This window comes from Tiliqua scincoides, chromosome 9 (genome assembly GCF_035046505.1).
Source record: "Tiliqua scincoides isolate rTilSci1 chromosome 9, rTilSci1.hap2, whole genome shotgun sequence".
In the NCBI taxonomy this organism is placed as follows: domain Eukaryota; kingdom Metazoa; phylum Chordata; class Lepidosauria; order Squamata; family Scincidae; genus Tiliqua; species Tiliqua scincoides.
In genome coordinates this window covers 37,335,198-37,858,783 of record NC_089829.1, presented here as the reverse complement: position 1 = coordinate 37,858,783, position 523,586 = coordinate 37,335,198, and the positions used below count along the sequence as shown (strand labels likewise).

Here is a 523,586-nt window from a genome sequence, read left to right as displayed (position 1 = left end):
CCTCCCTTGCATCTGGCATATCCCATTTCTAAAATCAGGAGGTTGCGCATACACATCATGGCTTGTACCCCGTAATGGATTTTTCCTCCAGAAACTTGTCCAATCCCCTTTTAAAGGCGTCTAGGCTAGACGCCATCACCACATCCTGTGGCAAGGAGTTCCACAGAGCCGACCACACACTGAGTAAAGAAATATTTTCTTTTGTCTGTCCTAACCCGCCCAACACTCAATTTTAGTGGATGTCCCCTGGTTCTGGTATTATGTGAGAGTGTAAAAAGTTGGCCATCCCCATTGCCATTCTCCTTTCTCATCCCAAAACTGATAATCTTCATTATGATGTCACAATAGCCACTGATGACGTCACAGAGATTGTTACACTGACAGTCTATCAGTTTTCAGAAAGAGATTCCTTTCTGTCCCGTACTACCAATGATGCCAGAAGCAGATGCTAAAATGTCCTGCCAGTGAGCTGGGTCACCATCTGTTTGTTTCTTGCACCACTTGAGAAAGCATGCATAGCCAAGAACATAAGTTGTACTGGATCAGGTCAAAAGCCCATTGAACCCAACTTCCTGTATCCCACAGTGGCCCACCAGATGCCTCTAGGAGCACATGAGACATCAATATACATATAGCCTGTTGTCACTTCCTTGCATTTGAGATAGAGAACTCGTGCAAGGAAAGCGCCCTACAGGTAGACCACAGCTGCGATACAAGGACATCTGCAAGAGGGATCTGAAGGCCTTAGGAGTGGACCTCAACAGGTGGGAAACCCTGGCCTCTGAGCGGCCCGCTTGGAGGCAGGCTGTGCAGCATGGCCTTTCCCAGTTTGAAGAGACACTTGGCCAACAGTCTGAGGCAAAGAGGCAAAGAAGGAAGGCCCATAGCCAGGAAGACAGACCAGGGACAGACTGCACTTGCTCCCAGTGTGGAAGGGATTGTCACTCCCGAATTGGCCTTTTCAGCCACACTAGACGCTGTTCCAGAACCACCTTTCAGAGTGCAATACCATAGTCTTTCGAGACTGAAGGTTGCCAACATATATATCTTTAAAGCTTGGAGGTTGCATACAGTCATCATGATTTGTAACCCATGATGGACTTTTTCCTCCAGAAAAGAAGCCAGGGTTTGATAAGCTTCTGATTTCCAAAGTCTAATCTCTTGAGATTTTATGACATGTAAGTGGAATGCAAGAGGTCTTTATGTTAACTGTACAGGCCCACAGTTTGTACTATGAACATTTTAGGCAGTGGGGGAGGAAAAGAGCAAAAGTCATTTTAGGTCTCATTCAAAGACAGATTATTGAAAAGAATTATATGTTTAAAAATGTTGTCAGTACTTTTATTTATTTTGGTTTTTATAATTTGAATGACAAACACCCCCCTCAATTATATCACTGTAAAGATACAACCGTCAATGATTAAAAGAAGATTAGTCCTATCATTTTTCTCTTATCAGAAATATGTCCTGCACCTGATAATTTGCAAGCGATCATTTTCAAAACTAATTGCCAAACTGGATATTTCTAATTTAGATAAGAAGATAAGGTGCTCATGCGAAAGGACAGAAGATAATTTTCATGGTCTTGTGCAAAACAATTTCATCACACAAACACACACACATGGTGAAAGGAAAGAGGACTTATTTTGAAGTAAACATGGATTGGCTTGTGCTGTAAGCCTGTCTTGTGGTCCAGGGACAAGTCCAGAGACCCTCTTCTCCATGTTGCTCTGACAGTGGTCAATAATCTGCATTCAGAATGAAAAGTCTGGTTAAAAATTCATCATGGTTGAAACAGCTTTAGATCTGATTTTCCCAGTGCTGGTGCAGCTGTGCCAATGGGGCATGCACTGCATCTTGTGGTGGGGCAGCGGTCCCAGAGGCCTCCATAAAAGTCCTCTCAAAGGTAGCGTTCTTGGAAGTGCTACCTGTTCCACGCGCAGGGCCAGCTAGGCAGGCGGAGATCAGGGGTCTCAATGCGTGGATGAGATGGTGGTGTAGGGAGGAGGGGTTTAGATTCGTTAGGCACTGGGGAACGTTTTGGGACAAGCGGGGCCTGTACAAGAGGGACGGGCTCCACTTGAACCAGAATGGAACCAGACTGCTGGCGCATAACATTAAAAAGGTGGCAGAGCAGCTTTTAAACTGATTCCTGGGGGAAGGCTGACAGGAGCTGAGGGGCATCCAGTTCGGGACTCCTCATCCCTCTGGGACGAGGATGGGGAGATTAGAGAACAACAAGACAAAAGCAGAGTAGGAGAAGAAATTGGGAAATGTATCGTGATGGGATGTGATAGACGGTTTGGCACAGTGAGAGGATGCGGGGACAAAGGAGCGAATAAGCAGCCCATCCTGGGGCATTCCGTGTACAAATGCTTTTATGCGAATGCCCAAAGTCTCCAAGCAAAGATGGGAGAACTGGAATGTCTGGTGACAAGGGAAAACACTGACATAGTGGGCATAATGGAAACCTGGTGGAATGCGGAGAATCAGTGGGATACTGCAATCCCGGGCTATAAACTCTACCGGAGGGACAGGCAGGGGCGTGTTGGAGGTGGGGTGGCTGTTTATGTTAAGGAAGGGATAGAATCCAGCAAAGTAGAGATTGAAGGTGGGTCCGACTCCACCGTAGAATCTCTGTGGGTTAAATTGCCAGGCTTGTGCAGCGATGTAATACTGGGGGCGTGCTATCGTCCTCCAGACCAGAAATCGGAAGGGGACCTTGAAATGAGGAAACAGATCAGGGAGGTGACAAGGAGGGACAGGGTTGCAATCATGGGGGACTTCAATTATCCTCATATTGACTGGGTCAAATTATATTGACTGGGTCAAATTTGTGTTCTGGTCACGATAAGGAAACCGGATTTCTTGACGTGCTAAATGACTGTGGCTTAGAGCAGCTAGTCACGGAGCCCACCAGAGGGCAGGTGACTCTGGATTTAATATTGTGCGGTACACAGGACCTGGTTAGAGACATACATGTTACTGAGCCATTGGGGAACAGTGATCATGCTGCGACCCGTTTTGACATCCACGTTGGGGGAAGAATATCAGGCTAATCTCTAACAAAAACCCTTGACTTCCGACAGGCAGACTTCCCTCAAATGAGGAGGCTGGTTAGAAGGAGGTTGAAAGGGAGGGTAAAAAGAGTCCAATCTTTCCAGAGTGCATGGAGGCTGCTTAAAACAACAGTAATAGAGGCCCAGCAGAGGTGTATACCGCAAAGAAAGAAGGGTTCCACTAAATCCAGGAGAGTGCCCGCATGGCTAACCAGCCAAGTTAGAGAGGCTGTGAAGGGCAAGGAAGCTTCCTTCCGTAAATGGAAGTCTTGCCCAATGAAGAGAATAAAAAGGAACATAAACTGTGGCAAAAGAAATGTAAGGTGATAGGGGAGGCCAAGCGAGACTATGAGGAACGCATGGCCAGCAACATTAAGGGGAATAATGAAAGCTTCTTCAAATATGTTAGAAGCAGGAGACCCGCCAGAGAAGCGGTTGGCCCTCTGGATGGTGAGGGAGGGAAAGGGGAGATAAAAGGAGACTTAGAGATGGCAGAGTAATTAAATGAATTCTTTGCATCTGTTTTCACGGCAGAAGACCTCGGGCAGATACCGCTGCCCGAACGGCCCCTCCTGACCGAGGAGTTAAGTCAGATAGAGGTTAAAAGAGAAGATGTTTCAGACCTCATTGATAAATTAAAGATCAATAAGTCACCGGGCCCTGATGGCCTCCACCCTAGAGTTATTAAGGAATTGAAGAATGTAGTTGCAGATCTCTTGACTAAGATATGCAACTTGTCCCTCAAAACGGCGAAGGTGCCAGAAGATTGGAGGATAGCAAATGTCACGCCGATCTTTAAAAAGGAAAAGAGGGGGGACCCAGGAAACTATAGGCCGGTCAGCCTAACATCTATACCAGGTAAGATGGTGGAATGCCTCATCAAAGATAGAATCTCAAAACACATAGATGAACAGGCCTTGCTGAGGGAGAGTCAGCATGGCTTCTGTAAGGGTAACTCTTGCCTCACGAATCTTATAGAATTCTTATGCACAAACGGGCATGTGGATATGGGAGAACCCGTGGACATTATATATCTGGACTTTCAGAAGGCGTTTGACACGGTCCCTCACCAAAGGCTACTGAAAAACTCCACAGTCAGGGAATTAGAGGACAGGTCCTCTCATGGATTGCAAACTGGTTGAAGGCCAGGAAACAGATAGTGGGTATCAATGGGCAATTTTCACAATGGAGAGAAGTGAAAAGCGGTGTGCCCCAAGGATCTCTCCTGGGACCGGTGCTTTTCAACCTCTTCATAAATGACCTGGAGACAGGGGTGAGCAGTGAGGTTGCAAAGTTTGCGGACGACACCAAACTTTTCCAAGTGGTGAAGACCAGAAGTGGTTGTGAGGAGCTCCAGAAGGATCTCTCCAGACTGGCAGAATGGGCAACAAAATGGCAGATGCGCTTCAATGTAAGTAAGTGTAAAGTCATGCACATTGGGGCAAAAAATCAAAACTTTAGATATAGGCTGATGGATTCTGAGCTGTCTGTGACAGATCAGGAGAGAGATCTTGGGGTGGTGGTGGACAGGTTGATGAAAGTGTCAACCCAATGTGCGGCGGCAGTGAAGAAGGCCAATTCTATGCTTGGGATCATTAGGAAGGGTATTGAGAACAAAACGGCTAATATTATAATGCCATTATACAAATCAATGGTAAGGCCACACCTGGAGTATTGTATCCAGTTCTGGTCGCCGCATCTCAAAAAAGACATAGTGGAAATGGAAAAGGTGCAAAAGAGAGTGACTAAGTTGATTACGGGGCTGGGGCACCTTCCTTATGAGGAAAGGCTACGGCGTTTGGGTCTCTTCAGCCTAGAAAAGAGACGCCTGAGGGGGGACATGATTGAGACATACAAAATTATGCAGGGGATGGACAGAGTGGATAGGGAGATGCTCTTTACACTCTCACATAACACCAGAACCAGGGGACATCCACTAAAATTGAGTGTTGGGAGAGTTAGAACAGACAAAAGAAAATATTTCTTTACTCAGCGTGTGGTCGGTCTGTGGAACTCCTTGCCACAGGATGTGGTGATGGTGACTGGCCTGGACGCCTTTAAAAGGGGATTGGACAAGTTTCTGGAGGAAAAATCCATTATGGGGTACAAGCCATGATGTGTATGCGCCACCTCCTGATTTTAGAAATGGGTTATGTCAGAATGGCAGATGCGAAGGAGGGCACCAGGATGAGGTCTCTTGTTAACTGGTGTGCTCCCTGGGGCATCTGGTGGGCCGCTGTGAGATACAGGAAGCTGGACTAGATGGGCCTGTGGCCTGATCCAGTGGGGCTGTTCTTATGTTCTTAAGGTATGGGATCATTTGTCCCCTTACCTCGGGGGCTGCATCGTGGCTGTACCCATGCTGGGAAGTTGGACAGGATCTGAGTTTGGTGGGAACCGGCTGATGGTGGGCACATTTTGTACTGCCAAGCCCATTACTCTGCCAGGAATAGTCTGTTCGCTTCCTCGTGTCCCACGAGAGACGCGCTCTGAGCACGGAGGCTCCCAGGAGTCCTTTGCAGGTGTACTGAAGCAGCAAAGGTGCTTCCAGCCCCGCAGCTGCAGCAAAGGGGGAAACCGCCCGGGCTCTGCTTCTCCATCCTTGGCAGGCAGCTGCCGAAAGGGGGGGCAGTGCTGGCTGTGGGGGGAGGAGGGGGAGGGCCGCTCGCTGGCGGGCGCCCAACTCCGGCAGCCGCGAGGAATCTTTGACCCTGCGCTGCCGCGGACGTACAAATAGCCCGAGAAGTTCTCCAGCCGGGACGGGATGGGACGGGACGCGGCCACTTGCGCGTAGCACCTCCGGGGGAAGATGGAGACAGTCTTCGTGGGCAACAAGCAGGAGCACCCCGAGCCCCTCGAGGCCGAAGTCCAGGGTGAGTGGGGAGGGGGCCGGGCTGGAGGGAGGGAGGCAGGCGGTCGGGCGCCGTGGGAAGGCTGATGGGGACCACGGTCCGGGCGCGGTGGCGTAGCTGGAGGGGGCGACGCACCGGGCTCGCGTTCAGGTGCCTGCAAGGCGTCGTGCCGCTGCGTGCACACGTGGGCCGCAGTAAGGCTACAGCCCACTTACCTGGGTGTAAGTCCCATTGAATTCAATAGGCTTTACTTCGGAGTAGCCAGGCAGAAGCGGTTTTAATGCTTTCACAACTTGTCCCAAGATCAGCCTCGTTTCACTTCTTAAAAAAAAAACTCTTCCCAGTGGTTTTGTTCTCTGCCCATCTCTCTCTCTCCTCCCCACATCCCCCTGAGGATTTTTCTCTTTATGCATCCCATGAAGCTTCTGCGGAAAGAAATGGGCCCACCCTTAAGAAGCAGGCAGGCTCTTGGTGGTCATGGCTGCAACAGACTAATATCAATATCAATACTGGCTACATGTTTCCACCTTAATAATCAATTAGCTAATGCAGCCCGGACCGTCTATCTAAATAACAACCTACTCCCTTACAATCCCCATCCAAAATATCTCGGAGTAACTTTGGACCAGACTCTCTCTTATAAGCCACACCTCACACCAAGAACATGGCTGCAAAAATCAATACCCGGAACCACATACTCCAGAAATTAACAGGAACAAGATGGGGAACTTCAGCCACCACTCTCAGAACATCAGCATTAGGATTGATCTACTCCACAGCAGAATACTGTGCTCCAGTATGGCTTAACAGCAGTCATACTAGCAAGACTGATGCCAGATTAAATGAAACCATGAGGATCGTAAGCAGCTGTATAAGACCCACTGCTATCTGTTGGCTCCCCGTCTTGAGCCGCGTAGCCCCACCAGCCCTATAGAGGCAGGAGGCTTTAGTGAAAGAATATAGAAAAATCACCAACAACCCACTTTTAACAATACATGATGATCTTCCTCATCTATCAATCGGTAGGCTCAAATCCAGGAAGCCTTCTCTGGCACTTGCACAACATCTGCACAACAATTTTAACATCAATGCCCAATGGAAAGCTAAATGGGCAGTTGAATGCCCAGAAACAGGTAGGTATATAGACAATCCTACACTTATGGTGCCAGGTTTTGAATTACTTCACCAGCACTGGAAAACTTTGAACAGGATCTGTACCCTACATGGTGTTTGTCAGGACTCAATGTTTAAATGGGGGCTAGTATCTACTCCTCAGTGTGATTGTGGGTTCTCCCACCAAACCATGTACCACACTGTGTCTGGCTGCAAACTGAGGGTATATACTGGCCCATGGTCTGACTTTTTCTATGAAGGTTACTCTGTCCTTGAATGGCTGCATGAACTGGACACTGACATTTAATCTAGTCCAGGGGTGTCCAAAGTTTTTGGCAGCAGGGCCACATCATCTCTCTGACACTGTGTTGGGGGCTGGCAAAAGAAAGAATTAATTTACACTTAAAATTTGAATAAATTTACATAGGTTTACATAAGTGAATATATTAAAGATGAACTTACATGAATGAATGAAGGTCTTGCAATAGCTTAAGGCCTATAAAAGGCCTTACACAAAGCAAGGCTGGCCTTTCCTTTGCTGCCGCTACTGCATCACAGATGTGAAACAGCAAGAAGTGGAGGGAGCCCTCATCCCGCAGCTCATGCGAGAGGTCAAACAGACGCCCTCATGCTGAGAGCAGCTGCATCAGGCCAGTGCAGGCTCCAACAAATCTCCGGAGGGCCAGAGGCTCATTGGAGACTGGGGGCTCCCTGAGGGCTGCATTGAGAGACCTCGAGGACCACATGTGGCCCCAGGACCGGGGTTTGGGCACCCCTGATCTAGTCTAACTGATATATAAGTCCATGTATTATATGCCATATGCTAAATAAATAAACTAATATCAAAGAAAACAGAGTCCTTTGCCCCATCCCTTCTGAACACTTCCTACAGTCCATGATATGAGTTCACTGAAATGGACCCTAAGAACATAAGAACAGCCCCACTGGATCAGGCCATAGGCCCATCTAGTCCAGCTTCCTGTATCTCACAGCGGCCCACCAAATGCCTCAGGGAGCACCCCAGATAACAAGAGACCTCATCCTGGTGGCCTCCCTCGCATCTGGTATTCTGACATAACCCATTTCTAAAATCAGGAGGTTGCGCATACACATCATGGCTTGTACCCCATAACGGATTTTTCCTCCAGAAATTTGTCCAATCCCCGTTTAAAGGCATCTAGGCTAGACGCCAGCACCACATCCTGTGGCAAGGAGTTCCACAGACCGACCACACACTGAGTAAAGAAATATTTTCTTTTGTCTGTCCTAACCCGCCCAACACTCAATTTTAGTGGATGTCCCCTGGTTCTGGTATTATGTGAGAGTGTAAAGAGCATCTCCCTATCCACTCTGTCCATCCCCTGCATAATTTTGTATGTCTCAATCATGTCCCCCCTCAGATGTCTCTTTTCTAGGCTGAAGAGGCCCAAACGCCGTAGCCTTTCCTCATAAGGAAGGTGCCCCAGCCCCGTAATCATCTTAGTCGCTCTCTTTTGCACCTTTTCCATTTCCACTACATCCTTTTTGAGATGTGGCGACCAGAACTGGACACAATACTCCAGGTGTGGCCTTACCATCGATTTGTACAACGGCATTATAATACTAGCCGTTTTGTTCTCAATACCCTTCCTAATGATCCCAAGCATAGAATTGGCCTTCTTCACTGCCACCGCACTTTGGGTCAACACTTTCATCGACCTGACCACCACCACCCCAAGATCTCTCTCCTGATCTGTCACAGACAGCTCAGAACCCATCAGCCTATATCTAAAGTTTTGATTTTTTGCCCCAATGTGCATGACTTTACACTTACTTACATTGAAGCGCATCTGCCATTTTGCTGCCCATTCTGCCAGTCTGGAGAGATCCTTCTGGAGCTCCTCACAATCACTTCTGGTCTTCACCACTCGGAAAAGTTTGGTGTCGTCTGCAAACTTAGCCACTTCACTGCTCAACCCTGTCTCCAGGTCATTTATGAAGAGGTTGAAAAGCACCGGTCCCAGGACAGATCCTTGGGGCACATCGCTTTTCACCTCTCTCCATTGTGAAAATTGCCCATTGACACCCACTCTCTGCTTCCTGGCCTCCAACCAGTTCTTAATCCATGAGAGAACCTGTCCTCTAATTCCCTGACTGTGGAGTTTTTTCAGTAGCCTTTGGTGAGGGACCATGTCAAACGCCTTCTGAAAGTCCAGATATATAATGTCCACGGGTTCTCTCGCATCCACATGCCCGTTTGTGCATAAGAATTCTCTAAGGTTTGTGAGGCAAGACTTACCCTTACAGAAGCCATGCTGACTCTCCCTCAGCAAGGCCTGTTCGTCTATGTGTTTTGAGAGCCTATCTTTGATGAGGCATTCCACCATCTTACCCGGTATGGATGTTAGGCTGACTGGCCTATAGTTTCCCGGGTCCCCCCTCTTTCCCTTTTTAAAAATAGGTGTGACATTTGCTATCCTCCAATCTTCTGGCACCGTGGCCGTTTTGAGGGACAAGTTGCATACCTTAGTCAAGAGATCTGCAACTTCATTCTTCAATTCCTTAATAACTCTTGGGTGGATGCCATCAGGGCTCGGTGACTTATTGATCTTTAATTTATCAATGAGGTCTGAAACATCTTCTCTTTTAACCTCTATCTGACTTAACTCCTCGGTCAGGAGGGGCCGTTCGGGCAGCGGTATCTGCCCGAGGTCTTCTGCCGTGAAGACAGATGCAAAGAACTCATTTAATTTCTCTGCCATCTCTAAGTCTCCTTTTATCTCCCCTTTCCCTCCCTCACCATCCAGAGGGCCAACCGCTTCTCTGGCAGGTTTCCTGCTTCTAATATTTGAAGAAGCTTTTATTATTCCCCTTAATGTTGCTGGCCATGCGTTCCTCATAGTCTCTCTTGGCCTCCCATATCACCTTCTTACATTTCTTTTGCCACAGTTTATGTTCCCTTTTATTCTCCTCATTAGGGCACAACTTCCGTTTACGGAAGGAAGCTTCCTTGCCCTTCACAGCCTCTCTAACTTGGCTTGTTAGCCATGCGGGCAACCTCCTGGATTTAGTGGAACCCTTCTTTCTTTGCGGTATACACCTCTGCTGGGCCTCTATTACTGTTGTTTTAAGCAGCCTCCATGCACTCTGGAGAGATTGGACTCTTTTTACCCTCCCTTTCAACCTCCTTCTAACCAGCCTCCTCATTTGAGGGAAGTTCGCCTGTCGGAAGTCAAGGGTTTTTGTTAGAGATTTGCCTGGTATTCTTCCCCCAACGTGCACGTCAAAACGGATCGCAGCATGATCACTGTTCCCCAATGGCTCAGTAACGTTTACATCTCTAACCAGGTCCTGCGTACCGCACAAAATTAAATCCAGAGTCACCTGTCCTCTGGTGGGCTCCGTGACTAGCTGCTCTAAGCCACAGTCATTTAGCACGTCAAGAAATCCGGTTTCCTTATCGTGACCAGAACACAAATTGACCCAGTCAATATGAGGATAATTGAAGTCCCCCATGAATACAACCCTGTCCCTCCTTGTCATCTCCCTGATCTGTTTCTGTTTACCCTGGCTCAAACAAGAAGCCCACAGAGAGAGTTTCCAAATGCCTTCCTTTCTTTAAAAAAAAAAAATCTAAAACCCACAGCAGTGAGAAAGGGGGTTGCAGTTCAGTGGGAGAAAGGCGGGGGGGGGGCTGCAGAACTCTGGGTGACAAAGCAGCCTCTGCTTCCCAGCTCCTCTTCTGCTCAGAACAATGGGGCAGAAAGAATCACCTCCCTCTGTCTGTCTGTCTGTCTGTCTGTCTGTCTGTCTGTCTGTCGGCTGCATTACAGGATAGTCCTGCTCCTGTCTATGCACAAGTAAGTCCCAATGTGTGAAATGAGGCTGAATCCAACAAAAGCACATCTAGGATTGCAGCCCTAGTCGGTCACAGCAGAATCAGCAGAGGCTCCCTGGGCATGGAGAAGACCAGCTCATTGACTTCACTGCAGTTCACTTGCACAAACGCACAAAAGCGTCATGCTCCATTGGCTGATACGGTTACATATCTGCACACAAACCTGCATGTATTATCCCCATCAGACTGTTATCACTGACCTTTGCTGATGCAAACTACCTTTGTTCTTACCTCCTGCAAGTGGTTCCACGTCAGAAGAGTCACCCACTGCATCTCTTGCAGGCCGCGGCCGTTTGGTCTCTCCATTCACAGGTCTGGACTCACACTTGTGAGGCAATTGGTAGCAGAGCTAGAGGGGGTGCAAAGCGCTAAGCTTTGCAGGGGCCCTGTGCAAGGGACCCCTCCCCTTCAGAGTTATTCCTGATGGCAAGAGCTAAATGGAGGTGAACACCTGGCTCCAAGGGCAGGGTGAGGGGTCCCTTGTACAGGGCATTCAGGCACCTGCAAAACTTAGTGCTTGGCAACCTCTCTGGCTATGCTACCAGCTCCAATAGGAAACCATAGTTCTTCCCCAGTACTTACTTTGATTAACTCACAAAAGAGACTCTGTACTTTATAAGGATCACTGACGGCACCTCTTCCTTCCCATAGTTCTTGACACCACTTTTTACAGCTTTTTCTCTATCACCATGTATGTGTCCACATGTTATGCTGTACCCAGGTATGGGATCTGTCCCAGGGCATACATTTCTCTGTGAATGACTGTTCCTGGCTCACTCAACAATCCACGTTCACAGTACTCAGGTTGTAGTGGTGTCGAATGGAAGATGTGAATAATTGTACACAACCTAATGATTGCACCCGAGTACACAGATGTACCCAAGTACAATTTATCAGTTGTACAGACCTAATGTTAAGAGTGCTTATAAGGCACTTTATTTGCTCTGCTCAAGGCTAGTCTTTGGATGCCCAAGACAGAGTCCAGATACCATCCCAGGTCTCTCTAACATCTCACACACCTGCAACATGAACCGTCTTGGCACGCCAAGGATTGTAATGAGGTGGAAATAGGCCTAGTGCTGTCTCCAGGAATGTCATGGAAAAACTACCTGTGGCATTGGGGTAATGTCATCTTCACAATGGTGCTGTGTGTGTGGTTTGCATGTGTACCCCAACTGGCTACTTATGTAAGCTATTACCTCCAGGTTCAGCAGTGTTGTATAGGAGTACCAAGGGGAGACAAACTTCCTGGCTTCCCAGAGAAAATGGGGGGGGGGAGCAATGTAGAAAACAGGATCCTGGAATAGCATGTCTGACCTGATCCAGCAGGGCTTTTATGTACTTACTTGTGGAGCCAACCGAGTCCAAATGCATCTCTTAATGCACGTTTGTTGCTTTTGCAGGCCAGATCCCAAGCTGGATGGAAGGGATTCTTCTGCGCAATGGTCCAGGCATGCACACGATTGGGGAAAGCAAATACAACCACTGGTTTGACGGCATGGCACTGTTGCACAGCTTTACCATCAAAAATGGTATGTTTGTGAATCGTTGTGCAGCATCCTTGCAAGCAGAGAGGAAGCCTTTGTGGCTCATCACAAATGGAGCGATACATGTTGCGTTTGTGATCCAGGCCCTGCAGAACTCCAATTGAAAGGGTCATTAGAAGATAGTGTGAATCTCTGCACATGCCCAATCTCGTCTGATCTTGGAAGCTAAGCAGGGTCGGGCCTGGTTAGTACTTGGATGGGAGACCGCCTGGGAATACCGGGTGCTGTAGGCTTATACCATAGTCTTTCGAGACTGAAGGTTGCCAACCATTGTAGTGAAGCGCAGCTCAGCACAGCATAGATGAGCTGAAAGGAACTGTCATGTTCAGAGTCAATATACTTCTTGTCTCCACAAGGTGGAGACAAACAACAGGGGATGCCCATCTCTCTCATGCCCTACTTGTGTGTTTTGCCAACATAGGAAGTTGTTTTTCTATTGAATTGGACCATTGTGCACCACTGAAGCCAGCCCCAAATTGCTACCTTTCTCACCCCAATAAAAATCTTGCATGTACATTGACGCATGCAAATGCCTGCCTCCTGAGAGAGAAGGTGCTATTCCACCCCTTTCCCTTACCCAGTGGCATGGTTAGAGGGGGTCAAAGCACTAAGTTTTTCAGGAAGCCTCACTGTGGTGTATGCCTTGATTTTGCTCCCACAGCCCAGAATGGCTCCAAGGGGAGGGGTTGCTTGCACACCACAGTGAGTCTTCCTGCAAAACATAGTACAAAACGGGGTACAAGCCATGATGTGTGTGCGCAATCTCCTGATTTTGGAGGTGGGTTATGTCAGAATGCCAGATGCAAGGGAGGGCACCAGGATGAGGTCTCTTGTTATCAGGTGTGCTCCCTGGGGCATTTGGTGGGCTGCTGTGAGATACAGGAAGATGGACTAGATGGGCCTATGGCCTGATCCAGTGGGGCTGTTCTTATGTTCTTAACTACAATTCCCAGGAGGCCTTGCAGGTCTCTTCTTATCTGGTGTGCTCCCTGGGGCATTTGGTGGGCCGCTGTGAGATACAGGAAGATGGACTAGAGGGGCCTATGGCCTGATCAAGTGGGGATGTTCTTATGTTCTGATAGTGCTTTACACCTCCTCTAACTACACCACTGTCCTTGCCTCCAACTTTGGCTGCTCTGGGTGCAGACTCCTTGCTCCAGGGGTGGACGCTAAATGTTTTGTCTTAAAAAAAAAAAATGGAATGCAAAATATTTGTTTACAGGGCTGGAATCAAAATTATGGTGGCAATTATACCGAGGAGAATGAATTTTGAACACTGATAAGGTCGCCACACCTCACTGCGGCCCTTGAGCTCAAAAGAAAACTGGCAGGACCCCTCTGGGGTTTGGGAGGGGCACCTTTGCCAGCCTTAGCTGGAGATGCTAAGAATTGAATGTACAAAGCAGGTGCTGTGCCCAAGACCTCATGTTACCTGAGGCAGTGTGCCAAATATCTCCTATTCCCTACCTGGTGATCCATTGGCCTCTCCTTCTTTCAGCATTGGAAAAAGAAAAGGAGGATGGAATATGAGGAGAGAAGACTAGAGTGTCCCAACATTCTAGCCCACTACTCTCCTATCCACCCTTTCTCTTCTTCTCCATCCCCCCCCTCCACATATTTTCCAGTCCAGGGAAGAGGAGCAATGGGCACAAGCAGGCAGATGGACTTGCTGTTGCCTGTGGCAACCACCTCAGTTGGACTTATGGATGTGTTGAGCCTGGCTTTACCACTTAGTCCTTCCCCCCCCCCCAGGGGGCAGGATAGGCCACAATGCAGGACTAGGAGGACCAGCAGAACTACGAAAATTAGTTCCAGTTTAGTGATAGCAGTTCTTGATTTTGGCACTTAATGGAGCAGTGCTTAGGCTCACAAATGCTGCTTAGAACAGCATTTCTCAACTGTAGTTTGGGATGCACTTGGTGGGTCATGACCCAATTTGTAGTGGGTCCCGCAGAGCCTCCAGTGAAATGAGTGATGGAAAGGTCAGCTAACTAATTGCTTCAAGCCCTGAGGCTATTCAAAAATCGATAGCTGCTAACTGCCCTGTAAAGAACTGAGCTCCTGCAGTTTGCAAGCTTGTGTAAATATAGGGAGATAAATGAGCGTCTTCTTTTTTCTGGTATGTGTGTCTTTTTTCCCCCCCAAGTCTGTCAAAGATAGGTAATGGGGGCAGGTGGAGTTTGGGTCACATAACTGAGACCATCAAGCCTTGAGGCTATGCATTAGGGCTGCTTTATTTATGAGAAATGGGTTGAGTTCTTTTGCAAATAAATTAAATATTACTTATAAGTAAATTTCTTTCTAGATCTCCTTTTCCTAAAGTCTGGCAAACCTAGGTGGGTCCCTATAGAGCAGTGTTGGCGAACCTATGGCACGCGTGCCAGAGAGGGCACTCCGAGCCATTTCTGTGGGCACGCGCGCTGAGCCAGGCAGCCTGGAGAGGAGCGCTGCAGCTGCTGCCTCCTCTCCCTTCACTCCGTTGCCCCCACCTGCCCCGAGTTTGCTTCCCTCCCTGTTTTTCCCTTCCCCAACTCTCCAGCAGGCTCAGCCAATCAGCATCCAGCAGACTCCTGGCTTTTTCTGTTAGAATGGCTCAGGGCCCTTCACTGGCTGAAGACCAGCCAATCCTGAGGTGCTCTCCTCCTCAGCCATTTGAACCTTTGTAGCCCGCCTTTCCAACTGCCCGCTCAGCGCCTGGAGAGGCTTTTCCTCCGCAGCACAGGCGCAGCTGGGGGGGAGCCGCGCAGCCAGAGACAAATCCTGCGTGTCTACTCAGAAGTAAGTCCCATTAGAGTCAGTGGGGCTTGCTCCCAGGAAAGTGTGGCTGGGATTGCAGCCTCAGAGCCCAAGCCCATGCAGGTCTACTCAGAAGGAAGTCCCATTGCAGCCACCCCTTCCCTGCCAATATTTCCTTACCCAGCATGTAATTAGTCTGTGGAACTCTTTGCCACAGGAAGCAGTGATGACAACTTGCCTAGATGCCTTTAAGAAGGGATTGGACAAGTTTCTAGAGGAAAAGTTCATTATGGGTTACAAGTAATAGTATGTAAAAGATGTTAATGTATGAGTTGTTTTTTCTAAACTAAAACCTCAATATTCAGGTTAAATTGCTGTGTTGGCACTTTGCGATAAATAAGTGGGTTTTGGGTTGTAGTTTGGGCACTCGGTCTCTAAAAGGTTCACCATCACTGCTATAGAGTGTCATTTTAAGAAGTGGATCACAGTGCTATAAATTTTGGGAACCACTGGCTTAGAAGACTTACTTGGAGCAGGTTGATTAGTGGTCAAGGGGAAGCTACGTTCATAAATTTCAAGATTTGGACTTGAACAAGTGCTGGGGCTTTCCCTTGATGAGCCAAGCCCAGTCCATACTTGAATGCTAGTGAAGTCATTGGTGTCTCTGTCTAATCTTGGTTTCTGAGTCCTTAGCTCTGTTTCAGCCGCAAACTTGTGCAAGCAACCAATAATCTCCAGGCCGTAAAAAAGCATGTTGGTGCTGGCAGTGAGCTTGTACTCCTGCTTCAAACAGAGAAATTGAAGCCTCTCTCTGGAGGCTCACTGTGGTGCCAGGAAAACTTAACCCATTTCTGCCCAGTTCACAGGTATATACATTTGATCCCTGTTGTGTATATGCAACGTTGAGCAGAAATGGCTTAATGCAGGACCAGAACAATCCAATGGAATCGGCTGTCATGACATGTGCAGATGGCCACCAAGGTAGATAGGTTTTTAAAAGGTACCATGGATTCGAACAAAGGTTTCAAGAGATGGGTTGGGACCCAGAAGTGCATCACTAGCTGACCTTGGGTGGGTTGTGGCAGTACTGGTACTGCCATTTTGATCTGAGATTTGGGTCTGCACAGCTGGAAGGCAGGTCTAGAGGTCCTGGATGGGAGAAATACCACTGGAGCTCTTGCTTTTGGAGGTTTTGCCTTGTCCAATCCCCAGGCTTCAGTGGGCCCCTCATTCTCCCACCCACCTGCTTGCTTCCCCCGCTGTGGCACTTCTGCTCTCTGCCTTGCTTCACTTCCCTTTCTTCTTTCTCAGCCTTTCAGAACTGAGTGCCACTCTTGGCCTAACCTCTTCCAATTACAGCAAACAAAGGCCCAATCCTATCCAATTTTCCAGTGCTGGTGCAGCTGTGCCAGTTGGGGTGTGCACTGCATCCTATGGTGGGGAGGCAGTCACAGAGGCCTCAAGGTATGGGAACATTTGTTCCTTTACCTCAGGCCTGAACTGCGACTGCACCGGTGCTGGAAAGTTGGATAGGATTGGGCCCAAAGTCTGTTTCTGGCATCTATATGGTCAGGGGTGTCAAACTCATTTCATTCAATGGGCCAAATTCATGGCACCTACTAAGGGCTGGAAGTGCGGCCAGTATATAGGAAGTGTTGGTTTTAAGCAGATGATGGCCAGAAAGAAACATTCTTTTTTCACCTAGGAATTCATTAGCTGAAAATGACAGAATAGAAAACATGCAAATTTTGATCATATTTTCAAGATAAGGGAGAGCCCAATTATGAGGCGGGCCACCCTTTCAGCAGCCCTCTTCCGCCATGATGTCACTTCACAGTTCAGCAGCTGAGAGGTAGTCTGTAAAGTGACTCCTTGGCTGAAGTGGTGCTGCTGAAAGGGCAGCCCACATTGGCCTCTCCTCTCTTGGTTTGCACCTTGGTCTGAACTCCATCGTGTTCCTTGCCTTTTGAAATCTCCTTCTATCTTTCCTTCCCAGAGCCTCAGAAGAAACGGCTCTGCTGAAAGGGTGGTGCTGGGATAGCCTAATTATCACTTGGGCTGGATCTGTCCCATGGACCTTATGTTTGACACCCCTGGTCTAGGTCATTCATCTTCAACTATTTCTTCTTTACACAACAGTGTAGTCGCAACACTGATGCAAATGTTTTAAATAATGGAGGAACAAACATACAGAGCAAGCCAGCCATGCCACAAAACTAGGTGAAGTGGGTCATTCCAGGCAGACTGGGGGGGGGGGGGCAGTTCCCAGGGATGGCATCCTATGGGTAGCCTACAGAGGAAGGAAGAAGGAACAGTATCATGTTGTTTTCCTCCTTCCCTTCCTAACATAAAAAGGAAGAAGGTTGGTTTTGGAAGAAGGAAGGAAGGAACTGAGGCTGTGATTTTAATAAGGAGGAGGAGGGAGAAGTGCCATTTGGCAGTGGCATACCCAAGGGGGCAATGGGGGCAAAAACTCTGGGCTCCAAGCTTGGGAGGGTGGTACTCCAACCCATTCCCCCCTGCCACTGGTTTTTTTTGTATGGTCTAGAACCAAACGGCATTTGGTGCTCCAGGACAAACTGTCATGGGCCAGTACTGCACACGTACCAAGCCACAAGGAAAAAGGGGGGCTACAAAGAGCAGGGGAGAACCCCAGTTGCTGTGCAAGTCTGTTGGCAGCCAAGTGTGTAGCCTGTGTCTTCAAAGAATGAACTCCAAATTCTGTTCAACTGTTTGCAAAGCCTGTTGTCTTTATGTAAACAATCTGTTCCTCTGTAGTTGAATTTATCACTTCTGCCACCCAGGCTTGGCTGGTGTTTTGGTTTTGTTTTTCTCTCTCAAAAATGTCAAGCTGGCCTCGCTGTTGCTAGGCTGTCCCATTGGAGCTTTTCTGTGTAGACAAGTCCAGAGATGAGTCTGTGCAAGTCCCAGACTTTGTCGACCAGGCGGCAAGAGGCTCACTTTTCACAGAGACAGTGTGCCATTTTGCAGGATTTCAGCTTGAAGCCAAGTTCAAAAGTAGGCCAGGATGACATGGAAACTCGTGAAACAGGTTCCACTGCAGTATATGAAGGAGAGCCCCAACAAGAGATGGGCCAGCCGCCAATAGGAGTTGACCTGAGCTTGGCTCAGGGCAAATTGTTTGGGGGATCTTTTCTTCCACTGGCCAAATTGTCTCCACTTTGCCATAGACTGCAGCACCTGGAAAGTCGTCATGGGTGCCTGCTTTTCAGCATAGCATAGGCTTCGATCCTATGTACGCTATGTACACTGTCCTGGGAGTAAGCCCCATTGAACACGATGGGGTTTTACAGTAGAACTGCATAGGCTTGTGCTGTTACTGTGCACGTCTCTGCATAAACCCAGAAGGAAGTCTCACTGAATCAGATGGGACTTACTCCCAGAGTTGTGTGTCCAAGATGGCAGCCTCAGTGTTGTGACGGGAGGGGGGGCTGCCCCCATCCCTGAAACATATGTGTGCCACTGATGCAATTCACCTTAGATCAGGGAACAATCCAATTGTGGGTCATCAAGACCATGGTTGTTGCAAACCCACAGTTGATATGATACAGAAAAAGTTGCTTTTTCTTACATTACAGAAAAAGTTACAGAAAAAGTTACAGAAAAAGTTTCAGAAACCTCTCTTAAAAGGGAGAGCCCAGTAGGAGGAAAGGAGGTGTGGAGTGCCAGTGGATACCATCCATTGGCATGACAATCACCATCCACTTTTCTCCCTGGATTTGAAAAGGAATGGAACAGAAAGTGTGGAGGAGAGGGGAGCAATGGACATTTAGCCTATCACTCTCCTCCCCTCTCCCCCTCACTCTCTCTTCTCCTCTTTCACCTCTTCTTTTTTGAATCCAGGAAGCAGGGGGAGCAATGATGGTGGCAGATGCACAGGCACCCCCCCCCCCAAAAAAGCCTCTGCCTGAAGCAACTGCCTCAGTCAGCCTCACTACTGGACCAGCCCAGAGACTAGAAATAGCGACTGAAGGCCAGGGGTCCCGATCCAGCCTCCAGGCGCTTCACATCTCAGCACGGTTCTTAATACCACGTCTACTGAAGCTGAAGGGAGTGTGTCTCTTACACTTACAGCCCAAGCCTATGTATGTCTGCTCAGAAGTTGCCCCCATTAAGTTCAGTGGGATGTACTCCCAGGAAAGTGTGTGTCTGATTGCAGCCTAAGAATGTCACCACATAATTTATTCTGCCTATGAGTACAGTGCAGGAAAGACATGAAGCTTTGGTTTTCTTTCATCACTAGGTAAAGTTTTCTATCGAAGCAAGTATCTCCGCAGCGACACGTACAATCGCAACATTGAAGCAAACAGGATTGAGGTGTCGGAATTTGGAACGATGGCTTATCCTGATCCATGCAAAAACATATTTGCCAAGTAAGCAACTTCTGAGGGGCAAGCAGCTGAGTCAGACCAGAAATAACCAAGGGCCTTGTAGTACCATTAAAGCTCAGCTCTTTATTTCAGCATTTGGCTTTTGTGAACTACTGTCCATTTCAACAGCTACATCCACAAACTCTTAGGCTGAAACAAATGGGCTTGCCATCCAGGTGCTACAGAACTCTTTGCTGTTCGTTCCAATTAAACAATGATTTCTACCCCCTTCTGCAATCAGAAGTCCTCATATCATTTCTTTTGCTAAAGACAGCTGGAGGAGGAGAACTAGATCAAGAGCACAGCATTGAAGGGGCAAAGTGTTAACTCCCCTCCTTGTGCCATTTCCCCAACACAAATCCTTTGCTATTAGGGCCACAGAGAGAGGAAAACAACTTATGAGCATGTCAGAATTCAGGGCAAACAACCAACCCGGCAGATGCAACATTTATATTTCATCCCCTAAATAGGTTGTGTTCCCATGTGTTCATCAGCAAGTGAAGCCTTTTGTGTAGGAAAGACCCATTGCAAATCAAACACAATGGGCAAAACTTCCTTATCTCTCTCCTTGTCACCACCCATGGAACAGAATTCAGGCACACATTTAACTGTGAATTTTTAATGGCTGAGTACTCAACAGTACAGTCCTATACTTTGCTAATCAGAAGTCCCATTAAGTTTAATAAGACTTGCTCACAGGTGAATACCTATAGACTTGCAGCCCCAAATTATATACATGTATGCTTGCATGTGGTGGGGGGAGAAAGAGAACCAGCTTGAAGTGGAGCACAAGCAATGGCCAAATCAGTGTGGCAAGTTTTCATAGCGCATAAAACTCTGTAACAGGTAAAACCAAGCCACAGATGTATGACAAGCATCACTAAAGTTGGTGCGTGTTCAGTTTGGGTTGAGTGCTGTGTGCAAGTATTTTTTTTTTTTTAAATGGATAAATTTTTTTTAAGAGAATGTACATATCCCTCTGCACACGCATGTATTTAAAACAGTGCACAAGGTTTCTTTAGCAGTGGAATTACAGCCCAATCCTATGCATGCCTACTCAGAAGTAAGTATTGTTATAGTCAATGAGGCTTACTCACAGGAAAGTGTGGATAGGATTACAGCCTTAATTTGACCATACATTATTTTGCAAGCACTCCAGTTTTGGCACCCTATTCCTTTGGGTGAGATCAGGTGAAAGAGCTGCTATCCAGCATCAGGGAAATTGCAGCAAGACTTCCCTCCCTATAATAATGCTGAGACACAGCTTTTGAGCTTCTCTTATTGGATACCTGTTGTTATCACTGTGATAATAAGAGACAAAGTCATCCCTGTTACTCCACAGAAACAGTGTAATCTGTGCATAGGCATCAGGGCTGGGCTATCTACCTACCTCCACCCACTTTCACCACTCCCAATTCTAGGCCTGGTTCAAGCCCAAACAGCAACTGGATTACACCCCCTTTATTACTGGCGCACATGTCCTGCTCCCCAGTCACCACAGCCTCCACCACCCACCATTTCTCCCTGCCAGTGCAGGAAGGATCCTGGGAGCACTCATTCCATTTCAAAGAAGTGGTGGGAAGCAGAGGAGAGGTGTTGGTGGGATGTGGTCATCACAATGGTCTGGGTCCTAACTGCAGCAGCCCTAACTTCTTATTTGCAGTCATGATCTTTGGCAGTGGTACTGGAGGAGGAGGAGGAGGGAAGCCCCCTCCTCTGCTCACTTGCTCTCCTTGGAGAGAAGTGGGGAAAGGGGGGGGCACAAGCTCATTGAAGCAGTTGGGCAGGTAGTGAGCTGGGGGAAGCAGCAGGCAAGCACAAGGCACATGATGCTTCCTGTCACGTCACTGTTTCCTCAGCCCGCTACTTCAAACTTTTGTTTCGTCCAGCCTCATGGGTGGATCGTTCCTACCTGGATTTGAAAGAGAAGCTGTGAATGGAGTAGAACAGGAAGCATGAAGGAGAGGAGAATGTCTGGAATCCACAACACTCTCTTCCATACTTCCTTTTCCTTTCTATTACTCTCTTCCTTTTTTAATGTAGAGAGAAGCAGCTGTCGCACCACTGCATACGGAAGGGATTTTGTGCTGCAAGGGAGGGCAGCATTTTGCCTCGGAATCCAGAAGTCCTGGGCCAACCCTTACACCAGGGATGTGCAGTGCAGGTGAGGCAGAACCACCCCATTGTAGTCCATGGAAAAACACCACAGCTGCCCTGCCTCCTTACACCCGAGGAGGCTCTCCTTACACCAGCTTTCTCAGGTGCAAGGAAAGCCTCCTCAGGTATAAGCAGGCAGGGCAGCTGTGGTGTTTTTCCATGGACTACAATGGGGTGGTTCTGCCTCACCTGCACTGCACGTCCCTGCCTTACACAGAGGATCAGGGAATTATACAAATGAATTTGAAAAAGGCATGAGAACCAATGATTTTTTTTTTCTCACTACTTCAGGCACTGTGGATATATCGGGGATCTCAAGACAAAGTACACACACTTTATAGAGTCAAATTTATTATGCGATAATTCACACATATACTGCATACAGTGGTGTAGCTAGAGGGGGTGCAAGGCACTACATTTTGCAGGTGCCTGAACGCACTGTGCAAGCGACCTCTCCCCTTTGGAGCCGTTCCAGATGGTGGGAGCAAAACAGTGGTATTCACCTCTTCTGCGGGTCTTCTCTGGCATTTGCCTCTGTTTTTGCTCCCATTGCCTGGAATGGCTCCAAAGGGAAGGGGGAGAGGCTGCTCACACGCTGCATTCAGGCGATGTTCAAGTGCTGCCGTTTTTCTACAAGGAAGTATGAATTAGAGCTCATAAAAATGTGTTTGCATTTTTGAGACACCTTGTGGATTTCCAAGCATGTTGTTTGTGGGTGTGGAAGTGCAGCAGTTAGTTCTCCGAGGCTTAAGATCTCCAAGCAAGGGGCAAATGTGGCCCACTGGGTTATGCAAGATGCTGCTGCAGAATCAGCCAGCAGAGGGAGACTACACTAGAAATAAGCAGCAACTGAGCATCACATTCAGGATTTCAACTTTACCCATATGCAAAGTGCCTTTGGTTCCAAGTGCAGTTGGAGCATTCTTGGAACAATGCAAATGCTTTCCTTCCCTTGCTGGAGTGAAAGGATATCTTTGTAATGCGCTTCTCTCTCTCTCCCCCCCCCCACAAACACAGGGCATTCAGCTATCTATCCCACATAATTCCTGAATTCACAGACAACTGTCTAATCAATATCATGAAAAATGGCAAGGATTTCTATGCCACAGGCGAGGTCAACTTCAGTTGGAAATTCGATCCTCGGACTCTGGAGACACTGGAGAAGGTAAGCGTGGGTCATGGCTGATGTGTGGGGAGGGAATTGGCAAGAATGCCTTTTCCACAAGAGCCTATTTCTGAACCACAAAGAGCAGAATAATTGCAGGCCTCGATGGGGCTTGTGCAGAAGTTCCTGGTGAGATAGATGCTCTCTGCCTTCCCCTCCAGCATTCATACTCTTATCTGCTCTAATGGTTTTCACTTGGGAAATGATATTCTTTCATCTTCTTCCAGCTGATTTAGGTATTAAGATTTGGTTTTTCCAGTTTGATCTATGTTTAAACTCTTTTTTATTGTGGTTATGCATCAAGCACCTTTTTTGGTGGTATTTCACTAAAGTTTTAATTGGCCTAAAATGCACCAGCTAATTCACAGGACATGAAATGATTTTGCTGAGCCATCACTTCCGTAAATACTTGTCCTTGATTTTTTTTTTTTAAGGCTCAAATACTTTAACAGTGTTCCTGGAGCAAACAGGCACTGAAAGAGTGGGGAGGAGAGGAGAAAAGTGAACCAGTCCTGATAAGGTGTTTTGTATGAGAAATACATTTTGTGACATGCAGCAGGCACAAACCAGTGTGCTGTGATGCTGTGCTGGGAAAGGATGTTAAATCAGGGGTGTCAATTATAAGGCCTTTATCCAGATGATATGATAATTTGGCTCTCCCAGCATGTTGGCACCCAGTGGCATAGCTAGAGGGGGTGCAAAGCACTAAGTTTTGCAGGAAGCCTCACTGCAACATGCAAACAGCCCCTCCCCTTTGGGGCCATTCTGGGAGCAAAATGGAGGTGAATGTAGGGAGGCAGGGAGACAAAAGTCTCAATTTTGCTCCCCCTGCCTGGATTGGCTCCATAGGGGAGAGGGAGGGGCTGCTTGCATGCTGCAGTGAGACTCCCTGCAAAACTTAGTGCTTTGCATGTCCTCCTAGCTATGCCGCTGGCTGCCAAGACACTGGGAGATCCCAATTATCTTGCGGGCCACCCTTTCAGCAGCACTGCTTCTGCCTAGGTGTCACTTTGCAGAACACTTGTTAGCTATTGAGCTGCCAAGCGATGCCTCCACAGAAACAGCACTGCTGTTGGGCCTGTGTGATAATTGAGCTCTCCCATATTTTGGAAATATGATCAAGATGTGCACATTTCTTCTTCTACTTTTTGCAGCTAATGAGTTCCTGCATGAGAAGAAATGGCTTATTTCTGGCTATCATCTGTTTAATGACATTTCCTGCTTATGGACCATCAACTAGCATTTCCTATCATCCTCATTTTGTTTTTATCTTTTGTTATCTCATGCGGTAGGTTGACTACACTAAATATGTAGCCATCAATTTGGCAACATCCCATCCTCATTATGACAGTGCGGGGAATATTCTCAACATGGGCACCTCCATCGTTGATAAAGGGAGGACAAAATACGTCATCTTTCAAATCCCTCCTTCAGCACCAGGTAAGAGGCCAGTTCTGCCAGAATCTGTGAACTTTCTCAATCCAAATTAAAACATAATGGCACCTGTTGGTGCCGTGGCTGGTGCTGAAATGCTGTCGACACCAAGGGACTGTCCATCTTTCAGTGTATGGAGAAATGACACAGAGGTTCATGAGATTGCCTTAGCCTGATGACCTCTTCACACATGCATGTTCAGAACTCGAGGGCTGCAGCATCAAGGGATATCTTGTGTGTGTGAATGGGATGTCACAGGTACAGCACTACAGACAGAACTCCTATTTCATTTCATGCACCCAGTCGTTTTGACAGAGTCCATTCACACATCCAGCTGCCAAGTCATTAAAGGCCAAACTTATATATGACATTAAAGATGGGGGTAAACCAGGGAGTGCATGGGCATGGTCCTTTTAAGTACCAAATACTTTGCAGGGTCCAACTCAGAATTGCAACACATGGCTATTTTTTTTTTCCAAACAAACTTTCTCCTTCACTGCTTTCATGTTGAAAATCACCCCATAACAGCAACTAATTGCAGCAAATGGCAGCTTTGGAAACCACTCACTGTCTGGGGATTGATTTTTACATAGAAATAATGCAGGGGAAAAGCATTGATTCCTACTCACACCATGATCTCAAGCCAGATTGGTGGCCCCCATGGCTTGTATGGATGATAGAGACTGACCCAAGTTCACTCAGGAAGCTTCATGGCTGAGCAGGGATTTGAACCTGGATCTTCCAAGTTCAAGTCCAACACCAAAATCACCCCATCATCCTGACTCTCAGGGCAACCTGAAGACCTTCTCCCTGACCACAGTTATGACAAAGTCCATGACACTGAGGTTGATTTTTAATGACGGAAGGAGCCATGACTCGCTGGTAGAGTGGAGGCTTTGCATGCCAAAGGTCCAAGGCAGTTGAAAGGGTCACTTGTAGTAAGCCTGGTAGTGACCCTCGCCTGAGCCCTGGGGACAGTGGCATAGCTAGAGGGGTGCAAAGCACTAAGTTTTGCAGGGAGCCTCACCGCAGCATGCAAGTAGCCCTGCCCCCTCCCCTTCAGAGCCATTGGGGCAGTGAGAGCAAGATGGAGACATTTGCCTCTCCTCCGCCCGGAGTGGCTCTGAGGGGGAGGCGCCACTTGCACGCTGCGGTGAGGCTCCCCGCAAAACTTAGTGCTTTGCACCCCTCTAGCTATGCCACTGCCTGGGGGAGCCATCACCAGCAGATAGCACTGTGCTAGAGAGACCGATAGCTTGAATAAATATAAGGCAGCCTCAGGATTGGGAGGTTCATATTGTCACCCAGAAAACTGCTCAGTCCCTCTGGAACTAGGACCACCATTGATCTTCAGTCTCTTATATTTCCTTGGGAAGTTAGATGCATCCCTTAAAGTAGCCTGCCCATGCGAAGAACCAAGTAAAGATCCAAGTTAGCTGACCATTGACAGAAAGATAACCATGGCCTGTGACGGAGGCGGTGCACTGGATTCTGTTGTCGATACTTGGGTGTGCTCCTGCTGCCACCCCTCCTCTTTTCAGGAGAACAGAGTGAAAGAGAGAGCATGGAGCGCTTCTCCTCTGCACCTCCACTGTGTACTCCTTTTTTGAATCCAGGAAGTGAGATGAGGATTGGTGGAGGCTGGTGAATATTGAGAGGCAGGTGCTCACCTCCACAAATCTACTGCCTCAAGCGGCTCTCAGTGGGCCTCATGGATGGGCCAGCCCTGAATGCAGTTCCATTAACCTCTGCATGACAACTTAAACGTCAGTGAATTTTGCCATCTCTGTGTAATTCAACTTTAAAGACTAGCTCAGACTATTCAGAAAATTGCCATCCAAACTATGTATTTGCCTAATTCAGCAGGTGAGAAGAAGAAAACGAAGGGCTTGGAGCACCTGGAGGTCATGTGCTCCATCCCCTCCCACTCCCTCCTGCATCCAAGCTATTATCACAGCTTTGGTGTTTCGGAAAATTACGTCCTCTTTATTGAGCAGCCCTTTAAACTGGATATCCTCAAGACGGCGACTGCTTACATCCGAAAGGTGGACTGGGCTTCTTGCCTCATCTTCTATAAGGACGAAAAGGTACTGTTGTTTTATTTCTTTTTTTCTTTCTGATGAGTCACGCAATCATGAATTCTCAGAAGCTGTCTATTCACTATGATCTGGGTCTCTGTCTCCACCCTGGCATCTCATTTGTTAGGAGCATAGCCATTTCCCTTTGAATGTCACACCCTTGCAGGTGCCAAGGCTCACATTTTTCACCAGTCACTCTCAGCCCTTTCTTGTACTTACTGCAGACAGTTGCTTGTTGCCAGTTCCTCCTTTGCAATAGTACGGACTGCTGGAAAGCAGCTGGGCACAAGTTGCAAAAGGCAGTCTGTCAGTGCATCACTCAGCATGGTGCTGGGAGTGCTACAGGGAAGGCCTGTGCGTTCCTGCCCCCTCCATCAGCAGTTCTCCCACTCACTGGAGGAGGTAGGATGGAGGGGGTGGCAGGACAGTGGAACATGGATGGGAATGGGGTGAAACAGGGCAGGAGATGGACAAATTGGGTCCTGGGCGGGGGTGGGATTGGCAGCAATTATCCTAACCCCCTTCCTGGGCCAGAACCTGCAGCACAGGTCAACATGGTTATCTGATGACATGCTTCCTGGTTTAAGCCCATCTCTTAATGGCAGGCTTCACATTACCGTGTATTTTGGTCCCAATGCCATCCTACTGGGTTCACAGCTTTCTTGCTAAACATACCTCACTATCATGCCATGTCCTGTTGGCAGACCTTTCCCTATACGCAAAAGGGCTACCTGTACTGGAAATTGATCATAGGTGAAGCTGTCTTGAAATTTCATGTTTTGCCTTGTTTTGTAGGGGGAACTCATTCCCCCCATCAACTTGTCAGACAAGTTTCATTGGGATGGTGTTTCACTGTTTTGGCGGCACAATGTAAAAGGCAGGTGTGCCACATCTCTGATGGTGGGGAAAGGGTGATTCATATGGGAGGAGATGACTCTTGAGGCTTCTGGCTAATCAATAATTTTGAAGCAATGCTCATAGGCTAAAATCTTATACACCCTTTCATGGGAGTATGGACCATTTAACACAGTGGAACTGACTTCTGAGGAGGCGTGCCTGGGATTGTGCTGTTATCCACCAGGCTGTTTGCTGTTTTCCAGACATGGATTCATCTCATTGACAAACAAACCAAAAAGGATGTGCCTGTCAAGCTGTATACTGATGCCCTGGTCCTGTTTCACCACGTGAATGCTTACGAAGAGGACAACCACATGGTCTTCGACGTCATTTGCTACGCAGACCATAGTCTCTACCAAATGTTCTATTTGAAGAACCTTAAAGACGACTTTGAGAGCAATGCCAAATTTGTCTCTGTCCCATTCTGCAAACGATTTGTGGTTCCTCTGCGGTACGACAAGGTAATTTGAAAATGCTCTGTTTGGGTCTGAGCAGTAATTGTGACTGCAGCTTCTCCAAGCCTAGCCATAGGGATAGGTTTGGCCCAGGCCTTGCCGTTACTAATGGCTTATTGAGGTTGAGTTCCCGTGTTCTTCTGGAGTACCATCTTTCCCTATACCAGTCCTAGGTGAAGCTTTCTCATGTCCCAGAAGTCCTTGGTCACTGATTCTGCCCTGTGGACAAGCCATAGACATACTGTATTTTGCAAGCGTACCATTCCGTGATCTCTAGCCATTTATGTCTGACCTAAGTTGTTTTTGAGGCAGCCAGAAGGCGTGTTCCATGGCACGTTGACTCCTGGCTGACTTGGGCATAACCCAGGTAAGTTAATAATGGAATTGCTGAAGAGTTGTGGCCAATTATTTGTCCTATAAATCACACACACGCCCATCAACAGACTGCAGGAAAGTGTCCTCCCCATCCTCACTGACTCTGCCACTTGGTTTTTTTTTCTCTTGCACATCCCATTTCCATCACCACCACCCAGTGTCTCTCTTTCCTCCCTGACACATGCTGTGCTCTTTGCAGAAGAGGAACTTTGGAGGAGCAGAGAATGGGCCAATGTCTTGGACATTCTGTTGCACAATTCCTTTTTGGTTCTGCTCCCCTCATCATTTTTGAATCTAGGGAGTAGGAGGAGGAGAAGTGGCAGAGGCAGTGGCCAGTGTGAGGGATTATACCAGTCCTAAGGGTTCAAACTAAACCATCTCTAAGGGTGCAGTCCAAACTGTGCCTGGGAGGGTTGAAAATGTGCCATAAAGCACGTTTATGCCTCCCGTGGAGTAAGCCACACCAGCGCATGGAGGTGTGTAGGCCCGCAGATGTCAGATCCAACCTCCACAGTGGCAGCAGCAGGTGAGTCTACGCCAGCCAAGTTTGCCCAGCATGGGAGTCTGGGGGGAGTCTGGGGAGGGCAGGGAAGAGGCATTTCAGGGCGGGGAGGATGAGCGGCAGGCAGGCACAGAGCAGGTAGGCAGGTAGAGGGAGGCAGAGCCAGGATCCGGCATAACTGGCCCCATTTCTGTGTGGCATGAAACAGCTCTAGGCTGCTCCATTCTGCTTGAATCTGCTCCACCTCTTTAGGTGGTGTGGATCCAAGTAATCCCATTGGGTCCACTGCAGCTCTCCCTGGGGTAAGGGGAATTTTTTCCGCTTGCCTTGGGCCGAGCCTCAGCCAGCCCCAAACATGTCCTGGATGCAGCGCAGGCCCACCAGCCTGCCTGTTCCAGCACAAGTTAGGATTGTGCTGTAAAGTAACTTTGGGAACAGGAATTAGTGGTCTGATGGTGGAACGTGCTTTCTGGCCATTGTAAAAGGTGATCTGGAAGACTCAAAGGAAGACTGTTGCCAGACTGCCACTGTAGAGGCCCTGCACGCAACAGCAGATAGCCAAAGGGCTGCCTCTGTTGGATATCTGTCACAGATGAAGCTGTCCTGAAATGGCATGTTCTGCATTGTTGTTTTGTAGGAAGGACTCATTCTCCTCATCAACCTGTTGGACAAGTCCCAGCCTGCCACAGGCTGGAGCAGCTGAGACACTGTTTCTTGCTACGCCTTTGCAATAAGCTTGTGCTAATGCAATGAAAAACAGCTCACTGTCCTCCTGATGGCAGAACTTGCATCAGCTCTCTTGTCCGCCTCTTCCTATTTTCTTCCTTCCAGAGCTGCCCGTCTAATAATTCCATCGCTTAATGCAGGAAGGCAGTCTGGAAGGGAGCCCTTGGCGAATGCCTTTATTTATATTCCCTTTCCTTAATGTCTGGATTGGTTTCCCTTTAGAGTCTATCAAGGCTCAGCATCGGTACAGAGCATGAAACCTGTTCAGTTTACATTATGTGCAAAGTCATGCATATCATAAACACCTCTGTATTTGGAAACCGTCAACTTTGAAAGCAGAGTGACTGGTGGGATTTATGTTGTACAGATGGTTGGCAACCTTCAGTCTCGAAAGAGTATGGTATAAGCCTACAGCACCCAGTATTCCCAGGCGGTCTCCCATCCAAGTACTAACTATGCCTGACCCTGCTTAGCTTCCGAGATCAGACGAGATCGGGCATGTTGTACAGATGATCACCTGGAAGTCCAGCAATAGAACATCTGTGATCAAATGCGCACCACCTGGATGGCTCATAGTGACAACTCCAGCTGAGGGGGGCTGGGACAAAAGCCCCAAGAGGACCCCCAATGGCACTTTCCTTCATGCTTTGGAAAGTGCATGCACATGCTGGCTACCCCTCCCCCCCATGATGTCTGGGAGGCAAACAGCAGATGGACCCAAGTTCTTGCAGCTACAGCAGAGGCAATGAAAATCTATGGCCCCTGGTCAGGAAAACTAACTGGGCAGAGGACATATGAAGGGGTGGCCCAAGTCCTCCTGGCACTTGAGGCATGGTCTCAAATGCTTCCCCTTTCCCTGGTGATGTGCCAGCATCTGCTCTTTCTACTCCCTGGATGGGAAAAGGGAGAGATGAAATTCTCCCTCCTTCCTCTCCTGTTCTTCTCCCCTCTCACATTTTCAATCCAGGAAAGTGGAGAAGGTGTAGCAAAGTGCCCAGCGAAGGAGCAGCAGGTGCCGTCTCCCAGCTGGCTGCCTGAAGCACCTGCCTCACTCAGCCTCATGGATAGGCCGGCCCTAGACCTACAACAGTTTTCTTTCACTGTTGCCACTACAGTTACAGGCAGAAGCTCAAGGGAAGACTTGCCTGCTGCTTTTGCCTGCTCCCCCACTGACGCCTTGTAAGCACCCCCACGGGCTCCAGCTTACAAAGCTGTTGGGGCAGTGACAGCAACAGACCCTGCTGCCTCAGGGGCTGCAGTGACTAGGGATGAGTATGAACTCTTGCAGAGACATGTCATACCTCTATCAAGACCCACCCCTGAATTGCCACATATGGGATGCTGGGAAAACATCTATGAATCTCCATACCTGTTTTGGAAGGAGTCAGCAATCAGAGTTTTTAAGAAGTATAATTTAAATACATAAATAAACAAGGCATGAAAGTGCTTGATCTTGGCTGGATCATCATGTCTGTGTTCGTTAGAGTTGTCCTTTCTTACATCTTGTACAAATCAAATTTGGCCTCAAGCACAGGTGTGGAAAACTGGACATGGTATTTCAAACATGGATTCACCCATGCCTTGTACATTTGGGTTGTACAAGAATATCTTCTATCGCTCCACTTCCTTTAGCCCTGTTGTGTTACAGTGCTCTCTGTCCTTGCTGTGATTGACAGCTATTGTAGCCAATGACAACAGTACAGTCAATCATCAATACACTGCCTTGGGTAGCACAAAAACAATCGGCGCCAGTAATAAATAATAATAATAATAAACTTTATTTGTATCCCGCCCTTCTCCCTGAAAGGGACCCAGTAAGGCAGTATCCTGCCTTGTCAATCGTTAACAATGTTGTTCTGATCTGTGCGGTTTGGTGCTAGTTCTGCTTTTCAGGTGTCCATTTGAAACTGGAAATGTGCTCTTTAAAACACCCCATGTTCTTTGTTGTGTGTTCCTTTCAGGATGCAGAAACAGGAACCAATTTGGTCCGGCTTCCGTCAACCACTGCAACTGCAATGAAGGATAAAGATGGTAACATCTATTGCCAGCCTGAAGTATTATGTGAAGGTGAGAGGCCATTGTTGGCAGGGTGAGGGGAGGGTCCACATTGTATCTTCTGAAACATAAGTTCAGATCTTTTCATAGTGATGATAATGGGAGAAGTATGCCTGGAATATGTTCCTCCTCTATAAGAGAGAGGGTGAATGTGGGTTGAGGATGGGGGTCTCACAACCTGCTTCTGTGCATGCAGATTCCTAGATTGGAGTCCTCTCTGCACAACTGTGCAATAAAGGAACTTCTGTTACTCCAGCAGCTCTCGTCTGCTGCTTGAAAGAGTCAACCCATGGCTGAAGCAGCCACTTCAGGTGATGGGTTGAAGGAAGGCAATGGACTGGCTGGAATGGTAATGACAGCACTGGCTCATCCATGAAACTGAAGCAGTCGCTTCAGGCAGCAAATTTGCAGGGGACACCCACCCCGTGTCCCCCCCTCACTTGCCTCCACAGGGAGGACCAAAGGCTGGCACGTCACCTGCTAAGAGCAAGGGCAGCATATGGCACACTGCCTCAAGTGCCAGGAGGTCTCGGGCTGGCCTTGGGTAGCACCTTGCAATCTCCCTGCACTTGTCCACCCACTTCCACCAGTCCATTGCTTCAGCTGTCCAGTCACCATCTGCCATAGCCCACCAGTTGCTGAGCTGCCTCCTTCTCTGCCTCAGCTGCCTACTTGTCTGCTTATGTTCACAGCAGCTCCTCTTCCTGGTGAGGGAGAAAAGTCAAGTGGCTGCCTAGGAGCTGCAGGTGGGCTGCCACTCTTGGCTTCTGCTCTGTTATCCTCAGTTCTTCTGCTCACCATCACTTTCCTCTTTAAAATGGGAGCCAGAAAAAAGGAGCAGCAGAAAGACAGTGGCAGCAAACAAAGTTGAGGGATACGTCTGCAAGTCCACTTGTGTACAAAGGGATGTATAAGCATAGGCAGGGATTTGCCTTGTCGTGCCAGGTGTACAGAGGGACGTGCATAATGGGATGGAGAGCACCATCCACCATGGAATCCCCACTGAAATGAATCCTGCAGGAGCAGAACTCCCGAATGTGTACATAGCTGCAACGGTGCACAACTCCCATTCCCTTCAGAGGAATTGTATCAAGCATTCTCTTACCCAGAGCTGAGTTGATCCTTTGTTTCCCTTTCTTCTTTATGAGTGTGCATTCCTTCCTCCTTCACCTGCAGGGATAGAACTTCCTCGCATCAACTATAATTACAATGGCAAAAAGTACAGATATATCTTTGCAACAGAGGTCAAACAGAACCCAGTTCCCACACAGGTATGTGCTATTTCAAGGCATGCTTCCTCTTAGAAAATGACATTGTCTGCAGTCTAATGTGCACGCCCACTGCATAAGCAAACTCAGGCTCAAACCTTATCCTTTTCCCCCTGCACCAGTGCAGCTGTGGTACCGGAGCATGCACTGCATCCTGCAGGGGGGGAATCCCAGAGGTCTCATCTGGGTAAAAGAACGTTGGGTGAGCCTCTGGCATCGTAATGGGATTTTGCTGGCACAAGTCTCAGTGGATCCAGGTTTGAGACCTGGAAGGGGGTTATATTATTGGTGATGGTGCTGCCCCTTCCAGCCCTCTTTCTGCCCAGTCTCCTCTCCATTCCTTCCCCTCCCTGTCCTGTTCTGCTCCCTCTCTACCTTCCCCCCCCCCGACTTACCTCCATCAGGGGATGTGACAGATCCACTGGCAGGCCACCACTGCCACTCACCCCTTGTGCCGGTGGCCTGGCTGCCCCCAACAGCAAGTAAGGTTGACTGCTGTAAAGTGCCTTACACTGCTAGAACACTAGTTCACTAGTTCCAGCAGTGTAAGGCCCATATAGGACTGGGCTGTTGCTTATTAAATGCAACAAAGGGTGCAATCCTAACCCCTTACGTCAGTGCTTTCCAGCACTAGCATAGCACTGCCAATGGGACATGTGCTGCATCCTGCAGTTAGGTGTTACTCACAGCGGCCTCCTCAAAGTAAGGGAATGTTTGCTCCCTTACCTCAGAGCTGCATTGCCCTTATGTCAGTGGTGGAAAGCACTGACATAAGGGGTTAGGATTGTGCCCAAAGTTATTTAAACCCAACATCCCCTGTACTGATTCACCCTTTTGCAAAAAGAAAAAAAAAATTCCTGATTAGGCGATAGGTGCTTGCTTGTGACAAGAAAGCTCTGAGAAAGATGACCCCATATCCCCAAAATAAAGATTTTCCTCCTTTTTAAAGTGGGTTTGTGCTTCTCCCAGCTTCCTTGCTCTGGTCCTGCTGTGATATGTTGAAACACAGAGTGGCAGAGCAAGGAAGAGAAAAAAAGATGAAGGAGCAGGAGTGGGCAAGCTGGGGGGGGGGCACACACAGATCGCCCTACTAAATATTGCAGTGGTAGTGAAGGTGGATATAGCAGCCATGGTGACCTGTTTCTGATCAGGGCCATATGATCCTCTTCTCCCCTCCTTGACTCCATTATGGAGAGTCTGCCTGTCGCCTTGTGCCCCTCTTTCCTCCACAGAAGGTACATGTCTACACCCACTCTCAATGGCAGATGATCCCCAACAGTACAACAAATACACAGAAGCCTAAATGGGATGTAACTATAAAAAATTCATTTAAAAACAAAATCAGAATCCCCACTATATATGGATTGGGTAAACACGTCAATAGAGAAATACGACTGCATGGCTCACATCTAGTTTGGCTCTTGGTTGTTCTCAAGAGCAAGTTTTGGCTTTAGGGTACGTAGGTATTAGGACCTAGAAGACCAACACTTTTGTACCCAGGTGGAGTAAGGAACAATTGTGTTAAACTACAGGGAGTGAAGTACAAACCCAGTGATAAAGTGAAAAAAGCTGCCTAGGGAAGAGGCGGCATCTTCTTCCTTGTTTAGAAAAGAATATGGAGCAGATGAGCCAGTGCATCATTTCCGCCTGGAGAGTCCCTGACCTACTTTCTCTTGCTTATAAGCAGTGATGCTGCCACATAAGACAATAATAATAATAGTGTGCCTGCTTAATGCTGCAAATTTAGCAACAACCTATTGCTCCCAAATTAAATTCTTTTGACATTCAGGCTTTGTTGATGATGTTTTGTCTGCTTCCTGCCTTAAGGTTGGACACAAAGGAAAACACAGTGAGTAGGGCTGGCCCAAGACCTCCTGGCAGTTCAGATGGCATGCCAAATGCTGCCCCTTGGACCTGACGATGTGCCAGCTACTCTCCAGTGTTCTCACTCAGCCCTCCCCTCCCCTCCACATTCCCTCTTTCAGTCTATCCCCCTCTTCCTTTTCCAGTCCAGGGAGGAGGATGAGGAGCAGTGGAGGCAAGTAGGTGGACGGAGAAGAGCACCCCTAATGATCTGCTACCTGAGGCAATTCCTTCATTTGGCCTCATGGATGGGTCAGCCCTGATCCTGGCTAGAACCTACTGCCAATTTGCTCTTGTCACCCTAAACTGTATCTTGCAGAAACGATAGCACCTTACAGCCCAATCCTATGTGTGTCTATTAAGAAGTAACTCTAATTAGAGGTAATGGGACTTACTCCCAGGTAAGTGTGGATAGGATTGGAGCCTTGGTTTGCTTATATTCCTCTGCCTGCTCAGGCGCTTTCCCCTTTTATATCATGTCTGTTAAATTGCCACCCACCCACCCATAAACCACCACAAGGACATTGGCATTGTATCATTATTATATATCAGGGGTGCCCAAACCCCGGCCCTGGGGCCACATGCGGCCCTCGAGGTTTCTCAATGTGGCCCTCAGGGAGCCCCCAGTCTCCAATGAGCCTCTGGCCCTCTGGCGATTTGTTGGAGCCCGCAGTGGCCCGGCGCAACTGCTCTCAGCATGAGGGCGACTGTTTGACCTCTCGTGTGAGCTGCAGGATGAGGGCTCCTTCCACTGCTTGCTGTTTCACACCTGCAAGGCCTTTTATAGGCCTTGAGCTATTGCAAGACCATTCATTCATTCATATAAGTTCATCTTAATATATTCATTTATGTAAACTTCTGCAAATTTATTCAAATTTGAAATGTAAATTAATTCTCCCCCCCCCCCGGCCCTTGACACAGTGTCAGAGAGATGATGTGGCCCTCCAGCCAAAAACTTTGGACACCCCTGTTATATATAATCAATTTCATATTATAAATCAATGTTAATTCCACTTTTGGGTCCAACACCCCACATTTCTTTTTGTAAAGGTGTAGAAATGTTGAATTAGCATGTGGATGCTCAATGTTGCTACAGAATTTGTCGGCGAGACTTCAGATGAAATAATAATAATAAATAAATAATACAGGTATTTATATAACGCCTTTCTTGGTCGTCAGATTTCTCCTCGGACTTTATTCAAGGCGGTTTACATAGGCAGGCTATTTAAATCCCCGTAGGGATTTTTACAATTGAAAGAAGGTTCTATCTTTCAAGAACCACTACATTCAGATGTTTCTTTCTGATCTGGTATCACATTCTGGCCTCCATCCTCCCACGCTCAGAGCAGATGGAATAACGGATGAAGTATTTTTGTTTTAAATAACGGCAATGGGCTGTGGGCTGGCCCTGCCAGACTGAAGGAAGAAGTTTTCCTGTCTTTCTATGATGGAGTCAGGTAGAATGAGACTTTTTGCAAGCAACAGAAATTAGAAGAATTGAGGGAAAGTTCTAGCATGTTTGAAAGGTGCTTTTCTCCTCCTGTGTTTACCTAGTTACTTAAATTTGACGTTTTGACGAAGAAAGGACTTCACTGGAAAGAAGAACATTGTTGGCCGGCAGAACCAGTATTTGTTCCTAGTCCTGATGCCAAAGAAGAAGATGATGGTAAAGAACACGACAGTCCTATTAGTGGATTGGGGGGTGGGTGGGTTTGTTAAAGATTTACACCTCAGGTTAGTCATGGTTAAGTGCCATGATTAAAATGAATGGGACTTCCAACCCAATCCTAACCAGCATCTCACATGGCAGTGCAGTAGTGTCAATGTGGCACCTAACGTACCTTGCAGGGGAGTTTCTGACTCTGGAGGCCTCCTTGGGGTAAGCTAAGATTTGTTCCCTTGTCCCAGGGTAAACCCATGCCAGGCCACCAAGTCTACGTGGACCTGCACCAGCTGTAGCGCTGACACAAGTCCATATGGACCTGTTGAGAGGATTCAGATTTAGTGGTCGCTGCTGCTGCACCTGCCCCCTTCCCAGACCCAATTCACCCTCTTCCCCACTCCTGTTGCAACCCCATTCTGTCTGCCCATCCCTCCCTCCCTCCCACCTCCTGCGCACACTTACCTGTGCCACTGGGCATCCAGTGGCCGCTGGCACACAGAGCTATCCACTGGCTACTTGTGCCAGCAGCCAGGCCGTGCACTCCAGCATGTCACCTTTTGCAACAGTCAGAAAGCATCTAACACCACGGGAATGTTCATTCTGGTGATACTAGACACCAATGGGATTGGGCCATTCCTTAGTTTCCACTGCATCTTGCCCTTAGGAATCACGGCCAGTCTGTCTGTGAGGCCAGTTGCAGCAGTCACTTCAAGTTGTGGTTTGGTGAGGTGCCCTCTTTCATCCACCCACCCAGCTCCATTATGCCTTTTCTTTTTCTGGTGTCTTGGAGTTGAAAAGAAAGAGTTGAAACAGAAGAAGTGAGAAGAAAAGGAGACTGGTGGGCTAGAGTGTCTTCGATGTTGTAGCCAACCACTCTACTCTCTTTCACACTTGTTTTTCTGCTCTTCTCCCATCCCATAACACTCCACCACCACCAGCCTCTCACACGTGGTAGATCCCTGGTTCCACAGCAGCAGGGGTCCAGAGTCGCAGCCACTTCGTGGTGGCGGCTTAGCCTGGCTCAGTGGTGGCACAATCTTTGTGCCACCACTGAGCCTTTTGTGTCAGTGGAACTCTCATTCTGCTGTCATAAAAGGCCACAAATGGGGTTGGGCCATTAGTTGCTCAGAGAACATACTATACCACTGCTCTACCTGCATCATTCATTCATCCATCAAATTTGTAACCCACTCCTCCTATAGTAAGTTCATGGAAGTAATTGTGCTTGAGTCTCACAACAGTCCTGTGAAGCAGACTAGGGAGAGAGGTTGAGAGAGAGCTTCAAACTCCAGTCTGGCTCAGTTTATAGCTACTCCTGCACTCAGCATTTGAAATCCAGCAGCAACTTGCAGAGTTCAGATAACTTCTTTTCTAAATGAAGAACTGAATTTTTCACAGTTCTGTTGGCTTCCCTAACAGCCATAGGCCTAAGTTTGCTGAGTCAGCACAAACTCACTGAAAAACACAACTGGTTCACTGACAATGCACAGCAAAATGGATCTTTCATGCAGTCTTTTGGGATAGTTTAACATCAAAGGCCCCATCTTGAATTGCTTAACAGAATCCTGGAGATTAAAGAAGTTATCTGAACAAAAAAAGCCTGAGCCAGCAAACACAACAGTATTTCAGGTTTCGCCACCCTCTGTTGTCCAGTCTGTTTTGGAAGGATTATGTATAGGAGGAGGATGTAGATGTTTGTTATAGATGAGTAGGGCTGGGAACAGACTGAACCATTCACATTGATTGCAATCTGTTTTGTAACTGGTTGCTTTATCTTGGTGCCATGCAAACCTAAACATGTTTAAATTGTAGAGTGCAATGGGATTTACTCCTTAGGAAGTGCAGTTAGGACTGCAGCCTCAGTGCAAAGAAATCTGCACACAAGCACAGCCTCCCTGTAAGGTTTTTTGAGACATTGACGGAAGCGTGAGATAACTGTTCAGTATTCATTTTTAAATTCTATATCCCTTCTTGGCCTTTAAGAATGTGTCCAAGCCAGCACACAACATAAAAATATCAATGAACAGCCCAATCCTATGCAGGTCTACTCAGAAGTAAGCCCCATTATGGTGAATGGGGCCTACTCCAAGGAAAGTGTGCATAGGATTGGGCTGTAGTGAAGTAAAGGCCAAATCCTATTCAACTTTCAAGGGCTCCATGCCAATGGGGCATGTATTGCATCCTGTGGTAGGAGGGCAGTCATGAAGGCCTCCTCAAGGTAAGGGAACATTTGATCCTTTACCTCAGGACTGCATTAAGGCTGCATCAGTGCTGGAAAGTTGGATAGGATTGGGCCCTAATTCTCCTAATAACCATAAAGCAACCCACCAAAATCAAAACAGACAACTAAACCACTGATCATGAGAGAACTCAAAGCAGTGCAAAGTAATGGATGACTTTCACAATCCTACAGAAAGCCATGTCCCAGATATCTCTTGTCATGATCTCGCATTCATTTCTGCTGAAGGGAATGCTCATCTGTTTGTTCCTCCTGGAAATGCTGGCTTGGAGATGTTGACAGTTTGACACCCAGGTTGTTTGTCTCATCACACATCACTTTCCTTTGTCAATCATCTCCATTGCACTTACATATATTTAGATTGCATGGGTGACCCGCCTTCCCTCCTAGGCATCTTAGGGCAGCATCATTTCATATCCTCCTGTTTCCTTCCTACAATAACAAGGCTGCCAGAGAATGAGGAGAATACTTAGGAGGACGTATGAAGTAACACATTGATGGTGGCAGATGCTTTTGTGGCCTGGAACCCACTTTGCCAGATGCATGATGTGTGATCCTTGCTTTGATATTATTATTATTATTATTATTATTATTATTATTATTATTATTATTATTATTATTATTATTATTATTATTATTATTATTAACAGTATTTATATACCGCTTTTCAACTAAAAGTTCACAAAGCAGTTTACAGAGAAAAATCAAATAACTAACTGGCTCCCTGTCCCAAAAGGGCTCACAATCTAAAAAGATGCCAAGGAATACCAGCAGACAGCCACTAGAACAGACAGTGCTGGGGTGAGGTGGGCCAGTTACTCTCCCCCTGCTAAAAAAAGGAGCACCCACTTGAAAAAGTGCCTCTTACCCAATTAGCAGGGGTTAGCAGGGGTTGATACAGACATGGGTGGCTATAAGGGGGGGGAGTGTCAACAGTAGAGCTGAAAGGCAGAAATTGGTGTGAACTAGAGGCCAACTAAGGAAGTCCCTTCAGGGAGTGGGTCAACTGTTCCTCCACCTCCCCCATTCCCTGGATTTTAAAAAGAAGAAACAGAGCAGCAGATGAAGGGTGGAGGACAGGACAGTGGCAGATTCCCTCGTTCTCTTCAAAAACAGTGTGCCAAGGAGGAGACCTGGAGCATCTCTGTGTACTGAGTGACAACGGATAGAGGGGAAGGCAGGGGGAGGGCAGTGGCTTCCTGTCCTGTCTTGATCCTTGAGGAGGATTGCACAGTCAGTGTATGTGGCATGTTGCAGAGCGTAAAGACAGGTCACTGCTCCAAAGCACTTACAATTGAGATATTGGCATAAGGAGACAACAGAGATGGGGAAGAGAATGGAAGTGGGGTAAACAAGGAAGCTTATGGACATGTTTCAGTTCCACCTGCTTAGCTTGGTTACAGTCACAGTGCAGTCCTATCTGTGTTTACCCAGAAGTGAGTCCCACTGTGTACAGTGCCCACCCTCTTTGCTGTTCGCGTAGCTGGTTTACCCAGCAGTGTTTGGGAGACTTCTGTGAAGGAGATCATTTCAAGGCATGTGGCCATAAAGAAAGGAAATACTTTATTTAATAATAATAATAAATAATAAAACTTTATTTTTATCCCGCCCTTCTCCCTAACGGGACCCAGGAACTCCGTACTTGGAGGGGGGGGGGTCCTACATGTTTGCTGTCTAGTTGGGAAGGGATTCTGGGAAGAAGGAGGAGGAAGGAAAGATCACCTGAGATTAGCAGCCTGCACACCAAAGGGAGCTTTGTTGGAAAAATAAGAGGGAAACTCTCACATCCTATCTGGCCAGCTCACTAGCTCTTTTGCCCCTTTAAGTGCAAGAGGTTTGTGCAGTATGTTGCAACTTTTTCCACTTACAACATTAGCTGCTGCTCCAGCTCTTACCCCAAAGCCACTCCTAAAGGGAGGAAGCTTTCGTCTGGTGGAAAAAGCACCTTCTACTTTTCAAAACAGCAAGCAACATACCCCTCCCCCCGAGTTCCTTCTCTCAGATACACTGTGAAGTTGAGTGATATCGACTCAGTGCTGCCAGATGTATAATATAAAATCTCTTTTTCTGAACTTCAGGGGAAGTTTTCTGATCCTTATTGTTGGAAATGTTTTTGCATCTCTCCCACGGCAACCTTAGGTATCATCTTGTCCAGTATTGTGACGTCAGACCCCCAGAAGCTGCCATTCCTGCTCGTACTGGATGCAAAGACGTTCAAGGAAATAGCCAGGGCCAGAGTCAGTGCCGATGTTCACCTGGACCTACATGGCATGTTCATACCAGAGAAAGAACTGAAAATGGAGCACAAGACAGATTCAGAGCTTGGACATGAATGAAGGGCTGTTCCAACTCAGAAAACTAAGGATATTAACAGTTCAGTCCTATCCCCCATCATCTTCCACCATGCAACTGTGATGATAGAGTGGGCTTTGTGTGCTGTGGTGGAGGGGGGGGGCAATCAGACAGCCAGTGAGATAAGTAAAAAAATTTTTTTACTTATCCCCCTGTAGGCCACCTGATAACCTGTGGGTCTTCTCAGACCCACACCAGCTTTTTTGAGGAGAGGGAAGGGGGCAGGGCAGGTCAAAACATTAGAGATAGGATCCGGCTTGTGTCTTTACTGCCTTTACATTCACCCCCTCCAGGCCACTGCCCACAGTTCATCCCCACCATCAACCTACCTGGGCCCATGCAGCATCCAGGGCAGTCTCATATGCACACAAGCCATTTTCGCCAGTGGGTCCATTGTGCATGTCAGTGGCACAGCTTTCATGCTGTGATGGGTCTTATGGGAATAGAATGAAAAATCCACTGCCATAGGTCCTTAACAGAACTGGGCTGTAATTAAGCCAGCCTGCATAACTAATAAAACTGGTGGCTGAAATTAATGAAACTACTAATGATTCTATTCCAGTCCTTGGCACTAAGAATCCTAGAGCTGGAACGTTCCTACAAGATCATCAGATCTAGGCTGTCTGAGAGGAAGTTTATCAGGGGGGTACAAAACTTCTTTTGGGTCCCTTCCCAAAAGGGAAGGGGGCAAAAGAGAGTGGGGCGAGGTTGGTGATAGTTGGAATAGTCTTTGGAGCCCAGGTCTACTGGGCTTCCCATTGTGGAGCCCAGGTCTGCCTGCACGCTGTGTTAAAGAGTATCATGCTTTTTAACATCTACATGAAACCGCTGGGAGAGGTCATCCGGGGATTTGGAGTGGGTTGCCATCAGTATGCTGATGACACCCAGCTTTATCTCTCCTTTCCCCCTGATTCTGAGGAGGCAGTTGGGGTCCTGGATCGCTGTCTGGAGGCGGTTAGGGGCTGGATGTGGGAGAACAAGCTGAAATTAAATCCGGATAAGACAGAGGTGCTCTTGGTTCGGAAATCCACAGCTCGGGTACTGGACTATCGTCCTGCTCTGAATGGGGTTGCACTCCCTCTGAAGGAGCAGGTCCGCAGCTTGGGGGTTCTCCTGGATACACAGCTGCACCTGGAGTCCCAGGTGGCGGCGGTGGCCAGGGGAGCCTTTGCTCAGCTTCGGCTGATTCGCCAGCTGCGACTGTACCTGAGCTGCGCGGACCTGGCCACAGCAACCCATGCCCTAGTGACATCTAAATTAGATTACTGCAATGCACTCTACGTGGGGCTGCCTTTGAAGACGGTCTGGAAATTACAATTAGTACAGAACGCGGCTGCTTGTGTGGTGGCTGGAGCACGTCGGTTTGACTCTGTTGAGTAATTGCTTCGGCGGCTACACTGGCTGCCGGTTCTGTTCTGGGCCCAATTCAAGGTGCTAGTTTTGACTTTTAAAGCCCTTTACAGCTCGGGTCCGGGGTATTTGAGGGACCTCCTCCTTCCTTACAATCCTGCCCGGGCTCTTAGATCATCTGGGGGGGCCCTTTTGACTGTGCAGCCACCAAGAAATGTGAGAGGGGCAGCGGCCAGGAAGAGGGCCTTCTCGGTGGTGGCCCCCAAACTTTGGAATACCCTCCCCTTAGAATTGAGAACTGCTCCCTCTTTGCTAACATTTTGGTGTGGACTGAAGACCTTTTTATTTCAAAAAGCTTTTAATTGTTGACAGGCTGGCTGGCTTTCTTGGCTTTCTTGCTTTTTTATATGAGAATCCACAGGGTTTGTTTTTAGATTTTTAATTATTTGTAAATTGTTTTAATTATTGTTTTTAATGTTGTATTTTTAATTGCTGTAAGCCGCCTTGTGTGCCCTTTGGGCATAAAGGCAGGATATAAATTAATAATAATAATAATAATAATAAATGTGCATTCCTTGGCCCAGTACATATGGTTTGCAGCAGCAGCTGTGACTGAGCACCTGTGGTAGTACCTTCAGCATCCTGTGCAGGCAGCGAGTCTGCATGAGATTGGAAAATGTAAGATCCCAGGAAATTTCTGGGCCCTCTCTTTTGGCTCCTGGGCCTTCTTTTTGACCCTGGGCCCAGGTACAAATTACCCCCTGAATCCCCCTCTCATAGGCCTTGCTTTCCACAACTACAACATCTCCAATAGGTGGCTGTCTGGTTAAAGATCTCTGAGAGTCTACCACCTTCCAAGACAGTCTATTCCATTGCTAAACAGTTTGTACTGTCAGAAAATTTTTTCCTAATATTTAATAGAAAACTCATTTGTCCTACCAAAGAATGAGCCCCTGGAGTAACCAAGAATGCATCTGCTTCCTGCTCATAGAAAACTAGGATATCAGGGAAAAGTGGGCTCAGTATAGCCATCTCCTGAATGTGCTGGCTTGGTTTGGGCAGAGAGAGTTTTTACAAGGAAGCAGCAGGCGTGTTGCTCATGCTTGTTCGCTACTTGAGCAAGAGTGTTTACAATGTGAGGTTCAATGTGACTCACACTTGCAAATGTTTTACGTAGCCTTCATAGAATGGGTTGTGAAGGCTTCGTGAAATCGCAAAAATGCTATGTAACTTGGGCTTGCCAGAAATTCTGCCTCTGTTAGCCTGTGATCTGTGTCAACGAGTTACCCAGGTCCTTCATCTCTCTAACCAAACCAAAGTGCTAAATGCAATAACTCAAATACTTTTGTTTAGGTAGGTAGAGCCTCTATGATTGTGACTCATTCCCTGGCTGTTTCAAAAAAGGAAGGCAAAGGTTTGTCCTCTCTCTTAAATGGAAGAGCTGTCAAAAGTCATTTTAAATTCAGTATGGTTTTATATTTTGATTTTATTTAAAAAGAGCAGCCCACCATCAAATTCTTCAGCTGTCTTTGTTTTATTGGCCTTTACATCTGGGATGTACATAGTGCTTTGTCATTTTCAGCAGGTGGGCTGATTCTCTTGCTTCCGTTCAGACACTGTTTGTCTGTTTAATTTAAAAGAAAAGATGCTTTCTCTTCCATCACCGAAAGGGCATTTCGAACAACTTGGAACAGTCACTATAAACAGCAGCAACAACAAACAGCACAATATAAAGACTGGCATGAAAGCAAAAAAAAGAAAATTCATTTGCAAACAGCACCCAGAGAAACGTGCTCAAACAGTGGATTTCACCTGCCATCTGAATGCATGCAAGGACATGGCTAGCTGGCTTTCCCCAGACACAGAATTCCAAAGTCTACATGCTACTGTTGGAAAGGCCCACTTGCACACACTCCCACCTTTTGCATCCCACAGAGTGAAGACACACGAGTGATGACCCACCACCACCGCCGCCTCCTCCTCCTCCTCACACTCTTTCTTGATGGACTTCAAAACCAGCCACCTCCATTGGGGGGGGGGGGATGATGGGAAAGATCTTTCACATGCCCAGTGGCATAGCTCGAGGGGGTGCAAAGCACTAAGTTTTGCAGGAGCCTTACCACAGCAGGCAGGGGACCCCTTCCCTTCCCTTTGGAGCCATTCCAGGTGGTGGGAGCAAAACAGAGGCATACACCTGGCTCCAAAGGGGAAGTGGAAGAGCCCCTTGCATGCTGCAGTAAGGCTCCCCGCAAAACTTAGTGCTTTGCACCCCCACTGTCTATCCCACTGGGCATGGGAAAGATCTTTCCCATAATTCTCCCCCCCCCTGGTTTTGAAGTGCATCAAGAAAGGATGTAAGGAGGTGGTGACAAGCATGAGGGAGCTGCACACACATTAGTGTGCCCCCCAAAAGACATAGAGGGAGGTGGAATTGGGCTGCCTCAGGCAGTGATTGAACTTCAGCCAACCCTGGTTCAGCTCCACCTAGGTTTTAAGGAATACCTTTTGATTCAGTGCTATCATAGCAGGTAAGACTTGAAAATCACCATCATGTGCATCGGCTTGGTACACTGTGCTCAGTTTGTTTTGACTAACTGCCGAAAGCACGGGCTAGCTTTGCTTACAAGAACTCAAGGAGGAAAACCGAAACCCCAGATATGTTTAACACCAACCAGCATGTTTGTTTTGGATTGTTAACAGCTGGGGAGCAAGTCATAAAACCCTTAAGTATACCAAGGGTCACCTTGTAAAAGTGTGTTCATGGCAAAGTAGGCAAACAAACATTTCTCTGACATGAGCTGAAAATTCAACAAACCTAAGGGACACCCTGAATCACAGGTTGAGCTTGTTTCTGTTGGCTCTTGTTCTTAAAGTCATTTCCAAAGAGTACTGAGCGCTTTGTTTCAGTGGCTGGGGCAATTAAGAGACAGCATCCTATCTACTTATGATAGAGATTAAAATTTCATTAAGATTTCAAGCACGTGAAGTCACCAAAAACTTCGGCTGTGTAGGCGGCTGTGTTGGGCCAGTAGGAAGAAAAATCCAAGCAGAAATATTAGCATATAATATGGCAACTGCTAGGATCAATGAAAAAAGTCCCAAAGTAAGTGTGATTTTTTTTTTAAATCTAGGGTGGAAGTTAAAGTGCTGGGGAAGGGAAATGGACAGGAAAACAGACACTGCAGGACATGACGAAGGTGTGTAATTTGTAAAAAGAGAAGGTGTTCTGTGAACTGAAATTGCTTGGCTTGGCAGGCTCAAGACCTGACTCTGGAGGCAGCACATCAAATGCTGCCCCTCGCACAACCAGAAGGCACCAATTGCTGTCGCTCCTCTTCTGTGGATTTGATAAGGAAAAGGGAAATAGAGCAGAAGAGGAAGTATGGAAAGAAAATGGGCTAGAGTGTCTTTCATAAGAACATAAGAACAGCCCCACTGCATCAGGCCATAGGCCCATCTAGTCCGGCTTCCTGTATCTCACAGCAGCACACCAAATGCCCCAGGGAGCACACCAGATAACAAGAGAGGGAGGGCATCCTGGGAATTGTAGTTAAGAACATAAGAACAGCCCCACTGGATCAGGCCATAGGCCCATCTAGTCCGGCTTCCTGTATCTCACAGCAGCCCACCAAATGCCCCAGGGAGCACACCAGATAACAAGAGAGGGAGGGCATCCTGGGAATTGTAGTTAAGAACATAACAGCCCCACTGCATCAGGCCATAGGCCCATCTAGTCCGGCTTCCTGTATCTCACAGCAGCCCACCAAATGCCCCAGGGAGTACACCAGATAACAAGAGAGGGAGGGCATCCTGGTGCACTCCCTTTTCTGACCTGTGCCTCACCCTCCTGCTCTGCCTGCCAGCTGGGCTGTGAGGACTGCTTCCCATCCCCTTAGAAAGGCCTGTTTGCCTATGTGTTTTGAGATTCTATATTTGATGAGGCATTCCACCATCTTACCCAGTATAGATGTTAAGCTCACCAGCCTATAGTTTCCCGGGTCCCCCCTCTTTCCCTTTTTAAAGATACGCTTGACATTTGCTATCTCCAATCTGGCACCGTGGCCATTTTGAGGGACAAGTTGCACATTTTAGTCAAGAGATCAGCAACTTCATTCTTCAGTTCCTTAATAACTCTAGGGTGGAGGCCATCAGGGCCCAGTGACTTATTGATCTTTCATTTATCAATGAGGTCTGAAACATCTTCTCTTTTAACCTCTATCTGACTTAATTCCTTGGTCAGGAGGGGCCATTCGGGCAGTGGTATCTTCCTCTGGGCCTCTGTTACTGTTGTTTTAAGCAGCCTCCGTGCACTCTGGAGAGATTGGACTCTTTTTACCCTCCCTTTCAACCTCCTTCTAACCAGCCTCCTCATTTGAGGGAAGTCCGCTTGTCGGAAGTCAAGGGTTTTTGTGAGAAATTTGCCCGGTATTCTTCCCCCAACCTGCATGTCAAAACGGATCACAGCATGATCACTGTTCCCCAACGGCTCAGTAACATTTACATCTCTAACCAGGTCCTGACTATCGCACAATATTAAATCCAGAGTCACCTGTCCTCTGGTGGGCTCCATGACTAGCTACTCTAAGGCACAGTCATTTAACATGTCAAGAAATCTGGTCTCCTTTTTGTGACCAGAACACAAATTGACACAGTCTATATGAGAATAATTGAAGTCCCCCATGATTACAACCCTGTCCCTCCTTGTCACCTCCCTGATCTGTATCCTCATTTCAAGGTCCCCTTCCTCTTTCAGTTCTAGTCCACCTCTGAGCAAAATGAAGATCTGAACTCAAATCTTACAGTTCTGAGTTCAACATCCACTCAGATCTCAGGAGAGCAGATCTTTTTGATTACCTTCTTGGCAAACATGTGCAATTCAAAAGCCCTGATCAACACAAGCTGATCTAATGCAATGCACCCATTAAGCGGAATGATTGTCATTGTGGCTATTTCTTGGGTGCGAACCAATTTAATGATGCAAACAGTCTGATTCCTGCAAAACCCTCTTTCCTTCTGAAGCTCTGACCTGGTTAATTTGAATCAGTTTCCACTGGGGGTGAAATCAAAACTTCAAAGGAATTGAAATTAAACTGGTTAAACAAAAGTTTCAGATGGCAAGAGGATGTTATCAGAATCCAACTGTTTACATCACTGAAAATGCCTGTGGATATTTCGTTGCTGCCATGCCAATTCAGTAGCTCATTCCTTGACTTCAGTGACGCAGGATCAGACCTTGAGCTCTCCAGCTAAGCATGCAGTGAAAACTACTGAAATCAATACAGCCACTTATGGAGTTGCATCACCAATATAATGCAAGGCATGTCACGCGGAGGACTGCAACCTGGGCAAGGCTGTCAACACACCACCCCTTGTGAGTAGACAATATAAAAAGGTGGGGCATGTTTTTGTGGAGCAGGAGATGGCTGACTAACTTCCCTGCTAATGTGATTGGCTCAACCCCGAAAACTACACCATGGCAATGATGATGCTGAAATCAACAGCACTCCATTTAGTTGGTTGGACTAACTAAAGCTTGCCACTCATTAATTTTATTTGCATGAATAAAAGAGAAAGCCTTGATTTCCCCTTCTGATTGAAACAAGAGTACTTGTCACCGAGGGCAGTTTCACAAATGTCCTACGCAGAAATTGTCAGAGACTGAAAATACAAAATGAAACACACAGCACAAGCCTATGCAGGTTTACTCAAAAACAAATCCCATTGTACTCAATGGAGCTTGCTCCCAGGAAATCACGCATCTGTTTGCAGCCACAAACACCTTCTCATGTGGAAATGTGATAATCAGCATTTATTATGAATCCTGTGGTATCCCAAGATGTATAATTCAACAAGATAAAACATTTATTCTGTGCTCCTTTGGTGACACTGCATGTTTCCCCCTGCAGCAGTGATTTTCAACCTTTTTTGTTTCATGGCACACCAGCAAGGTACTAAAATGATCAAGGCACACCATCAGTTTCTGACAATTGACAAGGCACACCAAGCTGTTGATGAGGGGGCTCACATCCCCCAATGGCTCTACTAATAAATGAACCTCGCCCAAACTCCTGAGGCACACCGGTAGAGCATCCGCAGCACACCAGTGTGCCACGTCACAGTGGCTGAAAATGGCTGCCCTACAGAGACCTTGTGTACAAATTATGTGCAAAGTGGTCTTTATTTAGTGATGAGATTCAGCTCCTGCCCAAGTATTTCACCCCTAGTTTCTCATTAGCTGGACCTAACAGAGGTCAAATTCAGATGAGGGAAAATCCTTCTGTGGATAGGGACACATGGAAAACATAAGATCTGTTTTGTTGTAACCACATTGCACTTTTCTGCAGTGATTCATATCAGCACAGCAGGTTAAAAATGGACAGCTATTAAAGTTTGGCATGGTTGTTATTTGGTTCTGCAACAAAGAAAACATTGGATAACATTGTTTTTAAAGGCGCAACAAAGTTCATGTGAATCACCCTCAGAACCTGTCAACACTGTTATACCACATCAGATGCTCCTTCCTCTTTCTTCCATCTATAGGTCATTTAGAGTGGAAGATTTTACAGGACCTGAATCAAGCCAGGCTGTTGAAAAAGAGTTGTGAGAAAATATGGCCAACACTTTAGACTTCTCTAGAAGTGTTTTCAATAACCCTACAATTGGTGCAGAATCTCTTGGATCCCCTGGACCAGATGCATGCGTTCAAAAGCAAAAAAAGCAAAAGTAAAGTAAAGCAAGTTCAGGATTCAAACCATTTACCCCAGGAGCTACACTCCTACAGAGATGAAACAGATTACAAGCACAGGAAGTGCACGTGAGCTCTGTCACAGTTCCTGAATATAATTTTATGGTTCATGCAATCCAAGTTCTGCACACTATGGACAAGTGTTGACTAGAAGCCAGAAAACTGAAGGTAATCCAACAACAATATTGTATGCAAATCTGTGGAAAGTATAAATGTTACTGAGCAAGAAAGAAGTTTAACTAAATACTCTTAAAACCATCTTTGTCAAATCCTGATGGGGATTCTGGGCACCTTTCTTTCTTCTCTTTATCCTTGCGCCTTCTCCAGAGCTCATACTCTCCTAAAGCAGTGATTTGCAACCTTTTTCATCTTATGGCATGCTGACAAGGCACTAAAATTGTCAAAACCACCAGGTTTTTGACAACTGACAAGGCACACCATGCTGCCAGTGGGGAGCTCACATTCCCTATTGGCCCTACTAATAAATGACCTTCCCCCAAATTCCTGTGGCACACCTGTGGACCACTCACAGCACATCAGTGTGCCACAGCACAGTGGCTGAAAATGGCTGTCCTAAAGCAATGATCTTCAACATGAGCTCCACCTAGCCCTATCACAGATGGTATGAGCAACTGAACACTTTTTCTCCTTGATAAAGGTTTTTTTTTTTTAAAAGGAAAAAAGAGGTGGAGGAGGAGGGAGGATACATATGGCATCAGAATTAAAAGTAGGTCCTACGTTATTTCAAGTTCAAAATGGATTCAAGGTCTGCAAAGGTTGGACAGCACTATGCAGCAGGATGTAGCCCCTCCCACCCATTTTCCCTGGAGGGCAAAGGGGGAAAGGATGGAGCCATTTCCTGTTGTTTCACCAGTTGGCTTTCAAATTGCAGGACCTAGGTCTGACCTACCTGGTTCTGGCCATTATGTCATCTGCTGTCCTTGCTGATCTAGATGAACTATTTAAGGAAGTCAGGTCATTGTTGACAGGCTGAAGAGAAAAACCAGGAGCACCCATGTTCTTGCCCCACACCATGCTCATTACAGGTGACAGCAGAAGCAAACAAATTACCTATCTCAGCCTAATTGAGACAAGGTCAGTCAATTATGGCTTTGGAGTTGCATGTATTCAAAGCACAATTCCCTTAGTGATGAAATTCCCAGAGCAGCGGTCATGAAAGACGGGATGCAAGGGCCTTCTTCCAGATTTTTCCTTCTTACAGCACATTCTCAAAATGGGAGGTGATAGCCCTTTGCAGCTTGGTTCATTTCATAGCTCTTTGACTCCTCAAGGATCCAAGTAGTGGCACAGCTAGAGGGGGGGGGGTGCAAAACACTAAGTTTTGCAGGGAGCCTCACCGTGATGTTAAAGTGACCTCTTCCCTTGGGAGCTATTCCAGGCAGTGAGAGCAAAATGGAGGCATGTGCTTGGCTCTGAAGGGGAGGCAAAAGGTTCCCTTGCACACCATGGTGAGGTTCCCTGCAAAACTTAGTGCTTTGCACTCGCTCTAGCTATGCCACTGGATCAAAATACAATACAGAACCAAAAGCGGATGTGATCATGTTTACTGTGTATATATTTATGATCAAATTTACTGTGTGTATGAACTGTTTGGTTTGTATAGGAGGAGATTTAATGCTCAATCTTATCCCCTGCCATGTTATTGCATGTAGCTGTGCCCACAGAGTCTGTGCTGCATGCTATGGGGAAGGGAGGAGACAGCATGCAGGAGGTAATATATTTACTTTTGTTCCCTGCAAGATGAGAGGACCCAATGTTCATTACCTATCCCCTAGAGGTGCCCAATCACCTATAGGTCTCCTCAGATCTATGTCAGCTATATAGCTGATGCGAGTCCAAGGAGAGCCAGGGGCCGGGGTGGGCAGAAAAATGGGGGATAAGATCCAGTATGCCACTGGATACACCCCCTCTCTGATACCTCTGTGGTTCAACCCCCAGCACTACTCCTGCTCCATTCTCGCAGACTTCTCCCACCACCAACTTATCATCACCTGCGGAGAGTCCCGGGGCCACTGCCGTGCATGCTGCACCTCCTGTGTTTCCAGCAGCAGCCCAGCAATGCACAACAGCAGCCTGGTTTTCTTGCCGCCATAAAACCTGTGTTGCCAAAACACTAGTTCTGAGACCATAAGGTCCCAGTAGGTTTGGGGCCTCAGAAAGCCAATTGTGTCCTTTATGGTGGAATCAAGAGAATAACAATTTGATGGTTGTCACAGTGTTGTGGGGCTTGCCGGAATCCCATAATACTGCCACCTATGGCAAACCATCAGGTGGCAAATGGGAGGACACAATGAGGGCCAATGCATTATGCCCAGTGAGGAAGGGGGGTGAACAGCTACTGATAGACGGTATGACTGTTAGTTATGTTATCAGTAGAAGTTTAATAGGGATGCTCACCTGAAGCGTAAATAGCATTTTTCCATCTGTGTCTGTATGTCCAAGCAAGTTAGAGGGAAAAAAATGGTTGCGTTTTAAAATTCAAGCCGCTTGGCTGGGACTTGGCAGCATGAAAAGATGTTCTTGCACAACAGAACATTCTGATAAGACTATGCAGGCACAATCAATAGGCCTTTGTTCTCAAAGAAAAGAAAAAAAAGAGGTTTGTGGTTTTAAAATCTGTCTGTTTTGCTTTTTAACACACAGGATCATTGCTTCAAGCTAAAAAACCTTATATATGCATGTAGGTAGGTAGCTATATAAAATTTTCATAGCAATATTATAGAAGAACACTAGTCAACTTATTTTTCAGCATTTTAACCCAGTTTTGGTGCCTAAACAAGTGTAACTAACATATAACATTCTCCTAAGTGAGTTTTATTTGCCTAACTGCATTAAAAGGGTTTAAGCAGCCATTTCCGGTTCACATCAAAGCCATTTCCGGTTCACATCAAAGGTCAGGTTCCCGAGAAAAAGCATATGGCAGCAGTTTTTTTTTTAGCTGAGCCCACAAATTTTTTTCCCAAGTAAGTTGCATTTCAAGGGTACTTTGGCTACATAGAGTGGGAAAAAGAAAGTTATCAAGATGGTCAAGAGATAAGGTCAGTTTTGAGCAAAAGGGACGTTACAGTACCACCTACTGGTTGTTCAAAATCTGTAAATTGTATATGTGGAATGTAAATTGCAAAACTGGTGACTTGAAACTCACCAATCACATGGCTAACGCTATCTCCAGCCAATGAGAAATGTACGTGTCTCAAAGAGGGAACTCGAAATTGTAATAAAAGTGAGGGATTCAGACTGGGAAAACTCTCTTTTTTTCTTCACTTCACTTCTTTTCACGTTCTGACTCTCACATTCACTCTCAACGCTTGGAAAAGAATCCCTTGAGATGCTGGTTGCGGGAATATGGAATAAAGGCTTGGAAATGATCACCACTCTTGCCTAGTGAGTTTGCTTTTGAACCTTGCAACATCTGGGAACACCCTGCAACACTACCAGGCTGCAGTGGCAACTGTGGTGCTGCCCCAGGTCCCTGGTAGTATTGGCTCAGTTGGCACAAGTGGCAGGGTATCGTGAGAGAGGAGGAACCCTTCCACTCACACACGGCCTTTCATGCCTTGTTTAGAGGCAAGAGACAAGAAGCTGAAAACAATCAGAGACTGATGGCAGAGCACCAGAATGACACAATGAAAGGTACTTGGAGGACCTCCTGTTTTTGCTGTCTCAGGCAGGCAGCATAAAGAGGAAGCGTATCAGGCCTCTAACAGACTTTCCACTGGAAGGCCGTGACTGGTGCAGGCCTGTCCTAGGCTGTGTAGAAGTCCTGATGCCATGAGCCAAAAGCAAGAATCAAGTGCTCCTCTCCTCATCTACTTGCACCCAGTTTCCTCGGACTGGCATTCCACACATCCCAGCTATATTGCCCTTGGCCAAGGCCAACGTTTCCAGTTTGTCCACATCATCAAAGCGAGAAGGTCTAGATGTAAATTTAGGACCTTAGTTGAGATTTAATTACCACAGACTAAACACTGACTTCCAGTGCCTTGGGTGAAATGCAGAAAGTATGTCACAGTGTCAATTACCTTTATTAAACATCAGTTTTCTAAATGCTACTTATTTTCCATTTTGTTGGGTAGGCTGACTTTCATGTGGGGCTGTGGAAGCTATCAGGAAATAGAGTGGAATTACCATTTCACACATAAACTAATGAAGTACACATCCTCTTCACTTCCTTCAACACATATGAAATGATGATTTTTTTAAAAAGTATGTCATCAACATTATCTATATAACTCAGTTTTAACTGGATTTTTGGGGACAAAGAAAGGCTCCAGATGGGGGGGGGGAGGAAGAGAGACAGCTCAATCCTGAGAACACTCCTGTTGCAATCCTGCAACAATCCTGTTGCAGCGCCAAATATGGCTGCTGTTGCATCCTGCGTGCTCCAGGCAGCCACTGCCAGCTCCTTGGGAGAAGGGGGCTTCAAAAGTCAGCAGTGAATCAAGAGCTCAACATGGAGGCTCTGCTCCACCGGTCCCGCCTCCCTCCCTCCCCACTCCCTCACCCTGGAATGCCTGCCCCCCTCTGCCCACCTCCCTCTCCCTGGAATGCCTGCTCCCTGCCCTCTCCCCACCCTATGCCTGCCTCCCCCCTCCCCAGAACACCTCCTCCCGGGCTCCCCCCATGCCTCCGCTTCCCTCCTTGCTGCTTGATGGTCCGGGCAACCACCGAGTGGTGGCCGCCCAGTGTCCGCCTGGTGGCTGCCCCTTGGTAGCCCAGCACCAGTGGCCGTCTGGTGGTAGCCCAGCACTGGCCAGCGCTGGGCTACCACTGGCGCTCACCTGGCAGTAGGGCCTACAAATGTGCCTTATGGCACATTTGCAACAGTGTGTGCTGGTGGTAAGCCGGTGTACACTGTTCAGGATTGGACCCAGAGTCTATTCCACCATGGTTCCTCTTTGTCTCTATCTAGATTGCAAACTTCTTGGGGCAGGAGCCAGTCTTCCCCTTCCCTGCAAAGTTCCATGGACGTGTGTGAGCTAATGAGGAGGGTGTAGTGGTTCTGGTGTTGGACTTAGACTTGGAAGATCCAGGTTCAATCTCCGTTCAGCCACAAAGTTCCTGGGTGACCTTGGACCATTCATTGTCTCTTAGCCTAACCTACTTCAGAGAGCTGTAGTGAAGACAAAAAGAAGGAAGGAACTATGTACGAGTACACCACCCTGCTGACCTCTTTGGAGGAAGGGTGGTATACGAGTGGTATATATCGTAAGGGTGGTATATATCGTAAAAAGGTGAAAAATAAATAATGACACACACATTTTGCTGTCTTAAAAGTTAGGGCAACATATGGGTATATTTGGGGTGCTGATTTTAAAAATGGCTTCAGTTTTGCCCTGTTGTTTCGGAGATGATGCATAGCCTTGTTAGTGAATGGCTCAAGAAAGCCTCCTTATGGAATGGTTCTTCCTTGTGAGATAGCATGGCGTAGGCCTCACCATTCATCAACAAGCGGTGGCATAGCTGGAGGGGGTGGAGCACCCAGTCTGGCAGGGAGCCTCAGTGTGGTGGGCAAGCGGCCCCTCCCTTCAGAGCCATTCCTGGAGGGGGAAGTAAAATGGAGCCATACAGGGCAATGGCTCCGAAGGGAGGGGACGCTTGCCCGCCTTGCTGAGGCTCCCCACCAGACTGGGTGCTCCGCCCCCCCTCCAGCTACGCCACTGCCAAAAAGGCTATGCCACATCTCCAGCACTAGATGCAACAGGGCAAAACTGATGCCATTTTTGGAATCCGCACCCCATAGCCAGGGAGACAGACCAGGGACAGACTGCACTTGCTCCCAGTGTGGAAGGGATTGTCACTCCCGAATCGGCCTTTTCTGCCACACTAGACGCTGTTCCAGAACCACCATTCAGAGTGCGATACCAGAGTCTTTCGAGACTGAAGGTTGCCAACATACCCCATAGAAAACCACCATAAATTTTGGAAAGGTTTTTCTGACCCTCAACTTTACAGCCCTGCGTGGTCAGTGTTATCACTGAATAACAGCACTGCAGAATCCTTTCAAGAATTATCCTATCAAGAATAATAATAATAATGCCCCACATGAAGCAGCCGTATGTTGATTCAAACATTTCTTTTCCTGGCGAGTGATTAGCCTGTGGAACTCCTTGCCACAGGAACTCCCTGCCTCAACTGCCCCCACCCACTATATGTGCAATATTTATTATTCTGGAGGGTGATTAGCCTGTGGAATTCCCTGCCACAGGAACCCCCTGCCTCAACTGCCCCCATCACACGTCCCTGATGGGGGGAAGTGAAAAAACCAGAACCCACGAGGACAACAAAGGCGCTGCTGCCGCTTTGCAGCCCAGTCCCATCCATGCTTTCCTGGGAGGAAGCCCCACTGACTCTAATGAGACTTACTTCTGAGTAGACATGCTGAGTAGATTGGGCTCTTAGAGCGCAAGCCTATGTCTGTCTACTCAGAAGTAAGTACCATTGTAGTCAATGGGGCTTACTCTTAGGTAAGTGCGCACAGGATCCCAGCCTTAGGCACGCAGAGAGCGCAAAACCGCCAGCTGGTGCTTCTCCTTGGGATGCAGGAGTGGGCGTGGCCAGGCGGGATGAGTAGCCCCTCAGGCCCCGCCCAGCACTCTAGCCCCGCCCAACTGGCGCTTCTCCTTGGGATAGAGGCGTGGGCGTGGCCAGGCGCGCTGAGCAACCTCTCAGGCCCCGCCCAGCACTCTAGCCCCGCCCAACGGGCGCTTCTTGGGATAGAGGGGTGGGCGGGGCCAGGCAGGGTGAGTAGCGTCAGGCCCCGCCCACTTCCCTGGCGGCGCCGTCGGCCGGCGAATGGGCGGCGCAAGGAGATGATGTCAAGGCTGGAGCGGCGGCAGCGAGACTCACTATGAGGGGAGCGGGCTGAGGCGCTGAGGGAGCGTGAGCGAGCGAGCGAGCGAGCGAGGAAGGGGGAGAGCGCGCGAGCAGCAGGCCCGGACGGCCTGCTTGGAGTGGAGGCAGCCTCTCTCAGCCCCGCAGCGGACCGGCGGCATGTCGGCGGTGTCGGACCCGCAGCACCCGGCGCGGCTCCTGCGGGCGCTGAGCTCCTTCCGGCAGGAGGGCCGCTTCTGCGACGCCCACCTGGTGCTGGAAGGCCACGAGATCCCCGTGCAGACCAACATCCTCGCCGCCGCCAGTCCCTACATCAGGTCAGCGGGGGCTGCTCACCGGGGCGCGGGCTCCTGAGCAGTTGCAGAGTGCCCCGCACAGGGGGCAGGCGGGGCTCCGGCTGGGCCGCCTGCACAGGTGGGAAAGGGGTGCCTTGAGCATGTGCGGAGCGCCCCTTGCACAGGGAGCGGCGCCAGAGGTCCAGCTGGGGGCACGTCCTCAGGGCGCCCGGGCAGGAAAGGGGTGCCTTGAGCATGTGCAGACTGCCCCCCTCCCCATGTGTATATGTGTGTGCTTTCATCTTTTTCATCAGGGCCTGGGACTACAGGAGGATTTTCTGGGAGGGAGTTGGGTGTCAGGTGCCCAAAGTGACGAAATGTCTTCAGCACATGTAGACCTCCCCCCAGTGTGACTGTGTGTTTCCATCTTCTACATCAGGGAGTAGGGCTCGAGGAGGATTTTCAGGGGGGTGGCACATGCTACAGCAGTGATTTTCAACCGCTATGCTGTGGCACATTGGTGTGCCACAAATGGTCTGCAGGTGTGCCCTGGGAGTTTGGGAAAGAGTTATTTCTTAGTAGGGTCATTGAGGGTTGTGAGCAGCAGCCTGGTATGCCTTGTGGCCTACCTTGACAATTTTAGCTCCTTGTCAGTGTGCTGTGAGATGGAAAAGGTTGAAAATACCTGTGCTAGAGGACCCCTGTGCTCTTTGTAATGGAGTTTCTTCAGCACATGCAGATCCCCTCACCCACAGTTCATGTGCATCCCTGCCTTATATGGGGATGGGGGGGTGTCTGGGGGAATCCTCCTGAGTGAGAATTTCCAGGTTGAAAGGATCTCTGTGTGTAGACCAGCGATTTTCAACCTTTTGAATCTCAGGACACGCTGACAAGGCACTAAAATTGTCAAGGCATGCTATCAGGTTTTTGATAATTGCTAAGGCACACCATGCTATCAGTGGGGGGCTCACATCCTCATTGGCCCTACTAATAAATGACCTTCCCCCTAGTTCCTGTGGCACACCTGCGGGTCACTCACAGCACACTAGTGTGCCACGGCACAGTGGTTGAAAATAGCTGTTGTAGACCATCCTGGGTTGGACATTTTTTCCCCCAATACCTGGTGTGAGCTGGGATGGTACACTCTGTATATGAGCATGTATATGTTTGACCAAGTCATCATAATTTTTCCTTGAATGTTCCTTGAAGACATGCTGCTCACCACTAGGGAGAGGAGGATTTCTAGCACTGGGTCCACACATGCATAATGCATATTACTGGGGTGTTGTTGTGTTGATGTTCAACAACATTTTACAGAGCAAGAGGGCAGGCCTTTGCTCTGGGGGGGAGGGTTACAGATAGACATATGGGAAATGACAAAGGGAGTGGCAGTAGAAGAAACCAGGGAAGAATGTGGTTGTCTTCTTCAGTTATGTGTACTTAAGCTTAGTTACAGCATGGAAAGAAGAATTAATAATAATAATAATAATACAGGTATTTATATACCGCCTGTCTTGGTCTTTATTCAAGACTTTATTCAAGGCGGTTTACATAGGCAGGCTTATTTAAATCCCTGTAGAGATTTTTACAATTGAAAGAAGGCTCTATCTTTCAAGAGCCACAACAATTCAGATGTTTCATTCTGATCTGGCCTCTATCCTCCCACGCTCAGAGCAGATGGAATAGCTTGGCTTCAGCTTGTCAGCTGCTTCAAGGTCGCAGGGTGCGGGTGGCCTCGAACTGGTGACCTTGTGGATGTTATCTTCAGGCAAATGGAGGCTCTACCCTCTAGACCAGACCTCCTGCCCCTGCAATTATTTTTGAGTAAAATTTCAGTGCATGTTTACTCAAAAGTGAGTCTCACTATGTAATGGGGCTTACTCCTAAGTAGGTGTGCATAAAAGTGCAGCAGAAGGCTTTGCAGAAGAGGTGGGTTTCAAGAAGGGAGTACAGAATGCCATATTTAACATCCTTCAAGGCAGTTTTGAAGTAATAATAAGAATGACTTGAGCACATGCAGATTGCTGCTTGTTGTTGAACAGAAGAAAATGAGATTTGGGGATTCCTGGGCTAAGGTCCTGTCGCCAACATACTCTCCTTAGACATCTCTGGAGAAATTTGCTACTAGGATCTTTGGAGCTTGGGGGTGGGGCAGTTAAAAGAAAGCTAAGTCCTGTTAAAAATCCCAGTCTTGCCTTATTGAATCACAGCTTCCAGCCCAGACCAAAAACAGTAGTTACTGTGAGCACAGAAATGCCCTGCTGGATCAGATGAAAGGTTTATCTCCAACATCCAGTTTCCCACGGTGGCCAAACAGCTGCTTCTGGAAAACCCACATGCTGTCCTCTGTTGGAAACAGATGCTGGACTAATGAAATCTAGTATGTCGGGGGCATCTTCCTTTGTTTGTAGCAAGAATTGGTTCGGAACTGAGCTGGATACCCTGAACAGTGGCAATACCAGGAAAAATAAAAATGCTTGGGGATGGCAGAGGGGAAAGGGCAAACTGCCCTTTGGGGGGTAAACTTTGTGCTGCAAGTTTTTCCTTTTGGAAATCTAACAGAGTATTTCTCATTCGCACTCCCATCCTAGTCATAAATGGAAGTGAGTCCATGATGAACCATTCCTTATATTGATCTGTTTTAGAGAGAGAGAGAGAGAGAGAGGTGTTAATAAGAAAAAAGCACTATCTGAAATGGTGGTGAGAGGAGGTGTCATGAACTGTGAATCCCTTGCCCCCTCTTGCTGCCACCCCTGACCCTGATCCAGAAAGGCAAGGCTTGGGTTCTTAAAAATGAGTTGTGAAAGCCACACACCTCAAAACAAGTTCATGCTCCTACTGGTTCTTGGTACTCTGAAGTAAATCCCATTGAGCTGAGGGGACTCACTCCCCAAGTGATGGAGGAAGGAATGTTAGACTTAGGATTTCATCATTTCTTTCTAATACCCTGGGCCTTCCTTGCAGTTGCAACTTTTCTGATCTGGGGACTGGACTTCCCCTCACACCACTGGTCCCTGACCTGTGGGATTTGGTTCAGTTTCCTTGTTGATGAGCAGAAGGTTGAGCCCTGCACATGCTCAAGACTGCCTCAGTATTGTTTCTTCAAACTATGTTGAGCTGAATCTTGTTCATTGGCAGTGTTCAACTTAAGACACTTCGGAGTAATCATAATGAAAGCTGCCTTGAGCGTGTGTGGAGAGTAAACCTTCTGCTCTCCACTGAGTAACTGAGCCCTGGGGATTCCATGATCCAGGTTTCTATTAACTAGAAGTGTGCCTGGAAAACTCACAAGCTGGATATGATATGATATGATGGCTTAGGCTGCTTTTTTGTTTTCTAACATCTGGAGATACAGATGCTTTGAACAGGAAGGTTCTTATTTAGCTATAATGCCTTATAGTGTTATCAATGACCATCTCTCATGTCATCAGCAAACTCTGACTTCTTAAGAATTCTGGGCAAGGAGATTTGTCTTGAGCATGTGTAGAGTGTTTCCCCCTCAAAAGTAAGGAATTGTGTTTCCCCAAATGCACATTTAAAGAACCAGAACTTCTAGATAGTCCTGAGTTCCATTTCTTCTCACTGCACAAATCTAGGGCACTGTGTGTGCGGGGATTGAGCCCCAGAACATTTGGAAACAGCAGGACTCAATTTTGAGGCTGGGGTCACAACCATTTTATTGGTATTGGTATTTTATTTTAACCTGTGTTGAAAGGTATGTGATGCGCTGAATATTTTTCTGGACTCCTTTTTTATAAACATGCATCTAAAAAATGGAAGAAAATGTTCTGTCACTGTCTTGATCCACTGTGGCTGATGTAAAGCAGTAATGGGTTCCCAGTCCTCATTTTCTAATCTTGAGGCGTAGTTCTAGCTAATCCTTCAAAGGCCTTCACAGTCCTGTGGGATTGTTTATAGTTGCTCATTTGGAAGAGTGTACATGTGATGCATGGGTACTGCAAGCCATTGGTTTTTTGGCAGTTGACACCTAGCCACAAAGGCAGTTCATGGAAGTCCTGGAGGGAAGGTGTTGCGGGGGTATTGAGGGGATGTTTTGGGGATATGGGAAACCAGATGAAAGGTGGCATAGGGGATGTGGGAAACCAAATGAAAGATGGCATAGGAGTGGTTTAAAAAAAGAGCTGTCCATCCCAAGAACAAGGTTGCTAACTAGCAGCAGCATCCTGGATTCAGACAGGGTTGTTTTGTTTCCTCCATCCCTTTTGTGGCTTCCTGGGTGTTCTCATTTCTAGCCAGCCCAGTCAATTAATAACCTTGCTGCTCATTCCCATCTCTTTCCCTCTCCCCTTCCTTATAATTTTCCTCTTGTCTGCACATTTCCCTGACAGACAGTAAACTTGAAATGAGCAGTCATGGAGCTATCGCTATACCGACCTGTGTGTTTTGATAAGACACTGGATAGACCCACAGATGTGCTGAGCATAGTCTGTCATTGTGACTCCATCCTAGATATCATGTCCTCTAATTCACTGAGCTCCTTAAAAGCACATTAATCTCATTGCACTGTAACAGGAGAGAGCATGTCATGTTTGATTCAGGGTGGCAGGCAGAAGTTTAGGCTCTGAACCTGTGTGGCAGGCATAGAGCATCTGATGGAGAAGTTACTGCCAAGTTCCCGCCCTGCTCATGCTCATTTGTCACTTCCTCCTCTGTTCTTTCTCTCTCTCTCTCTGTAAAGTGATTCAGGAAGTCTTGTTATTTGTTTACCAACATTATTTATTGAGGTCACTGAAGCTTTCCATGTTGTCATGACAAAGGCTGATTTGTAAAGGTCAAATATGTCTGTTTTCATGGTGAGGGGGTGCCTTAAAATTATGGACTAGTGGCTAGTTGGAAGGCAGCTTTGCTGAGGAGTCAGGCTTTATCTGTTAAAACATGCTTTTGTTTTTAAAGGAGATGGCAGGCATTAGTAAGACTAGTTGCAAACCGAGGTGGGCATTTTAAAATCTGTAACTTCCAAAGTGGTAGCCTTGCTAAAGTAGCAAAAAAAAAAAAGAATTCTGTGGCACCTTGAAGCCTAGTGTTTATTTCAGTATACACTTCCATGGGTTACAATTCACTTTTCTCTGCTGAAGCAGACCCTAGGGCCTAGCTAGCCCAAGAAAGCTTTTGTTGAAATACTGTAGGCATGCTTGCCTTGAGAATCCCACAAGACTCTTTGGTTTTTACACAGAGGTTGCAAAATACTTCTTGCATGTGGAGTCTCAGATGTTTGTGTTTATACACTTTACAATTTTGACTGTACAAGTTCCCTCTCATTTATGTGCTTCTGTTTAAATGTATGTTTTAAATACAGCAGTTACCCACACCTATAAAAAAAGCTGAAAGGACATCTTAACTTTAAAATGAAATGCATTATTATAGCATGCCATTTTGTGTTTACACAATATTGTGACACCCAGAGAGAAGGAGAGAATTGTGATGTTTCTTCCTTGTGAGGAACTAATACATAAGTGGAATTTAAATTAATGCATTATCTTTGTCTCCAGCCAGTTAGAAGGGCCTTGCATTAATTTATTCTTGGCTCTGTCCATTTTGATAAGTGGTTTCAGGTCAGTGTGTACAAATCATTCAATTGTTGTTCTTTGTGCAACCTGCATTAAAGACTTTTTACCACTCTTAGAGGCGTTATGAGAAGTCAACTTGATTAAGCATTAGTTGTTTGCTACCTGTCATTTCACCAGGTAGTTTAAAGTTCTGGCCGAGTTCAAAAGCTAGTCATCCTCTTTTATTAGTTTTAAATGTAAGAAATGCTTGTTTTAGAATTATATGGGTTTGTTGCCAAGACCTTTGATGTTGGCTATGATGATGCTGGTTGGAAATGGGTACCCAGATGTTACTTAAAGGCTCTCAAATGCACCAGTGTCAATATGAAACAAAATTCGGGTATCCTTCAAGGCCTCAACTTCTCGTTTGGTGCAGGATCTTAGCAACAGATAGGGCAAAAATACTTGCCTTCTGATTATCAGCTACATCTTGCAGTGGAAGTCATATGAATGTGGAAGCCTTCAAATCACCTAGGAGTCACTTGTTCCATATAACCTGTTCCTGCATTAGTCCCAACTAAGATCAATGGAATTCTTCATGATGTTTGCATCAGTGAATTTCAATGGTGATAGACCCATCAAGCTTTGGCTATTCATCAAACATATCTTCCCTAAGAGTTTGTGCATGTGCTAGCCAGGTGCTACAGTTGATGGCATTGTGGATACACCCCCGCCAAACCCTCAGATACAGGCACCACCTCTTGGTTGAATTTATTTTCAGAAAGACCAGGATGAATATGCAGAAGAGTTCTTCTAGGCTGGTTTCACTGATGTTTTCAAAGCCAAACTTTTAGACGTGATCATGCACAGAGTGTGGACACATGAAGGCAGAAGCTTTGGAGTTGTACATGTACATAGATGCTGAGAACTGAACCATATTCTTTTTTCATATTGGGTTTTCAGCTGCTTGCATTTTTCACATTTGTTAGAAAATCCATGTAAGAGTTTTCTTCTAAAGCAACTAGAATTGCCATGTACAGCTCAGTATGAAGTTTTTTCATTTTTGTATGCTGCACAGACTGTTAGAAAGGTCTGGCACGCACGTTTGGTTCTCCTTGTTTCTCCTTGTGGAAGACATCATTTTCAGCAGAACATACCTGAAAGAACTGCTTCTTTTTTCTTAAGTGTTTGAGAATAAATTCAAGTCAGATGCTGTACTTGTACCTGAGAGGGAAGCCCCTGTACCTGTGAATACAAAGTGATCAGTGAAAGGACCTGCCAGACCCGTGCAGCAAAGATTCTTTGAAAAGATACATGTTGCATCACAGTGATGCAAGCTCACTCACGAATCCCATTGACCTCAGTGAATTTGGACTGTTTGAAAGTCTCTCCCCTGGGTGATTTGCAAGTTTCCATTATGCTTACAACTCCTGCCTGCCATGCAGCCACAAGTGAAATGGTCCTGTATCAAGTAAGCAGGTAACTTGGATCCTCTGGACAATATAAAGCTTTACTTGGCACAAGCTACCTGTTGGCAACCCTGCTCTCTTAACAGGTTGAACTGAATCTCTATTGCTTATGGTCTTATTAAAAAAATCTTGCTATATTTGGTCTAATTTCAGAAAACTTGAACAGCCAGTTCAGTCCTAACTTACTCTGCTTTAGCCTTCAGCCTGTTGACTTGGTTTTTCATTGTTGCAGGTCACACCCCATGTTCCACACTCTATGCTGTCCACAATTAGAGGGAGAAAAAATGTTTGCTGCTGCTGATGAAGTCTCATCTTGACATTGATAGACATGTGTATATCCCACAGAATTAGAGGGGCAAGATAAGATAAGATTGCATTGAACCAGCTTTTGTTGTGGGAGGGTATGCACGTTTTGAGTTGCACAGAGGGTTTTGTTGGTTAGGATGGTAGCTAGACCTAGAGATTAACAGAAATTGAAAAGCAAACTAAAATTTTCATTTCAAACACTTGTGGCACTTTGGCCAGTAAATTACTCTTTTGTCCTGGCAGAGCATTTATTCCTTGAAGAGTTGCATGACAAGCAGAAATTTGGCAGGCAAATTACTTTATTGTTTTTTCTTCTATTTATGGCCTGCCACATATTTTAAAAGTCTCACTTCATCTGTACAGGATCCGTGCCTGGAGGGGGGGGGGTGTGTGAATTGGCAGACCTAGACAGAAAGGAGTCTATAACTATGGTAATGACTGAAGAACCCAGTATCACTCAAAGCACTGTTTTTGAGTTCACATAATCAGGCCTTAAACTCATTCTGGTTTGACTTTTGGATGTTTCTAAGCTGTAAGGAAGGGTTGATCTAGGCATTGATTGTCTTCTGGTAAGGCTAGTGTAACCAGGGTAACACGTACCTCATTTTAAGTTGGTTATTTTTGTAGTGAAATGCAGCTCACATATTTGAAGCCAAAATATTAGAATTTCCTGGTGATGCTGTACAATGGGGTCTTTAAACTTTTTGGCTGAAGGGCCGCATCAAATGTCTGGCAGTGTCAACGGTCAAATAAATAAATAAATATAAAATTTAAATAAATGCATGAGAGATGGAACTGACATGAATGAATGAATGAATGAGCAAGCTCAAATTTCCAGGATTTCTCCAAACACCAACACAGCCCAAGAAAAGAAATAAAGCACATACTTAAATAGACCCCCCCATTCCCCCATCCCACAAGCACAACTCTGGTTGTGCCGGATAGCCGGAGGCTTGCTGTGGGCCGCATCTGGCCCCCGGGCCAGGATTTGGAGACCCCTGCTGTACAAGAGGACTTTTCCTCCTGAAAAGTCCTCCTATGTTATAGTGTGGTCTTTTTGCTAACTTGTGTGACATGCCCCTGGATAGTTTGGAGAAGTGGAAATGCTGATGAATGAAAAATGTGAATGTCAGCCCACATATCTAATTAAGGAAGGGAGAGACCAGAACCAGACAAAAAAAGCTGTTGCCCTAAGCTATGGGATGAGGGAATGAGAATAGCTTGAGAACAAGTCCCAGCTGCAGAATTGCTGGTGATCATGAGGGTTTGGGAAGTATGCAAATTGTACTGGATGTTGCCAGGCTTCTAGAAATTAACTTGCCAACTCTCCAGGGGTGTATTTCTTTGGATTTTTGGCAAGCAGCATACCTAGAAGCATACAAATCACTGTAGTGCAAGAGAAGAAAAACCAGGAGGTTCTTCCAAGAAATGGGGGAGGCTGCTGCTATTACTTGTCTTCTCCATGGGCCAGCACACCTAGGAGCAGATGCCCCACCTGTCTCCCAGAACTTCTGCATCAGTTCTGCATCAGTCAGAAGGTGCAGAGCAGGGGAGGGAAAGAGTTGGGGAAAGCAAGAAATAACTGGGTAGAAAAATGAACCAAGGCATGTGGGTTCTAGGTGAACAACCTTGGAAACCGAAGCTTGCAAAGAAGCACAGAATGGGAGGTATCTTGTTTAGTTGGGAAAGAGGTGTGATGTTGGAGTAAGGTATGGTCAAAGGGTGCATAATTCAGCCACCTTGCTGAAGCTAAGTAGACCTAGGTCATGTCAGTACCTTGGGGGTGACCACTTGGGTTCCCCATGTATGCCACCTTTACTCCATGATGAAAGAAAGATAGGATATATATGGTAATAAATCAATTGAATATAGTTTTTTTTCCTGTGGAAAACTTTGTTATGACTGTTGGGTATTCTGCAAGGACAACCTAGAATTCCTCTAATTTGCTGACATTTTTTTCAGATGAGAATTTAGAGTGAAGTGCTCTGAAAGAGAATTGGCAATCCCTCTCCTCGGGACTCTTGCTTGGGGAAGGGGAGAAAGGTTAAGCTGTGAAAATTTTTCCTTCCATCTGCAGCCCCTTGTGCTGTGTCAGATGGTGCCTTGAATAGGGAGGATAAAATGGGATTTTATTGCATTTCTTATTACAATAAAATAAGGTTGTTAAAGGAAATAAAATTCAGTACAGTGGAAAATATTGAAGCCTACACATAATCTCTAAAAACAGAACCATGATCATCTGTCAAATACGTCTGATCAAAAGCTGCTTTTCTATTTAAAGGGAACCATGGAGGGAAAATATTGTTGGTTATTATGCTTAAGCTTGCAAGTCAAGATTTGTGTTTTGTGGATGATCTTGGGCACTGGGATCCTGTGATGCCATTTTGCATTTTGGCAGAATCATCCACTGAACCAACATGAATGTCCTGTTATACTTTCCAGCCAGCCCGAGCTCTGCAATGTGATGAGTTGTCAAAATGTTTGTGGCTCTTATCAACTGAACAACTTGGATCTTCTGTGTCAAGCACTGTTTCTGCCCAGTAACAGCTAGTCCTTGACTCTGGAGAGTTCTTGAGCCTTGGCCTGGTTACGTGCATGTTTGCTTAGAAGGAAATTCCACTTTGGTCAGTGATCTTTCCAAATAAGCATATAGGATTGCAACCTTAACTTTTGAGTAGGTAAGCTTGCTTAGTTTCCTTGCTTTGTGCAAACATAGAGCCAAACAGAAATCTGTCTCTAATTCTGTCTTTGGGAAGCATGCGGCTTGCATAATCTGCGTTTAATGCTCCTAGGTTGAATAATGACTTTGCAAACCATTATATATTAGTTGTTATAGCAGGTAATGAGTATGCATGCTTGTTCAGAAGCTATTTCAAAATGGGAAGCTTGAGTTCAATCTGGTGATGTAGTGACTTAAACCATGGTTTGATTATTTAAATTGTCTTGAATTGATGTACTCTGTTATGAATGGTCGCTTGAAGCAACTTTTAGAGGCAGACAAGGAGCTGTGGCCACAAAGGGAGCCTTTAAAAGTCCAGGTGTATAATAATCCTTCAGTGTGCATCCTTTTTTGATCCTGGCCTATAGCAAATGCATGTTCCTGTTAGTTTTTGCATGCATAATGGTTTGGGGTTTGTTTTTAGACCTCTTGTGCAGGAAGAATTTTGAAGAACTGCACACAGCCACCTTAATTCAAGAGATTCAACATAAATCTCTTAAAAGCAATCCCCAAACATTTATTCTTGAAGCACCAGATGTTGTGCTCTGTAGTTATTCATTTAACCAACATATTAAAATATTTCATAAAATGCATATATTGGTTTTAAAATTAAAATGTTTAGGTGGCATGTAGAATTTTTCAGTGAGTAATCAATACCAGTGGTGCTTCTGTGGGTCTTACAGGGTCTGTTTGCCCTTCTTTCTTGTACAGGCACAAACAGCAAATAGTTTTGCTGGAGAACTGCTTTGGAGAAGGATAGCTGAGGCCCTGTGTCCCCTTGCAAAATGGCCTGCTACTGTCCCTTTGGAGCACATCCATGCCTCTGAGATGGGCAAGTGAGGGACCAAGTGATGCCACTTTAGGGTTTGGATGAATCTATTCTTAACCCCCGATGTACAAGCATCACTCAAAAAAATTTTCCTAATAACTGCTTTGAGGGGGAAGAGAGTCTCCCCCCAATGGGGAAGAGTCTAATTCTTATGTTATAGCCCAATCCTGACCTGCCCATTGCGCTGGGAATGCTGCGGCGCCGAAACGGCTGCCACGGCATCCTGTGTGCAACAGGGCAGCTGCCAGCAGCTCCTCTGGGGAAGGGGACTTTTGTTCCCCCCGGGTAAGGCAAGTAGCCCTGCAATGGGGCTACTCAGTTCTATGGCAACTGTAAAATCAAGAGCCTCCATGTTTGCTCTGGATGGAGAGTCTGGATGCTCAGCAGAGCTTCTCTGGTTCTGCCTCCCTCCTGTCCTTCTCCCTCCCCCCCTGCATGCCTCCTCCTCAAATCTGTGCTTAAAGTGATGGAAATATTATATTTTTTTGATAGCTGAGTTTTATTTTCCACATTTTAATGTTGCCCTTCCTCCAAGGAGCAAGAGAAGACATGTGCTTACGTTACCTTCTTGTCCTTACTGTGTGGAAGTAAGGGCTGGTCAGAAAGTAATGTCCAAACTGATCATATTTTACCAAGCTGCCACATGCTATGGTAAGCAGATGTATTTATCAACTGATTTAAAAGAAAAGGAAAACCATGTTTATGGAGTCCGAAAGGTATTTTCAGCACTAAGCTTTCTACTTCCAAGATGCCTTTTCTCTTGCTTGATTCTTGGAACGTGTGCGATCAGGAGTTTTAATGGCTCTTTTCCTTCCTCCCCCAAACCCATTCTTGGCCCCAAAGTGGTTTAAACTGTTTTTGAGTAATTGTAGTGTATCCTTGTTCGTTATAATATACAAATCATACTAGAAGATTGAAGGTTGAAACCACCAACTTGATTTTGCATTAAGAACCATAAATTAATCTAAGTATCATCTCTCGTGCTGTGAGAAGGCGTGGGCCACCTATTCATTGCGTGGCTGTCTGATTCTGCTTTTGTTTCTTGAAGATGTGTTTCTCTTGTGTTTTTATGAGAAGATAGGATCACTAAACCTATAGCCTTAGTCATTCATTGCATCTATTTGATGTAGTTCATCTCTCAACTCCTAGCTTTAATGAGATTTAGAATCAGTTCTGGAGCTTATGCAAGAACATGACTAGGAAGGGTAATAATAGCAGCCATAGTGTCATTGTCTTAAAACATTTTTGGTGAACAAAAGTGGAGGATTGGTTATTCTTCATACAGAGATCTATGCTGGCATCTTCCCTACTGCCTTGTTTAGTGGAGTTACCATTTCTGTTGTGTCTTGGCATCCTAGATCATTGAGTTATAAAGGTTTTATGACCCACTGTAATTTGTAATAAGCTGACACCTCACAGAACTGTGAATTTCAGGGCTCATGGGCATTGCAGTAGTAGAAATTTTTGAGCCACTGTCTAATTCACTAAGGTTTCAGAGTGAAACCCTGAACTGGCTCGTTGTCCTGTCCATAGTTCCTAGCTCTGAATGCTCCTGTCTTTTTGGCCAGGATCCAAAGAATGGGATGAATTGTTCTTAGCCCCCTGAGGGGCTTTTGTTTGTATTTCTTGGACATCCTCACTTCACCCTCCATTCCTTTTCCAAAGCCACAGGGCAAACCACTCTTTGCAATGAAGGGCTATCTTTGAAAGTTTGTGATATTGCATTGGAGACAATCATCCATAGATGTAAAAAAGAAACTTCTTGGAACACCTGAGCCCTTGGTCACACTGGAGTTAGCTCTTTGAATCCTGGCCTCCTCCTCCAGAACACTGAGTTCTTTATGAATTTGTCTGCTATGAAACTCTAGTACATTGTAGAGGAACATGGGGACAGGGTAGTGTTCTAGGTGTACCTTCAGTTCATATGGAATGCTGCCCAGGCCTGTTACGACTCGCTGTCTCAAATATTGCCTGAATTGGGGATGTGCCTGAGCACACAGCCAATGTCCACAGTCGCTTTGCGTTGTGAGGGAAGATTGGTATGGCTGGTTGAATTGTATTTCAGAAACCTTGTCTACTGTTACTGATTTTTCAAACTGAGGGACTACCAAAAAACCTCAAAGGAAACTCAATAATTTACATAATGTAGTTCGCAGATCACTTTTCTACACTACGGGCAATTTCAGCTTGTGAACTTTCATGTTTGGCATTCATTGCATTGCTTGCTATGGAGATACTACTAGTGTTCGTGTATTCACATGATGGTTTTTTTCTTTGCAACTAGTAAGCTTGTTTTTGCAGTCAGTTCTTATTATCTGCTAGAATTAGGTTCTTGGAAAACTCAGCGGATACCAAATTGGCAGATACCAAATGGTTCCCCTATGGCAGCAGTTTTCAAACTCTCTGGGAGAGCTTGAGCAGCTCTAGGTTCTTGTGGGGGCAGGGGGGAAGGCAATGACATGATCCCCAGGATTGCGTTGCTAAGGGGGCTGCAGGGACTAGCATGCACTTACCAGTCCCTGCAGCAGCCTCCCGGAGTTGCCGGGAGCCCTAGGGTGCAGGGCACCCCAATGTTCGAAAAGTGAAAGCAGAGTGATCGCATCCTGCATCCGCAAAACCAGAAGTGGAGCACAGTTGTTCCACTTTCACTTTTAGAAGGCTGGGGAGCCCTGCAGAGGGTCACAAAAGGCTACCCACAACCCCAGGAGGCTACTGCAGGGACTGGTAAGTAAATGCCAGTCCCTGTGCCCCCCCCCCAGTGATGCAATCCTGGGGATTGCATTGCTGCCTCCCCTCTGTCCCACCCCTTAAGGGGGGATAGGCCAGGGCCCTTAGGCTGGGGCATTGTGACACCATAGTTTGAGAAGCCCTGCCCTATGGGTTGGGGGAGAACAAAATTGTCAGCCCCAGAGAGTGATCAGAATATATACAGTACCTTCAAAATGCCCATGAATGTCTTCAGACTGATGACCCCTGTAGCTCCAGGAAATGATCAGTGTCTGATACTGTCAAAATGGCCAGTGATATCTTCAGAATGGCCCCCGATGTCATGGATAGCTAACAGAGAGCAAATGATGCTAGACATCACACTCTTGTTCCCGCAGATAAGTGAATTCATGGGAGTAGAGTGCACGGGTACCCAGCATTGACTGTACAGTATATCATTCTGAAGTCAAGGTGATGCTAGATCATTTCAGTAAGATTGTTTCTGCTGTAGGATAAACATCCACCTTTGTTCTGAAGGTATTGCATGCTGAATTGAAAAGAGACATCTATATGAAACTTACTTATTGGCAACCTTCAGTCTCGAAAGACTATGGTATCGCGCTCTGAAAGGTGGTTCTGACACAGCGTCTAGTGTGGCTGAAAAGGCCAATCCGGGAATGACAATCCCTTCCACACCGGGAGCAAGTGCAGTCTGTCCCTGGTCTGTCTCCCTGGCTATGGGCCTTCCTTCTTTGCCTCTTTGCCTCAGACTGTTGGCCAAGTGTCTCTTCAAACTGGGAAAGGCCATGCTGCACAGCCTGCCTCCAAGCGGGCCGCTCAGAGGCCAGGGTTTCCCACTTGTTGAGGTCCATCCCTAAGGCCTTCAGATCCCTCTTGCAGATGTCCTTGTATCGCAGGTGTGGTCTACCTGTAGGGCGCTTTCCTTGCACGAGTTCTCCATAGAGGAGATCCTTTGGGATCCGGCCATCATCCATTCTCACGACATGACCAAGCCAACGCAGGCGTCTCTGTTTCAGCAGTGAATACATGCTAGGGATTCCAGCACGTTCCAGGACTGTGTTGTTTGGAACTTTGTCCTGCCAGGTGATGCCGAGGATGCGTCGGAGGCAGCGCATGTGGAAAGCGCTCAGTTTCCTCTCCTGTTGTGAGCGAAGAGTCCATGACTCGCTGCAGTACAGAAGTGTACTCAGGACGCAAGCTCTGTAGACCTGGATCTTGGTATGTTCCGTCAGCTTCTTGTTGGACCAGACTCTCTTTGTGAGTCTGGAAAACGTGGTAGCTGCTTTACCGATGCGCTTGTTTAGCTCGGTATCGAGAGAAAGAGTGTCGGAGATTGTTGAGCCAAGGTACACAAAGTCATGGACAACCTCCAGTTCATGCTCAGAGATTGTAATGCAGGGAGGTGAGTCCACATCCTGAACCATGACCTGTGTTTTCTTCAGGCTGATTGTCAGTCCAAAATCTTGGCAGGCTTTGCTAAAACGATCCATGAGCTGCTGGAGATCTTTGGCAGAGTGGGTAGTGACAGCTGCATCGTCGGCAAAGAGGAAGTCACGCAGACATTTCAGCTGGACTTTGGACTTTGCTCTCAACCTGGAGAGGTTGAAGAGCTTTCCGTCTGATCTGGTCCGGAGATAGATGCCTTCTGTTGCAGTTCCAAAGGCCTGCTTCAGCAGGACAGCGAAGAAAATCCCAAACAAGGTTGGTGCAAGAACACAGCCCTGCTTCACTCCGCTTCGGATGTCAAAAGGGTCTGATGTGGAGCCATCGAAGACAACAGTGCCCTTCATGTCCTTGTGGAAGGATCTGATGATGCTGAGGAGCCTGGGTGGACATCCAATCTTGGGGAGAATCTTGAAGAGGCCGTCTCTGCTGACCAGGTCGAAAGCCTTTGTGAGATCTATGAAGGCTATAAAGAGTGGCTGTCGTTGTTCCCTGCATTTCTCCTGCAGTTGTCTAAGGGAGAATACCATATCAGTGGTGGACCTGTTGGCTCGGAATCCACACTGCGATTCTGGATAGACGCTCTCTGCAAGTACCTGGAGCCTCTTTAGTACAACTCGGGCAAACAGCTTTCCTACAACGCTAAGGAGAGAGATGCCGCGGTAGTTGTTGCAGTCACCCCTGTCACCTTTGTTCTTGTACAGCGTGATGATGTTTGCATCCCTCATGTCTTGAGGTACTCCACCTTCTCTCCAGCAGAGACATAGGATTTCATGCAGCTCAGTGACGATGATCTCTTTGCAGCATTTTAGGACTTCAGCAGGGATGCTGTCTTTTCCAGGTGCCTTGCCAAAGGCAAGGGAGTCCAGGGCCACGTGAAGTTCTTCTAGGGTTGGTTCACTGTCAAGCTCTTCCAGCACAGGCAGGCACTCAATGTTGTTCAGTGCTTCTTCGGTGACTACATTTTCTCTGGAATATAGCTCAGAGTAGTGCTGCACCCAGCGTTCCATCTGCTGCGCCCGATCCTGGATGACCTCGCCTGTGGCAGACTTCAGAGGGGCAATTTTCCTCTGTGTTGGACCTAGGGCCTGCTTGATACCATCATACATCCCCTTGATGTTGCCCGTGTCAGCTGCTATCTGTATCTCGGAACAGAGCTGGAGCCAGTAGTCGTTAGCACATCTCCTGGCAGTCTGTTGGACTTTGCTGCGAGCAGTTCGGAGGACCTGCAGGTTGCGCTCACTGGGACAGGCCTTGTATGCTGCTTGAGCTCTCCTCTTTTCCTCAATGACTGGTGTCAACTCCTCAGAGTGGGCTTCAAACCAGTCTGCCGCCTTGTTGGTCTTCTTGCCGAATATGGACAAGGCGGTGTTGTAAACGGTATTCTTGAAATACTCCCATCTGTTGGATGCGTTTGCGTCGGCCGGGCCTGGAAGAGATTCCTCAAGCGCTTGTGCAAATTCCTCCACTTTTCTCTGATCCCGGGTCTTGCTGGTATCAATGCGAGGTCTTCCTTCCTTTTTCGTGTGATACAGTCGCTTTGTTTGCAGTTTCCCTGCACACCAGGGAGTGGTCAGTGTCGCAGGCAGCACCATGATAGCTGCGTGTGATCTTGATGCTGGGAAGGCTGGAGCGTCTGGTGAGGATCCAAGAAACTCTATGTTGGGGCTTTGTGTTGAAGAACGTGTTGCTGACACAGAGACCGTGATGACAGCAAAACTCTAGCAGGCGTTGGCCATTTTCGTTCATCCTCCCAGTGCCAAATTGACCTAAGCAAGTGGGCCATGAACTGTTATCAGCACCAACTCTAGCATTGAAATCGCCGAGGATGAACAATGGCTCTTTTACAGGGATTTTCTTGACAGTGGTGGCCAGGTCATCATAGAATTTGTCTTTGGCTTCTGCTGGAGACGACAGAGTTGGTGCATAAGCACTGATGAGAGTGACAGGTCCTGCTGATGACTGGAGCTGCAGGGACAAAATTCTTTCACTTCCCACAGTAGGTGAGATGATGGATTTCAGCAGGGTATTTCTGACCGCAAAGCCAACGCCATGTTCCCTGGTTTCGTTTGGTGGTTTTCCCTGCCAGAAAAATGAGAAATTTCTCTCCTTGACAGATCCGCAATCTGGCAGCCTAGTCTCTTGAAGGGCGATGATGTCCATTTGCAGTCTGCTCAGCTCCATGTCGATGACAGCTGTTTTGCGTGCGTCGTCTATTTCTTGCAGGTCATCAGAGAAGCCAGGTGTCATTGTCCTAACGTTCCAGGTGCCCAGCTTTAGGGCAGTAGTTTTCTGTTTTCTGTTGCATGGTGCAGAGTTGTCGATCCGCTTGTCGGTTTTCACCCTAAACCCCACGCACCCCATGAGGTTAACGGACCGTGGCGAGGCAACACCTTACTGGCTGGGGACTGCCCAGCTTAAGGCGGGCGGTAGCTGCCCAATGAGATGCAATGATCTCTCCCACCGTCGGAAGCAGCCCCTGGCGTCATGCTCTACGCCAATCGAGCAAAGACTTATAACCGGTAAACTGCTGCTTCCCGTGTTGTGCCAACGCCGTATGGCGAAGTTGGAGTGTCCTCTCCAGTGCGCGAAGCCTGGGTAAAAAAGGTATGGAGGATAGGCTGTTACCCATGCAGCAAATCCCCCCTCTCCACGTCGCTGGAATGGTCCAATGGAAAGGCAGAAGCCAATACGGTTGGTTCCAGCGGCGTCGCAGGAGTTGCCAGAACGTGACTGTGTTCAGCCATGAACTGCCTAAGGGACTCCGGCTCCTGATTTTGCCTCGAGGTTGACTCCTGAAGCCTTTTCCACAACTGGATGTAGCCACAAGGCAGTGGAGGTTTGAGGTCAGAGTTTCCTTCTCTTAGATGAGCTGCCTTCCTAGGCTGACGAGTCCCATCTACCCGGTGGCTGTTTAGTCGCCTCTTACGACAAGTACAGCCAAACTGAGGGCCTATTCTTATCCCCAGCCCCCAGGGGACATATGACACTAGACGCTTGTCTTCAGTTTTATGGAGAGATTATTTAGCAGTGGTGGCATACTGTGCAACCAGTTCAGGCAGCACCAGGTCTAGAAAGAAGTTTTACAACATTGTAATTGAGATATAGAGTTAATACTGAGGCATAATGATTAGTTCTGAAAACATTAGCTTGGCTTCTTTCTATAAAATTCTGGGGAAAAAACTTGATAATAGCTTGCTTGACTTTACAAACACTGAAAGATTTCAGAAGCTGACTTATCAGAACTGTGCTCCTAAAGCGTCTTTGCATGTCTGCTTGTGTTTGGAGAGTTTGATCTGCTCACTTTCAGAAAGAAAGAGGTGGGTAACTAGGGCTGTAATCCTATAAAAGCTTACCTGGGAGTAAGTTCCACTGAACGTGATAGGAGTGACTTCTGAATACGCATGAACAGTATAGGATTGTGCTGTTGGTCAGTGATCACGTTCGGAGGACAGCAACTGGGGAGATCAGCAAATTTGATTATCTGCAGAGTTCTGGGAATGCATCCCTCATGGATACCAAGGCACCATCTGTACTTAATTATCCAAGGAAAAACTATTCCTCCTTTGCCTCTGAAAATAGAATAAGTAATCATGATTCTAAATTAGACTCTTCTTTTAAAAAAAAAGTCCTGGGTGCATCATTTTGGGAACGTACGGAGTCTTGTTCATGCACTCGTTTCCAGCCTGTGATCCAGGAGACCCTGAGAAGTGGTCTGTGAGGTCTCAGGAAAAAAAAATAGCTTTTGATCACTTCCACCAACTTGCTGAGTGAACAGTCCCCCATGGACCACCAGAGAGGGCAGAGATTGGACCACTGCAGCTGGCAGCCAAAGCAGCAAACCACAAATCTTCTCTATAAATAATAAATCTCTAATAAATCTTTTCTAATCACCAAACCCGTGGTGCGGGGGAACATGGAACCCCCGGAGGTGAAGGGAACTCTGCTTCTCTTGTCTCCAGAGCTCTTCTGCAGCCTGCAGAGACAATATGCATCTGCCCATGGCCTCTGCTTGCTTCAGAATGAAGCCCAGAGTAGTTTAAAGGTGACTTTCGTTTTTTGGTGAAAACCGGAAGTTGCCTCTAAATGAGTTCGGGCTTCATTCTGAAGTCGGCAGAGGCTGAGGGCGCATGCCCATGGCCTCTGCAGGCTTCAGAAGAGCCTTAGGACCAACCAGAGCTCAGCTCCAGTCAGGTTCAAGGGGGGCTGAAAACCATGGGTTTCAAATACCTGCAGCTTTCGTTATCTGCTGGGTTTTCAAGAATGGAAGGAACCCCCGTGAATAATGACGGTCACCTGTATTACAAATTTAAATGTATTTTTTGTGTGCGGGGGTGGGGATTGCATGTGGTCCCCGACAATCCCAACTTTTGCCTGAGTGGTCTGCAGTCTTCCAAAGGTTCATTGTGTTCATGAGATGTTTTGTCAGAACAACTTGGCAGCAGCAACTTGCCTGATTGCTAAAGATTGAATTAAGAACAGCAGCAACCCCGAATCAGTCTGTGTGTGAGTGGAATTAAGATTGTATATTAGGTTCATTGCTGGATAATGTACTGAAGGGAGTATAATTGCCTTTTTGCATCTACATACAGCAAAATAACAATGGAGATGTGCACTAAGAAGGTACCACTGGTCCAATGTAGATACCAGACCTCCAATTCCTTAATTCTGTTTAGGAGATGGAAAGTGTATCCTGGGCTCCCCACCTTAGTGTGAGTTTTTCCTTTTCTTTGTCAAACTTAACCATAGTGTAACTTTTTTTTAATTTTTATTTTTATTTTTTTGCCCCAGTGCTAGTCAAGGTTTGCAGACATTAAGCATGGCTATCATCTATGCAGATATAACACTTAACAAGGGAAGCAGGGGTGGGGAGTGAGTGTGTGTGTTCCTGATTTCTTAATCATAGTTGACATCCACTCTGAACTGTAGTTAAGAAGTGTATATTGGGTGTGGCAGGGCAGGGAGGATGTAGGAAGCTGAATCTTCTGTTGGCATAGCATGGGGGCGGGGTGTCAGGATTATCCACCTTATTCGTTTGAGAAAGGTTAGGGTGAAATGGAAATTCTAGGTAAGTGAATTGTTGTTGCTGCTTCTGTCAATGGAAGAAGTGGAAAAACAGGGACAAAGTGCCCTGGTTTTTACCCAGAAATGTGGCAAGGGTTTCTTTTTGTTTTCCTTGCGTTGGGGCTGCTCAGCATGTAGAAAGCACCTGGAAAGTACATAAGCAAGTTTTCAGAAAATCAGCTCTTGGAGCAGGGTGTGGTGAAGGCTCCTCTCTTTTCCATGCATTGCCAAAGGGCTGGGGTGTGACAAGAAAAGAAAACAGGGAAACATTGGTTTGTTTGTGTTTTTGAACAAATACTTAGGGGGTGGCAGTGCATCTAAAAGTGCTGTGTCATGGTTTTTTGGTATTGATCTGAAACACAAGGCTCCCTTTAAACATTCATGAGTCACAGCAGGATTGATGGAGGGCAGAGCAGTACAGCTATCAAAAGGAGGCAGCATTATAAGATGGTTAATTGTTTCCAATTAAGGAAGATTTAATTAGGGTTAATACAGGGGTTTTTTCTGACAGCTCACAAATTTTCTAGCGGGAGGAAGAAATAAGCTGTGACTTGCCACAGTCCATGAATTTGGAGCAACCTGCTGCAAAGATTTAAGCAGTGAATGAACCTGAGGATGGTTGGGTTGAAGCAGGATAACTAAAGGCAGAAGGGTACATGATGTGAGACCTCACATGTCTGAATGTGTGTCTGTCCCACTGACTAAGGGCCCAATCCTATCCAATTTGCCAGTGCTGGTGCAGTTGTACCAATGGGGCGTGTGCTGCCTCTTGTGGTGTAGAGGCAGTCACTGGGGCCTTCTCAAGGTATGGGAACGTGTTCCCTTACCACAGGGCTGCATTGTGGCTACACCGAAGCTGGAGAGTTGGATAGGATTGGGCCCTAAGTGGGTGAGGGGAACCACAGAATACAAGGGTGTAGGGTGCTGTTTTCTTTACCCCACCCACAATTTTTCTCCTTGCAGCCCTTCCCCAGGTTGTTTTTTCCACCCAGTGAAGATTATTTCCAGCACCTGAACCCAACAGTGGAGGGTGGGAAATGACTCTTGGTGGAGAGACTAGAGGGACAAAAGGAAAGCTTAGTGCCCCTCATCTGTGTGCCCTTTCTGTCTTATGATTGCACAGAACTACATTCAAAAGCACAGCTCTACGACAATCATGTGATCAGGAGATTAAACAAGGTACCGCTTAGATCACTGCTGAAGGAGGGAGTACATGTCTGCCTGGGACAAATATGTCTTTGATCATAGAGGTGGTTCTTCATTCCAGGTGCTCTGTGTATCCTTATGTGCTCAGCGTCAGTGTTGCCCTTTTAACAAATATAACCTTAAGCAGTTGCAGTTATGCTGACTCAGCTAGGGTTCTCTTGAGGGACCCATAATTGTCTAGATTTGCATATCTGATACCACAAGCATTTTCTCTTCATTATCACTTCATTTTTTTGCATATCCTGCCTGGTAAGTATGACCTATCCTTGATGATGAGGTGTAGTTTCATAATTATATAACTTATTTACATCTGTATATAGATGGCTGATCAAACTATGTCAAATCCCACTTCTAGTTATTTACCAACACTGTAGGCTTACAATGAAAAAGAAGCTGATTTGATAACTATCAGGGCTCCTTAATGCCAACCACATTGAAACAAATAGTTAAAACCCTTTACCATTGTGCCCCTAATTCATACCCATTCATATTCTCAGGCAAGAATTTTGTTTCCTGCTTGGTAATACGATGTCTGCTTCCTTGGCAGTTCCTAAGACATGTCCTGAGACATGAGACGGTCTTCAGCATGTTTCAGGCAGAATTTCTTATCTAGACTCTTTCTGTACAAACTTGGTGCAATGAGTTGAGCTGTTCTGGGGTGTGTGTCTATAAAATAAGTACTGATGCTAAGATCAGAATTCTTGATAAGCTATCATTTTTCTAATGATCTGGCATGAAAGGGCCGGTATTGTACTTTGCTCTGAGTGGTCATGAACCGATGATACCACAAAGTGATGTCAGTGTTTTAGATTAAAACCACTTTTTCTCCATGTCTTGGTACTTTTCTCTGAGAGTTAATAGAAGGGTATAACTGACATCCCATCTTGAAAACAGTGAATTTTTCACAGTACCTATGGCCTTTGTTTTTCCTGTCTTAGTCTCTTTACTTAGGAAAAAAATCAACCATGCTTTCTGATTTCAGGACAAAACTGAACTATAATCCTCCAAAGGAAGATGGCTCAACATATAAAATTGAACTTGAAGGGATATCCGTTGACATTATGAAAGAAATATTGGACTACATCTTCAGTGGCCAGGTTTGTATTACCAAGTTTAATTCTACATATCTCTGTTCTTTGGTCTTTATTTATACCTCCTTCTGTGGGATGGGTAGACCAGAAATAGAACATAGTCTAGCACTGGCCAGTTTCCTATGAACCTCAGAGTGCCTTTGCATTTTTGAAAAGAACACTGGACTAGGTTAGCCTGCATTTGATCCAGCATGACCTTTTGTACTCGAGCAAGAGTGCATTCTTGGGTTTGCTTAGAAGTTCTTCAGAATAGCCTCTTGTATGGAAAGGATTCCTTAATAAATAATATCACATCCACCAAAGTCTGGCTGATGGGAACATTGGGTGGGGCCTTTTCAGTGGCAGCCTCCAATTGGAGAACTTGCCCATGAAGCCTGGTTGGCCCCTCCCCTCCCCTTTTAAACCCCTGCTAATTGGGTAAGAGGCACTTTTTAAAGTGGGTGCTCCTTTTTTTAGCAGGGGGAGAGTAACTGGCCTACCTCACCCCAGCACTGTCTGTTCTAGTGGCTGTCTGCTGGTATTCATTTGCATCTTTTTAGATTGTGAGCCCCTTTGAGGACAGGGAGCCATTTAGTTATTTGATTTTTCTCTGTAAACCACTTTGTGAACTTTTAGTTGAAAAGCAGTATATAAATACTGTTAATAATAAAGCAGGCTACTAAGACTTTTTTTTGTTTCAGCTGACTTCCTTTTGAGTTTAAAGGGTCTTTGATTTGATGACTTGATTTTTTCTGCCTTTGTCTGCTTGCTTTGTTTTGCTTGTGGTTTTAATTGTTGTGTGTGAACTTATTTTAATATGATTGATTGTAAGCTGTCTTGGTGGTCCCTTCATTGGGTCTAGGAAGTGGCCAAGTAGTATTAAAATTCAGTAGATCTTCGTACTCAAATCCCTCTCATACTGTCCTGCTTTTGGCAGACTTCACTGCTACTCTCCTAACTGTAAACAAAATATCTTTGCAGATCAGACTGAGTGAAGAGACCATCCAAGATGTGGTGCAAGCTGCGGATCTGTTGCTACTTACAGACCTGAAAGCTCTGTGTTGCGAATTCCTGGAAGGTTGTGTTGCTGCCGAGAACTGTATTGGCATCAGGGACTTCGCTCTGCACTATTGCTTACGTCACGTTCATTACCTTGCCTCGGAATATCTGGAAACGCACTTCCGTGATGTCAGTGGCACAGAGGAGTTCCTTGAGCTGGGTCCGCAGAAATTGAAAGAAGTGCTGTCCTTGGAGAAACTGAACGTTGGGAATGAGAAACACGTATTTGAAGCGGTCATTCGATGGATCTCCCATGACCCTGAATTAAGAAAGGTCAGAGGGCAATGAAGCTGGGAAAGATTGCTGCAGAAACGCTCTTCAGTGGGTTGTTCTGATGTATTATAAGGTTTGGGCTTCCGTTTCTGAGCACGGAGAGAGTGTGCCCTGGGTCTTGTGCACTTCACACTGGAAAAACTTTAGTCCAATGCCCAGGCAAACTAACCTCCTGCAGAAAATCTGAATTCTGCGGTTTGTATAAATGGAGCAACTTGAGCAGCTATGCGGATTTTTCTTAGTGTGTGTATTTTATTTGGCCCACTTTTCTAATCTGCATGATTTTGGTTTTGTTAATCATGGGGACGACCAAGGAGCTACTGAGTACTCTAGCCCAAACACTGAAAACCTTTCTCAACTGTCCCTCTGGTTTCTGAGACTGCAGCAGGCATTGTTTGTATGCTTTCAAGCAGAGCATCCCAGCTATGAGGACTATAAACTTTATTTAGGTTTTAATGAAAGCTGAGATTATAAGGCAGCTGACTTGTTAGCAAAATGCCATTTTTTACTCTTGAATTGTTTGTGTGCATATACATGCAATCATGTGTGTTATTGAAGTTTTGTGTACTTTATTATTCAGAGTATTTTTATACTGCTTTTCATTAAAAAAAAAGTCTTGTATAGCAAAAGGATAAAAAATGGACTCACAATTGAGGGTGGAATACTAAGACTCAAACACCAGCAAACAGTCATTGGAAAAGACATGCTGGGATGAATAGGAACAGTTGCATCTTCCTTTGCTAAATGTAAGAGAACTAGTCCTTAAAGGTGCCTGTTCAGCCACTTAGCAATGGCTCCAGCTGCTTGTCAGTCCTACTCCAGAACCTTGTGCTAGGAGGGTTTCTTTGAAATATTATTATTATTATTAACAGTATTTATATACTGCTTTTCAACTAAAAGTTCACAAAGCGGTTTACAGAGAAAAATCAAATAACTAAATGGCTCCCTGTCCCAAAAGGGCTCACAATCTAAAAAGATGCAAATGAATACCAGCAGACAGCCACTAGAACAGACAGTGCTGGGGTGAGGTGGGCCAGTTACTCTCCCCCTGCTAAAAAAAGGAGCACCCACTTGAAAAAGTGCCTCCTACCCAATTAGCAGGGGTTAAGCTTTCCTTAAAGTCATGTGCCAGCATAACTATTTTGTAGGGTGTGTGTATGTGTTTTATTTATTTTGTAAAATATGTCTTTCTGACCTTTCAGGTTCACATGAAGGATGTCATGTCAGCTGTGTGGGTCTCTGGACTAGACGCCACTTACTTGCGTGAGCAAATGATGAGCGAGCCATTGGTACGGGAGATCGTCAAAGAATGCAGCAACATCCCACTTACTCCACCACAGCAGGGAGAGGCGATGCTGGCTTCTTTTAAACCCAGAGGATACTCAGAATGCATTGTGACTGTTGGCGGTGAAGAAAGAATGTATGTTACTCAGGACAGTCACTTTTTAGATCTTAGTAAAAGATTTCAAAGCAGGAGGATAGATTTCGTAGCAAAGTTCAAAAGTTGATTGTGTTGAAAGAGTCAACTGTGCCATATTTTAAGATCACAAAGGAGGGGTCGTGACTTAATGGTAGAGTGCATGCTTTGCAAGCAAAAAGGCCCAAGTCCAATCCCTGTAATAATAATAATAATAATAATCTTTATACCCCGCCCTTCTCCCCAAAGGGACCCTGGGCAGCTTACAACAGGTTAAAAACAGATTAAAACATAATATTAAAAAACAGATAAAAACATTAACATATTAACAAATATCATAAAAACAGTAATCAGATAAAAAATCAGGTAAAAGGAGCATAAAGCAGCAGATCATAGGAATCAGGCCTGCAAAAAAAATACTAAGAGATGTAGAAAAGATGTTAAAAAGGCCATGAACTCAGAAGGCTTGTTTAAACAGAAGGGTCTTCAGGCCCCGCCGAAAAGTCTCAAGAGAGGGAGCCATTCTTAAGTCAAGTTATCTTACCTGGTATCTCCAGGTAGTGCAGAGGAAAAGTCCTGTCTGAAGCCCTGTAGAGCTGCTGCTGGCCTGTATTGACAGTACTGACCTAGATCAATGGTCTGACTTGGTAGACAGCAGCTTCCTATAATTCATCATGTTTATTGATTTGGTTTTCTTTGTTTTATGATACCTGTGGGTTGGATTCAGTGGTGCACTTCCACCTGTGGCAGGCCTCTTCCCACACATGGAATGACTGATTGCGTTGCTCAAGAAAAATAAAACTGGGTCAAAGAGGGTGAAACATGGAAAAGCCTAACTGTTGTAATGCTGTGTGAATGCTTGCACAAGCTCTAGTACGTATGCCAGTGGAACAACACTAGAGCAGTGTTTCTCAAGGTTTGTCCTCTGCCGTACCATTTCACTTAGTCCACCTATTCAACCGGAAATAACTGGTGATGACATCATCGCCAGTTACTTCTGGGTTGGAAGGGTGCTTAGGAGGGCTTTTTTGAGCATAGAAAAGCTTGCTTTGGAGCTCTGCCCACCGAGCCTCCTACTGCAGTTTGTTGCATCATGTTCCTGGTCTCACTCCTGGGCGACAGGTGTTCAGGGGTCCTGTGAGTATCACGAGACCCCCCCCTTCAGATACTACTGGTGGTACCCAAAATACTACATTAGTATCTATTTTCTTTTCTCTTTGAATCCAACCAATTGGCAGTGCTATCAGTTTGAGAAAAATGGACTCTTTGCTTTGAAAGGGAAAGAGGGGTTTGTGCTTTTGGTGTGCAGACCCCCATTGAATCATTCTTAACAACCACTCACTGTGAAGAACCAGTGAGCCATCCAGAAAAGTAACTACCCCTCAGGCCATAATCAGACATGGGTGGTGACTGCCTCAGAGCTCCATCACTTATATAAATGACTAAGAGTATCACTCTTTGTTTATATATGACGACTAATGCATGACTCACCCTACCGTACCATTCTAACACGCCCGTGTTCTGTACAGCTAATTTTAAAGTCTGCAACAGTGCCAGATGCTAGTCTTCTGCACACATGAACCTAATATGTGGCTCAAAAGGAAACATGGCCAAAACTTTATGGCTCATTTTGTGAAAGGCAGAGGGAAGGGGAGAGATTGGAGGTGGGAAGAAAATGAGAAGAGTTGAAACAGAGGCAAGGCTGCCTTTTCAGTTCTGAAGACTCCACCCAGCCTCTGCAACATAATGGTGTGATCCAGGGCATGCTTACTCTAAAGTAAGTCCCCTTGATCCAAAGGGAAGGTGTACATACTGCAACATTTTGTTGTGGAATTCTTCTTGTGAAGGCAGTTTAGCAGGATGGAAAAACCATTGGCCGGTCACTCTACCTGCTCCCCAATAGGTCTCATTAAGTCCCAGTCTACATACATGACACACTATCCTCACGGGTATTATTCATGGGATATTTTGTATCATACAGCTGCATTATTGCATGTGATCTCCTTCGCTTTGCACTCCAGGAAGACACCTTAATTAATCCATGATTAAGGCTGCAATCCTATACACACTTACCTAGGAGTAAGCTCCACTAAACATAGTGGGACTTCTGTGTAAACATGTCTAGGATTGCACTGTAAACTGAATTTTTTAAATAGCTAGGAATTCTTTGTCTGAAACATTCAATAAAATCAGCTTAAAGCACCAAAATGGAATACTATTTACATAGAACTGTTTGACCCCATTTGTATGTTAGGCAGAAAGGGGTGGTAAGCCAAGGTGGTAGAAATCTGGACTGTTCCATTTCAGACTACAAGATGGGGAAATTGTATATAATAATAATAATAATTAATAAAGGTATTTCTGTACCACTTTTCTTGGTCCTCAGATTTCTCCTCGGACTTTATTCAAGGCGGTTTACACAGGCAGGCTAACTAAATCCCCATAGGGATTTTTACAATTTGAAAGAAGGTTCTATCTTTCAAGAAACCACAACATTCAGATGTTTCTTTCTTGATCTGGTCTCACATTCTGACCTCCATCCTCCCACGCTCAATTCAGCTCAGCTTGTCAGCTGCTTCAAAGTCGCACAGTGCATGGCGACCTTGCGTAGAATGTTTCCTTAGGGAAACAAATTACTGAACGTATAAACCTGTAAACTAGGGAGAAGCCTGTCCTAAACTTTCCCTTCAGTGTGTTCATTTGCTGCATGTGATGAGGTTTTTGTTTTCCTTTGTAAAGCATTCTGAACTGTGTGCCTGTCCCTGCATTCTGAAGTAGAACAGCTCAGAACAGGGCCATTTCCTTCTATATAATGTATAGACTGGGACTTGCAGCACATTGCTTTGCCTTTCTATTCAGAAGTAAGTTTCATTGTGTTCAGTGAGGCTTACTCCCAGGAAAGTGTGCATAAGATTTCAGCCTCAGCCCTTTTCTGTGCTTTGCTCCCTGCGTCTTTGGATTCTAAATTCTATCTGTTTCATGGGCAGCAGCTAAGTGGCATCTTCCAAAAAAAGAAGATAGCAGTTGATTCCCTCTCCCGCCACAATTTATTTGTTAATACAGATCAGAGTGTATAGCATGTACAGCTGATGCAGTTTTAACTTTGAAAAAGTTTTGTATGCATGTTTGAAACATAAGATGTGAGATTGGGTGCTTTTAGTAGCGCACCTGCAAACAGTCATAGAATCCTAGAATGTTAGTGTTGGAAGGCGCCTGAGAGGTCACCAACTCCTTTTTCAGTGCAGGCAGCCATGGTGAGCTAACTTCTGCCTCTTTCCTTCATTCAGATCTCGGAAGCCGTCTGCAGTAATGCGATGTATGTGTCCTCTCTACGATCCTAACAGACAACTATGGATAGAACTGGCCCCTTTGAGTACACCCCGGATTAATCATAGTGTACTTTCCGCAGGTAACTAGTTTCCTGAGAAACAAGCAGTCACTGCTAACTATTTGAAAAATCAGATGAGGTTTTTGTTTCCTTGGCTCATATCCTCAGAAGAGGCTAATCTGGAAGTGGTTGAAAAGATTCCTCTTCTCATATTTTGGATGAAAAACAAAGAGAAAAAAATGTTAAGAACTCTTGGCTGAACAAACGTCTTGTGATGTCCTGCATTTGGTGTCTCTCTTTTTATAGATATAGGCCAACTTTGTAGAGGGTGCATGTGGCAGATGATGCATTCACAATGACTTCTATCTGGTCTTTTGTAGATCACAATTTCCACCTTCTAAAAGGCCCTCATATTTGAAAAGTTTGCTTTTCAATTTGCCCTCCCCTCCCCCTAGGTCAAGGGACCTGGCACGAAGCACAGGAGATTATCTGCCAACAGAGATGCATGCATGGCAGGAAGCAGTCTGCACACATGCATGAAATTCTTTGGATCTTAACCATATTGCATGTTCATTGTATAACTTGCCAAATGATGTTCAGGTAAACTTAGCAATTGAAAAATGACTTGTTCTTTTCTCCTGGAATTAAATATGTGAGTGTTAGTGGCTTTCCAAGACAGATGGTTTTGAGGTATTAGCCTTAGAAATGCTGCTGGTAGAAACTTGCTAAGCATGTTTATGCAGGACCGTTCCACTTTCAGAGCTTCACTGAAATATTCACTGAATATTACTGTGTGCCCTTCCAAATGTGGAAAAACAAAACTGCTCTTGATTTAACTTTGTCTTGCAGCTGGTGTTCACGGTGGCAAAATTGCATATAACTAGTAGGAAGAAGGCCAAATGCATTTCCCCTTTGACACAGATAGTTTGGCCTGCTGTGCTGACTAAACAGAAGAGGAAATGACTGGCAAGGCTGGTTTGCAACTTTACCAGCCCAAGTTCTGGATGGATGAATGATAAACTGTCTACCAGCTAGATTCCCAACCAATGTTTACTTTGCATGTTCTTTGCTTTTTTTCAGAAGGGTTCCTGTTCGTTCTTGGGGGTCAAGATGAAAATAAAGTCACTTTAAGCTCTGGAGAGAAGTATGATCCAGATACCAATTCATGGAGCTCTTTACCACCTATGAATGAGGCATGTTTGCATTTCAATCACTGTTGGCTTTCCCTTTTCCTTGGCTGTAATTCTGCATTTGTAATTCTGCATGCTATTTGACTCTGTCCATTTGTATATATTATAGTAACAAAAGCCAGGAGAACTGCTGTTGCTACATTTTTCTGCATATTGTGGAAGTGAGCTTACTCCTCTTTACTGTATCTACAATAGGCACGACACAATTTTGGTTTAGTAGAGATCGATGGAGTGTTATACGTTCTGGGAGGTGAGGATGGAGAACGGGAGCTCATCTCCATGGAGTCTTTTGACATCTACAACAGGACTTGGACAAAGCAACCAGACCTGACCATGATTAGGAAGGTAGGAGCCAAATAACCCCATTTAATAGCTTTTTAGGAAGTTGTATAAGACTGGCAGTTGGTTTAATATTGTTGGGGATTCTGTGGTCATTTTCTACATTTTTGCCCATGATATGTAAAGTTCTTGGCCAGTAACAATACTTGTGTTCATAGCATTTGGGGGAAGAGTGTTGGTTCTGTAACATATGTGGAAGCAGCAGGCACAAAAGTACAATAATGATCTGAACTTCTGTGCATTAACATGCTCCTTAGAAATGAATGAATAAAAATCCTTTCAACCTAGCTTCAAGGTTCACTTACGATTAGATGTTGTGGGCCATATCAGAGACAAACAAAACAAGCTGTGTGTGAATTGAAACAGTCCTTTGTCCCCCCTCCCTTCTGTTAGCATTTTGATTTATGTGCTATCGAAAGATAGATATCGAAAGATAAGTAGAACCTGGTGCTTTTGTGCAGTATTTTTCAGCCAGTGGTATTGGTACCTCTAGTGGTACCTCACAGCATGGTGGGTAGAACTTGACCCCACTGCCATAAGTGACCACATGGCTCAGCCTCTGCAAGTGGAGGTGCCTGGAGTAGTGGTACAGCAGTGGACAAGATATGCTTGTGCAGCTATCTGGCCTTTCAAAAGAAGCATGGTTTGGAGATGGAGGGTGCAGAACACAGCCCAAGTGTTTGGCAAACCACCCATTCCTGTGCACAGCTGCCATCTCTGGTAGTATGGGAGGCACTTGCAAAAAATGTGAAGAGCCCTGCTCTTGTGGAAGTTAGCAAAAAACAGCATTTTTCCTCCCGTTTTTACAACAGCAGTAATTGCTGTACCAGTCTTAGAAACAAAGAAGCACAAAATAGATTAAACGATTGCTCATTAAACTCCAGAGATTTAGCTAATCAGACAGAAAATAGTGGTGGATAAACCTGATGTAGATCTAGGGCAACTGTCTGGTGACTAAATTTGTCCCTTTTAGGGTCAGCAATTTATTACTACTGATAGTTGCCCTAGAAAGAGCCACAAAACCCAAACAAGTTTTTAAGCTGTTTTCAAATGCTGTGCCTCCTTGGCTCACCTGAAGATCTCTTGTGGCGCGCCAGTTGAAAATTGCTGGAATAATACCTCCAGTTTGTTTTATTAAAAATCGGCTCATTCACCTCTGTCACAGCTAGAAACAGTCATTGAGTTAAATGTTCCTGTGCTTGACAACTTTTGGAATTGTTCTGTCTTTCAGATTGGTTGCTATGCAGCTATGAAAAAGAAAATCTATGCAATGGGTGGCGGTTCATATGGCAAGCTTTTTGAATCTGTTGAATGTTATGACCCGCGGACCCAGCAGTGGACAGCCATCTGTCCACTTAAAGAGAGGCGGTTAGTAAAGCATTGTACTATCTTGGTTACTAAAGAAAGGAATCGCTTTGATCCTATGTACCCTCCAGCATGTTGTAGATAAGTATAGGGACGCTTGCATGTTGTGTACTTGCAGCATATTTAGTCTCACAACACTGTCATGTGCCTCCTCCGTTGCACATTAAGGCTGTTCACATGTTAACCCTGAATAAATCTGTGTATACAGGTACAATCTGTACCATAATCTGTTTGCATACAAGTAAGTTCAATGCCTGTGTGATCTGTGCATTAACAGGTTGTTGATTTGAAAATAATGAACCTAGGTACAGACATTCAAATCAGAATGTACCCAGTTACTGAACAGTCCTGTTACTGGAAGACTTTGTCACCTGGTGTTTGTAACTGACCACAATAGTTTATTACCACTTAAATATTGGAGTGCATTAAGCTGCAATTCCAACATTGTCGGCAACATATACCATTTGGATATGTGGTTCTGGAGGTGCAGGAATGGGAGGGAGGTTGCCAAGTCCAACCATTGGTTTACCTAGCTCAGTATTCTACACTGAACATCAAAGACTCTTCAGTTTAATATCTGGGTCATATGCTGTCAGGGGTTGAACCTGCAGCCTTTTGTATGCAGGAAGGAACCATGATATACAGGCTTTTTGTGTCCACATGTGTATTTGCATGTATGTATACTGGAGTCAAGATGCCTGAAAATACATTCCAATTGGTGCAGGAAGAATCTTCCGTTCTAGAAAATAGGAGAAAGGAGCTAAACCCTGAAGAATTCTTTGAAGTGTGCATGCTAATGAAATCTGTGAAAGGCTCTAGTATTTCTCCCAAAAGGCTGAATATGGGTTGATATTTACCAGGAGCATACAGTGTATGATCTTAGGTTAGGATGATCACAAATGGGCAGGAAGTGTGAGCTTTAGCATTCGTTTGGGCCTGCTGTCATTCACCCCCCCCCCTATTTTACCTTACCCACCTTTTGTGGTGCCTATCTTGGTCATGAGAAGAGTGTGACCAAGATGAATGGCTACTGGTCACATTATAAAATGCTGCTTCCTGGCTTAGTGACAGTATGTCCCTGAATACAAATGAAATGGGGAATGAAAATGCATCCCTTATTTGCAGGCTTCTTAGGACATCTGGGTGACTACTGTGTAGAACTGTGTTGGACTAGATGGACCTTGGACTTCATCCTTTAGGGCTTTTCTGATTTTTCACTTGGCTTTTATACATCACTATTTCTCATAGTTACAATTTATAGTCGTTATTTTCTTTGTAAGGTGCATTGTGTGCCTGAGCCTGTAAAGGATTAAATGATGGGTTAGACATATAGAAATATAATGAATAAAAATATGGCTGAGGGAGCAGATAAATGAGAGCAAAAAATATCTGCTATGAAAATATTTTCCAACTTCTCATATGATCTCTGTATGTTACCACACCCATTGAAGAACATGGGGGAACGGACCTGCGCATGTACCCAAACACACATATTAAAAGGGATTTTTGACCATTCATCGTGGTAAAATATCTGAGGGGAAAAAGATGATCCAAGGGATTCAAATCCCAATAAATAGTTTAAGAATTGTTTTGCAATAGTAGGAACATAAGAACAGCCCCACTGGATCAGGCCATAGGCCCATCTAGTCCAGCTTCCTGTATCTCACAGCGGCCCACCAAATGCCCCAGGGAGCACACCAGATAACAAGAGACCTCATCCTGGTGCCCTCCCCTACATCTGGCATTCTGACTTAACCCATTCCTAAAATCAGGAGGTTGCGCATACACATCATGGCTTGTACCCCATAATGGATTTTTCCTCCAGAAACTTGTCCAATCCCCTTTTAAAGGCATCTAGGCTAGACGCCAGCACCACATCCTGTGGCAAGGAGTTCCACAGACCGACCACACGCTAAGTAAAGAAATATTTTCTTTTGTCTGTCCTAACTCTCCCAACACTCAATTTTAGTGGATGTCCCCTGGTTCTGGTGTTATGTGAGAGTGTAAAGAGCATCTCCCTATCCACTCTGTCCATTCCCTGCATAATTTTGTACGTCTCAATCATGTCCCCCCTCAGGCGTCTCTTTTCTAGGCTGAAGAGGCCCAAACGCCGTAGCCTTTCCTCATAAGGAAGGTGCCCCAGCCCCGTAATCATCTTAGTCGCTCTCTTTTGCACCTTTTCCATTTCCACTATGTCTTTTTTGAGATGCGGCGACCAGAACTGGACACAATACTCCAGGTGTGGCCTTACCATAGATTTGTACAACGGCCTTATAATATTAGCCGTTTTGTTCTCAATACCCTTCCTAATGATCCCAAGCATAGAATTGGCCTTCTTCACTGCCGCCGCACATTGGGTCGACACTTTCATCGACCTGTCCACCACCACCCCAAGATCTCTCTCCTGATCTGTCACAGACAGCTCAGAACCCATTAGCCTATATCTAAAGTTTTGATTTTTTGTCCCAATGTGCATGACTTTACACTTACTGACATTGAAGCGCATCTGCCATTTTGCTGCCCATTCTGCCAGTCTGGAGAGATCCTTCTGGAGCTCCTCACAATCACTTCTGGTCTTCACCACTCGGAAAAGTTTGGTGTCGTCTGCAAACTTAGCCACTTCACTGCTCAACCCTGTCTCCAGGTCATTTATGAAGAGGTTGAAAAGCACCGGTCCCAGGACAGATCCTTGGGGCACACCGCTTTTCACCTCTCTCCATTGTGAAAATTGCCCATTGACACCCACTCTCTGCTTCCTGGCCTCCAACCAGTTCTCAATCCACGAGAGGACCTGTCCTCTAATTCCCTGATTGTGGAGTTTTTTCAGTAGCCTTTGGTGAGGGACCGTGTCAAACGCCTTCTGAAAGTCCAGATATATAATGTCCACGGGTTCTCCGTGGAATATCTCCGTGGAATAACTAGGAGGAATAATCAGGACAAATGCAGTGTGATGGGCCAAACAGCAATACAAATAAATGAGCAAACCTACACTAACATGGGGGTGTGTCTGAGAGAGAGAGTCCAAAGAACTGTTCTAAAGCAGGGATCTCCAGACTTTTCAGCCAGAAAGCTGCATCAAATATCTGGCATGGTGTCAAGGCCTGGGAAAAAATTTAAAATAAAGTTTAAATAAATATATTATAGATGGAACTTGGATGAATGAATGGGCTCAAATTTCCAGAATTTCTGCAAACACCAATGCACACCACAGAAATAAAGCACATGCTTAAATGGATTGCCATTCCCTCCCACCCCACAAGCAGCTTAGTTACATGTACAAGAGTAAATAACTCGGAACCATACATCACAGGAAACACCCAGATCATATTCTGAGGGCTGGAGAGGCCTTCCTGACCCTCAGAAAGCCTTCTAAGGCCTTGAGAGGGCACAAAAATTTTCTTCTGGTTTTTTTGAGAAATCAGGTCCTCAGAACACCCTCTGGACATGATTGGAGCACAGATCCGTCGTGTTTGGTCGAATGGGTCAGAGGCTGGCCACCTTTCAGATATAGGCTTCTGGCCCCTGGGCTGGGGTTTGGAGATCCCTGTTCTAAAGAATGCTTGCTATTTAGAGCACAGCAAGAGCACGTACTTGGCTTCTGTGGAAGGAGGAGGAGGTTAGAGAATGGAGAGATCTGTATTTTAGGAGAACCAGCCTCTGTAGGGTGTGAGAGAGTTGGGTGCAAATAAACAGATTATGATCAGAGTATGAGAATGTGTCAGTGACTCTGTGCATGCAGTGAAGTAGAAAGCAGGGCTGAACGCTGGGTCTAGAGTACCTCTCTATTCCCCCTATAGCACTGGTTCCCAACCAGGTGGTCCATGAGACCCTGAGAAGTGGTCCATGAAGTCTCAAGGGGAAAGATTGCCTTTGTCACTTCCATGCACCACCAGAAAGAGCGGAGAATGAACAACCGACAGCCAGCAACAAAAGCAGCAACCCACAAATCTTCCCTATAAATACATCTGATAAATCTCTAATTATTATAAATTATATTTTTGTGTGGAGGAATGGGGGTTACATGCAGAGCCCATGAGGGGCCCCCCAGAAATTTTCTGGGATCTTGTATTTTCCAGTCTCCCCCAGATTTGCTATTTTCCAGTCTCCCCCAGATTTGCTGCCAGCATGGAATGCTGGGTGCATGGCTGCTGCAGCTGCCACAAGCTAGTGCTGGACCAGGGAATGCATACATGACACTCCTTAACACAGTATCAGATCTGGGAGGAAGCTGTCCTGCTACAGTAGCTCTTTGTATTGTGGATCTGCTTACCATGAAGGAGTGTATCAAGGACACAGCTGTGGAACTACAGCTGCTGCAGAAGTATGTTTTGGTACACACAGGACGCTCTCCATTCTAGTGTGAGCCCAATTATAACTTTCTGCAGTGATTTTCTATATTTAAAATTTTTTTAGAGACTTAGGAGTTCGTTTGGTTTTCTGTATTACTTGTATCTAGCTGCTGACCCTGTGAGCTGGTAGACCTGGGCTCAGCATTGGGAAGCACAGTAGACCAGGGCACCAAAGGCTCTTCCTGCTGTTGCAACCTTTCCCTTGCCCATCACTGTTCTACCCACCCCTGTTATCACCCTCCCCTACTCTTTCATCTCTTCTCCTTTGGGAAGAGACCCTAAAGAAACATTGTAACCCCTGATAAAATTCTGCCTGGAATTTTGCATGTGGTCCATGCCAATTTCAATTTTTGTCTCAGTAGTCCACAGGCTCCTAAAGGTTGGGAACCACTGCCCTAAAATGAAGAGGGTTTCTGGCCACTACAAGAGCTCTTGTTGCCAGTGCCTTTAGGAGTGGGCTGGGTTGATTTCACTTCTTTGGAGATAGAAGCAGGTCAGTATAAACAAACATCACCTGAACATCACCTGTTCAGAAGTCTTTCTAGGTAACCTGAGATCTAGTTCTCCAGGTTCTTGCCTATATGTTGGCAAATAGAAAAACATTGAAAGGGGAGAAGGAGCCAGGGAGACTATGTAGTTAGCTTGTTACAGCTTGGAAAAATCTTGCCCTTATTCATATCCAGAAGTAGCATTAAGAATAAGTTATTTTGGTCAAGTTCTGCTTAAGTGTTGAGCGGGAATGTGTGCAGTGACATGGACACTAATGTTTCCCCTTTTTGTGGTGTTCATCAGGTTTGGGGCCGTGGCCTGTGGCGTTGCTTCAGAGCTCTACATCTTTGGCGGAGTGAGGAGTCGTGAGGATAATCAATCTAGCGAGATGGTGACGTGTAAATCAGAATTCTATCATGATGAGTTCAAAAGGTAGCAGCTTCTTATGCCACTCACCAACTTGAGCCGTTGGATCTAGTAACCACTAATATCTGGTCTGGGCAGTACAGTCTCCTGTGACTGGTGGCAGCACTGCAAGATATTGGAGAGACGTTATACAGCCTTTTTGGCAGAGATGCTTCAGTTGGAGACAACTGCAAATTTTGTTGTACAGGGAACCTATAAAACCCACCCCCTGGGCATTCAAGAAGAGATGCATATTGTTGCTTTAACACATTTGACCTAAGGCAGGTTTTTCCCAGATAGTGGAGTAAATTCTTTTTGCTGAAAAGGGCTGTTAAATGCCAAACTTGCTACTAATTACTTTTTCACTAAATCTTTCCTGACCTGTAGTTTGATTTGTGTCATTCATAGAGACAGAGCTATTTTGATGTTCTTACTTTTGCAGGCTACAGTTGATATAAGCAAAATTGAAAACTTGACCAATGGTGTTGTAGGAAATCCATAATTTTTAATGTTCTGTGCCAGAAACATGTTTGTGTTCATAACTGTCTCGGGCCTTTTATACCTCTGCTAACCAGAAGAGGGCACTAATTTACAAGGTTGGCCAGTTAGTTACACATATGGCATATGCAAAGATAAATAAAACAAGCTATAAAATATTCTAATGTAGAAATATCTCTGAATTCTAAATTATTTAGAAATATTGTGGGTGAGACCGCTGGTTTTCTGCCCTTCCAATGTTTATTCATACCGGGGATGTGGTCTGTGATCCCTTAAACACACACACACCCCAATACATTTGCTGGATTGAGTACAGTAGGCCCTCAATATCCCCGGGGTACCCTTCTCAGACACCCTACAAATAACGATTTCTGTAGATAATGGAATCCGCAGAAAGTCCTGGCAAAAAAACCAGAAGTGCCTTTCAGAAGGTTCCAGTAGGCTTTCTGAGGCGAAGGGAGGCTGTATGCAACCTTCCAGCACTTCAGATGATTTCCTTGATGCAATCTCCAGTAGGTCCTCTGAGGCCCTCCAGTTTGGGCTTGCAATTCACGTTGAGTCAAATCCACAGACTGCAAACCCATGGATGATGAGGGCCAACTGTATTCTATTGTATTTGACAGTTGACAATCCTGTGCTTTTGATGTTAAAATTAAAAGTTTAGGAAAATATAATGCAAATACCCTGAGCTTGTATAAGATCAATGTGTGTTCCCAGGCAACTAATTGATATGCATGACTATTAAGGAAGCATCTAACTTATAAATTGAAAATGTTGATTTACAGTGGCCTCTTTTCCTTGGCAATTTAAAGCATCCTGATTTAAATCCACTCCAATTCAAAATTGGTCAACTCTGATGTTTAGAGACTGACTTACACTTATACAATGAAGACCCTGTACTTCTGACACTGTACTTCTGGAGTATTTTAAGAGACTATTTGTTTACATTAAGATTTTATTTCAAGCCAGTTTATTTAAGGAACTTAAAGAGAAAATAGCTGAAAATTAATTTTAATCCAATTTTTAAATTTAAAAAATCGTTTTTTAAATGATCAGTTTGTATCCATCCTAAACATTGCTTTTTCTTGCAGGTGGATCTACTTGAATGACCAGAATTTATGCATCCCAACCAGTTCTTCATTTGTGTATGGAGCTGTTCCCATTGGTGCTAGCATATATGTGATTGGAGACCTCGATACAGGTTAGAAAGAGAGAGAGTGTGTGTGTGTGTGTGTGTGTTTTTAAACCAGAGGAGGCTGAGATCTGCTGGTATATTAGCAAGCGTTTCTGATCCCCATTTGTTGAACAATCATGACATCAAAAATGACAGTTGTATGTAGCACCTTAGTTGGGGCTAAGTTTCTTCTGAAGTTCACAAAAGAGACATTTAACACCATTGCCTCTAGCCAGTGGACTCTCAACCCACAATAAATTCTTTGGTGCATATTATGGGATTTGAAAGCATTATGCTTATTTGAGCTGTATTTATGTGCCTCATTCAGTATCAATTTCGGTCAAGGTCTTTTTGATAGGCAGAACTGCTGACCTTTTGATGAATTGTGGTACCATCACACTTCATTAATTGGGCATGGAAAGTTAGTGCCAGCTTTGAAAATCATGCATTGGGTGTGTTTGGCATCTGCTGATCCATGCTGGCATCTTCCCCCCCCCCCCATGTCTACAGAATTAAGTCAGAAACTACATCACAACAGGGAAGTTTGTCATCAACAGTGTCTTTGCTAATCATGTCCCTGACAGCTTCTCAAAAAACCCAGTCCAAATGCCCCAATATCATCTCTTCTGAGAGTCAAAGCAGTCAGTATGTCACTCATTCACTACTTCTTGGCCTTTAGCATGTTGTAAAGTTCTTGAAACATGGATCTGCAACTTCAGCAGAAAGGTAATTTGTTTATTCCTTTGGCAACGTATTTGTGATAGCACTTCCTGTAATAACAGGTGTAAGATGCTGAATATGCAGTTGAATGGAGCACTGCTTTGCATTTTTAATAGGAAAATACTGCACTTTGCCAATATATTTTCTTTAGAAGCTGCATGGATCTTTTTGGCTGAAGCTACTTCCAAAGTGTGTTTAAATCCTACACACAAAGTGTCTCTCAACAGGTACCAATTACGATTATGTCCGAGAGTTTAAAAGAAGCACTGGAACTTGGCACCACACAAAGCCGCTGTTTCCATCAGACCTTCGTCGTACCGGATGCGCTGCTTTGCGCATCGCCAACTGCAAACTGTTCCGTCTCCAGCTCCAGCAAGGGTTGTTTCGCATCCGTGTTCCTTCTCCCTGAGAAACCATTGGGAAGCTGAGGAGTTCGGGGTGAAAACCTTCAACAGTTCGCTGCATCAACATAGCTTTATGTCAAGGAGAAACATTTTGCAACAGAAACTTAAACTGTATGTTTGGCTTTGGTATGGTAACTGTTCTAGACTTTTCTTTTTAAATTGCTTAAGTGCTTCAGCATTAGCAATTTGGGAGGGAGCACAGTGTATGTTGACGATGTACAAGCCATTATAGTTTGAGAAATGAACAAGGAGCACCAGTCAGGTTTATTTGTGTATCAGTACTATAGTGAGACAATTCCTTTGCTTCAGAGAGGAAGGAATGAAGCAAAACCTATTGCATTGGGGGAGGGAAGTGAACAAGAAGCATTCCCACTGGGGAGAACAGTTATGAATGGTTGGGCTGTGTTGGACTTGGACAGATTGAAAATGCAAAGAACTCTGTATGAAAACCACTCTTACCAGTATGCCAAAAGAGACTTGACACTCCACTGTGGAGAGATTGGCAAACACACCTTTTGTTTCTAGCAAATTCTCCACAATTTAAGGTCTGTACCTGAAATGGTGGACTTGTACATATGTCACTTTTTCATTCCTAAGAATCCTTTTTAAAAATATATTTTAAAACAATGGGCTAAACTAAGCTGAGCTTCAGAGCTGCAATACAATACAGATGATTACATGGGCTTGAAAAAGAAGCAAAACGGTGTGCAACTCAAGTGAACTGAGACAATGTGTCATTTGTAGACCAGCACACAGCCCCTGCATGGGTTTCAGATGCTGCATTATCCACTTGCACAAGTTGAGAGGGCTCAGCTTTTGAGAAATGCAAAAGCATTGCTGTGACTGGGACCCTGTGGGGCACATGGCTTCTTGTGGTTACTTGAGAGTGAGGTGATGTGGAATCTCTCTCCTGATAACTTGAAAATACCTGCAGGTTTACAGGGCTGAAGATTTTAATAGCTGCTCTAGTACCAAAAATGAGGAAGGTGAACTGATAACCTTTTACCTTCTGTGGGGAGGGAGGGGGGAGAAGCTGTTACAGTAATGTATTTAAGACTCTTACTCTGGAGAGTTGTATATAGGGATCAAAAGTTGGTGTACAGATGACCTCTTGCTAAGATACAGTCTTACTGACTATTGTTAAACTTTAGAATGCAGTTATTGTGAAGAATTTTTTTTCCAGTTTTTGTAGGTTTTTGCTCACATAAGTACTAATATTTAATTAAATTATAGATAGTAAATTTCTGCTGGTAGAAAACTATTTACCTCACATTTACCTTTTCGTTTTATTAATGCGACATGATGCTGTTTAAACATGGGGGGGAAAGCAGGTCACACAGTTAGGTTGTCCCATATTTTTGCATGAGATATTTTGGAACCCACCTTGGTGCAAGTTGAGGTGTTTTCCACTTTGGAAAGCTGTTGGACCTTAGTAATGCCTTTCACAGGATCAGGCATTGCTCTTGTTTACAACATGACTCCAGAGGGACTTTAGTTACTGTCTTAACAGATCATATGCTGAAATAACTAATGTAACACAAGATGATGCTGTCTGAATTCTATTGAAAGAGACATTCCAAAACTTGTGAAGTTTGGGGATTGTCCAGAAAAAGTTTAGCACCTTTTGAGTCCCATTTATTTCAAGAAATGAAAGCAAAGTGTCTGTTTAACTTCCCCACTGAAATCAATGTGACTGAAAGTCTTGAAAGGAATCGTGGCCTTCCTTTTTAACAAGGCAATGAAACCAAGTAATCCTTAGGTAAGGGAAGTGGATTCCATTAATTTGTGTCACAGGAATGTCTGCAAAAATCCCGCATTTGGTGTCGTAGAGTTGTGACCGGTGTTGCTGTGAACCAGCAAAGTGCATGGTTGGCTCATTCGGTTGACATTGCACTTCTTCCCCACTTCCAGCAGTGCAAGCTGCCTTGTGTGTGGGGGTGGGACTGGTGGAGCTGCCATTGTGTCCAAACATTCCTATGGTATGCAGGTGCACAACTTACCTGTACTTGAACTTATCTGTACTGTATTTGATAGCAAGCAGCTGAAGCATAATTTTCACAGTCCTTTTGAAGAAAAGGTGAGCTGCTGCAGCATATTTGAATTCAACTAGATTTGTGACTTTCTGGCAGAATGCAATGGAAATGTCTAAATACGGTACATCTGGCCTGGTCAATACCTGTTTTGATTCTTTTATATTCTGCCCTTCTTCCAAAGAGCTCAGGGTGGCTTACATCATTTTCCCCTGACCAATGATCCTGTCAGGTGGGTTAGTCTGAGAGATTGTGATAGGTCCAAAGTCATCCATGGAGCTTCATGGGCAGGGTGGGAATCCTGAACCTAGGTCTCTTTGTGGAAAACCTGAAGTATCTGTTTCTTGAAACTTCGTTCTCAGATGTTTTTACAATAAGGGTGCAACTGTTTTGAAAACCTCTTTATTCTCTGTATTAATTCACTGGCAATCTGGACCTTTTCTCCATGATCAAATACCAATCTTGGGTTGTGCATACAGGTGTGCCCCCTTATCTGGGGGGGGGGGTTCCATTCCAGAACCCCCATGGATAGCTGAAACCACAGATACAGGCAAATGCCTGGCCCCATGGTCCAGGGGCCGCTTCTCCTCCAGAGGCAAGGGGAGCTCTGCTTCCCTCGCTTCTGGAAGGACTTCTGAGCTCAGCAGAGGCTGAAGACATCTGTCCCCAGCCTCGACCTGGCTCAAACCGAGCTTTAGAGCTCAAAACAGGTGACTTTCAGTTTCACAGAGAAACTAGATGTTTTAGTGCCTTATAAGGCATTAGGAGAACCAGGGAAGCCCTGGAGGGCTTCCCACGGAGGGGGTGTGAGGGGGAGGCGACCAATTCACAGATAACTGAATCCATGGATGCAGGATTTGCGGATATGGGGCCCCCTGTACTCAACTCTTTACACCAATGACAAAACCAGTCCCAGACTCACCTGCAACACCATTCCTTCAATGGTGCCTGTTGTGGAACCTGGAACAAGTGCTGATGATTCGCAATGCAATGATGTCATCGGCACTAACTAGCACTAAAGGCTTGAAGATCAATGTAAAAACGGTGAGGGAGGGTGAGTGGACCCAAAAAACACAGCAGGTAGCCCTCAGCTGACAGAGCAGAACCTCTCCTGCCTGACCTGCCGTGCTTATGCTGCTGAGCAGCATGGCCAGTGCACAGCCTGCAACACCCCTGGAGACTCTTCACAATACCCAGGATATCATGACACACACTTTGGGAACCTCTGCTTTGCACTGACTAGTTCCACCAGTTGGGCTGTCCTCTGGCTGCCTGGTCCAATGGATAGAAAATTTTAAAAAGCACACCCCCTCCCCATCCTCCTGCAGGCTCCCAGTTGATCTCTCTTTGTGTGTTTTTAGGAGCATAGAATTTTGCCTTATACTTTGTCAAGTCTATCTAGCTCAGTATTGTGTTCACTGACTAGAAGCAGCTTTGTAGGGCTTGCGACAGATTTTTTTCTGACCTACCAGGAGATGCTGCTTCTCTTGGCAGTGTGTTTGTTTGAGTGCTTGCCCCTTTAGAAGTTCTCAACTGGGAGGCTGCAGGAAGGGGCAGAGCTCCCCAAGATGGCAGTCTTATCCTTCCATGACTTCAATCTCTTTATTGCACTGAGGACAACCCAATTTCCTGGAGTGGCCGTTTTACAAGCTCTGTTTTGAATTAACCACATTTTTAGTAGTAAAGGCATTTACAAACTGTATTAAGGACAAGATTTTTATTGAAGCAAAAAATAAAAACAGAAAAGAACCTTCTGTACTGCAAGTCTAAAGATGTTCCTAGGAGGAATCTTGCTTTGATTTCACTGACATTTCAGAATGTTTGAGATTTTTAAATGTTAAATGCAAAGTCCTTGTTGAAAGATAAGGACAAGGGACACTCCAAGCTATAGCAGGAGTAGGGTGCATCTCTCTTCCTTCATCTGCTGTCTCAATCTTGGAGTTGCTGCACAGGAAACACTTGGGATACAGCAATCAGAAGAAAGTGTCTTAGCGCTGTTGCATTGGAAAATTTCTCTGAATGGCAGCAACCAACATGGCAAAAGGCTGTTAAGTAGCCCATAATTAGGCAGAGGATGTAGTATACGTGGTTTGGAGGTAAATGGTAACAAATTACCTACTGCTGTCTTCAGTTGCCAGACAGTTTGTCTTATAACGGATGCAATTCTATGCATCTATTAGTTATGAATTATTGTGAAACTTGCCACTGACAGATAGCATGGTAGGTCTGAAGTTGCCTTGTTTGTCAGTCTTGGGGTACTAAAGGGCAGGGAGAAGCTGCCCCATATAACATTGGGACTACATCAATCTTCAGGGTAATTGTGCTGCTCTTGGGGACAAATTAAACATGACAGCAGTGTACCCTTGTGTCAGAATAGGGTGATTGTTGAATCTCCATAAGGTGGCACTGGAAGCAACTTCAAGCAGGGCATGTGGAAACAGGGATGGGAACTACAGAACCAATTTTTCTTCTCCCCAGGTTTTTTTTTCCTGCTGCAGGTTACTTTTGATCATTGAGCCCCCACCAGGAGAAAAATGGCTGGGGAGAAGCCATTTAGGAGCTGACTCCTACCCCAACCTCCCACACTGTGCTTTAAATGATAGGCTTGCACCCCAATTTTATAGAAATGCCTCATCTATTTTTGCTCTTAATGTCTTAGGTGCTGGTTCTCTTTATTTCATAGGGCTTTGCCCACAATAATATCTGATACTGAGCATTTATGTTCAATATATCATGCCTGCAGTACCAGCCCTGGCATCGGTTGTGGCTTTTGCTTGTGAAAAAGCATTTAATGTCTTTTTCTATGATAAAGTTTAACATTGCATGATGTGTGCAAGTCTATACAAGTCACCCCTTATGCAAGCTCCCATCTTGTGTTCTTATTTGAGAAGAGCAGCAATCAAAGCCTGTTTCAAATCTAATTGAAATAATTTGAGACAAGTCTTTCTTTTTATACTGGCAGTCATAATTTAATGTTATCTTTAAAATTGAAAGTTCTCTCTTCTCCAAAATCCAGACAACTTTCTAACCTTCAGAAGAGTGGCAAGAAAAACCTTCCATTTTGTTGTTATATTTCTTGTACCTCATTTAAACCGCAGTGGTGCAATTATGAATTTGTGTTCTTTAGGTGTCTTTTCTCTGCTGGATCCTTCCATCACTACATGGTCTCCAAATGCATCATGCCAGTGCATTGCATGCACAATGCAGTTTGCAATAATTTACAAAAGCCGCTATAAGTGCCAAGAGTTAAGCTCTGTTTCTATCCAGGTACTGCAGATCTTGGTTTGTTAGAATGCAGGGAGGCTTAAAAGTTAGACCTAAAGAAAAAAAAATAATAGAATTCTTTTGTAAATAGGATGTATGAAGAATTTAAACTTAGATTTTTCAGGATCTGTGGTTTTTTCTTAATTTATACGTGAAAGCTGCCTTGGAAACCATCACTACCTGTGGGTGCGCATGGAAACTGCTGTCCCATTGGGATTCTGGTGCCATGCATGTAAGTAGACAATGGCAGGTGACCATTTTTGTGTGTTAACTTATTTAGTGAGCAGGGTCCACTTCCCCATTGACTTATTCTGCCAGCATTTCTGCCTCTCCTTCCCCAGCTGGCCCTTGGAGATGCATGCACACTGCAGCATGCTTTTCATGGGGGGCTGTTCACAAAGGGTAACATTCTGGCTAAAATCTTTAGGAGAGAGATGATTGTGTGTGGGAATGAGATCTGGGCTTTCTGAGGCAAGCAATGGCCTAAAGTAGCAGAGCACATGTGCCAGAGAGCAAACCGAGGTGGATCGAACACCCTATGCTAAATCCCTCCTGTGTGCAGGTGTGCCTGCTGGGCAATGTATCTGCCATTTGCTTTGGGTGATTTCATTTACTGAAGGAAGGTTATGCGACTCAGGTTAAGTAACCCTGAATGTGAGCTATTATAAGAAGGCAGAGGAAGTACTTATTGGCTACCATATTCTAGGGTCAAAATGAGTGCACATCTGAACCAGGCTTTCAGAGCATTCTGAATTCTAACTTTTGTTTTTGCTGCTGTTCCTTGATTCCTCGCCTTGGCTGTCTGCTTTGCATTGCCAACATAAGCAGAGACTCAGGGCCCAATCCTATCCAAATTTCCAGCAGCAGTGCAGCCCCAAGATAAGGGAACAAATGTTCTCATACCTTAAGGAGGCCTCTGTGACTGCCTCCCCACCACAGGATGCAGCGCATGCCCCATTGGCACAGCTGCACCGGCACTGGAAAACTGGATAGGATTGGGCCCTCAATCAGTCAAAAATTAAATGTACTGTTTCTAGGTTTTATTTTGTGGTTTGGTTTCAGCAGCAACCATCAGCGCTGTAACTTAGTGTATTTGTATCTGTTCTGTTGTGGTACCACCACAAGTACTATCTTGCCTTGAGCCCCTGTGAGCTCATTCCATTGAAGGTCAGTAGAGGGAGAATAAACCATTCACCATGGATCTGAAACTGCCATCAAATCTTGTTTCTCTGCATTTGCATTTGGCTGTTGAACTTGCCACTTGGCAGTTGTCAATTCACAATTTACAATCATCATGGTCTTTTAAGAATAACATCAGCTTTTAAGTGCCTAATAAAAATCATTTCAATAGTTGTGTTCTGTAGATGGAGACAGTGGTTTTTGACCCATAGGCTATAGCTGACAAACTTTAAAATCCATACCTTTTTGAATCTTCTTAATCCTGAGTGGCCACTTCTGAAGAGTTTGCTATTTTTGCTGACATGAAATTGTCAAACATTTAAAATATCATGGAGGTCGATGAATCCCTTTTTATTATTCTAATGCAGCCTTAGTAAATGGGAAGGCAGGAATTTTTCACTGTTCCTTAAATTTAAGTTTTTGAAAAAAATTTACATGGATCTGTTATCAGGTTGCTTAAATTTTGGGATGTTCAGTTTACTCTGGGTACAATCTCTCCAAGGATTGTTGTCAGCTATCAGGAACCAGGCCTGTTTACGTGATCTAAGTGCAGACCAAAAGGAAAAGGTCTTCCTCCCACAAGGCCATGCCCACCAACCTTACCAACTGACCAGAAATGCTGGGCGCTGCGTGGTCTGAAGAGGCAGAGACCACGTCCCCCAGCAAAGAAATACAGCATTTCCCCTTTATCATCCCACCACCCCAAGGTATTCCCCCCTGCCATGAGTAGGGGCTGAAATAGGGTACCTTGTTGGCTTTAGATACAATCAAGATTTAAATCAAATGAAATTTATCAGCTGACTACCACTAAATGTGATTTCTACTGTGACTTTTTACCTATTCTTCTGCAATAAAATTATACTGAAATGTTTTTAGTCCTCAGTTGATTTAAGGTCCATTAATTAGATGTGAAAATACAGTTGCCCCTTCTGAATCATCATCTAGTTGTTAATGAAATAATTCTCTCCAGAAGTCCAAGTCCCTTTTGTTAAACCAGTGTGACTTGCCATTGTAATGGCCTGTCCCATCCTCTTAAAACAAAAGATCCCTGCAGAGTTTGTCCGCAGACTGCATTTCAAAATTCTTTAGGGGAACAACATGAGATGGTCATTGTCATAGACAGACAGGCTGTGGTGCGTTCATTTGAGTTTTACGTAATTCTGATAGCAGTTAAGGGATGCATGCCTATTGCATGAACAAATATCCTATTTGTTGCTTCTTGGTGCCTTGACAAAATGGCGCTGGTGGCTGGGGTTTTTTATTTCCTTTCAATTGGCATTTTATCCCTCTTGCAACTGTGCCAATAGACACATGGGCCTGTTCAACCATTGCTTGGAAGAAAACTCAATTCAGTATGAGAGTTGGCTTGTCTTTTGCTGCCTTTATTTAATTTGGTTGTTCCCTGGTTATTCAGGTTTGAACCCGTGTTCTCAGTGGGAGCACATTGGCTGTGCTTAAAGTTGTTTAACAAAACATGGAGAGAGAGGCCTTTTCTGTCGGGCCTGGTCCATTCAGCCACTTCGTGACTCTGTCAAACTGTTCTTCAAGGGAGAGAGCCCTTCCATTAGCCTTTCATTTGTGTCCATTTGTATTTGTCTGTTTTTTCTGTTGGAGGGGGAAAATAGAGCTGCGATATAAATCAACTCCATGTGAGTAAAGGAATGTTGTCCCTGTTAATGTGGAAATGAGATTCAGCATTCTTGTTTCCATTGTGTGTGTGATTTCAGCTGCAGGGAAATGAGTATCTTGTCTTCACTTGAATTTTAACAGTTAAATATAGCAATTTTTTAATGCTCTGGTTACAGCAGGAATTTCTAGTCTTTGCTTCTCAGGAAAAAGCAAAATGATCATTTACAAATGTGTGAAGATAACCTTTGCTCACTCTTTGATAGTTACCCGTGTTTTGTTCTACTTGATACCAAGGGCCTTGTTCATCTGTCCTTTCAAAGGGGACTATGATGGATTTGTGATTTCTTCAATACTGTGCTTCAAATATCTAAATAGACTCATTGTTTGAAGGGTAATTATTTGTTAGTAGTAGCCAGTTGCCTGTCCGAGAACAGGAAAACTGTTCATATTTTAATTTAAAGCAGTTACTATTTTCTTATTTATACCACTCACTAAATATAAAAACCACAGGTGATTAAAAAACAATGTTCCATGATCTCTGCTAGGGCCATCCCATCCCATCCATGAGGCCAACTGGCAACAGATTTAGAGGGGAGGCTACTGCCACTGCACTGTCTTTCACTCCCTGGATTCAAAAGGAAGATTGGAAGTAGAGTGGAGGAAGAAGGGTGGAGGAGAAGAAAGTGGCAGGTCTACAGTGTCTCCATTTACGAAGCATCCAGAATTTTTTAGCTGTAATACAAAAGTTAAAAAACAGTGGTGGGTCCCTTCCACACAGTTTTACAATTTAATAGACAGTGCCAAAGAAGAAAGGGATGGAAAAGAAGTGCATTCAGGAACCAGTTCTGAAAGTTGGGTACATTGAGTGCCTACAGTTTCTTTATTAAGCATGGAATTCACTTGGCCATGGGTTCCCCTAGAGGCTGGATGTGCTTAGTGAGAGCTAAAAGGAAGGTTGTCCATTCTGTTCAGAATTCCTCATGAAGGAAGGACTGGTCTCCTCCCTGCAACTTGAGTGGATGTTGTATTGTTGAAAGTAGCTGGTTCTAGGGAACAGAAGAAGCCTTTCCATCTGTAGGTAAAAAAATTTGCAATTGCCTGAAGCTCTTCTCTTTATGATGGTACTGGAAAAAATACGCATTTGGTTTTCTTTGGAATTGAGGAGGGAAAACCCTTCTTCAGGCCATCAGCTTATGAAAAACAGCATAAAAGGCAGTAAGACTGTAGGTGAGTTATGTTGACTATATATATACATTGGCCACAAGTGTCCATCGCAGTTTTGCTACAGCAAAAGTCTTTGAGTAACATTCTTATTCTTGCCTGTTGAAAAAGGTTGGACTATGGATCAGTTGGCAATATGTTCTAGCTGTCTGTCATCTAAATCAGATGAGTGTCTCCTCCCCTAGTATCTTTTGAACTTTCCATAAGGTCTTTTAGACACTGAGTGAGGTGTACGTGTGAATGTGCACATTTTAGAGTGCTCAAGAGTGAAAAAAGATTGGCCCTTGGATTTTATACCTTTCTCTAAAAGTACAATTAGATCTGTGTGTTTCTCACTAAGAAGCATTAATTTGGCTTCTGCAAGCTATAGGCATTTCCTGGTTGCCATCTGTTGGTGAGGAGAATGAACTTGGCTTTGTGTGGGCTTGGCTTTTCCTGAGCTGGAAAACTGTCCAGTTTGCAGAGGTGTCTGTGCATCCAGAAGTTCATGTTGGATGTATGTCATGTCTCCCAATTCTTCCTGTAGTCAGGGTGCAGAATGTACATTGCAAATCCCAGTGCTGTGACTGGTATGAAAGCAGTGTCAATCGGGCTGCAGTCTGTCATTCATAGATAGGCATGCTAAATACAGCATGCAACCAGCTCCAAGAGAACCATTACTCTTTCCCCAGGAAAAATAGTATTTGGGGGGAGGGTGATGTACTTGACCCCTTTTCCTGATCATTACTTACACACTCTAAATAGTACTCTAGGCTACTCCTCACCTCATAGTCCCTCTGCAGGAATATCTTTTTTTAGACATTTTAATTCAGTCCTGGGGGTTGCAGGAAGAAGGGTAATAGCTCAGTGGCAAAACATATGGCCTGCCTGCAGAAGATCCAAGGTTAAATCCCTGGTGTTTCCATTTCTGGATGGACCTAGGAAACATTCCTGCCTCACACAATGGAGAGCCGCTGGCAGTTAGTGTCAACACTGAGCTGGCTGGGCAGCTTCCTGTGTCCGTTCTCTCCTTGTCTCACCCCACTTAAATGCTCTTCAGTTTCTGAATTACCCACTTCCCACCCCCTGCAACTCATGCAAGCTTATCAATGATGGTGTCTGCTGAATATCTCAATTGGCTAGCATGCATCCATGCTCATGGTGAGCACTGAATTTGCAAGGGGACAAGACCCTACAAAGAAGAAATTGGCAAGCCACAAGCACTCCCCCGGCCCAGCTCGCTGGTTTGCCTTCAGAGCTATGCAACTTCACATGCGCCCTTCTGGAAAGGGCCATCTACACAAAAAACACATCCAATTCTTTGAAGTCTGCTTCAAAACATGTAATGTCTGCCAGGCCAGCTCGTGTGTGAACTGGATCATGTGCACCTTCTGCATCCTCTTCAGTGGCAGACGTTCTGCTGGCAATTCAGCATTTCTGATCAGAATGACTGGAACCGCCTGGAAAGTTTGTGTCCATTGGAATACAATCCAGCGTTGGTTCTTCATTGGTCATAGTCAAAATTAGTTATAAGGACGCTGGCAGGGGGACTAGTATGTATTTATTTATTTTTATTGGGCAAGTATGTAATACTTGTGGATTTGTTTGTAAGATGGGACTAGGCTTTCTGGAAAATTCTTACCTTCCATGCTCCTTACTACATTTGAATTATGCTTTTAACTCCTTGCATTAGGATTTCCATTCCTCAGTAGTTAGGCTGGTACGGTGGACTAAACCAAATTTGTTTTCTAACATTTACAGATATTCACTTTTGCACAAGTGAAATTCACTCAGTTTGTGATCTTGCTGCTATTTCATGTTAACCAGCACACACAGTCGAGAAAATTATAATGCGTATACACTCCAGAACAGATGAGAAATCTAAAGTTTTCAATTGTGCGTATACATCAGCTCTGATTTTTTTTAGTAGAACTTCAGTACACTTAATTTTCTTGGGATTGTACTTGCATCCTTTCCTAGATTAGCCTCAAGAAGAACATACAGTTTAAACATGTTTTGCTAGCTGAAAATGTACTACGTTCTAGGTTTCCGTTGTAAGATTTTTTACCCCACATATTGTCAAGCCAAAAGGTCATTGGGTGTGTGTTGCGCTTTTGACACTCCAGTGTTTCTTAATAGATAATGCAGGTTATTTAAGGAAATGTACAGTTTCTGTACTTTCTCAGTGGCCTTTCTAGGAAAAGCACACAGTATGTACAGTAGTTTAGCATTGCACAGTTATCTAATTCAGAGGAATTTTTTCTGTGTTGCCAAACTTGTATGCATTTTTTCAAAATGTACCCTTTGGGGTTAAAAGTATGCCAGTGTATTGGGCTAAAAAGTACACACTTTCCATCATTGTACAAGTTGCTTGGATCTGTTTGTGTGTGGGGACAGCCTCATGTTATTTCCATTGAACACCCACCGTCCGTTGCCTCCATAGGGATTTTCATACCAACCGAGCTTCTGCAAAACTTTGATCAGAGTTGTTTGCCCAAACTCCATCAGGTTATCTTCTGTATATTCACAATGTCAGCTTGGTGAACTGTAGAGATGAAACCTAGTTTTAAAAGGCTTGCTACATAGAACTGTCATAGAATGTGACATGTTACTATGGGGCAAGGGGGTAGGGAAGAAAAAAAAGAGATTCAGTACTTGAGCCATCTAACCCAAGCAACTTCCAAGAAGTTATTGATGTGCTTGACTCACAAGAGTTGGTTTTCCCGTTCATTGATGTTTACAGTCATACTATTAAATTGCAGAAAACTACATTTTAATGTTATAGCTGTCTTAATGATTAATCTGAAACATCCAAGAGCACTACTAGGAGGGGAACTGGAATTGGAGGAAGTGACCTAAATGTTTAACATAGAAGGCCCATATGTGTATATCTTCCAAATAAATACACAATTTCAAACTGTGTGTCCTAGATATTGTTTAGGGAGGTGAAATCACAAGCCACGTAATTGGAAGACTAATGCAACAATATGTGGGGTTTGGGGCATGGGTTGATTTTTAAAAATGCAAATACACCTTCAATTGCTTGTTGTTGTGCTACAAGAGCATTTGGAATGCTAAGGTCTGTAGACTGCCAAAAAGAAATCGCTTGAATGCTCCCCTTGATAATGTCCTTGCTAATACCCACTCCTCTGCAAAACATAAGGGAAGCATGAACTAGTGGATCTTCAAGGTTACTTTTGTTCTGTCAACTTCATAAGCAGGGCTTGTTCAGATATCGTCCTTCACAGTGCAACCCAAGGAATCCCACCGTACTGCCACTGCTCTTTAACGGCACTGAACCGAATGCCGCAGAAGATTAAAAACCAGACTAAAACAGGAGGTTGTGGCTGGAAGGCTCCCATATGCCGAGGCAGACCACTGGTTCTCACCAACAGCAACCTCTTTTGACTTTCCCAGTGTTTCAGGATCTCTCCTAGTTATGCTGCCTTGAATTTGATTAACTGTCAAGGATTGATATTAGATCTTTCTGCATACAAAACATATGCTGAGCCATGATATGGCCCTACCTTAGGAGCCATGTAGAGGGAAATCCTTTTTGAACCCATTATTGGAAAGCTGGTGGTTTTCATGCCCTTCCCTTTATATATACTTTTCTTTGTTCTAAATCTTCCATGATGGGTCAGATCCTATCCCAAAAGTCCCGTTCCTTCACAAGACTGAAAAAGTGATTTTGAACTGCATTCTCTGTCAAGGGATTTTCCATCTACCTGCTTCTATGGTATCTGAACAAATCCTTAGTTAAATATGTGGGGTCTTCATTTTTTAAAATCCACACTAGTGCTCTTCAGACACAAAATCGGGAAAAAGAAATCTATGTAAGAACAGTTAAGGGAGGACTAATTTAATGGTGTGCATGCTAACTTGTACTCTTACATTTTTGAAGAAAAATATGTGCAATGTTGTTGGCACTTTGTGGCACTCAGTTAGTGAAAACTGGGCTTTGCAGTGGAACATGTTATATTAATGAGTAAACGAATACGTAGTGTTGTCTGTGTTTGTATATCCTTCTCAAGTGTTTTGACAATGTTGGCTTTTTAAAAGTTGTGACCCTGCAAAATCTGTTGAATCTGTATTCCTTGAGAAAAATCATGGTTGTGATCCAGGAGCTCCAGTGCGCACACAGAATTCTGCAAGGGCAAAAACTTCCTCATTCTGTAACCAGTTGAACCTTCTGTGCTTGCAGTGGAAAAATTGCCTCATATACCCAACACATTTTTCTTCATAGAGTAAAAGCAGGTGTATGATTCTAAACAGTGAGTCAATTACCTGTTTATCCTTCATCTTTCTTAAATAAAAACTGCAAACATATTTTAAAAACTGTTACAAAATTGTGCTTAGAATTTGAGGAAGTGTGTTAGTTACTTTTTGGGCACTAACCAATCGGCACTCCCTATGCCTTGCTTTTGCCCAACACCAAATTTAAACACTCCTCCCCCCCCCCCCCCCAAAAAAAAAAACAACCCTGCAAAATAGTTGTCTGGAAACTGTTTGTGACTTGGAGTTTCAGGGATGTTGGATCACACCCAGTATATGTGAGTTTGTTTTAGGATCATTTCACATGCCCCTTCTCCACCAATCTGTTTTCATGGCTAATCTTGCATGTCAGTCATTTTTAAAATTCAACCTTTCTTATTATTGGTTTTGAGGTTTACATATGCTCAAGATGCAAAAAGGGATGCGAAATAGCTCTTGGATTAAGTAGCACTTTTGTTTACATGTTCAGTCTAATGTTGGACAAGTAAAATGTGTTTTGTTTGTTTTTTTAAATTTGTTTTTGTTTTAATTTAAAGCACATGGATGGTGCCCTGGGGGCTTTGGAGCCACTGTGCAAATTGTGGCGTAGTCTTGTACTAAGGATCAGTGAAAGTGTTTTGTCTTTTCTAATGTGGTTTGTATTGAGCTGGTTTTATAAAATGTAAGAAAAAAAGTGCTGTATTTTGATCTGAAATTTATGTATATGGTAAAGTCACTTTGCTTTTACGTATTGGAGGTTCGTTGAAAACTTGAACAGTTTTATAGAAGGGTGCAGACCAAAATTTAATCGTTTGAAAGATGTTTAATGAACTAACCAAATAAACATTTTATGGTTTGCATACAATTTGTTCGTTCCTGTGTGTTTTATTAAGACAGGGACAAGGAACGGGGTACTGAGGTAGAAGCAGAGAATTCTTTCTAAGCCATTATGGTTAATCATGGATGCTAAAGATTAGGAGAATCTGCATGATCATGAAAATGGACACCTAGGACAAAGTCCATTAGGATTTCATGGTATAGACAGCTAATAGTTAAGGACTCTCTAATTGTCATGAATACACATGGGTCATTCATCATAATGTAGCCTTGAGTCCCAGTTGTGATGGGAGGGCTAGGGAGGGTATGAGACCATATCCCATGGATGCAGGTTAATCTTTTTCCCCCATCATTGCCACATCTCCATTTTTTTTTTTTTGAATCTTTGAACCTTTTTCTCTGACTCTTGAATTTTCCATTTTAACTGCTCTCATCAACTGCCCTTAGCTAGACCATAGACTGGTTAGTTATGCAGGCTGTCCAATGGAAGGGTCTAACAAAACTTCCCTGGGTCAGGAAACATGGCCCATAAGAAAAAAATAGAGCATTCCAAGCTTAGCTGGAATTGGACAGTTAGCAGTGTAAGGACTAGCCCATTTTGGGTGGCTAAAGCTGACTTCTCCGGCAGCAGATTGATGGGGGGAGGATAACCAATCTCTGTCTACCCACTTGCCTCCACTGCTCCTACTCCTACTCCCTGGGTTGGAAAAGGCAGAGGGGGAAGAAGAGGAAATGTAGAAGGGAGGAGAGGGCTGAGCTAGAACCCTGGGAAATGGGAGAAGCAGAGGCCAGCACATCATCAGATAAAAGGGGGCAACATTTTGCATACTACCTCCAATGTCAGGATTTCATGGGCCAGTCCTGATGGTAATTCTCTCTCCTGCCACTCCCCAGTCTCTTATAAATCATAACTTAAAAGATGAGTCTTCCCCCCCCTTTCAGCAAATGAGATGACTTCAGCATTTTCTTAACTCTGCATGTCCCAAACCTTCTTATAGGTCATACAAGTCCTGAAAGTTTAAAAGATGTCCTAGGCTGTTCATGTTTAAATCCTTCTCTTTCATTTTTCTGAATCTACTGATTTGGGCTTACCCAGGGAAGGCCCCTGAATATGAATAAGCTACAGCCTTATAATTTGGTGGCCCCACTTTGTGTACAGGCTGATAGCATTGCCTACTAAAACCTTAGATTAATCAACCAGAAAAGGAAATGTTCTATCAGTTGACAGCCCGAAACTGAAGCATGGATAAATGTCAGCTTTCCGTTGCGTGCAAAGATGGGAAGAGTTTTCCTTGTTCCCGACAGTGCTGTTGCCCTTGCAGGAAGAACGCATTTTATTTTTATCCATCAGGATATGTTTTATCAGAAGAAAAGGCAGAATATGACACATCTGGTGGGAGAAAGGACATGCTTTCAAAGCAGATGGGGCAAAGGGGGGAGGGGAAGGGCCTTGCCTCAATCAGAAAGCTGAGCCAGCAGGAATTTCAGGTTACAGTACAGCTTGGCTTATTTTAGTAAAATGTAGTGGCTGGTTGTGAGTTTTTCTCTTGCTTGCTCACACTCTTGAACACATTCAGAAACACAAAAGAACAAAATTAAGGTCTCTAGTGCTGAAATAGTCACAGATTTTGCATGTGTCCATTTCCAGGTTACTGCAACTCCCAACCAGCAGGTGCAGAGCACATGACAATTAAACCATTTCTGCCCAACATTGTATATATGCAACGTGGACCAAATGTGTACACCGGTGGGCTGGGCAAAAATGGGTTAATAGAATAATGCAATGACAAGTGCATTTAGTGTGCCTTCACTGCTATGCCATCCTACCCATTTTCAGTTATAGAGCCTTTGGGTTTGGGAGATTAAAACCTCACTGGGGGGGGAGAGGCAGGTTTTACCTATGTGGATTCTCCACCCCCTGTTTCATGACAGTTAAGACCATTAAAGAAGAGCCCTCCATGATGGTGACTGGTGTGGTGCTGGGATGATAAAGTTGAAGAGGACAATGAATAGGGTGTATTGGCCAGTGTTATAGGGGATTCACCGCTGAAGATGTGGCCAGTGCTGTGGAAGCCTGAGACTCTGGCAGCTGTCCCTATGATGTAAAAATGGCGGCGGGGGGGGGGGGGGAGAATGTGTAGATGACTATCTGTTGCTGTGATGAAATCTGGCTTGGAGAACAAGCAGCTGCTCCGCTCACCCATGTTAGCTCACAAATGTAAGTGCTTGGCGATTCTGCCAGTGATGATTGACAGGATCATGAGTCCCATGAGCAATTCTCACCCCTATATAAAATAATACTAAATTCCCAACAATATCCATCATCCTGGTGACAGTTGTCATTCAGTGGGTGGGGTTGTGGCTTCTCTTTTATGGTGTGTCCTTTTAATAAAAAGCACAAGGTATTCTGGTAAGACCCAGATCTGGAAACCAACATTGCTGGAAAAAGGGACACTTATAGGGATGTAGAAGGTTGCTGGGTGAGACTCTCTAGCCCACCACTCATATCCTCCACATTTCCTTTTCTCCATTGCTTTTTCAGATCCAGGGAGTGGGAGGAGAAAGAGGCAGCAGCAGTTGGCACATCTGGGTGGGGGGATAGAGATTGCAATTTATTCTTTCACACTTTTGGACCCCCCCTTCCTCCAAGAAGCAGGGTGGTGTATGTAGTTACCTTCGTTTGCCTTCACAATAACCCTGTGAGGTAGGTGAGGCTGAGAGGCCCAAATCCTAACCAATTTTCTAGCACTGGCATACCTGTGCCAATGGGATGTATGCTGCATCCTGCAGTTGGGCGGCACTCACAAAGCCCTCCTTAAAGTAAGGGTGTGTTTATTCCCTTCCCTTGGAGCTGCATTGCCCTAATGCTGGTGCGGGAAAGTGGGTTAAGATTGTACACATAGTGACTCATCCAAGACGCTTCATGGCTGAGAAGGGATTTTGAACCCAGATCTTCCAGGTCCAATTCCCAAACTGCTATATCATCATCAGTTGGCACCAGGAGATAATGGACCAACCCTGCTCTGGCTTAATCTAATCTAACATAATGTAAAGACATAAAAGATCAATAAAATAAAATAACATTAACATGCACTAAACTAACACTCCTTCAGCTTGCCAGTGTTCTGTCTGCCCAAGATGATTATCATGAAAGCACTGGTGTGGAAACAGACCCTCAAGGAATTAGGGCATCTCCCTCCTTTACCAGCTGCTCAAGAGAAGAAAGAATGTGAATGAAATGAATGAATGAAAAAAGAAACCAGCTGGGCAACTTTTGCCATGAATGAGAGAGATGCTGGAGTTGTCTAAGGACAGCATGGATGTGTCTGAGCTCCCTTAAACATGTGAGGTAGCAGCCCTGCAGCTCTCCGCACGTGGAAATAGTGGTGCTACTGCAGTGGGCTCCCTGTAGCCTAGTTCCCCCTCCTGACAGGATTTACCATTTCAAAGCACAGTGCTGCTTTGCAATGCCCGCTGAAGGCTTAAAAATAGCTTAACGGTTATTTATAGAAGCTGCCGACGCTATTCTGCTTGGGGATCCTGAGAGGGAGCGCATGGCAAGAAAAGCCCAGGTTCCCCCCTTCCTCTGTACCAATACTCTGAAGCATCTTGAAAAGGATGAAGCAGATCTGCCATTTTAGCACGTCCCTTCCAGTCTTGAGATTAAGAAAAGCATTGTGGGGGGGCTGTACATGAAATCTTTGTCCCCCTTCATTTCAAGGAGCACCTGTGAAATGCCTTAGAGAAGAGAGGTCAGGACTCATATGTGTCTAAATTTTCTCACTGAGATGCCTTATTTGTAAATACAGCACATTTGTGTGTGTACAGTAAATATACAGTACATACAGCTTACAAGGGTCTCATTCACTATTTTAACTGGTATGTTTCAACTGACAAAGAGATGCCCCCTTGACCAGGGTGTCTGAGAGAGGGATGCAGGGGGACATTGTACCTGGGCTCCAAGTCAAAAAGGGGGCCCAGGAGCCAAAGGAGATGGGGGAATTGGGCCTGGAAGGAATGACTAATGGAGAAAGGAAGGGGCTCATAAGAAACTTTGTACCCCCGGTCAAATTCCTCCCAGGGCCTCTGTTCTTGACAAATTGACACCAGGTCTGGCCTTTCCAGGAGGCTACCTGAGACCGTCACTTCAGGTAGCAGAGTGGTGAAGGGACACCCAGATCCATCTTCCTGCAGCTGCCCCAGCTTCCTGAATTACAAAAAAAAAAAGAAAAAAAGATAGAGGGAGGGAATGGAGTGGAAGTGTGGCAGAGAGCAGACTGGGCGGCTAGATTGTCAGATGCTCGCGCCCTCCCTCTCCTCCACACTTCCACGTGTGCTCTGTTCCCCTTTTCCTTTAGAAACCTGGGATTGGGAAAAACAGTGGGGCAGTGGTTGATACACTGCTGGCAAGTTCATTTGGTGTGGCAAAGGCAGGAGAACCAGCCTACCCATGAGGCCGAATGTAGTGACCACCTTGAGTGGCGCATTGTGGGGGAACAACCAGCTGATGCGGAGTGCCTGATGGCCCCCTCTGGCCCACTGAGGTCATTTTAATTGGCCTTCAATCCTCTTCTTACTCTATAAGCAAGCAGGGCAGCCTTTTCCTCCAGCACTGCCATTGTGAGCAATTGAAGTGGTCAAGCGGCAAATGGATGCTGTTCTGGGTGCTTGTTTTCATGAACAGACAGAAGAGGGTCACGCAGCTCAAATCAGGTGGGCAAGAAAGTGGACCCCCACATGCCTCCTTCCTCTTATCTGCAGCACTGGTCGTGCTCAGGGTGACCAGACATCCTCTTTTTTAGCCTAGTGTCCTAGAAAAGAACTTAAATGTCCTCCTTTTCCCTGTGAGCTGGCCTCTGCAGGCAGCACATAGCCTTGTTGTAATACATCATATGTAATAAATTATATATATATAACATAGTTTTGAATTTAATAATAAATAATATATTGCTTGAATTAACCACATGAAATCAATATATGATGTTTTTATCTTTTATTTTGTCATGTCCTACGTTTTGGGGTCCCTTGCCATGGACAAGGTCAAAGGATGGTTAGAAATCTGGCTGCAAGTTTCCCTCCAAAAATTTAAAAGAAAAGCAGGAAGGGCCTTTGATTTTGAATTTCCCTCCCAAAGGGCCAACTGAAAGAGGGAGGAGTTTAGCAGCCCAAAGAGCATATAAGGGCCACGTCTAGTCATTTTGTGCCGCAGGCTGAAGTCAGAAGAGAAGGTCTACATGACCTGTTTGACAGAAATATTGCAACCAAAGCTGTCCTTGTAATGCACCCAGTTCCTTTGGAACAGCTGAGTTGATTCCACTTTCCCTCCTGGCCTTAAGTGCTAGTGGAGTGCCAGGTTACCAGAGGGGAATTCAGAGTTTGAGGACCCGGAAGAGGAGTGTCCCGCATGGCCTTGCAGAAAGCCATGGGGTTGGGATAAGCCGGGGATTGGTGGCAGTGAGAACATAACCCGGTAGGCTGGCCTTGCCATATCGGGGTCCCAGGTCAGGAACTAGGAGATCATACTACTCCTGGCACTGTTTGAAACAAACAGGATGAGCTCCCAGTATCCTGGGAGCTGCCCTTTCAATTGGTTGTAAACAGGCACACGGGAGTAATGGGGCAGGTGACGCTGGAGCAGCAGGTGAGGAGACAGTTCTGGATAGGTATACTTTGCTTAGCCCATCTGACTGCTTTCCTCACCCAGAGTGGAAGAGGCAGAGGAGGTAGCAAACACCATTAGCAGTGCTGGGTTCTGTGCATGTTAATGTATGTACATGTTTTTGTTTTCCTAAGGGGAAACTGGGGGGCAGCAGATCCTATGGGGCTGCTCCCACAAGGCACCATGCTCACAGGAGGCAGCATTTGACCACACTTCAGGCACTGGGATGTCTTTGGCTGGAGTCTTGTCTCCCCCCCCCCCCACCTCACTCTTTCAAGTTCTGCCTTTGATCATTTTTCAAAGGAAAGGGCAGAAAGACTGGGGATGAAGGTATCAGAATGTCAGCATGTCCCTCAGTGTTTTGTTTTTCCCCCCTTTAAGAAAAATGGAAAGCCTCAAGGGCAAGAAGCTCTGTACACATTCAGTGAAAGCAAGAACTGGACTGGGATGTGGCGTGTTTTGTAACCACATGGCCACGTGTTCCAAAAGGCTGGCAGCAAGGGAACATGCTGAAATGCCCCCCTCAGGTATAGGATGCTGAACTCTTTCCATTCAGAGAAATGTGCTGCTTCGCTACATCCCCGTGTGAGTCATCGCATTGCATCAGCCCCAGAACTCCTCATGAATCGTGCAGGATGACTTAATTCACTTGCATTCCATTCCCCAAACATGTGATGCTTGTCAGGTCTGGGAACCAAGCCTGGTGAATGATTCTGTCCTGTTCTCATCTCAAGGTATCTTTATGACCTCTGCTATTTACCCTGCTGATGGAAATGAAGGCTGAAACCCTGCAATCCTTGGGCTGTGATGATTAGTCTCCTGGACGAGTTACCTGCCCTTTAAGCAAACAATGGCCCTAATAATTTCAGATGGCGTTAAGACACTGTGACACCTTTTGTTAGCCTCCAAGTGCAGAATAGGGGTTTAAATTTTAACACATACACATACCCTTTAACACATATCCTTTACCTTTCTAGAAATTTAACTGTTAGGAGTTTCTGATCAGCCCAGTGTTCTGAATGGCCCTCTGTGTAGAAATCAAGCTGCTGTCCCTGAAGTCATTGTATCAACCTTCAAAGGGTTCCATTCCAGCTCCCTAAAAGTGTGCAGGTGACTGCCTGATGAGCATTTGTACTAATACGGTACTGCTTTCAATGTGCTCTGGAAACTGTAAATTTGAAGTTGAGGGAGAAAAAATACAGTATATTGTGAAGTGCCTGTGTATTTGACAGTTGTAGCTGCCTCTGTTCATAGCAGCAAAGGGAACAAAAGATATAACAAAGACTTGAGGGATCAAGTGATCAGTAAAACAATTCCCTTGCTGCAAAAACAAGTGTGTGAAAAGTTAGCCACTCCCAGGTGCAGCAGACATTCTTGGGCACACATAGAGGGTGGACCCTCCCAGTGGCAGGTTAAATGCTGCCTTCCCCTTGTCTGGTGCCTGCTGCACCAAATGTCTCCTCTTTATTCAGGAATGACTGAGAAGAGATGAGCCACTCCAACCATCAAACCACTGAGCAGGGCCAGGAGAAGTGTGTTGGAATCATGGAAGATCTGGCCAGGAGGTACTTATCAGCAGTGGCCCCTTTAAAGGCTAAGGCCTGGGCATTCAACAGAGGGTGTGCTGCACAGCTGCAGCCACTTGAAGGCAATAGGGCCTTCAGGCATAAAAGCACCTGATGAAGGGAACATTTGGTGTGGGTAGTAGATGGAGATGACTGGATTAATGGAGTGAGGAACTACTGATGGGTGAATGATCTTTGGAGTAGAAACTGTTGGAGACACTGAGCTTGGTGTTTGGCTACCACACCTAAGACCTGTGGAGGACCAAGGTGCTGCTGTAGTGCCAGGAGGAGCAGCTGGCAGGAGAGGGGAGGGGAGGAAGGAGGACCTCTGCAGTTGAACAGGTGAGCTAGCTGGAGATGGGGTCCAGCAGTGCTGCAGGGCAGAACTAGGGCCACTGTTGGGGAAAGAAGGGGAGCTAATTAGCTGAAAGTGGGCATAAGTTCTCTAAGCAAAGTTTGGACTGGGAATCTGGCAGAACAAGAAGCCACATCATATCCCTCTCTTGCTGTGGCTACTGCTGGGAAAGGATGGAAGCAACAGGATGTAGCAGTTGCTACAGCAACCTCATCACCATTCTGCTCACCTCCAGAGGATGGCATCTCATGAGATCTGCCAGAATCCTGGCATGCATGGGATGGAGTTTATTACTTGGTCAGTCACCAGCCAGGACTGAGGAGCTGAAGGCAGCCAACAACTGAGCTCCCAGGAGGGAGATGGGTTGAACAGAACTGCTGAAGTGGAAAGAGAGGATGGTAGCAACCTCCTAATCCCCAAGGCATTCTTGCCTCAGAACACCCCAGGGCACTTACCTTCAGTGGCTTTCCAGAATTTCAGGGTGACAAAAATATGCAATGACGTCACCCCCAACCTCCCAGGCTCTGGCATTGGTTTAATGTTTAAAAGTCCACCTCCATTCAGTGATCTTCAGGCCATGTCAGGCCCTGACGCCTCACACTCTGGCCAGCAAGCAGTGAAAACATAATAGAAGGTGAGAGTGTGTGGCAGCTGGGCCAGAAGTGGCCCCAAAGATAACCAAAGGAAGGGTTGGGCCAGTGGCGTTCCTGAAGAGGGGCAAAATAGTAAGTTGTGCTAATGGCTCCAGAGGTGAGGGGCCACATACACAGTGTGTTGAGGTCCCTACACATCTTACCATTTTACCACACCCTAGGAATGCCACTGGCTTGGGTGGTGTCATTTCACCCCTGCTGAGCCTTGTGCCCAGGCCAGATCACTCTGGTTTTGTGATGCCACCATCTCACCCCTCTAATCTGAGGTTCAGCCAAGGGTCCACAATCTGAAACCAATACTCCTTACCTGGCATTGCACCTGCTGCTGCCGCTGCCCTGCTGAAGTGAGGTGGAGAGGAGAGATGTCTCTGAAGCGAAACTTTGCAGTCCACCACTCTCCTCTCCTCTTCATGCCTCTTCCACTTTCTTCCCTTTTTCATGTGTTGAATTCTGTGTGTGGGAGGTGGACAGTGAAGTGGTCAGCTGAAGTGACCACTTCAATTGGTCTTGTGGGCAGGGTCGCTCCACAATCCATATAGGTAAATGGATGAAAGGCCTAGTACAGTATAACTCTTCAGGCCCACCTGGAAGGGAGATCTGCCTTTGCAAATTCATGCTGCAGGTGGGGGGCAGGGTACTGACACTGTGGAGAGGTTTCCCTCAAGGCACATTGTTAATTTCTGGCTCTGGAAAGATTTGAACTGGAGGATCCTGATGTACACCTCAGTCGCTGAGCCATGGTGTTGCATGAGTTCTGAGAAAACACTGCAAAATTCCTGGAAGATGTTTGGAATCCCTCTTGCCCCAGGCCTCCCCACTGCCTACTCCTTCGTGGATCTGTCTTCAAAAACCAGTTGTGGGGAAAAGCTGTTTTTGTTCCAGCTGAATGAGTCACATTTGCTTTTGTCATCTGCCATCAGGAACTGATGAGGAGGCTGGCAAGCCAAAATGACTTCCATCAGTCCTTTGACATGTTTACTCCCCGCTGCAAGTCAAAACAAGTTTTCTTTCTCTCAGCACTCATGCACAGTTATCAGCTCTGCTCTACTAGCTACCATTGTCTACAGTCAATTAGTCTTTGCCCTCTTTGGATACTGGAAGAAGCATAAAACCCCGTGATTCTGGTCACATGGGGAACAGTGGCAGCACAAACAGGCCTTTGCTGCTTCAGGAATTGGACAGGCACAACTGCGGTCCCTTGCATGGGTCTCCAGCACATGTCCCACAAGACCCCACCTGTGCAGCCACCTCTGAATGGTATCCCAGATGGCTCTATTGTAGGTGTCCTTGAGACACACTTCCAACTCGGACCCGAGAGGTGCAACCTGGCTTGGTTCTGAAGAAGAGTGAGGTGTGCCATATCAAGGTGTAAGCTCTATGCCACGCAGCTGAGAATCATGCAGACCCTTTCCGGCCTTCCGGAAAGGTCAAGAGGCGGACTTCCACAGCAGAAGCGCAAGCTTGATCTGCATGCCATTGTTGATTGAATCAATTCTCTGTGGTGCCCCTCCCTAGCCTTGAAACTCTCTGCCACAGGGTGGTGCCTCCATTTTGATTGTCCTGCTTCTTGGGAAGTCATCAGGAAACAGGATAGCCCGAGCTGGATGGAGCCTGCCCAGGTTTTTCCACACGGCTTCTGAGCCTGGGTGCTCCTTGGCCTTCCCAGCACTGCTAGGAAGGTAAGTTGGGCTGGCCAGCTGGTGCTTCTCTCATCACAACAGGACTGGATGCCCCAGAGGCTTTAGTCATATTGCAGGGCACCTGGCCTGCCCTTCCCTTTAGTGCTGAAAGGATCCTTCAGCCAAGGGTCAAGATCAACTTTCCTCAGCCCAAATGCCTGTGATTGGGCATCGTACCTGAGGCTGACTGACCCATTATTGGCTTGCCTAGAGGGCAACCAGATTCAGAACTGCAGAAGCTGGACATCCCTGATACATATGTTCCGGAAGTGAGACTCTTATCATATCCCCACCACTACTGAATATGCAGGAGAAGAGAGAATGTACCACTGAGCATTAGCTGTACCTGTGAACCATCCGTGGCTTGCCCCAATGGAGTGCATTCACCCTTAAGTATAACAGAGTGAATGTGACTCCTGGAATGTTCATGGACAACGATAGCATGCTTCTAAACACAGCATTCCCTGCTTCTTAGCTGCAGCCAGCAACCAGTCTGCTTTTGCAAACACAATGTGAGGCCAGTTGGTCCTTCTTAGTAGAATCCAGCCAATCTTCTATCTTAGAAAATCCTCTGTAATGACCATTGATTGATTGACTGAATATCTTGCATTTAGAATATAATTAGTAAGCACCACTGTAACTGGTATATAATCTGTGCCAATAGATTGGCCCCCTGATATTCTGACAATCCAGGGAGCAGGAGGAGGTACAGTGGCATAGGTGAGTGAATGGTTAAGTAAGGGAGGATAGCATCTGGTGCGCCAAAGGTCTAGAGCAGCTATTTTCAACCCCTGTGCTGTGGTACATTGGTGTGCTGTGAATTATTTGATGGTGTGCTGTGGGAGTTGGGGGGGGGGGAGACAGAGTGGTGAACTAGGGTGTCCTCCTCTCCTTCCCCCACTTTTTATTCCAAGTTCAGAGAGTGGAAGGAAGGACAGTAGAGGCAAGTGGGCATGTGGAAGTGAGCACCCCATGCCAAAATGCTGCCAGAAGCAACTGTCTCAGTCAGTTTCATGGTTGTACCAGCCCTGCTCAGCGCTGAGATTAGAATCCAAAAATCTTTGTGCAACATGAAAGAACACCCCCTCCCCAACAATCGGTTTTTGTCCCTGTGGGCTGCTCAGGATGTCTCTGTGTCTCTGCTTCACCTCTCCAGAATGGAGAAAGTGAATTGATTTCTACTAAATCCTTTCTAATTCTGAATGGCACACTGAAATATACCAGATAGGAACTGAAAGGGGCTTGATAGAGTCCAATTTACTTTGTAAAAGCAAGATGCTACAGAGAAAACTCATGTGCTCTTGAAGTGCATTGTCAGAGCCAGTCACCCCTAGGGGAAAAGCCAGGCTCTTCCCAGGAGAGCAGAACAGGCTCCCTTCCCTTGTTAATGATGCACAGCAAATGATATGTTGATATGGGCTGCTCTTAATGACCACATTTTACTGCATTTGTAATGAATCTTCCTATATGACTCAGTTCGCTTCTCCATTGTGATTCAACCGATCAGTTATTTCCCAGGAAGTGAGGTTCCCATAACATGTTTTCCAAGGAAGCTGTGCCCCACATGCTGCCATCTTGGTCCAATGAGGGACCAAGGGTGCGATCCTAACCAACTTTCCAGCACTGGCATAGCTGTGCCAGTAGGGCAGGTGCTGCATCCTACAGTTGGGGGGCAGTCATGGAGGCCTCCTCAAGGTATGGCAATGTTTGTTCCCTTACCTTGCATTGCCCTTACGTCAGTGCAGGAATATGGGTTAGGGTTGCGCCCAAAATCTCAGGTTGATCACTGTCTTTGCATGTCGGAGGGGGTTTTAAACAGCTGACACTCACACTTTGGAGGAGGGATTTTCATCAGAGCCACAGCAGGAGGGACTGATGGCCTTCTTCATAAACCCAGTCCCTAGAGCTTGTTAACACCAGTTATGATTTGTAACCATACTAACCTTGCAGACTTTTAAGCTTATTATGAGATCAGCTTTGTTGCATTTGCGCTTACAATGTAATCAGCAGAGCTTTGTGATTGTTTCTTTTTTAAAATTCTCTTTCTTCATGTATTTACAAGCCCAAGGCCAGCCCAAGACCTCCTGCTGCCTGAGGTGGTGGGCCAAATGCTACCCCCCTTTACCTGCTGATGTACCAGATTCTCCTACACATTTCTGCTATGCTCCTCTTCCTATATCTAGTCGAGAGGAGGAGGGAGAGCAGTGGGTGGAAGGGTGAATGCCCCTGGCCAATCTGCTGTCTGAAGTGATCGCTTCAGTTGGCCATGTGTACCGACCTGCCTAGTGAGAATTTCATTCCATCTGATGAAGTGGACTGTATTCCATAAAATTGGTTCACCTTTAACATACCACAAGACTCTTGATCTCCCCCAACACTGCTCCAAGGCAATTAACTTCCTTTTTCTCAGAACCAAAGATGGAAGCAGAAGTGATGCTTCCAGCATCTCACATTGTTTGATGCCAAAGCTGGCAGTGACAAGAGGCAGACCTTTCTTCTCATGGCCTTGCAATGGTGGAACTCTTCTCCCTCATTTGGCTAAGTTTTTAGGTATGTTAAGCCAGACCCTAAATTACATAATCTGTACACCTTGTTAATCCATGTCGCGCCCCAGTCTGCTTGCAGCAGGCCAGGTGCTCAAACACCTGTAGAGCTTGGTGGGTTCAGGGTGGGGTCACCTTTGTGGTTCCCCTCCTGGGGTTGGTCCAGCAGAGTAGGGCCTCAGACTGCCACTGGGGGAGGGGGTTCACATCACCCTGTTCCTCGCTCTCAGGTGGTCTCCCTTCTGCCAGCACACCTCTCTCCCCCATCACAGGTTGTCTCCCTTTTGAGGAATCCTGGCTGCCCCACCCTGCTTCACCCTTCCTCCCTGGCAGGCTCAAGAGGGGGGCAGGGCCTTCAGACCATCCTCCTATTCCTTTGTAACTCTAGAGGCCCTGTGCCAGTCTCTCCCTGGGGCCCAGCCCTGTATGGGAGCTTGCCAAGTCACCTCCTGGGCTAACCTGCTGTCTGGAGCAGTAAGTCAGGGTTGGGTGGCTGGGCCCAACCCAACAATCCATTTGTTAAACCATTTATCTGTGTACCTGGGAACAATGATGGAGAATCTGCACCTGAGTAAAGTGACTCATGCACTCCATTCAGTGCAGGTACAATCTGCAATTTGCATGTTGTTGATATGTAAACATGAGCTTAATTTTCAGACATCCACGTGGAAATGTGTGCCTTGTTATAGACACTGTACTGGGTACAGTATAACAAGTATATAACCCTTTTGGGTTACCTGCCTAAAGCTTTCCTCTTTCAGAGTGGCCCTTTGTGGCCCTGACAGTCATGCTGGGTTGCTGTATGTTGTTGCATTGTTGTTTTTCCATTGTTTCCTGACAGTGTTATTGTTCATGGGTTAGTTGCCCACCTTGGATCTATAGCTTAGAGCAGGGGTGCTCAATAGGTGGATTGCAATCTACCGGTAGATCGCGAGGCAAAATGAGTAGATCGCGGAGTGCCGACCCCCCCTTCAGGTGCCTCTGGGAGGAAACGCCGGGAGTAAGCCCCATTGTACTCAATGGGGCTTACTCCCAGGTAAGTGTGGCTAGGATTGCAGCCTCACAGCCTAATCCTAGGCATGTCTACTCAGGAGTAAGTCCTGTTATACTCAGTGGGGCTCAAGGTACACCAACATACATTGTACACCAAAATGTTATATGTTATGATGGCACGAACATTGTAAAAAAAACTCTGGTAGATCTCCGGGCCTTGCTGGGTTTCAAAGTAGCTCTCGAGCCAAAAAAGTGTGAGCACCCCTGGCTTAGAGAAAAGTGGACCGCACAATCATCAACACAGTCACCAGATATATCATCCTGCAAGAGATCTTGAAGTGCTCAAAGCACAGGGAAGTTGTTTAGGAAACCAGGGCCTCCTCTCTCCTTTCCAGCCAGTCATGTTTTGCTGCATGTGCCTTGGTTCTCTCAAGAGGCGGAACACTCTGCTGGCTGAGATGGGGCCCAGAGGAGTCAGGCTCCCAAGTGGCCAGATTTCCCATCTGCCAGGGTACTGTTTGTCAGTCGAAAGGACCAGAGACACATAGTGTGGTGCTGGGTTGTAAGCGGTCAAATATTCAAGGTGAGTCCAAATGAGCAGAGTCCAACAGAGGCAGGCAGAGCAGGACAACCTGTAGTACAGCAAGTCCTAGTACCATGCTGCTCAGACCAGGGAACCAAGCCAGAGGAGGCAGAGATGCACAGCCAGCAGGGTACCTATTGGTTTCCCAGATTACCTGATCTGGCTGGGTTGACAAATTACAGAACACCTTCTGGCCATTATAAGGTGGAACAGCAAATCTGTGGAACAGCAAAGATTGGCCCAGCAGTTTCCTCCACCTGTGAGCTGTGCTGGCAATGCAGCAAGCAATAGGCTTGGGTCCTGTTCCCAGATTTTCCCACTCAAGGGTGTTGATGTCTTACAGCTTAATGAGTTAACAGCAGAATCAGGGACTGACTTTCATTTGGTGCTTGCAGGTGGCAGCCCTAAAGTTCTGCTTAGGAGAGCAGTGAAGTGAGATCAGAGTCCCTGGCATGCTTCTTACCTGGAGCTGCAGTGATTTGGGGGAGTGGTCTACCTTCAGGTGATGGCAGAGCCCAGTCAAGTCAGGCCTGGAGCAGCATGCCATGAATGTCTGATGCACTGCATCCTAAGGAGCACAGAAGGAAATAAGGTGGCCTTCTGTGCTGTTCTGTGTGCAGTTGTGCATGCAGAGGAAGCTGTACCACAGTACTGACTGCTTTACGTGTGCCCCCTTTGTGCAACAGACAAGCACAAAGCCAAGTCTGGATTCCTTTTGGACTTCTGTGCACAAGAACCCTGCTCTATGTGCAAATCCCTTTACACAAGTGGAAGGACAACTATAACAACCCACCAGGGCAAACACATCCATGAGGCCAACGGAGGCAGCAGATTGGTGTGGGAGTGCACACCTCTGTCTGACCACTGCCTCCACTGTTCCTCTTTGCACTCCTTGGAGTAGAAAAGGAAGTGTGGAGGAGAGCAGAGCAGTGGACTAGAACATTGGCCATGTTAGCCCACCACCCTCCTCTTTACCACGCCTCCTTCCCTGCTCCATCCTCCTCTTCTTGTTCCAGTTGCCAATGAGACAATGAGAGAGGCCAATGGGAGAGGCAGAGACAGGCCCCCCAGGTAAGGAAGGGCCCACATTTGGCCTGCTGCCTCAAGCCCTGGGCTGTCAGCTTTTTGTGGGACTACAATGGTTCAGAGACAGTCTGTTAATAGTTCAGTCCCAGGTATCTGAGTATTGTGACAGGAATGCCAGCCAGCCATTTGTTAAGCTAATGAGCAGAGAGACCAGTTGATTCTGAACAATTCCCTGATTGTCCTGAATACAAGCTATCATTGGGATCCCCAAGCCTGTAAGCTTTACCAGACAGGAGAGGCTAAGATATGAGTGCCAGAGGATTCACTTCTGCCTCTGTGTCAGGAAAAAAATGTGGGTGGTGTTCATAGAACAACAATATTTATATACTGCCTTTCATCAGTAGTTCACAAAGCAGTTTAGATTTCGGAAGAGCCAGAGATGGGATTTGAGCTATTTGAGCTAATTATGCAGGGGATGGAGTGGATAGGGAGATGCTCTTTTTCCTCTCACATAACACCAGAACCAGGGGATGTCCACTAAAATTGAGTGTTGGGAGAGTTAGGACAGACAAGAGAAAATATTTCTTTACTCAGCGTGTGGTTGGTCTGTGGAACTCCTTGCCACAGGATGTGGTGATGGCATCTGGCCTGGACGCCTTTAAAAGGGGATTGGACAAGTTTCTGGAGGAAAAATCCATTACGGGGTACAAGCCATGATGTGTATGCGCCACCTCCTGATTTTAGAAATGGGCTATGTCAGAAGGCCAGATGCAAGGGAGGGCACCAGGATGAGGTCTCTTGTTATCTGGTGTGCTCTCTGGGGCATTTGGTGGGCCAATGTGAGATACAGGAAGCTGGACTAGATGGGCCTATGGCCTGATCCAGTGGGGCTGTTCTTATGTTCTTAAGAAAAACTGGAAGTTGCTGTGCATGCTGAAGCAGAAGTAAGTCCTTGTGTTAATGGGGCTTACTCCCAGGAAAGTGTGTACAGGATTTCATCCTTAGTGAGGGAACTGCAAATATGTTTAGGAAGACACAAATGTAGCAGATGTTGCTTGCAGGAGTATATGCACCTACCTAACTCTATTCAAGGCTCAAACATTTATACTGTACTGGAAATAACCCCAGTATGAGAAAAAACCAGAAGCCTCCAGTGATTTCTCCTGTTAAAAGAAGCCCAAACAATGGTCATTCTGCACCCCTGGAACCTTTCACAACTTGTGGAAGTGTGGCACCAGAACAAACAATATCACTTCTATGCATGCAGAGTGAGCACTGTCTAATGTGCGGAGTCTGAAAATTTTTCATCTGTAAGCAGACCTCCATTTTCCTAAGGTGGTTCATTATATTTTCAAAGAGCCATCAGTCTCTTGTATTCTTAGGCTGCGAGGGTGGGTCAGTTGGCATCCATCTTGGTTCTTTTCTTATGTCTCTGATCACTGGCTCCTCCAAGATTATTCCTAATCTATTCCCTCCTCCCACGCCTCTCTGAACCCTTGTGGTTTGCTTTGATTAGGTAGTTGTGGTCTTCTCAGTGAGGTTCAGTTTACCTGCCTGGCAAGATTTGTGTCTGCATGCTGTTTGTAGAGTGGAAGCTGCCTGCCTTGCTTCCCTCACAAGATCTCTGACTCAGTTTGCATGAGAAACAAAATGATTAAGGAGCACAATGAACAGTTTTCCTGTGCATGCCTCATTGAAATGAATGGGTACATCATGCTCAAGGTGATTGCAAAGGATCTAGGTTTCAATGGCCTCTCTCACCTCAATTACTGTAGCCCTCTTTTCTGGTCTTCCATGATCTCACCTCCATTCCCTCACTCCTGTCCACCACTCAGCTGCAAACATCATCCACCTCTCCTGTTGCTCCAATCCTGTCACAACCCTCTTTAAGGCTGCAGTCCTCTACATGCTCAGCTGGGAGCCAGCCCCATTTAAGCCATTTCTGCCCAACACTGTATATATGCAACAGGGATCAAATTTGTACAGCTCTGGGCTGGGCAGAAATGGGTTAACTCAGTGGGACTTATTTCTGAGTTGACATGCCTATGATTGTGTTCTAAGGACCCAGTTCTATCCGACTTTTCAGCACCAGTGTATTCACAATGCAGCCCCAAGATAAGGCAACAAATGTTCCTTTACCTTGAGGGGGCCTCTGTGACTGACCCTCCATCACAGAACTCAGTGTATGCCCCACTGGCATGGCTGCTTCAGCACTGAAAAGTTGGATAGGATTGGGCCATCTTTCTCTTCACTGGATTCCTGTCCACTACTAGATCCTGCAATAAACTTCTAATCTTCACCTTTAAAGCTCTCCTTGTCCCCCTTATCTCTTTGCTCTCATATCCCCTTCCTCAATCCCTTGTATGCAGAGTGACCAGATACAATGGTGGACAGAGTGCCTATACCTTTAACTATTGTATAGCAGAGGGAATTTGGGCAGGTACAGCTCAACATGGAAGGGTTAAAAAAGCTTCACCTGCCCAATTTCCCTTTGCTACACAGTAGTTAAAAGTATAGGCACTCTGTCCTCCAGAGTCACCCTGGAGGTGACTATCTGGTCACCCTGCTTGTTTGTGACCTTCAGTTCACCTCTACTCCCTCAGCCCCACTCCATATAATTAAAGATGCTCTGATGATACATATCTAAAACACCCCAACCCTTTCTCTCTTTGCTGCCCCCTATGCCTGAAACCACTTCCCACATTGCCTCTGTGATACCACCTCTTATTAACTTTATATCTCCTTTCCAAAGCTTTTTCATGAAGCCTTTGTCTCAAAGCCCTGGTCCCTGTACTTCAGGGCAACTAAGCCCAAGCCAGTGTCTATGATAATTAACTGCTTCTTTTTTTCCCAGACTTTCCCTGCCTCCATTTCCCTCCCCTTCCTCTTTTGTCTCCATTGCATCTCTTTTAAACTGTGAGCCCCTTGGGGCAGGGCACTGCCTTTGAATTTAACTGTGCATAAAGCACCATGCATATAGATGGCGCTGTATGCATTAGCAGTACTAAAAATACTTAATAAACAAACATGATCTGGAAAGCTTCGCCACAAAGGTCTTAATGGGAAAATGCGCAAGTCTCCTTTCGCCCAGATAGTAATACTGAACCATGAAGAATTTTATTTGCCTCCATCCTTGGGGCTAAGAGCTTGTGAACTCAGACAAGTAAAATAAACCCTACAGCTTCACCACTTCCTCCCACTCAGGCAAATGAATTTGTTTTGAAGGGCAGGATATACTTCAGGCCTTCTGAAATGTTCCTTATTTATGAGGTTCATTGTACCTTAATTGGGGCACCCAGCTTGTTCATAGGTGCTTCTTGCTCTCTGCCCTGGCACAGCTGCAGGTAGATTTCCTTTGGCTGCACACATTTGGCCTCTCTGTTGTTTTTCATGGCTCCTTCTAGCCCCAGCTGATGTGCAACCTGCACTGCTGGCTGCCAAGTGACTCAGGACTTTGTCATTGTCTTTCCTCTAGGATCAGTGTTGAGTTTTACTGCCATTTGTGATCATTAATGGGCCTTACTGAGCATAAAAACGAATAAGGATGCCAACACTTTGGCGTTTTTGGCACACAGGAAAGCCTAGTACTGGACTCAGGACTTTCCTATAAATCAGCCAGGCACCTGTGCATCAAGATTTCATGAAATACTTCTAAAGAGGGGAAAGCATGGATGATGGCTTAAAAAAAATTTTTTTTACATCCTGAGTTATTTTGCATGCTTAGGGCCAAGGAGATCTACACCTCCAATATGAAGGTGAATCACACCTGCAATTTTAGAGCAGCGATCTTCAGCTGGTGGACTGACACTTGGAACTGGGTTGTGACCTGACCTTGCAGCACTGCTATTCTTGCCATTTTCCTTTGAGAGACAGGCCCACATAGTGGCTGGGGCACAGTTGCCAGGGTGAGGAGTGCTAGACAAGGTTGAGGACACAGCAGGGAGGTAGGAGAACAGGACTTTGTCCCACAGGTCTAAGCACCAGCATTCACCTTCCCCCATCTTCACTGGATTCCACTGAGGGGTCTAAACCTAATAGGCACAAGTCCTCTTCATCTTCCCTGCCGCCTTGAAACTCTAATGCTTACTGTGTAAACTGTGTAAGCATTGAAACTCTAATGCTTACAGGTGAAGAGGCTCCCCCTACTAAAGGTAACTGGCTTCCTGAAATGGACACCTCAGAATCCACATCCTTTAGGAAGGAACTCTTTGGGGAGGAAGCCACGAACACTGAAAATAACATGGACGTGTTTTTTTTCCTTGTGGGCCTATTTCCTAAGGAAACTAGGGCCCAAATCCTAACCAATTTTCCCACGTTGACATATCTGTGCCAATGGGATGTGTGCTGCATCCTGCAGTTGGGTGGCACTCCTGGAGGCCTCCTCAAAGTAAGGGAATGCTTGTTCCCTTACCTCAGAGCTGCATTGCCCTTACGTTGGTGCTGGAAAGTGGGTTAGGATTGTGCCCTCAGTCTTTGAATCTTGCCACAGAGGCCGGGTCACCTTCTTCCTTTGCCACTCTAACCAGGCTGGGGGCCAAGTGTCTGTTTCTCCTCAAGGTCCTGCCAAGCCACCTAAGGTTCCCTTTTCAGAAGCATTAAAGTCCATCTTGGAAGTGGAGTGGGTGATACCATCTCAGAGAAAGCATATTGCCAAATTGCTCAGTAAGCTTTATTTGCCTCAGAATACTCTGCATACCATGAGGGGTCTCGAGTTGATGCTCCCATTACTGCCTGGTCTTTGCATGCTGTGATACCATCAGAGGGCAAAGGGATCCTTCGCCTGAGGGACCCTTGTGATAAAAGGGATAGAGGTGGTGCTCAAGGGAGCCTTGGAACCTCTTCTTATGCTCTCAGGCCAACTGCCACTAATTCCCTGATCTCTAAAGCGACCTATTTTGCGGTGGAAGAGCTGACCAATATAGATCACAATCTATCCGAGTGCCAAGGATATGCTGAAGAAAATTGTTTTGTCAGTGGCCTTTTCCATTGATGCATCTCTTGGCTCTTTTCAATTTACTGCAGAATCCATGGCCTCTGCTTTAGTGGCCAGGAGAAACATCTGGCTCCAACACTGGGATGTCAACACAGGCTCCCAGGTCAGACTGGCTGCCCTCTCCTTTGAGGGGAATAAAGCCTTTCAGGGAAGCACTAGATTCCATTCTCACTGAGAACAGGGATAAGAGAGAGGTTTTTTGTCCACCCTTTGAAATGGCAATTCCAAATATAAACAACACCAATCCTTTCATAGTCATAAGCAATCCTTTCATCCCAAGGGTCAAACCAAGTTTAGATCTCAGTGGTCTAAATTTAAGCCCCATCGTCCCTCTGGCAAGTCTCCAAACTTTGCATCCTCCAGCTAGGGCTTGAAGTTCAACAGAGGATGCAACCTCTGATGCCAGGCTTACCTTGGAGTAGGTCAGTTGGACCCCATCACAGGAACAGAGATTAATATGTGAGTCTTCTTATGGTAAAAGATGGGGTGCTTTGGCAGTCTTTCCAGCACATCAGGAGGCACTTCAAGGTTTTCCTGACCCTCAGCCATTCAGGTTGCTGATAGATAAGGAGTGGGTTACTCTCTCTAAGAGCAAAGCCAGAAGATAGACCAGGCTGAATGGCAAATTAACCCCCAGGTGTTTGTATTGCTGAACAGGAGGTTTGGGCCACTGGTACTAGACCTGTTCCTAAGCCAGCACTACAACCAGCTGACAAGATTCTTTTCCAGAGGGAGATGCCAAGGCTTGGAGGGGATGGACACCCTTCATCTCCCTTGACCAAGAGGTGTTCTGTATACCTTCCTTCCTGTCAAACTTCTTCCAAAGGTATTAATAAAGTTAAGGCTAGGAGGGGTTTTCAACCTCAAAGACCTCTCAATACACCAGCCGTTTCATCTTCCTCTGAGGCTGGACCTGCTATCTCAGGGTCCAATCATCCATCCTCAGATAGCAATGCTGTAGCTAACTACCTGGGGATTGAGCAAAAAAGACTGTCTAAATTAGGATATTCAGAGCCAGTTCTCAAGACCCCCCCAGCTGATAGGAGAGCCACTATCAACAGCATTTATAATTCTACCCAGAGGGTTTTGGTAGGCTGGTGTTCCCCAAACCAGGTCCAACCAGAGAAAATTAAGGTGAGGGAGCTCTTTGAGTTCCTTTAGATGGGATCTGGATAAGGGTCTGAGTATGGTCCCTCTGAAAAGTTAGGTATTGGCAATTTCATCTGTCTTAGGGTATCCCAAGGGTTGGTTCCTGTCTTCCCATCCTCATGTTAGAAAATTCATCAGGGGAGTTGCCTTGATCAACCCTCCTCTGGTGACCAGGGCTCCTCTGTGGGACTTAGATTTTGTTCTCAAAGAATTAACACGGCCTCCTTTTGAGCCCATGGCTCAAATCTGTAATCTGTCTTTTACATATTCTTTTCCCAGAAAACTGCCTTTTTAGTGGGAATAACATCAGCTAGATGGGTGTCTGAATTGGCAGATTTTTCTATGTCTGGGACCCTGACAAATCCTCATTAGGTCCCTGAACAGAGTACAGGATGGTCCTAGTCTTTCTTGGTCCAGAATGGTATTAGATTTAGGTCATCAGAATTCATCCGGATGGCCTTTTGACACACAGGATTTCAAGATGGGCATCTATCCAAGCAAGTCTGAGATGGAATCAATCTGGGGAAGGGCCATCAAGGCTTTTGTAGTCTGGGGAATCGAGGGATTCCCTCCCCTCAGGAAGACTTTGTAACCTGACCTGCCTGCCTGAGAGGGAGAACCTTCCCAGATGACAAGGATGGAGACCACCAAGAGGGATTTACTGGCAAGTCCAAATCTCCCTGTTTTCATCCAAACTTTTCAAAGTAGCTTATAAAAACTGAAATTAAAACAGTCAAACAGACTCTGTTCCAAATGACAATAAAGCAGAAACTGAAGTAGAGCATCATAAAATTTGGTTCTGATCTGGATCTAAAACCTTTGCAAATTAAAAAGAAGTCTTTCACTTCCTCCTGAATAACAGTGTCATGCTCATTTCTGAAGAAGGATTCTGTCATGACACACATACTCCATTAGTCACACCCCCTATAACCACATACTGCTAAGATTATACAATGTCAGAAATTCAACTTCACATTTCTTCAGTCAAGTGTTTCTTCAGTCATTCTTTTTCTGCTTCCCAACTCCTTAAAACAAGTACAGTATATAAAAATAGAAATATGAACCACTGGTCTTTACTGATTGGCAGTGGCTGTCCAGTGTTTCAAGTAGGGTTCTTTCCTAGCCCTACCTGGTCTTACTTGGCTGAGAAACAAGAAGAGTGAGCATGTATTGAATGTACTGGATGGGAGGATGGCTTAATTGCAGTTTCTGACCTGTCATATATTGTTGATTTATCACCTTCCATGATTTTCCTTCCCAGTCCATGACGGTCAGGCTGCAGCTCAATGGTATTTGCTAGGTCGGACAAGCAGAATATCTCACATGTATTCCCTAGTATCTCAATTAAGACTATATCTAAGCACTGTTTGGACATTATGAAAGCTAGGTGCAGAGTGACCAGCTATGGAGCCAACAGGAGCATGTTGGTTTGCTCTGCACCTGTGCTGCATGTATATTTGGGCATGCTCAACAGCTGTGGGTCCTGGTTTTCCCTAGAGTGCCTGGAATGTTGGCCAACCGACACTGGGCTATGGGGAACAAGGGATGGGACCAGTGCACTCCCATTTTGGTTTCTCTCTGAGTTTATTCAATTGGAATTAATTTTTTTTTAATGCTGTTTCTCTTTTTGGCTACCTGCGTTGCTTGAATTTTGTTTGATGATTTTACTTGGTTATAGTTTAAAATTATTTATCATTGTTTCATTTTGTAAGCTACCATAGTGGCCCCTTGGACAAGTCCAAAAGGAAGTTTAGAATTAACAAAATGAAAATAAAAACATAGTGACCATTTTAAACATTAAAACCATTTGTTGATTGTGATGGAAGTTGCTCTGTCTGCCGCCCCCAGGCAGGGGGTTTGCAAAAGGAGGGGGTTTGCTGGCTCAGCAACCAGAATCCTCAACTAGGCCTGAGAGTTCAGCAGTGGGGAGGGGGTTGCTTCACCCTGCTGCTGCTTCCTCCACCTGGCTCCCACCCTAGCTTGCCCTAGGGGACTACCCTCAGGAAGCTTCTCCAGAGAGTTTTATGAAGCCTTGGGCCCTCCCCTTCCTGGTCTGTCTCTCCCCCAAATCCCCTGCTTTACCTGGGGCAAGTTAGGGTGGTTAAAGGGTCAGCATCACCCCAGAGTGGGGAGGCCCTCATCCTGCAAGGGGCAACCAACCCTGTGCCTTGATGACTTGGGGGGGGCAGTGGGAGTATAGGATGTATGAGCATATAGTGCTGGTTGCTGCTTCCCTGCCAGGATTGCGCTAGGAGGGCTAGAGTTCCTGAGATGGGGGAGGCAAGTTTGGAAGTGAACAAGTTAGCTACTTGATAACAGTAATATGAAGAAAGTGACTTGCTATTTACTTAATAATGATACAGCATTCCTTAGGAGTGACACTGAGGGTAGATCAGCCAGGCTGGGAGAGCCAAGAGAGGAGGGCATGTGAGAACATGATTATCATCATCATCATCATCATCAAAGAGGGTTGGCTAGTCCAGGGGTGACCAAAGTTTTTGGCAGGAGGGCCACATCATCTCTCTGACACTGTGTTGTGTTAATTCACATTGAAAATTTGAATAAATTTACATAAGTTTACATAAATGAATATATTAAAGAGGAACTTATATGAATTAATGAAGCTCTTGCAATAGCTGAAGACCTATAAAAGGCCTTGCACAAAGCAAGGCTGGCCTTTCCTTTGCTGCCGCTACTGCATCACAGATGCGAAGCAGCAAGCAGTGGAGGAAGCCCACAGCTCACATGAGAGGTCAAACAGTTGCCTTCAGGCTGAGAGCAGTTGCGTCAGGGTGATGTGGGCTCCAACAAATCGCCGGGAGGGCCAGAGGCTCATTGGAGACTGGGGGCTTCCTGAGGGCCGCATTGAGAGGCCTCGAGGGCCACATGTGGCCCTAGGGCTGGAGTTTGGGCACCCCTGGGCTAGTCCAAGAGGCAGCTGAGAGTGTTGCCTTTGGGCCCAATCCTATCCCACTTGCCAGGTAGGGTAACAAATGTCCCCTTCCCTTGAGGAGGCCTCTGGTCTGCCTCCCCACCACCGGATGCGGCACACGCCCCACTGGAAAATGGGCTAGGGCTGGCCTGGGCCCTCAGGCGGCAGAATGGGGGGCGCCCCCTCCACCTGCCCTTTGAGAGGAGAGCCCCAGCCGCCCCTCTCCCTCCAGCAGAGCCAGGCGGGGAGGCGGTTGGGGGGGGCTCGCTGCAGGGTCGGTGTGCACAGGGAGGCCTCCGTCCCGGCGCCCCGGCCGCCCTTGCAGCACAGCGCGGGGCTGTCCGGGAGGAGGCGCGCGTCGCTGCCGCGGGCGCGCCCCGTGCTGCGCTGCGCCCCCCGCATCTGCTCTCCGGCTCCCATTGACGTCAGGCAGGCCGCACATGACGGCGGGGACCAATCAGGCGCGCCAGGGCCGCTCCTGCAGGAACCTCGGCCCGAGCCTCCGGCGCCGCCAGCTGCAGCGGCGGCGCCGCCCCCTCGTCACCCACGTCCCACGCCCGCCTTCCCCGGACACGCGTCCACGCCCATCCAGACGTGCGCGCGGCAGGCAGGCAGGCTCCCTCCTCCCCCGGAGAGGATCCCTCCCTCGGACGGCCACCTTTGTCTCCCGCTTCCTGTGCCAGACCTGGCGACATGGCTCCGGGCGGCCGCCTGCGCTGAGCCGAGCCGAGCCGAGCCGAGCGGAGAGCCGTCCAGTCCCGCAGCAGGCAAGGCAGGCTCAGCCCCGCGCCTCCCGCCCGCCCGCCAGACAGAGGATCTTCGGGCTTCGCAAGGCTGCTTCCGCGTGTGCGCTGCGACTGTGTGCGTTGAGATTGTGTGTTGGGCTTGTGTGTGCGTGTGTTGGGAGTGTGCCCGTGTGTGTTGGGATTGTGTGTTGAGAGTGTGTGTTAAGAGTGAGTGTGCGCGCGCTGGGACTGAGCGTGTGTGTGTACTAAGAGTGTGTGTTGGGATTGTGTGTATTTGTGCTGGGACCGTGTGTGTTGCGATTGTGTGCGCGCGCTGGGAGTGTGTGTGTCTCAAGAGTGTGTACTGGGAGCGTGTGTGTTGCGATTGTGTGTGTGTGTGTTAAGAGTGTGTGCCTGTGCACTGGGACTTTGCGTGTTGCGATTGTGTGCGCGCGCGCGCTCTGGGAGCGCGTGTGTGTGTCTCCAGAGTGTGTGCCGGGACCGTGTGTGTTGCGATTGTGTGTGCGCCGGGACGTGTGTGCCGGGAGCGAGCGCGCCCTGCCCTCCTCCCCGCGGCGCCCGCCCGGAGCCCGCTTCCTGCATGTGCTACATTCGGCTACATTGTTGAGCGGCGCGGGGTCGGCGGGGAGGCAGCGCCGGCGGGGATGGACTTCCAGCAGGGCTGCGGCGGAGGCGGCGAGCGCCGCCCGCGCCAGATCGAGGAGAGCCTGCCTCTGCTGGACGACATGTCCGGCCCGGAGGGCGCGAGGACGGCGGCGGCGCTGTGCCGGAGGGGCGTCCACTGCGCGGGCATGCGGTACAAGCTGCTGCAGGAGGGCGACATCCAGGTCTGCGTCGTCAGGCACCCGCGGACGTTTCTCAGCAAGATCCTCGCCTCCAAGTTCCTGCGCAGGTGGGAGCCGCACCACCTCGCCCTGGCGGACAACGGCCTCGCCTCGGCCACGGTGAGTGTGGGGCGCCCCCCGGGGAGGGGGGAGGGAGGCAGGCGCCCGCCTGGGGAGCTCCTCCTGGACCCAGGTTAGGCCACTCACCCAGGGGTGTGTGGTGGGTGGGGAGGGCAGGTGAGGCAGAGCCTCCCCGCCGGAGTCCTTCGAAAAGCGCCGCCTGCCCCCCCACCACACACCCCTGCATTCACCCTAAGGCCTGTTCATAACCAGGCGCATCTGTACATCTGGGTGCAATCTTTCTTCTTCTATGGCCAGGTGCGGATATTGCCATGTATCCATTCAGTGCCTCAGGTCAGGCAGTATGGCTTGTCAAACTAAATCCCAGGGCAGCCATGCACCCGGCAACATGTGCCACCTGGGTCAGGTAACGTGGGAACTGCCCTACTCTGGTTTGGCCAGGCAGCTCCTGGAGTTACACAAACCTCAAGCAAGCAGGCACTGTGTGGATGCCAGCAGAAAACAAATCCACTTGTAGGATGGACCTGTGTAGGAGAAAAGCGCAGAGGCGACATGTGCCAGGATAGCATGCGGCCTCCGGTCAATGTGCTGACAAAAATCAAAATAACATTGTACCCTTTAGCAGGCTAGAATAGCTAAAGTGAAAACTGAAAGCGATCGCAAAACCCTTTGGAAGTCAATTAACATTTTTATTAATCCAAACTAGGCCGCCTAACCTTTGATGATGGCGGACGGCTATGTTCTTTTTGCCCCCAAACAGTAATTAGTGGTTATTATTACTTGTCTTTTTATATAATGTTCTTGCTTTTGATTTAGAAACTGATCCCTTTTGAGGTGATCAGGTATGTGCTGTGATATAAAATTAAGCGACCATCTTTTAAAGTCTTGCAGAAAGTGGCTGCTGTACTGGAGAGCAGAAAAGAATCAAATGGTTTTCGGTGGATTGGCAAGACATCTCTACTGTTGAAGTTACCAATAGATACTTTTACTTGTGAGGAGTTAAAACGATGTTGGCCTTGATTTGGTTCTGATTTGGGGTGAGGGGAGAGAGAATGTATTCTGTCAGAACTGGCTCAACCTTGAGGTGACTGACTTGGTGGGGGGGAGAACTGGTAGGGGCCACCTGCCCTTCCTGCATCCATTGCTTTTTTCTTTCTCCTTGGATTCAAAAAGGAAAAGGGTCAAAGATGCTCTAGCCCACCAGTTTCCTCTATTTGTCGGCTCTTTGCCCCTTTTCCTTTTTGAGCCCAGGGAAGAGAAGGAGGAGCAGCAGTGGCTGATGCACTCTCAGGTAAAGGGAAGGGTTTTCATTTCATGCACTGCTTGAGTCGCAGAGAGCTCTGGACCAGCTCTCTGTTAAAAAGAACAAAAAACAAAACCAAAGTGTGTGTAACACTAGACACAAGCCCTTCCAAAGGTCTGCAGCGTACACTCCATTGAGATGAATGGATGATGCTCAATATTACCTGCTCCCATTCATTTGCACGGGGCTTGCCCAGTGGAGGTGCTAGGGATCTCTGCTCTATGTTCGCTAATATGGTGTGCTATGCTCTCGGTAACATGTAATGTGTGTCTTAAGCTATTGGTGTATTTCACAAATCTGTGACCTTCAGCCTTTACAAACTCTGCATATACTGAGCAAACATGAGACATGAAATCCCCTTTTGCAGCCCAAACCTATGCATGTTTAACAAAAATAAGTTGCTGAATTGAATGGGGCTTACATCCAGTAAGTACTGTATGCACAGAATTGCAGCCATGCAGTTTTCTCTTAGCATTTTGCCTTTTAACCTCCTTCCTTTCTGCCTGTATCTCTCCTTCAATTTCTTGCTCCTACTCCCTTTTCAGAAGGCCCACCTTAATGGCAGCTATGAGTTTTAAGCCTTCCAGTTGAGACCAGTGCTTTTAATGACAAGCTGGCATGTCATACAGCAGTACAAGCCAGTCAGATGGTAGCAACCTTGGACATGTTTATAACCAAGCAAAACTGTAAACATGGGGTGAATTCATCTTGGACACCATGTCAGTATTTTGCTTCTTACTCCCCCCCCCCCCGTCTTATGTACCTTAGAAGAATCTGCAGGCCTGGTTTTGTTCTTTATGTACAAAAGCAAGGATCTTGGAGTAGCCATCAGATGTATTTTTCTCAATGATTTCCTGAAGACCTTCTTTCTCATCAGTGGTGTGCTTACAAATAAGAGCGTTTTACATAAGGAAGTGACTCAGTAGTAAATACACGATGTCCTATTACCGTTGCACTCCAGAGATGGACCGTGAATAAGCTTGGTTTGTTTTCAAACTTAACAGGTTGCCACAAATCATGTAACTGTTTATTGTCATTTGGTTGAGTTGTTCCACTGGGATGGCCAGTTGCCTATTAGGCATCCTTCATATGATAAGATATAGTGCAGGTGCTGAAAATGAATCTGGTGTCAAAGTCAGACTGGAGCTGCAGAAACGGATCTAGGTTGGGTGTTCCATCATATGCAGTCAGAGCCTTGGTCCTTCTAGCTCTCTGGTGTCCTCTTCCCTAATCTCAATATTTACTTTCCTGTAGTACCTTTTCCTCAGCTGCTTTTCTCTTTGTCAGGTTCACTTCTAGTTCTGTAGCCCTGGGTGTTGGGCACACTGCAGAATAATAAGCTGAAGGTTTGGGGAGAAATGTTCAATATTCCTCAGAGATGCACCCCTTTTAAATCAGACCCTCTTTCTGTGTGATTGAGGCAGATCCAGCTTTAAAGACCAATTTGCCCCCATCATGTGTGCTTTTGAGTCTGTCCTGATCTCTCGCCCTGAGATTCCAAGTCCAAAATATGGCAAACCCTGACATGGCAGTAGGAAGGCAGTCAAGATGCGTTTTCCAAAATTGATGTTCAACTTTTTATTTAAATGTGCATTTATTTAAAATAGCCTCCTGTCCTTTGGATGCAAAGAACATCCTATTCAAGGAGTATCTCATTCATGATAGTAGCTCAGCAAAAAATGCATGCATTTTTGGCTTTGGTAACCAGAGTATGAATATGCAAACAAAATGAATAGGCGACCTCTGATGTCATGAGGAAAGAGCATGTTTTTGCTTGCTCCGTGGTAGAAAAGCAGATGTATTCAGAAGTAGGTACACATGTGTCTCGGAAGACTTTGATCTCTATGCAATAGGTTCTCTACAGCGTTTTGAGTATGTTTTTTTTTCCTGCACAAGTTGCTCTGGAAAGTTTTGGAGTGGAGTTTCCAAGAGTTTTTAAAGAGGATACCAGATGTCTGTCAAGTAAAATTGAAAGCCGAGAGTTCTCTTGTTGGAGGAAGAGTGGAGATATTGGCTTGATATAAGGCATTAATTCATTTATGGAACACATCGCTACTGGATGCTGTGAAGTGCACGAGCATAGATGACTCTCGCAAAAAGAATTAGGTGCAAACATGGATAGTAGTCTTACTTGTGGTTATTTATCCAGCACTGGAGTCGGAGATCTGGGCTGTGTGTAGCTATCGGGTCCTGCCTGTTCATTGTTGGAGTCAGTGTGGGTGAATCATGCACCCTCTTGGTGCAATCCAGGCTGGCAATTCTCCTGTTGTCAGTGAAGTTTCTTCCAATTCCATGATCACTGGGATGTTTAAAATTTTATTTTCCATAGCAGATGGTTACAGAACAAAGCACCTGCTGTGTTGGCAGCCAGGACGGTGGCCATGTGAGTTTATAGCAGCAAAAATGACAAATGTCTTGTGGCTCCTTTAAGACTCTCCAGTTTATTTCAGCATAAGGTTTTCTTGGGCTACAATCCTCCGCAAGGCTATTTCCATCTGATGAAGTGGACTGCAATCTGTGAACATTTATTCTGAAACAAATTTTTAGTCTTTAAGATGTCCTAGCACTCTTTGTTGGGTTTAGACTTTCTGAGTATTCCTTAGTTTGCTCCCTTCATAGCTCCCATTTTATTGCAAGTTATTTGTTTTGTATTTTAAAACATTTTCATTTTGCAGCTAAATCAGCGCAGAGTATTAAATGCTGCTAGGCTTGGGCAGCCTTCTCAGAATGGTGGTTGGTTTATTTAAAGATGAATCTCCCTATTTCTGAATGTGTTATATTTATGGATTTGCTATGCTGGGATCAGAGTTCTAATCTTATTTGTTGTTTGGTTTTTAAAAGGAAGAACTATAACCAATAGTTCTACCTAGGGTTTTAAAAGATGTGTGTGGCATGATCCTAAGTATGTTTACTCAGAAGTAAGTCCCTTGAAATTTCACCTAGAGTTGCTTACAGGTAGCATTATAGCCTTAGAACACAGCTAGGCACACTTTCAAGCTGAACTTTGATCCTCTGTATGTTTACTTGGAAGTCAATCGCCCTGAGTGGATTTATTTACTGATAAGTATTAGAGCTGCATAACTTCTGGGAGCCACACAGTTCTTAACTCAGTCAATAAGGTTTAACTTTAGCCGTTTGTTCTCAAAATGATGCAAGACTGTTTGCTTCTTCTCGATCTGTTTTTAAGTAGTTTTCTCTCATCTTTGTTTAAAGGTGATGTTGATTCACACTGCCCCTTTCTTAATTAGGGGTTTTCTTCCCCCAAAGAGCAGGGTTTGCATTTGAATCTATTGCATATGAATTTGTCCTCCAGAGACTTGTTTCTGCTACACAGGAATTAAGAGTGTACCATTTGCAGGATTTAGGATAACTTAGGGTGCAATCCTAACCAACTTTCCAGCGCCAAGTTAAGGGAACAAATATTGCCTTCCCTTGAGGAGGCCTCCATGACTGCCCCCCAAATGCAGAATGCAGCACATACCCCACTGGCACAGCTATGCTAGTGCTGGAAAGTTGATTAGGATTGTACCCTTCATTAGCAAATGCACAGGAAGTGGGTGCATTTATTTTTTGTACAGCCCCACCAAGCTGTATAGGTGTAACATAATGAAAATGACAGGTGCCAGTCTGTAAGAGTGTACAACTAAAGGAACTTTTGCAGATTAACCTTTTAAGAACCTTTTGTAGGGGAGGAGCCACGTGGGAGTGTGAGTGGTTTTGAGAAGGGGGAAGATAAGCATGTAAAGGGCTGCATGTTCCCTCCCCTCTGCTGTTTCTGTCCTCTCACTTGCATCTTCTTTTGTTTTTTAATCAGTGGAAAGGCACAGTGACTTGCTTTTGCATGTAATGTGTAGTTTGACTGCTAGGCTTGGGTGGGAACCAAGACGAGAGGATGACTAAATGAGACTTTGGTTGTTACAAGAGGTTTGAAGGACATGACGTTATATGACCACATTTTAACTTTTTGTTTGTGGTTGAAGTGAACACTTGGAAGAATAAAATTATGGATTGACAGCACAGTTCTATGCATGTCTACTCAGAAGCAAGTCCCTTTGTGTTCAGTAGGACCTACTCCCAGGAAAGTGTGTGTAGGATTGCAGCCTGAGTCTCCCTGATGCAATGAGAGCCTTGTATTTGGAAATGTTTCAAGTTACACTAGAATAAATGGGTGTTTTGCCTCTAATTGAATGAAATGTGGATTTCATCATGAGCGGAGTGGTCAGAAGAGGATACAGATTGAGAAGAAAATTCCAATCTAGGGGAATGCCTTTATGAGAATCAACCAAAAGGTAACAAATTTTGAAATGGCAAGCTTCTGGATCTTACAGGATTCATCATCAGGTTAGATGTTAAGCCGAAGAGGGTGGGATAAAGGGAACATGTTGTAGGTTCTCCATCAGTCTTCAGTTTGTAAAATCAAAAGATGGAACTCAGGAGTTTTTTATGCAGACTTCAGTTGGTCTCTGAGATAATTTACGTACACACATGGCTGTTTTGACAAAAGAAATGATAAATGGTTGAATCCTCCCTCCCAGTATTCTGGGGATATGTCTTTAAGGCAGATGAGTGGAGAGGAAGAGATGAGGAAGCTTTGTTGGTAGGTCTTTGTGTGTGTGTGATCTCTTGGGCTAACTGAAAAGCAGGTCAGTGGAGGCGGGAGGAACTGTTCAAGAGCCAGCAGGTTGGACCCAAGGTTGTGTGCTTTGTGTGCAGTGGTGGATGCCCATGGTGGCGGGTGTGAGAGGGATGTTAGAGGAGTGGTGGAAATCCTGTTTTCCTGCCACATGGGCATGTGGAAAATTTAGGGTAGCAAAGCAGGAAGCTGAGCACCTTCAGCCATACTGTCCTGGACATTCCAAATCTTGTGTGATCTCAGAAGCTTAGCATGGTCAGGCCTGGTTAGAACCTGGATGGAAGACCAGGTGCTGTAGGCTTTTTGCCTCCCTGCCTTTTTGGCCTCTGACCCTCCTTCTGTTGGAGCAGGCCCCAAGCGCTGGGGCCCTGCTTTCCGTTCCCTAACTCTGGCTCTGTCCCTCAGCCCACCTAGCTAGCCAGCCTCACAGTGGCAGGGGCACGTGCAAGGTGTAGGGTGACATAGCAGGCAAGTGAGCTTCTACAGCAGGAGTGGCCAACCCCCAGCAGGTCACTTGCCACTTTTTGCATACGTAATCTTTAATGAGCCACTTCACCTTATCTGGACCAGCTCGGGTGGTTTTGATGGCTTATGTGATCTGCCAAGCCTCTGCTCTGCTATTGTTACCCTGGTCTGATGCTTGTTGCTTCCTTTCTGGGCTTCCGAGGTGGGAGAAGTGCTGTGCACTTGTGGCCAACCTGCATCAACTGGTGTGGCCCCAACAGGTGACTTTGTGAGTGCTGCTTTGAAAGTGTCCATGTGCTGCGAGTGGCAAGCTAGCCGTGGGTTCACCACCCCTGTCACAGCCCAAGATGCAGCTTTGCAAGTACACACCACTCCTGTGTGGTCTTGTGCTGTGCAGGACTGTTTTTTTCATTTTCTATGAGTGAGCAGATCTGTGTATGTCTCCATTTTTACAAAGCAATGCCTTGCATCCCAAAAGAGCAATTTAATATTTACAAACTTTTTTTTTGCTAGATAACTGCTTGCTCAGGGACATATCAAAAATTTTCCCTCTGGACCAAGTGGAGTTTTTGTTAAGCAAACTTGTAACAGTCTAAATATTTATGTATTTACTTTTAAGAGCCATTAGCTGCAGTCTCCGAGATGGCAACCTAAAGTAGTGAACACTAAAATTCGACACAATTCGTAGAACTTTTCTTAGGTGCTCCCAACTGTTCTGCTTCTGCCTTGATACAGGCTCTTCATGGGTGATGTTCCTTCACTTCTGCATTCCTGAATTGAATGAGTAACCCCTGCTAATTGGGTAAGAGGCACTTTTTCAAGTGAGTGTTCCTTTTTTTTTTTTTTTTTTTTTTTAAGCAGGGGGAGAGTAACTGGCCCACCTCACCCCAGCAGTGTCTGTTCTAGTGGCTGTCTGCTGTTATTCTTTTTGCATCTTTTTAGATTGTGAGCCCTTTTGGGACAGGGAGCCATTTAGTTATTTGATTTTTCTCTGTAAACCGCTTTGTGAACTTTTAGTTGAAAAGCGGTATATAAATACTGTTAATAATAATAATAATAATAATATTCGCCTACAGCAGGTGACAGGTGCATGCACATGCATGCAATCAGTCCTGCTTCTGTTGTGGATTAGGCTTCTAACCCCTGTGATAGAGAACTGCATTTGTTTAAAAAATGGAAAGGCTAAGTGTGCGCAAGCATCAGATGCCTAGGAGGACATCTTCCTGAGAGTGGTGGACGGCCAGCTCAGACTGAAGAAATGCATGTGCTCACCACCACACAAACTTGTAAGGTGGGCCGCTTCACATGCATTAGCAAGAGAACGCCAACACACTTCTCATTCATAGAAATCAGCCTGCATTACAGAGCACATTTAAAACAAAATGTGAGAAATGCCAACCAAGGGCATCTGATGCTAGTATTTGTTTTTCTCATTTTCTCCCTGCCCCCACCCTGGGGTTTGATCAGAACCCTGGTCTATTATTAGATGTTAACATTTATTTTGGAAATCAGGTAGATTTGATTCTTGTAATCGGTTGGTTTTAGCATAATTGGGAGTACAAATATTTAGCACTGTTTCTGTCCTTCAAAGCGCCTTACACGTGCTCTTGTTTTTTCTTTTGACCCTTTACTTAGGGTCAAAGTAAGTTCCTACTTTTGGCATCCAATGCACAGCTGTGACACGAATCAAAGCAGCAGCTGGCTGTTGAAGAACCACAATCAGCATTTGTATAGCACAGCAATTTTCAACCTTTTTCATCTCTTGGCAAACTGACAAGGTGCTAAAATTGTCAAGGCACACCATCAGTTTTTTGACACCAGACCAGACACACCATGCTACTAGTGGAGGGCCCACGACCCCCAATGGCCACGCTAATAAATGACCCTAAAATTCTTCGCCATACCTGCAGACCATTCACGTTATCCCAGTGTGTTGCTGCAGGCTGGTTGAAAATAACTGGTATAGCACTTTCCAGTATTCAGAGTGCTTGATGTGTATGATCTTGCGGTTAACTTCCATGGTTGTTGTAAGGGTATGGAAGGATTTTAATCCCATTTTGTGGATGGAGAAGACTGAGGCTAAGAGGGAGTGGCTTGTTTTAGCCTTTGGATGAGTTCAGGGTAGGGGCATTATTCGCATGGGGAAAATTTGCCATTCGTTCTTGAAGCTACTGTGCTGCACTATGTCTCTTTAGTCAGTATGATAAAAGCTTTCTGGTGGGTATCCTTCTTAGGACCTGGTTCACACAGCTGTGAACATGATGGTTTCCTCTGTGCTCAATTACTGGAAGCGAACGGCCCATTTCATACACTCTGGAGAGTCAAAGACCGCAAATATAACTTTTACATTCCCCCCAAGCCTCAGATGACTCAGTCCATGCGTTCTACTGTGAATCTTCAAATGGTGAGATGCGCATGACTGTGAGCATCACTTGTGCACTGTGAGATGTGCACAGTTATGTGGATTGTGAATACATGGCGACTGTGTTCGAAATTGTTTGGAGTGGATTGTGAATACATGGCGACTGTGTTCGAAATTGTTTGGAGTCAACAACGGGCTGCAGGTTCCTTCCAACATGTGACAAGTGAAAATAGATGCTTCTAACACCCCAATAATTGTACCTAGAATCCCTGTACAAATCCCACCTGCTCCACTACTTTGCACGCAGTTCAGTGGGTGTTCAGCTGCTGTTCAGTGGGTGAAGCACCTACTTGGCACGTTGAGGCAACTGGTGCTGGCATCTCCAGGTAGGGCTGAAAAAGACCCCTGTCTGAAAGCTGAAAACCTCACTACTGTTCAGTGCTGATTATGCTTAACTAAATGCACCAGTGGAACAGTCAGAGGTAATTTTCTGTAAATTGTTGAAGATTGTTCATCTCTTGGCTATACTGCAGTCATTTCCTCTGTAATAGCCTCCATCTTCCACTGATTTGTAAGCCAAGAGGGAGGTGGTTCGCCTTGGTTAAATATTTAGTAGAAATTATAATTGTCCTGCCTTGCTCTAGCAAGGGTTCGTCACACATTTTAGCAGCTGTAGTGTGTGAAAGGGCATCTCCCTACATTCGTCCCAGAGACAAGATGTGTCTGTCTGCATGTGCGGAGATTCAGCTTCTAGAGCCTTGGGAAGGTATCCGAGCCTTGAAGAATGGAACTGCTAACAACATTTTCTTAAGTCATTACCCCAAAGGCAGAACATTATTGATCTACTAGAGATGCAGACCAGACCACGAGGCCTAATAAATATGGACACTTGGAGTTCATTAGGATGGGAGAGTTTTGCTGGAAAAGCATCCAGATTCCAACAAGTTCTGTCTGCAAGGCTAGGCTTCCTTTTGTGCAGCAGCCCTCAGGTAGTTAGCTAAGGTCAGGGGTGCTCTAACCCCGACCTGGGGGCCATCTGCAGCACTTGGGGACCCCCAATCCAGCCCGTGGGGAGCCCCCAATCTCCAATAAGCCTCTGGCCCACCAGAGACGTTTGATGCCACACTGGTCTGATGCAACTGCTCTCAGCGTGAGGGCCAACTGTTCAAACTTTTGTGGGAGTTGCGGGCCAAGGGCTCCTTCCGCTGCTTGTTGTTTCACGTCTGTGAAGTGGCAGCAAAGGAAAGGCGAACCTTGCTTTGCACAAGGCCTTTATAGGCCTTGAACTATTGTGAGAGCTTCATTCATTCATATAAGGTACATCTCTAATATATTCATTTATGTAAATTTACTGAAATTTTAAATGTAAATTAATTTTTTTCCCCGCCCCCAACACAGTGTCAGAAAGTTGATGTGGCCCTCATGCCAGAAAGTTTGGACACCACTGGCTTAGGTGGTTAACTTGCATGTGTGAACTTCGCCTCAGGTCCATATGTTCTTTAACAAAATCTTACTCAAAACAGTATGATTTCTTTTTCTTTCTGTCTTCAGTATTAATTGCATGGGGTTTAGGTGGATTATCTTGTTTTCCTAGTCTCATGTTTTGCAGGCAGGTCTGAATTCTGATGGGATTAAAAAAATGATATTCTGTGACATTGATGCGTTAGTAGCTGTGCAGCTTTGTATCATTGGATTTCTCTGTATTTCTAAAGCATCAGATAATAGTACGTATATGTCAACAAGAAAGAGAAGGTAGAAGGATGTTTTCACTAGCAAGAATTTGGTTGACTCTGATTAGTAAGAACAGGATGTGATTGCACAATAACCAACAAAGTTGCCATCAATTCTCCACCCCCACCAGAAGTGTACATTGATGCATCCTGTTGGCTTCATTTCTCTAGTGAAGGAAGGCAACACAGGGGCTACAGCTGACAAGAATTCAGAATATGCCATTTTCGGATGTGAGACCTCCTGAATGGGCACTGTGCTAGCTTGCCACAGCTGAAAAGACAAAGAACATTCACTTCTGTTTGCTCACTCACCTACACTGTTCTTCCTCCTTCCTGCACTCCCTGGGTTGGAAAAGGAAGAGAGGATGGCAGAGTGAATGAAAAAGTGTGAAGAGGACAGTTGTGGGCTTGAGCCTCTCCTACACGATTCCTCTTCCGCTCCATCCCCTGCTTCCTTTTACAATCTAGGGCAGTGGTTCTCAAACTTTTTAGCATCAAGACCCACTTTTTAGAATGACAGACTGTTGGGACCCACTGGAAGTGATGTCATTAACCTGGAACTGGTGTCGTGGCTGTCTTCAAACCTAAGCCACAATCAGCTAAAGGTCCCATTACACTGCACGCTTGTGATGTTATTTTGTATAGCTTGGAATTCAAACATTCCAGCTTGGACGTCAAAGCAGAAGGCAGACTTGAAGTCCTCTCCCCTTTCGCACCTATTCAGGGCAAAGCAACAGGCTCATCTTCCCAGCTATTCAGGGCAAAGCACCAGGACTGTCTGCCACTGGGAGCCTGCCCTGCCCAGCAGCTCTATACCCTGTATTTTCAGCTCTGTATTTACAATGGTGGCTGAGCTAGGTGTTATGTGGCTCACCTAGTGGGTCCCGACCTGCAGTCTGAGAAATGCTGATCTAGGGAATGGGGGGAACAGAGTCTGGCACATCACCAGGTGGGCAGAGCCTGTGGCTTGCCATCTCTAGTGCTAGGACATCTTGAGCTGATCTGGGCTCTCCAGATGCAGCTGGTGGGTGACTGTGCAAAATAAGGTGCAGAACTAGATGGACTGTTGGGTTGACTCCAACAGAGGTCTTCTTACATTATCTTATACAGGTCCAGCCTATTTATGCACGGATTTGACTCAACACGAATGGCCCCTGCAAATGAGAAAGAATGTGCTGATCCTTGGAGAAGGGGAAAAATGCATCCCTTTAAAATCAGTTTTAAAAACTGAACAGTCTTTTAACAACAGCCTCCTTAATGAGAGAGAGAGAGAGAGAAGGCAGCAGGCTAACAATCCATCAATCCTTCTCTCTCCTGTGGACCCCTCCCTTACCCCAGCACTTGAAAGAAAGGGATCATTTTGCATTGGTGAAGGGAGGGGCTGAGTGAAGTGCTGATGGATTTTCTTCTTAATGACTCTTAACTTAGAGTCAAAAGGTCAGCAAGGCTGTTTCTCAATCACTGGAGCAAAGAAACTTTGTTTTTAAAATTGATTTGCTATAGTGCGGTTTTTTGTGTTGTTGTTGTTGTTTTTGAAGGGAACCCACCTGAGTAATTAGTCTCAACCTGTAATGCTTCTGGAAGATGCTCTGGATTTGGTGAACCTTGCTCAGAAGTATATTATGCCACTGTGAGAGATCTACCAGGAGTGGTAGCTTAGGGCTTATCCTTGTGAATTCAAACTTTCAAGCTCTTCTTGTTAGAACAGGGGTGTCAAACTTGTTTCATAAAGTGGGCTGAATAGCTGTCATAATGCCTGTTGAGGGCCAGAAGTTGTCATAAAGCAGGATGTGATGTCATTAAGCAGGTCACCACCAGAATTAAGCACTTTTTCTCACTTAGGAACTCATCAGCTGCAAATGACTGAAGAGAGAACATGCAAATCGTGATCACGTTTTCATGATATTATCATATGGGCTGCCCTTTTGGCAGTGGCACCTCAGCACGGGTCAGCAGGTGAGCTGATGGTGGGACTGAGAGAGCCCGAGGGTCAGATAAAGAGCTTCCGGGAGCTGCATCCTGCCCGCGGGCCTAATCTTAGAACACCCCTGTGTGAGAACATGTTTGATTTTGGGAAGAGATGATTGATTGGGATTGGACATAGTAGAAGAGGCAGCTCCCACAACACCTCGGTGGGACTGTATGGAAACAGTCCCAGGAAGAAGCCAGAGTAGGCCTGACTTGTATTCTTCCAGTTGATTTTCTTGTGTGGTCAAATTCTTGCCCAAGAGATACTGAACTGTTCTGTATCTTTGAGCCTTATTTGGCCTCAGGAGAAAAACATTCAGGACCCAGCCATTGCAGTGCTGGTTTGCACGCTGATTACCTTGTGCATCTGGAGGATGGAGGGAGCAGAGATCGTGCTCCTCTCGTAGGACCTGCCTCCGGGACAATGAGCTCATTTGTTTGCTTTCTGTACAAGCAAAAAGCAGCTCGCGTGAGCTCATCTTGTACTGAATCAAGTGCCCTGGTCAATTGATTTTGTTGGAAATGTAAAACCTGCTATGATTTCTAGTAACTTGAAAATAGCAATCTGGAGGGTTGTCTGTTGTGAGCTGCACAAGCCTCTTGGGTTTTCAGGTTTGGATTGTGGTGAAATGAGTGGCAGCAAAGAAACTGAAGTGCACTAATTTCAGGATAGCTTCATTCTGCTCTGAGTCTGTGTCTGTTTCCCATTTGGAAGCCATCTAAGGCTACTTCCCCACTCCCATCACAAGGCAGATCTTCTGATGTACAACAAGCAGTCATCGAGTGCACTAACTTAAAGATTTATACCTGGCCTTTCCACTTAAAACTTTGCAAGGTAGTGAACAGTCATTGAAACTGCAATCAAACTTAGCAATGAAAATGTGTCGGCTTCAGTTCTTGGGGGGCCCTGGGGCAAAAGACCTGCAGGGACACCCCCAAAGGCTGCTTCTCTCCTATGCTTTGTAGAGTGCATGCATGTGCCAGTGTACCCCCTCATCGTGCCCAGGAACAGGAAGCAGATGGTTGTGAGTCTTCCTTCATGCTGCCAACTGCAGCCTCAGTAGTGCTGATGGAGGAGATTTACTCATCTATTACCCAGTTCTTGGTTAACTTTCCCAGCTGGACAATCAATGGGGAAGTTATTGAGGGGCAGGGAGGAGAAGGTGAGAGCGGCAGCCGTTCCCTTCCCCCCTCCAGAGGAGTCAACATTTCCTGCATGCCTCAGGGCTCCCCCCTTGTGCAGCAAGATGTGCAAGACTGATTGTGAAGCCTGGGTAGGCTCACGTAGGTGTATAAGGAGAGGTGGGAATGCAGAATTGACTCAAAAAAATGAATCGAGCCACCTGTGAGGGAGAAGGTGCCACGACCCCACCCACAGCCTGGAAAGTCAATCTGAAAATTGTTTCCCAGCTCCAGAAATGGTGAGCACTCGGACTAGAAGGAGACACATCCATCGACAGAGCCCTCCCAAAGGCAAGTGTGTGCATAGCATCCACATAGTGCGTAACCCTTCCTCCCCACATCCTTTCTCTGGCTGACGTAGTGCAGATACAGGTATCTTTACAATATATGAGAGCTAGATCTGGGTGTAGGCAGGAAGATGGAGGATTTCAGCATATGGTGAAAATGCAGCTGGTCCTGATGTGAAGGCAGTGGGATGGGACCATCGCGCAGTGTTGGAACCACTTGCTTTGCATGCCGGAGGTTCCCTGGCATGTCTGAGTAGAGATAAGAGTGAATGTCCCTGTCATCCCCCACTGAAATTCTGGGGAGTAGCCATCAGGGTTGTCAATGCTACACTAGATGGACATAGAGAGCTAGACTTGGTATGGTGCGGCAGCTTTTGTAAAGTACTTAGCCATTTTCTTATCTGAGTGTGTTTTCATGTGCAATTGAAACCTAATTAATAGAGACTCAGAGGATAATATGCATCTCTATGTGAAGCTCTCCTTCTGTTTCCACTCCTGTTAGAAGAAGTAGCAGGTCTTTTCCCATACAGGATAACCCCAAATGAAGCTGCTAAACATTAAAATTGAGGCACTTGCTGCAAGACTTTTCTGCATGGTGATCTTTAAATATTCCAGAAACACCCCTGGAGGGACTTTGTGGGGGGTTCATTCCATAGCACAAGCTGATGTAGAAACGCAAAGAGACTGAGCTGAGGACTCCAACCTCTGCAGTGAATTCCTACAAGGGGGCCTTAGGCAAACCACTCCCTCTTAACTTTGGTCTTTCTCTTCTGCAGTGTGGAAACAATAAGCCTTTACTTTGCAAGGTTGTTATAAGGCTTAGATCAGGATAATGCATGTGATGCACATTGCACACATGGAAAGTGGTACATTAATGTTTCGAATTATTATGACATACCTGCTGCATTTTAAGTTCTGCACCTGCGTGGGCAGGGTACCAGTTCCATGGGGAAATCTCATGCAGTCAGCCCAGTGGAACAAACCCACAGGAAAGCAGCTTCCGTGGTGCTGCATTAATGTGCAAAGGACGCCTGTGTGCATGGTCTATGATTTTCAGAACAGTTTTAGGGGATGTCGAATCTTCAATTCTTTGGTTCCTGTATCTTTATCTGATACAGGGGTGACCAAACCCCGGCCCGGGGGCCACTTGTGGCCCTCAGGGGCTCCCAATCCGGCCCGTGGGGAGTCCCCAGTCTCCAATGAGCTTCTGGCCCTCTGGAGACTTGCTGGAGCCCATGCTGGCCCAACGCAACTGCTCTTAGCGTGAGGACAACTGTTCAACCTCTCACCTGAGCTGTGGGACGAGGACTCCCTCCACTACTTGCTGTTTCACATCTATGATGCAGCAGTGGCAGCGAAGGAAAGGCTGGCCTTGCTTTGTGCAAGGCCTTTTGTAGGCCTTGAGCTTCTTCAAGACCTTAATTCATTCATATAAGTTCCATCTCTAACAAAGTCATTTATGTAAATTTATTCAAATTTTAATGTAAATTAATTCTTGTTTTTTTCCTGGCCCCCGACACAGTGTCAGAGAGATGATGTGGCCCTCCTGCCAAAAACTTTGGACACCCCTGATCTGATAGAACAGCGTTTCTCAAACTGTGTGTCAGGACCCACTAAGTGGGTTGTGAGCCCATTTCAGGTGGGTCACATAGTACTTAGCTCAGCCACCACTGAAAATGCAGAGCGCAAAATACAGGATATGGAGCTGCGGGGCAGGGTGGGCTCCCAGTGGGAGAGAGGCATAGTTCTTTGCCCTGAGTAATGGGAAGAGGGGATGCCAGAAAAGGGGGAATGCTGTGAGGTTGGAGAAGGATCCAAGTCTACCTTCTGCTTTAACGTACAGGCTGTAATGTTTGAATTCTGAACTATGAAAATAACAGCACCAACGCCCTGTGAAGTGAGCCCTTTGGTTGATCACGGCTCAGGTTTGAAGCCTCAACTGATGATGTCACTTCTGACCATGACATCACTTCCAGGTTAATGACATAACATCCTGTGGGTTCCAAGAGATTGCCATTCTTAAAAGTGGGTCCCAGTGCTAAAAAGCTTGAGAACTACTGATGATAGAACATCTGGAGGATTTACAGAAGGTTTTTCCGAGTGCTTTTAAACCAAAAGGGGCCTGTAAGCCAGCTTCCCAATATGGAATGTACAGGGTTAGTATGGACACTTGGTCACTTCAGCTGGTTGAAATATTCAGCTGGTGAAAGAGGACTCCTCACGTAAGCCAGCGAGCCAGAAATTGTTTCCTAAAAATGAGATCCTGTGCATGGCAAAGAGCCAGAATTTTGCAGCTCATGTGGCACCCCAGAAGGGTATCGCATTGACCAGCAGTGACATGGCCCACAATGCTCTTGCAGATGTGGGGTGTGTGTGCGTGAATGACAACTCTACAGATTCATTCTTGGTGTCGGGCTTGTGATGAGCTTATAGTATGGCCTTTGAGGCTCTGAGACTAACTGGTTTTGCTAATTACATTTAAACATATAGAAAGGAGCTATGGAAGAGAAACGTTTTGAACTTCTGTTTAAGAGTCACAAAAAAGGGATCCTTCTGTATCTCCTTGGGCAGGGAGTTCTGCAACTGGGGCAATAGCACTGAAAAGCTCCTGTCTGATATTTGCCAAAGGAATCTTGGTTCGAAACAAACCACGGAACAGGCACTGAGACTGATCTTGGGGCTCAGGCAGGTTAATATGGGAGTAGGCAGTCCTTCTGAGACTCATCCTTTTGTACAACTGAGTATTGATATAGTCACCCATTTGCATGTTCTGTTATTTGCTGGATCCAAGGGAAGAGATGTGCAGCTTTCTCTCCATCTGCAAACAAGAGAGTTTTCAAAGGTGCTCTAGGCCACAATTTGAGTGTCTCCAATGTTGTTGCCCAGCTCATTTTCTCCTCTTCCATTCTTTCTTTTCTGCTCAGTTCTCCTCTTTTCAAATCTAGGGAGCAGGAAGAGGCCTGGTGGAGGAGTTGACTGGTGAGGAGAAGTGGCATCTGGCAAGCAGTCTCAGGTGCTGGGACATCTTGGGCAGACCTTGAATCTGAGGTTCAAATTAAGTTTGAAGGCTGTGCTTGTGATATGAGGTCCACATTTGCTTTTACAAGCTGCAGACCTTTGGGAACCAATAACATGCTCCCACAATTCCCCCCTCCCCCCTTCTTGTTTTACCATCTGGCTTGATGAAGAATCCTATAGGATTCAAAAACGTGCATCTTGTAATATTCTGGTTGGTCCTAGTAAAGGCATTTGTCTAGTTTGGACCAAAAATCACAGTAAGACAAAAGGTAGAGATAATGGTACTTTTCCAGCATGTAGGTATTGAAGAAAGCTTTTGTCCTTGCAAGAAGCTGTTGATGGTTTTCTTGAATGATTCACTAGAAGAAATATTGGCTCTGCATTTCATTCTGCTCAGCTTATGAAATCTAAACTGGTTTGTTTGCTTTCTTGCTTCGTATGCCCACCCAGCACTGAGGGCTCGGACATTCTGCCTGTTTTTAGTGTCATCCTGAGAGCCAGTGTGTACTGGTAGAAAAAGAAATTGAATCACAGCTTTCTTTCAGATTAGAAAACTAGTCCCTCAGAAATGTTCCTCTAGGAATTGGGGATTGTAAAACCTGGTGTACTGGAACATCCCCCGTGATACAGTAAACAATGCCTGAAGGAAGTGGAGCCCAGGAATGATACACCATGTTCCTTGTACAGGAGGAAATGTGTGGTAATTTTTCAAGGAGTTTTTTCTTTCTGCAAAAAGAAAAATTGAAACCTGATCCAAATAAATCATTTCAAGTAAATCTCTCAAATTTAGGGGCTGACATGAAATATTGGAGTGGGGGTGGCTTGTTGCATATTGACTTGTTGTAGATCCCCAGATCTTCTTCTACTCCATTCCTCTTTGAATCCAGAAAGCAAGAGGAGAAGTGGTGGAGCTGAGTCAGGAAGGTGGCAGTGAGGGCGTGGAGGGCAACTCACCTTACTTATAAGAGATCTCACTCTTTTATAGGCAAGCAAGCATTCATTTTTCTGATGCGTTTTAACAATATTCCAGTGAACTTCTTGTAAACAAGTTATAGAGCGTCCATATCTCATTTTCCATCCATTAACTGAATTGTCTGATAAAACTGGTCTGAACTCAGCACGTGCTCCCAGAACACCTCCCAAATGACCCTTTGATAGCTTGCTACATTTGCACAATATATTCTTAAATAAAATGGTCCCGAATTAATGAACTCTGAGGGCATTCTGTCAGGGGTTGTAACTGTCATAGAATCAGGCAGCAGTGGATTTTAGGGTTGAACGTTTAGTTTTGGACTTCAATAGCTTACTTTTTTTTTTAACTTCATCTGACAAATTTCACGCTGTTTCCCCTGAGCAGAGTGATTTAGTTTTATCCACACACAGCAGTCTTGCACAATAGAATGTCTGGTGTTCAGTTCGATGTTGTCCAGTGTGACAATCACAGATCCATCAATAGTGTTGCATTCATTGTTGCATTCTTGATAATTAGATGTTCGAATGTCTCCTCTTAATTTTTGATATTGGTTTTTTCACCTCAAAAAATGAAACAAGGGCTGGAGAAACGCATCTTTGCATGTAATGGACGTTTGCTGTCAAGGAGCTGATGCTAATTGGATCGGATCTGTTATGTGTATTGTCTTCCAATAGCTAGCTCAGAAACCACACCCATGTAGATTTGTGATTTATAGGCTGTTGAGATGAAGTCAGCACCAAATCAACGAGGCTTGGCCTTGTCAACACTTTCCTTTTAGAGAGCATAGCTCAATGGCAGGGCACTTGCTTTGTATGTACCACATGCTTGTACAGTCTCTGATGCTCAGTTTCCAGCTCCTTCAATGAAATGATTAATTGGCAAAGTTGGACAAAACTTCTGCATAAGGGGTGACAAGGTTCTCTTTGCTCGTGGTGGTACTATTTGTGTTGTTGATCTCCACTGTCGAATATCCCAGTTCATATTTTTATTGTTGCTAGTAATGTTCAAACACAAGAAGCGTTTGCGAAGGGTAATGTGCAAAATATGCAGCTTTTTCCACCTTGTAGCCATGTGCATTAGAGAAGGAGCTGTAGCTTGGTGCATTTGGGTTGCATGCAGAAGGTCTGAGGTTTGATCCGTAGCACCTCCAAGTAGGGCTAGGAAAGACTTCTGTCTGAAACCCTGGAAAGCTGCCAGTCAGTGCCTGACAATGCTGAGCTGAATGAACCAAGGTTCTGATTAAGTAGGTAGCAGCTTCCTATGTTGATCAGGAGCATTCGTAGCTCTGTGGTTGAGCATATGCTTTGCAGGCAGAAGGTTTCATATTTAATCTCCAAGCAGGGCTATCCAGCCCTCTCTGAAATCCTGGAGAGCCGCTGGCAGTCAGTGCCTGAAAATGCTTAGCAGACCAATGACCTGGCTCAGCAGATTACAACATTCTCTGTTCTTATACTTGCTGCGTAACCAAGGGGCATGCACAGTCACAACTGTGAGCGTTGCAAAGGGGAGTGGGGTCCCGAGCTGCACTTTTAAGATACCTTTACAAGTTTGTAAAAGTGCAAGGCAAACCAGTTCCCTTTATAGTGAGCCGATCATGTTTTCAGTAATTCAATATGTATGTTTTCATCATCAGCATCATTTGTTAATAGATATTACTGTATATATCCCTTTTCAACAGAAAAGTTCACAAAGCAATTTACCTTTATTGTTGAAAAGCCATGAATAAATATTCTTAAGAATAATCATAATAGCAAAATAAATGAAGAGAGGGCTCCCTATTCTAAAGGGACTTACTGTTTTCCAAAAAGACACAAAGGAAACACCAGCCAACAGCCACTGAAAAGATGTGGTGCTGGAGTGAATAGAAACAGTTTCTCCCCCTGCAAAATATAGTTCTCCTTTTTTTCCCCATCATATAACTTACAGTGGCATGCATGCAGGTACATTGTACATCCTGGCTTTGCTCCATCCGGGTGGCTGTGCCATGTTCCGGAAACCCAACCTTCTCGTTATGGCATAGCTACCCGAGCTGGTCAAGCAGAGACCATGAGCGGTGCTCATGCAGTTGAAGTCTTCCAACTTTGGTCATGTAATGAGGGCCTCCATTTCCAGAAGTCCAGGCCTCTTCTTCCTTTCCCAAAATGTGTGGAGTCTTGGCAACAAAGCCTTGGAAATGTTTGGCTTGCAAGTCAGTGGGGCAAGCTGGAGGGATTTAAGGGAAATGCAATGTGGTAGGGCTATGGCTATGACTTTGTTTGGAATACAGGCCTGAGTTGACTCCGGGGAAACCCAGCCTCAGCAACAGCAAGATTGAAGAGGTTTCCTGTTTCCATGAAATTTGTCTATGGTTGTGCAGACGTGTCCTGTCGCCTTGCTGAGCAGACATGTTGGACCATTCCAGCCTACGGATTTTCTGAGAAGTTCCTTTCCCCCCACTCCACACCTTCTCTAATGACTTATTTTACATGCAATTTTCTCTTGCACCTTATTTGGGCCAGTTTGTACAAGCAGCAGAACTTTTGCAAGCAGGAAATTTTTTTTTCCCGGAATTGTACCCAGTAAATAGCAGTACATTTGGAAGTGTAGGAGCTTGTCACGACAACACACACTACCAAGAGAGGAAAAAAAAAATCAACTTTCCATTTCCTCATTCATGTATTCTCTTTTCCAGCTCTTTTTTAAAGTTTCTACTTTAAAAGTTACTGTCTTTTTTTTTAATGAGGTAGTTCATTTCACCCCCTCCTCTTATAGCAAGTTGATTGATTTTAAAACAAATGAGTAAAGGCTGAAAGGTGCAATAAAAATATCCCCAGTAAATATAAAATATATATTCAAGTGCAGTTCTGTGCATATGTACTCAGAATGTGTACCTTCCCCAAGGAAACTAAGATTGTGCACCAGAAAACCATTTCTGCAACCTGCGTAAATCCCGCTGATTAAGTTAATGTGAGTCCCGCCCCGTAGTTCAAAACATTTATACATCTGTTGAATTTATGCAAGGGAGACTTGAGAGGCTTGTCTTAGAACTGAATTTTGTCTTGTGCTTGTCTGGCTTGTTTTGGAACACAGAAAGGTCAGACCAGGGACCTGTCTCTAGCCCACTTATTGTCTCCTTTGCATGGCAGCAGATCTTCAAAGCCTCCTTCTCAGCCCAGCTGACTTGAGGAGAGGAGATGCCTCCTGTCTTTTAATAGGAGATGCCAGGAACTGAACCCGAGACTTGCTGTATGCAGGGCAGATATTCTGCCCACTCCCTGATGTTTGTCTTTTCTTTCTTTCAAAACAGCTCACCTCTCTATGAAACGTCCCTCTGCTGAGTCAGGCCATTGGCACCGTCTTCTTTTTGACTGGCAGCAGCACCCCGGGTTTTTCTAAGCATCTCCTGCCAGAGATCTTATCAATGCCAGGGAGATGCCAGGGCTGGAGCCCAGAATCTTCCTTATGCAAACTGTGGCCTCTCTCCAATGCAGCTGTTTTAACTGATAGCATCAAAGGAGTTGTCTATTTTCAGCTTCTTTTTAGAAAATGCATCTTAAAATTTTGGACCTGATATATATATCAAAGATAGGAGAGGAAGATGAGAGAAGTGGATGCAGGGAACATCTGGGAAAGAAGATGCAATTATGAACACCCCCTTAGGCTTCTCTACAGTGAGGTCTGGGGACGAGGGCAGTGGGTCAAACACTTTATGGAAAAAAGATTGTGAGGACGGATTTAAAGGAAGTAAGGATGGTGGTATTCCAGAAGCATCATGGAGGCAGCTCCAGGCTTGGGAGACAGCAGGGAAGAGACAGGACCGGTCCAAGAACTCCTGCTGCCTGAGTCGGTGTGCTAAATGCTGACACCCTTTCTGGTGATGTGCTAGCCTCTGTTTCTTCTGCACTCAAGCCCCCCACTCTCCTCTTCTCCATACTTTCACTTTGCCCCCTCCTTTCCTAATGCATGGCCTAGGGAGAGGAAGCAGTGGAGTTGAGCAGTGGAATATGGAAGTGGGAGCTCCTGCCTGAGGTGACTCAGTTGGCCTCATGGGTGGGCTGGCCCTGGATGGAGATGAGGATATAGGATATATTTGAATGACTGAAGTTGTTGGAGCTGGAGGAGTTAAGATCAAACACATGAGGGACTCTGGGAGCAGAGAGATAAGGTAAGGCCTTGGAGAGCTTTAAAGCTAAGGGTGAGAAGCTTGTGCATGGTTCAGGAGCAGACAGGATGCCAGTGAAGGGACTTAAGGAGGAGTGTGACCTGGTCAGATCAACAAGAGAGGCAGACAGTTTGTACAACAGAGTGCTTGGGTAGAGGTGAGATGATGGGAGACCAGGAAAGAGAAGGTCACAGGAATTGAGGCAAGAGGTGACCAGATTGCATATGTTAGTTTTTGCCAATGGGTTTGAGAGGATAGATCATATTTTAGTAATAGTATAGTCAGAGGGAGATGTAAATGGCTTTTTCTGTTGCAAAGGGCAAGTCAAAACACCATCAGAATGAAAAATCCTGTTGAACTGAGAGGTGAAGTGTGCATACGCTGGAGAGAGTCCAGTGGAAAGAGGAAAAACAAACTCATATGGGACAATGTGGAGAACGTAGTTGCTCTGGGGATTTCAGTGGCTGTTTCTGCAAACAGTGAAGTGATTGTGTTGCAATTTTTTCTTGTTCAAGAGCATCTTATTGGATTTTGGGTCACACGGGTACCACCCACTGAGAATGCAGGGCCAGCCTACTGAAAGGTCATTGTGGGGTGCCAAACCTGGCTGGGTTTGAATTTTGACTATCTCTTTAAAATTAGAAAGGGGAGAAGAGGAATTGAGGAGAGGAAAGGAATGGAAACTAACAGCTTGTGGCTTGGCAGACCAGTCCATTGTTTTTGCTGACAGCATTCATCTGCTTGTTGGAAATTCAGATTACTGATGGTGCAGATTATGCCTTAACAACACTAATAACATCCCCCCACCCTTGCTAACTGCTTGTGAATTAATGAATCCGCAAGGCAAGACTTGTTGAACTGCAAAGATGGGAAAGCAAATCTTTAGCACCAGGAGGGATATTTGTGTTGTTGGTAGTTTGTGCTTGTCAAGGCCACAGTACTCTCCATGGTTGCACATGCCTCTGTGTGTATAAAATGATCTTGAAAAGGAATTGCGTGAGTGGCTCCGGCCAGCGCTAAGCCACTGCCTGGCAGGCGCCCGCATTCTGCAGCTCAGCGGTGCCCATGACCGCCGGGCTGCGGAACGGGGAATGGGGGCGTTTCCGGAGGCATGGGGGAGGCGTTCCGGGGAGAGGGGAGGCGTGGTTGGGGATGTTCCCGGGGTTGGAGTAGAGGCAGGTCCGCAGAGCCGAGCTCTGCAGGAGCCAGGGCGCTCGGGCACGGCTGCTCGCCGTACATGAGCACCTTCACTTTAGCGGCGACCGAGCAGTTGCTGCTAAAGTGAGTAGTCCCATTGCAGAACTGCTTCCCTTACTCGTGGGAAGGGGACGAATGTCCCCTTCTCCCGAGGAGCCTCCCGCGGGAGCCCTTTGTAGAGCCACTGGGTCCCGCAGCTCCGGGCAGTTCAGGATTGGGCTGCCCATCTCTTAGAAAATTACACCAGCCACCAATTACAGTAAATATGCGAACAAGCATGGCAGAGTTGGTGTGGGAAATTGAAAGCAATGACTTGGCAATCTTGGAGAGCCTGTGTGGTTGTGGCTGGCATATCAACTAGGAGTAGATGACCCTGGGTGACTGGGACAAGGAAGAGGAGAGTTCAGATGCTCACAGCAGTATGCTCACAGCAGACCTTGGCTAGTTCTGATCTCTGAGTCTCACCTACCTTTCAGCATTGTTATGAGGATAAAATGGGGGGGGGGGGAAGGCATGCATGCCTACCTTCACTTTTGGAGGGACTGTGAGATGAGGGATGTAATGTCATGTAATTTAACTACAGGCCAAACACTGTAGCATCATCTGCTTAGCACACACTTCTCTGAAGGTTGCCTGCATGAGAATATAAACTTTTGCCTGGGCCTATCTTGGGAGTGATGAAAGAGAACCCAAGCAAAACAACAGCCTGGAAGGTGATGGCTAACCTCTAAGATTCCTCCTTTTGGTCTACTGAGCTCATCATTGGTGAAGCTGGTCATGGACTCCCTATTATTGGGTTTGTCATAGCTGAAGTGTGGCAGAAGTAGTGCATCTGTGTCGGATAAAAGTGCCTCTTCCAGCACCAGCCAAAATGTCACCCCTGCTAACAGGGATGCAACTTTCTTTTCTGGCAGGTCTTCTGTGCCTTGTGAAATGGAACAGGTGCAGGTTTCCTCATCCCTGCATATCCATGCAGGAGAACTGCAGTCTGCTTTTATAGTCTGTTTAGACAGAGGAATCTCACCAGGAGGATATGAAAAGATGGCAGCAGGATTGGCTCAAGACCTGCCAATAGCTGAGGCATCATACCAAATGCTGCACCTGCTTATCTGGTGGTGCCCCTGATCCTGCTGCTCTTGCTCTTGCTTCTTGGATTGGAAAAAGGAAGAGGGGAATGGAGGAGAAGAGAGAGGTGGGCTAGAGTGTGTGACATTCTGGCCCAACACTCTCCTTTCTTCTGCTTCTTTCCCTTCTTTCTTTGCCAATCATCCGGTTTCTGGACAAGGTGATTGCGCGGGTGGTGGCGTCTCAACTCCAGAGGATCTTGGATGAAGTGGATTATCTGGATCCTTTCAATTTGGTTTCATGCTGGGATTTGGGATGGAAACTGCCTTGGTGGATGACCTATGCCGGGGACTGGACAGGGGGAGTGCGTCCCTGTTGGTCCTGCTGGACCTCTCAGCAGTTTTTGATCCCATTGACCATGGTATCTTTCTTGGCCAAGTTGGGGGCACTGTTTTGTGGTGGTTCCGCTCCTACTTAGAGGATCAGTCTCAGACAGTGGAACTGGGAGATGTCTGTTCAACACCCTGGTCCTTGAGGTTTGGGCCACAGGGTTCAATTCTGTCCCCCGTGCTATTTAACATCTACATGAAACCACTGGGAGAGGTCATTCAGGGATTTGGAGTGGGTTGCCATCAATATGCTGATGGCACCCAGCTCTATCTCTCCTTTTCTCTAGATTCCAGGGTGGAAGTTGGGGTCCTGGAGCGCTGTCTAGAGGTGGTGGGGATCTGGATGAGGGCTAACAAACTGAAATTAAATCCAGAAAAGGCAGAGGTTCTCCTGGTTCAGAAATCCTCGATGCAGGTGCTGGAATATCGACCTGCACTGAATGGGGTTCAACTCCCCCAGGTCCACAGCTTGGGAGTCCACTTGGACTCAGAGCTGCTCCTGGATTCCCAGGTGGCAGCTGTTGCTCAGCTTAGGCTGATGCACCAACTTCGGCTATACTTGGATTGTGCAGACCTGGCCAAGGTGATCCATGCCACGGTGACATCGAGGTTAGATTATTGTAGCGTGCTCTGTATGGGGATGCTCTTGAAGATGGTTTGGAAACTGCAGCTAGTGCAGAATGAGGCAGCCTGGGTAGTTACTGGAGGTAGGCAGTTTGACTCTGTCTGGCTGCTTCTCCATCAGCTGCACTGATTCATTTCTGGGCCCAACTTAAGGTGCTGGTTTTGACCTTCAAAGCCCTAAACTGCTCAGGGCCAGGGTATTTTGGAGACCACCTACTCCCACACAATCAGGCTCGTCCCCTTAGGTTATTGGAGAGAAGGCCCTTTTACAAGTGCTGCCACCTAGGGAGGTATGTGGGGCAGCGGCAAGAAATAGGGCCTTCTCAGTAGTGGCACCAAGACTATGGAATTCCCTCCCCCTTGATTTACAAACTGTTCCCTCTCTTGAAACTTTCCAGCGAGGCCTGAAGACATTTCATTTTAGACAAACCTTCTGAGTTCTTGGCCTTTTAAACATCTGCACAGGCTTGGGGCTTTTATAAACTGCTGCTGTTGCTCTTTTTTATTGTCTGATTGCTGTTTTGAAGATGTTTGTTATGAATGTGTTGTGAATGTGTTTTCACCTTGTGTTGTCTTTTTTTAAAATTATTGCTGTGAGCCGCCTTAGGTCCCTTTGGAGAGAAAGGCGGGATATAAATATAGTAAATAAATAACTCAGGGGGTGGGAGGAGGGAGTAGATGACCCCTGCCAATCTGCTATCTGAAGCAACTATCTCATTTGGCCTCCTTGAGGTGCTGACTCTGGACAGCAACCTTAACAGCCAATTACTACTGTGACACTTGGTGATAGACATGCCAAGTTTCCTGAAGCTCTATCCCAACTGAAATTTGCAGTGCCTCATTGAATTTAATAGAACTTACTCCCATAGGATTGCAGAGTTGAAGACAAGCTGAACATTACATTACATGCAGTGTGGCAACTGCAGGGGGAGAGAAGTGTTCAGGATTTGGACTGCTGACACACAGGAAAGGGGGTATTCACCCTTCTCTGCTGCGCTGCAGATGCAGATGGAAATTGCGTCCCTGAAGCTGCTATTAGTCCAGAGAAGGAAGCTTTCACAGATGCCAAAATAGGCTGTCCTCTTCATTCTGGTCCTGCAGTCTGAGATTTCACTTTATTTGTTTATTGGAGAAACTTATATCTCACCTTTCCTATGCTGAAGCAAATACCCAAGGCTGCTTACAACGCTCCATAATAAAGTACAAAGTATGATAACAGATAAGAAGCATTAAAAACATTAATTTTAACATTAAACAGTGAAACATAAAACAAAAACAAAGCAAGACCTGACACACATTGAGCCATTAGGGAACAAATAAGTCCAGGAAGCAGTCAAGTCCCAGCAATATTTCAGAGGGCCAGTATCTACTTGGCAACAAAATGTCAGACAAAACTGGTGTCTTTTGAGCCCTCGCTGAGAAGCCATGAGGGAGGGAGTAGTTTTCAATGCCCCTCAAGAGGAATTCCACAGTTGTGGTGCCACTACAGAGAAGGCTTGCCCCTGAGTTGCCACACTTCCCACTTGGGACAGAGGCAGCACTTGTAGAAGAGTCCCCTCAGATGACCTGAGGGTGGGCTAGAATGTATGGAAGGAGGTGGTTTTTCAGATAGCCTGGACCCAGTTCATGGAGGGCCTTAAAGGTTGGAACTAGCACCTTGAATTGGAACTAGAAGCAAATGGGCAGCCAGTGTAGCTGCTGAAGCAGTGGCCCAGCAGAGTCATATTGTTTAGCTCCCGTAACCACCTGGGCCACCGCATTCTGCACTAATTGCTGTTTCCAAACTGTTCTAAAGGGTAGACCCACGTAGAATGCATTACAGTAGTCCAGTCTTGAAGTTACTAAAGCATGGGTCGTCGCGGCCAGGTTCGAACGACTCAGGTATGGTCTCGGTTGGCGCACCAGCTGAAGTTGGTTGAACGCACCTCTACTAACTGCTGCCACCTGGAGATGCTTGTTTCCCTGGAGACAGTGAGAAGGCAGCTAAAGCCCTGAGCAGGTTACAAGGGGGTCCTTCCACGTGTGGAATGTATCTCCTGCTCAAGGAGGAGTTGCTTCTTACTGAGCACTAGGACATTGCACAAAAGTGAAGCTAAATACAGGGATGCTCTCCCACTTGCACAGGAAGAGCAGATTCATGGAACAACACCTGTTTATTCTAGCACTGCAGGAATTCTTGCACAAGTGTTCACTGGGCAACATCAGTGGCTTTCTTGCTTCTGTTCATGGTTCTTTAGAGCCAGTCCCCTGAAATTTTAGGTCAAAGGCTGAGCAAGCCTATCTGACAGGTGTAAATAGCATCCACTGATTACTGTCAAGAACGAGGAGAAACCCTGGCTTCGGCGGAGGTCTTCTCTGCTTCCGATCCTCTTCAGATGTGGTCCATTTGGTTTTGCACAGAAAGTGGTGCATTTTGTGAAAAGGTAACACTTATGCCAAAATCTGGTGCTTTCTGCCTGTGGAAATGGACTCTGACCCCTGGGAACAGTGAGGAAGACTTTAAGTAGTCCCTGGGCCTTGTGTGGCAGCTGCCCCCCTTCTGCCCCCTGGGTTGTCATGGAAACATGCCCGTCTGAGGTTCTTGCCGATAAGTTCTGTACAACAGTGTGACTGGGTGGGGACAGGTCTAGTTTCAGTCTCCAGGGTTTACGCTTGAACAGAAACAAGGATTCAGTGCTAGAGCACCAGGTGTCTGTGAATCGGGAAGCGTTCCCAGAGAGCTCCAATTTCATCTCTGCCGTTGCCTTTCCAGAAAGCGGCAGTTCGTCTGTTGGTCTGTTGGTTCACTTCACCGTCATAACTTCACTTTGCGAGGAACGTTGCAGTTCAGATGCAATTCCGAGTACGTCTGATGGCTGAAGGGCACTCAGGGAGGATGAATGCATGTTTCTGTTTCTGTTAAAGAGATTTGTTATTGAGAGCCAGGATGATGTGGTGGTTTGGCAGTTGGACATAGACCTGGAAGATTCACATTCAAATCCCCACTCAGCCACAAAACGTTCTGAGTGACCTTAGGACAGTTGCTATCTCTGAACCTCACCTACCTTACAGGGTTGTCGTGAGGACAAAAGGAAGGGAAGAGCCATGTACCTTCCTGAGAGGAAGGGCAGTGTGAAAAAGGTGAAAAATGAATATTTCACCTTTCTGGTGCTGAAAAAGAGGCCTGAGCTGGCTTTCAGAATTAAACAGCCCAGTTCCTACCTAACTCCCTGCACGGCAATGCAGCACTGAATCCTGAATGAGAGAGTTTTGGCCTCAGGGGGCCTCCTTGGGGTAAGGTAACATTTGTTCGCTTCACCCAGGGTAAGCCCCTGCCCAGCAGTGATATCGCTGGCACAAGTCCACATTGACCCTTAAAGACAGATCAGGCCCAGGATGGCAGCTATGATTCAGTGGTGCCACTGCCACTGAATCTACCCACCTGTCTGCCCCCATCTCCTCCCTGTTTTGCCTCATCCCTGCCTCCCTCCTGCCTCCCTGCATAACCTTACCTGAGGTGGTGGGCACCCGCAGTCTGCTTCCAGTGGTGGGCAGGCCACAGTCACGAGTGTTGTCACATTTGTAACAGCGGAGTGTGCATTGCACCACCAGAATGCACATTCCAGTGGCGTTTAAGGCCAGTTAGGATTAATCTGAAAGATAAATTCAACATCACATTGGTTAAAATAACAAAATCTAAAACATGTCAAGACCAGTGGAACACAGAGAAAAAATTAGTATCACTTAATAATCATGTTTCATACTTACCGGTTACCTTTATATAGGGCTTCCTGAATTTGCAAAGCACTAGTCATGTATTACCTTGATGTTGTCCTTATAAATAGATATTATTATCTCCATGTTGCATCCTGGAAAGACAGAGGCTGTGAAGGAGTAACTTGACTAAAACTCCCAGGTTGAGAATCCATGGCAGAGACGAGACTAGAACTGGAGAAACCCTTATTCAGTCTCTTTGGCTGTAATCCTAGATACACATTCCTGGGAGTAAGCCCCATTGAACTCAGTGGGACCTACCTCTGAGAAGACATGCATGATTGTGCCATAGACCACTACACTATATCAGAGTGTTCTTGAGTATGCAATGTATGATTCTTTTGACATAGCACAGAGCAGTGCTTTTTTTGTAAATAAAAAGGTGTAGGAACTCACAACTTGTTAATCTTTTATTTATTTATTTATTCATTCATTCATTCATTCATTCATTCATTAACCATTTTTTATTGGAGAAATAAAATATTTTTTATGTGTTTCCCCCTAAAGATGAACTTACTTCTGAGTACACATGCATAGGATTGGGCTGTCAATCTCCACATCCCCTTCCCCCTAGCTATTTTTTCTACACATGGGGAAGAATACTGTACAGGTGCACTTGTAGCGTGTAGTATGTAGTGTGGCACTACTTCAAGGAGAGGAAGCAGTGAATGGATTCTGGAAAATGGCTTACATGAGTTCCATGTAATAAAATTACTCTAAGCAACTGTGGGAGTAAGAACAAAAACAGAATTCTTACATAAGAGGGGTCCTTAGGTGCACATAGAAACAGCTACGTTTGCAAACAAGCCATTAAATATGATTTAATTCAGGTATTAGAATACTCTGTCTTTGGGAAGGCGCTTGGCATGCAATTGTATGTTCTCTGCTGCCCTGAGCAGCTGCTTTGCACTGCTGGAGAGGAGCTGCAAACGCTGGCTGGCGGAGGGCATGCTTGTGGGAGGAGGATCTCTAGCAAGGCTGGACAGCACCTTGTATACACGTAGAATCCCTTTTCACCTGCCCTTAGCATGTGAAAACGGGTGCAGATGTATATCTCTGCCAGGATTAAGAGCCCAATCCTAGGTATGTCTACTCTGAAGTAAGTCTTGTTCTAGTCAATGGAGCTTACTCCCAGGAAAGTGCCAGGATTGCAGCCTAAGAGCCCAATCCTATGCATGTCTACTCAGAAGTCCACTTTAGTAAATGGGGCTTACTGTGGATAGGATGGCAGCCTCAGGGCCCAATCCTGTGCCTGTCTACTCAGAAGTCAGTCCCACTAGAGGCAGTGGGGCTCCCTCCCAGGAAAGTGTGGAGAGGACTGCAGCCACAGAGCCCTTCCTCTGCCTGTCTACTCAGGCTGCAAGGCTATGACACTTTCCTGGGAGTAAGCCCCATTGAACACAATGGAACTTACTTCTGAGTAGACAGGCTTGGGCTCTCAGGCTGCAAGGCTATGCACCCTTTCCCAGGAGCAAGCCCCATTGAGCACAATGAGACATACTTCTGAGTAGACACGTCTAGGCTCGTGCTGCAGATTGGCACGGGGGCTGCACCAGCCAGCTTCCTTCCCCTCCTTCTCCGCCAAGCCAGTACCTGGGCGTTCCGTGGGTGCCGCAGCCCGTCTCCCTGGCTGTCTGTCTGTCTGTCCGTCCTCCTCCTCGGCGTTGGCGTGTGTCCCCCGCGCCCTCCACCGGCTTGGAAGCTGCGCTGGAAAGCAGAGCGCAGGGGGAGGGGAGGCAGGCTGGGCTCAGGCGAGAGCTTGGAGATGGGGGCAGGAGGGGGTCGTTGTGCGGTCAGGCAGGGGCCAGGCGCCCGCCCACCCTGCACTCCCCAGCACCTACCCAGCGAATGCCCCTGTTTTGCTCCCCCCCTCCTGGAATGCCTCCAAAGGGGAGGGGCCCCTGCAAAAAGGTGCCGGAACTCCGTCCCCCCGCGTTCCATTAGAAAAAAAGCCCTGGCACAGAGTAAAGTAACATGTGGGGGGAAAGACCTTTAGAGACTTGTCTGGGCCTGTGGCAAATGAGGCCACGGAGTGCACTGCTTATCAGAAGCTCTTGGTGATGTCACTGCCTTGAAGATTTCCACCTAGGTCTGTTTGAATGCAGCGAAGCCCCTGTGTGGTCTCCTTTGCCAGCCTCAGTCCTGATCGCAGTTTTTTGCTATTTATTTTGTCTCAAATGCCTCAGTTCTGTTTGCAACTGAACCTTCGGTGGAAACTCTCTGGTGTATTTTTATGAAAAATAGATTTTTGTGGGGAGGAAACAAGTCGGTTTTGCATGTCCTTTATGTTGCTCTCAGAATGCTTTGGGTAGCCAGCCGTATGTAGAGGAGAGCCATTTCTTCATCACTTGATACTTGCTTGTAGAGGGGGGTGGGGGAAAAGAATCCAGAGTGTACTGTGGAGGACTTCCCCATTTATTGGGTTGGCAAAGACTGAACGGGTGAGACAGTGGGTGCTGGAGCAGTAGACAATGAGTACACATGTACCCTTCTCTGCTTGCATCTGTGCCAAATGTGACTTTTTTGGACTCCCTGCTTCTGTTAAGAAGGCAGGAAAGTTCATCGTCACTGTGGTTGTGGAGGCATTTTGGAAATATGCAGACAATTGCTGTGATGCACGATGGTGTCGTGGTAAATTTTGAAATGCAGGAGCTTGCCATGGCTCCCCAAAAGCCACACCCCTGTCACCACACACACTAAAACTGTTCAACAACAACAAATCAACTTTGCATTTATTTACTGGAGTGGTTTCTTCTTGCCTATGCCTACTTGGAAATCTATTCTAATTCATTCAACAAGGCATGCTTATTCAGAAGTAAGTCCCACCATGTACAATAGAACGTACTCCCAGATAAATGTGGATCAGATTGTAGCCTTAATGTAATATGGTAGTTGTCTTCTCCACCCCTCCCAGCTCTACTACTGGAGGCCCTCTAATGGAGGGCATCTGGAATGAACCTGGGCCCTGTTCATAAGTAAAGCGTATGCTTTACCTCTGAACTCCAGCTCCTCTTAAAAAGATGAGGGAGACAGACAGCATTATCATGGGGAGTCTTCATTGCATGTAGCGTGTATCCCTGTTCCCTTCTGTGCATGGAATTTTGCTTGTGAGCCAGAGTTCGTGGAGCTTTGGATCACGTCCCCTGTCTGCCAGAGATGGGTGTAGCACCTGTTGACCACATTGCGCTTTAGTTCTTCTCCAGCAGTGCCATGGTTCCTTGACCTGTATTCCTTGCTGGGCCTTGCTTCTTCACCACTCTGCTGCCCCTTACAAACATTATTCTCAACACCCACTCACCTCAATAGCCAGTTGGCATATGTGTCTACTGAGTTGCATTACCCTGAGTGCTACTTTTCATTTTCCATGCTTTTTGGGCCTCCTTGGCTAAGAGGTGAAAGTTATGGGCAGCCTTGTTTCTAGTCCTGCAAAAAGTTGCTCCATATGACTGCATGTGATTTGTAAGACTTCTCTATAAAAAGACAACTCCCAAGTTCCTTTTTTAATATATGTTTATATCTCTGTTGTGTGCTTGCTTTGCCAACTTCTTCTTTTTCCAAAATGAGTCTCTTCTGAAGTGTGTTCTAGTCTGTAGATAATTTCCATCTAGCTCTGGATGACTCTGGCGACAGAGCCCACCACCCTCTTGATTACTTAAGGCTGCAGTCCTATCCATTCTTACTTGGAAGTCCCATTGAACTCAGTGACATGCATAGGATTGCTGTAAGATATAGTTTCTGAGTGGACAAAGGGGCTTCGCATGTCTTGTCTTGATGTAGGTCTGTACAATGACCCTGCAAGGTAAGTCAGTCTTCTTATCTCCCTATTGCAGATGGGGAAGACTGAGGCTGAGAGTTGCTTGACCAAGGCCGCCAAGTGAGTTCATGGCAACTACATACTGATTAATAAAATGTTGAATAACCGACAGTTGATTGCTCTTGAATGGTGACTTAAGTTTGCTAGATGGTGTGGCCACTTCACTCAGGCTAGCCGGAGGGCTGGTCTTTGCTCAAAACTTGACTAATCCATAAATCATTGTTTCAGTCCACCAGTGTGTAACCACTGGAGTCTGGGTGGCAGATGAGCAGTGAAGCATTACTTAGTGGCCTGATACAGTCTCGAGGGCAGTGCATTCTGGGAGACCTGTTTTTGTCTTTCAAAGCTCCCAGGAACACAATAATTGGGAGAGAATAGCTTTGCTGTTCTTTGTAAAGCCATCCACTTCACTCTCCGTTGCAGATTGGTGTTGTTTGGCTTGGAAATTGAGAGTGCTTTTCACACGGGCCTTCTGGGTGCTGTGTCTGTTGGGGGAGCATTCCAGACCTTCAGCACCAAATGTGGCTTTGAGTGTTCAAGTTCTTTGGAAGGGGAAAAAAAAGCAAGAAAAGTCCTAAAAGCAAAGCAAGAATATTTCTCAAGAACAACTAACGTCCCAAATGTTCTCCAGATGTCTTCTGTTGCTCTATCTTTCTGCGGCCAAAGTGTAATTTGCTTTTGAACTCCATCCAATCTGTATTGCCAAGTCCTGAAATAAAGTAAACCAGCGAGTTGATCTTGGACATTTTCCCCTAATCTAGACTGACCCAAATCAAACTTCTGGTCTAACCTCAGACTTGCATGTTCAAATAAGCTCCTTTTGGCTTGCTTCTTTCTCTCTCTTTCGATTAGCAAATGGCAAGAGAGAGAGAGAGAGAGAGAGAGAGAGAGAGAGAGAGAGAGAGAGAGAGAGAGAGAGAGAGCCACTTTGGTGTGTTTAGAGAGATGGCTTGTGAAATAGCCAGGCAATCAAGCGGCTACGTTCCTTAGGATAAGAGTTCAAAGCATGCGTTGCCTCCCTGGGAAAGGAGTAGATGGCTTCCATGAGAGCGCACAGGCTACCAGCCATGATCTGAATCTTTTCTATGCTTAGCTATGCTTCTATGTCAATGGTCTATTGACATACGTATTATGCAATAGTGAATACTAAGGGTGGTGATAAATTGTATAAATTATGAAGAGATGCCATGAAGATACTTGATTTGAGAGCTGATCCCCTGTTCTGTCCTTCTTTCAATAACCCAATCTTACCTTCGAGCTTTAGAAATCTCTTCTTCAGGGGAGAACATACACCCAGTTAACATGTTCAGCAGAATTATGATTTCAGGCTTTCAGAAACCTTCTGCAGATAGAAGTGAGAAAGCCAGGTTGTGCACTACTCCTTGATATACTTGTTTTCTGCATTTAAGGAACTCCTAACATATGGGAACATTGAACGGTGCAGTTGCTTACCTCTAACCTGAAGCACTGTGATTTAAGAAAATTCATATCACTTTTTATTCTGCTTAATTTATCAACTAAGGTTGTCACCAGATTGTGCCAGGCTCCCAAACCCATGTGAGGGACTCTGTCCACCCTCCAGTTTACCGGAGGTTACAATGGACAGGTGGCCAGAAACTGTGCTGCTGGCTACTCTGGCTTGTTCCTGGGACAGAGTACTTTGGTGCAGAGAGTTTCTCAATAAGACACAAAGGGGACACCAAGAAACAGCCATCTGGAGGTTTGCTTGGTTATTGGTGGTTGGCAACCTTCAGTCTCGAAAGACTATGGTATATAAGCCTACAGCACCCGGTATTCCCAGGCGGTCTCCCATCCAAGTACTGACCAGGCCTGACCCTGCTTAGCTTCCGAGATCATGGTATAAGCCTACAGCACCCGGTATTTCCAGGTGGTCTCCCATCCAAGAACTAACCAGGCCTGACCCTGCTTAGCTTCCGAGATCAGACAAGATCAGGCATGTGCAGGGTAACAGTAACAGTTGCTTGGTTATTATGAATTGGAATAACAGTCCTCCCTCTGCTGAATTTCTTTAAAATACGATCCAGTTCGGTTTGTTAAATTGTTGGTCTTTTAGAACAGGAGTCTCCAAACCCTGACCTGTAGTAGTATTGTAGTATGAAACTTTTAAAATAAAAATCTATATTCTCCCCCCCCCCCAAAAAAAAATCTATATTTCCCGGCCTGGGGGCCAGATGCGGCCCGCAGCAAGTCTCTTTCCGGCCCGCGGTCAACCTCTTGTCCCCTGAAAGCCTCTGACCCACTCAACGGAATATGACCGGAACTATGCTCTGATTGTGTCTGGAGGGGGTTCTGAGGACCAGAGAGGTTGAATGAATGAGCTCATTCATTTATTCACTCATCTAAGTCCAATCTCTAATTTATTTATTTAAATTTTATATTTAAATGTTTTTCCCGGCCCTCCACACCACATCAGGTATTTGATGCAGCCCTCTGGCCATAAAGTTTGGAGACCCTTGTTTTAGAAGATCAATCAGGCAAGTAAAGGACTTATTTTCTCGATTGATGGCTCTGACTTCAACACCTCCACCAGAGAACAAAATGAAATGTTAGTGGGAAATGTTAGTGGCCATGCTCTGTGGTGGGATACTTCCTCTTTTTTATGACTTTGGTTTTGGTGAAGCGTGGAATTCTCGAGAAATCTTTGCATATCGGTAGGTTGATGAATACCTTTGAGGCTTCTGGTTTAATTTCTGAGTTTTGCAACCAGGCCTGTCTCTGAAGCTTTGCTCGGGCGGGCTGGCAGGTTTCTGAATGTGGGACATGCGATTGGGATGCCTGCTTTAATGCCAGGGACTAGACAGGTGTCCCTTCAGTTTCCTTAAGTAGCTAGCAATGGGGGGGATGTGTTTTCTTACACATCTCGTTGGGGCTGTGACAATAAACTGTAGCAGTAATACTCCAGGACTTGATGCGACTGCCGTGGCATGCCACAGCTACGCTCTAGAATGTGTGTGGGTGCTTCTGCATCTGAAAGGGTAATACTGTACTTAATCCGGAGAGAAAAGACAGGTGCTTGTTATGCCCACAGACCAATTGGAAGGCTTTTGGGAGCAGCAAGTGGCCCACACATCCCTTTATTGTCAGCCTTATTAATATTTTTCTCTTAGTTGACATTGGCATTGCCAATTTGGTATGATTGTATGTGCGCTGTCTTTTTTTAATTGTATTTGTATATATGTTGTAGTTATTGGTTATATAAGCCACCTTGAACATCCCTTCTTTGGAGGAGGGGGAACTCCTCCAAAGAACCAGGGGAAGGTTCTTCCAGGGGAACCAGGGGAAGAACCAGGGGAAGGTAAAAATTGATTAAATATTTATATACTGCTTTTCCTAAAATAAAATAAAATTTGACAGAGTGGCTTACAGTTACCAACCTGAAAGAAATTAAATAACAGCAAGGGAACATCGACAGTGTAAAATCTAGTCATGCCTGCTAAAACCACCGAACAGTGGTAAACGAAAATGGGTTGAAAGCCAACTGGAATGAAAATGATTTGAGAGCTTGTTTCAGAACAGTCTGGGTAGTGGGGGGGGGCAGGGCGGGGGTGAGGGCTGACGAATCTTTGTTGTGGTGCTCTGTGACATATCTTAAAAAGAGCGCAAGAAGTTGTCTCTTCTGAGTCCGATTCGGAGTCCATCTAGCACAGCATTTTTGATACACGGTTTTCTGGGGTTCCAGACCGAGAGAGGTCTTTCCCAGCCTTGTGTGGAGATGCTAGGGATTGAATCTGGAGCCTTCTGAACCCAAATCAGGTGCTTTACCTTTGAGCCTTATAGGGAAAGCAGAATTTAAGTACAGCAAATAATTTCCTGCTATTGTTTAAACAGCCGCAGTTTGCACCAGTCGATGCCGGACAGCCTGATGTGATGCGTGTTTTCTTGGAGTGTTTTCTCCAGGGTGGGGCGTGTTTTCTTACCCCCCTTTCCAACTTGTGTGAGTTGACTTCAAATGCAACCCAACTTGAGAAAAAACTTTTTTCGTGGGTAGAAATATACAAAGTATGCCTATATGAATGGTAAATTGTAACAGCTGGGATTTAGCTATTTCACCATGCGCATGCACTCACAAATTCCAAAGGCACTGCAAACCTGAGCCATGGCCAGGTCGGACTATTGAGGCAGCCTCTTCGCCTACCTCTGCAATGTCTCCCCCTCTTCCCACTTCCTCGATTTGAGCAGAAGTGTTGGAGAAGATGGGAGTGGTGGGCTGAAGCGTCCTCTTCCACTCTGCTCCCCTCTTCCTTTTTCAATTCCGAGAGCAGGAGGATGGACCCTCTTCAGTTATTTCCTGGATAAATGCACGAGCAAAAGCTTGTGGCTTTGAAAGAACAACAAACAGACCCCGCAAGGGGGTGAGGGATTTGAACAGCCTCGTTTTTACCACAGACTCTGCTGCCAACCCAGAGTGTGATGATTCTACCAAGGCACCACAGGGTTGAGAGTGGCTGTTTGCAGGCCTAGCGACCTACACAAAGACCTCGTGGCCAGGGAAGGGATACCCTTGGAAAGGGAGGAGGATTGACAGAACTGACAAGATATGTGAAATGGCAGTTTGATTAAAGTGGGTGGTTGATGGGAGGACACGTCTGTGACCCTGAGAATTTTCCTCAAAGTTCCAGACGTTCTTACGTAAGGGACAGGAGACTAATTGGTTCCCTGGGGTCATCTGAACTTTGACACTGAAGTTCCAGCTCTTACCGAACTTACCTCCGGGTGAGGCAGACAGTCAGATGGTGCCTCAGGAAGCTGTCCAGGAACTATGTTTAGGAGACCTGTGGGCTCTCATGGTTTGTTCTGAAACAAGGATGAATATCACAATACATCAAGAGAGGCAATGCTTTTGTGGAGGGCTTCTACATTCCATTTACTTGTTTTTGAAGTCTTGCAAGAGACAGGGCATTGCTGAGATTGATCTGTGCTATCTCATACTGTGTGTAGTTGGAGATCTAGGGCCCAATCCTAAGCTTTGTGCGCTGGCTCACCACCAGCATGCACTGTTGCAAACGTGCTGTAAGGCATGTTTGTGGGCCCTAGCGTGGGTGCTCTGCCAGTGCTAGCCTAGCGCTGGCTGGCACCAGGCAAGTGCCAGAGCTCTGCCACTCAGCAGTCGTGTGGGTCACTGAGCAGTAGAGAGGTAGGTGGAGGCATGGGGGGAGGTGTTCTGGGGCAGGGGAGGTGGAGGGGAAGCAGGGAGGGAGCGGAGCGGGAGGGAAGCAGTTACCAGCTCCACCAGATCCAGAGCCTCTGTGTCGGGCTGGCCACCTGACACACAGGCTCTTGATTCTATGCCAGCCTTTGGGTCGCCGTAGAATCGAGTAGCCCCATTGTGGGTAAACCAGGGGAAGGGGATGCAAGTCCCCTTCTCCTGAGGAGCCACTGGTGCCTGTCTGGAGTGTGCAGGATGCTGCAGCAGCCATTTTTTTGCAGCTCAGAATTGGGCTAGGCTACTAAATTGAGGTTTGCTTTTTGGGCCTCCTACTTCTCCTAGTTGCTGGGGAGAGCAACTCTGGAGTAAGCAACTCTTACTCTTCATGTGTTTCTGCATAAACCATTTTCTTTCCTGTGGATGTTAACATGGAATGGAGGCAGCAGGAAAATAGGTCAGTACAGGTGGAGCCTATTTATCCGCGTTAGTTCTGTTCCGTGACTCAGTGCAATTAACAAAAAACGCGTTGTGCTAAATTCCATAGAGTTGCGCAAATACACTGCAGCCTGACACTTCCAGATGGAAGGAAACTAAGGCAGCTGTTCTCAATCCCCTCCCCTCCGTACTCGGCCCTCCCCGTTGCCAGCTTCTTTCACATGGGATGCTCATCTTTTAAGAGTCCAAACCTATGTGTTTCTACTCAGAAGTAAGCCCCATTGTAGTCAATGGGGCTTACTCCCAGGAAAGTGTGGAGCGGATTGTAGGCTAAATCTCATGCTATGCTTGGTGGGAAAGCTTGCTTGTGTTGGTGATTGCCTGCACCATCTCAGTGAGGGTGCGGGGGAATTTGGCAAACACTCCCTGGGTTTTTTAAAGCAATCCCCTCTGTTGCTACCGTGCCTGCCCCTGTGTGCGTGTGAGTGAGTGAGAGAGAGAGCTCCACTTTGCTGCATGTGTTCTGGCTACAGAGATTTTTGGCCCCCCCTTCCCCTCTTCAGCCTCTTTGCTGGCTCAGGGGCTCCAGGAGTGTTACTGTTCCTTTGCAAGGGGAACCTCTTCCAGGGCTCCAGGGCTATTCCCTGTCTGGGCGAGGCAGAGCCTTTTTGCAGTGTTTTGGGCTGCCTGGAAATAAAGCGAGAGGCCAGCGCAGGGCAAAGGATGCAAAGGTGTGTGTGACTTTCGGTTCCCCCACCCCTTTTGAGACAAATCTGCAGATAAAAAATCCATGGATAAATAGGCTGCACCTGTATCAATGAGCATTTAATATTGCTACACCCAGTTTCACATTACACCCTCCTTAAATTATACAGCTTTCTTGCTTCTCCTCCAGTTCACACACTGGTTTTCTTTCATGGAGATTAGCTATTGGGAAGTGGTGCAGTACTGGAGAATGCTGAAAGCCTCTCTGCTCAACAGTGGTGGTTCAGGGTAGATGCAGCTTCCAAATCAAGAGGGGAGGACTTTATACTTTGGTCTAAGATGCAAACTGCTCGAAAGGAGATGGGAGAGCTGCTTAAGAGATGTCTTCATAGGAACATCTGCAGGGAAGACTTGGCAAAGCTTTGTCTGTTCAGTTGGCATTAAATCTTAATTTGGCGCTATGCTAATCCATTTTCTGTAACTAGAATATATTTTGCATAATTTAGTCTGCTTTATGCCAACCATGGGAGAGAGTGCTAAGAAGCTTCAGAGGATACACAAAGCTGCCTCTTCTGAGTCAGTCCATCAGTCTATCTAGCCCAGTATTCCAGCAACATTCTCTAAACTTAAAAGCTTCTTAAAACATTCAAAAAAACACCCAAATTGGATTGTGAATAGGAATCCAAATAGGAAGTGAAGCTGCTGCATACTGGGTCAGAACATTGACTCATCCAGCTCTATGGCGTCTGCACTGACTGGCAGCAGCTCTGCAAGGTTTTAGGCCGGAATTTTTCTCTGCCTAACCTTTAGATGCTGCTCAGGATTGAACCTGGCCCCTTTTGCGTGCCAAACATTTGCTTTACAAGTTGCAACCCATATCCTAAGCTGTGCCTCCTGGCTACCCGGCAGTTTCTTGGATCTCCTTTGGCTTCAGAGGTTTCACAAGGCGCTTGTTTCTGTGACTTATCTTCAGGACCAGAGGGGGCTAGCAACGTGCTTTCGTTTAATGATTAATAAAAGTGGAGGAAGGTTAAGTACAGAATTACTGGTAAATCAATAAGCAAACAGAACCCAGTAAACTCTAAAGTCCCCTTTCTAAAGTCACACAGGGGGTGAATTTTAGAAAGTTGCCGTCTGCTTTTGTAGTGATGTTGCAACCTGGACTTTTCTAGTCATTGCTATTGACCTTTTCAGGTCTGCTTCGCTTGCAGTGACTTTCAAAGCAGACACCCAGGGCTGAAGTGTGCAGTTTAGAAATGTCAAATGCAACACGTGTGTCTGCACCTGTACTCATTGGAGAGCCAGCTGTTTTGCTGCAGCATCAAATCATTGCTACTTTGTTTGCACACAGTGGGAAGGGATTCTTCATTTCTTCTTTCTTTGTTTATTCTAAACTTTCAGGTATTGTAAAAATGAAAGAGGGGAGATAAAACAGCTGTCAACATAAGGGTGCTGCATTATTAGCTTCACCCTCAGCCTTTGTAACTTTTAGGAAAATAGTGCTAGGATAAAACTGTATTTGTTCATATTTTTTAAGCAGTGTTTAAGATGATGCTAGAAGAATAATGCTCTTCAGACTTGCAGGGCTCTTGTGGTGGTTACAGCAAGACCCACTATAGACACTTGAAAGCACTACGCAAATGCTAAATGGCCACAGTATGTTTATTTCCTGTTCAAAGTGATGCTTAACGTTCTCACAATTCCAAGTCTGCATATGTTTTTTTTTCAGCTAGCAGCACTAGTAGCATGCAAGAGGTGTATGTAAATCTCCTTCCAGCATGCTCCGCTCACGTATGTTTTTCAACTTCTAGCATGCTCACTACGCTAGCAACTTTTCCTTCAAGCTCAAAACTATTAAATATGGTGACCTCCATGCATTTGAGTTTTCCTGGTAGAAACGTGACAGCCTCCATGCATTATGATTGAAAATGGCGGCCTCCATTCATTTGAATTCTACTGACTCATCTATGACACCATTTTTTGTTAATGAATCGAAGTAGAAGCATGCTAGTGGTGTCACTTCCTGCTAGCTGAAAAACATGTGTAGCCTAAGCAATTCCCAATATTTTTTCCCACATGGTTGTGTGCGTTACTCCCAGGCTCTGTGTTCCAACATAAGCAGCATTCTCTTTTTGTTTTGGAGACTTGTTGTGGTTCAGATCCTGCCTCTCAGATGCCAGGACAATCGGGAAGCATTGACATTGGTGGATCCACTTAAGAATAGCCAAGCACATGGTATTAATGCTCTAAGAAGGAGCTTATCGGTCTAACTTTTTAAAAAACGGTGAGGCCTTTTATGCTTTCCTGGCTCCTGTAGTAGTTCTTGATCAGGCCCATTTAGCCTCTTCCCCCTCCCCCATTCCACTTCTCAGAATCAGTCAACCAGTACAGTTCTGTGGGGGATGATGATGGCTGCTCTTCAGCCGCCTGGGTTTGGAGACTTGCACCGTTGTTTTTGAGCCTAGGAACAGTCCCAACTGTGTGGGAATTCAAGCAACTGATCAGCAAGAGAGAAAAGAGGAACCTACAGGCAATGACGCATGTACAGTCGTTCTCCTTCCCAGTCCTGGCTTGGGGAAGGGCTGCAGCTGAGCGGCAGAGCCCCTGCCTGCAAGCATAAGGTGCTGGGTTCCGTCCTTGGCATCTCCACAGCAGTGCAAAGAGAAATCTCTTCCTGAGCCCCTGCAGACCTCCTGCCTTCTAATGCTGGATGGATAATGAGTAGGACACTGTATAAGATTGCTTCCTTGTTTCTGTTTCTGGCTTGGTCAGTGGCCTTTCTGTGCATTGCCTGGTCCTTCCCACGCTTGAAAGATCTTCCATTTAGAGTATTCTCAACAGTCTTTGACAGTGTCATCTGTCCTGCAGAGAACTGATAGCAGTCCTCTGTCGTGCTGTGGGAGGATGGCTTAAAGAAGTCGTATTCTTCTCTTTCCTCTGCTTTGCATGTCACTATGCCCTGGCTTCTGGGCACTGAAGCCCTCCAGACTGCTTGCAAGCAATGGAAAAATATCACTGTGAAGAGATTGTGAAAGGACCACAGTTACACTGGGTGAATTGGAATTCCTGGCTGAATAGGGATTTGCACTTCCATTCCGAGTCTGGCACGCAAACCACTCTGTTACACTGCCTCTTGCATAACCATCTCACATTATTAGGATAACTACTTAGTATTTATATTGCGCTTTCTGAGTGACTAAAGCACTTCATGTCTATTATCTTAAGGCTGGCCTTACAACAGCCCGTAAAATGCATGAGGAATATTATGTCCATTTTACAGAGGGGGAAAACTGAGGCTAAGAGAAAGTGACTTGACTAAGGTCACTTGGTGAGTGGAGATTCAGAGGTGAGATTCAAAAGCAAGGAAGTCTGGATTCCTAGGTATGCTGTGTTTGGATTGGCCAACTTAATGAATGTCTTGGTCAGTCGGCTGGTCTCTCTGTCTAGTTTCCTAAGTAGTAATTGAACGAATATACAAGCAATGTTCTCAGTCTCACATCATTCGCCTCGGCATAAACTTTTTGTTTGTTCCAGAGAACTGGCTGAAGAGCAGGAAACAGAGTGGGCGTAAATGATCGTGCAAAGTGATGCACGCTGGGGCAAGAAATGTGAGGGATCTTGGTGGTGGTGGTGCACAACTTAATGGAAAGTGTCAGCGCAGCTGAGAAGGTCAGCTCCATGCTTGGGAGAATTAAAGTATTGAGAATAAAACGACCACTATTATTATGCCACTGTACAAATCGATGGGAAGGCCACATCTGGAATATTGTGTCCAGTTCTGGTTGCCACATCTCAAAAAGGATATAGTGGAACTGGAAAAGGTGCAGAAAATGTTTACTGGGCTGGGGCACCTCCCTTATGAGGAAAGGTGCATTTGTGACTCTTCAGACTAGAAAGAAGGCACCTGGGGGGAAGAATATGCATGAGATGGATAGAGTACCTAGAGGGCAATTCTTCTCCCTCTCACACAACACCAGAACCAGGGGACATCCACTAAAATTGGGTGTTGGGATAGTTAGAACAGACAAAAGAAAACATTTCTTTACCCAGCATGTAATTATTCTGTGGATCTCCTTGCCACAGGATGTGGTGATGGCATCTGGCCTAGATGGCTTGAAAAGGGAATTGGACAGACTTCTGGAAGAAAAGTCCATCATAGGTTACAAACCACAATGGGTCTGTGCAACTTCCTGGTTTTAGAAGTAGGTGAACTTAGCATGCCAGATGGAAGGGAGGGCATCAGGATGGGCTCTTCTCTTTTTGCGGGTATTTCCACACAGCACCTAATTGAAACTGTGGGAAAGGCAGGGCAGAAGACCCATCACTGCTTGATGGCCTCATCGAAAATGGTCTTTGCCTGGTCTGGGGATTCTTGAACTAGGCCTGTTTGAGCAACGTTGGCCAATTTGGCAGTGGTGGTGGGGATTGTGTGAAGCCTTCAGACGTCAGAGTTGCAGTTGAGATCAGAAGTGAACTCTGAGGTGAAATGGATACTGTCTCTAGTGCTGAAACGTGATCCTTGTCTTTTTGTATTTGGCTGGAATCCAGAGTGGCAGTCGCCACTCTCGGTGTTTTCCCGCTGCGATTCAACATCTGTTGCAGGAAAAAAAAAAAGAGAACGTCCCAACTTTTCCTCCTGATCCTTGCAGTTGTTTTGCTATTCCTTTTAGATTGTTCTTTGGGAAGAATTCCCTGGCAGTGTCTCCTTGGTAAACATCATTGCAGTGAATGGGAGCTGTATAGGTGGAACACATCTTGAGTTAGTGAGTATCTCTAGAGAGGAAAGCCGCCCATAAGTGGTTTACTGAGAGTGCTCCTTCCTTATCACCCTGCTACAGCTTGAAGGACTTAATTTTCTTGTTAAGGGTCAGTGTGGTATGAGGCATTGGGACTGTTTGTCAGTGGAAGTTTTTCTCTATTTTATCTGCCACTTGCCTCACCTTTTGTGCTTCTTTTCATGGTGTCACCTGGATCCAGCCCAGGTGGCTGGGAACTTCCCAGGAGTAGGGGTCTCCTCTGGGGTAGAGACCTCCTCGAGAGTAAAACCAGAGTGCGCGCAGGACTGGGGTCCAGCACCGAGCACCTACCCAGGAGAGGGAATGAGGGCCCACTGGGAACACCTGGCAGGCACGTGGGCCGGTAGGATGGGGCCAGCCCAAGAGGGAAAAGGCCTCATAAGGAGCCTGGAAGGGAAGGAGAGAGGTGGCTCCTCTCCAGAGGGGAGCAAGGCGCATGGACAACTAGAGGGCAAACAGCCTCCCAGTCTAGGGGCAAGGCTGGAGACCCCCAGAGGCAGGGGACGGGGGTCCACCCTGACCAGAGGAAGTTGGAGGGAAAGCCTCCCTGGCCCAGGGCCCTCTTGGACCCCGCGAGCGACCTCTGGAGAAACAGGACCGTGGAAAGGGGGGATTGAAGCGGACCACAATCAGTGGGGACCAGCTGGCTGGGGAACCAGCCCAGAGCCAGCAGGGGCCCTCCCAAGGTCAGACAACCTGACCCAGGCCAGCAGGGGGGTATTCCCCAAGAGCCCAGACCTAGGGCCACTGGAACCAGAACTGAAGGCTTGTACGGAGAACCTCCAGGGACGGGAGGGGCCTGTTCCAGGGACCATTCAGCGCCGACGGCACCAGTCGGCATAATGCATGTAAGGCTGTGAAGGAACAGCCCTGATGAATGTAAAGCGACTGACCCTATTAAACCGGCTGTATCAAACATCTGCACCTGCCTCCCGTCTGTTAGCGCGCCACCGACTGTCGTCCAAGGACCGGGTAAGCCCCTCGCGCTCACCTACCTCCCCAGGGAAGGGTCCACCGCCCGCCATGGACGTGACACATGGTCAAAAGGATTTGTAGTCTGCAAAGGACAGTATTCACAGGGCTGGCTCATCCATGAGGCTGAGTGAGATAGTTGTCTCAAGTGGCCATCTGCCTGTACTGCTGTTCCTCCACTTCCTGCTTCCCGAATTTGAAAAGGAAAAGGGAGATGGAATAGAAAGAAAAGTGTAGAGGAGAGGGGAATGGAGTAGAAAAGGAAGTGTAGAAGAGATTGAGTGGAAGAGGAAGCTTGGAGGAGAGGAGAATGGTGGGATAGAATGTCTGCTGTAGCCCACCACTCTTCACACTTTCTCTTTTCCAATTCAGGGGAAAAGCAGCAGTGCTGGCACACCACTGGATAAGGGGGGTTGGCATTTGACATACTGCCTGACTTGAGCCAGCCAGTTGTGGACTGGGTTTGGAGTTTGGCCATGCACCACAGAGGGGTTTTTTCCTCACCCTTGCTGCCTTGCCATTCGCTTTGATTTCAGAACCGTGTCACACATTAAGCGGCAGCCAAAGTCCTGCTTTCTTTCTGGTGCACACGCTAGCAGGATACAGGTCTCTACAAAGCGCATCACCATTTTACAGAGACCTGTATAAAAATATGATGTGGGTGCCCATCAGAAGATGTACGAGTGCCCGAAGCATCCCTGCTCTGCCCCTTGGAGGTGCAAAACTGTTGACAGGTTGACGTGAGTTTGAGGTGTGCCTTTTGCGTAAACAGGCCCTGTGTCAGTCAGTCTGGTTTTGGCACTCACAGAATTCTCTCACCCACTTTTGTTTTTTAGTCATACAAACATTTCCAGTTTTATAAAAGCCTTCATAGGAAGACAGGAAGCTGCCACCTACTGAGTCAAGCTCATCTGGCTTAGTGTTGTCAGGCACTGACTGGCAGTGGCTTTCCAAGATTTCAGACAGGAGTCCTTTTCCAGCCCTACTGGGAAATGGGAACCACCGGCAATGATTGTGGTCTGCCAGGAGGCGATGAAGTTTCCTTGTCTTTCAGTTCTGGATAATGGACAATTTTTAGTTTACACATAACTGAAGGTATCTGCACATGTAAACAAGTATTTCATTCTCTCTCCTCTCTGCGCACCTCGGGAGGAGTCCACGGCTTTAGATGACCTGTTTAGAAAGACAAAATCTTTTCAATGGGCCCTTTTAGAAAAAGTCTCTGGAGTGGTGTTGCTGCTTGTCTTTTTGTGGTGTGAAAAGGAAATTAGTCATTTTACCAAACTGCTTGAGTTGGGGTTAAGCAGCAACTGACGTGAGCCCCAGGCTGTTCTGGGAGCTGGAGTGCAGACAGCCTTAATTTTTCATGGTTTATTGCAAAGAGAGCTTGTAGCTCTTTTGCATACTATGAGGACCACCACTGTTGTTCCAGCACTTGACTCTTGGAACGTGGTCTGTGCCACTGCCTGTGCCAAGTTGCTCAGATCGAGGCATCAGCTGTATCCAATAGATTTGTATCCCATAAGGCCCTCATGTAATATGAACCCGCAATTCTGCAAATACCCCACGCTTAGCTTTTGGCACTGGAATAAAGCGCAAGGCCATTAACCCTGCAGGAAAACAACTGAGCGGATTCACTGGAAGACCGGGTTGTATTGGAAATGCTGTCTGCTTGCCTATTTTTTGGGATCCTGTGAGATCCTGAGCTGTCCCCAGACCTGCTTTGTATCTTCAGATGCCATCCGGAGGCCTTGGGAACTGCATGCATTTGCAGATGTCGGCTATTTAGTGGCAGAACAGTGCAAGGAGGTACTGAGATGAGAGGCAAAAAACTCTCCAGTGCCACTCAGCAGCTTGTGAAATGTGTTTTTCTGAATAATTTGCTTATTGACTTTGTTCTGAAATATAGAATGCAGCTCAGTAGACATCTGCAGAACAATATCATAAAAGAGAAAGGAACAAGTCATTCCAAGCATTGCAAATCCAACACGATTTTACAAACTTTAAAAAAATTGTATTTAGCTGCACCATCCATCAACTCAGCAATTTGGGCCCAGTGCCTCTGAAATGCAGCAAATTTTGCATCTCATTGATGTGCTGAGTATCCCCCCCCCCCGAAACTGCAATTGGTTTGTTTGGTTCCTTAACGGAGCCTGAAGCACTAAACCCACAGTCTGTTAAATCAGTCCGAAGTGCCAAACCCGGAGAAACCTTTGTGAAAAGAGGCCCATGGATCAAATGCCAGATCAATCTGTTGTTGGCATCCTTCAGTCTCGAAAGACTATGGTGTCACGCTCTGAATGGTGGTTCTGGAACAGTGTCCTCTCCAGAGCACGAAGCCTAGGTAAAGTAGGTATGGAGGATAGGCTGTTACCCATGCAGCAAATCCCCCCTCTCCACGTCGCTGAAATGGTCCAATGGAAAGGCAGAGGCCAATACGGTTGGTTCCAGCGGTGTCGCAGGAGTTGCCAGAACGTGACTGTGTTCAGCCATGAACTGCCTCAGGGACTCCGGCTCCGGATTTTGCCTTGAGGTTGACTCCTGAAGCCTTTTCCATAACTGGATGTAGCCACAAGGCAGTGGAGGTTTGGGATCAGAGTTTTCCTTCTCTCAGATGAGCTGCCTTCCCAGGCTGATGAGTCCCATCTACCCGGTGGCTGTTTAGTCGCCTCTTACGACAAGTACAGCCAAACCGAGGGCCTATTCTTATCCCCAGCCCCCAGGGGTAATCAATCATAGACCTCACATTGAGATTATCCAACAGAGTATTATTGGGAATACAGGAATAGAGCATGTTGTACTCTCAGCAGAGGCCAAGGGTGAAGTGCAGTGCAGTGCTAGACATGACTACTTGGAAGTCAGATGCAATGTATTCAGTAGGGCTTATTCACAAGGAAGTGTGTATAGACCCTGAGTCTGCAATCCTATCAGACTCTAGGAACCCAGTGCCAGTTGATGCTGGGCATCAGCACCAGAAGACACCTCCTGAGAGCAGCCAGCAGTAAAGTATCCCACTGGCTGGTGATGAGGCATTTTGGGCTGGGGGAAAGGAAGAACAGGCCTGAGAGGGGGCAGAGACAGTGGCAGCCTCTGCCACCATATCCTATCCTCCCTCCTGGCCCAGGCAGTCCAACATGGAACTCCTCTGTTCTGCAAACGCTCCCTTACCCTGAGGAGACCTTGGTGGTTTCCCAGCACCCATAGGATACAGCAGGTACTGTTTTGGCACCACTGTTCCTCTGGGCACCAAGGCCCCATAGGATTGGGCTGCCCGTCACTTATGCATATGTTGCATATGGTTGAGCAGAGATATATCCGTAGAGAGATTTTATATACATATAGGATTTATAGCAAGGTGGCTTACAACGATAAAACAATAAAAACACATAAAAACACCAGAGCAAATGGTGGAGGATAGAAGGGGAGACAGCAGCTAAAAATCATTAAAAGATACAAAGCTGCCACAGAATCAGACTGTTTGTTCATCTAGCTCAGGATTGTCAGACACTGAGCGGCAGAAGCTCTCCATGGTTTTTTCCTCTACCCTAGCTAGAGATGCTACTGAAAATTGAACCTGGGAACGTATAAATGCATAGCTGATAACCTAACACTGAGTTACAGTCTGCCCCTCCCCCCCCACTATAAATACTTTCAATGCCTATCAAGTAGTAGGGACAGAGGTTGGGGACTTGTTAATGATTTATCATATATCATAATCAGAATAAATCTCTCCCTTGGATTTGCAAATGATACACCATAAACCTCCCTGACTGAGGGCAGTGGAAAAGAACCTGTACTGTATTGCAAAGAGCTGCAGTCCAAAGAAGTGGCCCCATCGCCCATTTGGTCTAGAACTGCTGATTCCTGGAGTAAACTGACACCCCAAGTTAATGCAGTTCTGTCATCTTGTCTGGGGTTGTTATTGACACAGCAGTACCATGTTGCAGAGAAGAGGCATGCGGGAAATTAAAACAAACATTTATCTCCATTGTAGCTTAGGATGAAACACAAAAAGCATTTTCTCCTGCAGGTAGCCTTTCGGCTTTCCCCGCATTCGTGGATTTGCTGTTGTTTTGCCTTGCACATTTTTGCAGAGCGTGGACTTCACATGGGAAGATGTTCTGGTGGGCCTTGATTTTCACAGTTTGTATGATCAGTGGGCTCAGTGGCCAAGATTGCACCGAAAAACCAATCTGGCCTCTGTGCACCCTTGAAGTGGGGGAAAAGTGCTGAGGCAATGTTTGTAACATGCCCAGAACACCCTATAAGAGAAGGGCGCATTTTCACAAAAAGGAGTAATTATGCAAAAAGGCATGCCAAGAACAACATGGTTTAGGAATTTATGAGTCATTAGTAAAGCACAATGACCAAAGCTTGAACTTAGTGTGCCACGGGGAGGGCATTTACAACAATTAGGCATTTATTAAACCATGAGCTGCTAATGGCAGCAGACAGAAGCAGACAGAAGCAGACTCCGCTAAGTTTGAGGGGGGAAAACTACTGCTGGCTGACCCTTTTGTTAACAAGGATAGCAATTTAAATGTTGCTTTTACCATTCTAATGGAAACGCTCACCATTTGGATGGACACTGCCTGTCAACAATGAAAGAACATCCGCACCTGAAGGAGAGCGCTGCTGGACTGAGCCCAGGGCCCATCTAGCTCTGCAAGCTCTTTTACTCCAGAAAGCCAAGCAGGAGATGGGCCTGTCTCTCTCCCACCACTGCTCCCCTGCAACCCGCAAGCAGGAACATTGCCTTAGAATTCACCTGCAGGTAGCATGTAGCCATCCTGACCAAGTCATTGATAGATCTTCATGAATTTGTCCGATCATCTTTTAAGGCCATCTAGGATAGTGGCCATCGCCCCATTATTATAGCAGAGAATTCCCCAGATCAACTATGTGCCATTTGAAGAAGTCCTTGTTGAATCTCCATGGCTCAGTTTCCTTAGCTGACCATTAGTTGTACTGTTGCAACAGACGGAAAAATACGTGTCTCTCCACTTTCTAGATATTGGAAGTAATTCTAAAAGCCCGTATGTGCTTCTGCCCCAGCTTTCGACACCTTTTTTCTAAACACCATCAATGCCATAGTCTTTCTTTGGAAAGGAGACGTTCCAGTCCAATTGCTGCAATGTCTACCGTTATCTCCTGTTCTACCTTTGCAAGCTGCTTTTCTTGGAAGCTTATCTGTGTTTGTTTAGCGATTTCCTTGTTAAGGAATCTCCTGATGTTCTTCTAAGGAACTTTCGGGTTCCCCAAGACTCAGATTTAAAATTGCTGCTCTGTGGCAACTGCTTGGGTCATCAGCTGATCGTCCAAATTCCTAATATTCCTTCAGTTGGAAGCGATGACCATTCAACTGTCTTAATGTCTTTCTTTTAAAAACTGCATGTTTTTAAAAATGGTGAGTTTAAAAAAATGCATGCACAAATATAAACAGCATAAGAATAATTACTACATGTCTGTTAACTGATCAACACATACTTGCTATTAACCAAATATCTGACCACTCATTTTAATTAGAAAAGTTATTATCCTAAAGAAGAATAAACTTTTGCTAGGCCATCTTGGATGCCACTAATGCTGTCTCGGTCAAACTTCTGGATTGTCAATAACTTTCAAGGTTGTCCTGGTATTCCAAGTTTTCCTACACTATTCCTCTCTTGCTAAGTACTTCTCTAGTATTCTGTAAATGTCATATGGGCTCCGGAAAATGACTTTTCTTTGATGCATAGATAGACCTTGGCTTCTGAAGGAAAAAGTTTTGGGAAGGCACAAAACAAGATGCATCTCTCTTTTCTTGCTCCTTTTTGGAAAAAGCAAAACTCAAAGTTATAGTTATTTCATAACTGCATGTATGGCTATGAAATTTTTGCTACTTAAATCGGACTCGTCCCCAAAAGGTCCAGAAATAATTTGCCTATTGGGATTACTCTCTGCCAAAACCAATATGAAATAAAATAAAAGCAAAAGAGGAAAATAAGGTACTGGAGTGTTACCATAGCAGCCATGCAGGATGTGGTTTCTATGGTTACAAGTCACAATGACATAGACAGAAACCAAGTTGGTGGCATTTAAAAAAAAATCTTGCTGTTCTCTTCATTGAAACTAGAATGTCCTGTTTCGGATCATGGCAGAAATGTTTGTTTGGGGAGTATTTTAATCATTGCAGAATGATTCTCATGCATGTGAGTGCGTCTGTTGAACATGGAACAGCTGCTGCAAATAGCCATCAGTGTCTGCCTCAGAATGCTGAGGAAAAATCAGCCAGTTTGTGGATGTTGTTGTTTAGTTAAACACAGCTATGTGGACAAATGCAGAGTGCAAGGAGATGGTGCGTGTGGGTGGGCAACCCAATTGCAGCCTCTCTCTCTCCGCACAACCAGGGTGTGTAAAGTTAGTGGAGGAAAGTTGAATAATTTGCTTATTGGGGATTACTTTCCTGCTCCCTAATCAGGGCTGGCCCTATCCACAAGGCCAACTGAGGCAGTTGCCACTTTTTGCATCTAGGGATGGGACGAGCTATGGTGGAGGTGGCTGCTGGCAAATAGATGGGTAGGGGAGGAGTGTTTCATGGGTCGCTTTAGGCATCAGGAGATCTTGGGCTGTTCCTGATGCTGGACAAGCCTGATCCTTTGTGAGAAGCGGAATGAAAACTGCAAGCCCAGCATTGCAGCAAGGAATCCCTGAAAAATAAGGTTAGGGTATTAACATTGATGATGACATTTCATACAGCATCCCCTCTGCGTGCACGTGCGTGTGTACATAGCACTTTACAGGAAAACAATTAATTGTGGTTTTGGTTTTTGTAAGGCTGTTTCGGTTATGATATAAAAAAGCAGGGCATAACATTTTAAGTGAAATTTTTTCAGAGATGATACTCTGCCCCAAGGAGTATGCAGCGGGCAAATGGTAACATTAAAGTAGCAGCGTAGACAGCATGGCTTTCTGTTTTCAGTTTTCTTTTGTGTGCATGGCACTACTTGTGTTAAGTGTTGCAGTCCTATGGCATATCATGGGAATGGGAAGGCAATCAAGTTCTGCTGTGCTGCTGTATGTGTCGTGTGGGGCTGAGACACATGTTGGTCCTTTTGGTCAGAGCTGACTAATGCATTTTGATGTCCATCTTGTTAACATCTTTGGGGGCATCTGGCATAGCCCAGTCGTAGAGGCACTACATTAGATGGATGGTTGCTCTGAACTAACATGGGCTTTTTGAATACATGACCTTCTCACCAGAAAGATATAGCTTACACTGAGATGCTCCTGCCTCCTCCTGCAGGCCATGTTGTTGGAATAAGTCAACATGTCATGCTTTTTGTGTTCTGTGATGGACGGGGTGCTCTGTGTGTGTGTGTGTGTGTGTGTGTGTGTGTGTGTGTGTTTTGCTAAAACAGTACAGATGGTATGTGAAAGTGACCTGGCTGTCTGTTTACTGCTTAAAATACTCCCAACCTACTGGTATAGATACAAAATGGGACAGATTATTGGATTGCAGATGTACCAGTTGAGAAGTCTTTGTTGCTGCACATTAAACTGCAAAGCCTGATCTTATGAAAGGTCAGGATAAATGCAGGAAGCAGGCTTGAAATTTCTCTCTTGTCTTTGTGAGCTCTCAAATTCTCCTTTCAGCTTTTTCAAGCCATTTGTTACACCGCGTCCTTCCAAATTATTTTCACCAGAGAAGATGACCATAGTAGTGCTGTTACCACCATTTGCACTGGGGACTTCCTAGTTCATTGCTCAGTCTTGCAGCCACTTTGTGACACCAAGGTGTTATTGCACTTTTTATTTATTGTGGATGCATCCAATTTAGCATGGATGTTCTTCTGATCAGTTTCTAGAAAGATATGTGCGTTAGACCAGAACTTCCTGGAAGCCATCCATGCTCTCAAATAAATTTGTGGGGGTAGGTTGTGGTTAGATGCTAGTGTGCAATGATTAGCATTTGGAAAATGCTCAAAACGTAGGTAGGTGCTTCCTACTGAGTGACACCTTGGCTCATCTATTTTGGGTTTGTCGGACACTGACTTGTCAACAGCTCTCCAGGGTTTTGGACAAGGGTCTTTCCTTGTTCTACCTGGAGAAGATGCTGAAGATGAAGTTAGAATCTCATGCACAGTAGGTTCTCAACCAATGAGCTATGACAACACCCTCAGAGGTGCTTTTCTTATGAGTACTTCAGTAAGATACCTGATTTTCTGAGGCTTAGACCCTAACATGCATGGGGTGGTGCCTAGGAGATCATGGAATGGAGTCTAGTAGCGCCACGTATGAGCAGAGAATGGCACCTGTCTAGTCAAGAAGAACAATTTGCCTCTGCTTAGAGTTTCAGGAGCAGAAGCCTGATGGAAGAAGGGATATCCATGGACTGCAGAAGCTCTCAAGTCAAATGGAAAACAGACCTCCTGGATTCTGTCTTGTCACTCTAAGACATTACTTTTCTCAAGGTGCCTAGGGATAGAGTAAAGACGCTGACACTTAGGGTCACTCCAGAGAGGCTTGGCAATCACACACATCAGTTTTTAGGACTCATTCCTAGTTCTGAAAAAGAGATTCTGGGTTCGACAGTCTTGCATAATTGAAATGCTACTCCTGTGGCTGAAAATGGTCTGATAAATTGGTCTGATGATGATGATGATGATAAGAGAGAGAGAGAGAGAGAGAGAGAGAGAGAACTTTTCTGCCTTAAATTGCAGGATCCCAGGTATTCATCTTGGTGTTGGTGACATGCAGAGTTTATCCATGATCAGGAGTCATCCCCCCTATCTTATACAAACCCTCACTTCCAAAGGGGAGGGGGGATTACAAGTGGAATATTGTGTGTGTGTTTATTCTTTTTACCAGCTGCATAACTGAACTGGCCTTAGCTTTATTTATATATTTGTTTAAAATATTGATTAGAGGGACAGTGAGGAGAAAGGAGAGGTTGCTTCTCAGGGAAGCAGGTTGCTTTGCTTAAGGGATCAAGGTCTGGGGTGTGAAAAGAGGGATGGGGAGCTAATTGTTCACAAACCTCACTTATGTATCACTTACCTGGAAGCTGGTTTCTGCAAGTGATTTGCTTGTAAATGAGTGCCAAAGGCGTGCCGGCAGGGTGCGGCCTTGTGGAATGTGCAAGGGTGACAGGAGTGTTTCACTGAGGGTTTGAATGGGAGATGCAAGCAATGAAGCCAATGGTGGGGTTTAATTAAACATATGAGGGGTAGCACAATAGGTCAGATTCAAACTGAAAAAAATAGAAAAAGAGTATACTATGGAAAGTATCCTGATTATCCCCATATTTCAGATGAAGAAGACTGAGGCTGAAATGAAGTAAATTGCCTAAGGCTACCTCATGGGCTCGTGGCAGAGGTGGGACTTGAACTGGGAAAATCTTAATTCAGGTGTTTAGCCCCTCTGCTACAACAGCTCTCTCTTTTCCCCAGTGTGAAGAAATATCTAGGAATAAATGTGTGCAATCCTAGCACGCTGATAATCTACAGATTCTTTGTGGCTGCCCATGAAGAGGTCACTTCAAGACAACTTGTGTGTGTGTGAATCTGGCCTGAGAGAGCTTGTGGGGATTTTACAGTGACTCAGTGTTGTGGTCCTAATGAGGTCTATAGCATCTCTTGCCCAGTGTTTTATGGCACTGCTAGAATAGCTTGGGTGGGGTGGCATCGTAAACGGGTCTGTGTTTGCTGGATAAATAATAAGCTAGAGTAGAACTTGACCTGCCAGACTTTTCTGGCAATATTTGACTATGAGCCTTTTGCGACTGGCCTCCTTCACCTCTCCTGATTGCAGAGAGATTAGTTCCTCTTTCAGGTTCTGATCTGTGTACTGTAGGAACATGCTGTGCACGTACAGAGGGAAGGGGAGATGGCCTTCTGTGGGCTTACCTTTACCTGGCAGTTGCAGGAATCTTTATGGCAATGATCTTGACAGCAGGCATAGAATGCGGCCCTATTTGGTAAAATATAGCCACACCAGCATTCTCTTGGAAATCACAGCTCACTTTTTTCCTTCAAAGTAAACAAGGAGGATGCTTCTAGACCTCCATGGTGCTGTGAGAACTCATGATCGCTGCTCAGTGCTTACACTACTACCCTACCCTGCAAATGCTCAGTTTGACAAGAAGGCATGAGAGATGCATCACCTGATCTGTGTCTCTTCCTCCCTGATAAACCTGAAAGCCAGTGTAGGACAGGGGTCACTAGACCAAGCCGTAAATCAGAACTTTCCTGGTCTGAATTTTGCTTTTGCTATGTACTTACTAGGTGGCCTCAGGCAAGCCGCTCCCTCGCATCCTCGGTCTTCTGCATCTGCAATGTGGGGGAAATAGTAGCTACTTGCCTCCTAGGGTTGTGGTCAGGATTCTAGCGAAAGACTGCATGCAAGGTGACTTGCGCACTCAGAAAACTACACAGGCTATATTTTCCCCTTTAATTATCAAGATATACAGTCACTGCTGCCAGTTCCTGTGCTGTGCAGCGGCAGCCCAGCCAGTGATCTCCAGGGAGATTTTTGCCTTGAAGGGTCCTGTGCATTCCATTGCTGTGATGTAGGGTGCCAAGCCTTTTTTCTCAAGCCAGGACTTCTAGCAACCAGGTTGTGGTATCTTTCCTTCCCACACACTTGTCACTGTCATTTCCACTGTTGTCCTAGCCGACTTGGCTCTGTGGTTTGAGTGTGCCGTCTCTGTTGCAGAGCCAGATTCCCTGAGCATCTTTTTAGCTGACCTCCAGGGTTGGTTCCAGCCCTGCAGGCCCTGTAGGGTGCAAACCTCAGGAGAGATTGATGGAATAGGGTGCCTTTTCCAGAGATCGGTGAGAAGGGGACAAAGGAAAGTATGTCATTCCCCAATATGCAGAGCAGGGCCATTGACAGTTTCTTTATTCCCTCCCATAAAATGGGTTGAAGTTTTTTCTGATGATAATGGACCATGCCAGCTTGAAGTGTTTTACCTTTGTGTCACACAGATATGATCAGTGTATTTCCTCGGTTAAAAAATAAATCAATAGAGTGCTAGCCGAGACTGAAAAATAAATCTTGGGTGCCTAGAAATGCTGATAAGAAATAGTAATACATAGATATTTTTCCAGCCTTGTAGTTAATTCTTGTCAGTGGCTTTGGCAGAGGCCAAAAAAAGTGCCTTCCAACCCTGTGTGCAATCCCAGCATTGTACATTAACCAACGCTCAAATCAAACATGCAGCTATTTCCCCTAATCCCTCTGACCCAGTACAGTAACACAGCACAGCTGTTGGTAAATATGAACCTGTGTTCCCAACTCTGTTCTCTCTTTGCTCATAAGCAAACAACAGTGACCTTCGTGCCGGAGACCGCAGAATTTCAGAGCAAATGTATGTTGAGTGATACGAGCAAAAGTTTTGTGTGCCCCTTGGCATACTGGATGTGGCTTTTAGGTATCCCTTTGAAGCAAACTGCGACAGCGGTAGGGGTGCAAGGCTGATCTGGGTTCCCACTGCCACAAATGCCCAGGACTTGCAGCAGGCCATGGATACAGTAAATCTTAGGTGACTTTAGGAAGGGAGTAGATCAACACTTGTACAGGATGGCTTAATAGAGCCTTCTGGTTTAGCGACACCGGTTTCTGGAATCAAAATAGAGAGAGTTGTTGCTTTTATGCCAGACATGGACAAAGTAAGACACTGAGTGGATGGGGAGAATCTGGCCCATCCCAGCCTTTTGTCCAATTTTCATACTTTGGCATTTGCCCACCTTGTTTTTTGCCCTACTGTACTTTTTAAAATCATCTTTCAGTCCCTGAGGGTCTTCAGAAGTGGTTTTCTTGGGAAGAACCTGGCCTATCCTCTTCCTGAAGCCAAAAGAATCTCTCTGCCATCCATCAATTTGGTTTGGTTTAGCAAACCAAAAATTTGGCTATCAATTTGGTTTGGTTTTGCATTGCTTTAACGTTGAAACTCGGCCCTCCTACCTGTTGATACTTTGTCCTCTCTTAAATGCGAAGCAAACATTTGGTGTTATCCGTGCTAGATAAAAACGCCTGTGTCAATATTCAGTGCCTGCACTTTGGAGGCCCTGGGCTGGACTCCTCATGTTCATGAATAATTCCCATGTCCCCCAGCAACCGGACCCAGTGCGGGATCAGCTGATGCTCTCCTATGTTCCATAGCATGAAATCATTGGAAGGGCATTCTCTGCTGTAGCTATTAATATGCGTATGGACAGATGTTGCCTGAAATTTTGCAACCCTTTTAATTGTGGGGGACACACACTCTTCGTTTGCATCTTCTTAATGATCAAGCCCACTCTAAGAATCCTTTTAATTTGGAAGGGAAGTTAATTTGCCTCCCTTCTGTATGCATACAACTGGCTTAGGAGGTAAGGGAGTAGACAGGAAGTACTTGGCAATTTTGTCTGTAGCTCCATGTGCTTCCCCCATTCACCCTGGTTCCAGGACAGGGCCAGCTCTTCTGATGCTTCTGGCAGCATGTCTGATGCTGCCCCCCCCTTACCTGAGTCTCTTTTCCAGCTTTCCAGTGTCCCTAGTTTAGCACTTGCTTCCCCTCATTTCATTTCTGACCCCCTCTTCCTTTTCCAACCCAGGGAGTGGTAGAAGGAACAGTGGAAGCAAGTAGGCAGGCAGAGATGAATGCCACCCCCCTACAAATCTGTCTGAGGTGGCAGCTTCAGTTGGCCTCATGATGGGCCAGCCCTGATCTAAGGGCTTATTCACCTTACAAATTTTGAATCAAGTTAGAGGCAGACTTGTATGGGACTAATGTTCCTGCTGCATTGGTGCTGAGCCTGCCGTCACCTGAAGGTTGATTTTGGATTTTCTTAGCAGATCTGCATGGAATGCCTCAAACACCTGATCAGCAGAGGTTTGCTTCCTCAATATGGAGATGCTTATAACATGTAACCTTAATACAGTATTGTGCTTTCTGACTATGCAAAGTCCATCACATGTATTATCTAGATGTCATCCTTACAACGACTTCAGAAGCAATTGTGGGAAAGTAGTCTCCTTTCCTCTCTTGCTTGTGTGCTTCCCAGATGCAGCTGGTTGGCTACTGTGGGGAAACAGGATGCTGGACTAGGTGTACTCATGATCTGATCTAGCAGGGCTCTTCTTGGAGTCTTGTGAGAAGGAAGGAGGCTAGAGAGGCCCATTGTAGGCCCCTTGACACTATCAAGGCCCCTAGCGGAAGCAGGAGTAAAAACAGTGCATGGTTAAGAGAGAAACCCAAGACCCTAGTTTCAGCTATGCCATGAAGTCACTCGGGGGCCTCTAGCAACCCACTCACTTTAAGTCTCAGTCTTCTCCGTCAGCAATATGGGAACAATGCAGGGTGACCTTGTGTGTCTTTGCTCCAGCGCTCCTGAGCTGACCATTTATTCATTCCTCCCCCTTCCTGTTGCTGTTTGGTTGAACTTTAATAATTACATTTCCAAGTGCATTTTTTAAAAAGTGCAGTCCCACAGTTTTCCACGTTCTTCCGGTTTTTGTGGCGTACTCTCTCAGCATGGCATGGCTTCTCTTCCCCATCCTGGTGACTGTCTCCCTGGCGGTTGTCGTCAGCACTGCAGTCGTTTTGTTGGGGCGTTTTTCCGTTTTTTTGTATTGGTGGTTTTCAATGCCCTGCTGATCTCTTGTGTTTTTGCAGAACAGGCATGACAGACACACAAAAAGTTGGTTTGTCAGTCTTGAAACGAAACTGCTGCAAAACCTCAAAAGATGTGCACAGATGGAGAGGATTTCTGTCAACTCTATCCTTTGCTGGCCCCTGCAGTGAGAAAAATAACCTAGTGTAGCAGTGCATAGTCTCTTAAGCCCCAGAAAAGGGGGTGGAAGGAGTTAGCTGCTGTTCCCCTGCCAACTTGCTTTCTGCATTGGTGCCAGCGCCTCCCCGCTGCCAGATGGTCCCTGCTTTGTAATCTGTCAGCCTTTCCTCTTGATGTTTGTCTCGTTTGCATCGTTATTCTGAAGAGTCACTCACCCATGACCAAAACCACCGCTCTGCCTGTGCCAAATCACTTCAACCCGCTATATTTTCTGAACCCGGGACTGTAGTGCACAGTGAACCCTCATGTGCCAGCTTGGATACCCCAGTACTGTAAGAGCCCTGCTCTTCTTTTTTCCTAACACCAGTGAATATATGGCAAACAGCAGATGTCTCGGGTGCGCAGCAGTCAATTTAGACAGGGCTTCTGTTGCTGGAGACAGATGATAGATTCTCCCCCCCCCCCAAGAGCTGAAAGATGTGGAGACCAGCAGCATTGCTCATGGCACACATATATGCAGCCACTGTTTTCCTCGGTAAACAGGGGTCACACACTTTGGGGCAATGCTCTGTAAACTTGTAAACTGTGTTTTGCTAAAGGTGATAGCGCAACAAAAGTCAGTGGCATGTACGGCATAGACAACAGTGCCTATATTGCACCACTTGTGTGTGCATGCACACTGTCCACACACATATACGCAGGTCAAATGCTTAAGAGGAAAATGGTGTGTTGGAAAGATGGCTGGATTTTGACTTTTTATTGGTTCAAACTGGTGTACACAGAGGGCTGGGTTGGTCTGACTGCAGAATGCAGCTAGGTTTCCAGCAGAAGAGAAATAAGCAGGCCAGTCCTTTTCAAATGAAGTGCTTTTAAAGTGGCTTCAAATGCTCAAATATTTATGTAATATTAAGAATATTTATGTACCGCTTTTCAACGGAAATGTTCACAAAGTAGTGAACAGAGAGAAAATTGGTGATGCTGCAGAGAAAATCCAATAACCAAATGGCCCCTTGTCCCAAAAGGGCTGCTAGTATAAACAGATGCAGAAGAGAAATCAAGAAAAGATACAAACAGCCACCAGAGAAGACATTGTGTGTGGGGGGGGGGGGCGTACACAAAAGTGTGCACACGCACTTTCATGCTGTTTAAGGATATTTTGTTCTTTTTATTTACACACATACACACACTCGCCCTCACTCTAGTGTGTGTATAAGTAAAATAAAAATTGGTGTATAAATAAAAAGGAAGAAAATGATGTCTTTAAACAGAATGAAAGTAACGGTTGCAGCCATGCTGTTTTTTCCCCATTTTTCAGAGTGCTTGGCCTACCTGCATTCATCATAATTGTATCCAAAGAGAATTCTTCACGATGAAGGGCCGCTGAAGTCAGTGAGACAAGTTCAGTCGTGACTAACGTTAAGTCCCACTAATTTCAGCAGAACTTGACTATGTGACTAACTTTCTTTAGATACAACCATTTATTGCAAAATGTGTCATGCAAAACAGCAATAGGAGTTGTTGACACCGTTCAGATGGGCAATGCTCACAGGTAGGTTATAGTGTCCCTGGGGAACTGCTTCCTAGCACACTGTGTGTGTGTGTGTTGACAGCTAGAACTGTACTTGGTATTGCAAGGTTGCTTTCCAGGACCCCATTTGGATGGACCTGCAGCTGTCTTCGGTGGGTCAAGCAGCACCTCTTTGGATGTTGCTAGTCCCAGAGACTGCTTGTTGCAGACTCCTGTGCAACTCTAAGCATCATAAACTATTCTAAGCCTTTGTTTCTGTGAAAGCGGAATTTGTGGGAATGGTCAGTCCTCACCAGGTGCTTTTTGAGATCTGATTCCATTCCCAGACCGGTTTCCATTTTTGCTTTCTGAGAGAGAAGGTGGAAGTAGAAAACAAAAGACTGTTTCAAGACTAAATAATCAGCATTAAATGAGTTAATGGTGTGTGTGTGTGTTTCAGACTTTGGTTTTTCAGGAAGGAAGTGGAAATAAAATGCTCCAACTTACTTTTGTAGCCCATTGCAACACTAAAAGTCATTTCCCAAAACTGTTTGGAATAGCACTTTGTGTGGATAGCAGTCTAATGTTCGAAGTGCCTGTTTCTAAATGTTTACCATATATGGCCAGAATACAAATAATAAATATTCCTAATAAATAATCAGCCTCTGTCTAAGCATTTCTCACTGAAATATCTGGCTGATTTGGGGCGAAAGCAAAAGGGAGCAGCCGTCAGCGAAAAAAGAACATTTTTGGTAAATCAAAGGCTGGCTTACAGGAAATGACGTGGATGTTAGCCTCTGCTGACCACCTGCTTCCTTTTTAGTTCCAAATTGATGCATTTCCTAGAAAAGAAGTAAATGAGACCCAAAGGTTGCAATGCAAACAGGGGTTATCTTAAAACATGCACAGTGGTTTTTGTTTTGTTTTTTGCAATTAAATGTCGGCACAATATTTAGAAAACCTTGCTCATCATCTCCTCCTCGTCTTCCCCCACTTGTGGTCAGCTCTGCCTGTAACTCAGTGACATCACATTTTGGCTGCTTACTCAGAGAGGTACAGATAGCAGTCAGGCAGCTTCAGACCAGCTGTAAGTGTGGAGGCAACCCTGGAAATTCTCTCCCGTCATGCATGTGTTGGCACCCATTCTAAAGAACTCTGCTTTCATTTCTCAGAAGCTCATCACATGCTGACCCCGAGGGCTGTGGAGATCGGTTTGGTTTGAAAAAGTGTGAGTGGCCAATCACGACTTCTTGGAAGGAAAACAGAACTGCTAAGTTCTGTTCCCAAAAAGAGTTTTGGAGGGCAGAAAGCACTGTGCCCCTTTATTCCATTGCCACTTCCAGAAAAGTTATATGGCATCTGATTTTTTGCCTTATGTTGAGAGACCGTTCAGTTCACCTGGCCTAACATTGTTGTCTTCAGCTGATAGTGTTCTTTAAGTTCTCATAGGCCCTCATCAAACATTGCAGAGTACCAGAATTAAATCCTTGATTCACATGACTTCCCCTAACCTCAGTGTGCAGCTCCTTCCCCCTTCCTGCCCCATTTATATGTATGCCAAAGAGAGAGTCTTCTTTCAGTCTTGGCTTAGATGTGGATCTGTTTTATCTGAGAGTTAGAATAGACAAAAGAAAATATTTACCCAGCGTGTAATTAGTTTGTGGAACTCCTTGCCGCTGGATGTGGTGATGGTGTCTGGCCTAGATGCTTTTAGAAGGGAATTGGACAGATTTCTATAATAGAATTCAGTCACGGGTTACAATCCTTGACGAGTATACACAACCTCCTGGTTTTAGAAATAGGCCATCTCTGAATATCAGATGCAAGGGAATGGAAGCAGGATGCAGGTATCTTGTTGTCCTGTGTGCTCCCTAAGGCATCTGGTGGGTCCCTGTGAGATACAGGAAGCTGAACTAGATGAGCCTCTGGCTTAATCCAGCACGGCTCTTATGTTGTTACGGAAATGTTTGTTAAAATAAGCCAGGATCACCCGGTTCAGACATTATGACAGATCCTGGCTTGTTCTAAACGAGAAGAAGAGGTATTAATCTTGTTGGGGGGGGGGGGAGAAGGGGAAGCACACATGGGAGGGGGAGAGGATAGGATATGCCATGAAGAACCCAGGGTTCGATCCTGGTGTCATTTGATGTCTGAACTGCGCTGACTTTTCCAGTGCTTTAACGGGATACTTGAACGTAGGCTTGCGAAGTGATTGAATGCCCAGTCCTGTCCAACTTTCCAGTACCTGTGCAGGCTTGAAGAAGCCTCCATGACTCCTTCCACTGCAGGATGCAGCACGTGCCCTGCTGGCATGGCTGCATAAGTGCTGGAAAGTTGGATACGATTGAGCCCTGAATCTGTAGGCTAAGTCATCGTGGTTGTCTATCCTGTCTAGCCCCAGCTCTTCCCAGCCCTGCTGTCTTTTAGGTGGAGATGGCAGGGGTCTTCTGCATGCATTCTGTCACTGAGCTGTTGTTCTGTTGGACTGTCTGCCTCCTGGGAATCCTTTCCACGTTAGCTCTGTCTGTTGAGGAGAGCCCCTGAACATCTGCATGACCTGTAGAGTCATCGGTGGTATCGCAAATCAGACATTGGTGCATCTAGTGTAGTGCATCTAGTGTAATATTGTTTACACCAGTGTTTCTCAAACTGTGGGTTGGGACCCACTAGGTGGGTTGTGAGCCAATTTCAGGTGGGTCCCCATTCATTTCAACACTTTATTTTTATTTTTATTAGACTTGGTTGATGGTGTTACTTCTGGTCATCACTTCTGGTTGGTCCTGACAGATTCTCATTTTCAAAAGTAGGTTCTGGTGCTAAAAGTTTGAGAACTACTGGTCTACACCGATGGCAGTGGCTCTCCAGTGTTTGAGGCAGGGGTCTTTCCTAGTCCTACCTGGAAATGCTTGGGAGGGAGCATGTGACCTTATCTTTGCATGTGCCACTCACCCATATTCCAGTGTGCATACTTAGTTCACGTATGAACTGATGAATTTCACCATTGCTTCCACTGAGAGATTGTCCTTTGAACACACCCGGTTGCAATTTGCCAGGATAGATCAGCAGTGGTAGGTGATCAGTCTTTCAAAGAAGGCAGTCCATTTTCTCATTAAGGACCCCTGAATAAGCTCACAAGGGAGCTCAGAGTTCTAGAGGAACACTGTTTGGAAATCTCTGGTGGCTGCTTCGATGTGGGGATGCATTTGGTTGGGGCTGGCTTCTTGAAAATCTGCATCTGCACCTGGCAGGTGGCAGCCCTCGGTGTTTGTGCCTGTCGGAGCATTTGATCTCCCAGCATCCTGCTCTCAATCCAAATTTGACAAAGTACAATTTATGGCATAGTTGCTGTTGAATTAGATCAACAGTTAACATTGTTCTGAAGTTGGTTGCTTTTCTCCCAGTGGATATGGTTTCAAAACAATGGATTTTTCTTTATTGGCTGGTAAGAGGCGAGAACCTGTCACTTGGAAAAGGGGAAAAAATGTTGGCAGGACATAATATATTGACCAAGCACAGCAGACTTTTAACAGCCGAATAAGCCCATGTTCTCAATAGAGTTGACACGGACGTTTCCAAACTAATCTTTCTGCTAAAACAGCCAGCACTTGGGGGTGTGTGTGTGTGTGTGTGTCTTTTTAAAGATAGCTGCTGAAGACACACACACACTCTGTGGAAGACTTGTATCATTTTCTTGGGAAAGAAAGAATGCAGTGTTATTAAAAAAGAGGTCTGCAAAACTCTTGCAGCTTGGAAGCAATGTTCAGTTCATTCTGGAAGTCTGTATCACAGCTCAATATAGGAATCGTATAACATGGAATGGAAAACTTTCTCTGAGAGGAACCCTGTGACCTTTTTAAACAAAAAAATCAATTACACAACTCAAGCCAAGCATGTTTGTTCAGAAGTCCCACTGAATGTAAATGTAACTTACTTTCAGTGCAGTCACACCCTATCTGAAGCTGTCTTGGGCAGAGTGTGACCTTCAGATGTGTTGCTGAAGGAGATGTTTAGGCTTTGGGGCTTGACTGGCTGACTGCTACCTATATTTGCCAGCATCCAAATTGGCCGGCTAGCTGGGCTGTCACCTTCACTCTTGGAATCGTGGGGAGAAAAGTTGCAGTAACCCTCAGTCAAAGGCACCTGGGCTGGCTCATCTGTAGGGTTGACTGAGGCCGTTGCCTAAAGCAGAGGGTGCCTCCACCTGTCTTTGCTCCTCTTGCTTTTGGCTCGTAAAAGGAAAATGGAGAACAAGCGGGAGAGTGGAAGAGGTGGAACAGACCTCCATCATTCTTCTTTTTCACTTCAGTCCCCTCTTCCTTTTTGAATCCAGGGAGGAGAAGGAGGCAGCAGCTGGCATTTGGTGCACTGTTTTGCCCCAAGAGAATCTCAGGTTGACCCTGAACTTTCCTTTCACCCCTCCCCTCACGATTTTAGCTAAATCATAGCCTCCTTCCAGGCTTTCAGAATCAGTAACTAAAATGTGGGAGCACCACAAGAGAAAGGGACTGGACCTCCTTGGCCGTCTCCTTTCAATTTGGCTCTGTTGTCCTTCCTCTGTGCTGTTTGTATGTTTGGAGCATAGGGGAACATGGGCTTACATCACCAACATTTTGCCAACGCAGCTACCTGATAAAACAGGCCTTGCCATTTGCATCCACTCCCTGCTGGGGCAAATAGCCCCATAAAAACCCTTTTGGATTTCTTTGAATGTTGTGTCTGAAAACCAAAGTGATGACCTCTCTCTTCCACTCCTGCCTTCCCATGAAGAAGGGGCTGTGAGCTCAGATTTGCCGACATCTGGTTTCCGCTGAAGTCATTAAGGGAGTGTTAATGGTGAACTCCTGCTCAGTTTGTTTCCTCCAAGTCCCTGGAGATCAAAGGGCGGTGGGAGGGGAGAGCAAACTGGAATGGAGCTTCTTGCAACCAAAAGTGACCCTGCAAACTTGGGTGGGCAGCATCTGAGGTTGGCACAGGGAGATGCCTTCAGGGCTGCATATCAGAGAGAGTGGTTATTGGGAAGTATTAAAGCACTGCATCATCCCCTCTTTCATCTTATCAGAGCAAGTGCAGATAACTGCTGGAATGTTAACCTTGAAGAAGGAGCCGCAAACTATGAACTTTCCATTGTTTTTCACCTGTTCCTTCCGCAGTGCAAGATTGATTTTTAGGGTTCTTTTAAAAAAATTTTTAACCTCACAAATATGTGCAAGCACATGCTAGCTTAGAATAGGAAATCTAAGGCATTCCAGAGAACAGCAGGAATCCATTTATGTACAGTCTTTGCCATTTTCTAAATCCGCAATGTTGAGATGCGCCTATCTATCTCAAAATGCACTTTATTTTTTGTATAGGGAGACCACTGATACAGACAAATCTCCTCTTTTTCCCCTCTCTTGGCTGGGTACATGTAGCCAATTGAGCCATTTCAGCCATCCTACACACCTGTTCAGGCCATTTCTCTAACAGGCGGCTGTAGGACAACACTGGATCATAGCAAAACAAATGTTTAGCTTTTTAGCATGAACATCATTTTGGAAATTATCCTTTTACAAAAGCAAAATAAAAGATACATTAAAAGCAAAAACATATTCTCTCCCCGTCTCTGTATGTGTATGTATTTACATTTGTGTACGTACAAACACGTACACGCAGACCAAACAGAGAAAAGTAGCAGACCAAAAATGACTACATAACCAAGACTTCCATGTTGCTGTCATTCAGAGTTGGCTTTCTGGCCTGCCTGTCACTGAGTTGGTTCAATCATCAGCTTAAATTCCCAAATTTTCTCCATTTGTTGATTTCTTTAAAAAGAATTTGGGGAACGGGAGCTATTTCCCATACTGTATCAATGCAAGCCTTATGAGCTATACAGCGGTGTCACAGCAGTGATCTAGGAACACTGCCACACTCCTTAGTTAGGGTTAGGGTTTTAGCAAAAAGTGCTGAAGCTAGCCCCAGTTTCCTTCACCCCTTCGCTTGTCCCCTTCTGCTCACCTCCTTGTGCCCTCCCATCTGTTTTCCTCCCTTACCTGATGATGTGGTAACAATGTTACCTATGCTGCTGCCTCCTCTTCGCTATTTAAAAATGCCAGAGGGGAGCAGAAGAGGGTGGCAAGGCAAGAAGAGCATTAAGAGCATTGATGCATCTTGGAAATGGGCCATAGCTCAGTGGTACAGCATGTGCTTTTGTGCAGAAAGTCCTTCCTTGTGTTGCCAGGGAAGCCTGGAAGGTTCCCTCTCTGAAACGCAGGCAGCTGCTGCCAGTCGGTGTTGACAGTAATGGCCTAGATTTGTGGTTTCCAAAATTTTTGCACTTGCATATGCCTTGGCCGCCCATTTGCATAAGTTGTACCTCCCATATTAGCAAAATGTTTGTAATTAATAGAGTTGCTGTTATTTCAAATTTATATGTTTTCAACTACTGATCCTTATCTGATAATACATGGATTGATAACCAGGAACTAGCAGTTGCTGGGGCTCTCACAGCCAGCTAGCTGCCTTCCGTCCTGTCTTGCCAGCCCTACAAGGCATTCTAACAAAGACCTGCCTTTTCCCACCATCATTCAATTCTCTTCAAGTACCCCTAAAGGTCCTGGCAAGTACCCCTGGGGGTACACACACCACAGGTTAGGAACCACTGGCCTAGACAGATCAAGAGCCTGACTCATTATGCAGGAGCTGCCTGTGCTGTCCCGTGCTCAAGTAGAACCTGGTTTTTTCACCGAACGGAACGACAGGACGGGTTTTAAAGACATTTTAAATCCTGGGGAATTAAATCCAGAGGCCTAGTTTAGCATCTGAACTGGGTCTTCCTGTACAGGCATTGGCCCAGTTCTGTTGTTGTAGCTCCCTGTGTGAATGGGTGAGCACAAATCTGAGGCTTCCACCCTCCCCAGGATGTGAGGAGAGGGGACAAGAAGCTCTTGCTCACAGCTTGCGACAAACTGCAGTTTTCCAGTTTTCTCCAAATACAGGAAACTGGTTTGCACAAGCTGTAGTTTAACAAACTCGAGTATCAAACCAGGATCTGGATCAGAATAACTGTGGTTTGCTCTTGCATCTGAATTGAACTGTTGAGTTAAGGAATTGGTCCTTTGGCTCTACAGAGTGAGAAAATGTGGCTCTCAAAATGCACGCTTTTTAGTACCTATGAAATCCCAGAAGACAAGCTTTCATTTCAGATAAAAGGGTGACCTTTGAAGTTGAAATCCGTGGACTTGTATCAAAAGGCCTTTGAAATATTTGGGGAATGTCTGCTGGGGTTGCAGGAGGTTGTATCTGTTATTGGTCACTGGTGATGTCACAACCAGTAGCCAACAGGATGACTGTTCAAATTCTTCAGTACATATCAGTGTTACATTTGCATTTTCCAAGCACCAAAATACCCTTCCCCCAAAAAAAAATCACAGAGAAAACATCATTTTCCCTATAACTGAAGTGTTGTTCAGTGAAAATTCTCAGCTCCCTCCTCTGTAATGAGTAAATTCCACCTGTCGTCCAAGCCTATGCAATAAAATCAGTCATTTTTCCAGTGATTTTTTTTTTTGGTGGGAATTAGAAGCCTGCCCTAATGATTTCTTGTGGGTGTAGGAGCCTCTCTCTCTCTCTCTCTCTCTCTCTCTCTCTCTCTCTCTCTCTCTCTCTCTCTCTCTCTCTCTGATGCTTCTGTGTAAGTGGGTTTCCCTGTACATTTAAATGAAGTTGGTAGCTTCATGTGTGCGAAGAGAATGCTGATGGGGAAGCCCCCTTGTGCAGGAGGTTCCCTTGAACACATAGAGGATCACACAGTATCATATCACAGAAATGCAGGTTTAGATGTTCCTAATCCTGAATGCCCTAATCCCATGCACACCTAAGAAGGAGTCAACCTCCATGAACACAAGGACTTCCAGATTAACTTGGATAGGGTCCGGCTGTCAGTCAACTTTATCATGACAACGTGTAATTAAAGCTGCCACACTTACCTGGGAGGAAGCCCTACTAAATGCAGTGAAACTTCTGAATAAACATGTTGAGGATTGTGCTGTCAGTCCACAAGAAAAATTCCACTCTTCTGTGAGTGCTGCCTTTTAAAAAAGGAAGCTGAAACATGCTTTCTGTGGAACTCTTCAGCGGCCAGGAGCGGCATTGGCTTCATATCTCAAATAATAAAACTACAGTTGAAGTGTTTAGTTGGAAATGGAAAACAATCCATGAAACCACAGACCGTTCTCACATTACTGGAATTGCAGAAGTCTCAGCAGTGGCTGCTCTTTAATCTGACGTTTTTAGAAATATATCCCAGCAAACAATAGCGGGCAGTGATGCTTTTTCGAAATGCCTGTTCTCTCTCTGGAGATGTGAACTGCAGATTCCGCGTGTGTTGCTGGTCATTAATCAGGCCATCAGCATCAGGAGGGATTAATTGGGTTGTTGGATTTTGAACAAATTGAAAAGGTTGGGAGAAAATGCATTGTCCCTGATTGTGGTTCCTGTTGCAAAACCTTTTGGCTTCTGGTGCCTCTTCTTAATATTCTGACACTCTCAGAGTTCAGTTGTAAAAAGATGGTAGGGTATGGTGGCAGTGTGTGTGAGCTAGGAAAGTTCACAGTTGGACTGTTCTCCTCTGCAAGTTCTTGCTGAAAACCTCCCTTTTGCACTGTGGGGAAAATAATGTTGGCCTACCTTGCAGGGCTGTTGTAAAGATTACTTCGCTCGCATTATGATGTGTTTTGAGAACTGGTAATATTCTATACACTGTATTACATAAATAACTGTGCCTGTTGTCAGAAAGAGTTATGATTTTATTATTTACTTTATTTATTTACTTTATTCATATCCCACCTTTCTCCTCGAAGGGACCCAAGGCGGCTTACAACAATAATTAAAAACACACATTAAAAACATAATTTAAAACAAGGTAAAAACATATTAACGGAAATCTTAAAAACAGATTCAGATGTCATGTCATCGACTGTGGTATATCTCTGAAAGGACTGCCTTTTCCTGTATATTCTCCCCCGCCCCCTGGTACACTCAGCTTTCCATCTGAGATTTTGGTGCTTGGTTCTTTGGGCCTGATCACGCCAGGTTTTTCTTATGATGTTCCAGTAGCTCAGGGTCTGCACTCCCCCCCCCATCTCCTCCTCCTCTTGCATGCCAGAAGAGCATGTGGAAGTGTTTCATTTGAAAGCAAACCGCAATTCCATATTACATATAAACTTGAGTAACTGTGGCTTGTTAACAAGCTACCATTAGAACAAACCAGGCTATCAAGGCACAGTTGAATGCTGGTTTGATATTCTGGCTTGCTCTAATAGGGCCAGTTTGAATTTGGACAATATGTCTGTACTGACCCTGCTACACATGCCCCAAATTGTGTGTCTGTGGGGCTGGTTCAGATGTACTGTTTGGAGCAACTTGCTAGAAGTTTAGACAGTTCCTTGCAATCAGACGTCATGTGAACTGGTTTAAGGAAAACCAAGGCTTTCATTCTCCACTTCTTGCGCCTGAGACTGAAGGAGGGTCCACATCATGTAGACTTGTTGACTTAGCACTAAATTACTGTTGAGCTTTACCTCTGAATTGTGTAGAATATGAGAGTCTCCGCTCCACTGCTTGTAAGGATACAGTTTTATTTTCTGTTCCATCTGCGAACATTCTCCTGTTCCCTGAAAATAGCAGCCACTCATAGCACGAACACACGGAATGCTAGACCACATCCAAGCACCCGTTTGCTACAGGTTTCAGAATTCAATTTGCCAGTTGGTTCCCAGGGTCCATCCCTTCTCCAAGTGGTACAGTTTCTAACAGCTGCTAATATAATTCAATTGCAGTGTTGGGCAGTGGAAGGGGGGGGGGGCCTTGTAAGTCTCAAATATAGTTGTTTTGGAGAAAAGTACTACAAAGAGGGGGAAACAGCACCTCTTTGTGCAAGGGAATGAATCTGTTAGTGTGTTTGTGGAACAGGTTTCCAAAGCTGAACTCGCTTCATTATATCAGTGTGTGAACAGTGCAATTCATGGAGAAGAATTCAGATTACTCTCCAGGGAACGGTGTCAAATCCCGTTTTTATAATGTACAATGGGCAGCTTTTCTTTCTTGGCGTATGGCACGGAATGCTACAGTTCTGAACTTGCTCGACTTGGGTGTAGGGGGCGGAAACATAACACTACTGTGTTTGCTGGCAGATAAGAGGTTGCTTGATTTTTCTTCCAGCAGTCAGTGAAATTCATAGCTGTTTCAAAAAACAAAAAAATAGTTACCAGGGTGACCCAGAAGTCCTGCTTCATGTGGGAGACCTTATTACAGGTCCAACCTTGTTATACACGGATTTGACTCCACACGAATGGCCACTGCAAATGAGAAGGAATGTGCTGATCAACTTTAAATCACAGTTTAAAAAACCTTTTCTCTTACTATTGTAGAGAGAGTCATGCAAGCGATCATTCCATTCTTCATCTTAGCCAGGCAAAGGCAGAGGATCATATGCATTTCTAATTGCTGACTACCTCTCTACAACAGTAAGAAAAGCTGTTTTTAAACCACAGTTGTAAAGGGATGCACTTTTTAATTTTTTTAAAATTGCTTTTAACTAACACATTTTATGGTATCAGCAGGGAGTCCAGAATCAAACCTCTGAGGATATCAAGGCATGACTTTATTCCATTAGGAGCAACGGAGGGGCAAGAAACGTGGAAGTGGGTCTTTAAATCTATTTTTCCACTGTTTTTTCATCCACTGATTTTTTTTTATCCACTAGGTGTTCCAGAATGGAACCCCAGTGGATAACAAGGAATGACCTGTATTATGTTTTTATATGTTGTCCAATAGGCAAAGGTAGCCTTTGTGTGAAGTCAGAGGTTGCCCTTGAGTTGCTGTTGGAGATACTTTGGCCTATTTCATTATTTTTTCTTACATATTATTATTAATAATGATAAATTAATACTTTTAGTTATTATTGGACATTTTGCTCTTGATTTAATTGTTGGTGCTTTCTGATGCTGCTACTTCAGCTTGGTGGTAGTTTTATATTCCTTTAAGTTGCTTTGTGAGCCAGTCTTGACTAAAAAGGAGGATATGAATAAATTGGAAAAAAATACTGATGCAGTCTATTTCTTTACTGCTGGCAAGAGTGGCTCCATTATGGCATGGAGATAGAAATTTTTTTGGTATCTTCTCCTTCCCCATCTGAGTAAAACACATTGAAAACCTAAAGCACACCATTGTATGGTAAACATAACACATAGTTTCGGTCTGACATTGTTTTAATAAAATATCTTCAAAAGTAAAAAAAAAAAAATGGGGATAGTTATTTTCTAGAAGTGGGTTTTTGGAAGTAGGGCATATTCCTGGTAAATAGGGGCAGTTAGAATACGTGTCATTGGTGCAGATTTCAAGTCAAATGTGCTGATACAACTATTTGCCATGCTGACATTTGGCAACTTCTTGCTCCTTCCCCAACTTAAAGTTGCCTTGTGATCCTTTTAGTGAGCGACCTGACAAAGGGCTGGCTTCAGCATGTGACAACATGGGCTAATTGTCGCATCCTAATTACCCCACAACTGTGCTTTGATCTGGATGAGTTATTTATGGAAACGGGTCTGAAAATGACTTCTGGCTCTGCAAATCTTTCTTTCCACCCCAAGGATCAAGCGCAGTACTTGGTGCCAAACAACAGATTTATGGTGGGAAAAAAGCTGCAGATTAAATTTGTTTTGTTACTCCTGTCACTTAATGCTCAGGTGGATAGATGAATGGATGTCCATGCGTGTGCACACACTCAAGGGGCAGTTTGTGATCCTGCATGAGGATTTCTCTAGTTTGTAGCCATTGGGCTGTTTGCCCCTTGGTTTTTGGTCTGGTAATTAGTGAATCCAGCAATGTTCGTTGATCTTCTTTTTGTGTTGTTCTCAAAGCATCTTAACTGCAGCCCCTGGGAGACATTGTGGAGTGCTGAAGATACAGCAATGGGAGGTTCTTGAGAAAAGCTTGGCTCTCTCATTTTCCGTCTGCTTGCGCCAAGGAGGGCAGCAATCCTTAAGAATAACAGTAGGTGACTAATCTGTTCTTGCTGCCCTTAAAGTTTATTCATACAGATCATGAAATTGAAGTCAATGGCATTTTTCCTCCTCTCTTTGAAAGTATTTCCCTTCTCTTAGAGAACATTTCTGGGTTTTTAGGCAGATTGCATTGCTGTTAAGCTTGTTTAGTCTTGCTTTGAAACCTGTTGTGTGTAAGTTTACACCTTAAAATCACGTAAGATTAAAGGTGTAAAAAATCATAGCTGTGCCAATGGGACGTGTGCTGCATCCTGCAGTTGGGTGTCACTCACGGAGGCCTCCACAGAGGGAATGTTTGTTCCCTTACCTCAGAGCTGCATTGTCCTTATGTCAGTGCTGGAAAGCACTGACATAAGGGGTTAGGATTGCACCCTAAGTGAGCATCTCTCCCACTCAGTGTTGCCTGCCCCAGTTCCTAATGTGGATCTAATTTGGACAGTGCTGGCTCCTATCACACAAGGAGGATTGTGTTGTCTCAAAAGCCATACCAGCCTATATATTCACATAGGGAAATAATGCATACGTGCATCACATGGTGCAGAACAGTTTGTGCATCTCCCTCCCCACAGTTATGTAGTGGTGGAATAGCACACTATACCAGGAGGAGTGGTGCATACATGCTCCTCCTCATGTCTTCTGCAGACCACAGGTGGTCTGTAAGACCCTTAGAAGTGGTCCACAAGGTCTCAGGGCAAAAAAAATGATTGCCTTATTTCACTTCCAGCATCTCACCAAGTGAGCACTCCCCCACAGACTACCAGAGAGGGTGGAGAACAGACCGTTCGCAGCCGGCATGGAAGTGTTGGCTGCAGCTCTATGCAATCCATTCTCTGCCCTCTCTGACTGTCCATGGAGAAGCACTCACATTGCTGGAACAGACCACCCGCAGCCAGCACTTCCAGGGTCTTGCCAAGCGCTCCCCCATGGCTTACCAAATATAATTGTGGTCTATGGTGATTCCCATTTTTGCCCCAGTGGTCTACAGACTCCTAAAGTTTGGGAACCACTGTATTAGAGGTACTGGTTATCCAGATTGGCCCACTGATTATCAGTCTTCCAAGCGGTAGATGTGGGGAAGCCTTACCAACCGATAAGCCCCCCCCCCCCCAGCCTGGTGTTAACATCTCAGTGCACAGCAGCATATAATGGCATATGGCTTTCGTTAATACAGGTCACCACAGAAAACCGAGATGGAAAACCTTCCCTTTTGATAAACTGGTTGTCTGTGCTGAATCACAGAGTTGCCCTATGGGGTGTGGTCCTTTTTTGTTGTTGGCAACCTTCAGTCTCGAAAGACTATGGTATCCCGCTCTGAAAGGTGGTTCTGGAACAGCGTCTAGCGTGGCTGAAAAGGCCAATCCGGTAGAGACAATCCCTTCCACACTGGGAGCAAGTGCAGTCTGTCCCTAGTCTGTCTCCCTGGCTATGGGCCTTCCTTCTTTGCCTCAGACTGTTGGCCAAGTGTCTCTTCAAACTGGAAGAGGCCATGCTGCACAGCCTGCCTCCAAGCGGGCCGCTCAGAGGCCAAGGTTTCCCACCTGTTGAGGTCCACTCCTAAGGCCTTCAGATCCCTCTTGCAGATGTCCTTGTATCGCAGCTGTGGTCTACCTGTAGGGCGCTTTCCTTGCACGAGTTCTCCATAGAGGAGATCCTTTGGGATCCGGCCATCATCCATTCTCACGACATGACCGAGCCAACGCAGGCGTCTCTGTTTCAGCAGTGCATACATGCTAGGGATTCCAGCACGTTCCAGGACTGTGTTGTCCAGTCCAGGTGTGGTCCATGGTAGTTTGAATGTGCAGTTGTTTTGCTGCCCTCAGCATGTGTGCTTATTGTTGGGTTAGGTGTGTTCAGCACTGTGTGTTGACGGTAGAAGTCAAGGAGAGCTTAGATTCTAGAAAGGTTGCCTGAGATTGGTATGCACACATGTGTGCATGTGCATGCCTGCTGTTCCATGTCTCACAACTTTTAACAACACAGATGGCTCTTCTAAGGACAGGCTGCTGCCTCAGTTACAATGAATCCTGCTGCTCTGCAATGGTTTGCATGGGAAGGTCCTGCACATCTCTCATATTTATTGCACACTCCTTGGGTTTGGTGATGATGCTGTCAGTAGGAATGGAAAGTACCATGACGCATCATCTCAGTTCCTACTTGGCTGATCATAGCTCTGATGATCTGTGGAAATCATTTTGGCTGTTCATGACAAACATACAGTTCATTGTATGCTAGTGGAAGGGAGCAGTGCCCTGTCCAGTTGTGTGTGTACTACTGCTTGTTGATTGCACATGAACCTAATGGAGAGAGCTTGTAAATAGCTGCTCATGCCCATCCTGGCAGCTGTCAAAGCTCACCTGAGCTGAGAAGGCCAACATGCAGCAAAGTTGGCGTTGTTGCCTTATTTTGCTTAGCTTAATGCAATTCTTTGCCAACAAAGTTCTAGGTCTTTAAACAAATCTGTTTTTATTTTCTTTCCTTTCCTACAAGAACTTTCTCAGGGTTAAGCTTGAGTCGAGTCATGAGTCTCCACACCCTGCGACTCAACGTGAAAACGAGCTTTAAACACTCCCCTGATGTCCCTGCCCATCTGTAAACAAGGTGGAAAGGGTGGGAAGGACTGCGTGAGAGTGGGACAGAAGCAGCAAGAGATTGGATGGTCACATGAAGCAGCTGTGAGTCATACCAGAATGACCCAATCCTTTGCAGCTCTACTCAGAAGTAGTCCCATTTGCACTGGTCATTCAGTGAGGCTTCCTCTTCCCAAGTAACAACGGAGCTATGAGGAGCCATGCGGAGCCATGCGTTGGAAAGCGTGATCACTATGAACCGCCTGCCTCCACTGCTTCCCTGCCTCTTCTTCCCTCCCTGGGCTTCTCCAGCCAATCCTAAGGCAAGAACCCCCTTGGGTTCCTCCTTCTGCCCTATCTCATTCAAAGAAAAAAACTAGACCGCCCATCCTTTGTCCAATGGCTATTGGTTTCTTTAGAGATGGGCAAGAGCCCGCTCCTGCCTCCTGCTGGATGCAAAAGCAAAACATTAACCCTTCCCTGCCTCCTGGCTGGAACTTTCCTACTGCTCCCCTGGTCTGAATGATGGCACCACGAGGTCTTTCATGCCATGAAAATAGTAAGCAAGCACACACAGACTCCAGTGTGCATGTGTAGGGTGCCAAGTCAAGTGGCTTCAGACTCGAGTCAGTTATTGGCGTAGGTGACTCGAGCCTCCACAAGTCAGCGAAAAACGCTGATTTTTCACGTGTGTTCCCATCCCTACCACAATTCATTAAAGTGAATGCTGAAATATAGTTTTTGTTGATTCTTTGCTGTTTCCTTTCAACTCACGAAATTCACTGGCTTGTCTGGGAAAAGTGACCACATCAACCTATCAACCTAACCCAGTGATTTTCAACCACTGTGCCATGGTACGCTGGTGTGCTGTGAATAGTTCACCGGTATGTTGAGTGAATTTGGGGGTGGGTCATTTACTATTAGGGCCATTTGGGGATGTGACCCCCACTGCCCTCAATGTGGTGTGCCTTGTTAATTGTCAAAACACTGAGTGTGCCTTGACAATTTTAGTACCATGTCAGTGTGCCAAAAGGTTGAAAATCACTGACCTAATTAGCTTCTCCCAGGTACTGGCAGTTGTTTTTAAAACATAATACACTTTCTGGTTTCTGTTGCCTTGCTATGAACTCGGGAGCTCCCAGTCTGTGACCAGATGGGCAGTCAACACCAGTAAACTGAAGCTGCTCTGTTTAGAATGAGGCAGGTGGCTTGCCTGCCTGCCTTGTCCCTGCGCCTGGGCCTCATCTCTTTCAAAAAGCTTGAAATGGAAGAGTCATTCCATGGTACAGATCCCTTCTTAATCCCAGGCTAAAGATGAGGCAGGTGACTGTTGAAATGAGCAAAGCTACACTCGCTTCATCATGTCCCATTTGTCATCAGGACCCCTGAGTAGAAAGCAGATGAAATAGCCAGTCGTCGCTATGGAATCAAATTGAACACTGTTTATTTTTGTTCCTCTTGTTAACTGTATAACACAGGAGATAAGACTGCCCCCTCTCCCCCTCCTGGAAGAGAGAACTTTTGCGAAACTGGGTAGAGCAACATGTATGAAGTTGCCCTGATAGTCAGACCCCTTTCTTTGAATGTTGCAGGATTCAACCTTCTACTATAACTTGGACCAACCCAATAAATGTAAGGTCTTGAGCAATGTGCGGTGTTTTCTGGAGTTCTTCAATAAGTTGGATGTTAGGTGTAACAAAAAAACCAAAGTGGGAAGAATGGCAGGTGTGATGTGGTGCCCCCAACTCTGCAACTTGCAACAACCACAAAATGAAGTACAAGAGGAATCCCGCAACTTGGTGCAGAAGAGCTTCACTAGGTGTTCAGCAGGATCTTGGTCAGCGTTTGGGCCTTCCAAGAAGAAGATTTAACTCCCCTCCCCCACTCTTGGAAATATAAATTCTGGTAACTGAGACCCCACTTAAGTTATGGCAATGCCACAAAGTCATTGTATTGTGGGAATGAGGTAAGGGGGGTTGAGGTGGATTTCTGAGTTGGAAAGGGAGGAAAACCATATGTGATAAAGGAACAAAACAAATGCTAAAATCATTATTCTTAATAATATTATTATACTGCTCTTCAACAAAGAAGTAGTTAACAAGGCAGTTTCCATTGGTTCCCTGTTCCCAAAGTGCTCACCTTTGAGCAAAAAAAAGGTGACCACAGGGGGACATTTCAGAGACTTTTCTGTCTTCTCCCAGAGAAGTTTTCTCCTTCATTCCACAAAACTAGAATCAGAGATCACCCAAAAACTGATTGGCAGGAGACTAAAGACGGACAGCAGGAGATTCTTCTTCACATGGAATTTAGTTCATGGGATATGCAAAGTGTGGTGAGGGCTGCTAGATGGCTTTGAAATGGGATTAGACAGATTAATGAATGGAAAGATCAACTGCTGTTAGCCATGATGGCTCTGTGAAGCCTGCATATTCAGGAATAATGTGCCACTGAATGCCAGGTGTTGGGTGGGGGCAAAAAGTGACAGATGGGTGCTGTTGCATTGTGCCCTTGCAGTGATGTCTCTGCTTGGCCACTGTGGGGAAACAGCATACCTCCAAAAGCCAGATGCGAGAGAGGGCACCAGGATGCAGGTCTCCTGTTATATGCTCCCTGAGGCATCTGGTGGGCCACTGTGAGTTTCAGGAGGCTGGACTAGATGGGCTTTTGGCCTGATCCAGCTGGGCTTTTCTTATGTAGGGTTCTGGCATAGAGGAACCTTTCCAGCAGGGCTCTTTGCAGGAGAGGGGGGGAGAGAGAGAGAGTCAGACCCTACCTCTGTGACTGAATATTCTTGTGGAGGTTCACGCTTATTTGTAATGGCATCAGCAACATGTTTGAGAGGAAGTGTGTGTTTGCCACTCTTCCACAATGTCTGTGCTCCAACCCATGTATGAACTGGAGCTTGGTGTCCCATGTCTGACTATGTGAACCTCTGAACATTACATTGGGGGGCCACATGACTCTTTTTGTCTTGTAAGATTGGGTTCTGATGGCCCATTCAGACATGCAAATCACCACTTGGTGAATGTAAGGAATATTTGAACAGGAGATTCACATTTTCAGTAAATGAGTGATGAGGAATTAAGTGCATGTCTGAACCAGCCCTGCATTGCAAGGATAATAATCATGACTTGTTTTGTCATTTCCTCTTTTGCCCATGGCCATATTTCAAATGAAAAGCGTGGATGATGTTTCTTCATGGTACAGAACACTTACAACACCAACAGTCTGAAATCATGTTGCGTCAGTCCTATTTGTGAACTGACAAATCTCTGGGACAAAAGGCTTGCTGTCGTATTTTGCTTTTTCCCCATTATTTTTTTTAACTCCCACATTGGGCTTACTTTCTGTGTTGCAGTGACCCTCTGGACTGTTGAATAAACATCTCAGCTTCCTTATAATTGAAACTAGTCATCACAAAACTATGAATAAGATCAGGGAAAGGGAGAGGGGGAGGCAGAAGGAAAGGTGCAACTGAGACGAGAACAGATTGAGAAACCAGAATTTAACAACAAAAAAGAACTTCCTGGTTTTGTTTTGGTTTTCTAAAGAGGGTTTAGTAATTAAGCTGACTTCCCATCCGATTGAGGAAGAAGGTACTAAAAAATGGAGTTATAACATGAAAATCCACGCACCATTTTTAGTATACAGGGTGTACTTCAGTTTACAGTCTTTAACTCATTCATCTTCACTGTGGCTCTCTAAGGTCAAATACTTGATGTTCCCATTTTTCATAGGGGAATGGCAACTACATTTTCTTTTTTTGTCAATAGAAAAGATAGAAGCAGGCAGGTTTTTAGTCTGCATGATGACTTAGCCTATGTGTGCACCAAATGTCAGATTTCTAAATGTCATGGAAATGCTTTTAATACTTTGGAATACTCTTGGAGTTGGTGTTTTTAGATGGTGTGAGCACCTGAGCAGTTTTGCAATCCCAGAGAGGGAGTGAGCTGGCAACAAGGATCTTTGTGTACGTATATACAATACAATAGACACCCACTGCCCGTTCTGAGTACACTTCTGTGAAGTCCATCCCTGGGGCAGAGTCTCTGAGGTAGTGGTACTGGAGGCGCAAGCCCGAGGAGGGCAGCAACAAAGACGAGGAGCTGAAAAAAGTGGTTTGCACACCTGATTTAATCTAGTCAATGACTTCACATTCATTAGGACCTGTTACAACACAGAGTCCCACTTGTACAAGTCCTTAATAAAGTCTTTATCAAAATCAAATCAGAGTCCTTGTTCCTTTCACAAGTCTCTTGGAGGGAATTAGCATGAACTATGCCTGTGCCGCAGAGGTCTGCACCTTACCCCGTTGAGGTTGAGGGTACTCAGCTGCTGGTCCAATGCGAACAGGCTGCGGCTCTCTTGGTTATCTCCTGTTGCCACTGTTGAGGTCTGGGTCCCAAACTCTGTGTCACTGGTATGGTAGAGTGACCCCTTGCAATTTCCCCTCAGGGGGGTTAGTTGGGATGCCCTCCTGCTGTCCCAAGTGGCTGCCCTGCCTATCCCTCTGCTTGCACTGTGCCCGGGACCAGTGGGTGCCCAGGTTTTCCAAGACCCCTGAGCAGGGTTGCTGCCTGGGGGTGTGCCTTGGCTGTGGAGGCTGCTTTCCCTGCTCTCTCCCCTCCCTCGCCCAGGAGCCTCGGGAGGAGCGACCTCCCGCTTCAGCGGTTGGGCTCCTTATGAGCCTTGCCGCGCTCCCAACCAGCTCCGCCCCTTCCGGGATTTGGCCCGGCCCGAGATCTCAGGCCATCCAGCTCCCCAGCTGCCCGTGCCTGCCGCATTGGGAAGGAGCGGCGTGGCCAGGCGGCTGCTTCCACGGCTGGCTCCCCTTTGGGTGGTGACACCACCTCTGCCTGCTGCTCTGGGGCCAGCTGAGCTCACGGGCTCCGGCTGCCCCATCCTGCGGGCTGTCCCGCTGGTCTCCCCGCAGCTCCTTTGGGCAGTGGCGCCACCTCTGCTGGCTGCTCGGGGACCAGCTGGGTCTGTGGGCTCCTGCCCCCCCCCCCGACCCGCAGGTCTCCCTGCGGTTCGCCCCGCATCTCCACCTGCCCAGGGTTGCAGGGCTACCTGGCTGCCTGCCACGTCCTCCCAGGTCCTTCCCGCCACAGGGTAAGTCCCCAGGCGACAACTTCATACATCTGATCAACACTATTATCTGAGAGAGTTCATGCCACAAAAATCTTATTGAGACGGCTGATGGGTTATTCAGATGGGATGTGTGTGTTTATGTACAGTTTTAATTGGTAATGTGTGAAGAGGTCTCTGTGTGACTAGAATCTGACATAGTGATAAGGTTTCTGAAACCTTGGGACCAGCTGCCAATATCTGTCAATGCTAAGCTGCATCAACCAATGGTCTGACTCAGTGCATGGCAACTTCCTAGATATCAGTCAACCATTCTACCCATTTTCCCTCCACCTAGACCACTCTTTGTCAAACCCGGAAAGCCACCTTCCGTTAAAGCAAGACATTCTTGGGTTAGACCAGGGGTGCCCAAACCCCAGCCCTGGGGCCACTTGCGGCCCTCGAGGACTCCCAATGCGGCCCTCAGGGAGCCCCTAGTCTCCAATGAGCCTCTGGCCCTCCGGAGACTTGCTGGAGCCCGCACTGGCCGGACGCAACTGCTCTCAGCGTGAGGGCAACTGTTTGACCTCTTGCGTGAGCTGTGGAATAAGGGCTCCCTCCACTGCTTGCTGTTTCACGTCTGTGATGCAGCTGCAGCAGCAAAGGAAAGGCTGACCTTGCTTTGTGCAAGGCATTTTATAGGCCTCGAGGTATTGCAAGACCTTCATTCATTCATATAAGTTCATCTTTAATATATTCATTTATGTAAACTTGTGTAAATTTATTCAAATTTTAAATGTAAATTAATTATTTTCTTCCCCGGCCCCCGGCACAGTGTCAGAGAGATGATGTGGCCCTCCTGCCAAAAACTTTGGACACACCTGGGCTAGACCAACCTGTAAGCAACATAGTTTATTCATATATACCTTGAAGGGTTCTCCCCATTCTTTCCTCTGTATTTACCTCTCTGAATGAATTCCATATAGTACACTTCTCCTAGACAGATAATAGCTTCCAAAATTTATGCACAGTGGCCTTGTTTATTGTAAGGGTGCAAAACATTGTTGGGTGGCTTGAGCACAATGACTAAGGTTGGAGTTGTACCATTTGCAACACAGCTGTGTTTTGGGCAGAGGAGGAGGAGGAAGTATCAGAACTATGGGTAGATCTCAAGTGGAGACAAAAGACAAGAACAGGACAGGAGTCAAAACCCATGAAGATTCAAGAGACTGTGGTTACCCAGGCAAAGTCCCAACCCAAGGCAGAAGCTCAAAGAGAGCTAATAGTCAGCATGCTGTGTAGAGTTACTTTATTACCAGGGAGCCTGGATGGACTGAGGAAGTATTCCAGCTTGCATCCTGGTGGCTCATTTCATGGAGAAGCTGTGCATGCAGAGCAAAGCGCTGTGCGTTCTGAGATAGCGTCACAAGAAGAGAAAGAGAAGCAACAGTTGAATATGGGTAACAAAGGAACAATGGAAAATTAAAAGTGGGTGTCAGGTTGAGGGTCAGGAAAGGCTGATGGCTACTGCGTAGTAGAGGACCTCTTCATAGTTCACGTCCTGTTGAGTCATTCCTTTTTATGACGCTTTTGCAGAAGCAAGTGGGCAGGGTTCTGTAGAATGAAAGTGATTATTTCCCAGGGACTTCTGGAGAAAGGGGAGACCATACCATTTGGGCCTGAGCATTGCTTTCATCTTGATTGTATCTGATCCTCCCAAGTCTGTGATTTTAGGGAATCTTTTTGACATGTCATTGACATAGAGCCAGTGATATGATATCCCTTGGCCTCAATGCAGCAAAGATTTCTTTGCCAAAGAAACATAAATCTTTCTGAAACTGAAAGAAGTGCTTACTTTTTCTTTCAAAACAACCACCAAGCTAAATGTTCCCTGGAAAAAAAAGTCAGCTTATTAAATGGAAGAGGCTTTACCAGAACTGCTAAATGAAGACATTATTAGTAGAAGTACTTCCATTACTAAAGATCAAAGCACACATATTCTATGATTTAGGGTTGTCTGCAGTGGTGCATGGTTTGTTCACCACAAGGAGTTTGTTTTCTTTGAGGTTCCTTTGGCAACTACATTGTGTGGTCCAGAGTGGAGCACTCTTCATATGGGATGCAACTTCCATGTGACAGTGTGTACGATTTTCCATATCCAGTGGAATGCTTGGGAACAAATCTTTTTGACATGGTATCTTGTCCGTGTAGAACTGCTTTCAAGACAAATATAATGAGAAGTCAAGTGTACTGTCCTCTCGTGAGGACTGTACCACTGGATGCATATTGCATTGCAAGTCCTGCGAGTGAATTGAACCTTAAGAGCAAATGTACAGTAGCTGCATTAGGCTTTTGTTTCCAGCTTCAACCAAATGTGCAAAAGGAATTGATTTGCACAAATGGGTGAAAAATAAATTGTTAGCTCTTCTTTTTCATTTTAATGACATTAGGAAGCTGCCTTCTACCAGCTGAACCCTTGGTCAGTCTAGATCAGTACTGCCAGCCCTGAGTTTCAGCAGCAATCCAGCATTTCATAGAGGACTTTTTCTCTGTCTGACCTGGAGAGGCTGCAAGGAATTGCTCTTGGGAGTTTCTGCATAGTGGAGCAGGTGCTTTAGCACTGAACTTATGGGCTGTTTAATAATTTAACTTTCTCTTTGTAGCACCAGAAAACAATGAAAGTTGTTGATAAACTTGTTTTAGTTGATGAATTTTAAATCTGGCAATGTTCTAGCAAATTATTTACATATTTGAATTGGGAGTATACCTGTTGGACTCTAGGGTGTTTTGCCCACCCGACAACTTGGTGGAGTAGATCATGCTTATTCCCATTTTCAAGTCTGTAATGTCCAATAAGATGACTGACGGTATAGCTGAAGTTTGCTCTCTCTGTTGCAAATTCAGCACCGTCCTTTAGACCCATGACTCCCAAGCATTTTTGTCCATGACCCTAAAACCAGTTTTTTATCCTCAGTCTGATGACCCATTTTGGTATGTGATGATGTTGATAATAATGAAGACATTCCCACGACCCTCAAGAACATCGGGGTGACCCCTAGTTGGGGAACCACTGCTTTAGGCCATTCATTCTTTGACACTGATATAATACTAATCTGACACTTAATATTGATATATTTGCTTAGCACAGAAGTGGGCACAAGAGAGTCCTCCATCCACTAGTCCAGTTCATCTACCTTATGCTTACTGGTTCCTGGAATTTTTGCAAATAATGCTGGACAAGATTCACATTGGTCTAGTCCTGCAGACTAGGTTTTTTCTTCTGCAGGCTACTTAGGCTTCTTTAACATTTAGTTACATCTCAACTATTAAGAGAGTCTGAGAATGTGCTATTGTTGTAAATTTAAAACATGCTAGTAGATGCAGGGGAATTTTGATGGGTGGGGGAAAGCACTGTATATCGTACTAATTCACCTGCCGCTACAATCTCAGGGACTTAAATTTGGGAGCCTGAGTTATACCATTGTCACTTTGAGTTCTTGAACTTAAAACCAAAACAAATTCATTTGATATGAAGGTTGAGCTGTTTAACGGACCATTTTTTTCTGCACATTGTGGCTACTAGAAATGAATTTTAATTTCTGGTGGTTGAATTACTTGTTTATCAAGCAAGTGATTCATTTCTGTACCTGGGCGCCAGAACTAATGAGTCAGGCTACAGATTTGTTTTTTTAGCTTGATCTGTTCCATGGTACAGGATCCGACTCAACACTACTCAGCAAACGCTTAGATGAGTGGGAGTAAAGTTTGAATTACTTTTCACATCTCGTCCGTGTGTGTGTACACATGTACGTGTTTTGGTGTTCTACCAAGAGGTTGTCATTCTTGAATTTGATAGAGCTGCTAGGTCCATTCTGCATTTTTCAGAAGAGCAATGTAAAACTCTGAGAGTGATAGTGAAGGCTGGAGTGAATGGATGCACCGCCTGCTGCATATGTCGCTCTTTGTAGTGAGGAACATTTACTTCCCTTTAGAGCATTGAAGTTCAAATTGCACATCATTAGATTCTCATGGAGATTTGGAGCATCTTCTGTGTGAAAGAAGGCTACAGCATTCTGAGATTTTTTGTTTAGAAAAAAGACAATGAAGCCGGGACTTCTATTCATAGTTCTATTAAATTATGCATAGTGTAGAGAGAGAGAGAATGAGATAACGTTTTCTCTCCTTCTCCCATAATACTGGACGTTGGATTGTCCAATGATACTGATTGGCAGTAGATTCAGGGTAGGCAAAAGTAAATGCTTCACGCAACACAGAATTGTTGAATGAGTTCCCAAGCCACAATATGTGGGGTGGGCAACTGGCTTCAAAAGAGGATTGGGCATAGAAGATCTGAATGACTGAATGGAACTTCCATCTTTAGTATACTGAATATCAGTTGATGGGGGAATCCCAGTTGTAGACCTCTTGGAGGCCACTGTATTCCCAGCTGTATCTGGAGAGGCCAAGAATTAAACCTGGAACCTTCTACATGCCAAGTGTGTTCACAACCACTGAACTGTGGCCATGACCTAACCCATGCTGTAGTCCAGTGGTTTTCAACTTTTTTTGTCTCATGGCACACTGACAAGGTACTAAAATTGCCAAGGCACACCATCAGTTTTTTTACAATAGACAAGGCACACCATGCTGTTGGTGGGAGGCTCACATCCCCCAATGGTCCTATTAATAAATGACCCTCCCTCAAACTCCCGTGGCACACCTACAGACCATTTGCAGCACACCAGTGTGCCATGGCACAGTGGTTGAAAAAAACACTGCTGCTGTAGGCTGCTGTAGTCTACAGCAGTGGTTCTCAGGCACTGCAATATTGGGGACCACTGGTCTGTTCTTTGCAGAGCACTATGTTTTCTTGTCGTACAGCAATCAAATGGAAAGTTTTAAAGTAAACACTGCGGGAAAAACGGATTGCCTCTTCAGTGAGGTTGGGGAAACACCTTGCGAAATCTCTGGCTCCTCAGTGTTTTTTCATTATGTTCTCAAAGGCTGCCTGAAAATACTTTGGGAATCAGTAGCAGCCCCTCAGAAAACTACCTAAGAACTACCAGTTTATAGTATATAAGTCCTTAGTTCCTTCTAAAACAGGGGTGCCCAAACCCTGGCCCTGGGGCCACATGCGGCCCTCAAGGCCTCTCAATGTGACCCTCAGGGAGCCCCCAGTCTCCAATGAGCCTCTGGCCCTCCAGAGATTTGTTGCAGCCCGCACTGGCCGGACACAACTGCTCTCAGCGTGAAGGCAACTATTTGACCTTTTTGCGTGAGCTGTGGGATGAGGGCTTCCTCCACTGCTTGCTGTTTCATGTCTCTGATGCAGTAGTGGCAGCAAAGGAAAGGCCAGCCTTGCTTTGTGCAAGGCCTTTTATAGGCCTTGAGGTATTGCAAGACCTTCATTCATTCATATGAGTTCATCTTTAATATATTCATTTATCTAAACTTATGTAAATTTATTCAAATTTTAAATGTAAATTAATTCTTTCTTTCCCCGGCCCCCGACACAGTGTCAGAGAGATGATGTGGCCCTCCTGCCAAACACTTTGGACACCCCTGTTCTAAAGCATTGTTTCCCGAATGGTGGATCGGTACCCACCAGTGACTCCTAACCTGATTGTTGGTGGATCCTGAAACTGACAAGGTGTTAGCGGATAAGGAAAATGGATTGAGCCCTATGAAAAAGACTACCAGAATGGTCCCAGTTTGATGAACATGGAGCTTAACAAATGCTCGAGGAGTTGGTTCTCCTCATAGTATAAAGCAGGGGTGCTCACACTTTTTTGGCTCGAGAGCTACTTTGAAACCCAGCAAGGCCCGGAGATCTACCAGAGTTTTTTTTTACAATGTTCGCGCCATCATAACATATAACATTTATGGGTACAATGTATGTTGGTGTACCTTGAGCCCCACTGAGTATAACAGGACTTACTCCTGAGTAGACATGCCTAGGATTAGGCTGTGAGGCTGCAATTCTAGCCACACTTACCTGGGAGTAAGCCCCATTGAGTACAATGGGCCTTACTCCCGGCGTTTCCTCCCAGAAGCACCTGAAGGGGGGGGGTCGGCACTCCGCGATCTACTCATTTTGCCTTGCGATCTACTGGTAGATCGCGATCCACCTATTGAGCACCCCTGGTATAAAGGATAAAAACAGAGGCTTGAGTGACTGGTAAAGTGAAACTTTTTTTTTTGCCTTGTAAAGCTAGGTGGGTCCTGACAGAGTGTTGCTTTAAAAAGTGGATCTCAGTGCTAAAAAGTTTGGGAACCACTGTTCTAAAGCATGCTCACTAAACAACATCTAATCCTAATTATTTTTTTTTAAGTTAGAAGATGTAGTTCCGTGATGTATTTCACAGTCCTTAAAAATAGGAATGCACCTTCTCATTATATTTCCTGCCTTCTGGTGCTCCTAATTTTTCTCCAAGGCATGTTTTCAGATAACATCTCGTGAGCAATGGCAGACCCCAGACCTGCTGTTTTCATATACTCCTTTAGTGTTTGTAATGTTGATCACCAAAGGATCTTGGGTCTCTGGCTTCCTGTGAGAATGAGATAATTGCTCTCCAGTAGGTAGCCGATGACGTACAGTATCAGGCGGAACCCCTGGGACTTGAATCACAAATGTGGGCTGATACTGTGGGTAAATGAATAAACACAAGGTTATCACACTTCCTGCATAACAATCCCTTTGTTTCAAAGGAAAAGTCATTTTTTTGCCTTGGCAGAAAGTGATATGAAATTTTAGCACAAGATGTGTTGTTAAAGAAATACAGTTTAACTCTGGTTCTCAAGCCAGGAAGTGTTGATAAGATTGCAAAAAAATGTGAAAAATGAAAAAAAAAAAAATTCCACCCCTTTCCCCTACAGTGGGGAGTGGCTGTAGCTCAGCTGTAGAGCCCTGGTTTGCATGCAGGAGGTACCAGGTTCAATCGCTAGCAGCATCTCCAGGTATGGCAGAGTCAAGACTCCACCTGAAACCCTGGAGATCCAAGGTTGACACTGCTAAGGTGGATTGACCAGTGAATTCAGTGTAAGGGAGCATCCTGTGTGCTTCCAAAGTGATATGGTATTGCACCAGGAGGGTGGGTGGGATCAACAGCATTTCTGCATTTGCATTCTGCATTTCTGCAGGGATGTTATATATCCATGTTATATGCATGTATATATGATTGGAGGGACTGAAGGTGTTTTATGGTTCAGCCTACCTTCATCAAAAAAGCTCATTCCCACCATACTTTGGTAGGAGAATCCACCCTTGGGTTGGGTAAAAGCAAAGGGAACATTCCAGGCTCCATGTTTTCCCTGCAGCCTGTGCCTTTAAAACGAAGAATTTGCCAGTTTTTGAGCCTCTTTTTGTGCTTCATTATAGATCTTATTTCCCAGGAACCTAAATGTGTTTCTTTTGCTTGATGTACATAGAACAGTGATTGGCTGTTTGCTTTGATAAACATGCCTCTGCCCAGGCTTACAATCTGATTTTACACTCTATGGTTTGTTTCATCCGAATTGGAGACCTTCCCCCTGGCACTTGTTTTATGCATGGTGTCCTTTCCCATGCAACTTCTTTCTTGCCTAGGAAGGTGAGATTGGGTACCCATCTGATCCATGACCTTTGGGTTAGTTGGAATTGGGCAGATTTGTACAACTCTGCCTTGAAACATTGAACATGAACAAAAAGCAAGTTACTCCTACGTGAACTAGAAAACGTAAACTTTATAAGAGAACCGCACTAAGTTGTGCTGGGATATAGGGCAGTCCATTCCCAGGTCCCTGTGTACACATGCACAGAGTCCTCTGCACAACTTGGGTCTCCTCCCCACCAGGCTCCATTCTGTCCTATCTTCAGCTTACCTAGCTAGGCAGGTGGCAGGCAGCTGCAAAAATAGGGCCTCTTTCCTCTTTGGAGCAGCCAGACTGACCAGGAGGAGGAATAGGAAGTACTTGCACTAGCCTTGCACAGGCATCTCCTTTCTCCCCCTTCCCTGCACCAATCGGTCTTGCTCCAAGGGACCCTTGGCAAGCAGAGAGCAAGACCAGTGACCTCCATGGAAGTTGGAGCAGCCTCTAGAATCTAGAGCTGAATGGTGACCCTAGATTTTTAAAAACTATATGTACACATAGAGTTATGAAGATCTAGAGTCTCCACATAGCAAAGTATTTCTGTAGGTTGTGGCTACTTCTGTAGAAGCTTTTTGGTCCCTGTGTGAGCTCTTGCGGAGCCATCGTCCTCCAACGTCTACTTGCCTCTGCTATTTCTATTATTGAGGTAGCACTGGATTATGATGATGATGATGTGTGATGGGTAGGAACAGCTCCTGCATTGATCTTTTGGTGTGTGAAATGTTGGAGGGGATGACATGTCCCAAAGTACTTGAATTACTATAAAGTGTGTGTGTGTGTGTGTGTGTAGAGGGGGAATGTTGTCATTTTGGTAACAAAGTGAATTGACCTCGGCTAGGGTGGGAAGGTTCCAGTCACATTCAATGCTGCATCCTCCAGTGCTCACAGGACGAAAGCTGTATGTCCCATTAATGTCTCATTAAGCACATTATTCTTGGGCTTGGAGGAATAAACATTCGTGTGTTTCTTAGCAGCCAGTCACACTTCCCAGCATCAGCTTGAAAACCAAGGTGCTTGAAAACCAGCATCAGCTTGAAAACCAAGGTTATATTTAACCTGCTTTTTATTTATTTTTTAATGGTGACTCGCACCTGCCTGCAAGGATGTAACGGAGACCTCTGTGGGGAGTGGATGTTTGCAATGAAGCAGAGAAGCTTCAGGTTGTAGCCACTTGGCTTTGATTCTGGAATATAAATCTTGATGCTGTCTTGCTGCTCCAATCTCTGCCAAGCAGGTAGGAGTCATCTTTGGCAGCCTTGGAGGTGCTGACAAGTTTAAGGCTCAGATATCAGTGGTGTGCTTGATCCTACCGCTTTGTGACAGTGGAACAAAGGCACAAGGAATAAATCCAGCACACTGTACGTCTGACATTTGTATCACTAGTACCCTGATCCCAAGTAAACATCAATGGTGTTCTCTCTCCTCCTCTCTTCTTATTTTTAGCTTGAAGTCTCAGCGAACTGTAATTGTTTTCATGTTGTATTTTTATTTTTGTAAATTCCGTGTTCTCATCATTGTTTTCTTAGCACCTGTGGAGTCCTTACAGAGTGAGGTCATTGCTTTCTGTGGTTTATTATTGTCCACCCTGACCAGCAGTGGCCCTCCAAGATCTCAGACAGGGATCTTTCCCTGTCCTTCCAAGACATGCCAGGGGTTGAGCCTGGGACCTTCTGCAATCTGCATGCAAAACAGATATTCTTCCACTGAGCTAAGCCCCTTTCCCCTTATCCGTTGCTGCACACTGCTTATGAATCTGGATGGGGTGATTTCTAGGTGCCAGCGTGGGTTGACGAGGAACATGTATTGAGCCCTATGGAAAGTGAAACTGAGCCACTTGTGCATATTTACTCATTAGTAGGCAAACGTATCTGGGCTCTTATGGGCCAGGCAAAGGGGAACGCAAGGCCACCAGAATGGTCTTGAACAGATGAACATGGAGCTCAACAAACATTCCAGAAGGTGGTCCCCCCACCATAGTAAAAAAAAAAAAAGGAAACTTGAGTGACTGCTAAAGTGAAACTTTTTTTAAAAGTCTTGTAAAGCTACATGGTCCCGACAGAGTGTCATTTTAAAAAGTGAGCCCCAGTGCTAAAATGTTTGGGAACCACTTCAGTAGTGGGTTTTCCTTCATGGGAGTTTTTGAAGCAGAGGTTGAACAGCCATAGGATGCTGTAGCAGTTGCCTACACTGAGCAGGAGGCTGGACTAGATGACCTCAAATGGACCTTTCCGCTCTAACCTTCTATAATTCTATGAACGGAGTCTTTGCTATGTCACTACCTCTGTGACCGCTATTATTACTTGAACTTTGCGTGTATGTAGTGCTCATTGAGTATTCAAAGTACTTTTTGTATATCAGTGAGCCTCACAAGAATCCTGTAAGAGACCAATATTATTATCTCCATACTATGTGTGGGAGCCGGAAGCTGAGAGAATAGCAGTTTCGTAATGGCCCCTGAATCCGTTTATGACCATGGTGAGATTTGAATCTGGGACTTCCAAGCTTATGACTCATGGGCTTCTCTGAGGCGTCAAATGATGGCTCCTTGGACTTAGTGCTTGTCTGATAAAGTAGGAGATGTTAACGTAAGTACCTTCCAAGTACCTATTACAGGTGAGCACCTCTGGCTTGCGCTTCGCAGTCCTGACTGAGCTGGCCTTCACTACTACTGGAACCAGAACCAATTTCTAAGAACCTCAGCTTTCACTTTGAAAAGTTAGTTTCATTTTGAACTAAAGCACGTTTCTAGTCCTTCTGGAAGTGAGTGAGCAATGCCTGAGGAAATTTTAGATTGGAAGCTGGATTAGAATTTCAGTCATTGTATAGATGGTGGCACAGCCTCCAACCTCCTGGCCCAACTCCTTGTTCCTCCCTGAGATTAGCAAAACCAGAATTTATTATACAAAATCACAAACATGGAACAAATTGTGCAAAATGGGGAAATACTGCAGTTTGCTCACCTGACATCACGTACGCAGTTAGGGTTCATAATTTTTACATATCTAATTGACAAGGGCTGCAAACAACTCTGTTTGTCTCCTGGAAAGATCACATACTGGAGTATTTCGTAAAGGTTTCCTGGCTTGATACAGAGTTGGGCAAGTGGTCTTTTCCAACAGTGGCATTTGACCTTGATTTAATCTTCGTTGGGATGTTTCCATTAAGCTCATCTTCTTTCTCTCTTGTTTCATTTTTCTTGCAGCCAACTGGGTACATGGAGAACTCAATTTCCTACAGCTCTATTGAAGATGTTCAGTTACTCTCGTGGGAGAATGCCCCTAAGTATTGTTTACAGCTCACGATCCCTGGGGGTACCGTCTTGCTGCAGGTACAGTAAACATGAAAGAACAGCCTTCAAATCTTTCTGATTCTCTGCTTGCTCATTGACAGGAGGATGAACTGATAACAATTGGGCATTCATTGCAACCGGTGTTAAAACGTAATTACATGTGTGCTTAATAACACTATTAGATGCAGTGGGGTGTTAGTTTTAAGATTAAATAGCAGGTGGGAGGGCCATGAAACCACGACAGGCAGGAAGAGATCTTTAGCAGGGGGTGGACCTGGTTTGCACAAAAGAGAAATGCACCTTCAAACACACGCAATTTCGTTCCTCTTTTTGGAAGGTCCCTGATAAACTCCCAGGGCACTCCAGAACATGGTTTGAAATACTATTTATTATAATGAATGCAGCAGCATCAATGAGCATGGCACTTTATATAGAAATGAAAAGACAGGTCCCTGAGTCTAGACCAGCGGATTCCAAACTGTGGGTTGAGACCCACTGGTAGGTTACAACCTGTTTTTGGTGCGTCCCATAGCAGCTGAGCAGAGCCTTCCATGAAAACATGGGTGATGGAAGGGCTCAGATAACTAATTGCCGCAAGCTCTGAGGCTATTCAAAAATCAGAAAGCTGCTAATCGCCCTTCAAAGAGCTCTGCTCCTTGCAAACTGAACTCCTGCAGTTTGCAAACTTGTGTTGGAGCATCTTTTGGGGTTATTGTTACTTGTAAATAAATGTCTTTCTAGATTTTTTTTTTTTTTACAGTCTCATAATCCTAGGTGGGTTCCAAAAGAATGTCATTTAAAAAAAGTGGGTTCCAGTGCGAAAAAGTTTGGGAACCACTGGTCTAGACATTTATGCAAGGGAAATGGCACTGGATGAGAGCAGGATGGAGGTGGGGATAAACAGGAGATGAATATTCACTTGTTTCAATCACACATAGCTACATGTTACAGTGGGGAACAGTCATATGTAGTAGGGAATGGGAGAATAAGGTGTGGTGCCAACAGCTTCATGGCCAAGGTGGGTTTTCAGAAGGGATTTGAAAGTCATGGAATGAGGAATGAGTGTGAATTTATCTTTTTGGAACTATGGGTCAGATGATTTTGGGTGGCAGGCTGGATTTGCCCCATGACCAAAGGTTGCCTATCCTGAATTAGAAGGTGATTATCATGGACAGGAGTATAGCAAGATATGAGAGGTGGAAAGGGTAAAGCCATGGAGGATTTTGAAGGTAAAGACAATGAACTTATACTGGATAAAAAAGACCATACATATAATAAACGGCATCCCGGAATCCATTCGTTTCCTTTGTTGGTGTCAGTGAAACAATATAATGATCTCTAACAAATTATAATAGATAATATTTATGCATCACTGTAAAGTTATTAAGTAATAGCAAATTAAACGTTTATTATAAATAAAGAGGCCTGGTTTTTGAGAAAGAGGGTGCCTCGGAAAATAGAGATTGAGAGGCTGCAGTCATGAAAGAAACCTCCCCCTTTTCCCAGCAATGGTTGTGAGGCACGCTATCCACTCCGGTGCACAGCTGCCATCTCTGGCGGCAGTGGCAGTATGCACAAAAGTAGTAGTGGGGAACTTTTAGGTCTACAGAGCTTGTGTCCTGAGTACACTTCTGTACAGCAGCGAGTCATGGACTCTTCGCTCACAACAGGAGAGGAAACTGAGCGCTTTCCACATGCGCTGCCTCCGACACATCCTCGGCATCACCTGGCAGGACAAAGTTCCACACAACAAAGTTCTGGAACATGCTGGAATCCCTAGCATGTATGCACTGCTGAAACCGAGACACCTGCGTTGGCTCGGTCATGTCGTGAGAATGGATGATGGCCGGATCCCAAAGGATCTCCTCTATGGAGAACTCGTGCAAGGAAAGCGCCCTACAGGTAGACCACAGCTGCGATACAAGGACATCTGCAAGAGGGATCTGAAGGCCTTAGGGATGGACCTCAACAAGTGGGAAACCCTGGCCTCTGAGCGGCCCGCTTGGAGGCAGGCTGTGCAGCATGGCCTTTCCCAGTTTGAAGAGACACTTTGCCAACAGTCTGAGGCTAAGAGGCAAAGAAGGAAGGCCCATAGCCAGGGAGACAGACCAGGGACAGACTGCACTTGCTCCCGGTGTGGAAGGAATTGTCACTCCCGGATTGGCCTTTTCAGCCACACTAGACGCTGTTCCAGAACCACCTTTCAGAGCGCGATACCATAGTCTTTCGAGACTGAAGGTTGTCAATACAAAAAAAAAAAAGTAGTGGGGAAAGTGGTCCTTGCAACAGCAACGGAATCAAAGAGTGAAAAACCTTGGTTTGCACTAATTTGTCAGTCGGGGTCATTTCTAAGCCTACCTGAACTTATCAGGGATTGAACTTGAACTATCTACAAATCAATTATACCCAAACTGTGGATCGCGAAACTGGCAAGCTGATAGCAGACAAAGAAAATGCGTTCAGCCCTATGCTGACCGAAAGGAGCAGCCTGTGCATGTTTACTCATGAGTAGGTGACCCTGTCTTGGTCCACATCAAAGGGCAGGCCAAGGGAAATGCATCGCCACCAGAACGGGTTCAGTCCACTGAACGCAGGCACCAACTAACTCTTGAGAAGGAAGACAAGCTGGCAAGGAAAATGTATCAAGTCCTATGAAAAGGAAAACTGAGCCACACATTCACATTTATTCATGAGTAGGCAAACCTGCCTCGGCTCTTATTGAAGACCAGGCAAAGGGGAATGCAAGGCCACCAGAATGATCCCAGTCCGATGAACATGGAGCTCAACAAATGCTCCAGAAGGCCCTCCCCCACCATAGTAAAAAGGATAAAAACAGAGGCTTGAGCAGCTGGTAAAGTGAAACATTTTCTTCATAAAACTAGGTTGTCCTGATAGTGTTGTTTTAAAAGTAGGTCTTCATGCTAAAGAATTTGTGGACCCCTGGCCTACATGCAAAACAAGCTCTTGAACACTGAGCTGCAGCCCATCTCTGCTAACATGTCAATTGTACGCCGTACCCAGATGCCAAACCTGCCCAGGATTAGGACCATAGTCGCATAAGAAAATTATTCTGGTCTTTAAAATAAACACAAAAACCCACATTTGAACTTTGCTGTTCTATCTAAATCCTTATTCCCATTCCCATTTTGATTTTTGAAAAGGCTGGATGGAGGCTGTTGCTGTGAAAAATGGTAACAGCCCTGAATTCAATTCTCCTGGCCAAGTATAAAGAGAGTTTGGCAGGCTGGGCAGATTTTTATCTACATCAGCCAGTTGTGTGTGTGTGTGTGTGTGTGTGTGTGTGTGTGTGTGTTTTGAAAGCAAATTAGTAGCAATCGTGAGAAACCAGCATCAGAAAGAGTCTGCTTTGCTTGCTTGTTTCCTCTCAAAGATCTGAGATCATAATATTGTTTCATCAACACTGATAATGGAATTGAATGGATACTGGGATTCCGTGAATGTTTACATTGGAGCCTGCTAGCCTTGAGGAATAGTTGGCGTCCTCACACAGGCACAATCACTCCCAGATGTTTTCTGTTGCGTCTGGATTCACGATGCGTGACCAGGTATGGATGCAGGGCAAGAATGGATTTCCCATTCCAAGCAGGTCCTGGTAGGTACATTCCCAGGACTTGACAAGCCCAGAAGTAGAACGCTAAAATAGAAGTCGATTACTTGGGGAATTCAGATGGAAAAGCTATATTTAAGTCATGACACAGTAAAGAAGATAATTAGGCAAAGGTATGTTAGACAAAGCAGGCTGTAGTTTCTGTGTTCCCTTTCTGCCAAAATGTAATGGCAAGTGTGCGAGACTCCAGGCTCATTTCAAAATGCTGTGTTTCTCTGTATGTAGAAGTAAGAGGCATGGGCAAGAGGCACTCTTAAGTGGGTGCTCCTCTTTTTAGCAGGGGGAGAGTAACTGGCCCACCTCACCCCAGCAGTGTCTTTTCTAGTGGCTGTCTGCTGGTGTTCTTCTGCATCTTTTTCGATTGTGAGCCCTTTTGGGACAGGGAGCCATTAGTCATTTGATTTTTCTCTGTAAACCGCTTTGTGAACTTTTAGTTGAAAAGCGGTATATAAATACTGTTAATAATAATAATATGTAGCTTGGGCCCCAGAGGCGTAACTAGAGCAGAGCTTGAGGGGCAGTTGCTCCAGTCACTGTGCCAATGGGGCGCATGGCTACCTCAGGAAATCCCCCTTAGTTATGGACGAGGTGATGGCGGCTTTGTACTTCCCATTTCTTCTCCTGTGGAGGCTCCTCTTGAAGGGAAGGAGAAGGAATGGGGAGTGTGAAGCCACTTCAGCAAGCACCCATCCTCTTGAGAGAACCCAGAAGTGACAGTGTCATGTGACATTGTGGCATCACTTTGCACCTCTGTTGGGTCCCCTAAACTTAACAGTGATGAGCAATGGCCTTCTTCTGCTGTCACTGCTGGCCAATGAGAGCAACTACCTTGCACCATTACTGTCACTGGAGGGTGTGTGTGTTAAGGAGTCTGCATAACCTAGTGATAGATGACCCTGCATAACCCTTCTGATCGATATGAGTGCCCAACCTCAGTGCCGCCCCCCCCCCCCCGAACAGAAGATTATGCTTTTGAAGCTTGAAATTTTAAATAGTGAGGGATTGTAGGTTGTGTTGAACATAAGAACAGCCCCACTGGATCAGGCCATAGGCCCATCTAGTCCAGCTTCCTGTATCTCACAGCAGCCCACCAAATGCCCCAGGGAGCACACCAGATAACAAGAGACCTCATTCTGGTGCCCTCCCTTGCATCTGGCATTCTGACATAGCCCATTTCTAAAATCAGGAGGTTGCACATACACATCATGACTTGTACCCCGTAATGGATTTTTCCTCCAGAAACTTGTCCAATCCCCTTTTAAAGGCGTCCAGGCCAGATGCCATCGCCACATCCTGTGGCAAAGAGTTCCACCTGTATCGTTTCGCTTGAAGACTGCTTAGAAAGCTAGTTGGAAAGCTAGTTGCCGCCTTGAACATTTTCTGAAAGTGTGTTCTCTGTTTGGCCCAGTGCATTCTGCCATACAGAATTGCTGTGTGTTTTTTGTTTTTGTTTTTTGAAAACTATTCCTGGCAATCAGGTGTGACCAGGAGGAAAAACAAACAGAACAGAAATCCCTGATAAGCATAACAATAGCTGCCGATAATATGCAGCACCATGTTTTGGAACAGCTTGGCAATTTTATTTTAATTATTTTTGGTCAAAGGAATCTTCCAGGGAAAATCCAAGGTAAAGGTTTGCTGAGATTAGGAGCACAATTACGTGTGTATTTTTCCCCCTCCATCTTTCTGTTCTTTTTTTCTTTTCTTTCACTTTTTTTTTTTTTTACACCTGTTTCTATTTCAGGCTTGAGTTCTGATATCCACCTTTCAGAGCTTCCTTCCTCTTGCCTTGAAAATACTGCTTTGCAGGACAAGATTAACAGGGGTCATGGGAAGCCTGTGACCGACCAGGGCTTGCTCAAGCAAATAAGAACAGAGGGGAGATAGATGCTCAGCTTGCTAAATTGGGGATTTATTTTTCACTCTTGATAGTGGTCTAGTCCACCAGAACCCTGCAGGTGTCCTGGTAACAGTGTGAATTTTTAGCAGAATGGTGATTTCCCAGTGTCCACACATCTGTGTTCCAGCTTGCCTGGCGCAGATGCCTGCAGTCCTCAGTCAAGCAGCACATCCTACATCCCTCAGACCCTCTTCCCTAAGGTCTCATTTTCACTGCCATTCATGAGAAGATAAGAAATAGCAGAATTGTCTCCTGAGATGCTGGCAAGATTCCTGCTGTTTCTTAGCTGTCCCGATCTCCTAGTGCGCATGAGAGAAGCTTCTGACTTTCTCGCAAGCTCTCTCCACATACCAGAATACTGTGGGGGAAGAGGCAGAATTGGTGGCAACCGCAAATAATGGCTGGCTAGTAAGCCAACGCTGGTGAATCAGGCCTCTGAGAGGATTTTTATCAGGGGGTTCAAAGTTTCTTTTGGACCCCTTCCCCATTGGACTATAATTTCATACATAATATGAGAGCCAGGGTGGTGTAGTGGTTTGGGAGGTGGACTTAGACCTGGATGATCCAGGTTCAAATCCCCCCTCGGCCACAAAACTTCCTGGGTGACCTTGGGCCAGTCACTTTCTCTCAGCCTCACCTACCTCACAGGGTTGTTGTGAGGACAAGAAAGAGGGGAGGAGCAGCTGTGTAAACCACCCTGAGCTCTTTGGAGGAAGGGCGGTATAAAAATGTGAAAAATGAAACTAAATAAATAAATAAATAATTTCTCAGAAATTCACATGAATTACGATATATGAAACTACGTAGGCTTACATGAAATGTGAATGGTAGCCTTCACACAACATATGCAAACATTTTCTTGTGATTCCAGGAAATTTCCAGCTCTCCTCCTTTGATTCCTGGTCCCCTTTTTGATCCCAGGCCCAGGCATGATGAAACCCCTCAACCTCCTCTCATAGACCCTGGTGATATTGGAAAATGTGAGACATTTTTAGGCCCTCTCCTTTGACATCTGGCCCCCCCTTTTGATCTTTGGCCTGGGTACAATTTAGCTCCCTGCACCCCTCATGGTGCCCTTGGATCACTAGTAACTGCACAATTCATTTCCAGCATTGCTTTTGATTTATTTTTTTCTATCACTAAATGTTCCCTTTCCACTAGCGTACTTGAGGCTGCAGCTCTATACATAGTTACCTGGAAGTAAGCCCCATTGAATTCAGTGGAACTTACTTCTGAGTAGTCATAATAAGATTGCACTGTAAAACAGGCCATCAAATGAGCATGGCACAAAGCAGTCAGTGTACTGTTGTAGCAAATAATTGAGTCTTGCTTGTGAAGGAGAGAGCCGAAAGCCTAAGGAGATAACGCAAGCCAGAAAAGCATTGCTCTCTGTTTCCCAGGGAGTGTCCACTTGCCCTAGAACTCTTAGGTGCTCTGCAGACAAAGATGAGTATTATCTTGTGGACGTTTGGGGAACAAGCTGATTGATGTTGTTAACACAAACGTGAGCTTGCTGCACACCAGTCAAGGGGGCAGTGTGCAGAAATGCCTGCTGAGTGCCAGCTGTTTTTCCTCCCTTCCTCCTCTTGTTGATGTTGAAGACTGAGATTGTTAAAATGGTTTACACAAAGGGCACTGTAGCAAAGATCGCTCTGCTCTTTGTAGCAATTTAGTCTCTGCATGAATCATTTCTCAGAGGCCTCTTGAGTAACACAGATGTCAGTGGAGCCTGATGCCACTGTTAGGCTGGGGCAGAGCCTCGCAGTCCTTGCCAGAAGACTTTTTCGAGAGTGAGTGGTCAGGAGGATCATGTGTTGCGCAGTTCTGCTTTCTACCTCACAGGCTGCTTTGCCTGTCATTCCAGATCGACTGGAACAGCTTGAGGTTGTTCAGCAATGTAGGAGCAAGCGCTCTGCTTTGCTCGTGACAGAATTGGTCTCATAAGGAAGTCTGGGCAGTTTGCAAGATTGGACTTGGGTTGGACAGCCCTAGTTTCAGGTTCAGTCTCTGGCAGCTTCTCCAGGCCAAGTTGAGAGAACATTTCCCTGTCTGAAACCCTGGAGAGCTACTGCCAGTCAGAGTCTGACAGCACTGAGCTTAGTGGAGCAGTGCGGCTTGACCCGGTAGCTTCATGTGTTCATACTTGGACGTGGGAAACCTCTGGTGCTCCAACCCTTTGATTGTGTCAGGAACAGAAAAGGGAAACTAAAATGGTTTGGAGCACTTTCACTACAAGGAAATGCTAAAACATAACCTAGGAGACGGCATGTTAGAGGTCTAGAAAAATGGGCATGGTGCGGAGAAGGTGGAACAAAATGCTCCCTCTCTCATCATACTGGGACTTGAGGTCACCCAGTGAAATGAATTGACAGTAGATTTAGGACAAGTGACAGAAGGTCCTGCTTATCACCCCTTATAATGAATGTCTGGAATTCAATGTTGCAAGCTAGGGTGATGGCCATAGGCTTAGCTGGCAAAAAAAGAACTGGACAAACACATGCAGGAAGATCGGTCTGTTAGTGGGTATAACCCATGCTAGCTGGCCTTCATGTTCAAGATAGTTGATGGGAAAGAGGAGGAGGACATTGGAGGCAGTAGCATATCTATGGGGGGGCAGTGCAGTAAGTATTGTAGGTACTCCAAAATGCCATTGGCCCCTTCCACTGGCTGTTGAGCTGCTGCCCAGAAGGGCTGTGATGGTGAGTGGGGCCAATTACACAGCGCGTTGCAGCACCTGTAATACTTACCACACCACCCCCCCTATAGCTATGCTGCTGATTGGAGGATTTCCGACATTTATGGACATGCCTTCCCCATTATTAGTTTGTTACATTGAGGTTTTGCTGTCATATCTATGAAAACATTTATATCCCACCTTTCTCACCAAGGTGACCCTAGGTAGCTGATGTGAGATACAAACATGATAAGTGAATGAAAATAATTATGGTTATTCTTTCAGCTGGAAAATAGCTCTGAATGCACAATACTTTAAAAAAAACAACCCTTAGTATTTATTGCTTACCTTCTGATATAATAGGTGATATTTTCTTGTAAATAACAAATACGTTCACTAACCAAATGTGTCCAGCAGCACCAAGCAGTAAAAACCCGTTTAAATAAACAGCTCCTTTCCTGATTCCAAACTTTCCCCACTTAGTCACTTGATGGAAGTCCTGTTTCCAGGTCACCTAAGGCTCTGATTCCAGCCACTCAGCAAATGGCACCTGGTGTGAGGGAAGCACCTGTAGCATCAGGGGACAGAGTCTGGCTGTATGTGATAACTCATAGTTTAGCCCAGAGAGTATGGAGACAGAACTCATAGCAGAAAATCTCCAGAAGATCTTCAGCCCACCCAAAAGTAGTCTGCCCCCAAGGTTGGCCTGTCTAGAAGCAGACAGCAGACTGAGGTCCCAATCCTATCCAATTTTCCAGCAGCCGTGCAGCCACAATGCAGCTTTGAAGTAAGGGAACAAATGTTCCCATACCTTGAGGAGGCCTCTGTGACTGCCTTCCCATCACCGGGTGCAGTGCACACCCTATTGGCACGCCTGCACCGGCACTGGAAAATTGGATAGGATTGGGCCCTGGGATGGTTGTCTTGGGTGACAGATTGGTGGAGGGGGGTGCCTGCCTGCTCTGCACTCTGTCCTCCAATACCCCAAAATAGAAAAGGAAAAGAGTGAGAGAGGAAGTGTTGAGGAGAGGAGAGTGGCACGCTAGAGTGTTGCAGAGAGAGGAGCCCCTTGAACAGCGCCTGTTAACAAGGCTGTGCCTAATACAGTTCACGAAGGAATTAGGTTGATTCAACCTGCACTGAGCCCAGTGGCCCAGTTAGCCACCTGACCACCACATTTTATGCCTATTATTTATTTATTTATTTATTTATTTATTTATTTATTTAACAGTATTTATATACTGCTTTTTAACTAACATTCACAAAGCGGTTTACAGAGAAAAAAATCAAATAACTGATGGCTCCCTGTCCCAAAAGGGCTCACAATCGAAAAAGATGCAAAAAGAATACCAGCAGGCAGCCACTAGAAAAGTGCTGGGGTGAGGTGGGCCAGTTACTCTCCCCCTGCTAAAAAGAGGAGCACCCACTTGAAAGAGTGCCTCTTACCCAGTTAGCAGGTGTTTCTATTGAAGTTTTCTATTTGCCTTCCATGGAGAACATAGAGCACATTATAGTAAAAGCAGGCTTAGAGGTTTGATGACGGTATCCTGGATATTTGAGTGAGGGCAACTTCAGTGCATTTGGCATGAGCAGGGTATGTGGGCAGACCGTAAATACATTTTTTTTAACATGTAAAAATATGGTGCACTTACACCTGCTATTTACTGTCATCTTTCAAAGTGTCATCTTTCAAAGTAAATCAATCACACAATGAAATCACCTCCTTTTAGAGCTTTTAGAGAACAGTCCTTCACGTACACAGAGGACGTGTTTTGAAGCTAGCAGCAATCCACCTGTAGATGTGAAAGGGTTCAAGCAAATGAACTGATGGGCTATTTTCCAGCCTTTAACGTCTTAGTGAGTGATCGGCTTGCATTTTTGGTTTAATGGGGTGTAGCATTAATTCAAACTAATGGTTCCATTTATGTTCTCTCTCTCCTCTCTCTTTTTTTAATTGTAGGCTGCAAACAGTTACCTGAGGGATCAGTGGTTCCATTCCTTGCAGTGGAAGGTAGGTTCTATGTCTATATTCTTAAACTGTTTGGTTAGAAATAATCATGAAACCTACAACCACAGTCTATTTTAATATATTTTATTCACATTTGGTGCTCCTTTGGATCTTTCATCTACATTGAGGATCAGGTTTGTGCATGCCTGCAGAATCAGGTGCTCCCAACTGTTCATCAGTCCTCTAATTCTTGCTATCTTTGTGGACAAAATATGTTATCCACACTTGCATAGAGAGTAGCTGCCTCACTCCAGTGCTTGACCTAAAGGAGAATTGAGGTGGCCTGGCTCCCTTAATTTTCCTGATGGCCTCCTTAAGTTCTGTGTTTAGACTACAGGGTGCAGGTCACTACTTTGGTCAGAGATCGGGTGCTTTCACTACCTTCTCTGCCATGATTTTAAGCACTGAGAAAACTTGCACAAACTTGTGACGCTATTCAAAGTTCCTCTGGGTTGGGGGTGGCATTGCACATTGAGGGACACATAAGCACATTGCATCTGGAAAGTAGCTTGGGTGGGTGGCTAGCGTTGACTGCCTGGGACCTATGAAAAAGGAGGTCCCCAGCAAGGGGTTCGCTTTTGCACCCCAGCAGCCATTTTCAGGGGTTCAGGATGTTGGAAATTTTACATTGCTTGTAGATTTTGATAGAATAAAGCCGTTCAGTTAGAGCTTGTGCACGATTTAAACTTCTTGCCTCCTGGGAAATGGCTTCCCCAGATGTCCACTAAAAAAGAATAGGAAACAAAAATAAATGGGAATGATGAAGTGGAAATAATTGTATTTTGTGTTCTGAAATATATGAACAACTAAATGAATTAGCTTTTAAATAACAAAATACATTTCTTTCATTGCGCATGTCAACTTTAAAGACCAGAATTGCCTGTCTGGGTGTCTGCTTGCTCCCGCTCTGGTCAGCAACGGGATATAAACAAATATCCTGAAGTTTAAAAACACCCTAAGCTGCTAGAGCAAGTCTAATTCTGTAAAAGAATGCATTCCCCCCTGCCTTCCTCCTCCTACTCTTTGAAGAGGTCGTGAGTGAGAAAACGGTGTGATTTCTTTTTAAGGGTGAGCAGCAAAATAATAGCTTTTTCCAAAGGAACCATTCAGGCTTCTGTGCACCTGAGGTGGGGTGCCAAATGCACTTCTCTCTTACTTGGTGGCGCATCAGCCACTTCCTCCTCTTCCTCTCTGGATTTGAAAACAAAAAGGTGCATGGAGTGGAGGAGAAAACACGGAAGAGAGAGTTCAGGAATGGCACCAGGGACCCTCCTCCCTGCCAATCTAACGCGGCTGTCTTGACCGCCCTTCCCTTAAGCCTCTCATATCCGGAAACCGGTTCTCCTGTCTTTGTAGGCTTCCCTGTAGGCATTCCTGTCTTTGCTTGGTTTTCCCCAACTCTCACTCTTCATTTAATGAGAGAAAATGATGGGGATTTTCCCCAGGATTTCAAGGATTTCCCTTGAAATCCAAGAGAATGTATCCTATATCTGGGCATCTTGTTAGCAGTTGTTGTGGGGTTTTGACCCCCCCCTCCCCGTGTGGCCTTTTTCTGAGTATTACTGCTTAATGTTGAGATGTTTACCTTGGAGGAGATCTGGCAGGTTTCAGGGAGCTTTATAACCAACACAAAGTCACAGTCAGGGTATTAAGTTGAGAATTTCCAGAAAGCTTGTTTTACGATAGCTGCCCAAGAGTCCTGTCCACGAGAATGATAGATTTCACTCCTGGATGCATTCTGTAAGTCCGTAAAGCAGTCTCTGCTAAGTGCTGAACCGCTTCTAAGTGAAGCAAAGGAATGGGAGCTCTCTAACCATTCCTCAGACAGTATCCAGGATGCACTGGGGCACTGTTAGCTCTTCTGCATCTGAACTAGGAGTGCACATGTGAATATTTGCAAATGCTTGAGCCTTTATCAACTATCAGTCTGCTCTCCTGCAGGGGTTCAAATTCTCTTACAGGAGGTCAAATCTTTGCGAGCACTGACCACTTGCAAAGGTTTAAATGAAAAAGAGCCCCAACCAGCAACCGATTTGCTCTTGGAGACTGAAACTTTTGCAGACAACCTCTTGCTTACTTTGGTGCTCCTTATGAACATTCAAACAGAGGAGTTTAGTATTTTGAGCTCCCCTGGTAGAAAGTTTGTAGTGTCTTTGTTCTGATGAGGAAAGTTCTATTCTTCCCTTGCCCTAGCAATGAGAGATCATAGGGCTAAGAAAAATGCCAGTAAGTGTATTTCTGAACTTCTGGTAACAACCTGACAATTTGCATTTTGAGTGGCAGGGCTATGGCACAGATAGAGGGGTTGCTCATTTTCCCCCATGTCTGAATCTGCAGGGTTGACAATGCCCAGTGCAACACACTTTCTTTATGAACCTGAACCTTAACTTGAAGTCTCTGAGGCTGGGTGATAGTGAGAACTCATCAACATCTCCAATATCTGAAGCTTCTTCCTCTGTGCTGGTATCCCTTGTTGCATTGAAGCTTGGTGATGGCAATTTCTCTATGCTGGCTAGCCCTCAACTTGTTAAAGGTTGCTGACCCAACAGAGAGGCCTCAGAATTTAGGAGTTGGGGGAGGTGCTTCACCCTTCCTCTTCCACCTGTTTTTTGGCTTCTTCCCTGGTTTGCCCTAGCCCCAGAGTAGCCCTCAGGTAGTCTTCCAGAGACTTCCCATCATCAGCCACTCATCATTGCCACGACTGAATTCTCAGATAATGAGAACAAATTCACAGATAATGAGAGAGAGATGGCATTTCTGCCCCTTGCTGTTAAGTGAATTCGTAAATAGTGAATTGGCATACAAAGAGAAGTGACTGTATGTGAAGAAACTTATTATTATTATTATTATTAACAGTATTTATATACCGCTTTCAACTAAAAGTTCACAAAGCGGTTTACAGAGAAAAATCAAATAACTAAATGGCTCCCTGTCCCAAAAGGGCTCACAATCTAAAAAGATGCAAAAGAATACCAGCAGACAGCCACTAGAACAAACACTGCTGGGGTGAGGTGGGCTAGTTACTCTCCCCCTGCTAAAAAAAGAGGAGTACCCACTTGAAAAAGTGCCTCTTACCCAATTAGCAGGGGTAGCAAGAAACTTATATAGCAAGAAACTTACCAACTCTCGATGCCATCCCTGAATCTGTAGCCAGGAGAGCCTCTTCCAAGTAGCAGGGCTAAAAATTGGTCTCACTGCTGTTGGGGACAAGGAATAGCAACAGCCTGTTCATCGCATGAACTTCTAAAAAGAGAGGGCCCCCCATTTCTTGCTTATCTTGGCTCTAGATTTCAGTAAGGTTGCAGTCATTCTGCATGAATGAACCATGTTATTCTTGAAAACCTATGGTGTGGTGACTGTGTACTTTGCTGTGGAGAGGAACACATTGTGAAAAGGCAAGCCGTTTTGAAACCCGGTCTTTTGGATCTCTGTATGAAAATTAGTATTTCAAAGAAAACAAATCTGCAAGTCATGTTACTAGACCTCATGAAAGTCGGGCTGTTCATTTGGCGTGCTCACTTACCATGCGGTGCATCCCTGCAGTATATTCACTTCAGTACTTTACAGTCTCTTCTGTGAAATCTGCAGGCCCTGATGGGATGCAGCAGGCTCCAAATTGCAGCCAATGGGCCAAATCCAGCATTCTGAAAAAACTATCCAGGCACTTCACTTTCCATGTTGCAGCGCAGCTTCCTGTCTTTCAAGCCAGTCTTCTCAGAAACTCATGTCTGGCAGTTGCTTCCACCCAGAAATCGAGGTGCAGAGTCTGCTGGGGCAATGAGCAGCAGAAGTGGCTGCCTGGTGCAAGTTTTGGGGCAGATTGGCTTGAAAGATGAGATGATGATGAGTAAGGAATGGAAAGCACTGCACCGCTCAGGGACAGCTTTTCAGAATACTGCAGGGGTTTGGAGACCACTGGAGAGCAAATAAAACCAGATTTTTTTTCTCATAGTTTGCCATCCCAGAGAAAGATGATGGGTCTGTAATTTCTGATGCCATTTCAGGTGTTGGTTTCTCTATTATCAAAAAGTTCATTTCTGTTTTTCAGAAAAAAAGCGTAGGCATCGTTGTACCTGCCTTGTTTAAAGCCTTCCATAGCCCCATAGCCCTTGTGAATCTGGACAACATTGCAGAATGTGGGGGGTGGGGGAGGCAGAACATAGGAGTTGACAACAGGGTACATAAATGGGAGAGTGCTTCAGCTTTTCTCAGGACCTGCTCCTGTCCAGCTTTCCAGCACAAATGCAGCTGTGCCAACAAGCATGTGCTGCTCTCCTGTGGAGGGGAGGCAGTCATGGAAGCCTCCTCCAAGTAAGGTAAGGGAATGCAAGTTCCCTTATCCGGGGTCTGCGTTGCAGTTTCATCAGCGCTGGAAAGTTGGACAAGGTTGGTCTCTCAGTCAGTTGAGAGCTTCCTGAGTTTATTCTTGTGGAGCAGCTCAGTGGCTACTCCTGAGAACTTTAAGCCATTCCTGCCCAACGTTGCATATATGCAACAGGGATCAAATGTGTACACCTGTGGGCCGGGCAGAAATTGGTTAAACTTGGGTGGGAATGGAATTTGCATGATTTCCTGTAAATAGCACTTTGCATACAAACTTGGACTGAAAAAACACAAACAGTCCGGTTTTTTATTTTTAAAAACAAAAATACTACCCCCTTGAACATGTAAATTTGGGCATCAAAGGTGAAATGCATGAAAATGTTCCTCAGTCCAAAAGTATAAACCCTGGAGAAAGTCTAAGTGGAGTGTCGTAGAAGTGACTGTCACTGAATATCAAGATGATAAGGCCACACCTGGAGTATTGTGTCCGGTTCTGGTCACCACATCTCAAAGAGGACATAGTGGAAATGGAAAAGGTGCAAAAGAGAGCGATTAAGATGATTACTGGGCTGGGGCACCTTCCTTATGAGGAAAGGCTACGGCGTTTGGTCCTCTTCAGTCTAGAAAAGAGGCGCCTGAGGGGAGACATGATTGAGACTTACAAAATTATGCATGGGAAGGATAAAGCGGATAGAGAGATGCTCTTTACACTCTCACATAACACCAGAACCAGGCAACATCCACTAAAATTGACTGTTGGGAGAGTTAGGACAGACACAAGAAAATATTTCTTTACTCAGTGTGTGGTTGGTCTGTGGAACTCCTTGCCACAGGATGTGGTGTCGGCATCTGGCCTAGGTGCCTTTAAAAGGGGATTGGACAAGTTTCTGGAGGAAAAATCCATTTCGGGTTACAAGCCATAATGGGTATGTGCAACCTCCTGATTATAGAAATGGGCTATGTCAGATGCAAGGGAGGGCACCAGGATGCAGGTCTCTTGTTATCAGGTGTGCTCCCTGGGGCATTCGGTGGGCCGCTGTGTGATACAGGACTAGATTGGCCTATGGCCTGATCCAGCAGGGCTCTTCTTATGTTCTTATGAATGCTGTATATCCAACCCAAGGTGAGTAGCTTGAGAAAAATCCGTCTTGAAGGGAGATGGGGTACGCCCATTACACTCATTTCAGAGGACTGCACCGTTACTTCCATGCACTCCACCTTACTTCCTTTATAGTGAGAGGCTTGGGGCTGGGGAAGCATTCTGAAATAGAACTCTCCCTCCTCCAAGGTCTAAAGTGGAACAGTCCAGGATTCTACCACCGAATTGTACATAATGTCTAGATTGGGTCAGACTTTGCATTTCTTGAATTCAGAGAGAAATTTCAAAAGCAGTTAGTGACGCACTGTGGGGATTTGGGGAATGTGTGTGGGAGAGAGAGCCAAAATCCAGCTGACCAGGCCCTACTCCCTTGGGGTGCTAAAATTTAGCGCTTTGGATCCATCTGTAAGTGGATTTCAGAGAGGACACCAACGTAGACCAAAGCTGAACCACAGCGATCCAGACATGGAGCACTAGCAACAGAAGTTTGTCATGCTTGTTTGTTCCCTTGCAAACAGAAAAGGTTGTGGTGAAGCACCTTACGACACTGTTGTCATGGCCACAGTTTTAAAATAGGGCTGTTGAGTGAATCGAGTTTTATATTTTATTTTATATTTTTAAACACCCAGAAATGATGACTTTGAAGGTATTTGTGGCCTGTGTAGCCAGATAAAACGTGTCTTCTGAATCCTTGGAATCATTTCACTCTGTGGAGAGAAAGAAGAAAAAACTTTCAAAAATATAAAGTCAGCCTATAGCGGTTGGGTGGGAAAGAAAACTTGGGCTCCAAGGATGTTGCTTGGCATGACTCTGGCATGGAAATATAACTATAATGCCCCATCACTGAAATATTGTTGGGTGGTTTTGGTTAAGTCAAGGAAGGCCCTTCTTTGTAGCACTGCGGAGCCCTGTGAGGTATTACCCCACAAATTTTATTCGTTGGGAAGGTTTCGGGCCACCTCTTTTGACGTGGCCACCTGTTTGGGACTTCTTTATACAATGTGCAGGGTCAACCTTATAATTTGTTTGCCCTTGTAATCCAAGATGTGAACCCTTGGATCTTCCTCTCAGTATGAGAGATGACAATCCTTTGTGATTGCCATTGGTGGCTCAAGACCATTGAGCTCCTGAAATGGGGCATCGTATGGGGCATCATATGCCACCCTCTCCTACTGCTGCTTTGCCTGCCACCCTCTTCCTCCTCCTTGTTACTCTTGCCCTCCTTCTCCTCTTCGGCAGCAGTAGCAGCTCATGATGATCTGTTGTATCCGACTCCTGCGTTCACTACGTTTGAAAAGGAAGAGGACAGTGTGGTAGAGGACGTGTGAAGGAAAGGGTGGTGGGTGCCCTTGAGCATCTCCAAGGGTCCACTAGCACTCTCTTCCCCTCCGTCCCTTCTCTTCTGCTCCATTCAGCTCTTCCTTTGTAAATTCAGGGAGTGCAGGAAGCATAGTAGGGGTGGCAGTGCAGGGTTGAGGGTAGAGAAGGTTCAAGGGTGGTGATGGTGCCCCCCACCCACTAATACACACTGCCTGATGTGACCTTCTGATGAACAGGCTGGCCACTTTCACTCTTGTCCATCAGCATGTCATTCACCCAGCAACTGCTTGGGTGAATCTTGTACTGCGGCTAGTCCTGTTAACCATTTATCTCTGATGCTGCAACCTCCTCTCCTCTGCACTACCTCTTTTTCTTCCCTTTTATTTTTAAAATCCCAAGGATGGAAGAAGAAGCATTTAGGCAGTGGGTTCCTCCTCACATTCTGCTGTCGGAGGCGACCAACTCATGTGGCCTTATGGATGGGCCAACTCTGGTGTTCCCAAGCATAGACATTTTTTCTTACTAGCATGTCAGCAGCTATGTTAGGCTGAAATTTTTATCCTGATGTGTTGGTTTTTTCCCCTTCCCCAACTGAATTTCAGTCTGAAATTGTACAGGCTCCAGAATTCTGAATCATCCAATATGCTTTTTAGTCAAGAAGGAGAAGATTGGGTGGGGGGAGGGACTTCCTTGGAGTCTCCCCAGTGTGGATGCACGATGGCACCAAGCAAAGAATCCACTGTTTCTTGCTAAACCAGAGGATTTTGTTCCAGCTTTGCAAACTGTGATGCCAAAGTTGTTCTGTTTTCCTATCATGGATGTTGCCTCTCTCCTTAATAGTTTAAACAAGCTCTACCTCATGAAGAACTTTCTTCTTAGAAAGAAGCCCACTTCAGTGACACCCGATGAATCCTGCCGCATAAGCAATATTTACCTACAAACAAGAGTCTTTATAACTTTTTCTGTTAATGCTGAATGACAGGAAGACAATTCCAGTGAGTGGGCACAAGAAAGATTGTTCAACATTTTTCAACACATTAAAAAAATAACCATTCTTCCTGGGCGCAAACGACTCAACGTACAAATTAAGAAATCAATGTTTTGATGAATACAATCCCCTCCAGTTTCCCCCAGAGTAAATGGGCTTCTTCAAACAGTTTAAGCAAACATTTCCTCCATTCAGGTTTTACTGATCATGGAGAAACTGCTTGCCTTCACATTTGGACATCAAGGGGGAAAGAAATGATTTCTTGATTGATCATGATTTCTTAATTGATTCCTTGAAGACTTTGCCCAGAGGTGAGAATATTTGTGGTCAAATTTGTTGGGAAATTTGGAAACTATCTTGTTTGAAATCTTGCTTGCGCTTACTGGTATTGCTTTGGAAAGATGCCTGACCTCCTGTGTTGGGCAAGGGTGACCCCCTACCCCCCCCAGTCTCCTGGGTCTGCTTCTTATTTCTATTTGCTAGTTTGTTTTATACCCTGCTTTTCTTTCACCTAGGGACTTCAAAGCAGCTTACAGACTTAATTAAAACCAGTCTATGCAATTCAAATAGATAATTAAACAACAACAACAGGAGCAGCAAACCAATTATCAATGGAATAAGCAGAGAGGATAGCAGAAGTCTGGAGACTTCTGAAAAATGCTTGCCAAAGAAGTCAAGTCTTTCATCTGTAGAAAAAACCAGCAAAGATGGAGGACATTAAGTGGCAATAAGTTCCATGGGTTGGGGCCACTACTAAGATCCTTTTGCTCATTACCTTCAATGCATCGAGGGATACCAGCTACACATCAAAAAGCAAAAGACCTTTTCTTCTAGTTAAATAAGATAGGTGGATACCTATGGAAAGAGATGACCTGTGCTTGCATCTATCAGGTGGGCAGTGGGGGTCGCAAGGAGCAGTAACCTGAATAAAGATATGGCTTGGAGGACGAGCTAGTTTATAAAGTAGGGTGGCATCAACAGTAGCCACCCCTAGAGTTATGGTTGCCTTTGCCTCTTCTCCAGCCTCTTCATCCTCTTTAAGCAGTGATCATGTAGCTTCCAGGTAAGCAGGGGATTCGTTCTGGCAAAGCAGAATCCTATGCCAGGGATAATGATGACTGGACAAAGCAGAATTAACTTGTTCAGTTTATTGTTGTAAGATGTGACAAAGGTGGTTACTAACAATGATTAATGCATGTACCAAATAAGGTGGTATTTGCATCACAAAATAGGTTGTAAAAGTGAACACACACACAAGAGACAATAAAGTTATAACAAAGAGAAAGGATTACACTTAATGCAATTTTGTTCAGCATTCCCCGATAGAATCTAGGAGAACACCGCAATGGGTTGGAGTTAAACAATTTCATTAATTTCATGAAGGACAGATTACTATTATTGCTGATTTATTAATGCAAACCGTTCAAAGGAGTTTTAAGGCACTTTATAAAGTTGTCACAGATTTACATGGCATATTAGTTCAGAGTGCTTCTGCCATAACAGACCTGCTTTGGTGCCCTGCAGCACGCTTAGTAGCAAGTCAGTGTGGAGATAGAATGGGATGGAAAAGACACTGCTGAAATGTGAGACCTCCCTGTAAAATCACTGCATAGATTAGATTCCTGGGTCCAGCAGCCAGTTTCTATTCCTCCCTCCCTCCCGCCCCCTGCCCAGTGCCACTCTTTTTTCAGCTGCCTAAATGTGTTCCACATCTGCATTTAGAGCACCAGCTGTCCCCAAGGGTCTTGCAGCAGCTTTCTGAAACAATTGCACGTTCCTCAGGCTGGAGTACATTTCTCCTGCTGACGACAGCAGTGATGCAGGTGCACGGGGGTGGGGGGGCAGGGAGAAGCCCTTTTCACAGCCATTTATGGTGAAGCCAGGCTAAAAACGATGCAAACTAAGCACATTTTGCCAAAGCAGGGGGAGCAAAATAGGTAGGTTGGCAGATTTTTTTAAAATGTTGTTTTCCCAGTGCCTGAAAGACCTTGGGGGGGGGGAGCCAAGAATGGGAAGGGGGGAGATGACAAGAAAGGACAATTGCAGAAAGGTGGAAAACAGAAAGCAAGAAGAATCAGGAGTGACAAGCCTCTCTTTTTAATCAGATTTGGAAGTGTAATCACATTGACTGCTGCTCAGTGGCGAAATGATCTTGGGCAAAATTGGGATTGATCTGAAAAGGATCCCCTTTAGGGATGAATGAATGTTGTTGGCTAATCAGGTGCTGAGTTTTGGAGATAGCTGGAACTCCTATAGAAGGAGGCTTGGGCGTTGTGTGTGTGTGTGTGTGTGTGTGTGTGTGTGTGTGTGTGTGTGTGTGTGTGTTTTCCTGAGCCATCTTTTTGGAGCCAGGCTGTTAGTTACATGGAGTGTGTGAATAAAGATAGATGCATTTATTTTTCAGCCTTGTGGTTGAGACAGGAGACTGGTTACCTGGGCAACAGGCAGACCAGGCCTGGTTTCTCTGCAACAGGGGATGTTTTGTGGCTGTGCAGTCTCCCTTTTGAATAACAGGTCAAAGTACAAAATGATAAGGCTTCCTCTTCTGAGCTGGCCTTTGCTTTAACAGGGTTAACAAGCACTCAGGCCCACCAGGCAGCAAACAAACACCTGCAATTCTGAGATCTATAAACTGGAATGAAGAAGTAGAATATGTTTTTTAATGTTAATTTTTAAAAAATGATTTGAGTGCATTTGTGCTCCGGGCTGGTTGCTAGGGAACGGCAAATGGATGTGTCTGGTTGCCAGGTTCCGGTACAAGAACACCAGGAAGTGCAGGCTACTTGACAAATTATGGATGGAGCACAACAGTTAAAAATATGGCAGGTGATGAGTGGAGCCTGAAAAAATGTGGTGGGTCATAAGTGGAGCCTGTCAGAAACCCATGTCCGCTGACATTTCAGTCAGTGATTTTGCTGGGTGGACCTGTTCAGTGCTAGTAGGCTGAAAGGCGTGAATCATTGCTGAGTTTTTGCTCCAGGTTGACCTGGAAGCAGTTGGCGGGGGAGGGAATGCATCACATTATATTGTGCTAAGCAACACTATGTGCCCCCCTTCTGTCAGAGTTAGTGAGGTGCAGTGAGTGGGATCCCCATTCAGTCTCAGAATTCTTCTCACGCCCACAGACTCTACAAGGTTGGAGCCTTCCAGAATGGAGCATTGGACTTAACCCAGGAGATCTGGGTTCTCATTCCTTCCCAGTCACGAACAGGGCCGCCTCAGTGTCTGAGAGCTGCTCCACTCACTCTTCTGCTCCTCATCCTTACCCCACCCAGCAGGTGTTCCCAGGACACCTGGTGACATGAGTCTCTCTCCCTTAACCCATTTTTGCCCAGCCCGCAGGTATACACATTTGGTCCCCGTTGTGTTATGCAACATTAGGCAGAAATGGCTTAACTTTTCCAATGGTGCAATCTCGCTGCTGCTTCTCCTTCCCCATTTTCCAAAGGTGGAAGGGAAGTGAGCGCAAAAAACTGCGGGGGAATGTTTCCATTTATTTTATGTATTTGAAAAATTTATTTCCTGCTTTTTTTCATGCGGAAGCAAATGCAAATTTAGCTCACCGCTTATCCTCACCTCTGCAATACTTCCCCATTCCTTTCTCCTGTCCTCTAAAAATGTGGGAGGGGTTGTCAGTGATGACTGGCGCACTGGGCACCAGGGGCAGACAACCAGTCCATGCAAGGTGACCCATTTCGCCACACTTCATTAGCAGGCTAATCCTGGCCATGAATCCCAGAGGGTGACTTTGGCTGACTGCTAAGCCTTGGCAGTTCATTGTGAGGCTCAAATTGGGAAACCCCAAGTATGCCCCACCCAAAAAAAAAACTCCTTAAAGGATTTTTGTTGTTGCTTTTTCCATGGTTTTCAGCAGCAGTAAAGAAATTCCACTTAGCCCCAGGTCCATCAGAAGTTAAATAAACGATGCTTTAAAAATTGAGAAGCAAACTGTTTTGCAGTAATGAGGAAAAGGTGGAATTGCTGTGGATGTGGAGCAGGACTGGACTGGACATTTTGCCAACTCAAAGCAACAAAGCTCAGTGATGGAGCCAGGAGCTAAGAGGAGAATGCTTGCCAAAAGGACATGGAAGTCTGAGTGGACACTTTCAGGGATTGCATCCCCTTTCCGCGCCACCTTCTTTCTGGGTCAGAAAGTTGGTAATTAGAAAGTGCAGCCAAATTTGCCTTCGGTGTCAGTGGGAGAGGGCTGCTCAGCCCTCAGGTATATGGAGCAAACAAGGTCAGACTGGAAACAGCAAGAGTCGGTGGCGTAGCTACGGAGGGGCAGCGCGGCAAGTACAGCGAGCGCCACAATGCACTGTGCAAAGGGCCCCTCCCACTCTATGTCAGAGCCATTCTAGGCAGCAATGGCAGTGGGAAGGGCTGCTTACATAGCGCATTGCGGTGCCTATGGTTTTACCATGCCGCCACCACCCCTGTAGCCACCCACTGTTTAGAGTTGCATGCATTAGAAACTTGCATGCCAAAGGAAGCTGTGCGTTTCTTTTTTAAAACCATTTTTATCCTGCCTTTCCTCCCACAGTGGGGTGCCCAAAGCAGCTTACAATAACTATACACAGTAACAAAACAATTGCGACAGCAATAAAGACATAGAAGCACAGGTTAAAAAAGTAATCAGAGGCAAATAGGGTGAAAATATTTAAGATGAACAAAACCACCAGACTTCCAAAAATATACTACATTGAAAAGGCTAAACTAAGATGGACAGTTTTCAAATCCTGCTGGAAAAAAACATCTAGGTAGATGCAGATCTCAGTTCAAAATGCAGCGTTAGAGAGAAAATCCTTCCCTGTATTGGTTAAAGAGATGGCACTTTGTTAGCTCTGCTGGTTTGAGGGTATTGCCAGAAATTGAAGTACACATGGCCAAAACTTCCTTGAATATGAGTTGCTTCCAGATGGTGGTGGTGACAGTGGTCATATTGCATTTCGTCATTAGCAGCAGCAAAGTTCTGACTGGGTTTTGCATAGTAAAATAAATGGAAAAAGTGGTTCTCAAATGGCTCACAATCAGTGGATGAGTGGAAGAGGGACCAGATGGGTAGAGCACCACTTCCGCTGGCCCCATAGATGGGCCGGCCTGATGTGTGTATATATGTGTTGGGTTCCATGTGGTCCAGTGCTTCATCTAAAATGTATTAAATTTATTTGAGAGCTGCTGTAGTATAGTAATGGTCAAGACTGAGTTGCACCTCAGAACTTCCCAAAATCTTGCCTCTGCCATGAACTCACTGGGTGGGGCTCACTGAAATTACATGCGAGGGGCTCATTGAGCCCCTCCCTTTCAGCCTTCCAATCTGCAATGTGGTCATTGCACTTAATTCCCTACAGTGTCTTTGCAAAGAGGAGCTAATACATGTAAAGCTGTTTGCATGCTTAGAGGGCACCATGCCAATGCTAAGATAATTGTTTCAGTGTATTTGTACCCAGATTATCTGTATAAGTACTCAAAGTGGCTAACATGCTCCATTTATGCTCCAGGTGTGAACCACATTTCTCACAGACCCCTGTGTAACTCTGGGGTCTGGGACTGGAGGAAAACCCATTGGCCACTGAACAGTGCAAGAGGGGGCAGTGGAAAGGCCATGGAAGTCTCAGATTGTACATTTTTTTGCCTTTTGCCCTGCCCGCTAACCAATGGAGAAACACTATTGACTGGTGGGGAGGAGGTAGGAGTCTCCACCAAGGTTCCAAAGCCAATGAAGCCTTCAGCGCACTGGCGACAAATTCTTCCTCCTTCCAAGGGCAAGTGGAGAGGAATTGCCCTCACCTGCATGCCCAGTAATCAGGATCCATGCTGGAGGCATGTGTGCTGGGTGCAGGAGGGGCTCAGGGCCTGACACAACTTGATGCTCATCCAGCCTACGCACACCACATGCTCACTCTACATTTTTCTAGCCAAACAATCAACAGGACTTCATAGGAGCCCAGGTCTCATGAGAGTTAAGTCACGGAACCGAAGTGATGAGAAATATGAGCATACCTCTGAGCATGTGCTATACACTTTTCTGATGCCCCTGAGCATGGAAAATTTCATCCTTCACTTATTTGGGACTATGAGCAAAGGCTTTCCAAAGGCAAGATTTATGACTTTTAGAGAGACTTAACCTTGGCAGTTCTCTGTTGAAGAAATTAAAGGTGCTGACCATAGACCTTCCCTGAGTGAAGCCTGCCCTGCAGGGGCTAGCGAGGAATTCCCTGCAGAAGCCTTGCCATTTTCTCATTTTGCAGGAGCTGTCTTCCTTGATGCTCAGCAATAAATCCATGATTTCTGGCATGCGTTCAACCCATGGGAAGCCAAGGTACATTTCAGCATTAGCAACAAAAACATGAGTGATTCACTGCCGGGGTGAGGTAGTCCCAGCAGAAATCCCATCATGGTTGGAGGCTGGGGTGGGCTAGGATTTTATTGATGGGAAGGAGGATACTTTCAGTTTTCTATATTTAAGCTGAGGAAAAATGTTCCGAGTCTCCTGGGTCAGATTTGTTTGGGGGGAAAGTGAGGAGGTTGCAGAATGTAGGATGCAAGATTGGCAGCAGATGGAAAGAGGGATTTAGGGCCTAAAACGGAAAGAAAATGAGTTCAGGCTTTGGCTTCCTTAGGGAGTGTCTAGTGACTTCACAAGGGATGGTGCAAACCCCAAGACGCCAGTGTTCTTTCCATCGATGTACATCTCAAGTCCCATCCCAGTGCACTGAGATCATGGCAGGAAGGTTGCTGATGTCATTCAGTGCTCTAGTGGCAGAAAGCTTTACAGTAGCCAAGACCGGCAAAATAGTCTTGAGGGAGGGGCACGTAAGGATTGTGTGTTTTTCACACCGTTCAAAAACCCTTCCCTGGTTTATCCAATATTTCCAAAATGCAGAAGCTCATATTTCCTTTATTTTGTATGTGCTTGCTTTTTGGACATTGAAGCTGGTGTCAAGTGTGAAATATTGATTGATTTCAAAGTATAGACTACAAACTAGTATATTCAATCACAGTTAGTATCCATTTCTGAAGTCATGGTTGCATCTCTTTTCTTTCCTCTTTAGTTAATTTGTGTTCCCAGATAATTCCCCAGTAACAATAAAGTTAGAAAGTGTTGGTAAAAGGGGGGAACTATAGGCTAACACAGTGGTTCCCAAACTTTTTAGCACCAGGACCCACTTTTAAAAATGTCACTCTATCAGGACCCACCTAGCTTTACAAGACTTTTAAAAAAAGTTTCATTTTATCAGCTGCTCAAACCTCTGTTTTTATCCTTTTTACAATGGTGGGATGGGCACCTTCTGGATTGAACTCCATATTCATAGGATCAGGAGCAATCTGGTGGCCTTGCATTCCCCTTCAGCTATTGTTAAGAGCTGAAGCACGTTTGGCTACTCGCAGGTGAACATGCATGTGCTGCTCAATTTTGGTTTCCAAAGGGCTCAATACGTTTTCCTTGTATTCCTCAGCTATCAGCTTGTCAGTGTCATGACCCACTGGTGGATCCCAGCCCACAGTTTGGGAACCACTGGCTAATAGCAGACTCAGGTGATTAAGCATCTTTGCAAAATGGGGCCACCTACAAGCAGAATGGTGGCTTCAGTGTACTTGGGAGATTCCCTGGGTATTAATTAACAGTATTTAGGGTATGAAGTAGATAGGTCAATTACAAGAAAAAGAAAATGACCCCTCCAGAAAAGAACTGCTTGAGCATGCTTGGTAGTGCCCCCCCCCGAGCCATGGAACTTTCCGGTATCACAAGAACTTTGGGGGGGGGCGGAGAATTGACCTCCTTGAGCTACTTGGGCATTTGGATTGGGGAGATGCAGTATTTTGTTATAGGTCCTTCTTGTAATAATTTTAAGAACAGAAGTGAATGTTTGCTGTTCTGCTTGGAACTTAAGCTAGCAGCCTCTACCACCTGAGAGACCAGAATGTTCACTACAAAGTCTCTTGGCATCATCATTACAAGATATTCCCAGTATCTAGTGACTACGCAGCTGGTCAGCAAGTGAACAGTGGTACTTAGGCATGGAAACAAACTAGGCCAGAAGTCCCTTAGTCAAAGGATTTGATCCTGACAAGTCCCTACTCTTTCTTTTCACCCTCTCTTGCCTGCCTTCTCTCTCACTGAACCATAAGGAGTTTATGATTTCTGTCATGACTGCATTTACTGGCCATCTAACCTGTATATTTCAAGGGCAAAGAAAGTATGCCTGGCCTTAGAACTAATAGTTTGGCTTCTCATTCTTTTTAAAAAACTGAATCTGGGAGGGCTATACCAGATTCAGGGCACCACAACCAAGAAGACTCTGCCTCTGGTCCCAACATGCCACATGTCAGGCAGTGGGAAAAGGCAGTGAAGGGCATAAGAAAAGAGATATGCTTCTTGGGCAGGTTCATGTGGGGAGAGGCAGTTCTTATGAGACTCTGGGCCCACGTAGGGCTTAAATGCTGTGACTTTTCTTTCATCTTGTACTGTGAAGTGCCATGTGTGTTGATCAAGCTGCATAAATGATAAACTTTGGTGATGGTAAAAGTTGCCATCACCAGAAAGGAGAGAAGCTGTATGTAAGGTGATCTGTGCTATCCGGTAGAACCATTTGGAAGACCTGTTCAGCAAGTGGTTTTACATCCCACTTGGAGAAAGGGCTGTCCGACCTCACCCATCTGTGGATGCGAAACGATGGCCTGGTTTTCACTGAGCAGCCCAAGTGTTTCTATTGAGGAAAACAGCTCTGTGTCCAAGAGCAAGTGTGAGATACCTGAGCTGAAGTCTCTGGAGGGCTGTTGTCCATTTTCTTCTCCACTGTTATTCAGTGTTACAGTAATATTCACAAAATTAACAGTGCATCATGGAAGCGTATTTAAACCCCTTGGCCCCAAGAGCTGATGCGGAGAAAGAATGAGAGAGAAAAAAGATACATTGATCCTGCTCTGCATTCAACTCTCCCACAGTGGGAGTCTGGAGAGAGAGGGGGGGGGGAGAGGGAGAGAGATTAACCCGGAAGCTCCATTTCAAATAGTATCTTTCCAGCACCTACAGCAGATGTTCCTGATCTGCCGTCTGTAGCAGACAATTCTCCATCTCCCGCCCCCCACTTTTGTTTTTCCTCCTCCTTTTTTTTAACCAGAGGCTCCAGAGGGTTTTACATTTCTCCAAGAAGAATCTTTAACAAGCTTTGCAGTGGGCTTATAGCGAAGGTCTTTTTAAAAGAAAAAAAAACCTGTTCCAAAGAAGATTTTTGGCAGCAGCTGTTTCCAAACAGTGTGACATCTTTGACTCAGCCTTAGAAAGCCTTCCCTGGTGGATCCCTGCAAGATTAGACAGATCAGCGCTGGAGTTCGGCTTCCCGGATGGATTCTGAGGTGCGGGGAATGCGGTTGAGGAGGGGAGCTCTGAGCCCTAGGGCTGCCGCTGCAGCTGCCTGGCTTGCTGGGATCTGTTCTGCTTTTCTGTGTTCCTCTTTTCTCCTTTTATTTGACCAGCCAGGCAGCTTAAATAACACAGGAACTTGCTTGGGTCTCCTGCCTCTTTTGAGCTTCTCCGGACTGAAACTGCTGTTTGTTCAGTCCTCTATGAAAGTCCAAGGAACAAAATGGAAAGGAAGAAAGCAGGAATGGTTCAGAGATGAATTGGTTGCACCGGATGCAAACTGTGGTGCTTGGTTGCTGGGCTGTGCTTATAATACCGTATTTATTTTAAAGGAGTAGCCTGTTTTTTTGCTAGAAGAATTTGTTGTCAGTGCAACTAACATAAGCCACCAAATCTGACAGGGGCATCATGGCATACGAATGGATTGTGGAATAAGCTTTCCATGGGCCAGAGTGGATTTTGGTTGGCTGTCCCCAGCCGAGTGGGGTGTGGCCCGTGGAAGCTTCTGCCACAGCAAATCTGTTAGCCTTTCAGGGGCCACAGGACTCATTCTTTTGCAGAGAAAACAACAAGCCTCCCTCCACTTCTGGAATTGGTGGTATGTGACACTTGCAATTGATGTCTGTATAATATATGCTTTAGATGTCAAGAAGGGCACCTTCTTTGGCTCTGGCAGGGAGGAAGGGAGATGTCAGGTGCCTATTAAGAGGCATGAGGGGTAGTGAGATGATGGGTGAGTAAGCAGAACATATTTCAGGGTAGATGAGAAGGAGAACAAGCAGGAGTCTGAACTTTTGAAGGGAAGTTTGGCAAACAAATAAAGAACTGACAGATGAGGAGACATTTCCTTTCAATTTTCTTATAAGTCTTTGACTGGTAGATCAAATGACTATGAGGCAGTGATAGACATGTGTCTTTCCCACCATCTTGTCTGGGCCAGTACAGCTTAATTTGTTGTAAAGCAGATTATTTATTATTTTTATGTGATGACAATTGAGGATGTTACCTGATCCAAAGGTCCAGGACTCTGCTTGCGCAGATGGTTTTCTGGCAATGCAGGGGACATCCCTGTTGTGTCCAGGGTGGAGAAAATCCCTGTGTTCCTACAGGAACAGATAGATTTGGGCTGTTGGAGTCAACATAAGCTACTGGGTCTGCTGAAGTTAGCATGTGGTATTGCTTTTGGACATGAGCATGTTTAAACTCCTTTGGGTTGCAAAGGCTAATTGCCTGAGTCTACTTATGGCGCCACCTGTATAATCCATATTAGGGGTATTTGTTTCAGGGGCCGCCTGTCCAATGAATTATTGCAGCGGTTCCCAAACTGTGGGTCTGAGATCCACCAGTGGGTCGTGACCCTCTTTTTGTTGGGTTGCAAAACTGGCAGGGCGGATTAGGCTATGTACATCAAGGGTTAGAAGACGAGCTGCTTCTTGGGAGGGGAGCACTGCTGCCCAGTCACCATTATAGTCACATCCCTTAGCATTCATAAATCAGACAGCAGTCTCTAGTGCCTCTAAAAAGTTTGGGAACCACTGAATTATTGGGAAGGAGTGTATGAGACCAGGTATGCCATTGGATCTGATCCTGTTCCTGATTGTTTGCCTTCATGAGAGCCAGGCTGGTGTAGTGGTTTGGGAGGTGGACTTAGACCTGGATGATCCAGGTTCAAATCCCCCCTCAGCCACAAAGCTTCCTGGGTGACCTTGGGCCAGTCACTTTCTCTCAGCCTCACCTACCTCACAGGGTTGTTGTGAGGACAAGAAAGAGGGGAGGAGCAGCTGTGTAAACCCTCCCTGAGCTCTTTGGAGGAAGGGCGGTATAAAAATGTGAAAAATAATAAAATAACTTCACAGACCACCACTAAGGCAGATTATGATTTCTATGAAGCATCCTTTCCCCTAGTGGAAACTGTATGGGGTAGGTGACACAAGTATAGGAGGAACCAAAGAGGAGTGGCCAGCAATGGTGCAGAGGCAATTCTGGGATGGGCAGTGCCACCAGTAAACTGGCAGGAAGATGATGGCAGGCGAATAAGAGCAGGGGTTTGGATTTGTCAGCTTCACTTGGCAATTGGAAAACGTGGTACTATAGGGATACTTGGCCTTCTTCCCCAGGTTGTGCAAAGGGGCTGGCTTGACTTCCCCCACCCACCTATTATCCTTTCCCAAAAAATTTAGGGAAACCCAGTTGGCTCAGTATTAAAACATAACACTTTCTTTTCAAGGTGTGAGAACCGTAACAGCCAAACCCTATTGACAAAGTGGCAATCCCATGTCTCCACTTCATTATCCTCTTGTTTTCAGCTACCTTTGAGGTAGCGAAATAGGAGCAGTTGCTGCTTCCTGTCATCCATACAAGATGTTGCCTGAGGAAGGTGATTGATTGATGAGCAAATAAATGCAGATCAAGTCCTAAAAGCAGCGCTTTGTATTGGCCAACAGAATCCTTATCAGGCTGTTAGGTGAACAAGATAAAGGCCTGAATGTTCTCTTCCTCTGCATGCAATAAAATTATTGACGACAGTGAGCACCTTGGAAAGAGGGTTGCTTGGGCTTGTCGTATGAAGGTGACTGATCTTGCACAATGGCAGGTATACTTTACATTACATATCTATTGTATTTATTGCATTTATATTCTTCTTGGAAGTGGTCTACCCTCCAGGTTTTCAATCAGGTGAACCTACCTCGCTTCAACAGTGTTGCAATATCATGTGCTCCCAGACCTGGGTCTCCAGGATCTGGAAACTGGAGGTTTACTGCTTCAACATGGAGACGCACTAAAAAATAATCATTATCTTCAGAATGTGTGTAAGAGTTTCTGGGTGTCCGTAGTGCTCCACATGCATTATCCTGATGCTTTTTTAAAGAAGAAACCTGTAAGGCAGATACTTCATTATCCCCATATTGCAGATGGGGAAGACTGAAAGAGAGGTGCTTACCTAAGGCTACCAAAATGAGAATTCATGGCAGAGGTGAGTTTTGAACCAGGGAAAGTCCTGATTTGCATCTCAGTATCTTAGCCACTGCATTGCAGCCATGATGCTGTGCTGACAGTGTTCTTTACTGAGAAGTTGCTTGAAAAAAAAAAACCTAAGGGCAACTTTTGAGGGCTGCCTATGCTGCTTGCTCCCTGTAATGCAAGCCCACAGCTGGGCTCAGGAGAAGTCTCAGAAAAGTCTTGTGACAGAATATTCCCCTATTCAAGTGGCCAAAGAGATGCACAGTCGTGTCCTTCAGCCGTGTGAACCATTTTTTTGTTGAAAGATGCTGCTCGCTTTCACAGAATGGTGCTCTATACCTGGGTGTCAAACATAAGGTCCATGGGCCGAATGTGGCTCCTGTTGTATTGTGCTCTCCCAGCTTGATAATTGGGCTCTCTTGTATATTGAAAATACAAACAAGTTTTGTACATTTTTCTCTTTTGTGATTTATAGCTAATGAGCTTTTATGTGAGAGCAAAGTACTTATTCATGGCCAACATCTGCTTAATGATGTCACTTCCTGCTTAGTGATGTCACTTCTGGCCCTCAGCAGGCTCCATGACTGCTAACTTTGGCCCTCTGTATGAAATGAGTTTGACATCCCTGGTCTATACCCTGGCATTAGAACCCTGTGGTCTGTTCAGAATAATATACAATAGGATTATTGCTGGAATTGTCTGCCTCAGAAGTTGCCTTTCTATTGTGTGTCCCTTTCTATTGTTTCATGAACAGAGATCTTGTTGGATTGCTCTGCTGTGCTCTTTGTTGTGGTTGTCATCGCAGTCACTCTCTTACACGCTTGCCTTCCGAGTGTACGATTCCAACAGCAGTTTGAAGTTTGCCCAGTGGGTCAGTTTCTGTGGCATCCCGTCGTGGCAACGTGTGGGTGTTAACATAATCTCTAGATGCTGCTAGGACCCAAATGTTTCTCTTGGGGTTTCAAAAGCCAGAGGGTGCTATAAACAAGAGAGCCGTATAAACAATCCTAGTAGCAACTGCTGGATCAGTCCTTTGCTTCATGACACAGATTTAGGGAGGTAAGGGAGAGGAGAGAATTTGGAATTCACCAAAATTCCATTTGAATGGAATTCAGATTCTTCCAGGGGAATTTATTGAGCAACATATAGGCTGATTCTCGGTATCTTTACTCAGAAGTAAGTCCCACGGTGTTCATCAGGATTTTCTCCCAGGCCAGTGTGCATAGAATTGCTCACTTAGGTTTATCCAGCAAGATCATCACATTTTATTTTGTGCCATTCTGATTGTGTGACTGAAATTATTTTCTCTTTGAATTGGGAGGAACGTTTCACATGTGACTATCCCTTTAACGCGACTTGACTGAGTAGAATATTTGTCATGTAGTATTTGGAAAACTAAAAGCAACTTTAAGCCACGTATTCAGGTGGTGGAGAGATGAACAAGAGACACTGCCTTTTTAACTGGATCTTATCCATCTCTTATCTGGATCTTATCTGTCTCTTGTTCCTGTCTGTTGCCCCGGAATCGAAAGAGAAGGATGGCATGTAATTTTCCATCAAAGTATATTTCAAATTTCATCCTTACTTAAACATTACAGGCTTTCCTGCACAGCTAGGACTGGAAACGATCAACGCAGAGTCTTGCCTCTTGGTAGTGGGTGTCTTGCCATTACCCTGTTGGTCTCTTAACCTCACCTGGGCATGTGTTTCTTCTAGAAAAAGATCTACAAATACAAGAAAGTGCTGAGTAACCCAAGCCGCCTGGAGGTTGTTCTGAAGGAGATCCGTACTTTGGTGGATATGGCCCTAACATCCCCACTGCAGGATGAATCCATTCATCAAGCTCCGCTGGAAATTGTTTCCCAGTTGCTCTCAGAGGTGAGCCTTTGGTGATGGTGCCTCTTTGGTGCTTTCTTCCTTGGGGGGGGACACCCCAAAATCCGGGAAGCTACAGATGGGAACTTGATCCTGCTTTGTGGCTCACTCAAACCTTGTGGGTGGGTTAGGATCATGTCGGTACAGAATATCTTTTACACAATGTAACCTTTTCATGCACAGAGTAGGGTAGGGTGGAGTGAGAATAGTAAGGAGACCAATTGTCCAGAGGATGTTGTGTGTTTTGCATGTAGCATCCAACTTCCTCTGTAAAAGCTCTAGTACTTGCTACAAAATGCATGTATTCATAATCACCTGCCTGTCTTAATATAATATATAAACAGAAACTGTATTTTAAAATATGTAGGACATGATCTTGCCAGAGTTGCTCATATTTGAATCCCATTGCTTAAGCGCTTGTTTAACTCACATTCCCGCTGAAATTAGGTGAACTTCAGAGGGCTTAATCTTGGGTGGATTACCAAGATTCTCATCCCTTTTCAGGATTTTCAGGATCCCTTTTCAGGATTCTTTCCCCCCCTTTTTTTAGAGATGGCTAAAAACTGCCCTGTTTGCTAGAGTCTTTTAGTTAATGAGGGTTTGCAGACCCCATGCTCTGAAGACTTTCTCCCTTGACTGTTGATTTCTGCTTGTTATCTCTGTCTTCACTTTGCATGTAAGGTTGCTTATTTTGTCATATATTTTGTGTTTTTCTTTTTATTGACCTTAAACCTGTTTTTCTGACGTTCATTGGTTCTATAAGCTATCCAGGGGGCCTTTGGATAAAAGGCAATTTAAATTAGAATGAAAAAATAAACTACAAGGCAGGTTCTATTATTTTAAGAAAGGAACAACTATTAGAAGTTCAAGTAAACCCAAGCAGAATGGGCAGCAAAATGGCAGATGCGCTTCTATGTCAGTAAGTGTAAAGTCATGCACATTGGGGCAAAAAATCAAAACTTTAGATATAGGCTGATGGGTTCTGAGCTGTCTGTGACAGATCAGGAAAGAGATCTTGGGGTGGTGGTGGACAGGTCGATGAAAGTGTCGACCCAATGTGCGGCGGCAGTGAAGAAGGCCAATTCTATGCTTGGGATCATTAGGAAGGGTATTGAGAACAAAACGCTAATATTATAATGCCGTTGTACAAATCTATGGTAAGGCCACACCTGGAGTTCTGGTTGCCGCATCTCAAAAAAGACATAGTGGAAATGGAAAAGGTGCAAAAGAAAGCGACTTAAGATGATTACGGGGCTGAGGCACCTTCCTTATGAGGATAGGCTACGGCGTTTGGGCCTCTTCAACCTAGAAAAGAGACGTCTGAGGGGGGACATGATTGAGACATACAAAATTATGCAAGGGATGGACAGAGTGGATAGGGAGATGCTCTTTACACTCTCACATAACACCAGAACCAGGGGACATCCACTAAAATTGAGTGTTGGGAGAGTTAGAACAGACAAAAGAAAATATTTCTTTACTCAGCGTGTGGTCGGTCTGTGGAACTCCTTGCCACAGGATGTGGTGATGGCATCTGGCCTGGACGCCTTTAAAAGGGGATTGGACAAGTTTCTGGAGGAAAAATCCATTACGGGGTACAAGCCATGATGTGTATGTGCAACCTCCTGATTTTTGAAATGGACTATGTCAGAATGCCAGATGCAAGGGAGAGCACCAGATTGAGGTCTCTTGTTATCTGGTGTGCTCCCTGGGGCATTTGGTGGGCCGCTGTGAGATACAGGAAGCTGGACTAGATGGGCCTATGGCCTGATCCAGTGGGGCTGTTCTTATGTTCAAGCATCTGCCACCTTTTAAAGAAAAGCTTGCCATATTGCGTTATGTGGAAAATATATGGGGCCGACTGATTACAAAGGGATATGTTATACAAGAAAGTTCCTGCTTCATGGCCTTACTATACCCACACTGAGCTCACCTCTTGAGAAGACAGGATGGCCGCTGCAGTCTACTTTAATGAGCAATGGGGTCATATAAAGGGAGGGAGTCCCCAGGATTTGCACCATGCTGTAGGTTTCTCAGTCTCGTAATAACAAAGGCTAAGAAGCCACCAATTAGCTGATGATGATGTTCAAGGGAGGAGCTGTGGCTTAGTGGCAGAGCATGTCCATATAGTCCCAGGCCCTTTTGCCTTGTTAAGAATTTCATTTAGCTGTAGAAGCTGGGGGTCTCAGGAAGGGAAGGCTTTGGAAACTTTCTTTGCTTTCAGACAGAGACAACAAGTCTGGGCTTGATGGACCAGTGAGTTGATTTGGTTTAAGGGACATTCATATTTCAGTGTGAATTGTTTGACTTTGGTACGAGAAGGATTGTTTGGTTACATACAAGTGCAGCCCAAGCCAAAGTGGAGTCTAAGCAATGGCCAATTTCTGTCCTCTTTCTTTGCTTTTTGGGGATATCATATTCCCATCCCCAAACCTCCAAACCTTCTTCTCCTCTGCCTGCTTACATCTTCAGGATTGGTCAGGTGAGGAGGAGTTCTGCTCCCAAGATCCTTCTTGCCTTGACACAGAGGAGAAGGGGCGACAGAGGGGAGATGGTGATCCTCTTCCCAATTGCTGGAGAGTAAAGAGCAATCAGGAATAGGATCACAGCAATGACCTCTGCTGCTGCCTCCTGCTCTACCACTATATTCTTTGACGGTGGTGCAAAAGGAGAAGGTACGCTCCCTGTATCTTCTCTTGCTCACAAGGAGAATGATAAGAGGATGGGGCAGTGGCCGGTCAGGCAACTTGCTGGCTGCCTCCCCAAACCTACCTCTCAAAGTGGGCCTTCTAATCTACCTCTTCAGTGGACCACTCTGATTATCCCTTCTGCTTCAATCAAGGTACAGTTGCTTTGCAGTAGAGATGAAATTCATTAGCAGTTATTATTTAATATATTTATACTGATCTTTTCAGCCAGGACAGGCTCCCAAAGTGGCTTACAATTTAAATAATAAAAATTACAAATATATTTAGGATTGTTCTCTATCCTATAGCAGCAGGGGACTTTTATCTTATGTTAAAGCCTTTGGGGTGTCTATGAATGTCACCACTCCAGAAGAAACGAAACTGAAGAAGATGAATTTTTGATCCAGTCCCTATTAAAGACCCAATTAGACCCAACAGGCACGATCAGTGAGTTTTTATTTTGTTTTGTCCTTTCAGAATATCAACCTAACCACTCAAGAGCACGAAAACATTATTGTGGTAAGTGCAGAATCAATTCTTTTGGTTTCTAAAAGTCCTGAGCTTCATGTTGTTTTCCTTCACTCTGTGGCTTCAGTTATTTTTGTGCTATAGCTTTTGCCCACCTGGGCTGCAGTTAGAAACTGTTTTAATTCTCAGTGTTTTCTTCAAAGAAACTGGGAATGGTGGTTTCAGAAAGAACTAGGAATTTTCTCTTTGCTTTCAAAAAACCAAAATACAGTTCCTAAAGTACTTTGCAGCAGGAGGAACAGGAGCAGAAGGTGCCATGTCAATTAAGTAGGTTTATATTTACATCTTTAAGTTCTGCTCATGAAGACCAGATCCTAAAGCTCTCCAGCCAGTGTAAACTGAATATAGCATCGCACACTGATTGAACCTGTTTCCATGTGCAATATACAGAGGACAGTGTCAAAAATAGTGGATAATTATCCTTCTGCCTATCGCATCCGGACCCCAGGTATAGAGGTATAAATGCATGTTTGTGTTAGCATATGTGCTACCTAGATAAGCTGAAGAAAAAGTTTGAAAGCGAAGCATCCTAACTGTCTTTTCTTAGCAAGGAAAATGTTGATTCTGCAAGATGTCTTTAGAATGCACAATCATACTTAATAAAATGGATAAGAAAAGTGAATCCCGTGTCTAGTTTCAACCTCCATGTTGGGTCTTAAGGTGATCAGCCCTGGTTTCCTACCTGGTTACCTGTAGAGTTGCCAAGCTGGGGCATGCAAAAACGAGGTTTCTGCAATGGGGCCTTGAAAGACTGGCAGCTCTTGAAAAATGGGGTGGGCAGGAGAAGTTTGTAACCTGGATGGAGACCCACAAATGTCTGTGATTGTGCTGTGTTGCCCATCTGCCTGGGAAAAAAGCTGGAGAAACAAAGTCATTTTTGGCAAAATGACAACCATAGTAACCTGACCATTGAGAAATTTAAATTCTGTTCACGCAGCAGCGGGTGAGACCAGAACAGATTCTAATTAGGCAGGATTTTGGCCTCAGATTGAAGCTGTATTCAAGCATGAGCATAGATATTACTAATAAAACACTATGGCTTTTTCCTGTTTACAGAGGGGAATATGTATTCAGCCCCTTGAGGTACAGTCCTGTCTCTAGATTTCTCAAGAAGCTGATGTAGCATAGTGGCTCAGAAACTAGAGTTGCAGTTCTGTACACACTTACCTAGGAGTAAATCTCATTTAGCTCAGTGGGATATACTTCTGAGTAGAATGTGCTGTATGCTGTGAAGCAGAACATTTCTGGTTCAGCTCTCACCCCTGCCATATTCAGAAGATAAGAAAGCTACAGAATCTCCAAACATAACACAGCTAAAGTGTTCCAATTGGTTGTTCACTAGTAAAAGGGTTTATATCCCCTTAGTTGCCTGTCATATGTTGAGTGCTTTTCAGGTATTGGGAGCAGATTCGTCAGATGTCAGTATGACACACAACCCAGAGAGGCCCAGAGATTTTGATGGTTGTAGGAAGAAAAAGAAGTCCAAAAATAATATCCTGATTACAGAACCCAAGATCTGAACTTGCAACCCAAGACCATTACCGTCTCTGCTACTCCTTTCCAAGTTTCTCTCATGAAAGATGGTGGCAGAAAAATGGTGGCTTCAGGCTGCAATCCTATGCAGAATTTCCTTGGAATAACCTCACTGAACACAATGGGACTTTACTTCTGAGTAGACGTGCCTAGGATTGTGCTGTAAGGGGTGCCACAGAGACAGCAGAAATGATTGCCAAAGCATAATATTTGGCTTGGGTACTGAGGCTGAGAGCCCTGCCTCTGGTGTCACGAGGATGGAAGTGCCTCCCAAACTCAAATCAGCAGATTCTGAATGAAAAAGCTGCCCCACACCTGGATTGATCAGAATGATATGTTTCTAGTTAGCTAATTAAATGGGGGGGGGAGTCAATATTTCTCTTCTCTGCAGAACCAGTGTTAAAAAAAATCCTAAAGATGCCAGCAATCTATCAGAGAGGTGAAAATCGCCTCCCCATCAATCTAATTCAATTTCAGCCGCTGGCGATTTCCAGGAGATTTGCTCGGTAATCTAATCTAGGATGTTGCTGTCACCTGATCGTATCATGTCTCAGCGAATCTTCCAGCAAAAATGACACAACAGTCAAGCTTAGCTGTCACCAGGTTTGGGTTGCATTTAACTGCCTCTCCGGAGGCCACTTGAGCCAGGTGGCAATTGACTTTCAAAGCAACAGTTACATTTGCTTTCCATCCCAAAACGGTTAATTTGTGCTCCCAGTTATTTCTAGGTTAGTCACAGCAGAAGCTGCCAAGGGTAGCAGCATATGCTTTGAAGTGAAACGTAGTCCATGCAAGCTCGTGCAACAAGAAATGTCTTCGTCCTTAAATTGCCCCAAGGCTCTTTGTAGTTTGGGGTCGAAAAACAAGGGAGAACACAGTTAAAAGCAAGATTTGGAAGCAAAAGCTTAGAATTCACTTAGCCATGGCAAGAGGCAGGGGTAGCCCTAGGAAAGAAAATGGTATTTAAGATGCTGGTTGTAGTTTCATTATTCTTGTTCGTTTGTTAAGAATTTTTATGCTAAATTGAAATATATGTATAAGTAAAATATAAATATACTTTTCTCCCACCATTGTGCCTACTGTTGGTATTTAAAGGTTAACTGTGTCTGAAACCTGAGCCATCATGACCAGCAGCTATGGATCGACCTGCCCCTCTGTGAATTTGTCTAACCCCCTTTTAAGGTCATCCAAAGTAGGAGCGTGTGAATTCCAGGCTTCTGACTACCTGTTTCCGTTGTGGCATTGAGGTCTTGATCAGTGCGGTCACAGTGGGAGCGCAACCGGTGTGGGCTCCACCAAGTGACACCACTCTGCCCAAGCCTCTGTTCAGTGATCTTTGGCCCGCCCCGGGCCCAGCCATCTCCTGCTCTTGCAGACTATCATGTTTTCATGACCACTTGCCAGTGAGAACCTGAAGTGACTGGGCCTGGAGCAAGCCGAGGATTGCCAAATGGGGGTGGTCCAGAAGTGGAATTATCACACTTAAAGCAATGTAATAGCCCTGAAGGTCAGGGGAGACGTGATTATGTCAGTACACCCCCCCAACTTCCAGAATGCCGAGCTGCTGAAGGTACGTGCCACACCAGGTGAAGTTTCCCCTCAGGGTGGCTCTGGTGTTGATAGTTTCAGCTAGAATGAGCTTCAAAGGGATTCTTTGGCTCTTCCCACACCTCTGCCAGTAAGTTATTTAAACTTTAATGGACGGATCATAACTCAGTAGGTGAAGCATACAGTTGTAATAAAAGAAGGTCCCAGCTCCTTTTGTTGACAGTGGAAAGGCTCAGAAGACACCTGGGCTGGGAGAGATCAGTGGCAAACCATTGATTGTTTGAGAAAGTCCATATAGGGCCATCTGGACCAGTGGTCCAACTCACCAAACAATGTTAGGAAAAATACTAATGTCGAGAGACTGAACACAAACTGACCCAGCTATGGTATTTGCAGGGTTCTGCTTGGTAAACAGTTATCAGGAATCTCTCAGATCAAGAGATTGGAGAGTCCCCAGGGCTCCTGTGTTCTACCATTATTTTGTGTGTTACAATGTAGGCAGCAGTGACATAATTTCATTACAGACACCAAGGCAGCTGTAACTTCTAATACATTTACTGTCGGTAACCACGTTGTGTTGCCTAGTGATGGATAGGGAAGAGATAAAGCAAACTGCTGGAAAGCAGAGTCTTGTGTTTCTGTTGTTTTTGTTTTGTTTTGTTTCCAGAAATACAGGTATGGAAGCTCAGATGCTTCCACAAAATCTGAGAAGGAGTTGTGTTTGTTTTTTTAACAGCCATGAGTTCTAAGCAGCCCTTTGCAAGTAAGTTTACCAAGTTACTGGTTCACACAAACATTTTTTGTAGCATTACTGACAGCATGATGTGTGTGATTCTTTAAAGTCAGTGAACAAGAACGCCCAACAAAGGCACCTTTCCACTTATAACAGCCATCTAGCTAAACTATGGGTACCCCCCCCCAAGTACATGTAGCAGTGGTGACGCGAATTAGCTAAGAGGTCCATTAGCTGTACCTGGCACCCCATCTAAAAACAGGAGCATCCCCCAGCGTCCCTGCATCACTGCAGGTCTTATTGGGGAATGCTTCCATTGGCCACTAGGGAAGATGGAAGTAGCTGGCACCCACTGCTGCCGTCAATGTTAAGTTGGTTTGCGGGAGGGCAGTGCGCAGGTTTCCAGAAATCCGTCAGTGGCACTGATACCAAATTTCCCTTTATGTTCACTTTGGAGGAACTCTTTCTTGCCTTAGCAATGATTGCGCGACATGTCAAGATTTGTTACCTTGCATATAGGGATAAATATGTGACTCATACAGGAGCATTCTCCATAATGGCAGCGCAAAACATCAAAAAATAAATTTGCCGCACCAAATGTGATGAAGGGATATGGGGGCCGTCATATTGAGTGGGCCTCAGGCCCAGTGCTGCTTTTCAATTGTCCAGAGTTATAAATTGAAGGTACATGATTCTGAAACAAGGTGGATCAGATTTGGTCAGTGTCTGGGTACTGTATGCAAGCCACATTGGATTGCTGGGTGGAAGGACATTTGGGCTGAAATTAATAAATTTGGTGAAGACAAATTTGGTCAGCTGGTTGTCAGATTATTATTTTATTTTGTAAACTTTATAGTAGGTTTCATAAATTTGTGTATAATGTACAGAGTTGCTGTGTGGCAAAGCTTGAATTTTGATTCCCTGTTCTATTGATTTGTTTGTTTGCAATTGTTGCAATTTGCACTGGTTGGAAAGCCTTGGTTTTTGGAAGCTGCTTAATTTTTTAAAATGTTATTGTCTCCTCTTTTGTTCTTGTGGTTTTGCTTCTTTTTAAAAAATGTAATCTGCCTTGAATGGCCCTTTCAGGGAGGGAAGGATGGAATACTCATGTGTTAATAAATGAATCGTTGCTGGGCGACACTGGGGAAAAGCCCCTGATGGCATTTTGGGTGTTATCCCCTGCCACCAAGACTGAGGGTTCAGGGTTGGCTTGGTCAGTTGAGCACTTTCATGGGTGTGAGTCCTTGGCCATGACCCGACCAGGCTGACCCTTTCGTAAGCGTGGCTGCGCAACTTAGAGGAAACGCTAGCCCTGACACCCTCTTTCCTCTGGCCAAATAAATGATACTGAACTGATGTTTTTGTAATTATGCTTTGAATTGAGGTGGAGATTTTTTGATCTACGAAAATGGTTACAGTTTTTTTAAAACCTTGGGAAAAGGTAGCATACCAGCAATCAATGAAAGTTATGGCTAATTAGATTTCAGGACTATATAGTAATGTCAGAAAAAGCAAATTACATTGGTGTAAATGTTGGTATAAATGCTTATCAGATTTCATGCATTTTTTTATTTATTTTTGGGGGGGGGAATCAGAATTATATCTTATATGACCTGGAGAAATGTTGTTGATGTTTAATTTGATTCTCCTATGATATCTATTTTCCCCCCTCCTGGAAAGGCAAATAGCAACATGTCAACCTTTTCCTTCTATTTGTTTTTAGGCAATTGCACCTTTGCTGGAAAACAACCATCCACCCCCTGATCTCTGTGAATTTTTCTGCAAGGTATTTCTGAATGTTCTTTAGAATCTCCATTTGGTAGCACCATCATATTTGGGGCACAACCACTCCGTGGACTGAAGTTGGGTCGCCAGTCATTTCCACTGTGAGATGCAGGAAGCTGGACCTGATGGGCCTATGGCCTGATTCAGTGGGGCTGTTCTTATGTTCTTAGGAAGGAGGAGTTCTGCAGGAAGGGTGGCTTACAGATTTTGCCCAGAAAAGTCTCCATCCTTCACAGGCTACAATGTCCAGGAGTCTTGGGGGGGGGGGTGTCAAGGCCCAATTCAGATTGGGACTGAGGTGAAGGGCTAAGGCAGAGATTCTCAAGCTTTTCTTCTCACAGTCTGCTGACCACTATGGTCTTCACCTCTTGTGATGTCTCTTCTGTCTTCTGGGAGATTCTTCCAGGTTCTGCAGCTCTAAGGCAACCGTCTGTAGTAACGAATTGTGTCCTCCTTCATCCACTGACTTCGGAGGAAGAGGAACAGACAATTTGTTGCTACAGACAGTTGCCATAGAAAGAGAACTGCAGAACCCAGAAGAATTTTTCAGTGATTTTCAACCTCTGTGCGCCAGACTCCCACAGCACACCTGTAGACCTTTTATGGCACACCAGTTTAATATTGCTGGGCTAAGGATTAAAGTTCTGTTCCCCCTCCCCATTTCATATTCCTGATTCAGAGTGGGCCCTGTGAGGCTGCTATTTACATGTGTTAAAAATCAACCTTGCAGGACCAAACCATGCAATAGGTGTATCATCTGTTTGGCCTTTACCCCTTCCATGTTGACTCACATTTGGCACCTCAATTGAAAGGCAAGGTTATAAATCTAAAAAGAAATAAAAATATAGTGTTAACTGCACATAAAAATATAGTGTTAATATGAATCCTGCACATTTTAGTTTTTCTGATTAAATGAGACCTATGTTAATTAACTGTGAGAGGTTCTGCTTTCAAGCTCTTATAAAAATATCTGTATTTGTGGTTTCTTAATACAGCACTGCAGGGAGCGTCCTCGGTCCATGGTGGTCATAGAAGTGTTTACACCAGTTGTACAAAGAATCCTCAAACACAATATGGTGAGTTCCATGAGGAAGATCAGATTTAGGAGGGCACTTCTGACATGACTCTTGGCACACTATCATTTTGCCTTGTCTTAACATGTTGATTGTGAGATTTGTAGGGGAGAGGACTGGGAAGCCTTGGCCCTCTCCCACTCAAGAACAGTAACCTGCTGGGTACTCTCTTATCTTCTAAGGTTGCTGTGCTCTGTCAAGTAGTTAGGTCAGTGGTTCCCAACCTGGGGTACGTGTAACCCCAGGAGTACTTGCCAGGAAATTTAGGGGTAGCTGAAAAAGAATTGCATAATGGCGGGAAAAGGCTGGTCTATATTAGAATACCTTGTGGGGCGAGCATTAGAATGTCTTATGGGGCTGATATGAGGGGTACAATTTATGGAAAAGGGCTGCCAAGGGGTACACAAGTGAAAAAACGTTGGGAACCACTGAGTTGGGTTAATTAGTTAAAAACATTCCTCTGCTCAACAGAGGTCACCCAAGGCATGCTACATAAGCCAGCTGTTCCAACACTTCTGGAGCAAGAAGCTTGTCTTCAGATGTTGCCCACTTGTATTTTGGCAGCCATAAGAAGAGGCATTACCCGTGTGAGAGAAAAGAGAGAATACTCTTTTAAAGCAGTACTTGCAGCCTAAAGTTTTTATATGTACTTGTGGAGGGTGGGTGGGAATCGGCTACCTGATTCATCAAGGCTCCTTTTCAGTTGTTTCAAAGCTTTAACATAGATTAATCTGTTTAATTGATTAAATGTTGCAGCTCAACTTACTTTTCTTTCTAAATAAATGTCATTGAAGCCAAGAGATGCAATTCTGGTCTTGCTATACAACAAATTTCTGGGTTGCTCCTTTTGCTTTGTTGGTGTTTTATTTAATTACACATAAAACAGTTTTGTGGCTTTCTGCAGGTGATGGCAACATGTCAGGTGTCATGCCCTCAATGGCAGGCTGTTGGCAATTTCACAGTTGGCAGCAGGGATCTCAAATGTGTTTGTTGAGAAGCTGGTGCTCTGCCAGATTTATTTCACGTTACTTTCACATATTTTTTGCATTTTTTTTAAAGCACTTCTGAGCCAGGAGGAAAAAAACAAACAAATTGCCTGAACTTCCCATTTGGTTAACAGCAGTTCAGATTTGGAAAGCACTTGACAGTGGCTGTAGTGGAGAGATTGTCCTAAGCTTGAATTGAAATGAGAAGCTGGTTTTATTGTCTGCGGTGGCCGATCTTTTGCAAGCTCAGCGTTGTCACGGCTGTTGCAGTCTATGAACTTAGTAGCTCTGGTGGAATGGGATCACTGCCACATGTGACGTCATAGGAACATTTGTTATTCTAATGGCATTATAAGTGGGAACATAAATCCGTCAAAACATCGACATTCCTTTCGTGATCTCCGGCACTTCTGTTTGCATTCGAAGCAGGGGGCTTCTAGACAGGCACTGTAAGATAGCATGCTGAGGAATTTCATAAAGAAATGAGAGCAAAGCATCCATACCAGGCGATTACATAGAATTAAATCTCAGTAGGCAGCCAGCTTTCCATGATGCTTGCATTGCCTGATCCCCTGCTGACTTAAACATATTCACAACATGGAGAAGTCACTAAAATGTGATGGATGAATTACAGCCCAGGCCTGCGCTGCAGGGCTGGTAGCACATCAGTGTTAAAGGGACAGGACATTTAGTCTACTGTTCTAAGCACACTTCGCAGGACTTCCTGTGCATGCAACCTCATAAGTCTCATTGAGTTACTCCCAGATAAGTGTATATAGGGTTGTAAACTTAGTTTAGCTCGCAGATGTTCAGACTGATTGTAATAGTATTTAAGGCCAAGTTCTTAGTCTTTAGGAGAAATACTTGGAATTTCTTTCTGTCCAGGCATCTGTCTAGTCTACCAGCTTCAACCTGATGCACTGGTTTTCTGTACTCAATCTATTTTGCATAGAGGAGCATTCAGTCCTGCAATACTCATCTCTTTACCTGTATCCTGAAGTGGTAAGGTCCAGAGGACTGTACCACATTTTTTTTCCAAGCCTGCAGTCCAGTTTAGAATAGGATGGATTTCCAAACTGGCATAAATTGAACCGTTTGCATAACTGGATTCCGGGGCCAGCCCATCCAGAGGCTGACTGAGGTAGTTGGAATAGTTTGGGAGGGTACCCACCTAAGTCAGCTCCCTTGCCTCATGGAGTGGGAGAGGAGAGTGGTGTGCTAATGTGTTGCAGGTGCACCACTGGGTAAGGAAGGGGAGTGGTGACATTTGGTCTGCATCCTCAGCCATCAGGAGTTTTGGGGTTGGTTCTGTTTCTATTAGTAGAAAATGAAATAAAGAATGTAATTTTCCTCATTTGTAGCTGTAATAAATAAATAACTTTGCACAAAAAAAAGAATGCAAGGTCATATAAAGATGTGTGCTAAATGATGAATTGCTCAAATATGTCTTGATGGGTGGCTTTTTCATGTTCACCACTCGCAAGCCTTGCTCATATCGCTTCTTCTCTCTTCTGTTTTGCTCAGGATTTTGGGAAGTGTCCTCGATTGAGACTCTTTACTCAGGAGTACATTCTGGCCTTGAATGAACTGAATGCTGGCATGGAAGTGGTGAAGAAATTTATTCACAGGTCAGTGATTGTTAGGACAACATCTCTGCCCTGCTTAGTGTATTATTAATTCTTCTTTGACTTTTCCACCTGAGTCACATTCTCCTTGCTTGTATCTGTGGTTCTTGGATTTTGATTCCTGAGCCATTGGCTCCCTTGAGCGGGAAGTGTTAGCTCTGCTAACTGGGCACAGAGGCACTTTGAGAGAAGACTAAGGGGGGAAAGATGAAAGCCATTTGCAAGTGTCTGAAGGACTGTCACGCAGAAGAAGGGGAGAACTTGCTTTCTGTGGTTCCTGAGGGTAGGACTAGAGCCAGTGGGTTGAATCTACAGGAAAATTGATTTAGGCTAGACAGGAAGAAGAATTTCCTCACTGTAAGAGCTTCAAGTCTGCCTCTTGCAGTTGTAGGCTCTTCCTTGCTGAAGGTTTTCAAACAGGGACTCAACAGCCATCTGGCGGTGGTGCTGTAGCACTTGCCTGCACTGATCAGGGCGTTAGAGTAGATGACCTCCAAAGTTTCTACCAACTCTACGATTCTATGACTTTAAAGTGATGGTTCTCTTATATTCACCGCAGCAGAGCATCTCTCCCAGTGGTCATTCACTGGTGTGGAAAGTTAATGTAACAATTGCATCTTATCATTATTGTGAGCAGCTTCTTTCCAGTTGGAAAAGCGGGATAGAAAATCAGCAAATAAACAAATTAGGGTTGACTTTTTTAACCAGTGTTTGAATGCTGTTTCAAATTCCCGCTTAAATGTGTAAACCTTGGTTAGCTTTAACCACGGATTAGGTCAGTGCTGACATAACCCTTAATCGTGATTAACCCGTAACCATGATATTATGTGACAGGAAGGAGGCTGAGGGGAATTTGTGGGTGGGGGAGCACGGTCCTGCAAGTTACCCTAATCCAGGGTTCCCAAACTTTGCAGCACTGCAACTAGCCTCATCCTCTGTAGTGAGTCGTGATGCTCCTGATTGGTGCTGGAGGGCTCTCCAGGCCCAGTGACTCATTTAATAGGCCCCTGTGGGTTTCATAATATCTCTCAGAAGCCTCCTTAAGCCCTTTTTAGGTTTTGGAAGCAAACCATAAATCTTGGTTTCCAAAGCTTCCAAAAATCAGAAGTGGCTTATAGAGACTTCTGAGGGACATTCTGAGGCCCACAGAGGCATTTAGAGTGGGTAGCTGGACTGGGAGTGGCTTTCACAGGCTCCAGTAAGTAATAAGGCTTCTGAAATGCCTCCTATTTGGAGCCAAACCACTGCAAGGGTTGGGGGCCCAGACCACGACCCGCTGTGTTTGGGCTCGTGACCCACCATAGGTCGCAACCCACACTTGGGAAGCACAAACCTAATCCCTTAGCCACATTTCAGAGCAGTACTGCATCAGCTTTGTGGCACAAGCTGCTTAGAACAGATTCCAGTGTAAGATTTATTTTCATTCCATCATAAAAAGTGTTTATCACTTTTCCAAATAGGTGCGTAAACTTGCGCAGACTGTGCGTGCTTTCAATAGCCTTTTCCATCAGGCTCTGTTCCTGTTCTTTGTTTATGGATGTGCCTATACTGTGTTTATTTCCCTGACTGGGATGAGTCCTCACACCACAACTGTTCTGTTGTTCCAGCATGCACGGTCCCACCGGCCAGTGCCCCCATCCCAGGGTGCTGCCAAATCTTGTTGCAGTTTGTTTAGCAGCCATTTACTCCTGCTATGAAGAATTCATCAACAGGTTGGTTATCACACCTCTGAACTCGAGCACTTTTCTTTCATGATGCATGTTTGTTTCATAACCCCTGCATTATAGTTGGGCTTTGGATACCCGAGGATACCCGAGTGGCTTGGTTTCCCCACAGCTTGCACTACGGTGACACATGGAAACAGCCTCTTCTGCTTCCTCTTGGTCTTTATATTGTTATTGTTGTTTTCCCCTGGGGGCTGGGGATAAGAATAGGCCCTCAGTTTGGCTGTACTTGTCGACTAAACAGCCACCGGGTAGATGGGACTCATTAGCCTGGGAAGGCAGCTCACCTGAGAGAAGGAAAACTCTGATCCCAAACCTCCACTGCCTTGTGGCTACATCCAGTTATGGAAAAGGCTTCAGGAGTTAACCTCGAGGCAAAATCCGGAGCCAGAGTCCCTGAGGCAGTTCATGGCTGAACACAGTCACGTTCTGGCAACTCCTGTGCCGCCGCTGGAACCAACCGCATTGGCCTCTGACTTTCCATTGGACCATTCCAGCGACGTGGAGAGGGGGGATTTGCTGCATGGGAAACAGTCTGTCCTCCATATCTACCTTACCCAGGCTTCACGCACCGGAGAGGACACTCTGTTCCAGAACCACCATTCAGAGCATGATACCATAGTTTTCTGAGACTGAAGGATGCCAACAACATGTTGTTGTTGTTGTTATTATTAACAGTATTTATTTACCGGTTTTCAACAAAAAGTTCACAAAGCGATTTACAGAGAAAAATCGAATAACTAATGGGTCCCTGTCCCAGAAGGGCTCACAATCAAAAAAGATGGAAAAGAAGACCAGCAGGCAGCCACTAGAAAAGTCACTGCTGGGGTGACATGTATCTGAATGTCTTGGTTTTGGCCCTGGGATATGTCCCCGAAGAGGTCAGCCACTGAAAGCCCAAGGCCAAATCCCACTCCAGAGGTCTCCCCACCTCCACTCTTCAGCAGTTACCATCCCAGACCCAAAAGCATTGTGAGCAGTGTCTGGGGCTTGCTGACATGCCGTTGGGCTACGAAGGCAATGGTTATGCCTTGGCCCCTGTCTTTCTCATGTTGATCCTCTGGCAAAAGGATCCTTCCCTTCCACACAGCCGCGCACAGGAACACAAGCTGAATCATAGTATTGCGTCATTTGGAGGAGAGAGCTGCATTGCAGGGCCTGTAGGTACTGTAAGTTCCTTGCAGAGATGTTTGTTTTCCTCTCGTATGAACATGGCTTGGTGAGGCTAAAAGCCAAGCCATTGCAACACCACTAGGCTGCTCATTCTGGCCTGCTCCCTGCTTTTCCTGTTGTGTCTGGCTAGTAATGCTGTTTATTTTTCATCCTTCTTTCTCTCTCTTTTTTTTTAAATGCAGCCGGGATAATTCTCCAAGCCTGAAGGAAATTCGAAATGGCTGCCAGCAGCCCTGTGACCGCAAGCCTAACCTACCCCTTCGGCTCCTCCACACGAGCCCCGACCTGGTGTCCCAAGAGGCCACGATGACTGAGTCCCGCCTCAAGTCGGTCATCGTCACGTCGAATGAAATCCACGTGGAGGTGGAGCGCAACAACACCGCCAACCAGAAGATGACGGCCAACGTCGGCAATGACAGCGAGCCCAACCTGATAGACTGCTTGATGGTCAGTCCCACCTGCAGCACCATGAGCATCGAACTCAGTGCCCAAGCAGATCGCATCCTCGGCTGCTACGTGGAAATTCTGAAGATGCTGTGAGTAGCTATTTTTGTGTCTTTCACAGCAGTCTGTCCTGAGCTCTGGCGATGGGAGAGAGGGCCGTTTCCCGCCTGGCTGGTCCTCTTCAACATCTGCAGGCATCCAGCAAGATCTGCAAATAGTAGAGTAATAAATCTGATGCCGGCATTAATGCCTCATGTCTGAAACAGACATCTGGTCTGCCAGTGGTGCTCCAAAAATAGCCTCCAACTGACGGAAATGATCTGTTTTGTTTGCCTGTTGACCGTTGAGCATATTTTACAAGGCTGAAAGGTTGTTCCCTCTGGCTCCAGGTTGTTGATTGCCTGTCCATCATCCCTCCGCTTCTTACGGTTGAGGATTATCTAGCATGCCGGTCCTCAGACCACACTAGCTCATAAGGAGGCCACAGGAAATGAAAAGGGAATGACTCTCCATAACTGTAAATAAGGGTACTTATGAATGCAAGGTTTGGGGGATGGTGAGATCAAAGGACCTAATTCAACACAAGCTACATAACTCCCCATGCTGATCCTGAATTGTTCCCCCCTCCCCTCTTCCCCTATAGCAGGGCCAACCAAAAGCCTAAACTGGCATGTCAGATGTTACCCCCTCTTAGTGGCGCACCAGCTGCCACCACCACCTAATTTTTCCTCCTGCTTCTTGAATTTGTAAAGGACAAGGGATATGGAGCAGAAGAGGGAGGAGAGAACACTCCTAGACACTCTAGCCCACCACTCTCCTCTCTTCTCCTCTCCACTTCCTCTCCATTTTATTTATTTTTTAATCCAGGGAGCAGTTGGGGCTAGGCTTTCCCTGCCTATTGAATGCCTGAAGCAACCTCCTCAGCCAGCTTTATGGACTGGGTCAGCCAGACCACAAACAAGGATGGTTGTTTTTTTGTGGAGAAACTTTCAAAATACGGTCTCCCACCTACATTCTGAAATGGAAAAGCCCAGATTTCTATCTGACTTCATTCTCTTTGTTCTGCATAGTGGAGGGATTAGCTCTAACAAGCAGTTAACAACGCATCCTATGACAGCTAATTCTATCAATTAATCATGCCTTGTTGTGATGAAGTCCTCTTATGTCTGTCCTGAATTGACTGCCAATGAATTTCAGTGGATGAACCTGTTCAAGTTATGCAAAAGAGGGAGAAAAACTTCTCTCCGCTTTCAGTTTTTAAAAAAATAAGTGAGAGATACAAGTAGAAAATGAAAATATTTGAGCTATCCCACTCGGTTTGAGTGATTGCCTTGCACAGAAGGAATAGAATAACTTTCACATTTGATCAGGTTTAAGAGTTATCTAAATTTGTGCCCACTTGCTTACAAGGCAGTGCCCGCAGTGGTATTTTTTACCCATAATTTGGTCTGAATGATTACAATTTGAATTATTCCCAGAGGCTTTCAGTTTAATATATAAAAAAATCTGATTGTTTCTGGTGGCTGCATGGCATTGACTGAGGTTGCTGAATCAGTCCCCTGAAAGAACAATTAAAATAGATTGCAAAGTAAATTCTCCATGTCCAGCTGAATACTATCATTAACAAAGACCTTATTTTAGCCCCATCAGCTACAGAGGCCTTTGCTTTGCAAAGCAGTAGAGCTCTGAAGTGAATCCTGATTGGGTATTTACTGGATCTGAGTGGGAAGATACTGGTACAGTGGTCTTATTTCTCAGTGTCTTGGGTAGCTTTAAAGAAAAGCTAGGCATATAGCTTCTGAAATGCATGGATCTCTGAAGCAATTCCAGTGGCAATCAGCATAGGTTTTCTTTATGGGCCATGGAAAATTGTGGAGAAGCACAGAAGCCAACAGGTTTTGGAAGAGAGAAATCATGGTGAATGACTTTCAGCTTAAATGGCTTTCAAGGGGATGAGACACACTTTTGGAGGACAGATCTGCTAATGGGTGTTAATCATGGTAGTCAAGTAGAATCTCCAGATTCAAAAGCAGTGTACCTCTGAATGTGTTTCTGAGGAGGGTGCAAACATTTATTTATTTTTCACATTTTTCTGCCACCCTTCCATCAGGAGCTCAGAAAAGTGTACCTAATTCCTCCCTTCTTTTTGTCTTCACAACAACCCTGTGAGGTAGGTGAGGCTGAGAGGGAGTGACTGGCCCAAAGTCATCCAGCTGTGTGGCTGAGTGAAGATTTGAACCTGGATCTTCCAGGTATAAGTCCAGTTCCCAAACCACTGCACCATCCTGGCTCCAAATATTGCAGGAGCACTATTCATGCCCCACTGTAGTTTTTTCCAGAAACATCTGGCTGGTAAATTTTTGGGGGGAAAAAAAATTCTGGATGGTCCATGCTGGTTCTCCTTAAATTCGTAACTTCAGCCATTCCCCTTTCAAAGGGATGATCGTGTTTTTTGGTTCCTTTAAAAAAAAAAAAAACTTGGGAAAATGAAACACCATGTGTTCAACAGACAAAACTGGTAGGTAGCAAAAGGGCTGGTAGTAAGGCATGGGGGGGAATATAAGGCCTTCTTTACAAGAGAGAGAGGAGTCATATATATTGTCAAACTTATGCAATGGCTTACGCAGACAAACGAGTAAATGGAAATGCAAGGAATGTGATAGTACCAAAGGTGATGAATAGGCAATTCTAAGTGCATTTCTATTTCAAAGGGGCTGGGTTTTTTCTTTGGGGTTTCAAGGCAGTGGTGAGTTTTTAGTCCTTGTTCAGGTTTTGAATTTGGGGGTGTCAAAGCCTCAGCTGAAACTGCCTCTGGAGGCTGAGGAATCCAGTGGTTTTCTGATAACTCTGGGTGATTTTCCTGCTAGTGTGTCTGGCAGTTCTGTCATCCATCTATGGAATGTGGAAGTTAACTGGGCTGTAGGCACAGTTCCTCCATAGAGCCTCTCCACAGAACTCATGAAGCACCTTGGTTTTCCTCTAAGCTCAGAGCATTGAAGTGGGAGAGATGGTGATGGATTGTTGAAGAAGCAAATTTCATGACAAAACTGCCCAAACGTGGGTTAGAGGCCTCTTTAGTGCATATTCCATGGCAATGATGGGGGCAAATTGTCCTTTATTTCTTCACCACCATTGGCTTCGGTGTCATCCAACAGAGCCACTGCAAGTGGAAAGAGACTTTTTATAGCTAAGTCCCCAAGGAGAATTAGTGGAATTGTCAGCAGCCCATTGTGATGAAATCTGAAGACACTTTGCTGATGAAATTGCTAACAGCTGCCACAACATGGACTCTGATGATTCAGCGATGATTGGGGGAGACTTTCAGAGCACAGTCTACTCATAGTTTGATGGACCTCTTTCCGCTTGTTCCAGCTAAGGAGGTGGACTGAAAGAGTTGTATATCCAATCACTTGTACGTTTGTTCCCAGCCGCTCTGGCTACCCAAAATGACTGGGGCAGGACTTGTGGTCTGGGTGGCAGAGTTAATGTCCCTGCCTCAGAGAGAGGGCTGCATACCATCAGCTTGAAGGAGGCCATTATGTGGCCCCCTTATTGAAAAAGTCAGCTCCACACCCCTCTGTGGTCATGACCACCCAGCATCACATCTTCTGTTTCTGGGCAAGGTGTCCGAGTTTGCAATGACATCCCAGCTGGATGATGCTGATTATCTGGTTTCCTCCCAGTCTGGTTTTCAACTGAGCTTCAGGAAACTGTCTGGGTCTTCCTAGTGAGCAACTGAGAAACAGACTGGGAGCCTGACCTTGTTGGAAGCAAGATTGGCTCCCCCCAGAGCAGACCCTTTTCACTTATTCTAGGATCTGTTCATTAATCTCCCTCTTTAATATTGTTTTATAAACAAGTTAAAATCTTGGTCCTCTTTGTTTACTGGAACTAATCTTAAACATGTATAGAAAAGGGAACAAGCTCATATTTTTCCTTTGCTACTCGTGTCTCCATTTTCCTCCCCTTCCTTTGTACTTTCCCTATTCCTATCTAGGTTGTTAGCCCCTCGGTGAGGGAGCACAGGGCTGTATAAACTCACTGTATAAATTGCCATGGACCTGGATTGTGCTTGTGTAGCTTCTTATTAAGACCACTGTGGTTTGTTCTGCCTTTGGGAATCAGCTCCTCGATCAATTCTGTCATTTTTGCTGTTTCATCCAGCTCTTGCTTGTTTTGTCGATTTTTAAAAATACTGATTCTGATAGTCTGGGGTTGTCTGTTGTGTTAGTGTTGATTCTGATTCGCTTTAGGCAGTTTTTTTTTTAGTTGTATACCTCTTTGGAAGCACGATGTCAAAAAGTAGTGTATACAATCTGCAAACAGATCAATAAGCTTACTGCAAAAGGTGGCCACTGAGCCGCTGATATATCTGTTTTGTAGATGGGATGGGTGGATTTACTGCTTGTCCTGTGCTGCTTCAGCCCTTCTCCTGGGTGACCCCCACCTTCTCTGCATTCCCTAGTAGGTCAGCCCCATGCTTCAAATACCCCTGGCACATTCTCTGATGTCATGTTTATCGAGGTTGCCTCGGCTGCTGCGATGTTATGGGATTGTTTCGGCTGTATATGACCTACAGGGCAGCTTTTTTGCTTAAGCCGAAAGCTGACACTGGGTAGGGGAGAAAGGCCTTTTGTGCCTGCAGGCCAGTGACAGTGGTGGCCAGGGCAAAAGGGCCATTTGGACAGGGGCTTATTTAATTTGCTGCAGTCAATTGGAGTTGCAGGCTGACATGCTTTCCCAGCTGAAAATTTGGGAATGTGCTTGCCAGGGGCACAGCATGCAACAGGTCTCTCACCCTATTTCTGCGGGCCTCCCATGAACTTGACCGACAGGGTTGTGCAGCAAGAAATGCACAGCTGCTGTTAAAATGTCTAATTATGCTGGGGGAAAAAATTAAGGAGAAATCTCCAATAAGCAGCACTTGCCAACAACAATAAACCCTTGATATAACAGACCTCGGTTTAACGGACTTAGGAGCCAGTGGATGTTTTCTGCAACATTAAAAACCAGGCATATACATTTTGGGCATTCAGCTCATTGAGATTTAACAGACGTTGGGCAGTGACAGATAACACTTACCCCATGAGTCCATTAAATTGAGGGTTCGGTGTGGATGGATTTCAGGGGCCAGAGGCTAGGCTGATATGCCTCTTGCTGTTACACTCTGCTTCAGTTCTGAAATAAAAGGGGTTCAGTGGAGCTTCCTTCCAGGAAAGTGTGCATAGGATTGCACTATAAGTTGTAACAAACGCTTAATGTTTGTGTCATCAGTTAACTGCTCTGACCTCTCTTTTTTGGTTTAATGAGAATTTTTTTTCCTTTAATAAGTGCTTGGTATTTGTTTGAACGTAGCTTTACATCTCTGGCCTCCCATCCCTGCTACCAAACATTTGTTTGTGTCTCCTCTTATCTTCTCTTTACATTATGGCTTGCTGAGCGAACTCTGCTCAAAGAGGGACTCTCACAGGGGACCTTTAAATGGATAGCTTTCGGTTCATGTTTCCTCTATCCTGCTGTCTCCTCTCACAGCTGGCTAACTCTCCTGTAACCTTGTCAGTATACTCCAGCATTGTGAGCTGTCACGCTTCAGCACTTGAGGGGCTTCTCCGCTCAGAAAAAGCTCTTACAGAGTGCTGAATTATCTCAGTACAAAACAAATGGCACAAGGTGAGCTTCATAAAAGAACAGAGAACACAGTGCACTCTACTGATGTAAAAGTTATGCATAGTTTAGAGAAACAGAATGGAGATAACTTTTTCTCCCTCCTCCAGAATACAAGGGTTACTCAAGGCTACCTGACTAACTGGAGATTGAGGGCAGACAAAATAATAAAGGACTTCACCACAGACACAATTTTATGTATGAAATCAACTGCTACAAAATGTGGTGCATGTGTACTTTCCAGAGTGACTGTTTGCCCATCATGCTGATGGTCTTGACTGACCTTTCACATAATTTTTTTTTCTGACTCTTTTTCATGTTCAGGACCATGAAGTATCTTAGCAGTTTAACAGTTGCAACCCTACGCATGTCTTGTCACAAAGCAAATTCCACTGTGTTCAGTTGGGCTTACTTCCTCATAGGTGTTTTTTCGGATTACAACCCTATTCTTGCCTCCTGGGGGTGGTGAGGTTCAGATGCATCCACTTGTGTTTGGTGGGCTGCTGATTGGTTGATAAATTAATTGACAGCAGTGGATTTTGCAGTGTGCCTAGACTTACAGCAGTGTTCTCATTTCAGATCAGACTACGATGACTGGAGACCTTCCCTGGCCAGTTTGCTTCAACCCATCCCATTCCCAAAAGAGTAAGTACATGACAGCAAGTTGCTACTAGGGGTTTCTATGATAGACTGATGCTTAAACTTCTATCAGATCAAGCTAGAATGCTCGAAGAGGCCCATTGCTTGGTACTCTTGCATATGGCATCAGCACCTGGAATCATTCCCAAAATTAATTGAGCAAAATGTTCAGTGAGGACCTTACATGAGTACTAACCCTGAATGCCTGGTCTTTATGTGTATGTGTTAGCTGCAGTGGCAGTTCTTTATAGGATTAGATGGTAACTCCCCCCTCCAAAACATGGTGTGAAAACAAGAGTACTAGGACACTGCATCTAGTTCTGGGCATCACATTTTAAAGAGGACATTGATAATCTGGAATTGGTTCAGAGAAAGATGACAAACGTAGTGAGGAGTCTGAAAACCAAGATGGGATTTCAACACGGGTCTCTCTGATCTTACCAGTACTGTAACCACTGCTCCACACTGGTTCAGGATCAATCCTCTCACAGCTGCTTCTGGAATAGTTATCATAGCATCATGGGAAAAATCCCAGAGCAGGCAGTTCAAATTTCCAGGCCAATTTCACTTTTCAGAGGTGTCTTTGGATCAAACAGCACATCATTCTAAATGTGTGATTTGAGCCCTCTGTGCTTCCTTCTATAACTCTTCTTCCTGGAGAAAATTGCCCATGCTGGGCAGAGGGACTGCAGCAGTTTTAAAGCCCGCTACATAGCTCCCTGGACCTGGATCAAATCCTTCCATGTGCCATTTTAATTTTTTTTTTAAAGGCACAGACATCTGTACCATTTTTTGGTACAATGGAAAAAAGTACCATTTTTCAGCCTGTGTTTCCCACTGTATAGGTTGGGCCTTAACAGCTCAGCATTCAAGTTATTTACATTATCTTGTACAGGGCTTGCCTTTAGCTTAAGGGCAATAAAAACATGGTTCAGTGATTAATTCCTCACCATAAGTGAAAGGGTGAGGGGGACAGACCCCATTCACCCATGACCCCTACTAGGCTGAGATTACATCCTGGAATGTAACAAGTTAACAGGGCCAATTGTCTCGGAGGATAAAATAACAAGCGATTTGTGTCAGCAAGAATAAAAGGGTGAGGGTGCCCCATTGAAAAGAGTGACAAAAACGTACATTGTTCTGTATGCTGTATTTTGATACAATGTGAGAGCTCCTGATGGTCTCCCTCTGAAACCCATTAATGACACCAGTGTTTATGAAATGCAGATCTCAAAGGGTGAACATTACAGCCTATAATTGTCCAATTTACCAGCTTATCAGGTCCCTTGGTGGCCTGGTGCTGTGGAAGGTCTAGCTCTAGCAACCATGTGAGCTTCACAAGGGTTGGGGAGATGCATGCCGTACCCAGCATCATTTTACCCGACTCTGTTTTCCTAGCAAAAGACCCTGGGGTGGTTTGCAAATCGACACCATGATGCAATGCAGTACTCCACAAGAGTGACCATTAATTGCCTTGCTAATGTGCCATGTTAATTAGATATGGCTGTGCCTTAATTGCAGCCCAATTAATGAACACACCTGGGACTCGGATGGCGCAGAAAATCCTGTTTACTAGTATGTGGATTTATGCCACCCAGCTCTGAAAGTTTCCATTAGTTTATTCTGTGACGGTTTCCCTGCAAGTTAATTCAAGAGATGGCTTTTTTCTCAGGCAGGAATTCTGAGCAGTTTGAGCGTGAAAGGCCCGCCTGCGACATCTCTTGTCCATGCTGTGACAAACTCCCATCTGTCAACCTTTTTTGTTTGGGCTTGCTAATACCAGCCTATTTGTAAAAACTTCCTAAGGCTCCTCTTCAACAGGTGGGTTAGGACCCAGAAGTGGGTTGGAACCTGACCTCAGATGTGTTGCAGCAGTGTTACCACCACCATTTGGTTTTGTGGTTTGGAACTCCACAGTTTGACCAGTAGCCAGGATCTGGGGTCCTAGATGATGTGAATCCCACTAGAAGCTATGGAAGGATTACTTTGGCCAAGTCCTTCAATCACCAGTCTCACACACATCAGCCTGGTCCCCCCTGCCATAGCAGTCTCTGCCCTTTCCATCTTGCCTTACTTCTTCCTTCTGTCCATCCTTGCCCAACTGGCATGCCACTCTCTTTCACTGCCTCCCTTCCAACTGCCCTGGAAGGAATGAGGGGGCAGAATGACAAGTAGTAGATCATGCCAATTGACCACCCAGCAGGAAAAGGACTTCTCATACTCTGGGCTCTTGAAAATGGCCCCCTTGATGCAGGTTGGGTCCCAGCTCTCAACAAGTTAATGAGCCTGCTGTGAGTTCATCAGCTGAAAAATCACTTCCATATGAAATGTGCAGGATTATATGTGATTTCTTGATAAGAGGGGTACCTCTTAGGAAACTGAAGTCTTCTCATCCAGAGTATTTTCTTAAGGTGATCTCTGTGGAAATTCGGAATATAAGTAGCCTAAACTAGGCCAGAATACACTGCAGTTTTCAGTGATTGCAGCCGGAGGCTCCTATTCTTGCCTCCTGCAGGTGCAATGAGGTTCACAGGCATCCACTATATGTGCTGGGCACTATAATTGCTCCATGTAGCACTATATGTGCTGGGCACTATAATTGCTCCATGTAGAAAAATTAACCATTATTCTCAGAGAAAGGCATAGACGTTTAATGTATTTAGCTTTTGTTGTCTTGCCCTGGTTTCTCAACTCTCGTTGCTTCTTCTCGCAAGATAGTCTTTCATCCAGAGTTCCTTGTAGCTGATTTAGTTCTGCTCCAGCAGTGGCGTAGCTAATGATCATGTAGCCCGATGCCAAGCTCAAAATGTTGCCCCAGAAGTGAGGTCACAACCGGAAGTGACATCATGCCTGGGCTTTTTAAAAAGTGAAAATTGGAAGGAAACCACCTCCTCCCCCCCCAGCAGCTCACCACCCACTTGCGCTGCTGCCTCTCCCCAGTCAGTGGTGTAGCTAAGGTATCTATCTGCTACCCAGGGTCAAAGAAGATTTTGTAGAGCCCCTGCATGATAAAATCAAATTAAATAAGTAAATAAATAAAAAGTTATTAATTCCAGGTTGTATCATAAGAACATCTCTCTGGCACTCAGAACAATCAGTCTCATAGGTCAATTTGGAGTTAAGCACTTTTTGTTCCACAAGATAGTTGTGTTTTCATTTTCTGGTTAATTGGCCATAACTTTTGATAGAATAAAGATATTCCAATGCAGTTTATTTCATTGCATTCCACATTAAATTACCTTTCCAATGATATATAACATGATGATGTTACTCATACATACCAAGATTTTCACAATTTTGGTCACTAGTGTCAAGCTCAGCTTGTTGCCCCCCTAAAGCTTGATGCCCGGTGCAACTGTTACCCTGCACATGCCCAATCTCATCTGATCTTGGAAGCTAAGCAGGGTCAGGCCTGGTTAGTACTTGGATAGGAGACCTCCTGGGAATACTGGGTGCTGTAGGCTTATACCATAGTCTTTTGAGACTGAAGGTTGCCAACCAACCAAACCAACTGGTGCAACTGCTACCCCCTGCACCCCCTTAGCTATGCCACTGTGCTCCAGCATTCCTCTACTAGCGTGTAAGTGTGGTGCAGGAAGAGGGTTGTCTTTGTTTCTGGCTGTAAATATTTTGTGCATCATCTTATAGTGTTTTCCTACAGTGTTGTCTATGCAGCCTTTCTTTTCAGTGTTTATGAAGTTCTTATAATTACTTTGGAAAGGACCTGATGCAGTCCAGGATGGAAACTTCACTAAGTTTTTGTGTTTCGTTTCAGGGCTCTCGCACATGAGAAGTTCACAAAGTAAGTGTTTGTTTGTGTGAAGTTTCCCATTAATGATCTAAACAAGTATTAGCAAAGTCTCAGCATCTTGGTGCCTTCCTCTGCCCCCTTCAGCACTGAGAGTCTGAAAGTCCGACTATCATACACACTCAGTCCATTCAGAGGTAACACCAAGCCATTATCTGGTGTTACGTGAACAAGCCCTGTGCTTGCATGCTCCCCTTCCTCCACCGCCACCCCCCACTTTTCATTTTGATTTCCCTTCTCAGTGTCAGGTTGCACAAACCGTAGTTTGCTTGACTTGAATGTTGCAGCGAGCTATGGTTGACTATTGTATTCGTAAAGGAAGAAGAGTAATGACAATGCAAGTCAGGAGTCATTCACATGGCACCAGACTGTACTTGGCACTACATGGAGGTGGGGCTATAGCTCAGTGGTAGAGCTAGTGGTGTAGCTATAGGGGGTGCAAAGCATTAAGTTTTGCAGGGAGCCTCACCATGGCATACAAGTGCCCCCCCCTTTGGAGCCATGCCCAGTGGTGGGAGCAAAACAGGCGAATGTCTCAGTTTTGCTTATACTGCCCAGAATGACTCCAAAAGGGTGGGGAAGGGCCGCTTGTATGCTGCGGTGAGGCTCCCTACGAAACTTACTGCTTTGCGCTCCCTATAACTACGCCATAGGGTAGAGACATGCTTTTCATGCAAAAGGTCCCTATTCAGTCCCTGACATCTCCAGGGAGATGGAGATGCATCTGGGGAGCTCTGTTGACAATACTGAACTGAATGGATCCATGGTCTGACTCGGTGTAAGGCAGTTGCCTATTACACTGTGTAACCAGCCCAGGCTGTATTTGGGGTCCCACTTAGCCCCACCTCTGTACGGACTCACTGAGGTGGGACTCTCTGTTCTCAGACTTCCTTGATGGTGAAGGGGAGGATGGGGAAAACCCACATTCATTGGGGAATGTCTTCTGTGCCCTAAATGTGTCGATCAGCATGCAATCAAAATGTGTCCTCCAGGCCTTCTCAAGCAGACATAAATCACAGATCAGCTTTCTTAGCCTTGGAGTCCATAGTTAGCAGGGGGATTCCAAGGAGTGATTCTGGTTCCTCCCAGATTTCTCATGATTGGCATGTTCCAATCAGCTGCATGGTGAGGGCTGTTCCACTTTAGGCTACAGGTTGGGGAAATTGCTCGTTTAAATGCTTCTCTGCGTAAGAGAAAAAATTCTACAGTTGAAACAAGAAGATCAGAGAAAGTGAGTTCTGGCCACATTCTTTAGCTGAAGGGCTAGTTTTTAATGTGATGGGGGAACATTCAAACATGCGACGTCTCCTACCTGCAGTTCAAAGGAACTGCAGTTTCTACCTGCAGTTTCAGCACAGCTGTGCCATGTGACTATTATGACTTGGTTGATGGGACAGCAGCATGCCTTTTGCCTGATTAAAGAAAGGATCAGTGCTAGAGATGGATGGAGGTTGTAAGACAACTGTGATTTTTGTGCAAAAACGGTTAAAACAGATCCTCTTTGCGAAGTCACAAAACCCGTCTAGCCCAGAAGCAGCGCTATTGCTGGCAGTCCTTTTAAGACCTTATGATTCCTCCCTGCAAAATGTTCTCTGCTTGTTTCTCTGTAACTTCTCCAGAAGCAGGGGTATCAATCACTGGAAATGTAACCAAAATGAAGTGCAACAGCTGTGTACATTTTGGAACCAGCCGACAAGCCAGTCATCTTTCTACTTTTGTTTTTCTCTCTTTGCCCTTTCAAGGGAACTGAAGTACGTCATTCAAAGATTCGCAGAAGATCCAAGACAAGAAGTGAGTCTCTTTGGAGTGTGGTGATCAAAGGGACTGGGGGAGGATTGTTTCTCAGAATGTTCTGGCTTTGAGCAGTGTGAGTTCCAAAGTCCCGCCAGCGCTCTGCCTGTCTGCCTTGGTATTGCCAAAGAAAAAGCATCCATGCTCAGGGGCACAGACTACTTCATTACAGATGGTTTCTAGCCTTCTGTACAAGCATGTGCCCCACCCTGGATGTCTAGGACCTGCTGTTGTCACTGCTGCAGTCAGCAGGAATGAAGTTCCTGTGCAATGCAAACGCCACAGAGAGTTTTCGCCTCCCTTGGTCTAATGAAATAGTCCGTACAAAGCACTGGAGCCTTTGCTGCATGTCAGATTGTGATGAGCCCATCACTGTATGTGTGCAGAAGTAGGTTCTCTTTGTTATAGGGACACCCTGTGGGGGAAGTGTAGAGGAACCCATTTTACCAGAGTTACCTGAAGCCCCATCCCATGCCTGAGGTGGCAAGTTAGCACCTCTTGTTGTTGGAACTGTATGCACACCACTGCCTTTTTTTCCTTCTTCCGGTGACAGCAGCTTACACTGTTGATACTCCTCCTCCCTTTCTGGCTGCAGAAATGAAAGTGAGGAGAGTGGTGGTGCCCTAGAGTGTCTCCTGGGAGACACTTTAGGCTGCCAGTACTCTTCTCTCCTCCCTTCCTATTCCATGGTGGGTTGAGGAGGCAGGTGACTGGTATCTGATCCAGGATGGGCCTTGCAGGTAGGTAGGTGCCCAACAAGCCATCCAAGATGGTGATCAGATGGGCAACTGTGCAGTGGACAGGTGTGTTTATGTCACCACCACATCCATCAGTCCTCCACTCCATTTCGTCTAACATCTTCAGTGGATAAAGCTTGCATTCTGTCCCTCCACCCTTGTAATCCCCATTGATGGATCTATTCCTATAGCATCAGGGACCATGGGCAGTTCCTCCCCTCACCCTGTAGCATTATTCTCAGGTGAGGCTTGCTGTTTTACTTTCCCCCGTATGAGTGATTGGCATGCAGGGCACAAGGTCACTAGACTCATGATACAGGAGCCTTTCTGAAACTAAGCAGGTTTAGGGCTGGTCAGTGCTTAGATGAGAGACCTTCTGGGCACTCCATGTACACTTCCTTGAGTTCCATGATAGAAGAAAGGCAGGCATACACATGTAATAAATTATTCTCCTTTTTGAGAGAAAGGAAAGGGGTCTGTTTGAAGTTGGCTGTTTGTTTATTTAAGAGATTTCTATCCCACTAAAATAGCTAAAAGCCTGCCACCCATAACAGAAACAACAAACCAACGGTAAATCCAGCTATAAATCCAACCAGTAAAGCGTAAAAGCAAGAGAAGAACAATAAAAGCCCAGCAGTAGAAAATCCAGCAGAAGGATCTCCCTTGAAAGCACTTGGCAGTGATACAGACCAGACACAGTTAAAAGGTGGACAGAAAGGATAATCTTAGGCACCCAGTTGAAAAGCAGGGAGGGTAGAGATCTAACAGCTCTCCCCAGGGAGCAAATTCCAGAGGCACTGCTGTGGAAAAAAAAACCCTGGCCCTGTCAATCAGATCTGCTGCAGTGGTGAGAGGAAGGGCAGAGGCCAGGGCTTGCAGGGTAGCTGGTAAAGCTCCTAGTCAATTCATGTGGGCCTGGATGGTCCTCTTTAAGAGAACCCAATCAAACCAACACTACTCACCTTTCGACTGTCTGTGTGCTTTGCTCGGCAGGTGCACTCGTGTTTGCTAAGTGTGCGGGCTGGCAAGGACGGCTGGTTCCAGCTCTATAGTCCTGGTGGAGTGGCCTGCGATGACGACGGAGAACTGTTTGCCAGCATGGTATGTGCCTACGTTAGACAGGGTCCTCATCCAGCCTGGCTCTTGCAGTAATTCAGTGCTAAGATGCGCAAGTTCATTCCCTGCTAGCAAAGGGAAACATGGCAAGTCCACCACTTGGCAATATAAAGACTGGAATCCCTTTATACCTCTAGTGATACTCTGAAAGCTATCACCACTTTGCCCTCTATGAACTGCCCCACTCTTTCATTTGTCAAGTCCAGATAATTGGATATTCAATCCAGGAGGAGTTTGCAAGTGTGATGATGAGGACGAGGTGGGTGTATGAAGCACACTCTGGTGTGAGACATTATCATTCATTAAATTCAGCTCTTTGAGCCCAGTTGGTTATTATTCCTACTTTAGAAGATTTGAGAGTTTGCATGAGCACAGACACTCCTTCCCCTGCCCTTTTTATCCAGGCTACCACACCATGGCAAAGAGTAAATGACCAAACAGGAGACTGTCTGAATGGAGGATTCCCTCTGACTTCGGAGCTTGGAGCTAGTATAGATGTTACAGTTGTCTCGTGATTTTTTTCTCTTCTCACTTGATGTTTTTGATCATTTGCAAAGGTATAAGGTATAAGATATTGTCCAAACTGGCCCAGAGTGAGGTGGCAGAATTCTGAATTATTCCACTTCAGACTGCAGGTGGGCGATGTTTTTGATCATTTGCAAAGCCTGCCGTGCGCAGGAGGCATGTTGAATCTGCTGCTCTATATCTCAGGAACCCACAGGGTTGATAGGAGTCCTGGCCCAAAAGGCCAAACTGAGTGTTCAGTGGCTTTTCATGGAAAAACAGAATTCTGAAACCCAGTTTTCAGTTCTTGCACTATTTGGAATGAAGTTTTCTCTTGGTGTGTGGCAATACACTGGTGTCCTTTCAAGAGGCGTATTGCCACTTCCCAAGCATACATGTCTAATCTAGACCTCTCTTCCCCTCCCACAGGTCCATATTTTAATGGGCTCTTGTTATAAGACGAAAAAATTCCTGCTCTCGCTGGCTGAAAACAAACTGGGGCCCTGCATGCTGCTGGCTTTGAGGGGCAACCAGACCATGGTGGAGGTAATGCATGAAGTCATCAAGCCTTTTCCACTGGATAAACTGGGAGATGCCAAGCTCATTCAGTTACTGCACACCCCCAAAGAAATGAATCGGAGTACGACTAACATTCCTCTCAACAGAAGAGGCTCGGGAATTATAGGAGTCTGAGAGGATAAGGGATAGTATATCACTTTCAGCACCTTCATAAAACTACAGGTGCTCCATGGGGGCTTCATGGGGAGAAACCTCATACTTAGCCAGGAAACAAAGTGGGATAAAAAATTAATTTATAAATTTGTAGTAAATATGGAGCCTGTTTTTAGGATGAAGCTTCTAAGGATTCTGGCAGTTACATGATTTAGCTCTTGGATTTTGTAACTATTGCTCCTTCCAATTATATGCGTAAGTGGATCCAAATAATTACCTTCTGATTTTTGTTTTGTTTTACTTCTGCTTGGTAGTTATACTTTCTAATTTGCAGCTTTTGTCAGATTCCATCAAAATCAGTAGGAGGAGAGAGTAATTTCCTCGGCTGCCATGTTTAGTAGGTGAATCTGTCCTATTCATGGATTAAAAACCTTTTCCCAAGATTTAAAAGGGGTTCTGGGTCTCAGGGAAGTACATTTTCTTACAGAGGCAACCCTCTTTTTAGAAACAGGCAGGAATGCCTATTCTGCAGTGATCCCTTGTGGAACTGGTGCCTGCATCTTATAAGGAGGAAGGAAGGATGCTTATTTCTCTGTATGAATAGTTGCATTATCCTATGCAAATGTTTGCAGTGTTGATCAGTCCAAGTTTCTTTGGTTGTGCAGCCACTCTAACCATTTCCTAGAGGAGGGTCAAAGAAACTGGTTGCAGGAGGGGTCACGTACCTGCACAGTTAGAGCCAATGTGCTGTAGGAGATGGAGCATTGGATTCAGACTGAGGAGACCAGGGTTCAAATTTGCGCTCAACCATGAAACTTGCTGCATGAAACCCTCAGCATAACCTACCTCAAAGGGCTGTTGACAGACTAAAGTGGGAGTCTTCCCCTGAGTACAGCCAAGAACTGTCTCCCTAGAGAGGCATACAAAAGGGAGGCAATGTGTGACTGTTGGAATCTTTTTGGCAGACAAGCTTTCCGTGGTGCAAATATCTTTCTCTTTCCTCTGCCAGATCCTTTGTCTGATGCTTGAATACAACATCATCGACAACAAAGACACCCAGCTTCAGATCATCTCAACACTCGAGAGCACTGATGTGGGGAAGAAAATGTATGAGCAGCTTTGTGACAGGCAGAGGGAGCTGAAGGAACTGGTAAGCTTTTTTGTTGACAGCACTGCCGTCGTGCAAAAGCGGGATGAAAGGCCATTTAGACATACCTCAAGGCAGCCTGGAAATTTTAAGACGAGGCCCTTAAACTTCTGATGTGAACTTAGGTTGGATCTCTGTGTGTGCATCTGCAGCATGTGGGAACATTCAGCATGCGAGAGCTGTTGTGGCATGAAGGCTGAGCTGTGAATCAGGATTTCCTTGGGTTGAATCTTGCATCTAGGTGTCCTTAAGCTATTTCTGCCCAACGTTGCACATACGCAACAGGGATCAAATGTGCACACCTGTGGGCTGGGCAGAAATGCAACAACCCATTTCTCAGCCTCAGCCTTCTCTAAATGCAGCATAGGTATAATAATACTTAACTTGCAAGGCTGTTGTAATGACAAATGTTGTCTTGGTTTACTAGTTAGCCATTATTTATGGCTGCTGCCAAACCCTTCCCTCCTCTACCCTATGCTGAGTCCTCTGACATGTTCAGAGGGTTTGAGAGAGGAGTAAAGGGATCTCCTCTGATACATGCTGGCATGTGGAGGAAAACGAGAAACGACATCTTCTCAAAGTTGTCAATAGAAATGAGACCCCCCCCCCCCACAGTGGTGGTTATGGGCATTCTGCTTGATTTGTGATTTGTGGCACTTAGTCCTGGCAAGTTGATGAGTGGGTGCCTGTGCATGGGCTGGTGTGTTCTCACTACATCAGATGCCCTGCATTATTTTGCACTGGCACCGTCAGGACTCAGGAACAGAGTTTTCTGTCAGCAGTAATGCAGCACAGTGGGATTCAAAGATGCTTGCAAGGTCCAGTCCTCTCTGGGCTGCACATTGTGAAACAGCAGGTAGGGAATTGTATTTCAGCCCTTCGCCCATGCCGGAAACATCCTGTTATAGGAGAATGCCAGGCCTGGGCAGGAGAAGTGGGGGGAGACTGATAATGGTGTTATCAGTTCCCTGCATTTGACAATTAGAGGTGTATTAACTCTGCCATGAGGTCCTATTCTGCCACCTTAGATCATAAAGACCTTCAGTCAAAAGATGACAGGAATCAAACCTTGGACCTCCACATGCCAACCGTGTTCCCTCTGCCACTGAGCTATGCCCCTGTGCTTGTAATCAGATGATGTCTTCTCTTACAGCAAAGGAAAGGAGGCCCTACCAGGTTAACACTGCCATCAAAATCCACAGTAAGTTGGTCTTCTCATTAGGTTTTAATTGTGATGGTGCAATATCTGCATGTGTATAAGCGGGTGTGTGTGAAGTACTTTGAACACTCAGAGATTGCGCTATAAATCAGTCATCTTCTGAAATGTCTGGATAATCTCTAATTACGAGTTTGCCTGGAGGGTGAAAGTGCAACTCTCTGTGGAAGTGTAGCATGAAAATATGGAACTGAGCATATGATATGCATTGGCATCCTGATCATCTTTGTTCTAACATTAAAAAAAAACAAAAAACAAGTTTCTCATTCTTGTTGTTATGGTGACAGGGCCACTTGTGGTGAGCAGACAGGGCTTCTATCCTTCCACACAGTTGTGCCCCTACAAAATTCTCCAGCATATTTTTAAGTTCTGGTGTGTGTTTGTTTTAAATCCCTTTCTTGGTCAGTTGTCTTGAATACTGTTCTATGGAAAGGAAAGGGAATAATTTGTGTGCATAAATACGTACATTCTTTCTTGCATGCTACTGCTCTGTTGTGTTGCCAGCAATATAAACAAACTGAGCATATCAGGCAAATCTGGTTTGCACCAAAGTAATCCTGAGCACTGATTTATGCTTGGGCAGATGTGAAGCAAGCAAAGCTTCCTCTGGGAGATAGCCAGCTGTGCAGAACAGGAACCGTTGCAGTATGTCCCAAGTGTGTTACCATTAGAATGCTCCTATCAGAATGCGCTGCTTTTGCTCCCCTCTGTGACTGATCAGTGCCATCCTTGTGTTGTCAGGATGCAGACCTGGCCCGGTTGCTAAGCTCAGGCTCCTTCGGCAACCTGGAGAACCTCAGTCTGGCCTTCACCAACGTCACGAGTGCCTGCGCAGAGCATCTCATCAAACTGCCTTCTCTCAAGCAGCTGAACCTGTGGTCGACTCAGGTATGCACCATGGAGGAAGGCTTCCACTAACTCATTGTGAGATGATCCAATGCATCACTGACAGCTGAAGGGGGCTTGTTAAAAATGCACTTGGAAGCAGGCTCCTCTCTTCACTTCTTTCCTGTTGAAAGCTGGACACGTGGACCCCAATTGCAGGAGTTCTGCATGCCCAGAATGGCAACTGCCTTTACTGGATTAATGCAGTGGTTCAACTCAGCCAGCATTCTGCTTTCAGTCTCGGTCATCCAGATGTCTTTGAGAGATCACAAGCAGGGCATGAAGGCACCAACCATCTCCTGATTTCTGTCCCTGTCGCCTTAGAGTCAGAAATACCCTGAAATACCAGAAATACTCTCTGGGACACAGTGCATCCCTTCAGCTATCTAGGCTGAGAACCTAGATAAGACCTACCCTCTGTCAATCTGTCTCACCGTTTCAGAAAGCAGCCTGGGCTAGTGGCTGCCATCACTTCCTATGGTAGTGAACTGCAGAAGTTCAAGGAAGGACAGCCCATAGTTCAGTGACTAAAGCATCTCCTTTACATACAGGAGATCCCAGGTTCAGTCCTTGGTGGCATCTCCAGATAGGGCTGGGGACAAATTCTGTTTGGACCTCTAGGGAACCCCTGCCAAACGATGTCATAGAGTGGTTTCAAGTATGATGCAAGAGGGAGAATTTTGCAAACGAATCTTTTTCTCTTGACTAAACAGCACCAAATGCTTGTGGAGAAGGTGCCCCTTCGCCTTGATTGCATTGATGCCTTGGGGGGGGGGGTTTGCCCTTAACTTCAAGAACCACAGATCCCAACCCCAAGGCCAGCCGTCTCAGTATCTGAGGCTATGCATTAAATGTTGCTCCCCTCCTTACCTGCTAGTGTGCCCGCCTCCAGCACTCCTCTTACTTCTGTTCCTTCAGTTGGAAAAGCAACAGGGGAATGTAGCAGAAGAGGAGGTGTGGAGGAGACAAGGAGGATGCGCTTGCATGTCCATCAAGCACAGTCTTGTCCATCACAGGCTAGCAGCATATCCCAGGATATGGTTTCCAAGTCTTGCTATCCAAGACCGATGAATTGGAGATGTTAGGGATCAAACCTGAGACCCAGGTGCTTGCAGTGTTTTAGATATACAACCTGAATCAGGTGTCTGACAACATCATCACGCAGCTTTGGGTGTTCCTACAAATTACACCATTGGTGCATGTAGCCCAGGACTGTCTTCTGACTGAAGGCTTGCCCACTCATGAAGCTGAGACACCTGAGGAAGTTGATTGGCAAGAGATACCCTCCTCTACCTGCCTGTCCGCCCACTTCCACTGCTGTCGCTCCTCCGGCTCCTTGCATTTCCATCACTCTCCTCCACGTCATCTTCCATAAAGTTCTGTTCTTCTCTTCCTTTTCAGAGACACGCTAGCCAGCACTCTGTCCTCCACGCTTCCTCTTCTGCTCCATTCCCCTCTCTTTAGAGATGCTGTAGCCCAGGATTCTCCAAACTTTTTGGTCAGAGAGCTGCATCAAATATCTGGCGTGGTGTTGAGGGCCGGAAAAAAAAATTTAAATAAATTAGAGATAGAACTTAGATGAGTCCAAGATGTCAAGCTGAGACTTCCTCAGCTCTTCTGCCCGAGATCCCCTTGACACTCTGCTGTAACATGTTGCTGTGCCCTTTCCTCTGCAGTTTGGAGATGCAGGTTTGCGGCTCCTCTCGGAACACCTCACTATGCTGCAAGTACTCAACTTGTGCGAAACTCCTGTAACTGATGCTGGGCTGCTGGCACTGAGCTGTAAGTAGCCAATTAAATGTACCAGGGAGGAAGGGGAGGAAATGAATTCACAAAGAATGGGCGATCTTTGCAAACCCCTTCCAAAGACTCAGCCTCAAGATGACTAACCCTGTGTAGACTCATAACTCAAGCATGGCAAAAAGGTGTTAAGTGCTGTTGCTGTTTCAGTGGGGGCATTCAAATCTGTGGGGAGGATAAATTATTCCAGATGAACTAATCCAGAGTTGCCATGTTGGGGTCTATAACTAGCCCAGAGATTTTTGACCTTCTTCTCACGTGCACTGACCTCTGTGGTCTTCATCTCTTGTGATCCCACTTCCAAGAGACTCTTCCGGGTTCTGAGGCTCTGTTTCCAGGGCAACTGTTTATAGTAATGAAATTTGTCCCTCTTTGGGACAACCAGCAGAGGAAGAGGAACAGACAGATCATTACTACAGACAAATGCCCTAGAAACAGCCAAAGAACCTGCAAGAGTTTTCTAGCAGTTTTCAACCGCTATGCTCCAGACTTCCATGGCACATTTGTGGATCTTTCACGGCAAACCAGTTGAAAATCACTCCATCCCACCTCACAAGGCTACTTGTCTTAAATCATCAACCGTATCAGCCTTGTCTGGTTTGCTGGTCTTCAGCTTGTCTGCCAGGACTCACAAGTGGGCTACACTGAAACCCTAAAGTGAGTTTGTCCCAGCAGCAGCAGCATCACAATGTTTTTAAAGGATTTTTTTTAAAACAGAAGCAGCTGGAGAGAGAGAGAGAGAGAGAAGGGCAAGGACTGTGGGTCAAGAGGTCACATATGTGCTGTGTTGCACAAAAGATGTGTAACAGTGCTTCTTTAGTCCAAGCTCTGTTGGTTTTCCCATAATCTTTAGAATTTAATTTTAAAGCAAATCAGTATTTCAGTTCATATTGTTGCGTAAAAAGTCTTACTAGAGAGTGACTTTCTGAAACCCAGGGCGCAATCCTAACCAACTGTCCAGCACTGACATAGCTGTGCCAATGTGGTATGCACTGCATCCTGCAGTGGGGAGGTAGTCAAGGGGGCCTTCTCAGGCTAAGGGCATGTTCGTTGCCCTACCTTGGGGCTGCATTGTGGCTAAGTCAGTGCTGAAAAGTTGGTTAGGATTGCGCTTCCAGTCAGTGAGCATTTTACCCAAGCAGTATCTTGAGTATGCCAATCCATCAGAATATTCATTCTCTTCCCACTCCCCCCCCCCACCCCGGAGCTGTTGTTCCATATGTCTCCAGACTAGAGACCATGTGATGGCATGTATCACAACATATTCTTTGTTTCTTTCTTAGCTATGAAAACCCTGTGTAGCTTAAATATGAACAGCACCAAACTTTCAGCAGACACCTATGAAGATCTCAAGGTATGTCAAGTTTTCCAAAGCTGCAGGAGTTGTACTTGAGGTACATGAATGAAAACGTTCTAATAGCCTTTGACAGCCAGTGCCAAGAGAACAGGATCTTCTGTGATCAGGCCAATGTTATAAACTACAAGTAATGTCTTAAAAGTCTTGTATTTCAAGATCCCAGAGCATCCTTATTGCTTCGCATCTCTGTGTCCCTGGATCATTTGCATTCATGTAAGTTGATGTATGATGAAAGCTAAGAGCAATCAGTGACAGCTCTCTGAAATTATGTAAGAACCCTAAACACAAATACAGCAAATTAAGCACATACTATTATTATAAGTCATCAATGGCCATGTAACATAGCTTCTGTTCTACCACACCAAAATAGCCAAACTTTACTGTGTTGCCTAGTGGCTTAGGCTGCAGATCTTATGCACACTTACCTGGGAATAAATCCCATTGGAATAAGTGGATTTACATCTGAGTAGACATGACTAGGAATGGGCTGTTAGAGGCAGAGCTGTGAATCAGAGCTTCCCCTGTTTGAATTTTACTTTGCCTATTGGCGAACCAGACCCTCTCCCCCATCTGCAGTATGGTGATGATAATATTGACAGGGACATTGTCAGAACAGCATCAAACTAAAACTTGTGAAGCACTTTTTGTACACAGAAAATGCAATTTAAGTTAAATATTATTCTATAGGAGGCCTATTTTACTATTCCACAAAAGCAACCATTATAGTGGTGCTTTTCAAGTGCTGGTGGTATTGTTACTGTGGTGCCACAGCTCACCAGATGTTTGGACTGGGATTTTTCGGGTGTTCACTATTTCAAATTATTCAAGAGTTAAGAACTAGTGAGCTATTGCTGTATAATGTTCAATGTCCCTAGTAGTGCGGTTCATTGAAGTCATTCAACTATTATCTTTCCAATGCCTGTATTGGCCAGATTTTTTTTTTTTATGATGATGATGATGAATAAGAAAAATACTTATGTACTGCTTTTTAACAAAAAATTTGTCAAGCAAAATAAATGGTTTCCCTATCTCAAAAGGGATCATGATCTAAAAATAAACACCAGTAAACAACCATTAGAGAGGACACTGTGCTGGAGTGAATAGGGTCAGTTGCTCTCCCCCAGCTAAATACAAGAAAAGAACCCCAAAAGGGGCCTCTTTACCCAGTGTCAGGGTCCCCCTGACTTACCTCAGGGAGCAGCCAGCGAAGAGGGTGGTGACGGAGTTGATGGCAGTGAGGAGGCGTGACCTGTGATGGCGGGTGTGTGGACATGCACTGCCTCCGGGAGGCTCAGACAACCCTCCGGAGGGGAGCATCCCTTTCCCTGCGGAGGGTTTGCATTGCAACAAGCGCAGCTTGATGACAGGGATCGTGGTCCCGATTCCTGTCATTAAGTGGTGCATGACTGTACTTGGAAAAGTTGAGAATCCCTCTCCTATAAGTTCATTGGAAAACTTTTTTCCAACGTCTAGTCTTTACTCCTCAAACCTGCAGTTGGCCAGCAGTCCTCCTGCTGATTCAGTCCTTTGCAGTTGGCACCAGATCCCATGTATCTATCCAGGGTTGTAAGCTGATCCATCAATTCACTTCTGCTTTCCCAGTGTGACTACATCCAGCTCTCCTCTCCTCTCCCTCCTCATTCGGCTGCTTCTTTGCTTACCTCCTCCTCCCTTTTTTTTTTTTTTTTGGTCTTCCAGCTGTTTTTTTCAGGCTCTTCCTGAATTGACCCCTCAGCTGTTCTTTCTGTTCTCCAGTAATCACAATATTGTGGGGTTGACCAACTGCAGGAAACATTATTTTCCCATTATTTTTTTATGAATGACAGCAGTCTCTCTAATACCTTAAGTGAACTTTCATGCCACAAGGTTAAGGGTGTCACCCAGTGGTAGAACACACATCCTGCATGTATTTTATTTATTGACATTAGATGAATGAAGTTTATCTGGTTTCTGATGTCATGTTACATATGCTGAATGCCTCTGAACATAAGAAACTGTTTCTAGAAGTGCCCAAGCTCCATTTAGTCTGACATCCTGTATCCTACGGAGACCAATGAAATGCTGCCAGGAAGCATACAGGCTGGGCAAACCCTGCTGTCCCTTCCCAACAACTGGTAGATTGGATCTGTACGTGCAGGTTCCATTCCTAACTATCACTGCTATAACCTAAGAAGAGCCTTGCTGAATCAGGACTCTGTCTTCTTCGGCATCCAGCTTCTGACACTAGCTCACAAGATACTCCTGGGAAGTCCTCTCCTGCTATTTGTTTTTGGTTAAGACTTTTTTAAAAATTCCTCTTGGTTAGCAGAAATTTCAGGTGTTTAACATAAAGCTAAGAAGTGATGACAGCAGTTAAAACAGAAGAGTTAAAACAGAAACAGAACAGAAATGACAGACTACAAAAATAAGTTACAGAACAGTACGTAGAATAAAAGCAACTTGGATGTAAACTGCTGCATAAAAATTCAGCATCTCAGAGTTAACCATGTTTTGTGGAAGGAGTTCCTTAGACTCCTCCCTCATCTCTGAAGAGGGCAGGATACCTAGAGGAGGACCTCTGATGGGGAGTTCAAAGAATGGACAAATTCTGATGTAATCCCCCAGGAAGATAGATGGCTTGTGGTGGTCACTAAGCAAGCTCAGTGTGCATCAGGCTGGCTGGTTTGTTTTTGGCCCAGAGCTAGGGACTTCAAAATAAAGGGGGTGATTTTCTATGGCACCGATTTTCAACCACTGTGCCGTGGCACATTGGTGTGCCCCGGATGGTCTGCAGGTGTGCCGTGGGAGTTTCAGGAGGGTCATCTATTAGTAGGGCAATTGGAGGATGTGAGCCCCCTACCAGCAGCATAGTGTGCTTTGTCAATGGTAAAAAAAAACCTGATGGTGTGCCTTAACCATTTTAGTGCCTTGTCAGTGCGCCATGAGATGAAAAAGACTGAAAATCTCGGATCTATGGTATGATATGTGGTGGTGGTGATGATGATCCCAGAATTGAAGCAATTGGGGATCTAGGGGTCCCACATGTACCTCCACATACTACATCAAGTACCACCAGTGATACGAATACCACTGGTTAAACACTGCTCTGAATGAGCTGCTCATTATGTCATCTCATGTAAAGATTACGCTGTTCCTATGTATTGGAATAAACTCACAGTGGCATTAGTACCAGAAGAAATTGGTATTTCTGGAAATCTTTTTTTTTTCATGCAGGTGTTAAATTTTTCTCATGTCGTCCCCCTTTTTCTCTTTAACCAGGCTAAACTGCCCAATCTGAAGGAAGTGGACGTCCGTTACACAGAAGCCTGGTGAAATCTCTCTTGCTGTGTCTGTAGCTTTTGCCAAGAAGAGAAAAAAGAAAAAGATTTTTTTGAAACTCCGAAGAAGAGAAATCAAACTTTTGGCTTCTACTTCTAGAGAGCAGCAAGTTCCAAGGACTTTGATTTTTAGGAGCTGTGTTTGTGAGATAGCGGAGTGGGGCTTTGTGTGTGGGAGGGGGAGCTGAGCATGCCCAGACCCCGCCTAATTCTTTCAACTTCGTCCTATGAAATTCAACGTCATTTAAATCGAGGGCGGGGGAGGGTGGGGGGCAGGGAACCAGACAAGCAAGGGTTTGTAGGTGCAAGAGGATTAGAAATAGAGGGGAAGTCTGTCTGGCTTTTCCATTTGCCTTTTTGTTTTGTTTTCCTTTTTTTTTTTTTTAATTCCACATGGAAAAAAAACATTTTACAAGAATATCTGTCAGTTTTCATAGTTTTCTTCGATTGGACCTTGGCCTGTAGGTGCTTTCCCCCTTCCATCTTTCCTGCTCTAAAAAAAGAAAAAAGAATCAGTGTGAGAAATCAAGAGAAGAAGAAACTCCCGTGATTTGCGCCTCTCGCTCTGTCCTCGCGATGGTTATGCAACGTAGTTTTGTTGTACATACAATTTACATAATGCACCTATTTAAGACAATGGTTCACAAATAGCAGGTCTGTGACCTGCCTTTTATTTATGAATTGTTAATTCTTTTATCTTTTCGTTCTGTTTTGTTTCATTTTGTTTTGCGTATAGTACTGTGTAAACTAGTTTGCTGTCTCAGTGGTTTTTTTCAGCAAAACAGAAAGCCCTCTCCAATAACTTGTCTTTTCGTAACCCTTCACTGCATTACATATCTCTGTTGAGCCACTGCCCTGCTGCATTTTCCGATCTAGAGTGGACTCAAGAGTTGGTTCAGAATGGGGGAAAAGAGAGGACACGTGTGAATTCAACAACACACACCCACACACACAAATGTAAAGAGGAACGGGCAGTCAACTAACAAGACGTGATAATTTTCAGTCGCTCTCAAACTGTGCTGGAGTTAGGACGTTTTAGGGGTGGTGCAGAGATCACACTCTTTTAAAGTGTTTAATTTTAATATCAAGCTTAAGTTAAGCTGACAGCCAGACGTGTTAACTTTTCCCAAGATGTTCCTGTTTGTTGTCTGTCAATGTCCATTATTTCAAAGACATGTTTCCTCTTCCACACACCATGCTGTGCAAGTTCTTTCATTTCCTTCCCACTTGCCCCCACCATTTTCACTTAAGATCGCCTAACCTAATATTTGCAGAGATGGAGACACACCTTCTTTACCGATCAGCCTCTGAGTAAAGCTTGAGAACATGACCACTATCCATTGACTGTATTTTCTCATCCTCCCCACACAGTTGTTCAGAAAAAAAGATTTAATTTTTTTTCTTTAAGTGGTTCTTTTATTAATATGCTTTTATATTTTTATTTTTTTTCCATGATAAGCATCTGTGAATGGAGCAGCTCCTTTTCTTTTCTTTAATTTTGAAAACAGCAAATTGTGTTTTGACAGTTTAGCAAATGTTTATTCAGTTGTTTTGGCACCTCAGAGATTTAACATCCAAGCAGTGTAAATTTTATATGCCATTTATTGAATGGGAAGCAAGGCTAATCTGAGTGTCCATGTTTGGGTTTTTTTGTTTGTTTTTAATTGTCGCTAAGTAGTTTATTTACACTTTGAGTCGCCTTCATCTCTTGCTTTCCTCTATCCCACTCCCAATTTTATCAAAAGAAATGGTTGGTTCAAGTCTTAATTCATCTAGTGTGTCAGATTTTGTTTTTTCTTTGTTTTTTCTGCCTTATATCCTAAGCTGTATGCTAAAACTCAGTGAGGGAGGAAAAAGGGAAAAAAAGGATGATGAACTAATGCCGACATTTTATCTTAGCACTGTTGCTTTTTCTGATGGTTTACTACTGTTCTTTAGCTGTGTACAAAAAGATGTGAAATAATTTCAGGCGGAAGAAGAAGAAAAATAAACTGTAAGTGAATATCTTTTAGCGGCGTGCGTTGTCATTTCTTTGACCCAAGGTATGCGGTTTGTGGCATGTGGGAAACTGGAAGGTGTGACCCAGAAGAGGGATAGCATCAGGGCTCAGAACTCTTGGGTTAGTTGCCAAGGGCCTGATGTCAAGGGAACTCTTGATCCCTGATGTGCTTGCTGGCAGAGCGAATCAGTTGAAAGTCACAGTAGTTACGTCTTCCACAGCTCACCCCCAGAAGCCTTTCTGCCTTCCCAAGGGAACTGAGCTCCCATTTGTGGATAAGACTGCCAGGAGGAGATGAGATCTCAACTGCTACTCTGCCATGGTAAGCCCCATTGCAGTGGAGAGACCCAGCGCAAGCTGCACTTTGAAGCAGCACCGCAAATGATGTCCGCTCTCTTTCTTGTTCTGCACTTACTATGCCCCTGTTTGCCTAGGTGCCTATATGTTCATTTGCCTCACCTTCATAGTAAATCCTCTGTAATCCGCTTCCCAGCTGTCTTTCAAACAGGCTCCACCTGCCCAACCTGTTTGATGGAAGAGAGCTGGGAAAGAGGATTGTGGCAGCAGCAGTGCCTTCCCTACTGTAGCTCATGGTCCTGAGGGCAGTGTTTATGAAACTGTGGGTTGGGACACAGTAGGTGGGTCATGAGCCAATTTCAGGTGGGTCCCCATTCATTTCATTTTTAATATAAAGAATTGATGCTACCATGATATGTGACTGCATCTGGGGAAATGTTACAGATCTGTACTTTTAACAGGCTACTATGTATATACTTTTAAGAAAGGATTGCAGCCTTTGGGATGTTTGGGGATTAAAAAACAAAACAAAACAGATCAGCAACTGCTTGGGAGGGTTATTCTTTATTTTAAATAAATTTTTAAACTTATTGTAAACTTTTAATTTACTTAATTGATTTGATTTTGTCATATGGGGGGGGTTTTAAAAATTTTCCTGCTTGATCTCACTTCCTGCGATGACATCACTTCTGGTGGGTCCTGACAGATTGTCATTCTATGGGTCCTGGTGCTAAAAAGTTTGAGAACCAGCAGTATCAGGTTAGTTCCATACAGTGGACCGAATAGTGTTCATGGCACCGGTTGAGGGGTGAAAATGATGACATTAAGCAGGAAGTGACATTGTTAAGCAGATGATAACCAGAAGTAAGCACTTTGTTCTCAATTAGGAACACATTCACGGCAAAGAGAAAATATGCAAATCTTGATCATGTTTTCAAGATAAGGGAGAGCCCAATTGTCATCCATGCTACCCTTTTAGCAATGCCTTTTCTGCCAAGGCATCAGTTCACTCAGCTCAGCAACTGAGGGGTGCTCAGTGAAGTGACACCTTGGCAGAAGCAGTGCTGCTCAAAGGGCAGCCCACGTGATAACTGGGCTCTCCCAGAGCTCGGCAGCATCTCTCTTGACCCTGTGTCACCCCTATTGGTCTGCCCCTTCCCCTGTGCCATTCCTCACCTTCTGAGGTCCCCCTCTGTCTCTCCCTCCCGGAGTCTCAGCAGAAGCAGTGCTTCTGCAAGGGTGGTGCTGGGAGACCCCATTTATCACACAGGCTGTCCTTTCAGCAGCAGCACTTCTGTCAAGGCGTCACTTCACATCTCAGGAGGTGAGAATAATTGATGGTGGTGCTGGGAGAGTCCAATATCATGGGGGGGGGAGATAAGGAGCTTCCATGTGCTGTATCTTGCCTACAGACTTTATGTTTAACACTCCTGCTCTCTAGACCCACAGAAAGAGGAGATAAGGAATGCCCTACAATCAACAAGCTACAGCAAGGGGAAAGGTACAGACACCTTTCCCAAACTGCAGTGGCAGTCTTTGCCCCAGTGCCACCCAGGGCCATGACTGCAAAAGCCCCCCCCCCCCAGGCCAGGCTGCCTCCCCAGCCCTCAGAAGGCCGCCTAAGTGCATAAAAATGTCACTTCCAGTTTCCCCAAGGGCACCAGGATGCAGGTCTCTTGTTATCTGGTGTGCTCCCTGGGGCATTTGGTGGGCCACTGTGAGATACAGGAAGCTGGACTAGATGGGCCTATGGCCTGATCCAGTGGGGCTCTTCTTATGTTCTTAACTACAATTCCCAGGAAGCCTTGCAGGTCTCTTGTTATTTGGTGTGCTCCCTGGGGCATTTGGTGGGCCGCTGTGAGATACAGGAAGCTGCACTAGGTGGGCCTATGGCCTGATCCAGTGGGGCTGTTCTTATGTTCTTAACTACAATTCCCAGAATGCCTTGCAGGTCTTGTTATCTGATGTGCTCCCTGGGGCATTTGGTGGGCCGCTGTGAGATACAGGAAGCTGGACTAGGTGGGCCTATGGCCTGATCCAGTGGGGCTGTTCTGATGTATGTTATGTTTTAAGGCCTTCCCCCTGAAGACTTCTGAATGGGGAGGCAGCAGGTGTGAGTAGTGGTGGGGGCAGCATGGCTGGAGAGAGTGCTGCCTGGGGTTACTTGACCCCATTAACCCGAGGTTCACCATTGCCAAACTGGGTTGTGGGGGGGGGGGGGAAGGAAAGCAACCCCCATTGACTGTCATTCCCATGCCCTTGGTGGTGGTGGTCAGGACACCCAGTGTCAGATGATGGGCGCATTTTGCCTCCATCTCATTGTCTTCCTGTAGCACTTTGCTTTCCCCCAGAGGAATGAATGGTAGCCACAAATTTGCTCGGGGGGGGGGGCAGAATAAAGGTGTGCACAGAAGGGTGGGATGGCCTGCCTCTCCCCTGTTGATGTCAGTGCCTAGAGAGGAGTATATTTTGCCCTTCACCACAGGTATGTCCAAGGTTGCAGCGAGCTTTGCCTGCATGTGTACAAAACACTTCTGTGTGCTATCTTGATGATGCTCTGATAACCACTCCAGAAGGTCAGTAAGATTTTTTATCTCCGTAATGTAGCTGGGGAAAACTAAGGCAGAGAGGAGGCAAGATTCAAACTGGGGAAGTTCCCATTCACAGTTCAGGTTCTTAGCCACAACATCACACCAGCTCTAAAACAGAAGAAGCCAGGATAGTTCTTTAAGGACTGGAAAAATTCCTTGTTATGTACCCATAGACTAAGAAACCAGGCACCTGCCTTTGCCTGTTCTCTAGGTGCTGTGAGAGTGGAGGAGTGGAAAGAGGTGACCTAGAACATCTCCCATCTTTCTCTTCCTCTCCTTTTCATTTGAGAATCCAGAGAGGGGGAGGAGGAGAAGTGGTAGCTGGTGTATGCTGGAAAAAGGAAATCATTTGATATACCACCTCAAGTGTTGGGAGGTCTTGGATCAGCCCTGAGTACCAGTTTGCTGTTTTATTTTGCACCCTAGAATTTTCCCCACAGAACTAAACTGGAGACCCAAACCAGCTTCTATCTGCATAGCCTTTGCCCAGAGTTCTGTCACTTGATCATGCAAGAGTGTGATGTTGGAAGACCTAGGCAAAGTGTTGGGCCCTGGCTTTTCCATAGAGAGAGCAAAGGAGGCAGAGGGATTTGAATGCCAAGAAGGTGCTTGCATCAGAACAGTGAAGATGTTTGTTGAAAGTCTATTGAGGACTTCAAAGTGATCATAATAATGCAATTAAAACCTGTTTCCCTTGATCATCATTTCAGCCACAGGAGACTGCAATGCTCCAGTGAGAACCTGTTTACATGCCGTATCTTCTTTTTCTGACTCTTAAAATTTTGATCAGACTAATGTGCATCTGTAGCACAAACTGGGGGGCCCCAGGGCCACAATCCTGACATGCACAGGGCTTTCCAGGCTACAGCTGCAAATGAAATTTGGCTCAAATTCCAAACTTTGAGCGTTTGCATTTCGACCGTTATTGAATTTCAAATCTCAAATTCAAGTCCAAAAACTTAACTCTTGTAGAAGTTAAGGCAATAATGCTAAATTATCATTGTTTGTTTTCTCAAACTCTGAATCCAATGACAGGAATATTTGGGATTATTTGGGGGAGGGAACTGGAAAATTTGGTTATCTGCAAGCAAGTTTAAGCTAGGAGAGTTTTCTCCCTTAAAAATGTTTCACTTTATTCCAGATGTGCTCCTTGGACACAGAGCCTTATTTGATCTTCCGGGATCAAATATGTGATGAGCTGTTTTGCACTGCAGTCTGAAGATGGTACCCAGGTTTAAGTAGGAACAAATCTGCTGCAGTCTAATGGCTAGGAGACTGAGCTGCAAAATATGACTTTCCCAGTTGATTTTAACTTCCGCTATGAACCTATCAGTTTGTTTCTGGTGAGTAAGATAGGATTACAACCCAAGTCTTGCTGAACACCGTGGACTGACTTCTGAGTAAAATAGTGCTGTCTTCAAACACCTATAGGTGGCCTTAGGCAAGCCCCTCCCTCTCAGTCTCTGTCTTTCCCATCTGCAATATGGGCATAATAAAACTTACTTATTGTAATCTTGTCTGATCTTGGAAGCTAAGCAGGGTCAGGCCTGGTTAGTACTTGGATGGGAGACCGCCTGGGAATACCAGGTGCTGTAGGCTTATACCATAGTCTTTCGAGACTGAAGGTTGCCAACCATCTCCCTATACTGAACACTATCTCCCGATCTTGTCTGATCTCTGAAGCTAAGCAGTGTCAGGCCTGGTTAGTACTTGGATGGGAGACCGCCTGGGAATACCGGGTGCTGTAAGCTTATACCATAGTCTTTCGAGACTGAAGGTTGCCAACCATCTCCCTGTACTGAACACTATCTCCCGATCTTGTCTGATCTCTGAAGCTAAGCAGGGTCAGGCCTGGTTAGTACTTGGATGGGAGACCGCCTGGGAATACCGGGTGCTGTAGGCTTATACCATAGTCTTTCGAGACTGAAGGTTGCCAACCATCTCCCTGTACTGAACACTATCTCCCGATCTTGTCTGATCTCTGAAGCTAAGCAGGGTCAGGCCTGGTTAGTACTTGGATGGGAGACCGCCTGGGAATACCAGGTGCTGTAGGCTTATACCATAGTCTTTCGAGACCAAAGGTTGCCAACCATGCATTGTACAGGATTGTTGCAGTAACATCAAGCAAATACATGTGAAGCCCTTTGCAAACTAAATGCAACATACATGCTACATTTGATGAGTTATGGTCAGAACTGTAGATGATCTGGACAGATAAATCACATGAGATTTGAACTGGGGAGATGCAGGAAATACCCCCCCCCAGCACATCCCCTCTGGAGCTGCCTCGCTTGAGGTATTGAGTACAGCAGTGTCGCTGCCACTTCTACATTTTCTCTATTTTTGAACTGAGCAAGAGTGGAGAAAAGTCACACAGGCAGTTCACACTGTGCTCAGCCTCCAAGGCAGTTACATCAGTGTTGTTATGGTGACCACATCTTTGCCTAAGTCTCCTTAGTGCTTGCTCGGCTGCCAAGGAAACTAGTGCAGGTGACGATGTGGACATCACCCTCTGGCACAGATTGTGGCTTTGGCAGCACAGCAGACCAGTCCTGGCACTGTCAGGCCCCTGGCCTCTGTCTTGTCTTCTGTTCAGTGAATTGGAATTAGAAAGCCAAGCAGGACCTCTCAAAAAACTCTGAGCACATCTGTGCACCGGCACAACTTGGGGCTTAAATCCTTCATTGGATAAAAGAATCTCTTTAGGTGCCACCAATCTTCAACCTCAGTTGTTCCCAAACTGGCGGGTCACAATCCATCAGCCAGGAAAGCACTCCTCCCTGGCATGCTCTGGACCATGAGCAGAGGCCCATAAGGACAAGAATGTGCCGTTGCAGATGTCCAAGGTAGGGCAGAGTCACAGAGTACACCTTCTGGAGCCTGCCAGGAGAATGGAGACCTTAATGGGGTCACCCTTCCAGTCTGGAACCTTGCCCTTTGCCTCCTCTCTGTCCAATCCTGCCTTGCCTGTCACTGCCTCTAAGGCAGCGATTCTCAGTGTTTTTCTTTAATGGCACACTGACCTCTATGGTCCTTCGCCTTTTGTGATGGGAGACTTCTGGGAGACTCTTCTGAATTCTGCAGAACCTGGAATAATTTTTTTAAGCAATTTTTCAACTGCTATGCTCCAAACTCCTGCGGCAAACATGTGGACCTTTTATGGTACACCAATGTTCCACGGAACACTGGTTGAAAATCCCTGCCCTTGGATGAAGGCACTGGGGAGCAGGAGGTTATGGGAGGGACCAATTCTTCAGAGGTCCAGGGAGCTTGAGCTCTGTGGGTGCTGCCCATGTAGAGTCCTGTCCCAAAAGATTTTTAGCTTCAGATTCTGTCTCAGTCCCAAACTGAGATCAGGAAGCGTACTGGCTCTGACTCAGATTTGCTCTATAGAGTGAAAATCATGCCTGGCAGAAACAGTTCTGTGTCTCATTGAATTTTCAGAGGAGGCACTTTGGTTTTTCATGTCAATGTTTGACAGCCCCCCACCGCCCTAGTTCAACACCTGAATGTTGGAATCTACCTCAAAGTCCAATCAGTGGCTGTTTGGAATGTTGCACCCCCCACCTCCCATTTCAGGGTTAAATGTTTTCCTGATTTGTTAAATGAATGGGTTAAGTTTCTACAAAATTAAATGCTTTTGCCAGTCAGCTGTCAGATTCTATCAAAAATATTGATTGCTCTATGTCTGAAGTAGAAATACTGAGTGCTACTTCAGAACCATCGCCTGTCAGATCTGGTTAAATTTAAAATATTTTGCTATTAAGATGGGCAAAGGATTTTTTTAAATTCAAAAACTTAATTTGGTGTCTCATAATAATCAGGACGTAAAAGGCAGACACATCCTTCAACAACAAAATTCATGACAACTTCATGAACAGTTTAACCTTTGGGGGGAAACTCTGGTGCAACTTGGGCTGGTGCAGAAGTTATTGTTTACGATGCATGTTTTTTTCAAGGCATGTGAAGTTTAACAGAACACTCATCCAAGTGGGACTCTGAAAGAAATTGCTCTTTCCAAGTGACTCATAGCAGAGATGCATCAGAGGGAAATTGGAATCTCTCACCCTTCTGGAGTCCTCAGCTCTGAGTCATTCCATCCAAAGAGAGTAAAAGCTCATAAAGAGTCAGCAAAGAGAAGCCACATCACAGCTAAAAATATAAGGTGAGCAAATATGTATGAATGAAACCTTTCCCCAGGTGTTGGCATGGCTCATACAATGACTTTCACGCAGCAAAATACTCCTGACCTTCTTGAACCTGAGAAATAGACCCTTCCATGTTGGAAGGGTTCCATGACCTTTTCATTAAAAGCCCTTAATGGAGAATTGACATGTTGGCTGTATCCAAAAAACTGACAGTTCTGATGATGTCACAAAGTGGGGCCTAATGATGTGACAAGATTTCCCAATCCTGAAACTCAGGGGGACCAGTACTGGAACGGGACTTATCAATTAACCTTTGCTACCCACACAGCCACTGCTTAAGAAAAAAACTGGAAACTGGATCTTCTTTGGCAAACTGGCAACCCTGGCAAACTGGGAACTGGCAAAACTTTGGGCAAACTGGCAACCCTACATAGGATGCAATCCTATACACAATTCCATGGGAATAAGCCCCATTTGGACACAACTGAACTGAATAGATGGATTTAGGATTGCAATGTTGGTGGACCAGGGTGGAGGTTGCCCTTTGGACGTGTGGGTCAAACTGAGAAAGGAAGGGCAAATATTGCTTCATTGAATGCAATTGTATTTTGTTCTGCAGGGGCAGTTTGTGTTGTTACAGACTCTGGACTTTTGAAAGGGGGTGGCTGGAAGGCTAAAGATTTGATTTTTCCACTCAAATGAAAAAGTTTGGTGTTATCTTATTTTGCCCTGGTTCTTGACAAGCTAGCTTTCTACAGGTCAGGATTATTATATTGAAGTTATGGAGGAGTATTCCACTGATTTGAGCCTCCCGCAAGGTGGGAGATGCTTGGGTCAGGTAGGCAAGCCTGGAGTCATGTGTATGTGGGGGGGGGGGGAGAGAGAGAGAGAGACTTTGGCTGGAAAAGCCAGGGGTAGATATACAATTCCTGAGGATTAGAAAGGTGAATCCTGATAACTCAGGTGAAAGGGGGGCATTTTTTAGATATGGCCAAGAGGAGCCAGGGGTAGTCCGGGTACGGCTTTGGGAACCGCTGATCTACCTGTTTCCTCCATTGCACGCCCCTCCAGTATCTGAGGGGTACTTAAGGGTACAGTCACTCTTACACCAAAATGCCTTGTTGTCACCTGTTAGAGATGGGTGAGGGACTGGTCATGCTAACATAAGGCTGGGGGGGGGAGAGAAGTTTTCAGAATTCCCAATTTCTCTTGATTGTATGTACTAGTCATGGTAGCCAACTACCTGCCTGCATCTGGTCAGGAACGTGTTTTGTTTGTAGGCTCTTCCATTTACTGGCGTGGCCCAAAAGCATTGACATGAAGCTTGCTCCTCTGTGGCCAAGATTTCTGCTCAGCTGACCAGAGAATTGGAAAGCGCAAACTCTGGCTGCCTGCCCGTTTTGTTCATGCACCTTCAGAAATGGAGCCAGCTTGGCCCCAAAGGTGGGAATCCCGGTAGCAGTTATCTTCTGTCAATTGTGGCTACCATATCCCCAACTGCCATGAGGTGTCTCCCTCACTCCACACTATTCCAAGAGCCAGGTATTTTTCCTCCATCAATACTTTCCAGGGTATTCAAAACACTTTCCAGGTTTCTGTCAATTTGATTTTATTTGCGTTCATCAAAGAACATGCTTCCTTGCAAGGATATGTGCTTCCAAACAGTGGAATGAATTTTAAGGCATACATAACAGACATTGGTACGGGATCTGACTTCATCTAAAATCCAAGTGGTGGCCGTTCTCGGTGTTTGGGTTTTAGTGTTTGTGGGTGAAGCAGATCACAAGAACATGCCTCCAATTCCTGCATAAAGGACTGAAAAGATCTGCGAGACCACTTACAGAAACGGATGTTGTTTACAACAGTCACCGCGACTGACATGTCACTGTCCAGTTTCATAACTCTGCAGTTGAACTTCCTGTTGAACTACACATTGATGCTGCTCAATTTTGTGCTCCAGAGACAAACCTCTTTCTAAAAGAGGAATAGCACCTTTCAGCTCTTCTGCCACAGAAGGTGCTCCATTGGTGCATATGCCTGCACCACTTTCCATGGTGGTTCCAAGCTCTGAATGACACTTGCACCTTTTCTTTATTTTCATGCTTCTAAGAAGAGCACATGGCTAGGGATGCTTCTGCCACTTCCAAGCATCCATTTACCTCTCTAACCAAGATGTAACAAACATGGCAGCCTTCAGCAAAATGTCATGAGAAGTAAACACACATGGAAGATGTCCCCACTATGCTCACAAATGTCAGTCACAAGAGTTTTTACACTGAGTTGCCATTCTATGAAAGCAGATGTCTTGGGGAAGCTGGTTTGTTTGTTTTGTTTACTGGACATAGCTTCTCAGTTTAATATGTGAGCCATCATCTTACCTAAGGGCTACCTGAGAGACAGTATGCAGCTCATGTGATATTAAGACTGCAATCTTATACACGCCTACCTGGGAGTGTATACCACAGACTCAGTTAGTCTAACCTCTGAGTAGACACACGTACCTAGGATTGTGCTGGAAGACTGTAATCTTAGAGGCAAATTTACCTGGGAGTAAGTCCCTCAGAACACAGCAGGACTCTGAGCTGAGGTTAGCATTCTTTTATGTTAATTTGGGATATTTTTAAATCTCATTTTTTCATTTATATCTGTTTGTTTTCAAACTATTGCAAACCCCCCCCCCCCCAGTGTTTGAGAGGAAATGAGCTGGGGTGTTCCATGAAATCAAATAATAGGTAGGAGAAGCAAACACCTAATTGAAGCTATGTAAAGTTGTTTTTTTTATAGCCTTAATGGGGTGCAGCTATGGGAGAGGGGGTGTCATGACAAGGCCCTGCATTTTAAAATTTATTGCTGTGCCACCTGTCCTAATGCCTCACACTGCACAAGCCTCAGTGTGTCTACTCAGAAGTAAGTTCCACTGTGCTCAATGTGGCTTACTCCCTGGAAAGTGTGTATATATGACTGCATTCTTAATATTCTACTCCTTTTGCACTGCACTAATTACATGAGGTACAAGGAGTCCACCCTTTGCATTCACTCCCTTAAATAGACCCTGATGGGGCAGACTGGCAGCAGCGGTTACCTCCTTCCTCTCAGCCTGCAAAACACATTCTTCTGCCTGCAATAATAACAGTGGCCTCCTCTGAAAACTGCCACAAGCCTCTCTGTGCTCTCCCAGACTCCTCCAGCCCTGTGATGCAACAAGGTGCCAACTGTCAGACTTCCACTCTCACCAGCCTCACCCATGACGGGAACAGCAATGCATTAATTTGCATTAGCAGGGCTATTTTTCATACTAAAACCCATTTTTGCCCAGCCCACAGGTGTACACATTTGGTTCCTGTTGCGTATATGCAATGTAGGGCAGAAATGTCTTTTAATATATACCACAGGATTCAGAACAGCTGCAAAATCAGGGGTAAGGAGATAACTAGATGCAAAATACACAAGCTTTTATGAGCACCCAGTAGTCCTGCTGTCTCAGCAGAAACCTTTGAATTTTTTTTTCTTAATTACCTGGCATTACTATATGGCTTCAAGCAAGGTTAAGTACAGAAAAGTCTCTTCCTCCAGCATGAATTTCTTTAATCAAGATGACTTAGCAATACTCAGAAATCATAGCCTATTACTGAAGTGCTCCTGATCATGTTTGACTACTAGTAGCTTTTACGCAAAAGGAAATTGACCAAGATGTTAAACAGGCTTTAATTAAAAAAAAAAAAAAATTCACCAGGAATTGACAGGGAGTATGTGGTGGACATGTGAAAAAGCAAAGAAATACTGGAAAATGATACATAAAGTGTTGCAAGAGATATTGCATTGTGTATTACCATTCAAACCAGAAATATTCCTCCTAAATGTGACATCAGAAATTAAAGACCAATCTAAGAAACACCTTATTGTACATATTGTGACAGCGGCAAGAATATTGTTTGCGCAAAAATGGAAATCTATAGATGTGCCATCTAGAGAAAATTTAATAGACAAAATTTATGAAGTAGCAGAAATTGAAGTCTTAACAGAAAGAATGAAAGAGAGAGATTTAGATAGAGTAAGAAAATATTGGAAGTTGTTTTACGATTGGGTAGACAAATTTAGTTAGATAAGATTGAGTGTTTCGTAAAAGTCAATTTTTTATATTGATAAAGATGATAGCCTTTGTACTGATTTATTGTGTTGTGTTTTTTTTTTGTTAACTGAATGATGTGTGTGTTGGAATCTGGGGCCAAACCTTATGTGTAACCTGTGTTGTACCCACCCTAAGTTAAACCTATTTCCTTTCCTGTACCTGTAATAAATAAAGAAAGAAAGAAAGAAAGAAAAAAGAAAAAAGGAATTGACAGGGAGTGAACTTTTCATAAGAAGGCAGATGTACATTTTGAATGGTGACGCATTTTCCTGGGGATATGCCCACCTGAACACAATGGAACTTGCTTCTGAGTAGACATGCCTAGAGTTGCACTGCTAAGCCTTCACATGTTGGGCCCTTTGGAGAAGCCCTTTTCATCCATGTGAATTTTCTGATGTGGACCAGACTGAAGCTCCTTTCAGATGTTATGAGAAAATGCAGTGGGAAAGAAGAGGGGGATCAGGGCCGACCCATCCATGAGGCCAACTGAGGGAGCTGCCTCAGGTAGTGGATTGGCAGAGGGCAGCCTCCACTGGGAGGAGCAGGCACTTGCCCACCACCTGGTAAGAGGCAGGGGGCAGCATTTGGCACAATGTCTGAAGTGCCAGGGTTTTCGGGCTGGCCAAGTGGTGACACAGATACCCAATCTCTGTGTGTGCAGAATCCAACTCTGACTGAAGCTGTTCCTGGAGTCGCATCCCCTCCTCCATGATGTAGCACTGGAAATCACCACAGGCCCTGTTAAAAAAACAGGTTCAGACTTGCTTTCAGTGGTCACCTGGACATTAATGCTGATTCGTGGAGACTCCAGGCCAATCCCAGAGGTTGGCAACCCTATCCACATAGTCAGGATAAGTCTGAAAAACATCCCACACACCCAGCTGTCTATATGGAGGTCTTTTTCTCATGTAATTGGGCACCCTCATTTTTCCCGATTGCCTGGAAGGAAGCCCTGTGTGCACACAGCTGGATGCACTCAAAATTTTTGCAGACTTCTATACTAAATGCATCTGGATATAGGCAATCGCATTCACAGGAGCTCCACTTTCTTTTCAAAACTCTTCAATGGTCTTCAATGTCTTTTCATTTCACAATCTCTGCTGCCCTCATCTGGGAAGAGAGGGAGCAAATAGGTTCTCAAATTATCATAATCAAGAGTCAACAGAACTTATGGTTAAAATCTCTGGGTATACTGGCCATAAAATTCCAAAACAACTAATGTTGTTTGATGAATTAAAAACATTTCATCTTACAATTGCTGTAGACATCATCAGGCATCCAAAGGCAAAACTCCACCATTTCAAGGCTTGTCAACTTCCTGCTCTATTTAACAGCAAAGGTCTAACCAAACCCAATTGAGTTCATTAGAGCATCCAATACATATGGGATTTCATCCTAATGTACTTGTAAGAGACTTTCTTTAAGTTAATTCTTACTTTCAAAATCACTAAAAACTTCCTTTTAAACACTCAGTCATGTTGGAAGATAGTATGATAATCAATTTCTTTGATGACATGACATTTTATCTTCTAGATAGCAGGCCTAATCCAGAGTGATGATCTCTGAATTGTATTTGGATACCAGAGATTTTAACCATGAGAGAGGGAGCAGTTGGCTATTTGTCTGTGCTCTGCCAAAACTCCCAAGTACATATCACATGTTTCCAGAGAAGACACTCCTTTCCCTGGAAAGGGAATGTTCCTTTCCCTGGAAACTCACTGCAGGGAATCTTGGGCAATAGAGAGCTTCTTGTTGCATATCTGAGCAATCACCTGGGGGAGGACCGTAGGAGAGTAGGTTATCCTTAAGATGTCCAGGGTGCTGGCTATAGCATGACTGGTGGAAATGAGGTGCAGCCCTCTGCATGGCAGTGCCCAGGCTGCGGAATTGCCCAACAAGAGATGACTCAGCTTGCCTCATTCCTAATGGTCTTCTGGTATCTTTGAAAACTGCCTTTGTTTGGGCAAACATTTGACTTACTTTCTGAGTGCTTGATGTGACATGTAATTTTCATTTCATAGTGTGGCTTTGTCTCCCTTTTGCTTTGTTTTGATATGGTTTCAAGCAGATGTATATATCTTGTGATGTCCTCTTTTGCAGTGGCACTGCTAGGAGGTGCAAGGGGTGTGGATTGCACCGGGTGACGCAGATGGGGATGGTGGTGACATCACTACTGGCGAACATGGTAAAACCTTGATATTTTTGAATAATGCCATCGTGTTATATATCATTTGATGTGGAATTTAATGCAGAATGCATTGAAACAAACCATTTTGAAATATCCGTATTCTATCAAAAGTTATAGCCAAATAACCAGAAAAGGAAATCACAACTGCCATATGTAACAAAAAGTGGATTTCCACAACTTAAAACAGACCAATGAGACTGATTGTTCTGAGAGCCAATGTGTTACAATAACATAGCAGAAATCCAGTCAGGTGTTAGTTTGAGTCAGCTCTCTTTTTCATGTCTCTAGCTCTAGTGTCATCAAGTTGGCCACTGTTTTTTTGTTGGTTACAGATTTGTTGGGTGATCTGTACTGTATAATTTAAATAAATAAAGTTAATGGGGGTGACACTAACCCTAGTGATGCCACTGCATTTAGGTTGTGCATGTGATGTAATTTACTCTGTATGGTCTGTTATGGGAGGCCATCATGCAGGTGACACAATGAGTTCTTGTACCTGGTGACACAAACTCTAGCAACACTTCTGCTCTTTTGTACTTTAGGTATTGGGTTTTTTATACACTGAATTGCCTTGAGAATTCCTTGGAATGGAAAGAGGGAATAAGCAACTCTAAATGAACAAGGAACCCTATGAGGTAGGCTAGGCTGCAAATCAGTGTGAATTGTGTTTGCATGAGAACTGTGAAGACTCAGATTCAAATTCCACTCCTGGGCTGGTGTCTGCCTCTCCCACGCTCAGCTTAGCTTATTTCAGAGGGTTATTATAAGGATACAGTGGCAGTAGGAAGGTGTGTCCTTCCATGGATGTGTCCTTGAGCACCTAGAAGGAAAGGTAAAACAGGAACTTACTAAATAGTGACTGGTGAAAAGGTTCCCTGAATTTGCCTCATGGCTGAGCAGAGACTTCACCCTGGTTCCTCTCCAGCCTAACTCTTGGTCTCCAACCACTGTGCCACAGCTGCTTGTACTTGAAATGTAATTTATGAATTGATTCAGTGGGTCTACCTGCATGGGGTTGTAAAAATGGATTTTACATGTATGTGCAATGGTTTTGAGGATTATGTCTGGAGTCCATGCTTGTTTGTTATCTGGGCCAGCTCATCCATGAGGCCAATTATGGCAGTTATCCCAATTGGTGCATTGGTGAAGATTACTTGTCTCTCTCTCCCCCCTCCCCCCCATTTGATAACAAGAATGGAGCAGAAGAGGAGGTGTGGAGGAGAGCAGACTGGGGAGCTAGAAGATCTCTGAAAAGGAAGAAGGGAACAGAATCGAAGGGTGGAGAGAGAAGAGAAAAGGAAGAGGGGAATGGAGAGGAAAAGAGAGAAAAAATTGTAGAGAGGAGAATGGTGGGTGAGAGCATTGGAGACACAATATTTTTTGGATGAATTAAAAAATTGCCACTACATTTACAGTTACAGACACAACCACAGGAAATGGCCACAAAGTAGACCCAAGTCGAACTGCTAAGGAGTCTCACAAACATATCTTGTAAACTTTGGGAGGGGAGTTGCTCCAAAGCAACCCAGTTCAACCCCAAGTTAATACAGTCCTGCTCATATTATTTGCTGAGCTTTTCTGGCACAAGACCAGATTAAGATGAGGATAACATGCCTAGAAACACTACACAAACTCTAGACAAGGACAGGCAAGAGCTCAAGGGCTGTTTTCAGACATGCCATCCCATTCAACTGTGTTTATTATTTTTACTTGAAAAACATGCCTGGGTATTCTGGTTTCAGGCCAGAAGATGGCAGCAGATCAGAGAGATCTGCACAGCATCTCACTGAAGGTGGCTGTATTGCCTTATTCAAGGGAGGCCTTGTCACTGCCCTCCATCAATATTTTCTCAGCCCTGCGGAGTTGTAAGGAAACATTTCCAAGGGACTGACTCCCTGGTCCAAGCTAAATGGGAGAGCCGGTGTGGGTCAGTGGACGGATGTGGTCATTTCCTGGGGAAACCATTGCTCACTCTTGCTTTGCATGCAATCCTTTCAAGCCCTGCATTTCCACAGTTTATTCTTAGTGCTCCCCCCCTGCACTGCACAAGCAGCTGGTGTGCATACTCCAACCTGTGAGCACCTCCCAAACTAACGGAAAAAAAAAGAAAGGAAAGAAGAAATGAGAACAGAGAGAAAGGGAAGAACCAGCCTATTTGCTTTCCTCTGCTAGTCCTCTCACTTTTGCTCCCAGGACTCAAAAAGGAAGAGGGGGACAGAGCGGAAGAGGGAGGAGAGGAAGTGTGGTGGGTGCAGCTACACCCACCTCTTCCTTTTCAGAGACGTATAGCCCACCACGCTCATTACCGGTACTGAAGGGGTAAGTGAGCTGCCCCCTAATCTTCTCACTTCCAAGGAGAGCAAACAAAATGAGGGTGGGTAATGGCGAGATGGTGTGCAAGGCACTGGCCAGTCTGCCCCCACCTTCCCCAGTCCACCACCCAAAATGGGTGCTTTGATTGACCTCCTGGCTGGATCACCCCTGTTTTTACCACAAAGAAAAACTTGAGTTTTTACCTGAGTTAGGAAAGAGAGTGACAATGAGACAATGGAACAGCCTCTGCCATAAGAGCAATATAAGAACATAAGAACCGCCCCACTGGATCAGGCCATAGGCCCATCTAGTCCAGCTTCCTGTATCTCACAGCGGCCCACCAAATGCCCCAGGGAGCACACCAGATAACAAGAGACCTCATCCTGGTGCCCCCCCCCCACATCTGGCATTCTGACATAACCCATTTCTAAAATCAGGAGGTTGCACATACACATCATGGCTTGTACCCCATAATGGATTTTTCCTCCAGAAACTCGTCCAATCCCCTTTTAAAGGCGTCTAGGCTAGACGCCAGCACCACATCCTGTGGCAAGGAGTTCCACAGACCGACCACACGCTGAGTAAAGAAATATTTTCTTTTGTCTGTCCTAACCCGCCCAACACTCAATTTTAGTGGATGTCCCCTGGTTCTGGTATTATGTGAGAGTGTAAAGAGCATCTCCCTATCCACTCTGTCCATTCCCTGCATAATTTTGTATGTCTCAATCATGTCCCCCCTCAGGCGTCTCTTTTCTAGGCTGAAGAGGCCCAAACGCCGTAGCCTTTCCTCATAAGGAAGGTGCCCCAGCCCCGTAATCATCTTAGTCGCTCTCCTTTGCACCTTTTCCATTTCCACTATGTCTTTTTTGAGATGCGGCGACCAGAACTGGACACAATACTCCAGGTGTGGCCTTACCATAGATTTGTACAACGGCATTATAATACTAGCCGTTTTGTTCTCAATACCCTTCCTAATGATCCCAAGCATAGAATTGGCCTTCTTCACTGCCGCCGCACATTGGGTCGACACTTTCATCGACCTGTCCACCACCACCCCATTATCTCTCTCCTGATCTGTCACAGACAGCTCAGAACCCATCAGCCTATATCTAAAGTTTTGATTTTTTGCCCCAATGTGCATGACTTTACACTTACTGACATTGAAGCGCATCTGCCATTTTGCTGCCCATTCTGCCAGTCTGGAGAGATCCTTCTGGAGCTCCTCACAATCACTTCTGGTCTTCACCACTCAAAAGTTTGGTGTCGTCTGCAAACTTAGCCACTTCACTGCTCAACCCTGTCTCCAGGTCATTTATGAAGAGGTTGAAAAGCACCGGTCCCAGGACAGATCCTTGGGGCACACCACTTTTCACCTCTCTCCATTGTGAAAATTGCCCATTGACACCCACTCTCTGCTTCCTGGCCTCCAACCAGTTCTCAATCTACGAGAGGACCTGTCCTCTAATTCCCTGATTGTGGAGTTTTTTCAGTAGTCTTTGGTGAGGGACCGTGTCAAACGCCTTCTGAAAGTCCAGATACATAATGTCCACGGGTTCTCCCGCATCCACATGCCTGTTGACCTTTTCAAAGAATTCTATAAGGTTCGTGAGGCAAGACTTACCCTTACAGAAGCCATGCTGACTCTCCCTCAGCAAGGCCTGTTCGTCTATGTGTTTTGAGATCCTATCTTTGATGAGGCATTCCACCATCTTACCCGGTATGGATGTTAGGCTGACCGGCCTATAGTTTCCCGGGTCCCCCCTCTTTCCCTTTTTAAAAATAGGCGTGACATTTGCTATCCTCCAATCTTCTGGCACCGTGGCCATTTTGAGGGACAAGTTGCATACCTTAGTCAAGAGATCTGCAACTTCATTCTTCAATTCCTTAATAACCCTTGGGTGGATGCCATCAGGGCCCGGTGACTTATTGATCTTTAATTTATCAATGAGGTCTGAAACATCTTCTCTTTTAACCTCTATCTGACTTAACTCCTTGGTTAGGAGGGGCCGTTCGGGCAGCGGTATCTGCCCGAGGTCTTCTGCCGTGAAGACAGATGCAAAGAACTCATTTAATTTCTCTGCCATCTCTAAGTCTCCTTTTATCTCCCCTTTCCCTCCCTCACCATCCAGAGGGCCAACCGCTTCTCTGGCGGGTTTCCTGCTTCTAACATATTTGAAGAAGCTTTCATTATTCCCCTTAATGTTGCTGGCCATGCGTTCCTCATAGTCTCGCTTGGCCTCCAGTATCACCTTCTTACATTTCTTTTGCCACAGTTTATGTTCCTTTTTATTCTCCTCATTAGGGCAAGACTTCCATTTACGGAAGGAAGCTTCCTTGCCCTTCACAGCCTCTCTAACTTGGCTGGTTAGCCATGCGGGCACCCTCCTGGATTTAGTGGAACCCTTCTTTCTTTGCGGTATACACCTCTGCTGGGCCTCTATTACTGTTGTTTTAAGCAGCCTCCATGCACTCTGGAGAGATTGGACTCTTTTTACCCTCCCTTTCAACCTCCTTCTAACCAGCCTCCTCATTTGAGGGAAGTCCGCCCGTCGGAAGTCAAGGGTTTTTGTTAGAGATTTGCCTGGTATTCTTCCCCCAACGTGCACGTCAAAACGGATCGCAGCATGATCACTGTTCCCCAATGGCTCAGTAACGTTTACATCTCTAACCAGGTCCTGCGTACCGCACAATATTAAATCCAGAGTCACCTGTCCTCTGGTGGGCTCCGTGACTAGCTGATCTAAGCCACAGTCATTTAGCACGTCAAGAAATCCGGTTTCCTTATCGTGACCAGAACACAAATTGACCCAGTCAATATGAGGATAATTGAAGTCCCCCATGATTACAACCCTGTCCCTCCTTGTCACCTCCCTGATCTGTTTCCTCATTTCAAGGTCCCCTTCCGATTTCTGGTCTGGAGGACGATAGCACGCCCCCAGTATTACATCGCTGCACAATATAGCATTAGGCACTCCTATAATTCAGCAAGGAGCACTCCCTGCAAGCCCATAAACAGAACCACATAATATAAACCAGGAGCCCCCAAACCCTGGCCCACAGGCCAGATCCAGTGCTTCAAAGTTAACCTTCCGGGTGCATTACCTTCTGGGGCAACGAGCAATGGAAGTGGCTGCCTGCCACAAGTCTGCGATGATCAGGGGTGACAAACGGGGGCTGAGTTGCTGAACAGTAAGGCTTCACCACCAACGTGCCTGGAAGGTTAATTCTGGAGCGCAGTGGTCTGCGTTTTGGAGACCGCTGATATAAATGATTCTCTGGCTGCTTTGCAGGCCTTGACCAAGCTCCGTCTGTAAGGCCTGGCAGGCTGGGCTGAGCTGAGGTCTTGTCTTAGTAGGGGAGCCTCTCTGGGTAATGCTGCTACCTCTTGAAGAGCCCGGTGCTGAATGGAAGCTATTGCAAGGGCAGTCACATGACAGGAGGCTTCTTCAAGAATTCTCCAGTTCCCAGGAAAGGCAAAGGACAAAAAGAATACTAGGAAATGGGGACAATAAAGCCCCAAGAAACCTGGACTTTGCAACATCACTGCAGGAACACTCTGTAATTGCAACACAAAACTCATCTCAACAGGTGTGGATAGGTAACCCTGGCACCCGGACCATTGGCCCTCCTCCATCTTCTGTGTCATGTCTTCAGTCAAATCAACAATATGGTGTTTCTGTTCCTTCCTCCTTTGGTCAGATGTGAATGTTGTGAGTGTGTGGTGATGGCGACTGGCCTGGACGCCTTTAAAAGGGGATTGGACAAGTTTCTGGAGGAAAAATCCATTACGGGGTACAAGCCATGATGTGTATGTGCAACCTCCTGATTTTAGAAATGGGTTATGTCAGAATGCCAGATGCAAGGGAGGGCACCAGGATGCAGGTCTCTTGTTATCTGGAGTGCTTCCTGGGGCATTTGGTGGGCCGCTGTGAGATACAGGAAGCTGGACTAGATGGGCCTATGGCCTGATCCAGTGGGGCTGTTCTTATGTTCTTATGCTGGAGGCCAGGTCTCCTTGGTCTATCTTTTACCATTTGAGGGGGGAGACCTTGAGATAAGCCTCCAGGCTGCCAACACATGATTCCCCTTAACCGATCAATTGAGGACTCTGAGGACAAGGAAGATGTCTGTATCACCTTTTGTATCACCCTCTTGGAGGCTTAACATCAGTTAAGAGTAGCCTGGCTGTGGAAAAAGCAAACTTCTAAATCACAGGTGAGTGCACGGTTATACAACCACAGAGTGGTTAGCTCCATCCCTTCAGCTCTCATGCAGGCTGCACTGAACCAAGGGCCCAATCCTAAGCTCCCTCAGTACCGACACAGCCCTAGCATCTGCTCTGGGTGCTGTAAACGTGCCATAAAACATGTTTATGGCACCTGGGGAGTAAAGAGTGCTGGCGCTGGGCCTGCACCAGTGAAGCACTGGGCCCGGCACTGGCAGAAGAGGGACATGCCATCGCCAGGGGTAAATGTGATCGCCAGGTGGTGGTGCGGCCTGGGGGGCAAGGGAGGATCCAGGGCAGGAGGGGGGCGGGACTGGCAGGATCATGAACTCCGGCCTGACATGGATACTCTCAAGTCTGTGCTGGCAAAATAGCCGGTGCAGACTTGAGAACCCCCATTGCAGGACTTGGGGCTTTCCCCAGGGGAAGGGGATGAAAGTTCTTTTCTCTGGAGGAGAGCTCCAGCTGCTTCTTGGTACCTGCTGGATACAGTGGTAGCTGCTTTGGCACTACTGCTTCAGCGGGCCCTGGGAAGCTCAGCATTGGGCTGTCAGACCCAGGTCACCATCTCACACCACAATTGGGACTTTTCATGCTTCTGCATTTTTTTCTCTTCCAGTCTTCCGTCTTCTATCCCCCACCCTCTAATTCCCATATAACTCCTGATTCTCCAGTCCCTGTTCTCCTTTGGTATTCTCTCTGATTCCCCAAAGATCCTAATGTCTTACTTCCCCTCCTCTCTTCCCTTCCCCATTGTGCACTATAGGTGTCCCTTTTCCTTGTAAGGATTTCCTCTTTCTCTTTTCTCCACCCTAGAAGTTTCTGATGCCTCGTTTTGTGTGTGTATATGTGAGAGAGAATATGACATAGCATAATCTTTTGATTCCCTGTCCTGGTTATTGTATGATTATTCCCACAATCAAAGCTATATGTAGTTGCACCTGTATCCTTGCCTTCCTCTTCATTTCATGCCAGTCTGCTGAGTTGGGCCAGGACCCACTGCACTGGATATGTAGTCCACTCCTACCCCCCCCTCCATGTGTCATGTTATATGCGTCTTTGAGCACACCCAGTAACAACATAATGTGGTGCAAAAAGGAACCAGAAGTGTCTTGTACTTCCTCTTCTTTACGCTTCTTTGGAATACAGAGGATGGAACTGATGCATCTGTCCCATGGGGACAGGTGCACAAGCTGCTCAGGCATCAGAAGCATCTGCTCTCACTGCAAGGGGAAGCGACAAATGTTCCGCTTCAGATGTTACCATGAGGAACAGGCAGTGCAAGTCACTTGTATTTCCTGCCTCCGGACCCCTTCCCCATCATAACAGTGCAATATCTGAAACTGTTGAAGGTCTGATACATGACAGTTCATTCAGGCAGTTACATTCCTTCCGTCCCCCCTGCCTTGTATGGGGTGGATCTCTGAAGGAAATTTGCTAGTCAAAATATTCATTCATTTCTTAATAAAATCTTCCCTCTGAAATAATCCTCTCTCTAAGAGGCTTGTGTGAAAATTTGCTATTCAAACTTGAAAATGCTTCCTGGCAGAACAATGGGGCATGTTCTGTGACTTTGTTCCTGACGTCTTGTTGGTGGAACCAAACAAATGAGCCTTTGGCTTCCCAAAACCTGTTGCATTGTCAAACAGTGAGATCTCTTATACCGTTAGCTGCAGCACACCACAACCATATTTGTTGCCTTTTCACAATAGGTCCTAAAGCCCCATTTCAGCTTTGGTGGTATGACACCCCATCCAGGAGTGTGGTCAGGAGGGAACAGTAGGGAGCTCCAGGACTTCTCCTGCAGCAGGAGCAGTGATGTTATCAGCAGAAGAGCTCAGGTGCTGCCTTTGGAACATTTTTCAAAGGACTTTAGCAGAGAAGAAGCATCTGTCTCAGCAGGAGGCAAACTGAGGGCCCAATCTTATCCAATTTTCCAGCACTGTGCAGCCACAATGCAGCCCTAAGGAAAGGGAACAAATGTTCCCATACCTTAAGGAGGCCTCTGTGACTGCTTCCCCACCACAAGATGCAGTGCATGCCCCATTGGAACAGCTGCACCGGCACTGGAAAATTGGATAGGATTTGGATAGGGGCCCTGAGACATTTGCGCAGGGACATATGCTGATGTCTAGGCTATTGTCTTTCCCAAGGGCTGCCTAAGAGATGGTGTGTAGCTCAAGTTATGTTAATGTTACAATCTGATATAAAGTTGACTGGGAGTCAATTCTATGAATATAGAGGACTGACTATTAAGTAAGCAGATAGAAAGAAAGAAAGAAAGAAAGAAAGAAAGAAAGAAAGAAAGAAAGAAAGAAAGAAAGAAAGAAAGAAAGAATATTTATACGGGATAAATCCCATTTGTCAGGTTTTTTCCCCCTCCAAGAGTTGAGATTCAGACTCAAGCTGTGAAAAAGCAGGTTTTTTGTGACTTGTGGGTAACACTAGTTATGCGCACTAATGACTCAGGGCTGACTTGCAACTTGTGGCAGTGATTTGGAAAAAGTTGTGACTCGAATAGACTTGCTTTTGTGTGTACTTGCAACTCTGGGGTGTGTGTGTATGCTTTTTTTTCAAAGCACTGTGATTTGTATGTTTTTAAAGGTTCATGAAATGCCAGGTTACTGGAGGAGGGAAGACAGAAGGGCTGGGGTTAAAAAAAAAAAAAGTATGATGATCACACTGCCTACTGAAGATATGTGGGAGGGAGTTGGGTTGCTCATCACTAATTATATTGATGAGAAAAATCTGGTATGTACTCCTAACATTAACACAACTGCATTACACATGGCTGTGCGAGCAGCATTGAATTAATTATCTAGGTCATGCTTCTGTGATTTCAGAAGCCACTTCATCCTTCTGTGTATTGTTCCACAGAAACCAGCCTGCTCACTGATGGTCAGGCTTTATAGTAACTAGCTGTGATGAGTTCTCAGTTATGGGACACACAAACACCCGTGAGTACTGCTAACACTGAGGAAGGGCATACTGTGGTGATACAATCCAATTGCATGAAACATATGCAATGTCTTGTTGCTTCTCTCAGTAGAGAACACTTGGATAGCACATTGTAGACGTGACTCCCAAAGAGCAAGAAGGGGAGATAGCATATATAGATCATCTTAAAGCCTTTGCAAATGTATTTTCCTTTTAAGGGAAATAGGAGGAAACCAATGTCACCACACATTGATCAACATTAGGCTGGGGCTTCTGGGAGCTGGGCCAAGGTGCCCCAGGGGCCAGTTGGTCACCCTTGATCTAGGGGCTGTATTGTATTTTCCCAGTTATAAAATATTGTGAGGCTGAAAACATGGGACTTTCCAGACACTCTGTTTCTTTGGGGTGGGGGGATTGCCCAATGATGCTAAAATTTTTCTGCCACTTACCAGCATATATTTGAATACTCCTATCTTTAAAAAAAACAACTAAACATTTTCCCCATCACCTTCTCCTTAATGATTGTGCAATGCTCTCGTGTTGTGTGCAGGTGTCTCCATTGGCATACAACCTCCCAACCTATATGCTCCTTCCAACTCAAGGTTATTTTTGTCCTTTCTTTTATGTGGAGATGAGGACATTATTTGATACAGGTAACACAGGCTGAACCATAGCTCCCTCCTCTCCTCTGACCCTTCCCAAAGGAAAACTTTCTGGTTGTATTCTATGAAAGTTAGTTCTGACAAAGCACCTTTGAAATCAATGAGACAAATTAGGCACAGCTACAGCTCTGTTAATTTCAACAGAACTTAGTCATGATTCAAAAGCAGAGGTGAATTTGTTTATGTATCTACTTCCAAAGTTTCACTTGAACAAACACTATACAATCTGGTTTTCTTCCTACAGTGTGTCTTTCTCTCCTGCTTGTGGGCTTCCAGAGGCAGCTGGTGGGCCACTGCGGGAAAGAGAATACTGGACTAGATGGGCTTTGATATGGACTTAAGGTTCTTATGTTTATATCTGTGAGTTTAAAACTCTGGTTATGTCTGGTTTGCTCTAATTTTTTTAGGATACAGCCCTCAGTCTGGAAAGACCCTGGGATGCCTCTGCAGTAGAAATGCAACCATGAAAGTTACCAATGCTGGCTCAGTACAAAAAGAGAGAAACAGAAGGATATTTATTGCATTACCTTTTCATTGGGTGCATTTATTGAGAGCCATTTCAACCTACTAGTTAGAACAGCAATTTTTAACTGGCGTGCCATGGTACCTTAATATGCTACAAAAGATTCACAGGTACGCCTCGGGAGTTTGGAGCACCACAGTTGAAAATAACTGAATATTCCTTCCAGTTTTTAGGGCAACTGTCCCTAGTAATGAATTGCTTTCAGAGGAAGAGGGACAGAAATTCATTACTACAGACTAGAAACAGGGCCACAGAACCCAGAAGAGGCTTCCAGAGGCTGTAAGTGACATCACAAGACCACAGAGAAGACCATAGAAGTCAGTGTGCCATGAGAAGAAAAATGTTGACTATCACAGATTTTAGTATGTTACTACACCTGCCGGTTGGAGTAACATGGACCTCATGGACAGACTGGCTGAAAATTAGGAGAAGGATGCTTCTGGTTTTGATCCTGAGGTTCATGTGTCCCTGAATTGCTTATGCAGCATGTAGTTGCAGCACCTGATTGATGTTTGCCAAATCAGAATTCACAGTTGTTGTTTGCATTATGCTTAACACTCAAATATATTCTTTCCTGAGCTCCTTGAGCAAGTTCTGTCACCCTTTGTCTCTGGTGTCTGGAGTGCGCCATACATAATCCCAGGACAGCTGTGGAACCAGTAGTTCAAAACCTGCAAGGATAAAAGGGTGTGGAAAACTGTGCCAGCCATGCCTCTTCAGGGACTGTATCATTATAATCCAGGAACAATACTGTCCTTTGTGGTTGTTTAGTTTTAGCAAAATTAGTGATCAAAGTCATTTCGTTTTCCCTCTGATAGGAAGTTAACTATGATTTCCCAACTGGGGCAGGCCCAAATCCTAACCAACTTTCCAGCACTGGCATAGCGGTGCCATTGGGACGTGTGCTGCATCCTGCAGTTGGGGGGCACTCATGGAGTTCTCCTCAGAGTAAGGGAATGCTTGTTCCCTTACCTTGGAGCTGCATTGCCCTTATGTTGGTGCTGGAAAGTGGGTTAGGATTGCACCCTCAGACAATAATCAACAACGACTAGTAGCATCTCTGGTGTTTCAGATGGGGTCATTTTCCAATCCTCCCCAGAGATACTGGAACCCAACCTGGGGTCGTTCTGTATGGAAGGTTCTATTCTGCCAGTGAACCGGAGCCCCTCCCCTAATGTGTCAGTGAAATAAATTAAAATGCTAATGTGGTCTTAGGCAATGCCTTGCTCATATTTATTTAGAGCCCGATCCTAAGCATGTCTACTCAGAAGTAAGTCCATTATACTCAATGGGAACTACTCCCAGAAAAGTGTGGCTAGGATTGTAGCCTAAGGGCCCAATTCTATTCAGCTTTCCAGTGCTGATGCAGCCACAATGCAGCCCCGAGGAAAGGGAACAAACATTCCTTACTTGGAGGAGGCCTCCATGACTGCCCCCCACTGCAGGATGCAGCACATGCCCTGTTGGCACAGCACTTGAAAATTGCATAGGATTTGTCCGTTAGTTACTTACATACTTACTTACAAATTTATATCCTGCTTTATCTCCTAAACAGGTATTCAAAACAGCTTACAGTAGACAATACAAACATTATAAAAAAATGTAAACATTAAAATTTGCTAACAGTATGCACCCTAAAAACAATTTTTTTAGGGTGCATACTGTTGGGGAATTTTAATGTTCCAGCAGCAAAAAGCCAGCAACAAAACAGAAAAAAGAAAACAGCCCATAAAACCTTAAATATAAAAACTTAAATATCCATATTAAAAGCCCCAAACTCAGAAGGTGAGTGTAAAAAGAAATGTCTTTAGGCCATACTGAAAAACCTCCAAAGGGGGAGCGGTTCATACACTAAAAAGAGGGAATTCCATAGAGTAGCTACCACTATGAAGAAGGACATACTCCTTGCCGCTATTGCTAACAACAATATGGTCACTGCTAACAACATATAATCACTATATGTTGTTAGCAATGACCATACAGCACACTAAAATGTCATTAGACAAAATCTACCCAATGATCAGCATGTTGGATTCTACAATAAATAAAATAACAAGTTTAACTCACTCTTTACAGTCCCAAGCTGGACTGGCACCTGCCTGCAGCTTCTTTTTCTTAAAGGTGGGGTGAAAATGTTTGGAATTCCTATATACAAAGAGTCTGAGTGCTAGTCGTAACTCAACACTTTCAAACAGTGCCGGCAAGTGCTTTATTCAGCTGGGCCAAATGTTTACTGTGCAGAGAAAGGTGGAAGATGCAGATGTAAAAGATTCTTTAATATACAAGAGCCAACCCTTGTTTATGACATTATCATGGGTGGAGGGATGCAGTTAAGGTGTGACACAAATAAGATACTGATCTTATTTCCTGGTTCTAGTCACTCAAGAGGAGTGCCTTAAATCTAACTGGAGTTTTGCCCCATCCAAATTTTAAGTTATTTCATCATCTGGCACTTATATTTCTGTTATCATAGTATCAGAGAAAACCTGTCCAGTGTCCCTGAATATGCATGTATTATATCATTATTTTACACAGTGTCATTTCTAAGCAAACAAAATCAGAATTGAGCCTTCCCACTTACAGAGGACAGCGCTTTGAGTTGCAGCTCTTGTGTAGCAATTTCTTTTTTTGAAACATTTGAGCAATGAATAATCCCTTTGACAGAAGCAAAGTTTGCTTGTTTCGTAATTCAACACGAACTGTGCCAACTAAGCCAATGAATGCAAAGGGGATCAAGGTGTAGGAAGTGGAATTATAGAATCTTAAGTTTGGAATCAAGCACGAGATTCATCAGCAATGGACGGCCTTTGGCGGAGCGGTCTTTGGAAGGAGATCGGAAAGCTTCCCAGGAAATGCTTATCTACCTTTCTCTTCCAAATCATTGCTCTACCTTGTGCAATCTGTTCCTTTTATTCATTTATTAAATTTACATATTATGTGTCTGGTTGAGATTCCAGGAAGTCGATGCAGTTTTCCTTCATCTCTTGTTCACAAGAAGCTGGGACTTCAAGGATCTGAAATTCTGACTTTGTCCCTTGACAGGGACAACATACCCTTCAATGTTCCTTGACAGGGACCCATTACCTTCAATGTTCCTAGATACACTTGACCTGGCACTTCTCCCCTTTAACAAAAATGAAAAAAGTGCTTCTAATTAGGATCACAGCATTTGGGGAAGCAAAATAAACTATGGTTTTCTTTCCCAAAAGGACTCTGACTCTTAAGATTGCATCAATCTTAAATTGATGCAAAAGGGACACCAGCAAACAGCCACTGGAAAAGACTCTACCAGCGGCATAGCTAAAGAGAGTGCAAAGCACTAGGTTTTGCAGCGCCCCCCTTCGGAGCCATTTCAGGGGTGTGAGCAAAACGGAGGTGTACATCTGGCTTTGAAGGGGAAGGGTTGCTTGCATGCCACAGTGGGGCTCCCTGCGCCACCTCTAGCTACACCGATAGTGTCTTTTCCAGTGGCTGTTTGCTGGTGTCCCTTTTGCATCAATTTAAGATTCTGAGTCCTTTTGGGAAAGGAAACCATATTTTCTTTGCTTCCCCAAATGCTGTGATCCTAATGCCCACTGCCTGGGGCCCCACCCATTGCATGGGAGGAGGTCCATCATGGGGGTGAAGCACTGGCCTCCCACACCCGATGATTCAAACCTTAGTGACGCCACTGGCTCTGAATCATATCAAACTGATTACAAAAAAGATCCAAGTAAAACTTATTCATTCATTTAAATTTCATTCATTCTTTTATCAAACTGATTTTTTTTCTGACCTGCAAAAACATGTAAAATATATGGTGTGGCCCTCATACTGAAATGTTTGGAGACCCATGATATAGAATATAGATATGTATGTGTGTATAGGTATATGCATGTGGGTGTATATACACCCCTGTACATATATATTGTTCATCTATATTATATAAGATTAATATACAATCAGTTTTCTTTATATGCAAATTCACTTTCTGTGAATTCTCTTATCTGCAAGTGGCAAAACTGCTACCTCCTCTCATTATCTGTGCCTCTGTTCTCTTTATCTGCTATGCAAAGACCTTCCGGAGGCTGCAGGGACCTTCAGAATAGTGCCTGTGACCAGCTCGGATCCCTTTAAAATGGGAGATGGAAGTTTCCACTAGTCATTTTAAAGGGGTCTGTGCTGGTTGCAGGTGACATTCTGAAAGTCCCTGCAGCCTCTGGAAGGTCTCTGCAGCATTCAGATATATTTTGGCACCTCTTGCTGCACTCTGCTGGCTTTCTGAGGATCTCTGCTTGATTTTTTGGATGGCATGGAAGGTACCACTCCTCTTCCCATGGCACCCCTTGTACCTAACTCATTGATCCCATAGGATTAAGGGTTCATTATCTGTGAATTTGCTATACTCTAGGGCAGTGTTTCTCAAACTGTGGGTCGGGACCCATAGGTGGGTTGCGAGCCAATTCCAGGTGGGTCCTCATTCATTTCAATATTTTATTTTTAATATTTTAGACTTGATGCTGCCATGGTATGTGACTGCATTTGGGGAAATGTTACAGATCTGTACTTTGAACAAGATGTTATGTATTTTTTTTAACAATGATAGTCCATGGGACTTATTCCTCAGTAAGTGTGGGTAGGATTCCAGCCTAGGATTGTTAAAAATTTTCCTGCTTGATGATGTCACTTCCAGTCATGACATCACTTCCAGTGGGACCTGACAGATCCTCATTCTGTCAGACCCATAAAAAGTGGGTCCCAGTGCTAAATGTGTGAGAACCATTGCTTAGGGTTTCCAGGAACTAACCCTAGTGGATAATGAGAACTGACTGTATTATCTATGCTGCAACAGACAGAGAGCCTCAGAAGCCAAAGGGCTTTAGCGCATAGTTTATCTGAGCTTTATGTGTCTGTGGTATGAAGAAAGTTTTTGCCTTTTTGTCATGACTGTCATGACTATACATGCATAATGATGTACACAGAGCAGTGCTATCGATCTGTCTGTACCCAGGCAGATTAGAGAAAGATGATGTGCACATGTGTGTGTTCTGCAAGTGCAGTGGCATCACTAGGGGCGTGTGAGCTGCACCAGGTGATGTGTACAGGGCTGTGTGTGACATCACTATTGGCCAAAATTATTAATACCATCATGTTATATATCATTCGATGTGGAATTTAATGCAGAATGCAATGAAACAAACCACATTGAAATATATCTATTCTATCAAAAGATATAGCAAAAAAAACCAGAAAAGGAACACACAACTGCCTTATGTAAAAAAAAGTGGATTTATTTAATTCAAAGTTTGCCAATGAGACTGATTGTTCCGAGAGCCATTGAGGTGTTGTTATGAAACAGCAGGGAACCAGTTGGTATGAGTCAGCTCTCATTTCCATGTATCAGAGCTAATACTAGAACTCTTATTCAGCTGTGTGAGTGCCATCAATTTGGTCACTAGTTTTTTGTTGGCTACTGATTTGTTGGGTGACCTGTACTGTTATATATTTAAATAAATACGTTCAGTTAATAGGGGTTACATGAACCCTAGAGATGCCACTGCATTTATGTTGTGCGTATGCATTGTAATTTATTCTGTATGGTCTGGTATGGGAGGAGGTCCATCATGGGGGTGATGCAACAAGCTCTCATACTGGGTGACCAAACCCTAGTGACGCCTCTGGAGCTATTCACTAAGTATTGCACTGTTTATTTTACTTGTTCCTCCTCGTTTATAAAGAAGCAAGTTAAGATGTTCAGCACATGTTGCACTGTTTGTGTATTTGTTCCTGTTCATTTTTACAGAAACAAATACATAAGTACATACATGTAGGCTGTGTATGAAATACTGTAGTTTTAATACAATTTTAATGATGAGGAAGCGGGGCAATTATGTGGGGACAGGATGATGATGTGTCATCACATCTACAGCCCACAGCGTTGCCCTGCCCACTGCATAGGAGGAGGTCCATCATGGGGGTGACACACTGGTCTCTAGCACCAGCTGTTACAATCCCTAGTAATACCACTTTGTGGCGGGTGTGCTGCAGGAGTTTGGGGAAGAGTCATTGATTAGTAGGGCCACTGGGGGATGTGAGCTCTCCCCACACCAGCAGAGTGTGCCTTGACAATTTCAGTATCTCCTCGGGGAGTCATGAGAGGAAAAATGTTGAAAATGGCTGACAAAGACAGAGATGGTCCATGTGTGTGCATACACACACCCCCCCCCCCAAGGAGTGAGGTGCTTATTTGCAGATATATCTCAGGGATGTGCAGTGGGTGAGGAGGCAGAGCCTCCCTTCTGGAGTCCTATGAAAAGTGCAACCACCTTGTGAGGTGATGCAGATGAGACAAAGCCTCCCCACCAGGGTCTTTTGAAAAGCACCACCCCAGTAAGGTGAGACTGTGTGAGGCGAGGCAGAGCCTCCTTGCTGGGGTCCTTTGAAAAGTGCTGCACCTGTGAGGCGAGGCAGATGTGAGGTGAGGCTGTGTGAGGTGAGGCAGAGCCTCCCCACTGGAGTCCTTTGACAAGTGCTGCACCTGTGTGAAGTGAGGGTGTGTGAGTTGAGGCAGAGCCTTCCTCTGGAGTCCTTTGAAGAGCACCACCCCCCATCTGAGGCGTGAGGTGAGGTGAAGCTGTGTGAGGTGAGGCAGAGCCTCCCTGGCAGGGTCCTTTGAAAAGCGCCACCCTGGTGTGAGGTGAGGCTGTGAACAGGTGAGGCAGAGACTCCCTACCGGAGTCCATGTGAAGCAAGGCTGTGTGAGGTGAGGCAGGGGAGGCAGAGCCTCCCCGCCGGAGTCATTAGAAGACACCACCACCGTGTGAGGTGAGGCAGAGCCGCGGCGGCGGCCCTTTTCGAAGGACTCCGGCGGGGTGGCTCTGCCTCACCTCACACGGTGGTGGTGTCTTCCAAGGACTCCAGCGGGGAGGCTCTGCCTCACCTGCCCTCCCAACCCTGTGCAAGTACGACCCCGCCTCAGATGTCTGAGGGGAGCGCGTGTGAGGAGATTCCCGCCCAAAAGCTGGGACGCGCCCCCGTGAGGAGACTCCTTCCCTCCCCCCGCACGTCACGTGACCCCCTCGGCGGCGGCGGCGGCGGCGGCGGCGCCTCCTCCTCCAGCTCAGCCCAGAAGCAGAAGTGGAGCCTTCCTGGCAGGCAGGGAGGCAGCAGCAGAGCCGCACGAGTCTGCCGGGTGGGCAGGCAGCAGGACGCGGGGACGAGCCTGGGGCGCCGCAAGCGCGCCCCCGCCTCCCAGCTCAGGCGCAGGTGAGGAGCCCCTTCAGGCGGGGGGGCTGCAGGGATCTCCCCCCCCGCCGCGCGCTCCCGCTTCCCCCCGAGTGTGGGGCTTCCTCCCTCCCCCCGCTTCTCCCTTAATTACGTTGCTTTAACTACTTAACTGTACAATTAAGAGCACCTGCATAGGCTGGTCTACTCAGAAGCAAGTTCCATGTTCTGCAAGGGGACTTACTCTCAGGAAAGTGGAACACCTTCCTAGGCTGGTCTACTCAGAAGCAGGTCCCATGGTCTTCAAGGGGGCTTACACTCAGGAAAGTGGAGCCCCTGTCTACGTTGGGTCTACTCAGAAACAGGTCCCATGGTCTTCAGTGGGGCTTACTCGCAGAAAAGTAGAGCTCCTTCCTAGGCTGGTCTACTCAGAAGCAAATCCCATGTTTTTCAAGGGGGCTTACTCTCAGGAAAGTGCAGCCTCAGCAGTAGCTGTCCATGCCCAGTTTTTTTACTTTTGTAAACTCTTCCTGGCAACTTCATTTTCCCTTCCACTCCTAAACCTGATGGGGGGGTCCTTCAGGGGAGGATTCATTTAACATGGCAAGCTTGGCCATTTCTACTCTGAAGTAATTCTCATTGGGTTCAGTGAAGCTTATTCCCATGCAAGTGTGCTCTTCTGGATTGCAGCCCAACACTATACACATGCTTTGTGGCACTGTTTTTAAGTGTGCCCCCCCTTTCCGGGGGGGGGGTGTTGTGGTTACTCAGTGTTTTTCAACCTTTTTCATCTCGCAGCACACTGGCAAGGCACTAAAATGGTCAAGGCACACCATAAGATTTTTGACAATTTACAAGACACACTGTGCTGTCAGTGGGGGCTCACATCCCTCAATGGTCCTATTGATAAATGACCCTCTCCCAAATTTCCGTGGCACACCTGGGGACCATTCGCCGCACACCAGTGTGCCACGGCACAGTGGTTGAAAATGGCTGCTCTATGGCAGCAATTTTGAGCCTGCGTGCCATGGCACATTGGTGTGCCTTGAATCATTTGCAGGTTTGCCACAGGAATTTGGGGGAGGGTCATATACTAATAGGGCTATTGGGGGATGTGAGCCCCCAGCCAGCAGTGCAGTATGCTTTGTCAATTGTCAAAAAACTGATGGTGTGCCTTGACACTTTTAGTGCCTTCTCAGTGTGCCATGTGATGAAAGATGTTGAAAGTTGCTCCTCTTTTTGTTTTCTCCTCAATATCAGTGCTTGTTCAGCTGGGCAAGGTGCTGGGGCTCAGAGCTTGTCTGAAAATGCCCAAGTGTCACCAAGGAAAACTGGTGGGGCTTTCTCAGAGAGGATGGCACTCTTCACATGCTCTGAGACACGCTATAGAATCTTGTCGCCCACTCCTAAGCAGGTTGGAATTCTACCCACAACATGTTTCTGCCTTGCAGTTGCCTAGTATAGTAGTTAATGAATGCTGGAAACTGTGAAGGCGGCTATGGTGTGGATGGAATTTACTCTTAAGCTTGCTTGTTGCTACTCAGGTGTAGGTGGAAGGGAACTGACACGCTGCATGTTTTCTGGGGCACATAATTACTGTATATGAGAGGGAACCTTTCTTCCTCCAGGTTTCTAGAGGTAAGATCCCACAGTTGCTGGCCCAAGATTGCTTAGTTTTGACCTTCTTATTTACACAGATGCTCCAATTGGGAACTTGTTTCTGGAGTAGAGCTGTTGATTCACTTTATGTTGTTCCAATCTTTTCATGCCTTTCTTTTGTGAACAGTCTTGCGCATCCTTGGACAAAAAGGCAGCATGTAGGTTTTATGGTGGCCCTGGCTCTCTAGTTGCAGTACTTGATGAGGCCTGACTGATGGCCCAATCCTGTGCATATTGATTTAGAAGTAAGTCCCAATGAATTCACTGGGACAGGAAAAGTGCATAGGATTGCAGCCAAGAGGGCTCTCTCTTTGCTCTACTGCTGCCAGTTGCTGCAAAAAGTGGCTGCAAAAAGAGGGAAGGAAGCCAGTTCCCCTCCCCAGTAGGAAAGGGGTGGGTTAGTAACTGAGCCAATGTAGATGGTGAGTGAAGGAAGGGACGGTGGTGTGGTGTAGACACAGGAGCTGGTCTGTATTTGGAGAAAGTGTGTGTGTGAGAGGGAGAGAGCAAGAGAACCTAAGTGGTAAGGAAATGCTATGTTCCATTATGAATATTTTGCTTGGATTAGGAACTAAAAATTTCTAATGCTTGTAAAGATCAGTGGATTCCTTCTTAAAAAAAGGATAGGATGCTAGTCTCTGAACTCCCTGAATTATTGCTGGAGTAGAGAAAAATACCCCCTGCAGTGTAGCGAAAGCCTACAGAATGAGCAGCTCAAGCAGAGAATCATCACTGCCCAGTGTTCAGTCACTGTCATATAAGAATCCATGGGTGAAAATAATATGCATAGATTTTTAAGCAACTGTGCCTTATCTGCACTGTGAATGCAGGGAGGATGGGTAACCGAAACCCTCTGCACATTTAACCTGGGATTAGGTCCCATTGAACTCAGTGGGATGTACTTCTGAGGATGCACGCATAGGATTGCACTGTCAGGCTGGTAAGATCTCAGGTACTTGGCTTCTAGAAATGTGATCTAAGAATCTGCAGTATATTTCCGGGTGTGTACATAATTAGGATAATGCTGTTATATCAGCCAGCTCTGATGGACAAAACAGCCCCCCCACCCGTTTTCTGACATGTTGAGATGAGTGTCCTAACTGCTTGTACTAGTTAGGATCGGGAAAGTTTGGGCAGCTTTCTGTCCTGTTGTGATGTCTGAGACTGACCTTTGATGCTTGTCTTTCATCTCTGCCTTTCAGATTAGCACCAACAAAAGGCATTTGGAGTGGGCATTCCTTGCTGGATACTCCCCAATTTTGGAGTTCTTTTTCTCCTAACATTTAACTGAAGCGTGATCTGATTACATGATAAAAAAGTGTTTAGTAGCTAAGATTTAAACAAAAGATGTAAATCTGTAGTAGTTTTTTTAATGCTTACATTTTAAGTTTTTATCATGCTTCTCTGAAATTGTTATACAACCTTAGTGTCCAAAATAAACCCTAATGGATAGGAGTAGTTATAATTCAGATAAATAATTAGGTGTTTTTGGATCCTCTGTGTGTGTACAAACATGGTAGTAACTAATTTGAACTAGACCAAAGCCAATTATAAATACTGTTTCATTTTCAGTCACTTGATGGAGTCTTATTGAGAAACTTTCTGTTAGGGACACAGAACATATTGACAGAAAAGGGAGACAGGGATAAACATGCTATGGTCATGATCCAAGATCCTTGCTTGATTTAATCCAAAAGACCACTAGTTGAGCTGAGTTTCTCAGAAATATTTATTTGTACATTTTGTATTTGGAAGGCATAACTTAAGGCATCTTCAGCCCCTGAACTCTTGAAGTTGATGTTTTAGTGCCATACTGGACACGTGGGGAGAATATCTCTTACATACTGGTATAATGTGACAGAAGGGAACCTCTTGCTGATGGGACCTCCTGTTGTGATGGTCTCAAGGAACTCTGCCCAATCTGGAGATGCTGCCTGGGATTGAAACTGGGATGATAAGCAAAGTAGATGATCAAATACTCTTGATTTGTACTTTAGTGTTACTAATTTTTATTGTGTGTAGCTAAGTAATGTACACTTTCAGCCCCAAATGGATTTCTTGGTGTTTTGGGTCCTATACAAATGCATATGAAGGGCTCAGTTGTATATGGACCTGTCTTATTTAATCACACCACATAGACTATAAATCCTTTTTCTACAGCAGTAAACTTCCTGATGAGACCACATGTGGGACTGCTCTGCAAGGCATTCTGTTGTTTTGAGAAATGTTCTTTATTTGAGAGGTTACAGTTGCCATACAAGTATGTCTAATTTTGAACACTGATGGCAGCTGAGAACTTGTAGCTACAAACGGATAGCAGCCTTCAAACTTGTGTTGAAACTGGACATAGTCTAAGGGGCTACTGACTTGAAAGGTAGGGCAGATAATCTCATGGATTGTGGGGAGCCGGTTTACTTTTTTCCCATGTGGGAATTGCATGCCACACCATGCCTACATATCTCCTCCTCCAAAAAGTCAAGATCAGTACCAGAAAACATTTTGTTCAAGCTAAATTTATCCACCTAGTGAATATTTGCATAACTAGTTGAATCATTCCACCTTCCTTCTCTCTCTGTGTGTATGCACACATCTGTGAGAGTGAGAAATTGCTAATTTCTTTTATAGGCTAGGAAGAGAGGTGTAGGGAGGTGGGTAGATTGGTTGCATGACTCAGCCTATGGTTTCTCGAAACTCAGCTCATTATCTAGGGAATTCTTTCCCTGTCTGCATTGCCTTTCCAGGTTCCAATGCAAATTAACCATGTTCTAACAATAGGCAGGGAAGTATTATTGTGGTAATTTAAAGCCAGTTTAAATGGATTCCTTCAGTATTTAAGATAGTTTCACTCACTTGTCTTAAAATCTTTCACTGGATAGTGAAGGATTTTGTTGAGAATGTTGCAGGGAAGGTGACAGCAGTAGTCCAGTCCTTTATAGATAGTGGATCAGGAGGCTTCTTGTAGGACATTTACTTTCTCCCTATTTCAGTCCTGGCAAGAGAGATCTAGGCTTATCCTAGGAGTCTGCTTTCCTTCAAGCTCTGTTTCTTGGTATTACACCATCTTTCTCAGTGGGTATTTTTTCTTTCTGCTGCTCGATGTCATTTTTTCCCTGCAAACAGCTCCTGTATACACTCTTACGTTTGTTCTGTGTTTGCTTCTTTGTGTGCAGGAATCACTCCAGGTATTCAGTAAATTTTTCTTGTGTCTTGTGTAAACAAATAGGCATAAAAATGATGACTTTGAAGGATAGAGAATGGTACTATAATGAGTAATTATGGGCCACTGGACAAATACTACAGCTGCTTAATGTATAATGTTTTGTATAAGATGGTGTTTGCCCCAGGATTTTGGAATCAGAGTACTGTGATCCTTTCCAGTGGTGGCATGAGATTACACAGTGGCATTCTAGTTTGTGCTTGCTGTTTTTCCACATCAATGTCAAGGTGAAAACTGACTTTTCAGTTTGTTTGTGTTTAAAAGGGCAAAATGTAACTTGTTAGAAGAAATACAAGATGTTTTTCAAACCTTTTAGTGTTGCAGTCATTGTGCTTGCAAAAGAGAGAGGCTGAGGCCAATGCTTACAGAAAAGAAAGAAGAGATAGGAGGGTCAGATTATTAACAAGGAAACTGAAACAGGTTGCTTGCAGTGGTGGTGGGCAAAATGGATGAAAAAAAGATCTTTCATTCAAAAAAAGATCCAGTCAGTTCTAGAAGATGGCTTTTAGATGGGGCCCTAATTCAGAGGTAGAGCATCTGATTTGCATTCAGAAGATTCCAGTTTCAGTCCCAAGCAGTATTTCTAGGTTGGGCAGAGAAAGATTCCTACCAGAAAACCTGGAGAGCTCTGCCAGTCAGTGTTGACAACATTGAGATAAATAGACTAAAGGTCTGACTCACTAAGGTAGCCTGATATATGTGCTTCCTGTTACTTCTCATGAATTAGAATAGACTTGCTAAAATGATTATGTAGTGATAAGACTTTAGAGTGAGAGGAGGAGTCATCATTTTGCTTCTCAGGACCAATCTGTGGCATAAATGGACTGATACTATGAATATTATCATATTGAATACTGATAGTATGAATAAGGCAGCTGTGTTGCTATCCAGGAGTGTGGAACTTTTCTGCTTGTTAAGAAGGTCAGGAACATTTATGGTGTTGGAGTTTTCAAAGTGATTCTCACATTTGTATGGTATCTGTTGGGTGTGGGGAAATAGAATGATCAAATACAGTGTTGCACCACAGGTTCACTTAATAGATTGTGTATTAGCTGAGCTGTTTCAGGATTAGCAATGCCACTTGGAGCACTAGGGGTGGGCAGCTTAATTCTGTATCTCTTTAGGACTTGCATGGCTCATAAGAATGTAAGAAAACCCTTAATGGATTAGGTCCAAGGCCAGAATCCTGTTTCTAACACAGGTCCACTATCAGCCTCTGGGAAGCCCACATAATCTCCCCCGCTTCTGAAGCTGCAGGTTCAGCCGTCATGACTTGGAGTCATTGAGGGTTGAATCCTAACAGGCTGCTGCACTGTAGGAACTCATATTCCAGCAGCAAAACAGCCTTTAAGGTTTCATGCACAACTAGGTCACCGTGCAAAAGTGCCCTTCCAGAATGGCCTGGTGCCAATAAGTTGGCATGGGGGTTGGTGATGTGTGGAATGTGGGTGGACTAGAGTGGGGAGGGGGAAGAATGGGATGGGGACTGGGGGCAGTGTGTGTCCAGGGTGGAAAGGGGGTAGTTATTGGCAATGGTAGCTTCCCCAATATCCTGACCCTCTCCCCCCACCCCAGGTTAACTCAGACTGGCATTAGCCAAAGAACTGGTGCTGATTCGAGTAGACTAGAGTTTCTCAAACTGTGGATCAGGACCATAGGTGGGTCATGAGCCAATTTCAGGTGGGTCCTCATTCATTTCAATGTTTTATTTTTAATGTATTGGACTTGATGCGTATGTGACTGCATTTGGGGAAATATTACAGACCTGTACTTTTAACAAGCTACTATGTATATTCTTTTAACAATGATAGTCAATAGGACATACTCCTGGGTATGTGTGGGTAGGATTGTAGCCAAGGATTATTAAAAATTTCTCTGCTTGATGATGTCACTTACAGTCATGACATAACTTCCAGTGGGTCCTGACAGATTTTCATTCTAAAAAGTGGGTCCTGGTGCTAAATGTGTGAGAACCACTGGAGTAGACTTATCGGGGAAGCAGAGGCTTATGCTGAGGAAAGGGAATAAATCTCCCCTTACCTTGGAGGCAAGATACAATGTGTGCTCTTTTGGCACGGTTGCATTGGTGGGAAGATTTTAGTCAGGATTGGGCTGTGATAGACCTCTGCTCCTCTTATTATTTTTGAATTATTATTTTGAACCTTAAGCAGCAATCTGTTGTTTATTGACCAGTAGATAGAGATTGATGCACAGAAGCTTGGAGGGGATGTTAGAAATGAATAAAGCATTAATCTAATAATGTGGTGTACAAACAGTACTACAGTGCAGACACAGTAGTGATGCCTTGTTGATGACCCCAAGGTATTCTTGCTTCATTTTCCTACTTTGCTGACTGCCCATGATTCCCCATCCCAGCTATACTCCATAATTGTGCGTAATCGTATTGAGTTGGCTCCTGTAGTACTAACACTTTTCCTCTACAGCAGCAAATCACCCTTTGAAATGTATTTATCAAGGTAGGAGAGTTGTTAGTTAACCAGATAGTAGTGAAGACCTGTGTACCTTGACCTTGTGAGCAGTTGCTCTTGCCAGCTTAGTTTCACTTCTTGAAATTCCTTTTTCTTGAAAAGGAAACAACAGAGAAACTTCCTTTTAAGAAACAATAACAAAAGGCCTGTTTTAAAATGATGCGTCTTTACTCTTCCTTCTTTTCCTTTCAGCCTGCTGAGGTGAACGTGTTGCCCTCACTCTGAAAATGTCCAGGAAAAGTATAGACTATGGGGAGCTACCAGAGTATGAGAAGAGTCAGATCAAAAGGACTCTGGAGTTGGGCACTGTGATGACAATGTACAACCTCAAGAAGAGTAATCCAGAGAGGAGGACAATCCAAGTCATAATGGAAACCAGACAGGTAGCATGGAGTAAGACAGCTGACAAGATAGAAGGAGTCTGTGAGTATCTGCTGAGGGGCAGCTCATTGAATATATCATGTGGGAACATTGTGGGACATCTGTGGGTACATTGTTCGATGTGGTGACAGCAATGAAGATGCTCCTCTTTAATCTTTCCTTTTATTACTTCAAGGTCCAACTATCTCCCTAGTTTGTTTCCTGATTTTGGTGTACAAGTGAACATCACTTAGGAATGTTCTGATCAGTAATGGACTGCATATGCGATGGTTCATCACTGATTCCTTCCCCCCCCCCCAGCCTCTGGAGCCAAAGGGAACTGAGATTTCACTGTATTGAAATAGGACCATAGCATCTTTTAATGGCACTCTTCAGATACTGCACTAAACCATGGCTTACAGAAGTTACTGATGTCTGAACTAACTGAGAAACCATAGTTTCAGAGACTGTGAAGATAGTCAGAGCTAATGAAACGAAGTGTTTAGAAGGTGGAAAAGCAAAGCAGGTGAGCAGCTCCAAATTGCTGTTTGTCTGTTTTGTATTTGGAAGCTTAAACCATTATTTGGGTTCATGGTTAGCACAAAGTGTAACTTGAAGTGATGTCCAATTTGAACTACTGATATAAAACCCCTCTGTATGCTAGCTGCATGTTGTGGCTCTGGATTAATGATTCTATGGTAGCAGATCTAGAGAACTAATAAATATTAGGGCTGAGGTTTTCACTATATCAGTGTTTCTCAAACTGTGGTCAGGATCCACTAGGGGGTCGCAAGCCAATTTCAGGTGTGTTCCCATTCATTTCAATATTTTATTTTTATTATATTAGATTTGTTGCTACCTTGATATATGATATGTGCATTTAGGGAAATGTTAAAGACGTGTACTTTTAACAAGCTACTATGTATACTCTTTTAACAATGATAGTAAATTGGACTTACTCCTGGGTAAGTGTGGTTAGGATTGTAGCCTAGGATTGTCAAAAATTTTCCTGCTTGATGCTGTCACTTCTGGTCATGACATCACTTCCAGTGGTCCTGACAGATTCTCATTCCAAAAAGTGAGTTCCAGTGCTAAATGTGTGAGAACCACTGTACTGTATGAATCAATTGTGCCTCCAATGCACAATTATGCTGCTTAAATCCCATTACTTTAAGGAATTTACCTAAATGCAGGGATTCTGTCTTGAAACTTTAAGGGCGCAATCCTACCCTGCGCTGGAATAGGCAAGCCTTGTGCTGAATCCAGCGCAGGATGGGGCCAGAATTGGCTCAGCCAGAGGCAAGGGGAAACTTTTCCCCTTACACCTGGTTAAGGCGCTCTGGCCCCTGTGGGTCTCCTCAGACCCGCGCCGCCTCCAGAGGTGGCGCATGTCCAAAAATAGCGGAGCGGCTTCCCACTCCAAACTCCCTGGGAATGGGGGTTGCGATACAGCATTACTGCTGGATCCCAGCCCTGCCTCCTGCTCCCTGCCCACCTGCCCCCGGGGCCGCTCACTGCCCGCCCTCTGCCTGCCCTGGAACGCCTCCCTCCCACCTCCTCCGCACCCACCCCAGAGCCTTGTGTTGACCCAGCTGGGCCAACACAAGGCTCGCTGCACAAGTTAATGCGCTGGCACGGCTTGCTCATGAGGAGGCACAAATGTGCTTTATGGCATGTTTGCGACCCTCCTGGGCCGGTGTAAGGGACTTGCACTGACCCAAGTGCAGTTTAGGATTGCACTGCACATTATTTAAATATGCCACTAATTAATCAACAGATTCAAATATGTCAGGCACTGTCCATCTCTTTTCAGAAATAATTTCAGTTGAGTTTAGTGAAATTTACACCCAAGTAACTGTTTATAGGATTGCAGCCTTAGGGCCCAATCCTATCCAACTTTCTTGCACTGGTGCCACCACAATGCAGCCCCAAAGTAAGGGAACAAACATTCCCTTATCTTGAGGAAGCCTCTATGATTTCCTCCCCGCTACAGGATGCAGCTCATGTCCCATTGGCATGTCTGCACAAACACTGGAAAATTGGATAGGATTGGGCCCTTAGTGTGCTAACTAAATTAGGCTCACGCTTGTGTTTTTTGTTTGTTTTTTGTTTTGAGGCTATTTGGTATTGACTATAAAAGTATTCTGAAATGAAATCATTAAAGGTTGGACTTATCACAATTAATGGTAGCTTTTGATTATTAAATTGTAAGTTGGCTTACACTTCCTTTAGTATCTCAACCCCTAAATTGATATGCTGGTAAAACATAAATTTATTTACACTTGATTGGTTAAAAGGCACAGTATCTCAACCCCTAAATTGATATGCTGGTAAAACATAAATTTATTTACACTTGATTGGTTAAAAGTCAGATATCTGATTGAGTATACCAGTGGTTCTCAAAGCTTTGCACCTAAAGTAAGTGGTTTGGGAGCTTTGCACCTAAAGTAAGTCTTTTCAGGGATGGATGAGGGCAGTGATGCGATCCCTAGGATCGCTTCGCTAAGGGGAGCGAGGGGGATGCTTTTACTTAGTGTGAGCTTGGGCAAGCATCAGGAGGTGAGAGGAGCCCCATTCAGCCCTCTGCAGGGCTCCCTGGAGCTTGGAATGTTGAACAATAGTGAGCGCAAACCACATCATGGCTGTGTTTGCAAACCAGAAGTGTTTTGCGCATACTGTTTCTCAACATTCCAAGCTTTGGGGAGCTCTGCGGAGGGCTGTGTGGGGCTTCCAGTACTCTGCGGAGGGCTGTGTGGGGCTTCCTGCTGCTTGCCGAAGCCCACAGTAAGTAAAACCCCCCTCACCCTCCTTAGCAACGCAGACCCACCAGTTTGAGAACCACTGGGTTATACTTTAACCTTTAATCAATCTGAATTATTGTCCCATATGTAAACCCTGCACCTTCCAGATGAGTTCTTACGTTATCTGCTGCAGCAAATGTAGCAGTGTTGTAGCAGTCTTGAAACCAATTGGTCCTTCTAGAGAGGGAACACATGAGAGCCACTCTGATGGCATGGATACTAGGCCTGCCCCTCCTATAATACTTGTGCAGTTTTTTTGCAGAAGGGAACACGGGGAGCAGTCTTCCCCATGATCAAATATTTCCTGTTTAATATTGGGGATTTTTTTTAGTGTGATCTGGGTTTTCTTGAAATGAATATTGCTGCAACTTTCGTAAGCTAATAGGGTTTCTAGTAGAAGGAAATAAAATTTAAAAAATGCAACTACTCTTTACAGAATATAAACCCTTGTCATTTGCTTTTGAGTAGGTGGTTTTTAAAAAAAGTTTTCATTCAAGTAAAACCATGAATTGAAGAACAATTGAAACCTGTATCGGATGTTATCTAGGTTGGTTTCTGGCACAATGGGTTTTTATCCATACAGGTAATTCCAGGTTGGAATAGGTGTATACAGGTGGATTTGGGAAGTGGATTCTATAAGGAAGGATTATCAAGTAAGTAATTATAGTTGGTTCTTGCTTGCAGATCTTTCCTTCGTGGTCATGTGAATTAAAAGACCACATTGGACCTAGATCTCTAAAGGACTATCTATATGCAATGGTCCTCCCCTTGAGGTCATCTGGAGGGGACCTTTCTTGCAGGTTCCCCCACTGGCAAAAGTTTTGTTGGTCATGATCCAAAGAAAGACCACCTCTGTGGTGGAACCCTGTATGTGGAAATCCCTAGCATTTGAGATGACGTTGGCTTCTTCTGTGTGTATTTTTGATAGCAGCTAAAGAATTACAGAATTTGTTCTAGCTTTTGGAATCTAGAATTTTTTTTGCTGTCTGTTTGGTTTGCTGTCTGTTTGGTTTCCTGCTGCCTGATTATTTTTTTTCTTCTTGTAGTTTCTACAACTTTTGATTTTGCCATTTCACCCTGTTTATTGTGTTCTAAGTTTTGTTGGGGACTGCCTTGGGTGCTTCTTGAGTGAGAGGAAAAATGGGGGAAACAAATGCTATAAAATACGTAGATACTTTTGCATTTCAGTGTAAGGATATTTGCATGCATTCCAGTACTGTGTTGGATTCCATGTTCTTTATTTCTGTTAGATTGCAATGTTTGTATGGTGATAATGTGCTCTGTACTGGTGATCTTCAGTTTCTTAAGAGCTGGAACCCTCCTCAACCTGCAACATGGTACTCACTTCCAGGAACTCAGCAGGGAGATAAGAATAGCCCTGCTGGCTCAGGCCTAGGGCCCACCCAGTCCAGCCTCCTGTATCCCACAGCGGCCCACCAGATGCCTCAGGGAGTACACACAAGACCACAAGATACTTGCATCTAGCATTCTATTTACACTCACCATCACCCATCAAAGTCACCAGATTGCAGTTGGGTTGAACTTGTGCTTCTTTATTAAACACAGTGACCAATTTTTAATGCATGAAACCTACTGAATATATCTTCCCTCCCTTACCAGTCTGTGGTAGGTGAAAAAAATGCATTGCTATCTTGCCATTCTATACCTCCTGTTCTTTGGGGCCAGTTGCAAGGAGAGGAGGAGCAGAAAGTGGCATGACAGGAGCATACATTCACTTTTGAAAGATGGAGAGCGAGTAAGAGGAAGTGAGATGAAGCAAGGCAGAGAGCAAAGGGAGTTCCACTGGAGAGGAGACAGAAAGGTGAGTGTCTGAAGAAGGCTGCTGAAGAATAGGGGGTCTTGGCCAAAGCAACCCCTCCAAAGCCACCAGCAGCATTTACCTCCTTTTGAATCCTTAATCCCAGGTCCTGTTCAGATTGTGCAAACTTGACCCTCAAGACAAAATAGTGGCAGTGCAGATGTGACTCACCTGGGGTCCATGAATTCCTATCTGTGGGTCTGCTGTATATCATGCCTCTTGTTTAGCCCATAATTCATGCACTGAACCAAAACTAAGCCTAAACAGTGAGTATATATTAGTACTTTTGTATGTTGGGATACTCTGGTTCTCTTTCCTCTCCTTCCCTTGCTTCTGTTGCCTTGCCTATCAGTGTTTAGACTATAAACTTGGAGCAAGAATCTTTCTTTTTGCCTGTTCTGTAAAGCACTGTGTACATCAGTAGCACTGTAGAAATAGCAGCCAGTATATCAAGATTCGAGAAGGTTCCAATAATTATAAAATGGCTGTGTGGAGGGACTGAGCACATGTTTTGTATAGTTGCTGTCTAAAGATTATTCTAGTCCAGTGAATAGCTTTCTTGTTGGAGAAAATGGATAGAATTATCTTCTTTGTGCAGATCCCACTGAAAGCATTGATCATTGAACCAGATCTTATTAAAAGAAATTGATTCTTTAACAACAAGCATGAAGATGGAAGTTCCTTAGCTTTCAGGTTCAGTATGTTGAACTGGAGGTTAAAATGGATTTTTTTTCTTTTAAAAATGTAGTGAGACTCTAGTAAAAATGAAATCTGATTTGCTTGTTGAAGGTTGCAAAATGTGACAATTATTTCTTTTAAAAGTCAGAATGAAGTTAGAGGGATAGTATGTCTTGTGGGTAGCCTTCTTTGAGACTCTTTTATGCACAATTCCTTCTGCATTCCCGTTGATGGGAGATGAAATTGAGAGATACTATCACAACCTTATGTAAACAACTTCCCAAAGGGTAGGCAATCCTACCCTACTGATGTAGCTGCAATGCAGCCCTAAGCTAAGGGAACAAACGCTCCCTTACCTTTAGGAGGACCCTGTGACTGCCTCCCACCACAGGACTCTGCATATGCCCCATTGGCATGGCTGCATTGGTGTTGGAAAGTTGGATAGGATTTGGGCCCTTAATTGGCAGCAGCAAAACTACCAAGTGTCTTATATAACCTTAATGTTTGAGTAGTATCTTTCAGTATATATTAGCTTTTATGCACTTTAGTACACTTTGTCAGTTGCATGAAGTCCTCAAGAGACCAGTAATTAGGGCTAGACCCAAGAACTGGCACTTGAGGTGACCCATCAAGTGGTGCACTAGGCTCCGTGACTTCTCTTCCGCTCCATTCCATTGTCTTCTTCCTTTTTAAATCCAGGAAACAGGAGGAAGTGTGGAAGAGACACTTCCTTTTCTACACTTCTTCCTGTACACTTCCTCTTTTGCACCATTCTCTTCTTCCTCTTTAAATCTAGAGAACAGGAAAAAGTAGAGCCAGTGGGTTGTGGATACCCTGCTAATCAGCTGCCTAGGGTGACTGCCTCAGTCAGCCTCATGGATGGGCCAGCGTCTTGAGTAGGCTACTTCTTGAAAGATGTCATAGATCTGGCTTACTGAAGTGATTTTCCTGTTTGTACATTTGCAGGAAATCTGTTGATTTTAAGCTCTCCCTTTTTCATTTATTTACAATGTAGTCCTATGGATGTCTACACAGAAGTCCCATTGATTTTAATAGGGCTTGCTCTCATTTATTGTATTTAGCATTTCACCCTTCATCATCGAAAATGAAATAATCTTGCAGTGAATGTAATGGCAATAATGGATGCTGCAATACTTTCTTGTTGTAATACTCATTGTGAAAATAGTATATTGCAAGTTGAATATTTAGCAGTTTTTGCATTTTTAAAGCAAGATTGTATGGTGTTGAATGTGTCAAATCATACAGTGAAAACTGTTGGCATCTGTTCAGCAAAAGGAAAAAAAAAGAGAATAAGATCAGACCTTGGTAACCCAGCAGGTGCACAGATCAATGATAAGTAGGTGTTCCTCAATACTTAGAGCCTCCACAGTTGACTTTCAGAAATTTTGTGTGCACACTCCTCACTTCATCTGCATCCCTTCTTTATCCCATTTAGCATACACTTTTAGGCTTATCGAAGAATCTTCAACTCAATTTTATCACTTTTGCTCAAGGTATTGAAAGCTGTTCAGTCCCAGTGTGCTTCATTGTTAATTTTAAAACACAAAAAGCTCTTGCAGGGCTGATCTCTTTAGGATCAGCCTTCTGTGTTTCTGCCAATGAGAAATGTTTTAAATATGTACTATCCCATGGAGAGAGAGAGTTGGTGGTTTTGCCTTCCTGCCACAAGTACAGGGTTGGATCCTGCAGTTTATTGTTCAAGCAGAGCACCAACTAGTTGAGTGCAAATTTTAGCTTGCGTTTTCTCCCAGCCGAACCAAAATTGTTTGTTATGGTTGGCATGGCTGCTTTTGACTGGCAGTCATCATATGTGATTCAATGCAAATATGCTAAAATTACAGTTATTGTGCACACTCAAATTTGGCAAATCGAAAGAACCTTGTATTTTCCTTTTAGGTTTCTAGATTTGCCTACTTGTGTTCCTTTCAGAACTGCTTGCTGTAACTTCTAAGGCTTGCAATGTTTTCATGAATGTAATTCAGTCTCTTTCTACATGGCTAGCGTATTTATAGCTCCCCTCCCCCAATTGACCTAGGATGCAAGTTTTAAGTTGGAACTGTCTATTTTATATTTTGAACCATTTTCATGTTTGTGTACAGCAATGTGAAATCTGTAAGTGTACTATGACATTGTACATTTCTCTGTCCTCTGCGCAAAGTGGAGTTGCCATGGGAGGGGTTTGCTCTCCTCTGGTGAGTCCTTCTTGGCCCCAGCGAAAGAGGGGTATAAACAAAGTGCTGGCCTAGCAACTGGGATCCCCAACCAGGCCTCTGAGTTCAGCAGTGAGGAAGGGGGTTGCTTCACTCTTCCTCTTCCACCTGTCTCTCTCCCTGGGCTTGCCCCAGCCCCAGGAGAGCAGATACAGAGCAGCCCTCAGATAACTTGTGCAGAGACCTCTCATCACCAGCCCTGAGTGCCTTATGAAGCACTAGGCCTTCCACTTCCTTCCACAGCGCTAGGCCTTCCACAGCCCCAGGAGAGCAGATACAGAGCAACCCTCAGATAACTTATGCAGAGACCTCTCATCACCAGCCCTGAGTGCCTTATGAAGCGCTAGGCCTTCCACTTCCTTCCACAGCGCTAGGCCTTCCACAGCCCCAGGAGAGCAGATACAGAGCAACCCTCAGATAACTTATGCAGAGACCTCATCATCAGCCCTGAGTGCCTTATGAAGCGCTAGGCCTTCCACTTCCTGGGTTGTCTCTCCTCCATCCTCACAGCTGGTTTAACCTGGTCCAGTCCTGTGGTTTAAATGGCCAGCATCACCTTGGAGTCAGGAGGCCTTCATCTTGCAGGGAGCAACCAAGCCTGTGCCTTGATGGCCAGGGGAATAGTGGGAGGACTGGATGTACAGCCATTAATTGGCTGTTCAGTGCAAGTGGCTGCTCCCTGCCAGGATTGTGATGGGGCAGCTGGAGCCCCCGAGAGGGTGGGGTGAGTCCAGAAGTGGACAGACATTTTTTTAACTCTTGATTTTAAACCTTGTGAAAATTGATGGCTTGGTTAGACATATTAGTATAAGCACAATGCCTGACCACAAATTTTCATAACTTGCTGTACCAGTTGTAATACAGCATTGCTTAGATTGCTCCTATACATAATTCTCTTCCCTAGAATTGCCATCATCAATATCTACAGAGATATAGCACTCTGGATCAGTGGTTCCCAAACTTTGGTTCACTGATGGGTCACGATCTGATTTTTGGTGGGTCGCCAAAGGATGATGGAAAGATCAGATAACTAATTGTCTCAAACCCTGAGGCTGTTCAAAAATCAGATGCTGTAGCTGCTTAATTGCTTTGCAAAGAGCTTGACTCCTGCAGTTTGCAAGCATGTGTAAATATAGGAAGATAAATGTTTAAGGGTCTTTTTCTGGGTTTTTTTTGTTATCATTACTTTAAAATATTATTTCTTTCTAGATCTCCTTTTTTAAAAGTCTGGTAAACCTAGGTGGGTCCCAGGAGAGTATCATTTAAAAAAGTGGGTCCTGGTGCAAAAACGTTTGGGAACCACTGCTCTAGGTGAAATGAAATAATTCAAGCTAATTGGTAATTAAAGTTGTTGCTCCCTGCTGGGATTAGCAGCTGATTAGCCAATGGCTAATTCATCACTAATCCTCCCCTTTACTTTGCTGAGTTGCAAGCAATAAAACAGATAGAAGAAGCAAAAAGGAAACGTTAATAATGTGGATGACTTGCTGAATGGGACTGACTAGTGAGTAAACATTGAAGAGATTCATGGCTATGGGGACATTACTGGGTAACACAGCACTTGATGTAGCTCTGTTGCACCTCCATTTTTTTGTTCTTTTCAAAAGTTCAACTTCCAGCTTGTGTGCAAAAGCAGTGCCTTTGCAGTCTTATTCTAGTGAAAGGGATCATAGTCTCTGCTAAATTTACTTTTTGGCACACTGGTGTTAAAAGTTTCCCGCATAAGTGAATCTGCTGGAGTGCCTAGAGGTTAGATGTTCTCCATTTCAATCTTTTTCCACTTCGAACCTGTGGACAAACATTTAACTGTTCTTGGTGTAAAGTTTAAATTGTTTACACAAGGAGGGATATTTTCTCTTCTGTCCAAAGTACGTGGGGAAGTACTTTCTGCTGTTCCTTTGAAGTTATTCACCATTCTTCTAATTGTTTCCCCCCTAAATCACCTATTGATGCTGCAATACGAGATCATTAGACTGTTTTCTGCTCAAAGTAAACTACAATTTTCTTGACTTTATGTTCTTCATGTCACCATAGTAGAGGAGAATTGCAGTTCCTTCTGTCTTGAAATAAGAATGCTTGCTTATTTCAAGCTATGTTGGCCTTGTAGTCCAGGTGAGGCAAAACACGTCATGAAACAGTTGTGGTTTGTTTTGGAAGCAGTGTACACTTTTATTGGGTGTTCTCATAAGGATTCAAAATCTTGTCTTTTTAAAAAGTGGAAGCTGAGGCTCTCAGATGCTCTCAGTCCCAGTAGCAAATTCCACTCAAAGTATGATTCTGGAGTGGATTCAGCATTTATCATGATTCAGCATTTATCATTATCTTTCAGTTGAGTGGATTGAATGAGGTTTACTCCTGGTCCTATTACAGTTGTATTTACTCCTATGTGAAGTTGTTACGGGCAAATCGTGGTGAAGAAACTTCCCTAGAGAGGCTTTGTATTGTGCAGCTCATCCCTTGGCAGCGTAGCTTGGAACACCACTCAGTGCTGGCTTGAACCTTCCACTGGTGTTCTAAAAAAAACAAAATCCCAAGCATGTACTGTGCTTCTTGTTCACTGTCTTGAAACCTGGAAGTGCAGAACTTCCAGTGAAACCAGAAGTCTTGCATTTCCTGGTTTCAAGGAAGCTCACAAGGAGCACAGTAAGTAGGAGAATCAGGGCCTTGGAGAGAAATTTTATCAGATAGTACAAAGTTTCTTTTGGGCCCCTTCCCAAAGGGGGAGGAAAGGGGATGAAACAGAGCGGGGTGGGTGGTGACAAGGATGGTCATAACAGGGGTGGGAAGGGGGCAAAACAGGGCAGGAGGAGGGTGGTGATAGCTAGAAGTCTTTGGAGCTATTTTGGTCTACTGGGCTTCCCCATGCACAGCCCAGGGGTACCTGCCCATGCAGTGTTGGCAGCTAGATACAGTCATATTGAAAATCAAACACACTCTTAAGTCTCTCTAAAAAAATTTAATATAGTAATTGCAGAAAATTAGCATCATTGTATTTGGGCTCACACTTAGAATGGAAAGTGTCCTATTTGTACCCAAACATACTTCTGCAGCAGCTGTAGCCCCAAAGCTGTACCCTTGAGCTCCTATACACTCCAGGCCAGTTTCCTCTCAGACTGCACTGTGTTAAGGAGTGTCAGGTATGTATTTCTTGGCCTAGCACATATGGCTTTCAGTAGAATCAGCAACTGTACACCCAGCATCCCATGTGGGCAGCAAGTCCAGTGAGAAAGGAAAATATAAGATCTCAGGAAATGTCTTACTCCTCCTCTTTGGCTCCTGGGTCACCTTTTTAACCCTGTATCCTGGTACAAATAATAATAATACTAATAAATAATAATAACTTGGTATTTATATACCTCCTTTCTGGTCATTGGATTACTCCTCTGACTTTATTCAAGGTGGTTTACATAGGCAGGTGTTTCTAAATCCCTCAAGGGGATTTTTACAATCAAAGATGGTTCTCTCTTTCAAGAACCACACAACATTTCAGATGGATCTTCCGGGTCTGATCTCACTTCTGGCCTCCAGTGCCTCCCACGCAGGCTGACAAGCAGCTCCTTCATCTCTCACATGTAGGGCAACCAAGACGGTTCTTCGCTCACACACCGAAGAGCAGATGGAATAATTCGGTTCGGCTTGTCAGCTGCTTGGCTCGGCTTGTCAGCTGCTTCAAGGTCTCACCGTTCAGGGAGCTGCTGGTGTTCTTGAACTGGCAACCTTCTGATGTTATCTTCGGGCTAATGGAGGCTCTACCCTCTAGACCAGACCTCCTGCCCTTTCCTCACCTCTCATGGGCTCTGAGAAGAATGATGTGCTTTGTACTGCTAATTCCAGCAAGAAGCAGATCATTCTTGGATTGAGGAGGGAGGCAGCAGTGAGAGACTCAGGGTGAAAGGTATCCTGAATCCACTGCCCTCTCAGACCCCCTCCCAATCTGCTGCCGATGCAGCCTGCTTCCAGTGGCTGCATGGATGGGCCAGCCCTGAGCTCATCCATAATAACTTAGCAAAGGGGTAAAAAACTAAAAATGAAATGGAAACAGGAGGAGCAAACTTAGCAGGTTACACAGCAGTTGTCAACTATCCCCCAATGAGTTTTCCTGCAGTAGAGGGGGAAAAAAGCAATATTGTCACTGTGCTGTAAATGGCCATGTTGTAAAACAAGTTTCCAGTGAAGCAACACAGTGGAATCCTTGGATGATCTTAAGCCAGCCGTGCAATGGGTACACACTCAAATTTAAATGCATTCGTTTCTGCTGTGAAAAATGAAGAAAGTTTAATAGAGATTGAGCAGAAGCATATCTGCAGCTTAAGATCCCTGGCCAAACAATGGACACGAAGGAGGGAGAAAACTATCAATTTTTTTCTGAACTGTCATTTCTTTACTTTTGCCTTAACAGATGATTCATGAGAGAGCAAACTTGCACTTACAGTATTCAATTCTCTAATGTTTCCTCCTCGGTTATGGGCATCGTTTGTATGCAAAGTCCTCTTAATCTCTTCTGCTTAGAGATTAATTGGGCTGTAATTAATTGGTTAGATTGATTGAAAAGGGACCCTCTGATTTAGGCAGCAGATATTTTTAAACTATGCAGTATAAATCAAAATATTTAACCACAAGTGCAGGCAAAAACTTCTCAGAAGAGGCATTTCCTCCAGTATGGATGGATGGCTATTATAAAAATGACTCTTTTCTACCTGCAGGTGCAGTATGGTGAATCTGAGCCTTGTGCTGGCATGCTCCTTGCAGTACCCTAATTGCAAGGACTATCTATAGGGTTTGCCGAACCCCACACACATAGAGGTCTGAGGTGTCCCCCCAATTGGTCTTTCCTTCACTCCTTAGGGTCCATGCCTTTCTATCCTCACTCTCCATGATGTTGTACCTCTCTTCCACCCTAAACACACTCTTACTGAAGAGACCATTGGTTGGGGGGGGGGGGGCTGCCACATAAAGTTGTTCAGGTTGTGCACTGCCCAAAGGCACCACATCTAAGGGGGTACCATTCACATGGGAATACGAGTGGACTATCACTTCCGGTAGGGAGAAAGGGGCGAAGTTGTCTTGTTTGCACAAAGGCACCATATGGGCTAGTGGCAGCCCGCAGGGGAAGCTTGTGTTAGGAGCTGCATTGACTCAGAGGGGCAACTGAGGGTGAGTGAATGTGCTGTTCCCTCCCCGCCAAAACCCTTCTCAGACATCAATACACTTATTTGTTCAAATCCTTGTTGCAGAATAATAGTTATACATAGCAGATTTGTCTTTCTGTTGTGGTTAAAGGAGTTGTTTGGTAAATTTGTTGGTGTATTTAAGACGGTATGCTTTTTACTCCTTCAGATCTATCTTTGAGCATCTGCAGATGTTAATCAATTAGCTGTTTAATCAATTAAGGCTGAAAACCTATGTACTCAAGGGTAAGGACTGTTGAACACAGTGGGACTTGCTTCCCAGTAAACTTGCACTGGATTGCCTTGTTAGATGTGTTTGATCAGGTAATAGACCTACTTAGTAGATAAAATAGAGGCACCATAGCCCATGTTTTTCATTTATAAATGTGTTCCTGGCAAAGTAACGTTTGTGTTTTTGGGCAGCTTGTGAATAAGCTCTCAGCAAACCCTAATGTCCTGCCTTTAATATACAAGATGAAGCAGCCATTTCCTCTTTCTGCCACATAATACTATTATAGTACACCAGACATGAACTAGGTTAGGGTTTCTTCTGCCTCCTTGACAGTCACTACTAGTGAAAAATGTGTGACTAATCAGTTGGGCAGCCCAATCCAATGGAAATCCAAGTGTGGTGATCCAGTGGCGCCAGTGCAGGATAATTTTTGGTTGCTGGAGGTCGCCTCGGAAAAAGTGGACATTGTCCCCTTGCCAAGCCCCAGCAGCTGCTACGGGGTCAACTTGGACCTGTGCCAGTGATATCGCTGGCGCAGGTCTGCACTGATCTGTGCAGGCAGATCAGGCCTGGGAAGGGGGTTGGTATGCTGGTGCCACCGATCCTGCCCCCCTCCCGAGCCCGAACTGCCCACCCCACGTCTTCACCACCCCACTCTGCCATTCCCCTGTCTTCCCACACCCTGTGCTAGACCAACCTTCTCCAGCAGGTCTTCCAACGACCACCTGCACTAGTGGGAAAGCTCCTGCTTTCCCACTGGTGTGCCTGGGCCTTTTGCTGTTGCAAAGCACTTTATGGTGCTTCTGGAACAGCACATGCTGGCATAACACAATTCCAGTGGTGCAATTGGGCCAATAGGCTATGATAAATTCCTTTAACATTAGTCCTGTCGTGGCTTTTAGAGTTCTGTTTATAATACATTGGATGTTCAAGGCAAAAGTGGTGATATAGCAAATATGGATTTACAGACCTTCTCATGTTTAGGAGCTTGGGCATTTGGAAAGGCACTGTTCAGCACAAGCCTATGCATGCTTACTGTGAAGTATGTCTCACAGATTTAGATGGAACTTGCTCCCAGGTCAGTGTGCATGACCTAGTATTCAGTTGGTTTGATAAATAAATTAAACTGTGTTAAATGGATCTTACCCCCTAGTAAGTGTGTTTAGGATTGCAGCCTTAATAGGTCTGAAACTTTCACTTCTTTTGCATCCTGTGACTCTTTCAGACAATTCAGAGAAAAAATTTGTGTCATTGATAGGAACTTGCTTATGATGTGGAGAGCTCGTGATTTTGTCTTCTCTTTTGCCCCTATTCTAAAGTTTTTTTCTCACTCTTACGGAAAGAAATATGAATATTTGCATTATTGTTCCGAATGACACAGCTGGAGATCTTGGGGTGTTCCTCTACTGCCACCTGACTCTTTTTGATACCTCATCTTTTTATCCATTTTTATCTCTGGTTCATCTAACTTAGTCTTTGCACAAATGTTGCTTGTGAGAAGAAGGTAGCAAGGAATTTGGACTGTACCACAGTTTTGAGTTTGGGATGTCCCTGACCCCCCCCCCATCCATGTCCCCCTTACATTTGCACCAGATTAAAAGTTTGGGCAGGTTTTGGTGTAACTCCCTTGATTTCAGTTAGCCTCTGCCATCTATATTGTTTTTCACTGCAGTACTGGGTTGGGGGAGCTCTCATTTTAGGTTATTTGCCTCAAGCAATGTTGTGTGTGAGACAGAAAATTAACAATTCCATTCTTTCATTGGTATAATGCTGTTAGATGCTTCTCCATTTCCTTGAGAGGCAAAAAGTTCCAGGAGCAAGGTTTTAGTTTGTTTTTTTAAAAGCTTTTATACCTTGATGTTTCCCTTCTTTAAAAAAGGTGCCCAGGTTTAGTCTTTTTTTGGGTATAGGAAGACCAGAGACTTGTGATGTCTTTGTAATATTTGCCTAATTTAGAAATGTGCAAAAGGAGCATATTGGAAGCAAATGGACAAGTTCTGTATCAGGCAGCATGAGCACTAACTCTGCAGGGAGCAACACACCCCCACTGCCAGCTCTGTTCTCCCAGTTTCTGGCACCTCTGGCTCACCATCTCCAAATTCAGAATTCTCAAACTATTTTTCTGTGTTCTCTTGCTAGCTGCTGGAGTCTCCACCTTCATTTCCAATGGATATCCTATTCCGAAAGCTGGAGAAAGAGTTCCAGCTGTCAGGAGAGCATCTTCCTTTATTTGTTCCCATTAACAAAACATTATCCAGTTATCTTGGACTTCTAGCACCATCAGCCTACCAGAGAATAGCCAGCCAGAAGTGTAAATCAGAATTAAGGTGTGCTTTGTTTCCTAGAGAAAATGCATTGATGTGCAGTTTGCCTCCAAGACTTCATGGCGGGGGAGGGGAAATAACATGACTAGCCCTGTGTATTACCTATTTGGAGATTTTTATCCTACCTTTTGCCCTCCAAATGTGAGAAGAGGCCCCCAAGGCAGCTTTTTTAAATTAAAGTGTAAGATACAATAACACACAAAATTATAAACTGTTTTCTTCTCCTTTTCCTCCTCACAAGGTGGTTGGCTGCTGTAGGCAGAGAACCAGATCAGATGTGATGGTAGTAGTTGTGCATTTAAGACATGGAACTTTCCCAGTAATGTAGAGGAAGGGGGCCTGTCTAATTTTATATATATATTATTTTTTTTAAAGCAAAAGGGCTGCATGGGTGATGATCATAGAGCCCTTTCTCTTCTCAGAACTTAGGAGCAGCTTCCTAGTAACTGCTAGCAAGGGCAGACTTGCCACCATCAAGGGTTAAGCGTCACCCTTGTCTCAATAGCAAGAAACTGTAATATATGCATTCTTTGTGTGTGGAAGATTCCAAGTTCACTCTCTCGCATCACTGTGGTGGACTCTGAAGGACCCTTCTGTCAGTTGAGACAATACTGACTTAGATGAACCAATGAGCTTTGCATAATGTAGATTCATATATTCATTAGGAGTTGCTGCCTGGAAGGTAGAGATCACTGGGTGACCAGGGAAGACCAAGGACAGACCGGAAACAAAACTGCTTGAATAGAAACCACATTATTTCAGTGCCTGATATTAGATTTTCATGTGATTTTTTTTGTGAACATATTTTGTAAGTTACTTTGAAAGTCCCTGGGGGCTATAAAGTAAGATCTTTTTTTCTTTTTCTTTTTTAAATAGGCACACATTTTCTTTGTAAAGCTCTGGGAGAGGGTAAACTGCAGGTCCAAGGAAAACCTTCTGTTCCTCCTGCACTCTCCTTTGGCTGTTAAAGTCTGACATTGACCTTCTTTTTCTGTGTGGTGGGGCACTTCATATTTGGACACAAGAAGCTTCTGTTGTCATATCTAGCTTGGCCTTGTGTTCATGATTGTGGTTACCAGAGGTGACTAGAGGGATGTATTCTGACAGAGGCTTTTAAGCCATTTCTGCCCAAAGTTGCATATATGCAATAGGGATCAAATGTGTACATCTGTTAGCTGGGCAGAAATGGGTAAAAGTGGCTTTTAAAGTGGTGTAGGTAACGTGGCCAACTTAGAAGCTGGTCTGTGAAATATGCTCACTACAAAGATAAGATATTGTCTACTTTTGGTCCCCATTATCCTTCTTCTTCCCCACTACCTTTTTATGTGTTGCTGCTGTCATAAGTTTGTTTTTTTTCCCCCTGCACTCTCTATTAAATATTTTTATAGTGGTTATATAGAAGACTATGATCTATAAAGATATTGTGATTTCTCTGTCAGAATGCCATAGGTTCTACGACATCATACCATAAGAAAAGCTCTGCTGGGTCTAGTCCACCAAAGACCTATCTAGTCCAACCTTTTTACCCAGTGGTTCACCAGTTGCCTCTGGGAAGCCCACAAACAGAAAGTGAAGCCATATTTCTCTCCCACCTTTGCTGTCCTGAAGTTGGTATTCAGAGGCACTCTGCTGCTGAACCTGAAGGTAGCACATTAGTAGCTATTGATACATTTGTCTTGCATGAGTTCATCCAGTCCCCTTTTAAATCCACCCAAGCTAGTGGCCACCAGCACATATTGTAGCAGCGAATTTCACACATTGTAATTATGTGCTGAGTGAAGAAGTCCCTCCTTTTGTCCCTCCTAAATCTCCTGTCAGATATTTTCATAGACTGACTCCTCGTTCTAGTATTGTGAGAGAGGAAGACAAACTTTTCTCTTTCAACCTTGCCACACCATGTGCACGTAGTCTCTGAGTTACAGATGTCCTGACTTATGGATGGCTGTGCTTCTGCACTGTCTTGTGCTTTTGCACAAGCATGATAGCGCTGTTTGAATTTGCATCCATTCCAGACAACTTCCAGACAAATCTCCAGAACGGAACCAGGACTTAAGTTGGGGACTTTTATAATTTTTCCGAAGGCAAAACAGATTGTGGCTTTCCAGCCAGCTTATTGAGGGTTGAGGCTCAAGTCACTCAGATGTTCAGACATCTTAAATGTCAGCTGTACTACTTCAGAAAGTTGCTTTGAATAACCTTGCAAAGGTGCATCAGTGTTAATCCCCTCTTGTTCTCAAACAGATCAGTTTCAGTTCTGACCCATGGGACATCTTTGATGCTCTATTTCTTCGTTTGGGTATTTAGACTTTGGTTTCTGTGGTCACATGAAGGGATCAGCATGTGTGGTCTTCTAACTGCTCACACAGCTTTACAGCTGTTCATTTCCTTTGCATTTAATGCTAACCTGCCTAGACCAGACTTCCTGTTATGGCCAGTTGGTGGAGGAAGGATGGAGTGAAGTGAGCTATAATTCTGAATCTACATGGCTTTGTTCTGATAGTGATAGTGAAGGGGCAGACTATAGCAGAAAAGGATGCTGGAGAGAAGCAGCATCTCCTGCAGCACAACCCTAGGAATGTCTACTCAGAAGTAAGCCCCATTCAGTTCAGTGGGACTTACTACTAAGTAAGTTTGTTTAGGATTACATCCCTAAGTCTTGATTCTGACCAGCATCTGTCTCCAAAAACCTGTCATGATTGGAGGTCTTTCAGAATTGCCACTACAGGCACCATGTAAACAAGCCTCTGTTTGAAACTATTTTGAAGAAATCCCTGGTACCTCTGCAGGGAGGCCCTTGTAAAAGTGGCAGCTCTCTTATATTTAGTCAGGCAGCTACTGTCCTAGTTCATTGCAGTAAAACATCTTTTCCAGTAGCTGTTCACTAATCTCTGCCTTGTAGTTCTTTCTTTAGATTTTTTGTTTTCTCCCGTTTTTAGAGCTGGAAACCATCTTTATTTCTTTTGCCACATAAGTTGCTTTGTGAAGCTATTGTTAAGTGGTATACAGTAAAAGTATTGGAAATAACACTCTAACCCAGGGGTGCCCAAACCCCGGCCCTGGGGCCACTTGCGGCCCTCAAGGCCTCTCAGCGCGGCCCTCAGGGAGCTCCTAGTCTCCAATGAGCTTCTGACCCTCCGGAGATTTGTTGGAGCCCGCACTGGCCCGACACAACTGCTCTCAGCATGAGGGCAACTGTTTGACCTCTCGTGTGAGCTGTGGGATGAGGGCTTGCTCCAGTGCTTCCTGTTTCACATCTGTGATGCAGTAGCAGCAGCAAAGGAAAGGCCAACCTTGCTTTGTACAAGGCCTTTTATAGGTCTTGAGCTATTGCAAGACCTTCATTCATATAAGTTCATCTTTAATATATTCATTTATGTAAACTTATGTAAATTTATTCAAATTTTAAATGTAAATTAATTATTTTTTCCCCCGGCACAGTGTCATAGAAATGATGTGGCCCTCCTTCCAAAAACTTTGGACACCCCTGCTCTAATCCTTCTCAGGGTAAAAAGGGAAATAAGATGCACATGAAACAACAATGAGATGCAAGGCATGGTTGTTGGAATGGAAAAAAAATGTTAAATCAGTATGCCATGTTTGTATGACTACAGCCACTGATTAACATGTACTTTTACTGAGGAGGTATCTAAATAGTAAATAGATTTTTCTAACAAATTATGTCAATCTGCTGTTTGTACTCATTTATTTAAATAGCTTTGATTTAAATAATCCACTCTGCAGAGTGGTTTTGAGGATAAATGCTGGCAGTGGGGTGCACAAGGGGAAAACAATTTATACTGCCCTGAATCTTTGGAGGAGAGGTAGGATATAAATGTAACCGTAAATAAACAGTGTGTTTTTGAAGAATTACTGGTGATGTGTGTTTCAGTTTGAAAGGACTCCATTTTGAAGACGGAAAGCCAGTAAACCAAGGCATTTTCAATTTATAATATGACCTTTCAGTGAAGCAAGAAGTTTTCAATTTAAAGAGTGACTGTGGTCAGAAAAATTTTAGTTGCTGAACATATGAACAGTGTGGGGTTTTGATTTTTTTCCTGAACTGTGTGGTTTGAACTGTACTGTTTCCAGCTAAACGCAAGTGCCTAAATTCTTTGCACACACTACCCTTAAATGGTAGCAATTTCCAGTTTAAACCAGGCAATTCTTAACAAATTTCATTTAATTTCATGTTCACTGGAACAGCCAGCCTTTAATTTTCTGTCCTGGGAAGAGCATTTTGAAGAAGGTAGCTCAGGTTTTCAGTCTGAGCACTGTAGGTGGTCATTACATTGCTCCTCTATTCTCAGGGCTGAATTCATGCATAAGCTAAGTAAGCTACAGTTTAGGACAGTACTTACCAAACATTTTAGCCCCAGTTTTAAACACAATCTGTCGTGACCAGCAGTTATTTGTCCGTGCTGTCAAAATAATGCACTTTTTTTAGTTATGTTGTGGAATGGAACTGTAATTTGACAGATTAAGAGGCCTTAGCATGGCTTAATCCTGCACATTCACATTTCGGCCTTTCAGAATTGCCACTACAGGCACTGTGTTGGCTGACCTAGGACACTTTGGAGGCTACAGTATTTGATATTCAAATACCAAATGAGGTGGCATAAGAATGAAGCTGTTGTTTTACCTTAAGGATAGTGAGGCAGATTAGCAAAAGGAAACAATGGCTTTTTAATCTTGTGCTTCTCATTTGCACACTTTCCAGTCTTTCAGGGTTTGGGTGGTGGAAATAATGGTTAGGTTTGCCCCTTGTAAAAACAAAACCTTTAAAATGTTCTTTAAAATGTGAGGATTTGCATTGCAAACACAGATTGTCAAATGTGCAGCTAACCAACCTTCCCTAGTACTTCTGCTAAGGGTTAGTCATGGCTAGGACACAGTAGTCTACCCCATTTGAGGCTGTTGGAACCAAAGTTAGGCTGCTTTTTCTCACCTTGGGTTCCCAAGCATCTGTGAACCTCTTTTGCTATAATGTTTGGTACAGGAGATATGAGGGCTGAGGGCACTTCAGTGGTTCTACAGATTTGCAAACTCCTGCAGGCACTGTTTTTGGTGATGTTTTTTCCCAACATGATGTAATGATGGAAATTTCTGGAGGCCCAGCTGAAATCTCCAGGATTACAGTCAGTAGTCCTTATATCTGGAGACTTCAGGCCAATTTTGAAGTCATGACAACTCTGCTTCAATGGATCTTTGGATGAGATTTGTTTTTGGAGGGAAGTTTCAATTGATTCTGATCAAACTTTCTGTAATGGCTATTTAAGTTAAGAGAAATGAACTTGCTGACCCATAGTCTCCATGCATCCACACTTTCATCCTCATTTCTCTACTTCTGCAGGTTAGGGAACACTGAAGCATGGGCCACTGCTATGTTAATCTTTAATTAGGTACATGCCTTTAAATTCTAAACTTAATTCTGACAACTGACCTTTCGAATACCTTATCTTCAGCTCTAGATTGCAATCTTGGGCATGTTGGATCAAAAGTAAAACCAGAAAAATGACCTTTCAGGCATGATGGGAACAACAGATTTGCTCTCTATGTAGATTCTAAGTATTTAATTACTTTTAAATGGAACCAGCCTGTTGCAAAAGTCTATCTTATGCATAGTTAGACATAAATGCAGGCCTCCTCCTTTTCTCTTACAGAGTTAAGTGTGTTGCCTCATGTTGCCCTGAGGTCTGGCTGTTCCTGGTTTTCTACGTCACTGCATTCTCTGTATATCAACCCATATACCATCACTACTGATATATGCCAGTCTCACTAACTGAAATGAGGGCATACAGGGAAAGCAGAGGGTCAGTGTAATGCTACTTCCGTAGTATTTTGAGCTTTAGTTCCCCTCCTGCAACTGGCAAAGTTAGAGGATTGAGGCTGCAAGTGGGAACAACATGTGAGACTACAGGATGCTTTTACTGTTTATTATATGGTGCAAAAGTTAACTTGAAATTTTCATGCTTTATAGAGCATGTGTGAATTTGTAAATGCTGTAATGATTTCTTTTTTAAAAGAAGGGTAATAGCTTACAAGAGCCCTCTTAAGTGGTGATGGCAAGGTGGGAACGACAAAATGTGATTTCACTGTGGCTCTGTAATTCTGTACTTCACATTTATACCGTGCTTTTTGGTGTTGAGAATACTTCACATGTTTGATAGACCACTTTTTCTTCTACATAATTCCTGTTTTGGTTTATTGTTTTGTTTTTTAATCAAGCTGAGATTTCTGAACCTTCAGTGGAACTTTGCAGTCACAACCCTTTAGGAATACTTGATAGGTTTTTAGCAAGCCAGCTAAAGGCACACCCCTGCAATATCCTTGAATTGTTTATATAATCTGAATTGCCAAAAGAAGAAATACAAGATATGTTTTTGAAGGGTGGGGGACTGAGGAAAAGCAAAAGAAATGACAAATGGTGGAGTTCAAAGCAAAAATTTTGAAACTACTGTAACAGGAATTCTTTATCACAATCTTCTAAAATTTGGTCTGATTCTACTCCTTACTAAGTAAATTTTTTACTTTAAGATAAATAGAATTTTCTTACTGTATAATAATTGATTTTTTTAAGCATTTTGACACCTGAATGATAGAGAGCTACAGTTGTGACTTTAAATGAAGGAGGAACACTAAATTTGTGACTGATTCCTCTCCAGTACTGAGAATTAATTGATTGTTCTTTACTGGAACATACTGTATTCTGGTGATATACTTAGTTCTGTAGCTCAGCAACAGAGGATGTTGGTCTATGCAGTGGCTGGCAGGTAAATAAACATTTTTATAGAGTAGGGAAGAGGATAGCCTGGGTTTTAAAATTCTCTTAAAAACAGATGAAGTAAGCATTCAAAATTCTATATGAAAAGAGCTCTGTTTAGAGCAAGTTCTTGAAAATTAGGAAATAACAGATGGGTGGCTTTCATTGCAGTGTTAATTCTAGCTACTTCCTTTCGTAATTTTGCCTAATAATTAACTTTTTAGTGACTTTTTCTCAGAGGAAAATGATGTAATCAGAGATGGTGTTTACCATTTAACTCCCCTTTTATAACTGCACATTCTAAAATATATATTATCTGGTCTGAAAGGCGGGTGTTGTGTGTGTGTGTGTGTGTGTGTGTGTGTGTGTGTTGTGTGTGTGTGTTAATTGCATGCTAACATAGATATTGGAGTTGTAGCTGAAAAAGGAAGTATTCTGTAAAACAGAGGAGAAATGAAGCAAGCGCAGTATTCAGAGGTCATTGTGGTGTTCTAGTCATTCAAAATGGGAACAGCTACTGAGGTTGTCTAGTCTCACGCAGGTGCTGGAAGGGATAACTAAAACTGACCTAGATCCAGGGGAAGTTCACCTCATTTAATTCCTTTGCCCATGTCTAACTTGTCCCATTATTTTCAGTTGCATTGAAACATTCTTGTCTCCTGGATTGGGGCTACTGGGCAAAATGATTTTTTGTTAACATACTTATGCAAAGGTCAAAAAGTTCCACAGCCCAACAACCCAGTAGTAGACGGTATAGGTGACTACCTGGGACATCAGTATTTTAAAAGATTCTCATCTACTGTGGAAAACTGTCAAGGGGAGTACAGTTGCTCCTGGTTCCCAGAATCTTGGGACAATAGGGGTGTCTTCCTCAGCCCACACTGTAGCCCTTCCCACTTGTTCCATCCACTTATGCGGCAAGAGGAAGGGGCTGAAGGGAGGGAATCCTTGATGACAGGAACACACACAGTCTGCTCTGCATGCAACAAGATGCAGAATGAGAGCAGCAAAATTAACTTCCGCTTCAGGCAGCAATAAAGCTTGAGCCAGCCTGACATGGTGAAGTAGACTTTTTTAAAATGTAGAAATGCAGAATTCAGCATAACCAAACGAAGAAACAGATATGCATTTTAAAACATTCAATATTTTCCCATTGCATTATGTAAATAACACTGGTCATAGTTTAGATTAACATACAGGAGCATTTTCTTCATTGTGTGACATTGCATGACCCAGTAAACACATTTTGATGACGAGCTGTATAATTTGTCTTCTGACGGCTCATACTACAAGTTTAACTGTAACCCTTGACCTGTCAAAGGGAAGGTTGAGCCATCTGTTCTTGCATCCAGTCTACACAGCGGAATGAAACCACTTCCTCAGTTTTCAAATAAGTGTTTTATCAGAAGAATGCACATTACTTGTGTTTTGATAGCTTAAAAATATGTATATTTTTTCAAGATGCATGCAGCTTAGTTTAGTAAACAAAACATGGTAATGAGGAAATGCACCAAGAAAGGGGCATGGGAGATGGCCCTGTGATCCTAACATTACATGCTTTGTGAGAAGGCAAAGTTGATGCCTTGTGAAAGATTAGCTGTACAATTAATTAAAAGATTTAAATTAAATCTTTAAGGTTTACAAAGCGGTTTACAGCATAAAATACAATAGTAATGTATAAGAAAACATTTAAGTAGAAACATTAAAAACAGTCAACATAGTACGGGTGCAGTTAGGAATGTAAAAACAGCAACAAAAGACCTATAGGTATTAGTTTAAAAGTGTCCCTAGGAATTGTCTTAAAGCAGAAACACTCTAAAGAAAAATAAAAAATTTTGTAATATGGTAGTGACAGGGATCTAAAAATCTTGCGTTTGGGGTAATATTAATGGTATAAGAGCACAAATGTCAAGTTTCTACCTCTCATGATTGTAAGTTCTTCTTAAAACTTCGACTGGGTTTAGACGTAATGCTAAACAATTAGACCATGGTTTAGTATTATCACTCCAACCCTTGAACTTGAATATTCTCCTCCCCCCCCCCGTTTCTTGTTTGCAAGGGAGAAATAACACATTTTCTTCTTTCTGGTGTAAAACAAACTGGGATTTGAAACGAACTCAACAAATCCTGGTGAGTGCCCATCTCAGTTTGTGAACAAAGCATGATTCCAGTTCTTTTTTTGTTCTCGTAGTGATCTTGGTGATTTTCAAGTCTATGCCATGACAACTGGAAGCTCAATATTTAATGGCGCTAATTATAAAAACATTTGGGAATAATCAGTGGTCATATAGACAATGTGCGATGTCTGGAAAAGTTGGTATTTGTTATGTCTTGTCCTTCTTTAAGAACAACCTTGTGGGTTTATGTGCAGCGGAGGGTGAAAAACTCTTATTAGACCAGTGGTCTTCAACTTGTCAAGAACTGGGGCCCATCTCAAACCTCGGTCTGCAACATGGAACCCACCTTCAATGTTTAGGGGACAGCAAGAAGGGCGAGTCTCTAGCCTCAGTACCTCACCTCCCCTTTTTTTGGAACAGTTCATGTCTGGGAATAGTGCTGATGCAAAGATATGCAGATAAAATACAATAATATGAACAGGTTACAGAATGCTGGAAGGCAGGTAAGGGCAAAGTTTGAGGGTTCCATCACATGAGCTTGGAAACAGGACACCTTTTTGTCTATTACAGTGCAACCTAGTTGCACCCTGGCAGCTGAAGAGGGGAATGCTGCACATCAGCTTATGCTGTTGGCTATAGGGCACAATCCAAAAGCCTCCTTGAGAGGAAGCCGAGCTGGTGCTCCGAGAAGCACTGGCCTACGGAGGCTGATGGAATCCTCCACACCGGCTTTCTAATTGAGTCTTGTATCGGCCCGGCTGGGCTGACGCAAGGAAAAAAGGTAGGCAGGGGGGGGAAGGAGGCGGGAGGGAGGCATTCCGGGGCGGAGGGAGGGTGGGTGGTGGATGGCCCTGGGGGTGGGTGGGCAGGGAGTGGGAGGTGGGGCTGGGATCCAGCAGTTATGCCAGTCCCAACCTCTGTTTCTGGGGAGAACGGAGCGGCTCTGCTGTCCTTGGACTTGCGGAGCCACGGTGCCTTACCCAGGGGTAAGGGGAAAAGTTTCCCCTTGTCTCTGACTGAGTTGCTTATGGCTAAGCCTCCTGGCTCCCCTGTTCCAGTGTAGGATAGGATTGCGCCCTTAGTGTCTTAAGGTTGTCATGCGATCATTGGAGAGAGCCTCAGATGGAGCTTGCAGTTGTGGTTCATGACACTTTAATACATTCGAGTCTAAGCAAGTTGACTTATATGTTATATTTGTATGCCACCTTTCTTCCATGATGGAAATCAAGTTTGTTTGTTAGGTTTCCAGGCAATTACCCATCCTGCCCTGACCATTAGTTTCACTTAGATGGCTTCATCCTGTGCCCTTTAAGTTAGTTTATGTTGAACTGACATTTTTGTTTTTCTTTTCAGTGGATTTGATAGAAATAAAGGAAATCCGACCTGGAAAAAATTCAAAGGATTTTGAGCGTGGGAAGGCGTCAAAACAAAAAGATGAGCATTGTTTCACTGTTTTCTATGGTACTCAGTTTGTTCTCAACACGTTAAGTTTATCAGGTACTAATTTCTTTGAAATTTCTCCCATAAGCATATGTGCAGCACAATCCTAACTGCATGTTAGGCTGGTGCAAGTCCCTTGCACCAACCTAGGAGGGTTGCGTGCGTGCTTTGAAGCACATTTGTGTCTCCTCAGGAGGAAGCTGTGCCAGCGCACGGAGGTGCTCTGGAGCATGGAGGCTGCATCCAGGTGGGGCCTGGATTCTGGCTGTTATGCCAGATTCCAACTCCTGTTCCCGAGCAGCACCTCTGGAGGTGGTGCAAGTCTGAGGAGGCCCATAGGGGCTGCAGTGGCTTACCCAGAGGTAAGGGAATGAGTTTCCCCTTACCTCTGGCTGAGCCACTTTGGGCACCTATCCTGCACTGGATACAGTGCAAGCCTCTTGGCGTGCCTGTTCCAGCACAAGATAGGATTGCACCCTGATGAAATTATGTCTTTCCTGTGTGAATGGTAGTGGATAGAAAAGGGGGTGACTTTGAAATTCTATGATTCCCAGCCCAATCCTAACCTTCGCTGTATCCAGTGCAGGGTTGGAGGGGGCTGTGGCACAATTTGGGGCAAGGGGATATTTTTCCCTTGACCCCAAGCATTGCCCCAGCTACTGCAATGGGGCTACTCGGATCTGACCAGCTAAATCTAGAATTAGACAGCACTGAAACAGAGAAAGGTGGCACATAAATAAATAAGTTGCTGGCACAGATCTGAGCAGCCTGGTGTTAGGCCAGGCTGCTTAGGAGAGGGGTTAGGATCTGGCCTAACTGCCGGAGGCTGGTCCCACCCCCCTCCTGGAGGCCAAGCCCACCCACTGGTCTGCTCTCTGCCCTTCCCTCACCCCACAACACCCACAAAATGCCCTCCCTCGCCCTCCCCAAATCCCCCCCAGTGGCTTAAACTTACCTTTGCTGTGGCTTGCTCCAGCACTGGGAGGCTGGCGCGTGTACTTGTACCAGCAACTCCTGTCCCCAACTCCTGTTCCCAACTTACACCATGTTTGCAACACCTGGAAGCTGGCATCAGGGACTTGCACCAGCTTAAGTACAACTTAGAGTTTCACTCCCAGAAATGTTGCAGGTTTTATTGAAGTGACTGTAGTATATATAAGCTCAAGGGATATATGAAATATCCAGGAAAGTGAGAGAAAATATGCAGTAACTCCACTGGGAAAGGTGAGCATTATTTGTACATTTTTGTCAGAATTCTGGAAACTTGAAATACCCTCTTTTTAGTGGCTGAAATAGTGAAAGGAATGTCTTTGAGGAGAATTTTAAAACTTCTTGCTAGCTGTCAAGTGCATACAGAGAGCTGCTTTGATTTGCATTATGACCTCACCTATTTAATTTTGCAGCTGATTCAAAGGATGATGCCAACAAATGGCTGTGTGGCTTGAATATTTTGCACCAAGAAGTCCTAAAGGCTTCCACACTGGCAGTTACAGAAAGGTATGTAGCAGAAGTGCTCCCATTTTAAGAGGCCTTCAGAAGGCCCAAAATTGTCACTTCCAGTTTTCAGCAGATGCTGAGGCACAACTGTACTTAGCAGTGACTTCCAACCTGTTGGTCCCTGATGGGTGTACCTGTACAGTGCATATTTGGAAAGATGTATTTGTCATACTTAAATGTACACCTAGAAAAGTCATGTGTGAAGTGGCTCTTTTATTTTAAAGCTGAGCATCTGTTATAGCTAAGATTAAAACTTGTAGTACTTCTCTTCACACAGAGCAATTCCTTTTCTGGTTTTTTTGGGGGGACGGGGTGTGCTGGCTATGCTCTTGCAGTCTTCCAGACATTTTGCAGATGCAGAGGAGGGCACCAGGACGCAGGTTGAGTCTTGATGTTTTGTGTGCTCCCTGAAGCATTTGGTGGGCCACTGTGAGATACAGGGACTAGATGGGCCTTTGGCCTATTCCAGCAGGGCTCTTCTTATGTTCTTATGTGTTGTGGTGTCTCCTGTACAGATAAATACCTTACAGGATCTTCCTTTCTTTTTATGAATTTGGAACAAGCCAAAGAGAAAATTCACTTGAAATTGTAGCTTTTGTAATGAATGTTTATATTGCATCCTGCCTTTTTGCAGACGTTGAAGGCAACTGAAATTCTGCTATTGTGGATCAAACTGGAATTTTGAAAAGCTCCCTTCCTTCCTAGTTTCATGTATTAATATTTAAAATCAATGAGTTTTATTCAAAGTTAGTCAAGACTAAACAACATTGAAATCCCTCTGACAAGTCTGACATAATTTCAGTTGGACTCCATCATCCTTAGTAACTCTCTTTAGATAGAGCCCACTATTTCTTGCATGTAATGAGTTGATCAGGAATGTTGTACAAAAAACAACTGGAAGAGGACTGGAAGAGCCATAGGAACAGGAATGAGATGTTTAAACTGTTCTGATATTCTGTAAAAGTTGATTTCACATTGAAGTAGTGATTCCTTTTATCGGCACTTCTGATAAAAGAGTTGAGCAAAGTTGTTCAGTACTTCACAAAATGTATCAGTGCTGTGTGTGTGTGTGTTCTTTACAGCTGGTTGAGAAAGCAGATTTACTCCGTGGATCAGTCCAGAAGGAACAGGTAAAGTTGTTTTGTTCATCTTTTAAAACCTGCATTAGTTGTGCTTGACTTGCCTGTCTTCCTATTTTAATTGTGTTTCAGTAGTAATAAAGTCAACAATAACTGGAAAGAAAATAAAACAAAAACACCCACCCCTGAAAAACACCCAGACCTGAAAAGAGCTGTGCTTGCACTTAAACCCAATATGTATGTGCATATTTAATATGCACAATATATGTATGTGCATGTTTAAAATGGATTTGAATCCAATTGCTTGTGCATCCTTGCTTGTGCAACTTGCACTGCAGATGAGAGCATTCGTGGTCTAGAAGTCTCTGATCTTTGTTTGGAGCAGTATCAATACGTTATTGGATTGATTTTCCTGATTTAAAAGGCCCAGTTTGAACCACAGTGCTTTCCCCCTGCACTGGATTGTTCTGGGCAAATCATATCTACTCTGTGGACTTGCAACCTTTTCTTTTTTTCAGCAGTCCCTAGGAATTCTGCATGTACATTCTCTCTTCAGTGTGTCATAATGAACACACACTCTCTCATCTAGGAAAAGGCTTGTGTGCTAAGGTATAGAAACAATTCATGCAAGCATCCATTAGTGAATATCTTTATAAATTCAAGGATATGAGAGGCTGCTTCATAAGGAGAGTTAGCCCTTGTTCTATAGGATTTTGACATAATTTAATCGGTAGAGCTGTGTTCTCCAGTACCTTTGGTTTATAGTGTGTAGAATTACCGCATTTGCTCTAGCTGTTTCCTTGGTAAGACATGAGAATGTGCTCGCATTGTAGCAAAGAGGCTTTATTTTTTCAGAAATTCCCTCAATTCTGCAAACTGTTCTCCATTCTGGGCATTGGATTGTGACTCAGGCTAGGAATGGGGGTCTAGTCTCCAGGTGCAATAATTTGTTTGACTAAGGTTCTAGGGGAAGGACAAAGTGCCAGCTGCATCATGGTTTATTTGATGGCAGCTCCTGTGGATGGCTTGGCACCTGTGTTTAGGTTTGAAACATCACAATAAAGAAAAGTTGTGATGCATGGAAGATTCACGGGACAGCAAAGCCTTTGCAGCTGCCATCAGTGTGCTGTATCTGATCTTAATCGTTCTTGGTGTGTTATGTTCACAACCCCAACCAGCAACACAGCTGATATCATCTAAAGATTAAGGAAGCAAACACAGAGAGGACAGTGTTTCTTCCTTTCCAAACACAATAGGAAAGGGAGAAAAGTGAACTCTGTTTAAACTCTGAGTCCTGATCACTCAGTGTCACAACACAGGCGTTGCTCCTGTGTTGGAGCTGCTGCTGCTTCTGAACTATTGAAGGAGGAAGGGATTGTTACTCAATACAGTTTAGCCAAGATGCAACTGACAGTACTCAGGCTGGCAGTGGAGGAGAGATCTGCAGAAGTAATCCTTTGTGCCATAGTAGCTCTTCGCTCACCTGTATGGAGTGCATTGTCAAGTTGTAGGACCCAATTGGGAGTTACCCTTCATTGTTTGTGTGTGGAGTCCTGCTGAGGCAGAGTATCTGCAAGGTGTATAATAAGTGTGAACAAAATAATCTTTCTATTTTTGTTCCAATCTCTTTGAGCAGAATGGTCTTATTTCAGAGTTCCTGAATATCAAAGCTTCCCTGGGTATCCTCTATGAGGCTAGGAAGCTGTAAAAAAGCTGAAACATATATGGAAAGTGATCAATCACCAAGGTACAAGAAAGAGAATACTCTCCTGATCTTTATTTTAAAAAGAGAAGAAAAGAAAGAAATGCAGCCTAAAGGGGCTGCCAATCTGATTGGAGTTTAGGTGAAAAGAGTGTGTAACCTTTCTTATGGGGCGTTTTCCTAATCCAAATGTTTTTAGCTGTTTTTCCACCTACTTGGGAAAATATACAGTATGTGACCTCCTTGCTGGCATGTGTATTCTATCAAACCAGACCACTGACCCATATGATCCAGGGCTGGCAGCAACTCATCTGATCCCCTTTTAGGAGATGCAAGGAATTGAATCTGGGGTCTTTCTTCTTGCAAAACATGTGCCCTGTGGCTGGTCTGTGGTCTTTTCATTCCAGTTTCTCCCATATGCAATTATAAGATTCTGAGCTTGCTTTTTTCTACCTTGCATCCCAGGCTAGTAATTTTAATGAGCATGTTGGTGAAAAGCTGTTATGCATCCTGGCAGTCACGCTGTTGCTATGCATCTGTTTCCTTGTTTGTTTTTTCAGCATCACCATTAGAGAGCTGAAGACCATCCTTCCATCAGTAAACTTCAAAGTGAGCAGTGTCAAGTTCTTGAGGGATAAACTTGCAGTAAGTATGTGCTGGCTGTATTTTTATGCTCCAGTTTCTATATATTTCTCATCATACCATTAATAGTGCTCCAGAATAATTGTTGCTAAATATGTGGCAACATATAAAGATAAATATTGGCATGCTTTAAATTATCTAACAAAAAAGATTTAAGAAAAGTGAGGCCAGAGATTCCATTCAGGAATCTCAATTTTAGGATATTGAGTCAGAATTTGCTTCATGAGTCTCTAGAGGGTTTCTGGTTCACTGTTTCAGCTCTTTCAAGCCTCTCATAGAACAAATTTTTGGTTCCTTGTAGGAAGTTAAGATAGTTAAGCAATTTTAAAACTGGTTATTCTTTCTTTTGCTGTGACTTTTGGAGGCAACTCAATTCATTGCCTTTTTCTTTTGTATTTCCACAGGAAATAAGAGCTGTCAGAGAAGAACTTAGCTTTGAGCAATTTCACCTGTTCTACAAGAAAATTATGTTTGAGCAACAGAAATCAGTAAATATGCACTTTACAACCTACATACATGAGGGCAAATTACTTCCTCTTTCTGACAATTTATCTACTGTTCCTTGTGACTTGGCTACAACACTTTCCTAGAATGCAAGTCTTCCATTCCCCATTTTGTACAAGCAGAGTACGCCTTGGTTTCTTTTTTAGAATTCTGTAGATGCTGTATATATTGTACAGAAAACTCCCAACAGTGCTGCCTTGAGTGAACATGGAAAAGTGAAAATGTTTCCAGAATTAGGAAGTGCTTATCTGAATAAGCAAAATTTTGCTGTAAAGTTTTTTGATATCATTTTTTTTTAGGAAAATAATTATTTTGCATTTAACAATCGACATGCTTTTATCATCTTTCCTCCTTTCCAGATTCTTGATGAATTCAAGAAGGATTCTACAATGTTCTTATTGGGGTGAGTTACTTCCCGTGCAACTGGGTAGATCAACCTTTTTAATCTTATGGAACTCTGATACAGTGCTAAAATTTTCCAGGCATACAATCAGTCTTTTCACAATTGACAAGGCACTCCATGTTGCCGGCTGGAGGTTCACATCCCTGGTGACCTTCCCCCAAACACCCACAGCACACCTGCAGACCATTTGTGGCACACCAATATGCCACAGCACACTGGTTGAAAATTGCTGGGGTAGATGTTCATGTTTAATTTTGCTGGCATAAACTTTGTGAAAGCATCATTTAAAAGCAGCTGGTTGTTTGTTTTAACATGTCTTACTGCAAATTTCATCAATGGTAAAATGAATGTTAACACCAGCTAGGACAAGTGAAAAATGTCACTGTGGATATAATCTGTGACAATGGGACTTTACAGTGCTCCCTTTTCTGTGTCTTGATGTTGGCATTGTCACAATATCGACTAGTTTGTGTGTGAAGTTTCACTTAACATCACTTTTAAACAATTGTTCTTTTATAGTAACACTGATCGCCCAGATGCTTCAGCCGTGCATTTGCATGACTTCCAAAGATTTTTGCTACATGAACAGCAGGTGAGATAGTCCTAGAATTCCTCTTCAGCAAGACTGAGTCTGTGTGATACAGTGTGATGGGCATTGCAGCTTGTTCACAGAAAAGTGGGAACTGAGTTCTGCTCACAAGACAGGGGTGACCCATCCATTAGGCACGGTGATACCTGTTGCATCAGTGGCAGATGAGCTAAGGGGAAATAGCTTCCCTGGCTGTTGCTATTGTTTATGAAGCATTATGTGTTCATATCTGATAAGAACTTATATATCTAAAAGGAATTGGTAAACCAACATCTTATATTAACTACACCTTCTGGAATTCAGTTCTCACTAAATAGTCTGTGACTCTAAATAACCAATTTGCTGATAACTTTCTGTAGTCCTGTGCATTAGTTTGGTCAAAGTTAATAATTCACTTTCACTACTGTCATCACCCTTCATTGAAATACTTGCATTGGCTTAGCATGGAGCCTTGTGCACTTGTTAATTTGAAAAAAAGGGTTCTGCTCATTCTTGAACTAAGTTTTTTTTTTTTTTTTTTTGGATTGTGTATAATGTTGAATCTGTTAACACACTGCAATTTTAGACAGATGGCATGCAGCTAAACAGAACCAACCCAAGACCTCATGGCTTCTGAGGCAGTGTGTTAAATGCTGTTCCCACTTTACCTGGACATTCTCCTTCCTGTACTGGAAAAGGAAGAGGGGGAATGGAGCAGAGGAGGAAATGTGGAGGAGAGAAGAGTGGTAGGCTAGTATGTTGGAGACAGTCTAGTCCACCACTGTTTTCTCTACTCTTCCTCTTCTGGTCTGTCCCTCTCTTTCTTTTCCAATTCAGGCAGTGGGAGGAAGAGCAATGGAGGTAAGTGGGTGGATGGAGGTGGACTAATGTGGTGCCTAAGGCAAAGGGCAGACCAGTCTTAAGCTCCCCAATGCCCAGAGGAGCAGCAATGCCAAAATGACTACCGTTGCAGTCTATGGGTGCCACGGCAACTGCTGGAGTCTCCTCAGGGGGAGGGGCCATTCATTCCCTTTCCTCAAGTGAAAGCGCAGACCCCACAATGGGTCTTCTCCAGTCTGCATTGGTGTAGACTGAAGGAGCTCTGTGTCGGGAGCTTTTAGCTTGACACGGAGCATAGGATCCAGTGGAGCAGGGCTCTGCTGGTTCCATCCCTCCCACCTCATTTCCTCCCTCTGCCTTGACAAGCCTTACTGTTGTTTGGAGCTCTTCTCTTGTTCTGGGCGGTGTCCATCTGGTGCTCAGCTGAGTGCCAGCAACCCCTACACGGAGGATGCTGTACATCCTTTATGGCACTTTTATGACACCCACCAGTGGTACTCTCTTACTGCAGGTGCTAAAGACCTCGAGATTGGGCTCTGACCTAATTGAGCCAACCCTGCAGCCAAAGATTTTACTGTGGGGTGATCACGCAGTTCAATAAGCTAGTCTGTTGTTGGTTTTTTTGTTCTTTTTTTCAATGGAAAAGCTGCTTGTCAGTTCCTTCATGCATTCAGCTTTCAGGATTCCCTAAAACTGTCCCTGTGCTTCTCAGTTGTCTCAGGTTGTGTGGTTGTCTGAGGTTGAGGAGCATGTGATTCCACATCAACCAGCCTTTGCACTGCATTCTTTTTAAGAAGTCGTCCGTCAGGTGCCCCAGCCATCTGATATGTGGCAGCTGGCAATTGTGAGGCAGTCCCTCTTGGTTGCGTGTCCTGTTTGTGGGGATTTTCCTCCTGAAGATGTTTATTTGACAACCATGCTGTTGTTTTTCTAGCACCCAAGTTTTGTATTTTCCCAAGCCTTTTGAGTTCGTCTTTTAAACTAATGTCTTTCTTGATTTATTGTTTCTCTTATATTCTCCATTTTGATTTTATTGCTATTTTATCTTTTTGAAAGTTGTCCTGGAAACATTATTGAAAGGTGATAAAGAGATTTTTTTTTTTAAGTTGACTCAAACACTTTAATTATGAAAGTATATTGTTTTGTAAAAACTTGCTGCATTGCATCAACTATGGATAAAGATGCAATTTTTCTGTGATAACGAAATAACACAACAGTGCTTTCTGCACTTCAATTTTTTTTGGGGGGGGACAGGGTGAACCCAAAATCTGCAAAGAAATAAAATATTTCTATATACCATATTGGTCACTGTAGGCTCGACTGGGGGGATGCATGGGTAATGACTGTGACTGAATCCTTTGACACCATACCACCTATCACTTACCTAAAGCAATTATAATTTATAAAAATGAGCCCTTGGAATGGACACATAACACTGCTTTCTGCAGTTTTCTTCCTGGGGAGGGACAAAATCTGTGAAAAAATTAAAATGCCTCTAGCTCTGGATGTATTTGGCACAAGTCTGAACTACAGTCTGTATGTTTGTCTTTCAGGAATCTTGGGCACAGGATCTTAATAAAGTAAGAGAACGGATGTCCAAATTTATAGATGACACTATGAGAGAAACTGATGAACCTTTCCTCTATGTTGATGAGGTAAGGTGATAAGCTTGCAGATGTTGGTTAAAGCAGGTGTTCTCAGCCTTTTCAGACCTTAGATAGGGTGGATTGCCAACCCACAAGAAGCCTTCAGGGCCTCCTAATGCTTCTGGAATGGCTCCGATTTAGAGCCAACCAGAAGCAAGGGCAGGAGGGCTTGTGACCCACACTTTGGGAAGCCATGAATTAAGGGGCCTACGCTGCTCCACAGACCCATTCTGTGACTGTGCGGCAGTGTCTCTGGATACTTGGCAATTACATTATCCCTGGACTTCTGGGAAAGCCAAGCTCCAAACTGTGCAGCCATACAGCTTAGAGGGAATACTGACTGTGATCCACCTTGGTTGAACATAACCAACAGATAAGAATGATTTTCTTTATATTATTCTCTTATGATTCCACTGGGAAGGTCAACTGTTCATTCTCTTCATTTTTAAAATTAAAATGTATGTTCATCTCTTTCTCTTTTTTTGTATTTTAGTTTCTTACTTACCTTTTTTCCAAAGAAAACAGCATCTGGGATGAAAAATATGATGCAATTGATCCTCAGGACATGAATAATCCTTTGTCCCATTACTGGATTTCTTCATCACATAACACGTAAGTTGCTAAAAAGCACAATTATCTTTATCCCTATTATGGTGGAAAACTTCATTCAGCCTTTCAATGAAATTCTTGATGGCTTAGGTACCTCACAGGAGACCAGCTTCGTAGTGAATCTACCCCAGAAGCTTATGTCCGGTGCCTCCGAATGGGATGTCGATGTATTGAGTGTAAGTAATGCTTTGTGATTTGTATATGGGAATGTGGTATAAAGTTACTCCTTACAGATAAGACTGTTATCTTAGGCAAAAACATTCCTAACTCTGTATCTCCTCATTAGACTCAAGGTCCTGCCTGACACTTCTAATTGGAACTAAGGAATTACAACTCAAAGAGAGACAGATTTAGATAGCACATAGGTGAACTATAGCTGTGAGAGGAGATATTTCATTCTTTATTGGAGGATTTTGCTAGTCATTGCATTCTGATTCCATTTTCCTTTTCATCTTCAGCCTGGTCTATGCAGGCAGTAGGGCATTGTGGGAATGAGGGAGTACAGTTCTGAGATGGGAGAATGCCTTTCCCGCTGCAGGAGTGGAACACGTTGTGAAATATTTTCTGCAAAGAGCAAACCAGACTGGAACCTCTCTTTCAGTTTGTTAGTTGTTTATATGCAAGCAGTTTTATTTACACAGGGAGCATTCAAAAATGGCGTTCTCCTCCTAAAGTCTGAAATGGAACAGTTTCACTTGACCATTTCAGAGTTCTATTACCTCATTCTGTTGCATGTGTAAATCAGACTTTGCCTGAACTTAGCACAGACTTCGGTATCCATAGCAGTGATTTTGGAGAATGTTCACAAGACTCTCTGCTACCTTTTTGTCTGGTAAAACAGGGAAACTGTTGTAATGTTCCACATTTTGAAAAGGTTGCAGTCCTATGTGCACTGACCTGGGAGTATATGTCCCCTTCAAGTCAGTGGGACTTAGTTTTGAGTAAACATGTACAGATGCAAAATGCATGAAGCTTTTCTTCTCTCTCTTTGCAAATAAGGTTTCTGAAATGGCAACACACATGCATGTACAACACACATGTACCAGAGAAGTAAGAGATAAATGATTATCAGTCTTTTTTAGGACCTTTAGCTTCTGCTTCCTTTATGTTGTAAGAACCATGTTGCCTTTTAACTTCCTGGTCTTTAAGTGTGGCCTGCTGTTAGTGCTTCATTTTTGTGCAATTTCACCAGTTGCACTTACCTACTAAATCAAGTGCTCTGAAGGGGCTGAAAATGATATCTTGCAAGTCAAGTGTACTAATGTTTCCTCTCTTGCATGTATAAGTGGATTGCTGGGATGGTCCTGATGGGAAGCCCATCATTTATCATGGATGGACACGGACAACAAAAATTAAATTTGATGATGTTGTGCAGGCAATCAAGGAACATGCCTTTGTCACATCTGAGTAGGTATTCATTATTTTTTATGATGAGTTTTTACTAAGAAGAAAAAAATATGTGATTTACTACCACAAAAATAGAGATCACCTTCCCATTCTTGTTTCCTTAAAAAAAAACACAAAACTGTTCTTAAAGGCCCCCCCCTCAAGGTGTGTCAGGGAATTAGAGGTTAGAGACATTCAGTCTCCATAAAGGTCTTGCTGTGGCTTTGAATATGAACTCAAGCTATCTCTGATAGCTTTAATGTGGCTATGTTTCTAGAAACACTTCATGTATTGTGGAGGTGGGAGAAGGACTAGGCAGTGGTCTTCAAATTATCAAGAGCTGGGACCTTGCATCAGACCCTAACCTGCATGAAACCTTACATAAGAACATAAGAACAGCCCCACTGGATCAGGCCATAGGCCCATCTAGTCCAGCTTCCTGTATCTCACAGCGGCCCACCAAATGCCCCAGGGAGCACACCAGATAACAAGAGACCTCATCCTGGTGCCCTCCCTTGCATCTGGCATTCTGACATAACCCATTTCTAAAATCAGGAGGTTGCGCATACACATCATGGGTTGTACCCCGTATTGGATTTTTCCTCCAGAAACCTTTCTTCAAGAGCCAGCATGCAAGAGGGTTGGGCAAGTGTGTGGCCACACTACCACGGTTCCTCTTCTTTCAACCATGGTTTCCTCTTCTTCTACCATGGTTCCTCTATATGTAAAACTTTACATATAGGCTGATGGGTTCTGAGCTGTCTGTGACAGATCAGGAGAGAGATCTTGGGATGGTGGTGGACAGGTCGATGAAAGTGTCGACCCAATGTGTGGAGGAAGAGAAGCAGAGCCAGCTCATCCATGAGGCTGAATGGAACCTCCATCACTGCTTTTAGCGCTACCTGGGTTTGAAAAGAAAGAGGGGGACAGAATGGAACAGAAGTTGCGGAGGAGGAGAGAGTGGTGGGCTAGAGCATTCCTGAAGCTCTGGTCCTCTACTCACTGCCACTGCTGAGTCTTCACTCCCAAGGAGGGAGGAGAAACGAAGGAGCAAAGGAAAATAACCAACAAGTCATGCACATTGGGGCAAAAAATCAAAACTTTAGATATAGGCTGATGGGTTCTGAGCTGTCTGTGACAGATCAGGAGAGAGATCTTGGGGTGGTGGTGGACAAGGCGATGAAAGTGTCAACCCAATGTGCGGCGGCAGTGAAGAAGGCCAATTCTATGCTTGGGATCATTAGGAAAGGTACTGAGAACAAAACTGCTAATATTATAATGCCGTTGTACAAATCTATGGTAAGGCCACACCTGGAATATTGTGTCCAGTTCTGGTCGCCGCATCTCAAAAAAGACATAGTGGAAATGGAAAAGGTGCAAAAGAGAGCGACTAAGATGATTATGGGGCTGGGGCACCTTCCTTATGAGGAAAGGCTATGGCGTTTGGGCCTCTTCAGCCTAGAAAAGAGACGCCTGAGGGGGGACATGATTGAGACATACAAAATTATGCAGGGGATGGACAGAGTGGATAGGGAGATGCTCTTTACACTCTCACATAACACCAGAACCAGGGGACATCCACTAAAATTGAGTGTTGGGAGGGTTAGGTCAGACAACAGAAAATATTTCTTTACTCAGCATGTGGTTGGTCTGTGGAACTCCTTGCCACAGGATGTGGTGACGGCGTCTGGGCTGGATGCCTTTAAAAGGGGATTGGACAAGTTTCTGGAGGAAAAATCCATTACAGGTTACAAGCCATGATGTGCATGTGCAACCTCCTGATTTTAGAAATGGGCTACGTCAGAATGCCAGATGCAAGGGAGGGCACCAGGATGAGGTCTCTTGTTATCTGGTGTGCTCCCTGGGGCATTTGGTGGGCCACTGTGAGATACAGGAAGCTGGATTAGATGGGCCTATGGCCTGATCCAGTGGGGCTGTTCTTATGTTCTTTCCTGGCTGGTGGTGGCCAGTCAGTATGTGTTGTATTGTCCTGCACCTTCTTTCCTTCTGGGCTAATTGAAAGAAGAAGCAGGGCAGAGAGTGGCATGGCATCAGTATACATGTCATTTTGAAAGGTTGGAGGGCGAGAAAGAGGAAACAAGGCAAAACAGAGCAGAGGAAGTGCCATGGCAAGAAAGAGAAGATGGATGAATGGGTAACCCAGAGGACCTGTTGCAGATTGGGAGAGTTGGGCCAGAGAGCATCTCCTCTAAAGCTCTGGTAGGAGTTTCCTCATCTAGGACTCCTAGCCCTGGATACAGTGCAGCTGAGACATTAAACACAATGGTAGCAGTACTACTCCAACACACCTGATGTTGGGTTGCAACCCACTTCTGTCCCCTGACCCATCTGTTGAACTTCTGAACTCTCTAGAGCAGGGGTGCCCAAACTCCGCCCCGGGGGCCACTGGCGGCCCTCAGGGACTCCCAATCCAGCCTGCAGGGAGCCCCCAGTCTCCAATGAGCTTCTGGCCCTCTGGAGACTTGCTGGAGCCCATGCTGGCCCGATGCAACTGCTCTCAGTTTGAAAGTGACTGTTTGCCCTCGCATGTGGGCTGTGGGATGAGGGCTCCCTCCACTGCTTGCTGTTTCACATCTGTGATGCGGCAGCAAAGGAAAGGCTGGCCTTGCTTTGTGAAAGGCCTTTTATAGGCCTTGAGCTATTGCAAAATCTTCATTCATTTATATAAGTTTTATCTCTAATATATTCATTTATGTAAATTTATTCAAATTTGAAATGTAAATTCTTTTTTTCCCCGGTCCCTGACACAGCATCAGAGAAATGATGTGGCCCTCCTGCCAAAAGGTTTGGACACCCTTGCTCTAGAGGGTGTCTAGAGCAGGGGTGTCCAAACGTTTTGGCAGGTGGGCCACACCATCTCTCTGACACTGTGTCAGGGGCAGGGGAAAAAACAAAATTAATTTACATTTCAAATTTGAATAAATTTACATAAATGACTATATTAGAGATGGAACTTATATAAATGAATGAAGATTTTGCAATAGCTCAAGGCCTATAAAAGACCTTGCACAAAGCAAGGCTGGCCTTTTCTTCAGTGCTGCTACTGCATCACAGACATGAAACAGCAAGTCGTGGAGGGAGCCCTCATCCCACAGCTCATGCAAGAAGTTGAATAGTTGCCCTCACGTTGAGAGCAGTTGCGTCGGGCCAGCATGGGCTCTAGCAGTTCTCCAGAGGGCCAGAGGCTCACTGGAGATTGGGGGCTCCCCACGGGCTGGGTTGGGAGTCCTCAAGGGCCGCAAGTGGCCCCTGGGCCAAGGTTTGGGCACCCCTGCTCTAGAGGATGAGGAAAAGGAGGGTGGTGAGCTTAAAATTATTGTAGTTGTGTTTGCAGTGTATTGTGTTTGAAGGTAGACAGCCAAGTTTAAGCCCCTAGGGCCAAATTCTATCCCTCTTTCCAGTGCTGATGCAGCTATGCCAATGGGGCATACACTGCACTCTGTGCATTTGTTCCATTACCTTGGGACTGCACTGCAGGTACATTAGCACCGGAAAGTTGGATAGGATTGGGCTCTGACAGCCCAATCCTACCCAACTTTCCAGCACTGGTGCAACCGCAATGCAGCCCCGGGGTGAGGGAACAAATGTTCCCATACCTTGAGGAGGCCTCTGTGACTGCACCCCCAACACAGGAAGCAGTGCCTACCCCATTGGTACAGCAGCACTGGTACTAGAAAATTGGATAGGATTGGGCTGTTAGTCTGTTGAAGGGCATGTATGTTGTCAGGCAAATCAAAAACCATTAACTTCATGTAGGGTTCCCAATTCATGAATGGCCATGTGCATTTGGGAAAGCTGAGATTTTTCCTTTTGCCTTTTTCCTCTTTGCCTAAGGTACCCCGTGATTTTGTCGATTGAGCAGCATTGCGGTGTGGAGCAACAGCGCTATATCGCCAAAGTATTCAGGGAAGTATTGGGGGACCAGCTTCTAACAAAGCCCATCGAAGCAAGTGCCGATCAGCTACCATCACCGACTCAGCTGAAAGGAAAGTTCATCATCAAGGCAGGTGTAATTTGAAGTTAAAAAAAAACGATTGGGGTTTGGTGTTGATATCTGACTTCCTACTCTCCCTTTGGGGCAAGGCAAGACAGCAGCTTTCAAATATCTGGTGAGACGTTGTAACTTGCTAATTGATAGCTTGGAAAATGAAGTCAGAGGTATAGAATACACAGTCTACATTGTCATAATGTCAGCTGCCTGGATTAGCGGGGTTCAACCAGAACTGAAATATGTTTCATGTCTTTCTTTAAGACAGCTGTTACTAACTCTATTCATAGCAGACACATTAGGCCAGTATTTCTCAAACTGTGGGTTGGGACCCACTAGGTGGGTCATGAGCCAATTTCAGGTGGGTCCCCATTCATTTCAATATTTTATTTTTAATATCTTAAAATGACTGGTATGTGACTGCATTTGGGGAAATGTTAGACCTGTACTTTTAACAAGTTACTATGCATATTCTTTTAACAATGATAGTCAATGGGACTTACTCCTGGGTAAGTGTGGGTAGGATTGCAGCCTAGGATTGTTAAAACTCTTCCTGCTCAATGATGTCACTTCTGGTGGGCCCTGACAGATTCTCATTCTAAAAAGTGGGTCCCGATGCTAAATGTGTGAGAACCACTGTATCAGGCAATGGAACATGTTGGGTAGCCGTGTTCCCTGTCTTCTGGACATCTTCTCTACATTTCCAGGCACCCCCACATTCAGTACTTGTTTTACTAGAGGCAGTGTGGAAACATAAAAACAATTCTAAATCACCTGTAGGATCTTCCCCATGTTTATTGCTGCTCTCTGCAGGCAAATACTGAATGTGGGGCTGCCCACATGCATGAACCAGGGAGTGCCTCAGAACCAGAGGTGATTAGCTGGCACACTCTTCTTTGCCACCCTTGCTTGTTTGCCACCTTCATGCATTTTTCATCCGAATGGCTGCATAGGGGTACTGTTGTAAGCATATGCATATTAATTTACATCACCAGTGTCTAGGATATTGTTGGCAGTCCAAAATATGCTCTCTTGCTTTTTTTAAATGCAGAATTTAGGTTTTGACCTGGAGTGAACATCTGTTTAGGAAGACTCTTATTTTGTACTAACTCTCCATATGAAAGAATTTGTCAGTGCTAAATTATTCCAACCCACATAGCCATTGGATCTGCTGACAGGAGTATAGAACTCTTGAACAAATCCTGGAAATGCAGGGTGTTCACTGGGAGCCATGAAGGAAGCTTTGCCTTTTGAATCACCACAGTTAGGCTGGAGTGGCCTTGCTTTCATAGTTGAAGTGTGTCCTGTGTGAGTCAAGCTTGATGCTGCATGCAACAGTGGTACAATAGCCCTAGACTTTCACACCGCTTCAGTTTGTCAAATTCAGCAACTTCTAGGACAGCTGGCAGCCACAATTTCAAAAGGAACAGTCCCATTTGTATCTTTCTCTTCTGTTGTGAATCGTGTGGAGAAGCAATATGATGCAGAGCTCTTTATAGTTATGGTTGTGTAACAGGAAACATGGAGCAAGTGGGAGACACCTTTTTACAATCCTAACTACGAGTTAGGGACTTGCGCCAGCCTAGGAGGGTCACAAATGTGCCATAAAGCACATTTGCGCCTCCTCTAGAGCAAGCTGTGCCAGTGCACAGAGGTGCGCTGGCACAGAGGCTGTATCCAGCCTCCATAGTGGCTTGTGGGGCAAGCCTTGCATCAGCCGAGCTCAGCTGAAGCAAGGCTCTGGGATGGGTGGGGAGGAGGCGGGAGGTAAGCCGAGTTCCCTATAGCTCACAAACTGCATCTTTAAAACTAAGGGTACAATTCTATCTTGCACTGGAACAGACAAGCCAGGAGGCTTGCACTGTATCCAGCGCAAGATAGGGTTCCACAGTAGCCCAGCAGAAGGAAAGGGGAAACTCCTCCCCTTACCCCCAGGTAAGACACTGCAGCCCCTATGGGTCAACTTGGAATTGCACCACCTCCTTAGGTGGCACAACTCCAAGGAGAGTGGAGCGGCTTGCAGACTCTCCGCGCTGCTCGGGAACGGGGGTTGGGATCTGGCATATCCCAGATCCCAGCCCCGCCTATCGCTCCCTGCCTGCCCACCCCCAGTTCACCCTCCGCCCGCCCTCCACCTGCACCCCAACAGTTCATTTAGTTAGTTCATAACTGTCAGGTACCATCTTAGAGGAGGCATTCCTTTGTGTGTGAAGGAAAGAGATGGCATCTGCTGCACACAGTTTCTGTAAGTTTCTGACTTAAAATAGTTAGGAATTTCCCTATAACTGTTGATTGGGGACCATTTTAGTTGATCAAAATCATTTTTTGTTTGTTAAATCAATTGAATGTTGCCTATTAGTTCCTTGCATTTCCATGCTGTATATGCATAGTTATATCTGAGGAGATCCCATTTTCCACTGATGAATGGAGAGAATTAGCAGAGCACCAAATCAGGGCTTTGTGGAGAAGGCTGCCTACATTTTATTTATTAAGTTTTTACCCTGCTTTTATTCCAAATGGACACCCAAAGTAGCTACAACTGATGTTTGTTGGTGTCAAAACAAAAAAAGCTTAGTAAAGAGACCTTTGAGAAACCATCTAAAATGTACCCTTTCCTTTGTTCATTTTGTATTAGCATAAAAAATTGGGTCCGAAAGGTGACGTAGACGTGAACATAGAAGACAAGAAAGAGGAGAAAAAGCAACAAGGAGAGCTCTACATGTGGGACACTATAGATCAGGTGAGCAGTTGTTAGGTAGAAACAAATACATTTTGATATGGCTCAGATGAATACTAATGGTTTTGAATCTGAAGAAGTGCTTTGAGATCACTGCTATATTCTTTTTAACTTTGGGTTTAGAAAAGCGGTATATGAATCCTTTAAATAAAAACTTAGCATTATTTTTATAGTTTTCTAACTGTTGTTTTGCGTTCCAGAAATGGACACGTCATTATTGTGCAATAGCCAATGAAAAACTCTCATTCAGTGATGATATAGAACAGAGCGCTGAAGAAGAATCAGCAAAGGTATTAGTTTTCTGATCCTTATTTTCTTTTGTTCCCTTTGATGTTAAATTTTCTTTTTTTGGTAATTTTCTCTAGCAAAAACTGAGTAAAGTCTGATTGACTACAGTCAGTTCTCTTTATATGCAAATTTGCCATATGTGAATTCGCTTATCTGTGAGGGACAGAATTGTCACTTACCTCTACATGTTGAAGATGTAGATGATGCTGATGAACTGAAGAGGAGGAAATTGGAAGGGCATAAAACGGGGATGAGATCATTCTGTTGGGCATTGTCGATGACCTTGTTAACATATAGCACACATCCCATTTCCCATCCTTGAATCCAGTTGAAAGCCCTAATAATTATAATTTACTGTAACCTCAAAGTCAGATGTGTTGTCCCCCCCATGGTGCTCATGTTTGTATAGAAAATTAGCTTTTAGCTCACTGCGTGATAGCAGTGTTGTGACCTGCTGTGAAAAACCAACTCTGTGAAAATTTAACCCCAACCAGGGCATAAATAATGGTGGCAAAATAAAACTTGGCAATATAAATTATTCCTTAATGTTCCAGGAAGTGAAGCCTACTGAGTTGCACTACAATGAAAAATGGTTCCATGGAAAAATGAAAGAAGGGAGAACCACTGCTGAGAAACTTCTCCAGGAATATTGTGCCGAAATGGGTGGCAAGGATGGAACATTCTTAGTGCGGGAGAGTGAAGCTTTCCCTAATGATTACACACTGTCATTCTGGTAAGACAGCATTGTCTCTTTTAGGGTTTGTTTGAAACCTACTAGTTGTGTGCAGTTTTCTGTGTTTTGTGCAGTACAGTTCCAGCCTTGTTATACACGGATTTTTAATACATGGATTTGACTCAACACGAATGGCCACTGCAAATGAGAAGGAATGTGCTGATCCCTGGAGAAGGGAAAAATGCACCCTTTTAAAATCAGTTTAAAAAACTGAACAGTCCTTTGACAGAGAGAGGCAGCTGGCTGACAATCCATCAGTCCTTCTCTCTCCAGGCGACCCCTCCCTTCCCCCTGAGCACGTGAAAGAAGAGTGATCACTTTGCATTGGTGAAGGGAGGGATTGAGTAAAGCGCCATTCTAAGCTCTTGGAGGACGACTGATTGATGGATTGTCGTCTTAATGACTCTTATCTTACATCACAAATGTCAGTAAGGCTGTTTTTAAATCACCAGAGCAAAGAAACTTTGTTTTTTAAATTGATTTGCTATAGTGCGTTTTTTGCCATCCACGTGAGTGCTTGGAACTGAACCCATGTGAATAATGAGGCTCAACCTGTAATAATGCTTTGATGTACTTTGGAGAGGAAATGAATTAGACCAAATTTAGATGTTATGCAGAGCGAGGTAGAAGGTTAAGGAGGTAAAATTCTGGACTTTTCCAGTTTAGACTGTAGTTGGGGAGTCATATTTTTCCCAAGCAAAAACATCCTGCATGGCATAAAGCAAATCAAGGTGAGGACTATGCTAAACCTTTCTGCCAGTATACTAATTTACTAAAGGTAGTGATAGGTTGTGTGCCTGTGTGTGTTTTAAGGTAAGGAGGCATTTTAAAATAAGACTCCTCCACCTGCAGTATGAAGTGGAAGAGTTAAGAATTCTTCCAATTCAGCTTGTTGCCTCGCTTTGCGAGTGTGTAGTTTGGATCTTTAGCCCAGGAAATGCTATTCAGTTAAATAAATTAATAATGCATGAGTCAGAAGGTCCCACATGGCTGCACTGTGACTGAATGTAATGTGACTTTAGTTTTATATTGTTAATGATATATCCAAACAATGCTTTAATCTTGCATTTCCCCACACACTTATCTAATGCTCTGGAAGTACAGCCTTCTTTTACAAGAAAAAGAAATGTCCAAAATTAGGTTGGTGTTAATTGACGTTGAATCAGTTTCCTGCGTTTGTTCGACCAGTCTTATTTTTGATTAATAAATTAGGGATTGTTGAGGACATGTTTAACCAAAGGAATTATATGTAAAGTACCCTGTCACTTCAATCAAGATGAGACCCACGTATAGACCCAGTGCAAGTATAGTGTTTTCAATAACCACAGTTGGGTTACTGTGGTTCAACAAATCATGGTTTGTTTATTTGTGCACTTGTTAAACGCCTGCAAACCAGCACTCCTCCCTTTTCCCAGTGCTTCCTGAGCTCCAGCATGAAGCTTTAATGTTACAGTCATGGTATGTTGAGACACAGCTCAATGGCTTGCCCAAATCTAAAGCTTTTTGACTGTGGTTTGCAAAGTGCAATCAAAACTAGGATGTGAAACCAGCATTGAAGAGCTCCAGGTCTGAACTATCACAGCAAAGCTGTGGTTCAACTAATCATGCTTCTCCCAGTGCACGAGCAGAGAAGGTGATGAAGGAGGATGAAGGTGATGGAGTGTGTGGGCTTGTTCACAACAGAATAAACCCTAGTTTATATGATAATCTGAAATGACCCATGGAGTGTGCTATGGGCTTGTGTGTTCCCTACTCTTTCTCCTTTCTGAATTTCTCTCTTTTGTGTTTTGCTTTGTGTTATGTTTGCATTGGTGCCAGTCATGTTACTTTCACCGCTAGAATCTTCAAAACCCAGTTCAAATAAGCTTGAACTGGTTGCAAGGGCAGTCCTGACTAGTGTTCATTATAATCTGCAACATGAACGGTGGTTTGCACAACTGTTCTGAGATATGGAAATGTTACATCTGCTTAAGCAATTGTAGCTGAAGTCTACAAGTAAATGGACATGTGTCTTGTTTTTTCTGGCTTGAGTTCTTTACAGACTGGAGAAAAACAAGAAATTATGGACAAGTTAAACAAATGTGGTTTAGGAAGCTAAAGTTAACTGTTCTGTTCTGTTTTCCATGTTTGTTTGCTAGGAGATCAGGTAGAGTCCAGCACTGCCGCATCCGCTCCTCGACTGATGGAGACACCATTAAATATTACCTGACTGACAATCTCACGTTTGACAGCATCTGTGATCTTGTCCAGCATTATAGGGAAGCGCACTTGCGGTGTGCCGAGTTTGAATTGCGTCTTACTGATGCTGTGCCTAACCCCAAGCCCCATGAATCCAAGGAGTATGTATAGCCAAAAGGAAATTCTAGGGTGGGGATAAGTGCTATTTTGAATGCTGAGGTTTTCATTTGGTCACAGCTATGCTGAATTATGGGGTATGTGTATGTGAGTGTGTGTGTTCAAAATACAATCCAACAATCCTAACAACCACAAACTTAGCAACTGGGCATTGAATAAGTATTTTGACTTTAGGAGTTTGGAAAGTGTAAGGATTTAAAGGCTGCTGGAAAACCAAGACAGCAGTCCTACAATAAGGACCTAGGAGGGTAAGAACATAAGAACAGCGCCACTGGATCAGGCCATAGGCCCATCTAGTCCAGCTTCCTGTATCTCACAGCGGCCCACCAAATGCCCCAGGGAGCACACCAGATAACAAGAGACCTGCATCCTGGTGCCCTCCCTTGCATCTGACGTAGCCCATTTCTAAAATCAGGAGGCTGCACATACACATCATGGCTTGTAACCCATAATGGATTTTTCCTCCAGAAACTTGTCCAATCCCCTTTTAAAGGCATCCAGCCCAGATGCCATCACCACATCCTGTGGCAAGGGGTTCCACAGACTGACCACACGCTGAGTAAAGAAATATTTTCTTTTGTCTGTCCTAACCCTCCCAACACTCAATTTTAGTGGATGTCCCCTGGTTCTGATATGTGAGAGTGTAAAGAGCATCTCTCTATCCACTTTATCCTTCCCATGCATAATTCTGTAAGTCTCAATCATGCCCCCCCTCAGGTGCCTCTTTTCTAGGCTGAAGAGGCCCAAACGCCGTAGCCTTTCCTCATAAGGAAGGTGCCCCAGCCCAGTAATCATCTTAGTCGCTCTCTTTTGCAACTTTTCCATTTCCACTATGTCCTTTTTGGGATGTGGCTACCAGAACTGGACACAATACTCCAGATGTGGCCTTACCATCGATTTGTACAATGGCATTATAATATTAGCTGTTTTGTTCTCAATACCTGTTCTAATGATCCCAAGCATAGAATTGGCCTTCTTTACTGCCGCTGCACATTGGGCTGACACTTTCATCGACCTGTCCACCACCACCCCAAGATCTCTCTCCTGATCTGTCACAGACAGCTCAGAACCCATCAGCCTATATGTGAAGTTTTGATTTTTTGTCCCAATGTGCATGACTCTACACTTACTTACATTGAAATGCATCTGCCATTTTGCTGCCCATTCTGCCAGTTTGAAGAGATCCTTCTGGAGCTCCTCACAATCACATCTGCTCTTCACCACTCGGAAGTTTGGTGTCATCTGCAAACTTTGCCACCTCACTGCTCACCCTGTCTCCAGGTCATTTACGAAGAGGTTGGAAAGCACTGGTCCCGGGACAGATCCTTGGGGCACACCGCTTTTGCTTTTGCCTGGAGTCCCTTTTCTATCTCTGGTTCTTAAACCACATCTGTATCTAAGGATATCCTGCTTATTCTGTGTTGGCTTTTGTTGTCTTGTTACAGCTTATTGCCATCTCTCTGCTTCTTCTTGTGCTCCAATTTTTGATCTTTGTTTCATTTTCCAAGAATTGACATGTGTTTAGGTTATGCTGCACTTAAAGGTTCCCAACAGGTGGATGAGGTTTTCTGATCTCTGATCAGTGCATTCTAACCTTTCATAATAGGTTATTAACCTAATAAAATATGAACAGACCTCTGGTCTGACCCAGTGATGCTGAGTCTTCATTCCTCCTCCTTCAAGTTGTTGCTGATTGCATAAGAAGTAGCTAATCAGCTCTGCAAGGAGGGGCACAGGATGGGATCAATAAGGGTTAAGACAGAAGTAACAACAAAAAGACTACTCATTGGATTCCTCCATTGTGGAGCAAGTGCACATTCACTGTTGAATTGACAGATGTGCATGCTGGCAGATGAAACTTTGGTACAGGCATCATTCTTGCCCTCCCTGTTTTGCTGCCACTGCTTCCACCTCATCAGCTGAGGGATGTTAACAAAGCAGCCAGCAATTGCAGAATTGTCCTCTAAGTATGCCAAAGTTTCCAGAGGTGGGAGGAAGTTGTGCCCCTTCCTCCTGCTTCCTTTGCACAAATGCAAGGGTCAAATTCACCATATCCTCCTCCTTTCTGGTCTGTTTCGTGCTGCTGGTCTGATGAGCAGGCCTCTTCTAAGTTTCTATGGCTGTGATGATGTTTTAACAGCAGTGACAGACCAGAGAATGTCCAGATAGGCAACCTGGTATATTGCATACAGTTCTGGTTGCCACATCTCCAAAATGATGTAGTGGAACTGGAAAAGGTGCAGAAGAGAGTGACCAAAATTATAACTGGACTGGGGCACCTCCTTTATGAGGAAAAGCTACAGCGTTTGAGGCTCTTCAGTCTAGAAAAGAGGCGTCTGAGAGGGTGCACATTTGAGATGTAAACAATTATGCAGGGAGTGGTAAGAGTGGATAGAGGGATGTGCTTTTCCCTCTCACACAACACCAGAACCAGGGAACATAAAATTGAGCCAGGGGAGTTAGAACAGACAAAAGAAAATATTTCATTAGCCAGCATATCATTAGCCTGTGGAACTCCTTGCCATAGGATGTGGTGATGGCATCTGGCCTAGATGCCTTTAAAAGGGAATTGGTCAGATTTTTAGAAGAAAAGTCCATCACAGGTTACAAGCCATGATGGATATGTGCAACTTCCTGGTTTTAGAAGTAGGCTACCTCAGAATGTCAGTTGCAAGGGAGGGCACCAGGATGCAGGTGTCTTTGTGTGCTGCCTGAAGCATCTGGTGGGCCACTGTGAGATACAGGAAGCTGGACTAGATGGGTCTTTGGCCTGATCCAGCAGGGCTCATCTTATGTTCTTACGTAATGAGGGGAGAGTTTTTTCAGTATGTCATAAAAACTTGTTCAAACAGAAAAGTCTTTAAGTGTTGAAAGATTGGCAGAGAGAGGGCCAGCTGCATCTAACAGGGCACCTCACAAGTTCCATGGAGTTGAGGTGCCACCACTGAGAACATTCCTGTTGCACATGTCTGTTGGGGGCAAACTGCACATGACTTGTAGAGCTGAAACCCTGGTTTACAGGGTTGAAGTGTCCGTTGTTTAGAGGGGAGCACCCTAAACTTTCATGCTGGCTCACAGCTTACCACACCATTGTGTGTGATGTGAAGGTTTTAATGTTTCCCCACTCTGTACTTTTCTCCGTAGCTGCCCTCTGATACTGGACATGATGTTTACTGAGATTAAGCACTTGAGGAGGGTAAGGAGGGCTGTGGAGTAGTAGAAAGGTGGTAATAGGGAGGGCTGAGCTCCATTGACGCCCAACTTTGCTCTAAAAATTGGAGCCTTCTTGCTTTAAACATGATTGAGACAGATCTGGGTTTAAACAAATGGGTCGGCTGTTGTCATGTCTAGATTGGTCCTTCAGTGCAGTTGCAAAACTGGGAATCCTCTTTGGCATTGTATCAATTTTCATCCTATAAATAGGATTTCATATGGGTGAGTTGGTTCTTTCCCCAGATGTGCCAGTCTTGACAACTGGTGGTCAGTCAGGAAAACACAGCTACATGTACTGTAGCCGCATCAGTAATTGGAATGTCTTTTTCCCCTTTACGACTGTTTGTGTGTGCTCTTCTTTTCTCCCCACTTGCTGCTGCAGTGTAGTTTTATGTGTTTAATTTCATGCAGCATGAAAGCAAGGAAAACCAATACATGATTGCTTTAAGCATTTAACCTGTTTTTATTTTGTGACAACAGATTGAAAATCTGCACATAATTTCTCATCTAATACTTTGAAATCACACTTACATCATTGTGACCTGTTTTTCTGAATGAGGTCATATCAAGCTCTTCAACTACCTGTGTTCATCTCTCTCTTTTATAGCTGGTACTATAGTAACCTGAGCCGAGGAGAAGCAGAAGATATGTTGATGCGAATTCCTCGTGATGGAGCATTTTTGATAAGGAAGCGAGATGAGCCTGATTCCTATGCTATGACTTTCAGGTGAGCAGCTAGCGTTGTAAGTGTGGCATGATGCATCTACACACACATACATTCCACCATGCCAAAAATAATTATGGAGTTTCTGGGGGATGATGTAGAGGAAGGGGTCTCTTTCACTTTGATTGCTATGTTTGTAAGAAAATTCAGCTTGCTTTCTATAAGCATCAGTACATTCCTGGCTGCCACAGCCAACCATCCTTCCCTTTGCTTGAGTTTGTTGTAGTATGAAGGAATTCTCATGCTTTGCCCTTCAGTCAGTTGTGTGTCTCGGCGCGCTCACTGATGGATTGTTGCCTGCTATTATGAGTGTTACATGTCATGTTTTAAAGCATTAACTAATAGACTGAAGTGTCCCATTATCTGACATTTCTCGTATATGTGGTGCTTTGGGCTAGTACCAAATTTCTACTTTCTATGGCAGTGCTGTAATATTGATTTTCACTGGGTGATGGTAATTCTTAAACACAATCTTATTTTATTAAATTATAATGAATGTAACGCATAATTCTCAGTATGCCCAAGGTTTTTGATAGGCTCCATACACATTGCTCTTTTGGATCTTGAATGTAGCAAGCAGCATTTGGGAAATACTAAACATAAAGACATCTTCAGTCAAATAAAAATAGGAAAAGCTGCCTTTTACCTTTTTTGAAGTCTGATTTTTGGCCATCTTAGTGTTATTGTTGCTGGCTGATAGCTGCTCTCTTGAGGACTTCATACATCCTTGCCCTTCCTGAAGCACCTGCCCGGGCTTGAACCTGGGACCTTATGCATCAATGCAGGTGCCTCTACCACTGAGCTACTGTCCATCCCTGTAGAGGTGGGACAGTTAGTCTGTTCTAGCCAGTTCAAAAAGTGGATCTGGTGGCACTTCAAAGACAAGTGCTTGTGGTAGAAGCATTGAAGGACTAGAGCCTGTTTCCTCTGGGTGAAATTGGTTCCTAACCCACAAATGCTTCTCCCTTAGTTGGGCTTTTAAATACTATAAGTCTTTCTCTTCTGTTGGAGAAACAGATTTCCTTGCATTACGTGCTGGATCACATTGGCAGTATGCACTACTAGTTCATAGTGAGGTAGAGAGGTTTTTGGATGAAAATTGGAAGTGGGTCACAATCTACAGCAGGTTTGAAGCACAAGGAGGCCCGCAGAGGCACCTGCAGTCTTCCCGAACCCTCTGGGGAGGCAGAGAGACCTCTTGGGAAGTTACAAAAAAGACCATTTTCGTCCGGCGGTGACAAAGTTGTGCAGGTCCTGTCTTTGCCATTGTCCTGCCTCCACAAGGACTTACGAGGGCTCAAACTCTCACTGAAAATTTGGGAACCTCTGCTGTATACAAGATAGGATATAATTAAAACATGAGAGAGAAAATTCTTTATTAAAGATTTAATGATGACTGTTGTCACTTTGCTAAAGTTTAGCTAAATACAGAGGTCTTGCTGTGCCATTCTGAAGCCCGACAGCTCCGAAAAATTGCGCTGTTTTTCAAAAGGCTGGATCTTTGTTTACTTCTCAGAGCTGAGGGAAAGGTGAAGCACTGCCGGATCAAGCAAGAAGGCCGCCTATTTGTCCTGGGAACATCTGCTTGCTTTGAGAGCTTAGTGGAACTGGTGAACTACTATGAGAAGCACCCCCTGTACAGAAAAGTGAAGCTGCGCTATCCTGTGACGGAGGCCCTGCTGGAGCGCTATAACATGGCAAGTGATCATCTTTTTAAGCACGCTGGTAAAAATATGAGTAGAAGCTCATGGAGGAAGCAGGAGTGTCGGGCTTTTTTTTTTGCATAGATCTCTGTTTTTTTTCCAAGTCCTGACAGAGTTCTAGGCTGCTCAAATGATTGGGATTTTGATACTTACTTCATACAAACCTGATGTGCTGCTTTTCTTCCTCCAAGAAGTTCATGGTGACTTATGCATGGTTCCTGGGTGCACAGAGGAGGCAGACCAGTCAGGCTTTGGCCTTGAGCCCATTCAGCCAACCCCTGAAGGCCCCAGCAGGATGGGCTTAGGTTGCTCACTGTGTCCACTTTCTCCCACCCAGGGTTGCTTTCCTCTGGAAAGGTTAGGAGCTTTGGTGTGATAATTACCAAATACAGGAATGATGCTGAGATCGGGTGATGGAAAGAAGTTAGAGAATGCATCAGTGATCCTTTTTTGAAGTGAATCTGGGAAATGCTGGCTTAACATCCCCTAGCTGAAATAAGCCAGAAATTATAGCAGTCCTATTAACAGTTATCTGTGGGTTAGTTCCTTTGGTCTCATGAGCAGAGGGGAGTTGTGGCAGCTATGCCTCTTATCTGATGCAAGCACTGAGATGTGAAGGCCTGCAGTCTTGAGGTGTCAACTGGACAAATACCAAAGCACCTGTGGCTGCCTACTACTTACTTGGAAGACTCTAGTCAAGAAAGATGAGTCAGAAGAATTAGAGGTTTTTGAGTTAGTCAGCAAACTATAAATTGGACACTTGAAAGTCTGGCTGTGCCTGCTTCTGGCTGCAGTTACAGTGGGACACTCTGCCTGACTGACATGGTTGTTTTACCTTGGGTTAAAAGACCCAAAGCAGGAACGTGTAGCACTACATCAGGTGTTAACAATGGGAGGCCCTTAACATTAGTGAAGTGGTTGGGAGCAGGTCTCAGGACTGTGCTTTTCGAGCATAAATTGCTCATTGCTAAAGAGCACAAATCCCTTTGCTCCTCCACCCTTGTTAAGTGTTGCACTGGCATTCAAACTGTTTTCCGGGCTGTTGGCTGAGGGGTGGATTAAAAATACAATAATTAAAATGCTTACATAACCAAGGGTTCCCTTTGCTCAGGATTCAAAAATAGGCTCTTTTGTTGATCTCCCCATTTAAGAGATGATCTTTTCTAGGTTTCAGCCACTGGCAAGCGGATAAAACTGCAAGCCACAGGAAAATCTATCCTGATGCTATACTTCTAATTGGTCTGTAGAGGGCTGATGGTGGTTGGAGGTTGAAAAAGGGATTTCAGCTAGATGGTGTCTTAGTTTTTCTATATAATTCTGTGATAGTTTCAAGTGATCACACTAGGAATGTTGTAGCAGTTGTCTGAACTGAGCAGATGGTTGGACTAGATGACCCTGAAGGTTCTTTTAAATTCAAAATTCTATGAGCTTGCAAGTTACAACTTTATTCTGTATGGGAATGTAGCAACAGAGAATGGGAGATGGTGATGCTCTTTGCATTTTAAGTCCCACTCAAGCATGAAAATGTACTTTCCCATTTTCTTTTATACCTTGCTGTGGGGGACAGTCCTTTACCAAATTTGCACAATGAGTTCACAAGAGGTTTGTTGCTGCTTGCTTCTTTGGAAAAATTACTGAAGTTGTCAGTCACTACAAAAGCTTCAGTTTCTAATGAAAGGTTTATTAAAAACAAGGTAGAAAATGTTGCCAAAATACCTCTGCCTTTTTAGTTACTGAAGTTGCAAAATAGGGAGGAGGAAAAATCCACAGTGATTTACGATGTTCACTTACTTCTAGAAGAGCTTGGACAGAAAGATATTTTGCGTTAGCACATTTATCCATACATTTTGAGTGACTTTCTTTTCTTTTCTTTTTCCGATCCGTAGGAAAAAGATCCTAACTCATTATATGATATCAAGATGTATGTGGAACCCACTGAAATCACACCTTCTGTGGTACGCTTATAATCTGTTTTGTTCCAATTAAATATTGAACTGAGAAAAAAAACAAAGTCATGGAGATAATAGAGATCCTTTATCTTTATTTTGTGTTTAGAAAATTGAGAAGACTGATAGCATAGGCGGGCGGGATGAGGGCCGAACATTGAGAGACAAACAGTACCCTATAAAGTCTCTCAGGGTGGTATTTCCCAAAATCAGTACTCTTGTTGACTTGCAACCTTTTTCCATTTATTTTTCTGCAGCCCCAGAGGACAGTGAAAGCCTTATATGACTACCAAGCTAAAAGAGCAGATGAACTGACTTTTTGCAGGGGTGCCTTAATTCATAACGTGTCTAAAGAAAATGGAGGCTGGTAAGAAGAGTGGCGTGTGTTTTGCACATTGTGTTAAAACCTGTGTACAGAACTACATTCAGACTTCAACCAGATAGTTGATTTTACTACTTGCCTTTGAAGAAGTTGCTCTCTTTTTACAATGGGAACTTTCCAAGGGCTGATTGTGTATGAGAAACCAGTTGATTGGTAGAGATTAGAAAACTGGAACTAAGTTCTGTGGGGAATTTTTAAAAAAGCTTGGTATGTTCAACTGGGAGAAGAGACGTATTGAGAGGAGATAGGGCAACAGCCTCCAGATTTCTGAAGGGCTGTCACATAGAAGGAGATGACTTACAAGGCAAACCTATGTGTGTCTACTTAGAAGTAAGTTCCACTGTGTTCAGTGGTGCTTACTTCCATGAAAGTATGTATAAGATTGCTGCCTTACATTCTGTGGCTGCTGAGGTCAGAACTAGAACTAATGGGTTGAACCTACATGGAAGTAGATTTAGACATTAGGAAGATGTTCTTCTCTGTAAGAGCTGTGCAGCACTGGAATGGACTACCTTATGGAGCAGTATGCTCTCTCTCATTGGAAACTCTCAAGCAGCAGTTGGATGGCCACCTCTCAGGGATGCTCTAATAATTGCCTGCATGGAGCATGGGTTCGGACTAAGTGACTTTGAAGACCTCTTCCAACCCTATTATGTATGATTCAAAGTTTGTGAAGCCAAATAATGCACCCTCTAGAAATGCTATATTGATTATATTGGCTGAGGAAGAGGCCCCTGAAGAAAAGTTGAAACCCTTTGTCATAGTGTTCAAAAGTGCAGTGCTTCCCTTCTTTGGTTTTCGAAGTGTTCTACTTCTGTAGAAAATGTGCATCGGTTTTAGTATTGCCTGAATGCTGATTTCATGGTTTTGTTGTGCTTGTTGTCAGTGGTCTCAGGTCTTTTAGGAGAAGACAGTCTAGAAATAAAACTAGGGACAAATAGACAGATGGGATGATGCTTGTAAATGAATTTGACATTTTGGGTTTTGAAAAGAAAGAATTGACTTGAATTCTCTTTCAATTTATCAGGTGGAAAGGAGATTATGGAGACAAAGTTCAGCATTATTTTCCATCTAATTATGTTGAAGAAATGTCCTCAGATAACATAGAAGAACTGGAGAGCCAGGTGAGAAGGCCTCATTTTTGCCTGTCCCACAGGCATACACATTTTATCCCTGTTGCGTATATGCAGCGTTGGGCCAAAATTGTTTAATTGCTATCCACATTCCAGAATTAACAGTTATCATTATGGTTGACCAAATTAGTTCAGCTGTTACAATCAAGCATGGACAGACTGTCTGGAGATGCAGGCTTCTGTATGCAAGGTTGTCCTGCTGATTCTGCCCCACAAGGGTATTGTGGGGATTCTGCCCAACAGGTGCAGAGGGTGAGATTCCATCTAGCACTTTGGTGTAAGCTCACAGAGAAGTCTGTGCTTAATGGCCTTCTCACAGACAGCCCCTGCTAACTGGGTAAGAGGCACTTTTTCAAGTGGTTGGTCCTCTGTTCTTTAGCAGGGGGAGAGTAACTGGCCCACCTCACCCTGGCAGTCTTTTCTAGTGGCTTTCTGCTGGTCTTCTTTTGCATCTTTTTAGATTGTGAGCCCTTTTGGAACAGGGAGCCATTAGTTATTTGACTTTCTCTGTAAACCACTTTGTGAACTTTTTGTTGAAAAGCGGTATATAAGTTCTGTTAACAACAACAGCAGCAACATAGATTCTGGTTGATTTTTTTTCTCCCCAACATGGAGGTCTAGGATGTGTTATCATACAAGGAGTTCTGAAGTAATGCAGTCATTTAGAATACTGTGCCATGTAACTCTGTACTGGAATTGACTGGCCTATTGAGATGTTCTTCCAGTCACGGAGAATGTACATCTTTGCTCTAGGCAAGTGAGGCTGGCTGCAAGGCTGGTCCAACCATGAGGCTGACTGTAATGATAGACTCAGGCAGCAGATTGGTGGGGAGGGTCACCCACTTGTTACCTTCTTCCACTGCTGCCATTCCATGACTTGGAAAAGAAAGAAGTGAATGGAGCGGAAGAGGAGAGTTGTTGGCTAGAGCAAGGAGGAGCAGAGACTAGTACATCATCAGGTTGGGGGGGGCAGCATTTGGCACATCACCTCAGCAGCCAGAGAGACTTGGGCCAACCTTAGTGCAGGAGTGGGCAAACCGCAGCCTGAGGGCCAGATCCAGCATCTGCTTGGATCCTTCCACCTGGCGAGAGGACCTTTTGGTTCTGCGCAGCCACCATACAATGTCCTCCCCGTTTGGAGGACAGGGATGCTGTGGGCAGTCACATCTACCTGGATGTCCTGTTGCATGGCATTCTAGAACGCTGGGGAAATGACATGACTGCCCAGAGCATCCCTGTCCTCCCAATGGGAAGGCTATCGCATGGCAGCTGCATGGAGCACTCAGATGCAGTCTGGATGGGGACCGCATTCTGGGTGCCCAGTGCTCGAAAGTTTGAGCAGCGCCGCTCCAGTGGAACGAGATGCCTGGGTTCTTTATGATGATGCTTGTCTAAGTCTCAAGGGAGGAGCCCATCTGTCTCACACTGTGCCAGGAGCTTAGGAAGGTGCTGCAGTGGCTCCCATATTACAGAGATAACGCAAACACTTGTTGACACAAAGTACTGATCTAGCCTGATACAAAAAGGATACCTTCAACGCCTTAATATAAATGTTAGTGTACATTAACAGTAGAATTTTGCTACACTAGTGCCGGAGAATGAGAATGCCACACACAACTGTGAAGTGTTACTGACCTTAGGAGCATAGTGCAGGGTGACACAATTACAAAGTCTCAAAAAGCAGAATTCGGTTCTCTAAGAAAATTATCACTTTTTAGCTCTTTGTCACCAGTTCAGCTCTGGTGAATTTTTACCTGACCTTTTGTGATGGCAAAGTGGTTTGCTTCAACTTATAGCATAAAGCTGTTTTTTCTTGTTGCTTACAGTATTACATGGAAAGAAATTGTTCAGTTTTTCATAATGACCTGCCACATAAGGACTTGTTTTTTTGTTCTTTCAGACTGTAATAATAATAACAATAACAGCAACAACTTGATTTAGGTTTGAAAATGAATTTGAAACCATGAAGTGGTGTTGTCATAGCTGCCATGTAGTGTAACAACAAATTCATTGTCTGGTTGCCCTCAAACTCAGCTAATTATGAATTATTCTTGTTATTGCTTTTGTTTTTGTTATTATCGTCATCACCACTGCCACCACCATCATTATTAAGAATATTTATATACCACTTCTCAACAATAAATCTCAAAGTGGTTTATGTTGCAGAGGCATTAGCTTTGGCATAGGAAAGGCTACACTATCCTGTCCCCAAAGGGCTCACAATCTAAAAAAAGATGCAGAAGAGACACCAGCAATGGCCAATGAACAGACACCATGCTGGGATGAATTATAGTGAATGAATCCTATGTTAACAGTGTACTCTTTAGAGAAGAAAGGCAGAATATAAAATATTTACAGTAAATTTTGATTATTATTTTTAAGCATTGCCCCTTGCATTTTGAAGCTTTATCTGATGCACATTTACTGCAAAGGGGAGTCCTGCATAGTTCAGTGCAACTTACTCCCAAGTCAGAATACACAGAACAACAGACTTTGTGAATTAATGGCAGTTAGTTCTGTGTGTTCTGTTCCTAAACAACCAGAGGATATTTAGTCTAAAGGGCAAAGTGACCTGACTAAAATATAAATCTGTCTCTGCATTACAGATAATTGAAGATAATCCTTTAGGGTCTCTGTGCCGGGGTATTTTGGACCTCAATATGTATAATGTTGGTATGTAGCCTTCTGGTTTTCTGTTTTCTTCCTTCATTGTGTGTGTGTGTAAATTTTTTTAAAAATTAGTTCTTGGCATGAGCAGAGATTGAAATCTGTCTGTGTTTCTGTAGCGTAGTATGAAATGTCATAAAGTTGCATTCTCAGCTTTATGACCATCCTGCATGATGTGTTAAAGTCTGCCCCAACTGTATTCTCCCCTTTGCATTATACTCTCCCCAAAAGCGCTTTTTCAAAAACAATTAGTGTAGTTTTCCACCCAACCAATAACAGTTATAGAAGGAAAAAAGGTCTTTCTTGGAAATGTGGGAGAAACAGCTTGGCTGCTGTTGTACATTCTCCTTTCTTAAATGCTAGATTAATGCATTCTTGGTAAAGCATACTGTTCATCAAGCTGTAAAAACAAGAACCAGCAAAAGTCATGTGTTGAATGTACTACCTGCGGGAAGAGTTGTGCATCCCTCAAATATAAAATCCTGCTGGGAAAATGCCCCAGCATCATCAGCACCTAGAAGTAAGATGTTTGGGCTGTATGCAACAACTGCTCATTTTATTGTGCAATGAAGAGGTCATGCAGATTGGCCCAGAAATGGGACGTTTTCTGCAGAAATGTTGGCTATGCATTTGAAATAAGATAAATTTAAGATGTGTCTGATTTTGGATCTATGTCTTCATTGTTTCTGATCTCCAATAGCAAAAATGCCACAGGGCAAATATGGAAAGAATTTCGTCTTCATCCTGGAACCCAAGAATCCTGAGGATCCTCCTGTTGAGTTTGCTACCGAGAAGGTGGAGGAGCTGTTTGAATGGTTTCAAAGCATCAGGGAAATCACATGGAAAACTGAAGGAGAGGTACAATACAGCTATGTTTGAAGCCTTGATCAATCACGATGTCTAGCAAGAACCATTATGACTGAAACAAGGGCTGACCAGACAGTAATATTGGCTCCATTCACTGACTTATTCCCTTGCAAGCAAAGACACAGGCAGACAGTTCTTTGCTCTCCTCTTTCCATCATCGACAGAGACTTTGGGAGAGGCACCTTTGATTCATGTGACAGTATCCTGCAAGAGTTGATTTTCAGCGCAATCCTAACTTGCGCTGCATCCAGCACAAGTTTAGGACTAGAAGCGGCACAACCTGAGACATGGGGAACATTTTCCCCTTACCCCATGTCGCACTGTACTGGCCCCAACAGGTCTACTTGGATCTTCACCACCTGATGAGATGGTGCAGATCCGAGCAGAATGGAGCAGCCAGGAACCACTCTGTGCTGCCCAGGAATGGGGTCAGGATCTGGCATAACTGCTGGATCCTGGCCCCCCCTTCCCACCTGCCCCTGGAACAACTGCTACCAGCCCTCCCCCCACCCTGAAACGCCTCCCCCTGCCTCCTCCCCACTGCCCCCCCCCAGACCTCTGCATTGGCCAAGCTCGGCCAACGCAAACTTAACCCGCCAGGTTTGGATCTAACGTTGGAAAGCCAGCACAACTCCTTGCACTGGCCTCTCTGACTCCTTACAGCATGTTTGTGACTTCCCTGGGATGGTGCAAGTGACTTGTGCCAGTCTAAAAACCCGGGGGTTAGGATTGTGTGCTTTGAAACTTTCTTCCTCCAAAGCTAGTTTATTTTGCTTTAAAATTTTATCTTTACTCTCAAAATCAAAGTGAACTTTTGGGATGGTGAAATTTCAGCCCTGTCACCTGAAAATTGAACTGTCCCACCAAATTCTGTATCCTCTAAAAATTGGGGCCATTATTTTTATTATTTTTTGGTGCAGTGTAGTTCAGTGTATTTCATACTGGGAGAGGGGAGGAATTGTTGCATTAGAAGCAATCAGTGCATGATTTGTTTCCACATTATTGCAATTTAGACACAGGGAGTAAGCAAGGGCGTATCTAAAGTCAAATGCTAGTGAGTTAATTTCACTGTTCCTGTTCCTTTTGATATAAGTGACCTGAAAAATGCATTCTTTTGGAGGTTCTGCTCTCTGGCCCACTGTTAACAGAGATCTGTTTGGAGGGCCCAAAAGACTTGTACCCACTAAGCCCCACTCACTTTCCAAAAAGAGCAATACAGTCCTCACACCTTTGGCTTTTAGGAAGACGCTAAAAATGTTTTTATTTGTCAAGGTTTTCCTGGCTCTATAATGAATGTTAACTCATACTCTTTCTATTTGTTTTTAATGCTGTTATCTTTGTGATGAGTAATATTGTTTTAATATATGCTTATAATAGTTTTTGTTAATATAGCAAAAGTCATTGTGCTGTCTTGGACAATTAGTCTAAACATGAATGAATGAATACATTTGCAGTGCTGCTCTGGAATAATGTTTGTCCTCTAAATAGCTGTACCTTTTATTAAACCTTCAAATAGATGCAATTGCGAATGTTCTGGGAAAAGAACCAACAAATTTCCATAGAATTATCTGACTTGGTGGTCTACTGCAGGCCTACAAGCAAAACCAAGGACAATCTAGGTAATCCTTTTGTAATTAATATTGCTAGATGGTAGAGCAAGTGCTTTTGCATGCGTAAGTTCCCAGGTTCAGTCTATGGATCTCCAGGTAGCACTGGGAAAGTCCCTAGTCTTAAAACCGTGGAGAACTGCTGCCAGCCAGTGCCTGGAAATGTTGAGCTGGATGGACCCGTGGTTGAACTCAATAACACCGAAAGCTGCTTTATACTAACTCCTCATATCCTACCTTGCTACGCACACTCAGAAAATTGTGATTGCAGATTTTGGAAAGGCAAAATATATTTATAGTTTTGCACTTGGGGCCAAATGACATGTTAAATGAGATGTATGTCCTTCTGTGCATTTCTTTAAATAGCAGACAGAAGCAGGGAAGGGATTCAAAGTCAGAACTGTGTTGCGGGAATGGAGGAGGTTAACCCTTTCCCCCTGTAGAGCAATTCTGATAAAAACCTCCCTTCAAGCTACTGTTTCCCCTGGGAGTGAAGCTGTTGAGAAAGGCACCCCTTCTGGAAACTGCCTTATGAGCAAAGCTGGCATCTACTATTTAATATTGAAGGGCAGGTGTACATCATTACCTGTAAGCATTTTTAACAGATTTGTTAAAAATGCTTACAGGTAATGATATACACCTGCTCCTCAATATTAAATGGTAATAGAGACCTCATCCTGGTGCCCTCCCTTGCATCTGGCATTCTGATATAGTCCATTTCAAAAATCAGGAGGTTGCACATACACATCATGGCTTGTAACCCATAATGGATTTTTCCTCCAGAAACTTGTCCAATCCCCTTTTAAAGGCATCCAGGCCAGACGCCATCACCACATCCTGTGACAAGGAGTTCCACAGACCAACCACACGCTGAGTAAAGAAATATTTTCTTTTGTCTGTTTTAACTCTCCCAACACTCAATTTTAGTGGATTCCCCTGGTTCTGGTGTTATGTGAGAGTGTAAAGAGCATCTCCCTATCCACTCTGTCCATCCCCTGCATAATTTTGTATGTCTCAATCATGTCCCCTCTCAGGCATCTCTTTTCTAGGCTGAAGAGGCCCAAACGCCGTAGCCTTTCCTCATAAGGCAGGTGCCCCAGCCCAGTAATAATCTTAGTCGCTCTCTTTTGTAACTTTTCCATTTCCACCATGTCTTTTTTGAGATGCGGTGACCAGAACTGGACACAATACTCCAGGTCAAACCATACATCGGTTTGACTGTCAGTTTAAGCTTCAGTTTGAACCCCTGAAGAATCCTGGCCATTGCAGTTTGGTGACGCTACTGAACCATCTTTGTTTCTGACCTCTCACAAAACAGCACACATGGTCCCCATAGTTCAGTGTACAACAGGCATTCAACTAGTTTACATGTCTTCTGTTTTTCCTGGGCAGTTTTGTTTTTCCTGGACAGTTAAAAAAAACAACTCTCAAGCAGGAGTGGAGCAACCCTTAATCACAAGATTTTAAAGTGTGTAAGGATCTTAAAATGCATGGGAATGATGTGTTCACAAGACAAAGACAAAATAGTCCAGTCAGTAGATTTCCCATTTGAAAAGAAAAGTTACTGCTGTGAAGATTTGCAAGTACTGTAGTCAACCAGGGTTAGACAAATCCAGGAATCTGCAGTGGCTAAATGGATTCATTCTGTACAGTGTCATTCTCACTAAATTCCGGATGCTAAGGGGAAGGAACAGGGGAAGGCTGTCAGGTTCATGTTCTGTGAGTGCCCAAGGGCAATTGCTGTTTGATACTTGCCTATAAGGCAAGAAATTTCTGCTAATAAATCAAGCTTAGATAATTTCCTAGCCTTATTTGCAAGGTCACTCAGGGGTCAGGCAAGAAGCACCCTGGGAGAAGCAAGAGGATAATGCAGAGATAATTAGAGAACTATTTGTCTTCACAGCAACCCCTTCAGGAAAGCTGCAGCCAATCTTTTATCCTTCTCCTGAGGAAAAAAAGGAAGCCATGGCTCAAGGCTTCCATTTCAATCAAGCAAGCCTCTTTAGCAAACTCTTCTCAACCTTGTTCCATTTTGCAAATGTTTGGCAAAGGCCTGGTTTTTAAAACACCAGGATGAAATCCTCATTTCCATTTGAAACAGAGTCCCAGGCTACAATTCGGTGCACCATTCTTCTTTCTTCTTCTTCTTTAGCTTTTGTCCCATGTGGTGGCGGGGTCTGCTATAATTCAGTGCACCATTACTTAAGAATAACACCCATGGAAAGCAATGTGTCTACTTCTGAGTGAAAAGGTTGCAACTGTGTGTTGCTGCACTTGCTCATGCTCATTCCTTGTTGCTTGTCTCTCTGCTGTGAGTTGAATTGCACACTCCCAGTTGTGTTCTATAACTTGTATGTTACATGTTGAGCCTTTGGCTTAACACACCAGGCAACTTAAAGAAGGATTTGCTTAATGGTTCTACTGATATGTTGTTTACAGTGTACTTACTCTGATAGTGTTTACAAAAAAGGTTGTGAAGATCAGAATTTAAAAAGTTAATGAACAAAAATGTAATTTATGATCTTTTACTATATTTTTAATAAATTAGAGCAGTGATCACAGCACACTGACAAGATGCTAAAATGGTCAAGGCACACCATTAGTTTTTTACCATTGACAAGGCACACCATGCTGCAGGTGGTTGAAAATCACTGAATTAGGGACTGTACAGTTCTTGGGTAACAATTACTGGTAGGTTATTTTTTAGGGTCTGGCCTCAGGTAAAATCAGACAAAACTAGTCAGACACCCCCGTAAGTTTAACCTCCGACTTATCCGAGGGTCACAGAAAATTTCTTGATTATTGTCTCAAAATCTTCCCTTGACTTATCTGTGAGATTGACATGCTTGAGTGCCTATGGTAAGTAAAATGTGTCTAACAGTTAATCCCATGTTACAAGGTGAGTACATCAGTGGTTCTGTGTGTAACATGCACAGCAAATAGGTCAGAGCTGAAAAAATCAAGCCTGGAATGCAGGAGGCATTAATAAATTTGTTATGTCATAGACCTCCTACGTCCCTGAATTCTAGTTCTCACAAACAGCAGACAAGGTAGTTAAATTGTTCCTGGAGTTTAGTGCTTGAAGCTTTAGTGCTTGGTGGTCAAATCAGGCTGGTGCTTTGCTCTGGCTCAACAGATCAGGCCAAAACCATGCAGAAATCTGAACCAGAATGTGGATTGTAATATGGGTACATCCTTTGGTCTCACAGTAGCTTTATCAAAAAGGCTGTCTGCCAGTTCTTGGTAAAGCATTCTTCCATGAAAAAGTGATGCCCCAACAACCAACGACTTCAGTGAAAATCATTTTGAACTAGTAGATTTTCCTACCTCTCTCTTGTAGATAATCCAGACTTCAGGGAAATTCGTTCCTTTGTGGAGACTAAGGCAGAAGGCATAGTCAAGCAGAAGCCTGCTGAACTCCTGAAATACAACCAGAAGGGCCTCACACGGATATACCCAAAGGGCCAGAGAGTGGACTCTTCCAATTACGATCCTTTTCGCTTCTGGTTTTGTGGCTCACAGATGGTGGCTCTTAATTTCCAGACGCCAGGTGAAAATCTCTTAATGCTTGCTATTCGACCATTTCCCCTTCTTTATTTCTTTTTCTAGGTAATCACTCTTTGGGTTGTATGTGTCCTTACTATGAGAGTGGAGGTCTGATACTAACATTGTGTTGAAAAATGCATTGGAACTTCTCTTTTGCCTCTTTGACAATGTGTACCTTGTGTGAGCTTTTTTTGTCAGATTCGGAAGAGACCAATTTAAGCCTTCTGAACACTCCCTGAAACCGAAAAGTCTTCCAAGACTTAGAACAAATCAGTTCAGATAGTTTTGTTTCTGTTCTTTGCTACAAAATCACTACAGTTCAGTCTGACTCCTGATTGCCTTGGGACCAAAGAAGCAATGGATTCTTGGGTAGACTTGAATGTATGTAGCACAATATTTATATATTTTTAAAAAATGCTGCATGGCGTTTTCCAAGGCAAACAGATTTAATTTAAAGCCTTCAGAACAATGGGTCTCTTTTGTAAACAGGCAAACTCCTGGCTGGTGGTGACAACTAAATGGAAAGTTGTTTCTGATGCCAGGCCATCCTGTTCAGGGACCTGTTCTTGGTTTGGGATTTGGTTCTTGTTTGTTGTAAAACTCTTGGGGATTACTTGAGTGTTATGTAAATAATTGTAATGAAATAAAAACCTGAAAATATTTTTTAAACAGATGTCTGCCTGTTACTTTATAGCAGTGACCTCTAACTGGTGGTCCAGCATTTGGGGGAAAATGCAACAGGGTCACTTTGTAGACAGGTTATAAACCCCCAGGAATAGTACTGGTTGGTTTATTTTACTAACATTTTTTCCTGTGGTATTTTAAGCTCCTTCATTCTCACAACCCCCTTGTGAAGTTGGATCTCTGTTGGGGTCAAACTAGGTATGCATCTATTTATGCAATGTAGCTCAGTTTTTGGGGGGGAGGAGGAGTTTTATTTATCAGTAGCAAGCAGCAGAAGGAATATAAAACATAGTGAAATGGGAGCAGGGGCTGTAGTACTTTGACCTTGGTGTCGTTTTGATTCTGACTACACTCCCTTGTATGTGCTGTTTTTAGTGGGAGAAAACTTCCATCAAAGTGCATTTCCAACTAAAAATATATTGTGTTTTGTGCATGTGAGAGAATGTAATCAAGATCAAAACCACAGTGGGGGCAAAGTACTCAAGCCTCCCTCTCAGGTTTGGCCATATTTTAAGCCACTTCCTTGATATTTATAAATCAAACTACTCTCCACTTATTTGGGCCACGTTGCTCATTTAGATACAAGTCTAGTTTGACCCTTATTCCTATGTTACAGTTGAGGAGCTGAGGGTGAGAACGAGAGAGGCCTAGTTAAGGCCATTCAGTTTTCATTTTCACGCAGGGATCTGGGCCAGAGTTTTCTACTACAACACTCTGTCTTTTGAACTTCACAGGCTCCATCTACAAAGTCTTCTTTTTAAACAGCAGTCTTCCTTGCTTGGAGGGGACATCCTAACAGCCGTACAGTAGTCCCTCAGTATCCACAGGGAGTTGGTTCCCCCTCCTTCACAGATACCAGTATCTGTGGATACTGGAATCTCTTTTAAAAACATTTTTAAAAAGTAAAAATCAGTAAGAAAATAACCTTTCCTTCGTTTGAGTTCGCTAGTTAGTTGATGGCAGGCTTACATTTCTCTTTTTATTATTTAATAATCGGTCAGGTGAATCCTGTATTATCTTTTCCCCAATCCTTTTGGATTTGTAAAATCAGGAAATGACTTCTTAAAATTCTCATTCCAGATAAATACATGCAGCTGAATCATGCACTTTTTTCACTGAATGGCCGGACTGGTTACGTGCTCCAGCCAGAAAGCATGAGGAGCGAGGCTTATGATCCAGTGCCCAACGAATCCAGGAAGAAACTACAGATGATTTTGACAGTGAGGGTAAACATGTCTTGTTTTTAAATAGTCCTTACTGAATGGGCAAGGGACTGGTGTGACTTCAAGCCACTTTACTTTCAGGAATGTGTCCCAATTTTCTGAGAGAGTTCTGTGGATGGGGACAATGTTTTTTGCCAACGACTTCAGTTTGGTGTGCATGTACTCCTGTAATGTCAAATGGTGCATGCTTGAGGGTTCTTTGCCCCCCCTTCTGGAAACAATGACTGTCCATTCCTAGAGCTGGGCACGTACGTGGCTCTTTTTTCTATGCCTTCTGAGCCTTGATGTTTTGGAGTTGGATTGCCTTTGAGCATTTCCTAGCAGTTTTTTATCCCAGTCTTTTCTTTAGTGGTGAGATTGCCATAAAAATACAGGTCCTTATTGAGTGTCAGAAAGCAGATTCATAGTCGGGCATCCATTCCCATAGTGTTTGAGCCAAAAGGGTGGCAGGCATCATGGAATAAATTGATGTTCCTTCATTGCCTGCCTTGACAATTATTTGGTTTTTAATCCAGACAGAAATTTGTTACAAATTACCTTAGTCAGTTCATGTAAGTAATGACGTTTAGAGGAAAGAATACTCAGTTCTAGCCACTCTTTAAATTAGAAAGCATTAGTTGCTCAGTCATAGAATGTAAACTTTGGAAGTGACCCTGAAGGTAATTTAATCCAGCCCCCACTGCTCAGTGCAGGCAACTGCTCCACCATCTTTCACGGGTACCTGTCCAACTTCTGCTACTATGTGCTGACATTCAGGATGTTGGGATAAGGCAATTTTAAAGATCTGCTTTTGTTGCAAGAACATCTGGTGGCTGGTTTAGGTCTCTGAACAGTCTATCCCAGTGTCATTCAAACTGTGAGGTGCGGCTCTTTAGGGCGGATACGAGCATGTCTTCTGCCCATCGTCTGCTCTTTTTTTTAAAGTAGAAGAAACGGGAGTTGCTCAGCTGCGAGAGTGGCTGCTGCCACCCCGCCCTCTTCTCCGCCCACTCCGAAGCTGCTGCTTTCTGTGTTCACTCTTCAACTCCAACCCCCATCTGGCAAGTACCGAGCACGCTCAGCTTGCAGTCCTTAACCCTCGCTGATCCTTGTCTGGTTGGTTCCTAGTTCCCAGCCTGGGATCACTTCTCATCAAAGTGAAATCTCTCTTTTCAACCCCCTCCCTCTTCCACTCCCCCCTTTCGATCTCCAAACCTTCCCGCTTTCCTCCCCATCCCCAAATAAAATGCTTCCTATTTTACCAGTCACCAGGGGTCTTAAAGTTGTTTCCATGCAGTTGGCAAGGGGGGGGGGGGAGAGAGAAGCACACACTTTACTTGGCCAGGAGCAGAAAAAGGGTACTGTTTTTAAAGTGATTTATTAATCTTGTTGTTTGACTGAAGATGAAAGGCTGTATTTTTAAAGTGATGAATCTTGCTATTAGAAGGGAATACTTGTCAGCCATTGATGAAGTGATTGCCAGCCCAATCCTATCCACACTTTCCTGGGAGTAAGCCCCATTGACTCTAATGGGACTTACTTCTGAGTAGACATGCATAGGCTTGAGCTGTGCATCTCCTAGTATAGGAGACAAATCAGCTTCCTAACCAAATCCTTATCAGCTCTGATATATTTTCATGGTCTATTTTTGTTTTCCCCACCAGCTGCTGGAAAAATTTAATTTCATTAAATTAATAAAGGATTCAATCCTATCCAAGGAGAATGGGAGAAATGACTAGTTGGATTGGGGTCCACAGGGGTGTGTGTGTGTGTAATGTTGGTTGGACTGGTTGTTCACAAAGTTCATTTGATAAAACAATTCTATTGGTATGCTTACAAAGTTAAAAAAAAATGAGTCTTCCTGGACCAGACAAAATCTACCTACTCCAGCATCCTGTCTCCAACAGTGATCAGCAGCTGATCATTTATAAAGCATGTATATTGCTGTGTATTAATAATATATTTTTAAGATTTGCATTTAATTAATGATATGATTAATATAATTAATATTAATATAGTTAATATATATTTAATATTATATTATAATAAATATAGTATTATAATATTACATTTAATGTAGTTAATATTTCTGGCCACTTCCTGTTTAATGATGTCACTTCCAGCCCTCAGGAACATGATGGGGAGTCATGGCCAACAGCCACGGGGGGGGGGGATCAAGTTTGAGTACCACTGGTCTATCCAGTTGGTTTCAGCTGGTGAACTTGAATGTATGCTACTGAAATCAATTGTGTTTCTGTATTGTAATTTAGATGATGCTTAAACAGCTTCTTGAATTCTATAACTCAATTGCTATCCAAGTGACAATCTGTGATACTTGACTGAAACAGGTTATCGCAGCCCGCCACCTTCCCAAGCCTGGTAGAAGTATCGCATGCCCATTTGTAGAGGTGGAAATTTGTGGTGCTGAATATGACAACAATAAATTCAAGTCAACTGTTGTTAGTAAGTATTGCTCAAATTTTTATGCAAAGATGAGTTCTGTGTTCCTGTGCAAAAGAGCTAGTGTGTTGTGATTAGGGTTCTACTAAAGGAAGTAGATAAGATGAAAATGAAGATGACAGTGAAGGGGGGAGCCTTTGGGAGCATCAGTGAAGGGGAAAAGGGACCAGGGCAGTGCAGATGAGCCCCCATGGGACTGCACTAACTCCCTGTCCCAGCTCCCACTGGGATGCTGATCTCCTGGTCACCCAGAAAGGCAGTCCTGGTGGGGATCCATGTGGAAGCTGTGGAAGACAACCAGAGTTCACTGACAGACTCTGATGTTTCACTTAATCGCTCTTGTAAATAAATCACCAATAAATCACTCAATAAATCACCGATAGCAGGACCCTTTGCCACCTTTGTTATTAGCTAGACCTCCCATCCTCTGTAATGTCATTCCTATCCTTCTTTGATGTAAAGCTCGCACTCTAGAATGGGGTGCGGGTGGAAGGAGCTCTCTGCGGCCTTCTGGGCCAGTTCACGCCTCCTTAGTTTCACCAGTGCTGGAGAATTAGGTCATGCCTGTGCAATGTGTGACCAACCAAGCTGAAACTACACCACCAGTTTCATCAACCCTTACTACACTTTCTTGCTGAGCCAGAGCTGCAAAAAGGTAGGAGGAATTAATCACCTGGTAGACCTCAACACATAACAGACAGGCTGTGTTTGTTTTCCTTGATCACAATTCATTTAGGCCTGAATTTTATTCTCCCAGTCTGTTCAATGGAGGGAAGCTATTTGCTTTGACTTACATTTTCATTTCCTTGCAGATGACAATGGCCTTAATCCAGTCTGGTCATCATCTCAGGAGCAAGTGAAGTTTGAAATTTATGACCCCAGCCTAGCGTTTCTGCGCTTTGTTGTGTACGAGGAGGACATGTTCAGTGATCCCAACTTCTTAGCACATGGCACTTTTCCTATCAAAGGAATCAAATCAGGTAAATGTCAAATATAGCACTGATGCATTAAGCTGAAATTTGTGATATTTTGCACAGTGGTGCTCAGTTCCATGATAACATGTCTAACTTGGCACACTGTTGTATGCCTGGAGTGAAATTGAGACAAGGGACTGCAGAATTAAACTGCACAGCCTTTGACCTTTAGTTTTGATTTGCAACATGCGCAAGTGCTATCCTAGCTCTTTCGTGTTTTGGCAAGCAGATCCTTGAGAGACTCTTTGCTAAGATTTTCAATTTTTCCTTCTTGATCTGCCAGGCTTGGGTTCAAGTACACTTTTACTTGTTCTTGCTTGCAAGCTTTTGACTTGTGTAGCTAGCTTCTCAAGGTTTATAATACACCTCCCCTAATTTTGGAGTTAAATATCCTGTGTTTATATAGCAAATTCTACAAAGCACATTTCACATCTGCTTTAGATCCTTTTTAGCACTTTGCTTACTCCAAAATTAAAGGGATTTGATTCTTGGTTTAGATCCAGCCGTGTGTTTGGGAATCTTGAAGAAGTGACAGGTGCCTGTGCCATAGCACAGACAGCTTTCCCAACTTTCCAGTTTATGCTCTATCATGAGGAGACTGTCACTCAAAAGGAAGAAGTCGAAGATTCTCCTGTGCGTGCCCAAATACAGCCTTCAAACCATGTCATAGTCATCTGCTACTTTTTCGCATGCTGGAAATAACTGCTTAAAACTTTTTTCCCCAATAATATATTTGTTTTTACTTCTTTTCCAAATGAGTATCCCACCATTCTGAACAATGAGTTCTTGATTTGTTTTGCTATTTAAAAAGGTCATCATTTTGTAGAACATGGCAATTCTGCAATCAAACAATGGCCATAGAAATTTGTATGATACAACCGGTTTTCTCAACAGGAAGGAAATAAGCTATGTGCTATTCTAGCCACCCTGCAGTAGGAGGCTGAAAGTGTGTGATTTTCCTCAGTGGGGGGGGAGGGGAGAACAAATTTTTACTGTATTTTCACTTCTGCTGTATTTAGCTATGACTTCAGTATGAAACTTTAGACACTGATTAAGTTACTTCTGCCACAGTCTCTGCAATACTCTGACACTGGAATGATTCCTGAAATATATCCCTACTGAAGATTGTTGTCTGGCTAGCTCTCCTTTGCTTTCTAAAACTGTTGCAGGAATGCCTTTCCCTTGTGGCAGCTTCTGATTTTTTTCCAGCTCTGGTGCTTGCGATTCTCCATGATGCCTGTCTTTCCTGCTCTGCCTGCTGCTTCCTAGTAAATCTCCAAACTCTGTTCTACTTTCAAGAATAGGACAGGTGAGCTACTGGCTGTTCTGTCAGGTGTGTGACGCTGAGGCAGCCTTAGAAGCTATAGTTAACTTTTCTAATCCTTCCCTTTAGGCTTTCGATCAGTTCCCCTCAAAAATGGATATAATGAGGATATAGAGCTGGCTTCGCTCTTGGTTTTTTGTGAGATGCAGCAAGTCTTGGTAAGTGCAGCAGCTGTGGATCGCCTTTGATGCATTCCTCCACCAGGATGGAGACCTGAGTTTGGCTGGATGGTGTTTGTTGGCCACAGTTCTTTCCTGAAGAATCTGTGATGCCAGCTATAATGTGTTTTTTTACTTCTTTTGTATCCCACCTTTTCTCCAAGAAAGTGTGTGGCATCTGCCCACCTTTTTGCTCTGTGAGGGAGATTAGGCTGAGAGAGAGAGTGGTTTCTTCTGTGAGCTTCAAAGCTGCATGGGATTCAACTATGTGTTTCCTGAATCCAAACCAACACCCTTGGTCAGTAGTTCTCATCTTGTCAAGAGCTGGGACCCACCTCAGCTCCCAACCGGCGATATGAGGCCCATCTTCCAACAGCTCAGCCAGTAAAAGAAATGGTGACTGAGCAGCCACTGTTCCTTTTTTTCTTTCCAGGCCAGCTGCTTAGTGAGGAGGAACAAAGAGTGCTATGGTCAAGAGTTTTGACATGTGGAGGGGAAGAGAGAGGAAGCAAGACAAAGAACAAAAGGAACGTTTTGGCCGGGGAGAGCAGGCAGTTCAGATAGGTGGAATTTCAAGGGGGACCTTCAAAGACTTGAGGGGCTTGGCTAAAGGATTCCCTCCAAAGCCAGTATTCCTGGCAGAATTTGCCTCTAGTCCTGGGAATTGTTTAAAACCAGTGGTTCTCAAACGTTTTAGAATGATAGTCTATCAGGACCCACCTAGGTTTACCAGACTTTAATAAAAGGAGTTCTAGAGTTTGTTTGCAAAAAACCTCAATCCATTTCTCTTAATAAGGCAGATGTAATGAATAGCTTCAAGATTTGAGTGGCTTAGTGTTGTAACCCAGCCTTCACCTGCCCCCACTATCTGTCATGTGGGGGGCGGACTTGGGGGAAAAACACACCAGAAAAAAGACGCGCAAGCGTTGATCTCCCTACATTTACAAAAGCTTGCAAACTGCAGAAGCTGAGCTCTTTGCAGGACAGTTGACAGCTATTTTGCAAACTGCAGGAGCTCAACTCTTTACAGGACAGTTAGCAGCTATCTGATTTTTGAATAACCTCAAAATTACCTTGTGGCAATTAGTTATCTGATCTTTCCATCATCTGTGTTTTCATTGGAGGCTCTGCAGGATCCACCAGAAATTGGTTCACAGTGGATCCTGATCCACAGTTTGAGAAACACTGGTTTAAACTGTGCAGGCCTGAGCCTCAAAATAAAATGGTGGCAGCAGCACTGCTGAGGACTTCTGGGTCCTGATCCAGATGTTGCAGGCCTCTGCCGTGGGCACGGCAACTAGGCCTCTGTCCTATTTGGGCAATAGGGTGAAATCCAGTGGTCATTCTTTTCACAAAGGACACTTCTCCTGCGTGTAGCCAGCTGACCAACGACTACTTGCTTAACCAAATGGAAGGTCTCATCACTCCTCAATAGTAAAAATGTTTTCAGCATGTGTAGCTATGTGATGACTGTCATATGCCTGGTCTTGGGGATCAAGAAGACTCTTACTATGCTTCAAATTGCTCTTATGACTAGGTCCTCTTCCACTCTTTGTGGTCCAGAGAAAACCCTTATGATAATTCTCTATATGCTTAATCTTTACAAACCTTAAAGATAATTGTGATAAAATTCCCTGAATATCATTTTCTGGAGACCCCTGCTAATGGGGCAAAGAGGCACCTTTCAAAGTGGTGTCCTCTTACATTTAGCAGGTGGAGAGCAACTATCCCTCTTCACTCCACCATGGCGTCTTTTCCAGTGGCTGTTGCTAGTGTTTCTTTGGTATTTTTTTTAAGCGTGTGAGCCCTTTGGGAACAGGGAACCATTTATTGATGTATTTTGCTATGTAAACCACTTTGTGAACTACTCTGTTGAAAAGTGGTATATATTCTTAATGTGATAGACACCATTTCCAAAATTGTGTCTTCAAAATCCAAGCACATTCTACATAGTGTGTCCAGCAAGGTTCAATTATCTGTACTATCTATCACAGTGCTTCTCAAACTGGTGAGTCGTGACCCATCAATTTGTGTAAAGGTCCCCTGTCCCTTTAAAGGGCGAGGGGAAGGGGAGAGGCAGGGAAGCAGTCCCCAGGATTGCATCCTTATGGGAGGGCAAGGAGGGGTGCTTGTGACTTACTTTATGAAGGCAGAGCTGCAGCAGGCTGTAGGAGGTGTGGGGAGCCCTGCGCAGCCCTCTGCAGTGTTCCCTGAGGCTTGGAACGTTAGGATAAAGTAGGCACAGAGCACTTCCGTTTTGCAGGAGGTGCTTTGTGCCCGCTTCTGGCAAACATTCCTAGCCTCGGGAAGCACTGTGCAGGGCTGCACAGGGCTCCCCACACCTGCCTGCTGCAGCTCTGCCTTCATAAAGTAAGTCACAAGCACCCCCTTTGCCCCCCCTTAGTGACACAATCCTGGGGATCACGTTGCTGCCCTAGCCCCTTCCCCACAAAGACTTACTGAAGGAGTAAAGCTCCCTCAAAATTTGAGAACCACTGGTCTATCATAACTAAATTCTAGGATTGCGATACCAGTGATGTATATCTGCAGGGCTAGAAAATACACAAGGTCCTATGAGCCAGCTTCCTACTTCTGGGATTCAATCCCATGCTTGAGGATGAATTTCTCTTCTAGCTCAAAACACTCAGGATCTTGGGATACTTCCCTGCCAACTGCAACCAACCAGGTTGTCCAGACAAGCCCCCTGGTTATAATTGCTGGTTGCAGTGTGTTCATATCTCTTCTATGCCAAATCAGGGTGTGTGAGTGTGTGTGTGTCAGTTCCTTAGTTAAATAATCTGCTGGGGCAGGGCACCCTGCCTTGGGCCATGGTCATAAATCTGCAATAAGTGAACTTCTTCAATGAATAACATCTTGCTCATGAAGAATGGGACATGCCGAGGCGCATTGGGCAGATTACATTGTAAAATAAAATGTTTACAGCGTTGTTGTGTGGCTTCATCTGCCCCCCTCCCCCAGCCTTTTTTCCCATGTTGGGAAAATGCTGGCCTATTGCAAAGTGCTGTTGTAAGATTGATAAATCTGAACGCACTACAAGCATGTTAATGCATTGTAGAAATGTTAGATGGTGTTGCTTTTTTATTTTCGTGATAATGATGGTGATGTTTTGTTGTATACTTAATAGCTTTTCTTTGTGTTCTTTTTAAATCTTCTCCCAATTCAGCCAAAGAAAGCTGAGTTTCATTTATTTCAGCTGAAGAGATTTAAGCATGTACTTATCTGCTGTTGAAATCAGTTGGGCTTTGGGGCCAAAATAGATGTGACATTAAGCATGTCGTATCTCTTGGGTGTTTTTCTTTCTTTAAGACTGAAGATGCCAGAGTTGGGAGGGGAATCCAAATAAGAATTGTGACCTGGGTGAAAGGTTGTTTCCTTTCTGCAACTTTCCCCCATTCCAAAGTTATTTCCCTTCAGAGGTGCTGCTGCTGCAAATGATACTTTCAGCTGGCAATTGGTGGTGGGCAGCACTCAGTCTAAGAGGTCCACAGTGGGGAGCAGGCACCTTCTGCATCTGTACAGCATCATTTGTTCCTCTAGATGTTTGACTGGATCACTGAGCTCTGTGCTGCATGGAGCACTGTTGGGTGGTGTGCAGTCACTGCACATCTTAGAGGGAACACTGGTGATATGGGATTTTCACTGAGAAAATGGTACAGGGTCAAGAATAAACATCTCTTCACTTACTTCACAGTTCCAATTTAAATCCCCTTAGTGGCTGCCATTTTAAAATGGGGGAAGAGAGAGATGAATATATTCCAACATGTTCTAACCTAGTATCTTATTTGACCTATAGAAGTTGTTTTGGGGCATGTGCTCAGTTCTTAAGAGGCACATGATCACCATTGTTCTACTGAGCTGTCTCTGGTTCTTGTCACTTTATAGGAAGGTGAAGAAGAGCTCTATTCATCATTTCGGCAGCTACGGCAGCGCCAAGCAGAGTTAAACAATCAGCTGTATGACACCCGCCGGAACCTCAGGAATCCTAGCCGAGATGCTCTGTTAAGGGAGTTCAACATGAACGAGGGTCAGCTGCAAGAGTACCAAGAGACATGCAACAGAAAGTATGTTGGTGGTTACTTCTCTGAAAGCTCAAAAAGTCTTGAACATAGAACATGGAAATAAGAGAGAACCCACTCTCCCCACCTCTTGATTTGACAATGACAAGCTAGAATGGATTTGGAGGAGGGTAATGTCAATGGTGAAAAGTCTAGAAACCAAGGAATCGTTAGGAGACGTTGGCATGTTAAGCCTGGAGCATACTAAAGGGAGAACCATCCTTGGTTATCTAAAGGGCTGTCATTTAGAAGAACAAGCATCCTTACTGTGGTTCTTGAGGGCAGGACTATAACAAATGGGTTAGAACTGCAAGAAGTAGATTTAGGCTAGCCATGAGAAACAATTTCCTAACAGCAGGAGCTGCCTAGCACTGGAACAGTCTGCCTTATGCATTTCTGGGCTGTCTCTTGTTGAAGATTTTCAAGCAGAGGCAGGACAGTTGCCTGCACTGAGTAGGGGGTTAGATGATCTCCAACATCCCTTCCAACACTAACATCTTGGTTTGGTAGCAGCTGTTATAGTAAATGAATTAAGCTGGGTTTGCTTTATGAAGTGCTTTATTCAGGTAACTCCAAAAATACATTGCATTTTCCTTGTGATGTTGCTCTGTTCTTAGCCAGGAAGCCAGCCCTTTTTGTGAGGAACCACATTGTCATAAAACTACAGAATGTGGTGCTCTCAGTTCAGATAAAAAGGAACTTTAAAGGTGCTACAAAATTCCTACAGATACAAATGTGATCTAGTGTATGACCTGGGTGTTTCTGAGGCTACACCACTGCTGAAGCTAAGTAGCTGGACCTGATCAGTAGTGGATCTGATCAGGCCTTTGAATGGAAAACCACTGGGAACCCCGTGCAGATGGATACAAAACATATAATGATTAATTATGCCTTTTAATTGTTAAGGAAAAATGTGCTTATGTTATATGAAAACACTCAGTTGGGTAGGTTGAGGGAGACTACCTTACAGCACTGTTAAGTGTGTGCATTTTCCATGCCCTCTTTCAGGTTGAGAGAAAAAAGAGTCAGCAACAGCAGGTTCTACTCCTAGACAATCTATATCCATTGCTGCATTTTTTAATAAAGCCACGTGGTAAGTGACATTGATTTATACTGGGCACTTTGTTTAGACACTACTCAGAGCCTGAAATAAATGACCAAGAAAGCACAGTTTAAATTTTCTAAGAAGGGTATTTTGTTTCGCATGTACATAGTATGCTTTGATTTTGACAAAGCAAGCACATACTGTAAAGGTTGGAGGTTTTTGTTACAGAAAGTCTTGTTGTCTAACTGGAGCAGAAATTCTGTATAATGATGCATTTGTTATGTATAGCTACCTTGTTTTTTCTAAGTGACATTTTCCAAGCTCCTGTATACTTAGATAGATTTTGTGTCATGGCAGCATGAGTCATTTGATTCAGTGTACAGTGTATAGACCATAATCCAGCAATCAGGTGCACTTCAGCCCTTTGTCATTGATTTTGCTGAGTTTCTTTTGCTTCTTTTGGTAGGGAAACCTGTAATACTCTCCCACTGTTGCCTGGGAAGAGGATGTACGTCTACCCCACACCTCAGCTACCACTCTCCGATTCAAATGGTCTTTGAAATCACATCCTGAGTAACAAGAGAGGTTAAACCACCTGATATGTTATGAACTGTACAGGACTATTGCTGAGTAATCGCCTGAAGAGTGTCAACTTTTGAAGAAAAATAACTTTTTCTTGAGTGTTTTTTAGAAGCCTATGTTGTAAAATCTGTTTTGATTTATGGGGCTAAAAATATTTATTTTTAGATGTATGTGTACACCATGGTTCGGGGTATGCATGTGTTTGTATGAATGAAGGCTGACCAGCACCTCATTTACATGAATTTGTACAATTTGGGACGAATTAAAAAGTGCCTAACAATTATAATCAGACTGACTGTTGTTTTGGTTTAAAAGTAAGTCTACTGCTCATGTGTCTCTTTCATCTGTAAAGGAAACAGAGATACCTTAAACTTTTTCCTCATATGTATTTTCAGCCACAGTGGAATTTTCCGCTGAAATTTACACCGTTCACTTATGCATAGGTCTGGCCCATCCAAGAGTCAGACTGAAGCAGTTGCCACAGGCAGCTGATTGACAGAGGCACCCACCTCTGCTAGCCTCACCTCCATTGCTCCTTCTACAACTCCTTGACTTGAAAAAGGAAGGAGGAGATGGAATTAGAGTGGTGGGCTGGAGTTTCAGATGCTGTATTTTATCATTTCCTTCTCACTCTGTGTCCCCCTCTTTCCAGTAAATTCTGAGGTAAGGTTTGGGGGCAGCTTTTGGCACATTTTCTCAGACACTGGGAAGTAAGGGACTAGTTATGTTCCCAGCTAATTCTGCAGTAAAGCTTTTATTCTAAAATAATAAAAAAATGGTATATTTATATACCACTTTTCAACATACTGGAACCCAGCTTCAGTGTGCAAATTAGCTGTAGGCAGGAGCTTGCACATAAACAGAGAAAGAGACCTTATATTTAGTATCTTTTAGTTAGCTCAACATTGTTGACCATGACCAGCAACAGCTGCCCAGGGTTTCAGACAGCAATTTTTCTCTGTCTTTGGAGATGCTGGGGCTTGAACCTAGGCCCTTATGCATAGAGTCTAAGTGGATGAGAGTAGATTTAAACATGAAGGGAGGGAAATGGAAGTCCAGGGAAAACATTGCTTTAGGTGCAATAGTGGAACAGACAGTTAGGAAAGAGTTAAAAAAAAACTGCACAGGAGTTGCATTCTAGGAAGAATTCTAGGAGTTATTCTAGGAAGAATAATTCTATCCCCTATTTACCTACAGCCTCTAAGGCAACAAAAGGTGTTTATACACACACAAACGGAGCAACATGTAGCAATGCAGTCTAATCAGGATTTACTATCGATCAGCACCAATCTCCTGCTGTATTGTAGAGTTATGAACAAAATATGTACATATCTTTCTTGTAGTAACATCTTTTATAGTGTTGAAATTCGCCATAAGTTTGTAGTCTGTGTATGTAGGAGCATACTCCTTCTAGGGCACTGTCTCTCAACCAGTAGTACAGGGACCACCAGCGGTATTTGAAGTGGTACTGGTGGTACTTGCAGAACCCCTGGACCTCTGCCAGCCAGCCGCAAGACCAGACATGCAACACAACAAACAATGGTAGGAGGCTTGGCCCAGTGGGGAGAGCTCAAAAACATGCTTTTCTGCACTTGAAAAAGCCCTCCTATCCATGCTGAGCCTTGTACTAGTGTTTGTCACATTGCATCTGGTCTCCTAACCCAGAAGTAATTGGTAATGATGTCATCACCATTTACTTCTGGTGATACTTTGAATAGGTGGACCATGTGAAGTGGTACAGTGAGGGGCAAACCTTGAGAAACACTGTTCTAGGGTAAATTAATTCAGCACCGACTCAAGTGTATGCAATATTTTATTGGAAAAAGACCTTGTTGAGGAAGTACAATTGAATGGGCTTGATAAAAACAGGTTTCCTGGTTATGAAAATAATTTTCTTTTCCATTGTCACACCATCCAGGTGCAACCAGCACATTCCCTAACCAAGTACATTCTCCACAAGGATAACCTATGCCTTTACACACATTTACCTGCAAGTATTTGAAACAGAGCAGAGTTGCTCTGGCCAAGATGATCTTCTACGAATTTGCAATTTATTTAAAGAAACCACAGTGAAAACATCTAGTAGATGAGCTGTGTTCATTAGAGGGCAGGTGCAGATGTAAACCATCATTTTGCATTACGAAATGGTGCCATATGGATCCTCAGTGAGGAGAGAATTAGCAGCTTCTGTTCTTGGTTTAGAACAAACCATGATTTGTTACATCTGAATCCAGCAAACCCTGGATTATTCTAACCACAGTTTTGCTAACTAGGCTCTGACTATTATCTGAATCCACCCATAGTTTGTGTGCCATAAAAAAATTAAATAGCCTGCTGGAAGCAGACTGCAATCATTAGGTTGTTGGTTTTCTCACTGCCACTGCTTCTAACAAATAAATAGAAAAATAAATAGGGGAGGGATGTCTATTTTAATTGGAGACATGCAAGCCTCTTGCACATCACTGTAGAAACCTACATACATAATTAATAAAATTAAAAACACATGTATCAATGTGTAAATTCTAATTCAATACTGAAACTGTAGGGCTGGAGTAGAGTACACAAATTGTGTTTTTAAAACAATGCTGTTTGTTTATGAAGGAGAAAGGTTATTTCTCCTTTCATACAAGAAGCGTAGTAGGACCTCAGCAGCAAATTTTCTTGCTCTATAAAATAATTCTACCCCTCCCACCCACACCCTGATAGAAAAGATTTTGTTTAAAATCTTGTTAACTGACTTCAGTCCTAATATATATTACTTACAGCTACTAAAAATACTGTAGTTTGTTGAAAAAATAAAGGTTCAGTATGAAAAACAGTCACAAATCCGTTTGAGTATGAAAGCCAAAGCGCTCCTGCAGACTCAAAATGGAACTTCTGACTCCCTGGCTGGCTGCTGCAATGCCTCAGCACTCTAGAAGATAGATATGTATGTCACATTTGGAAGAGTGTGGCAGAACTTACATTTACAAATGCAGTGCCTTGTGTACACTTGCACCAAAATCTGGAAAAGGGAAGAGGTCATGCAGAAACAAAGGCAGAGAAAGAGAAAAGCCATTTTCTTCTCTGTGTGGAACTGGAATGTCCTTTTATCGTAAAGAGGGTAAGTTGCTGTTCTGTTGGATTAAGAGTAAATAGTGATGACTTCTCGGCCACCGCCCCTGACAAGCAATACCCGCTCTAATCCCTCCGTCAGCACCTCAAGAAATTCCATATCTGAATTGGTGTCTGTCAAGGCAAAAAAAAAACAAAACCCTCAGATCTATACAACTAATCTTTACAGAGTGAACCTGTACATGTGTATGTAAAAATCCATCCCAAGATGAGCAGTGGCACTTGCTTCTAGATAAGTGGGTATAAGAATTTCAACCTTGGAGGCCTTAAAGGTAGAGATATACCATAGCCTCTAAGAAATCTCTCTGAAACAAGCAGATGACACACAAGCAGATGTATGTGTCATTCTTCTACCGCAGAGATGTCCAAACCTTTTGACAGGAGGGCCACATCTCTCTGACACTGTGTAAGAGGCTGGGGGAAAAATCAATTTACATTTAACATTTGAATAAATTTACATAAATATATTAGAGATGGAACTTATATGAATGAATGAAGGTCTTGCAATAGCTTAAGGTCTATAAAGTCCTTGTACAAAGTAAGGCCAGCCTTTCCTTCACTGCCATTGCTGCATCACAAACTTGAAACAGCAAGCAATGGAGGGACCCCTTGGCCCACAGTTCATGAGGTTGAACAGTCACCTTCACACTGAGAACAGTTGCGTTGGGCCAGCATGGGCTCAAGCTTATTTCTGGAGGGCCAGAGACTCATTGGAGACTGGGGTCTCCCCACAGGCTGGATTGGGGGTCCCCAAGGGCCACAAATGGCCCCTGGGCCAGGGTTTGGGCACCCCTGCTGTAGAGCACCAACCAGTCCATCTTAAGCATTATGCTGTAGTATCAGCAAGGAGAGTTTATTGAAGCCAAAAGGACTTCAAAATGCTTAACAGAGCCTGCGCTGTGCCCTAGAGACAATGCTAGAATTTGTACCTGTAACTTGGGGTTAGCAATCACTGAAACACAGCACTGTTTTAGAGCATGCAAAGCACTCAGAAACAATGTGAATTGAAACTTTCAGTCTGTGTCCATTTAACCAAGAGCCAAAACCCACCTCAAACTGCAACCTGCAACACTGACCTGAACAGGAACTATTTTGGCAAGATGCCTGAAGATCAAAAGAGAACAGGCAATATAGACTCAGACAAATCTGTCACTGGCTACTGGTCATGGCAGTTAAATAGTACCTTCAGGTTCAGCACAGTCCTGGATACTAGTTGCTGATAAAGGTGTGCCTTGCTTGTGGGCTTCCCAGAGTAAACTGGGAACCAAGATATTGGACTAAGATGGGCCTGTCACCTGATCCAGTGGGGCTCTTGTGTTCTTCCATCAAATTGTACATTACCATAAAAAAGGATACAGTTTTCATCTCCATCAGTGTTCTTTGGAGGGCCAGGCATGTTGAGGAGGACAAGCCTGGCATCGTGGGACCGGTTGACAATGACTTCATTGAGCTTCACAGCAGTGTGCATTCTGCGGACGTTTGACTGGTTTCTGCAGACAGATCACGTTTGCACAAACCATTGGAAATTGGCATGTGTAACAAAGTACCAACAAAGAACATTGCTAAGGAATGTTACAGAATTTCAGGTCCTTTATTGTGTTCTTATTGAGAAGTGAGAGTATGAAGGATTGCTGCCATCTTGAACGTGTGTGTGCGTGTGCATGCATGCGTGTGTGCTAGCCAGTGTGGTAATCAGAAAACAGAATGGTTCCATCTGTAATACCGTAAGTCATTTGTATGGGGCTAATGCATGCAAGATTTGCAATGAAACATGTACTGCACTACCCCCTTCTCTTCCTTTTGAGGTTTGCATAAAGTTCAACAATATCCAACTACTTGCAATGGGTCCTGCAGATTCCTCTGTCAGTTGCAAATATGAATGACTTCCATTTCTGTACAATAAAAAACTAAAACCACCTACAGAGAAATGGCTGAATTAGATTCAGGGTTTTGCATTTTGCAAGCACATCAAGGACCAAAAACATTATTGTGGAGGAATCAGCCACAGAAGCTACTCATTTTGACTAGATAAACAGGATGTATTTACTGTAGCAAACTCAGTGAGGGGTTTGCTGAAAGACATATTTAGCCAACGTCAGTAAGTCAGCAATTCAGCATCTGGTATTCTCTTATGACCATTACAGATCAACCTGCCCCTTTAATTTGTTTCCCCACAACTACTGCTGGCTTCCTGGGACCTCACAAAAAGATATCACGAAGCCAGATACTCCTGAGCCAGATTAACTTGGCTAAAGCTGGTAACTTGTTGCTGCTGTTCTTGCTGGCACTGCTTTTAAATCTTTGACTGGGCTACTTCAGGTACACCCAAGGGTTTGAGCATGACTTCTGGGGGTTGTTAGCCCTCCTCTGCCCCTTGCATCTAGCAGCACTGCCTCCTATACTGCATCACCAAGTGCTTTTTGAAACTCCATTAGCATCAGAGATGGTTTGCCACATGGCACAAGGGGGGATAGATAGGCTGCTATTGGAAGGAAGTGCCAGTGCCTGGAAAAGTGCTGGCTGTGATGGGTGCATCCCTTTTCTATCTCCTGATGGTTCACTGGGTGCTACTGTTGCCATTGCCACTGTGGTCAACCCGGACACCATCCCTGGCTTGTAATTGGTGGCATGATTCCTTGGACCCCAGTCTTTCCCTGCTATGAAATTGCACATGCCAATGTGCATGTGACATTTCAATACACGACAGTTACATAGAAACAGGGGGAGGGGTCTTGTGGACAAGGGGATGTGGGTGAGATGTATTACCTCTTCAGAGCCCCATTCCAAAATTACTTTTTGTTCAGCTGAGGCCACTTCCAGTATTAGCAAAATGGAAAAGTCCTTAGAAATGGAAGTAGGAGGCCTTGCATGCTTCACTTTTACATGTTTGTTGCTGTTGCAATCAGATCTGCCCCACCACCCTCCAACATGTTTGTTGCTGTTGCAATCAGATCTGCCCCACCACTGCCCACCAAGTATAAATACACTTGCTGCAGTTTCACATTTAAACATACAGAACTGTTAACAGTCACATCTAGTTCAGTTCCAAGAGGAAAATCTTTCTCTACAGTATCAGAAATAACTAAAAGGAGCAAACTTACAGATTTTCCCATTCACTGATGGCATGGAAAGAAATAACAATACATTAACACGACCAAAAGAAAACCACCCCAAAATTAAATTTAGTTTTTACAGGACACAAATATTTTTGGCTTGAGAACAGCCCTTCAGATAATCAAGCAATTATACAAGCAAACTTGTGAGCGGCAATGCAGGGATGTTTTTAAAAAAGAGCATCTCAACTGCGGTTTGATGACAAAAAAAAATTCCAAATTGTGTGAAAATCTGCACTAGGAGGCCCCAATCTCAGACTGGAGTAACTGCAGGAAATTGCAGTTACTTCCTAGCTGCATATACCCATGCACAGGCTATTTTATAATTTATATTTTTCCCCCTCACTCTTCCTGAATGTGTACTTGCTCTTAAAGTTACTAGATCTTCGGTACCTGTCCATCCCCTCACTGGATCTCCCTCCCAGCTCCTAAATTACTATGTGGAACCACCACTCCCTTGCTCTTTAGTCTCCATCTTTTTTTTTCCCCTTTGGCTCTATGATCCCTCCTCTCTGCAGTTTGAAGTCCCTAATCCCACAGCAATTGGGAACTCATTTGATCCCAATGATCCTTGGGATCAATACCTATACTTTGAGAAAGCTGGAGCTGTCACTTTTGCAACCAGGGAGTCATAAAATAATGTGTACATTTCTTGTTCCCTTCAGTGACCTATCCCTGCCCAGCCATCTTATTTAAGAAACACTGGCATAAATATGAGAGCCTGTGTTACTTAGTGGCTAAGTGACTGAGCTGTGAACCAGGGCTTCTCTGGTTCACATCTCACTCTTGCCATGAACTCACTAATGGACCAATCCTAGTGGCCCCTGCTGTCAGTGGAACACACATTCAGCTGATGATGATTGCTTTAAAGCCCTGGTAAAGCATGCTCTAGCAGCATGCTACTCCCAAGTACCGTTGTGAAGGCTAGAGCCTTTCGACACATATTGGAGGGATCTCTGGCCACCTGCTGGAGCAGGTAAACCAGCAGGGGAGATGAAAAGGGAAAGGGAGAAACAGGGGTGAGGAAGGGGCAAAACTGGACAAGGAGTCTGCAGGAGGGGATGGATCTGGCAATGATGGTGCATGCTGGATTATATCCTATCTGTGAACAGCCTCCCTGCTCCTTTTCGACTTCCGCCAGCCCAACTGCTGGCGCAGGTCTGAGGAGACCCATTGTGGAGCAGGAGGCTTATAGAAGCGTAAGGTGATTTAAATCCCCTCTCCCAAAGCCTCTTGGTCTGTCCCCTCGTCACAGTGTGCCCATTTTGGGGGCAGCTGCACAAGCAGGGGGTGGGGTGGAACAACAGGATTGGGCTGTTAGTGAGAAAGCCATTCCTCTCAGCCTCAACTCTCCCATCTGCAAAATGGGGAGACTAAGATTTATTTACTCAACACGATTTACTTATTGTAAGGATTACATCAAGAGAATACATGTGAAGTCCTTTCCACATAGAAAGCACTATGCACATGTTACTACATAATAATTGTTAAGTATTAGATACTTAGTTGTCCTGTTGTGAGACCAAAAGGATGACCCCTAAATAATTAGGTGTTCCAGACATGGTCTAACTAATGTACAGCTTGAAGCCTGAGCCCCAGCAAGGAGTTTAGCACTTACGGCTTAATACTGATGAGCTCCCTGAAGTTCTCGACCACGTTATTTCGGTTTCGCTTGTCAGAGTCATATTTATCCCTCGTCCATGTCATCTGGATTTTCTCTGCTACTGTTTCCCCCTCATCGTCCTCATCTGAGTAGAGGCTCTCCAGTCTTATGATTGAGTGCCTGTCCTTGACGAGTTGAGCCTGGAAGAATCACAGTTGGGACACCATCAGTTGGAGAGATTAGATTAGCTTGTGAGCCCTATTGGGACAGGGAGCCATAAGTTATTTGATTTTTCTCTGTAAACCGCTTTGTGAACTGTTTTGTTGAAAAGCGGTAAATAAATAAATAAATAATCATAATCATAATGGAGAGTCAATAATGGGAAAGGATTTGGAGGAAAACAGACTTGGAGGAAAACAGACTCCGCCAGCAGAGGAAGAGGGCAGACAATTTGTTACTATAGAGAGTTGCCCTGGAGATTTTCATCATTTTTCAACTACTGTGTACCAAACTCCTGCGGCACACCTACAGACCTTTTGTGGCACACCAATGTGCCATGGTACACCAGTTGGAAATAGCTGCTGTAAATAATACTGATCCAGCTGACCAACAGTCTGACTTAGCAGAAGCTAATGTCCGCTGTTCCACACACCATACCTCTCTTTCCCTTTCTGTCTTGGTCAGCCTCATCTGCCTCAGCATCTGGGATCTCTGCTCCATCATCAGAGTCCGCTCATAAGTATATGCAGAGATATCGCTGTTTTGCTACAGAAACAAGAAAGACGTTCCAGTGACCACACAGAGGCCAAAGTCAATAGGCCCAAGATGCCATCCACCACAGGAGAAAAGAAGCTCCATTACCATTTCAACCACTTCTACTTCGGCCTCTATTCGGAGGTGGTAGAGGAAAGTGGCCAAATCTTTCTTCATCTGGATGCTGTTGTCATCTATCTGGGCTACGGTGAAGATACGCATTTTACACTTGCGCCAAACCTCAGGAAAACAAAACAAAAATGGTCATCTTCTCAACACTGTGGCACTTGCATGTTACAACAAACAGCTACGGGCAATAATCGATTGTATTGCCCCTTTTGACTGTGCAAAGCTCTTGGCATTGGCTATCTCAATGAAATCCTAACAACCTTTAAAGGGATTATTGCAAAACACTTATGAAAGTGTTTGGCCACAACCGTTCAGGTGACCTGTATAAGGAGCACTGCTTCTCGCACTAAACGGGCTTCCTTTGCCCTTGGTGTCTTTGCAGTTATCACAAAGAGCTTAAGTGCTGAAGCAGCCTTGTGGGAGGAAACTCCACACACAGACATGCTTCAGATTCTTAGGCTGAATTGGCATAAGAGAAATTCTAATATTTAGTATTTGTATTGCCTTTTTGAATGTGTATTGCCTTTTTGTGTAAGGCCTTTCTTGAGCCTTTCATAAGTATTATTTGCTGGAATCTTGATCACAACCCTGCAAGGCAAGTAACTATTGTTTCCACATACTGCAGATAGGGAAGACTGAGGGCCCAATCCTATCCAACTGGAAGGCTTTCCAGAGCTGGTACAGCTGTGCCAATGCGTTGTGTGCTGCATCGTGGTGGGGGAAGGAGTCAGAGGCATCCTCAAGGTAAGGGAATGTTTGTTCCCTTACCTGGGGACTGCACTGTGGCTGCATCGGCACTGGGAAGTTGGATATGACTGGGCCCAATGGCTGAGAGGGAGGGGCTTGCAGAAGGCTACCAAGCAAGCACATTGCAAAGGCAAAATTCATTGTGGGGAAGGTCTGGATTCACCACTCAGTCTCTTAGCCACTACCAGCCCTTTCCATCTATGTACAGCCCATGAAATCTGGCAGTCTAAAGGTAGTACAAATCATTATCCAAAAGCCTATTTTAACTTCATTTGCCTATGACATTGGATAAAACAGAAGAAAACGTGGACTGCGAATGAACAGTTTTGTGTATGCACTCTGATGATTCAGAGAGAAGGGTGGGACATAAAGCAAATAAATAATAAATGCATTTATAATAATAAAAAACCTGCTTGGCCACACAAAAAATACCCCAACGTTGGCAAACACAAACAATAGCATTGGAATTAGTGCTCTGAAGCGGGATACTGGTCACCTACAATTCATATGTGCAGAATGACCTTTTTCATGCTAAATGCTCCTGGCCCACACAGACCACTAGAACCAGATGGGGTAGTGGAGGTTGCGTTGTGCCAGAATGGCAGTAGCCACCTAAGCCATTGAGACAGGACGTGGTTCATCTCAGAGGCACTCACAGCTTTACTTCTTGCTTCACACAACCCTTTCCTCTTGGCGCAACGCCTAGATACGCAGCTGACTGCTGAGATCACTGGGAAATCCTTATTCCTAGGAATGCTGTGGTTTATTACCAGTTTCTTTATCATCTTAAAAAGATCATACATCTCCTAAAAGAAATTGATCCATGTATTTTATAAAGATGCGACCTTGATTTAAGAAGTGGGCAAGCCCTACTGAGTCTGTCTAACTCCCAGTTCTCTTACTTTATGCTGTTTGAGCAGAAAGGGAAGCAGCATCAACATCCCTCCATCATGCACAATCCACCACACATCGATGCTCCCTTCATTGTAACGCTCGTGGTTGCCTGGGTAGAAGGACACGTTTTTGGGGACCAGCAAGGCAAGGTGGGCTGCAGTGGTGCAACGTACAGTGTCTGGGAGCAAAAGAAAGATGCCAGATATTGAGGGCAGAAAATATTCCGTCACATAAATCCAGTACATGAGAGCCACATTTGCTCAAGCAGGCTGGAGTAAATTAATTCCAGTGGCAGGGAGCCAACCCATTACAAATCTAATAGGGCATCAAAAAGTGGGCATCAAACCCACTTTTGATGCCAAAAAGTGGGCATCAAACGTTCTGCATGCCTATTCAGAAGTAAACCCACCAAGTTCAGTGCAACTTACTCCCAGCTGTGTGTGTACAGGATTGCAGCCTGAGCTTATCAAGATTGGTGTGTGTGTGTGTGTGTTTTAAACTCTCCAGTTTAATCTCTCTTGAAATGAAAACAGTGAGAAACTGAAAATATAAAATGAATGAATAAAAACAAATGATAAAAAAATGATTTCTTTTTAAAGAAAGGTTCTCATGAACAAATCCATACAACAGGCTTAAAAAAACCACAAAAATAAATCAGTCATATAACCAAGTCACTTATTTTTAACCAGTTTTGACTTTTCTGTGTTCAGTGTTTCAGTTTTGGTTTTCAGTTTCAAGGCCACCACGAGATTTTAGAGCCAGGTTCACAATTCCGATTCACTGAAGAAGGAAAAAATACACTATGAATCAGTTTGGGGGCTCAAGTTCAGATACAATTTGGCTCACTGGTGTACAGTTATGCAAGTCCTTTGCCTACTCATGACCCTGCTAGGAATTTAATTCCCCTTCTGTAAAACAAGAATAAGCAGCACACAGTGCCCTTGTGAGACCAAATGGAGGCGGAGGTGGCATTTTGCTGACTCAAAGTGCTCTTGATATGCAAAATCTGGGAGCTAAATTGGGGTCAGCCACTTGAGGCCTCTGGGTTCAAATCCACAGCCCAACCTGGTTGCCCAAGTAGTGGGGAAATGGCGCCCCCTGTAGAGAGAGACTCTGATCATCTGACACCTTAGAGAGCATGCATGGCTTGCCACATCTACAAAAAGGAGTTGGGACAGGCAGTAGTTAAATGTCCAAATGCAGGGAGGGGACATTTAACTATTTAATGCAGTTAAATGTCCAAAGTTGGAGGGGAACCCCCTTCCCTTTGAAGTAACCTGCGTTTTAAAAAAAAAACATTTAACATGCATACGGTGTTTTTTGCATGTGGAAAGCACATCACAGGTATTATTTTGATGCTGTTTTAACAACAACCCTGTCAGGTAAGTCAGTATTATTATCCCTGTATTGCAGGTGGGAAAGACAGAGGGTAGCAGGTGGCTGCCTAAAGGCCCTTTATGAGTTCACGGCCAAGGCAACATTCAAATTGGGAAAGTCCCGACTTATAGCTCAGTCTCCCAGTCCCTCTGCTACCCTAGATCCTAGAGGCAAAACAGAAAGTAACATCTGTGCAAAAAGGCCTTATTGGCAGACCATTTTTGGGGTTGAGATGCTAGGCCACTGCTCCTGTCCCCCTTTTTAAATTGTACCTCCTGGAAATCTAGTTGCTGTCCAAGGTGCTGGGAGCCTCAGCAAAATTGGCACAACAGGAATCTAGTATGCAAGACTGCCTGGCCAGCTTAATCCCTTTGAATTACTGTAAGTGGACAATTTGTAGGTTTTCTCCATCACATATTCTGAGTATTGCATCCCTTTAGGAATCAGCACATATCTTGCAACACTGGGAAGAGCTAGACCCATGACCCAATACCTTCAAAGATGGATACCTTCATCCATTTTTCTGGCTGCTTTATTGCTTCACTTCAGTGTGATGTGACAACCATCATTTCTTGATCTACCGAAGGTGCTGGTGAGTGTGTGCAAGGCATATTTTTTCCATTTGTCACTCCCAAAGTGTGTGGGGTGTCTCTGGTCAACACATTTTAAGAGAGCATATTCCTTGACTACAGTACTCAACTAATTCCTTTGCCAACTGGGTAATGAGGCACTATTTCTAGGCCTCTTCTGTTTAAGCAGGGGGATGGCAACTGTCTTGATTCATCACAGCATAGCATCCCTCCAGGAGCTGTTTGCTGCTGTTACCTTTGGGTTTCTTTTTAGATTATAAGTCCCTTTGGAACAGGGGATGATTTTCTCATTTCCCTATGTCAACCCAATTGGAGAACTTGTAGCTGTTGTTTAAAATAAGCAACAGCCACTAGGAGAAGTGCTATGCTGAGATAAACTGGCACAGCTGACATCCCCTTGCAAAATACAAGAGAAAATGGTTTGTTCATGAGCAACCTGGAGTTCCATCTTAAGTAAGCCTTACAAGAAGAACTCATGTCTACAGCATACTTCAAAATATAAGAATGGTCATGTGATCCAGACGCTGAGCATTTGTTATTATTAACTTACCATATTAACTTACCAATAAATGTCTTCCAGGCTCTTGGATCCTCACTTTGCCTCCAGCCATAGGGCCACCCCAAGACCACTGTATTGTGCTTCATGCCACCCAATCCACACGACTGTATCAAGTGAGAAATGCCATCTCTGACTTTATTGGCCACGACAACTTGGCAAAATCCTTTCACCTTCTCAATCTCTATCATGTTCTTGATGGTCTGGAAAAGACCAAAGGGACCAACATTTCATCACGGAAAAGACCATAAAAGTCTTTGAGGACAAACGCTGAACATTTAGACAGATGTCATGAGTCATATAGAATCAAAACATTTTGATAAAGTCTCACATGTAATGAGAGGGTCTTTTAAAATTTACAACTTACTCAGGCAGTAATAAATTAGGTATAAAGAACAAGAAGTGGTACAAGAAAAAAAATATTCAGGCAGATATCAAACATATAAATTAGAAAAAAATTATTTTGGTTTATTTTGAAAATAGTCTCCCTCTGGAAGGGCCAGACCACTGGCCCTGGCATAGCTAGAGGGGGAGGGTGGCACACTAAGTTTTGCAGGGAGCCTCTCTGCAGCGTGCAAGCGGCTCCTCCCCTCCCCCTCCCCTTGGGAGCCATTTGCCTACTTTCCCCCACCCACCCACATGGCCCCCCTCTAGCTATGCCAGTGGGCCAGACAGTGCAATCTAATACATGTTTACCCAGCATTAAGTCCCACTGTGTTCAGTGGGGCTTGCTTCCAGCTATGTTTTTATAGGATTGCATCCTTAATTATGTGCACCACACTAACAGTGGAATCCTGTGAATGTTTACTCAGTAGTAAGTCCTACAGTGTGCAGCGAGGCTTATTCCGAAGTAATTATGCTTAGGAATATAGCTCTAAGGAAGTGTAAAATGTTTGATGAACGAAATGAAGATTATTAAACACAACAGCAATAGTGGGATGGTGGGCATATCCAGTAGTGTTTTCAAAATGCATGTTTGGGACATAACGTTTATTTATATGTAGCCAAACTGGTTCTCAACGAAGCACAGTGTAAACCAGGAGTAGCTGTGCTCATGTGCCAAGAGGCTTTTCTGAGAAGTGAAAGAATGCTGAGTATCTTTTGCCAAATGCTCCATGATACAAGATTTCATACCACCCGCACCCCCACACACACCCACCTGTTCAGCAGCCTGGGCCTCTCCGTAACTCTCCAGGAAGTTGCCTTGTACGACTGTCCCTATAATGGTCAGCCCTTTGCCTGCTTTCAGCTGAGAAGCAAATGTTAACAGCCTGGGGTATTTGACATGCAAATCTTCGTCCAGTTTCAGAAGCACCAGCAGCTGTGGCCTGAAAGGAGAGAAAGAGAAGCCGTCTTTTTGGAACTAGATTTCCCTCTACAATTAGGTGGAATATTAAGCAGGATTTGAAGGCACCACAACTCTGGTCTGCAAGGGCTATTGTCACCCATGGGCTTTTACACATGGAAATTGCTTTCAATGCAGGACTCCTCAAAATGCAGCCCACGCAGGTTGTTCACAGCTCAGTTCAAACCGGGCTGTGGGTTTTATTTCCATCGCCAGACACCCTAGAAGGGGCTTCCTGGGGTAGAATGGTGCACAAAAAAGGCAGCAGAGTCAGAGAATGGCACAACTGTTCTGGGGGCCAGTATTTTTCACACTAAAAACACTCAGCGATAGGATCAGTAATGGAGGAGAAACTCCCTCCACCCAACTGCCAACAAATTCTCCATGCATGCAGGATTGGGGAAAAGAAAATCACCTCCAGTTCTTGGTGTGGGGAGGTCCTTCCTCCAATCTTAGCAAGGCATATCTAGCGGCGCTGAGTGACAGACCCCGGATCCCATCACCCCATTCTTTCTCGGCCCTGCAAAGCAGATTTTCCATAGAGAATCATTGTAAGTCATCACCTTTTGTCAAGAAGTGGCTCTTAAACCAATTATCTGAAATTTCATAATAGGACTGTACCCTAATTTTTACTTTTAAAAGGACAGAGCAGCTTCCTCAGTGGTCCCAAGAATTTCCCATCCAAACCAGTAACCAGATCCAGATCTCTCACTGCAACAACAGTAGATGAGCTTTCTGGTTCTCAAACAAGTTAACACAGCATGGCAGGATAAATAATAATAATAATAATACAGGTATTTATATACCGCCTTTCTTGGTCGTCAGATTTCTCCTCAGACTTTATTCAAGGCGGTTTACATAGGCAGGCTGATTAAATCCCCATAGGGATTTTTACAATTGAAAGAAGGTTCTATCTTTCAAGAACCACAACAGTCCAGATGTTTCACTCTGATCTGGTTTCACATTCTGGCCTCCATCCTCCCATGCTCAGAGTAGAGGGAATAACTCGGCTCAGCTTGTCAGCTGCTTCAAGGTCGCACGGTGCCAGTGGCCTCGAACTGGCGACCTGTGGATGTTATCTTCAGGCAAATGGAGGCTCTACCCTCTAGACCGACCTCCTGCCCATGGGAACCTCCTTTAACCCTTGGAACCTCCATGGGAAGCCAAGTTTTAAAGAGCAATTCTGCAGCCCTCCCCATCACAATCCACCAGACGCCGTGACTCACTGGAAGAGCATCTACTTTGGATGCAGAACTTTCTGGGTTCTGCCATCACCTGGTAGGGTTGGGGAGAATACCAACTTGAAACTGAAAAGGTATTGCTAGAAAGGGCAGACCACACAAAAGCCGGAAGGTCCAAATGTCTGACTCGGTATGGGACAGCAGCGTATGTTACTTGTTCTATTTTAGAAGCTACTCACCCTTGGTATTCAATGTACTTGTAAATCATGACTGCAATGAGCATTGCGGCTAAAGCGTAATACCAGGAGGAGATGAACATCAGTGCCAGACAGATACTCATTCCCAAAAATGATAAGGCCCTGGAAGAAACAAAACTTGAATGCTAACAAGTTCTTTGGGCTTGTTCACACACACACAAAGTTGGATTGCTTTATGCTTGATGCTTTGCCATTGAGTGCGCAAACCAAATCCATGGGAAAGGACAACAGCTGTGCCTACGTGGAAGTGCAATCTGTGACTCAGCTGTGCCAGGCATTCATACATGCAAGTTAGTGCTAGAATGCTGAATGTTCATCACATCACAAGCCTGAATGGGTGAACCAGATCTAACAGAGGTGGAAGGTTAAAAGCCATTTGCCAGTAAGCACAGACGTTTCAAGTGCCTTTCCCTTTGAGTTCAAACACTCGTGTACAGAAGCCCCAAGACGTTTTCGCAATCCCATTTTTAAAAAGCTTACCAGTGGTAGTACTTAAATCTGGGTCGCCAATTTGGAGTTCGAAGGAGTGTTTGCACTGCACAGGCCAAGTTGACAAACAGGTAACACATCAAGAAAAACCTAGAAGGAGAAAGGGGGGAAAAAACCCAGCGCATGTAGGTTGGCATGCGCTAGAACAGTGATTTTCAACCAGTGCTGTGCACATGGTCCACAGGCATGCCCTGGGATTGCGGGAGGATCATTTATTAGTAGGGCAGTTGGGGGATGCGAGCCCCACACCAGCAGCCTTTTCAATGGCCAAGAAACTGATGGCTTTGACCATTTTACCACCTTGTCAGTGTGCTGTGAGATGCACTAGAATAATGAATCATAGGAAGCTGCCTTCAGATGACTAGTTCAGCTAGCTGAGTGTTATCAGACACTAACTGGCAGCAGCTCTCCAGGGGTTCAGGCATAATTTTTTCTCTAATACCCTGGAGCTGCCAGGATTGGTTCAATACCCTGGAGCTGCTGGAGATTCAGCCTAGGATCCTTTGCATTCAAAGCAGATGCTCTTCCCACTGAGGCACAGCTCCAAAGAAAACAAAAACACACAAATTAGTGGTGTCTTAATAGAGCCAATGCAGGGCCACAGCCTGAGTTAGGGTCGCTCAATCTACACTGCAGATTTAAACCAGTTTAATGGTGAGTCCCTATTCCTTGGAGAATCTTGTGAGGAGCGACAGATCTCCCCAAATCCAAATGAATGGATTCGGGAAGGCCGGGGAGGGGGGGGAGAGCAGAAGAGACCCATGACAGTTATAATGTCACAATTAGGATCTCTTCAATAGTTATGAAGCATCAATTAACTTTGCCAATTTCCTGCCTGTGAATTACTATCACACACTTGTTAAAATATTTAACAATATAAGAAAATATTTGGGGACAAAGTCATGGGGACAGTATTTGGGGACATAGTCAAATATTTGGGGACTAAGTCATTTGGGGACAAAAAATAATAAAATATTTGGGGACAAAGTCATGGCACCTGCCCTTAATGTGGAAAGTCCAATCCTCAGCATCTGTGGGTAAGGCTGGGAAGTATCAGCCAGAAAATCCGTGAAGCAGTTGCCAGTCAGTGCTGGCAGTACTGACTTAGACAGACCAATGGTCTGACTCAGTTCAGCCTCTAGTGCCACTACTAGTTCCACCAGAAGTGATATTTACAGACAGAGGTTCTCGAACCTCTTAGCACCAGGACCTACTTTTTAGAATGACAGTCAGTTGGGACCCACCAGAAGTGATGTCATTATCCTGGAAGTGATTTGATGGCTGGAAGTGAAATCATCAAGCCGGAAACTTTTTTCAACACCCTCCCATACAACAAAATCAAATCAAATGTAAATTGGAAGTTTACAATAAATATAAGCCTAAAGATTTATTTAAAATAAAGAATAAGCCTCCTAACCCTCATAAAAAGTTGCAGATTTGTTTAACCAATTTTTGCTCGGCCCACAAATGTACGCATTTGGTCCCTGTTCTAACCAATGCAACATTGGGCAGAAATGGCTTTAAAAAATTCCCCAAATGTACCAAAGGCTGAAATGCAATCCACACTGACCTGGGAGCAAGCCCCAATGATTATGATTGTTAAAAGCATATATATAGCAGTATGTTAAAAGTACAAATCTTTGACAGTTCCCCCAAATGCAGTCACGTACCATGGTAGCATCAAGACTATTAAATATAAAATAAACTGTGAAATGAATGGGGACACACCAGAAATTGGCTCATGACCCACCTAGTGGATCCTGACCCACAGTTTGAGAAACACAGTTTTAAGACATAAGGAGGCTATCCAAATCTTGGATAGAAGCCAATATCATAGTCACTCATAAGGAAAGGGCCATCTCTTACAAACAGTAACAGAAAGCTTTCTGAGTCCACAGAGCACTGAACATCTTGATGTAATCTTTTGCAACAACCCTGTAAGGCAAGTATTATTCTTACCCCCATTCTTCAGATGGGGAAAACTGGGGCTGTGAAGGAGTGGCTTGTGGAATGCCACCCAGTAAGCTCACAGCAGAGGCATGACCAAAACAGGGAAGGCCTCCTTTGCAGCTCAGTCTTTTAGACATTATGCTACACCAGCTCTCAGATCCACAGTGCTTAACTGCCAATCCCAAAATATGGCTAAATCAGAGGCTGAGCATCACAGGGTTGTCACGGCAACTTCTTCACCCGAACAGTTTCAGTCCTGGCCCAGCCAACTTCAGGGTTTAAATTTTACTTCTTCCTAGTCCAAAGGTGACAACCATGTTCCTGTTACTCAGTGAGACCCTTTTGTTTAATCATCACACATTTGAATCGCCATTAGGTGGCGCTGAATGCTCACAATCACAGAAGGGTCAGCTCCAGCCCAGTCTATCTTGTAGCAATTTGTGGTTTTTAAACTGTGTTTTGGGGAATGTGTTTTGGTGTCCCTCAAAATCCTGTCGGGGATGACTCAATGGGAAATTTAGTATCCAGTGGAAATTTTCCTTAAAAAAGCTTTCCCACCCTATCTATCATTCTCAATCATATTGGGTATATGATCAGGTGCACCCTCTGACCTTGTATGCCAACAGTGGGCTCTAGAGTCAATCATAGGGGGCAGGTAGGAGCGCCATTTGGCCTGGATCTCAAATCTGGGGGGGGGGGGTCTCAAATTTAAACACTATTGTTTTTGCAAATTCAAAACACCACCTCTATTAGATCAAAATCCGACATGTTCTCTTTAAGTTCTTGTCATGGCTAGAGGTTTCAAAATCAGGAAGTGGACTGGGCCTCCCTGGACCTCTGAGAGGGCTGCTGGAGTCCTGCAGATCTGGGTTGGAAACCTACCATGAAAGGTCATGAAGGAGGGTACACAGCTTGCAAACCACACGATCAACTTTGTCAAACTAGGCTAACCAATCAGAAGCAGGCAACCCCTCCCCTACTTTTAGGGCAGGCACCCTCTGTTACTCACATGGAAAGAATCGGGGCAACCATGTCAAGGGAGGCGATCAGAATACCAAGTTCTGCAATTAATGCAGTCAGCAGAAGTGCCCAGGTTGGCTCACCATTGGCCTTACCGTGACCAAACACCTGCAACAAGAGAACACCAGTGGCCTGTGTTGCATCACTTAATGGCTGGCAAATCCTGCACACTTGAAAGCAGCAATGAAAGCTCACGTTGCAAAACAAAAGGCAGGGGGGAGCCCAGGAATGGGGACCTGTTCCCTGCCCTCCCACCCCTGAGTGGTCTTTGAGGTTCTCTCTTCACCACTAGGTTTTCCTCTCTAGACCAGACAGACCCTGGTGCCTGCAGGAGATACTGCAACAAGAGGCAACTACAGGGTTTATCCCTTCCTTGTGGCAATAGCATTTCTGTCTTCTTCTGGGAGCAGAATACGTGCTCCACTGCCATGGCTAAGAGTTTCCTCCCACCCTCTCCACCACCCAATCAAAGCATCCTCAAGAGGCCCTGGAATAAGGCATCTGGTGCCACGCACTGGGGGAGATGTTCTCAGCTGCTCACCATTGTGCAGTATGCTTTGGGAGACAGAACCACCAAATCTGAGGGCAGCACCGAAGGAGGGAGATGTCCACTATTAACCCATTTCTGCCTGCCCCATAGGTGTACACATTTGATTCCTGTTGTGTGTATGCAATGTTGGGCAGAAATGGCTTCAGTTAGCCTTTCCAGTGCTGGACACCATCAGGGTCTGTCACTAGTCTGAATTCCTCCTATACAGCCTGGAGCCAGGAAAACCAACCATGCAACACTGGGCAAGGGGCAGTGGCGGGGGGGGGGGAGCACTGAGAAGCAGGGGCCCATAGAGGCTTTGCCCAAGGGTCTGCTGCTACTTGGTGCAATCCCTGTGTTACATTTTAAGAGGACAAACGAGTGCTGTCATTCTCAACAGGTACGGCCCATTTTAGAACCCTATTCAAAGAGCACAAACTTTCTAGATCCACAGTGCTCTTTGGCAGACGGACACCCAGAAAGTAGAAACATGACATGCCCTTATGGGAGCAGAAAGGAGACTCAGCAGGTACAAACCCATAAGAACGGGATGATGTTGTCCTTGGCAATGGCTTGAAGCAGCCGTGGGGCTCCAGTGAGGCTCTGCAAACCAGCCCCGCAAGTTGAGAAAAAGGAGCCAATCACAATGACCCAGGGTGAGGGCCACGAGAGTGTGCCCACCACTAAATTCCCATTCACCGCATCGCCATATCTGGAGAGAGGACAGGGGGTTAGTTAAGAGAAAAGACTTGTTGTGTACTTAGACCTTAAAACCTGTAGCAGATTTCTCTAAGTAAGGCCCCAGACCAGCGATTTTCATTGTTTTTTCTTCGCATGGCACATTGACCTCTATGGTCTTCACCTCTTTTTACATCCAGGGGACTCTTCCAGGTTCTGCAGCTCTGTTTCTAGGGCAACTGTCTGTAGTAACTAATTCTCTGTCCCTTTTTCTCCACCACAGAGCAGAGGAACAGGGACAGACAATTCGTAACTACAGACAGTTGAACTAGAAACAGCCACAGAATTCAGAAAAAGTTTTCAACTATTTTTAATACTGTGCTTCAAATGCCCCCGACACACCCGTGGACCAATGTACTATGGCACACCAGCTGAATGCTCCAGAAGCATCTCACAGAATTAATGAAGCACTTGGCTCCAAACTCATGCAAAGGAATTCTAATCCAACATTCAAAGAGTGGCATATAAATATTTTTAATAATATTTATACAGTGCTTCAGAGCATGCAGAGTTCTTAATGGGTATTATTGTGATGTTTTCCTTGAACCACTCTGTTGTCTAAGTCTTATTATCCCCACACTGAAGATGAGGAAGACCAAGGCTGAGTAGCTTGCTTCAGGTTGCCTACTGAGTTCACAGTAAAGGGGAGATCTGAATCAGGGATGTCACAGTCTACAGCTCTTAGCCACTATGCTGCACTAGCCCCAAAATGGAAATGTGATGGTTACTTACTTATCCCTAAGAACAACACCTTCAATACAAGCTCCAAACAGAAATACACAGCTGATATCTGAGAGTATGCAATCTATTAAGGAAGCCAGTTCGATTTTCAACATCAACATCAAATATAGCAAAATGATCTCAGAACCAATATTGGTTGGCGGAAAATAAACTGGGTAGATGTATAGCCCACTTAAGAGTAGTTTATGTGAACATTTTGTTGATAAGCTGTTGCTCAGCCTTAACAGGTTCTTCTTCCCTGGTGTGGTTTTAATAGTTAGGAAACCAATTACATTGTGCCTTCTGGACACACTAGGCTCTAGGACAGGGGTGCCCAAAGCCCGGCCCTGGGGCCACATGCGGCCCTCGAGGCTTCTCAATGTGGCCTTTAGGGAGCCCCCAGTCTCCAATGAGCCTCTGGCCCTCCAGAGATTTATTGGAGCCCGCACTGGCCTGAAGCAACTGCTCTCAGCATGAGGGCAACTGTTTGACCTCTCATGTGAGCTGTGGGATGAGGACTCCCTCCACTGCTTGCTGTTTCACGTCTGTGATGCAGCAGAGGCAGCAAAGGAAAGGCCAGCCTTGCTTTGTGCAAGGCCTTTTATAGGCCTTGAGCTATTGCAAGACCTTCATTAATTCATATAAGCATCTTTAATATATTCATTTATGTAAACGTATGCAAATTTATTCAAATTTCAAATGTAAATTAATTCTTTCTTCCCCGCCCCTGGCACAGTCTCAGAGAGATGATGTGGCCCTACTGCCAAAAACCTTGGACACCCCTGCTCTAGGACAATGCAGCAAAAGGGTCCTCCATGTTGCATACAACACACAACAGCCCTAACTTTTAAAAAGATACAGACTAGAGATGTAGTGACGATGGCCAGGATAGTTCCAACAGGAATAGATTTCTGGGCATCCTGGAGGTCTCCAGATCGGTTTGAGCCAGCCATAATCCCTTAAAAAGAAAAATAGATGTAAGAAAACAAGACTGGCCCAAGATTTCTGGGCATTTAGGGCAGAGTGCCAAATGCTACTTCCAACTTAGCTGCTATTTCCATAGCTCCTCCTCCTGATCCCTGGATCCAAAAGGGGGGAGAGAAATGGGGCAGGAGAGAAAATTTGGAGGAGAAGACAGTAGTGGCAAGAGCAATGCTCTCACCCACCACTCTTTTCTCGCACACACTTCCTCTTCCTTTTCAAGACCAGGAAGAGGAACAGTGGGGGCAGGTGGGTGGAGGCCTCTCTAGTCATGTGACATCTAAGCCAACCACCTCAAATTGACCTCCTGGTCCACCCTGTATGAAAAATACTGTATATTAAAAACAACATAAAACCGAAAGCAAGGAAGTCTCCAACAAATGTGTCACCCTCTCCACATTCTCACCTGTTACTGAAGGGAAGAAGATGCCAACGAGCACCATGAAAGAAGTTGCTATGTCCGCATAGACATACAAGTGAAGGTTGTTCTTATGTCCAGGCACATCCACAGACGGGTGACCAGCTTTCTCCAGGATCTCTCCTTTCTCCAAGTAGTTGCTCCAAATGTTATCTTGGGGGTGGGGTGAGAAAGATCAGGAGCACAGAGTGAGTGAAAGAACGAATGGATGAACAACCTCAGTGGGTTACAGGAAACGATTTCACCCACAGCAGTTGAGCAATTCCACTGGATGGGCTTACTGTACAGAATTATCCCAGAGCTGGATACAAGGTATCAGGGGTTTCTGCATTTTAAAAAATTCCCAAAATTCTGCTGCAAAGTCTATACCAGAAATAGCTGAATTCTGCAACTGATGTCAATTACACAAATTCAGCCATTTGGCTTCTGCTCCATATTTCCCATAGTTTGTCCTGCTTGTTAGCCATGGGAAAATGGAACAGACTTGGCAGAGCACTGGATCTCCAGCCTCTAACTGGTGGGAATTTCACTGAGCAATTTCTCTGGCCCCTGACACTTTGTCATGCATTGCCCACATGCTTTCTAAGATGTTCACAGCCATAACATGCCCGATCTCATCTGATCTTGGAAGCTAAGCAGGGTCAGGCCTGGTTAGTACTTGGATGGGAGACCGCCTGGGAATACCGGGTGCTGTAGGCTTATACCATAGTCTTTCGAGACTGAAGGTTGCCAACCACCATCACAGCCATAAGGTCTAGCAACACATTAAGAAAAACAAAGAAAAAAAGACAGGATTATTCACCCAGAAGCGCATCCTGTGATTTCTTTATATGGGCACATAATTGCAGCATGTGCATGGCTCTGGGCACTGCATGCAAACCTGCCTTCACTCACAAGTTAACTTCAACCCTTTTCTTACGGGCATCTTGCAGGTCTTTTGAAAAAAGCAGGTGCAAAGGGATGTTCAGTCTGGTGACTTCTGTTCCTGGCACAAACACCTCCACTGAAGTGCTGCAATGCAGTTCTCCAGCTACACTGACAGCTCATGGTTTAATAGCACATAGCATTTGTACAGCACTTTCTGAGTATACAAAACCCTGGTGTTACCTTGATGAAATCCTTGTAACAACTCTGTGAGGTTTAATATTCCCGTATTGCAGATGGGGAAGACTGGGGCTCAGAGGAAGGGGCTCGCTTAAAGCCCCCCGGGGAATTCATTGCAGAGGTGGGAATCAAACCAGGGATGCTCTGCAGTACAATTAATTCTCAGTAGCCACACACTGATCTTGTGGATTTGTTTATCCGTGGGAATGAAGCATGTGATTTACCTCTCACCATCTGCAGTCTATTCACCCCTATCCAAGGCCATTCTGATGCTATCCAGGTCATTCTGAAGGTATTTGTGTCTATTGGATTTTCCCCCTAACCCCATAGGATCAATGATTCCATATCTGTAGATCTGATATCAGGTAGGTTTCCCTGCAGATAACAAGAATTGTCTGTATTTATAGCGCCATCTCTTAACCATTATGCCCTAAAAGCTAAGCAATTTTTTATCAAGCCTTCAGTAAAACTATTTAGTTCCACATGAACTAAATCAAAGCATAAACTGCATTAGTTGCAAATTAATTATTATATATTAATAATTAATATTATTGCAATTTAATTAACTAATAATATTGCAATTTAATTAACTAATAAATAATATTGCAATTTAATTAACTAATATTAATTAGTTGTAAATTAATTAATCTTCCTTGCTTTATTTTCCTCTCTCTGTTATCTCCATGTGCAGAATTTTAGACTAGTACAACCCAATCCTATCAATGACTTCTCAGAAATAAATTCCATTGAATTCAATGGGACCTACTCCCAGGTTAACTGTGTATCATATTGTAGCCTAAGCTCCTAAGGGAAAGAACCTGATGTCAGAAAGCACCTTGAGGATACAGCAATCAGACATTTCACGTAGTGATTCTTCACCACACCTTTCAAAATGCCACTCGCAATTCCAGGAATCCCGACAATCTCCGTAACATTGTTGAAACGAAAATAGTCATCGCAGAGCCCAGAGGTGACGTTGAAACCCGGGCAGAAGAGCTCCGTCAGTTTGGTGGGCACAGTGACGTTGTCGACAACAGTTGTCTTGGAGCAGATGTCAAACTGGTCCCTTGAAAGAGTTCTGTTGCCAAGCATGCAAACCCTGGGACAGAAAGAGGCATGTAAATGTTGTAATATGTCCCATTTTGCACACATCTAACAGAACCACAAGAAAAACTCAAGTTCTCGGGGGGGGGGGGCAGAAAATATTTTCTTAAAAACCCACCCATCACCCACTGAAATCTTCTATTCCTTTAAATCAGTGTTCTCCAAACCGCAGACCTTTGCATAGAGAAAAAGCCTTCCCTGTCCTGTGCGGTGCTTACTGTTCTGTGCTGCTACCTTTTACCTTTCTGGCCAGTCTTATCAGAAACTTGCACCAGGTAGCTGCTTCAACTCAGAGATCAGGGTGTAGAACCTGCTGGGGCAATGGGGCAAGTGGAATGCTAAACAACATGCACAATGGGGAAGGCTTTTTCCAGGGGCCGGATCTGGTTCAGCACCTACTGCTTTAATGATTCTGCCCGTCCTCCCTTGTTCCCCCGTAGCAGGGAAGGCTACAAAATTGGGAACAAGATCAGTCAAGAAGCAAGATGCCGGAGGAGAGACAAGACTGCAATTTTCAAACAACTCTGTCTCCATGTTCTGTCATTTCTGAGAGAGTTTCACTTACGGGAAAACAGGCGGATCAAAGCTGGACTTTATCGCCCCGGCATAGATGGACAAGATGGAAATTATGACACAAGCCAGAAACAGCGAAGCAAATTTGTTGACGTATTTTACACCAACAAAAACCACCACAGCCATAAATGTGAGGAACAAGGTGCCGTACACGCGCATGTTATTCAGGGTAGCGCTGGAGGTGTCGTGGGCTCCGGTTGAATGGAAAATGGCGGCTTGAGGGGCGATGTATGTCTGAAAGAGTCAAAATGTTACCTTGGATTCTGCGGCAAAAAGTGATAACAGAACACTGAACGTAAAAGGGTATCAATACTTATGCTTGACTTTTTTCCCCACCAACAAGTTTTCACAACGGTGAACCGGAAATGGTCCTTTTATTTGTGAAAATGGGCCGAGCGTGTGTGAACAGGCTCATGAATGCGTGTGTGGATATAAACACTCTTTCACTGTGCTGTTTCCCTGCTGAATCCCCCCCCCACCAGAAATAGTGCTCTGCCCCCACAATGGCCACTTGGGGGAAAAACCATTATTTGGGGGGGGGGGACAATTTTGGGCATGAACACAATGTAGAGGCAGCTACACCACGCACCATACTCCCAGGCTGGCTCAGGCCTCAATCTGGACTAATTTTTACTAATAAATGGACTATCTCCGGCCCTCTTCCACATTAAGCCCATCTTCTAATGACGTCTAATGTCACATGTAGTTTGGCTTCTCAGGTTCCAGAGTGAGGTGTGCATTCTCATTTGAATTCAAAAGAAGAAAGTAGGCTTCAGCTACCAGAAGCCTAGGAAATGCTGGAGTCATAAAAATTAATCAAACATTTTTCAACGCGTTGAAGCCTTTAAGCGTTATCAGTTACAACTTTTACTTACTAAAAGGATTTCAACAGCACCCAGAATATACATCGCCCCTGCAAAAGTTGTTCCCAAGTAAAAACAGAGGCCCACAGCACCACCAAATTCAGGGCCCAGCGATCTTGAAATCATGAAGTAGGAACCACCGGCTGCATAGGGGAAAAATAACAAAGAAAAATGTGTTTTGGTTCCTGCAGGATTGAGCAAAATAGTCATAGCAAACAAAGCACCGAGAGATACACATTTTAATCTGAAAGCTCCATCTTTATCCACCAAAAGGAGCAGCAAACCTTTACTAGAACACTTTGATAACCAGAAAAAAGCCCCCACAGATTTACCCACATGGTTTAGGGTCGGAATGGGAGGATTCAATGGGTTAGGACTTTTTTCTTGTGTGGGCTTTTTTCTATGTGGGCTTTTTTTCGTAGAACTGAACTCTTCAGCAGGCTGGACATTAAGCAAAGCAAACGGGGGGAAGCAGGGCATGGTGTTTTAGGTTCCCAAATTAGGGGGGCCAAGCTATATGTCATGCGCGGTGTGTGCTTCGGCCTTTCTCTGGTTTGTTTATTAAGCAGCACACCAGAAAACAGGTAAGACCACAGTGGGGGCGTAAGAGGAATGAAGCTTCAACACTTTGCCCATGTTGAGATTCCCCCACCGCATGCTACTGACAAATGGAAACCCTTCTATTGGCTTTTCAAGGAAGCTTTTTTCCCTACTGGGAAGGGGGCACAATCCCCACTGGAACCACAGTGGAGGCAAGGCATTAAAGCCCACCCTCACACACCCCCTCGTTGCCGTTCCACACGTTTTGCAAAGCCCCCACACAGTCTTTGCCTCTGCTATAGGGCAGAGCAACATCTTCATCCCAGCATGATGTCTCTTCCAGTGCCTGCCTACATGCTGGTGTGTCTTCTGCCTTTTTTCTTTTTTAATGTAATGCCCTTTGGAATAGGGAACCATTTATTTATTTTGGTTAGAAATGGCTGTGTGAGCTTTTTAGTTGAAAAAATGGAGCGTAACTATTCTTAACAACAATATTTAACAAACAACCCCCTCCCACAAACAGAGACTGATGTGTACAAGAGGCTACTATGACGGTGCATAAGAGGAATGAAGAAAAGCTAAGATTACTAGCCTCTAGCAGCTGCTAGACACAAATTTCAAGATGATTTTAATGCAACACTTTAAAAACACATTTTTATTGACAATATTTGCACATCGCCATTTCATGTTGAAGGTTCCCAGAAAAATTCAGAGCTAAAAACAAATATTTTTCTTCCACATGCTGAAAAGAAGTGAGTTACAATTTTTGTAATAAAAGTCCTCCATTATGGCAATTCAGACAAATGTACTTAAAAGCTTGGACCTGCTCCTCAGATATTGTCCTTATTTGCATTCTGAGAAAGATATAATTCAATTCCTTCTAGCAGGTGATGTAGAGCATACAACCCTCTCAGTCGCACAGTTCCTAAATCTGAGTATTCTGAATCGAGCCAAGCTTTCTGTACCAAGTAATCATTGAGTAGGTTACATCTTGGCAAGATCTGCAGAGTAACTGATTGTTTTCTGTCTTTTAAATAATTCATGTTTGTATGTAAAATTTAATGTACGTTCATTTCTGTGTGTACACGTAGGTGCACACACATACATATATTTGGGTACTACTTAGGTTTATACTCTCTCTACGATTTCTGTACAGAGTCTTCACCTATCAAATGTTTATGCCTAATAAAGGTTTTGTTGACTATTGTCCTTATTTGCTAACACAGGATAATCTATTTCGTGCATCAATAAGTTCCCGGGACATTTGCTTCAAGAACAATTGGAAACAAATTTAGGAACAATGGGCCCATACTTGAAAGGAAAGCCCAGGCTCTCCTCTCTCTCATTCCTGTCAACTTTCTTTCTGTCAATATAGCTGTTAGACTTCAATCCTGAGTGACAGCCAGGAAACAGATTTGGAGGGGGACTCGGTATAGGACCAAGTCCCCGACAACAAGGAAGGAACTAGAGCAGCAATTTTCAACCAGTGTGCCACAGCACACTGATGTGCCACGAAAGGTCCACAGGTGTGCAGCGCATAGCAGTTGAAAATCACTGCAAAACTCTTCTAGGTTCTGTGGCTGTTTCTAGGGCAACTATCTGTAGTAAAGAATCGTCTGTTCCTCCACCAGAAGAGGGACAATTCGTTACTACAGAGTTATCCTAAAATCAGAGCCATAGAACCCAGAGGAGTCTGCCAGAAGCTGGAAGTGACACTGCAAGAGGCAAAGGCCATAGAGGTCAGAGTGCCATGAGAAGAAAAATGTTGAAAACTACCTGGCTAGACAAAGAAGAACCCTGGGAACTGAACCCCCAGAGACACACCTGTATGAGCTACACTCTCCAAAGGGGCCAGGTCCCAGCATGTTCTTACCTTCTGCCATTTGCCTGCCAACACAGAGAAGATGTGACTTGGAGGCCCGGAGGTTACCTCTGTGAGGATCCTCACTCAACAGGTGAGGGAGAAAAGCCAGAGGAGTCCAGGCAAGGATACATTAAAAGAGTACAGTTGGAGCTGGGACCGTTCTTATCCAGTTGTTTCCTCTGAGTTCTCTGGGATCCTAGAACTTGGGCTCACCTCGCCACTTCCCATGGGGCCTTCAGAGAGGCCAAGATGCGCCAAGCCCTGACTTCCAAGTACAGGCATTCCCCCCCCCTATCCATGAGAGATCCATTCCAGGGCCAATTCCTCCCCTTAAGGATATAGAAACCGTGGATACAGGGGAACCCTATCTCCATGGCATCCCACATGCTCCCCCTATGTTTAGATCCTTATGTGAAAATTTTCTTCCTTTTACAGGATGCTATAAGCATACATGCTTATAGCAATGGGGAGGCAGGCTTCCCGCAGCCTGAATGCTTGAAACAACTAGATCAAACGTTAACAGGAAGCAGTTATCAGGGGTCCTAGAACTTGGACATGCCTTGCCACTTCTTATGGGTCCTTCAGAAAGGTCAAGATGGGTCGGTCGCCAACACCCAACTGTTTCTTGCAGGTACCATCTACTGAGCCCCTGAATCCTGGATGGCTTAAAATCGCACCCAACTATGAATAAATTGTATGTTACCTGGAACAACCCCATTTGTGGCAATAGCACTCATTGATATGGCTGTCAGCATGGTCTGTGGACAACAAGAGAGGAGAGTTTACAAGTAACCCATGTAAAGACCATCTATGAAAACAGATAAAATCAACAAGTATGAATTAAGCAAATGCACTGGAGAATGGAACAAGTCTGTGGTGCATTCCACAGCATGCGTTTACTCTTTGCCTAGCAAGAAAATGGTTATACTGCACCCAGGTGGTCACAATTTCTGCACTAAATACCCAGATAATATTAACAGGAATAAAATTGTGTAAATTTGGCTCCTGTACATGGAGCCTGCATAACACCACTGTACCAACAGCAAATACAGTTTTGCATTCTCCAGGAGTATATATATTCCTGCCTAGCACAGTCCATTCAATCCATCTGCACTCTGAGGTTGCTCTGGGGGAGGAAGGGGGCAGGCCTGCAGCCCAACATTCTGACCTATCTGCCCCTTGGTTCCTACTGTGTTGGAGATTTGGTTTGCAACAGAAGTTGGGCACCCATTTTGGAGGAAGAGAAGCAGAGCCAGCTCATCCATGAGGCTGAATGGAGCCTCCATCACTGCTTTTAGCGCTGCCTGGATTTGAAAAGAAAGAGGGGGACAGAATGGAACAGAAGTTGCGGAGGAGGAGAGAGTGGTGGGCTAGAGCATTCCTGAAGCTCTGGTCCTCTCCTCACTGCCACTGCTGAGTCTTCACTCCCAAGGAGGGAGGAGAAACGAAGGAGCAAAGGAAAATAACCAACAAGTCATGCACATTGGGGCAAAAAATCAAAACTTTAGATATAGGCTGATGGGTTCTGAGCTGTCTGTGACAGATCGGGAGAGAGATCTTGGGGTGGTGGTGGACAGGTCGATGAAAGTGTCAACCCAATGTGCGGTGGCAGTAAAGAAGGCCAATTCTATGCTTGGGATCATTAGGAAAGGTATTGAGAACAAAACTGCTAATATTATAATGCCGTTGTACAAATCTATGGTAAGGCCACACCTGGAGTATTGTGTCCAGTTCTGGTTGCCGCATCTCAAAAAAGACATAGTGGAAATGGAAAAGGTGCAAAAGAGAGCGACTAAGATGATTACGGGGCTGGGGCACTTTCCTTATGAGGAAAGGCTACGGCGTTTGGGCCTCTTCAGCCTAGAAAAGAGACGCCTGAGGGGGGACATGATTGAGACATACAAAATTATGCAGGGGATGGACAGAGTGGATAGGGAGATGCTCTTTACACTCTCACATAATACCAGAACCAGGGGACATCCACTAAAATTGAGTGTTGGGCGGGTTAGGACAGACAAAAGAAAATATTTCTTTACTCAGCGTGTGGTTGGTCTGTGGAACTCCTTGCCACAGGATGTGGTGCTGGCGTCTAGCCTAGACGCCTTTAAAAGGGGATTGGACAAGTTTCTGGAGGAAAAATCCATTATGGGGTACAAGCCATGATGTGTATGCGCAACCTCCTGATTTTAGAAATGGGTTATGTCAGAATACCAGATGCAAGGGAGGGCACCAGGATGCAGGTCTCTTGTTATCTGGTGTGCTCCCTGGGGCATTTGGTGGGCCGCTGTGAGATACAGGAAGCTGGACTAGATGGGCCTATGGCCTGATCCAGTGGGGCTGTTCTTATGTTCTTATGTTCACCAGGACACACAAATAAGAAAGGCATCAGACCCTGGGCCAACAAATCACCACCTATTGCAACGCTTTTGAAATCAGGTAAGAGATACACTACACGGACTGGACCAGGCATTTCACTTAGAAGAAAGCTCCCAGAAGACCTGTGTGGGAAGCAGCCTTGTGTCAAGGTACTCAAGCAACAGGTGTCTCAAGGTGTGAAGGTGCTCAATGTGGTAAGGTACTCACACAACAGCAGCAGATTAAGACAATCAGGAAGGACTGCAGAACTCCAGCTGTTCCCACCATCCATGTTAACCGGAGGAAGAGGATGACCCCAAAGATATTCTGCATACAGGGCAGGTAGACGCCCATTAGGGTGCCCATGCTGGGTGACTGAAAAGACAACAAGATGCAGGAAAAGATGCTTCAAATTGCACTGAAAAGGGCACTGGCCACCATAAGGGCTGCCTACACCATTTCCGATGAGTGGAAGAAGATAAACACTTTTTGCACCCAAAATGTTCCCTGAAGAACTAATCTATGTTATAGTCCAGGGGTGTCCAAAGTTTTTGGCAGGAGGGCCACATCAACTCTCCAACACTGTGTTGGGGGCCAGGAAAAAAGAATTAATTTACATTTCAAATTTGAATAAATTTACACAAATAAATACAATAGAGATTGAAGTTGTATGAATGAATGAAGGTCTTGCAATAGCTCATGGCCTATAAAAGGCCTTGCACAAAGCAAGGCCAGCCTTTCCTTTGCTGCCACTGCTGTATCACACACGTGAAACAGCAAGCAGGGGAAGGAGCTCTTGGCTCACAGCTCACGCAAGAGGTTGAACAGTCACCCTCATGCTGAGAGCAGTTGCGCTGGCCCAGCGTGGGCTGCAGCAAGTACCTGGACGGCCAGAGGCTCATTGGATATTGGGGGCTCCCCGCGGGCCTGATTGGGAGTCCCCGAGGGCCGCAAGTGGCCCCCGGGCTGGGGTTTGGGAACCCCTGTTATAGTCTATGGATCTTTGGAGCACTAAAATCTATGTTACATTCATTCATTCAGTTTCAAGGTTTGGAAGGATCATTACTAAAAACGAGAGCCTTGTAACAGGGCTGTCTCAAGACCTTCCAGGGCCCGAGGAGGTCTGCCAAATGTCACTCTCTCTCCTTCACCTGCTACCTTCCCCTTACCCAGAGATGCACCAGCCTTTGCCTCCCCCAACCTCCTGGATTTGAAAAGGGAGAGAGCCAAAAAGGAAGCGTGGAGGAGATAAGAGTGGTGGGCTAGAATGCTTCTGACATTCCTACAAGCAAAGCAGATCATCTACCATAAGATCACCATCTTGTTCAGTCTGAGGATTGCTCAACCACACTTTCCCAAGCTGCCCTAAGAAATGTCGCACTAGAAAGCTGTCTCACCCCTTCGGCTTTGGCACAACATTATCACCACCTGCAAATGGCTCAAAGCACAGAGTAGGGATGGTCCGAGGCAGTGGTGTAGCTAGAGGGGGTGCAAAGCGCTAGGTTTTGCAGGGAGCCTCACTGCAGTGTGCAAACAGTGGTCCCTCCCCTTCAGAGCCATTCTGGGTAGCGGGAGCAAAACAGAGGCGAATGCCAGAGAAGGGGCGTACACCTTCATTTTGCTCCCACCGCCCAGAATGGCTTCAAAGGGGAGGGGGAGGGGCCGCTTTCATGCTGCGGTGAGGCTCCCTGCAAAACTTAGCGCTTTGCACCCCTCTAGTTATGCCACTGGTCTGAGGAAACAAAGCAGGGCAAGATACAAGTTGCAAACAAGTCCTTTCCATTCTCCAGTATTTCACTGTCCCAGTTATTCCCCTTCTAACAGAATGCACTATCTATATTTATTTATTGCACTTTTCAATCAAAATAAACACTGTTCTCACTGTTAACCCCTGCTAATTGGGTAAGAGGCACTTTTTCAAGTGGGTGCTCCTCTTTTTAGTAGGGGGAGAGTAACTGGCCCATCTCACCCCAGCAGTGTCTGTTCTAGTGGCTGTCTGCTGGTATTCATTTGCATCTTTTTAGATTGTGAGCCCTTTTGGGACAGGGAGCCATTTAGTTCTTTGATTTTTCTCTGTAAACCGCTTTGTGAACTTTTGGTTGAAAAGCGGTATATAAATTATCCTCATCCTCAACCTTATCATTATTAATAATAATTCTCAGACTTACCTAGCTGAACAAACAAGACGGTTTGCTTTGTCAAAGGGGCTCACAATCTAAAAGGCACAAAGGAGACCCCAGCATGGATAAATGTAAGAGACCTGTCACAAAAGGTGCTTCTTTGTCTAGTTAGCATTTCCATCTGACAGCCTGCTTTCCCCTAAATTCTCAGACTGCGCGCACACACAGGTTTTAAAGAAGGATTTCTGGTCCCCAAACAGCCTAACCCCAAGTTGGCTCTCGGTCATGTCACTTGCTCCCTTTTGTAGCCAAAAGGTTAACAGTGAGGGCTGTACATTCCTAGCAAACCTATCATGGAAACCAGGAGTCTTCTGGGGGTGGGGCAAGGAAGCCACCTTCCGCTTTTAAAGCTAAGCGTTTGTATTGCCTCTTCAGAACTTTCTTCTTGTGTCAGCATCACAGGTGTGTTTGGAAGGGGGCTAAGTCCTGGTCAGAGCCAGCTGCCACTCCTAGAGGGCTGGCCACCCCCCCCCCCCAGCAATGGCCTGCAAGCAAGTTCTGTTGCCCCAAACATCACTTTCTCCAGACCTCTTCTGCCTCCAAGACTGGCAAGCAGGGGACCAGCTGCCATGAAATCTGGAGGAAGGAAGGGGACAGATACCCCAAGATGAGCACCAGACATTGACTTATCCAATGGATTGGCAGATCTCCAGAACTTCAGACAGAGGTCTTTCCTTGTCCTACATGGAGGTGCCAGGGACTGAACCTAACATCCCTCTGCATGCAAAGCAGGAGGTCCCCCAGCTTGCAGCTGCCAAGCCCCACAGCCAGGAGAAGCTCACTCTTGCTCACAGACATGGCAAATTCTTCATAATTAATAGCGCCCCCGACAAAGCCTAGCGGACAAACATCGACTCCATCGGTCCTTCTGCCTCGCTGAAATAACCACTGCACTGCCCAACCTTGACACTCAATCAATGCCTCCCGCTTTGAAATTAAAACATATGGATTTTTCCTGGCAGGCATACGGCAGGAAGGGATCATTATTCCATGATGCACACCGAGGTCATGCTTCCGAGCACTAAACATATCAAAACTAGCGGTGCCCTGCTTGGGATGTCAGAGGCAGCCTGTGGCCCGCCCAGGTGTGTCCCATGCGTGAGCTGCACAGATCACAGAAAGTGGGTAATCATTAACACATAATGGCAGCACACGTGGCTCAATTTATCATTTGCACAAGTCACAAACTCTGTCATATTTGTAGTCAGGTGCAAGGCGCTTGGTTCAGGCATAAGGGGAAACATGGAAGCTACATGGGTTCAGATGCCAGCCTGAACCTTGGGTGCTGCTGCCTGCGAGAGCTTGGAAAGCGCAAGAGGCAGCAGCAGAATGACGAGTGTACTATGGAAGGAATCACCTGCAGAAATGGAGGTTCAGTGGAGACAATGAGATTGTCTCAATATTTGTAAAAAATCTCATTTGAAAACATGGATTTATGTTCAGTCTGCCTCTGCAAAACTGCCCTGAATCTATCGAGAAACGTGGTGATACAAATATCATAACAAACCAACAGCTGCAGCAAGCCATGGGTTACGGGGAATGCAATTTGCCAGTCCTGAAACAGCTTCATTGACTTCTCCTGCATTTCCAGAAGCAATACAGTTAACCCCAGTTAACTGTAAGTTAAACCCCAGTTAACCCCAGTTAAATACTGTTAAGTCTTAGGTGCTCAGAACCAGGGAATCTCATAGACCCCTTGATCCTGAACACGGCTGCATTTGCCCAAAAATAATGTAGGGAGCCCATTTTCTGGGTTCCCCACATGCTGAGCTAAGGCAGGATTAGAGAATAAGCCTTATTTTAGGGGGACTCCCTGACTTGGGAATGCCTTGGGATTTGTCCCACCCTTACAACCAACTTTCCCACCTTCAAAATCAAGATCATCCACAATACTGATGGAATATGAGCTTGTTGATTTCTGAATTACCTATTGGCATAGACCTCCTAATCCAAACAGGGAATATTCTGTGTTTCAGATTCCCAAAATTATAATGAAAATGAAAAACTGGCCGTGGACCGGGGTGGGGGAAGCGACGTACTTTTGATACTTTCCTCCTTGAGCCATCAACATTCTCTGCTTCTTCATGCTCCTTGGCTCCCTGAGTGAGGTTTGTGTAGCTGACCAGTTTGCCGAGCAAAGACGAGACCTTGGGGCGAATATCCAGCTCCTCCTGGAAAGGAAACAAGTGAGATAATGATGATGAACCATCATTGCTAATTACCCTTGCTAATTACCCTTGCTAATTGGGTAAGAGGCACTTTTTCAAGTGGGTGCTCCTCTTTTATTTAGCAGGGGGAGAGTAACTGGCCCTCTTCACCCCAGCAGTGTCTTTTCTAGTGGCTGTCTGCTGGTGTTTTGCAGCTTTTAGATTGTGAGCCCTTTTGGGACAGGGAGCCATTAGTTTGATTTTTCTCGGTAAACCGCTTTGTGAACTTTTGTTGAAAAGCGGTATATAATACTGTTAAGAATAATAATGAAGATAATATTTATTTATTTATTCACATTTTTCTACCACCCTTCCTCCGAAGAGCTCAGGGTGGTGTACCCGGCTGCTCCCCTCCTTTTGTCCTCACAACAGCCCTGTGAGGTAGGTGAGGCTGAGAGAAAGTGACTGGCCTAAGGTCACCAGGAAGCTTTATGGCTGAGGGGGGGTCTGAACCTGGATCTTCCAGGTCTAAGTCCACCTCCCAAACCACTACACCACCCTGGCTCTCTTTAATATTAATATTGCCAATAATACCAATACAGGTGTGCATCGCTTAACAACCGTTTGCTTAACGACGGATGTCAATGCACAACAAAGATGCTCTCAATGAGGCAATCGCATCTCCCAAAACCTGCAGCAAAGTGTCTGTTTACACAACAGAGAGGTTCTTAATGCAAAGAAGAGGCAATCTATCTCCTATAGCCTGTGCAGCCAGCTAAGTGTGTGGCAGGGAATGTCTGTTTACACCACAAAGGCAAGAGATTGGACTAAATGTTCACTTAATGACCTAATCGCATAACAGGGATTGGAGAATGTATCCCCGTCGTTAAGTGGCACAAACCTGTAGTAACAAATACTTCATATTTATAGTTCAAGGTGCTTGGTTCAGACATAAGGGGAAACAGGAAGATACGCAGGTTCACATGCTCCTCTCCTCAGCTCATGAATCCAGGAAACCTGTTTTCTTTAAGCCACAGCTCCCAACTGTGGTTTGATCTCTGGCTTCAGAACAAAGATTTGAAACCAGAGTTTGCAGCCAGCCACAGTTCTGGAGCTCTAGCCCACCACTCTCCTCCCCCCACCTCTTCTTCCACTCAGTTCCCCTCTTCTAATCTAAAAAGGAGCAGTGGAAGAGGACACCCTCCCCCCCCATCCGCTGCCTGAGACAACTGCCTCAAATCATCCTCAAGGATGGGGGCAGCCCTGTTGCCATCCAGAGCTGACATCCAGGCTGGAGGTTGAAATTGCCCTGTGAACGTGCTGCCGATTTTTGAGGCTATAAATAGAATTCAAAAAGGGGCTGAGGGCTAAACAGACAAGATGTGGGAGTTATTAGAATGTGTCTGTGTGTTTACAGGAGAAAGAGAGATCAGAAAGTGTTCGCAGCAAGGGGAATGAGGGGGTCACTCTTGCCTGCACACTGGCCTCCCAAATTCAATTGCCTCCCCAAAGCTGCTCTGCATCCCAGAGCGGAAAACTGATGGGTACAATTTAAGCCAGGCCGTTTACCCCTTCATGGCCCTGATCCCAGTTGCCCACCCACAGCAGCTGCTTCTGCAAAAAGAAAATGATGTTGGGAGTTCCAGTTCGGCAACTCTTGCATCACTTCTAGTTGGGCCCTGAGTAAGTAGTTCTGTGGAGACAAGAAGAATGAGGACTGCAGACCACCGGCTTTGCATGACTAAAACCTGGGTTTAGTCCTCAGCATGCCCAGGTAGAGCAAGAAAAGACTCCCATTGGAAACCATGGAAAGCTACTCCAGCAGATTCCACCATACTGAGGGCTAGACTCGGTTTCAAGTTGGCTCCCTGTATTCCTGGCAAAGCTCAGGGTTTCCAGCTTGCCAAATGGAGGGGTCTCTCTAAAGGGGGTCCCACATTTGCAGAAAACAAGCAGCCTGCATTGCTCAAGTCCGTCTCAACGTTTCCCATCAATCGTCACAAGTGGTGCATGGGGGGATGGGGGCCAGAAACCAACAGGAGCCAAGCAGAACATTCTGCACAGCAACCAGGCAAACATCCCAAGGAGCAAACAAAAGGTGCCCAAAGGCCTGCTGGGGCAACCACGGGAGACCAAAGAGCCATCTCCGTGGAAACTATCAGCACAGACCGAAGTGTGGCACTGACTCCGGCTTGGTAAAGTGACAGCTTGCCGGCATCTGGTTCAAGCAACCGAGCAGGAGAGAGGACTTCTCGGGAGGGACAGAAAGTTGCTCTGAACGTGGGAAGCCGACCCTGGCTCCTTGTGTTCCACACATCCCTGCAAGTGCAGCTGACATTACTGCTTGTCCTCGCAACCCCCCTTTTTAAGCAATGTGCTCAATACCAGAGCATGAAAATTTTGAAAAGCGCATGCCTCTCTAGAGATTGCAACAAGCACATGAGAAACTGGGATGACTTGGTGCGGGGCAGGGAGGGGGGGTCGTCATTTATTTTAAGAGACTGGTATTATTGTGCCTCTTTCTCAAAAGGGATTGACAGCCCAATCCTATCCACACTTTCCAGGGAATAAGCCCAATTGACTCTAATGGGACTTACTTCTGAGTAGACATGCATAGGATTGGGCTGTCAAGCAGCTAGCAATATATTAAAAACACAAGAAAGGTTTTTGTTTTTTTTAAATGAGCATTAAGCAATAAAAGCATCATTAAAACAGCTCAAATTTGCTCAAAGGAGCAAAACCCAGAAATTAATCATAATCTGGAAAAGTGAATGAATGTGTCTTCAGGAGCAATGAAATGAAAAGCAGGGGAGCCAGTCCTGCAGAGGCGGGCGACCACTGGGAAAGTCCTCTTATAAATCTCCTTTCACCGCAAACACATGTGAGGGAGGAGTTGCAAAAGCATCCTCCCTGCCAGCAGACTTTAGGGATGGGTGGATTTATACAGAAGAATGGGGTTCCCTTCTGGAACCCAAGTCATTTAGACCAGGTCACATGAACCCACCTCTATGGTCTGCCCCATGCCAGGAGCCTCAAGTGCAGGAGGCAGTCTCCTAAAACAGCAGGTAAGTAAGGGGTGCCCACCAAGCACCTCAGTCTGTCCACCTCTGCTGCCTTTCCTCCTTATAGAAGGAAGAGAAGTGTGGTGCCAAAAAGGAAGTGTGGGAAGGAGAGCACCTCCCACTCTAGCTCGCCACTCTCCTCCACTCAGGTGCCTCTTCCTTTTCTAATCCAGACAGTGGAAGGAGGCAGCTGGTGCATAACTGGATGAGCGGCAACGGCGCCTGGCATCACAACGCACTATGCAAGAGGGGCGGCTCTTGACACACCACCATGGTGCTGGGAGGCCTGGCATCAGCCCTGGTTATTCTGGCTCTTGAGCAGCCTGGCCAGGAGGAAGCCAGCAACTGTGGGCTAAAGAAACCGGTCACTGCTGGCGGACGCCACATAAAAATCAGGGGCAATTTTTCATTTTATCAAAACGAAAGGCAATTTCTATTTATAGTCCTTTGCTGGCAGCATTTGGGGGGAGGGGTTAGCATTTGAGTGGCTAACAGCTTCTCCAAAAAGAAGCCAGGCCAGAAGCGCCCCATTTGCACGTGGGATTGCTCCAGTAGTGAGGCACAAACCAGCGAAGGTCCATCTCCCCAGGCCTCCACGTTCATCACAGCCGCACTTGCCATGGTGGGGAAAATGATTATCTTGTTCCAAGAGGCCGAGGATTCTAGTCTGTGATGCGATGCAAAAGGTTCCAAGCTCAAAGCACTGATGCTGCAACAAAGGCATTCCAGAGTTGGGACTACTACTTCTTCTCATTGAAAAGCCTCATTTAGGGTTTTGTAAGCAGTCACTCGCCTGGCATGGAAGTGGGGAGTCAGAATTGCCTCCAGGAAGCAAACTCCAGGAAGCAAAGTGTCGACCCAATGTGCGGCGGCAGTGAAGAAGGCCAATTCTATGCTTGGGATCATTAGAAAGGTATTGAGAACAAAATGGCTAATATTATAATGCCATTGTACAAATCTATGGTAAGGCCACACCTGGAGTATTGTGTCCAGTTCTGGTCGCCGCATCTCAAAAAAGACGTAGTGGAAATGGAAAAGGTGCAAAAGAGAGCGACTAAGATGATTACGGGGCTGGGGCACCTTCCTTATGAGGAAAGGCTACGGCGTTTGGGCCTCTTCAGCCTAGAAAAGAGGCGCCTGAGGGGGGACATGATTGAGTCATACATAATTATGCAGGGGATGGACAGAGTGGATAGGGAGATGCTCTTTACACTCTCACATAACACCAGAACCAGGGGACATCCGCTAAAATTGAGTGTTGGGAGAGTTAGGACAGACAAAAGAAAATATTTCTTTACTCAGCGTGTGGTTGGTCTGTGGAACTCTTTGCCACAAGATGTGGTGATGGCGACTGGCCTGGACGCCTTTAAAAGGGGATTGGACAAATTTCTGGAGGAAAAATCCATTTTGGGGTACAAGCCATGATGTGTATGCGCAACCTCCTGATTTTAGAAATGGGTTATGTCAGAATGCCAGATGCAGGGGAGGGCACCAGGATGAGGTCTCTTGTTATCTGGTGTGCTCCCTGGGGCATTTGGTGGGCCGCTGTGAGATACAGGAAGCTGGACTAGATGGGCCTATGGCCTGATCCAGTGGGGCTGTTCTTATGTTCTTATGTTCTTGCAAAGCGTGACGACTCCCCTCTCCCTTTCAGGTTGCAGGTGATTAACATCACAGGCTCATAATTTCCTCCCACTGCCCTACACTTAAATGATGGATTTATTTACAATGCTGAAAGACATTGCAGGTGGAAGTGCAACTTCAAAAACATCCTCTTTGCACGAGCTTGTGCATGGTTGGGTCAGGCCATCAGACAATGGCTGAGCATCTTCTGTGCATTAAAAAGGTTCCAGGTTGAATCCCTGGTGGCATCTCCAGCTGGGTCAGAGAGAAAGACCCCACCTGAAACCCTGGATAAACGGTGGGCAGTCACAGTGCCTCACTCTGCTGAGGCCAGTGATCTGGCTATGGATGTAGCAGCTTCCAGTGCTCCCACTGTTTAAACTCAGTCTTTAGCTATTTGGTTTCCAGGAAAGTATCATCATTGCTACTATCAGGTGTCCTGAAGCTCCCAACTCAGGACAAAGGGAGAAGAAGGATGCCACATCCCAAACAATCCAACGGCAAGAAGGGACACAGCCGAGGACTCACACTGCAAGCAAACACCTTATGGAGCATCGAAAGTTTTCTAGAAGATGGACATGTGTCTAGTGGACATTTAGTCCACTTTCCAGAACACTCTCCCTGACTATAGGGGGTCTGTAGGGCCCAATAGCCACCTCCTGTATTTCCCATCTGGGAACTGCCTGCCTTCCCATTGGACTATTCCCATGAGAAGCAGAGAAGTTAGGTTCAAAACAAATGACCTTATCAGCTTCAGCGGCCCCATGTTATGAGAATGGCGTGATAGAGAAGCATTCCTGAGTGTTTACCCCAAATGCTCAAGGTGATGTTTATTCTTCACATGTATCAACTTAACTGCACCCGCTTCACCCAAGTGATGGGAATGTATTTTGGCAGTAAACATTTAGGTGTTTAAATTACAGTAAATATACTGTATCACTTTGGCAGTAAACCTTTAGGTCTATATAGGCTCCTGGTCCTTACTGATTATACTTGCAGGCTGCATAGCCCAGTTGGCCAGACAGTTGAGTCTTATGCCTGGAGCTGCTCCTGTAAGCTTGATGCTCTTGGATTTTAGATAAATCAAGCTCCTTTATCATAATCTTGGACTAGACTTGCTTCTTCCTCAGATTCCAAAGAACCTCGAAGTCCAAAGAACCTCCAGCTTATGTCCCCTTACCCTGTGTAATCCTCAGGCAGCCCAAATGGGTCTCCTCAGATCTGTGCCTGCTGTTGACGGACACAGATTTGAGGAGACCCATGTTGGGTCTCCTGGGCCGGGAGGGGGGACAGGATATGGCAGCAGGGCCTGCCCCCATCTCTGCGCCATTCCCTACCCCATCACCCCCACCCTCCTCCAGAATGCCACCCCCCACTCCCACTTACCTCTCCACTGCCTGGCGCTCACCCGGAGCTCTGGGCAGCGGTTGTTGCTCCTCCACCTGGCACTGGCTCAGCACAGGTTCACACTGAGCTGGCCCAGTTCACACCCATGCTGGCCCAGCAGTAAGTATCACAGGCATGCCTTATTAATTATTATTATTATTATTATTATTAATTTATACCCCGCCTTTTTGCCCAACGGGCACACAAGGCGGCTTACAATTTAAAAGTGCAACATGAAAATCAATCATTAAAAACAATTTACAATAATTAAAAAATCTAAAAGCAAACAAACCCCGTGGATTTTCATATAAAAAGCTAGAAGCAAGAACGCCAGCCAGCCTGTCAACAATTAAAAGCTTTTTGAAATAAAAAGGTCTTCAGTCCACGCCAAAGCGTTAGCAACGAGGGAGCAGTTCTCAGTTCTAAGGGGAGGGTATTCCACAGTTTGGGGGCCACCACCGAGAAGGCCCTCTTCCTGGCCGCCACCCCTCTCACATCTCTTAGTGGCGGCACAGTCAAAAGGGCCCCCCCCCCGATGATCTAAGAGCACGGGCAGGATTGTAGGGAAGGAGGCGGTCCCTCAAATACCCCGGACCCAAGCCATAAATGGCACATTTGTGACACTGCACACCAGTGCTGGGCCAGTATGGACCCATAGAAAGCTATCTTGCATCAAATTACTTCCTTGGTCCTTATAGATCAGTATTGTTAACAGTTTTCCAGGAATTTTTCTCTGCCCTAACTTGGAGGTGCCAGGCATTGAATGTGGGGCCTTCAGCATGCAAAAGCAGGCACATAATTTTAGCCCTTCCTCGGAATTCTTAAGAGGTGTTGCCTTCCTCTCACCTCAGGCAGGAACTGAACTGGTAGCAGCAAGACCAGGAAAACAGAAGCGTACCGTTCAAGAGCCACCTAGGAATCCCCTCCCCATACTTGGAGATACCAGAGACTGACCCCAGAACCTTCTGCATGCAAAGCAGATGCTCTACCCCAAGAAACGGCCCCCTCCCAGTTAGGGAGACAATATCTGGCTCATGAGGTAATGGAAATTTCCTGGGTTTGTCTGCCCCACACTGGTGGCACCACTGCAGAGCAAGTCAGCACCAAGATTATGGCCAGTGGAGCATGGATTGGGACTACTGAGAAACCCCATTCTTCCATATATGCCCTCTGGTCCCCAAAGGGTTTCTCCTATGCATGCCTCCTTTGACTGAGGCCAGGTGTACAGCAACAAGAGGGAGGAGCCTTCTCTAAAGTGGCACCACAATTATGAGCTGTTCGAGCTGAGATCTGCACCCTCCCTTGTGGGTTTACTGACAGGGTTTACACATTTTTTGGTTTCATTTTTTAATTGTATTGTTGGTGATTTTTATGCCTCGTAAGCTGCTTTGCTCCCACCCCCTAATTATGGACAGGGAAGGTAGGGCAGAAACAGATACATAAATAAGTTACAGGGCCAAAGAAGACAACACAATCTGTACAGCCAGACCAACATCATGAGCTGTAAAAAGCAATCGCTGCATCTCCCAAAAGATACCCAACGTTGTGAGCTCCCCACACTTCAGGTTCACACCACAAATTGCCAAATGGAGCACAACTGGTCTGGTCTGAATGCCAGCCTGGAAGAGCCCCTCCTAAACCCTGAACAGGAAACCATTTTAACATACATATAAAGGACAATTTTATGTGTGCACTTTACCTCAAACAAGGCCAAGTTTCTGTCATAGTAATCCCCTTTGCCAGCCTCCAAATTGTTGAGGAAAGGACTGCTTTCTTTATGGTTTCCATGACCTGCAGAGAGAAGAGAGGACAGTGTTCTTAGTTCACTAGAGGAAGAAAAGCCCACAGTTCTGAGGAAGGGAAATGGCACTGTTTAGATTAGAACATGGGAATCAACTTTAGATTGAGGTAGGCTCTTGGTCCAGCCCTCAGTATGGTCAGCACACCAAATGCCAACCCTTAACCAGCAGTACACCAGTTTCCACTTCCACCTTCCCTCCTCCTCCCTGGAAGCAGAAAGGAAGAAGGAAATGGGGCAGAGCAGAGAGGGCAAAGGAGGGGAGACTCCTGTGCCCACAACACTCTTGCCCACCACTCCCCTCACCACCTCTTATGCTCTTTCCCCCTCTTCCTCTGCAGAGACACTCTAGCCCCCACCACTCTCCTCTCCTCCCTACTTCCTCATCTGCTCCATTTCCCTTCTCCTTTTAAAATTCAGGTAGTGGTTGGGGCAGGAAGAGATGGGTACTGGACACACACAGACACTAACCATCAACTTGCCAGCTATATCAAACACCTCAGTCAACCATCTGGATGGACCAGCACTAGTCAAATTCCTCAAAGAGAATGCTTAATTTGCCTGCTGCAAATTGTTGAGTACTCCGGGACACTCTCTATCTAGTACAGACCCTCTGTTCATATCGAGTTCCAGCCAAGCCTGTGGAACCTCACCATTGCCCTGTGTGATCCAAGAAGACATGCCTGTATGATAGAAACCCTAACACTAACCCTATACTTCCTTGTAGAAGTGCACAGGCAGTGAAGATCAATAGTATAGGTCAGCTGTCTTTCAGGGAAGCTGCTTTACCATTATGGACCTCCTCACTGATGAAGGCTGGATACATTTCAAAAGATTCAGGGTTTCTCAGAACACAGGACGTTTTTTTCAAACTAAATGAGAAGCTAGATGTTCAGAAGATGCTGATGGTATTGAATTCTACTCAGAAGTCCAGCAGAACCAACCGTTTCAAGTCAACTAATGCTGCAATCCCATACACGCTTACCAGGGAGCAAGCCCATTTAACTCAATGGGACTTCTGAGTAGGCATACACGTGGTTGAACTGTGCCAAGGGTTAGAACAAACCGGAACATCAAACAACTGTGTGCTCCACTTTCTCTGAACCCTGCGGATTACTGAAAGTCAAAAAGCCTGCTGGAAAGAAATCAGTCTTCACTGCACTCCAAAAGGAGAGTGAAGATGGAGACAGGTGGCTCTTCTTGGGAGGGCACTCCCAGGCAGCACTACAATGAAAAACCCAGCAGTAGTGATTTGTACACTCAGTTATCCACCATACAAAGCAATTGTTTTGCACCGTAGATCATTTTCAACACCAGTGAACTGAAGTCAATAAAGGTACTGAAACTAAAAGTCAAGTGAGAAGCAAGTGTTGCAATTCCAAGCTGATTACACACAAAAGTTTCTTTTGAGCAACACACTCTAGTGCTTTTGCTTAGTTACTAAAACCACAGAACTTGATACTGTAAAGGGCTTTATTTTAAGTAACAAAAACACCTCTAATCTGTCTAGCGCTCTTCAGAGAGGGCTGTCTCAGCTGGCATTCAGACATGTCACACTCACTCTCAAAGCAAACACAAGGAAGAAGACGAGGAACAACACTGTGAAAATATGCTGTCCGAGTTCCCACAAAGAGATTTTCTCTTCTAGCTTTCAAACGGAAGATTGTTGCATTTGCCCTCCCTCCTGCCAAATGCAAAGATGGAGGAAGGAGAAGGCTCCCATGGATGTGTGAAAACCAAAACATCCATCCCACCTCCCCATATTGACACATGCCAAGGCAGCCACATTAGCCAGCAAACAGAAAAGACAAGACAAAAACTCTTGGGGCAGATGTTTCCACAGACAAAGCACTTTGTCAGACACTTCCTGCTGTAAGGATGGAAAGACCGTGCGTGCAAGCGTGAGGGCAAAAGACGACAAGAGCATGCACACAATCACATCTGCATACGTACATAGTAGGCCTCTGACAAAGTGGGTAACACCCCACCAAAGCATCTGCCACAACATATTTGTTAGGATCAAACTATATGCGACATTAAGAGTATCCTTGTGTTATGTAGACTCTTGCCTTTACTTGCAAGTTATTGCTGTGCAAGATCCCAATTTGTATCATAACTTCGGCACAAAGGAAGGGGTGTGTTTAACCCTTTGCCTGCTCCACATCCATTTTCTAAAAACAGCCTCCTCTGACAGAAGTGAGTAGGGTTGGCACAAGACCCCTGGTGCCTGAGGTGGCACGCCCAGTGCGGTCCCCACCCTTATCCACTGTGCAATCCCAGGCATGTCTTCTCAGAAGTTAATCCCATTGAGTTCAATGGGACTTTCTCCCAAATAAGCATGCAGAGGATAGCCGCCCTTGTGATGTGCCAGCTTCTGCTCCTTCAGTGAGAAAAAGAAGAGGGGGATGGAGCAGAAGAAAAAGCATCGAAGGGAGGAGAGAGGTGGACTTCAGTATGGGAGCAGAGAAAGGAATTTAATTGCTACCCAGCAGCCTGATCTAAGGCATGTTTACTCTTATGTAAGACCCACAGAGTCCAGCAGGACATACTCCCCAGGAAGATGTTCATAGTGCAACTTTTTGAGGCAGGACCCCTTTTATGGGTCTATCATTGGCCTCAGATGGAGCATGTTGGCCATTGATTTACTGTGGCTCTTTGACACTCATCCCTCTGCCTGTCCTAAGAACTACTCTTTGCTCCTTTCAGAGCACTCCCCAAAGGCCCACATTTCTCCACACAAGTTCTTTCTCCGCAGAAGGCAGGAGCTGGAAAATGTATAGTCAAGATCACAGCAAGGGCATCCTATTTTAACCTCCATCAATATGTTGATTCGGCCATCCCAGGCGGAGTGTGAGATATAGTCTCTGCAGGAGTACTCCACGGCTCCAGCTGAAGCATCCATTTGCCAAGATCACCTTCAGTTAGATTCCTGAGTAATTGGCACATTTCAGCTGGCTCCGGCTCACAGTTCAATGTGTCTCATTTCATTCGGCACATGACTGTGTCTCGAGAAATGCTTTTGGGCAACTGGTAATTTCAGAAAGTTAACAGGAAAGTGGCATTTCACTCCTCCAGACTCACAACAGGAAAAACATTGAAGTCGCGTCACTGAACTCATGCCTAGAGAATGGAACAGACACTCGCCTGATTCCTTCACAAGTTGCAAAGTCAATCATCCTTGGCCCAGTTTAGACAGAAGAATATACGAGCCTTGCTGGATCAGGACAAGGGCCCATCTAGTCCAGCTTCCTGTACTCACAGTGGCCCATCAAATTCCTTTGAAAGAACATAAGACCACAAGAGACCTGTATTCTGTTGCCTCTCCCTCGTACCTGGCATGTGAAGACAGGTGACCTCTAAAACCCAGACGTTGCATACAGTCATCACGGCTTGTAACCTGTGATGGACTTTACCTCCATAAATCTGTTCAATCCCCTTTTTAATGCATCAAGACCAGGTGCCATCAACACATCCTATGGCAAGAAGTTCCACAGATTAATTGTACACTAGGTAAAAAAATATTTCTTTCCATCTGTTCTAACTCTCCCAGCAGTCAGTTTTAGCGGAAATTCCTAAGTGGAAATCCCCACCCTTCCCAAGTAGCTGCTTCACAAGTCATAACACAGAACTGGCACAATGCAGTAGCTAAGAGACTGAGCTATGAGTTAGGACTTCCCCAGTTTGCGCCTTGCCTCTTGCATGATTTCACTACATAGCCTAAGGCTCCCTCGGTCTTTCCCATCTGCCCATTAATGGACATATTAATACTTACCGGGTTGTTGAAAGGACCCCACTAGGACAATATATGTTCAGCACCTTGCACACTCAGGAAATGCCATTATAATAGCAAGTATTATAAGAAACAAGCTCCAGTGTTAAGCAAAATGTAAGCTTACGGATATGCTTGACTGGGTTAATAATCCTTATTTAAATGGTGAAAGGCAAATAAATCATATATCCCATGGAAATTGCACTCCCTAAAAACATAAATGTCCCTGGCCACCAATTATTGATTGGAATGTACTGGGAGCAAAATCCAATACTACCAGTGATCAAACTCTTGACATCAGCTGGATGCAGATCACACACATGTGTAGAACCATTCATGCAAGTAGGTTCAAAATCTCATTACAGAAAGGAGAGAAACCTTTCTTTCTTTGTTGGAGTAAACGGGATGTTCCCATATTACAGAGGAACACACCTGAACTGGCTGGCGGAACGTACTTTCAGCAGGAGCCTGTGACTCACTCTGGGTCCTGGGCCAGCATGCCTGTGTGATGCTGGCCTTTGCAAATGCATGGGACATATTTGCATTTTAAGCACACACTGAAAAAGACAAATCATGGATGAAAACACAGAAATTGTTTGATTTAACCCTTAAAAATTTGCCTTTAGGGTTCTTTCCTTTTTAAACTACTTGCTGGACTTAAAATGACAATTGCTATGAAAGCAGGACTGATAGGTCAACATTGGAATTCACACATTCAGCTGTAGTTGAGTATATCCGTATTCTGGGTGCCAGCATAGCTGGCTGACCCTGTTATTCGCACATGCTATTTAATGTAGTTTCAAGTTGTGTATGAAGTACATGTATTGTTGATCTGTAAAAATGAACCCAGGTACAGTTACTCAAATGGAAACCAGGTACAGGTGGCCTGTACTGTGTACCAGGTAATGTGTGAACAGCCCCATTGTCTTGCATGGATGATGCTTTATGATTGATCAAGGCAACCCAGTAAGCAGGATTGGGGAGAAGTTAGAAGTAGCCAATCAAGATTGACAGTTGGACTAGGAGAAGGCACCTTGTATTAAAAGAGGTTCATCTAACCAAGTACTGTATTCTCTGACTTTGTCGAGGTTTTAGAGAGCTACTCTTAAGATCTTTTCCCATTCCCCCTTACTGTAAGCCATTTCTGCCCAGCGTTGCATATGCACAACAGGGATCAAATGTGTACACCTGTGGGCTGGGCAGAAATGGGTTAATCTGTGGAACTCCTTGCCACTGGATGCTGTGATGGCACCTGATCTAGATGGCTTTAAAAGGGAAGCGGACATAATTTTGGGGAGGTTACAAGCCATGATGACTGCATGCAACCTCTGTAAAATACTATGCTTTCTGCACTCTGTTTCTGCACACACTCACCCTAATGCTGTGTTTGGGAGGGAGGCTGTTCTATCTGGATGGGAACCCCAGTGTTTGCACGTGCATGGGAGGACAGCCTGATGGCTGGATTGTTGGCTGTGAATGAGGAGCAGCCAGAGGGCCAGACTGGAGGTTTTTGTGGGCTGGGTTCACCTTCTCCCCAAGTCTGAGCTATTCAGCAGTGCTGATGTGAATGGGAAACCTACATGGACCATGGGCAATGACACAAGGTCGAATCTGGGATGGGGGGGTAACAGCTGTATTTGTTGGTCTGGCATTCCAAAGCCTAGAACTTTCATCCATATCCTCTCCCCACAACAATGACTGAATCAGACCTATCTTCGCTGTCCCTAATTTGCCCTGCATTCTGTCCAGGCTGACAAAGACTTGCAAGGGCCCCGTTGGAGGCAGAATAATCTGGCAGGCATCTGGCAACACATAATGGGTTTTGGAGAGAAAGGGAACTCAGGACCTAGGAGAGCTCCCAAGTTACAGAGAGGTTGCCTTTACAGGGGACTGAACATCTAAATATTAAAGCAGCTTGCTGAATGCCCAAGCCCAGCCCACTTGGATTTGAGTTAGCAGGGATTTAAAGGGGCAGGGACCCCACTTGGAGTAGTGCACTATGTCTCATGTCTCTGGTTAGCCTCTAGCTGCACTCTCTGCTAGCAGATAAACAGGGGAATGAGGGGCTTTGGCGAGATGGTGTTGCTGAGAATTTTGCTCCCTTGCTGGACAAGAGTCTTGACTTCAGGGCAGAGCTGGGAATCAGGTCCCCTTTGTCTGGGAAGTGTGCAGAGAGCTCTCCCTCATACTGAAGTTGGCTTGGACTTTGCAGGATCCCTATGGCAGACTCTCTCATTATGTGGAAGTTGGGGTGTCATGTGAACTAATGTGAACTGATGGATCCAACCACATTAAAAAGCTATTAGTTGAGCTTAAAATGCAATGCTAAACTATCCCTCTTCACTCCCTCCCCTTTGTACACTCAAATTCCCTCCCAGTTTCCAGTAGTCCATAAATTGCCATTACATCCCAATTAGTAAACTATGCTTTGTACTTGTCCTCCAAACCAGAAGTGACTACAACCCCAGATTAGAGGACAAATGTAAACCGTGGTTTTCAGCTCTGAATTGGGATAGAAAAGCAAACCATGGTTTGCCTCAAACCAAAAGTCATGGAGGGAGATAAGAAGAAGGAGAAGGGAGTAGGCAACAGACAAAAAAAAATACTTTTTTACCCAGAGGGTAATTAATCTGTGGAACTCCTTTCCACAGGATGTGGTGATAGCACCTGGCCTAGATGCCTTTAAAAGGGGATTGGACAAATTTCTGGAGGAAAAGTTCTTCACAGGTTACAAGCCATGAGTAGGTATACACATCAACTTTGTTTTGGAAGTAGGCTACCTCAGAATGCCAGATGCAAGGGAATGGCAATGGGATACAGGCATCTAGTTTGCTCCCAGAGACATCTGGTGGGCGACTGTGAGATACAGGAAGCTGGACTAGGTGGGCCTTTGGCCTGATCCAGAGGAGCTCCTCTTCAGTTCTTATGAGCACACGAGTCCAAGCCTTGCTCAAGTACTGCACTTCTGTTCTGTATCTTCCCTTGGGCTGGCATCCCATGCAGCCTTCCTTCCAATTTAACACAGATAATTCCCAAAACTAATTCAGAGGATAACACCTACACAGCTTGCCATGACAATCATTTCTTTCTGGTTCATTCCCACTGTCATCAGGCCCCCATCACCAACACACACAGACTGATCACTAATGGAACACAGCGCGTACGAGCACACGGTCAGATGAGCACCTCACGAGTCCTTCTCGTGCTGCGTTCCAAGTCCCTGCATGCATCGGCAAGGAAGAATGGGAGGAGGGGAGGGAAATGGCACAAGCCTTCAGAAAGAAATTAAAGTTGGGACAACGCTGCGTGTACAGCCATCTCAACCCAAGTTCTGGAGTCAAGATGGAAGAACAAAAGTTTACAATGCTGGGGCTGCTAAACAACCAAGACCAGATAACATGAACAGGAAAGAATTTCAGCATCCTCTCCAGTAGCTGCAAGGCTGTCCCTGTTCACAACCATACTTCATACACACATTCAACTTACACAGATTCAATATATGTGCTCACCAAACAGTTTAACAGTGTGGGTGGTTCCGCCTGATATTCCCCTGCATGTGCAAATACCCCACAGTGAGCATGAGATGGGAGGCAGGAATCTACTGTTCCCTCAGTTGGTCTCAGTTCCCATGTGCCTCTCACAGCGTGACTCTAGTTTTTCAAAAAGATACGGTATGCATTTTTCACACAACACGGCCTCCTAAAACACAAGAGATTCACGGGATTTTCCCGATCAGTTTTTGACTAGGCACAACTTTTGCCTTGCACACTGACTCTAGAACCTAAGCATAAGATGCTACTCTATTGTACAGTCCAGTGTTCTTCAACAATTACATAGGTACTGTATATATGCTGAGCTCTCAGTGGAGGAAGAGGACTAACACCAGAATCCTGTGCACACTTTCCTGGAGGCTTACTCCTGAGCATTAATGGACAGGGTTGCACTGTAAGACTGTAAAACAACTGCCAGAGGTTACAAGGAAAGGTGGATTTCAAGAAGGTATCAAAAGGGAGCAAGCAAGGAAAAATCTGCAGGTGTTCCAGGAGTCCATTCCAAGTGTAAGGAGTAGCAAAGGAGAAAAGATGTTGCCATTGGAAGAAGCAGAGAACTTCAGGTGTTTGAGGCTGGTGGAGCAAGAAGAGTTTACTTTGTGGGCAAGACTACAGAGTGCTAAGACAGCTGAGAAGTAGGGAGAGGGTAAAGACAAGGAGCTTGTGTGAGATCCACAAATGACAGAAAGTAATGTGCTAACCTTGGAAACATGTAACATCTGGCCACAAGCAGTTTATCCACCTGGCTACAGGTTACTAGTGTATATAATACCCATGTTTATGGATCAGCACAAAAGATAAAGACCATGTTAAAGATCATGTTTAAAGATAAACATGCACGTGCAGCACTTATATTGGTCAGTACTTTTTGCTCAGGAACTTCACATTTAAAACCGGGATAATACCCACTGTACTTATTTCCACACATGGTTCCTGAGGATCACAGCCTTTGCTCTCTAAAACTGCACAGTGCACCTCCTGCTGTTACAGACTCATTCCAGCACCCATGTGGAAGCTCAATGCAATCTGCTTATACCACCATCAAATTTGCACCAAGGAGAGATCAGTTAGCAAAACTGACTGACAAAGCCCAGGTCCAGACCGCATAAGAGGCACAATGAAACAACACACCTTGAGTTGTTAAAGGCTGTTAAAGAAGTTCACCATCCCAATTTGGTTTTTGCATAGGCAACTATGTCATACAAGAAAGATTAAATATCTTCCATTAAATGCTATTACAGTCTTGCAAAATGACCGAACAATCCTTTTCTCAAAACAAAATTGGCTGTTTTGGAGCCAGGCTAATGGTCAAATATAAACGAGATTGAACTAAGCTAGACAAATGCAAATTCATCTGAATGTTCCAAACCTGAACCAGCTTAAGGAACAGGTCAAGAGAGACTTCAGATGACAACCACACTGGGGTACACAGTTTGGAGAGAGGAAGGGATGGATATTCCCCTCTACACTGCATAAGGTGTGTCCGTGTGGTTGGCAACCTTCAGTCTCGAAAGACTATAGTATAAGCCTACAGCACCCGGTATTCCCAAGCGGTCTCCCATCCAAGTACTAACCAGGCCTGACCCTGCTTAGCTTCCAAGATCAAACCATTCTGCAATTTGAATAGCCAAGCTTAGACACTGACCACATTTGGAAATAGCTTAAATCAACTGGGTACACACCTTATGTATAAAATAAGCCCAGCTCTCTTTTTTAAAAACGGTGTTGTACAGTGTTATAGGAACACTCTCAAGCACTCCTAGGCAAGGCAACGACCAACTGATTCAGCAACTGGAAAAGATCTATTCATTTCAAATGCAGCCACCCAAGTCGTTCATCAGCACAGATGACTGCACAACCTCTTTCAGCAGAACAGAAGCAGACTAAGCCTGAACACAGAGCTATACATCAAGGCATACCTACCCCTTAGCAAGAGCCCTTTGCCATTCTCCGCTACTTGGCTCACCATTCTCCTTATTCTTCCAGGTCCTTGGACCACATTTAGCGCCTGTCTCTGGGGAGCACCAATGAGCCAGGAGAGAACAGGATGAATTTAATTCAGGACTTCCACCGAAAGGCACCGCTGCCTCTGTCAAGCAGGCTCCCCGCTGCAGCGCTGCCCGGTATCGATCAGTCACGCACACCACCAACTAGGGTCCTCTAACATACAGGCTCAGTTGACACTGGCAGAGGATACATTCTTTTCTGCCAAAGACAATCCCTTAGAGAAGAGGTCAGGAAGGCATTTTGGGTACCGTGAAAATCTAAAGCATGGGGGCTTGTTACTGGCTGCTGCTTGCAGACTTGTTTGGAAAGGTCAGCTGCCATGGAAAGCAAGGGAAATACTACTGGACATGCCTTGGAGATGCCTGTAGCATATGCACATGGGGGAAATCTATCACAGGTGCAGGGACCAAGTGCAGTGGCTGATAGCACCACTCAATGGAATGGCATGGAAAGAGGAGGGAGGCAAAGCAAAAGGTGCAACAACAGATCATTTTTACTATGGGGATAAGAGTACTGTACAGTCACTGGGGAAAGGGAATAAAATGCAATGCACACCACAATCACTTGTGCAACTGGTAGTGACATGGCTAGAGGGGGTGAAAAGCACTAAGTTTTGCAGGGAGCCTCACTGTGTATGCCTCCATTTTGCTCCCACCACCTCGAATGGTGGGGGGGGGGGAAGGGGAAGGTAAGGGGGGAGCCTCCTTGCATGCTGTGGTGAGGCTCCCTGCAAAACACTGTGCTTTGCATCCCCGCTAAGCTACACCACTGGCAACTGGGTCCTAAATGCCAGTGGTTTCTAGAGCAGAAAAAGGAAATTCCTACAGGGAATGGGGGGGGGGGATGGCCAAAACTTGGCATTCTGCAGAGTTACCAAGCTGCTTTTATTGAACATTTTGTAATCCTGTCCATGGAGGTCATAACAAGTACATGGCTGGCTTTCAGCACAGTTATGCCCTTCTAAGTAATTAAACAATAACGCAACCTGACAAAAGGGGCACAGAGAGGTGGGGTGTTAGAATGCTGACAGGCTCGATCTCCAAAAAGTCAAATCCCCACCCTGTATAAATGCGAGGCTGCCATTCGCAGGACTTGCTATAGTTCTTGTCAGCACGGAGCAAGGGGTTGGTGACCACCAAAGTCCTCTCAAATGCTCACATTCTGCAATTCACATTCCCTGATCGTCCCCTCTGCTCGAGAGCCTTCACTTTTGGAAACTTCCCCCCCCCCCCCAATGATTCACAGGGAGCCAAGAGTTTTTGCAAGTGCCAGACAGGGTAACTGCATTTAGATCCCGCAGGCTAACTGCATTTCTAGACTCTTATCTCGGCAAGCCGCACTTTCAAAAATGCCACTGCAAGTCTCAACAGGTTAGCCCTCCTGAAGAATTTAACTCAAGGCTCAGCAAAAGAGGCCCCAAATCGACTGACTTGGTGCTTTATTTCTATTCAGAGAAAAATAACTACAGGCCACTTAGGCAGGAGGCAGAGAGGGGGGGAAAGAAACACACATGCGTATATTTCGTTGTGCCACATCACTTCTGAAACCATTGAAGCCTTTTCTTGTTTTTAACCAGAGGCTGTTACAAGAGACAAGTTCTCCTAGAGGTTATCTATATCTGTCTCCTACACGGGACTTTCAAGGAACAAACCCTGTTAGCAAGCACTGTGAATGGTGGTGGAGGAGCTGTTGATAAATTCCCACAACCAGTTTGGAAACCGCCACTGGATTCTTTACAATCAACCGTTGTGAGGCACAGGCTACCACCCCACCCATACTTACCTGGTAGTAACCCCACTGACTATAATGAGACTTACTTCTGAGTAGACAAGCAAAGGATTTGGCTCACGATTTCTCACAGGTGACCAGGCAGAAAAGGTTTTGTAAGTTTACGTGTGGTTTCCTACCCTTTTCAGCTACAAAATGACTAACGGGGTATGTGAGGGGCAGGTGGGCTAGAAAAAAAAGTGGGCTAACAGATTTTTTTTGGGGGGGGGTGTTTGCAAGACTGTCCTACAGCACTGCAACAGACACATGAATACTGAAACTGTGGATGAGGCTCAACACCAGGAATCCTTCTCACCCAACTATGAAAATTCAAGGAGAAGACTGGGAATATTACCGAAGGAACTGGTTCCCCACCACTCTTCCCCCATGAGTACAGATCCAAGGACTCCGGGGTTGCCTCAACTTTGACCTCACTGGACTAAACTTGAGGAGACAAACTGAGAAACAAAAGCCTGGGCAAGGAATACATGTACACCAAAGAGGTAAAATCCTTCTGATACACCCTGGAAGGTCTCTGGACAGCCCCACCTAAGACACATGCCAAGACCAGCCCCACTTAACCAGTGAGACACCAGCCCCTGCTGCTTGCTGCTCCCTGTAGCAAGAGGTGCATGAGTGGAAGAGGACGTGTGGAGGAGAGATGAGTGGTGGGCTAGAGCAGGGGGTGTCCAAACTTTTTGGCAGGAGGGCCACATAATCTCTCTGACACTGTGTTGGGGGCCAGGGGAAAAAAGAGTTAATTTACATTTAAAATTTGAATAAATTTACATAAATGAATACATTAGAGATGGAACTTATATGAATGAATGAAGGTCTTGCAATAGCTCAAGGCCTATAAAAGGCCTTGCACAAAGCAAGGCTGGCCTTTCCTTTGCTGCCACTGCTGCATCACAGACATGAATCAGCAAGTAGTGGAGGGAGCCCTCCCACGGTCCCACAGCTCACGCGAGGTTGAACAGTTGCCCTCATGCTGAGAGCGGTTGCGTTGGGCCAGTGCAGGCTCCAGCAAGTCTCCGGAGGGCCAGAGCTCATTGGAGACTGGGGGCTCCCAGCGGGCCAGACTGGGAGTCGTCAAGGGCCACAAGTGGCCCCAGGACCAGGTTTGGGCACCCCGGGCTAGAGTGCCCGAGAGACGCTAGCACACCATTCTCCTCTCCTTCACAGGTTCTCTTCCATTCTGTTCCTCTCTACCTTTTCAAACCCAGGAAGCAGGTGGAGGAGAGGTGGGAGAGGCAGCTAAAGGAAGCAGCAGGAGTGTCACAAATCTCACAAGAACCCACTGCCCATCTCCACACCAAAAAAACCCCACCAAGTCACAAGTAAAACTGACCCTTCCCATGCAGGGATTTGATTATTTGCATCTTGCAAAGTTTGGGGCATAACACAATCTTGTCTGACATACCTACTATGGACTCCAACAACAACACCTTTGCCATGCTAATAAAAAGCAAACTGAAGGACAAAACTTAACCTACATAAGGAGGTTCCCCTCTAATCCACTAAAGGTCAAGGAAGCAGCCTGTCACACAGGGAGCACACGCTGCATGCAAAAGAACAGAAGCCCCAGAACAGTTTAACATCACACCTGCCCCCCAGGCAAAGGGAACAACCTACTACATCAGTAACTTTGCAATATATCCACTGCAGCAGTGACTTTACCACTTTGCAAAAAAAAAAAAATGAAATAAAATAAAACCCCGGCCATTATGCTAGAACACATCTTGATAAAGAATGTCAAAGGTGAAGTTTGCAAGGTTCATAGCAGGCACCCCCCAACCCTGAAAAACACTTACCCCCACCAGCCTTCATGCTCGTCTGGTGCCGAGCATCCCCCATTCTGTCACATCGCTTATAACGGAAACACTGAGCACAAAGATTTTTTAAAAACACAAAAACTTGAATGAGAGGATTTTATGCGCAGTTGCATTTTGCTGGCCAGCGGAACTGCAGAGGGTCTTAATCTCCACTTAGCATGGGGTTTCATCACCGCAAACAGCCAGGTTTAAGCTGTTCATTAAAGAGGAATCAGGTAATTTTTCCCTTGTTGTTGCAGAGGGAGAGGGCTAGGGTAAGGCAAGCTCGTGGTGCTGCCAGGGAGCAACAGCCTGGCAAAAGTTTTCAGACTCAGGAATTGAATAGAACCTCCAGCTTCAGGAACAGCATTCTGCCATTAAATATCTATAGAAATTGTCGCCTTCTCGCTGTGCTTGTCAGCTTCCCAGAGGCATCTGACTACATAAAACAGGATGTTGGATATGATGAACATTGAGCTGGATCCAGTATCAATATTCAGCAGGATCAAGGATATCAATTTCCCTTCTGCCATGAATTCACTAAGCGGTCTTCGGGCAAACCACAAATTACACACAGTTACAGATCCACAGACTTACAGTGCAATCCTATACATAGTTTCTCAGAAGTAACTCCTCGGACCTGTTCCCAGGCAAGTGTTATAGGATTACAGCCTTTTTCAAAGGAAAGCAGCCAAAGTAGGCTACAAAGTTCAACAGAGGAGGAGAGGTGTTTAACCTCTAACCCAGTGTTTCTCAAACTGCGGGTCAGGACCCACTAGGTGGGTCGCGAACCAATTTCAGGTGGGTCCCCATTCATTTCAATGTTTTGTTTTTAATCTATTAGATTTGACGCTACCATGGTATGTGACTGCATTTGGGGAAATGTTAAGACCCGTTCCTTTCTCAAGCTACTATATATATTGTTTTAATGGGACTTACTCCTGGGTAAGTGTGAGTAGGATTGCAGCCTAAGATTGTGAAAAATTTTCCTCCTTGATGATGTCACTTCTGGTCATGACATCACTTCGGTGGGTCCTGACAGTTCTCATTCTAAAAAGTGGGTCCCAGTGCTAATGTGTGAGAACCACTGCTCTAACCATTTCTTTCCTGCTCAAAACTTCCTCCCCTGTGGCTTTTCCAACCTATGGAAAAAGATACTGGCAGCTGCCTCTTTCTCCCAAAGGGTGAAAAAGTGATCAGGGTAGCAAATCTAAACAAAAGAACCATCAGTAGAGAAAGGGTTAAGCAGCTCCTCTCCTCCTACCAACCCTCTGCTTCCAATTACAGCCTCCATTGATGTGTGTTTGTGAAAACAAAAAAGCCTGTGTTTTTTTTTCCTTTTTGCAAAGGGTTAACACTCATTAACAGGCAGGTCTCCAGTTCCAAAATGCTAGTTATACTGCAACTGTGTATAATGTGCAGTTAGCCAAGTTCCAGTTCTCCCAGACTTTCTAACTGGCAGTGTGGGTAAAGTGATACCAACCTACTGAACGAGGATGTCAGAAGGATCACTCAGAAAATATAGGTAAAGAACCCTGAAAAAGCATGACACAGATGCTAGAAAGGATTATTATGGTGGCTGGTACTCTCTGTTAAAACGAAGGCAGCAACTTTTAGTCCATCCTTCAGTTTGACATAAAGCCACTCACTCAACCAATGGCCCAATCGCACACAGGGCCATCTGCTGCCATCAGTCCTGTAATAGCAGGTGCGAAAGGCTGCCTGCCATTGTGTGCTCCACAATGGCCAATGCAAATGACCAGACTCCAGGCGCCCACTAGTGGAGCCCTGGCTCTCACTGCAGCACGTACAGTGGCAGCTGCAAATGCTAAGATTCCTCCCCCCTCCCGGCCCTGATCCACCCCCGACTCTCCTCAAAGCTAGCAAATGAGCTGGTGAAGGTCTGAGAAGACCCACTGGCAGTCAGGCTGCCTACCAGGAGGTAAGTAAAGAGCACTTTTACTTACCTCCCCCAAGCCATATGGTTGCCCCCGCCCAACCAATGGACACAGCACATACTCCAGTTGTGTCTTGATGGTGGGAGATAGGATTGGGGCTTTAAAAAAGTTCAGTGATTGACTAGCAAGCAGAAACTGAAGCTCTTGAAATTAATTGTTAAACACAAGACCTGATAGAAACTGCAGGTGGCGACCTCAACCTGCAAAGATGCATTCCCTTCTCTGCGTGAGAGAATTGGGAGATGCCTCTCCCAGGACAAGGCAGTTTGCAACACACTGCAACACTCATATACATCACAGGACACCAAAGAAAGCTTTGTGCTTCAGAGCTATTGCTTTTCTTTCTTCTATGCAAGCTATGCTTTCCACCATTCAGAGCGTGACACCATAGTCTTCCGAGACTGAAGGATGCCAACATGCAAGCTGATGCAGTCTTAACCAATTATTAAGGCAACAATCCTATACACCAGGAGTTTTTTGGCAGGAGGGCCACATCACCTCTCTGACACTGTGTCTGGGGCCAGGAATAAAAAAGAATTTACATTTCAAATTTGAATAAATTTACATATATTTACATAAATACAGGGTGACCAAAAGTAGGTGGACAGTAGGTGGAATAGGGTTTGTGTTAGGGTTATACTATAACGATGGTGTTCATTATAACTATGGCGTTTGCATTTTATTAAATTATATTTAATTGTATTAGTAAATATAACTGTACATGTAATCTCAAAATAAATGTTATCATTTACTGTCCACCTACTTTTGGTTCACCCTGGATATTAGATATTAGAGATGGAACTTATATGAATGAATGAAGGTTTTGTAATAGCTCACGGCCTATAAAAGGCCTTACACAAAGCAAGGCCGGCCTTTCCTTCGCTACCACTGCTGCATCACAGACGTGAAACAGCAAGCAGTGGAGGGAGGCCTCGTTCCACAGCTCATGCGAGAGGTAAAACAGTCGCCCTCACACTGAGAGCAGTTGCATTGGGCCAGGGTGGGCTCCAGCAAGTCCCCAGAGGACCAGAGGCTCATTGGAGACTGGGGGCTCCCAGAGGGCTGGATTAGGAGTCCTCGAGGGCCACAAGTGGCCCCCTGGGCCAGGGTTTGGACACCCCTGCTATACACCCTTACCTGCAGACTAAACACCACTGAAATCAGTGGGACTTACTTCCAAAGAGGTATGCATAGGATTGTATACCTATGGAACTGATTGAACTCCATCCTATTAATCGACAACCCTTTATTTTTGAAGGGTACGAATTGCACACACACAGCAAAATGTGCAGACCGCTGTGCAGATGGAACTTTGAACGCACAGTACTCAGAGGAGGGGCCAGTAGAAATGCATATGCATGGAGGAAATAGCTCAAGAAAGTGTTACACAATGGTTTGGTTGGGGTTATGCAACTTTCTAAGCACACCCACCCTTTCTTCAAGGACTTCCACAACTCAAGAAACAGAGAAATGGCTTTTTAGAAGTTTTGGGCCAGCATGCACCTCCGCCCTTCCTCTGTGCAAACACAAAAGGGAGCTATGACAGAGTGGGGCTTTTATGGGCACATGTCTGCACTGGGATATGTGTGTGTGTGAGCGCACAAACACAAGGGGATGGTCAAGATGTGGGTCATTTACAAGAACCAGTTGGAGAGCCAAACTGGAGGCACTTCTGGGTTGGATTTCAACTCCCAGACCTTTCTCGCTCACCTGGAGTTTAGCGTTAGGGCAGCTACAGTATTTTCAACTACTGTGCCACAGGCACATTGGCATCCCACAGATGGTCTGCAGATGTGCCATGGGAGTTGGGGGGGAGGGTTATATATTAGTAGGACCATCGGGGATGTAAGCCCTCGCCTGGCACTGTGGGTGCACATCAATTGTCCAAAAACTAATGGTGTGCCTTGATCATTGAAGTGCCTTCTCAGTGTTCTGTGAGATGAAAAAGGCTGAAAATTGCCTTGTTAGGGCCAGGGAGATGCAAGTCATAAATTTAACTCAGCTCCCAGAATAACATGGGAAGGTTTCAAGGAGGCGAAAACTACAGGGGATGCCCCCTTATCCACAGGGTTCCATTCCCAGACCCCCTGTGGATACCAAAAATAGTGGATAATGAAATCTATGGTTTGGGGGGCTCACTGGAGCTTCCAATGTGACCAGAGCCTTGCTCTGATCTCATCTGGAGTCGTTTTGAGCTTCAGAAATGCCGCATGCAGCCTCAAGATTCCAGTCACGCCTGGGAGGTCTTCCATGGGGTAATCCAGGGGGTTCAGCATCCATCAGGAGGTGAATCCACAGATACAGAATCCATAGATAAAGAGGTCTCACCTGTATCCCCCTTTCCCACATCCCAGTCCCCTTCTTACTACTGAGCTACATAGTGCTAAATGAGTTCAGTTTGGGGCAAGATGCAAACTCTGATCTTATACATTTGATTGCCATTTATCTGGGTGGGGGAGTGAGGGAAGTTTTGCTCCTCCTCAAGAGCTCCAAAACTGCTCCAAGGCCCTGCTCTAACCTGGCTGGAGCCCTGAATTGAGTCCTGGATTGAGACTGGAACACCTGTTTTGTTGTGGGTCATAGGAACACGCAATGCTGCCAAACCAAGCCAGACCATCCATATGCCTCACTCAGTATTGTCAGGCACAGAGATCCTTTCCAGCCATTCCCATTCATGCTTGGGGACTGAACCTGGGACCTTCTGCGCACAAGGCACCACAGAGCTGGGGTCAAGCAAGTCGTCTAGAAAATGTCTTTTTCTACCTCTGCACTTGCTTAATTCATCAACACATGCTTTGCTAGGCAGGAAAAATGTTAGTGGCATTCCCTTACAGGCTGTTTGCAATGACTTCATCTGTCAGAAGAGTCCTCTGTCCAAATCTTCCAAGTTACTAGAATTCCACAGATTTCTTAAACTGCCATAGATAAATGCAAAGAATGTGTTTGCTCTTTTCATGGGGGCTGGCATCACTAGGCCTTCTTGATGCAAAACAGCTACAGCTGCCGCTGTGGGACATTTTAAGCATGGCAGACTTTCCTGTAAATTTAGTCTGTCTGAGAAGGGTGTCTGCCAGCATCTGCCAGAAAGAGGATTTTAGGAAAAGCTAAACTTGATCAGTCAGACTCAGTGAAAGTCAGCCAGACTCAGTCAGACCCACAGGTCCAGGCCCTCTCTGAAGAACACCAGGCCCCCTAATTAGGGGGGCTCTGCCCCCCAAAATTAGAAATTCTGCTTCCGCTCCCCAAACCTCCAGATCAGTCCAGCTCTTAATATTCATTCATTTATTAATTCAAAACAAAACCAGGGAGGTAGACAAACTATATTCCAAATGTTTGAAACTGTCATTCCTTTGCAATTCCAGCAGCAAACTTGTTGGATAAGCCATTCTTAAGACACCCTGAATCTGTTTCGTCCTTATCCTGGAGATGCCAGAAACAGACTCTGCAGATGAAGGTCACAGCTGGTTCCCATACATTGCCATCTTGGGGAAATTCAAGTTCAAATACTTGCACATAATTGCAGCAACTAACTAGGAAGGCAAAACCAACCCAGGCAAACTGCCCAAAGTGGGTCAAAGACATCTTGGCTTTAGTGGTTTCAGATCAACAAACAAATGTCACCCGAAGATATACAGCTTTCTACCAGACGCGGACTGGGGGCACTTGCACTGGCAAAGCCAAAAATGCATTCAGACTGGTAAGTGGTCTCTCTCTCTCTCTCTCTCTCTCTCTCTGCAACAGGGAAGCAATCTTACAGTGCAAACAACTCCAAGTTTACTCAGAAATAAGTCTCACTATCTTCAATAGGCCTTGTCAGTACAGATAAAACTGTAACAACTTCCAGAGAGGTGGCAGCTAAAACAAGACAGCCTTGTGGCATTTTAAAGATTAACCTATTTATCTTTCAAATACGGCAGCCCACTTCATCAAGTGCTTCATCAATAGGCTGTTCAGTTACAGTTCTGTTCAAGGCTTTGTTTATGCCATGATTTTAGAGGGAAATGCATCTTGTGGCAGACAGTGAGTGCTGAATCCAACGTGCCGCGAGTCCAGATTTCATTTGTTTTTTTCCCCCAAACAAGTTCTTGGCTCTTAAGGCAGGAAATCTCTGCTTGAAAATGTGTGGGCAGGGCCTGCAAAGTTCCTGTTGAAGTTTCAGAAGTTTAGAGACAGCAGCTGGATAACACTCTGGGGGTGGTTTTCATGACCTGACCACTACGAACAGGGTATTAACCCTTTGCAAAAACAACAAGCATGCAGACCAAATTATGCAAAACGAATGGCATTTCTCAGCTTTTCCTGATGCTGAATTCTGATTTTATTTGTTTTTAGTAGGCAGCTATGTTTGTGTCCCTCTTCTTAAGACTCTCACAGATGCACTGGAGACCAGGGCAGATATTCAAGTGAGCAACTTAAAACAAGGGTGTGTTTATCTTCACTTGCTGCAGTGGCACAGCTCTCACAAGACTGTAACACCTCAAGTTTAAACATGCAAACAACAGAATCACACGTATCAGTTCTGGTTGGACTGTATCACTTCAGACTACCAAAGGGAAGGAATCTTAGATATATTTTTAATATTCCCGCCCCAGGAAAAAAAAAAAAATTTCCAAGCACACAAGGAATGAGGACACACAAAAAAAGAGGCAAGATGCAAACTTTCTTCCTGGCAGCCTACTTTTCAGTTGCAGACAGGAAACCAAAAGCTACACCCCATTCAATTCAGTTTGAGCAAAAACTGAGATCATTTAATTCCACAAGAGAACTTTACCAATTTAGACAAGTAAACATTTGACTCGGCTCTGAATTGTGGCGACCTCAAAATAGCAGTCACATGTCTGGTTCTTCCCAGGGCTGGTGTAAGGCCTCCTGGCACCCGAGGCACCACATCAAAGGCCTTCGTCCCTGGACCAGTGCTGTACCAGCTACTGCCTTCACTGCTCTTCCTTCTGCTCCCTGGATTGGAAAAGAAAAATGGAGCACAAGAGGTAGTGTAGTGAAGAAGCGAGTGTGGACTACAGTGTCATATCAACACTAGCGACCACACTCTCCCCTTCCACACTTCTTCTGCTGCATTCCCCTTTTCCTTTTCCAATCCAGGGAGAGGAAGAGAAATGATGGCACTGAGTAGGTGGGCAGGAGTACATTGACAGCAGCAGGTGAACACACCCCCAAGCCACTGCCTGAAGCAACCACCTCAGCTGACCTCGTGAATGGGCCAGCCCTGATTCCTTCCTTCCTTCCTCTCCCTGCAATGCCTATTCAGGTATATGCATCAAGTAAAGTCATTCCATGTCACGTTTCCCTGCCCTTTGATTCCAAGTTGCAAGGCTATTGCCACTGAATGGAGTGGGCTTTTGCCACGCAATGCCATTTTCAGAATGGATTACATGCGAGTACAACCCATCGCAAGCACAAGAAGGGATGCAAAAGAGCACAGGACACACTGAACATCGGCACAACCAAGGAAATAATCTGCTCCTGGAGTGAAAAGATAAAATGCAGACATACCTAGAGAAGTCGGACTCTGAAGCTCAAGCAAGTTTAGGCAAAGCCTCATCTGCTACTGTCTGTACAGCAAACAGAGAAATTGTTTGGGGAGGTTTAGAAGGCTTTGTTCAAGTAAGACACCCAAGTCAGATAGATATTTTGCATGTCATCTGAATCTCCTACATTCCCATTAGCCAACAGTCAGGCATCCACAGTCCATAACTGCCACAGAACTCTGTGGAACCTGGGCAGCCTCCGCAACCCCACCCTCAGATCTGATTGGCTCAAGAATGCAACTATCTCTTGCAGAGCATAAGTCGTTTTAACCTGTAAAATGCTTCCCATACGTCCCACACAAAACACAGTTCCATACAATTTCTATTTTGTATATTACATGCATATCCTCAACAACCTCCAAGGCAGGGGTGCCCAAACCCCGGCCCGGGGGCCACTTGCGGCCCTCGGGGGCTCCCAATCCGGCCCTTGGAGAGCTCTCAGTTTCCAATGAGCCTCTGGCCCTCCAGAGACTTGCTGGAGCCCATGCTGGCCCAACGCAACTTTTCTCAGCATTATGACGACTGTTCAACCTTTCACCTGAGCTGTGGGACAAGGGCTCCCTCCACTGCTTGCTGTTTCATGCCTGTGATGCAGCAGCAGCAGCGAAGGAAAGGCTAGCCTTGCTTTGTGCAAGGCCTTGTATAGGACTTGAGCTAGTGCAAGACCTTCATTCATTCATATAAGTTCCATCTCTAATAAATTCATTTATGTAAATTTATTCAAATTTAAAATTAATTCATTTTTTTCCTGGCCCCCGACTCAGTGTCAGAGAGATGATGTGGCCCTCCTGCCAAAATGTTTGGACACTCCTGCTCCAAGGAGCTCAGCCTTCTCTATGTAGGGGCTGCCCTATTTTACACTCACAATATCCCTGCAAGGTAGGGTAGGCAAAGATGCAGTGACGGATCCAAGGTTATCCAACAGACTTTGAGGCTGGGTGAGGACCCAGTTGAGGTCCACCGCCGTATCTTCTAAGGGAGCATAGCCCCAGGTGCATCAGTTTGGACTGCAGATTGGTTTGTTCTATCTCAGGTCAAAAATTGTACATAACTGACCGAAGACCCTATATTTGTGGCATGCATGGTGCCTCCATATCATGTGTCCTGCACTTTCATGCCCTACGTTGTATAAATATATCTAATTATATCAGTGTGCATGTGTGTGTATAGAACATGTGTATTCTAGAACTGTTTGGCTTTGCAGGCCAAAGGAAACAAAGAAGAGTGAATAGCCACAGGAAGAAAAGCAAACAACAGCCTGAGATTACAGAGTTTAGTTTAGTTATTTTCTTTTATCGTGGGTTTAAGTAGTTTGAAGAGAAAGCACTAGTGTAAATATAGGTGTTATCTCCCACTCACATCACTTTTGGCCTAGATTCCCTAATTCCTTAAAATGCACAGCTTGTGTTCTTTTTAAACACATCTCACTGCATACAGAACAAGGTTAACATACTCCAACAAACACACAAACTGCTTTCCAGTATTTAAAACAGCTCTATGGGCCAGGCTGAGAGAGGGGGAGAAGACCGCTACCACAATCACACGCACACTTGCCAGTGCAATGTTAACTGCCATCAACAATGTTTGAAGATCTAATGGAACCATTTCACTGCACCACAATATTGCTCATGGCTATCTAAAGTCATTTTTGAAGTGTGGAACAAATCCATTGTGCAGACACCATCTTTAGAAGCTTTAGAGAGTGTGATTTCTTTAAAGCCAGTGTTTCTCAACCAGTACATAAGAACATAAGAACAGCCCCACTGGATCAGGCCATAGGCCCATCTAGTCCAGCTTCCTGTATCTCACAGCGGCCCACCAAATGCCCCAGGGAGTACACCAGATAACAAGAGACCTCATCCTGGTGCCCTCCCCTGCATCTGGCATTCTGACATAACCCATTTCTAAAATCAGGAGGTTGCGCATACACATCATGGCTTGTACCCCATAATGGATTTTTCCTCCAGAAACTTGTCCAATCCCCTTTTAAAGGCGTCTAGGCTAGACGCCAGCACCACATCCTGTGGCAAGGAGTTCCACAGACCGACCACGCGCTGAGTAAAGAAATATTTTCTTTTGTCTGTCCTAACCCGCCCAACACTCAATTTTAGTGGATGTCCCCTGGTTCTGGTATTATGTGAGAGTGTAAAGAGCATCTCCCTATCCACTCTGTCCATTCCCTGCATAATTTTGTATGTCTAAATCATGTCCCCCCTCAAGCGTTTCTTTTCTAGGCTGAAGAGGCCCAAACGCCGTAGCCTTTCCTCATAAGGAAGGTGCCCCAGCCCCGTAATCATCTTAGTCGCTCTCTTTTGCACCTTTTCCATTTCCACTATATCCTTTTTGAGATGTGGCGACCAGAATTGGACACAATACTCCAGGTGTGGCCTTACCATCGATTTGTACAACGGCATTATAATACTAGCCGTTTTGTTCTCAATACCTTTTCTAATGATCCCAAGCATAGAATTGGCCTTCTTCACTGCCACCGCACATTGGGTCGACACTTTCATCGACCTGTCCACCACCACCCCAAGATCTCTCTCCTGATCTGTCACAGACAGCTCAGAACCCATCAGCCTATATCTAAAGTTTTGATTTTTTGCCCCAATGTGCATGACTTTACACTTACTGACATTGAAGCGCATCTGCCATTTTGCTGCCCATTCTGCCAGTCTGGAGAGATCCTTCTGGAGCTCCTCACAATCACTTCTGGTCTTTACCACTCGGAAAAGTTTGGTGTCGTCTGCAAACTTAGCCACTTCACTGCTCAACCCTGTCTCCAGGTCATTTATGAAGAGGTTGAAAAGCACCGGTCCCAGGACAGATCCTTGGGGCACACCGCTTTTCACCTCTCTCCATTGTGAAAATTGCCCATTGACACCCACTCTCTGCTTCCTGGCCTCCAACCAGTTCTCAATCCACGAGAGGACCTGTCCTCTAATTCCCTGACTGTGGAGTTTTTTCAGTAGCCTTTGGTGAGGGACAGTAGTACTTGCACCACCAGCAGTACTTGAGGTGGCATCCAGTGGTACTCACAGACCCCCCCCCCCAGACCCTTGCCACCTTGCAGAAAGACCAGCGATGCAACACGACAAGCAGCAACAGAACATTTGGCAGGCAGAATTCCAGCGCACGCTTTTCATGTGCTTGAAAAAGCCGTCCTGTCTGCTACTATGTATATTCTTTGAACAATGATAGTAAATGGGATTTACTCCTGGGTAAGTGTCGGTAGGATTGCAGCCTAGGATTGTTCAAAATTTTCCTGCTTGATGATGTCACTTCTGGGTCCTGACAGATTTTCATTCTAAAAAGTGGATCCCGGTGCTAAATGTGTGAGAACCACCACTCTAGGGCAGGGGTGTCCAAACATTTTGGCAGGAGGGCCACATCATCTCTCTGACACTGTGTCAAAAAAAGAATTAATTTACATTTAAAATTTGAATAAATTTACATAAATGAATATATTAGAGATGGCATGTATATGAATGAATGTCTTGCAGTAGCTCAAGGCCTCTAAAAAGCCTTGCACAAAGCAAGGCTGGCCTTTCCTTCGCTGCCACTGCTGCATCACAGACATGAAACAGCAAGTAGTGGAGGTAGCCCTTATCCCACAGCTCATGTGAGAGGTTGAACAGTCACCCTCACACTGAGAGCAGTTGCATTGGGCCAGCACGGGCTCCAGCAAGTCTCCAGAGGGCCAGAGTCTCATTGGAGACTGGGGGCTCCCTGAGGGCTGGATTGGGAGTCCCCAAGTGGCCCCCCCAGCTGGGGTTTGGGCATCCCTGCTCTAGGGCAGGGGTGTCCAAAGTTTTTGGAAGGAGGGCCACATCAGCTCTCTGACACTGTGTTGGGGGCCGGGGGAAAAAAGAATTAATTTACATTTAAAATTTGAATAAATTTACATAAGTTTACATAAATGAATATATTAAAGACAAACTTATATGAATGAATGAAGGTCTTGCAAATAGCTCAAGGCCTATAAAAGGCCTTGCAAAAAGCAAGGCTGGCCTTTCCTTTGCTGTCGCTACTGCATCACAGACGTGAAACAGCAAGAAGTGGAGGGAGTCCTCATCCCACAGCTCATGTGAGAGGTCAAACAATCGCCCTCACGCTGCAAGCAGTTGTGTCGGGCCAGTGCAGGCTCCAAGAAATCTCCGGAGGGCCAGAGTCTCATTGGAGACTGGGGGCTTCCTGAGGGCCGCATTGAGAGGCCTCGAAGGCCGCATTGAGAGGCCTCGAGGGCCGGGGTTTGGGCACCCCTGCTCTAGGGCAATGGTTCTCAAACTTTTTGAAGTTTTACTACCAAGGTAAGTCATCATGGGGAAGGGGACGAGGGCAGCAATGCAATCCCCAGGATCATGTCGCTAAGGAGGGGTGAGGGGGGAGTGTTTTTACTTCTGGAGGGCTTACGCAAGTAGCAAAGGGTGCAGAAGCCCTACGCAACCTTCCACAAGGCTCCCCAGAGCTTAGAATGCTCAAAAAAAGTGAGTGCAAACCATTTCCAGTTTGTGAATACAACCAGGAGGTGGTTTGTGCTCACTTTTTTTTAACATTCTGAGCCTTGGGGGGGCCTGCAGAGGGCTGCAAAAGGTTCCCCTCACCTCCTGCTGCTTGTGCAAGTCCTCTGTAAGTAAAACCACCCCCTCTTTGCCCCCCTTAGCAACATAATCCTGGGGATCATGTTGCTGCCTTTCCCCTTCTCCCTCCCTTAAATGGATGGGGGAAGCTTACACAAGCTGGTGGGTCACAACCTACCAGTTTGAGTACCACTGCAATAGAAGGGTTTCCTACTACAGGCAGGGACTTGGACTAGATGACCTTGTGGGTCCCAATCCTATGAACCTATGGCAAGCAGGAGAGGGGGAGGTGGCAGTCATGTGCTGCTGGATAAGATGGAGAGACATTTTGCATACCTCATCAGGCACCAGGGATGGCCCTAACCTTGGCCTAGAATTTTGGAAATCTGATTCGTTAGACACTGCTGGTTAGACAGACCAATTGTCTGACTCAATAGGAGGTAGCTTCTTCATTGTTGTTGTTCAGTTGTTAAGTCATGTCTCTTCGTGACCCCATGGACCACAGCGCACCAGGTTCCCCAGAGTTTGTCCAAACTTCTTCATGCATTCCCATTAATCTCAACACACAGTTTCTAGTATTGAAAGGTGAAATCCTCAGCCTGGGAAAAGAGTAGCAAACTAACCAACGTAGCCACCATGAAGAAGAGCTCAGAAATCTCACCCAGACAGGGGAAAAGGACATTGAGATTTGCTTCTGACATCAGCTTGTGAAACACAGCAAGGGGCTGACATGACTCCTTGGGGCTTCCCCCAAGCCACAACAATAGCCACTCACTAGACTGCTGTGACAATGGGCAATGCACTTCCCTTGGGCAATGCACTTCAATGGTGCTTTCATGGAAACACAGCGCCATGCAGGGATGCAGCACATCACCACTGAAGGTAGTTGTCCCTGCCACATTTCAGGCCTTCAACTGAATGAGAACCCTAAACAACTCAAGGCAGAGTCTGTTGAAACAAGGCCTTACCTGCCCACCTAAAACCAGGCAATGCGAGGACTAGCTTGGGCTCCCAAGGGAAGGAATCCCAATGCTGGGGGCCACCACCAAAAAAACCCTGCCCCACAACCCTTCCAACTGTACCTCAGCTGGTGACAGGATGCAGAGCAGGGTCTCAGGTGATGAACACAATGTAGGGGCAGGCTGATGTGGCAGGAGAAAACCCTTTGAGTGAACAGGTCCCAAGCCACATCCACCACATGCAACACCACACTCCAGGCTGTCTGGCAATCCTCCCAGCAGCTGAACGGAGATGTTAAGAAGCACCAAAGACAAAATGGAACTTTGCTGGACTCCACAACTTAGCTCCCATGGGATACAGCAGCAGTCTCCTAGAACTACTTTTTCGGCACTGACCCAGACTACCCGGCATCATTGTCCCTGAGGCCTGTCCAGGCAGTCCCAAAGGATTTGATCATCTATAGCAGGGCTGCTAGAACCCAGGCCTGAGGGCCAGATCCGGGTTTCGGATGGATCTGTCCGCACAGTGAGCGGCCCTGTTTGTTCATGTGGCTTCTCCGCTGGGTAGATCTGGCCTCCGGGATGCTCTGGGCAGTCACGTCTGCCCAGACATCCTCTTGCACAGCCTTCTGGGATGTGACTGCTCAGAGTGTCCTGGAGGCCAGATCTACACAGCAGAGGAGCTGTGAGAAGGAAAAGCTGCAGTCTGGAAGGGGACCGTGTTTTCAACTGACAGCAGTTGCAACTTTGGGTGCTACTGATCTATAAGACAGGCCCTACTGAGAGATTTGGCCCCAAATCCTAGCCAACTTTCCAGCACAGACACAGCTGTGCCAATGGAGCATGTGCTGCATCCTACAATTGGATGGCACTCACAGAGCCTCCTCAAAGTAAGGGAATGTTTGTTCCCTTACCTTAGAGCTGCACTGCCTCTACCTTGGTGCTGGAAAGTTGGTTAGGTTTGTGCCGTCAGGAGAATAAGTCAAATCCCTCTATCCAATGTCAAGAAAATGAAATCAACCAGGCCATGGAAAAAAGTTCCTCTCCTGAACTTCCACTGCCACACAGCCACCCCTGAGCAGAAAATCTGCCTCACTCAAGAAATACTGAAGCTTTTTTACATGCATACACAATCACAATTTGAAAGAGAAGTAATTTGCCCCATGCAGAAGAAGTGCCCCCAAGGCAGACAAACAAACAAAGCCAGCAGAAGCTTTGGTAACTAGACAGATTTTTCAATGCAGTAGTCAGAGGGGTGTGTGGCTGAGAGAGTATCCTAGGGCTACACCACCCTCTGTCTGCATCTAAAAGGAACAGCAGGCCATTGTTCCCACTTGGACACTGAGAGAAGCTCCCTGTTCATCCAAAGTTCAACTGAAATGGCGCAGGAAGCAAAGGCGGCTCTGGAGAAACTAGACTATTTCCAAGAGACACAAAAAGGAACGACTTAGATCTAGAAAGAGAGAGCTCTCGACCTCCGTCTGCCCATCAAACACATACAAGCACTTCTCAGATTTAGAACTTCTCAAAGTGCTTCTACATAGCAAGATCCTTATTTTTTTTTTTTTAAACTTGTCAGGAAGCGCTCTTAACTCTGCAAATATGTTCAATGTTCATTTTGAGGATCAATGCAATGCTGTATGGAAAGCTAAGCATAGGGGATGGCAGGAGTAGAGAGCAGGAACTTGCTACGTAAGTTGGAGGCTCAATTCAGTTCAATGTTGGAGGCTCCTTGCAACAAAATCCAAGTGCCAGCTGCCTCAATTTGGGAATTCTCTCCAGTCGGAGTGCCCCAAAGTGCATGGCAACACCCCACATTCTTGGCCAAAAGACTTTGATCCCAGGGAGCCTCTTTACCCATCCAACCCCCTCTCCTCCTTGTTCCCCCCTTCTCCGTTTCCGGCTCTTTTCTCCCCAGTTCTCCCTGCTCCCTTGAAACCGAGGTGTCCAGCTACCAAACCACCTGCAACCCTCATTCACTGGGTCCTCTCCCTACCATTCTTCTTTCTCTCTCAAACTTGCTTGTGAAGTACCATATTATTGTAACTGTATGTATTATTATGGATTATAATAATTAAGAAGACTATACAAGTGCTGTCTCGGCATCAGCGGGGGGGTTCCATTCTTGGAACCCCTGTGGATGCCAAAAACTGTGCTAAATAAAAGCAATAAAAAATTAAAATTCAGGGTGATGAGAGGAGGTCCCTGCCTCAGCACAAACTCACACAGAGCTGTTTTCAGACCTGGAGACCTCCTAATTGCCACTTTGCCAAGCTACATTTATTTTTACTTTTAATTTAAAGGGTCCTTCTCATCTGTGGCAGCATTAAGTCAAATCCACAGGTGGTGTAACCAATGATGAAAGGGTGGACCTGTACTGCTTTTCGACAAGTGTGGTTCACAAAGTGGTTGACATAATAAAATATTGCCCCTCCAAGTCATTACAGTTGAAATAAAGCTGAAATCACATCATTACAACTCAGAGCAAGCTAGGCAGGGCCTCAATCTCTATATCCCTCCTATTTCCCTCTCCTCCCTTTGAATACCCCTAATATCCGGCTGCAGAAGCCTAAGAAATGCAACTAAGTTCTCCAGATGTCAACTGAGCTCATCAGATTGGGGGCCCAAGCCTATCCAACCTTCCAGCACTGATGCAGCCATGCCAACACGTATGGGCTGCATTCTACAGTGGGGCGGGGGGGCAGTTGTGGACACCTCTTCAAGATAAGGGAATACTTTTTCCCTTACATCAGGGCTGTGTCAGTACTGGAAAGTTGGATAGGCTTTGACCCTGAAACAGACCGTCCCGGCCAGTGGTCCTTCTATTTTCCTGTGCCAGCAGATGCACCAAATGCATCCTTTCTCCATTCAACAAGATCTGGCTTATGGCGACTCATGCTCTGGTGACATCAGAATTGGACTACTGGAGCCCCACTCTGTGTGGAGGTGCCTGTACAGAGAGCCTGGAAGTCAAAATTAGAACATGACCCAGAGTACCACCAACATCAACAGCCACCAAGAGAGGTGGGCACCTCAGATGTTGGACTATGGATGCCAATAAAAGAACACCAGAAGCAGAAGGGAAGATGGATACAATCTATGAGCCAATCCAGTATAACCATCAGGAAGTTCTCCTGTGCCAGGGAAGCAGAGCCTGGCACCCCACTGCTTCCATCCTCATTGGCTTGATTGGTATATGGAAAATGAAATCACAGGCAGCAGAGGCATCTCCAGCATCAGATGAAGTCTACTTCTGGATACCAGTTGCCAGGAAAGTTGTGTTTGGTTGACTAACGTGAGATGCATCCAAAAGGGCTCCTCTTACAGGCTGGCATTTGCCACACAAAGAGCCGCGAAACAGACCGCAACTCAGAAGTGGTCCTTCCCTCCACCACAGAAGCACCAATCTGTGGCGTATCCTGTATCTGGTGTAAATTTGTATCTTGCCCTTTCTCCAACACAAAGCTCAAAGGTGAAGTTGTTGCAAGAGCACAACAGCCTCATGAGGCGAGTTGGAGCACAAGAATGCCAAGGGCCCCGATTCCTAGGCATGGGATACACATTGGCTTGCTGATCTTGGTTTGGACTGTTAACTCCTCTGGGAACCCCAAGTACACCACCTTGTGCTCCAAGATGAAAGGAAGGTGGGGTATTAATAGAATAAATATATCCTCTGCAACTCTGCACATGCTCAGTCTCTTCTATTATTTCATACTTTCCTGGCATTCACCCCAGATTCCAAGGCTGGCTCAAGCACTGACCTACACATGGACTACACTGGCAGCTGCCCTCTCTTGCCAGACCCTCGGTCTGTCTAGCTCAGGGCACAATCCTAACCAGGTCTACTCAGAAGCAAGCCCTACTTTGTTCAATGGGGCTTACTCTCAGGAACGTGTGGTTAGGATTGCAGCCTTTGTATAGTTGGCACAGACTGTCTAAAGCAGAAGTGTCAAACTTATTTCATACAGAGGGTCGAAGTTAGCATTCATTGAGTCTGCTGAGTGCCGGAAGTGACATCATTAAGCAGAGGAAGGACAGAAATAAGCACTTTATTCTCACCTAGAAACTTGTTAGCTGCAAATGACAGAAGAGAAAATGTGTAAATCTTGTTCATATTTCCAAGATAAGGGAGCGCAATTATCATGCTGGGAGAGTCCAATTATAATGGGGGCCAGATCAATTGCTTCTGGGGCTGCATTTGGCCCCTGGACCTTATGCTTTACACACCCCTGGTCTAGGGCAGTGGTTCCCAAACTGTGAGTCGTGACTCCCCAGGGAGCTATGGAAACCAGCCAACCAGGAAAGCCACAGAATCTTTGTGAAAAACCCATGGCCCTATACAATGTATAGGACTGTAGCCCTAATGGGAAGCTGCGGCCCAAGACTCAGGAGGTCAAGGGAACCACCAGCTGTAAAAGTCTGGGAACTGGGGGTCTAGGGCAGTGGAAGCCCGCAGACCACTGAAGCAAACATTGGAATTGTCATGGACCCTCTATCCCTATCACACCAAAAATTGCAATTCAATTTGGTAGCCTGTGGGGAGTGCTTGGCAAGACACTGGAAATGCCAGCTGTGGGGGGTTCATTCTCCACCCTCTCTGGGGGTCCATGAGAAAGCATCTCGCAGAGTGAGTGCTCCTCCACAGACTACCAGAAAGGGTGGAGAAAGGACCTTCTGGAAGTTGGCACTTCAGCAAGTGCTGGACCACCAGAGAGGGTGAAGAACAGACAAGGTACAGCCACAGAGCTCACTTGGTGAGACAAGGTGATCATCTCCCCCCCCCCCCTTGCAGACCACTTCTCAGGGTCTCACAACCACCTGCGGTCCCCGGACCACAGGCTGGGAACCACTGGTCTAGGGGGTTTCAGACAGGAACGGACACATCCAAGCACACCTGGAGATGCTACCAGGTATTCAAATGTGGGCCTTTCCCGCACAAAGCAGGTGCTCCACCACTGAACTCCAGCCCTGCAGCCCTCACCCCAGTCTGCCTTCTGCCAGGGGCGCCTTTGGACCTCTGCACGTGCTCAGAGACGCTCCTCCCCCTCCTCCCCCCATTGTTCCCCAGCTACAGACGTCCAAAGTAGGTCGCGGCAGGGCTTGCAGCTGCCACGTGGCTGCCCTTTCGCTCAGGTCACTCTGCACATGCCCAGAGACCCCCTCTGGCCACAGCCTCTCGTGCCGCGCCCGGCACCCCGGGCTCCAACTGGACCAGTGGCGTAGCTAGGGGGGGCGCAGCGCTCAGCCTGGCAGAGGCGTGCAGGCGGCCCCTCCCCCTCGGAGGCATTGCGGGCGGGGGAGCCAAACGGAGGCACGCCCCCTGCCCGGCTTCGCACCCCCGGCACTCACCGTCGGAGCTGGCGGAGTCCCAGGGGTCCCGCGGCGCCGCCCCCGCCCCGCCGGGCTCGCTGTAGTCCACCCAGCTGAGCCCCTCGAGGTTGTCGTAGTCCGGCCGGTGCTGGTCCTGCACGGGCACCACCGTGAAGTGCGGCATCTCTTCCCCGGCGGGGCGGCCGGCGCCGCTGCTGCTGCTGCCGCCCGACGGAGCGAGCGGGCCAGGCTGGCATTCCAGCCGCCTTCGGTCACTTCCTCCCAGGAACCGCCCGCGCCGCGACTCCACCCTCTCCCTCCAGGCCCGCGGGGAGCAGAAGCCGCGGGGAGGGCGCGGCAGCGGGCCGGATCCCCCCCATCGGGGCGGTGGCGTAGCCAGAGGGGGTGCAAAGCACACAGCTGGCAGGCAGCCTCCCTCCTTCCTGCTCCCCCCGACTGGAATGGCTCCGAGGGGGAGGACCCCCTCGCACGAGGCGGGGAGGCTCCCTGCAAAACTTAATGCTTTGCACTCCCTCTAGCTACGCACTGATCGGTGGGGAAGGGGCACTTCCCAGGCAGAGGCGCGCACACACGCCCCCCTGGAAGCCCCCCCCCCCCACTGAGCCCCTCTCTACAGCTTTCACAGGCAGTTGAGTTTTGTAGGTTTTTTGTTTTTGCCGCCGCCGGCGCCGCCCCCCTTTGACAAATTTGATTCTCCCCACTCCTCCCCCCCTCTACATTTGCCCTTCCAGGTCAATCGTTCATGCAGAGTAATTATCTAGGCATGTCTACTCAGAAGTAAGACTCACTGACTTCAGTAGAACTTACTCCCAGAAATGTGTATATATGGCATCAGTTTCCGAACTTTTTAGCACCGGGACCCACCTTTTTATAATATCACTCTGTTGGCACCCACCTCCGTTTCTAGATCTTTTTTAAAGAGTCTGGTAAAATTTATTTGTAATAGTTGGCAACCTTCAGTCTGAAAAGGCTATGGTATAAGCCTACAGCACCCAGTATTTCCAGACGGTCTCCCATCCAAGTACTAACCAGGCCTGACCCTGCTTAGCTTCCAAGATCAGATGAGATCAGGCATGTGCAGGGAAAGACCCTCAAACGTTTGTCTCCCTCTATTTACCCCTGCTTGCAAACTGCAAGAGCTCAGCTCTTTTCAGGGCAGCTAGCAGGTACAGTGTCTGATTTTTGAACAGCCTCAGGGCTTGAGGCAGTTTATCTGGTCTTTCCATCACCCTTTGACAACCCACCAGTGAGTCCCAGCCCACAATATGGGAACCACTGATATACAGGATAAAATGGTATGCTACAATCCTTACCTGGGAGTAAGCCCCACAGAACCCTTACCAGTCTGGGGTGCAGTGCATGAACTAGGCTCACTCTACTAGCTAGAACTTTCCTGGTCTTCAGTGCACCATGGATGTTGTCCTATCAGACAAACATTCCAGTGCCCACTTTGTGGCTAATTAACACCCCCTCTTATCTCTAGAAAGAACAGCTGTGATGTACAAAGGAATGAACACAGAACTCCTTATCTATAGCAATTAACCAAATTTATTGCTACAAACACTTCCCTGCAGGCCCTCTTGTCCAGAGGCTTTCCCCTCCCCAAAACTCCACTTAACTCAGTGAGTAAAGGTCCAAAGCCTCCAGTGCAAGCCTCCAATCCAATCTCCCAAAGCACAGTCCAGTCTTCTGCAGCAGAGTCCCTCCTCCAGCAGGGTCCTGGTAGTCCTCTCTTCTCCCATAACTCTGGGTTGGGTCAGGTCTGGGTACCTTCTGAAGCTGCCTTTTATCCTTGAATGTCCCATAATCCAAAATGCAGCTCAGCTGTGAGCTACCTTGTTAGCCCATTCAAAGTTCCATCAGGGTCAAATGAAGCTCAGGTGTCCATCCAGGGCTCCATTGTCCTTGATTGATTACAGCTGTGGAGCTAGCCCTGCCCTTCCCAGAGCTGTCAACCAGCTGTCAAAACATGGGAATTGCTGTCAACACCACATCATCCACCTGATGATCTTCTGATCTTCCATTACAGATGTCATCTAGTCCAACCTTATAACTCAGGGCAGGCATTTGCTACAGGGGTCTTAAGGGGTGCCTCCTGAGCCTCTACTGCCCACTGCTGCAGGAGGCAGGGGGTTCAAGGGCCACACATCTCAGACAAATGAGCTCTCATTAGGCCATCTGCACCTCACATAACAGTACAAGCCCAGGCATGTCTACTCAGAATTAAGCCTTACTAACAGCCTGTCTCTGTGGCTCAGGATCATAATAACATAACATAAGAACAGCCCCACTGGATCAGGCCATAGGCCCATCTAGTCCAGCTTCCTGTATCTCACAGCGGCCCACCAAATGCCCCAGGGAGCACACCAGATAACAAGAGACCTCATCCTGGTGCTCTCCCCTACATCTGGCATTCTGACTTAACCCATTCCTAAAATCAGGAGGTTGCGCATACACATCATGGCTTGTACCCCATAATGGATTTTTCCTCCAGAAAATCGTCCAATCCCCTTTTAAAGGCATCTAGGCTAGACGCCAGCACCACATCCTGTGGCAAGGAGTTCCACAGACCGACCACACGCTGAGTAAAGAAATATTTTCTTTTGTCTGTCCTAACCCGCCCAACACTCAATTTTAGTGGATGTCCCCTGGTTCTGGTATTATGTGAGAGTGTAAAGAGCATCTCCCTATCCACTCTGTCCATTCCCTGCATAATTTTGTATGTCTAAATCATGTCCCCCCTCAAGCGTCTCTTTTCTAGGCTGAAGAGGCCCAAACGCCGTAGCCTTTCCTCATAAGGAAGGTGCCCCAGCCCCGTAATCATCTTAGTCGCTCTCTTTTGCACCTTTTCCATTTCCACTATGTCTTTTTTGAGATGCGGCGACCAGAACTGGACACAATACTCCAGGTGTGGCCTTACCATCGATTTGTACAACGGCATTATAATACTAACCGTTTTGTTCTCAATACCCTTCCTAATGATCCCAAGCATAGAATTGGCCTTCTTCACTGCCGCCGCACATTGGGTCGACACTTTCATCGACCTGTCCACCACCACCCCAAGATCTCTCTCCTGATCTGTCACAGACAGCTCAGAACCCATCAGCCTATAGCTAAAGTTTTGATTTTTTGCCCCAATGTGCATGACTTTACACTTACTGACATTGAAGCGCATCTGCCATTTTGCTGCCCATTCTGCCAGTCTGGAGAGATCCTTCTGGAGCTCCTCACAATCACTTCTGGTCTTCACCACTCGGAAAAGTTTGGTGTTGTCTGCAAACTTAGCCACTTCACTGCTCAACCCTGTCTCCAGGTCATTTATGAAGAGGTTGAAAAGCACCGGTCCCAGGACAGATCCTTGGGGCACACCGCTTTTCACCTCTCTCCATTGTGAAAATTGCCCATTGACACCCACTCTCTGCTTCCTGGCCTCCAACCAGTTCTCAATCCACGAGAGGACCTGTCCTCTAATTCCCTGACTGTGGAGTTTTTTCAGTAGCCTTTGGTGAGGGACCGTGTCAAACGCCTTCTGAAAGTCCAGATATATAATGTCCACGGGTTCTCCCGCATCCACATGCCTGTTGACCTTTTCAAAGAATTATATAAAGTTTGTGAGGCAAGACTTAACCTTACAGAAGCCATGCTGACTCTCCCTCAGCAAGGCCTGTTCGTCTATGTGTTTTGAGATCCTATCTTTGATGAGGCATTCCACCATCTTACCCGGTATGGATGTTAGGCTGACCGGCCTATAGTTTCCCGGGTCCCCCCTCTTTCCCTTTTTAAAAATAGGCGTGACATTTGCTATCCTCCAATCTTCTGGCACCGTGGCCGTTTTGAGGGACAAGTTGCATACCTTAGTCAAGAGATCTGCAACTTCATTCTTCAATTCCTTAATAACCCTTGGGTGGATGCCATCAGGGCCCGGTGACTTATTGATCTTTAATTTATCAATGAGGTCTGAAACATCTTCTCTTTTAACCTCTATCTGACTTAACTCCTCGGTTAGGAGGGGCTGTTCGGGCAGCGGTATCTGCCCGAGATCTTCTGCCGTGAAGACAGATGCAAAGAACTCATTTAATTTCTCTGCTATCTCTAAGTCTCCTTTTATCTCCCCTTTCCCTCCCTCACCATCCAGAGGGCCAACCGCTTCTCTGGCGGGTTTCCTGCTTCTAACATATTTGAAGAAGCTTTTATTATTCCCCTTAATGTTGCTGGCCATGCATTCCTCATAGTCTCGCTTGGCCTCCCCTATCACCTTCTTACATTTCTTTTGCCACAGTTTATGTTCCTTTTTATTCTCCTCATTAGGGCAAGACTTCCATTTACGGAAGGAAGCTTCCTTGCCCTTCACAGCCTCTCTAACTTGGCTGGTTAGCCATGCGGGCACTCTCCTGAATTTAGTGGAACCCTTCTTTCTTTGCGGTATACACCTCTGCTGGGCCTCTATTACTGTTGTTTTAAGCAGCCTCCATGCACTCTGGAGAGACTGGACTCTTTTTACCCTTCCTTTCAACCTCCTTCTAACCAGCCTCCTCATTTGAGGGAAGTCCGCCCGTCGGAAGTCAAGGGTTTTTGTTAGAGATTTGCCTGGTATTCTTTCCCCAACGTGCACGTCAAAACGGATCGCAGCATGATCACTGTTCCCCAATGGCTCAGTAACGTTTACATCTCTAACCAGGTCCTGCGTACCGCACAAAATTAAATCCAGAGTCATCTGTCCTCTGGTGGGCTCCGTGACTAGCTGATCTAAGCCACAGTCATTTAGCACGTCAAGAAATCCGGTTTCCTTATCGTGATCAGAACACAAATTGACCCAGTCAATATGAGGATAATTGAAGTCCCCCATGATTACAACCCTGTCCTTCCTTGTCACCTCCCTGATCTGTTTCCTCATTTCAAGGTCCCCATCCGATTTCTGGTCTGGAGGACGATAGCACGCCCCCAGTATTACATTGCTGCACAAGCCTGGTAATTTAACCCACAGAGATTCTACAGTGGAGTCGGACCCACCTTCAATCTCTACTTTGCTGGATTCTATCCCTTCCTTAACATAAAGGGCCACCCCACCTCCAACACGCCCCTGCCTGTCCCTCCTGTAGAGTTTATAGCCCGGGATTGCGGTATCCCACTGATTCTCCGCATTCCACCAGGTTTCCGTTATGCCCACTATGTCAATATTTTCCCTTGTCACCAGACATTCCAGTTCTCCCACCTTTGCTCGTAGACTTCGGGCATTCGCATAAAAGCATTTATACACGGAATGCCCCAGGATGGGCTGCTTATTTGCTCCTTTGTCCCCGCATCCTCTCATTGTGCCAAACCGTCTATCACATCCCATCACCCTACCTTTCCCAATTTCTTCTCCTACCCTGCCTTTGTCTTGTTGTTCTCTAACCTCCCCATCCTCATCCCATAGGGATGAGGAGTCCCGAACCGGATGCCCCTCGGCTCCTGTCGGCCTTCCCCCAGGGATCAGTTTAAAAGCTGCTCTGCCACCTTTTTAATGTTATGCGCCAGCAGTCTGGTTCCATTCTGGTTCAAATGGAGCCCGTCCCTCTTGTACAGGCCCCGCTTGTCCCAAAACGTTCCCCAGTGCCTAACGAATCTAAACCCCTCCTCCCTACACCACCGTCTCATCCACGCATTGAGACCTCTGATCTCCGCCTGCCTAGCTGGCCCTGCGCGTGGAACAGGTAGCACTTCAGAGAACGCTACCTTTGAGGTCCTGGCTTTCAGCTTCCTGCCTAAAAGCCTAAATTTGGCCTCCAGGACCTCCCAGCTACACTTGCCCACGTCGTTGGTGCCGACATGCACCACAGCCGCTACCTCTCCCCCAGCACTGTCTACTAGCCTGTCTAGACGAGAAGTGATGCCCGCAACCTTCGCACCAGGCAGGCAAGTCACCATGCGGTCCTCACATCCGTCGCAAACCCCCCTCTCTATGTTTCTAATAATCAAATCCCCCACTACAAGAAGCCCCCGACCCCCCTCCCGCCGAGGAGTATCCTGAGTGCACTCGGATACGGGCCCATCCCCTGGAGAAGGGATCCCCCCTAGGGGATTGTTTCCCTCCTCTCCAGGAAGACGTCCTCCAGTCCCGAGACTTCCCACCCGGGCAGCCGAGGAGCTGCACGCCTGAGGTTGGGACGAAGCCTGATCGTCCCCGGAAGTCTCCCCACGGTCCTCCTCTGGCTGCCTGTGCTTCTCCAGGTCAACCACCAAGGCTTCAAGGGAGCGGACGCATTCCCTGAGACCCTGGAGCTCCTTGCACCGAGGACACACCCATGACTTATGCCCCAGAGGCATATAATCATACATGTGGCACTCGATGCAGAACACTGGATAGCCCCCACCCTGCTGCTGGCTGTCTGACTGCATAGCTTTTTTGTTGTTGTCGTCGTCGTTTTATTTAGGGGTCCTTTTAAAAACCGTACACTGGATAGCAGCCCTTTTCTCAAGGGAAGAGGAAGGGCAGTGTATGGGGCCCTGGCCTCCTCGCCCTGCTGCTGAACTCGCCCAGATGCTAAACTCTTGTGCCTTACCTGGCACTTAGTTCCCGAGGCACTGGGTTCCCAGAGGCCACACGCGTCTGCAGAGAGCCTCACAGGATGGCCTGCCTAGCTTTATACTCCTGGCTGGCTCCTCCCCCCTCCTTCCTTCCTGATTGAAAGGGGGCTGGCCTTCCCAGGTGAGTTTACAAAAGCTCAGGAAGGCAAATGGCTGCTGATGGGTGTGACCTACTCTGCAGGCTCCTGAATGGACTGCTTGGATTAGCCTAATGGGGCTCTTAATGGGTTGGGAATTGGCCCTTCCTAGGTCCTTTCCCTCCTAGTTCTGTTCTCTTAGGCTGGACTGTTTTTGTAACCTCAAGCTAGTTTTTATTTGGGTTTGTTTAATTATTTATTGCTCTCTAGATCCTGTGTCCCAATTTACTGACCTGTTTAGGTTATGTTCTAACTTAGATTAGGTTTAACCTGGGTTAAGTATAGGTTTAATTTAAACAAGTAGAAAACCTGCTTTCCACTTTATCCTCCTCCCTTCCTTCGATTAAGTGCTACCTTAGGTGCAGCTAACTTTCAACTTTGATTTAAATGCCTGACCCTTGGGCACTTACTCACGAGTAGGACTCTGCTCTTACTCACGAGTAGGACTCTGCTCCTGCTCAGAGTAGCCCTATGTACCTCCCTTAGGTGCTAACTTTCAATTTTGATTTAAGGTTGCTTTAAAGGTAAGGTTAAGGTTAGAAGACAGGGAAGAAGGTTAGAAGACAGGGAAGAAGACAGGTTAGAAGACAGGGAAGAAGGTTAGAAGACAGGTTAGAAGACTGGGAGTTAGAAAGACAAAGCGTTAGAATGAGTACACTTACCTCCTCCTCCTGCTCCTCCTCCTCTCCTTCTCCAAAACTCAGAGGTCTCCTTGCCTTCTCCTCGCCCAGATGCTAAACTCTTGTGCCTTACCTGGCACTTAGTTCCCGAGGCACTTGGTTCCCAGAGGCCACACGCGTCTGCAGAGTTGCTTGGTATGCGGATCAGGGATCAGGGTTGCTTGGTATGCAGAAGGTCCTAGGTTCAATCCCTGGCACCTCCAGATGGGGCAGAGGAAAAAAATCCTGCTTATGGTCTTTGAAAGCTACTGCCAGTACTGTGTTGACAATCCTAACTGAGATGGACCTGATAAGGCAGTTTTCTATGGTCCTATGATTTTTCAGGCACAGTCAGTGGCCATTGAGATGTCTATGAAAAGCCCTCCAAGAACACAGTTTCTTTTCTTCCACCTGGGTTCCTTGGGAATTGGCTAAACTAAAACAGGTTTGCAGATTTCTTTAGTCAGTTTCAGCACTCCATTGGTCTGAATGGGATGAGGAAGCCACTGCAATTAGGAATGAAGAAAAAGACTTTTTCTCACCTGGAAAGTGGCTTCCCTGCCCCTCCATAATGCTTGTACAGTTTGCAAGTGAGATTGAGATAAATGCCATTATAAGAGACTAAGGCTCCATGGCTATCCAAATTTCAGTGCTGATGCAGCCACAATGTAGCCCCAAGACAAGGGAACAAATGTTCCCTTATCTTGAGGGGGCATCTGTGATTGCCCACCAACGACACAGGATGCAGCATTCACCCCATTGGCATGGCTGCATCACCTCCGGAAAGTTGGATAGGATTAGGCCCATAGTTGTTCTATGGAAATTATTTGTCTGTATACAAAGTGGAGAGAGGAAGGAAAACCAGCCACGAAATTGGAAGTCTCATTCAGGAAGGAGTTATTGTGTGTTAGAAGCTGAGATGCATATCAGATGCCTTGAGTGCCAGAAGCAACAGTTTGCTACAAAGATTCCACTCTTTGTTGTGCTGGACTTGGTGACTAGTTGTTAACACAGCTTATGCTTATTGCAGTATTTACCGGACTTCTAATATTCCAGCAGTTTGTTCTGCTTAACTATCTGGATTAAAACTGAAGTCCACTTCACATTTACATTCCAAAAGAAAAGTTATAGGTGGATCAGACTTAAGAAGGGCCTATGAATTCAGTGTGCACCAACACCACAGATCCCACCCCCCTCGTGGACCGAATCAATCCATTCCACCCCATCTTCTTCCCTGTTCCACCACCCTATTCATCTCTCTCCCCACCCTTCCCTATCCCTGTACTGGAATTACCTGCTCTGATGGGCCTCTGTGGCTCCAGTGCCAGCAGGAAGATTCCAGCCTTCCCACCAGCACATCTGGGCCTTGCGCTGCTGCAAAGCGCTTTACAGCACTTTTGTGGCATTTGCAAAATGAGCATTCTACCAGCTCAGGCCCTCAGAAGGATTGGGCCGTAAGAAGAATTTTATGTGATGCAAGGCTAGTCACTCAGTGGTCATATTTAATGTTTTTAAAGTCAAAATGTGACATTCTTGAGATTCAAATGGGTAGTCAGGAACTGCACAGAAATGTCATGTGGTCCAGCGCTTGCTTGCTTGCTTCCTTTCTACCCTGTCTTTCTACTCAGAAAAGCCCTCGGTTTATGGATCAAAACAACAGAAAAATACGATAATTCACAGAGGGAAGAACAAAACAATGAAACACTCCCTGCCCCATGAGATTCATTTAGTTTCCAGTCAGCCCACTTTCTGTTGCCTATTTAAGAACTTGTGATTTGGGGCCAAATTGCATTAGTAAAAGGCAGGCTTATTCCTGAAAGTAACTTCTCTTTTTCCAAAAACTGCAGCTAATGTCCATTGTCTTCTCTAGTGCACTATTTCCCCCTGAAAATAAGCCCCAGAGCTCTCACATCACCCCAAAACTCCCCATAGCAGGTTTTTGCTGGAAATGACAACTTCAGGGACTGAGAGTGGCCTCAGAGGTGATTTTTCTATATGAAAATCTGGTGACAGAAACCGGCTAACCTTCTTCCCCCATGTCATGTTACCAGCAAGAATCCTGGCTGTGTGTGTGGAAATTGGAAATAGGAGGGACTTCTGGTAAGAGGCACACTTCTTACAAATGCAAATAATAATAATAATAATAATAATAATAATAATAATAATAATAATAATAATAATAATAATAATAATACAACAGGTATTTATATACCGCCTTTCTTGGTCTTTATTCAAGACTTTATTCAAGGCGGTTTACATAGGCAGGCTTATTTAAATCCCCATAGGGATTTTTACAATTGAAAGAAGGTTCTTTCTTTCAAGAACCACTACATTCAGGTGTTTCATTCCGATCTGGCTTCACATTCTGGCCTCCATCCTCCCACGCTCAGAGCAGATGGAATAGCTCGGCTTCAGCTTGTCAGCTGCTTCAAGGTCGCACTGTGTCGTTGGCCTTGAACTGGCAACCTTGTGGATGTTATCTTCAGGCAGACGGAGGCTCTACCCTCTAGACCAGACCTCCTGCCCACAAAATAGTCACAAGAAGAATCTTAAAAGCTGGGGCAAAAAGAGTGGACTTAGCTTGATGTTGAAGAGATGATAGCAAAGGCACCAGGCCAACATGCTTTGAAAAAGATTTTCAAAACGGTGACTCTGCTCTCCCGTGGAGCCACCTACCTACTCTCCAGTGATTTTCAACCTTTTCCAACTTGCGGCACACTGGCAAGGCACTAAAATGGTCAAGGCACACCATCAGGTTTTTGACAATTGACAAGGCACACTGTGCTGTCAATGGGGGCTCACATCCCCCAATGGTCCTATTGATAAATGACCATCCCCCACAATTCACACGGCACACGTGGGGACCATCCACGGAACACCAGTGTGCCACGGCACAGTGGTTGAAAATGGCTGCTCCAGAGGGACAGGCCCTTGGAGAAGGCTCTCCAACATTCCTGTTGGCAGGTAGATTTGTATGAGACAAGGCAGCCCTTTACAGTGCAAACCAAGGCAGATCTACACAGAAGTGTGTATAAGATTGCAGCCTTAGCTAGGTAGTCCCAGGCTGTTTAAGGATTCAAAGGTCAGAACCAGGACTTTGAGCTGTAATTGGAAGCAAACTGGAAGCCAGTGAAAATCTTTTAACACTGGAGTGATCTGTTTACAGTAGTCAGTTCCTGTTAATAACGTGGCTGCCCAATTCTGAACCATCCATTTCTTCCAGCAAGACCATGCAGGAAAGAAACAGGAGTGTGGAATCCTCTTGCCAAGAGGCTGTGTTGGATGGAAGCAGGTCTAGATTAGACACTTCCTCGTGCTGGAGATTTTTTCCTCTTTGTCCATCAGCCAGCATGAAAACTCTGCCAAGCAAGGAAGGGGTCCTTCTGTGGGTTGCCGTCTTTAACACCAGCCACCCCCTTTGACTGCCTGCAGGTCCTTCTGACCATGACCTAGACCAGGGGTGTCAAATTCATTTCATACAGAGGGCTGAAAAGCATTCATGATGCCAGTTGAGGGCTGGTAGTGATGTCATTATGCAGGAAGTGATGTCATTAAACAGGTCATAACCAAAAATAGGCACTTTTTCTCACTTAGGAACTCATTCGCTGCAAATGACAGAAGAGAAAATACACAAATCTTTATCAGATTTCAAGGTACGGGACAGCCCAATTTTTATGTGGACTGCCCTTGCAGTAGTGACACCTCAGCAGCTGAGAGCCTAAGGGCCAGATAAAAAGCTTTCACGGGCCGCATCTGGCCCCCGGACCTTATGTTTGACACCCCTGACCTAGACTCTCCCAAACACTCCTACAGAGACTTTCTGCAGACTTGAATTATTATTTAAATTATGAGCCACTTCAGGGGCTGTGCTGGATGAAAAGTAGCATATGCAGTCAGTTCTCATTATCTGCTAGGGTTAAGTTCCTGGGAAATCTATTGGATATCAAATTAGCAGACATGGAATCATTGAGCCTATGGATAAAATGGGGTTAGGTTCTGGGGTCCCTCTTTACCTTATACTGAACTTTATGAAACTGAGTCTTAACTTGAAGTCTGTGGGGCTGGTGATAGTGAGGGCTCATGAACATCACCAGCATCTGATGCTTCATCCTCTATGCTGGATAGCCTCAATGTGTTGAAGGTTGTTGCAGTGCTAATTTCTCCATGCAGGCTATCCCTTGTTGAAGATTGCTGGACCAACAACAAGGCCTCAGAGTTCAGCAGTGGGGATGGGGTTGCTTCACCTGTCATCTCCTCCTTCCCCTGTCTCTTGGCTCCTTCCCTTGGCTTGCCTCAGCCCCAGAGCAGCTCTCAGGTAGCCTTCCAGAGACCTCTTATCCTCACCCTTTCATCATTGCCAGGATTGCAAAGGTTCAGCTGGAGACCCTGAGATGGTGCCCAAGATGTGGGGGGCAAGTCTGGAGGTGGACATAAATTCTCTACGGTCCATTACCAATGCCCATTTGATGCACAGTATTTCACAGATATCAAGAGGTAGGTAGTAGGTGTTGGATAGTGAATTTGCATACACAGAGAACTGACTGTAGAGGTAATAAATAAGCAGCACTCAGAAAGAGGACAAAAGTGCAAGCAAAGTGAAGAAGTTGATTTGCTTTAATTTCAAGAAATGGAGGTGGAAAGAAACAGAGAAAAACCTATATTGGGGACAGACCTCTGTCAAACTAGGCACTCGTTTTTGAGTGTCCCCCCCCCCCCCAAAAAAAAATTTAATGTGCCATCTATGGAAAAAGCCAGAATACTCACTCACTCACTCACTCACTCACTCACTCACTCACTCACTCACTCACACCCCCATATGATCATGCAGGGAGAAATGCTTTGAAGAGCCCAAGTTTAGGCATGTCTACTCAGAAATAAGCTCCATTATAATTAATGGAGTTTACTCCCAGGTAAGTGTGGATATGACTGCACTGATCTCACTATGAAAAGAACAGACTAAACTAGAATAACTCCTGCACAACATAACGGTATGAAAAAGAACAGAATGTGAACAACATCCAATAGAAATTACAGTACCTGCTAAAGGTAGCATCTCATCTGTTAAATGCACATTGAAGAGCCCAAACTGTCTCTGTTGGAAGCCATTGGCAGCAGCATTGTAAGCATTTTTACTCAGAAGCAAGCCCCATTTAATTCAATGGGATTTATTTTCTGACAAGTGTGCATAGGATTGTAGTTTGAGAAAACTTTTTATAACCACGAGGAACTGTGCTATCAGTTTCACATTCCAAAGGAAAGCATGAAGATCAGTTGCTTTTCTTTAAAAAAAATCTCTTTTATTTAAAATATGACATTAAGACACAATATGTATCAAAATGAAAAGCAAATCTGTAACCGATTTTATATGCTATAACACCATGTAAATCAACATTATAGTCTCTAGACATCAAACAGTGCAAGGCTTGTTTAGCAGTAAAGTCCCATTGTGTTCAATAGGACTTATTCCTAGGAAAGTGTGCGTAGAACTGCAACCAAATATATTACATTTTCCTTGGATACTATGCTATTTTACTGCTCAATCCAAAAATTACCTGAAGTTCACATCTATCATTCAGATTGGTTATTGAATCCCATTCACAAGTTAGGACTGTACATCATATGGATGTTGTCTAATGGCCCAATCCTATCCAATTTTCCAGTGCCAGTGCAGCCGGCATCTGTGGTGGGGAGGCAATCACAGAGGCCTCCACGGTTTAAGGGAATGCTTGTTCCCTTATCTCAGGGCTGCACCACAGCTGCACTGGTGCTGGAAAGTTGGATAGGATTGGGCCCTAAATCTCCCAGTAGCTAATCAGAAACCTTAGGGCAGGCCATGCATAGCATCCCTAGTCTAGAAACTTTCCCTCTCATCTTAAATATGTGTCCAGTTTTATTAGCTTTGCTGGATCTTGCTGGAGTTGTAAACACTTTCTAATGTCTAGATTAGGCTCTTGATGGCCTTATCAAATTCATTAAAGACATCTTGTATTTGTTTGGGATATCTTTCCATAAAATTAAGTAAGCAAAGTTTAGGCTCTAAAGGGAACAATATGAAGTGGTAGTTCATTTTCTTCCCCCCTCCCTGCAGTTTTCTGAGAAACAAAGGGGTTGCACAATTAACCATGTTTCTGGAAAATTCAATATTTGATGTTCGTTTAAGATGACTGATTTAATTAAGCTGAGTGTAATCAGAAGTTTGTTCTGATCTGCAAGCCAGAGAAAGGAATCAGATTCTGTTTTCTCCCTTGCCAGCTGAATGCCCCCTGCCATGCACCAGAGTACATTGGGTGAACATCATGAAACTGTTTTGTAAAAAAGGAGGGCAACAGCTAGGGTCGGCTAGAGCCATCCACAAGGCCAGCTGAGGTGGTTGTCCCTATCTGCTGGCTGTTCCTCCTCCCACTTGCTGGATTGGAAAAGGAAAAGGGGGAAGTGTGGAGGAGAGTGATGGGCTAGAAAAAATAGAAGGCTACAGTATTGGAGATACTCCAGCCCACCCCTCCCCACCATAATTCCTTTTTTGCTCTACCCCTCTTCCTTTCCCAGTCCTGAGAGTGAGAGAAACAGGGACTGGCACATAACCATGAAAAAGGATAGAGTATTTGGCACACAGTCACCACCACCCCCGCCCCCAAGATATCTTAGCCTGTTCTGGCAGAAGCATTGCATCCCCAACTCTTCCAGTTGAATTGGATCTCACTCTGTTGTCTTTGAATTGGGTAATACAAAATTATCCCATAAAAACTGTGGAACAGCCTTTGCCCTAATCCACAGTCTTTCCAGTTGATTCAGTGATAAAAGCAATTTGGAAAGGCTGATGAGAAAGCTAGAGATCCTTCTTAATTCTTGGCCTATATAGAAACTTTCAGAAATTTGTTTTAAGGGATTACTTATTTCAAAGGCTGAAGAGGGGGAAACCAAGATATGGGTCTGAAATGGTATTTGTTTTTCCTAACTGATTTGTGACTATTGTCTCTTCTACCCTTCTGAAGCTGTTTTGTGAATGCTTGCAAAGGAGTCGGACTCATAACTAACCTAGGAGAACCCAGATTTCTGGCCTACAGGGTCCCAACACATGTGTCAGCAGAACAACATATTGGAGCATCTTCCTAAACAACAATGGGCTCTTAGGAACAGGAATAGCTTGACATCTATGCTGGCCATTGGCTCTTTTCATCAGGAAGTGCTAAAAAGACTTCCTGTTCCGTTCAAGACCTTGCCTGAGAAATGGCAATCTGGCTTCTTTTCTGGTTCTGACAACACAGCGCTGACTCCCTTTGGCTGTTGGCTTCCATGCAATAATTGTGTACAAATAAAACCTGACACACAGGAACCAAAACACAAGAGCACCCCTCATTTGAAGAATGCGAAGGAAACCAATGCAATATGTAAACCACTAAGCAATGATGCAATAATGACAATATCAGTTGCATCAGAGAGGTGCCTTATGGACTTGGGTCAGTTAACAAATACAAAATTGCAAAATCAGTTTCAGCGCAATTGAACAAAGCCAATATGAAAATGACAAGCATGCTAATCACACAGGCATCACCTTCAAATTAATAATATACCACAGGAATAAATAAAGGGCCGGCTAAAGCTCGCCTCCTCCCCAGTATGTTTGAGGTGACGCACCAAATGCTACAGACTCTTCCCTCTTCCTGGATGTGAAAAGGAAGAAGAAGAGAATCTCTGACCTTGTAGCCTTTCCATCTTCCATTGAAGATGCAAACAGAAGACACTCTCAGCTCCAGCCATTTCTCAGCCATTTCATAATGCAAAAGATTTTTCTGCAGTAATGTTGTTGGCAAAAATATTGGTCTACTCAATGGTGTAACAGTATGTTTTAAAGTGCTAGAGTTCATCATAGATCCTCCCCCCTCAGCCATGCCCAATAATGCTTATGACTGACAAAGAATGAGAAAAATCAACTTTCAGTTTCTCCATTGGTGTATTTTTTCCATAGCACATGGCTGTGCTATGAATCAATACTGCATTTTTTTTAAAGGGGATGGTGAAACCAAATAGGCAAAAGTAGTTACAAATCACCAACAGAACCACCAATTCCTCTCATGAAAAAGATAGCTATAATTATTCATTGTTTTCTTCATGATGATTTATCTTATATAGTCACCTTGCATGCCCCGTATTTTAGGGGGAAAGACGGGATATTAATCTTTTCAACAAGTAAATAAATCTATAAATTGTAAATTGTTTCGTGTAATTTTTATTTACAAAGATGCCATTAAAAATCAATTAATAAATAACAATATCAAGGGCACTAGAAATCCTTTCTCTGTAGGTCAGCTTTCAGTGGCCAAGATCCACTTGATGCCCCCAAGCTGGTCCATGTGGGATTTGTACAAATTCATTGTGGTTTAATTTACTTAGATTATACATCGTTTATATTTATTGTTACCAATCCTGAGCCTTTGTAATGCCTGCTTTACAAATTCTGCATATCACTCATTTCATAAGATAAACCAGTTTGGGTTTCATTATGGCCAGCAGATGGTGCTGGTGTCTTGGACATTGTTGCCAGAATTCTTGGGCATGAATTTAAGCATCTGGGTGTAAGATACAGTACTTTGCTTCTTCAACCATCCACCCCAGGGTATGAGTTGAGCTAAAAGGGACTGTGCATAATTTTTGCAAATGCTTTCACCTATGACTAAAGGGATCCTCACATTCAGAATTTCTGGGGAAAAATAGTTGCAAAAGGCAACAGAATTGTTCACCCCTTCAGGAAGCATTGCCTTGACTAGGCTTCATTTGCTCCTGGTGGCATCATCAGTTCACTACAGGGTCCCTTGTTGGCTAGATTCTCCCATGAGTCCAGGAAGTCTGTGTGTTGTTTGCCTTCAATGACATCAGTTATCTGGTGCTTACTGGTTATCTGGTGTTATGATATCATCACAGTCACTGTGTGATCCTTGATTGGCTGGGAGCACTCTGGGAAGGAGAAAGTAGATCTACCTTTTTTTCTGCCAAACTGGGACTCAGATTAGATCCATGTCACCAAAACAGATCCAAAATAAACCACTGTCAGAATTTTTAATCTCAGGAACTTTTTGATTCTCCAGAAAGAACAATGTTTTCTACAAAAACAAAACCAGCCATGTTTGGTTAGTCTTCTGCTGCCCTGATGGGTCCACTCAGACCTGTGCCAGTGATCTTGCTGGTGCAAGTCCAAGTGAACCTGGGTAGCTCCATTGAGGCCAGGAAGCAGGATAGGATATCGGCAGAATTGCTGCTGCTAATAACTGCCCGCTTCCCACTCTTGGCACACACCCCATCCCTGCCTTGGTCACTGCTCCATTTCACCCACTCTGCTCACTGCCCGCCCTCCACACCAACTTAGCAGCTCCAGGGCTCCTGCAGTGGCAGCTGCCATGTGGCTGCAGCCGCTCACCATTGGTGGTGGCTGCCTGGCTGTGCTGTATGACGCACTGCATTTTGTGACGGTCATAAAGCATGCTGTGTCACCAGAACACACGTTTTGGCACTGCAGCAGCCCAACAGGATTAGGCTGTAAGGGAACAACCCTAGGCAAATTTACATGACTAAGTCCTACTGAATACAGTGGGATTTAGTTCCAACATGCAAAGGTTAGCACTCAAATCCCCCCTTTTCGACATTTGTTTTCAAACTACTGCAACCCACTACAGTTTGAGATGAAACAAACATAATCTTGAAATGAAGTATAATAAACAGAAGCAAGTGGCAAGAGAGGAAAACACCCTAATGAAGAAATTAAAAGAATCTTCTGTGAGAACTGCATTCACTAACATGTTCAGAGTCCTCAAGTGAACTGTTTAGCCTCTCAAAGGGACTTTGAGCATTATAAAATGGGTGCTGTGGAGTGGAGGAGAGCAGGGAGCACAACTTTGCAGCAATGTCTGGGGTGTCACTTGAGCAGCCTGGCCCTACACAGCAAGAAGCACAAACTTCAAATAGGTGAAAGCGTGAAATACATAACACTCCATTCATCAGAGCAGCAAGGAAGTTGTAGGCTGAAGGATCAAGAGGTCGGAACTGGGAAGATGCAGCATTAGACTTGAGAATGTGAAAGGCGAGTGAGAGAAAGTAGTGTGCACATAACTACTACTACCCACATAACTACTGCAAGCAGACTATGAACCTTCCTGCCCCCTTCTGCAGAACGCAGCCCTGCCAGCAAGAGCCACTGACTGGGCAACAGCCCGGATCATATTGCAATATCCAACATGCCACTTCTAGGCTGCCTGTTTCTCCCCTCCAGACCCCTCAGCACCTGCTGAATTTAGTACTGCTCACTTCTTTGACCAGGTTGCTGAGATCCAGCTGGTCCACAGGGTTGGAAGCACTGACTTAGCGAACACTGGCAGGACCAAAGCATTCTGGGCATTTGCTCACTGAACGGGTAAGGCTGGCATTTGGTCAGACCCAACCCCTTTGGCCAGAGGCTGTGAGGTTAATACTTAAGAGCTTGTTAGCTGCTGCACTCAAACTGCAGTAGTTAGTAGTTTGCAACCTTCAGTCTCGAAAGACTCTGGTATCGTGCTCTGAATGGTGGTTCTGGAACAGCATCTAGTGTGGCTGAAAAGGCCAATTTGGGAGTGACAATCCCTTCCACACTGGGAGCAAGTGCAGTCTGTTCCTGGTCTGTCTCCCTGGCTATGGGCTTCCTTCTTTGCCTCTTTGCCTCAGTCTGTTGGCCAAGTGTCTCTTCAAACTGGAAGAGGCCATGCTGCACAGCCTGCCTCCAAGCGGGCCGCTCAGAGGCCAGAGTTTCCCACTTGTTGAGGTCCACTCCTAAGGCCTTCAGATCCCTCTTGCAGATGTCCTTGTATCGCAGCTGTGGTCTACCTGTAGGGCGCTTTCCCTGCATGAGTTCTCCATAGAGGAGATCCTTTGGGATCCGGCCATCATCCATTCTCACAACATGACCAAGCCAACACAGGCGTCTGTGTTTCAGCAGTTCATACATGCTAGGGATTCCAGCACGTTCCAGGACTGTGTTGTTAGGAACTTTGTCCTGCCAGGTGATGCCGAGAATGCGTCGGAGGCAGCGCATGTGGAAGGCGTTCAGTTTCCTCTCCTGCTGTGAGCGAAGAGTCCATGACTCACTGCACTACAGAAGTGTCCTCAGGACGCAAGCTCTGTAGACCTGGATCTTGGTATGTTCCGTCAGCTTCTTGTTGGACCAGACTCTCTTTGTGAGTCTGGAAAACGTGGTAGCTGCTTTACCGAAGCGTTTGTTTAGCTCGGTATAGAGAGAAAGAGTAACCTCTGCAGTAACCTCTGCAAACTGCAGTAACCTCCAGGTATTATTTGCTAGATACCAACTTCTTTCCTTGGAAACCAGCCAGTGAGGGCAGGAATGTCAAGGCATTTGGGTGCTGGCTTGCAGGCTGACTGCTAATCCAGAGGTTTCTTCTCCTAGTAGTGACCTGTCTCTAGGACCTTGCAGGGAACGCCAGTGGATGGCTGCTACAGACTCCAGGCTGGTCTATGCAAAAGAAAGACTTCGTACATCCAGCCAAGTGCACATGGGAAAGGCATCCTAGGGTTCTATTCCTCCCCTTTAGTCCTGTTTGGGAACTTTAAAGCCAAGGTGGAATTTGTTGTTCAAGCAGAAAGAGCCCTTCTGTTCTGAATCAGTATTTTGCTTAACTGTCTGGTGAGGCTCTTGTCCCACTAACAGCCTAGCTCTCTGCCAAAAGCAAGAAGCCTCTAAACATGGAAAAGTGTGCCATCTAGTAGGAACACAGAAGCAAATAGAAAGGAAGGGCCGCTGCCTCCTAGCAAAGAGGTCTGAGGCCACTGTCTGGCCACTCTAGGAAGCACAACAAACCTTTGGTCTGGCCCAGCTGGGCCCTGATGTCACACATTTTGCTGCCTTTATTTTAATGCCACCAATGGGTGGCATTCAAACAGAGGTAGCAGACACACTTCAGGCTGCCTGCAACATTATGCGCAAGTCACAGCAGGCACCAAGTCATCTATATGCCATGCATCTTTATGGCATGTTTAACCTGCCACATGAAGGAAGTCATTAATTTGTATTACGCAGGCACAGAGGTTAGGCCTGGCCAGAGCAGTCTCCATTTTTAGCTAGTTCTGGGTCATCTTCCTCCCCGAATGCAAGAGACCAATTTCAGTGTACCCTTGAGTGCAGTGGCTCAGCCCCAGCTCAGGTTTACACACCACACAGACTTCTGTGGGAGCCTTAGTTAACCCAAGCAAGGCACTCTGGAGACACTTGGCCCTCACACTGCTTCATTATTCATGCACCAGGACTATTGTGCAAGGCCCTGCTTATGCAGGGAAGAGAGATTCCTTCCTGGATCAGGCGGAGATCACCTTACATGTACAGTCAGGGGATCCTGTTACCCTTGAGTAGCTTTTTGATGTGCATTCATTCCAACCCCCAAAAATGCTGCTTGCCCTCCCTTTGCCATGACAACAAAGAACCATTAGGGATGTTTGACTCATCCTGGCACAGAGTTGGCTTTGGCTTACAACACTATAAATACAGCTCGTCAGAAGCTTGTCTCAACCAACAACATTTTGTGCCCTTTTTACTCTTGGCATATGGAGGAGATGTCACTTCTTCACCAGAGCAGACAGTCCTGCCTCTGGTTACCTGTGTGGAGTCACCATTCCAATTTAGAGTGAAAATAGGAAGCAAAGCCAGGAAGGAGAGAGAAGGGATTTATGGAAACCTAGAGTAACGGATCTGCAGCTGAGAAGAGTCTCCCAAACTACAAGACCCTTAGCTGACTGCTGCAGGTTCAGCCATAAAGGGCTACCATGCAGTGGTTGTATGGGGCTAGAGAATATAAGGTGGTGCTACAGAGGCCTTTGCACTTCCACACAGGCCCATGAGGTCTTGAAACTGTTGAGGGGAAGCAGCCAAAAAAGATCCAGCACCCAGAATTTATGAGTGCAGAAAGGCCGTTCTCCCTCTGCCCCCAGTAGGGGGTCAAAGAAGCTCAAGGTTTTGGGGGCAAATAAAGCCCAAAAGAAGAGGACTGTTACTCATTTACTGAAAGTAGGAGTGACTATGTTAAAAAAAATCCCATTAAGGAGAGTCATTTGCAACAATGCGTGCTCAAGGCAAGCTGCAGTTTGCATGCAGTTCCCAGTATTTGGTTCCAGGCCAGGTTTTCCTGAAGTTGGAAGGTGAATGCCCCCAGGGAGTCACTGACAGTTTCTAGACAAGGTGCAAACTCATTCCCACCCTTTCCTGCCAGTGCTTTGACTGGGTCAGGAGGCAGAGGACCAACTTGCACCTCCCAGGCAGAGGGCACCTTCTCAAGAGTCAACAGAACCACCTTCAATTTATCCTCACGCTCCTTCCTCTCTGGGATGAGAGCAAGACTCTGCAATACAAGAAAAACCATCTCTGGTTTTAAGCAGTGCTTCTGGAGGCTCAACCAGCCATTTTTGCCAATTATTTGGAAGGCCCACAAGGGTCTGAAAACTGGGGTTCTCGATATGTGGAATTTGGTTGGTATTTATTCCCAGAGGGCTGCCCCAACTAAGCTCCATCCCATTATGAACCCTACCTCAACGGTTTTCAAACTTCCTGCCCTTGGGGAAGCCTGTCTGCTAAGGGCTCCAAATCCCCTGCAACTCTGCACACCGAAGAGAAGATGAGCAATGGCAGATCAACTGTCTTGGAGGGAACCTTGTAGATATTAAAGGGCGGAGGAGCCCCTGATAAGACTGAGGCATCCTCAAATTCCCTAGAAGACAGTTCGAAGACTATGACTTCCACCAGGGAAGCACCTGTTCCATAAGGCAGCATAAACCAGCCTGGTCTGATCTCCCACAACACAACCACACACCCAAAGAACCCAGTGAAGCTCTAAGAGACTATAAAAATTGGCTCTAAGAGACTATACAAACTTTCACCATCCAAACAGGAGAGCAGGCCTTCTCAAGGCCTCCTGCAGGTTTAATTACCTGAGCATGGTGACGCTCCCTCTTCTCACAGGAAAACTGGCTCAGAGACCCGGATGAGCCTGAACTGGAACTTGCAGCCGAAGCAGAGTGCTGAGTCACTGAAGAATGAGACGGAGACAATCAGCCTCTCAAAGATGTGGATGGGGTCCACGTGGGAGACTCTCGGTACTCCACCAGCTTCTGGATGACCAGGTCGTGAACCCATTCAAGAATGGAATCCACCCCCCCCAGGATACAGCCACTCCTGCCCGAGGCCTCACCACTACAGCCGAGACCTGTACGTGTAACCCTCCCCAAAGAAGTACTTGTTCCGAAGCGGGGCCGGATCAACCCTGTGCTCTTTGTAAAGGCCCTTCTCAGCCATGGAGACCACCTCTTCGATGCGAGCTTAGATCATTGATCTATCTTCTATTTTGTTGACACCATTACAGCTGCAGCACCCAGCAAGTGCCCTCCAAGGTGCCAGACAGGAATTTTTCTCTGCCCTGCCTGGAGATGCTGGAGATTGAACCTGGGACCATTTTCATGCAAAGCATGTAGTCTACCAGGGCTGGCCCAAGACCTCCTAGCACCTGAGTGGGCCAAATGCTGCTCCCCCTTACTTGGTGATGTGCCAACTTCTGCTCCTCCCATTATGTGGATTAGAAAAGAGAGACACAGACAGACAGACAAAGCTAAACAGGACATGTGGAGTAGAGGAGAGAACAGGAGAATAGTGGGCTAGCGCATCTCCAACACTCCGTCTTCTGCTCTGTCTCCCCTTTCATTTCCAATGCTAGGGGCAGGAGGAATAGGAGAAGAAGTGGAGGTAAGCAGTTGGATGCTGGTGGGCACTGCCCACAAATCTGCCACCTGAGGAACGTCCCAATCCTCTCCATCTCTGATGTAGCCACAATGCAGCCCTGTGGTAAGGGAATACATGTTTTCATACCTTGAGAAGCCGCCAGTGTCTGCCCCTCCACCACAAGATACAGTGCATGCCCCACTGGCACAACTGCACTTACACTGGAAAAGCCTTAGTTGGCCTCATGGATGGGCCGGTCCTGTACAGTTGCATCCTCTCCCTAAAACTTGTTAACTTAGAAGTGATTTGAGACCTTCTCCACCCCCAAATGCAGAGAATCTTGGATCATTTTTCCAACTAAATCCATATGCCCTTATTCAGTATAAGCAAGTCAAGACACTCCATCACACTCAGAAGGGGTGAGTTCACATCCTGCTGAAGTTAGGGAGGCGAGGGATTTCTGTCTCTAAGGGCGCAATACTAACCCACTTTCCAGCACCAACATAAGGGCAATGCAACCCCCAGGTAAGAGAACAAACATTGCCTTACCTTGAGGAGGCCTCCGTAACTGCCCCCCAACTGCAGGATACAGCACATGCCCCACTGGCACAGCTATGCCAGTGCTGGAAAGTTGGTTAGGATTGTACTCACAGTCTGATTTTGCCCCCATTCAGTGAAATGATGTTCTGAGATTCTGCATATGGCACTACCTCAGTGCTACCACGAGATGTCACCATTGTGTCAAATATTAATTGTGTCTTGCTGCCTCTGATCTCCATAAAGATGCAGGGTGCTCTGAGGTGCGGGGGCCCAGTTGGGAGCAATTAGTCTAGTAGGCTTAAAGCTGTCCCTGGGTAGGTTCCTCCTCTTCCTCCTCTCACTCCCTGCATTGAAAAAGAATTAGGGGAGTGGAGCAGAAGAGGAAAGGAGGAGAAGAGTGATAGTTAGATGGATCACCACTTTCTTCTCCTCCACACTTCCTGTTCTGCTTCGCATCCCTCTTCCTTTCTGAATGCAGGGAAGTGGGTGGAATGACAGAGGCATGCAGCAGGCACCTGCACATTCTGAGGGGACCCAGTTGGCCTCATGGATTGGCCTCATGGATGCAACAACGTATATGGAATCTTACAAATCTTCCTTCTGCTACCAAAGATGTCATTGGTTGGAACCCAGCCAGTGTAAATTTCCTTTCCAAGGAGAACATATCTAACTGAAGCAGATATATATTTTTTTTCTAGCTCAGATTTGTGCTGAAATATATTAAGTGAGCCAGCAGTCCTGAATTTGCTAAGGGATGCCGTGCTAGTACCCAGTTATTCTCCACTCTTCTGACCTTGCAGAGATCTTTTATTCTGAAGAGATGCCTACCAACAGGGCCAGATTTATGGGCTTGTCTTGCTCCATCCTTCACCTTTATGATAAAAGCAAACAAAAGAAGAAATGAAAGAGACGGCAACAAGAAAGAAAATAAGAGAATAATTTGATTGGTAACGGCAGAGCATCTAAGGACAAGTTGGGGGGGAGTTAGACCCTGATCACCCTTGTGCCTGCTCCAGTGGTATATCTGGAGCACTATGTTTTGCAGGCACTTGAATGTGCCATGCAAGCAGTGGTGTCACTAGGATTTGTGTCACCCTGTGCGGTAGGCCAGTGCATCACCCTCATGATGGACCTCCTCCCATGCAGTGGGAGGGCGGGGCAATACCCCAGGTGGTGGGCATGGTGATGCACCATTGCCCTGCTCACTGGTTTTTTGGCTAGAACGTTTAATAGAATGGGGATATTTCAAGGCTGTTTGTTTCATTGCATTCTGCATGAAATCACGCATTGATTGGTATATAACATGATGGTATTATTCAAAAATAAAGGGATTTAAAAATTTTTGACCAATAGTGGTCTCACCCCCCCCCCCCCCGCTATTCGTATCACCTGGTGCGGTCCGCACCCCTGGCAACAACACTGCATGCAAGTGGCCCTCCCCCTCTCCCTCCCTTTTGGCACTATTCCGGGTGGTGGGAGCAAAACGGAAGCGTATGAATTGCTTCTTCCTTAGATGTGCTGCCATACCTGTTCTCTTTTTTTTCTTTTCTTGCACGCAGCAAGAGCCTTCAGAAATACCTGTGGACTGCACTGTTTGTACTCACAGTGGGGATATTTCAAAATAGCACGACACTAGCATGTTCCTTGCATTACCCCTTGAAGGTATCTGCCTGTGTACTTCACCCCTCAACAGAGGCCCTGTTCTGCATTTCCTTGCCACCAGAAGTCCAGCTCGTGGAGATAGATATGCAGTAGGGCCATTTTGGTTGTGGCACTCAGATTACAGAACTCTCTGTGTGCTTCAAGGCCTGCCTGGCCTTCTCACTGATGAGCTTTTGACACGTGCTGAAGACTTTTCTGTTTCACTGGACATCTGATTTACAGCGATTTACCCTCTTCCATGAGTTTGTTCCTTACCATTTTTTTCAGATTGTGGTTTCAGTTGCTGTTTTAGGTTCTTAGTATTGTTTGTATATGGATAGCTGTTTCTTGTGCTTGCTTTTTAGTATATTTAAACTACCTTGACAGCCACCCTGGAGACCTTAGCTAGGGCCAAAAGGCAGGGTCTAATTGATGGACAGATAAATTAATGACTGGTGCCAGCACTACCCTGATATTGTCACATCATCAGAACAGAGGATTTACACCAAATGTAAATGGTTCCAGCTGGTACAATTTGTTCAGCTACAAGGTCTAGATTGGGACCATAACTAATTTGCATTTTAGTTACATCATGTGATTAACATCATTTCCACATTCTGGTCATAATGCAGGAAGTGCCAATTTGCTGTCGGACAAGCAGCACTGATTTTGCTGCCTGACACTCAACACTATTTTTGACCTCAAAATTATTGTCTTCAGATGTGAGTCATCCTTTCAAGCATCTAAACGCATGGACTTGCAAAGCAAAATGTAGCTGATGCTCCTTGCTTGTCTGTTTTGCCTTTCATTTGGCCCATTCTGTCAATGCATTTTAAAAATTGCCACTCTGCCAGTTTGACTGAAAGCCAGATTAACCATGTGCTGAGTTGCAGGAGCATGAAGCATGCTTGTTATCAGAGTGTCTCTTTCAAACAATTGTGAGGGAGGTTCTTAATGGGACCATGGCATGTGGCTTCCATGGCTGTCAATCATCATGCTGTTTTGCAGGCAAAAATCTCCTCTTCCAAAAAAAATAAAAATCAGCCTGCTATTCATCACAGTGTTTTTCAAACGGTGGGTCAGGACCCACTAGGTGGGTCGCGAGCCAATTTCAGATGGCTCCCCATTGATTTCAATATTTTATTTTTAATATATTAGATGACGCTACCATGATATGTGACTGCCTTTGGGGATATGTTACAGATTTGTACTTTTAACAAGCTACTATGTATATTTACAATGATAGTAAAAGGGACTTACTCCTGGGTAAGTGCGGTTAGGATTTCATCCTGGGATTGTTAAAAATTTTCCTGCTTGATGATGTCACTTCCAGTCATGACATCACTTCTGGTGGGTCCTGACAGATTCTCATTCTAAAAAGTGGGTGCATGTTCTCTGTGAGAACCACGGTGCTATGTGATACTTGTCATTACTAGATTGTTCAGGCCCTTGAGGAGATCAAACAGGCTCAACCAATCCTCTGCTGCAAAAATGCAACAGTGTCCTTTAGTTCACTCACAGGGCCTGTTTCATTCTGAGGCCTCCTGGGCATGCTTCTTAAAAAGGCAGTACGGAATAGAATGAGGCTTCTTCATGTAGCACAATTCTGTGCATGTTTTTCAAGAAGTGATGATGATGATGATGATGATGATGATGATGAAGATGAAGATTTCAATCAGACCTACTCCCTAGTTATAATTAACAGCAGCAGCTGTAGCAATTGTAGTATAAGGATTGTGCATATATAAATTGCTGTACATTTTGCCACACAGAAGAAAACCAGGCCACAAGCCCAAAAAGGAGCACATGCCCCTTTAAGTGCGCTTTCTGTTCAGTTGCTATGTAGCAGTTGCATCTCGGCAAAGAACTCCAGCTTTTCTGCTTACTAACATTTCGTCATTCAAGGGGAACACAGTATGTTCAGACTTGACTGCCTGGAGGAAGTTGTTGGTCCTCAGGGCTGACTTTGGAGAGCTGCTCACTTGACAACCATGAGCCTTTTCTGTTCTGCATTTTTAAAAAAATGATATTAACGGCGGACTGAGCAGGCAAGCATCCTCAGTAAAAACAAAAGACTAGTTCATCTTAATGCACAAACACATCACATAACAAGCAGGGTGCAAGCCCTATCAGAAAAAAGAAGCAGAAAGAACATTTTATTGGCATTCAGTGTGAGTAATCCTTGCTATGCTTTTTGTAGCTGCCTTTTTACAAGCCTGCCATTGCCTCCAAGCTGACTTACATGGCCACAAGTCCTATTGAACCCAGTGGGACTTACTTCTGAGTAAGCATGCCTAGGATCGGGCTGTCAGTGCTCAGCTGGATACTTGTATGCAGTAAACGCTCCTGTTACCAGCTTCCACACACTTGCTTCTTTGGAATAAGCAGCTAATACCTGGCTGAAATTCAGCACCCTTTAAATAAGGCTTGCTCTACACATGGACTAGAATGAAGTGGCAGAATCCTGAGGGGGCAGCGTGGAATGTTCCATTACGAACAGCTGGTGGGGCAAACAATGAAGTGGTACAGTCAACAAAAACATCCCTGTGACAAAAAAAAAATAGCACGTTAGGACCAAAAAATCTAAACTGCTCCAGGGACATGCAATGTGGTGGGGAGACTGGGGAGGCAGAGCCTCCCCACCAGAGTCCTTTGAAAAGCAGCGCCGCCACCGAGTGAGGCACGCTTGTGAGTGCTTGCATGCCTCACCCAGTGGCGGTGCTGCTTTTCGAAGGACTCTGGTGGGGAGGCTCTGCCTCACCAGCCTCCCCACCCACCACACGTCCCTGAACTGGTCTGCTCCTTGTTGCACTACTTCTCTATTTGCAATATACCTTTTGGCAGGGAGTGTTCAGAAGAAATGCTATCCTGCACCTGAAGTCTGAAGTGGTACAGTCTGTCCTACAACCACAGAGGGGAGAGGCGTACATATGTAGACACAATGAGGACAGCCCATTCACAAGCTGACTGAGACAGTTTCCTCAGGTTGCAGATTGGTGGAAAATGCAGGCCTCTGTCTATCTACCACCACTGCTTCTCCTCCTTTGCTCCCTGCATTTGGAAAGAAAGAGGGAACTAGAACAGAAGAGTAAGTGTGGAGAGTAGAAAAGAGTGGTTGGCTAGGCAGGGGTGCCCAAACCCCGGCCCGGGGGCCACTTGTGGCCCTCGAGGCCTCTCAATGCGGCCCTCAGGGAGCCCCCAGTCTCCAATGAGCCTCTGGCCCTCTGGAGATTTGTTGAAGACTGCACTGGCCCAACACAACTTCTCTCAGCGTGAAGGCAACTCGTGTGAGCTGTGGGATGAGAGCTCCCTTCACTGCTTGCTCTTTCACATCTGTGATGCAGCAGCGGCAGCAAAGGAAAGGCCAGCCTTGCTTTATACAAGGCCTTTTATAGGCATTGAGTTATTGCAAGACCTTCATTCATTCATATAAGTTCATCTTTAATATAGTCATTTATGTAAACTTATGTAAATTTATTCAAATTTTAAATGTAAATTAATTCTTCCCCCCCCCGGCCCCCGACACAGTGTCTGAGAGATGATGTGGCCCTCCTGCCAAAAACTTTGGACACCCCTGGGCTAGAGCATCACTCTAGCCCACCACTCTCCTCTCCCTTCCATTCCATTCCCCTCTTCCTTTTTGAATCCAAGAAGTGGGAGGAAAAGAGAGGAGAAGGAAGGGCAGCATTGGCACACCACCTTAGGTGCCGGAACATCTTGGGCAAGGTGTGTGTGTAGACCCGGTCTAAGTCCTACTGCTGACAACAGAAGAGAGTTAAGCAACAGTGGACCACCAGCAAAAGCTTTGCCGTTACATCCCGTCTTCCAATAGGGACTGGCTTCCAGGAAGAGGGTCTTCTCTGTGGTGGCACCTTGTCTGTGGAACACTTTCCCTTCCTCCATTCACCAGGTATGATTTTGATGAGCATTTAGATATCAAGTCAGATAGGTTTGTTTTGTGGGACATTTATAATCTATGCACGTCTACCCTGAAGTAAGCCTCTACTGAGTTCAATGGTACTTTCTCCCAGGTAAGCATGTAAAGGATTGTAGCCTTCAAGACTTAAAAAAAAAGAAAAAAACAAGCTGACATTTGCTTCTCTTTATTACACTGCTTCTTAAATAATTGCTTTTGATATGGGAGTTTTGATAGGGTTTTTTTGTTTTTAACAACTGATTATTCTTATGATCATATTCTTTAATCTGATGGTGTGTTGGGCTTTAAATAAATGAGTAAATGTCCTTGATTTTCTCCCATGGAAGTTCATAAATCTGATTTAAAGCAGTAGTGCTCAAGCTTCTTTGGTCACAGATGCTTTGAAAGTCTGGTGGAAGCTGTGGACCCTTCAGAAAAAAATATACATCAGAAAAATGAAATAATTGCTGGGCAACCCAGAAAAAAACTCACACATATTAAACCTATTTAATACAACCTGTTGCTCTTCCATATTAACCTCGCATGGGGTTGGTCATAATACCTACATTGCTTAACAATCAAACTAAACTCCTTAAGAGCTTATTTTTCTACAAATAACAGAGGAATTTAGTGCAGCATAGCACATGGGTGCCTGCCTACTCAAGAAACCAGGAGAGAAGGGCAGAAGTAAGACTTAAATTTCCCAGTTGCTTTGTGGAGGATCAAGAGATTCCTTTTTGCAAAATACACAAAAATTGTAATAATAATAATAATAATACAGGTATTTCTATACCGCCTTTCTTGGTCCTCAGATTTCTCCTCAGACTTTATTCAAGGCGGTTTACATAGGCAGGCTAATTAAATCCCCATAGGGATTTTTACAATTTGAAAGAAGGTTTCTATCTTTCAAGAAACCACAACATTCAGATGTTTCTTTCTGATCTGGCCGCAACATTCTGGCCTCCATCCTCCCACGCTCAGAGCAGATGGAATAACTTGGCTCAGCTTGTCAGCTGCTTCAAGGTCGCACGGTGCTGGTGGCCTCAAACTGGCGACCTGCGGATGTTATCTTCAGGCAAACGGAGGCTCTACCCTCTAGACCAGACCTCCTTGTAGGTGGTTGTGTTAATGCATTAGAAAAAAAACAAGTGCATAATCAAAGTAGGGAAATACTTTGTGAAATCTTTGTTGGTTCTAATGAAGATATTCTCCTATTTTGGCTTCTTGTATAAAATCCTGTCTCTGCAACAACCTCAGTAATAGTGTGTGTAGCCTCATAACTCTTCTAAAACCAAAAACAGTTTATCAAAAGTCCAGCTCACCTTTGAGTATCCATTCCTTGAGAGCTGACAGTTGAATATGTAAATGGAATGTGCGATGGAAAAATATTGCATTTAAGATGACACAATATGGCAATATGGAAGCCATAGAATCATACAGTTGGAACAACAAGGTCATCTAGTCCAACCCCCTGCCTGCAGCAGCAAATCCACCTAGAGCATTTCAACCAGGTGCCTGTCCAACCTCTGCTTGAAAATTTCCAACAAGGAAGAATCCACAACCTCCCTCAGCAATCTATGGTTCAGTTTAGAAAACTGCCATGGTGACCACATGGCATTGCCCCACCTCACCCAACATTGCTAGAAGTGGAGGTGGCTGGAGCGACCAATGTGTGGCAGTGCAATGACCTGGCCCTTCAAAACATGTCCTATTTGGAGAGAGAGATGCAGAGTGAAACCCCAAGACTGGGGGGAAGGTATCAGCGGTGGTAGTGTACTCGCAAAAACAATGTTGAAAAGCCCTGGTTTAGAATATGTGTCTAATACTTCTACAAGCATGCACTCATGAGCCCAGACAAGCTGAAGCTCTTGGCTCACACTAGTCTCTGAAATTCTCAAGCTGCAGTGTTTGACTGAATCAATTGAATTAACTGCTTTCATACATTTTTGATTGACTAAAAAGGTGTCCCTGGTTAATCTGCCAGCAGATTAGTTAAAAACTATATATTTTTTATACAAGTATTTACAATGCCTACAAGTAGCTACCATCATTAGAGAGGCATTCCTTGCAGTATTTGTATGGGGAGATGCCTCTTCTGTTACCATGTCAGCTGTTAGCTATGGTCTGCATCACCTAAAAACAAATCCAGTATCACTAAAAACAAATCCAGTATCCACTAAAACAGTATCCACTAAATCCAGTATCACTAAAAACAAAATCAGTATCCACTAAAAACAAATCCAGACCTATCCAGTATCCAGCAGGGAGAGTACAAACACCCTACTTAGCCTTGGTGGTGCCACCAACCTCATTTCATATTTTGCCACAAAAGCCTACATTGGCAGCCCCCTGAGGTTTGTCACTGAAACAAGATCTCCCTCTTGACTTGAGACACTTCCAGATCGGAACCTGGGCCCAAATCCTAACCCACTTTCCAGCACTGGCATAGCTGCGCCAACGGAACATGTGCTGCATCCTGCAGTTGGGTGGCACTAATGGAGGTCTCCTTAAAGTAAGGGAATGTTTGTTCCCTTCCCTTGGAGCTGCATTGCCCTTATGTCAGTGCTGGAAAGTGGGTTAGGATTGCGCCCTGATTGTCTTAAATTTGCTTGTCCAAAGTTTTACGCAAGATCAGGAGGGAGGTGTGTGTACATACTATACACCTATCATCCACTCCATTTTGCCTCTCAAGCTGCATCTTCCAGAGCGGACTTACTCAGAGCTGACCCAAAACCTCCTGTAGCCTGATGTGACCTGCTACTCCCAGATGATACTTCACCCCCCTTATCTGATGATTTGCTAGCCTCTGCTCCTTCCATTCTGCAGCACAGCCCACCACTTTCTTCTCCACATTTCCCCTCATGCCTTGCTGCCCCTTTCCCTTTTTTTTTTTCCCAATTCAGGGAGTGGGGTAAAGAAGGTGGGAGTGGGTTGCTGGAGCCCACCACCACCAACCCCTCCACCAACCTCCTGCCATGAGCCAGTTTCACCAGTTTCATGCCCCCCCCCCATTCCCAGGAGGAGATACAGGGAAGCCAGGCATACTCAATGTGGTCAACCACAACTCTCACCCAGTGGTGTAGCTAATGATCATGTAGTCCAGTGCTGAGCTCAAAATGATGGCCCAGAAGTGATGTCATGCCCCGGCTTTTAAAAAAGTGAAAATGGGGGAAAATCCGCCTCCTCCCCCCAGCAGCTTGCTGCCCAGTTGCTCTGCCGCCTCACCCTAGGCTCCCCCCCCTTATTAACACTTTATTGGTTACCTGCTGTATCATAAAAAGACCTAATTGGCTCTCAGAACCATCAGTCTCATTGGTTAGTTTTGAGTTAAGAAAATCCCGTTTCTGTTACATAATGCAGTTGTGTTATTATTTTCTGGTTATTTGACTATATCTTTTGATAGAATAGAGACGTTCTGACACAGCTTGTTTCATTGAGTTCTGCATTAAATTCTGCATCAAATGGTATTTAACATGATGGTATTATTCAAAAATACCAAGGTTTTCACCATTTTGGCCACTAATGGCAAGTTGCCACCCAAAAGTTTGTTGCCCAGCGCAACTGCTACCCCCCACCCCTTAGCTACACCTGCTCCCACCTGCCTGCCTGTCCTCCTTTTGCAGACTTTATCAGCTGAACTTCCCCACCCTTCTGCCTCCATGTGAACTTTCTGGGTGCGAAGCAGCAGTGACATAGCTAGAGATGGTGCAAAGCACTAAGTTTTGCAGGGAGTCTCGCTGCAGCGTGCAAGGGACCCCTCCACTTTGGGGCCATTCAAGGCGGGGGGGGGGAGCAGAACGGAGGCTATGCTCTTGGATCCGATCCTGAGCATGTATGCTCCCGGGGCCCGATCCTGAGCCTCACTGCAGCAGGCTGTGTTGCTGCTCCCTGCAACAGGTGTGCAACAGGTCTCTTCCCCTTCCCTTCAGAGCCATTCCAGGCGGGGGGGGGGGAGCAAAACGGAGGCTATGCTCCTGGGGCCCGATCCTGAGCCTCATTGCAGCGTGCAAGGGGCCCCTCCTCCTCCCCTTAGGAGCCATTCCAAGCGGGGGGGGAGCAAACCAGAGGCATACGCCTCCGTTTTGCCCTCCCCCGCCTGGAATGGCTCTGAAGGGGAGGGGGGAGGAGTGACCCCTTGCAGGCTGTGTTGCTGCTCCCTGCAAAACTTAGCGCCGCGCC

At 45.2% G+C, this 523,586-nt stretch overlaps 5 protein-coding genes and 1 pseudogene across 5 annotated transcripts; 5 read left to right on the top strand and 1 right to left on the bottom strand.

Moving 5' to 3' along the window:
• Positions 1-5,868: 5,868 nt before the first annotated feature.
• BCO1 (beta-carotene oxygenase 1) lies at positions 5,869-40,788 on the top strand. Its single transcript, XM_066637967.1, has 11 exons — positions 5,869-5,932; positions 12,305-12,433; positions 19,449-19,578; positions 22,750-22,897; positions 24,190-24,337; positions 26,198-26,418; positions 27,510-27,767; positions 31,326-31,431; positions 32,596-32,690; positions 36,105-36,216; positions 40,592-40,788. Exons 1-11 carry the CDS (start codon positions 5,869-5,871, stop codon positions 40,786-40,788), a joined length of 1,608 nt encoding a protein of 535 aa, XP_066494064.1.
• A 15,125-nt stretch (positions 40,789-55,913) lies between these two features.
• GAN (gigaxonin) lies at positions 55,914-95,384 on the top strand. Its single transcript, XM_066637677.1, has 11 exons — positions 55,914-56,071; positions 78,282-78,396; positions 79,351-79,701; positions 80,904-81,121; positions 84,406-84,527; positions 85,527-85,639; positions 85,832-85,981; positions 87,207-87,343; positions 92,482-92,610; positions 94,173-94,282; positions 95,203-95,384. Exons 1-11 carry the CDS (start codon positions 55,914-55,916, stop codon positions 95,382-95,384), a joined length of 1,785 nt encoding a protein of 594 aa, XP_066493774.1.
• Positions 95,385-134,968: 39,584 nt separating this feature from the next.
• Positions 134,969-301,035, top strand: CMIP (c-Maf inducing protein). Its single transcript, XM_066637659.1, has 21 exons — positions 134,969-135,592; positions 226,303-226,428; positions 236,552-236,602; positions 258,374-258,535; positions 261,697-261,738; positions 267,285-267,347; positions 268,342-268,422; positions 270,930-271,033; positions 272,638-272,742; positions 274,110-274,463; positions 280,615-280,680; positions 284,450-284,476; positions 286,225-286,273; positions 288,004-288,111; positions 289,060-289,176; positions 290,312-290,452; positions 291,603-291,650; positions 292,407-292,553; positions 294,227-294,332; positions 295,634-295,704; positions 298,966-301,035. The coding sequence occupies exons 1-21, from the start codon at positions 135,293-135,295 to the stop codon at positions 299,017-299,019; spliced, it is 2,322 nt and encodes a 773-aa protein (XP_066493756.1). The 5' UTR covers positions 134,969-135,292; the 3' UTR covers positions 299,020-301,035.
• Positions 284,019-284,138, top strand: LOC136660889 (5S ribosomal RNA; annotated as a pseudogene).
• A 31,148-nt stretch (positions 301,036-332,183) lies between the features above and the next one.
• On the top strand, positions 332,184-417,037 carry PLCG2 (phospholipase C gamma 2). The gene is made up of 34 exons (XM_066636925.1): positions 332,184-332,281; positions 339,797-340,027; positions 365,448-365,591; positions 366,938-367,031; positions 368,114-368,161; positions 370,373-370,457; positions 370,859-370,942; positions 371,318-371,361; positions 371,881-371,953; positions 374,323-374,424; positions 374,909-375,027; positions 375,115-375,200; positions 376,311-376,431; positions 380,266-380,434; positions 383,055-383,159; positions 383,357-383,446; positions 383,999-384,177; positions 386,316-386,516; positions 390,353-390,472; positions 391,986-392,166; positions 394,059-394,127; positions 394,376-394,485; positions 395,528-395,624; positions 398,240-398,306; positions 399,001-399,158; positions 400,684-400,786; positions 404,115-404,324; positions 406,085-406,230; positions 408,555-408,669; positions 409,479-409,646; positions 411,034-411,122; positions 415,026-415,204; positions 416,207-416,291; positions 416,710-417,037. The coding sequence occupies exons 2-33, from the start codon at positions 339,832-339,834 to the stop codon at positions 416,247-416,249; spliced, it is 3,795 nt and encodes a 1,264-aa protein (XP_066493022.1). The 5' UTR covers positions 332,184-332,281; positions 339,797-339,831; the 3' UTR covers positions 416,250-416,291; positions 416,710-417,037.
• Positions 417,038-418,620: 1,583 nt separating this feature from the next.
• SLC12A4 (solute carrier family 12 member 4) lies at positions 418,621-491,587 on the bottom strand. The gene is made up of 24 exons (XM_066637884.1): positions 491,229-491,587; positions 459,830-459,921; positions 451,952-452,083; positions 447,961-448,107; positions 446,081-446,135; positions 442,986-443,116; positions 442,103-442,344; positions 441,318-441,532; positions 439,318-439,482; positions 438,790-438,888; positions 437,943-438,000; positions 437,010-437,184; positions 435,933-436,051; positions 432,965-433,063; positions 432,467-432,586; positions 431,462-431,566; positions 430,861-431,029; positions 429,709-429,904; positions 427,187-427,356; positions 425,517-425,648; positions 425,313-425,420; positions 424,671-424,855; positions 421,296-421,429; positions 418,621-420,041 (listed from the first exon to the last, which is right to left on the bottom strand). The coding sequence occupies exons 1-24, from the start codon at positions 491,371-491,373 to the stop codon at positions 419,950-419,952; spliced, it is 3,285 nt and encodes a 1,094-aa protein (XP_066493981.1). The 5' UTR covers positions 491,374-491,587; the 3' UTR covers positions 418,621-419,949.
• Between the last annotated feature and the right edge of the window lie 31,999 nt (positions 491,588-523,586).

Bases quoted from the DNA above. Each gene is read 5' to 3' on its own strand.
- GAN (XM_066637677.1), top strand. From the start codon at position 55,914: ATGTCGGCGGTGTCGGACCCGCAGCACCCGGCGCGGCTCCTGCGGGCG. The intron at 78,397-79,350 runs GTTTGTATTACC...ATATCTTTGCAG, and splicing joins ACTACATCTTCAGTGGCCAG to ATCAGACTGAGTGAAGAGAC. The intron at 92,611-94,172 runs GTAGCAGCTTCT...TTTTTCTTGCAG, and splicing joins TATCATGATGAGTTCAAAAG to GTGGATCTACTTGAATGACC.
- BCO1 (XM_066637967.1), top strand. From the start codon at position 5,869: ATGGAGACAGTCTTCGTGGGCAACAAGCAGGAGCACCCCGAGCCCCTC. The intron at 19,579-22,749 runs GTAAGCAACTTC...CCACAAACACAG, and splicing joins TGCAAAAACATATTTGCCAA to GGCATTCAGCTATCTATCCC. The intron at 32,691-36,104 runs GTATGTGCTATT...GTGTTTACCTAG, and splicing joins AGAACCCAGTTCCCACACAG to TTACTTAAATTTGACGTTTT.
- CMIP (XM_066637659.1), top strand. From the start codon at position 135,293: ATGGACTTCCAGCAGGGCTGCGGCGGAGGCGGCGAGCGCCGCCCGCGC. The intron at 135,593-226,302 runs GTGAGTGTGGGG...TTTTTCTTGCAG, and splicing joins ACGGCCTCGCCTCGGCCACG to CCAACTGGGTACATGGAGAA. The intron at 280,681-284,449 runs GTAAGTACATGA...GTTTCGTTTCAG, and splicing joins CCCATCCCATTCCCAAAAGA to GGCTCTCGCACATGAGAAGT.
- SLC12A4 (XM_066637884.1), bottom strand. From the start codon at position 491,373: ATGCCGCACTTCACGGTGGTGCCCGTGCAGGACCAGCACCGGCCGGAC. The intron at 438,889-439,317 runs GTGAGAATGTGG...TTTCTTTTTAAG, and splicing joins CTTCTTCCCTTCAGTAACAG to GGATTATGGCTGGCTCAAAC. The intron at 429,905-430,860 runs GTGGGTGTGTGT...GGTCTTTTCCAG, and splicing joins AGGCCCAGGCTGCTGAACAG to ACCATCAAGAACATGATAGA.
- PLCG2 (XM_066636925.1), top strand. From the start codon at position 339,832: ATGTCCAGGAAAAGTATAGACTATGGGGAGCTACCAGAGTATGAGAAG. The intron at 367,032-368,113 runs GTATGTAGCAGA...TGTTCTTTACAG, and splicing joins ACACTGGCAGTTACAGAAAG to CTGGTTGAGAAAGCAGATTT. The intron at 400,787-404,114 runs GTAATCCTTTTG...TCTCTCTTGTAG, and splicing joins CAAAACCAAGGACAATCTAG to ATAATCCAGACTTCAGGGAA.